Source organism: Dicentrarchus labrax, unplaced genomic scaffold (genome assembly GCF_905237075.1).
Source record: "Dicentrarchus labrax unplaced genomic scaffold, dlabrax2021, whole genome shotgun sequence".
NCBI classification, from domain to species: Eukaryota; Metazoa; Chordata; class Actinopteri; family Moronidae; genus Dicentrarchus; species Dicentrarchus labrax.
The window spans coordinates 22180043-22756758 of NW_026136702.1; the positions used below are offsets into that span (position 1 = coordinate 22180043).

General features: G+C 40.1%; 7 protein-coding genes and 1 long non-coding RNA gene across 16 annotated transcripts; 5 read left to right on the plus strand and 3 right to left on the minus strand.

Moving 5' to 3' along the window:
- Positions 1-34901: 34901 nt before the first annotated feature.
- LOC127352182 (pro-neuregulin-3, membrane-bound isoform) lies at positions 34902-389022 on the plus strand. The gene is made up of 9 exons (XM_051380369.1): positions 34902-37331; positions 245663-245792; positions 318326-318399; positions 348741-348764; positions 362325-362427; positions 367239-367365; positions 376198-376313; positions 379852-380037; positions 385511-389022. Exons 1-9 carry the CDS (start codon positions 36608-36610, stop codon positions 386187-386189), a joined length of 2163 nt encoding a protein of 720 aa, XP_051236329.1. The 5' UTR covers positions 34902-36607; the 3' UTR covers positions 386190-389022.
- Positions 389023-446550: 57528 nt separating this feature from the next.
- On the minus strand, positions 446551-452268 carry cbr1 (carbonyl reductase 1). Of its 2 annotated transcripts, none has more exons than XM_051380760.1 (7): positions 452136-452268; positions 451251-451365; positions 449705-449874; positions 448679-448786; positions 448035-448243; positions 447804-447857; positions 446551-447383 (listed from the first exon to the last, which is right to left on the minus strand). In XM_051380760.1, exons 2-7 carry the CDS (start codon positions 451361-451363, stop codon positions 447210-447212), a joined length of 828 nt encoding a protein of 275 aa, XP_051236720.1. In that variant the 5' UTR covers positions 451364-451365; positions 452136-452268; the 3' UTR covers positions 446551-447209. The 2 variants fall into 2 exon arrangements, with proteins under 2 accessions (XP_051236720.1, XP_051236729.1); XM_051380769.1 differs by lacking the exon at positions 452136-452268 and adding an exon at positions 451850-451993.
- setd4 (SET domain containing 4) lies at positions 452159-458707 on the plus strand. Of its 3 annotated transcripts, none has more exons than XM_051380477.1 (13): positions 452159-452282; positions 452851-452955; positions 453047-453142; positions 453458-453495; positions 453931-454019; positions 454338-454574; positions 454802-454861; positions 455591-455720; positions 455936-456110; positions 457072-457150; positions 457444-457524; positions 457665-457788; positions 458036-458707. In XM_051380477.1, the coding sequence occupies exons 1-13, from the start codon at positions 452213-452215 to the stop codon at positions 458201-458203; spliced, it is 1452 nt and encodes a 483-aa protein (XP_051236437.1). In that variant the 5' UTR covers positions 452159-452212; the 3' UTR covers positions 458204-458707. The 3 variants fall into 3 exon arrangements, with proteins under 3 accessions (XP_051236437.1, XP_051236455.1, XP_051236445.1); XM_051380495.1 differs by having other exon boundaries at positions 452208-452344; XM_051380485.1 differs by having other exon boundaries at positions 452261-452361.
- Positions 458553-465203, minus strand: cryzl1 (crystallin, zeta (quinone reductase)-like 1). The gene is given in 14 exon segments (XM_051380546.1): positions 458553-459515; positions 459931-459976; positions 460064-460169; positions 460259-460294; positions 460296-460372; positions 460556-460654; positions 461062-461082; positions 461335-461446; positions 461665-461798; positions 462382-462450; positions 463663-463707; positions 463818-463890; positions 464485-464562; positions 465014-465203. Coding segments are annotated over 14 exon segments (1059 nt in total). The 5' UTR covers positions 465080-465203; the 3' UTR covers positions 458553-459418.
- An 870-nt stretch (positions 465204-466073) lies between these two features.
- Positions 466074-510621, plus strand: itsn1 (intersectin 1 (SH3 domain protein)). 5 transcript variants are annotated; one of them, XM_051418537.1, is made up of 47 exons: positions 466074-466247; positions 473883-473941; positions 475333-475425; positions 475758-475821; positions 475953-476113; positions 477257-477442; positions 477843-477921; positions 478194-478294; positions 478416-478479; positions 478570-478707; positions 479007-479101; positions 479411-479550; positions 479827-479949; positions 480285-480434; positions 481069-481209; positions 481415-481502; positions 481810-481949; positions 483470-483553; positions 487032-487168; positions 487293-487579; positions 488503-488663; positions 489015-489029; positions 489890-490134; positions 490382-490556; positions 490655-490741; positions 490822-490970; positions 491593-491672; positions 491757-491932; positions 492052-492097; positions 492222-492343; positions 492802-492925; positions 493489-493683; positions 500675-500796; positions 501399-501505; positions 502036-502137; positions 502546-502627; positions 502747-502845; positions 502964-503047; positions 503704-503787; positions 503980-504111; positions 504217-504297; positions 504731-504852; positions 505825-505907; positions 506043-506126; positions 506562-506626; positions 506979-507087; positions 507174-510621. In XM_051418537.1, exons 2-47 carry the CDS (start codon positions 473914-473916, stop codon positions 507320-507322), a joined length of 5379 nt encoding a protein of 1792 aa, XP_051274497.1. In that variant the 5' UTR covers positions 466074-466247; positions 473883-473913; the 3' UTR covers positions 507323-510621. The 5 variants fall into 5 exon arrangements, with proteins under 5 accessions (XP_051274497.1, XP_051274472.1, XP_051274488.1 ...); XM_051418512.1 differs by lacking the exon at positions 483470-483553 and having other exon boundaries at positions 479806-479949; XM_051418528.1 differs by lacking the exon at positions 483470-483553.
- Positions 510622-513763: 3142 nt separating this feature from the next.
- Positions 513764-520902, plus strand: si:dkey-22n8.3 (uncharacterized). Its single transcript, XM_051422378.1, has 8 exons — positions 513764-513863; positions 514207-514273; positions 514805-514900; positions 515246-517879; positions 518617-518775; positions 519266-519326; positions 519775-519899; positions 520604-520902. The coding sequence occupies exons 2-8, from the start codon at positions 514270-514272 to the stop codon at positions 520630-520632; spliced, it is 3108 nt and encodes a 1035-aa protein (XP_051278338.1). The 5' UTR covers positions 513764-513863; positions 514207-514269; the 3' UTR covers positions 520633-520902.
- Positions 520903-521369: 467 nt separating this feature from the next.
- pdxkb (pyridoxal (pyridoxine, vitamin B6) kinase b) lies at positions 521370-549575 on the plus strand. Its single transcript, XM_051422389.1, has 11 exons — positions 521370-522085; positions 529035-529089; positions 534921-535025; positions 535557-535640; positions 537991-538025; positions 538552-538637; positions 540097-540142; positions 540241-540352; positions 540442-540578; positions 540900-540966; positions 542321-549575. Exons 1-11 carry the CDS (start codon positions 522005-522007, stop codon positions 542434-542436), a joined length of 924 nt encoding a protein of 307 aa, XP_051278349.1. The 5' UTR covers positions 521370-522004; the 3' UTR covers positions 542437-549575.
- A 23037-nt stretch (positions 549576-572612) lies between these two features.
- Positions 572613-573164, minus strand: LOC127377660 (uncharacterized). 2 transcript variants are annotated; one of them, XR_007887733.1, is made up of 4 exons: positions 573075-573164; positions 572860-572945; positions 572731-572816; positions 572613-572687 (listed from the first exon to the last, which is right to left on the minus strand). It is a non-coding gene; the product is annotated as an uncharacterized LOC127377660 (long non-coding RNA). The 2 variants fall into 2 exon arrangements; XR_007887732.1 differs by having other exon boundaries at positions 572679-572816.
- Between the last annotated feature and the right edge of the window lie 3552 nt (positions 573165-576716).

The window sequence follows — 576716 nt, forward strand, 5'->3', positions numbered from 1 at the left end:
AAAACAAGTCTGTCTTATCTCATGACAGCCTCCAAGATAGAGATGACATTTCCATGCAAACTGCATTTTTGTATTATCAACCTTACTTGAGTGAAAAGTAATGAGATTGTTGAATTGAATTAACCATGAATATGTGTAAGAAAATTGCTGTTACTCTGAAGTTTCAGTCAGACTGGATGTAGTGTTGTAGGTTTTGGTCAGGGTGAAATATTAATGTGCATGGGGTTACTTAAGTGAAGGTAAAATATTCTTATCGTGATATTATTTTACTGCATGTAAAGTCCCTGAGACTTTCAGTGAGTGCTTTTACTTACATCGCTCTCCCTCTATATTTGACCCTGCCTTATCATAAATAACACTACCCCTTCTGTGTCTGTCCTCTAACTTGTTTGCCAGTTTTCTTCAGTTGTCCCCACTTTCCACTTTGACATTATTGTATCGAGGATGAAAGAAATGTATTTATCATTACACAACACAAGGTTGTACAACAAAATGAAAGTTTGTAGTCCCTTAATAATACATATATAGAAAAAAGATGACATGGTTGCAGCATCTGAATGCACAGCCGTTGCCATGGTCAGAGTTTTGGCTTAGCCCTTTAAAATCAAATCCAATCAGACATCATTCAATGATGTTTTTCAGCAATAAAGCCGAAGAAAATACAGATTAAAACAAAACTGTACTAAATTTGAAGGAGCTACAGGCTGCTGCATACACATGCACAGGCACTGCCATGGCACACCAGTAGTCCTGTCTTGTAAAATCTTTAATATCTGAATTTCTGAACCAGATTCAGTGCAATTTCGCTGTGTGCAAAGCAGCATTCTTCCTTCCTTTCTGTCTCCAAGATCAGCTCATCACAGTTGGCTGTGGCGAAGTTCACCAGCCTCATCTATTTATCAGCAGCAGTAGAAATAACACTTTTCCTTGTGGGAACCACTGAGAGGGAGCACCATGCAAACTTTAACTAGCATATTCATTATTGAGTCTGGTGCAGAACAAGAAGAGCAGCAGCAGCAGCAGCATTAGTATTGACCTCAGAAACCACTTTGATGCTGTCATTGCATGTGATGTTGTCAACTAACTAAGCCACATCCTTCCAGTGAGCAATCTTTAGCGTCTTTAATCTCATGACACTGTGTGAACTGTTCAAAATCCCACACTCCCTCTCTTTGCCATCTGGCTACCAATCAGACTACAACATAACAAGTGGGCTGGCAAAAAAGTAACAGGAAAAAGAAGGAAAGAATAAATCTGACCCTGTGGCCAGTTTTTATGTAGTTTGCATCCATTTTCTTCTGTTTAACCTTAGTCGTGGTGGCAGCAGGCTAAGCAAGGTAGTCCAGACATCTCTCTCCCCAGCAACATTTTCCAGCTCTTCCTGGACAACCCTGAGTTGTTCAAAAGCCAGATAAAATATATAAACCCAGCATGTTCTACCCCAGGACTTCTTATCAAATGGACTAATCCAAAAAAAACCTCCAAGGGGAGGTGCCCAGGAGGTCTCTTGATCAGATGCCCTGACCATCTCACCTGGCTCCTTTCGACACAAAGTAGCAGTGGCTGTACTCTGAGCTCCCTCTGGATACCTGAGTTCCTCAGACCTGTCTCTAAAAGAACCCAGACACCCTAATTTTGGCCATTCTTTCAGTCACAGAGAAGTTTGTTGGAATGATGAGCAGCTGGTGCAGGCAGGTGTAATTCATGTGAAAGAGAGTTAGACACAAACAGTCTATCAGATAGAATGAAGAAAAATAGCATGTATTAGTTTCCCAACTTTGTTTGGAGTTGACCCTTTAAAATGACATGCTCCCAGGTCTTTGTGGACATGAGCTGTGAGCAGTTCAACCAAAGAGTACCCACTATTTCACAAGAAAAAGCAAAAATTAGATGACAGTCAAAAATTGCTTTCTATTTCGTTCTATTATTTGATCTTTCTTTCCTGACTCTCAGGTTTTGCCTGAGGGTAAAAATCTTCCACTTTTTTTTGTGAAAATGAAACCATATTATCAACACTATCTTGTTGGTACTGTTTACATTCCCCCGAGATGCAAAAATCAAAAGATGCACTGGGTGCATGTGCATGTGTATGTATATATGCATATAAATAACTGTAGGTCCTATATGTTGTTTTATTTTATTTTAATCTATTGTAAATATTATTCATTTAATCTAAATTAATTTTTTTACATTATGTTCTGTGTGTGCGTAGAGTGGAGGAATTACAGCTTTCTTTGTGTGTGTGTGTGTGTGTGTGTATCCAACGACAAATAAATAACCTTGAACAACCTTGGAAGAAACTTCAATTTGAACTCAAAGTGTCCAATACTGGGATCTACATGAAAGTATGGCAACATATCATATGTTATTCTGTGTTCCTCCAGTGAAGAAAGGTAATGCAAACACACAGTAAATATGCTTAATCATTCACCAATTCAGAAAAAAAGTAGTCCTTCAATTTTTTGGTTTGTGTCTGCAAGAAAAACTATTAAAACAGAATATCTCCTGCGTTTGATGATGAAATTATTGTGGGAATTGCAGCTGAATTTCAAATGAAGCAGTTTATTTTTAGATACCGGTCTCATAATGTCATATTTTATTATTCCAAGATATAGCTGTACTTCAACAGATCCAAATAAAAAATTCACAAACTGAAAGCAGACAGTTTAAAATGTTGAGTCTAAGTAAATAGATAAACCTTGATACAAAATAACAAAACCAGAAATAAAAGCCCTAGAAATCACATTTATGTATAACTAATTTACAACAGCAAACATGTTTAGAGGGAAATGTAATGGAGACCAAATTACGTTTTTTATGAGCATGTAACTAAAATTATGATCTTTCCCTGACATTAACCAATGTGGTTTTGTTGCAGAAGTCTGGAAGCAAACCCTGGACTGTGGTGTGACAGTCCTGCACTTTGTACACCCACCATCCACCCCAACCACCTTCTTACAACCCCATCATGTGACAAAATGTTTCCTGCAAACATGTTACTGGCAGGTATTATGCTGTCACCATGTAATTATGAAAACAATTTAGTAATATAGAAACATAATTTGTAGGAGCAAGGGTTGGAAATCGAGTCAAATATAATTATCTATATCACTGCAATGGCATCAGCACCACTGGATACTTACATTATTGTTGGCATTGTGTGACTCTCCAACACATAAAGATTGGATCAAATGGATCAATGGATCAATGGATCAAAGACAATAGTAAGTGCTAAAGCAATTTGATGACCAGGAAGCATCACAGTCTTTCAAGTGTCATTTACAGATGTATTGAATCCAGATTCAACATGTGGTTCAGAGTAGCTAAGTTAATTTTACTAGATTCTTGACAGTGTACTCAAGTGCGTTATTAAATCTATCTATCCACTTGACATATGTTTAGGTTTGAGCACAGCTATGCATGAAAATCCACTTGGGGAAGAATGAGTATGCAAGGGCTTCCTCCCACTTGGTGACAGTAAAGTGATTCATCTTCCTACAAAGAAAATCCTTGACAGAACCTTGCCTCACATACACCCAGGCTTTTTCAAGAAATAAGTGTGATGCATTAAACTCGCCAAAGTTAAGGTAGGTGGAGTGAAATAAAATGCCAAGTTTCTTTTAAGGGTGTGTTTACTCTTGAGCTGATTACAGAATGCTTTTCCACATCTGAAGCTGTTAGCCTTAAAAGTTTGTGTGAAAGCTGTTGTTGGTCCTGAATTCCCTTCAAACAAACTCCCCCTGGAGTCCACACCAAATGTAAAAGCCATCTGCTCAACACATTTAAATCTGAGTAACTGAGTGTGATTTGAATGTATTATGTTTAAGTGCGTCATTACATAAGGCATGAAGCGTGGCAGCTGGAGAAGAAATGGTCTGGAAGCAACTGACACTTATACTTCAAAACATTTAAATATAAACATATTAATGAGCTGTACTTTCTTTATTTGATTTGACATACATACAAATACTAAACTACTTTAATATAATGGTACTGAATCATAACACAAGTTAGACTTTATGACTGGAGCTCTGCTTGAGGACATTTTCTCTTACTTTTCCTCTTTTTAGGCAAATAACTTTTCTGTGACTGCGACTTGAGTTGCAAGTCTTATCAGAATGTACAGATTTGATTGGGTGAGTAGCATAACATGAGATGATTTACAATGCATGCAGTTTTTCTATTTATCTAGTATCCTGCGGCGCTAAATCTGTGCCGTAAAGGCTAGAAAAGCTGCACACAGTTCCCAGCACAAAAAGACAGTGAAATGGGTCTGTGCCTAGTCATATACCAGCAACATATTAACATTTAAACTCAACAACTCCTGTATCTGTTTCAGATTAAAAGCTCTCTGGCGTTTCTGTGGACAGAACCATTCACATGTTAACAAGGCTTTTATTGTATGGTGTTTATCAAAGGCAAACCCAGTATAGAAAGATAGGGCTGACAGCAGCAGCTATGCAGCTGACAGTGTAAACTCAGCGTGTGCCAGACGCAGCTGCCTGGCGCCGTCATACGCTGCTCAGGTCGGCAGTGTGAACCAAGTGTAAGACTCTTTTTCACAGTTTCAAAATAAGGGTCACAACTTGCAAAGTATGGTGCAAAGTCAAAGGCAACTTTGAGACTTATTTACGCTTTCAATTTATTGTGAATTGGATGATATTAGGTCCCTGTAAACAATGTCAGCAAATTGTATTTGCTCCAAACAGTAAGTCAGAGCTTCTAAATTCATATTCATATACTGAACTGACATTCAAAACATTACCACAGGGAAAGCAAATCCATTCATCACTTAATATGAAGGCTTCCACTAAATAGGTTGTAGATTAGATCACTTCAATTTAGGTGTCAAAAACAACAGTCATTCTCTTGTTATCACAAAGTACAAACAGAAACCTCCATGAAGCTGTGACACCATCAACCAATTCCTGGGGAATGGATCCATCTGTCTGCCATCTGCCACTGATCAGGTAATTTGTCCACTTACACTGGTTGGTGATGCTAATGTGAAATGTGCTGCAGTGGAAATTAATGTCAAATAATGCCTCAAAAACAGGTTGTAATACAGTGAATGAATTGGAGATAAAGACCAGGTTGGAGTGATCCTTATCTGGAGAGTCAAAACAGCTTTATAATGTGTTATCCAAGTTACAATGGCCACAGAAGATACTCCTTTTTGATTGGCATCTGTTAAAATCATCATGCATAATTTGGAACACAGAATACCTTTTTTAGTTTCAAGCATTGAAGTAGGATGAAAAAGGGCAGAGATAAAGCGGGCTGTTGGTTAAACTTTATACGAACACAAATATGCTGTGAAGAAACATTTGCTCTCTCACACAACAAAACAGAGATGCTATTTGTGAACTCAGAGCCAGTCCACTGAAAGCCTTCCTTTCTGACTAAATGATACATCAGATGCTTTACAGTCAGGTTGTTTTGCATTGCGTCAGTATACTGCTTTATAGTGAGGTCGAGAGAGGGCTGACTAAAATGTCCTCACATTCCAAAAGTGTCCTCACTCTCAAGGTCTAAAGTACAAGCCTAACTCTCTCTCTCTTTCTATCACACTCACACGCACACACACACACACACACACACACACACACACACACACACACACACACACACACACACACACACACACACACACAGACAGACACACAGCACAAACAGCCACATACAATCTAGTTGGCAGACAAGAATCATGAATATGTTAATTTCTAACGTCATCACACAACAATAAACTCTTAATACAAGACACACATTTGAGAGGAGCCAAATGTACCTATAAAGAGACAGTAGACAGTGTAAACTGCACATAACACTGCACCAACACAAGTTGTTCATTTTGCAGCTGGTAGAGGGATATTGTAATGATAGCTGTTTAAAAAAACAACACAAAAATCATGTAAGACTCTGCAAGCAAATCAACACAGATGTGCATAATCCCTAACCCAAAATGTAATGAGAGAGCAAATCATATAGAGCTTAACTGCATATAGAGTCTGCTGGTTTCAGTCCTCCCAGGAGCCTTTCTGGCAAAACAAGAGCAAAGCTCTCGCCAGGAAAGCTGGAGATGTTGCCTATGGACACAAACAGCAAATGAAGTACGTGTTAGTGTGGAAATCACACAGCAGACATATTACATCAAAATATGAGTCAATTCTTGCTGTTGTGATCCAAATGGTGTGATGTGCAGCTTTTTTTTCTTCCTCAATAAAAGTCAAACAGTTGGCTATTTTCTTACAGACACACAGACTAAAATCCTGCATCTAGCCCAATATGAAAAGTATGAAATATGCACAGTTTCCAATCCATATCGTTGGCCTGTTACCATTCATTTCCCTCCTACTTAATAGAAATGATCTACAGTATCTTGTCTTCCTTTTCAATGCATCATCCAAGAGACCTTTATAGCAATGCTTGCCTAAGTGTACCTGTTCTTCCATTGCTACTGTGGAGGAAGTCTGTAGAATTTATATGGCCATTATCATTACTGATTCAGTTTTGCAAACCTTTTATGAGCTTCCTATGAACATCTGATGAGTATCAAGAAACACTGCTATACTGCAATTTACAAGAATATTAAACAGATATAGTCATATATCATGGCACAGTGGGACATTGTAGAATGTTTTTTTTCCCAAATGGCTTTTTTTTTAGTATTAATTATGGTAAGTAAAGGCTTAAAAAAACAATAACTCCTAGATTTGCCTCTATGTAAATTCCTCTCTTTCATCAAGGACAACAAAGTTTAAACTAGTCAACTGAATATAATAGTGCATCTCCTGAAAATGAGGAACTATTTATAGATAAAATAACCACATGGGAATGTCATTGCATTCACCCAAGAGAAAAAGAAAATGCTTTTTTAAAATCATGACTCAGTATCTCATACAATAAGTATTACACTTACACTGAAACATAGCTTTTGGCTAAAACTCAGTATGTTCCTGCTTATCTGACCTGACTACCACAGCAACCACAACAAAATCTGTATTCTGTAATTATGGCATAAAGATCTTGTAATTATGTGACACTAAGTCATAATTATGAGACACAGATAGACATAATAAGGTCTTTGGTGAATTCAGTATGCTTGAGTATGTGACAAATCAAGGTAATTTATCACATTGATGCAAAAATCCTTTAAATCTAATATGGCCACAAAGCAGTTCTACTTATTGATATGTTTTGCTTTTCGGAGGAAATACTGCGGCAGTGGTGGGCTAAAGGCTACAGAGCAGAATTTCATGGGTTTGATTTCTGGACCTGCAGAACAGGAGCGGAGACAGACATGGTAAACATTTGGGGATTAGTCAAAATCTACAGGGGGCCACAATAGAACAATAAGACAATTGAATGCCTAAAAATCTGTAAATCATGATAGTTGCCCACCCTATAGAGCCTATATCCTATTTTGTATCTTCTTGTTTTCTAGCTGTCTTCATTAAGATGATTTTTCACTCCTGCCAACTAAAGACAGAAAAACATTAACCGATGTTACTATTTTTAAATTAATAACATAGGTGAGGTAGGGATTTGGCATGAACAGCATTACTAATCTTGAAACCTATTTTTGCTTAGCTATGTAGAGTAAAGTTTATAGAATGAATGTTTAGCTGACATATCTGCCACATGAGAATCCATGCCATAATACTCTAATAGATGGCAATATTTCCCCAATAATAGCATTTTTGGTCCATTGATTTCCTGGTCCAGAGACCAGAGGGGAAATGACAGAAAGAAGTCTTTTGAATTACTTAAAGATTTGGGTCTTTCGAGAAAATATTTGGGGCAGGAGCCCCTGAAGCCACACCCCTGTTCCACCCCTGCTGCAGAATAAATCTTGGTGGGTAGAGGAAGAGCAAAGCTTGCCCCTCCCTCATTACCACAACTGAGATGTCCTAGAGCAATGACCAATAAAACTGAACCAGAATCTGTACCAAATCACCAAATTGTATCTCCTGGCATCCTGAATGTATATGGAGAACATAACAGTTGGCAAGACATAATTTACATCTCCCAAAAATGTGTTTATGGATCCAAATGTCAGTATGGACTTGTTGTTTCTAATCCCTTGCACATTGCATTTGATTTGCTGCAACAAACTATTCAAAACATGTTTCCATGATTTTCTTTCCAGTATTGAAAGAGAGGATTGGCAGTAAGGCTGAAAAGCAGCTCAGCTTTTCAGACACTCGGAAGATAAACGGGGCGGAAGGCGGGGGCACTTATCCACACAAAACTCTAAACTCAAGCACCTACATTTTATAACAAACAACCAGGAAGGGCAGGCAGGCACACACAGGCATTACTTGACATCAAGTAAAGCACAAACAGTGTCAAGCTAAAAGAACATGCTCTTGTAATGCACTGCTAATTTGAATTGGAAGTGTATTTGTTACAAAGCCGTAAGCAGAGTGCATTCACAATTCCTTTGTGCTTCAAAAGAGATTTTCAAGCATGGTTGTCCTGAACAGCACTCACACTGTGCTTCGCCAGAGCTGGAACTAAACAAAACACAAGATCAGTGCAGGTAAGGGGGAGAGCGAGCAGGAGAGGGACTGAAAGGAAACAACACAACAGAGCAACAGAATAGGAGCCATCCAGAAAAAAAAAAAAAAACGGGAAAAAATTAAACATTAGTTCAGAAACACAAAGCAGCAAGATAAATGTGACTGCGGGGCAGAGAAAAGAGGCGGCAGCAGAGTTAACAAGTTGGAACTATAATGGCCTTCAAACATCTACTTAACCATCCTGAATGGCCACTTGGTGAGAAGGAGATGTTTCTGAGCAAGGATCGTCATCACAGAGGCAGCTTTTTAAGTGGCACAGAGATAACTGGTAAACTACACAAAGAGGGTTTTCCTTGTGCTACAGTTACTTTGTTTGTGTGCAACCTTTTAACCTTTTTGATTTTACTGAGAACAGACCCAGATTAACACAATGTGGTGCTGTAAGGGGACCACATTTGAAGGGCCCCCTTCCTGCCACTTTACACGTAAAAACGAGAAAACGTGAAATTTTACTTTGGGTAAGGAGACCATAGATTTACATGAACTTATAGCAAAAGTACAGGCTCAATACGCATACACAGATGTTCAAATCCAAATGCAACTCACATCTCAATGCGACACGTAATGCTAACTATACATTTCCACCATAAATGGCCTGTATGAGGCAGAAGGCCTTAGGTGCTGTGGTTATGATGAGGAGTTTAGGGGTCCTCCCCCATGAAATTTTTATGTTATTTGACTAAAAATTAAAATTAAAAAATTTATTTTTACGTAAGTTATTATTATTACATTAGTAAATAAAACCCATACAGGTTGTTATTATACTCACGCATTAGCAAGAAAAATGCCCTGAATAGGATTAGAATTGATTTATATATTGGATATAACTAAATATTGTTTCTATTGCTGTTAACAGTAAAATTTATCACAGCAAAGTCAATATATAAACTCAATAATGTCTCACTGGAAACAAATCTAAAATGTCAGACAGGAAACAGTGAGTTCTGAGCTCAATCAACACCATTGAAAATGTTTTAATGAACGCGGGATTAATTGTTTATGTTTAAAAATCAAAAAGGTTCAAGCTGTCTAGTTGATAATTCCATCAATGGCAATGGTAACTGTATGACATAAAGCACACATGTACTGTTATTTGTATTATTTCTTTTTTTACTTTGTATTTACAACAATCAGTAATAATAATACTAATAATAATAATAACAGAGATAGTAATTGGCTTCTGCAATTTCCACTGCATAGGTTATAAATTCAATGCACATGTTCTGAAATAGTTTAAGTTATGGTTTGGATGGATGCATCTTGTGAAGAATATTAACCTTATATAATAGTTTAAGTTATGGTTTGGATGGATGCATCTTGTGAAGAATATTAACCTTATATAATAGTTTAAGTTATGGTTTGGATGGATGCATCTTGTGAAGAATATTAACCTTATATAATTCTAAATATGATTTTGACAGTCAAACAACGTGACTCATTATTTTGTATTTCAGTTGTGGGGATGGTTGGACATACAGCGCAGAAGGACTTTTGACACAGAAGACCAGGCTTGCATCCTGTGACCCAACTGCTACAAACCCACTTTATTTGGGAGCAGCATTATCAGCATTATGTCCCCCTACAAAATGTATATGTTAATGCAAATTAGTCATACATGAGCTTAATCTTTAGGTGACAGGGTTGCTAGCCTGTAACTCACCAGTGTTGTACGTCTGATGTGATTTACAAAGTGAGATTGATTTATGGCTCAGACAATGGAAAGAACAGATTTGGTCACGTGTAGGTTAATCTCGATTTAAACTGCCTTTTTTGTAAGTACAGTGCAGCAGGATGCAGCAGGATGGAAGAAGTGACCACTTGTTTCTGTGTTGTTCAAAAACTGCAAAAGGTCACATTTAAGAGGATCTATTGGCAGAAATGAAATATAATATTCATAGGTATGTTTTCATTCGTGTATCCCAAGAAAATAAGACTAAGAAGTTAAAACTTTTTTGTTACCATAGAATTAGCCTTTTTATCTACAGTGGGAGCAGGTCCTCTTCTACTAAAGCTGCCATGTTTCTACAGTAGCCCAGGACGGACAAACCAAACACTGGCTCTAGATAGGGGCATTTGCATTTTCTCCTACATGCTTGGAGAGAAGACTGAGGTGTATTCAAATGGTTCCAATCTGCAACTTCACCGCTAGATGCCACTGTATCCTACACACTGGTCCTTTAACCTCAACAGAACTGTATTAGTAAAAAGTTTAGCTGCAATATTTGGTTTCCACAGTTGTAAAGTGGGCTGTTCGTAAAATTCCAACATGTACACAGTAGGATAAATAAACTTAAAAAAAAAAAAATACATTAATACAATACAATAAAAACTAAAAATACAATAAACCCGTGCACACAACAGGATAAGATTTTGCTCTCCCTGTCATCACTGAATAATATTTTGAACCATGCATCAAGTCAAGCAATTATTCCAAAGTGATGTTTCTAAAAATACACTATGTTAATTTGTTTTCAGATGTACTGTGTGTCTTGGGAAAAGAATGTGTAAAATGGAAGTATAGCTCTTCAGATGCTACAAATCAGCTTGTTTGGCTATCAAGATGATCCTGAAGCAGCAATTTGAGGTGAACTAAAATCCTATGAATAACTGAATGTCTTATATATATGACTGAATGTAATAAGATTTTCAATACTTGAAAAGTGTTCCTTTTATATCTGAAGGAGCACTGTTATATACATGCTTTTTCTCATATGTCCTTAAAATGGTCTGAACAAAAAATCACACCTGCAGCTTTCAAATTTTGCACCTTAGGAGCGACAAGCCCAGTGGCTTTGTCCCACATTACCACAGACTGTGCAGGTGGATGTGGCCTCTCAGTTCTACGGCTGCCTTAAACATTTTGTTCCCAGTGTGTCCCCTGAAGGGCCCGAGGTGAGGACAGGCTATTTTCAGCACCGATATTGCGGTGCTGCCCTGTTCCGATTTGACTGACAGCTCAGTTTGAGGGTGAAAGAAAGGCTCTATGTCGCCTCTGGATGATCTGCCAATCACCACTGGACCAACTGCTGTTGTTGCATTGTGTGAGTATGTGTGTGTCTGTGTTACATGTGTGCACAGACTTCTGTGGCTGCATCTGGTATGAGTCTGGTTTGGGTGAAGTTTGGAGGATGGTTGGGAAGCTTGTCTGTATTGTGTTATTTTCAATAAGTTGCCCGTCAGTCTGTCAAGCAGCTGTCAGAATCACAGTGAAAAGGAAGGTACATCCGTAAGCAAATATGTTTGTATACTGCTAACGTGCTTTGCGAAAACAGTTTTGGAAGAAACATAATTGCCTAAATTACCATAACTATCATTGGGTGTTTTTGTTGTTAGATGGTATAGGTAGTTTGTTGACATGTGTGGTTGGGTGTATGGAGCACTGGACTTTGCCACCAAAGACTTGTGCCCTGTGTCGTACATGTTGTTAGGATTAGGATTGGTTAAGGTGTTCTATAAGTTTACCAAATTTACGTTTACCACTTCCAAGGTTAAGAATGAGCTTTTATATTCCAAAAGGACCTTTATCGCATATTTCCTGATCTTCCTGACAGGAGTAATGTGCCATGTTTTCCTTAGGCATCTAACTAACTGAGAAGTAACGTGTTTTTCTGTGCTGGCTGACTTTGCTGTCTATCACAGCCTAACAGTGTTTCAATCTGCTATATGTGCAGTCATGTACTGGGCATGCAGAAAACACCAGCTGGCTTCCATGTACACTCACACTATGATGTATGTCACCTTTCCTTCTTTATATTCTTGCATAGGAGATTCTACCAAAAAAAAAACAACAACATATGTTGCTGCTTTGGATGTATTACCATAAATTTTAATTAGTTATATCTTCTAATGATGTTTTTTTCTCTCTCCCATAGCCTTGATTGCTAATCTGCCTTCCTGTTATTAAAAGCAGGCCACGGGATCTTATTATTTTTCCACATTTCCACTTGCCTGTTAGTTCTTAAATATTATTAATATCTTTTCACCCCATCTAAGCTGCATTGCATCACTAACAACAGTTGCAGAATGCAACGTCTCAGAACTGTAGGTTGGCAAAATCCCCCAAATATACTAAACAAATACATTTAATATACTGTATTAACAAAGTTTTATACATTTTACAATTTACCACTTGTGTATTGACAAAGAAGTACAAAGATACAGCACTAAGAACCCACAGGCCACCGCTGTTTTCGCAGACCAACCGACGTTCTTTCTGCTACCATCCGAACTTGTGGGTTTGGTGGGAGGCATTTAGTGGAGTGATTTAAGGCAGCAGAGAGATAGGTCGGAGGTTTTGCACAGGTTTTGCCTATGCAGCTTTAAACTTGTGATGATGAAACCTCTCTTTTAAATCTTGGTTTAGTCCTCTTCACTGGATCAAATTAGTTTATTGCTCCAGACTTTCTGACTAAACAGTTTTTCCACTGAAAATCATGTTTATAATGTATACTGGTGCAAGTAGGCACATTAATGCATGCTGTCTGGGAAGGATATCGCTGATCTTTCTGTCTATATTACAGATATCTCACGTTGACAGAACTGATTTTGTTGAGATTTGAGAGATGATTCATTGACGAACACACCACTGACTGTGTAAGCCAGCTGACACTGCTCCAATATTCTCATTTTCTCTAAATACGAATATCTAAAATATTTAACTGAATAATTTTAACACGTACAAACACTGTGTCAGCTGTCTACCCCAGTGTTCTGATCTTTCCTGATATACAAGGAAATCCAGTATGTTATCTGGGGACCGAAGAGGTTTATCTAGGAAAAAAAAGTAAAAGAAGTCCAGATAATTTATTTTGGAATAGATAAAAATTATGCTGAGTAATCCTGCAAGATTTCCCCTCACTCCCAGGGGGTGTGGGAGTTAATTGGCTCGTTTGCAGGAGACTAACGGGACCTCCAGGAGACTGGAAGCGTGCGATATGAATGGCACCAGGTGGTTACGGCCTTAATGGATAACACAGGTGACCAGCACAGATTGCCCACATAATTAGTAGTTAAAGTTTCCTTTAACTAACATTATACATCATAGTGCATCTGTTAAACAGCATGTGTACGGCAGTATATTTTCCAACATAAGTGTATTATGCAACTAATTACCACAGTTAATGGACCTTTTTTTTAACTTTTTCAATTACTTTGACACTGCAGTGTAGCAAAGACTTTGAATGATGTCCTCGGATTCAAGAGAACTAGAATTGCAGCTTAAGAAATTGTAATGCTATAAAGTAATGCTATTTCAAATGATTAATTACATTCAGCAAAAAAAAAAAGACAGATTTTCTTTGAAAGCAATGGGAGATTGTGACTTTAACTGTGGGTAGCTGACTGCTGCTTATTGTTCCATATATGATTTGTAGAAACTCACTTATGCCTTAAGTATTGCAAACAGTTGAGGCATTCAACAGAAAACTGCAGCACGTTCAGATGCTGCTGGAGTTCCAACAGGAAAGAGCCGAACTAACTAAATTCATAATGTACAACCAATATGACAAAGGTCCCCCCATTTTGCAGTCAAAACAAGTCCTAATTATTATTTATTATTGCTGAGCCAGCAGGGACACCAAAGACACAACAGGCTTGAGTTGGTAACAAGTACCAGCAAAGGTTTAAAGGGGAAACTATTATGCTCATTTCCAGCTCTATATTCTTAGTCCGAGACTAGCATTGCATGATTCACTCTTCAAAACAATCTTATTTCTCGTACAGTGGCCCTTCATGCAGCCCCTCAGTTCCTCTGTCTGGAACAAGCTGCCCCAAATTCTTCTGATTTGCCACCATGCTCTCAACAGCATGACAGCTTCAATAACTTCGCTTGGACAATAGCGTTAGATTATATTTTATGGAACAATATTTTCTAGTCTTCCTAATGTCCTCCAGCTGCTCTGCTGAAACTTTAAGTCAATTTTACTTGTTAGAAGTTAGCTACTTGGTATGCTTTTGGGCGTGGCTACCTTGTGATTGATACATCATTCTTAGTGAGTCTGTCCAGCGCTCCAGATTGTGTGTGACCAGGTGAGCTGCCTTTGTTTCCTGCTACGGACGAGTGTTATGAGTGGGGTTGAGCCAGAGAAGCTGCACGATATCAGAGGAACAGCCAGAAAATATGTAACTTTGCCTCACACCCAAAAAAGCACTTTCTGCATAGAAAGACGTGAAGGGTTGGTCCTGAATCGTTAGACAGCCATGCCCTGCCTGGAACAGCATACAAAGAAATTCATGATGAGCGGACATCGGCCAGCCACGTTGGAAATTCATCCATTCACTGCATTCAGAGCAGTCTGGATTCTGAACTTTTTTTTTCTAGGGATTATGTTTACTTATGTTTATCTCATTATTTGACACATTTGCCTATTTTCATATCAACATTTGACATTGCAACATATATGACAGAAAACCTTGAATAGAAATAATTTCGAAGAAAAGTCTGAAAAATTATATTAGCATTTTTTTATCCCAAGGTGGAGGTATGTTTGCTAGGTACAGTAGTAAGCCCAGTTGCAGCACAAGATATGTGTCCATGCTTATAAGGAAAAATACACAACAAACGTTAATCAGGCTCTTATTGTCCATGTGGCTGTCTGCTGTCTGGCTCAGGATCCGTTACTGCTTATTCAAATACAGCTCAGAATGTCTTGATTAGCAACTATATGCATAAAGAGGTGTGGGGGTAAAAAAGCAAGTGGAATGGTATAAAGTAGAAAAAATAAGTCGATTTTATTGTATATTATATTTGCTTTGGGTTAAACATTATGTGTGCTATGTTTAGTATGAGGGCTCCTCTGAAGTTGTTAAAAAAGAAACATCTGGGCATACAAACATCATCACTTAATAACAATAATAATAATAATAATAATATTTGTTCTGATTTGTCAAAAGAGTCAGTGTCCAGTCCCTTTTCTGGGCCATGTTTCAACAGTTTTACCCAACAAAGGGTTATCTGCCTCACTGCACAGACAATGAAAGGCATTCCAACTGATACATGCACTGACTATCAAAAATATAAAACAGAAATTCTTCCTATTTATAAAAAGATGCCATGCTGCATTAAATTTACGGACCTGGTTTGTGTGCTGTAGCCGACAAAAAAACATGAAATTTAATTTGGATGGCTTTTAAATCTTCTCACTGGCTTCCAGGTAAAAGAGGTGTTATACTGCTGCCACTGCTTTATAAATCCCTCAGTGGCAGTGGGCCAAAATACATTTTTGATATGCTTGAAGAATATAAATCCAGTAGGTCCCTTAGATCTCCAGGAGCTGTCAGCTAGCTATAGTAAAAAAAAAAAAACAACACAATGATGCTGCCAACGGTGCTATGCTGCACACAGATAAAACCAACTTGCTCATTATATTATATATGTCTTAACTTGATATATCTAAATTAAAACTATACTCTTTTCCTGTGCCTTTATTTATTTCTGCATTTTTATTTACTTTATTTGATTTGGGATTATATATGACTGCACAGTAGCTGCAACTTTTATTTATTTAGTATTACTTGACTGTAATTTCATCTAATTTTAGATGAGTTTGCTCTGTTGTTCCCTTTCGTTCACTTTTGATTATTTTCACATCCTATAATACAATTCTTTAAATTACCTTTGTTTTAAGCACTACGGAGGGAATTTATTTTGGCAACAGGGGAAATAGATACAACTTTAAATAGTTGTAATTTCTATTTACTTTAAATTTACTTTTCATAGTACGCGTTTGACCGCTGTATCGTGACTGGACTCACTAAACCTGGTAGAATATCCGTTTTGTCCATTAAACAGATCTGTGTGTTCTGCAGAGCCGAGTCCCCACCATTGACAATGGGTTTCCGACGGTCGGCAGAGAGCAGCACCAGCGGGGACACCGTAGCTTGTTTGTGCTGTCGTTGATTTCACCACCTCAGTACCCCCTTGATAGGGCCCCGCCACTGAGAGTTGCTGTGGCAGCTGAACAGGCAGCACCGGGAGTTTTAAAAGCTCGCTGCCTGTCCGCTAGATTTCTGTCAACCTCGCTGTTTTTAAACAACAACAACAACAATAAAAGTGTAAATAAAAGAAAAGAAAAAGAAACCCACAGCTCAGAGCGCCCCCGAAACTAGTTTAAAATCAAGACGTGACTTGACATCTTCATTACGGACATCAGTGTCTCTCTCTAACGTTACCTGTGTGCCTCAGTTCAGCGCAGGTGTGGCGTCTCCTTGATTGATTAGTGTGTCAGCAGGCTAGCCGTATTCTGTCAGAGTTAGCCAAAATGGAGGAAAAGTGCAAGTCTGCCCTCGGAGAAAGGGCAGAGGAAGAATCTTTTGGAAGTTTGTGTTCCCTCACAAACCTCTCCTCACTCTCAACATGTCAACCATCCTGTCTGGCAAGTGTCCTGCTGCTAGTAGCGACACTACTTGCCAAGCAAGGAAAACACTAGCTTGTTCTGGACGTTTGGATATCGGCTACAATGGATATGTTATTTTTTGCTGGATTGGATTCAAGCTGACAACGGCTGGATGAAGACATCATTGGTAAGTTGTTTAATATTAATTATTTGTGTATGAGGTTTGTCATATATGCTGGTCCTTTTTCAAAAATAGTGTTTGTTGCTACTGACAGTACTACTTGCTGAAGACCGCCATGTCTGCTTCCACACTTGTTGTCCTGTCTGGATTGATTGTGTATGTCTGTATGGACAGCCAATGTCAAACTATTTATTTGCCTTCTATCCATGGTCGACCAGGGCTCTGACATAGCCTGTTTGCAGTTGTGCTGCAAATAGGTTTTTTTTTAAACTGCAGCAGGTTGCATTTTAAAGGTCCCATCCAGACATGTATTAAGCTTGGAACATGTGATTCTGTTATGTTTTTTTTCTGCAAAAGAAAGTCCACTTTAAAGTCCTTCAAAAGGCATCTTATTCCTTCTACCTCATTAAAAATGATATAATCTATAACTACGCAAGTTTTTCCTGCTGGACACAATAGATCTCCTATTTCACTGTGAAGCCCTTAGTCTATGTGCACTGGGCAGCTTCACATTTGTACATCACACTGGTATACCTTGCACACTGGACCCTGTTGTTAATTTTGGCTGTGTGTTTAGTTAAATTTAGTTGGTTTTGTGTGGTCAGAGGGATGGCTCTCATGCATTCTGCTGAAGTGCACACACAGCTTGTATGATAATGCAATGTAAGGAGGGCTTTGCTTAAGACCTGAGCTGTTTGTCAACCCCCGCCGTGCTGTTTGCTCACTGCAGCGACGTCTTATTTTTGTTCCAGAGCTGGTATTGTCTAAGGTAACATTTACAGTACTATAGGAGAGGAGACAGTAAGGCTGGTAGTTTACGACAAGGGAAAGTGTGTGTGTGTGTGTGTGTGTGTGTGGGGGGCACAGTTTAAGAGTCACAGTTTGCTATTAAACATAATGGTTGAAAGGTCAGCTTTTTCTTTTTATTTCTTCCAATTCTATCTACCTTTGGTGTGAATATAATAAAGTATGGTTATTTATGGTGGAGTGAGGGTCATGCATTTTCCTCCATTACTCAGGGATGCTCAAAGAAAAATATTTGTTGCTCTGTGGATGGTTAAGATAAAAAAAAAAACCCCACCTCAGCCAGCCCCTTCTCTACTGATAAATAACCACCAGTCCTTGAGTAATACCCAGCAAAGACAGTTTCATTTCTTCACTGTTTGTTGTAACATTTCTTAAATCGTTTCGATCGGTTTCTCAAACTTCAGTGTTTCCTCTAGGATTTTTTTTAGCAGTGGCGGCAGAACCAGTAGTTTCGATATAAGTTTACTTTAGATATTAGTACTTATCTCTTGAAACCGCTGTTCATTGATCACTGTTCGGTGCCCCCATCTTTTGTACAGTAGTTGAGCAGTTAATTAAAAATGACATCCTTGTAGTAAATACAGCACAATGCCACTAACAACCTTGATTCACAGTGTCTCATCAGTTGTTCATCTGCCTTTGTGTCTTCGGCTGTCACTTTCTCTGTCAGATGTTTTTGCTTCCACTGCTGAGATCTGTGATACATTTGGTCATATTCAAGCCCAGAATCGAGATGAGAGATGCTTTGCTGACTGAGAGGCTCACTATTATCCCTTTGGCTGTCACAATCTATTCTTAAATTTCATGTCAGATTTTTATTAATTTCCTGGTATTAATTCTTAAAATTACATCTATTCTTTACACACATTTTTATTTTGAGAAGATTAATTGATGGACACAATATGTCTTCTACTGCACTGTAAAGTCCATTCTTAGTGTATGTGCCTTGTAAGTTTCAAGTTTCCACACTTGTGTAGTTCACATACTAGACCACCATTAGGTTTTGATGTTGGCAAATATTGCTTGTAAATGTCTTAAACCGAGACTAAAGGTGATACACAAACAGACTTTTCCCCTTTTTTATAGATGAAAATAGCCTTCAAGAATCAAACCCTGCACATATATATCCCTCTGACCAGTGCAGGTCAAACACCCACAGGAAGTAGCAGCAAGCAAAAGACACTTTAAGTGAAGGGGGACTTTAACCACCTACTACTAAAACCACTGGATGCTCTGTAATGCAGCTGAAAGTAGAACAACCAGTCAATGTGTTGTGTGGGTCCGTTTCATAAGACGAGTCTGTATTCTACCACCTACCATCAGTTTAAAGTGATGTCATTATAGATCCAGTCTAACTAGGGGAAAAAAGGTTCCATACATTACCTGTAAAGTGGCCTTTACTCACAGTGTGAGACAATGTGAAGCTGAATGTAACTGCTGTTTGAAAATAGTGGAGTAATGGTCAGAAAGGCAGGTTAACTTTGTGTGTGTGTGTGTGTGTGTGTGTGCGCGCGTGCGTGCGTGCGTGCGTAGGAAGAGACAGAGTGGCTGTGCTCTGGTAGCCAGGTGTGATCGCTGCCGCAACACAGTTAGGTTAGCTTTGAATATAAATGAATATTAAGCATGAACGTTTGTTACAATATCCATGCTACAGCAAGAGCCAACCAGAGTTCACCAGTTTTTCTTTACCAACAGCTGAGTTTATTGACGGGTAGGCAAGGGGCAATATGAAAATTACATGTGATAATTATCCTGGCCAAAATAATTGGCCAATTCACAATATTTTTGGGATCATCACCAAAATATGCTTAAAACGTACTTTACATTTTTTTGCATCACAGTTGTCACACCTCATTCCTCTGTTCTTTAATATTTCCACACATCCACTTTCACTTTTTTCTGTGGGCGATACAATAGCCATCCTTCAGCCATGGTGGCAGATTTAGGATTGTGGAATGACTGAGAAGATTTGGATTATCCCTTCTCTCCTTTTTAAAAAAGAAGTAAATAAAATGCCAACACATTTATATATACATTTTTAAAAAATGCTTTAGCGAGTATATTAGTGAGCTAGAGAGCTTTTTAAAGTCACTCATGTGAGGGTAGTCACGATTTTCCTGATAATAGAAATTCACCACAATAAACTCAGCTCCAAATCAGCCTCAGTGAACAAGTTGCACATAGATGTATTGGTAAGGGCATTACTGCTAGGTCGTTGGCAAATATATGTTCCCATGTGCAAAGTTAGAAGAAGGCGACTGATTGACCATGTGCACACAGATATGTCAACACCTGCACCTCCTACTTATTTTCAGGACAGGTGTCAGTATCATTCTCTTGTCTTTAGAATCAGAGTACACCTCACATTTTGGCCCATCTAGACTGTCCCTTCATGTTACAGCCAACACTTTCTACAGAGGGCGCCTCATTAAAGATTTACACTGCTCACCGCTTAATGAACCAAAGGCAGACAGGGGGAAGAGGAGATGAAGGAGGGACAGAGACAGATGAAAGAAGAGGAGGAAGAGAGGCCAGCAGGAGGTGGTTGGTGAGATGTGGACAAGTACCCTGGGTTTCAGGTGTACAGAATAGACGGCAGTAAAAGCCCACACGTAAAAGGTAGAAGACGCACATTAATACCTGTCCACGTGTCCATTCTGTCCAGATGTCCATAGAAATCCTTTAAAAAGTAACACAATCCAATGTGATTTCCTTAAATGTTCAGAAAAGTTGCACATGGCGCCCTCTGTTGATCTCCTCTGAACACGCACTGCCATCCTCGGTTTGTCTCTCACACACACAGACACACACATAGACATGCACACCCACCTACACACTCCCCCAGCCCCACTATCTCTTACTCTGCTGCCAAAAGCTGTCAGGAAGATCAAAGTGGGTAAATGTGTTTGATGGAATACTCTACTTTCTTCATTTACCACATAGACTTGTGTGACTTGAAAGAGTTTTCATTGAAATGAACTTCATGCTGGAGTGCATTTTGAAACAGGAGTAGATATTGGGGGAAATGATAGCAGATAGCTGTGCGTGCGTGTTCTGAGCTTGTGCACTAGGGCTGCTCCTCACCTCCTTCTGTTATAATTTGTGGAATCCGCTTTCACTATAAAGCAGGGCTTAGAATCAGGTTGAAAGGTAGTAAAGATAAGCTTTTCATTGTTTAAAAAAAAGGCTGTTATTAAATATAATGAGGCAACGCACACTTGTTCAGGTGTTATGAATGCGATATGAATCAGAGTTAATAAAAAATGTCAGCATTGGGTCGCTCTTGCGTCTCTACTCCGCTTAAGTCGTCTGTTTTCTAATGTTGCCCCTCTGACTTTCTCTCATTCTGTATCCCTTGTTTCACTCCTCTTCAAGTATTGCCATTTATCTTCTTCACCACCTCCACTAACACCCATTCCTACCCTCTTCCTCCATACCTCAGACACAACTCCACCTCCTCCTTTGTTCACTAACCATGATCTCCTTGTATAACCTTTTTAAGAAGGTCCCCTTGGTCAACCCTACGGGTAATTAAGTAGGCGGGTTTCCCAGTGTCAATGAACAGACCCCAACTGTTTCTTCCCTTCATTAGTAAAACCGTGACATGAGAAGAAACCATGGCAACCACCACAGAACAGCCGCAGCAGCTATATCACATGAGAAAGAAGAGAGAAGGATTCCCAGTCTGAGGCTGCTGTCTGTGTACATACATCTGCGTGTGTGTGTGTGTGTGTGTGTGTGTGTGTGTGTAGGTGGTTATCTCTTGTTAATTAGCCCACACATCTTCTTTGATCGTATTGATTGATTGAAATAGCTTTGATGACTGTTAATAGGGAGTCAGGAGTACCAGTACTTTATTGTTAGTTGATTCTTTTTAAAAAATGCTCATTTTTGGGTATAGAGTACCATCTTAAACTCTCACACACTGTCACATTGTGTCCCATACTAAGCTGGAAATCTTGTTTTTGAATTGAAATGTTGTGGAACTATGGTTAGTAAGTATTTTATTTTTATTTTAAGTGTAACATGACATTTTATACAAAATCAAGACTTGAAATTCAATGTTTAACAGTAATCACTTGGGAGTTTTATAAGATCCATGTCTTGTTGGCTGCACTGACATTCTGCTCATTGGGGTACATTCCACTTCTTCCTAAAATTTCTAAATTTTTAACCTGCGAAGGACCTTTTTGAGAGTAATACACTCAATGGAGTGTTCTCACCTTTGTCTCCAGCTGTAAGTTTGAAGTCATCATTCATGTGAGCATGTCCTAGGGAGGGATGTGAGCGGTTAGTCGACTCGTTGTTTGGACATTGCTTCCCTTGTAAGTCGGTTAGTAAAATATGACTTGGTTAAACTATCTTTCAATATCTTAATAATGTATGCATACAGTGTACAACGCTGGTTAACTGTTGCATCTAAGATGTTACCCAGAGTCCCGCCAGTGGACACAGCTGCATCTCTGACAGAGTGTCACAGTACAGCAGCCCCCCTCTCCGGTGCGGTTTGTCAGTGTTTTAATCTAGCAGAAAATGAATATATTATGATATGCATTAAAATACAGCCGCATAGGCCGACCACGTTCAGCTAAGAACAGTTCACGCAACGGAAAGGGTTCAAGCTATGGGAAAGGGGTACTCCTGGTCCACACTTCTCTGCCCAATAGTTCCCGTTGGGACCCACAATTGCAGTACATTTTCATTTGTCATTTTACCTCTGCTTACTATGTTGCCATCACATTTCAGCTTGTAACTTATCATGGATGCCTGCCTGCGCTACGTGCATGAATGACACTGAAGCTAAATATTGAACTTATTTGAAATAACATTTAATGATTTTTTTTAAATAAATGTATTTGATTTTTAGAAAGTATTCAGAGATTCCTCCGTGTCCCATAGCGGCAGCTTGCGTACCACCAGGAGTACACGCACCATAGTGTGAGAACCAGTGGTTTCTATATGTTTAAGTTTACTTTAGATATTAGTTCTTATCTCTTGAAACCGCTGTTCATTGATCGCTGTTCGGTACCCCCATCTTTTGTACAGTAGTTGAGCAGTTAATTAAAAATGACATCCTTGTAGTAAATACAGCACAATGCCACTAACAACCTTGATTCACAGTGTCTCATCAGTTGTTCATCTGCCTTTGTGTCTTCGGCTGTCACTTTCTCTGTCAGATGTTTTTGCTTCCACTGCTGAGATCTGTGATACATTTGGTTATATTCAAGCCCAGAATCGAGATTGTCAGTGTTTTGATCTAGTAGAAAATGAAATTGAGGTTGTGTCAGAAATAATCTGGCATATAACCGCCACATTCAGCACGGTGGGCAAGTGTGACAGCAGGCTGCCTGCATTAGCGCTGCTAACGTCAGCCACCCTCACCAAAACTAGACTGTTTACCATCCTAGCTACTATTTTTAATTATCTTTTGATTAATAACATTTTCAAATGGCTGTTAAAATACAGGCAATATTTCTTCGAACAATGTTTAACCTTATCAAATAAACTGTGCTCAATGTTTTCTTACTTTTCTGTTTAATTGGGAAATTAGTTGCCACGAACATCCCTAGTCCTAAGTCATTAACTTGTTGCTCAAGATCTGCAATTTTCTGCAATCTTTGTAAATTATCTTGAACTTGAAAATGCCCTCCAATGTTCCAAGCTGTATTGAATGAGCAAATTTAATCTGTGTAGCAAAAACACAGCAGGAAATCACTCTGGAGGTTAACGGTGAAATGTCTGGAGCTCACTTATGAGCAAAAGAAGTTTGATCAGTTTGTACTTGTTTCTCTGCTGCTACCTTTGTGTTACATTTAGAGTACATTGTACATTGACAAGCCGGCTTTAGGCGCTGGTTTCTGAAGTAGGAAAATGTGCCCATCTTGATTTTTTTGTTACTGAATGTTTTCTTGTAAGAACCATTAAGTAATGGGCAATGTCTAATGGAAGCTATGTGTTATCGATGGATGACCAGTAGAATCCTGCTGTTTTTAAATGCTACTGTAATAGCAATACATTACATTACAGTATATGGGCCCATGCTTTTACTGTGTTGTTTTAGTGCATACTGTGAAATAACACAATAATTAGTGAGGGCAAAATAGTTAACTGACCATCATGAATCCTGTTCTACTGGGGCTGGCAGACTGGTAATAAATTATTAACCTTAATCCTACAGACTGGGGTACCCCCAGGGGTCTGCATTTTTTTATCTTAATTTATATCTCACAGGTGCTTTATTCTGTCATTAATTTTTTTCATGACTTTGTCAGTCCATTTGTTCCTTATTACTTCCAATCATTGTTTCCTGTTTCTGTTTTAATTAGTGCTTTAAAAAAAACACCAATGTATTGAGGTCCTGGGGGACCCAAATCAAAAGCTTCCAATTCTGGCAATGCAGCTTAAATAGATAGAACTATTTTATGATGTTGATGTTTGCCAGCATCGAGTATCACACACTTTTAAGGCATATTTACACTATGTTACTTTTCTAAAATAATAATAATCAGGTTTTTGTTTTTAGATGACATTAATTGCATAATTAAATAATGCTAATAGGTTAACATTTTGCTATGATTGTTGTTTCTTACAGCAGTTTGTTATTGTGGTCCCAGTCAGTAGTTCTTGTATGTTTTGATATGGTGGTAGCATGAGTTTAATGTGAACATAGTGATGCTTAGGACTCAAAACACACTGTTCAGGCCTTCGGACTTGACCTAGGACTAAAAGCTAAAACTTGTTTTATGTGCCCCCGTGCCTAACGCAGCTCTCTGCCTGACTGACTGCTCATGACGTCACTCACTACATCAACAAGAGCATAAACAATTAACATTTTACGTGCATTCTTTTTGCACATTTTAAACATGAAACATGGTCCATGTAATAACTAGAAAACACTGCATTTTTGCATTACATTTAAATGAATGTCTTGTCTCACATTATGGCTCTTGCATATCTCTTGACTTAGTTAAGATTAGGAAAGATCTTGTTAAATATTGACAAAGTGCCTTGAGTTGCAAATGTTAATCATGGCTCAATTGTATATTATAAGAAAAACACTACCAGCCCTGATTTTCCTAGTTTTGCATTCCATGCATTCACATTTATGCTGATGAAACTGTACTTTATGTAAGAGTCAGATTTAGTGAGTCATAGAAATGATAGCACTGTTGAAATTATTCTTCCCAGCAGTGGTTTGACTATGAACTGCAATCAGTCCAAAGCAATTCATAGTCAAACCACAGTTTGAGCTGCATTGTGTTTGGTAAAACCTTCCATAGCTTATTGTGGATTTAATCAGCCTTACTAACTGAATGACTATTTTAATGCCTGTAATTTCCCTGTAAGTCCTACATCTGTTGCAAAGTGTACATGTCCTGTTTCCTTTCATTTTAGCCCCCGCATCACTCTCACACTACTGCTCTTTGTCTTTGCCTCTATGCAACCATATGCTCTTTTAATGCTATTTTGCTTTGTTGTCATAGTCACGCTAGTGAATAACAACAGTGTGATTTTTAAAGCTTACATATTGGAATCTCATACAATATGTTCATAATTAAAATTCCAGTTTGTAGCTTTGGATGCGGCTACACTGCGTGCTAAAGGGCTGTGACAATCAGGCCAAATAGTTTGATGCCATAATTGTTTGCAGGGAATCACCAGCCCAACCCTTAAATGACAACTGATATTAATAGTCTCTAGTTGCCAATGGTGGCATTCAGTTAGGTGAACTTCTCTAAATCAATGTACATTTACAAAGTCTAAACATGTGGTTGCGACAGGTTTTGTTAGAAAAACATGCAAAAAAAGATGGCAAAAACAAGGACCCCACAGACCTCATTTACTTTTTTAATAGAATCCCTAATCAGAGATAAAAAGAATAATGGAGGCTTCAGGCAGCTTGAGCGTTTGGAGGGCTTAATGAGATAACAGAGGATCTATACACAAACAACACCAATTTTCAGAGAAGAGGAAACGGCGGAGATGGGAGGCGAAAACAAACAAATAAAATGAGGGCAAAGGAAATTCATTCTGGGGTTGATTTGTTTGCATAAACAACAATAAGCCAGGTTTCAAGATGTGTGCTGCCTCTGGCTGATTTACAATTCAGACGTTTTATGAGTCACATACCATACATACAGAATAGATGCCCGACCTCACTTGAACAGTCAGTCTTTGAGTCGTAAGTACACCGACACACTTTTTTTTTTCAATACTGAAAAACATCCAGTGTCTCATTTTAAGTCAAAAAGAGTTGATTAGAGAATTCATGAATTCACATCAATAAAATAAAACAGTTATACATTTTGAAAGTGTTTATTCTAAAAAAAAAATTACAAATATTTCCAACATACACAAACTGCTTATCAGTAATATTATTTAGGTGTCAAATGTATGTGTCATGTTTGAAGGGTCGCACCCACAGAGTATTATCTTACAGTTCCTTCAGCTATACAGAGTGCCTTCGTGTCTTTCAGATCATTGGCTGCTTTTAACTTTGCTGTTTGGTCTCCCTGCAACAAGCTGCATGTTTTCAGTGATAGAGCTCTGATTAACTGACTGTACACTACCTGCCCAGCATCAAATGGCAGACAGACAGGCTAGATGATAAACATGGTGGAGCCCAAGAAAAGATGAACGTGTAGTGAAAGTTGGAGAATATTAAAATGGCCAGAAACTCAACTCCAAATGAAGCCTAATGTTACTCTGTGTCTGCTAGATATGTAAATTAGCAATGGTTTTCTGTGTGTACAGCTTGTTCTGCCCCCAAGTGGCCAAAATAAATCAATTAATGCTGCTTTAAGTTTGTTTTTTAATGCATCATTATGTTGAGATAATTGTTTTATTTTATTTATTTATTTTTACCTGTGAAGCACATTGACATCTGACATTGATCCACACACATCTGCCTGCTCATGGGGTTTGAACACTTATACATATGATTTAAATGCTTTCCTCATGCCATGCGACTATTTTAGTAAATATTTGTTTTAGTTAATGATGGTGATTAACAAAATGTCTCTCTGGTAGGGAATGAGAATATTTGGAGATGCTTCAGAGAAGTTGTGCTTTCCCCTCTCAAGCTGCTTTGCTTTCCTCACGCTGTCAGACTGTCCTGACTGGAAGCTCTTACAAATTGGTAAAGAAGCCAAGTGAAGAAGGGGATTACACATTTGTAATTTTATTTGTGCGGTGGAACAAGTGACAGAGCATAGAATTAAATTGTTTGTCTTTGGAGCAGATCCTAGCCGTGTGATCATGTGCTTAATAAGTTTGGTAAGCTCTTATAATCTTAAAAAAACAACATATCTGAGAGTGACTTATTGCACAATATAAAATGCAGATCAGATTGGTTTAAATGCTTCATCTATGGGCATCTTACAGTAGTTTATCCGTCAATAATGTGAGACGTCCTTAGACAATTGTCCTTTGGGTTGGCCGGAGTGACAGTCTGGCTCCTTCGATCCTTCACACTACGAGACCGCCAGTGAACCAAGCGAACATGTTTGATAATGATCAGGCTCTCACACAGGAGGCTGGGAGCACTGGATTGCAATTAAACCAGGGTGTTAACAACATACAGGAGACAAGACAATCATGACCCTGCCTATGTACAGGTCCTGAAAGATCCCCCTTAGTCAACCTTATCAGTTATTTTGTCAGTTAGAGAGCCCCTGAGCTCAGCTGTGTAATGAATCTCCACATTGAGGATCAAAAATGCAACAATTTAGTCGCGTGGATGGCTCCAAACGAAATACGATGAAATGGACGAAAGATGCAATGTATATTTAGTTGACCAGTTGGTTAGTTGTTCACCTCATCATTCATTTGTTCATTGATTCACGTATGACATCAGACCCCTGTCTATAGATTTTGACAAAACCTCCGATAAGACTGCTTTCAGCTGTCTCACCTAGCTAATGAGGTCCAGTGTGGGGGAGGGGGCCCAGGAGATTGTTCTTGGTCTATTTGTGCTGAAAGTCCCAGGCAACCCGCCCTCTCATATTCCACCGCCTTCCGTTGGATTGACAGACCACAGGCACACCATCCGTGGCCTAATGGCTCTATCTGGGACAATAAATCAGGGCAAAGAGACACATAGGTGAGGTGAGGTCAAATAAAAAGATTAAACCAGGAAATGAGGGGTATTCCTTCAGGCCAGATATATACTTGCTTTCCACTATGCATTCATGTGGGCATGATGGCTGCTTCGCATATCCATCATAATTAATATTATTAACAAGTTTGTAACCACTTTGGGGGCAGAAGAACTCTACAACAATCTGACAGACGTCTGACAACATTATCATTTTTTTGAACGGTCTGTTTACTCTTTTTTTCTTTTCTTTTTTTTTTAACTCTGGCTCCTTTCTTCCACTTCCTCCATCAGCCTAGTCACTAGCTTTCTTGCTCTGTGGTGTCCTGCTGAACAGGGAGTGAACAGTGGGTTGACCAGAACCTGTTGCCTGCAGCAGGCTGCCTGTTGTTGCTGGAAACTGGGTTGATGATTTGTTGTAAAACCAAACCAATAACCTCAAAACGCCCCACAGCACTGCAGAGTTGCTGATGATTCTGTGTCGTTCCCTCACTGCGATTCCTTTCACAGTAATTGATTTATTGTTGATAAGGAATATTGATTACTGGAGCTTTTTACAAAATTTTTATTTTATGCTATTTTTAGCCAACATGTCCATTTTTAAACATTGGATTTTAGAAGATTGCAGCCTACACTTAAATTAAAAAACACAAACACACCTCTATACCTCTTAATGGTGGAGTTAGATATACACAAACCTCTGACCCTCCTTTTGTCTATCCTTGAGTTAATGTGTGTAGGCTGTCCTCTGGGGGTAATCATTAGTTCCCCAGGGTGTGAACTCAGACGAAGGCAACATTTGCATTGATTCAGCAAAAACTTCCATTTGATGTCGGAGCGGTAATTGAGAAAACGGCTGTCTCCAGTATTATAAGCAGAACAAAGACAAAAGGGCTAAGAAGTGAGTTTTAAGCCATTGATATTCTAATTATAAAAATGTCGTACCACCGGTGAATATTTACAGTTGCAGACATTATTTATGAGATATGACACATTGGTTTGCTGCAGGGAAATGTTTCCATCTTATTCTGTACTGTCACTCATAACCGATTGTTCTAATTGAAAAGAGAGACTACAGAAGGGAACCCAAAACGCTACAAAGCGTTATCTTTGTGAAAGGGAAAACAAGCACTCTCCTCGTTAATTTTGTAGAAAAATAAGACAACCCGGAGTTCCAAGAGTTGTTCAGCATACTAACAGTAAACATTACAGAAACAGACTACAGCGCCAGGGGGAGCACCTAGTCATTTTTTTTCAAATCTTGCGTGTGTGAATCACTATGCACAGTGTCAGAAGCAATGCGGACCTCAACGGTGAGAAATCCCTGTGTACATGTGCAGGTGCGTGTATGTATGTATGTATGTATGTATGTATGTATGTATGTATGCATGTAACTCATGGGTCTCCTCTCTAAACCCCTGGGGCTTGACCCGGCCTGACCCAGAAGACACCACTGCCAATTTAATGTAAGAGGGATGACATTCAGACAGAGATGAAACATTGCATGGCTGCTTAATCCTCAGGCCCAGACGCATGAAACATGTTAGAAACAGGCCGCTGATCTGAGACCAGTCTGCGTGAACTGCCACTGACATGGGCACAGTCAAAGGGAGCCTTTATGTCCAGTTATGATCCCTGCTTTTGGAAAAGATCTGTGCATAATATGCTTAGACTTTTACTAGTCTGTGTCTTCTGTCACTAAGGTTGCTTATATGGAGGTTTAGCCTACAGGCACACATAACATCTCTGAATGAAGATCATCTTTCAGACAGACAGCAATATGCATAAAGTCATATTCATACCCACAAAATGATATTGGATCACAGTTACTAGTCTTTCTGGGGTCCATGTAACCTTGCTAGGTAGCTGGATTCGCTGAGTTCACATGAGAGTCCACCTTGCTACGCTTCAAGCTATGCGCTTATGCCCAAAACACAGTGGTTGGGACCAATCAGCATCCTATGATGGAACTACCGGTAGCTATGGTAGGGCGTGGTTTAATGCTAGCTGTGTGTGACGACATGTGTGAAACAGCAATGGCGGCTAAATCTAAAGAGGTTAGCTGCTGGTATCAGTTCCATCAGAACTGGAGAGTATTCCTTCATTGGAAGAAGAGCAAAGAACTGAATTGAAGACTGTTTCACTGTTCTCCGGACTGGCTTTGGAAAGAGTTTGATCATGTTATATGGTTCGTATATCTGACTGGTTGAAGTGTGACCCGTGATAGACGGTTCTCTTTAGAAGTGCCTGCCCTTTTCACAGTTCCTAAAATATTTATATTTTTTTTAATATTACACAATTGCAATATTTTCTTTTAACATTTAATATGAATTGGTCGGCTTCTTTAGTCTTGCGTATGTTTTTCTTGTGTATTTTTTCCTAAAGCAGTGCTGACTTGCTCTCACTAAGGTATTTTGTGATTATTATAGCTTAATTGACTTTTTATAATTAGCTATTATTAAAAGTGTAAACAATTGCAACTGTATTTTAGAGCTCATCAGGGGTGATTCAGCGCTGGGAGCAAGGTGGGCCCAGAATCCCAGAGGATAAGGCAGCTGAAATGTTCTGCTAGAGGACTGATTTTGTTTGAACTGGGGATTTTGTTGGACATTGGGTCTGAACTGGATTATTATAATGTGGAACCGTGTTCTAAAAAAAAGGATTCTACCAGTTGGACTTGTTTTACAGAAATATGACAACAAGCTGTTGCAAATGCAGAAAGTGACTGAATTTGCAATCATTTTTGTGGCTGAAAATTCCTGGAGGGACTGATTAAGCTGAGATCCCACTCTTCATGCACACATTATTGCTCTGGACAAATAACTACAACTTTGACCTTTTGAAATAGGGCTGATTTGTTGTTTGTTGTCTTCCTGTGATTGTAGGAAATACATTTGTTTGCCCTTTAATTAAAAAACAGGTTGCAGTCTGGGAGGCCTGGTAATGTGCACAAGCAATATCATCAAAAACCTTGCAAGCATCACCCGGCTGTTTTTGTTTTTTTTGGTGCGTGCGTGTTGTTGAGGGCTGGCTGGTGAGAATGCTGTTTGGTTCTGTAAATTAGTTATCTATCTTCAATATTAATTTAAGTTTTTAGCTCTCAGCTACCTAAACCACTGATTTAAAATAAAAATACTGATACACTTTTTCCCAAAAAGTAAAATAAATCACATTTCATTTTGCTCCCTAAATCCAACGCATGCAGTTTTTTTTTACATCATCTAAGAATAACGAGTGTGGGAAAAGGTTCAGAGCGAGGGGTCTTTAAATCCCTCTCCAGACATTTTAAAGGTGAATGAATATGGAAGATTTCTAAATGCTGGGCGCACTTAAGTGCTCATTGCTTAGCTTTTTGCCAGTTAGCGCAAGTGGATAAACACATGGTTTATTGTAACCAAAATAGAGTCTAATGTGTCATTTGTGCATAATAAATTGGCAGCTTTCCCTGGGCCACTGGAAAGATATTTTAATTTATATTTCTGAATCAGGTTTTTTCATATGATAACAGTGATGGTCATACAATATGCTAAACACACCCATCACTATAATCTAACACTAGACATATTTTATGATATATGATAGGATTACACTGCTTGATGGTAAACAACAGATGGCAAGGGGATGTAGAGAACAGCAGAACTGAAAGTGATATTTGCAACTATAAATGTGTCTTAGGCATAAGCTTAAAAATAAAACTATGGGGCGCCCCAGTGACTCACTGGGTAGAGCACGTACCATGTGTCAAGGCTGAGTCCGTACCACAGCGGGCCATGTTCGAATCCGGCCCAAGGCCATTTGCTGTATGTCACCCCCCCTCTCTCTCCTCTGCCTTTTTCTCTGCACTGTCCATAAAAACAATAAATGCAAAAAAACACATTTAAACAATCTTACTAAGAGCAGGGTCTAGAAATATAACCCCCACATTATGACAGACAGCTCAAGCTGACAGCAGGGTTATCAACCAAACATAATACGCAAATAACATGCGTAGTTCAGTTCAGTTCAGATCTTCATTGTCCCTCAAGGGGAAACCTGAATTTCAGTAGAGAGCAATAACACAAACACAAAATACAAGGGGACATGGGACATTAATCACAAGTTACAGTGTTACAATGTAACAAAGGAGACAAAAGCTTTATTGCAAAACAATATCTGATCCCATCTTCAGATTTTCTGTTGTATCATTGTAAATTCAGTATTCTTGGATTTTGGATTGTCAGACAACAGAAGCCATTTGAAGTTGTAAATGTGGGCTCTAAGGAATGTTGATACATGTGATGCATATTTCACTATTTTGTGTAATTTTTTTAGATTAAAAGATTCAATAATTAGAAATGAGTTTCAGTCATTTTTAATTCACACTTCATGTGCTACAGTCCTGGAATTTTAATTCTAACATTGCAGCTTCTCCATGCCTGCATCAATAGAGTAGGAGTGTTTAAAAATGGCCATGTAACGATGCCCCACACCCAGATTTAACAGGAGTTCACCGCAAAGTCTAACTGACCTTGTTCACCATTGGATTCCTCTGCACACACACTTTTCTCACTGTAGGTGAGGACAAGTAATTAATCCACAATCCAGCACAGGCCGTGATATATTATAATTAAACACAGTTAAGGTTCGTCTTGTCGGCAGATTTTTCTGTATTCAATTACAAACTGTTCTACTTTAGAGGTGTAGCAGTTTGTTTTGCATCTCCAGGTATCTTAGAAAGTGTTTTTACATACTTTGATTAACTATTTACTTAATCTATACATAAAAAATGGCCAAATACACAGGCCTATTTACAGTCTAAATTTGAGTATCCACTATATACCCTCTACCTAATGTAGGGAGCTGTGAACTCTGGTTCTGTGACAGCGGCTAACATTTGTTTTATAGTTACAGCTGTATATTTTGATGTAATCAAATGTGTCTTCTTTATCAAGTGGTAGTGCTGATGGTTTAGCATTTAATTTGTGTCCCTGTGGCTGTTTGCCAGTGTGATTATTGACAATTCTCTCAAAGCACCACAGTGTCATCATGGCTGCTTTTACAGACTCCTGCTGCCATATATTTGTGTGTCAGAAGACAGAAAGAGGTGTGAAAACCCTCAAGTTTCCCCCAAGGGACCAATTGAAGGATCCCCCTACAGGCAGATGCTATCTGCATGACTTTATGTGTGTCTCTCTCTTGTGATGTTATCACTTCTCAGCAGACACACTTGCCAACACGTTCATGCACACAAAGATAAAGTCACAACACAACGGAGGAAACAGTGCATGGTTTACAACCAGCGTCTTAAAGGTTGTTTTACACCGTGCTGTACACTGATGAATTGATTTTGAACCCTGGCTGGATTTATTGAGGCTCAGCCATTCAACCTGGCTGATTAAAATAATAGTCAGAGTAAGCGGTGATGCGAAACTCAAAATGTTATTAGTCTTTTGTCTTCTGTCTATTTTGCCTTCACACTATTTCCTCTTGACTTATGGGTCTTTTTATTATTTCATTTTCTGTCTCTGTGTTTGTTCCAACTTTCCCTCACTTCACTTCTCTCCCTCAATAAATCCGTCTTTTTTTCAATGGTATTTTATTAAAAGAGCAGAAAATAGGCTACAATAAAGATACAGGAATAAACAGGATATGAAATATCCACTTTGAAGTTTAAATGAATAAGATATTGAAAAAGCAAAAAATAAAGATAATGCTTGAGGGTTGGGTTAATTTCAGGGTATCCAGGCAAATGACTAAACATTACACTAAATACATTAAAGAATGGACTTAAACTCAGCCAAGTTCCAACTTGATATTTTAGTGGAATAGAAATGCGGGCAACATAACTCAGTCGCTTGATAATTAGGAAAACAAATCACAGGTGTTATAAAAAGGACCCAAATCACACAAATTTAACCTTTTGCAGTGTACTATATAGGTCTACAAATTCATAGTCTGACTGAAAAATAGCAAGAAACACATAAATCAGATGATTTAATAGGGAGGCTGTCATATAAAATAATTACTTTAAATTGGCACTAAAAAATGCACATGTTTAAAAGAAAGAAGGAAATTACCAATAATTAATCCCAAATCCAAAATGTATCTTAAATAAGGAAGCCAGTAGATCCAAACCAAGGGATTAATTGTGTACATATAAACAAGACCTCAAATGAAACAATAAATCAGGAGTCTATAATGTACTTCATTGAAAAACAGTCTATTCAAGTTTAGGGCCAATTTTTGGATAGACTACATGATTGTACTTGCATATATATATTAATATATACATATATTAATACAAACTGCATATATATATGTATAGTACATGTACTACACACATACATGTTTTATGGCCAGTTTGTATGGCCAATTTCTGACCAGGTTCCAGTGCATCTCCATTAACATACTAAATATGGCATTACTGTAAGTTTGATCTTTGAAAATTCATGTCTCCTTTCTTCCTTTTCCCCCGATCTGTCCACTAATGCCATGCAGTGGGCGGGGCCGAGGGAGTGAGTGACGGCTCCTGCATTGAGCCTCTCTGCTCTGATCCGTCTGGGACTCAAGCTTCTCGCTGGTAACTGCCTCATCTGCCGCTGCAGAGCTCTCTCTGCCTCTCTCCCCTCCCGCTCTCATTATCTTTATCTGTACACACACCTCCACTCCCCTTTTTCTCTTTTTTTTCTAGCTTTCTGTATGCATTCTGCATCTTTACTGACTCCCCTCCCTGCTAACGGAGGTGGGCAAGCTTCCCAGTGCTGGTGCATCTAGCAGGTGCAGCCTCTTTCCCTCCTCCCTCCCTCTCTGCTTCTCTCTCTCCTCTCTCTCTCTCTCTCTCTCTCTCTCTCTCTCTCTCTCTCTCTCTCTCTCTCTCTCTCTCTGTTCCCTTGCTCTACCAGTGTGCACACTCCGCTCTGTCTGTGCCTGCGTTTTTTTTCCCCCCTTCTCATTCGTTCTCTGTCTCTCAGCGGCGGCAGCTCAGGGAGGCAGCTGTATGTGCGCCTGCATCACAGTTGCCACAGGTAAAGACAGCTGCATTGTCGGATGTTGCCAACCCTACAGGGGGTTGGGGAGCCTTTGCTGCTGCGGTTGCAAGTTCCCATCCCAGCGTGGGGTGCACATTTGTAATCATCTCCAAGAAAGCATCCTGGTGGGAAGGACGAGCAGAGGATCCCAGCAACCCGACCAACAAATCACAGGCTGACTGGAAAAAGCACAGGCTTTCAGGGACTGAGGAAAAAGCACCACTCAGAAAGAGAGAAGAGACAGTCAGTGGGATATTTTTAAACATTCTGGCCTCCTGTTTGTTTTATTCCTCTTATCTTTTGCTTTCTGCTCTTTCTGTTTCCATCATTTCCATCCACTCCCTGCTTCTCATCCTCTTCCTCTCTCATTTTATCCCTCTGTGGCGGAATGTTCCCTTGAAATAGATGAGAAGAGGATTTCTGAGTGCTTGCTGCAGTATTAACGGACAGTATACTGAGACAGCAGGGCGCTGAGCGGACAGCTTGGGGAAATCTGATCCACAGCCGGCTGGAGAAGGAGCGGGATCACGCGTCGCAGTTGCAGATTTATCCGCCCTGTGATACCACTGCGCGACAACACCCCTCATTCTTTTCTTTTTTTCCCCCTCTCCCTCTCTCTGTCCTCATCTGAAGTGTTGCTTTTTAACTGGATCTGGAAAATTAATTGGATTCTACTGCTTTATTTTTAGCCTCACTGGAATTTAGAGCACACATTAAGGAAGCAAAGTGGGTTTGGATCTTAAGAGTGATAAAGAAAATTCTCAAAAAAAGGAGAGGCTGATTGAAAAGCAATGGGCAACAAAGATAGCGGATAATCCAAGGAGAGTGTTTGACAGACGCATAAACGACAGATCTCTTTGCTCTCGCTCTCTTTCAGTTACAAAAGAGACAGATTTTGGGAGCTGAGGGACGCTGACTCTGCTAAAGCTGTTGGAACAGGCTGCATTGGGAAACATCTTTCTTTTTTTTTGGTCCTGCACAGGGTGGGGAAGCAACAAGACCCACCCTGCAAGTTTCAATGCCCTGATTAGACAACTGTCCCGTCGTGGATTGTATATTGAAGGGACATACATGCTTGAGAAATAGAAATAGCTGTGGATTTTTGCTGCAGTGCCATCCAAACACTGATGCCATAGATTCCTCACATGCACAGATGTAAAGCTCGCAACCTCCCATCTTTCTCTTTGTCCCTCTTTTCCCTGTTAGAAGCATCACTTCTTCCTCTCCTCTGGCTTACCCTGCTGTAAACGTTCTTGAAGTTTACTGTTGCTTCCGTTGGACATAGGGAGTTGGGCAGGACTAAACACGGACAAATCGGACGATTATCTGTTCACGCAGCTCCTTCATTTCTCACTTGGTGTGTCTCTGAGTGTGAGTGTGTGTGCTTGTGTGTTTGTGATTGTGTGTCTGCATGTATCTCCTGAACCCCTCCCCTTCTCTCTATCCTTGGATTACATATTTGTATACGTGTTATTGAGTGTTTAATTCCTGTGGGGTCCTTTTTGTATCCATTTCTTTCCCTTTGTCTCTTCTCAATGTCCGGCATTGTTGGGAACCTTTCTGTCATTTGCTACCGATGCCTATCACAGGGTTAACCCCCAATGAGCCATAAAGGACGGCAGGGAAGAATGAGTGAGTGTTCTGGGGCAGCTGTTTCCGGGGCGGTGATCCTGGAAGAACCTGAAGCTTCAGGGGCTTCAGGGGGCCGTGGTGAGGGCCAGGCCCAGGATCAGGGTCCCATTCGCTGTGCGGTTTGGCCTCGCCAGCAGACATGGCTGTGTGTGGTCCCCTTACTTATCGGTTTCATTGGCCTTGGATTGAGCCTGATGCTGCTGAAATGGATTGTTGTTGGTACTGTACGGGATTATGTGCCAACAGATCTGGTGGATGCTAATCGAATAGGCCAGGATCCTATCTTCCTGTCAAAGCCAAGTGGGATTCCCAAAGGTCCCGATACTACCACCACCACAACTACTCCCACAGTTGATGGTGGGAACCCCACGCCAAGAACTGTAACTGTTGCAAAAGGTAGAACTCGTTCCACTGCTACTACAACTACTATAAACCCTAGAGGGGGTGGAGCCTCGGGTAGCCAAGTAACCCCTCGGAATCCTGTAAATCGTAACGGACGTGGACCTTCGGGTTTTACTACAACCACTGCAGCGTCGCAGACGACCTTCATAATTAGGGTGGCAACATCTAGCCCCTCACCATCCAATCCTACAGTACTTCATGATTCTACGCAGATGTGGACCCCAGAGCATACTACTACTGAGGCGGTCTCCACCACAGCCTCCACGCGCACGCACAGCCACCGCAAAACACGTAAGTCACTTTTGTCAGTAAAATCTTGCCACGTGTTGTTCATCATTCAGAATTTAAAGAGCAATTTTGTTTTTGTTTTTTCGAAAGAAAAGTCAATGGAGAAAGAACCACTTGTTCATTGAGAGGAAGTCATTGAAAACTTTGAAGTGATTTGTCGTGAGTTGACTTGGTTGAAAAGATTAATGGGAAAATTCACTAATGGCATTCCACAGGTGGGTTGCCTTTTTACTGGCTGCAGTTTGTTAAAGGTTTGTCCAGTGGTTAGTTCTTTGTCATCAGTACTGATATTGGAACTTCAGTTTGATTCTTAATGTTAATGAGGTTTTGCAGTGTCTTTGTGATCGCTTGCAGTTGAAATGTACTACCATCCTGTTTTGGATATTTGACACTCTTGTAGGCTGAGAATTGCAGAAGAGTGATCAATAGCATTGATTGGTACAGTAAGGCTATATGATCTATTGCTGGACTCAATAATCAGTCTTTCTGCTGTGGATGGTTAGACTCCTCTTTGCTACATCACATGCTGTGATGTCCTTTTCCAGTAACATACAATGACTTTAAACTGGCGGTGCATACAGTGGGTTACGACTTTGGTCTTAAACAGAAAATGTTTGTATGGTTTTTGGTGATATATTGAGTAGGCTAATGTTAAACAAAGATTGGTACAAATCGAACTTATTTTTTTACAGGTACTACGTGCAATATGATTAGCTTAATGTGATTATTAAGGTGATATGTCTAGGATGAGGAAGAAAAAGATCAAGTTGAAACTAACTTGTATACATAATACATACTTGCTTACGTACTTCTGGGAGAGAGAGTGTAAATCCCCAAGTGTGCCATGTTCTATTGTGCAATAGTTTATAACAAGTTAGTTAAAGTGCTATTTGGATTGCACATGAGTTGCAGTAATGCAGTGTTCCAAATTAAAATGGACTTTTGGCTCAGTAAAGTCAAGGTTAGGTCTGGGGTGAATTATGTGAACATCCCTTGGTTGAAATTCTCCTGCACATTGGTCTTAATTTTAGAATAATTTCAAGCCATTTTAACAGATGGCAATAAGTTGTGGCAATAACCTGCAAACTGACAGCCAGGTAAACTGATTATTTGTTGCATCTGGAATTACTTCAAAAGTATCTAATTTGTTAATGGATGCTGATTCCTCTGCTCTTACCATCTCTGTCCTTGACTCAAGTCATGCCATGCACACGTGCTATTGATTGGTGCTACGGGGATTTTCTTGCAGCGATCAATGACACACATACACACACATTACACGCAGCTTCCTCCTCCATGATAAATCTCTCTGCTCTCAAAATGGTGTCACATAATGTGCTGGACTTCCCTCTGCTTGTGATGTTCATGTCTCTGATCCTGGCTTGGGCCTGTACAGATAGTTACAGAGTGACAGGAATGGGTTATATTTTTAACACTGTGCTCTTTCTTGTGTCTGCAGTGGAAAAAAAAAGCTCACAAGTCAGCGAGCATTTGATGAAAACGATCTCTTCTTTCAGTTTTATTTAACATTACAGTTACATTTAAATTGCCATGGTATTTAACAGTTAATGTCAAGGACTGGACCCGTTATATATGATTTTGTTGTATGTTAGGAATTAATTTGCATTGCATAAATGGCTCTCTAATGGCATTTAAGCTTGAGTATTATTGCTATTCTCTCATCATAGTATGCTGCAATATGTGATATACCTGATGACTGCCATTTATTACATTATTTATAATTACATAATGGCAGCCATATATTTAATAATTGATCAACTAAATCACCCCTTTGCACCTGCTGTGGTTTGTGTCTTCTTTGATGCAAAGATGGGGCTGCTTCTTTTGTGTCCATGATAATAAAAATGTCCCCAGATTACACCAAAGACCAGGGAATGTTCCCTCTGATAATTAGAAACACAGGGAAAAAACTGTGTATCATTTCATTACCAGGAAGAAAAATGGGGGCTATTCATCACCATCCTTGCATTTATTCATTAACCATTAAAAAAAAGAGTGTCATTTCTCCAGCAAGTGCCCATGAAAACCATTAAGCCTCGTTGATAGATATCCACGGGAAAATGTCACTCCTTCTCCAGCTTGCCTGAGAAAGTTCTGCCACCACAGAATAGCCGACTGGTTCGATAATCCTACACACCCTTCACCCTCCCACCCCCTCTATTCTACCACCCACATGCTGCTTTGATTTGAAAAGGTCATCATTTTCACATTAACTATCCATTATGTGTGAATGTGTTATACAGTATTATTGAATTGCCTGTGTTGGCTTGTGTTCAGAAACTGAGAAAATTCTATTAATTTAAGTATAGTAGGCCATCTGTGTGCTCTTGTTGAGGCTGTCCCTGTCTTTGTGGGTCACAAAATAGAGATGGACATAGATTTTTATCATAAATTAAAGCATATTTAGCTTTAGCTTGCCATTAGCGGAAGACACAACTGAATTCTAAGCTTGCTGATCAGATGCTTCTTAACCTGCAACTAGGGAGTAGTTTGTTGACCTTTTTACTTAAGGTTTATGTCAGGCATTTGGCTTTGACCTTTTGTTAAAGAGGCAAATATTTCCTAACATATTTTATAATCTTTTGTCCCAACTTAACCTCTTCTTGGTCATCCATGCCTTAGAAGTAATATTTCCTATGCAGAAAATGAGTGACTTTTGCCTCCTGAATCCCTGGTGTGGTGTAGCTTTGGTGGTATTTGGTGACATTCTAGCTTGTCTAACTGTGAAAAAGTCAAGATCTGACGACTGTATGAAGATATAATGGTCTTACTCTGAGAAAATGCCACTTTGAAAGCATGATTGACATATCTAAATCTGTTGGACAAAATCTTAAGATCCCCATGCTGTGAGCTGCAGAATGAATATAGACCTGGGAGAGATGATACCATAACAGGGAGCCAAGTGACCTCTGCACTGCAGGGCAAAATGTCAGGTGATGCCTCAGCGATAATGTCACTTGGATCAAGCGAACTGGAAATCGGATCTGTGCCCTTATTCATCACCCCTCTCAAGATTAGGAGCAGAAGTGCAGCATGCATAAGCATAAGTGCATAAGCACGCAGAGGCGCAATAGAAATGTGGGTAATGTTAGTAAATAAGACCAGATTAGTCAATGTAATGATAAGTAAATCCCTAGAAAGGTTAATTTAATGATGAGAAGGCACTGAGACTGTGTTGTGCGATGGATGGAGATGGTCAGCAGATCTTTCTCTGTGAGTTGTAGATTATCACATGACCGTCAGGTCAGAGCTTCAGAAGATGTCCTGGTGCAGTCTGAGGTCCTTGTCTCCATGCTGAGCCACTCAGTGGGATTAGGTTTCAGTCAGACAGTGGCCCTGAAACCTAAATCCAGATTAACAGCCCATCACCATGACTGTGGAAGCAACAGAATTACATTAGCCCACCTATCAGTCACACACACTCAACATGGGCTTACAAGCAGCCTGACTGCTGAAGGATTGTTTTGATAGATGTTCTGTGGCGGAATGTTTTTCATCAAATCATGCTGAGGTGACATGTTCAAGGCAACGTTTTCTCTTAGTTGTGTTTCAGGATGCCTCCAGGGTACTTTGCAGAGGCCTGAGGAAATGGTTTACGCACATATTAAAAACACTGACGTGACAATCACGCACAATAAATGTGGTGCTTATTGCTGCTATGTTGTAGTGCGGGGACGTTCATATATCAGGAAGCATGAAATCTTATACTTATTGCTTTATTACAATACTGATTGTCTAAACAAGTAGTTTCCAGCAAAACAAGTTTTGGCTAGAATGGTTAAATACATATTTTAGCAATGCAACAACTCTCTGGGCAAATCTGTTCTCTTCTGCAGCCAAAATCCTAATGAGGACATTATTCTTTATGATCAGTATGGCTCAAAATCTGCAGAAAGCCAGGATGATCTAGAAATGGCCTGATCTACAGACATGGGGCAAATGAAAAGTGTAGGGTACAACAACTTGTTGTTTTATCCTCCGTATCTTACCACGCCTCATCAACAAGGCCTTCTCTTGCGTAGTTTGATAAGAGAAAATACCCCCAAATGAACCAAAACTCAACTTTGATCACTGTTGGCCAACACCAAGGGCATCAGTGTACATGTTTGTGTTGCACTAATCATCTCATAGGGAGAGATTTTAGGTTTTAAACAAGATTGTAGAGCTCACAATCTTTACACTTGGATTAGTTCTCTGTGAGCTGCTTAGTAACAAGTTCCCTATGGGGTTGTCCGTGCACACTGCCCATTCACATGCTTACACACGTACACCAATGTGTGAGACATAGCTTTGACCTCCTGTGTGAATCTGAACTGAAATAAGCACCATCCTTGAAGTCTGATTGCTTCCCTGCAGCTGAAAGAGCTTTTTAGGACAAAATTACAGCTTTTGGGGGAAGCAATATGTGGAAGAAATAGTGACTGAAATATGACGTATCTAAATTAGCACTTGATATCTATAGTGTGAAGATGTGCTCTCCAAAAATCTGTCATCTGTTCTCAAGATAGATCTGTGATTGTATCACTCATCAGTGTGTGTGGCTGCTCGCGAGAGGTCACTGAACCTGGGTATATATAATCTCATGGTTATTTAATTCACATTAAAGCAGGATCATGAAAGAAGGCATGACTCAGAGTCACTTAAAAATATCCACCTTAAAAGTCTCTTCAATATAACCTATAACCCAAATCTTGACTTAAATATGTAGAAAAATTCTGCCAATTGGGTGAGATAATTCATGTTGTTACCAACATGGTTTCACTTTTGAGGGGCAAAGTAAGGCAAAAGAGTGGTGGAGAGCCAACTGCCCTGGGTCCCAGACTTCAAGGGGCCCCAAAACTTAGTCTGTTGTTTGTTTCGTTAGGGAATTGGCAATACTAAAACTCAGTATCAAGTCACATATATTCGTCATTATAGTCCAATCTTGTAGAGAGTATGGGGGGGGGCTGTGCTTAAATTTATAATTGTGTATAATCCAATTACGTTAAATTTGGCCCCCCAACGGGTTAATTAGTCTATGATCTTGAGCTTCCTAATAGACTAAATGAAGTTATGTAGTAAACCATGATGCACCTGAGGGCTCTGAAATAAATTCCATACACAATTTGGCCTGTAACACATACCCATCTCAAGGGTCTTGTAATCAAAATGTCTAGGACCCATGTGTTTGTATTCCAATGCATCTTAATGATAAATGCCCATGCTGTCCTCATGTTTCACTTCAATTCAGTGCCAAGATAACTCATAGCCAATTGCACACGTTGTTCCTAAAAGATCAGGGCATTTTTTAATTCACAGTAAACTTCTGTAAGTTTATCTCTGACGGAGTTGTTGAGACTGCTGTGCCTGTACCACTAACCGAACTCACCAAAAACATACCGTCGCAATTAGAGTTTTAATTTGCCGTAGATGCTGTGAGAATAAAGCAGAACGTCACTTTGATTTATTCTGATGAAATGTCTTGCAGGAGGAAGGGTGATGAAATGTTAATGATGCGAAAGAGAAACATGTTCAATATGTAGAGGAAAGTGTAAATAATTGAAGATGGCCCTTTGACGAATTATCCCATGCTGAGCCATTCCCCTTATACACATACTTCTTTCGGTAAATTAAGGTGTTCAGGGGGCCGTCATTCCCCACCCTGGTAGGATTGTTTTTGGTGGTGAAAAGAAAGTCGAAAGGTTATTTTCAGAAAATTGCTTCATGACTGCCAAGGTTAAAATTCTCCTTCTGCCTCTCTTCTCTCTCTTGCCCCCCCCCCACCTCATGAGCGCATCTATCAGCCCAGTCCAGATGATGATGAAGTACAAAGTGGTTAATGCTGCTGCTAACTTCAGAGGATCTTTTAATAATGAATTCAGGTTTAAGCTGCCTTGATTAGATGAGGTTTGCTCCAGTTTATTGGAGCCAGTGGCAGGAAAGGTAGCGGCTGACGAGATGTAAGAGAAGTTAATTTCTTTTCTGGGGATTCACCTGCCCTGCGCCAGCTCTCCAGAGGAGGCTGCCACCTGCTAGCTAACTGCTCCAATGTCTCCATTCTCTGAGGTGTTCGCTTCTGATTGCTGACGGGATATGTGATGTTGGTTTCTTGTTGAGATTAATTTAGCTTAATTTTGAGTCTGTTGTACTAAAAGAACAAATCAGCACGGGACACTGTCACAGTTCAGCCATACAGCAGCAGCGGTATCCCAGAACTTTAACATTACACCACAGAGGACATGACAACTGGATTTTTTATTTTTATTGGCTGAAAGTGGAGTAGCTTTGAGTTGTCTCATCCTGACGTAATTTCTTAGTTTTTTAAAGGATGAGGATTGGATATACACAAAATTCAGTTGCCACTGGATGTTGCACTAGAGTACCAGCATTACAGGCCAATACAATGGGACAAAAATAAAATAAAAATCACCAAAATTCCCTTTCCTCAGTCATTCCTATAATCACTAATGCTGTTTTGGTTGAAATAATTATTTCCCTTAATTCAGAGAGTTAGATGCAACAAAATTTGGGAAAAGGGCTGTGATCGCTGCATTGTAAGCTAATGTTAACTAAGCAAATGCGCCTGTCAAAGTACATCCACTAAAAGTGCTTGTTTTTGCCACTGACAGGCTCAGATTTTTGTTCTAAGTGTCTGAAAACATTAACCAGAAACAGCCGTAATATTGCTTACGCTTGCCAGATTCCAGAGACAAAATGGTTATTTTACCTCACATATCATTGTAATATAATAATTTTATTTTGGACAGAAACAAATACAACTCAATACAACCAAAACAGTCTAGTCTTTCCACTGTTCCAACAATCAATGGCGGCCAGTTGCGTCTGTAGTTAAAAACGGATCATTCTAAGGCAACGAAAACACAAACTTATTTTCAATTGATTATAAACTAATGAAAACATATCCAAGAATATATTATTCCATTTCTGCCAGTAGATCCTAATCTTTAAATGTCTTGTCTTTACTCAGAAAGACTGAATATACTCTGTATTTACTCAGTAAGATTTGATAAAACAGGATGTAAATTAAACCTCAATCCTAATATTTTTGATCCAAATCAGAGAGCATATGAGAAGCACATATAGATTTTTGTGGGTTATTAAATAAGAGAGATATCCAAAGAGGCAATACTCTACACCCCCTTCTCCCACAGCCCACCTTTGGCTCTCTCGCTTATTAAATCTGTCAGCTGGCCTATAGCAGCAAACCGTTTAACACAAGTAAGCAAATAAATATGACTGTTATGAGTTCAACCATAGCCAACAGCTAGTGTTGCAGCTTGTTTTTCTGTAGTTATTTCAAAGGAGTGTGGGCTGTGATAAATGGGGGCAGGAAACTCCAAATACATGACCTTTGGATGCACCATAAAAATGGCCATGGTTCAAATGCTTAAAATTACCTATGTTTGCATAGCATTGCAGTGTCATGCAAATAGGACTCAGTAGAAAAAGCGGAAGTAGTGGTAACACCACGAAACCTCTTATGGTGGAGGTCAGGATGGTGTACAAAGTGTCTGACACCAGATACTGCCATTGGCGCCCCCCCGCCCCCTTTCAACAGTTAGCACTGGTTAACCAAGACCACATCCTTCTCCTACCTTAACCAAGTAGTTTTAGTTACTTACCAGACCTTAACCAGAGAGGTGGCATTAAGAGTCGGGAGACATATTTTGAGTTAACTGTGTACAAAAATGTTTAACCTTATGCTACTGTACAGCCTGCATGTGCTAGCACCTTAATATATCTCATGCAAATCAAGAAAACACATTCAGAAATTTAATTAAAAGCAACAGTGTTTTTATTTATTTTTTTCTAGAAGTGTAATAGAGAAAAATTTAAAGCCACTGCTTCAACATAAATATATTCCAATCCTTGGCCCATTTTTACTGTAATAAGGACAACAAAGACAAGTTGTCAAAAGAACAATAACTTTGCATAACCAAAGGCGTGCCTTGAAAGACTCCATGGTAAATATTCTGTCAACAATACAATCAACAGAAATGTGTCTGTCCATAATTTGTAATGCAGATTCTTCCATACACTATGTGTAGAGAGGGTATCACTGTTAGTGTATCCTGACTTGTTTGTACATTCATTTCTGATCCTCTAGCAATCCTTTAGAAAGACATTTTTAGTAATATACTACGCAAAAGGTGTCAACTGACTTATGTAGTCATCAACTTTAGGTCATATAAGCCAAGTGACACAGTTTGACCTCTTCCAGTTTTATGCTACAAGCATTAAATATTCACTCATGATGCATTGGTCCGACGAAGAGCCTCCCCCCCGCCTTCTGCTCATTATGGTGTTGGCACCTGGCAGTAAACAATGCCATTAGCGAAGATAAAATGCTTAGACAGTGATTATTTAACCTCAGTGTACACAGAGCTAGCTGGGAGCCCAACAATTCAAGCATGAACCAGTTCTAGTTTCTTTCAATGGCTAAGCTGTATGATTGAATTTTTTTCCTCCTCTACCCTGCCATCCCTCTCTCCCCCTCATTGCCTGTCTCTCAAGGTCAGCTTGCCTGATTCATATTAGTGGTGCTCTTGGTGCTGATGTTGACTGGACGCGTGGAGTGATGTTAAGAGTGGTAATATACAAGGGAACTCTCAAAAGTTAGTTATCTTTTTCAACAAAGAGAACATTGTATTTTTATCAATTGAAAAAGTAAATTATAGGGAAATGAACATCCCCTCTTCAGCAATCGAACCTATTCAGTCAGTGCTGTACGCAAGAACAATTTTCATGTACTGATGTATTTGTCAGTGTGTTTGTTTGTGTAGAAATAGAGCAACTTAAAGGACTTAAGACAGTCAACAATACCATCTTTTTGTGAAAGACACACATGCACTGTCTTGTGCATCACAGGCCTGCAGGTGCTGCAAGTGCTTATATCATTTTATTTAGAACAACGACTACATAGAGGCCATTACAGAGCGCATATACATTATATGGGTTTACTGAAAAAAAAGTATCATCATTGGAGCTGATATATTAAACATCTTAAAGATATATATATATATACACAATATTAAGTAAAGGAATTCTAGCAATAACCCAGAAGGTGTTTTAACACTATTGTTTGTGTAAATGATCTATTGGAATGAGGGCTTGACAAAAGAGCATCTCACACTAATCTAATAAGTCTGTTTTCCTGGCCATTAATTTTGACATCAGTACCAGCATGAGATCCTCCCTCTTGGTTAGGTATAGATAATGATTCCTTGTATGTGGGTGTGTCAGCGACTGGTGGCACATTTTTCATGCACATTATATGAGCCACCTCAGCCATCCTCTGCCCTGTAAGAGATATTGATCCTAGTGTGATTGTATCCAGGTCTTTTGCCACTCAGCAGTTTAGCAGGCGGCCCTGCGAGCGAGCGAGCGGGCCTGCATATGGGCGTGGGTTCTGATTATCCCGAGCTTGCTGCGTTTTGCTGCGGTTATTTTTAGCTTCAAAGATTGTTGCCAGCTTCTCTCTGGGAGGCTGCGTGGAGCTGGCTTTTCTGGTGGAGGCCTTGGAGCTGACAACGCTGGAGGAAATAGAACAAAGAAGCACAGAGGAGACAGTCGAGACGGCGACTTTAGTGTCAGTGGAAGATGGTTTTATTTTGGAAACATTACAGTTAGGGAGGATTTAGCATGTTAAGCTCGGTGAAAAATAATTTCCTGTGTTGTGTTTGTTTATTTTAGGGATGCTGCTGTTGCACTGTATCTTATTATGCTAAATAGCAGCAATTGGAGGCCTCAATGATGTGACTCTGAAGATGCAGGAGGCTTGTTTCCAGAAAATCAGAGCTGTTAAAACGCACATTACTTATTATGTTACCACACAGGAGGTTTCCTGAAGGTCACTTTCACCTTGATGGAAAGCACACCTCAGTCACACACACGGAACCGGTAAGCTCGGTGTCATATGCCAGACGTCGGTCCTCTCAGCTCTGTCCTTGGGGCAGATGGTTACATCATTTTGTCTTTTGGAGCTTGACATGGAGCATGTGTTTGTGTGTCTAGACAGTATCAGTAGATTGATCATTTATCAGTATAGAAAAGCTTAGACTTCACCTTTCTTTCAACATGTTTTTCCCTTATGCCCTGCTTTTCTTTCCTTTTTGGACTGTATGTAAATGTTGTTTTCATTATCAAATGATCTGGCAGTAATGTTTTAGATTAATTGCAGATGATTGTGCAAAAAAGCCCATGCAATGACTTAAAACCGAGCAAAGCAGCAAATCCTCACATTTTAACAAGGTTTCCAAGCTGTAAGCAGCAAATATCTTGCATCTTGCTGTGACAAATGACTTCAGAGTTTATCGAAATTGTTGTAAATTAGTCTTCTGTCAGTCAAATAATCATTCCAGCACTAATGTTCTTCATCACTCTCTACCTGTTCTGTCTTGCACTGTCTCTTGCTTTTTCTCTCTGACCTCGGGACATTCCTGACAGCTGTCTAAGAGAGACTTTCTGTGACAAGCCTGGTAAACTGGTGGGTTGTCTGCCTGCATATGTGTTTTTGAAAGAGACACAGATCTACTTGTGACAGGTGGACTCTCCACAGGCTGTGAGTCAGGATTTGTGGGACAAAGGGAGAAAAAAAAAAGAAGCATTCAGCAACTGTTCTACAAGCAGTTCTGGAAGAGAAGAAGGAGCCAAAGGAAGGGAGATGGGATTGCGAGGTTTGAATAAAGAGCAAAAGGTCGAGGAAGGAATGAGCGAAGACAAAAATGGAGAAGAGGGGACGTGAAAAAAGAATAATGGGGAGGAAGAAATGCATTGGGCGGGCAGGAGGAGAATTGGCTGGAGGAAATCTTTCTGCTGGGCAAGATGAAGGCAAAAAGAAACCAGCCTCTCATCCATCTAGCAACAGTGAGCTCTCTCTTCATTTCTCCCTCCATCTTCCCCTCTCTGCCCACTCAGTTCATTTACATTTACATTACACCCAGCTGGAGTTGATTTGGTGGCGAGTGATGGATGGCGAGGTTCGGATGCTGTTTATAGAAATGGGCTCAGGGGGTTAGCAGTGTCAGCTGTTTGCAAGGTGGCGAGCGCAGTCTGATACAATATGGTTCGCTCGTTAGCAACTAAATTGCTAGCTACAGCGGTGGCACATCTATTTATGGGATATGAGGTTTTAATGTCTGTTGCTTGTCACAGTAACTAGCTAGTTAGCACATCCAAAATGAGTCTGACAATGTAACAGAATGGCCTGCAGTTGTTTATGCCTACGTCTTTTTTTCAAAGCTGACCTGGGTTAGTTTTACAGATGGAAGGAATTTTTATGGCTTATACATTATTTGGATAGGATTAGTTACTTGAACAACATCTGAGCTTGGACATCATACTATAACCTGCATTAGCATGCTATTAAAAAATAGAGCTTATAATGTCTGATAACTAATGTAAATGTCCTTTAAAATTATTAAATTAATTTATTTTCATAGCTCCTACCCTTTTTATGGAAAACAGTACTTGGAAATTTGCACAGAGTTGGAAGCCAGGCTGATCCAGGCAGGATTAATGTCACTGGGGGCATCTGTGACACAAAAAAAACCTACCCAACCTACCCTGTAGAAACCAATGCTGTCAGAAAAGAGCTTGTGTATAATACCAGATGGCCATTCATGCTAGAAAAATCTACCTCAAATCACTGCTCAGAAAAAAATATTTAACTTTTTATCATTGTACTTGAACAGCTGACTAAAACTCAGTGTGTTATTTCTTGTTATTCTTACTTGTAGTTTCCCATTCACAGACACAGTTTTGGTCGGTTTGATTGTTAGCAGTATAGAAACGATTTGTGCACAGCCAGTTTTTTGTTTGCACACCAACAGATCTGCAGCTAAAGCAAGCACAAGACTGCTAACAAACACATTCTGTAGGGTATTTGTCCCTCTACAGTTCTCAGGTTTCCCACACTGATTCAGCCATTATTGAGCACTCAGCTTGTAAAGTGGTTACATATTGCTGTCCAGGTAAAGTTCTCCCAGTCTATGTGTGTTGCATAGTACTAGCATTAAAAAGACACCCTCTGCACTTACACATGCACAGGGTGTTGGTATGCATATTTGTATGCATCAAGCAAATGAAGATGAAGGACTGGGGAAGATTTAGTGTGACTGTGCTGTAGAGAAAGTGCAAGAATGTGTTAATAAAAGGAAACAGTAGGTATAGAGAGGCAACTAAACCTAAAAGGAAATCCATCAGTAGGTTGATTTCAAACTCAGACCATCTTGCTGTGAAGCGGTACTGCAAACAGCAGTTCAGTCAGACACACTAATGTCAAGGAATGTATCATTTGTCATACCAACTCTATGCCAGACAGAACGCTGACTGTGCCCTGTTTTGCCAAACCAAATATTTTTTTATTTATTCTTTTGGCCACACTGGCATGACTCTAGGGAAGGCAATGTTGGTCAGTTGGTCAGTCCACCACTTTGATCCAGACTTAAATATCTCATACTATTGGATGGATCGACATTCATATCCCCTGCAGGATAAATCCTAATGACTCTGATAGTCCTCTGACTTTTCCTCTTGCGTCACCAGGACTGTGGGTTTGAGTAAAATGTCTCAATTACGAACTGCAAGCCTCAACGGTCCTTTATGTACAGTGCTAATTAGCACATCTTAGCATGCTAATACACCTAATTGAGGTGATGACCAGTGCAACCTCACAGAGCCACTTGCATGGCTTCAGACTGTTCGTCTTGTTTAAACTATAGCCTACATCTTGACAGAAATTGCATGGCAACTACACTGCTATAGGGTATGATTGAAGGTAGGGAAAGATTGTGGGAATGGTATAGAAATGAATTATCTGTGTTAGGAAAGAACTCCACCACACTGAACCCCACAACCTTTCATCCTGCCTCCCAATGTATGGCACTCTGCTTCTACTGGCACTATTGTGCTGAATCTAAATAGTGCAATGCATAATCATCCAATTTGAATGCAGTTCTCACATTGGTGGTGTTTAAATGCACATCATCACAAGATGATGCTGGTCAGTGCAGTTTAACACAGAAAAGCAGCAATTATAGTCAGAGCAGCACATCCTGGCTGCCCTGCTCTGACTGCTTTTTGTCCTTATGGTGCATTGTGTGAGCTATGTGCACAATGCTGCAAGATGTGCCCGGCCACAGATAGCAACATTTTCATTGTCATCATCATCATCATTATTATTAGTTTTTTTTAATCCTGTGAGGAGCCAGTAGTGGCATCTAGTTTAGATGTGCTTCATTCCCGCGGAGATGAACACGTCAGACTCATGAGCTGTCAACACTCCATCCGCCACTTGTCAGCAGTGACTGATGTCCAACGCCCGCTCTGCTCTCTCTCTCTTCTGTTCTTTCTGTATCACAAGTCACAAACACACACTAACTGCAACACATGCAAACCACTTGCAAACACACACACACACACACACACACACACTCGTACACACACAAGTACACACCCCCTGAGACAGACAGCCGGGGCGTCACTCCCTTGGCTCGGCGCCCTGGGAGGAACACAGAGGAAGATGGACAGGCAGGAGCTGTCAGCGAGGACGCAGGGACACGGAGTCTGCTTCTCACTTCAAATAATGAACCACATGTGAAGCGTCAACTCAGCTCCAATTAGATCAGATGATAATTATCTCTGCACAAGTCAATCATCCTAATCAGGGTGTGAACTGCTGGTCGGGTTAGAGTGGATGCTGAATAAAAGTGCTTGTTTGAAGCCACTGTGGCGGTTAGTTAATGCTTTCTTGCCTATATGTTTTCCTACGTGCTACAACGGTTACACTGTTATTTGCTGCAATAGAATATCCTCAATCTGTCATATTTCTATTTGAATACCTTAGTGTTTTTTCGGTTATTATATTGCCAGTTGATGTCTGTAGCAATTTATTTTCTTTTTTCTGTGTAAACATCCACCACTTATTAGGTAATTCTCAAAAAAACTCTGGTGGTGGGCAGAAAATTATGCATTTTATATTTATGGAATCGGCAAAACAAGTAGTAGTTATCTTGAGCAGTACATGGCAGCCGCCTCGCCTAGAAAGGCAAATGAAAAACCAGTAACGGAAAACCTGCAACAGTTTTCAGCTGATTTGCAAAACATCAACGGTGAGCTAGAGGGAAATGTGGTCATTTGTGAGCATCGGGGCGCAGTAACAAAATCTTTCAGTGTATCTTTAAATGCCTCTCCTTTTGACCATGCATTCCTCGCATATTTTTTTCTCATGTGTCACTCCTCTGTCCTACTTTGTGGAAAGCTACTGTCACACTTATCCTTCATTTTTAATTTGTACAAGGAAACTGTGTAATAGCAGGTTAGAGGGGAAACAACTTTGGTGTAAGGGGTTTGGACCTGCTAAAAATTAATTTTTTTTTGATTTATGTCTTGAGGTTGGCACTTGTTCAGTGGTAGATGTCCGTATATTGAACTGCATTTGGTCTGTATGTCACTTTGTCTGTATTCTACGGTCTAACACAGATAAAATCAGTGTGTTGTATTCTGGCCAGTGGAAGAGTTTCTCAGCATCTCTCCTGTTGACCATCAGTATTAGGATCATAAACACATCATTGGCTGATTTTACCAAACAACATTTAAAGGAAAGAGAAACAAAACTATGAAATGGGATAGGGTTTTTGGAAATGCTTTTATCTGTCTCTTTTTGTAGAAGTCAGTCTCGCTTTTACCTTTTTATACTGCCAGCAACAAAGTATGGTAGAATATGCAAGGTCTTAAATAAATAATGATTTCTATCTCTTGTGGTTATGCTAATTAAAAAAAGAAAACAAATCTGCATGATTCATCTCAATGCTTCAGATTACATTTTCTGTTTGCCTCAATCACTCTGTCTCTCTGACACATGGAAGAGAGTGAGGTTCAACCATGAATGAACAAACACTCACACGTCTTGTGTCCGTCTCCTCTTAGCGCTCCCTTTGACATTTGGCATCTTGCGTCACTGTAATAGCACTACATGTGACTACATGTGTATGCTCTCCTATATATTATCTATGTGAAAGTACTTTGAGTAAACCTACTCATACATCTTTTAAATTCTATATCAACACCACGGTATTAATAATAAATGTCTCACTTCTCTACGATGTGACACAATAGGCGTGTAACCTAATGCACTGGAGAATACGCACTGTGAATGTCCTGTGTTATTATGTTGGAGTAGAAAACGTATAGAAAAACCTTTCCACTCATTTGTAATGATGTTCATTCTGCGCGTTCACGTTCTGTGCCATTAGTGGGATTGTACTGTGTTCAGTGGGGAATTGACATCAGCACTTCAACCTGTGCTCTATATTGTAGTAATATTTCTCTCACCCTGATGTGGAAGTGTTTCAGTAGGGGTGCCAGAAATCTGACTATGTACATATGTCTGTATTTTGTCTTAATAAGAAAATAGTGTTTTCAGTGTTTCATCTGTTTGGTGTTACTTAAAGGAGCTATTCGTAATTTCAAAAATCCACTTTAAAAAAAGCACATGTAAAATTCAATATTGCATATCACATAAAAAAACCTAATTTAATGTCTTACATTTTATATTAATCGCCTGAAAACATATTTTCGAGAGCCAGTCCCAGTTGAGAACCGGTTCCAAATTGTCCAAACCATTGGAATCCTTCGCCACTGAGCTCATCAATTCCTTTTATCCATGCCAGCACGTTTGTCTGACAAAACAATGTGCAAAATAATGACCTCAAACTTAGAGTCAATGCTGCTAGAAACTTGCAACAAGACGGAGTCATGATGGAGAGGAAGAAACGTGGCTTCTTTTCATAAAAAAACTCAAGCTACTGTAACCGCTCTTGTTGTACATTGTGTTCAGAATCAGATATAATAAAACTATTGTGTTGACACTTACAACGTATGTGAGCCAACGTTTTTCCACACAGAAAATACATCAGGAATCAATAAGAATATCGACAAACATTTGGACCGATGAGCAGAATCAATAATGGTACTGGTATAAATAAAGTTAAAAAAAATCTATGAAAATAAAATCAATTCCCATTCATAATCTGAACTACCCAAATGTGAAATGGTGAACCAATGTTGTTTCACGTATTTTTTTTTCTTTCCTTCTCTAGAAATTCACTGCAGTTACTGTAAGCTTATGTGTCAGTATGTTTCTATTATTTTTTTTACCTTTTGTTGTTTTAAATCACTTCTTTTTATGCACATGGAAAAATCTTAAAAATGGTGATATATAATTAAAAAGGTTTTGTGCTTGCTGGAAAAGTTTGCATATATATACATAATAGGCCCACCTTTTATACCTTCTGAGATGGGAAGTGCCAGATTGGTGAAATGTCATCATGTAGCTCTTTTACTGGAGCTCGCTTAATTATGTAATCCTGTCACATCCTCTTGAATGTATTTGCCTAAAGGTATTTAGATTCAAATTTAGCTTTGCCGGAATTTGAGAAATTTACTCAAGAATCCCATATTTGAATAGAGACATAATTGCTGTATGTTCTCTGTCTGTATCTGCAGTAATTAGAATCCAAGAGCACCAGTTGATGTCGAGAGGTTTTAAATTGTGTGTGTGTGTGTGTATGTGAGGGGTTGCATGCGACTATGGGTACGGTATGTTTGCATGTGAGCCAGCAATATTATATCTCATCCCAAATGTGTATTGCAAATGAAACATCATCCAGTTTGAGTGTCAGACCGATGCCGTTCGGTCCAGTATTATGGTCTTAAAGCTCCTGCCGGCTCACTTATACAGACGTCACACCGCACAGAGAGACCGCTAACCTCCTGAACAGGGCATCAATGGGATTATTGTGACTTCACTACTGAGCTTGTTCTCCCCCTGCCTCTCTCTAGCTCTCTCTCTTGCCCCTCCTCCTCGTAACAACAAAACTCACCATTAAGCCTCTCTCAGCTGTTTAATCATGAGAAATGCGAAATGTTACAGATGTTTGTTCCCTGTCACGAAAGATATCCACTACCTAGACTGCCCTGTTTGCTTCACCTACATCCATCTTGTGCCTTGTGCATTTGCTTTAATATGTAGTATGAGTACTAACCCAAAGGAAAAAATTGCTGGACATTCATATGAGACAATCTTAATATGTCAGAGTGGAGTTTTGAGTCCTTTGAGCCTCTCCTTATTCATCACACACCCTTTACAACCATCACACTCAACACCATGAGTTGGCATGCTGCATAATGTTATGTGAGCTGACTACGTAAAAAGGCTAAAAGGTTCTATTATGCACATTAATGTTTTCCTGTGTAAATACAAATCTATACATACATTACATCACATGAGTAACAGTGTAATTTCTCTCACTTTTACAATTCTAAGTGAAATGTCAAATAGGTCAACAGTATAATTTATGTCCTTGTTACTACCACAAATAGATTGTTTCCATTTCATCACAGCTATGCATACAATTTGAAACAGCAGGCTTATTAGCATGGATGTGAGACTCACATAAACCTGATTGTTACTGTTCGAGGTAATGGCTTTAATTGCCTTCCATCCTGACGCAAACAGGAAAATTGAATGCAGCAGTGCTGCAGTTCTAAAGGATGTGGAAGAACATTTACATGTTGTCTTTATAATCCCTAAAACCATTTAAGATTGAAATATGAAACCAAATTTGTTATGTTCAGAACCATTAGACAATGCATGACCCAGTGTAGGGTTTTGTGCACAACTTTCACCAGCTGAGCTCACTAAAAAGCCTCTAACATACAATCCATTACATACAGTATGTAGTATATAGTGTATGCACATTATTTGAAGAGCTCATTTAAAGAGCAGACCCTTTTAACGCCAAAGCCAATTGTATGACCACTAGCTATAAATGGTCAACATTAACGTGTTTGTGACTTAAAGACCACAGAAAGTATATTACTACAGTCAGTGTTCCAAGATGGTGCTTAATTAGTTCTAATGACAATGAATAACTTAACAACATTAACGTTATTATTATTATTATTATTATTAATATTATTAATTATTATTATTATTATTATGTCCCTAATGAATTTATCAATAAGAAAATGCATGTTGCTCACTGGGCAAAAGCTCTCCAGGCTTCTGCGTTTGAGACCTTAGTCCATGAGCAGAGTGCAGAAAGGAAGGGCATGGTAACTTTACATTTTATATTGGACCTACAACTTTAACACTGATGACACAAAAAGGTGATTTCTGAATGTATGCAATGCACATAGCTAGGGCTGCCCCTGAAAAGTTGAGGATTCGAATCATCAGTCGAGAAGACCCCGAGTCACCACAAAACTAACTGATAGAAGCGGAGAAGGATAAAAGTTAACCGAGGGCAGCGTGATGCCGGACAGCAGCTTTCTGCATCGGTGATGACTGTCAGTGAAGTCAGCTAAACCACTTTTTAACCAGACGGTGGTACAAACTCCTCTACTGCTGTCCACTGTAAATGACTCCTCGGATTACTGCGCTGTCAGCAGCCCGGCAGGAGAAACGCACAGTGTTGTGCTGGGGATTTATAACTGAACTATGAGCAGGACGCACACTTTTACTTTCTCTGACTGTGTGTAAATTACTTCACATCACAAATAGACTTCTGTCTATGATGTCAATGGTATGAAAACCTATCCTTCCATTTGATTCCGTCTTTCTTTTCTTCCCTCTGTCTAGCCATCAGCCCTTCCTTCACTTCCAACTTGCCTCCTTTTCTCTCTGCCAGTAGAAATAAGGGCAAATGCCATCTTGCTTCTGGAACTTTCTCCCACACTCATTAGTGCTAGATACCCTCCGGCAACCAACATCCAAACACACATTAACCTTTACAGAAATGCTTTTTTTCCTCCCTTCATTCTCCTTCTGCCTTTTCTCTCTTTCTCTTTCTTGCTGAGAGTTTAATTTGCTGGATCAACCCCCTTCCCAATCGCTCCTCCACATCCTATTTGGCACCAGATACAATCATTTGGGGGATTTTGGGTAGCAGCTGTTTTGATGTATAGCTTGTATGTGAGGCCCGGTCCAGCTGTGGCAGTTATTGCTCCTTTGCGGCAAAGTGGGACAGAGAAATACATTGCATTCAAACCTCTATGGCTCTCCATTAATAAACAATGAAGTTACTGTGATTTATTCAAAATAGACAGGTGCGTATGAAAGAATGTTTTCAGTGTGTGAAGAAAGCAAGAGACAGGTGTCAATTTTTGCAAGAAACAGAGAAACAAACACTGGTTCGATATACCACTACTACTTTTTTGCACGTTTTACGACCACCACCAAGGGAGGGGTGTAGCAAGGGAGTGACAATCTGCAGCTACACCACTAGATGCCACTAAATCCTACACACTGGTCCTTTAAGCCCTAGATGGAAGAGGAAGAGACACTCATTGAACTTTAGTCTTTGAAATTTATAGGGGTTACAAGATAAATTAAATATCTACTTAGCTGGCTATCTTCCTAACTCTGTCTGTTGTAGCAATAGAGTCACAAAGAGTTTCTTACCTTCAAGCTGTACAAGTAAAGTCTGTTGAACCCCAGTGGGACATTTCAGTCTCGCTTACTTGTTTTACCAAAACACCCAAACTTGGTGGGGAGCAGTTAACTCAGTTAATTCAGGCTGCTGCCGATGATGCATAAATGAATGCAGTGCAGTTAAGAAGATTGCTTCTGTCCCTCCACTATAATGATCTGTTTCAAATTTCTAGAAAGTCTGAATCCCAAACTCCTTAGTCAAGGTGTGATATGCACAAGCATGAGAGTCATTCTTTGCTCTTAAACAAAACATAGGTCTATTATAATTTCAGTCATTTCAGCCAGTCATAATGAGAGCTAAGCTCCACCCCTGGAGGAGATGAATGCTCCTCAGTTCCAAAGTCTGGTCATGTTTCATAGAGGCTATGATTGAACAGGACCAATTAACAGCCTGTCACAAAAAATCCCTTTAAGATATGTCTGAGGCAATTTAGCGAAGGACTCGCACTGTCTAAAATACTACTGTATGTACAACCTATTTACAAGAGTACATTGTCAACTGGCCTGAAGGGATGGGATTTAATTACAATAACAGGTTGTATGCATGGTAGCTGACTTTAAATTTGAGAGTAAAGAACATGAAGGGTGTTTCTGGAGTACTTCGGAGGTGATTTTCCTTCAGCATATCTTACTAATGCACCGCTGTGTGTTCCTGTCACCGTGAGCAGCCACGTTTCTTCAGGTGCTGTCACTGCTGGATGTTAAGTACATATTTCAACCATACTCAGTCTTATTTTACCTCTCTCTGAGCCTCTTGCTAGGCCAACAAGCTTCTGTCTTACTTGTTTTGAGGTAAAGTTCAGCTATCGGGTATGCCATTATTCGGCATGTGACTGGCACTATACATGTTATGTGTTTTTATAAAAAAATAAAATGAATAGATAAGAGTGTCTCTGCAACTTGTTCTTACATGTCTGGAACACTATAAAAATTGCAATGGCAGTCTAAGACATTTATGAGGTTATTAAGGACTTCTTGTCCATGCTGAGCATCACAGTTTATTATTCACCTTGGAAGCAGCGGTTCACAAAATGATCAGTCCTTTTTGTAGCAGTCCTGGAGCTTTCAATCAGACCTCCTGATGCAGTAATTTGAATAAATGTCTGAGTTTCTACATGAGATGCAAGTGTTTTAAATTTTGGCACTACAGTTTCCATCGTGCTTTGTGATATGTAAACCAGACTGTTGCCCTGGAGTTAGTAAGTCATCTGCAGGCTTCAATATTATGGCTAACATTACATTTGGCAAATTGTGTCATCAAGTCATGCTGCAGTAGCTCCTAGTAGCTCCTGATTGCACTGTAGCCATAAATGTACAGACAACAATCAACAGGATTTGATTAGGGTATTGTAAGATTTCTAAATGCATGTATGGACATTTTGGATTAGAGTTTGCAACACTGAGAAAAATGGGTGTGTGCCAATCAGGCACTAGGGCTAAATGTCTGCCTCTTCCTCCAGTTGTTTTTCTTGCTCTTTTACTTCTTCTTTTTTTTATACATCCTGTCATTTGTTCTCTCCTCCTCTTCTGTCTGGCTCCTCCATCAACAGCATACCACTTCCCATATTCATTTTTCTCTTTGCTTGTTGCTCGGGGAGATGATGCTGACACACTGGGCTCTAATGACACAAAATCCACCAGACTTGTTCTCTGGCTGTCCCTCTCTCCCTCTTCTCATCTCTCCATTGCAGTCCGTTCTCTCCTCTGTCTGGCTGCTCTGACCCCCACCTGGGCGTGGCAGGCTTCTGTCTCCATCTCAGCCTTATTGGTGAGTGTTTCAGGTGAGTGGCAGTGAGAGGACCAGGGGGCCAGAGAGTGATGGATGGCCATTCCTCTGGCCCTCTCCTTTCCATTCCCCGACCGCTCTCCTCTCATTGCCTTCCCGGGGCTCGGCTTTGCTGGTAATGGCTTGAAACATGATACGAGTCTAACCCAGTGTTTGCCGAGGGAGAGGGAGGGAGTCCCCTAGCCAGCCAGAGTAAAGTCTCAGTCTGACAGGCTAAAGCAGAGCGGGCTTCTGCAGCGAGCTGATTTACAAGGTAGAAGGCCAGGAGGGGCGGGGGCTGGAGACAGTGCACCAAGAATCAGTCTTAGGTAGAAGAAAGGGATGATACAAGGGAGGAGAAATGAATAAAACATATATGAAACATGTGCAATTACTGTCATCCCCCTCTTTATTTATTTATCCAGTGCTGTATATGGGGAAAACATTATTTATACACCATAGGCCTACAATTACAAGCAGCTTCTCTGCGTTGCCTCAACAAAGCAACTTGTACATCCACAATAAAGCATTCGTTGAAATTGACCCAGTTGGTTTTAATAAAGCTTTTAGCAGTCATGCAATAACTATGTAGCCTCATTACTCTTTAAACTAGCAATGAACTGATGAACAACTGTAATATCTGTGTATGAACTGAACTGCAAGTCAATCTGCTGCCTTTAGACTGTCTCGTTGTTTAAACATTATTTTTGATTACAAGCAATGACTACATAATGCAAACCATAGTTTAGAGGTAAATGGTGGTGTCTAAATATGATCATATGTGTCTGGAAGGTTAATTTAAGACGTGAAAAAAAAAGAAACATTTCAGTGAGCTAACAGCATGTAGAGCCAGCAGAACACAGTTTGGAGGTATTGAAGTAAAATTCCCATTTGTAGTACTACAATTAGAAGCAGCTACATGGCCCCAGGAGGCCAGACTACATGTTGCAATCTTGGATTTTGTTAGGAGCAGCATGTAGAGATCTACTGGGAACATCCATGGTACACAGTTGTTTCCACATACTTTGGCTAACTGGAACTCTTCTCAGGAGTATGCTGTCTTCACTGTCCTATTGGCTGATTTTTACCGCAGGTTTTGGACACGTTAATATTCGTATTAAGACATGCAGTTTGCTACACAGTTTGTAAATTGGTCCCTCACATATCTGTTTGCACCCTCACATAGGTACACACACTCACATTCTACAACTACTACAAACTGTAGAGAGTGTTAAGATAAAGGCTAGCCTATTTAAACTGTTTGAATCAGGTGTTACAGATACATTATTGAACATGAGTGTGGAATTGCATGGCCTAGTATTTATTTCTTTAATGTACTCAAGAAAAGGATTTTGGTTGAGCCGTTAGCAGCAATGAGTGTCCACCCTGAAAATCAGAAGACAAATACAACGGCAGCTCAGAGTGTTTGTATGTATTGTGTAGCCTACTTCAAATGCTTCATCCAAGAAATTGCCAAACAAAATGAGTCAACAATATTGAAGCCAAAATTGGAGTCTGGCAATTGATCAGGTAATTTGGAAGGAGACCCTGAGTGAGGCTGTAGAATCCAGACGTGAGATGGATGCACATTGAACAACGGTCATTTTGATTATTCATAGAAATTGTTGTTTGAGTCATTTAAAAAGCAAAAATGCCAAATTTGAACTGGTTCTATCTTTGGATTGTTGGTCAAGTCAAACAAACAATTGGGAGACACCATTTTTGTATATTTCATAGACAAAACAATTAATTGAAATAATCAGACTAACCTGATGATAATAAATAATTTCGGCCCAAGCATGTTGCAGGTCTGGTTGCACTGACAGTATATCTACATGCTGCTGCAGGAAGCAGCAAAAAAAGTCAACTACTGACTCAGAACGTCATTCTCTCTTATAATGAAAATAAGTTTGCCCGGTTTCCTTTGCTGTGCTACATTCCTTCTTGTTATCTGCCCCTCCGCTCTGTCAGGTTAGAGGGCCTCAACAGCAGTTTGCTGCGGGCAGAAGAAAGGAATAAATAAATGAGTAAAAGGTTTGTTAAGAAGGGTGAGGAGAGCAGGCAGACAAGTGGAGCTGAAGGGGGCTCAGCTGGAGAGTGTCTGTCTGAACAATAGGAAGCTGACAAAGAGAAGTAAATTGGCGACTGAACAGCCTCAAACAAACACACTGACATCTCTCTCACACTGACAGTCATGCTGTAACTGCATGTTTGCTTGTTGGAGTGTGTGTGCAGTCACGTGTGCCTTTGTGCTGTTGTTATTGTGTAATTGACTAAGTGTACTGTCTGAGTGTTTAACCTCACTGTGTGATGCCATTACTGTCTGTACATAGGGTTTCCTGAGGTGTCTGGCAGTTCCATTGCTGGAATCCCTCTGTGTTGCTTGAACGGATGTACAGCAACTGTTTTATAATGTGATTTAAGGCCATATCTTTTACCAATTTAAACTTAAAAACTTTTTTAAGCAGCAAACTTTCACCTAACTTTTATATCTTATTTTATATGTTCTGAAGAGGTTTGATCCCTGCTACACAGATTTTTTTTTTTCTGCACTGCAAATTGTACACTCCGAAATGCAAATAATTGCTCATTGGTCTGTGAAATGCCCTATGTGTGTTTCATATACTTCTCCCTGCTGTGGGGACCTAATACCTCATCCTTTTCCTGTACCATCTTACAGATTATTCATTTTGCATCCATATCGATTCCTTAAGCAGTTTGAAAGGTCTTGCACTCATCATTTGAATTATACATCATTTATATAACTATATCATCACATCCCATCTCTGTCTAAACCCACATACTGTAAGCTGCATCTCCCATACCTCGGGCTGCTAATCCATATTAGCAAACCATCAATGGCTGATGGTCAGATCATGTTCTGATCGGATCCATCTTACATCATCACAAGCATCTGTTCCCAGCATATTGCACTGATATGGGAGGATGTACAGTCATGCCTGCTAATGCTCTAACTGTACTTCTGCTAATGCCTGTGTATGGCTTGGATCGCACAGATACTAAGATGAATTAAAAAACGCACATGCACTGTACTTGAACATGTGTACATGCATTTTCAGTCTTTCAACTAAACCGATGTATGTTCACACACGTGCACACGCACACCCACACACACACAAGCACAACTTTGTGTGACCCGGACCAGAAGCTCTTGGCCTGCGTCATCTGAATCAGCACTAAGAGGCTTAACATGAGCGGCCACTTGCCTCACCAGAGCCGGGTCCGATCATGCTGAACAGAGGCCCCCACTACAGCACATCTGTTCTCCCTCTCTCTGTCTCTTTCCTCCCCTCCCCCCACACATCTGCACTGTGCTCCTTTGGGGGCAAACACACATACACTCATGCCCCCTTAGCGAACCATATGGCAGGGAAGAAAATCTTATGGTACAGCAAGTTTCATGGTGCCAGATAATAATTCTGTGCTTTGAAATTGTTGGTAAAGGATGGCAGTTAAATCTACCAATGATAAAGCTCCACCCAAAGGCCTTTGCTCAACAACCTATCCACAAGTAGATTGTGTTCGTACACTTTAACTTTTCAAGCAAAACATGTTGTTGACTTGCATCTATGAGCAGCACGAACGTCCCAGCAGTGACAGTGTTTTGATATGAATATCAAATCACACACATTAAAGCCTTGATAGAAACATTTTTATGGTAACATCAGCGCTGAATAGCTTGGAATTCTTCCCACATCAGATTAAATGCAGCTGCATCGTTGCAACAGTGGAAAAGCAGAGGTCAGTACAGCTGCCATTAACTGTCATCATCACCAGTTCAGTGTTGTCTTGCAGGGCGTTGGGGTCAAGATTAATAATTAGCTGTATTATCTAACTCGGTGTACACATACAGGCCCTTTCTCACTGTAGGAACTCTTTTAGGAAACCAGTAGTCTTGCATAGTCAGACAGGTCTTGCTGCACCCATTATCATTCAAGTATAAGATAACATTTCTTTAAACCGGTCACAATTAACAGTGCATCTGCAAAATAGTGTTGCAGGGACTTATTTTTGTGGAACATTTGCATGTTGGGAGATGAGCACTGTTGTTAAAACGGCAGATTCTCTGCAAAAGAACAGCTGCTAGCTTGTTTTGTTCTTACCATTAGCAGCCAGGTTAGGATTAAATTGCCACTTTCAGAGTGCAGGTTGCTAGCTCGAAGGTTAGCGTGAAATATGTGGCCAATGGCAGGCTTATACCTACAACCTGCATCCAGTGAGTCAGACTAGGAACCTAGGAACCTTTTTTAAGAAATGTAGTGCTGTGTGGCCATGTGCAAAAATGAAAGCAGTTGTTTTTAAATCCGCTTTGTGTGAACTTAACTATTCTTTAGATGTGCTGAAATGCAAACAAGAATGCACAAAAGGGACTTCAGTTTCTCGTTTGAATCACTATCTCAACTTTGAGCAGCATCTTCCAGAGGCCTTCCATTGATTTCACACTTGGTGTACAGTTACAGTGTGCTGGCCCACATTAACATCATAACCTAGCCCTCCCTAGAGGTGTAGAAGCTCTTCACAGCTGGCAACATGAGTCTGCAAGAGAACAAACACCGCAGTACACACACTACAGATAAGATGTAGTGATTCCATGGGCCAGAGGACAGCGGTGTGGTGAATGTACAGTATATAGACATCAGAGTAACACATTACGCAGAGCTGTGGGATGGAACCATGAACAATCCTACATGATACACTCTAATGGACGCATGTACAGCTCACCTTCTGCCCTTCCTCCAATCCTCCCTCCAATCCTCCCTCCCCCTCTGCTAACTTACTGATCTCCTTTCCTGTTGCACTGCTCGACCCTTTGACAAAGATTGCCCCCTGTTTTTTTCCCCATTTATTTTCTGCCTAAACTGGTCATGGATTTGTCATCCTGTGGCTCCTCAGCCACTTCATGCCAAATGCAAATTATCTAAAAGAAGAGGAGGTTTAAGAACATTTGTTTTCTCCTTTTTCAGCTAGGATACAAAAACTGCTTTTACTTTTTTTTATAATCTGAAGAGAAGTCTATATGTTGTGGTTTTGAACTGTTTTGCTGTTTGCCTCCTTTGCACATGCAGGCAATCACATCTACCACCAATAATAGTATAATGTTAAATAGTAGAAACAAAATGCAAACATATATACATTTATTTTTATTTATATATTTTTTTGTATTAAAAATTAACATTTCTAAAATGAAATAAGGTCAGCCTGGGATGAAAGATGAAATCAAAGGGAATATGAGTGTGTGTGAGACTGAAAACCAGATATTTATATGTATGGAGCCCAAAGGAAAATACAGATTGGTGTCTCATTTCTGATTTCTGAAATCAGCCAATGGAAAAGTAAATTTTGCATGGCATTGGAAATGTATATGTAAATATATGGTTGATGTTGATTATTTATTAATCATAATGCATATTAAAGCTATATGTTGTTAACTTCAGAGAAGTCATAAGAATCAATCATCAACAGCCCTCTCATGTTTGTCACATCGGCTGCTCTGGGATCAAGAAAGCCAGAGGGACAAGGGGAACCAGTGGATCTACTGTAATGTTGGTAACTCAGCTTTTTCTGGAAGGAGCAATTGTGTGCTGCTCTGCAAACGATTTGTATTTTCCCCTGAAGTATTTTACTTCAGTTTGTTACTTCCTGTAGATGCAGACGTCCACAGTTTTCATTTGAGGAAATGAAGCATCTGGGGAAGATTTCAATGAGCGGGGACATAATGTGTGTGAATATATATATATATAGTCCCTTTTTTTTGCTTTAGGTTGGGAAAACAGCAGGGTTCTGCGTGTTTATTACTTTGTTAGCACTCTACGTTTTTCCTATGCACAACAGGGAAATATATGGTCTGTATATATAATAATAATAATGGCAACTTAAGAGCCTTAAGGCCTCTTTAGAAAATAGTGATAGAACAGTAGAAAAAAGACATGCAGAGAAAACAGAGCACACACTGTGTTTCAATATAAAGACACAGGCAGATTTAGAACTAAAGACAATAAAACAGCTGTAGACTGCTGTGCTATATCCTGGTGTTTTCTAACTGTAAGTTAGTGACTCGTTCATTATTTTGTTTTGGGGGACCTTCTTCCTTTTTTCACCAATTCTTTATACAGCATGGGATTACATACATAGAAACATTTCATTGCAGGAATCCATACGCAGTTAACAAAAAAAACCAACAGCAACAACAAAAATAGGAATTTCTGCCCCAAAGGGGGTACAGTAATAAAAATATAATGCAATGGGCTGCTTATCTGAGCATTAAAAGTAGGAAAAAGGTAGAAACTGACAGTGAGTAACACAGCACGGCTGCATGTGCTAACTGCTAACAGGCTGCTGCCACTTACTGTTTAGCGGTCCTATTACCTGTCTCTTCCCAGACTGTGTTTTCAAAGCCAGCACCACACAAGTCACTCCAGTCATGCATACGACCCACCACAATCCTTCTGCATGTAAGCACCTTTCACTTCTAGTGCATGTTCTACATAAACCTTTCACTCATATACATAGAAGTGCTGAAGCTTTACATTTGCACACATGCATGTTTATACGCTGTACACACACAGTCACAGTGTAACTACCAGCATGGCTGGATATCATCGTGTGAGAAAACACGGTCTGTGTTTTGTAATTTGGGTGCACTGACCCTTTTACATGAACTGACTGCTTCCTTCGCCTAATTTCAGTGAAGCCACAGTCCAGTGGCTATCTTAACAATTGACTACTATTGAGATTGATAGTAAAATGGACGACTGAGCAGCAGTGAAGCATGCCAGGTGCGTGTTCATCAATCATATCAAAGAGCGTTAAGAGACATGTCTCATGAACCAAATGGCTGGTTTTGTTGATGATGCCAAAAGAGCGCGTTAAAGTTTCATCAGTCACACCAGAGCATGTCAATCACATCATCCCCAGCTCTTCTATTTACAGCCAGAGGGTGTGACTGTATGCTTGCTTGTTTCTGTGCATCCTACATAGCGCTGTGTGTGTGTGTGTGTGTGTGTGTGTGTGTGTGTGTGTGTGTGTGTGTGTGTGTGTGTGTGTGTGTGTGTGTGTGTGTGTGTGTGTGTGTGTGTGTGTGTGTGTGTGTGTGTGTGTGTGAGTCGAGTCTGTGTGCACATGATAGTGACTCTTTTGATGTATTTGGACTCAGTTTGTTCTTGGGGGACAATTTATCATGTCTCTTGGCTCCCAGGGTAAGGAAACACAACACACAAATCTCCCCACCTCCCTGTAGGATGCAGTAGTGGGCTAACTGTCCATATATCCAGGATTTATGGGGTGTAAAACATCTTGCGGGCTCCACGGCACATCACTTCTGCCAGATTTGGGTAGAGAAGTTAGAGGAACTGCAATTGTGGCATTTCTTGTCTGTCTATGATGCTGGAAGGATTTGAACCTGATGATAAAAAGAAAAGTCAGTAGCAGTGGCCTTGGATTCCCACACAGGTATTCCTAGTTATTGATTAGGCCAGGTTGCAGTTGTGCAGAGCTATGCTTAGAGTCTGCTGAGGCCGAACTTTTTGACCACCGCTGCAGCTATGAACACATTTTGATCAGCAAGACTCCATTTTGTTTGTATCTGTTTTTTTTTTTTTTTTTTTTACAACTATGCACATGACACAAACCTCGAAACAATGCTGCAGCAAAAGGCAGCAAAAAAGAAGAACGCTAGGGCAAAATACAATACTGTATACCCTTGTGTTTCTAATGCAGGTATCAAAAATATGTGCACTCAAGTGCAGGTGAATGGGTACAGTGGCAGTCGGCGTGGTTTTTCCTGCATCAGCATTGTAAAACAAACATCATATTTGGAAAAGGTCTTGTACTGTCTCAGCCAACAACCTGTGAAATAATAGAATTAAAGTTTCCCACAGCATCTCCACTACCTGATGGTGTTAGACTATAGAAATTCTGTGTCAAACTTGCCACCGCATATAACCAGTTTCATCAGGCTTCCCTGCCCTTCCCTGCAAAGTGACAAACTGCATGTCGGCATGGCCAAATTGAGTTCTGGGGCTGTTTAAAAATTCAATTTACCAAATGATTTTTAGTATTTTTCTACAGTTTTTTAAGCCTTAGGGAGACACACAGTGTGCTATCAAAGAAATGTAAATATAACTATGTTTGGGACCAAATTCTATAAAAAAAATAAATAAATAAAAACTTCCCCTGGAAAAAATACATCTATATTTTTTATTTAAATTTTATTTATTTATTTTACTTTTTCAAATAATTTTTGTTTGTTTGTTTCTGTGCTGTTATGGCACTCGTGTAGCTTCCTGTTCCCAACTACATTGTGTATTGCACTAGATCTGGACTTAACTGTGCTTAGTGTATTTTTTTAAGTTTGTGTTTTTTTGTCAACTGCTGTGTTTATTTATATTCTTGCCTTCTGTCTTTTAATGTGCAGCGCATACTGTGTGCCAACACAAGCATACTGTAGGTGCAACGCATACCTTGGAAGAGTACCCACACATGCGTCTGTACACACTTCCACAATGACAATAACACCCTGTTATGGCTATAATTATCTTTCCTGTGCTTTCACAGAAAGGAAAACACACTCTCGCACTGCAAAACCAAATGATATGTTTCACTCTTTCTAAATGCACTCTGATTGTGCTCCTTTTGACATGCTTTCCTTCTGTTTCGTTTTCAAACAACAGGCTAACCCTTCTAACAATTTCTAACATCACCAAATAGCACCTTGTGACTTTAAATGCTGTTTTACGTTTATGTGTAAATCCTCATTTTTAGAATTCAATTTCAAGAGTTGAATGGATAATTTGTGCCCATGTTCTGCCCTCAAAAATACATTTTGTTAGCTCATCCAAATTTAAAAGCTGTGACCACACACACCCTTTTATGTATGAGAATAGGACCGTCCCCGACTAAAGATTTTCCTAGTTGACTAGTGGTCAAGCCAGTAGTCGACTAGTTGTTGCAATTTTGATGATATTGATTTAATTATTTAAATACATATATATCTATATCTGTTAAATGCCGGTGGCAAATGCGGTAATGATTCTGAAAGTGTCAGAACAACCAGCAAGGAGACTGAACATTTAGTTAATTCCAACATTGTTCAAAACACGGAATAAATAACTTCCAACTTCACAAAAACAAATGTTTGCAAAGTTATCGATACAATGGATGATGTATAACATTAACAGTTACTTATAAATGAACTCGCTGCAAACCAGTTCCTCTCTCAATTCAAGCCTCTTCTGTCCCTGCCTGAACGGCTGTCTTTGTCCTCCCAGGAGTCAGAGTCCTGGTCGGGGCCGCTGTAAATCACTCTCTGAGCCTGTGAACCTGGTTCCATTGCCTGCTTGCCCCGCTCCGGTTCTGGGTGCTAATTCTCCTATGCTAGTAGTGTATACAAACCATCTGGGTGGACACTGTTTCAAAAGTAAAGATCCGTGTTGTAACTATCCCCTGATATTTTCGTCCCGGTGAATATTCCCAATATGGGATCATGTATTGTCATGTTAAACAAATCCAATAATGGTCAAAAGTTATTTTTGTCAGCATGTAACGGACACGCAATCCTGAAGACACACTCCACAGAACACTTATGGACTAGAGTGGTAGACTTGTAGAAAACAAAATTAATTCCAGGTATCTTCTATTGTGGCCTTCCACAAATGCAAAGTGAGAAGAGATACAATTCTTATTAAAGGGTTATAGAAAATTCTGAGGAAAATAAACTTTATCTGACCTCCTATGTGAGCCCACTTTGGGGATTCTGCAGAGATGTGACAGCGCTAGCCACTGTTGTCTTAACTAAATTAGCCAAAGCAGGCGTGACTGCAGAGCAACGGCAGAGTTAACGTGGAGCTGCAGTCATATGGATTTGCTGCAGGACACGTCAACACTCATCAGGCCTCAGCGAGAGCCTGGAAGGTAATGGAGACAGAAAGGCGGGCCAAAAGCAAAAAACTGGATCACCTGAATACCTGTATCGGATTGTATTTGTAGTGAAGTCGGGGTGATCAAAAATCAATAAGCGAGAGGCACTCAGTCTGTTACAGGATGGGCTTGGTGATGTTATAAAGAACTTTTTTTCTTTTTTTTGCTGGATTCCTGTCCTTTTCCCTTCCATCTTTCCTGCATTTCCCCCCTGTGTTTGACTCTGGACATGCTCACATATTAAATCATATATCATTCTATAGTTCTAGCTCATCAATACATTGTTCTATCATCATATTCTGTTTATCATTCTGTTTTTCTCTTTCTGTGGTGTAGAATTAGATCAATGCTTTCAATGTGTCATTCTACGTTTAATCTTGTTTAGTTTTATCATTCTGTGTTTCAATCTGTCCACGTTATTATCATCCTTCTATCTGCCTTTGTATCTACTGCATATATCCTTCCACCCATTCATGTTTTACACCCTCTATCACCTCATACATAGCGGCATCACCCACGACATGCTCTTTGTGTTAAACCTTGTGAGGCCAAATCCTTGCATTTTGCATCAGCAAAAGAACACAGAGGCTTTTAAAATAAAAATGATAAACCAGAATAAAATCAGGGCAGAGAAAAATGCACACCCCTGCATTCCTAACAATACCAAAAGACTTGCTGCTGCTCAGCTTCCACTCAATATTTCGTGAGCTATTCTTTCGCTCATGGGCATCAATTCAGAAGTGTGCGAGTGCAACATGTGTGTGACTAATACATCCTCATCCTTGGCAAGGCCTCGCCAAGAGCACAGCAACCCACAGAGATTTTAGAGAAAGACATAAAAAGAACTCTCCATGCTCCCAACTGCATTGGAGCTCCTTCTGAGGGTGTGAGACACCGCCAAGAGGTTTACCAGGGGCACTAAACGGGCAGGAAGAAAACTTCTGTTTACTGGTGGTGGTGGGTGATTCTTTTTCTTTCTTTCATTCTTTTAGAGAAGATTTTACAGAAAAAAATTTCTGTTACAACAACAACACAAACTATAGCCACAAAGATTTTAGTTAAAGAAAAGTAAAGCAGCAGCACCTTTTTTTTTGGTACTTTACAGCCTCTCTGTAATAACAAAAATCCAAGCCCAAGCTCACTCCCGGAGTGCTTGCATACTGTAATACATAATAATATAATCTTATGATAACGTAAACAGCATGCAATTCACGTACCATTGGTTTCATACTAAGGTTTCCGACACAAGCCCTAATTGTGTGTAAATCTCCTAATAGCTGTAAAGCCTGATGAGAAGCACATTAAACAAGTTGTTCAATCTCTAATTGAATTACATTCTAGAGCAAAGTCTTTTTGGTGTACAACCCACTGTTCTCAGTTTCTTTTAAAAGATGAAATGTTTTTTCATAAGATTCTTATTATCTTCCGCTAATGCAGAAGTTAGTCTTGTTAGATTGAACAATACCACTGTGAGGTTGAAGTGATAGTCCTTCACTTTGAAAAACACATATTTGCAAGTGTGACTTCTGTCACATTTCAAACCTTTTTTTTTTCTAAAGTAAAAGTTCTGCCGTTGAGATAAAAAATATCTATTTCCACTGCTTCAAAAAGACAATTATTAGAATAAAAACAACAATCTAACCAAACAACATTTAAATACTTCACATTTTTGAAGTAGCTATAGCTCTTTTATGGCTCTAAAACCATTTGAATATTTTTAGTTTTTTGGGGCATTTTTACCTTAACTGAGCAGTTGATGGAGATGACGGAGAGATGGAGAAGGAGGGTAAAAAAAAAATTGGTCCTCGGCTGGTATCAAACCTGGCATATTGCGGTTATATGGTACCCAACTTAACCACTAGGTCACCAGGACGCCGTTTGGTAGTTTTGACATAGTGTTGGTTTGCAGTATACTACAGCTGTTCAAATTATTTTTTCCAATACCATGTTAGCCAGTAGCTGGGTGAAAATGAGGATGGATTGCATGCTTTGGCGCCAGAGTATATTTTGACAGTGTAATAGTGTGTAAATACCTATTTGATGTTTATAGACTTTGCCTGGCATGATGGATTTTCCCAAAATGCCAAACCCTGTTCTCATCTCCTGGTCTCAGCAGGCTAAAGCAAACCTTCAAAAGATTTGGAAGATTTACTGACTAACTTGCCTCGAGGTCTAACGGGGCTGAGAAGAACTAAAAAGTGCAGACTAACTCAGACATGCCAGCAAAATACTTTCCTTCTAAGTCTGAGACATTATAAGTTATCTGTAGGATTTGGTTGACTAGAAATATATTTACATTCATGGAAAAAATGCCAATTGTTTTTAAGTAGTAGTAACATGTATAATTTGTTGCTAACACTAAAAAAGTACTACGATTGTACCAATATAGCACTAGTTTGTGAGTACTGCCACTGATTTCATTATGTCATCATTTGTCACTCTGCAGTGAAACATTTCAATGCCAGAGATGAACTAAAATGTTGAATCGAAAAAAAAGTCTGGTTTATTTAGCTTCCATTGAGAATATTTGCTTTTAAACATTCTTGATTGCTGCAGAAACACAGATTTGAAAAGAAATTATGGATGCGAGACAAGTAATGATAGTCTCTAGTTCTTCCCCTGCTCCCGACTATTGGAGACCCAAAATTGTAATTTTTCATTGTTGGAATTGTTATGTGAACAGTAGCTTGTCTGTTGGTTCGGACCACACAGGCGAGCCTTTGCTCCCCACGTGCATTAGTTAGCCATGGCCACCCATGACCCTGTCTCCGGTTCACCGCTTTTCCTTCCTTGGACCACTTCTGATAGGTACTGACCACTGCAGACCGGGAACACCCCACAAGAGCTGCAGTTCTGGAGATGCTCTGACCCAGTCGTCTAGCCATCACAATTTGGCCCTTGTCAAAGTCACTCAAATCCTCACGCTGCCCATTTTTCCTGCTTCTAACACATCAACTTGAGGACAAAATGTTCACTTGCTGCCTGATATATCCCACCCACTGACAGGATAACCAGATAATCAGTGTCATAATACCAGTGGTCAGATTGTTATGGCTGATCGGTGTATATTACAGTAGAAACATGAGGCAGCTGTGTCAGGTGGTGCAGGAAGAATATGCCTAGCCTGATTACCAAATTTGGGTGAAATGAATACCCATAAATTAAACATGCATAAGAACACAACAAAACTACAATTCAGTCTAATTCACCCAGACCCAAGTAATGGTAAATGGATTGTGTACTCATTATTAATTAATTTATTAATTATAAATACATTTAGGTAAGCAACCAAATATATTGTATATATGTAACTGCATGTCTGCAAGCTGCTTTATTTAGTTTGATCATACTATGGTAACAGAGACATTCTCCTCAGGAACTTTATTTCTGGAATGGCTGCCACGGGAAACTGAGAATAAGAGAGAGAATGAGAAAGTAAGACACAGAGAGACTGAGTGGTTGTCTTAGTGATGGATGAAATCAGCGACTGATGCAGAGAGATGGACAGAGTGTGATAGTCTGACAAAAAGACAAGAAGAAACAGTCTGTTTCAGAACAAACAGAAACCATTTGGGGAAAAGACTGAAAGCCTAAATTTGAACTCAAAGGGTTGAGGAAAGCAATTTAAGGGCATTTTGATGGATGGAACTTTTCGAGGTTTGGTAGGCAGGTAGTTCTTTTTTCAGTAGTTCAAATTTCTATAGTATACTGACCATTCCCTAAACACAATAAGGCACATAAAATGAAATCCATGAATGAATTTAAGATCACCTCATTCAAACCAAAGTAGATTTAACAGCTCAAACCTATGTACATGCCAGTGTGTCGTGTAGGCGTCTAAGCATGCGTCTATTTCACTCTATGTTCCATAGAAAGTGATTTCAACATTCTCTCATCGACAGAAGAATGGTAATGGAAGCATTTGGAAGCATCGTGAGAACAGTGGCACGAAGTGGTAAATGTCATGCTGTCTGCAGCAGAGAGAGCAGAGAAAAGTGGAGGAAGGACAGAGAGAGGGAGGGTGATAGAGAGGAGGTGAAGTGTCTCATCCGCTGTTCATCACACACTGAACTCGGAGGTGAAACCTTTAAAAGTTTCCTATCTTGTTACTGTGTTGGAACACTGCACCTTGTGACAGCCACACGAGTTTGACTCTGCATATATTTAAATGCTTGGATCCATGTTAGGAGAACCGTGACAGGCTGTTTTAACAAAGTCTTTGCCTTCATGAAGGATTTTCTTTCAGAACTACTGAAATGTAAACCCTGATATTTAATTAAAAATGCACACAAACATACCAAGGGTGTACAGAGAGAAGTATCATGTTAATGCCTTCACACAATTGAACACATACAGAGCAGATTTTCCCACCCATGAGCCAAGTGTGGCACAGGGAGGTTAATCCAATGCTTATGTAATTTCTCTCACATAATTTACTCAGTGGGGCATAATTATGCAACATTGCTCTGTGTGTGTGTGTGTGTGTGTGTGTGTGTGTGTGTGTGTGTGTGTGTGTGTTTCATCACTGTATACTGCACATCTTTACATGAGTGATAACATCCCAAGTAAGAAGGCTCACTTTCTGGTCACAGAATGATGTTGATTTTTACCAAAAAACTAAAATAGAAAAATGTAGAACCATATAATGTCCACTGTTGCCTAAAATATTTAGTATTTGCAGCCTGCAAAAACCCCAAAACATTAGCAGCTAATGCTACTTCCACATCGCAGCGCAAGGACACTAACTCCTCCTGGTTAAAGGCAATAAATGAAATCATGGCGGTTTTAATTACAACATGCAACCCATATTTAAAATGCAAATTCAATTTCAGAGGAAAATTCCTATATACATCCCCATTAAATTCTGTGTCTAATTACCTACACAGATTTACAGTATTTTATGATTTCTTCTCATATTGCTTTAGAGCCTTTACAGGTTTGTTCCACTTTCTGGGTTATATACTCACCTATTACTTTTATTAATGCATGCTCAACAACTCTTGGCTTATTGTCAGTTATAATGGCTATGCCTATTACTGGTTTAGCTCACAGAGAAGCTGCACAACAAAAAAACTTGTGTTCTTTTATAGCTACAGTATGTGCCCAGACTATCACTTTATTCCTCTTCCCAGAACTAAGAGTGCTGGAACTGTTAGTGTTACTGGAACCTTCCCAACATTACTCAGGCCAGATGAAGAGACATGAGGAGGAAGATATAAACTTCTAAATACTCAGAGTGAGAAGGCCTGGAGCTGCTGGGTGTGAGCATAAGCTGTCCCGCGGGTGCTTAGCGAGCTGGGGGAGGCCCGGGGTCAGCGTTGTCAAGAAGGCCTTGTTTCAATGGACGATTAACCAGCTCTCCCAGCTCGTCCTCTGCCCCTCTCCAGCCTTCCGCACCACCTGACAGTTCCTCAAGGTCGAGTCCTTTCCCCACACGCACCTCTCCACCGCCGCCCAAATCTCCTCTGACTAACATTCCCTCTCCTTCACTTCCCATCTTCCCCTGACAATAAGCTCTTCATTGCTTTCCGCCCATTCAGCCATTTTAATTCTTCCTCTGTTGTGAAATGTTGTCTTTTATCTCTCCCTGCACGTTTGCGACTTTTCAGGATTTCACTTAGCTTAGTTCCCTCAGTGAATATGTCAGCACAGCCATGCCATACATATGTTGGGTAGTTTTAAGAGTTTCTCTGTATGCTTACGTATATGAGCTGCATGTGTCAAGATCAGAGGATAGGGATATTAGTTGTCTGGTTCTTTCTGTCTGTGCATCCAGCACTGTAGCTCAGAGCAAGGCTTTGGTTACCGACTAGTTTGCCGTGCAGTCTGCTTGCTGGCAGTGTTGCTCAACTGCAAGTTCAGAACATCCAATTACAAACAAGAAAAACGTGATTGTAATGAGCAAGATTGCCTGCACACTGATGCTGCCCAAAAAATGAATACCTCATTTCAGAAAATCCATGTGCCTTTCTCGTGCACCATCTTTAAGCAAAAACGTCAATGTCTCTAATCCAACGGGCCTATTGCCATGGAATTTGTTGAGTCTTTTAAGTTTAGGCAGTGAATCTATCAGCTCTTATGTCCTGACAAAAATGGGTAAACTATGTTCATTCCATCATTTATGGCACTGCATTGAATGATGCAGCCTTGTGAGGCTGCTTGTGGGGCTTTAGACTTTTAGTTCTGTTTAAATTTTACTGAGGTTCTACACATCCTTGGCATCCCTCTGCTTTTTGATTGCTTGTTGTTACTGTGTGCACGTCTCATGGTAACACAGCATGTTCAGCAGGCTCTTTAAGGGGCATACTCAAGTCGAATCCATTTAAGTCTTTTATCTGAGCTGCTTTGTTGGATGTTACCAAAATATTGCTGTTTTAGTCCCCTGCAATTAGTGAAAGGAAGGGACAGCTGTGGTGTTCTGCAAAATTTAGGGAGCTGTCCAGAGTGCTTAAACTCCACTGCAGCTGTCCACTCTGTGTGGTGCTGAAGTGATGATTCGAAGAGAGAGAGAGAGAGGCAGTGCACCATATTGGCTGTGCTCTGTCTTGCTGAATGTTTCAGCTGACATAAGAGCAATGATGTGAGGGAGCTGTCCACCCAGTGTGGTGCTGAACTTAAACTCCTCTTATAGTTGGCCAAGTTAGGGCTGTACAAAAGCAGCAAACAAGGGAGGGGAAAAAAAGGCTTCTAGCAAACCAAATCTTACCATCTAACTGAGGCATCAAATATAATATTAAACTATTTGGTTGCATTCTCTTTTTTATTAAGCTTTGTGTATGGGTACCCATACAACTGCTAGAATAAATTACAATGTTTTTATTAACCATAGCTGTCTGGCTTCCAAGCCTGCCTTGTCCTATTATGTCATACTTGGAACATGATTTTTGCTCGTGGGGATGTGGTGGAGTCAAGTCTGGCTCTTCTTATTATCTTCCTATTATACAATGTTGTTTTGTGTCATCAATTACTCTAAAAATTCTATCTTTGGGGTATTTTCCTTCTTATTCTCAAATAGAGAGGAGTGTTAAAACTGTGCCGTCAACAGCCAGATGAGTTACCAAACAGATTTAAAAGGCTGAAGATTTTTATAAAAGGTCAGCTTAAGGATATTTTGGATATCACAGTTCATCTTGGGTTGGATAAATAACTATAAATCGACCAACTGATGTTTAACCAGGATAACCTTTTAACTGGTTCAGTGTGTTCATCGGACCACATCCCTCTGCTGGTCCTGAAATGAGTGAGTACTAAACATGGTGTAGCTAACCCATAGACCTTATAGGGCATAGAACTCTTGAAATGTAATAAGCTACGTGATTAGAATGAGTTTGAGTGTACAATAGGCAGTGTTTTTAAAATGAACCCATTGTGCTGTAACAGTAGTTCAGCTTGATTCATTTGGGAATGAATGGAAATGCAGATTATCACTGGAAGCAGTGGTTTCTTACAGTCATGACAGAATACAGTGAAATGTTTCCTGGACTAATAATTGCCACAACAAATGTATGTGTGGGGTTTGTGCAGATATTCACTCCTTGTAAATGAGTTTTGCAAGTATCTCCAAAATAAATAAAAGAATAAATAAAAAACAGAAATGGTATGAAATAAAAGTCCCTCCAGGACTAGTTAAAAACCATAAAGAGAAATCCTGACATTAACTTCTACCCATAATGCCTGCTAGTCTTAATTAGTGCCCATTGACTCCATCCCCTTTTAGTTTGTGGTTAGTCAACCATCATGTAAGACTTCATGAATATTTAATCTTTCTCATTTATGCATCGTTTGTCTAAACCTACAATGTTATGTGCAAGTAATGATTTAACTAATGACAGTTGGTTGTTTTGTTTGCGTTGTTTGTGTTGTTTGTGTTGCTGATTATCTTGCATTTTTGTAATCACTGTTTTTGCGACCTGCCCTCTTTGATCCTCTTCAGTGGATGTGCATGTGTGCAAGCTCACCCACATTTCATTAAGTGCATGCGTGTGCATTTCATCCCCATCAAAAGCCACGATTATTCCCTTCACAGCCACACTGATTGAGCTCAGCCCATTCAATAATTTGACTTGATGAGAAGCCCCTTGCCCATTGAATAATACCTGCCACGTCCCTCTCAGCATAGGTGTGACCAATTAGAAAGGATTGACGCTTTTATCCCCAATCCCTACGAGACAAGCCGTCGTAAATACAGCTAAGGCCTACCGATGGAGGGTGCTTATCTGTCCTCTGAGGGGGCGAGAGAGAGATGGGAGGGGAGGGCTTGTATCCTAGGCTAACCAGAAAATTTGGATTTGCTGCTTGGTTGCTGTACTGAGCCTGGCTTCAGCTCAGAGCAAATGACTGTTTAATTTGTTCAGTGTTGCAGGTAATTTCTCTCATTCACTCGGGGCAGCCCGGTCCCAAAGTGGCTGCAGGCAAATCGATAAGGATTAAGAATATAAGAGACCCTACAAAAAGTTGGGCTGAGGTTCTGCAGTGTGTGCATGCATGCAGTAAAGTCTGAAGAACTAGAGAGTGAAAGTGAAAGAGAGTGATTGCAGTTAGATGAGAATGGAGCAGAAAGGGTTGAGTTTTGTTTACAACATGAATGTGCATGGTTTGGAACAGGACACATGCAGCACAGAGGACTGGTCAGGAGTAAATCATGGGAGGTTGTCCTGAGGCTAAACAATGCTGAGTGAGTGTTCAGCAAAGGGGGATGAGTGTGCTTTTTTTGTTTTGTTTGTGTGTGTCTTTTTGTCCTTATGTTTGTGTGTGCACAGAACAGAAGCCCTTGCACACACGTGAAAATACAGATTCAACTAAGCATCTAACTCTTGAAAGCGCTCGGCTGTTTACACTCTTGGTTAGATCTTACTCTTTCTTCCCTCCAGTGAAAGCGAAGGAGGAAGGGAGGGCGAAAGAGGAGTTGTGGGAGAGAGGGAGGTTGGTGCTGAGCCTTTGACATGCTGCTGAAATATTGATGAAGTTGCAAAGTGGTGTTTCACTAATAGCCATCCTTTAGCATTTGCTGACAGGCCATTATAAGGCATTTTTCTCTCTTTCTCATTGGCTGTTCTCTCTATTTTTCTCACTCCCTTATCCATTTTCCTCCTGTCTCTTACTTAACAACTACAGTACAGTAATTATCAACAACAGCTGCTACGCTCATTTCTGAGGACTGGGCAGTTTTGGGTCAGCAACAAATCAGCATTATTATTAGTAAAGTAAACGAAAGGGGTTGTGGGAAGACTTTAGATGTAAATGTCAGTGTATGCAAAACTGCTTCTACGAGATACTAATCTGATTTTCTAAATACCTCTTGGAGTAGTAGTTGCTGCCTGGATAATGTTTACTGACAATACAATATTTTCCAATCCAGGAAGTGGGAGTTCTCACATTGAACTGAAGAACATACTTGCTGTGTCCGACAAGGTTAAGCTCAAGGTCTAGCTACCACTGAAAACACATACAGTAGGTCATTGGTCTTACAGACCTATAGGGTTACTAAAACCCTTATGAAGACCCTTGTGAAAAACCCTTGTGAAGGTTAGTAAAAGATCCCTGTTTTGGTTAAATAATCCAAGTCAGTGCTTCCTGTCTTTGGCTTCAGGTCAGTGTTGACTTTTCAATAACCAAGGCAACCAAGACAACAATCTTTCCCTACCAACCCTAAACAGGCAAAGATAAGCTAAAACTAAATACATAAGCAGAGAACCATAATTGGCACTGACCTCAACAGCATTGGGTATGTGTATGAGGCCAGAGCCACACAGAGGGCAATGGCCATTTTGGCTAACATCACTCACCCACTACACTCTGAGTTTTGCCTCCTACCATCAGGAAGGAGGTATACCTCCCGAAAACGTGCCAGGTCTAACAGATACCTGAGATCATTTGTACCAGTAGTTGGGGCGGCTGTTGCTCAGAGGTAGAGCGGGTCGTTCCTTAATGGGAAGGTTGTGGGTTCGATCCCGGGCTCCTGGTGCCACATGTCAGAGTATCCTTGCGCAAGATACTGAACCCCAAATTGCTCCCGATGACGTGCATCGGTGTGTGAATGTGTATGAATGAGTTTGTTTCTGTTCTATGGACTTTGTCATCACTGAGTGAATGTGTGTGAAAGGGTGAATGTGACACGTAGTGTAAAAGCGCTTTGAGTGGTCGGAAGACTAGAAGCCGCTATACAAGTACAGGTCCATTTACCATATACCATCAGCTGTTGGGTTTCTCAACAAACTATAGGTCATCTTCCATTCCTGCCCATGTCACAGCAATTTTTTTGACTATTTTTATTTTTATATGTATGTATATAGTGTACATGTGTATTTATGTTTTTATGTATTTATCATCTCATGTTTTTATGTGTTTTTGTGCGAATGTGTATGTGTTGGCTACCTGTTGTGAACCAAATTGCCCCTTGGGGACATTAAAGGCATTTCAATTCAACCATTTGCACATACGGTTTAACTCTTCTCCTCTTCTTCTTCATCCTCATTTTATTATGTTGATATACATGTGTAGGAAATTCCGCCTGAATGTATATCAACATAATAAATATCTGCTGCAAATAAGTTGTATACAAACATTTTTTTTTGACGGTTGGTCCATGTTGCAGTGCCAAGCAGCGGAATATTCTCCAATATAATGAAAATCAATACAGTACATCATTATTTCCTTCAACACACCACAACAAAACACTGTGTAGCACACAATATCTAACCTCATAACAATTCAAAACAGAGCAGCACAAACCAGCAGCACCAGCCTCTGTGGAGCACAGTGTGCTCGCAGTGTAGCCAGCAGAGCCAGCCCCAGTTTGAACAGAAACAATTACTTTATAGGGGAATGAGTGTGATTACAAGCTGCCCTGTGAGACTCAACAAGCAATTACAAATCAGTAAATAATAATTACTATAGCAGCTCGGCCGAGAAGCTGTCTGCTGTAGAGGCAAAGAGCTCACTGGAAATAGATACTACTAACATCAAACTGCACGCACAAACACACACATATGCCAAACATTTTCATTAGCAGCTTGAAGAACTGTATTTTTATCATTCCTTCCTCTGTCTCACTGAAACATCCACACAAACAAATATAGGCCCAAAATGCATGCACATGGGAAAACTGCTAGTGATTTTGTGTGTGTAAAGTATATAATTAGTATAGTTATTATTATTGAGTGACTTCTGATGCCTGAAACACCACATAATAATAGCTTAATAGGCAATGGCTATCCATTGCTTTATTTCTGGTAACATACTGCATATGCACCTTTCAGTTTAATTACAATGCATGTATACTGATGTGGCATCATTATGCCCACTTTATACATAGACTTACCAATGTACTCGTTTCCTGGAGTACCTCTTCCAGACTGTCAAACATTACTTTGCTGAATAATGATGATGGATGAGGTGTTATATTTCTTTCTGTGACTGTGTTAGTCATAGAAACGCCTGTATTTTTGTGGATTACCAGGTTAAAGGTGCTCACTCTGTGGGCTCACATCACTGATGTTTGCAAAAACAAGTCAAACTAATACAATATAGGTCAAGCAACCCTAGTGACGGGCTATATGCATAGGCCGTAATCTATGGGGCAATTGAACTGAAACGCCCTGTAAATCACTTAATGTGGAAGGTTAGGGGCTGCAACCTCCAGGGGTTAAGACACTGCTGCAAGTAGTGTCAGAGCTGTTGAAGAGAAGAGATTAGAAGAGAAATCTTTGTCCATTCAAATGGAAATTCATCTTTGCCTTTGTGGCAAGGCACATGGTGTCATACTGTATATTGGTACCTTGGACAGTACAAATAAGTAAGTATGTGGTAGTAACCCAGACCACAACTGGCCACTTGGCAATAGCACGAGTTTCTCAAAAACATTGTACTTTTCTCTCTGGATAACAAATGTGCTTTGTTGTTATTGACGGGTTTAGGATTTGGATCACTGTGACCTCATTGTGAATGAGGTCTTGATCCATGGGTCATCTGAGGGATTTAAATGTTAAATCTTACCTAATGAAGATCTACCAAAGATTGAGTTTGTGAATCTTACCAGAAGAAAGTCCATTCTTGAATCTTAACTGTTGAACATGGCTGTGTCCCCATATTCCCCAGTAAGAACTCCTATAGCAGACTTCTCAATTCAATTCAATTCAATTCAATTTTATTTGTATAGCACCAATTCATAACAGAAGTTATCTCAGGACACTTTTCAAATAGAGCAGGTCTGGACCGAACTCTTTAAAACATTCTCCAGTCCCTTTATACAACCATCAAAGGGACCAGCAGCCATTTTTAGAAGGTGCACAAACTGGTTCAACTAATTTTCTAACTGATTCACATCAATGTGAAAATAGTATAATGTGAAGCTGAGAGACATTGCTCATAAACCTACAACTGTATCTTCATAGTCTTCAGTAGACCACTGTAGGATGATACTGTATATCTCAGGATTACGGATGAGGTGATGGGTAGGCACCACACATATTATCGTATGTGTTAATCCGAATGGCAAAAGCTTAAGCCTAAGCTAGAGTAAATCACATCTGTGCTGATGTCATAAGAGGCTATGGCCTTTTGACCTCAGGTCATGGTAGTGTACTTTCTGAGTATCCAACAGATATCTAAATGACATGATGTGCACAGGCTTAAAATTGCATTGCACAAACCATCCATTGGAAAGGTCAGTGTTTTGAATGGAACTGAATGGTAGAATAACGGAAAAGGTCAGTATAATGGGAATCCAACTGTAAGTTGATGGTCTGTAAAAAGTGTACCTGAGAAAAAGCCAGGAAAGTAGAGGCTTAGGGGGTAAAAAGGCTAAACTGTGCTTAGATTTAAATCCTGACACATTCCATTATTATTACATGAAGAAAGAAGGACAAAGTGGACGTAGAAACTTTGGATAGGCCTGTAATGGTAATTCAGTTGGAAGTGTGGTGTGTCTGTGTGTGTACCTTTTTTTATTCGTAATGACAAGTAGAGTCCTAATACTGCTTCAGTATTAACTCAGGCTGAAATTGCGTGTCGAGCAAGGTGCACACCACCTAAAGCAAGCACGATTCAAATCCACAAAAGCACTCACATACGGGCATCATCTATACCACACTGCATTCATGCACACACCCACATGTCAACATGAATCACCAGATATTCTATCCAAATGATCTTACCATCTGACCATCTTCACTCTACCTCCAACTTCCATTTTTCTCACTCCATCCCCCCACTTTCTACTTTTCCCTCACATTGTTCTGACACATACCATGAGCAGACAGGTACTGCGTACAGCACTGCCACGTGCAGTCGAGCTAATGCTACATTCTGTGAGACCACGCTCATTTTTACTCATCCGGAGGGGGAGGAGGAAGTGGGGAGGGCAGCAGAGGAGGAAGACTATAGCAACGATGACAATAATGAGGAGGCGGTGAGGCAACATGACGAAAAACACGAGGATGTAAAGAAAGAGGAGGCGGCGGAGGAGGAGAGAAAATGTCGTGCAAGGCATGTTTATCTAGGTCATCTATGTCTCCATCCTCACCGGCCTCCTCCACATCCACTAGCAGAGCACACTGCCGTTTCCACTCTACTTCTGCTGGCTTGGATGCTAATGGCTGGCCATGAAAGTTTAAATACCCTGAATGGCTCAATAATTTAATAATTACCTCTCAGCAGATGGACAGCAAGAGTCTCCTCTGCCCATCCTCTTCGGTTTCTCTCCCATCAAGTGGATAACGGATCACTAAGTTAGAAAGATGGTGGGAGTTTATTAAAAATCGAAATTCAACCAAAGCAAATACACATGTGTATCGCCAGCATATGTGTATTAGAGTCTATTTACACTGCACCAGCTGCATGAGGTTATCCAGGTGCCACTGTCTTTTAGGAGAAGAGTTAGGAAGTTCGCGTGTGTGTGTGTGTGTGTGTGTGTGTGTGTGTGTGTGTGTGTGTGTGTGTGTGTGTGTGTGTGTGTGTGTGTGTGTGTGTGTGTGTGTGTGTGTGTGTGTGTGTGTGTGTGTGTGTGTGTGTTCACAAATTTAGTTTCTACTCTTCAGGCTTTTTACACATACATTACAGAGTGCTCTCTCTCTCCACTTTTTCCTCCCTGGAATGCAGTTTGCTTTCCCACAACCCCGTTTGCATTTCAGAACAATATTCTTTTAATCCCCTATATGACAAAAACAAGTGCATATTATAAGTGTAATAGAGTCCCCAAGGTGTAAGCTTTAGGAAAGTCATATGCTATGGGAACTCTTGTGTGAATTGTGCACATCATGTCCTTGCCCCGTTAGCTCTATTTTCCAACAGTTAAACTTGTGTTTCACTTGGGGACGTAAATAACAAAGTAAGCAGAACTGGGCAGGCAAGGAGGCATCTGCTCCAGAGAGGAGTGTTTTCAGTGAAAAGCAGAAAGGGCTTGCATGCGTAGTGCCATATCTAAGAATACACCTCAAACACTGAGCCAGCATGACGAACTGTTGTGTCATTCTCAACGACAGCCAAGAAAATTAAACTATATGCCACAGCTAATGGTTGAGCTAAGTGTGAGAGAACTCCAATTGTTCAACCAGCATTCAAGACAAGTCAGTGGCAATGGAGGAGTGACAAATGAGTCTCTGGGTGCAATCTGATGAAATAGGTGCTAGAACGTAAAACCCAAACACTATCGATACGTGACTTTCAGGAATGTAAGGCGTTAGGGATTCCAGAAGGAGAGACGGCTCGGGAGAGAACCGAGTGACTATGCATTTCAGAGATAAGTATAAATGGGACAAGGGGATGGTGTGAGTCACGCTCCACAAATCTCTAAGCTGAGCAGGAGAAGACCCAGGTCTGCACTCCTTCTCTCTCTTTCCCTCTCCAGCTTTTCCTCTATGGGGTGTGAAGGCCCCAGGGTTCCAGTCTTAATTACTGATGAGAGATGCAGAGCCTGAACACCTGGCCTTACCTCTCAGCGTGATTCACTCTGGGATCATTTCTCACCCGATGGTATTGCATGACTAGCACTCAGCCCTCAAATAAAGTCTAGTGCATGTAGTGTAGTGCGCGCCGTGTGTGTGCGTGTGCAGTCGTGTGTGTTGTAAGCCCCATGGTTGTCAGGTGGTAAAGCTCTTGTGCACCTCCTGATGTAAGTCCTCTCCCTGCTTCAGCAACAATATTCCCACAGCCTGGCTACAGGGCCACATCAGCAACACAAACACAAACAGCAACAACTAGGTGGCACATGGTAGAGGCACATTTACCCTCTCAACTGTCCAGTACATCTGTTTCAGCTGCTTTCCTATTACTTAGTTTAGTTTTTGAAATATTGGCAAGCCAGTTATGTCTAAACTGGTAATGAGCTCTCTGTGGGCCCATAGCATTTGAGTCATTTGTCTTAGAAAGCAGGTTGTAGGTACCCAACAAATTGTGATCTGACTTTTTTCTTTCCTAATCAATCATGAATAAGATTCATGAGACTACTCAGTATCACGGCAATGTGTGTAATACACATGGTAGTCCACCGTGGCAGTGTCACATTTTCAACATGTTCCCATTTGGTCAACATCCAGTTACACTTTCAATAAATAAAGCTTGCTGAGGTCGCAGTTTGGTTAGGTTCAGACAAAAGGCTGCTATGTTATGTTTAGGAAAAGATAAGTTACTTTATGTACTTGACACAAGTTAAGTACCTTACATAAGTTAACATAACTTAAAAGAAGTCAACACTGACATGTGGTTTCACACAGGACATGAACAGCTGTCTCCTGGGTGAAAGTCTTGTTTGTTTGACCCATCCATCCCCATACTACTCTCTGTGTGAACATTGTCCCCTCTTCTTACTGCACCTTTCAAAACCCGTGTACTTTTCACGTGCAGGCGAAAACGTGACACTGACACGGTATCCTTGCATGGATTGTCAGATCTATTACATGCTTTGGCTAGAGACCGGGCTGCATGAGATGTGCTAGTTCTAATCTGTATTATTTAGAAGTAGAGGATGTCCTTTGTTAAAGTTTGATGAAGCAAAAAGAAATTGCTGTCAATTTGTGTAATGGCTAACTTTCTGTCAATAAGCACAAACATCAACAACCACCCAAATCAAATACCCCCGTTGCCTCTATAAAATCTGGTCCATTAATTTGATGTCTAGTGTTTTGCTGAAAGAAATCAAAGCTAAAACCTTGAAATTTTTCTCTGATTACGCTGCTGGAGATTTTGCTAATAAGATCCCAGAAGGAGACAGTCAAAGAACGTTGATTTTGTCTGGACACGTTCACTCTCCTGTGATGTCTGCTTAGCTTGCATTTTCAAGTTTGACCCCCTCTTCTCCCTCTGTCTGCGTCTCTCTCCCCCTCTCAACACAATGCCAAACTGCAGATGCACAAGATTTTGAACGTCTGCCTCGTGTCAAACTCCTCGCCAATTAGCGCTGTTTTTTGACAACTTCAGCTCCATCTCAATATGTTTTGCTCTCCACCACCAGCCTCCACTGCCTTGGTCTCTATTCCATTTTGCTCCACTGCCGGAATGTTTCTCTCCCATCGTCCCCTCATCTCTCTCATCTTTCTTCTTTCATCTTGCTCCTCCCTCCCCTCTCATCTTTCTCTTATCTGTCTTACCTTCCGATAACCCTTTTCTCCTTTCCTCCCTGCTCTCACATCCAATTCTCCCTCTCTGTCTCCCTCTCGGTCCCTCTATCGCCATCCATCTCGTATCATGCTACCCTGCCTTATGGTGCGGCGTGGCGCCTATTGAATAGTTATCAGAGTGTGTCTCCTCAGCTGCGGGTGTGAATGCTGAACACAGAGTTATGCAGGCAGCGAGGCCTCGGGAAGAGGGGGGGAGTTGGAGGGGGACAGTGCTGCCGGCTCCAGGAGATGGATGGAGGGGATCAGGGGCTTGACTGACAAGGCAAATGGTAATAAATGACTCCCATGCCGGCTGACGAATGAACGCACAGGGCTAGGAATAGAACCAATCACAGCAGATAAACACTGACACGCAGCTTGTGTGTTCTCCCCTAATGTGACCCACTTTTCTGTTCTTCTTGTTACCCAAACAGTGCTGAAATTTTCAAACTTGATCTCTTATGCATTATGCGTTCACTGTTTGGTGAGGTCGCGGTTCTATCACGCAAGCGTGTGCGTGAGGTTGTGTGTGCATGTGCGTGCACATACCTGTTTGTGTAACGTTCGCAGCAGCATAGCCGTGATGGATGGAGTCCTGTGCTGCTCCACTGGGGCCATTAGTCAGCCAGAGAGCAGGGGCTGGCCACCAGGGTATGATGCACCTCGCTAGAGGTTGAAGGCCAGGACAGACACTTACTACTGTATGTGTCTCTGTGTTTACGGTGCTTTATGTGTTCCTGTATAGGCCTGTGTCTGAGTATGTGCAACCTTGTGCTTGCTCAAATTATTTTTTTTAGATCTCTAGGCAGTGCATGTGTGTGTGCTCTTTGTTATGTTATAGCCTGACTTCCATTGGGATGAAAGGTGCATCACACACGTCACAGGACATTGATCAGACTTGCACATTTGAATTTCAATTTGTAGTAGTGTCTGATTCTAAATGTACTAAACCTAAACGTTTGGGAAAAAGGAAAAAAATGCTGCCTAGTGCAGAATCTCAAAATGGCTGCAGAACCCACTGAGACATGCAAAGACCTCCTTTTCTCCTCTCCCGTCTGTCCCACTAGCTCATTTGGTTTCCTTATGCCGGGTGGCTTTCATCAATGTTTTGGAAAATCTAAAACACAATGTCTTTTTAGGGTACTCAACAACTCCAGCTCCCATTAGCCTTTGACAGAATGCCAATAATGGCTAAGACTTAGGTGATATGTTGTTAAACAGTAACAAAATAATAGTAGTTTTATCTTGATTTCACAGATTGCCGCAAGGGCCAAAGACAACAAATAAGGCAACATAAAGCAATACACTCCAAGAGGTGTAATGTGACGTAATAAAAATAACCACAGATGTTCAATAATCTTTCTATCTTTCTAAGACCTTGTGACTTTGATATGGCTTACAAATCCTCCTTTAAAAGAAGACAATCTATTTTCCTTCAGGCGTAGTTTTATGTGCTTTTTGTGGAAAACAACTGAATTACTCACGTTAGTTCGTTTTGCAGTCTGATATGATAAAAATATTATAATGAAATAAGAGTACACTGCAGCTCTGACGAGGCTACAATAAGACATCTAACAGCACATAAGGAACTGCAAAGTACAGTGAGCATTTTAAATAGTTTCAGTCATTGCACCTCCTTGTTCTGGCTAATAAGATAAGCTAGCCACATACTATAGAAGCAACACTGTTAGCAGCACACCAAACATCTCACCCCTTAACCCAACCTGACCGCATGCTTGTCTTCATTCCTCAAATCCACGCTCGCATCTTACACCAAAGCCTGTTAGCTGACCAGCCAGCAGCCTTTACCTCAGCCCCCCCGCCAGCTGCACACACAGCCTGCCGAGACCAATCGCACCCACTCAATATCAGCGAGGCAGAGTTTCCTGCACGGCTCTGCTCACATTCCCACACACATGTGCACTCTGGGCTACAGGACTTCATAGGTGGATGGAAATATAGACACAGGACCACAGACAGCCAGTACCATGGACAACAACAGATATTCTGGCAGGAGAACACACATCGCAAAGAAATGCACTGTCAGTTTAGTTTCCTGCTTGAGTAACCGCCTTTCGTTGATGGCGAACATTGGACTAACAAGCTTCTCAACCGAAAGGGAATGTCTGCTGTGTCACCGCAGGTCTGAACTTGGGGCTCTTTCACTCTATCAGCGCAGTAGACTCACAGTTGTTGACATGTAGATGAACTAGCAAAGTAAAATAAAATCAAGGAAGTTCATGCACTGTACCTCCGAAAATCCAAAGTGGAACATTTAAAAGTTTGGTAGAGCTTGTTTTAGTTGGAACTTTAACATTTATTTATTTATGTTGCTGCTATCTCCTCATCATTAATAACTTGTCATGACATCATTACATTGCTATGTAGAAAAAATACAATGAACCTTTATGTGTATAATTATATGATATGTTAAATAATTAAGTCTATATGACAATCGCCAGGTCTATCTCCAGAAACAAATATTTAAAACCCAGTTCTCTCTATAAGCCATTATAATATCAATATATTTATATACAGGACACCAGTAACAGCATCAAACTGGACTGTCAGACATCCACTCAATCCGCTGTGTGAAATACTGTCGTTTTTTTCCTCCGAGCAAAGTCACATGGGCTAAGTGATAATGATGTGTTTTTATATGATAATGACAGTTCTTTCAAGTCTCTGTATGTAGTTCTGCAAGGCTATCCTCCCCCTTTCACACACTCAAATCAAATCTTTACTCCATGTTGACATTCATACTAAAAGCTGTCTTTCAACTGCTCTCACTCATTTTCATCAGAAATGGGGCTGTACAGTTGCCCTGTATTCCTAAGATTCACCTGCAGCTCTTTGATTGGCAAAGAGTTGTGCTTGTTCATAGGGACATCACTGGCTATTCCGATGTTGTCTGTGAACTGATTAGCCAATATCAGCGGATAGAGCAGTTAAGTAAAAAAAAAATCTGACAAATGTTTTTTAGCTGTGTTTTAGCGAAGGTCCACATGCCGGAGAAGCAGTGGGGCATTTTTGATATTATTTAGCTGTTTTTGAACATAATTCAGTCAGTCTAGCTACCTTACCAGCCTATAGTTTTTGTTTTGCCTCACTTTATGAGTTTGCATCCCTACTAAGCTGCAAATTAGATTACTGCATGTCCCAAATCTTAAAGCCTTAAATATGTATGACCCATCTTAATGAGGTAGTATAGCTTTGAGCCATTTTCTTCTAAAACCAATATCTCTCTCCTTACACGCCCTAACAAATTGGAAAACATGAATTACTTCTTTCTGCCCCCCCCCCCACACACACACACACACACACACACACTCACACACTCACAGGTACATGAAGCAAAAGCCTGCAGAATGCATGGACTGACATGCACATTGCTGCCATATTCTCCAAACAAACACACACATCCTTCAGCTCCCCAGGATGTAGGATCTCTCCCAACTCTCCCTGGACTGCGGTGGTGAGAAATGGTCATGCAACAATGAGCCAGGGAAAGACACCAACGCAGAGTGAGAGAGTGGGAAAGGGAAAACTGAGAGATGCAGTACTAAGCAGCTTTAAGACAATGTGGAGGGGGAGGCTCATTTGAAGCCCAAATGGCTGCTGCTACCCCATATCGCTGCTCCACTTAAACCCATCCCCACATACATGGACGCACGCACAAACAAAAGCATGTGAAAACACACACTGACACCCATCCGCCTACACATACACCGCTATCGCTGCTGCACATGAGTAACCCAGATGTGCTTCCCACGTATATCTCCTCTCTACACCCTTCCATCAGTGAGAATAAAGAGGACGAGGGAGCCGAGCAGAGCACACTGTTGAAAACAGGGAGAAAATGAGAAGAGTGGTGTACTTTACTGAGTGAGAGAGATAGGGAGGATGTGGAAGGACATAAGCAAAGAAGAGTAAAACATGGCCAAGTGAGACAGCCACAATGTCCCAACAGGTCATAGCAGGGTGAAAAGAAGGGGAGAGCGGTATGTCTCACTAAAAGATGAGACAGGGCACAGGGAGAGGAGTTTAATAATACATGTTTGGGAATCCCCTTAATGCTTTGTGGGTCTGACTGTATGGTGTCTTATCCTCAAAGGCGGATAAATAAAAAGGACTGTGACAAGGAACAAAAATGTTGAATGTCTTGTGTCTTTTGTACAGCGTTGAGTAGTAAAGCACTGGGTAGTCAGTAAAGGGTTTCAGTCAGGCTACCAACATGAACATGTCCTTATTGGATGTCAAACCTTTGTTCAGTGGTGATCGAGGTAAGGACAGCAGCTAGCCTCTTGTGCTTGGTGATAGGTGGTGGGTGACTAGGTGGTGCCTTCAGGTGTCTCCAAAGTATTGTTCTTAGCTTGCAGCCTACCCATCTGTGCATTTGTGAATCACATGGGTTTTGGAAAGGACCAATACTTTTTGAAAACTTTAAGTATAAGTAGCATGCTTACTGTTTTTCAGCAGTTCCCTTCCAGGCTCAAAACAACATTAATACTAATTCCCAGAGACAGCATTCAGAATCAATTAGAAAACCCTGAAAAATCCACTATGACAGTCCAGTGTAAGAGTTTATTCAGAACAAGGGTGAAAAAGCCCATCTTTACTGTCCACATTCCCAAATTAATAGGCAATTACTGTGGTGTGATCTCACATAATCATATCACAGGTTTCCACTTCTCAAGAACAGAATTGCTCTTGTTCAGATACAGTACTGCATGTACTGTACCAATGTTTTAATTGCAGTGTCAGGAAACACAAAGACTTTCCATGTGGTTCGGGAAATGACAATGTTATGATGATGAAACCAGATTTTATTCAAATAACATTGTAATTAAGTCAGGAGAATATTGCCATATGATGAAATATGATTCCGACTGAGGGTTTATTAGATATTATGTCAACTTTACTGCTTCTGTGAAAAATAAATAGACGCAAAGCACAAATGACAAATTAGCCACAGGCGCTGTGTGCTCGGTTGCGTATTGTGCAGCAGGTGCTGGGTATCTGAGCCTCCAGTTCTGTTCTGAGTTCTGCAGCTCTCTGGTCGGGGGAACTCCTCAGCTGGGGAGGCACCGATGGACAGCCTGAGGCAGGAAGCCAGATGCTCCCCCTGCAGGTCATTCTTCAGCTCAGTTTTCATCTCCAATTAAGTAGATCACTCTGGACTGCAACTGACTGGAGAACTGAGGTGAATTTGAGGAGAGAAGGCTCCCTGTGGTGTGCAATAGCGGCCTGTATTTACACAGCTGGATCGTACCTCCCTTTTTTCTATGCGGGCATTTAGTCAGTGGATGAAGAAGTAGTCCGATCCATTAGAGAAGTAAAGTGTTGACACCTTGATGAAAAACTACTGCCAAACCAACAACACTGACATATTATCACACATAAATGTGCTAGGGTTATCATGTTAGCAAACAGTTTACTATTTACTCACCCAGCAAATGTGGAGCAACATTCATTTTGAGTTATGTTTCTGTCAACCTGATGTAAGTCAAAATAGTTTTCTCCATTGAACTTCATTGTCTTTAACTACTAAGAAAAAAAAGATGTCTCTTAAGCCATGTTCAACTTCCTTCTGCAGTTGGTTTGCTGTAAAACCAAAAGAGTTAAGTGCAAACAGATATTTGATTGGATGTGTAGGGCCTGAATGCCCATGTGGAGAGTGTAAAAACTAATTACATATTCGTTAGATTGTATAGTTATTAGTAAAAACTGAATTTTAATACAATATCCAGGCTAAAATTTTAACTATACTTTTGTGGAGAAAACACTACAATGTAGTATATAGTATAACAATGCAGCATAAAATGCTACAGAAATATTGAGATATACCCAGAGTATCTACTTATGTAAGGTAAATAATGCATCTGAAGTGCCGTTTAAAAAAAAAAAAACAGTCTTTATTGTACTATGATCTTGTGATTGTGATCGTAGATAGCATTTAAAACAGTGGCTTCAGAGTTTATAAAATCCTAAAGTCATTTACTCCCCTGTCACACTGCTGCTAACTCAGACACCATCTTTCAGAGTTATCTGCTGGTTAGTTTTGCATCTGTGCCTCTGCTTCATGCTCGGCTAACACATCTGTGTGCGCTTGGCTGTGTGGCAGCAAAACCTCCACACAGTCGCGAGCTAACGCGACTCGCTGAGCCGTGTTCATTCCCAGTGCAAAGAGCGTGTGTACACAGCGTGTGTGTGTGTGTGTGTGTGTGTGTGTGTGTGTGTTGTCTGTGTGTGTGTGTGTTGTCTGTGTGAACGTGTATGTTCATGTGTTTTGATGCATGTGTCTCTGCTGTGGTCCCATATTAATATTGCATACGCATCCAGCTCCAAAAAAACTCTAGTGTGCATGGAGGATTCGCTTGAGAGCACCGCTCTCAAAACAGATTCACTTTTAATTCATTTAATTTAGGCCCGCACCATGTGTTATGCAGAGGCCGCCATTTGATATGCAGCCTGTGCTTGGATGAGTTTAATTACTTAGCCGTCAAACAAAGTTATGCAGCATATGCAGTTTCAGAAATATTGGTTTTGGTACTTACATGGGATGCTTATCAATGTGAAAGAGGAATGTGCATGTGTGAGTGTGTGTGCGTGTCTGCCTGCACATTTATAGGATAATAACTGATGATTATGCTGTATTTGACTGAGTCATGTCTGCAATGCAAATTCAGCATGATATCACAGATGGGTTACCAGATACTGTATGAATGATTGACTGATATGGTTAATGGGCCATACCAATGGTTATGCATTTCCTACTAGCTACATGGATTGGAACAACCACTCTAATCTTTTAGCTCTCTATCTTTTTTTCATACATTCATAAATTCCCTTGGTGCAACAAGGACCTTCCAACTGTACTGTAACTGTCATTGTGAGCCAGTGTTAGGTCTTTCCTCCCACTGTAACTGACATTGATATATGTACTTTTAGAAAATGTATTACAACTCGCATATAGTCAACATCACAGCTAATCATTTTACAAACCATAGTAACAAAACACTGTGAAAAATTCATGCAAACTTTCAGTTCATTGTGATTGATGACACAACTCAAGCAAGTTTCAAGCCTGCTGATAGTTTTTCATGTTGTATGGGAATGAATGGTAACCAGCCGCTGCCTGGACCTAAAAATTCATTCAGACATTTTACACTTTGTTTTATCTAAGTTTTGCAAGCACACAATATAAATGTTTAAAAAAGCATACGATATAGTTGTTTTATTATTATTATTATGTGACAGCAAGTAAGCAAAGGGAAATAAATTCATAAAAAAAAGTTGAATTATGATAAATGGAGAAAAATAACCCCCCCCCACCCACACACACACACACACACACACACTGACAAACCTATTTCGATAAGAGATATGTGTAACTGCAGGCCATTACTCCTGCAGAGGCAAGAGGCAGCTTGACTGGGAGCTAATGGATAGAACCATTACAGCTAAGAAGAACCAATGTTTCACCATTAGATAAGGAATCAATTATGTGTTCATATGTTTCTTTCTGCCTCCCTCATACTTGCCCTCTAGCTCTCACCTCGAGCTCTTACAAACAACAAACTGAAGTCCAACCGCCACGCTCAAATAGATCAGAAACTTCTTTTAGGGCCATCTTTGTCCCCCTACATGTGATGAAATGCGCTTTCAGATTTATTAAATTGGTAAAATGGTCATATCAGTGAAAAAGAGTAACATCACCTAGGTGAACAAATGCTACATGGCATCGTGTTCTATGGTGATTCGTGAGACAATTCTTAAAATATATATTTAAAAGAGGCTCAAATCCAGAGTGCCAGATGGTGAATTCCCACTGAGACAGGATGCTCCTATGACATGAATTGAAATGAAGAGTAAAAAGATAGAGGGAGAGAGAGATACTCATCTCTCATCTGAGTCTCCTCTCTCCATTATATTGCCCCCAAAGATGGAGTCCCCTGCACACGGAGACAACAAAGCTGGCAATGAAAAATACATATATAAACCAAAAAAATGAGTGTGTGTATGACCCTGATGGCCTGACATCTTAACACAAACATCAGATCCTCTTTTCTGACTCCAGAGATTCTTGCAGACAGCGAGGGAGCGAGAGCGGATAAGACCAAATGCCTACAAATGTCCCTGCAGCAGTCAATCCAAGGACGTGTTTGTGGTTTTTGAGCTTGTTGGGATGGAGGAGGATTGGTTGCTTTGCCACTGCAAACTCCTGCAGTTGCCACGGTAATCCTAGCAGTCACCTTAGGTCACATGTTTAAATCCGTATCCATGGAAACAGCATCTGGCTTGTTGATTTTCGCTGACATCTTAAAAGTTTTGTTTTTAAGTGCTCAAGCACCAAAATGAAGAAATAATCATTAAATGACAAGTTCTGTAAATTCTAAACTAAAGGTTTTTAAATAAAATGAATTTTAAAAAATAGAATAATGAAATGGTTTGCAATAATAGTCATTCGACTTTGCTGTTATCGGTATTGAGGCACTATCAATAAAACTTAAAGTAAATGGAGTCATAATGTCCTTTTAGCTGCTGGAAGGCTTTTAATGTGAAACATCTTTGGAAGAAGAGTTGAGCTTAACAGTGAACAATGTAGAACTCACTGTGGTTAATTAGTGAGAACACTTTCTGTTTTAAAAATAAGCTCAGAGCGGCAGTTTGGTAGGTAGGATATGACTGCGCTGTTGTAATTAGTACTGCAGAAATGTACATTATTCCAAATATATCAAGACTACAAGTAGATATGGTCAAAGTGTTGAGTTTGCATTAATAGGAAACAACATCAACAGCAAATTAAACTAGGGATGGATAGAAAATAAGAACCTCCTGATAAAATATACTTTCTGTTTAAGGTAATTCTGTTTCAAAAGGCCTGTTTCTGTCTGCAGTTGAGCTAAGTAAACAATTTGAGAATGTATGGCATATATAGGGAAATACAATGAATGTCAATATTTCTGTGTTTATTTTGCGTTATTATCTCTTTGCACTCTCACAAACAGACTGAAGCTATTTCATGAGTTGTAACAGTCCAAGGTTAGTCCAAGGTAGTACAGGGATGTGGAATTGATTTCCACAGGGCCCAGGTGCATATAGGGTTACCTGGTCACATGCAAACTCTCTTGGTGGTTCACTGGGAGCTCAGGAACCAGCTTCATTTTTTCATGGAGCTGTTCCCTGCACACAGATGCAATAAAGGATGCAATAAAAACTGAATAAAGTTTGCAGGTTCCTGAAAAGACACAGGCAACAGTGTTTTCTCTGATAAATGTCTTATTTAACAATCTCCCCGGACATCCTAATTGTGGTGTTGGCTCGTGTTTCAGTGCACTGAACTGGAAAACCTTGGCATCTGCGCTGCTCCCTTTCTTCCTCCCCTCTCTCCTCCTTTCCCCTTCCCCTTTTTTTTATCTTGTTTATACATTCCCTCCACCAGTGTCTCCCACGACATCGTTTTTCTACCACTTAGCGTACAAAGAATTATCCAAGTTATGTGATAGATCTGGTAAGACACATAATATTCATCTTCCAACCGGAACCCTGAGCATTAAACAGTTCAGAAAAACTGAGCAGCTGCTGTGTGAATCAATTACAGCACTGGTTTGATGCCAGGTTTATTCCAAATTTAAAAAAGGAGAATATAGCACAGCTGATTTAAATGGAGATATACATCTTTGAAATCCTCTATTTTGGGAGAAAAACAGTGCCAGAGAAGTTTATTTATGGTGGCAGGTATATTTATGCAAATAATAATAATTATTTACTTTTATTTTATGAATCACTATCTTTGGTCCCACCCAGCGAAAGAGCCCAGACTTGTGCCAGCAGCCAAAAGCCATTTTTATGAGCACTAAATGGCGTCCAGTGCATTCACCCCTGTGAATAAAAGAGGCGCTAGTCTTGTCTCTGTGAAACACCCCATTACTCCCCCATTGTTTGCCAAAGCACTTTGTTGAGAAATAATTTACACCGGGTCTTTCCGCTTCCAGCCTGTTCAACACAAGGTCATGTCCAACAGAAATGGTCCTGTAGTCTCGCTATTTACCAACCAATAGGAATGGTCCTTATCCATTAATAACCTATGAGATGTGTTTGTGGGAGCAATATTGGATTGATTAATCTGGCATATTACAGTAGGACCCTCATGCAATCATTTTCACTATATGCCAGTGGACCAAGAAATTCGAAGAAGCCTAATTGTCTTTTTCTCTTTTTTTTAATAACACAGTTAATTGAAATGGACCTCTGTGGGGGCTTCTTGGTATGACAGTACAGTGGAGAGGACTTGACCTGCCCCCAATCCTGTAGAGGGGTCCTCCAGAAAATGATAAGAGGCTACTCTTTCCTTTTCCTCTCTGACTTATCTCTGTCTCCACAGACCTGTCATTCAGGCCTCGCACGACCAAACCGCACCAGGCCAATCATTTCTAGATTAGCACAATGTTTGGTGATAAGCATAACAAGAGCTCTCCAAAATGTAGCTATTTTTTGCTACAGACATGTTGATTGTGTTGTTTCTGCTTCTGCTGATACAAGATTCTGACAACAAAACCATATGAATCTTGGGATTGTTTCGTACAGTAATTTTGGATTTCTGTGCAGCATGCCTCCAAAAATAAGGTAGAAATCAAACCAGATCTGTGTTGCACTCATGTGTCCTAAATCTATACACAGATGTATACACACGTGCAAGTACATGCCTGCACACTGGCGTTCTGGCTGCAACAGCAGGAATAAAGGTTGTATTTTTATAGGCATTGCCCTCAGCGCGGCCCTCCCGCAGACATGTGCCACCTCCTTTGCAGAGCCACTCAAAGACACACACTGTGGAGAAATTAAACCGTATATTGGAAAGATATATATATGAGAAATATGTGGCCAATTTGCAATTCAAATTCCAGCAGCATGTGGTCTCCTGGGGTCCATCATAGACAGCAGGCACGACCAGATGAACACGCAAGCGAGTGTTAGAGCTTTCATTTTGTATGCTCTCTCTCTATATATTCTCATTAAAGGGGCTCCATTTCTAAATATGTCTATGCATCTCATGTATACTGATTCAAGTGGTATGTGAAGTTGGGAGGTAAACAGACTCTGTAGGAACGTTCACCGCGTTCAGAGCTCCACCAACCAGTAAAACAGTGGAAACAACCAACTAAGACGCTCATTATGGCCTTTAATGAGCCTTTGTAACACTCCGGCGATCACTGAGACTTTTGTATAACTCTGTGGTTGAACTTGAGAGGTTGATAGAGTTTTACAGTAGCGCATACAATATGCATAAGGGACCATATAATGCACATCACAGAAGGACAAGGAGAGATAAGTGCCTGCTAGCTTGAATTAGTGGTTGGATTACATGCCGGTTAAGGATGAATTGATAACACGTTAAAATATCAATGAAATATCAGACTAACTCCTATACATAAGTGCACTAGCTGTGAACAGTTTACCCTTCGTATATATTTGCATCCAGTTAAACATCCACCGTTCACAATGAAAGGAAAATAGAAACGTATATTATATATTATTAGAATCTGAAGAATGTAAAAATGTATTCATGCATCATGCATCAGATCATTCTTGTCAGAATAGCCCTGAGGAGGAATGGTTATTGCAGTGATTATTAGTTCCTGTATATTTACATTTTCAACAGTAGATTGATAATATTCCTGACATTTACTGTCTATTTAGTTATGATTTCTCGGGACAAGCCATTTGCAATTTTCAGCACTGATAGCTGCAGTTTTAATAGCACTGTATGATCATAAGTGAAAATAGAGTGGAACAGCTAGACTGAATGCACAAAGACTTGAAGTTGAATTGATTTTTTTTTTACCACTGGGAGGAGTAAACTTGCTTTCTAATATGAAGAAGTAATGTAGCACTGCTTATTATGTCGGATCTTGTGGATAACCCCTTTTAGCCTTTGCTGCTGAGTGACTTTGATGTGCTGGTCCTTCGCCCACTGCACCATCATCCTCACTGAGCAGCTAAAAATGCGAGCAGGTGTTATGTTGATGTTCCAGTTGGCAGCAGGAAGTTTTGTTGACCATTAGAGAATTCCAGCCAGACAGTGAGCTTTGAAATCCAGACATCTCAACACCTGGTAAAGAATTTATTTAGACTTGAGTACAGACAGCTTTTTTTTTTCAGATTAAATAATACAATCTTCATAGCATTCCCCCCCTTGTAATGTACAATATGTATGTGGGTTTTTGTTTTAGTTTTTTTGCTTTGACAAATGAGACGTAGATGTCTTTTCTGAACATGAAATCCCCCATGCAACCCTTCCTCAACCCCTCCATCTGCTAAGATCAGCTGAACTTCTCACTCAGTCTGCAGCTAAGCAAACCTAAATTACTGTTGGACTAAGACAGGTTTACGAGTTTCAAGTGGACATGTTTAGCCAGAAGCCCCTTGTCAAAGCCGCTCTGCGTCGTATTTGACATTGATTCTACAGTACACTGGAGGTGTTATTGAGCATGAATGAAATAGAGGCTATTGATTTCTGTCAGCTTTAGTGTCCTATTTTCTGCATGTTAAAAACAATCACCTTTTAAAATGTTTTGCTCTCATCTTTGCACAGTAGCATCCTAGTATTCTCTGTATCACATGCTCTCTCTAGCTCTCTTGCCATAGGGGCACCACAGCATTTATCTTGCACGCTCATATCTGATCAAGCTTTTGATTCAGTACGATTTACTGTGACTTTTGGAAGCACCCATCCCAGAGGTGAACGGCTGTGCAAAGATAAATCAATTGTATTTTCATTTCCTTGGATTTTAGTCTGTGACAACTACAGATAATGTCGAGACCCATCTTTGCCACAGGCAATCACATGGATCATATCAAGAAAAGCAGAATTGTGTGCCAATTATGTTTTGCTGTTTTTCCCAGGAAGGACTGACCAAGTATGCTCACTCTTTTTCATAAACTCTCATGATTGTTTATTTGCACACACCTTTGGGACTTAAGAGAGATGGCAAATATGCACAATGTTAATATAATGTGTAAAATAGCACAGACGGTACCCTTTTTAAGGTTCTTTCCTTTGGATTGTCTTACGTAGCTAGGGGTTTGCATTCACAACCCACAAGGTGTTAGTTTTCTGCCTTTCACTAAAGCGAATCCAATATTTTAAAGCAAAGCAAATAGTGCACATTTCTTTTGCAATGGCAGTGACTGAGGAGTAGCTGTCCAAAGGGCTGCTGTTGCTGTGTGTGATCCCTGGGTCCATTCTTTACACAGCTCCACACTGAAACCTGGCTGGTTCAAAGGGATACTCACTCGCCACTGTTAGCTTGTCAGCCGTTACCATGGATTTCAATAGGGCATGACAAAAAGAGGTATAAAAGTATCCAAAGAAAGTTCTCAGACCAATCCTGTGGTAAAATCCACTTCTACAACAATAGCTCATAATGTTCCAAACACACACTTTCGCTAAAATAGACACTTGTGAGTAGTCAGTTTTTACATCTCTCACTTGAATCTTCAATAGCACTTTGATTGCAAGCAATAATGATTTCCATTCCTCTAAGTTGCTGCCCACATCTGAGATTTGTTCAGTGTTTTTTATATGTCTGGTGTTTTCCCCAGTTCCAGAACCACCTGACCAATCATAGCTTAATAGGCAGGATTATGAACAGCGTTGTCTTCCTACATAGCTACGTAGCTATAATAATGATAGACAGCAATAAGTGTTGGTAAAATTGATACAGCTGGTTGTAAGTCAACATCTACCAGGCTTCTAGTGTCAACTGAAAATGACTTGTACAGTATTAATATGTCATTCTCAATTTGTTTTTTTAGAGCAGCCTAAAACCCCTCTTCCAATATGAATTCATGAACATAATGTCAAGCCAAAGTAAGTTGTAACTGTTTTCAGGTTTATTATTTTCTTAGCTGAATTTTAGACAAAGCCATAGAGCTCCATAGGTTTCATTTACTTCCTGGATGAGATGAACCATGACAGGAACAAGCTCTTAACCAGCGATGGGAAGCTCCCATTTTGTAATCCCAAATGGTTTGTACAGCGACTTAATGGAAGTGCAGAGCTTCTGTTCACTGTGTTTAGGAAATCCCAGCCTGGCTTATTCTTTGTTTTATTTAACAGTATAGACTGTTTGCTTTATCTTAGACACACTCTTTCCCCCGCAACCCCTAGCTTCCTGTTTCCTTTCCTTTCCTTTCCCATGAGAGATTAACCTAGATTACAATACATCCGAAGAAGCAGAACAAATGGCTTCCTCTGGGTGCAGAACCTCTTGATCGTGGCTGTAGGTAAAGTCCTAAGCATCGCTAAAATTTTGGTTTTCCAGCCACTCAGGCTAATACATTTGTCACCACTCTTGTCCCCCTCTCTCCTGAGACATTCCCACAGAATAATAAAATGCAATTATCACAAGGAAATTGTTTTCTGTTTTATTTCTGGCTTCACCAATATTGGTGTTCACGGCTGCGTCCCGCTGACTGAAATGAATACCTCTGTGAATAAATCAAAAGTGAACATTACTGGCAATCTCTCGGTCTTGTGGAAGTATCTGAGCATTTGGTAAAAAGTGCCAGGCTGTCAGTTCATTAATGCAAATGCAACCGCAAAGTAAAACCCATTCCCCAAAGGAAGGGGATGTTTATCTGTGATTTCTATTTTTATTTTCTATGAAGGCAAAGTGATGAAATGATAAATGGCCCTGCTGCTGGCTCAGTGATTACTGCCGGATGCAAGCGGATTGGTTGACTCTTACCAGATCACAACTTGCTTCTTGACCTACATAAGGGTTAAATAAAAAATAAAACCTCTGCTCTCTTTCGGTTTTGTTTCCTCAATCCATCTTCCTGCTTTTCTCTCTCTCTGTTTTCCCTTTCTCCATCTTTGCTTCGTCATTTCCTCTTATATAAAGCCTATCAGGGCAGTTCCTGAGTCTGAGTACAGATGTAACTGCCAGATGGATAGGTGGGGGTTGCCTTGATTGTCAGCCAAAATCCAAATCCTAGCCTTTTCCTGTTCTATTACACACAGGCTGTCGCACAAACACACACACAAAATAAACACATATTATAACTGGGATGACTTTCAGAGATGTAGACATAAAAAGGTTTTTTTGCAGCACTGAGTCTCTGCATGTGTAAGAATACAATTGCAAAAAAATACTTCTGTACACATTCTTTAGTTCCATTCGTTGCTCAAACACTAATACCTCCTCTCCATCAGGTGAACCAGGTTGAGGGCAGCTATATCAGTTTCAGGGTCAGCATAAGGAGTGTAATCCTGACTGTGATTTAGAGTGCAGAGAGAGAAAGCTGATTATATCCACCTGTATGTCCCCCTGCTTCCCTGACAACATGTACATCTCTCAACACACATTCATAGCTAAGGTATAATGTTTTGACCACATCATGCCCAGAAGTCCCAACATTTGTGTACCTTTTTCAGCTGACATTTAAAACAAAGAGTCACAATTGCTGCATTTAACATAAAGTTTGCTGAAGACATATATATTATATATAATTTCATAATTTACTCCATTGTTTCGCAATATATCAATATATCATTTTCTATGTAACCTTTTCCATATTTCAAGTTATTTTGCTTATTTCACCTAATTCTTTGATGGAAAGGCTAAAAGCTGCACCACAGTTTCTCTACTGTAATATAACAGCACTCTCCTGGACCATAAAACATTTTTCCAGCATCAGATTGTTGCTCAAGTGAACATCCCGCAGGTGGGATTTGGGAGTCTGCTCATCTGCTTTCCTTTAAATGATCATCTGAAGAAGAACTATATCCCAAAATGTCCATAATTCTGCAACAAAATAAAACACTTACATGCTTTTGTTCCTGTCCCTTATGCTATGTAACTCTCAGAGGATCCCCAACTGTAAAGACAGAAGATAACAGGAAAATACTGGGCAAATGTTTTGCACAAGAGAGTTCAGATCAGATGTTTCCGCTCCGACAGTCTCCTTATCGCTCCCACGGCTCTATAGTACATCCATGATTGCTCAACACAAATCTGATGTAACCTTCCTCACATAAATACATGAAGCAAACAGAAATGTCCTGTTTCCGTCTTCTCTTCTGCATTGTTTTTTACAATTTGAGGTTTGACTGGTGCTTTTTTAATTACTTCATCTTGTTGTACCTCCAGTTGGCGCCACCTACAGCTTACAGTATCTGCAATCAAATCATCAAATCAACTCCTAATATAATGGTAGTGGATGGAAACAAGCATTAATTTTCACTTTCTTATGCCGAATAGAGCTGTTTTTACGGCAGACATTTTAAAATGTCAACGCGGGACAAGCACAGGTTTAATTAATAACATTAATAATGGCTCCATTCAATTACGACGAAGTGTCCCAGTAAGCCATGTCAGTGAGTGATACCAGAGCCCTTGAACTAGCTCCCCTAAATGGGATGCAACCATCATTAATGTTATTAATTCCACCTATGCTTTTTCTTGCTTTGACAAGTTAAAATGTCTGCCGTGAAAAGGGTCTATTACTTGAAATTTAATTAAAATTTGCAGTACATTTGGATGGAAACATGGCTCACACTGAGAGGCTGAAACCACTCCCTCAAGCGTACTTTAGTTTGCTAATCTTCGTACTATCTTCGTACTATGTTTTTACCCATCAACAATTCGAGTAGTCAACAACTGAAACAACTGTCATCTGCTGTGGGCAATAGTCGATTAGTTATAATATGATTTTAGTCAGCATCAGTTACTTTGTGAACTCCATGCCCATTTTTCAGCTCCAACAATCCCCTGTGTGTAATATGGCCTTATTTATCAGTATTTATTACCACATTGTCACAGCAGCCATTGCAATCCAACCTTGACCATTAAACAATAATTAGAATTCTTGGATTGTATGTTGAGTGCCCAGAAAATCGCATTCAGCTTTAAAAGAATGGTTAAAACGTTGTGATGAGAGTAAGCATGATAAGAATAAACACTCCAAAGACACATTTTCTTCTGCAGGGATGAAAAGAGTATAAAAAAAACTTGGTCGCACCCATACAAATATGAAAGCAATAAGGTGCTTTGAATAAAACCGTCAGCTTTGTGATATGGCACAGCAGTTTCTCACTGGGCCACTGCCTCTTTATCGGACAGTACAGAGGGCAGTGCAACAGGAAACTGAGAGAAAGACAGTACGTGCCTTGAAAAGGCCCTGGGAATGAAAGTGACATTTTTTACAGTGATACAATATACCCAGCTACAGTATGCTTGTTGTAATGGATTGCTGTTGTATGCAGTTGGTGGGATGGTAGTATTACAGAGAGTGAGCCTTGCCGCTGTGCTGCTCGGCTGACTGTTGCTGTCACAGAGGCTTGTCCCTGTCAGCGAGATAAATGACATTCCAGCTACCCTGCTATCTACTTGATACCTGAGAGACAGAGACACTGGTGGTGCCCTTCAAACGCTATACACCATCAACCCTGTGTGTGTGTGTGTATCGTCAGGAGAGCCGTGTGTGGGTGGGTGCAGGTGTGTGTGCCTGCACATGTCATGGCATGGTAGCATGCAGATTTGTTATCACATGCACATTTGTACGTATGCATTCATTTTATATATATAACCACCCCCTTTAATTAGGTAACATTTACAGTACGTTAGGAGGAAATTATCCATGACACTTAATCACGGCACAGCAGCTATTGCTGCTCTGGATGAGCATAAGCCATGACAGGTCAGTCCCTGTTGGCCTCTAAACACACCATGAGCACATGTCTTTATGGTTAAATATGGAAGCACCATGTGGCTCATGCATGTAGAAGATATTCCATCCTCAAATAGTTTAGCTATGCCCAGAGTATAAATAGGTTTATACCATGGAAATGGAGTATATTGAATTTTAATTGGACGAAGGGTGTGCATTATTTGCAGATAACCAAACACTCTAACATACTCATCACTTTTTTGAATTGATACTCATAGTGGAAGGCTGCATTAATCCATACACATTGCAATCTAATGGTTACCTTAGCCAGTGATGTGTTTCCGATGGATTTGTTATTAATCAATGAAATATTAAAATACATTGGGTTATGCTATAGATTTCAGAACATGACTAGTATTAAAGGAAGAGTGGGGTATAGTATGCCAGAAGACCTAGAGGTATGTCATTATACCTTCAAATATAGCCAGTAATGGTTTTTAATTAGATTTGCTGTCATTTAGAATAGGAGAAACATGTTAACATTTAGAAAAGAAGATGGTGACAAAGACTTACAGCAAGATGAGTTATAAAACAGGGCTCGAAATGAGCACTTTCCCAAAACTCGCAAGGGGGAGTGCTAACATCCCTCCGTAGCAGCCACACTGACAAGGCTGTCTGCATGTGTCTGCAGACAAGTTATTTTTATCGGCCTTGTGAGAGCAGACATCGGCTGAAGCCGATCATCTCAAAATGCCAGATAATCAGCCTGATTAATTCACTGACTGATTAATAAAAAGTCTCAAAGATTCTTCAAAGATTTACTAAGACATCTGATATCTGTCTGAGATATGTCTTATTTTCTAATTACAACACTATTTTCCAGGGATCTTTACTACTCAAGTAGAGCATCCATGGTCACATCACTTAATTGGTTTATCATTTTGCAAAATGCGTCTGCAACCAATATAAAAAAAAGAAAGAAGAAATGTATTAATTGCAAGTTGAATTTCATATTCAATTAAAGCAATAAGCTTTTGGGGAGTTTGTTGTTGCAAAAAGTGGCAATATTATGCCTTTTTCCTTCTTCTACATGTCAAAATCTATGTGAGCTCTATGTGCTTTGTGCATAATATCATAGCTTTTATGGGGATCCAAAAAGATCCTTGCTCCGGCGTCACACAGTCCACCGGATCCTTGTTAAAAGCAGCAGTGAGCAGCAGCAATTACAAGACAAATATTTGTTCAGTGACCATCTCGCTGCCAAATATCACCTATTTCCTTTGGCACCTAGCGAGCACAAAGCTGCCAACGGCCTCACTTTGAGCCCATAATATCGCTTCCTGAGCACCCAACACTCACAGTTAATAATGCACCGGTAGTTGACTGTTGAGGCTGCCAAATCTCAGTAGTGACCACAGCTACACTACCATCTCCCTCTGTTTTTGCCTTCAGGTGGGGGAGCCTGACCTTTGTGAGCGGCCAGCTGGAAAATGTCAGTGCGGCGTAAACTGTTAGCGATCTCAATTTGCAATGGCATTTTCTGAAGCCAGACCCTCAGGCAGCCACTCAGGGTTGCGCCATCGTCGGTTTATCATCTGTGTTCATGAGTCTTTATTTACATGTGTGTGTGGAGTGTGTGGTTGTCATTGTCATGTGATTGTCGGACTTAAACACAGCTTTAACCCGCTCATTTTCTCCTTTCTGTGTTGTTAATTACCCCTTGCTTCCTCCACTTGATCCTCTTATAACTCTCCAGTTTTATATCTCCACTTTTTTACTAACCCCAACTTTTCTGTTAACCTTCAATTTCGTGTTGATGCTTGTCTCACCATCAGTGGCTACTATTGCATAAACTCTATCTGTGTGCAGTGTATGCCTTGCAGATTAAAAGTCCAAACAATAGCCCAGTCTGTCTTCCAAATAGACAAAATAAACAGCAGATAAAAAAGATTAACAGTCCTCTCAATTAGAATATGTATGAATCCTTTGAAGGAATAAGTATGAATCAGAAAGTCTAGTCAGTCTTTCAGCCACACGGCACTAAAAATGGAAGGTTTTCTGTGTACAGTACGATCAACTAAATCCCGCCGGCTGTTTGGGCCTATTACTGAAAGAATGTCTGGCTTTGACTGCTGAATAATGAAGGCAGTCTTTGGGGAGCTGGGCGAGGCGACCGATACAATCTTAATGTTGTCAAATCCGCCAAACAAAAGGGGGGATATCAGCGGTGAGGATGAATGTGGCCGTTACAGAAAGGGATGGCCTTGCAGATAGCACAGCCACAAATGGCAGCCGGGATGGTTTGCTTAGCTACACTGTTATCTTTGAAGTGAACAGGTTTCCTGAGATGGGTCGGGCTCAGGCAAGCTAGCCGTGCGTGGTGAAGATGTTCCTGTACTCAGGGCAAACTCAGACGATTGGAAACCAGCCAGCCCAGAAGAATCACTCTTGTGAGGTTGTGGACCCAAGCAACCAAGCTGTTTCAATGTCTATTTTTACATTTCACTCACGTCTTTGAACATAGTTCAGACGCAATGATGTAAAAGGCTTTGCCTCTTCCACTGCAAAACGCTAGAATGTAATCCTTCCAGAATAATTTCTCCCTTTCTGCAGCTTCATTTCATAAAAGACGAATTTCCCAGCTTTCCACTTTACAAAACTGTATTCCACTACACCAACCTTCCCTTAGGTCCTTGCTGTACTTCTTAAACTCTCTCACCTACTAACTAAGCACTCATTTGCTCTCTTAGCCATTTTCCTCCAGCGTTCACCTTGTCCAACTTCTTGCCACTACATGACCTGGCATTGGCTTCCTGAATAATGCTTTAATTAGGGGTAAAGCACAGAGGGTGATCTTACTGTCTACCGCAAAGTGCTGCCTCCATTTCAGGGCTTTCCCTCCGAGTTTGTGTGCTGAAAAATCCTTGGACTATAGAGACAGCACGATGCAGAGATGGAGGGAACTTCAATTAAAACTCCCACCTGAATAAGTTATGTCTTTCTAATAGACTATAGGAAATAGTCATGAATATATAAAGAGGAAATGTGCATTCATCAAATCCTTCATTCTGTTCACACAAGGGTCAAATTGATAGGTAGAATGAGAGAAAAAATTTGGAAGAGAGGCTTTCAGGCTGGCTTGAGGATGGGGAGGGGGTAACACGGTAACAGACTTAAATTTAAAACGCCTTTTAGAGAACTACTGCAAATTTATAACTATTCAAACATTGAGGAAAATGTCCAAATGAGAATGGCACAAGTGGGCCTCTGACAAGCAAAGGAAAGGCAAGAATTCATAAAAAAAAAGTCACCAAAAAAGCAATTTCTGCATCCTCGCCATTGACTGTGCACATCAGACTGCATAAAAGCCATGAAAAACTCAGAGACGAGACTTTAGAAGCATGCTGGCAAACCCTATCATCACCAGAGAGAGAGAAAGATGGGAGAACAAGACAGAGATGGGGTCAGAAATGTGACAGCAAAAGAGATTGTTGGGAGCTGAAAGCTTTTAGGGATGTGACCTTTAACAAACAAGTGTTGGAGGTAGTATGGCTAAATGCCACACAAATACACTTTATGGAAATCTATTTGCAGGGCAGATGCAGGTTGGATAGGTTTGCAGAAGGTAAAAAAAAAAAAAAAAAAAAAAAAGTAGCAACTTGCTCTCTCGTATTGAAGCATAGTTTGATTTTACTTCATGCGCATGGGGATTCTGCGGGAAGGTCAGCAGTAGGCCAAACTGCTGCACTATGATTACAATATGCATGTTTTTGTCACTTACATTTTCTGTTAAAAATATGGTGACTGAGAACAAAAAAAAAATAGTTAACTAACATATTAATTATTTTAGATTAGTGACGTGGGGTATTTTTGTCCTGCCTACCAAAGGCCTAGACACTGCAAGCTAAACAAGATGTTATTGAGGATAATATATTTCCTAGAAAACTAAAACACCTCCATTTTCCATCTTGTAGTTTAATATACTTTATTGACATGTTCATAATGAGTACAGTATCCTCAAAGCAGGTTAACAATGTGTGATCATTTTGAATGAAAGAAACAGACGACAAATGGTTTACACATTACAGCACCACCTATGCTATTTCTTTGATAAAATAACAGTAAAACACATGGAAATATAATAAAATAAAGAGAAATAATAAAGTTTTGAAGTATAGTTTTATGTGTTGCTCTGGTTGTCCCTCGGTAACATACTGACACTGTGATATGATTTGCTGCTTCATGGGAATGTCAGTATTTCCCCCCAAAATAAATCTAGAGTTCTGCTTTGAAAACACATCAAACTCTTGGAATTTGAGTTTTATTAAGCTAAAAGACTTATTCCTCTGCCAGCAGGATGTGTAGCTCTCTCTCACACTCTTGTTCTGCTGAGTGGCTGATTGAGAGATTTGTCTGGCTTGTCTGGGTCTGCATGAATATTCTTGGCGTGAAGCATGCAGGTCCCTTGGAGCCTGGATGCTGTCAAGGGGTCGCTGTGACAACTGATGGGATTTACTGCTGACGGATAACTTTGCGAGAGAGGGGAAAGGATGGAGGGAGAGAGAGAGGGCCACCAGTGCCATTTGACATCTACAGTATATCTCAATTTTCACCCTCAAACTGTCGTCCACGAGACAGAGCAGCTCCCAGCATCCCACAGTACTGATACACTTAAACACACACGCAGATAGTTCCGAGTGTGTGTGTGTGTGTGTGTGTGTGTGTGTGTGTGTGTGTGTACTACAAAGAAATACCGAATGAGTGCAAAAAAGGAAACAAAAAAATCTGGTAGAAACCTTTCTTTGGTCTGGTTTTTGTGATTCTCCCTGTGTGCACTTTATTCAGTTGGCAATTTTAGAGGGAGTGCTGCTCTGTGATAGATTAGTTTTTACCATCATGGAAGACAAGATGGAGTGCGCAAATTAACATAGCTTTTGACAAATGAACTTCAAGAAGGAGTTCACTAAGGAACCAAACTGCTGGGATTTATAATATATGATGTTTATTATGATAGATGATGCTCTCAAGATCTTGCAGAGAAAGGAATGAACTATTGGTTAATTGTAATATTTAGTCACAGTTTAGGTTGTTAAAGCCCAGCGGTTTTACCTCTTCTTTTTTTAATGTTTAATGCAACCGTGACTTAAAGGGAAAGAGCTGAGTGTCTACATGTGTAGTCTAAACCACATCAGCACCGATTCACTTTCTGTAAAATGGAACCGAACCCATCCAGCCAGCCAGAAAAATATTACTAGGAGGGTGGTTTATATGCTTGTCTCTGACTCAAATCGTCCACAGATGAAAACATTGTTTATTGGCAGTGAAAGCTAAATGTCTTCGACATGAGGAGAATTCTAGTTGAACAAATCAGAATTCAGCCTGGTTCACTGAATCCAAGAGCAGCTGACAAGAAGGAAAGACAAAAAGGGAGAAAATACCCATTTTTCCTCTTTAAAGGATGACAAAGCCAGTGCAGCAACACTCACAACAAGCTCTGCTGTTCTTTCCCCACAGCAGTCGCTTGGCTGTTTGGACAGAGCTGAAATGGGCAGGACCAAAGAGACTGAAAAAGTACAGCCAACAACATCCTTAACGGGCTGCCTCTCTGTGACATTTTAGCTGTGGCTTGAGGCTGTGTGCTGGAGACATTTAGCGTGTGTGTGTGCATGTGCGTATACACGGGCATGGTTTGTTTATGTGCATCGTGCTGGCACTTCCAGAATTTAAAGTCTGACAGTGTTATAAAACTTACATTTATACTTTGCTATCAGGACATTGTCAGACGGTCTGCAGGACGGAGGCAGGCGCGAGGCTGACATAAAACATTTACAACATCAGATCAGAAGGCACAACATACTGTAACACAAAGCAGACAGTTTAAGGCTAGACTTTGTCCTAACATGACTCAAGTCATCATGCAATGAACGGAAAGTTAACATAATGATGGGAAACTCGAGAGTAGCGCTGGACACCAGCACAAAAACCATCTCTGCCAGCATCAAGATGCTACGGAAATCATTTAACACCACATTTCATTATGAGTTCCATCCATAATGAATCAGCCCTGGCTACCTCTGTTTAGTTTGCTGGTGGAAACCAGGTTAATGGTACTAAATTAAGACTTAAGATTCATGTGAAAAAATTAAAATTAGCATGAAGTTGCTCCAAGCTCATTCTGTTTTAATCACAAGAAGGCACATTATTTAAATAAGATGACTGTGCTGCATATTTGATTACACTTCATTTGAAATGTGTGACCTACAAACAATGGCCACCAAGAAAAAAAAAGCACATTTTCTTTATGACTTTTTCTATCTTTTATTCTCTCCTTTTATACTATTTATTTCATCTGTCGCTCTGTGTGCTTGCTCTCTTTTTTTTCGCTGGAAGGAATAATTATAAGGTTTCAGCAGAACTGTTTGCTTTAACCCTATTATGGCATAGGCTAATGGCTGTGACAATTTAATTGTTAACCGGTTAAAACCCCAGAAAACATGTCAGTATTGTTGAGAACCTGTTTCTAAATTTGTGACAAAACACATAACAATCAAATTTCAACTTCAACAAAACAAGCCTTGTTAACATTTAACAAGACTGTCTACAGCCATAGTGGCTCTATGAGGCTGTTCTTAGGCACAGCAGTGCTTTGAGCTAAATGCTAAAGTCAGCATGCTAATGCACTCACACAAAAAAAAGCAGGTAAAGTGTTCACCAGGGCCGGAGCACTGGCTGGCTTTTTGGGCTCCAGCTCTGAATGTTTCTTCAAAAGCAGCAACATTTTTAACATTTTTTCCCCTCAGTCTCTCTGAGTGGAGCCGAAAGTCAACGCAGCAGAAGTTCTATTATTCTGTTTTGACTCTCGAAATGTCACCTCTTGATTTTGATATCACTGTTTATTACAGCATTGTGGCATGCAGCTAAATTCACACGTAGTTAAACTCTCATTCTGTGAACTCTACTCCAACATAGTTCAACAAAAATAGGTTTCAAGATAAGTAATGCTGTTTACTCCTATGTTATGTTCCTTAATATAGTAACATCAGACCGTTTTTACCTCTTTTTAGGTGGTAGGAGTGAAAAAAAAAAGGTCATCCTCAACATTTGTTGTGTTATGGTTTCACAATGAAAAAGACAGTTGGAGAACAATTAGATACAAATAGGATGGAGGCTCTACAGGCAATTTTCAGAAATTAAGTACAGATTTTTAGGTATTCTATGATCTAAAATGGTTTTAAAAACAGTGCATGTATGTAATGGGGCTAAGCCCAAACCTAGGGGTCTGTCTGTTTACTGTGTTAGCATGCTAACATCTTTCTACATTAATTTGTAAAAAGACAAAACAATACCATTGAGGCCAGTCATGTCATTAGTTTTTCAAATATTTGGTTGTGAACAGTGGTGTGGTGCAGGTTATATGCAGGTATACAGAGTATACCTATTTATTTTTCAGTTGGCATTTGGTATACCCGCCTCTAATTCCACTCTGATGCTCATCAGTCAATAGTGGTCTGCAAGCTCAATTTTGTCTCCCTAGGATGTCACAATTGCACACAGTTGTACAATGTATGGAACAAGTGATAATAATGTGGTAGGCTGTGGGCCTGTGTTGATTCTTCTCTGGCTAATGTTACCTTCATAATGATTCCCTGGATAAGTGAAAACTTTGACCTTCCTTTCCACAGGGTTTCACTTTATTGGACAGGACAGGAGGGAGAGACACACACTCTATCTAGTGAGCAATGCACCCCAGTGCTTTTTTATGTACTATATCTTGGAGAATAAATATAAAATACTAATAATGAAGAAACCTGCCTGTGATGCCTTATGGAAGATAATATTTTCATAGCCACAAACCTCTGATGGATACAGTTTGATTCCCTGATGCAACCGACTTGCCGGAGGCTAACACACAGCTTTGATGGCACCAGAATTTTTCCAGCTTAATGATCTATTCTTGAGACGCAATTAGACAACCTGTCAGTGAAGCTTGTAGTCTTGTGTGTGTGTGTGTGTGTGTGTGTGTGTGTGTCTGTGTCTGTGTCTGTGTCTGTGTGTGTGTCTGTGTCTGTGTCTGTGTCTGTGTCTGTGTGTGTGTGTGTGTGTGTGTTTTTTCATGTGGCTGTCATCGTTTGTGCTGTGTGTTTTCCTCTCCTGAGGTGTAATTGCCAGTGGTGCTGCCAGAGGGGCCTCCGGCTGTAAGCGAGCAGCCAAAGACAGGCCGGCCAGGAGAGGAGCAGTGGCAGTAATTGGCCAGAGTGGACCTGCAGAGAAACATATGTAATCAGAGGAAGAGACAAAAAAACACAGAGAGCAAGAGACAGGAATCATGTCTTCCCTAGAAGACAGAAACACAGACCTCTATCTGGAATGGTCTACATGGAGGAAGCTCAAGTTAACACTTTGAAGGTCCACACACATAAAGGACAGTGTTATAATTTGTTGTGCTTAAAACTACTGAAGCAAACTCTTGTGGTCATGCAAATAATCACTGCCCTTTCCACAATAGCAACAGCATTGATTATGTTCAGTAGCCATAAAGAAGTGGCATGATATTGTTTACTGGGTGTACAAAGCATCTGTCACCCACTCTAGAGAACATGGTTTGTGTCCAACCAGCCATCGATGTTTTGTTTTTACCACAAATGCGATCCTTCTTAAGATTTGTGAGGATACATTATAGCGGTACTGTTACGGTTTGGCATCAAGGCTCTTAACCTGTCACCACTCCCCAGGACATACACTTAAAGCCTGCAAAGAGAGATATTGGGCAGAGATGAAAACACATTTCTTCCTTTGAGAAAGACTCATCAAAACGTTCATGTGGATTTAAATGCTAAGATAGCTAGAGAAATTATGATTGCAGAGATACTTGCAGTGTGAAGGGAGGCTGCGGCAGAGAGAGCAGATCACTTGGACAGCTGTGTTTTCACCTCAAGTGCCAGCCAGACTTTGTTGTGTGTCTAAACTCACTCAGGCTACAGCCATAGAGGTGGGAGATCAGAAAAGGTTCATATGTTTGGAACCTATTTTATTGTGAAGGGATGAGAACTTATTGTGTGATAATGGGTGCAAGGTGTGTGTGTCTGTATGTAGAAGCAAGGCTGTTTGTGTGTGTGTGTGTAAAAGCACACTTAAACATCTCCTCATGTTCATGTGTTTATCAGCAAGCTGTTGGGCTCTATTGACTGCATCAGCACTTCTGGGCAGCGAGGGCCACCCCCTAATCCATACTGTCCTTGTCAGCCAAATGCTAATGATGCTGGAGCCCAGTCCGTCATAGACTCCCCCAACCAGCCACCACCCCTACATCTCCTGGATCCCCTCCATCTGTCACGCAACCGCCCCACCATTTCCTTTACGGATAACTTGAAATATTTCACAACAAGCCATGCAAACAAATCAGAGCTTTACGAGGCAAAACATGGAGTGATCCCTCCTGCCCCATCTCCCCGCCACACACTGAGGCCGATTGAGATCGTTATGTACCGCTTTCAGAGAGAATTTCCAGGAAATCATGGTATAACTTCCGTGTAAGGGGCAATGTCACATTTTTCCTACCAGTCAGAAATAATGATTATATATATTATTATAAATTTATACTAGCATCTCAGGAAAAATGTCTCTTAGAATCCATCATTTTACAGCAGGTAAAGCAAAGTTGTGGCATATCTGACTTTTCTAATCTGAATAATTAATGATGGGCCTTAACTGTGCTAAGCTCAGTGAGAATCTTCTGTAAGTGTATTGGCAGGGGCAAATGTTTTATGAATATTTTATACAGGTAATTATCTGCCATATTAACAATTCAGCTTGTGCCAAGTTTTCCAACATTAACATTTAGCTTGTCAGCGAGATTGTTGTTGTTGTCAGGTGACTCAGATTGGCCATGGATTCAAAATATACTATTTTTGTATACTGACTAGATGTTGACATTTGACTGAATGAACCCAGTTTGGTTGTAAAGAAATGTGTTTGAAGTGCTGCTGTCTCTCGTGCACATACCTGCTGTAGCTCAGTCTGTGGCTGCAGCAGAGCCTGGTCATATTTAGAAGCATCCCTGAACCCACAAGTAAAGGGGTGGGCCATTATTGTCATGACCAGAACGGAAAGTTATATTTGAAATGAGTCACAAACACACACACACATACACACAACAGGCAGGAGAGGAAGAGGAGACTGACACTCATAGGTTTGACAGATGAAGGGATTCTGGAGAGAATCACTCAAGGCAAGATAGACATTGATATAAACAGATGGATGAGTGCAGTGAAAGAAGAAAAAATATTTTCAAATGAGGACACAAGGCACACACACACACACACACACACACACACACACACACACACACACACACACACACATACATGTGAAAGAACTGGCTTCATTGACGTGTCAGCGTTGGACATTAGACCCATATCATTGGTATCATTCTACATCCTAATATATGTCCAGGTAGCTGGCAGGCAGATGTAAATACTGCAGGGCAGTATATGCTGCTGACACACAGGGGAAAAGCCACCTGCTTTGTCAAAGAAAACCCAGGTGGTTGTTAACATATACAGTGTAGCACTTTAATATTTACATGCTGGTTTCCAGTTGTGCTTGAGCTAGTAAATCTTTCAGTGATTGGGATGTTGTCAAGGATCTGGCAGTTAAAATATTACTTATTGATATCTTCTAGTCAATATAATACTATTTCAATCAAAAAACACTAATGGCAAACTTTTTATTTTTAATGCTGAACGGAGTCACAGAAGAAACTAGATGTTAGAGTTTGTGATACAGATCACATCAAAGACCTGCATGCTGGATGATGGACAAGATCAATCCTCGTCATCGGTACTTGCCTTGGCTAAGCCTTCCATAGAATGCAAGTGTTGTTGGAAGACATGTCATGTTCTACTGGTAAAGCTCCGTGCAAGTGGGTCACAAGAAGCATCAGACTGCTAACGGAGAAAGCACATGGCTATATACCCTCAGGCAAACAGTTGACAAATACAGAGGTACACTGGAAATGAACACAGTGAGACAGACAGATAGAAAAAGTGACAGCGTGGGATAATCCCTCTTTAAAACTAAACAGTGTATATAAGAAAAGTGCAGCTGATTGAACCTTTGTTAAACCTTCATTTCATTACAGTACTGCACAACTTTCGACATTTCTCTCCCATGCGTATAGGAGCAATCGCCCACAAACTTTCAAATTTCTCACCACATCTCTCAGCAACCTAATTTGAATCATTAAGTCCACAGAAAGGCAGATGGAACAGAAGAAACCTGACACACTGCCTGTTAGACTGACAGTGTTTTGGCTGTGATCAGTCTGTTCTTGCATAATTAAACTTTCTACCAGACACCTAGTCAAAATGAAAGCCTGAGATGTTACAGCGTCTAAGCACTGCCCTGGAATGCAAGCAAGGTCACTTTTCACACACACACACACACACACACACACACACACACACACACACACACACACACACACAGGCACACGCACACGCACACTGTGTATAAAGAGACCAGATGGACGCTCTACACCAGCTCGCCTGCATACGGCACTCATGTGACCCTGGCCACCTGGGCTCCGGAAGGTGACAGCGTGTCTCCGTAGTAATATACACACACACACATACATGCATGTGCACACACCTGGACACATAATTTGCCGAAGTCCCACAGCTTGGTACCAACCTCCTGGTGGCCAGTGGATCGGTAATTGGAGTTATGTTGTTCAGGTGAATGTAGGAGTGTTGCGCCTTCCTTGAAAAGGCCTCTTCATGTGAATGATGTAATGATGAATAATGGGCCAGCAAAGGCACTGGTGCATGCAGAGTGTATATAATGTGCACTCGGATATCAGTCACAGTTTGAGGGAAACAGGACTCATTTTGATTATACAAAACTTGATTTGGCTTTAGAAAAATATGTTTTAAACTATCACAGGTTAATGAAGCAGTGCTTTTTATTTTCTCATCAATATACTGCTGTGAAATTAGATGTGAAGACACATTTTGATGGTAGAAAATGAGTGTGACCGCCGCTGTTTCACACAACAGCCGCAGTGGTTTCAGTGGGTCCAATTTGGTAGTTGGTGAGCTTTATTGCCAGGAAAAAAAAGCCCTAACAGTAGCCGCCAGGAAATAGTCTGTAGCAGATGTGTCGGCTAACTATTAAAAAATACAGACACTAATATGAAGTGAGAGACAAGTGCAAAAGAATATAGAATATGTACATTTTGTTAATGAATTCATTGAGAGCAGAGAACAAAATAATGATCTCTTTCCCCCCCCTTTCCCAAAAAAACTCTCTCACACTCTTCGACAAAGACGTCAACCACTTCACTGCACCACATTTCATATTACACATCATGTTTGCCACATTCAATTGATGTCACACAGAAAAAAAAACCCCTCATATATAATTCAAAGCTCATCACTGTTTAAAAAGATATTTCAAAGGCTATCATCCATTGTTGATGAGGTACAGTATACATTGTGAGAGCAGGAGTGCAGTTGCACTATTTGCAATATTGACACCGCTGTACTAATCAGATCTGTGCTGTATTTGTGCATGCTTTAGAAAATATTAGTGACACATGTACAAGCGGATAGGTACTCATTGGTTGTGCATCATGCTCAAAAGTAATTAGCTTATTTTTCTTTTTTCTACTTTAATTTTAGGTTGATTGACTGCAGTCTCATTATAGGGTTTTACCTGTTTTGCCGTGACTGACTGTCCATCACTGGTGATATTAAATCCTAAGCTAGTTCATCCAATTAAAAGGAAGAAAACGCCATCCCTTACTCATTAACTTTATATTAAATCTCTTACTTTCATTCAGGGCACTACCAGAACAAAAAATCTGGGAAAGTGGAAGGATCAGAGTATGTCCTGCACCCCTGCATTACAAGTTACATTGCAAGTATAGTTGCTGTAATGCACCCAAGAACATTTAGCTTTTTTTTCCCCTCCGAACAGATTGCAGTGCACATTTGCACCCGTCTTGTTAGCGCCTCACATCCTATAACTCAAGTCCAACTTATTTTGACAGTTTTGTATTCTCTTTTTAGTCATACCAGGCAGCAAACGGCTTCAGTGTGAATGTGTCTATATATGTCACCCACAGTCTCATTCCTCAAACTTAAAGCCAAAAAAGGCCATCTGTGCGTCTGTGTCTGCATCCACAGGGATAGAGGAGAGGAAGTGGAGAGAGTGGAGAACTCTAGTGAGGAGGGCCACACCGAGAGCTTCTGTCCTGGCTTTCAGGGAGGATAATGACAGCGCAGAGAGCACAAGTCTTTCAGTGTGGTCTATTCTGCCGACACTGCAGGGAAATAAAGACAAATTGCTCCAACAGTCTCTCCTTCCTTGTGTGTCCCATCCGGCGTATACTTTCATCTTGTCGTTTTGAAGCTTCCTGAAATGCTCTTTTTCTAGGTCTCTCTCTCTCTCTCTCTTTCTCTGTACAGCTCTATATGAAACAAAGGGAAGCTGTCACTTGTTCTGACACTGGAGTGTTGAAACACAGAATAATACTGGAAGAAAAAGGCTGCTGTTAGCTGTTTTATCTGGTATTTACATGCTGGAATCACATTCACCTTCTGAGCTGAAAGAGAACCATTTCAGCCTTTTAGCACTAAAATGATCTCTACCTGACCACTGACTTTCATCCGTACTAATTAAATCACCTCAGCCTCAAATGCTTTTCCGCCTTTGTTAGCGATGTGAATGAGGTTAAGAAGTCGTTGTGAACTGACCTCAAAGAAAAGGATATCTACTCAGAGTGTGTGTTCACTTTAAGCGGCCTGTTAGCGGCGTCACTGGAGCTGCAGCGGATTAAAAGTCTCAGTCAAAGGTATCTCAAAAGAAATATCTCCTCTTCGCTACTCACTGTCTTAACTTTCTAGCAGTAGGGTTAGTATCACATGTCCTTTTATCCCTGCCTTACCTCTGTATCCAATCTTGGTGTAAAAGAACCTTTTTGGAAATGCATATAGACAGATTCACAGCACAGTGAAGGATGGGAAACAGCAAGGCAATGAGGGTGCATTTCTGATGATGTCTATTTCCTGTATCTTTACTTTTCTCACTCTAAGTAGAATTCAGGGAATCTCTAAGGCTGAGCACCAAAAGCCTGATGAGACAGAGAATAACAAAGTGGATAAGAAAAATACTAAAAGAGAGAAACTTTTCTGAACTCTTTATCAGAAACTGGTGGACTCCTGTGGGTTCTACCTGCTGTGAAAGTTGGGCCACTCCCTTTCACAGACAGACAGATGGAGGTGAAAAGCAGGAGGAGGGTGGGAGCCGTTAGTAAAAGGAGACTGGAAGGCCTTTCTCTCTGCCTATTTGCTTGTCACTTTGATGCTGCAAATGTCTGTCACTCCTTTTTTTTTGACAGCGGAAATGACAAGAAAAGAACACAATGCAGAAAAACATGAACTGGAATCCAAGAATGATGAAGTTTTGTACGCAAACTGACTGCACTCCTGCTGGCACTGTGTTCCCTCTAATCAAGGTTTTCCCTTGTCATATTGTCTGTTGTTTAATTGGGGCTTGTTTATTGGTTGGTACATTTGATGCAGTGTTTGCTGTTGCTGAGGCTATTTGAATGTCAGGAGGCTAACTAAGTGATGGTAGCGAACAACATGACCCCTACTGAGCTGAAACTGCAGGAACCATTGTTACTGACTGACCACTGGCGTGTGTGTTCTCCTTTGATTGTGTGTATGTATGAGCGTGCGTGCGTGCGTGTGTGTGCATGGGTGTATTATGGTGAGCCAGCTAAGAGGTACATTTGAGATTGAAAGCAAAGCACCAATAACAGGGTTTGGTTCCAAAACAAAAACAAGTTGTTTATTGTGGTCTGGAGGAAAACAAGGACATGGCGGAAAACAAGGACATGGCCAAAATGACTGCATCCCAGACCACTTTATTCTACTAAATTGGGGGGGGGATCAATGCTGGAAACACTGGCCTGTCTCCATCACTGCTATCCACAGGAGAATCAGCAGCTCTGAGGCCGAAGACACTTAGTTCCAGATTTACCAAGACAGCTGCAGGACCCCAGTGTTTCTTCTTTATTGTGCCTTATAGGGAAGTTAATTCTGTAGTTGTGGCAAGTGCATACAACATAAGAACAGACATCTGCAGAGCTGGTATAATTTTTTGTCTTTGCCAGCCTTGCTGGTATTATAATGACATTAACATATCATTTACATATGCATGACCATGAACAGCACAAAGTAGCTTTATTATTTGACTGGAAGGCATATTAGGCAGGTTTTTCATTTTGATGAAATGGCACATTGCTATAGTGTATCTGGGGTTTATTAAGAGAAAATTGTAGGCGGAGGCCAAGGAGTAGCTGGTGTGTGTAAGGCTGATGCTTTGCAGCCTCCCGTAATGTATGACCACTGAGTCATTTTCAGTTACCATTGAAGAAACTGAATGTTACTGTCCCAAACCACAGCTTTAAAGGGCAGACAGAGTGTCGTCATTAGATTCTTTTAAGCCATTAGCTGAGGTAAACCGCATGAATTTACAGAGCAATGTATAAGACAATAACCTGCACAATCACATCACAGCTCATTTATGCTGGGTCATGAATGCAGGAGATGAAATAAAATGGAAGCATTTTGTTGCAATTGTAGTTTCTGTCTTCCTCTCAGTTGTCTGAGCCTTTCATATAGTTCCCTGACCTGTACAGTAGCTGTTATAAGAGTGAACCCTAACACAGCCAACATATTCTCCTTGTCAAGTACCGACACTGCTTAGTCATGCTCCATGGCGCTTCATACAGACAAATAAGGTACCCTTTAGCGTCTATATGAGACAGAAAGCCTTTCTAACGCGTGGTTAACTCTGTGAAACGGTCGAAGAAGTTTGGTTAGGTTTAGGCAACGGAACTACTTGGTAAAGTTTAGGACAAGATTAAATAACATCACATGACTTGTAAGTCACATACATTACATTCTGTACCTTTAAAACTTTAAATAAGTCAACACTGACTTTTGATCTCACACAAGACTCAAACTCCAGTCTCCTGGGTCAATGTCCTGTGTTTGTTTGACCCATCCCTCCATCCCAACCTCCTCCGCCATACGTGGACTTTAAACTACGTCACTTGACTTGGATAGATTAGCTTGGGGATAGTTGAAAGCCCGGTGCGTCGCAGAGGCCGTGACAATACGTCGGTATTTGATGCCCTGGGAATGAGGCTGACAAAGCAAAGTAATGAACATTAATTATTCAGTACAGCTCATGAATTTGTCACATTATGTGCTGTCTTTCTCCACCAACCTTTACTTTCTTCTAAGACGTATTAGGCTGACGACAAATCTGGATGCTACCAATGTCTCCAGGAGAGGAAGAGTGCAGGTGTCAGAGCCAAAGTACTGTCAGGCTCTCAATGAGGGTCAAGAGCTAAAGTGCCATTTTGAAAAATTACTTGACAGTCCCTCCTTCAGTGGGGTGAGGGATCATCGGACCAATCACTGATCTTAAAAACACACAGCTTTCATCCACACAGCCATAGCCTCTTCCAAATGTCTCTTTCACTTTTACTACATGTAGTGCTTCTGCTCATACTGCAGTATGAAAGAGTCTTGGGCACATTCAGTGCAGGATTAGCCTGTGATCACGAGTATCACCGCAGCCACTGCGCGACTAGCCTACCGCAGCAGCTGTGGTAGATTTGTGCAGGATTTAAACCACTGACAACTTCAACAACGCTTACAAATTCCTGAACATTATCAGGTACTTGTCCTGACAAGGCTTTAGCACAGAATGGCTGTCATGTGATTTTCTTTTAGCAGTTTGGCCTCTTTTTTTGTCTTTTTTTTGGTCTTTTTCATTGTTGGAGTCAAACTCGGCAGCCAGCGGCGATACTGATGCTGTAAACTATCAACTTTCAGACAGCACGAAGCAAGCTGTGAGTTGACCTGGATCTTAATAAAAACTTGATAGAAATAGTGACACAGTTGCAAAAATGCACTCAGATATGATGCTGGGAAGAAAATTAGAGAATAGAGCATCACATGATAACTGTGTCTGCATTGTGTTTTTGTGTAGGCAGGATTATTATTTAGCTTCTCTCTTAGAGAAGAGTCATATTACATAATTTAGAATATTTGTGGCGTTATTCATAGAAGTGTCACTATTAGTACATCTTACAATCATTTTAAGGTGGGAAGCAAACTGAAAACCACAGCAAATGTATTAGTGATAGCTCTGAAAGGAGAAAAATGTCTGTTACAGATATATCAGAAAGGATTGGAACTACTGTAGACAGGGAAGGTTCGAGATTTTAGGAGACGTGTTCTTTTGATCAAATGTTCAGACACTCAGCACCAACTGACTGCTGGCTTTTGCTGCTTACTTAAGTCAACAGAAGACAGTCAGATCTGTTGACTGTATTGAAGTGATCAGAACGTTTCTTCACTGATTCACAGGGGCTAACGCTGTTTATTTTGACAGTCATGAGTGGGATCTTGTAGGTTTAGGTTCTGTTTTCTGTTGATAAGTATGTTATGATGGTTTTCCAGTTGTCAGTGACACAGGTTTGTACCTCTGTTTTTGCATTTTTCAGTATGGTGAGCTTGTATCTGCCCTTAAAAGAGCACATTTAAAAGCTCCTTATTTGTTTTTTTACAGCTTAATTCTCCATTTTTGAGCAGCAATAAAGTTAACGTACATACAAATATGATGGATGATTAGTTTAAGAGCTAACAGTTAAGAGCTTTCTATTAAATAAGGTCTGCTGCTTACAGTACATGGACATATGCATGGGCCCACAAGGGCTGGACCTCAGGACTCGAACCTGCAGCCAGCTGTCTGCCGCTGGGCTGCTGGCCGCTCTCCACCTCTGAGCTCATCGCTAACCTCATCCACGCACACATTTACACAGACGAACAAAAGTACACAAGCATGTGAACACACACTCACAGCGTCAGCCCCGCTGTCTTTGGTGCCTGTGGTGCTGTATTTGGATTTGACCATCTGTTCGAGAGTCACCTGACAGGTGTAGGTGTAGCTCTCTCTCTCCCTCTGTGTCTCTCTCTTTCTCTCTTCTCTCTCTCCTCTTTGCCCTCTACTCTTTCTGGGGATGTGAGGAAGCGTCACATGTATCAACATTTACATATAGTCGATTGTGGGGTCATTTGAGCACACACAGACAGTATTTCACTCTCTCCCCTAGAAGCACATTTTACTCCAGTGAAGTGAACTGAAGCAGTCACTGTAGTATTCTAGTTTATGGTAATGCAGAATGTGTGAATACACAATTTAACAAACCAGTGAAGGCTGCTGCTCACCGAACCTGCTGGACTGCGATATGGCTGCTGAAATACCCCACATTGTACACTACAACTAAGTGTTGTTTTTTGGATTTTATTGTCTTTCACAAGATTGCCCATTTTTTGTATGTAGAGGCTTTCACTTGTATTTTATGGACCAATGCATCCAAAAGTTGTTGTGTTTCATGTTGCAAGACAACATTCTTTGTAGTTTACAGTAAACACAGCCCTTGATAAGAAGACCTTTGAACGTGGTTCTGGAAATAAAAATCTAGCACAGAAGCAGCGGTAGTACTTTATTTTGATAGTCTGGCTATGGATAGTACATTTTTTTTGTAACATTTCAACTGTTTTCTTTGTCTGTACACATTTAACAAACTAGTAGTGTTATCAAAGAAGGGGAAAATGCTTTTTTTTTGAGTCCTTACCAGATCCAGAGGTGTTTCTCTGCAGTTGACCCTGTTCCTTCAGCTGCCATTGGCAAGAATGTCAAGTAAGTCAAGAAGTCAATCAAGCAATTGCCCTTTTTTTTTATCCTGTCTATGCTAAAAGGGCAGAAAGGAATAGTTAGTAAACACAGAAGAAAGGAAGGAGGGGAGATGCTAGGAAATATGCTAAAGTCAACAGATGGAGGGGGAAGAGTGGGAGACAAGGCAGTCAGAGAGGGGAGAAAAAGAGGATTTCATCTATATTATCCCTGAAAGCCTAAATTCTGTTGATCTGCATTCATGCAAAGAAGATTAGAAATGTGTAAGATGGACAAAAAAAAAAAAAAACAAAGGCAGGGAATTGTGAAACATACATTTGTGTACATAAATGGATATCAAAGTTTGATGAAGAAACATTAACCACTAACAGGCACTACAGTAATTTAATTCTTGCGTCTTGTAGTTTGTGCCTCATATGAAAGAAAGTGATGGTGTTAATTAACGTTGTTCCCGATTATTTGATTTTGAAGACAATAGGAAAGTTAGAAGTGCTTTGCAGACCTTTACACCGGGTCTTGTTATTTGCAGAGATAGTAAACAGAGTGAGGATAGAGGAGATAAGGTAGCGTGGGCTCAAGCTATAGGCTACGCTTCTAAGCTCTTTGCGCCTTTGGACGAGTCACCTGTGCTGTGGATTGAGAAGAGATGCACAGGGAGCTTTGCATTCATTTAGTAATCCCTGCTGCTGGCACACCGACTATTATCACACTCTGATTCTTCAAAGACTGGTTCAAAGAGAGAGACAGGGTAAGAAGGAGATTTATTTGGAACGGTTTTTTTTTTTCTTTTCTGTTAGCATATTTTCAAGCTTCCTTTGCACAGTTTATCTTGATGGTGTCCACATCCACACTTTAGAGCCCTTTACATATAAGTGCTAAAACATAACAAGCAACAGATCTTTTGTAGGAATATATCTTTTTAATCCATGGCCATTCCAGCAGTTAAGGGAAGGCCCTTTCCTGTTTCAACATCACAGTATTTCCTCAGCCCTCACTTTGGTGTGAAAGAACATTAACATGGGTTGAACTGGATTGCTGAGCCAGGCCATACGGGCAACATCAGTGGCCAACCTTGCTCTTGCGGCTTAACATTTCAGTGCCTTGTGTTTCATTATTTCTCAAAGGTGTGTGTGTATTGAAAGACTGCCTGTTTTCACTGGGGTCATATCTATGTTCCCAGGGTCCTATCTGCTAGGGTTAGGGTTACGCGGTTCGGGGGGTTAGGGAACTTAGGACCCTGGGAAAATAGACGGCTCCCTTTTCACTTGAGGCAGATGGTGTTGATCCATCATTTCTTGTTGATGAGGTCATGTGACAGCCCACCTGTGGCTATACTTAAGCACGTCTGTGTGTGAAGTTAATCAGTCCGATGAGGAGCAGTGTGCTTCAAATGTCATTCAGTCTCTTGTCGTGATAAATGCATTGTTTTTTCGTATTGGAAGGATTCCATTAGGGGAACCTCTTTATCAGATTTTTGTGTTTTCAGATAACGCTAATGGTGGGTGGTTTTAGGTTCACAAAACCCTTTACAAATGCACTGGTTTATCTTGAAATACATCATCGATATGCTTAACCTGTGTGTAGGATTTAGTGGCATCTAGCAGTTGCAGATTGAAACAGCCTCAACTCACCCTCCCCTTACCCTCCTGTTCCAAGTGTGTGTAGGAGAAACTACAGTGGCTGTAAAACTTGCAAAAAAGGAGAAAGCCACGATCTACAGCCAGTGTTTGGTTTGTCTGTTCTGGGCTACTGTAGAAACATGGCGGTTCAACATGGCAGACTCCGTAGAAGAGGACCAGCTCCCTTTTGTAGATAAAAACGTCTCATTCTAAGATAACAATTATAATATGCTTGTTTTCAGGTGATTGTTACGGAAGCCCTAAAGGGCCATGCATTCATACATTTTATTTCCTCCGTTTTCCCGAGATAACAATATAATTAATTAATGTGATATGATAACTGCGGTCAAGCCAGCCGTTACGCTGACCTCCGTGGTCAAATCAGCTGCACTTAAATTTCGAGTGTACAAGTATTCTCAGCATTATGGTAATTGATGAAATTTGACCTCCTTTAAAAACCACAAAACAAGAACTGAGCAGATGACATCATCACGGACAGTAAACATAGGGTCAGAAAACATTTCAACTTAAATATGTATGTTACAGTAAAAAAAAAAAAATGTGTCTGGGTACCAAAATCTGAAAAGCACTTAAGGAGAGAATCTGGAAGAGAACAGGGCAGAAAGAGGTAAAGAAGAAAGATGTGTCAGTTTAAAAATAGCTGTGTAATAGTGCAGTCTGAGTCACTCTGGCTGCCCTGCAGTACCCTGGCCTTCCCCCAGCAGACACGCATGTACGTGCATAAACTTTATCGATCCTTCAAAGAAAGGACAATGCATCTTATCAAATACAGCCCAGTAGAATAAAAATGAGAGAAACTGGAGCAGAATAATAGAGAAAACTGAGGAATAAAAGGAAGAAGAAAGCAAAGGGAGATGAAAAAGTCCACTGATGACATAACCAGCTTAATATCTAAATGAGCAGAAGTCCGTCTGGCCGTTCAAGCTACGCTTTCAGATGAAAAAATTTAGAAGTTTGACGGCCTTTTTTAGCAGTGTTGGAACAGACATTTTCTAAATTTCTACTCAATACCTCCTTAATTGGTTCTTGAGGTGAGTGTGCCTGGTCGATAATGTTTAATTCATGGGCAATAAAAGAATAAGGAAAAAGCACCGACACTGAGGCATGCATGTGTGCACAATTAGTTTTATATTCATAGACACACGCTCAAGCACACTTGGCCACGAAACAGCTGCCAGCAGACATACTAACATGAGCACACACACACACACACACACACACACACACACACACACACACACACACACACACACACACACAGGATCAGACTGACTCAGCAAAACACACCGGGGCTGTCAGTAATTTAGGGCAGCACTGTTCGTTGCTCTCAAATCCTCTGGAGAGCAAAGTTTTAAGGCTAAATTTAAGTTGTGTTTTTTTTTTTCTTTATTAAAAGTGACACCTGTCAAAAGCTGTGATAAACACCTTATGTAAAGAAATAATGACCACATTAGGAGTTGCCATAAAGCTGCTACAGTATGTACAGTCACTGCTGTCCAAGCCAGACGGATGTAAACAAGAGTACATGATTCACTGGCAGAATGGAAAACGAAAAACGGTCAGAGTTCAAAGACAATATGTTAAAAAAAAAGAGAGTGGAAGTGCGGTGAATAAAAAGCGAGACAGAAAATGGCAACAGAAGACGAAAAGAGCACTGGTGATATAATGACATTAATATTTAAAGGGCAAAAGTCAATGAAGCTGTTTGTGTCACATTTTAGAGACGAAAAGACAGGAAAGTAGAAACTTTTTTCCCTTGGTTTGTCAAGGCTACAGTGCACGAGTTGAACTGTCTAATCTGAGTTTGAGTGCAATCACTTGGACTGCTGACACCATCAGATCTTCTTGTCATACAAATTCTTACCATCTTCCCAATATATGGACATATATGGACTACCAAAAGATCACACAAAGTGCTAACCAGGACTTCATAAAACATCAAACAAAAATAGGTCAAAACTTTTGTTTAAAGTGTATTCCTACATATTGACTTTAGATGGATCACTGGACAGACAAATAGACAGACACACACAGACAAATTCAAGGCCCGCTTTCATCAACACCAAATCAATTCTGTCTGGTCACCGCTGTATGAACAGAGGACCTTGATTTCAACTTCAAAGCCTGAATGAGAAAGCAGGAGAGAAACAGTCAAGGAGAGTTGAAAGGATCATATCGGCTTCACTGAGCATTTTACCTAATCTTTAATGTATACCTGCCTTTTTACATTATGGCTTCTTTTTCATCAGGCACGGAGTTTCCCTCAATAGAAGTTCTTTTATCCATTTTTAGTGGGTTTTGTTTTAATACTGAATCAACAAAACAACATCAACACTGTTTTTTTTTTTTTTTTTGGTCCACATGTTGTATCCATTTTATCAAAATATCACTTTCACTATCACCGATAATTAACTTATTGTCTGTGGTGAGATGCAACACTTTTGGTGAAAACAGATTTAAGTTTTCATCAAGTTGTTTCATGTTTGTAATATGAGTCCTTAAAGGTCCAGTGTGTAAGATTTAGTGGCATTTAACTGTGCGGTTCCAGATTATTTTAGTTTAGCATAAATATTGGGGGGGGGCTAGCCTGGCTTTGTCTAAAAGTGGTTATTATACAGAGAGTTTCTAACTACAGGGATAACTATTTCTTGTGTCCGCTGGTTGTCTGGCAACCTCTCTGTAACAGAAAAACTCCAGCCAAGAAATAGAGCCAACACAGGCTAGACCGGCCTTTCCCCCCCCTGCTTCCTGTCTGTATGCTAGGCTACGCTAACTGTCTCCTGTCTCTAGCTTCATACTTAATGGACGGACATTGGAGTAGTATTGTTGTAGTACTCTCAGAAAGTCAATAACAATATTTCTTAAAATGTTGATATTCTTTTAAGGGAAAGTTTTAGGACTGTTAGGAAGATGGAAAGTTCTACTTAGATGTACATTATTTTTTGCTCTGTGTGTTATAACAAGCCTTTCACTCTAAGTGGAGGACAGGACAGACAGGCCTATCAGTAACATAATCAGGGTGGGACTGGCTAATTAGCCACAGTGCAGGGACTATATAATATAATATACAGCCACATAAATGCTGCTGCAGCAGTTTCCTTTGAAAGAGCTATCTTAGGGATTTTTGCACAATAGGGTGGCCTAAAAAAGACAAGAAGCCAGCAGAGAAATTAAAGGAAGGAACATTTGTCTTCTTTATTATTCATGGGAAAACAAGTGGTTAGGTGGAATCTTATGTTTCTTTTTTTTCTAGCAGTATACAAATAGCTTCTTACAATGAAAAAAACAAAAACATCTGCTGCAGTGGAACGTAGGATTTAGCACCGTTTGCCAGATTTGTCAGAGATGAATTTAGAATTCGGGCCTTAAATAGAGTACTGTATATCAAGGTAAAAAGATACGTTTTCCATTTCTGAAGACTGTTTCTGGACTTCTAAGGATAAGAGAGGATTACTTTTTGAGTAAGAAAGTTTCGAGCAGTCAGACCTTTGAAAGACGGAGGAGAAGGCAAAGACAGGAGGGTAGAGGGAGAGTGTGTGTGTGTGAGTCTTTAAATGTTTAAATATACCATCTCTTTCTGTCTCTCTCTCCATCTCTCTCCTTCACATTCTCTCTTTCCTCAGAGGAATTAGGTGACTCAGAAAGCAATTAAAACTGAATTGCTACTGCTAGACAGAGGAGGAGGCAGAGGAGGAGGCAGAGGAGGAGAGTGGGGAGGTAGAAGAAAGGGATTTAGAAGGAGAGAGGGAGGTAGAGAGGGAGGTGAGGAATTGGAGATTGGTACAGACGAGAAGCGGAATTTCAAAACAGCCGCCTACATTATCCTGCTCATTAAAGACTCCGATGCTTTCATATTAGAGAGCTGTTTCTGGAGTGTTTGTGTGTGTTTGTGTGCATAATATGTGGTGCATTCATGCCTGTTTGCGTGAGTGTACGTGTGCATAATTCCGTATCCTTAATGTGCATGTGCATGTAGAGCATGTCTTTGTCCATGCTTGTTTGTTGATATTCAGGAAAATGTTTGCTTATGCAAATCAGATATGAATAAAATCCTTTGAATATGGGCATGTTGTAGTTACAGTGAGTTCCTCTCCTCAAATCTGTGTGTGGGAGAGCTCGGCAGCTGCAGTATGAGCTTGGTGCCATAAGCCTCTGATGAATTCCTCCATGAGAATCTATGGAATATATAAGGTTCATCATTTTCATATTTTATTGATTTTCACTGAGAAATACCCATATTCTTTGCAAAAAAGAACAGATCAGTTTTAACCCTTATCACCAGACTGATGGATTTTGTTAAAAATATCCCCACCTCATAGACACAACAACTCCTCACAGGTCAGTCCAATAGGTGGAGCTCTCCTCAGTGATAGCAGTTTATCTGCTATATGTTAGATTTAGTATAGAATCTATATAAAAGCATTTCTAACTTCAGTTGTACCTCGCAATAATCAAATTTAGAGTCATGTTCGTCGGTAAACATAAACAAATTTAGTACTAAATTAACTGGGCTCAGGTTTAGAAAAACACTGTATGTTTTACTACTACTTTTTTATACTATTTGCTAAGGCAAATAATGTCACACTGACATTATTTTTATATTCCAGGAAAAGTATCAGATAACATGAAAAGTAGCCTAATATCTGAACAAAAGTGATTATGCCATAAACCTGTATTGAATGTGTAAAATGCATGAATTGGAATGTAAAATGTTAACTTAAATGATCAACAATATGTGAAGAAATAACCGTTTTGATGTCATTTAAAAGACATTTGTGTACTGTGTTGCAAAGATATTTACTGAATTTAGCATGCTAACCAGCTAGCTTTGGCCCATTCAGACCCATCATAGTGCCCGCCAGCATTCCCCGTTTGATTGAACCAGATTCTGGTTGAAAGTTTAAAGTCTGTTGAAACTGTAACCCCAGCAATCCGTGATGTCACAATGTACTGAGCACACCTCTACATCACTGCAGCAGGTGGAGCTCTGCAAAAACAAAGACTTTTCAGTTGGTGTTAAGTCATCTTTTAATTTTTATCTGAGTGTTTTGGGAAATAATAAAGGTAAACTCGAAATAAAATAAAACCCCAAATACAAGGAGAAGTATCCAAAGCCAGAAATGACTCCCAACAACCCATCCTTCACTCCTAGGCAAATTGCAGTTTCTTTTTCTTTCTATCTCTCTCTCACATTTTCTCAATCCATCTGTTCTCCCATCTCTCCTCAGCACTCATCCGCTCTTACCCCTCTTCTCACTCATTCCCAGGAACGACCTGTTCTGCACACGAATCCTCACACTCTGTGCTTGTGAGTGTTTCTGTGCACGCGTGTGTCTGTGTGCGTGTGAATTCGTGCTTGTGTGTTTGTCTCCCAGGTTGTTATCTGTTTGATGTGTGATCAAAGGCCCGCTCAGTTGGGATGAGCAGCTAAATAGACCAATCTGGTTCTGAGTGCGAGTGTCTGGGTGTGTATTTCCTCAGAGCACACGTCTGTTCTCTGCACAATTCTTTCCATGTTCATATTGTTTGCATAATGTGTGAGCTCTGTGACATGCTTCCCATACCGTGACATGGAATGTTCTAGAGCCAAAATTCCCTTTCCGTATCTATGTATGGTTCACTGGCTGCAATACACAAAAAAGTACATGTATGTATATATATGCACACAGACACACACAAGTGCAACAAAAAAAACGGTAATGGATGCACTTAGAGTATCAGTCTCTCAGATGCTGGGGACATTTATTTTTACATACAACAAGACAGAGAGTGTGTGTGAAAAAATGCGTGCATGTGAAAAAAAACACAAAAACAGTGTCATGTTGCAGCATATGGACGGCTGGATACTGAGTTGAAAATGAAAGTAAGAAGTGGTGGACAGGTGTTGTAAGGAATATACCATCAAACGTCCCATTAACAAAAATTTTACTTTGATCATTGAACTGCTGTGTTGCTCTTATGCGGAAAAGGGGTTTATACAGTTTAGGGTGACACATTGATAATTTGCTGTGATCTCCATAAAACTGTTAGACTAGTCAAAGGGCTCTTTAACAAGGTAGTTTGTGCTAAAACGTAAGCTTAGAGAGTTGTATGCAGTACATATTGTAAAAGCCCTTGAGGCAAGTTTATGATATTGGGTTCCATGAAATTGGCTTGATTTGTCTACACTGTACACTGTTCAAGTTACATATCTACCAGCACTGTGTACTTGCATGTATTGGACGACAACGCACTGTGCTGTTGCAATTTCAGGTTCAGCTTTTTAGCAGGGCGAGCCTCCATTGTTTTGGACCCTTTGGGATGGGACCACCACTTTGTTAAGGCACAAACAACACATGCCTAGACGTGATGCATGGGCTGTTGTTGGTCTGATCATGGCCTTAGGCTTGAATATGTTTGCACCCATCCAAGCAGCTTCATAGGCTTTTATAGTGAGAAGAAATCAGAATGGATGATGAATGACGAATGTCTTCAAGTATAAAACAACTAATCTGTCATTCCAAGATATTGCCTAGATGTTTTTTTTGTACTTGTTGTATGCTATGTAAATTGTACAATGCACAACTGGTATAACATTTACATTATTTTTCTTCTCAGTTTTCACCTCTTGACAGGTTACCCATAATACCCCTCTTTAGGTGTGCAGTGACATTTATGTGTAGCTTTGTAGAAGCATAATTCCACCCTTAGCCCTATATCTTACAATTACTGCTATTCTACTGTTTCAGCGGCATGTAATCAAATTGGTGCTAAATTTTAATATATGTGGGTGTGTTAGTGTTGGAAATGAAACATTATGACCATTTATACTCTACATAAACATACCTGGCCTACATTTTGTCTGCATTATGAAGTTACACTGTGAATGAATCACCAGTCCCTCTGCTGTTTGTATCGAGGTGCAGATCTGGATAGATTTGTTGTGATGCTTTCTGAGGCAGACTATATAAATGCGGCAATGTGTTGCTCTGACTGTTGCTGGGGTCTGAGGTAGAATTAAGTGTTGCAGTGTGTTTTAGTTTCCTATGAACAACCACCATGTTTTTGTAGCGGAAAGCGGCACAGTTGCTATTAACACTGTCCTTTAGGAAAGCTCAGGCAGTTGGGCACACACAGACACAAACACACACGCACACGCACACACAGATGCACAAACCTATGGTTACAGACTGTGATAAAATGAGCACAACTTTATTTACTCTCCTGTTGTAGACAGGTGCGCTGACCTCACTGTGATTTGGGATTTAGATGTTTGTTTGTGTATCTGTGTGTGCATGTAGCTGCACAAACATTGTAATTTGTGTATGTATATTTATCTGCATGTGTGCACATTTTTGTCCGTGTGTACGCATGCATTTGGTTGTGTGTGTTTGTGTGTGTGTGTGTGTGTGTGTGTGTGTGTGTGTGTGTGTGTGTGTGTGTGTGTGTGTGTGTGTGTGTGTGTGTGTGTGTGTGTGTGTGTGTGTGTGTTTACCGTCTGAGGAATAAACCTGCTTACGTCTGCATTCCCTCCCTTTTCCCACCACTACTGATATCTGCACATGATTAAAGGGAGAGACAGAGGCTCAGAGACAGAGAGAGAAAAACAATTCGAAAGAACCATACACAGAAGCACTCATAAAGTTCAGTAACCTTCACAGTCGCCCACATGGGGCAGGTGGGCTCTTTGAACACATCACATAACCATTAGAACCAGTTGGAATCTGCTTGATGGGGTTTATGGCCAAATCAGAGACAGGTAAAGTCTCCCCAAACTCAGTGACACTGCATGAAAACGTGAGTGTGTACAAGTGGATACCTACTTTTGTATCTACATGTACACACATATAGTGTTTGTGTGTTCTCTTACTAAAGTGAACCGGTTTTCTGGTTGGCAGGGATGGAGGCCCAGAGGAAATCTGGCCATAGTATAAAATACACTCATCTCTGCCCAACTCCTGAGGACCACTTAGCTAGAGACATAAAAGTAGTGCGGTCAATTGTTTACTTTTTACCTGGAAATATAAATCATGGGGGTGAGATCGGCCAAAATAATAAAAACAGAAATAAGTAGTTCCCCAAACAAATCAAACTTACCTACTGGATAAATAATGGAAATACAATACAAGTAAAACAAACCAGGACTATCTAACATAATAAAAAACTGTATGAAAGAAAAACCTGTACCACCTAGTTAAAAAAAGTAAAGTTTAGCAAAGAAAGTCAACATAAAACATCCCCAAATGACTAAAACACACAGTGCAGTAAGTCACAAACAGAGATTGGTATGCATGGCTGGTGTATTGGGAGCTGGAAAGGAAAGTCTCTGGCCCAGTCAGCAGTGGGCTTTAAATAGTCAAGACAATCTGGACCAATTGGCTACCTGGATACACCCACTTTATCAGCCAATCATATTGTACCAACCACAAACTCGGCCACACAGGAAGAGCAAAAAACAGAGCTAAAAGAATTATAAGATTTTAATGAGCAATGAGTTTGGGGCTATGTCTTGTATTATTAAAAGATCAGACTGAGGACTAGACTTACATATTAGGGTGGCAGTTGAGATTGGGCACAGAGTGAATGGGGTTGAAAACAAGGCAAAGGCTCTAGTAAAAACAATGACAATCACAGTATAGTATAAAGATAACTTGTGTAAATGTGTCCAGGTTGTAATGTCTTTGTGAGAAAGAGGAATATGGACAGTCCAAGAGTTCAAATGAGGGCCACAGCTGTTTATTGGGGATAGAATTACATTTAAATTGAGGTAAAGTTTAAGGTTAGATATGCAGTTGTCATGGTGAGGGTAACGGTACAGAGACAAGCTAAATAAAAAAGTAAAAAAACATATGTATTTGGCTATGTCCATGGGCCTGTGAGTGTGGTGTCTGTCAGATAACCGGGAAGAGCATGTTGTCGCCTGCTAAACGGAAACCAGGATACACTCCCTGCACACCAACGAGCCACTGATATCACTCCATTCCACCACTTTTTCGGCTGATTTCAAAGCATTGCAGCATCCGCTCTGCCTCAGGGCCCTCAGAGTGCAGAACAAGACATCCGAATTACAGATCAGCAAGTGTGCTGAACTCTAGAAATAAGGCCAAGCCTTAATCTCCATCACGAGCTATCTGTTAAACATTGCAACAGCTGAAGTTAATTTCAAATATCAATCAGTTTGCCTCTTCTCCTTTTACCCAGTCCATCAGAAGCCAATCACAATTAATGAGCCATCCACTTAGCGACAAATTAGTGGCATGGTATGCATGCTTTAATTGTCCTTGTCCATCATGTTCTGTCCAGTTATTTCTGTCTTATGGCTCCGTCTTGCTGACTGGTAGGTTTATCCCAGATGATGGTCAGCGGTGCTCTGCAGTGAAATCCATCAAACGTTGAATTTCTCCCTTCATGTCTATCCAGGCTCATACTGATGGGCAGATAAGAGCTCTTGTACTGACAGCAGCCTTTTGAACATGGTAAAATTATTTTTGATCCTGCATTTGACCGTGAAAAGAAAAAAAATTTGGCTAGATCTTCTAAAAAGTGTCATATCACAGCCGACTCACTGACTTCCCAACAACTTCATAATGCAGTTCGAGATCCGTGTGATCACTATTAGATAACTGCATGCTCCGGCACTACATTTGTGACGTACTACCTGGTACCCCCAGCAAGTCACAGGGGCCTTCTGGATCTTGTTGGCTGTACCCCAATCTAGAAGAATTTGGAAGATTTGGTTGTGGAAGGTTGTGGCTCTTAAACTTTGGAAGATGCTGCTCTTGGATGTGAGATCTTTGGACACTGTGGACACCTAAAAAGCAGCTGAAGACCTGCCTTGCACTCAAGTCCTCATCCGCATGATCCAATTAGCCTTTTCGGATCATAGTTGCGATTTAATGTAGAGTTAACACATATTAGTTCGGGAACTTAAATGTCTTGGACAAATCAACAGAAATCAGTGTCATAGTCAAAGGAAGCCAACAACTACTGCTGGGAGAATCAGAATCAATAGGACAGGACTTTTACTGTGATGTGAAGGCATTATGTTTTTCCCTGCTGTGGCACTAAAGCAAACACTTTTAAAGGCCCAGTGTGTAACATTTAGGAGGATCTATTGGCAGAAATGGAATATAATATTCATAGGTATGTTTTCATTAGTGTCTAATCACCTGAAAATCAGAATTTTTGTGTATTTGTTACCTTAGAATGACACACTTTTATCTGGGTGCAGATCTTCTCTGGAGTCAGCCATGTTTTTGGCAAGCTTTTGCAAGCTTCGTGGTCCCTGTTGTTTCTCCTACATACTGCACCAATCTGCACTGAGGAATGTGCACCGTGTTACTGTCAACTGAAATAGTCCAGCTAAGCAATAAGACAGGTGCTAAAAATAAGGGGAATTCAAGTGTGTGCTTTAGTGGTTTCTATTGCCAATCAAATTTGCACCACTTTATTTGGCATGCTTGCAATGAATGTTAAGTTATTTAAGTACATTGAATTATGTGGCCAAAACTACATTGCAATAAATGCTCATATGTTAAATTCCTTTACTGAAAGCGCCTCTCATCATTTAATCAATTTTAAAATCTTGCTTACCAGACAAAAAATTCACAAGGCACATAGAAATGACAACTGATGGCTATTAATAATATAAACACAGCAGTGTCTCTCTACTCATTTCTCTCCAGGGACAGCGCTGTGATTGACATTTTGACGTCAACTGAAATCCATACATACAATACATGAGGCTGGTTTAGTGCGTACATCTGAGAGCAAGTGAATTATGAGCTCCATCTTCACTTAGTCTAAATTACAGTCACTGCGAGCTGAGGGTAAATTGATATTCAGGGCAGGGGTAAAATGGTCAGTCTGCTATTTTCTCTAATTTACATCTGCAGGTAAATCATATGCAGGACGTCTGACACCCACATGAATTGAAAAAGACGGAACATGCCACTGATTAAAGTAGTGCTGAAAGCTACTGTATTGCTTGCAAGCTGCATTTACACACATAGAGGTTTGGCTCAACACTGTGTTGGCAGATGATAGCTTTCTCTAGTTTATTATTCCTCCCCTAGACTCTTTGCAAAGAAGAGATTATGCAAATACACACTTTCTAAAGTTTCTCACTGCTTGATTCTTCCTCTGTCTTCTTTCCTTTTTCTTGCTATATCTGGGTCTGTGTGACTAGGCCTCTCTTTCTGTCTCTGTGTGTGTGCATGTGTGGCGTGCATGTTTGCCATGGCAGCCCAATAGATATACGCCTACTACAGTGTTTAAATGGGTAATGATGATAGTCGTATTTATGTATTTGTGAAGTCTTCATTTGCACAAAGAAAAAAAATACACAATCCTTGTTTAATCCTACCACCACCCTAATTCCTGATGTTTCCCTTGCTCCTGCTGTTGTACAAGGGGAAGCTGGACTGTGTGTTTTGTGTGTGTGTGTGTGTGTGTGTGTGTGTGTGTGTGTGTTAATGTAAACACACAAGTCTTATCCAATTAACAATACGTGATTAGAGACGCCAGCACTTCATTTGTGTGCATCAGTGAAGTTCAAATCCACCTCATTATTTGATTATGGAAACATTGCTCTGACATTTGCCTATTTTGGTATCCATTCACACTGCTTCTCTCTCATCAAACAAAAGGGGTTGTGTACTGCAAACAATTTGCTGGCATTTCTCCTTCAATACAGCTTCACAGGTTTTTTTTAAAAATCAGTGGAGACATGCTGTCATGTCCCTGTTGTGGAAAGTTTTAAAAAAAATCTCATGAGGAAGGAGAACAGGATTGTAGCCTAGCTTCCTCGCACAAGTCAGCCAAAAGGGGCTCATCCCTGACAGAGGGGTTTGAAAGGTTATGAGATGCAAAAGTTTAAATCCCTTCTTGGTGTGTTCATCGTGCAATATTTTAGAAACATACGTTATCAAGTATTTTTGTTTTCTAAGGCGATGATCTCAAAGTAACAAAGATTTTATTATTGTGACTATTAATCCCAGTCAATGCCAACTATCAGTCACTGAAGATGTTACATTTTCTGACATGCCATTCAGCCCATTATCTACCAAAAGGTCAGGAACTATGGAACCAGAGGAACTCATCTCTGCAGAAACTAAAAGTCCCCTTCGAGCATTCACTGTTTGCGTTTCCACCACAGAACCATGAAGATCCGACCCATGTCAGATTAAAAACCGGTTGCGGCGGTTGAATCCCACTTTTCATTGCATTAGTCTGACAAGCTACTCCTATAATGTCTTGTTTACGTGTCTGTAAACAGTTGGTACACTGGTGTGTCTCCTCCTACTGTACGTGCTCTTCAGCTATTTTGTGGGTAAACAAAATCTAGTAGTCTCGAAGGAGATTTGTAGTTTGTGGTTTTTGGTTTTTGGGCGTGTATTGATAGTAACACAACAGATTTGGCGGATAGAAAATGGGAAGTATGGGAATCTGAGTCTGTGAATGGTTGGTAACAATGTGACTGCTACTGGGGAGTGTTTCTGTATTCAGCTTTGCAGCTTTTAGATAATAGTGTTATAAATTTTTTATATATTTTTTTGATTTATGATTCCATTCAAAATGTACATTCTGATTTACATCCAGTGACAACTTTCTGTACCAGTGCTAGAAGCAGTGAGGCAGAAACTAAGAGTGTGAAGGTCGGGGAGTGGATGAATATATATAAATACATAGCATGTATGGTTTTCATGCAAGAGACTGAAATTTGTGTCAAATCATCATAGACCTGCAATTAACATTTGCCTTTTTATTAAATGTAGCCACAATCTTTCTCTTACCATGTACACATTATGAAGCGAGTTTAGCCACTGTACTGGATACAAGAAAACATGTCATTGAACATAATTTGGGGTTTTACAGAATAATCTGATGTTTTTTTTGCTAATATGCAATTGCATTTCTAACACAAAATTAAACAAAAAGAAACACATTTAGTTGGGTTGAACATCAATTTGATCATCTCTTATGTGTTCGTTCCCTACATTTGCCACATTGTGGTATCAATATCTAGATATCTCGATAACAGTTTCAGCCATATTGACCAGCCTTAATTATGATCTAATTGTTACTTGGATTTGTTTAAGGTGAAATGATTTCTAACATTGTATTTTCTTTTCTTCTTTTGCTTTCCGGTCCTGCACAAATCTTATAATCTACTAAGCAGGTAAGTGATGATTTTTATTATCTGTCTTATCTATCTTATCATATCTATTGCATATTTACATGGTCATTGCCCATGGACACACTCCTCTCCTCTGACTGAGCATAAATCTGTGCTCAGTCTTGCAGCACTGTGTTCAGCCAGTGTAATAATGCATGGATGGTGTTGCTACTCTAGCGTGCAGGGACCCAGCGATATGCCAAGGCCTCTGTGTTTTATGCCCCACGCTGTCTAAATGGCCAGCAGCCGCCGCCTCAGAGGATGAGGCCTTGCCTTGCCCTTGCTCCACTTTACCATGAATACAATCACAACTTCTGAAGCGAGAGAGGGGAATTGATGGAGAGATGTGGTAAGGGAAGATGAAGGGAAAGTGATTTTTTTTTTTTTTCCTTTGGAGAGACAGAGAGAGCAGCAGGCCATCACACACTGCACCGGAAATTAATTATTTTGCATATCCGCTCTGAGATATGCATAAACAGTCCAACTCGCAAAAATGTCACCGCAGAGGCTAGAGTATGAGATCAGCAGAGCCGGAGCCAAGCGGCAAAGGTTAGGAGTCGTCCTCAAGGAGAATTTCAGGAGTCAGTAATTTAGTATTCCTAACCTTGGTGACTTGAGAGCGAATGAGTGCAAAGAGTGAGGGAGAGCGGGTAGACAGAGACAGGCAGAGCCCAGCAGGACAGGCAGATGTGTGAAAATGAAGGGGGAGGACGGAGACCGAGAACAGTAGGTAACAGAGGAGGGTGTATGTGAAGATGAGAAAAGTGAGAAACAGAGACAGAAGGAGAGAGAGGGTACAAAAATAGTTCAGCTGAGAAGGAACAGATGCAAAAATAAGGAGTGTGAGAGAGAAAGAGAGAGAGAGAGTTCAGACCAAACGAGAGGGAGAGAGATCTGGGGCCTTAAAGGAATACTTTAATATTTTGGGGAGTATGCTCTTTTTTTGTGAAAGTAAGATGAAAACATGTGCACAGTATCCGAGTTGAGCAGTGTCAAGACTTTTTCAGCCTTACTTAGCATCGACTGGATACAGGGGGAAATCAGTTATCCAGCAGCTAGCTAACCTACAACTGCCTCTAAAAGGTCTCGGTTAACATGTTGTATGTCATTTGTTTAATGTATATACTGCCACCTGGTTAGTGGCCCTCAGTGGCTGTGAGTGTCCCTCTCACATTCTTTCTGGACGCACAGTGCTCCGCAGGCAGGTTGGTAAGAATAAATATGCAATCTCCAGTTAGACTTTCAAAATAAAACTTGTTAATGTGAAATGGTTGCATTTTGGTTGGATTTAGGCACAAACCCTACTTGGTTAGGATTGTTAGCATTTGACGACTTGGGAGTGAGAACAAATTGACAAATTGCGGAAGTCAACCAGATTGCCTGGTTCAGTACATCATATCTTAACACAAACCAAAACCTTTTCGTAGCATCTGTATCCGGCAATCTATATTACATGGCCAAAGAAACTGCACAGATCCTGGGCAAATAGATACGACACCTAACTCCCTTTTTATATTTCTAATTACGTATGGATCACATAGTGAAAATGCCTTGTGTAGATTGTGTACTCCAGCTCTTTACTTGACAAACATATATAAAACTGATATTAATCTGAAAATGTTGAACTACTCCTTTAAGAGACAGAAAGGGCAGCCACTGAGGAATAGTTTGAGATGGAAAACACACTCATGCATGCAAGCACACACAGACACAAACTCACTAACCCCGCCTCTTACCCTCCACATTGCTCTTTTTTTTTTTTCTTCCCCGTCTTTTCTTTTGTACTCTTCTGGCAGGCTGTGGGGTTTGACACATGAAAGGGCCTCTGTGCGTCTTTGCAGGGTTTTTTTTTCATCCATAATTGATTTGTGTCACATAATGAGGGAGTTATAAGGCGGAAATGAGTCAGTGGCCGAGCCAGCTGGTCCGATACGGTTTCAAAATAGCTACGGGGGCAAATTTATAAAAGACCTTACCCCAGAGGATGCGTCACTGGAATCGTGCAGGGAGCAAGGGAGAGAGCAAAGGGATAGAAAAAGAGAGAAAAAGAGGCATAACAGACGCAGTGCACAGGGGTGTTAGTAAAAGGCTTGAAAGAGAACTGTACTTTTTGGGGACAGAGGGCCTGTGTCAGGGTTGTGTTGTCCTTCGGGAGACAGCCTGCAGGGGTTGCACAGCGAGGGGCCGATCTTATTTGCTGGAGAAACTTTCAGCTGTGCAAACTGGGCCACTAAGTTGCTGGATTGACGTCGCACTCACTTGGGCTATTATGTCACGGTGTCAGTAACGTCACTGTGACATCTCTGACTTTTTACATATTACAATACCTATATCTATACATTTTGTCTATAATTAAAGGGAACCATCTCCGTACATGTAGCATAATGAACTATCCATTTGTCAAATGAAGGAACTCTTACAAGAAAAAGTAACCATACCAATTACCATTTAAAAAAAACAAAGAAAAGCTTAGTAATCTGGTCACTATCAATGACTGTACAATTCCATAGTGATACTGGTATGCCATGGTACTGTACCATCATGGTAGTGACCACAATACTCTGATAATTACTGGTTCCTTGTTTTTTTAAGGAATGAAGGTGAACTATGAGAGCTTATACTATTTGTAGATCATTACAGAAAATAGTGCTTGGACTCGCCAGAGACAAAACAAATCAGATCAAATCAAATCGGATAATAGCCTGTGAGACAGAAACAGCAAACAGACAGATATAGAGAACATGCATGAAAATTCAATGAGATTGCATCACAGACAGGGATTTGTTATGCTGGCACAGGAACACTGTTGCTATTCTATGAATGTACTGTTCATTTGTTTGTTTATCCTTATGAAAGGCAAATGTGTAGAGAACTTTCTCCTGTAGCCTTGAGATGGTTTCATTTGGTCTGTCTGACTTTTATCGGATCAAAATCTTTACTCCTTCCTGACTCTCTTTCTTTCAGTGTGTGTAACAGCAGTGGACAAGGTAGTTAGTATTTAGTACTGGCCTTCAGCTCTGATCACATTGTTATCATCACTGAAGAAAATGTGTTTTTGTGAGCTTTGAAATGCAGGTGCTAAATTTTGGACCCGTAGTAGTAGTAGCAATAGCTCAATGTAAAATAAAAGATATGAAAGTACCACATTTAAGATGTAAGTAACAGTACAGACTATTAGGAAAATGCACTCAAGTAGCAAAAGTATGCACGTTGTCTGATGTGTTCCCAGAGCCTTGATGAGCTTAAGTTCCCCTTTGTTAGCATCATCCGTCACATTCCAACTTTTAAACTGGATATCATTTAACACTATTATAAACAGATCAAGTTTGTATTTGTGCTATACTACAACTCCGAGTGGAAAAAGCCGGACATCCCAACCATTTATTTATTGGCAATCCTTTCCATAACCCCCCTTGCATGCTAAGTAGTTTTCATGCATTCTCAACAGCAGCAGGTGGTGTTAGGTTATTACAGCTGAGTCAAGTTGCTGTGTGCTGTGTGCTGTGTGGTTGGCCTATCATAAATAGTAGTTTTTCTATACAGAACACACACACACACACACACACACACACACACTGAAGCAACAGCAGTAAATGCCAACTGGGGACAGCAATTTTAAACCCAACTAAAATTTAGATAAGTTCTTCCAAATTTGGTTGTTTGAATCCAGAATGTGGCCCCAAAAGCCCAGCATAGTTCAGAAACTCCTAACCACCCGCCCAGCCAAGTACACACAAAGACACACCTACAAAACCCACTGCCTGTCGCTGCCCTCTCCCCATGTGGTAGACTAGGTCCCGCGCTTTCCCAGCCAGCATCCCTTATCGCTGCAGGTGCTGCAATCTTACCCTGCTTTATTTATGAGCCCTCTCAGCAGAGGGGTGAGAGAGGAGGAGAGAGAGGCAGACGTATGAGAGAGGGTTCGTGGTGATTACTATATTTCTGTGTGTATCCATTTTTGTTGTTGTTGTTGTGGTTGTTGTTGTTGTTTGGTTTATTTTGTATAGTGGAGAGGTTAATGAGCTCTGGTTGGTTACAGTACACACCTCTCTCTTTCTCTCTCTAACACAGACACAGACACACACTCACCCAGGCATGAACACACACAATGTTACCTCCCACAGCTGCACTCTGCTATTCTGCCTTTGCTTTGTTTATGAAAAATTCACCATCAGCTGCAGATAGAGCCGTGGATGATTCCATGTTGGATTCCATATTTCCGATGCCGCTTTTTGCCTGTAGCCATGTTCTTAATATGTGCAGTGCTCCTGCATTTGCAGCAGCACTACAGGCACTTAGAGGCGCAACGTCGCCTACACACGTTGCATAACAAACGACATTAACAGCGGCATCGGCCGTCTCACAGGGAACAAACTCTGGGTGTTGTGACCGCGGTTTTTCTGTTATTTCAAGGCTGTGCAGGAATTTAAAGATCAAGGCTAACTTCTCTCAAGTGCATCTCAGTGAGCTCTTACATCCTGTCTCCATTTGTTTCCCTTGTTTGCAGCAGAGGCAGACCATAATATACAGTGCATGTTTACCCTGGAGATGTAGAAACGCAGAGCTGTAGAGCTGTGGAATTGTCTTGACAGCACTTGTGGGGCGGCTTTGCTTTGTCTTCCTGTGTCACTGACAACACCGATTCTTGCATCTTGTTTCTGCCAGTAAGAGCCGATCCTTTTTACATAAGTGTAAAGGGTGCACTTTGGGGGGGAAAAGATTGTTATTCTCATATTGAGACGAAGAGCTTTTAATCCATTTTTGACAGTTTGCGACATCCAAATATGAATCGTTTTTAAATGCTGTGCTGCACTCTGACTGACTGAAATCCTCCCGATGTCCTCGTTTTTTTATGTATTTTATTCCTCTGGTTTCACACACGCTGGCTTCAACGCTTGCAGAAATGCAGTATCGATCCTCTCTATCAGTGGGAAACAATAGCAGGAACCTATATTGGTATGCTGTGACCCAATGCTGATTCTAAATCCATTGATTAAGCCTGGTGCTTGTGTTGCAGATAGTAAATGCTTGAGTCACGCAGCAGTGCATCTTGGACTACAAGGATGCAGCTCGTTGAGAACAATACCCTGTACCTGTGTTTCTGTGTTTCTTACAAAAAGAGTTAACTAGTTTGCACTGTTTGTGTGTGTGTGTGTGTGTGTGTGTTAACATGGGCAGGCTTTTGATGACAAATAAAAGGAAATCTTAATTAGTCACATAGTTGGAAAGATGTCAGCTTTATGCAGAGTGGCATTAGGCTATAAAGTAGTTACTGTAGGTGTCACTGATAGGATGCCAACAAGCTAACATCAGTATTATGACCAGTGTTAAGGTTTGACCTTCGATGTCTAGCACATAGCTCTCTATGAAGTTATCATATCCTTTGGTAAGGACAGATTGTGTTCCTCATTGTCAGGTTTCCTTCAGTGAAGGATAAAGTTTTCTCCTCCAAGCTATTTATTTTACTCAAATGCAATACTTTGGTGTTAAGAATAACCTATTGTATTGATTCCCCTCTACAGAAAAATGACAGCATTGATCATTAAAAAAGCTTGCTTAAAAAGTAGTCTCTTCATCGCGCAATGAAAAGTAAGGACGCAAAGGTTTAGGAAGACATCTGAGACCAGAGCTGGATTGTTAACCTCCTACTATACGATGCAGTTTACAGACAAAAGCAAAATCTGAATTATACCAAAAATACCCAAATGTTGCTCTGTTTTGGAAATAATCTACAATATGCATTCAACCAGTACCTCACCTACTGTGTCCCATAATGCAAAGTGCTGGAATGGTCTTTTGTTTCGTCATTTTTTAGAAGTAGTTTGCATCAAATATGTTGTATTTCTACTGAATTAAAAATAAGACTCAATTTTACTAGCTAATATATCTGGAACAGTCACAACAACTAGAGAACAACTCACAACTGTTTGGCACTAGGCTACACATATTTGATACGTGCTACACTTCTCTCTAGAGAACCTTCGATTTCCAAAACCGTTTCATGCTGCGTCTGTAGTAGGCGGTTCCGAATACACCCCAGGATTTCTCTCCTCACAACCCCTTCACATCGGCCGCCTTAGCAGCGCGTGGCATTCACACCGAGAGCGTGTCAGCTGCGTGGCTGCTGCAGAGCTGACAGCCCTATGTTTCCCGATACACTTTGCCTTGTATAATGTCCATGAAAAATCTAAATTTCCATATCACTTAATTTACAATGCCATATAGTTTAAATGTAAATGTGAAGAGTGGTAACCAGAAAGCACGTGTGGTTTATTTACCCGAGAGGGCGAAAGTGAGAAAGAGCGCAGTGGAAAGATGCTGCCCTTCATCCGGCTCACTTCCGGAAATTCTTTCACGAGTGAAGTCATGTTAAATTAAAGATTACTACAGTGCTTTTACTTTGAAAAGGAAGTTTAAACTGTAGTGAAATATGTGGATATGACCATCAACAGATCCTTTCACTGTCCTCTTTTGCTGGGAGACGCTTGCTGTAAAAATAAGCGAGACCTCGACTCGAAGCCTGTCTCTAGTCTAACTAATCTGTTAACATGGGCGCCAAAATAAAAATCAAGACGCTCCGCCACACAGACACGAACAAGCCGTCACTTTGCCCTCTCCATCTATAAAGGTGTTCTGAGTAAGTTCTAATGATTAGATCTATGCACTTGGGTGAGTAGGGACCCTAATCAGGCAAATAAATGACACTTGAGCCCTTGTATGGCTGAATCATGTGTCAGAGCTTTAAACACATATTTGAGAAATTTACATTTAGCCACAGGAGTTTTTTTTATTCAGGCTCACATGCCCTTTCAAGAAACATGCAGGCACATGTTTTAGCTCCGGTGGAATTTCTCCATATTTATTGAGAAACACAAAAAAACTGTCAGCGACACTCACTCACTCAGGCACCAAATGGATGACTTGCTCCAGATACCATAGTGTGTTCTGACAAATTTGACTTCATCCAAGAACTCTTTATGTCTGTAAAAGAGCGGGCAGCTTTAACTTTAACCAGACCTCAACCGTTTGAGTGGCAGTTCAGACAAACACCCATATATTGCTTTAAAATTCACTGACAAAACAGTTTATTTGTTGCTTAGGTAGGTTAAACAGTGAATCGAAGCCTGTCTTGCCAGTGTCTGCATTTTAATTTGAATGATATGAACACAGACGACGATACAGACAAATCCAGTGTAGAGAATCAGACAGCTCCTTCTTTCACCTCCTATTCACCCTCTGACACTGAATCCATTCTACATGCAAACACAACAAAGGCTGTCTCAATACTTTTATCTCTGCTGACTGAGCCAACGCAAAGAAAGCCATGTGACTCACAGGGAAGACTTGAATAAGCTGCGTGTGTGTCTGCGTTTCTGTGTGTGTGTGTGTGTGTGTGTGTGTGTGAGCGCGAGCGATAGTTGCCCACACGGTGATTAATTTAGCTCTTGTCTCATTCTCCTCCTCCCAGATGTCACTCACACTGACACTCGCCCACACACACACACTCGCCCACACACACACACACACACACACACACACACACACCTATACACACACACAATTTATGTATGGAAAGATCTCTCCCCCTTTGATTTGTTTGTTGCAAAAGCATATACATAAAGAAAGTAAATCAATACATTGCGTAGTGTCTTTGTAAGACTCACACTCACATCCACACACACTTTTGTAAACATTTTCCATTAATTTGTTTTTTATGCATGCCCCTACACAGTGGTAGGTAAAAAGTCATTTTTAAACTGTACTGTTACTCTTTACTCTCTCTATATATTTTGAGCCAGTAATCTGCTTTTATATGTAACTTGTAAATGTTACTGTGTTACATTTGCCAACTTTGTTACAACTTGTCTGCTCTGAACATTTACGTTAACATTGTTTTTATAACTGCAGTAGTAATCACACCCTTAAAAAATCTGAAAAAAAAGTTACTTGTACATTGAGTAATTTATTAGCCATATACTATTTTTCTTTCACTGAAATTGGTTTCTCAAATGGTAATTTTCACTTGTACTTGTACTTCCACTTGAGTATAGATTTTCAGTACTCAACCCACCGCTGCCCCTACAGGAATTAACCATCAACACTTCTGCTGACAAACTCAGTATAACTGTCTTGCATGTTCATAGCATCACACCCACAACTTCCCCAGTAATAACTCACAAGCAGACGCAGACACACACGTCTACCCAGTGCAAAGTCAGTGCTAACGAGGCCGCAGTGCATCGCATTGCAACAGTAACTCATACACGCTCCTCCACTTTTTCTTTTTCCACTTTCTCTCATTTTTTTTTATCTGCTCAGCCTACCCTATCCCACCTCTCTCAAAAATAGTGATGGCATAGTGTTGATGTTTCACAGGCACACTGCACTGCGGGAGAGACTAACACACTTCTAAAGTTTCAGTACTGTCACACCAATACTCACCCCCTCATTATCACAGAGTTTCCTGGTTGTGTGTAATCTGTGTACTACCACTGTGTGTCATGAGATGCATAATGTAAAGCTCGGCTTGCTTTTCATTGTAAATAATCAGTAGTAGCTGGAAATGCTGTGGATTTCTGCTGTGAGGTAAACAAATGATGAAAAGGATTAATTTGATAATCATACATTTCTAATTGTGTCAACTCCACCTTTCTTCTTCAGAGATGCAAAGTGATTCACTCACAAATAGGAAAATCACTCCTTCTCCTTCATAGCCTTTTGCAAAATATGTTGTGTATACATGTATTAGTGTGTAGGTTTGCATGTGCTTGCCTGTGGTAGTGAAAATACGATATATTAAGTAAAACCAGGACCAGAGGATAAGAATGCTGGGGGTCTGTGGAGTCAGAATTAGGCCTTTATTTCAAATATGAGCCCCCCCTCACCACACCTCTCTCATTATCGCTCCCTTGGGACAGCCTGCTCTTGGTGCATGCATAAATTTGGCACTTAATTTCCATTATTGTAATCTCAAAATTGCTTTCAGTAAATAAGAGCCTTAATTTCAAAACAGAATAATATTGCAGTAAATTGCTGTTTTCAGAGCAAGTCACACTGATAGACTAGTGTGTCTGCTGAATTGGTAAGCCCATTGCAACCACTTTCAAAAGAAATATCAGTCTTAAATTTGTGAATACCACAGCATTTATATCTCTGCCTTGCAATATTAACAAAATACATATTTTGTTTGTGGCCTCTGGGGAGTTGAGGACTAACGTGCATTTTATGATCCTTAAGTGTATTCATAAATATTTCATACTTTCATTTCACACTGTGAATGTGAACGTGTGTGAATGCCGCCTGGAGATGGACTGCAGAGTGGACCTGTCTGGGCCGTCTCCGTGCTTCTCGCCCACGGCATGCTGGGATGAGCTCCATTCCCTGTGACCCCTAGATGTGAATAAATGGTTACTGGAAATGGATAAAAGGGTTTCGCTCTGGTCTGGTTTGCAAAGAGTTGCGGTAAAAATCTCCAAATACCTAAATATACAGTGGTTCACCATAAATAAACCCTGGTATTATTGAAGATAGAGTGGAGCTGGCTGGATAAAATTTAGATGGATCAAGTTTGTGTCTCCGAATACATTTGGAAAAAAAGACAACAGACAAAATTCTGAATGACAACAAGGGCTGAGTATGATAATAAGTGATTGACTGTCCAGAAGTGTGTTTGAGTTTCTGGAGGGTTATGATAGATAATAGGCTGTGGTTACAGTTTAAGACCAAGCGGGCCATGTCCAACTTTGTGCTTACTTCCATCAGACTTATTAATGAGTGAGCTGCTACTGGTAGCATTTTAAACATTTGAAACCGCACTTGTATGTCGTTTACTCTTTTCTCATCTGTCCTGTTGTGTATGCACCGATGCCTTTACCCAAATAAAGTTCCTAACGAGTGTACTCCACCAACTTTCAGACTCACAGTGGACAACTTTAAAAATGATCAAAATCAACGCAGCAGAACCAGATATCTTTTTTTATTCCCTGCAGTCTTCTTCCTTGTTGAAACCTGGTGCCTAAATTACCCACAATGCCACTTGAGCACACCCTCAGATTTGTTCAAACTTGTAATGTCCAATCAAAGCTGTCTCAGGTGACAACGCTTAAAGACATTTATCAGACGTCACACAGCTCCATCTGGAGACACAAAAGGCTTTTTGCACATGTGCTGTAGTACTCCCCAAGACCTGTAAACAGACTTTGATGTGTGAAATTGATGGAGTCCCCCTTTAACAAGCTCTGGTAACTAGTGTCCTGGAGCTGCTGGTGGTGAGAAAGACAAAGACAGAGAGGAAGAGCTGGGGGCTCACAGGAGAGCCCACCAGCAATGAGAGGTCAGCAGCAGAAATGTTCTATCGATCCGGTCCGATCCACCAAAGGCTTCACGTTAGCAGCACATGCACACGCTGACGAAAGCACACATGCCCACTTTGAAAGGTGACATAAGAGAGTGATTCGACATGAGGAAATAAAGCCACAGGCAAACAGAGGCACAGGCTTGTGTAAGGGATATGAGGAGACTGTTTGACAAGCAGGAAACAAGACGGCATTTTATCAATCAGCAGAATGTCATCCCCACCCAGTTCCAGAAAGCAGTAACGGTAAAGAAGTAGCCACAAAGCTTTTGAGCAATTTCTCAATTTCTCCGTAGTTCTTCTTTTATTGCACTGTCTATTTGTTGTAGTTTAAGAGAAAAGCTATAAGGTTTTAACAGCCCTATTTATTCTTTTTTCATGAACCCTGGGTCTGGGCAGGCTGATAAAAATGGATTGTGTCTCTGGAGTACCGCCTGTGTGCTCTGTCTCAGGGGCTGGGGCCCCTCTGGGGGAATTCTGCTTTCATAGGTTATAGGAATGGATCGGAGAGTAGACCGAGAATTGCTTGAAAAACACCAACTACCAATCTACAATATACTCTTAATGAAGTTCTGTCTGTGTGCTGCCGTAATCATTGTGCAGAAAATCTTAGCCACACAAGTGCATAGGTATTTCATTATAACGTTTTAAAAGATTTAAACACTTGAGCAGTTTCCAAGTCAGCACTGAAATTAGATCATTTAAAGTCCTGTTATCTCCACTAGACAAGCCAGTGCTTTGGTTAACATTAAAGTGCAATGTATGTAGTTTGTGGTGGTTAAGAAAGAGCAAGCAAGACTGTGCTCGACTTCGGTAAAATAAAATGTAATATTCAGGTAGAGCATGTCATGAAATAAGATTGACAGCCTTTCCTGGGGGAGCTATTGTGTCAGCACCCAGTACCAGCATGAAATCCACAAATCACCAGAGAAAGCAGCCGCTGCAGTAAAGGAGAATTTGCCATGGAGCTTCTGGTCATGGAATTAGAGCAACAGTAGCAGGTCAGGCCCCTGAAGTGTCTGCCTGGAAGGAACATTTCGACACTTTTACATTGTGATTTTTCTTCACCACAGGACAGGGACAAAAGTTAATGCATTTACCCTTGAGCTACTCTGAAGATGGCTTGCCGGTTTGAATCAGTGATGGCGAAGGGTTTCACAAGCTGCAACCACCTTTGCTTCTCTTTGTTAGAATGAAGTTCAAATTACAAAGGCATCCTATATATCATTCACAATCAGGCACTGACTTCTAACAGTCAGTCAAATTAAGGCCTTTCAGATTAGTGGCCGACTGACAAATAATAATAAAGCCTAATATTGCTTTCCTTTAAGAGTGTGTTTCTAGGTTTCTCTTCAAAAAAAGTAGATTATATGCATAAAACAACATAAAGCAGACATGTACATGGAGCCTAAAGACACATTGTCTGTTTAACCATGCTACACAGACTGTTGTGAATTCCAAGACTGAAAAAGCTAATCTGTACTTGAACTTGAAGTGATCACAACATATAAAGAATATATAAAATACAAAGGATTACATTGGGATTTTGGCAAATAGCAATGTATAAAAAGAAGATTAGTAGCAGTTTCCGCCCTGCAGGAGCACCAATACCATTGTTTTCCTGTATCTCAAAATTTCACAAGCATTATATAATCTCTACTGTGTGGGTATCCAGCATTTAATGCAAAATGCTGGCATTGGACCAAGTTTTTTGTGGGGGCCAGTCATCGTATTTTATAGGACTGCTACAAGACGGAGCCAAGAGAGGATGCAGTGCACAGGTTTTGACTAAAACTGTGAAAGTAATTAACATATTTAAAAATAATGTAATTGATATGAAAGTCTACTTGTGCTTCTTGTGCATATTGCAAATTTGGCCATGATGTAGAAAGACAGACTGTAGAAGACCGGCTTTTATTAATTTGACGCATAAAACTTAAAATGTCACTGTTGTCCTTCTTGCTGAAGGTCTTGGATGCAAGCAGCCTGTGACAAAGCTGCTGTATCTTTCATCCCTCACACTCCAGATTTAGACAAGATCTACACACCGTCTCTGACTGACTGCATCATGGAGTACTTGGTCATGAAATCAGCTCCTGTCGAGCCTGATTGTGTGAATCCAGTTGACTCCTCTGGGTGATTGGGCTCAGCGACCTAACGGAACCAATTTATCCGGTGACTCTGCTCAGGTCCTGGGCCTTGATGTGTATGTGATTGAGAGTGTGTGTGCATGTCAGCTAGGCAAAAAGAGCATGAAAGTACTTTCAACAACAGTTGCAACAGGACTATACACACACACACACACACACACACACACACACACACACACACACACACACACACACACACAGGTCAAGGTGAAGTGCCTGGCCTGCTCCACCAGCCCAGCTGAAACACTCAGTCACACTCTCTGCTGGGAAATTGATTCTCCTGATGTTCCCATTTCATTTGCTTGTGTATGTGCGTCTACCTATCCATCCGTCCTTCCATTTATTTATCTACCATGGAAAATGTTTTCAATTGGCTGGCAGGAATACTGTTTAAACAATACTACAATAGGTCGGTTTGACAGTTAAGTCATCTTAAAGACAGAAGAGTTCTTCCTGTTGGTCCTTTTTCATACCAATAGTCAACGTTGGTTTCCTTTAACCCTGACCATGAACGTTCCCTAAAATTAACCAAGCAGTTATTTTAACCCAGACCATGATGTTTCCATAATCTTAATCAAGTAGTCTTTTGGCCTCACCTAACCAAACCTTGGGCATTGCAGTGTCAGGAAAAAGGTTGTATAACAGTGATTTGTAAAGGTTAGGTAAGTCATTTTCGGGCAATGACAAACTGCATGACGTTTAAATTACCAACTCAAGATTTTTCTGATAGCATTTGCCAGTTTCAAGTGGAAAGCAGTTTCAAGTTTTCAAGTCCTAGCCTTTACTCCTTTGTGACATGTGAATTCACCTTTCAGCAGAACGCAAGGCATCGAGGATAAACCCTTCTTCAACACCACGCAGAAAGTCAGCAGCCACCCTCTGTGTTTTTAATCTCTCTCTACACAGAAAAAGATGACTGTATGTGCTCGAGGCAGTGTAATACCACTTTGGCTAAACGGCGTTCACCACACTAGCCAATGTGGAGTACCTGGTGATGGAGAGAGTGGGTTGCCACTATAAATACAGAGCTGTCTGATTCACATACATACCTACATGGGTCCTCTCATTCATCATCTATTGTTCTTCAACTCCCACAAGAGAGGCAACTGAAAGAGAAGAGGAGGAGTATGTGAATAGAGGGAGAAAGACAGGCTCAGAGAATGAAACGAGTGAGTGTGTGTGTGTGTGTGTGTGTGTGTGTGTGTGTGTGTGTGTGTGTAATGCTGGCCAGGGGAGTGTGCGTAGTACTGATGGCTGTCAGTGGTGTCTGAGGTTTTAGGAAACGCACATTTTCTCTCAACCTTGATGCTCAGCTCTAATGTAGTCTTTTGGATTTATCTTAAGCCTTTCAAAATGGAAATTGTTTTAGTGATGTGAACATTGTGTGTGTGTTTTGAAGACCAGAGCATAAAACTGTATCACTAAGATGAGCAAGCATGTTATAGCAAGAACAGAAGGAGGCATTCTTCCCAGAATGCACCCTCTCCTGTAAAGATCCCTTCTTCCATTCTTTCAGTGACAATTTATTTCAGTCCTCACACATACGTTCTGTTTTGCAAGTACATGTCTTTCTGAGCCGTGTGTGTTGTGTGAAATAGAGAGAGTACAGGGTAAGAAAATGAGAAACAGACCACAAACCACTGAGAATTAGTAGAGTGAGTTCCACCCCATGCTGAGGTGACAGACGGTGTCCATGGCAACCTTGCCTCACTCAAATACCTGCCTAACGAATCGAACACTTCCTGGTCTGTTTTGTGTAGGATTTTCAACACTTACTGCACATGTCCATTTCCTAAACTCCAACTGAGCTTAGAGGAGAATTTTAAACTGGCATCAGCATCATACTGTATGCTGTACTTCCTAACTCTAACTCTCAAAAAGAAGGATTCATTCTCACAATGATCTCATGATATATTTATATATATATATATATATATTTATTGTCATACAAAGGTGAAAATGCACCTGCAAACAAGGCTATGAAGATTTGCTCTATGTTCAGGAATAAGTACAATAAACACTGTTGGGGTGTTGAAGTGCTGCTACATTATTTTCTGAGCTGTACTACATTGAGCAGTGAAGAAGCTGTGACTGGAGGTCACACCCACCTAAGAGGTGCTTCACCCTTCTAGCTGTTACAGAGGACTGCTTTCTTCAGTCTGTCTGGATGTTGTTCAGGTGAAACCTTGGAAATATGGAATTATCAGGCTTTGATCTGGTTGGTGCTTGAGTAAGTGCTAATCCCTCATGTGTGAGTTTTACCAGTGTGTGGGTCGATAATGTCTACGGTGCTCCACTGGGTCAAATCAAGAACACTAGCAGACACTGCATGGCTGTAGCTGATCTTGGGCCATGACAAAAAAGGAGAATGTTTTTCCATTTACTTTATTCTTTTTTTTAATTAGATTTGCACACAGTTACAAATCTGATTCCCAGTAGAAGTATGTCTTATTTGTTTGTGTTGTCCAATGAAGATAACTGGCTGTATCCATGGGATGGGTAACCAATGAGGGATTTAATTCTTGTGGTTACAGTGGCTATAACATTTAGTGAGGATACAGTGGGGTTATAAGTGGTCGCAGACACTACTTGCTAGCGGATGAAGAGAAGTTGTTGTACCACATAACTTGTGGTAAAAAATCACAGAAATGATAAAATAGTCATTGTTTTGCAATAGTGAATGCTTCCAATATGAAGGTCAGAGTGCAGCAACAGAATAACCCCTCAGGAGCTATTGGAGATTTAGCACCCATCTCATGACCCGTCTTCTGACCTTTTTCAGCAGGGTTATTGTATCCATCACAGGGGCATGAACCCTTGTGTCCCTTTGCGCCCTTCTCCACATAGATACATGTCATAACTTAATATTTTCAATGCTGCATACAATGCACTTTATATGGCAGTAGTTCAGATTGATTCCAGCTGAGAAACACCCTCTTTCAAACCTATAAATAAAAGTATAGAGGTATAAATTGCAACTTCCCCAGGTACCAGGCAACTAGGTCAGTGGTAATGGTGAGTTTACTGTGTGTCAGATCTGTCATGGTGGATATTGGACTTCAGAAAATGATATACTTGTGTCTGTATACTTGTGTGTTATCAGCCCTGCAAAGACAGGTGCCTGCATGAGTTACATGTCCTATATTTGCTGGCAGGTATCTGTGCTGGATGTTGTGCCATTAGCCTCTGCCCTGGCTAAACTCGTGAGTACCCCACGCAGTGAAACAGACAGTTCCATCATTAGGATGATTATTAATGTGACCTTTTCATTCTAGTGAGGTTTGCATCAATCATGCAACAGTCAATTGAACATCTCTGCGTGACTTGCATTAATGTCACAAAACAATGTGCCTTTTCTACCAAACATAAGCACCACAAAGAGATTCTGCAGTAAAATGTTTAGGTTTAAACTCAACAGTCCTTACATTAATGACTAACTTAAACTTTACCGTGGCCAGTGTGTGGCTCGAATAAAAAAGCAATGTACCAGTTTTGTCAAAAAATGATAAAACTGGCACATAGGACCCTTAAATTTCCCACCTTCCTAAATATGATATGAAGCATTCACCATTTTCCTTCCCTTAATGGAAAAATCTCATACCTCGTGGCAAGGTTTGGTGATACATTAATGGAACATAAAGCCTTACAGCAAGCCATTATGCCTCTGTGTCTCACTGTAATGGATCCACTGGTACCTCCGTTACTGTAGTCCAATGCCTTCCTTTTGCCTCAGCAGGTATTCTGGATACTATCTTCCATAGTTCTGCCTATGGAGTGCGTGGAATGACATTGGCTTGCTGTACCTTTCACTTCTCCTTAATTCCTGCTTAATCCCGGCTGTTCTCCTTCCCCAGTTAGAGCAAGAAGTAAAACAAGGCTCAGTCTGCTCTCTCTAAAGTCATTGAGGAGCCTGACTCCTCAATGGGTCTTGGATAGAGAGGTGAAAAGGAGGGGCAGAAAAAGACAAGACGGAAACAGAAAACCACCGTTTACTGGTGTTATCGACGCTGCGGATTTTAGTACATACACTGTGTGTGTGTGTGTGTGTGTGTGTGTGTGTGTGTGTGTACGTACGAGGAGGCAGCTGGCAACTGCCATCCATAAGTTGTAAGGGTGCTTGTGAATCTTTGCTTACACGTTTGCACATTTATTTTGCAGTTTTCAGTTGCACAGTACACATACATCTGCCTGTGAGCTTTAGCTTTTGATTGTGCGTGATATACTGCTGTCTGTTGTCTGAACCAGCTGCTTCTGTTTACACTGAAGGCAGTGATACACCACTGCCCAGAAGTGCATTTGCTCTCACTGTGCCAGTTCATAAGCCACAGACTGGCAGGCAGTGCAATGTGTTCTCTAACTTTGCCTTGTTTACATGTACGACAAAGCGGTAGATTTAACATTTACGTGCCATTGAAGCATGAAGCAGGTACTCCAGAAGGTCCATTTTTGACATCAAAGTACTATTTGATGCAGCCAATGTAAGGTGCCCCTCGGTATGATATCACAACTGGTAAAGCAAGTGATATTCTGTATCTAACTTCCAGTATCTAGCTTTATAAACCTGTCCTTTGTGCTGGTATAACAGGGAAGGAGATGGGGCTAGCAACACTACATATCAGTTGGTGTAACTGATCATGAATAATGACAAAAAGCTTGTTTAATTAGAGGTAGGTATAGACGTCTGAAAACAAATTGACTTTTGAAGAAACAGAAAAGGGATTTCCAACACAACACAAGCATTTGTGTATCCATTAGTTCCTGTGTGCTACCACTGTAGTAAATAAAATGACTTTTAATGTTGAACCACAGTTGTTTCTCAAATAATATTTGAATAGGAGCATTTTTACTGCATTTAGAGGCTTAAAGCTATTTTCATGTTTACTTGCTGGAGCATAATGTGTGTATGTTGAGGGGGCGTCTAAGTACTCTAGCGTCTGAGCTCACAAGCACAAGAGGCTATCATATGAGTACAGCTGTGTACACATATCGCCTCTCCTCAATTTGATGGGCAACACTTGTCCAACAGAGTCAAACAGTTGTGTGCTGAGTACATGTACATTCCCTCTCTATATGACTCATTATTATTATGTTGACTACTTACTCATATGTGTCCAACAGGACTATCTGCCGTCTGTTGAATGCAAAGGGTGTTAATGTTACATAGTTAAAACGTTTTTCATTTTCCACAAAGAAAAAAGGAGGACGTACAAGACTTAAATGGATCTTTGACTTCACTGCAGTTCCTATGCCTGGTGCAGGACCCACATGTGACACAGAATTGTCCAGGATGGGACCTCGAACATATCAGTAATTCAGGCACTTGTATAATTGGTTATGGGAAGAACACTGAAAATAGAAACTGGCCAAACTGAAAGCTATGTAAGCTGTATAAATGAGTACTATTATTGAATAGCTTCCAGCCACCAGTGAAAGCACTGAGTGCTTTGCTGCTGAGCAGCACTCTAGTTGGTGAGTGAGGAATACTGTGCCATCTTGATTTTACATAGTTTGTGACACCCCCTTTTTGTTAAAGTCAATATGTGTTTTATTACTTTACACTCACCATTTGTTACTTTTTTTTGCCTAATAAGTAGCTTAGGAGATTGTCTTCCACCCAGTTAATTTATTTTCAACGTACCCCTTGTACCAATGTTGAGAAGGGATAGTCTGAATCAAGATCATGCAGCTCCTTGAAGACTGGAGGATTTGGTCTATACATCGTATAGTGATGACTCAAGCTATCAAGATTGAAACCTGCTGTAGCTCTTGCTTTCAGGCTAAATGAGCTGAATGGCATAAGAAGTGAGTCATACTGTTATAGTGCCATCTAAGAATGAATCACATGAGTGTATTGTGGTCCGTCACTCCTGTTATGTTATAGTCTGTTAAAGTGGGTAACTAAAACCACCGTAAGGTTCCGAAAAGATTATGCTCATGGTCAAAAGAAAACAACAATGACTGAGACAGGATCAGAACTGTGGTTTCTGCTGTCAAAATACCACAAATTGTAAAAACAAGTTAATAAGAAAAAAAGCGACCAGTCCGTTTGTTTTATCCTGGCAAGGGAAGTCTCAGTTTTAGCAATGAGAAGACAGAGAGAAAGCTGCATTTTGTGTGTGCATGCTGCATGTCATTTGTGTGTATGTGCAAGTGAAAGAGTGTGTAATAGAAAGATTGTGTAAGGAGCTGTGTAATAGGATTGAGGGCCATCTGCCTCCCTGCGCTGCCCACAGACTGTCTACTGTCCCTGAAGGCTCCCAGCAGCACTGGCAGCTAGTGAGAGATAGAGCCAACTTTGTTTCCTTGGAAAATGTGGTAAAAAGTAGGCGGGCATTTAGTTAATTTATTTAAATGTAACTGTATTTTGCTGCATAATGTCTTCAGAAAGAGCACAGCAACTAATATAACCTGTTCAGAGGGCCTGAGCACGCACTTACTGTCTCAGAATGAGGCCTGAATGTGACCCACTGACCCCATTGATCTACATAACACTGTGTGAAGGAATTCCCAGTAGACTTCCATGGTCTTAAGCTTAATGGGGAAATCGTGATGCACATAAATCCCGGCTTTATACTGATATTCTTATTGAGAAAAGACTCCCTGCCGCCAAGCAGTATAGCTATTAAGTCTATCTCATCTTAATCCGATGGCAAAGTCCACCTGGAAAAAGATAATTTCACTCCAGGTTTCCAAGAAAAAAGAAGTGTATCATCCTTATTAGGGAGCTCTCCCGACAGTGGGTTACCTTTACCAGACATTTTATGAAAAAGGTGTCAGCTAAGGTTATCTTCAGTGCTGTCTGAAGCTAAGTAATTTGTCTTTTGCACACTGGAGGGAGTGGGCTTAGAAATACTGCCTGTCTTATTCACAATGATGAGAACCAAGAGCCAAAATGTTACCAACTGATGGTTTCTTTAGGTGATATACTTGTTACTGGGTGGAGTTCTCATTCTGCCTGCAAAACATGCCCCATGGGAGGTAATTGAGATTCAGTCTTTTGCTCAAAAGCACATCAGATACTACTGTTACAGGGAGGGATGTCCGATAATATCGGACATCCCTCCGATATTCACTAAAAAATGTAATATCGGGAATTATCGGTATCAGGTTTTTATAACCGAGGTTTGTTCTGTAGGCTTCAGCATTTCCGAGCCTACATGAACGCAGCATGGGACGTTTACCGATGCGCGCTAGATGACGTACAACAACAACTATACACTAGACTGGTTGGTTGCTAACCGTGGCTAACAAGCAAACAATTTAAAGCTGAATGATTTTAATATTAACACAAAATAAGTGCAATGCACCTTAAATATTTGACCCTGCTCTGAGCTCTTCCTTAACCAAGCTAACAATTGGCTTAGAGTTTACATTAGCACTCTTCAGGTGCATAATACAATTAAACACATTAACCAAAGCTAGCGCTTCGCTAGTGATTAGCGCGTAGCTAGCGGTTAGCATTAGTGCTCTCTTCAGGATTAATACAATGAAAGTTGAAGTTGTTCTCTTATTTTGCACAGACAGTGTTTACATTTGGAAAGCCATGTTGCATTTATGTATGCATCCAGTGAGGCATCACAATAAAATTAGGCATAATGTGTTAATTCCACAATAGGAGATCTGTTATGTTGTTACCTAACAGTTTTGGTGTAAAAAGCCTGCATATATCGGTATCAGGTGATATCGGTATCGGAAATTGAGAGTTGGGGAATATCGGAATATCGGATATCGGCAGAAAAGCCAATATCGAGCATCCCTAGTTACAGGCTTATAAGGCTTCTTTACTTTCACTTGGAATAAAAACACATCTGAAGATTAGGGCAGCTCACAATAGCCTGCAGTACATACTGTAGGCAAACTAATATAAAGAGATATTATATGGACTCTTCCTGACCTATGGCGTTTCACAAGTAAGTATGTTTCTTAATTTTCAACTATTAAGGCAGCTCTAGTTGTTCTTCCCTTGCAGTTAGCTCTTACATTTAGAAACAGGGATGTAATGATAGTGCAGGAGCAAATGTAAAGGGAATTTAAGTTCTATAATTGCATACAAGTTAATTGAAAAAACAGATGAGAATTTGCTCATGCAGGGAAGCACCTTGTGAGTTGAAAATGCTTAAACTGTAGTGTAAAATGTGTGCTCAGATGTCTATGCCTGCAGAGAAAAAAACAACCTGGTAGGTTCTGATACCATGCAGTCAGAAGCTAAAGCACATTCACAAAGCTGGTGAGTATCTTGCTAGCTGGCTACGGCTAACATCTGTACAGTAAATTTCATATGAAAAGCGTAAACATAGAAGTGACCCATGATGCCTGATATAATTCCTCCTCCCACTATAGCTGCTCTACAGTCAGCATTCAGAGACTTACATCTTGACTTGCACTTTGCTTAACTTGAATTGGTCTTTCCCTCAAGCACTTGAGCATCGACTTGGACTTCACCCCATAAGACAACCACTGTGCCACAACTAAAAGTACCTTACTTGTGTAAAATGACTTGCTTTCTAGGTTAACTGAGAGAAAAGTGAGGAGGATCATGTAAAGAGAAGCAGAAATCATTAAGTGTTCAGTGAGTCCATTTGACGCTGTGATCACTGCATCTCTGCATTTGCATTCCAAGCCACAGCTGGGAGCAATGCAACTGAACAAAGGAGAAAAACTGGAAGTGGAGTGGTATATAACATTAAGGCACCTTTTAGCTGCACAGAATCATAACTTTTTAAACTGAGCAGAGCTATTGGGCTCCCTAAAATAGTCATCCAGCGCTGTGAATGCATAATGAGGACCTCACAGACAGGCGGGTGGTGGGGCGGCCACTGGACTAAAATCATCACAACACCATTTCCCTTTGGATCTATAATAGATGACACTCACAACCAAGCCATCTCTCATCACCGGTTCACAGAGGGTCAAAACCCTCGATCTCACACAACCAGACTGAGCTAAGTGGAGCCGAATTGATATAATCTGTCATATCCAATCAATTGAAGCACTCCAGAATGAAAGGAGACCGGGGTTGGGTTAAAGAACAGAGTGAGGGGAAATAGGGAGGACAGAGATCAGACCCACAGAAGAAGATAGAGGGGAGGAGTATTGAGAAATGAAAGATGGAAAGTCAACTGCCGAGACAGAGAGAGCTTCAATCAAAACCTCGACTTGAATAAGTCATGTCTTTCTAATAGACTCCAGGAAATAGTCATGAATATATAAAGAGGAAATGTGCATTAATCAGATCCTCTTACCTCCTCCTCTTTGTGGGCACACTGAAAATTGTTCCTTTTCAGTCACTAATCTGGCACAGTGACAGTCAAAGAGAAATAGAGAGAGATGAAGAGACATGGGCAGCAGAAAGGGAGGAGAGGCACCCGCTTCCAAAAAATCTCCTCAGGTGGCTGGGGATGTGGCACGGAAATAAAAATATATTAATCCCAGCACAAAATCCCTTTATTTTTATTCTTTATTTCAACGCATCACCCAAAGGGCATCTGGCCATGTCATAAATCTGTACAGGGAAACAACACCGAGCTGTAAATAAGATAAGTCTAAAAGGAAATGAAGCATGACGGCTGCTCTTGAGTCCTATGGCACCTGTAACCTTTTTCAGACTGGAGGAGAGAAAAAGGAGGTGAGATGGCTGGCAGAGCGGGTGAGACTAGATTAAAATGCCTCTTCCTTTTGCCACAGAAACAGCTGGGATGCTTTCTTTTCACTCAGCTTTGTGTGTGTGTGTGTGTGTGTGTGTGTGTGTGTGTGTGTGTGTGTGTGTGTGTGTGTGTTGCTGCTGGCTAGGGGTTGTCACCTGAACTGCAGCGGGAGCTAAATTTAGAGTTGACAGAAGTATTCCTGCTTCATTGTGAGATAGATAGATAGATGGATAGATAGATAGGCATAATGGTGAATGAAAGTCTAAAAGTGCGGGCGCAATGTAGGGTGGAAATGAGGCTGTGAAAGACCAAGATAAAGAGAGAAGACATAGAGAGAAATCAGACAGCAGGAGGTTGGTGGGAAGCACCAGCTGCCGTCCCCACTTCTCTTTTATTTTTTCATTTGCCTCTCTCCCTCTCTCTCTCTCTCTCTCTCTCTCTCTATCTCTATCTATCTATCTTTCCTGTGCTCCTTCCATCTCTCTGCATCCTAGTCACGATCAAGACACTGTGCTTTGTGGCTCTGCTGTTGTGTGTGTGTGTGTGTGTGTGTGTGTGTGTGTGTGTGTGTGTGTGTGTGTGTGTGTGTGTGTGTGTGTGTGTGTGTGTGTGTGTGTGTGTGGGGGCGGGGGCGGGGGCGGGGGCATGTGTGGCCGTGCGTGGGATGGTAATCAGTGTGCTAATGCTTGCGCTGCCTGTTGGGTTAGCGTCTGCCCTTTTGTTCCAGCTCGGCCCAGATGTAAAGCGAACAAGACTCAGGCAGCAAGGCTGAGCCGGGTACATCCAGCCAACACACACACACACACACACACACACACACACACACACACACACACACAAACCCCTCATAGTTTCACATAATAAACACACTGGCCTCATTTACTATTGGCGCCTAACTGATTCCCCTCCACTACAGCTGCAGAACAATTTGAATTTTTAGCCTAATCAGCTCCGTAGGGTCTTCCAGGATGTCGCCGGAGGATTGAGCCAGGAAAGCCATCATACAACTACTGTATATTTTATGTAGCATTATTTCTTTTATGTTCCAGATGGCTGTACTGACACACAGATGAGTGCATCCTACTGCCACAATTTAATAAATGCCAGGAATTTCAAATAAAAAAAAATTTAAAAAATACTTGTTCAGCAAACCCCACCCATATGGTAGGAATTACCTCTTACAATACACCAAATGCAGTAACAAACCAAATGCTACAAATCATGATACTCCGACTGAGGTCCAATGCTGCATTCATGTCATACTGAGTTTACTGTTAAGTCCTGTTGATGGGGGGGCACGCTAGCTAGTGGTAATTACTAATAGGACATACAGGAATTTTTGTAGACTCTACATCCCATTTGGCATCACAAACACAGGCAATAAACATGTGGATCCAGTCAAAGCCAAGAAATATCCAAGTTATTAGATCCATTCCTTTTTAATAGAGTCAACCTAACTTACAAATGCTCCTTCATTTATGACTTATTTATAAATTCATGCTGCAAATAAAATAGATTTTGTGGCACCAAAACATCATCTTGTTTTCCCTGCTGCTGCGTCTCATATCACATGAGTGTGGCATACCAAGCAGGCTGAAATTAGAGAAGTTGTACAAGCACTCTCAGCAAATTCATCACGGTTTATTAATAAAGCTCGGCAGCAGGAGTAGCAGCACATGACAAATCCCAGCCATCATCAGCGTCATCGGTTTATGACTTGCCTAATTGCGAAGTTTATTGAACCCCACACTCAACCTGAGAGACTCCACTGCTGTAGTTGTGTGAGTGCTTCTGTCAAGGTCTGATTCAGTTCTGATGCCGGATGCCCTTTTTATTATATATTTATTATTCATTAGATTTATTGTATATAACTTTAAACCAACCTTCATATCAGTATTATTAATCAATAGGCTGATTGCATTTCAGATACTGACTCCATAGATCAAAGAACAGGTAGAGGAGAAAACGCTAATGAACTCATAGCGTATACGTAGGTGGATATGGATGGATATGGATGGATGGATGGATAGATGGAAAGATAGATGGATGTCTGAATATTACACGCATGTATAAACATGCTCAATAATATGGAAACAAGGGTGTCCATATATGTTTTTCCACATGGTGCAGACAATGAAAATAGCATCTCAGAGGACAAACACCTACCATCAAATGTGATTTCGAATTCACCCAAAGCATCAGCTGCGGTGGTGCAGAGGTCCACAGTCCACAATTCATATTAGATTGTATTAGATTTCACAGTTTCTCTATCTCTCTTTCTCTCTCTCTCTGTGTGTGTGTGTGTGTGTGTGTGTGTGTGTGTGTTTTTTTTACCCCACTCTGTAATTGCTAAGGGAGGAGAAGGATTATATTGCATTGGCAGTTGGGGCTTCACTCCTGCCATGTAGGGCTGCAGACAAGGCCAAGGAGAGGGACATTAAGCACCACAACCGGGAGGGAAAAGTATAAGGGCTTTTCCATATTTGAGTTGCACAGCAGTCTTCGCCTCATGTTGGTGTCCTTGAGCTTGACTCTGAACCCCTATCTGCCCCCACGAAGAGCGACTGCGCATGTTGACCTCTGTGGCGAAAATCGAAACTGTATGTGTGCATCTGCAGGAGGATGGATGAAGAGAAAAGAACCTCCTAATGAAGCTGGATGTAATGTAGAGGGTTGCAGAGGGGAAAGGAAAACAGATAGGCAGATAGGTGTGTTGACCAAGAGCTAGCCATGGCTCATTAAGATAGTCAAAAATGCAGGTGAATTGTGCATGAGAACACAATACACTGGATTTATAACAAAATCTGTCCAAAGAGCACAGACCCAGAGCTGCATGTGTTTGTTTGTTTGTTGTGTGTTGTGTGTGTGTGTGTGTGTGTGTGTGTGTGTGTGTGTGTGTGTGTGTGTGTGTGTGTGTGTGTGTGTGTGTGTGTGTGTGTCTGTCTGAGAGAGCCTGGCAGAGAGAGAAGAGGGAGTGTGTTGAATGTGTGACACATTTCTGTTTATCTAATTATCATTTTTTTCTGTCTCCTCCATCAGAGTGTTTCTCCAGGAACCCTACTGGAAAAATAATTATAAATTGCTCTCTCACAGCAACACATTTTTCATATCTTTGCTAAAGACAAACTGCCAAATGATGCAGGCATAAATTCTCTCCTCAGATAGTGCTCGCTCATCGGGTGAATAGGTAACGGAGATCGACACACTGGGGAGGGAAACAATTTCAAATCATTGGAATGCAAAATTGAAGTAAAAAAAATTTCTTCAGTCTTGTGGTGTTTTATTACCCCTCCTCTTTTTTTACATTGCTTCATCCATCAAATGCCATGACAAGGGCCCCTCATAGAACCATCTTGACTGGTTCCCAATACCCCAGTGGAAGCTTCGCATGTAAACCTGCTAAATCTGCTGTCTACATAAGATGATGGAATAAGATTATGTTAAACGTTACAAGTGTGGTGTTGGAGAATTTTGTTTTTTGTTTTCATATAGTTGTGCTAAAGAATATGATGCAATATATTTTGGATAGATATTGTACAATGTATTTATAATGAGATCCTTTGAACATGAATTGCAGAAGACAGTATTATATTGAGCACACTTGGCATATTTTCATAGCATAATGCATACTTGGCTGTATAACTATAACAGGTAACCTGTATGGTGTATTCTTACGAGTAGAGTTAGGTGTAACATGAGCTGAATATCAACTTGAGTTTACTTATATAGCCCTAAATCACAGTTATGTCCTAAAGAGCTTTACAGTGTGTGTGATATATGACACCCTTTATCTTTAGACTCAGCTTTGATGGCCTCTTTCAGGATGACGAAAAATGCATTGTAGACAAAAGTAACAATAGTAGAGTTTCAATAAGAATATACGATAAAGTACTACAAATGACAAAATCTATCAACTATACATATACAACTACTACAAATGTATGTTAAGTATAATAAAGATAGTAAAGGCATGGATAATCTGGATCAATAAAGCAGACATCTGGAAAATTCCAGATATTGTCAAGAGCTGTTACAGCCCCAACCACAACACCATCTCTCTACTATGTTAAAAAAAAAAAAAAAGATTCACACACGCACACACAGAGGCAAACTTCAGCCTAGCATTCACAGAGAGAAGAATGAGACCAGAGGTGCTGAGAGTGGGTGCTTTGGTTAGTCATAGAGAACACACATTGCTAAAACAGCTATGAACAAAGACTCAACTAACACTGGCTGAGTCTCCAGGAGGATGACGACCCAGATAAAAGTAGACTGGATGAAACACAGACACAAACCATGGACCAAAGCCGGCAGGCAGTCCTGCAAAGAAGAGAGAAGAGAGAGGACCTGTAAATGACAAAATCCAAACTTTATACAAATCTTGATTATCCCTCTGCACCTGTCCCGGCTTACTATGCCAATAAAGTCTGTTTGAAACAGCTGCTCTACTAGAAGTAACGAGTTACTCGCCATATTTGTATTTTCACACGTAAAAATCAACAGCACAAGCCCTGTAATAGCAGAGTTTGTTAGCTGGCGCATGGTTCAGGTTTGGCAATATTTGATTCAAATAAACACACTTCAGTAACAAGTCTGCCATGTTCACTGTAAAAGACAAATGACCTATCTGTACTGTAAATGGCAACAACATGCAGGAAGTTAGAGATTCCAGCCAGTGATCAGTGATCCTGCTAACACTCTCACATTCATTTACAAATATTTTCATACAAAGAATATGATTTCTGTTTTAACCTTGTTTCTTGACTTTACATTGGTTTTAGACTGCCAATTCTTACACCTGCCAGAGACTTTATGGAAACTAGCCTAAAAGTCTAACTCACACCACAAGTATAACAACAACAACAACAACAGCAGTATGGTTATGACCACTTTCAGAGCGATTTGATGAATGATATTGTGGTATACAACTGATTAAACACTTATATAACATGATATTAGGCTGCAAATTACACATACATTTTTTTTTTTACACATGCTGCTGACATGCTGACAAATGATTATTTGTCTCTGAAGTTTGTTCTTTTTTTATACCAAAGTATGAATAGAATTTGTAATCAAAAGACGTCATCTCTCGTAACAGTGAGGAGTGTTTGATAAAAGAAGGCAAAAGAGTGTCTGGTTCTCCCAACTCCTCTAGTCTTTGAATAACTTCATTAAACTCATATCCTTTGTGTTATCTTTGTGTTTCCCTGCACTACCTACAGCAGTAACAGGTATTCATTTTAATACGCTGCCAACACAGCTGGAGCGTGAAGCACGTTGAGGCCACTGTTTACAGACCATTATTATCCATCAGTGTGAATGCTCGCTATTGTTATAGTTATTGTTACAGTTGTTGTGGATGACCCTATACACTACATAGGCCTAACACTAGAAAATAAGTTTAAATTCTTTCTTGATGCTATAAAAGGTGTATTTACATCAGTAATGTTTGCAAAAAGAGCTTTTATTGAATATAAAAAAAAAATGTTTTTTTTCATCTTTTTCTAAAACTTTAATTTAAATAACAATTATTATATATTCAAATGTATCTGTAATTTATATAACAGGATCTTCACATTCCAATATAATCTAATTGAAACTTAATATTTAAAAAAATTCCCTTTTGCCATGACTGTATCCATATTCTTCTGACAGTGTTACTGGTCTGCTCCTCCTACCCTATACCCGGGATTGTCAGTTTGTGTAAGTAGACATAATTCCATAAGTCTCATAAAGGCATTACCCAAAAAGTAACATAGCTTACTGTATAAGCATTAACAGTCACAACTACTGAGGTCTCTGCACCAGTGGTTCGATATTTGCCAGCATGCATTCAATGTACTTGTGTTGCTTATATAAATGTGTGTATATATAGGTATTCAGTTCCTTAATGTGCACTTGTGCATGAGAAAGTCTTCTTGGAAAGTTTTGCTGTTGTAGCACTACAGCTGAATAAAATAAAAGACCCTTACACCCAGCTGTGTCCAAAATAATTCAATCCAAAGTCTGACTAAAATTGAAACTGAAATAAACAAGTCCTAATGAGTCGCTTTCCACAGCTGAACCGTAGGCTGTTTATAAATTCTGACACAAACACAGTGTGGAAGAACTGTGCTCAAATGCATGCCAGCCTTGGATCAAAAATATGATCATGTGTAGGAGAGAACTCTGAAAACAGCCCAGCTGCTTGTAAACACAGGTTTTTAAGTAACCAGGTTATTGCAGTGAAGGTTCACGTTCCAATTCCTGCTTTAACTTGATTTCCCCAATGGCGTCGTCGCTTGTGTGCATGTAAGGACGGTGATGACTTCATCCGTCAAATGCCAACAGCCCCTTACACAACCTCAGCTCAGTCTGGAGGACAAGAAAATAGAAAAAAAAGAGCGAACATCAAGAAAAATGATGTGTGGCTTCAAATGAGAGATGCCCGTAATGCATCAGCAGGAGCAAAGGAGACGAGAGACCTCTCTCAACCCCAGCTTGAAGAGGATGAAAACATTTATCATTAAAGTCTAATGGGTCAAGTCTTTCATCTTTCTTTCATTTCCCTCCATCAGGTGTTGAACTTGGTGAAACCACCACATGTTCAATTGGAATTGTAAAGGAACAGTGTCAAAGTTCATTTAATTTCTCTTTAGCATACATAGTTCAAGGCCAAACATTCATGCTCAAATAAATATCTAATTGTAAAGAATGAAAAAAAAGAAAGAAAAGGCAATGGAACTTCCACAGGGTATTCCAAAGTGCGTTATTGAAGATATTGAAAAAAAAGACTGAAAAAAGTAATGAAATAAAATAGCGTCAGAAGTAAGTGAATACAATTAATTGTGCAGATTTCAAAATAGCCTACAGATAACTTAATAGCAAAGGAAACATTTTTATTAGCAGTTCCTCTAATGGCCACTAAATTGCAAAAACCAAAACAAATATTTCTCTGGATTAAAAGTTACGGTATCTTCCTGTGTGTTTTTCAGGCTGATTTTAAAAGTGTTTCTTCCATTTTGAAGAAATGTTACTAATTCTTTGTGCTCCAAACTCTTTCGTATTTCAGTGTCAGATGTTGAGATTAGTTAGTCTTTTATTAAAGTTTACTTTATGGGTGTGTTTAAAGCCCACAATAGAGGGCTTCAGCATCAAGTGTATTCAGAAACTGTCTGTTGCATCAGTTGAGTTTCTCTCCAGATCAGTATCCACAGTCACTGGTGGCCACTAGCGAGTGGGTTTCTGTGGATGCTGTGGTCTGAGCCCAGCAGTGGGTCTCTGTGGCAGGCTGAAGCGAGCAGATAATTCCCTGTGGGTCGCCACTGAAGGCTCCCTCATCTCTCAGACCCAGTCACAGATTAATGGCCTGGTGGCTGAATTCAGACGCTCTGTCTTCTCCGATAATCAAAAGCAGAGCAGAGCACTATTGGGAGAGAGTTTCTTTAAACACAGAAAACACAAGCAGAAAGAGAAAGAAAGAGAGAAGTGATGTTTGCAGAGGGCCAAAAAGCAAACCCACTAATCAAATTCATGTGTTAAACGGTGACACTTTTGGTGGCATTCTGTGGCAAGCTGATTCTGCATAGTCTATTAAATAGGCGTAAGCCCAAAATAAACTGAATTGGTTCATAAAAAGTGGCACCCTTGGTCTATATCCAGCCCATATGTGAAATTTTAAGGGTGCAGCTTTTTTTTTTTTTTTTTTTTTATGTCTACTGATGTGAATGTGAGCCTCATTCTGACAGTGAAGCACACTTTCAGAGGGGTGAGACTGAGTAAAAGAAATGTGTTCCAATACTCTAGTTCTATTTTCAGCTTGTGAGCACCGCTGTTGGCATCAGACAATGGAATCATCAGAGAATGGAAGAAGCTTGTGGTTTCTGTGCATATATAATATAAGTTAGGTTCATGTTATTCCAAATTCATTTGCAGTGTTTCATCGCATTGGAACCAAGCCTCCTTCAGTCCTGTGAGCAGTGTGAGATAAGACAATGGGAAATCCTGCATCCCTGAGTTAATCCCCTGTGGGCACTACATTTGAGTCGGAGCCACAGTGGACCAAAGGATTTATTTTTTTCTCATAGAAGACAGAAGAAACATCTGAAGCCATTTTATCTCTGTCTTCTGCACTTTTTAGGTCTGACTTTGGTTAAAAAGGGATTTCTGGGAACACTTCTAATGATGACTAATATTTCCTTAGCTGCTGGGATGATTCTTTGGGACAGTTGGTGGCATTTTCCATGTCCCTCAGTCAACACTACTAAGTGATTCACAGTAAGTTCAATTCAGCCAACTGTGCAGAAGAAACAGGAGGTCACAGATTTTCATTAACATTGGGTACCAATAATCTATCAATCATCCTACCTTTCTTCTAATAGAGCAATGGCAATCTCTCCATTTTACTGGTAATTTCAAACCTAAACCTTAGTAAATCTTTAGGACTATATTTAGATTCAAAACAGTATTAAAAGTTAATTCAAAATAGGTGAGCAAAATGGTCTTAAGTAAAAATATGAATGGTCAGGGTACATTATGAATTGTACACGCGTTTATGAAAGCATACACACACTGGTAAAAGTGTTGGAAGGATGGATTTGCATTAATAGAATGTAATATGCATAACTGCAATAAAAATTATGCAATAACTCCTGATATTTTTACCTTAACCCTAACCAATCCTCCTTCCCATGCCTAAATTTAACTAAACCAATGAAGAAAACTGGTACACCAGCCAGAGGCAGAGTAGGGCGGGTCATTCCTTCATCATCTTAGAAAAAGAAACTTGGCATTCAATATAGAGTTTACATGCTGCTTAATGGGCTGAAAACTCTCTGTTATGTACATAAAACCTTTAAAAGCTCATAGATCATCAGCGTGGTTCTGAAAAGACAACATTTTGAAGATACATTACATCCTTCAGGATTTTGTGCATTTTGTCTGCCCCTAACTTAACTGTCTTTTGCCTTGGGGAAGCTGGCAAGGATATGATGCTCTCCAGTTATCAGTTTTGAAAAATGTGCAGCACTGTAGCTTTTGCTGCTGTTCTGATTGGGTGCTGCCCTATTTTGTACCATCTATCTGAAACAAATAAACAGAAGTATCTCCACGAACACTGCAGGCACAAATTGGACTAATCAGTCACAAGATGCTTCGTCTGTTCAAGCTTCACTCAAACCGGGCCGGTTCTGTAGCTGTTATAGACTCTGAGATTTTTCTTTTTACTTTTGACCTTTAATTATAGTGTCCCCATTAGGCCAATCAGCATATTCTTTAAATGCCAGTGCTGGACCAGTGCTGTCAAGGGCATCAAATTTGAAGAATAATCCTTTGTTCCTTTAATTATTGCACCCTCACAGGTCAAGATTTGTAGTCTGTTTACACACTAGATAATGGTCCAGAGACCTCAAGTCTGAATGTGAGTCACAATCTTATCCACCTAGCTGTTGTTTTTCAGGAAAAACAACCCCTGAGATTCATGAAACATCCATTCGTACTTTAGAAGAGAATGATTGGGCACAGCAAGTGGTACTACACGTGTCTATTTGTGCAGATAAATGCATGTATACATAACCCTCAGACCCGCTCCCTTGCTGTGAGAACATCCGGCTCTTGGATATATCAAGGACTGATGGAAATCTCGGCATCCCTATATTTTCCAGGCTTCCATCAATTTTCTTCCTTTCTCAGTAATGAGCTATCCCATTATTTTTTTATTCAACTTCTTAATTTAGATCACAAGTGGTCCTTTCCGTCAGCCTGGAATCAAAAAACACTGCAGGGAGCTGAGGCCCAAAGACAGCAAGAGACTGATGAGGGAGAGGGGCTGAGCTGACACCCTTTGAGTTTTCCCCCATGGTGACTAATTAACCTTTCAGGTTCTTCAAGTCCCCATCATCACCGCAATGCCCAAGTGTGTGCGTGTACGCATGTGTGTAGGATCATACTGAGACCATACGTATGCCACAGTGGGGGCTGGTGACATTTCCTCTGGACTTCTATCTTCCATTGCAGAACCTTTCTATGTCCTTTCTCACCTACTCTCCCTGAAGCAACCCTGTTTGCTTCTTTAGTCAAAGGCAGCCCTCATAAAACTCATTATGTACGTAAGCACAGCAGATCGGTCTCTCTACTTTGGTCTCACTGTAGGCAGAGAGTATTAATGACTCACCACGTTTTACAGGTCCTGAATTGAAGGCCTTCTAGGGATCTTTCATTTCAGTTCTTCCATCGCCTTAACAGCCCAATCTACCTTTTATACAGGGCAATTCACCAGTACCCAATAAATATACAGTGCCACCCACCAGTGACATTGGACATTTTGGAGTATGTCCAACAAAAAGTAAGGGTTTGGAGGCTGCTATGCTGGATGGGCATGTAATGCATTCATTCTTGATGCTGGAGATCACAGCCCTGTCTCAGAAAATGGTTAATGTTTGCTTCTTATTTCAGTATTCAACCATGGGAATGATCTTTTCCACCTTAAACAAGTGTTTTATTCTAATTTTACCATCAGTGTTCGATTGGGTGAGTTGCCTCTAAACAGCCTGCTCATATAGTATTCATATACCCTGCCTCCCCTCCTGGATCCACCTGTAGACTGGGTTCTCTGCACTGAGCTTGTCTATCTGCTATCTGCCAGGTCAGAACCTGGAATAAAAATACCTACTTGGTACATATTCTGTGTTCGAAATATTATATTTTCCATGGGATAGATGAATGCGATTTGATGCTGTTCAAGTAATTACCTCAACTGTTTCTCTCTTTTTATGTAAGGATCCACTCCAGACATGTTATAACATTAATATAAATTGTTCTACTTTGAAAAATAATTTATATCTGTTATGTTCTTTTCACAAAAAACTGCTACTTTATTAAAAATCCAGAATCTATGAATATAAATTGAGCTGCTAGATAACAGGCGTTGCCTACTTCACTGTAAAGCCCATGCAATGCAGGTTTCCACATCACACTTTCATAAGTTGAATGTTTGATGTTACAAATCATGCTTGTAGCCCCACCTCTGAAAGCTGGATTTTCAATGAATATTTAGCAGATGAATATGAAAACATCCTTCTAAGTTTGCACATGCATTATTCTGTACAGTGAAGCTCAAACATTCAACTGTGGAACAAGAAGAAAAACATATTTTTGTGTAGAGGGGAACTTTAATGATCTTCCGTACTTGACTCTGAACACTTGAAAAAGCAATGAGACTTGAAAAGAAGTGTTGCCTGGAGACTCTCTTCCAGACAGTGTACTGCCACCAACAAGCTCTACCACTCAAATGTTTTAGTGAAGACAGTTAGGATTGGGGTCAGGGCTGGATTACAGAATACAGTCTGCCAACTCAGAGGAGAAGCCTGGGATTTATTTAATTAAAATAAACGTTGGCTGTGATGCCATGTTTTGTTTAATATTAATTCTCCTCAACCTAAAAAACACAATCAGTCTTTATTCATGTCTGTGTACATTTACACTTAACACCTAAACATTTTTATAATAAATATCAAACTTAGCAGAGCTGACAGGTATTTAAAATTATGTTCACAATAAAACAAACATTGCCTTGTTAGCACAGTATTGGCACCACTGGCTGTGCTTGGTTCTTTGCTGCAAAGCTTCAAATGTTTTCTGTGAACACAGTTGGACACTTTACATTCTCTGGTCTTAAACAAAAAATCTTGAGCAAAGAAGCAAAGATATCATCAGTGGGCGACAGGGTACCTGCTTAGTGTCTGTCCTTCCTCCATGCCTTTCAATTCATCAAGTCACCCCTCCAGATATCTTCGTCTCTCTGCTGTAGTCTGTCTCTTCAAAACTCTCTGTATTTCCTCCAGCCACACTGATGATTTTTATCTCATGTCCCTCGCAGAAATATAGGGATGAGGGACAAACAGAGCGTTAACAGAAGGGGAAAAAAAATGTGTTTTTTGTGAGAGAGAGCACTCGGGAGACAGATATACCCAGTAGAGATCTCTTTCGAGTGTCTCAGATCTGCAGGTAAAAAAGAATTGCTGGTGCAGCAGAGGTGCCTCACTGGAAGATCAGTGCCTTCCCTATCGTGCGTGAAACTCTCAGAGAATAAAAATCACCTTTATCTGTCAAACACATTCAATGTGATCATGAAGAGGTTTGCTCTTAGGATCATCTTTAGGCCTGTGTTGTTATCGTGAGGTCAGTTCTTGGTAAGTAGGACTGCACACCTAGTAGTACTCACAGAAAATCAGTTAATTGGTTATAAATATTAAACTCGATGTGAAAAGTTCCCCTGCTGAGCTGTGTGATGTAGACTTGCAAGTTTTTACAGACATTAACAAGCTGTTTATAGGCCATTAGAGGGAGATAATGTTGCTCTCAAGGTCTACTTCCTTTCCAGTAACGTCAGAAATGTAAAACCTTTAATGACCTCTAAATGCATCGTAAAGATATCTTTCCCACTTGGAAAATGCTGTCCAGACACTAAATACTCATCGTGGCCTCACTCTCAAGTTGTCAAATACAGCTGCTTGGTCCACTTGAGGCAATACGCATCCCTTTAGCGCCATTTCTAGACTTGCCCACAATCAAAGTCAGGTGACATAAAAAGAGCAAAAAAGTTCACAGGTGCATGGTGGGGTTGATGGCTGAGTAAAGAAGTTCTTATCAGTAACATATGTAAGTTAACATGCGTAAAATAAAATAAATGTTTCATTTAGTATGTTACATAGGTTACATTTTATTCCTGTATTTGAGTTGGGTCATGCACTTAATGTAGCTTACCATCTTTTCCTAAACCTAACCAAGTAGTTTTTGTTCCTAATCCTGACCGACCATTTCACAATGTTAACCACGGAACGCCGTATATTGGAAGTCTACCTGGAAGTTGCACATTTACTCCTGCCAACTTGACTGCGGAGCCCTGCTTGTCCAGAAACGACATGAGAGAGGAGATATTTTAAAGCGGAGGTCCACTGAACAGGCGCCAGTATTTGGTGACTTGGGAGTCAGAATACGCTGATATACTCAAAGCAGGATAAAAACATTGATAACTGTTGAAGAGTTTTTTCAGTTTGTTCATTAGCTGGACCAATGTTAACTGAACTTGTACAAATAAGTTTGAATAACCTGAAAATGTCCAACTGTCATGTCTATACAATGACGTTTGTCTCAAAATAACTTGTATGGTGCTATAATGAAAAAAATCCATAAAATTCCATATGATTGACAGCTGAGCCCTCGTGATTGAGTCGGCCTGGTGCTCCAACCCCCGAAAAGACTGCTTGCTCCAAATGACGTCACCAGAGAAAGATTGCAGGGAATGAAGTGGAGACATATCGTCCATCTTTATATACAGTCTAGGTTTCTGACCAGTAACTGTTAAAAATTGAAGATGGGTTACGGGTACAGGCTGAGGTTTGAGACTGAAGTTTGATACCTCATTACGGCTGATGTGAGATACAGCACATGCATAAAAGATACATAACAAGCCATCATGTAACCTCAACTAAGGCCTTGGGGTTTCTGGAAAGCTTCAACCTGAATACTGCATGCGTAAATTATGCTACAGATGCCTCTGAACAATCTTAATTTTATGAGTTTAAGCTTAGTATGGTATTCATAACATTCAGCTCATAATCTAAAGCTCTAAGACTTGAACTCATGAATATTTTGTTTGATTAGAGGCATTCCAAGGGATAACTAAAGTCAGAATAGCTACTTTCAACATGGTCCCAAGACTTAGTACATAAATATCACATGAAAAATCCTGAAAATCCCAATCAGATCACTGCAAAATAACCTCAAAAGAAATATCCATACCAAAATGTGAAAATACAACAACAATAGTAAGAGTTGTTGTGAATGTGTTGGTGAGAAACTCTGACTTTGTTGATTTCAGGAAACTGATTATGAGATTTTTACAGTGCTGAATTCTCAATAACCCAAGGAATAAGAACATAACAATACAGACCTGGCTGACTTTACTGCTTGTTGTTATTGTCTGTTCCAGCCTCCAATCCAAATATCCCCTAACACACAAACACAGACGGGCACACAAATGCACTTAGACACACAACAACACACAGTCTCATATGTGCACAGCGGGTGCTTTACAAGAGAGAGAGAGAGAGGGAAAGCTCTATTACTCTTCCTCCTCTCACAATTTCTCAGGGGGTCTTAAAAAGTAATGTGTTTTCAAATGCAGAGCTCTGGCTTGTCGCAGGGCCTAGCTGGCTGTGATATATGAGCTGTGAAACAAGCGAAAGGCCAGCCACAGCCATATAGAGCAGGAACTGAACACAGACTAGTCACTGGCTTTACAAGAGTGCGTTATTGGAATGTGCTGTATACAGGTTACAAAGGAGAAAGACAGAGGAGAAAACTGACTGGGCTAAAAGAATACACTAAGAGAGAAATAAGAGTTCGGGAACAGTGGTGAAACAGTTAGTGAAGCAGAAAGGCTTGAGATTTTGGCTACTAGATCCACAGCTTCATAACATGCAGAAACCTTCTTCAGAGAATGTCAGCAGAAGCTCACAGGTTGGATATATGGAACTCTTGTTATTGTTTATTGTTTTTTAACCATGAAGACATAAACTTTATCTGTGTGTGATATCGCTTCTGTGTAAAGTATGATACAAGGGGTCAGGGAAAGATACACTTTATTAGGCACATATGTAGAATTTAATGCAATCTAATATACAACAGATCTGCCACAAATTAGAAAAATTATAATGTTCGTTTGTCAAAAACTTCCATGTCTGTTCTGTATTGGACTGCATTATATTGAAATATGATCTGATATTCCTCTGCCCTCTTGTTGTGGTGGGCAAAGCATTAGATATAATCCAATTCAACACGACTGCAAACAAGCTCAATATTAATACTACTCTGACAATGTCAATCAAAACTGAACATTATGGCTTATTTATGGCTAAGCTGTTGTATTGGATTACATTAGATGTGTGGCTACTGACAAGAAAAACAATATATATGTTGCTGTATGTGCTGAGTGAACAGCTTCCATTGGAATCAATAGTTCCAACTTGAATTCGTCTCATCCAGGGCTGACATATCCTTGAGACACTCTGCTCCACACAGAGGAGAAGGGTACTTCCGCAGTCACCATCTTTTATAGCCACACCTGCGACCATCACACTTTAGAAAGCAATATAAACACCAACTCACTTCAGGATAGTTGAACTTGAGATATACTGAAGTATGGATCTGAAATTATAGTGTTTAGTGATTTATGAAAAATATTAAAGAGTATTGACCTTGTGTCTGCATATTTTGGACTATTAGTGTATTCTAAATAAAATGTCAATTAAAAGCTGCGTGTACTTCATTACACTTGCATGTGCAGAAACACAGAAGCATGTGCAGTTCACCTATACTGTAGCAAAGTACAGTGTCAAATAAGCTTCCAGATAAAACAGGTTTCAAGGTACATTTAGGAACATATTGACAATTTACTGACAGTCAAACTAGTTCCAAAAATCCATAAGCTGTACATTGTGCTATGAGTAGAAGGTAATTCTTCAAATGATAAAATTCTTCCTATTCTAAAAATACACTGTCAGTATGGAAAATATATAAATTCTTCCATTTGGCTGTCCAGCCTGAAACTGGTATTGTATCCGTATCTGCAGCCAGACAGACAACTTCTTAGGGCAGTAATCAGCTCTGCATCCTGACAGCTATATCAATATCCCTTCAGAACCTATATTCTTATCTTATTTATTCATTTAGCCTCTGTCATGTCATAGCACTGCATGTGGTCCTTCCCCGTTGTCCTCCATAACACCATTTAGACATGTGTTGGTCTGTTAACGTGTGTGTGTGTGTGTGCGCACGACCAGGAGTCCCTGCATCCATTTGTGTGAGTCACTGTTAGCGCCGTCAGTCTGGCGGGCTTCGTGTTGATGTTTACCCTCGACCACTTGTTTTGCATCACAGTGACGAGCTGCAGAGGCTGTCACAGAATGACATGCTAATTCACCGATGCTAAAAGGAGTAAATGGGTTTCCGCATTTAAGGTGGTGGGGTGTAACTATAGAGAGAGCAGAGAAAACCAATTAGAAATCCAATTACACCTATAATCACTGAGAATCATGCTGCTTAATCTTGTCCTGGTATAGTAAGCACACGGTCGAGGAAAAAACTGCCACGGTTATGTCAGTTTTATGGGGATGCCAATGGATTCATCACACAGTGTTTTTTTGTTTTTTTTTTAAATCAGAGAGTTCTAAATTTAGCACCACTTCTTGTGTCTAATTACTGATTTTACATGCTGTGGAAACAAATGTGCATAATACGGACAGCCGCACAATAGCTAGAAAAAAGAAAATCTCAATGCACCTTTTGAATTGCAATGAGTCATTTTGCTTTTGTAGTTTGTGCAAACCTTGTCATCAGAGGGCATAATTACATAATAGCACGTGTAAAATGTGTTCACACACACCAGCAATCATTAATGAGGACACATGTGAATGAGAGCTACCAATAAATCCTTAAATAACATTTCTGGAATTAGTTTTGCACTGTTTGCATTCCCCCTTATAGCGTGAAATGTGTGTGTTTATGGGTGTGTGATAGCAGGCGGCCCTATACAGTAAGGTAAGCTCTAATTAGCCCTCCCTGTTTGTGCTCTACGTGTGAGAAACCTTTCTTTCTCTCTGTCTCTTCTCTCCAAGGCACGAGCCGAGGCGCTTTCAGTCCTGCACCGCACTAAACTTTAAGCTTTGAAGTCTAGTATCTGAGAAAAGCCCAACAATCCAAAATCCCTGCAGCAGCGCTATCGTCTGTCTCGCATCACAACAACTCGTGTGTCCTGACTGACCCTGTAACATAAGCAATTTTGTTCCTCATCAAGTTTCATCAAACAGGCTGAAAGTAAAAATCACATTAAATATTTGTTTTGATTGCTATGCTATCATTGCATTTTTCCATTAAGCCTTCAGGAGCACATGTGTCTCAGTGGGATGAATATTCTTTGTTTTTCATTCGTATCCAGTTAAATTGAAAGATACAGTTATTTGAATTCAATTACACTGATTTGAGAACAGCGACCAGCTCTATCTTCTTTTAGTTTGATGCGGGGGAAACTCTTTGTTTGGAAAGTCTGATGATGTACAAATCTCATCGGCCTGTTTTGATTTTACCGTCCAACTCATCTGTTACCCCATCTCTCCCTCCTCAGCACCCGCTCAGTGTCTAGCTAACAGGCATATTGCTGGAATAATGAAATTAATGTTTTATGGGCCATTACTGGGCTATGAAAAGATGACTGAGAAAGAAGAGGGGAAGAAAAGAGGAACAGGAAGTCTAGCCAGATGCAGGGGAAGAGGAAAAAAAAGGCCAGCCATCTAATGTTTAGTTCTTTTTTGTTTTTCCTCAGCAAACTCATCTCAATCCATTATTAGAGTAACAGTTGGGGGCAGGGAGAAGCAAGGATTTCAAAAATATTGAGGTCATGAGTCCTGCAAACAGCTTTTGTGTACAAGACATGTTTCTGTCTGGTTTTGCTGAGCGATTATAATGATTTCTAGACAAAACCTGAGTGTAAAAGTGGAAAATAATGTGCTTGGAAGGGAGGAAGCAGCTAGTGTGTTATTTTCTTTTAACCACACCCCAAAGAAAAGGTCATTTACACCACAAGATGTGACATACTGAAAATTGCATACACTAAAATTTAAATTAATTGCATCACATTTCAAAGTTTGAAGGGCAGACACAGATCATTCATGTGATCACCTTATGAAGATGTTCAGTTGTTTTTTGCACATCCAGCAGTAACAGAGCAACATCAGTTTATTTAGTTTGGTTTTGTGTCCACGTGATGATTTTATTATTTTTTTCAGCTGATATCTGCCTCTTTAGCTGCTAGATTTACTCACTCCATTACTTTGTCCACCAAAACCCAAAGTTACACATTGTGACTTTCCTGTAGTTGTTAAAACCCCCAACATCCACTAGAATTTTGAGGATATGACGTCACAGCCCTCAATGATCTCTCTCATTGGGAGGGAAAATATTCAGGAATGAGCTTCTATTTCTTACCCCTTTTATTCCATTTCATCCAATCTCCTACCACTGTTTGGATTCAGATACATTGCGACAGGCATTAGGGACACAGTTTGAAGTCTGTATATCTCACTGGGCAAGGATAAACAAGACAGATTGAGTGTATGACTGGCTGATTCACTGGGTGACTGGCAGAAATAGCATCTATCTGACAGACTGGCTGACTGACCGACTCACTGACTGATTGGCAGAGGCGATGTCTAACTGGCTGGCTGGTTGCTTGATTGAATGGCTGATTGACAGACTGGTTGAAAGATGGGCCGTCGCAGCGGCGAAACTGATCTGTTTGTTGTGTTTACTTTGGGTGTGATGCGTATTCAGCCGCAGGAGTATCGTGATTGGATATTCTCCATGCCAGTTGCCCCCATCTGCACACGGCGGTCTCACAAACTCTGCCCCAAATACTGGCAAATGAGCTGGGAGTGCAGATGAGGGGAAACGATTTAAAGAGGCAATCAGTGTGGGAGGGACAGAAGTGATAAAATGGAGTAAACAAGTCCCTTTCTCTCTTTACACACACACACACACACACACACACACACACCCACACCCACATACATACAGGCAGACACACACACACTCACAGAACCAAGCACCATCACTCTCAAGAGCAGTAAAGCAGCAATAGTCACAAGAAAATCCATTCTCCGACAGTTCATGAATTTATGAATTTTTCAAAGCTCTGTTGAAAACTCACTTTTGACTAGCTAGTAAGAATAGGATTATACTTTTTTATAATCTTTTCTCCAAACACTTGGCTTTGAAGTAGTTCCCGCAAATTGTAATTTGTTCAGAAATAATACACAGGTCACTCTAGTTGGTCATCATGACAATTCCAATCCATAAACACTCATGGTTATGCACAGACAGGAGTGGCCAATGGACAAAACTGAAAATGATAATTGCACTGTCCAAACAAACAAACAAAAGGCCAAAATAAAACAGCATGTCTGGAATCTTCTTATTTCCTCTTACAATCTCTAAGTACATTTGGCATTTGGCACTTTCTGTCCAGGACAGCAGGACAGTAATATGAGATTAAAAGGTTGCATCCGGGTGGCTACAGGTCATCTTCCTAAATCATATCACAACTAGTAAAAGCACAGAGAAAGGAGAATTGCAATTAGTGGTCCATTTCATGAATATATACAGTATATTAAGCCCTCTAAATGCTTCAGATGGTTTTTATGTTTGTTTTTTTATAAAGTAGGTTGGATATAGAGGGTAGATAAGATGTAAACCACATCATTCTTTTTACAAGTGTCTTCATTGCCTTTCCAAATACAAGCCAAACTTATCTTCCTCCTTCTTAGCCTCTAGGCAGATTTGACACATAGAGACTTGTAAATGTGACATGTATTTTTGTCTGATTTCTATCAATTAAATTAAAAAAGCTGTAACATGGCTTGTTTTAATCAAGAATAGTTGATAGTTGCCTGAGACTTTGTATTGAGTGAATGACAATAAATACAACTTCAGTGTGTTGGCTTTTATTTTCAGATCTCGCAGGAACATATCATATTATCTTATCGATTCCCTGCATTTACTGGATGTATTTTTGATAATCGGCTGGATTCGTTTTTCATTTTGGAAAAATTGATATGACACCCGATAGGGTAGTTGTACCGAATAAAAAGTATTTATTGGAAGAAATAAAAAGTTATTTTTATCACATTAAGAATAAATTAAGGATGATGGTAACTTTATTGTTCTGCATCTTAATGCAATAGAGTTCCATAATGTGTCTGGAATTGTTCCATGGCCCTCTACCAAATGTAAGTTTTGTCCACCTTGATACAGACACAACATCAGATAATTTAGAGACATACACTCTGTCTGTCCTAAATATCTGGCTGGCCGTGGGCCTCAGGGCTTTATAAATTATCGTTGCAGAGAGAGTAAAGCACAGATTTCTATCACCAGTGCTGCTTCAACTCTCCTAAAAAGCATCTCTGGACATACTTTCATTGATCAGGGTCCTGGAGCGCTGCCGAACAAGGTGCCCACTCAGAAGTGGAATGTGTCTGATGAGGTTGTCCTGAGTGGATGCTGTTAATGTTGTATAGTCTGTCTTAGCACAGACAGACTTGGCCTGTACTGTGGCTGTTCTGTGGAGATATATTATGTGTCTTGCAGGTGGGAGTCTTGTCAGATGGAGAGGCCTGGCTCCAGTTCTCTTTTAGTTTTGAGCAAGCCTTTTTAAGCTTCTTTTTTGTGGCCTCCAAAATATGAGAATATATTGCAAAGTCAGCTGTTGGATTTCAATTCAAATAGTGAATGGACGATAAGATTAACTGACTCACTCCAGGTGATCATAAACCAGATGCATTAATATTGCAGCTTTCTTGTCCTCAATTGTACTTCATCACTGACACCTTTTCATCCACAGATGCCCTTCCTCAGGTAGCTGAGGATATGAATATATGTATTGACAACCATTGTGCAACTGGACAGTTGTTGAGAAGCCAGGACACTGTTCATCTCTAATACTTTGGTATACCTGAGTAGTCTTAAAGGGCCATTTTTGGTCCATTTAGTACTAATTACATATACTTCACTCATTTTGCAAAACTTGCTTTTTGTTTTGTTTTTATGCATTTTCCCTGCCATTCCAACAACTCTGTTTCCATTAGTTTCTGTACAAAATGTTCTTAAGTAGTGTCATCCATCACCGGGAACTCTGCATTGAATTTTGTCAAAATTACAATAACTGTGTGGTGAAGCACTTTCATTGCTGTAACACTGTACAGAAATCAATAGAAACCAGTGGCAACCTGGAATGGTAGACCAAATCTCAGTCTACATCTAATCTGGCCATAGATACAGCTACCTAGAATTTCCGGCTGGCCCATGACAGGCCATTGCTTATCTAAATGAAATGAATGGACATATCCGGCTGGGGGCGACTGTGTTTGGTACTGTATGTTCTATCCATCTAGATAGATATAAAACACTTTTGTGGTACTCTAAATGTTTGTTTTGTGAAAAGAATATACAGTAAATAAGTAAACAGGACAGTGGGTGTTGCTACGGTCCTTACATAATTGTTGCCCAGCACTTGCAGAGCATTTATGAATGTGTGTGTACCACAAGGGTATCAAGACTGCAGCTTGTGAATGGATGTTGTCCAGTTTAGCTACTGTATCTCTTCTGACAGTCCAACACTTGCTCACAATCCAAAAGGGTGGGTGTCAGTGGGTACATTCGGAATCAAAACGAGCACTGTGGGATCGGTAAAAGTAAATGTTATTAAGTTTAGCTAATGAAAGAGTAATGACATCAACCCAAGTCACCACTTTTATGCAACTGCCCTGTTCACTCTTTCTCATTTGCACAGTAGAGACTGCTGAATATAAAGGTAATTCCAGCTCTCCAGGAACCAGCATACATAATGAATGGCTGGTTAACTTGATGTATGCCGCTGTAGCGAGCTGCTTTGCATGCAGCCCGTTCTACCTCGATCTTGTGCAGGGTCATAATGAAGCGATACTTTTGACAGATTTTGCATGTGTTCAAGCAATGAAGCATCTGAACTCCTCACACACCTCAACACTGCCTCTAACACTGTGGCGGTCAATCCCTGCTTGGCAATTGAGCCTGGGTGAGGGAGGACAGCCTCGGCTCGCCTCTTGCCTTTACCACCACTGAGACAATCACACAGTCCTTCAATAATTCATACTGAGAGGTGTTTCTTTCATTTCAATATTCCAGCCCAAATGGCATTTTAAGAGCCATCTTTGTTGAGCCCAAACGTAAAAATAATGTCTTCAATAATTTATTTTCAAAGGTTTTAGCTCTGACTGACTTTCCTCTTTTCCCCCTCTCTCTTCCTTCTGCTCCACTGGGCCTTGGTTGGATGGTGTTTCCCTCTCCAAACACTGTATTTCTCCTGGCTACCCAACAGGTAAGTTTGTTTGATCACATCATATTTATAGACTCAAGCGACGGGCTCGCCTTGCACTGTATTATTTAGTGCTGTGGACTCGGAGCTACCTGCCGTTATCAGACAGTGGGACAGGTTATGGATCTCTTGTACATTCTGCTGAACAGAAACTGTGGTCACTGATGTGGAGCAGAAAATCTTTAGTTTCACAGTGTTTATTTTCAAAGCTTTGCTAAAGTGGCTTTTGGGACGCTGAGATGTTGCGACCTTATTTGGCTGACGAGCGTCTCATCCGTAAGGAGAGACGCATCCGGAGTATTTTAGCATGGTTATAGTTACAGACTTATACACCTAATCCTTTACTCTAAGCTTTAAAGTGAGCAGAAAGGGAAGCTTTTCTACACAATCTGAAGCATGGAGTTGTTTTGCAAAGAGCCCAGTTGGGAGAAAAGATTGTGCATGGTGCGGCTGAGCTTGAAAGCATTACCTTAAATGACGAGGGTGATGTCAAAGTGGTTTGAAGAGCAGAAAAAGTATGACTAATGAGAAATCAAAGTGAGATGTGTCATATCAGGCTGACATGAAGACTTCAGGGGCACACAATGATATCACGTCTGAGGTATTAGGAAATGGAGATGAAGCAGGAGAGAGATAAAGGTTAAATTAGTCATATTCTTTTCACTATAGATCATCAGAATACAGGACTTCAATGAATCAAATGTATTTTCAACACTGGATTCCTGGAATGGTGACAAAAATAATGATTCAGGTTTTATCCTCAAATGTGTACATGAATCACAACCTACTGATGCATCTTATGAATATCAATCTGCTCACATTTTCTCTTCCTTTGGTTTAAAGCAGCAAAACTCTTCTGTAATATCGAGTGAAGAAATATGAGCTGTTGCCCTTTGACTATAAATCAATGTAGTATGTGGAGAGGAGTTTTAAGTTTTTAAGTTCTGTAACAACCAACAGAATTTTTACAATACGATAGATAATTATGATACAGGGTCAAGACAGCATACACAGCAGAAATGTTGCCAACTTCAGGGCAGTGAAAGGGTAAGAGTAGAAGGAGAGGATAAAAACAGGTCTTTTATTGTGTCAAAGGATATCTTTTTTTAAACTCAAACTGCCAACTCCAGACACATTTTAAACTTTTTTTTCAATACATTTAACTTTTCTAGAATGCAAACTTAGTCATTTTAGTTCCTGGGCCAGTTACTGCCTCCCTAAAACCCTTCCTATTATGGAGGCAGTGCTGTCTGATGACCCAGGACATTAGGATTGTTGAACTGAGTCAGTGATTGGTCAAATACAAGCCTCAAGGTTACTGCAACCTGTGTGTAGAATTCATTCACAGAATAAATAAGCAATCGTTGCCGGTCAAGGCAATATAAAGGCTAGGAATTTTTATTGATGTCATACAACACAATATAATGTAGTAGACATGGTGCACAATAAAAAAAGTGTACTTTCTATTTGTTTTGGTGCAGTTATGTAACATTAGTAAAGCAGAAAAATAAGCAGAGAACATTCAGCACACCAATGCCACCAATTTGCAACCTGGCTCTTTCAGAGTCCCTTTTGACCCCTGCATATTCATTTTCCAACATCTATTCAAACATGACAGTCTTGCAGCAAAGAACCACATGACATCTGTGTTGTTTCATTGTGCCCAAAAATGTCCTGTCATATTGTTCAAAGTCTTTGCTTATTTATCATTTACTGGTCTAATCTGGCTAATCCTCGTGGTTCTTTCGATGCGAAGGAAAGAAAAATGAACGTGCAAAGGGGACTTTAAGGAGATTTATTTTACAGGGCTCCTTAGTTCCTTGGACTATTTGATTGAAAAGGACCAGGACCAACGATGTGTGACAGCTGAACAGGAAAAGTTAGAGAAGTAAATTAGACTTGTGTCTAGAGGGATGTTCTGTGACATTCAGAGTGCTTATTTTCCATGTACAAGCCAGGATCCTAGTTGTAAATATACCTAAAACATATTGTCAAGCATATCCTAGACTGGGGATTTAAGGCCGTCTCTGACATTTTAGCAGAGAGAGAACAGATCAAACAGTCAAAAATAGAAAGGATCAGTGCATTTGTCTGGATGAAGGATGATGTCTCCCATTGATCGTTGGAAATCAAACAATGTCAGAGAGCACAGGAGTGATGATAGAGCAGAATAAGTTTGGGAGGTATACAGATCTCAGAGAATATTTCTGAAGATTTCCATGACAACAGCGTAGTATCATATTTTTAAAACGGATGAATAGTTATAGAGCATCAGAAGACTTTTAGATGTTCCGGATACAGGATGGCATCATTATTTTATTGAAGGCACAGTATGAGACAACAAATGTAGGGCAGTGAACACTCAACTACAATTTGGATTGATATAATGTGCAACTTGACATTTTGCAGTGTCAGGATGAGTAACACTCTACATGAGCGTGTATGACTGGCATAGTATCAAACTACATTGTTTGTGGACAATAGTACCTCACACTGAAAGCAAAGGAACAATGCAGGATATTTTGTGCAAACTTCAACTCCAATGCATTCATGATTTCAGTTATTGTGTAATTGTCAGTTAGATCAGTAGTCAAGGTGGAAGCATTGACAATATATCTAGTGGACAGAGTTTTGGGGTCTGTGAAGTAAAGCCTGTCTTGAACATACATTCTATGTAATGACCAGCAGGGGCAGCTCCATTGGCTGCAATAAAAGGGCCAATAGTTTGCAGTCTCATGGGGAATAACCCTACCTTTTACTTGATTTATTAGCTCAGTAATCAGTTTCCTAATGTGTTTATGGTCTCAAGCTCTAGTTTCAAGTATTCTTCCATACAGCATGATGTTCATTTTTGTAAACTATGGTTGCATTTAGAGTAAAATAGCCAATAAAGCAGGGTATGCTTTAGGGTGTGGCTTCCTTGTGATTGACAAATCATTCTCAGCGTGTCTGTCCAGCTCACTCATCAAACAGTAAAACTCGGCAGTGCTAATCAAATATGAATTAAGATTATCTTACTGAATTGCCTATTTAAGGTATAGATCTAGTGTTTGAGAGCATCAAAAACACTAGAATAAATAACACAAACAACAATTAGGAGAAATTTACTTTAGGAGACACCAGCCATTTATGTTTATTTATATTATTTCTGTTGCTCTCCCATTGAATGTTTTTTTGGTTGCACAACAATCCACCCAAAAATAAATTTCTCAGGCATCAAAATTGTCTTCACCTCTGGCTGAGACATAGTCACCAGCATGGTACCAACTGACACAATAGATGCAACTCAAATATACAGTAAGGTGACAGAAAGACAGATCATCATTGCATCATTTAAGAGCTGTTGTTACTATTTTGATATTTTGCTTTCATCATTTTCATGAAACGGGAGTTGAATATATTTTCTGAGAATGGAGAGACAGAAGCACTGGCAGCCAAAAACACTGCTGACTTGTTAGGCAATACTGTTGAAAGGTGTTTGAAAAAGTCAGGTTAACATACAAATGAGCCAGCAGAATAGCAGCAAAGGTTTCAGTCTGTTGTACCCCAGAAAGGCATCATTGAGCTCCGATGAGCTGGAAATTGCACCCTGCTACGGTAATGCTCTGTTTGTGTGCTGTGTTTTTGTCAACATCTCAACCGATTTGAATGACTGAATCAGTTACCGGCACAACACAGATACATGTATGCATGTGTGGACATGCACAAATACACAACACACTAAATTAACATTCAGACAATGCCTCTGATACAAGTATTTGATTATGCAATGCATGCCAAATCCAAACTCACTTATACTGTCAGACAGTCAGATTATATTTTTAGAGAACGAACTCAGTTCAACCCAGATTTTCTTTGATTTTTCTTTACATTTCCAAATCCCTAAGGGCTCTTGAATCTTAAGCACAAACTTGCTTTAGTATTCAACTTAAATAACTCTGTATTGCCTTCAACTGTGTGTGTGTGATGTTCTTCGACTCCAGAGTATCTGCTAGTGGCGTGCTCCATCTCCAAGTGTGTGCACCTGCTGCAGGCTAATGTGCGTTGCCCTGCGAGCATGGATTGTGTGCAGCCCAAGTCAACTGCCCGCAGAGCCGCAGCCTTGCAAGTCCACTGTGGTGGGAGGACTGAAAAGCAGCCTAATGGCATTTTCCATTCCCTCTCTGTGGGAGACATCTTTATGGATGGGGTACGCGTCGACTTCTGCTCCTCCTCGCTCACTGAGGAGTCATGAAGACCGATGGCCATGAAGGGAGGATGGAGGGGGTGAGGGATGGAGGGGAGGGGAGAAGATGGAGAAAGAATATGGGCAAGAAGAAGCAACAAAAAAAAAAACAAGAGATAGCTGCGATGTGAAAGTCTGGTTCAGCTACAGAGATAAATTGAGTTATTTAGATACAGAATCTTAGTCATTTTCTCCCACTGTCTTCCCTCCTCCTCCCTCTTCAGCCACCAGACCTCTCTCCTTGCTGATGATGTTCACACCATGAGAGGGCTCTTTTGTGTCCATTGGGGAGGTGATGAAAATCTCATTAATTAAATTAGGGACAATGCCAGCATGACGGACAAAAGGGAGACTTCTCCTAACTAATTTAAGACTTTGATGAATACACAGCATTTTAGCAGCCTGAATTGCAAAGTGGCAGAGAAAAGTACCTGAATTCTAATGAATGGGAAAGGGTAAAGGGCTTGCATAGCCACACAGGTGTTTTCAGTAATTCGAGCTAATTAGAATTCAGATGGAGGTTGGGTGGAGCTACAGTAATTACATGAGGTCGTTCGACTTTATGAACTAGTTGGAATGATAAAAGTGTCAATTGTCCCGCACTAATAGGTGCAACAAAACTAAGGGGAAGGGAGGTGTCAATCAAGCACTGTCTGTACACACCCACACAGTCCTGAGAAGAGGCCTAATCAGGCATCAAGTGCAAACACTTGTGCTGGTGGATAAATGGGTGTCTGCTATCTTTAAAAAAAATCCCATTTCTCTAGACTTGAATGAGCATTTAACTCTCTTTGTTAAATTATCAATACAAAAAAATAAGTAATGCTTACAGAAAAAAAAGAACCTAAAAAAGTCAAAGCAGTTATGTACTTCTTAACTTTAGGAGAACTGTAATATACAATACTGGAAAGCTATGCTTAACTGTAATGGTACAACTCTAACTTTGTAATCTTGCAAGACAGCTGGATTATGCAGGAATTGATCTTGCCAGTCTTCAATCTATGTTTCAAACTACGTAGTATCGGACCAATCAGCCAGTTCTTTAGTACTCGTATCGGACCAATCAGCCAGTTCTTTAGTACTCAAGTCTGGTCTCAGACTTGGCCATTGGTCTAGCAGTATATTTTTGTTTTCTAAAACAACGTTGCCTTTAAAACAAAACCACTGACTTGTTTAGCAAGTGGGTACTGGTTCAGTTTAAAATCCATCTAGAACAGGCCGTTACATTGACATCAATGTCACTGTTTTGACATAAAAACGTCACAGCCTGTTCTAGATGGATTTTGAACTAAACCAGTACCCGTTTCCTGAACAATTGTATGCCTGGCTTCCAAAACTCATCTCATTGGCAATGGCAAAAGCATTCTTTTTCTTGGCTTGGTCTTGACTCTGTCTCTCCTATTTGGACTTGGGCTTGAGTTGAGCTCAAACCTCTTTGGACTTAATCTTGATTAGTCCTGGTCTTGGCAACACAACTAACATGCACTGTAGTAGTGGTGGCCAGTTAACATTCAAGAGATGTGGAAAAATCTGTTTAAATCTTCACAACGGTACCACTACTCAACCCGACTGTTAAGTTGCCCTGACAGTCCTGAGATCCTATGTTGGCAGGATACATCCTCAATGTTTAAATTAGATTTTTCAGTGTGAAAATATATTCTGAACCAGCAGCTCAGCCCTATTTCTTCATTCTTCATTCTCTTGCTACTGATGGGAACTCTTTGTGTGGAGTGAGTGAAGAAAAAAGTTAAATGAAATGCAAAACCTTTTTCTACGTATTAGCAAAAAAGCAAAAGACTTAAACTTAAAGTCTTACCAATAATAGCTGAAACGCCACAACAAATGTAGTCCATCTTCCACTTAAATCAAATGATCAGGAGAGTGTTCACTTTACAGTAACACCAATACATTATAGCATAGCTACTGAAATTGAAATACTTCCTTGAACTGTCATGTTAAATTGTCAAATAAAGTTTGATGTGATTAGGCTAATGGCAGACTTTCACATGGCCCTGCTAAAGATGGAATGACTGCTTGTCAACTCTCAAAGGGCTCACTTGACCAGTGAAAATGACTGTTCAAAAGAGAAATCAATACAAAGAACACACATGAAAGGAGCTGAACAGCCTTTGATTAGCTGATGTAAACAAGAAAACCTTTTATGATTTAATTTGACAGGATACACTTGAGAACACTTGTAACATTAGACAGATTGAGAAACCTCATTTTGTGTGTGTGTGTGTGTGTGGGGGGGGGGAAAATGTTTGTGAGCTTATATATATATTTTTATAAAACCACTCAAGCAGCAAATATGAGAGTGGCAGATGACCGTTTTTCCTGTCATCATTTGGTGGTTAGTCTTACAGATTTATTCTGTTTCACTTTTGTATTTGTTAAAGTAATCAGGCAGAAGCACTGACGGTTCAGCTAACTCAAATGATTGATGTAAATATTGACTGTAATAAGTTCACATTACAACACTGACAGGATGTGTCTTGGAGCAGTGATGGAACTAGACTTTTATACAAGGGGTGGTGCGGCCTTCCCTATTTGCGTTTAAAAATCTTGCTGTTTTCGACGTGACGTGCAGTGACTGTCAATCACCCAGGGTGTCCAATCAGGTTCCAGGGGTGGCCAGTGCCACCCCTCTAGCTCCACCCCAGTCTTGGAGAGCTTTTATTAAAGTCAAAGCTGTCATTGCAACACTATATGATGTGCCTCTGTTTATGTTAGATAGACATACATGCATGTGGAACATTTGTCAGGCTCCAAGTCCACGTTATCCAACCTACGACTCCCACACGCCAGACTGGCATACTGCAAATGGCCTTGTGCTTTTCCTCTTGTGTGCAGCATTTCTTTCTACTTGAATTCTGAATGTGTTGGCAGCAGCTGAAAGCAATGATGGTAAAATTATTATACAAATGAAGTGAACCTTGTACTGTGGCCACAGAAAGTACTTTTTTCTGATTGGTTGGCAGGTGTGTGTATAGATTTTGTGACACGACATCAATGAACAGTTTCAGCACAGAATTTAAAAGGTATAAACTGCAGATCACCATAGTATTGGCACTTCTGCTTTGTGATATATACGCAGCAAACCCTTACTGATGAAACAGACCTAATAATGGTTGAAACTGACATCATAAACACAGCTCACAAAGGCAGTGCAATTGGACATTTATGCATCTCTTCAATTTGTATCTCAAAAACCCCTGAAAGCACTTTTAAGTGACCAAAATGTACCTTACCAATAGCACAAAAAACTGTTGCAGCTGCTTGTTTGTTTTGTCAGCTTCTCTTAAGATTCGATTGGTTCTCTCTATAGGTATGCAAAAACAAATCACTATTCAGATTACCATGTTAACAAGGGTCTCAAGGGATATCTTGGTGACCACACACCAAATGCTATGAATATTAAACAGGAGGAGAGAGAGAGAGAGAGAGAGAGAGAGAGAGAGAGAGAGAGAGAGAGAGAGAGAGAGAGAGAGAGAGAGAGAGAGAGAGAGAGAGAGAGAGAGAGAGAGGACAAGAAAGCAAGGGGATGATTATGAGCTGGACAAGGTTGGATAGGTTGAAATGGAAGGAGAGAGAAAAGATGGTAGGAAAAGTTACTGGAGACAGGAGGAAGGGGGAAAAAAGCAATTAATTCCCAAGGATGGTTAAAAAAGTTGTGGAGCCAGGAAGCCGTGATGTTTGTCTTATCTCCATTTCTCTTTTAGTTATGTAAAATAAACAGATTTTTAGTTACAACTCATGTGTGTCCTCTCCTTTGACCAGTTTTGAGCTCGGTTGTGACAGTGCCCATCAGATATCACACTCTCACACCATTCCTGTTTTATCTCTGCTACAATGTTGCCCTGTCCAGATGAAACACTGCGGGCGGGGATCACAGGTGGGAAATCTACCTGTAAGCTTTCTATTTCCGTTCCACTCTCACTCCCTCTGTGGAAGGGGGGGGGGCATCAGGGCCAAACAGAGCAGTCGGAGCAGAGATAGATGGAAGTGCTGTGTGCGCATTGCCACCCATCCCTGACAACAAGATTAATCTTCACTCTTCAACCCTGATGAAAGTCCCCCATCGGTACCACCTCTTCCTCCTCTTTTCATCTTTCTCCCACTCTCTCTTTCTGTGGAGGAAAGCTTCCACCAAAATTAAAATTAAAAGGAGATTGTGAATATTTTTTTTTTTTTTTTTTAACTTTACTCTGTGGTAGGCATAACCAAGCTTTAAAGGGGCACTGATTTTACACACAGGGTTACTCCCCATCAGGGATGCTGCACAGTCTGTGAAAACAGTTCAAAAAGAAGTGTAATACTAAATCTAAAAAATAAGCTTTGATTATGAAATGACAAATTATGATGAGAGACTCATCTCTGAATGGGCTGTATGAAATATATTTTAAAACGTGAAAAACAAAAACACTTTTTATTTTATTCATTAACTGCGTAGATGTACAAAAAACAAAAACAAAAAACAAAAAGTATTTGAAGGTAACTGCATGGCCTATTTCCCACCTCAGACCTAATCGGAAACTCTTTTACCCGTCATATTTTTCCACTTTAAAAATCCGAAGCATACAGCAATGACTCAGCTCAGAGAATATTCCATTCATTCAGAAATGGGAAGGGTGCATCTAAGGAGAGCACTTGTCAAAGCCCACTTGAAATAACGCCTGCTCTAAGTAAATCCATATTGTTCATTGCCAGACCACAGAGAGCAAAGTGAAAACTGTGGGCTGTCTTTTTCCCCGACGAGTTCCTGCCATTACTGCTACTGTAGACAGTGAAATTTCAGCCTTCCGCCCTGTCAAATCCTAAACTTTTAAATCTTGGTTTTACCTTCCGGATTCTGACAGGGATGTTATATCACACACATCTCTCTCTCTGTCATTTCTTCTCTGCTTCTTTCCTTCCCTCCCTGCCTTCAGCACATCTGGTTTTGAATTATACAGCAGCTCTGCAGCTCTTTCACAGGGTAAAAAGGAGTTCACACAGCACTGTGTGTTTGCACGTGAGCTGGTATTTGCATGGATGTTTTGCACATGTTCTTGCAGGTGTATATATTTGTAGACAGTAAACAGTTCAGGCTGCAGTGTGTGTGTATATGTATGTGTGTCAGTGCATGCCCACATGGGACAGGGTCTATACTCTGAGGGTGTGATGATGAGAGACCCTGAAAGCTCTGTTCAAGAGGCAAACACACACTTTTCTCTTTGGGGCCGCCAGCTTCAAGGGAGTGGCAGATGAAATAAAAAAACACATCTCTTCCCAGAGCTGGAGAGCAGCCACGTTGGAGGATAAAGAAAGGAATAAGACTTTTAAAATTTCATTGCTCAGTTGTTTGCTTACGTTTGTAAGTGTGCTCAGATGTTTTGCCCTTTAGCTTGAATCTCAATACTTTGGCTCTCTAATCTGATGCCCCCCCCCGAACACCCACCACCCAGCCCCTGCTCTCATATTGTCCAAATCTGAGCCCCCTTTAGGGATGGATCATGTCTAAACCCATCTCTGAATGTCATGCTTGACATCACAGTGACGGTGGGGGGGTGGGGGGGGGGGGGGCATCATCGGGATGCGGAAAATCTAAATCACTCCTGACATGTACATAAGACCCAACAGATATGGTTCAAATCAAGTAAAATACAGAAATACTTATACGGAGTGGTTCAGCGAACTAATGAGCTTTACGTAATCTTTGATTGTCAAATTCGGTTAATCTATTTAATTATCCCAGTCGTGTTCAAAGTCTATTTATTAATAAAGTTAGCTGGAAAATTCTGCCCTTTACATTATTCAGACTAGGTTTAGCAAATTAGGCTTGAATGGATGTGTGTAGCAGATCTCATAGTAAGGATTCAATTTTTGTTAGGGTTGAAAGTCTCAACATAAAAGCAGAAACTTAATCAAAATATTAGATAAACTTCAAAGGCTACTCGCTCATTTGCATGAGACATAAGCTGTATCCCATTTCCATACTGCATACTAATATTATGCTATGTATTCTACCAGTTTTCCTAATATACATTCTTGTAGTTGCAGAATGAATGTAGTTTTCTGCTTTGTAGGTTGAGGGATAAGTTCTTGCGCATCATTGCAGAGACATGGGACATTCCGAACTGTGAGGCAATGGGTGTGGGGGGGGGGGAATCTGCAGATGTAAAAAGAATAAATAAAAACTTACATGATGCCACATGGACATCAAGCATTGTCAGACTGGCAGGGACATTAGTCATTCCAGTTAAGAATAAATGGTGGTCAATAAGCAACTACTCTAAAATTGACAACCAGAACATAAAAAAGTGGACAAATGTCTTGGGGAAGCATTAACATATATTTTTTGTGACAATAGAATTAAATATTAATTCAAACTGACGATGTTAGATGATAAATATTCGATCATATACATATCACAGTCACCTCATGCAATATTGATGACTGTTGGCACCTCCTCACAGCATTCTGCTGTTTGGAGACATTTGCAAGGGTGAATTTTGTTGGGAAAAAAGCATCAGCGAAGGGGCTCTGGTGCAACATTCTGGTGAAAATCTTTGCTTTATTTAGCTCTTGTTAGATTCATGGAATGGAATGGCCTTAGCCATGCTAAGACATCTCAGCTGTCAAATAGAAGACTTCATCAGACTTGTCATCACTATGAGCTCTGCAGTATGCTGGGTACACTTTTTATTCTTTCAGTCAAGGTAGTACCAGTGCAATCACCATGCACCATGAGGCAGCTGGGGGGCTTCATGATGTTAACCTGGAAGAAACACACAGTAAGTCCCTTGACTACCTCAGTGAAGCCTATTAGACAGGATTTTCTATGTTATCGTCTTTGTGAACTCATTTAATATTTTTCTCACCTGCCCATTTCCTTGTCTTTTTTTTTTTTTGATTTTCATTCAAGTGTTTTAAGTTCTTCCTCCTTGTGGTGGTAAAAAGCTCAGAAATCGATCGCTTCATAAAAGGGTTCCCTCCTGCTATGCTGTACTGATGCTTCTCTATTATGTAGGCAAGGGATTTCGGATGCTCTTGTATCGCCTTTGTTATGAGCTTTGTTTGTGTTTGCAGCAGACATGCTTTACCAATATACACTGTATTCATCTGCAAAATCCCTTTCATTTTAGAAAAATGCTGCCTCTGCAAAGCAATACATCCAAGGGAAATGTGAATCCAAACTTTTCATTTGCAATTCACCATTAATGTTTGTATCATTGCTGCTGTACAAACTAATCGTTTTCAGGAGTCGAAAGATCAAACCACTGGCAAGTAAAACATGACTGAACCTCTCCTTTAAAATGCATTGCTGGTTTTATGGTTCTGTCTTCCCGCACAATGATGAGCATTAAGCTCTGTATGCTGACCACAACTTCCACCTCAGTTACTGAGTACTGTTTCCTGTCTATATAATGGATTGTAAACACTGACAGTATAGAATAAGTGGACAGTACCTTTGGCTGCAAAAAATAAGTCTGATAGTATGTCTTATGGGGAAATTACCCTACTTCTTAGCTCAGTAGAGTTTCCTGATGAGTTCATGGTCTCAGTCGCTAGTTTTAAGTTTTATTCCATAGAGCACGATGTTCATTTAGTAAATTATATCATGATATTTAGAGTAAAATAGATAATAAGGCGTGACTACCTTGTAATTCACAAGTCTTTCTCAATGAGTCTGGCCAGTGGAATGCACAAAACGTGTCAAACAGTGATTTTTTTTTGGGAATCTTTTTTAGCTGAGCATTTACACACATTTTGGTGTTCTACTGTCTTCAGCAGCAGGATGGTGTGTGTAGAATTGAGTTAAAATAAACTACATTGCCCATGTTTATGGTAATGGAGGGACATGTCACTGAGTGCAGCAGTAATGTCAATACACAAAAATGTGTTTTTTAGACAACAATGGAGCTTTATCGTACAGAGGAATACGATCAGGTTTTGTCACACAGGCAATACGTATTATACTTAGTATCAATTAATTGTTGGTTTTGATAATATCATGGGACATTATATTGCCAACATTATCCTGTCATTAATTCTGTGGATATTTGTTTTTAACAAGTGTGCTCAACTGGCATTGTGAAAACCAAAAGGCAAGCGGTAAGAATAAATACATCAAGTGAGAAAGCATTAATCTAAAGCATAAATGTATTAATCAAGAACATCACCGCTACAACATGTACAACTAAGATTAATCAGTGCCTTAATGAGCTCTGAAAGTACTCAGGGACACAAGATGAAGATGTGCTGTAAATGATTCCATGCAGCATAGCTGAAAGCACACTTTTCAAGTTTAGTATTTAATGATATTGGCTGTGTTCCGTGCCAGGCTTTAAGCTTGTGGAAACATGTTGAGTCGTGCTCGAATTCTAGAGTCTGTCTTTAATTTGCTGTATGGCCTCTAGTTATTCTTTTTGCTGCTATTCATTTGATTGATGTAAGAAAGTAGTTAATAATTACGTTTGACACTCTAGCTGAATCAGTTATTGAGAAAACTACTCAGATTTAGGAGATTTCTTCTGCAGAAGGTGGTATTTCAGTTTGAGCATAAAGCTGCAACCTCTTTTCTGAGTTGAATGTGAATTAAAGTTGACATTTCCACAGCTTTGGAAGTTTAACTTTACTGCTTTCATTCATGGCTTCTGCTAGCGGCTGACTTGGAAAGTGTAACTGTGTAAATACCAGTTTCTAATTTTTACCTTGTCTCAAAATAGTACCTACACTGTGAACTCTCATTAAAGACACAGTTGAGTGTAGCAGTGACGTGCCCAAAAACTATACCCAACTGGCAGTAACACAGCCATATATTCTGCTTAAAGTGGACTGCTTAGTGGCGTTTTAGCTTAGGACTACACTTCAAAGAAATGGACAAAGAGCCAGTAATATATTCCAGCAACAGAAAAAGAAGCTGGCTGATTACGGTCTACCACTTAGATGAGAGATGCTCTTATCCTTCACTTGTTGAGGATGGTGGCATAAAATTATCCTCTTCCTTTTACATCCCTTCATTTCTCTCCAGTTCAGAAACAGAGAGAGAAAGAAAGCAATCGATCATGACTGACGCATATTTCCCATTTGTTCCTAACATCCTCTGGAGCGGCAAAACATCCTCTGCCACTAGAAATATTATCCCAACATACCCCAGTATTCTGTGACAGACCTAAGCAATATTTGATTTAAGAAGGAATACAGTGTTTAACCTCAAAAATAAAAATAGGAGAAGTAGAGAACATTTGATGAAACAGCTGGTGCATGAAATTTAAAGCTGCGTATCATGAACATACCATAGAATTTATCTGACCATTAGGACGTGGACAGTCCTTTAGACCCCTGCTCAAACGTGCTGCAGCAAATTTAGCTGTGCACTCATGGGGAACTGATGGAAAAACTGTAACTGCATCCAGAGTGAATGGATTTTCTGGAGATAAGGCTGCATTTTCTAGTTCACATCTAATGGCAGTTTTATGCCAATAATATTTTGGTCCTACAGTGATGAGCATTTGAATACTGGAATGTTGGTATTTAATTTCAAAGCAGGGATTTACTTTCAATCGTTGTCAGTATTTACATACCTCTCCGTCTCCCTGTCTATGCATCCAGCAAACTTGATATATAATGCACAGATTAGTGCAGTTGAAAGTGCTTTACAGGCTACTGAAAAACCTGAGACAGAAATAAACTGTAAAACAGATCAATACACACCAACGGTAAAAACAAAAAGATTAAACCAGACTTACAGCCAAAATGCAGAGTGAAAAGGGTACATTTATGTTTAAAAGATACTGCTGTAGCTACTCTCAGATCCTCTAGCAGCCTGTTGGAGCACATCCAAATCTGATATTCTTTCATTTAAACCACACAGCACCATTACACTCATTGAAGCATCAGCATTAATGTGGCATTTAGGCCCCGTGCTAATGCAATGTGTCTCGAGGACAATGCTTCACAGCTAGAAATACACACACACATACGCAGAAAACCCACACATGCACGCACACTTGCCTGCTACTGCGCAAGATACTGTCTTATCTAATCCCTCAAACTTGACCTTGCTGTGTGTGTGTGTGTGTGTGTGTGTGTGTGTGTGTGTGTGTGTGTGTGTGTGTGTGTGTGTGTGTGTGTGTGTGTGTGTGTGTGTGTGTGTGTGTGTGTGTGTGTGTGTATGTGAGTGCTGTCTCCATTTTAAGGAATTGTATTATACCTTTCTTCAACCAGCTGTCCTTCATATTCAGCAACCCTCTGAATTAACTGACAGTGTTTCTTTAATAAGAAATTGGGCAAGTGGTATTCTTTTATTCTCTTTGGAAAGCCTCTTCACTCATGTCAGCCAACACTTTCATCCCTCCCAAAATATAACTTAATTAGAGGATTGCAAATTAGCAATGTGGTCCACATACAAATTTTTCCATATTTTGTCCCGAGCACAGGAAAACAAAATGACATTTAAAACATATAAATTTATACTAGAGCAACGCGCACTGTATCATTCAAACATGTCAAGGAGCCGAAAGACGTGAAAGAGATGAGAAGGTCACAGTGACGTTTAGAAAATGAAGTCAGAAATTATGGCCCACCAAATGTGCGGTGAATATTTTAGCTGAGCACAGTGGGTATAAACCTGCAGTTGTACCTGCATTTTCCCTTACACCCAGAATTTGAAATTATAAAGTGTGTAATCTAAAGGACCAACTAAGCCCAATATGACACCCACCACTAGTTGGAGCATTTTTAAGGTTCTGCTACAGAGGGCGAATACAGCTTTAGCTAACAACTAAACTTACAACATTGGGGAAATCATTTTAAAGCATAAAAACACTTTGACTGAATTAAACCCAAATCTGGTTAGTCACAGTTATAAAGTGTGAATGCAGTTGCACGGAGTGAACTCTCGTTTCTTTCCAGTTAACGACCCTGCTGAAATGTGTCACGATCCTGGCTGGCATTAGATAACTGGTCAGTTCATCTGTCCTCCATTCAACCCTCACAGTGGAACGTCAACCTGTAGTTGGCTCCGGACCCTCATCAGGTGGTGTGACTCATCCATTTCATCATCAAAAAAGACGGGTGCCTGGCTGTGAGCGGGTGCGTCTCATGCCAGGGCATGGTTTAATGGGTAGTAGATAGCCTTGTTTTTTTCTCTTCTCTCAATCTTTCTCTCCTGCCAGAAATTAGAGCTCAGGGTGGAGTAGCTTTGCTGTAAATCAAAGTTTGGTATGAGCAAAGTTGTGTATTCCTTTGCATTGTTACAGCATAAGAAATACTGCTACTATTGCTGTAAGTTACAAGTTACAAGTTTGACCTTATAAAGGCGGTCGTAGGCAGGTTGTTACAGATAGGTAGGTAGGTAGGTAGGTAGGTAGGTAGGTAGGTAGATAGATAGATAGATAGATAGAAATACTTTATTTATCCCCGAAGGGAAATTATAATGTTATAGCAGCTGATTAAGAGTCAATTATTATTAGAAAGTCTTATTGCAGATGTGTTAAACCTGCTAATTCAGAAAGAAATCATTAATAAATTGCCATTGTTCTTATCTCAGTGTGCACATATGAACTCCCTCATACTAAAGATATAGGAAATAACTCCCGAGTCTTGATGCAAATGTCAGTATTAACAACGGCCCAGAACGGCAATAAAAATGGATCGCGCAACACAAAAGGGCAATGGCAAAATTAAATGTGTCACATGACGTAATGTAAAGTGTTATTGCTTAAGTACCGTTTTCATGTTTTTGGCTCACAGGGACTACTGTACATGTCCCTTTTACATATTTTCTTAGCAAATCCTCCATTAAGCTTTCGGGAAACTGCAGTAATTGGAGCTGAAACATATGTAGAAGAGAAGAAACCATGCTTGGTGTACCAGAAAACCGGTAAAAGCAGAACTGTTGAACCGTTAAGAAAACGTTCCGTGATGCCTGGTGAACCTGAAAATGGGACTGGATGAAATTCAATGTGAATTTCAAACACAGCTGCAGGAGCTCACCGTTCAGCCCATACCTATAGCCGGCTGGCAGGGGAAGAGGCTGATAGAATTAATGTTCCCTAACAGCGACTTTGCATATTGCAATTTCATATTAGAAGAAGTGGTAAGATTAGTTACATTACTTTTGTAAATTTGAAAGCTTTGAAAAGCATAGCCTACATAATTTGTTTTCTGGGTAATATCAGCTCTCACTCTATGGTTTTTCTGCCTCTCTACTTCTTTAATTTCATTTTTAATACAGAAATGAAGACATTGTGACTGCGTGCTACTTTGTGTAACACACATAACAACAGCTATGTATAGGTTATGACTAGTCTACGGTTCATTGACATCTTTGCATTTTACTGCCCTGCGCTGAACATAAAAATGCATGAAATAGAATTAAAAGATAGATTTTGATACTGTTATGTATTTGCTACATATTAACATATTGCCATGTACAACATTCAAACTATGTCACATTAATTGCAGCAATAATAATTACGCAATGATTGCTGTGTTGACAGACCTCAATGTTGTATAAACCAAGCCTTACAAAACACATTCTGAGACACTGTGATTTGCATACAGTTTTTGCATTGAATATAAAATATGTGAATTATTCCATGTCCTTGCGTCTATTGTATTGTAAAAAAAAACAGTATACAATGCAATATTTTCCTTACTATACCTCCCCCACTTCATAGTTGAAATTCAGTTATGTGTGATAACTTCAAAATCAGTCCCTGCTTCAGCATTTTGTATATAAATAGCAAAATAACAATGACATCCAGGTTTCCAGACCTCATGAATTAATGCTGGTGTACAAGTATTTTGACTCACAGAGTCAGTGATTGTCCCTGTCAGGATGTAAAACACTATTAAACTAGAAGCATTTCTGACGGACATTAAACAGACATGATATTAGCTGTGTAATTTTCCGCAGTCACATTCTGCAGTCTCGCTATCATTTGATTTAGCATTGTTATCAGCTAATCTAAATGGGCAGGCTAATACACCATTAGCATTTCCCCCAGCCACTTTCGATGGATGTGCAATCAGAGTATTAGCATTCTCTCACACAGTGTAAATGGTCTCTAATCTCAGCTAACAATGCCTTATGTAGCTTCATTTTCCAGCAGTTGTCATATAGCATTAACACACTTTCATATGCATGCACACACAACCAATTCAAGTTTGCAGAGCGATTACTTGAAAAAGCAGATCATTTTATACGCAACACTCCATGTACACATAACGACATTTGGATTTTAACAAACCTTGCAGACACAAATGTCAACTGCCGGGGAAGGAAAAAAGACAACTAAACTTTAAGTACTCAGTCTGTATTAATAAACAACTGTTCCAAATGATAGACTCATGGCTAAATTTGTTCTACTCAAGAGGCTCAGACAGTTTTAATGAGAATAAACATCTGTCTCTTCTGTATCCCACTGGGAACCACATGACAAGTGTGAAAAATAAAAATAGTTCATTCTAGATTCCCACATGAAGCAATTGGTAACATAACACTATGTACAGTACAGGGTATTTCTCAAAAGACAAAAAGTTACCAAGTCTGGAATTATTTAGAGTGTCATATGCAACATAAGCACTGTAAGCAGGTGCTCTTTATCATTTATTTATGTATTTAAAGGTCTAGTCTGGAGGATTTAGTGGTATCAAGCGGTGTAGTTGTAGATTACAACTCATTTTTTTCACCCTCCCTTTCCAAGTGTGAGGGAGAAACTAAGGTAAAAAAAGTATAGCTCTATCTAGAGCCAGAGTTGGTTTATCTGTTCTGGGCTACTGCAGAAGCATGGCGGTTCGACTCGGTGGCCTCCATGGAAGGCGACCGGCGGCATATGTAAAACACAACTCATTCTAAGGCTGAATGATTCTTATTTTCAGGTGATAATAATGAAAACATACCATTTCTGCCAATAGATCCCTTCACAACACCACAGACAGCATGAATCTTTGTGCTCGCCTGTGTTTGTGTTATATTTAGTTGTGGACAAACCAGAACTGAGGCAACTGATGATTTATGGCTGCATTCCTGAGAGTTGACTGTAACTAAAGAGATTGACAGAGTCTGGGGAGCTGCATAGGGTACAGTAGTCATCGTGGTCAAAGAGCATGCAGTAATTACAGCCAGAGAGAGAGGCTCCCAAAGCCATGGGATGTACAGTATGCCACCGTGAAATTCCGTCTCTGGGTAAGCGCATAAAGGCCTCTTTGTCTTAGAAAATGCAGCAAACAATCATTGACAGAGATCACAGCTCCTGTTTGAAATTCCATCCCACCCAGAAGGAGGGGGAGAGGAAGATGACGGGAGAGAAAAGGCAATAGAGGGAGGGGAAGAGAGAAGGAAGAGGGGGTTTAGAATAGAGAGGAGAAGTCAGAGCTACATTTATGGTCTTAGAACCGTGGTGAAGGATGTGTTCTGACTGTTAGCACTGAGCCGCCTCTATTTTTAAACACCACATGATGTGTGTGTTTGCTTATGTGCCTGTGTAGCTTATGATTATCACAGGTGTGCGTTTTGGGGTGTGTCTGTGTGTGTGTGTGTGTCTGTGTGTGGCCACTTGCTTGCATGCAAAGTTGTTAAAGGGCTAGTTTACCCAAATTAAACTGTTTTCTCACTAGCCCTTTAATAAGGCTGGAGGAACAAATATAAAACCTGGGCACATGAAAGCAAAAATATCTGCATGGCCACTGTAGATACCACTGGAGGTGAGTGAGGAAATGCTTTTTAAATTAGGTGACCTTTTGAGCACAACATTCATGAGAGACACCCTTCATGAGGAAAACTCTAGAAGCAGGGACATTAAAGAGAGAATACTGATTCACGCTGAAATATGCAACGTAATTCCTATTCAGTCAGCAATTCTTCATTCCAGTAACTGACCTCCTATTTTCTCTTGCAATTTTCTTTCTTTTTAAACTTTTTCTCTTCTACAGCCACATTTGATTTATTTATTTATTTTCAGTTTCAATTCCAAAGAAGAGATTTACCACCTGATTTCAATTGACCAAAGCCTCTTTCATTCTTCCCCCAAACTCTACAGTAAAAGAAAATGCATTTTAATGACTCATTGCAGTGGCGCTGTCCTTGGTGCTGAAATGTTCAGCGCCTCTACAAGCTCGCTGTCTCCACGGTGCTGAATAGAAGCTTTAATGTTTCATTTTGATGTGCCGTGTTGCCTTTCATTGCCTTGAATAAATGTGTGCCTTTTTTACATTTTCTCAACTAAGCAGCTTGCAATGGAGCTCAAGTGCACTTTGGGGGTGAATGTGAAAAGCAATGACAGAGTATCTCTACAGAAGGTTGCACTGAAAAGAGCTTACAAAATATGGTAGGCTGGGCTGGATAAACACAAAAATATAGGATTGGGGAAGGCAGGCTCTAAAGACATGTGAACAGGCAAGGCTGTGTATGTGTGTGTGTATATGTCAGGGGAAGCAAGAGAAAGCAGAGATGTGTTTGTGTGTGTTAGAAGGGTGCGTTCAATGCCTGGACCCTTAGTGGAAGACACTGGTGCTTCTGGGAGCTTGATTATTGGGGAATTGTGTTGTGAAGTCAAACTGGAACTCCCATTGGACACAATTAAACACACACAAACACAAACAGTACGCACATACACCAACCCCCTCTGCCCGCAAAGGTTATCACAACACTAACATTCTTAATGATGAGGATGATATAATGACTAATTAGCTGTATGGACATCCTTATTGAGCTTTTACACACATCTCAATCTATATAAGCTCCAATGAAGAATAAAGGAAACATGTAATTACCCCAAACATATGTGAGATTCTTTACCATGTGGAGCAAAATCAGAAGGGTGTCAAATGATTAAAAGCTGCTTCAAGAACTTTACATAATCATTTTACATCTTAGCTATTTCTGGCCTCTGGCTACATCTCAAGTATATTAACCCTGTCCTAACCTTTCCTGGCCATTATGTGGATTAAAGGTTGCATGTGTCCAATATGTCAGCAAGAAAAATTACATTTCATTGCTGATTCAGAGGAGAAATCGATTCAGAATCTGATGCATGTTCTGAAAAAGCCTTCAACCTTTGGGTCACTGGACTTACTGAACTCACTGAATTAAGCTGTGTCTCCATGTATATATGGGTGTATGTACAGTACAATATGTGTGTGTCACTGAATGAGACAGCGAAGAATGTGTATGAGTTTGCCGAGAAGGTGCTGCTCTCCCATGCTGTCAGATCTGCGCATACCCTTCCAGCCAAAGTGTGGTGATGTTCCATTAGGCTTTTATTTGGACAGCGGCATGGAGTGTAATAGACTCACAGCGTGTCTCTGCTGCCTCACTGTGTCTTTCTCACTTACCTCCCCTTTTAACTCTCATCCAGGTTCACTTGCTATGTGCTATGGTCTGTGTGTGCGTTCAGTTGTGCCCAAGTTGCGTCTGTCTCACCATAACTAAAATATACTACTAAAAGTGTTGAATGAAAAAACAGAAAAATATGTTCATATATCTTAAAGTAAAATTTCAAAAAATGCAACAAGCAAAGGAAACTTTGGTATCATACCAGTGCTAGCACCAAAGAATTACAAAACATTAAGGAATCAAGTAAATTAATACATCATTATACAACTCAAGGTTGTATAACTAAATTACATTTTGTAGTGCCTTCACGTGACACACATGGAGTTAATTAAAATAAAATATACCAATATATACAGCCCTAATGGCTCATAATAGATTTTCAGATTGTAATTTCTGGTTACGTTATCCATCTTTAAAAGGTGCGGCCTAATGCCTAACTAGACAAATAATATATAGCCTACAGACTGACGGATTGAGAGAAATGAAATGTACTAAAGGCAACATTATAATGAATTGTGAGATTTATAGTGCTCTTACAATGCCACAGATAATTGGCACTTTTTGCTTTCTCATGGTTCAGCCTCTCTCTCCACTTCTGCAGGTCTTCTGTTAAACATCAATTCAATCACCAACACAGCACTGTACAGTATAAAGGACAATTACAGTGCTTTTACAAAGCTTTTTAAAAATATTTTATTCTTCTAATTTGCCTAATCTCCACAAATCTTCAGATGTGGTCAAAACTCATCAATCAAGTATAAAAGGCTCCTTAGCTCTTATTTAGGTCCTGTGTTCAGTCCCTGGGAATATTTGTTCAACACAAGCCTATTTTGATAGCCCAGGAGAATATTTCTATTACAAACCTGCAAGGACATGAAGCATGGTTCAGATGTACTAACTGATGGGAAAAGCCATTTGGATAAAGAAGTGACTGCATTGACCAGACAGCCCCTTGTTTAACTCGCAGGCCTATGGACAGCAAAGACTTAAGACAAAATCCAATCTATCAGTGGCATTAATAAATGAAACTAGGCTTAATAGCAAACTAGAAATCATGCCCCCCCCTCGCCACGTATTGATTTTTCCCCCTCCTCACTGTAGAATAGCCAGCTAAGCTTTTTAAAAAGCTCAGGTGTAATTGTTGCATTTAGGACAGAGCGATATTGATCAGCGTAACTGAAGCAAAAGAGCCACTGCATATTGCCCATAATGTCAGAAAGCAGTCACACGTAATGAGGGCCATTTGGCCAATGTCTCGTCTTTCCTAATGGTCATAGTCATTTCTATTTTCAAAGGAAGCCCATCCTTTTCTCTTTTGCTCTTTGATGCGCTGAGCAGGTGCATTTAATCCGTGCTTATTTCTATTTGGGTCAGAATGATTAGGATTGATGACATGCAAAAGAGTGTGTGTGTGTGTGTGTGTGTGTGTGTGTGTGTGTGTGTGTGTGTGTGTGTGTGTGTGTGTGTGAGAGAGAGAGAGAGAGAGAGAGAGAGGGAGAGATTGTACAGTATGTGTTTGTGTGTGCTCACCCGAGTGTGTGTGTGCCAGAGGTAGAACAAGTGGCACTACAGAGGCAGAGAAAGAGATTGCTATCAGCGGATGCTGGGTGCAGCTTGCTTCACTCATGTCAATAATTTTAGCCTGGATAGGTGCTTGGAATATCTTCAGCTGGTGAGGTGATTGAAAGCAGATTGATTGGAGGTGTGATAGGAGGAAATAAGGTTGAGGAAGAGACACAGAACAAATGGAGGAAGCAGGTTAAGCACAAGTGAAAATTAATTGGAAAGAGGCAGGGATGATGAAGGACAGGTGGAGGGCACGAGGTTGTGGAAAACTTGCTAAGGAAACAGAGGAACCGATACTTAATATAATGGACTTAATAGATAATAGATAATAGTTTTTAATGTAATGCTTCAGGTAGAAATGGGAAATCCAATTCAAATTAGCGTAACAAAATTAAACAGATTATTTTTTTCTGAAAACTGATAAATATATGGGTGACGAATTCAAAGTGTTTTTGAAAGACGCTGAGTCATCACCAGCCTCCAGAACAGCTTCAATGGTCATAGATTCTCCACTTCTCTGGAACTCTACTGTAGGGATAAATACCAAGCATCCAGATGATATCCCGAATGCATCTCATGTAAAACTAAAGCTTCAATAACTAATTTTAATTAATTTTCATTTAATTAATTTCCTAAAAAAGACAAGACAATACATTAACACAAACATATGATTGCACTGAAGGTTTATAAATGATAACATAAATTAGTTTTTTCACCACTAGAGACACTGTAGAGCAATGTTTTCCTGAGTGGATCCCCATTTTGTTTGTAGCTCTACCACTTCATGAAGCAATACAGGTTGCATGACTGCAGAGACAGTATGCAAATGGCTTTTAGGTTGTAGCACTAGATAAGTTTGATCATGCAACTAACTAGCTTCATGCTCCATGCTTGGATATAATTAGATACACGTTTTAAGATGAAAACATAAAATAAAATTACTTCTATCTAACCATAAATGATTTAAATCCCATGTCTAAAGCCACTTTGTTTGGAATTTTAAAATTTCCTGCTTTGGCACCAAGTGGTAGCATCAAAAAACACTGTGGCAGACAGCAGTGCATGCCATAATGTGTCAGTATGAGAACACAAAAAGGCTCCTGGACAATCTTAACAATGCAGGTTTTCAAAACATTCAAGAAGTTGCCTTGGCAAATACTTTATGAGGTAGTAAATGCGTTCAGTGTCTTTGGGGTCTTAAATTATACACACAATAAGCCTGGGTGAGAAACTCTGAATGTAAACAAAACCATGTTTGTTTTAAAGACATGTACCGATTTAAATATGATTTTATACAATGGCATGCATGGTCTATAGGCAATCCTCTTCAGCCTGAACCCACCTTATTCTTCAGTGCATCTGTATTTTATCACTCATGGTTGATGAGTAGCACTCTGAAGTATGTCAGCAATAATTACAGAGATAGAGAAGAAGATTATGATATGATGGAGGGACAGAAGAACAGATAAATACAGTATCATTAGAAAAGTATCACTATCATTGCTAGCCATCATTATGAAATCTCTTGCCAACTATTATTGTTTCTGAGCTGCTCCCTCATTTCTTCTCCTTTTACTCTCTGCTCCCACTGATGTCAGACTACTTTATTAAGTAGCAGCAGCAGTAAACCAGACGAAACGCACCCCTGGCAGCCAAGGCCTCGCTCCCCATCTCTCAGACTGTGTTTGAGGAGGGTGTGTTGTACCTCCCGCAGAGGACCACACTCAATAATGCATAGCTGCAGGCCCTAACTAGAGCCAGCCGGGGCACCCTCTGCTCTGCAGGCGCATCCTCCATTTTGTCCCAAAAACAAAAGTGCACAGCTCGCACCACATATTTCCTTGCACATGCTTAAACAAACACGCGGCATCCATAATGCAGAGACTCTAATTACAAAGAGACATGACATCTATAAAACATGGACCCTAATTACACAGAGACACAAGGAACAGTCAGGCAACAAGAGGGTCACAACATCACAATGAGTTACTTACAGCTGCAAAGAGTACAGAGCATCTCTATCTCTCCTTCTCTAAATGCAACGGTGCATTATGAAAGCCGTTTTACCCTGTCAGCTTAAGTTTTAGATGACAAATTAGCTGCAGTATCATGAGAATAACCTAACCAAAGCAGACAGTACAGCCTCTAATCACTTCAGGTACAGTGAAGCTATAAGTAAAATGGAAAGAATAAACCTAATATTCAGATTAAGTTAGGATGTTTTTCGAGAAGACAGGCTAGAAAGCAACTTCAACAATGCATATTTTTTACTTTTCTTTGGCACCGACCTGTAAGTGGTTCATTCTACGGCCATCAACTTTCCATTCCCATTTCTGGGTTGTAGTTGGTGTCAGTTGAGTAAAGTAGTCCCTAATTCTTTCTCCTCCAGCTCCTCCTGGGGGACCCTGAAGCATTGACAGGTCAGGTGACATATGTGGTCTGCCTAAGGGTCTCCTACCAGTTTGACAAGTCCAGAATACAATGGGAGGTATTTCATTTGCGTGTGTTTTCAACATCACTTTCCTGTTGGAAGTTAACATGTTTCCAATCTGTGGTTAAGAGTAAGTCATTGATTACTCACACTAGTCATCATTAGGCACACTTGCAAAAAACAAGAAGTATCTTAAAGTTTTTAATTTCAAATTTGCACAAGGGCTGACCTAAAAAAATATTCCCGGGGTGGCCAGAGGGTGGCATAGAGACTTTAGGGAATGGCAGAAATATATGCTGATTTAATCACAAACAATCATATATATCAGTGTGAAAAGCCCCCAAAGAAGATACTGAAACTCAAAAACATTATTGTGGAGCATATGTAAAGCACGGCATAGAGATACGGTATATAAAGGAAGCATTAAAGAATCAATATATTTTTTGTGTCTGTCACTTTTCCAAATACATGTATTTTTTCATTAAAACAAAGTCTGTCAGTCTGAAATGTGATGTAATGTTGATGTTTATTTAAATTCATCTAAATTATTGAGTTCAGTTTGACAGTATTTGACACCAAACTGGCGTGGTATTTTTTATGGATGGCAGCTGCCACCCCATGCTACCCCTCTAGATGCGCACCTGCATTCAAAAATAGAAATGCAGTCACAATTTCAAGTAAACTGTGAAAGAGCAAATTCAAGAAAAGAGATACATCCTGATATTCTGACATGTGTCAAAAAAAGTCAATATGTGCCAGTATGAACTAGGATATGGTTGAAAATAACCAGATTTGTCCTGTGGGTGGAAATAAAATGGATGCCAGCTGACCACACATGGACGCTTCTCCTGCCATTCTGGCTGTGCAGCATGGTGGTAATTGCACAAGATCTCTCTGAAGAGACCAGGGGTTTTAGATCTCAAATTATTTGTATGTATGATACGTATTTTTTTATGAATTCTAAAGAGCTCAGGCTCAGCTTTTCATGGGTGACTGCAAATAAATCTGTTTACTCTGCGTTGTAGGTTTGCAGTAGTCACTGGTTGGTATTCAGTCACCACTTGACCTTGTCCTGTATTCACCGATTCAAACCCAAACTCCACTCCTCAGCACCAAGTGAGCATGAAAGCTGAATACACACATCTCATATAATCAGCCCCTTGAGAAGAATCTTGATTTCTTCCATTCCGGGACAATGTACACACTGGACCCTCTTAGCAACAGTTCACTCAGGGTTATGAGACCATAACTATCTACAGTAGTCTTTCTATTGTACGCCTGCTGTACATGTTGCTTATTTAAAGGGTCACTTTCAATGCCACAGTCAATGTACAATCATAGAGTACTACACAGCCTGTTACAATAGTTCAAATAAGCTCCACCAAAACCACAAAAGACAAAAGTTTGAGAAAGTCACTGCGATGATGTCATCAGGGTTATTTTGGCTGAGGCCTCTTGGTGACTACAAATTTAGAAAGAAAAAAGAAAACACTCAGTGTCTAACAAAAGATGTTGCAAGATATCTCAGCTTCTTTTTCAATTTGTCTCTCACAAGTCCCCTTTAGAGGTGCAATCCTAAATAGCTCTGTATATATTACATATTTCCAACAATCAATCCAGTGACAGATTAGTGGTGAGAGAAAAGACAAGTGTCTTGAGGGATCAATATAGGACTAAATGCTTGGGTAACACATTTCTTTTCTTTTTTTTTGTAATCAATTTATAAAATTCCCACAATTTAAAGTAGAACAGCTTGCTTTAACTGCCCTCCCCCCCACACATTGTAGAAACCCTCCACAATGTTCATAACAGGCATGGTGTCATTAGTTTTGTCACTGACATCACTGTTTATGAGGGTGAATCACTGCATCTCTGCTAGAAAGCTGCAAGCAAAGAAAAACAACTGCTGTCATGCATGCTGATCGCATACAAATTACAGCCCCACATAAAGTGGAATTGTTGAGGAATCAGAGAGGGAAAAGGGACAAATACTGCACTCGTGGAACAATGTTGTTATAAACAGCATTTACCTGCAGAGCTGCAGGTCAAGGAGATGAGTGGACACAAACTGCCTGCATCTGATATATCTATCTCTAAATCTGCATGTGCGTCCATATTTTTTCCTGTCTCAAATGAAATCTTAACAAACACTCCCTATCCACTTTTTTTTCTCTCTTTACTCTCATTTTCATTTGCCTTATTTCCATCCATTCTGCCATTCTTTTCTGTCCATGAATAGCCTTTGATGGCTCAGGATGCATGTGATCGAATAATCCATTCAAAACTAAAATACCACAGGGAGATAATAAAAACCAATATAAAGCTGTTATGCACTGCTGCTGGTTATTATTGCTGTGCGAACAGTCGGTCACCACAAGAGGAGATGAATATGCCTTAGCAGCCGGGGTCAAAGTCTAAATTCCTCACTTTGCTCCCAGGCTGGAAAAAAAAAGCAAAATGGCCGTAAGTTGCATGCACCTTGTCGGCCTGCGCCAGCATGAAGAATGCGATTAACGGTTTTGGTAGGCAGTGTCTGTTTTCTGACCTCAAATCTCACCTTCTCTCATCTGTATTCTGCAGCTCTCGTCTGGCCTACTGTCCTCTGCTGAAAGAGACGGTATTAGTGTCTGAATAGAAGTGAATCAAATATAGTGGGGAAAAGAAGAAAATATGAATGTCCTTCATAGAAGAGAAAAGACAGCAAATAAAGAAAGTAATTCTTTTTCCCCAAGAACTGTTTAATATCATAACAGAGAGGATTGCCAAGACTTTCACCTTCCTGTCTCAGTGTATATTTTTACATATTAAATAGGATGCTAAGCTAGTTATCAATGCATACACATATTGTGGCAAGGCGTTAATGAACGGATAAACACTATACACTGAATAAATATCAGATATGCAGGGGTAATGGAAGCAATCTGCGCCTTTTAGTGAGATTAAGCAGGTGATGTTTTCCTTCAAGAGGTGGGAGAAGAAAACTGTGGGTTGGAACGAAATCAGCAAGAAAGGGAAAGGAAATCAGAATGAAACACTGCGGAGCTGAGTGGGAATACAAATAGGGAGGGGTGAAAAACATGAACAACATACGGGCCACGGAGGGGAAGAACAAGAGGAACGAGTGGGAAAATCTCCTTTTTATCACGTAATTTGGTCTGTAAGTTATTTTCACTCAGTGCTCGTTTTTCATGTGTTTTCTTAAATCAGGCTGAACATTGTGTCATTGTAAAGATAACATTGCCGACACGTATGTGTGGGTGTGTGTGTATGTGGGTGTGTGGGTGGCTGGGTGTGTGAGTGAGTGTTCTCTGGAGTGAGTGATGGATAGAATTATCCCTTCAACCTCTGGGTCATGGAGGTGGTCTTTCCTACCACCAGTGAAATTGTGACAGGAAATTATTGAGCTGTGTGTGTGTGTGTGTGTGTGTGTGTGTGTGTGTGTGTGTGTGTGTGTGTGTGTGTGTGTGTGTGTGTGTGTGTGTGTGTGTGTGTGTGTGTGTGTGTGTGTGTGTGTGTGTGTGTGTGTGTGTTTGGTGGTCATAGTGAGAGATTAACGCTAACTGGGCTTGATAGACAGAAGCAGGATTCTCCTTCTGTGTCATGCATACAAATAGACACAGAAATACAGACACACATGCACAAGCATACAGAAACACACACACACACACACACACATGCACAAACATACAGAAACACACACACACAGAGGGACACAGAGGGACACAGAGGGAGAGAGAGAGAGAGATCAGGCTGGAAGTGGTAACTGTGATTGAACTCAGTCCAGAGGATGACAGTAAAGGGCAGCAGACCTGACCCTGGTTATATAGCCAGTGGGCGAGAACTGTAACTGTTTATCTGAGGAGAGGAGGAGAGAAGAGATGAGATGAGACAAGGAGGGAAGAGAATTGGAAGGGGGAAAGGAGGACGAGAGGGAAGAGAACAAGAGTAGCAATAAAGAGAGAAAAGAAAGAGATGAAATGAGGGTAAAAGAGGAGGAGATGAGATTAAAAAAAGGAGAAAGAAAAGATGGGGAGAGGAAAAGACGAGAAATATCGAGGAGAGGAATTAGGGGTGGAAGAGAAGAAATGAGGTGGGATGAGAATGAGGAGAGGAAATGAGGAAGTAAAAAGAAAATTGAAATAGATAAAATAAACTGAGAAAGAGGAGTAGAGAAAACCAAGAATTAAAAAAAAAAAAAAAAAAAGTAGTGGACTTCTGGAAGATTCAGAAACAGTAAATATGCTCCCATTGTAACAAACTAGTCATGTCATATTTTATTTATACAGCCCAGTTTCATAAATCACAATATGCCTCAAGAGACTTTACAATCTGTGCAGCATATAACACCCACTGTCCTTAGACCCTAATTCAGAAAAAGGAAAACCTCAAACTAAAACATTTGCTTCTTCTAGAATGTAAATGTAACCATAGAGATCAGCCTCCTACAGTGTGAATGCACAATGACAGCGGCTCCTGCTGGTCGCTGTGCTCAGGTTTGACTGTGTCATGCAAAATGGTTGTGTCCTGGTGTAGCAAAAAAAGGAAGTTTTTAGAGTCATGTGATCTTTTCCTTGCGAACACAAAGCAGTGTTCTGTGTCTCAGCAGCAGCCCAGTCACCTCCCTCCTTCACATCTCTGCTTCTGTGTCTGAATTAATGGTTTTGACAAGCTGTTAATTTGGCAGAAATATGCAAACACGCTCGCACACAGATACACTCACACAGCTCAAGCAGTGTTATCAAAAAAATATCACATGCTATACTGTGCCAATTATCCTCAATTCACTTATAGTATTGTGCTGACAGAGACCAGAATACATATTCTACTGTTTAAACATTGAGTAATCGTGGGAGAAACCAAAGGGATGCGATTCAAAGTAGATTGATTAAAAAACAAATTGGATGGCAAATCTTGTGTGGGTAAAAATATCGGAAGAGATGAATGTGAAGAAGGGTAAATTGGAGAAAAAAGGACCATGAGACAGAGACAGGGAATAGAAGGGGTGGGGTCAAGATCACAGGCAGATGGAGATGCGAGTAGAATTACAAAGATAGGAAGGATGTGACACACATGAAAAGGACAGACAAAGACAATGTTATGAGGACAGAAAGGAGGATGACACATTCAGACAGTGAATGAAATGAATGGGAAGATGAGCTGAATGGCAGGGAAGACTGTCAAACTTAACTCAGGATCATGTGGACTGCAAGATTATAGCACATAGACTCAAACAGTGGAGGAAAAGGGGTGTTATCAGTAAGGGGGGCAGGAAGTGGGTGAGTGAGGGCTAATGACATTCGTGTCATATCAGAAATACGAGATTTCGTAGCGTTCATATATCGTCCAAGTCATAGTTACGACTGGGAAACTCTTCTGAAAGCTTAGATATATCTGACTTGACGATTAATAGTATTTAAGTGCTTGAAAACCAAACATTCAATGGAAAACTGATATTCTGTTATATTGTAAATCAACAGTATTTTAATTGTAGCACGACCAAGTCTGTAATCATACAATCCGCTGCAATGACAATCTTTTCCATGTGACAGGAAAGGAGGGCTGAGTTAACAGCAGAGTAAATAAGGGTTTGAGTGAGACTAAGTAAGTGAATAAGGGAGCATGTTAGTGTGTAAGGATCACTCCCTTATAAGGGTGTGAATAAGGGTGTGGGGGAGGAGGAGAGAAGTGAATAAGCACAAGCAGAAATCCCATTCATATTCTGAATGGAGGGTTTTGATTAATAGCCAAAACTTTGTGATGATGTAATTATGAGATTGCTTTGAAATTGTGAAATGACGGATTAATGCTGCCGTAGAAGCCACAAGTCTGTATGTCAACCTTGTTTTAAAAAGAATGCTTGTGAAGACTTACTACAGTACCCACAATCCTAAAGTGTAACAGTGCCAACACTGACAACAACTACTGCTACCACTGAACTCTACAGAATCACTACAGGTCAGTGTTTGTCAGGGTCGGGGTGAAACACTACGGGGTTGTGGTGAGTTAGCAGGCTGGCTAGTTAGGTAGTTAACATTAGCTAACAAGAGTCCACATGGAACTGCATGAATCACACTAACCATGTGGTTACACTACAAATACGCACACACAACACTACGTACAATATGTGATTATTATTAATGGTATGATAACGGTTAGATTCAAAAGAAGTGTGCTGCTCTTGGTATCATTCGCAGGGGTTTATGGGATGAGTAGTTCCTTCACTCTTAAAAGAATTATGTACACAGTCTTAGTGTAAGTTTTTTTTTTTTTTTTTTTTTAATGTTTTGTTTCGTTTTTTTTTGCTCTGAATCAAATGTTTTATGGTCACGATTTATCCCACTTGGTTCCAGGCTAAAAACTCTTTATTTAAGGATTTTCTGAAATGTCAGTGGAGTGAATGGATGGGAAATTCACAGCTGTTCCAAAAAAAATGGTTGGGAGGGGGTACTTAAGGGAGTGAGGGAGGGAAGAGGAGGATAAAGGAGGAAGAGAGAGAGTGTAGGAGCTATTTATCATGAACATGTAATTCCATTAGTGTCCAAACAGTGTCCATATAGACACATATGTGTGTAAGAGCTATTTATCACATAGAAGAAGAAGAAGAAGAAGAAGAAGAAGAAGAAGAAGAAGAAGAAGAAGAAGAAGGAAAGGAATTTTACAGACTCATATCACATTAAGTTATCTGAGTTTGAAAAATAAATCCAAAACACTACTGCAGTATGTCAGATATGGGAGCTTTACTATCATACCTTAGTTGCCTGTCTAATAAAGCCAACTGTAAATGGACAGTAACACAGGTGACATAGATCCAGATGGGGGCCTGAGTAAAGACAGTGACAGATACTGAGTGAGTCAGTGAGTGTATGCAAACAACTCAACTTCAAACGCTTTTAGAAAGTGCAAATATCCCCAAACATGTTCAAGCTGAGTCATTTGCATGACTGAACAATAAGGAGGTGAAGTAAAGGTAACATCTGCATTTCTTTTGGGTCTTCGTATGTGTACCTTTTTAAAAAAGCAGAGCAGCTGAATTGGTTCGCTTTCTTTCAAATTATTGATGACAATTAAGAGAAAATGCATACAACAAATTTGGATAGAATTTTCTTTCCAAGGCTATTACTTTTTTCAGAAGTGAAAGAGCTGAGCAGGTTCACAGCACCACAACATTTGTTCTATTCAGAATCCATTTCAATAAGGATTTGTACACTGATACACACATGCCAAATTCAAATTGACTGTTGGAGCCTGGAAGCAGCAGGTAGCAGCTGTAGTAGCATTCTTGGTAGTGTTTTATCGTATATATCCATATTGGAGATTCTCGTTCCACTGTGGGAATCAATTTGTTTTCCTAACAGATCAACAAAGAGATTTTGAAAATAATTTGATTTATTGTCACCTCAGCCTAAAGGGCAGCTTTCACATGCCAACACTGTGATGAAGGATAATTTCATTTTGACTGCCTTCATGTGTGACACAGGAGATTGAGTGAGGCAGCAAAAGATGCAATGTTGCAGCACACCTACACACACTTAACACACAAATCCATCAATCCAGCCATCCAGCCAGCAAATGACTCAAAATCCCACTCACCTCTGTTGGACTGGGTATGGCAGCAGAGGCCTCAGTGGCACCTGAGCAAATTAAACCAAAACTATCTGCATGACTAGATACTGTACCACTAGCTGTAAAAGGCTTCCTTATTTCCACTTTTTTGGGTGGAACTATGAAAACTACCACCACCCCAATAGTGTCAGTCAAGTTCAGATCTCTGTAAATGGAAACACAGTTTGCATGTTGTGCTTTGGTTGCGATGTGAGTCCATAAAAATGCTTCAAAACAACAGAATTTTATTTGGGAAAGATAAAATGACACTTGTCAGTAGGGGGTGAATGCTGTTCACTGTTGCAGCACTTTGTAATTGAGGATGATAAGTTTGTTTTGAGTTCATATAAATCCTTTTCAGAGCCGTTTGGGACGGGAAGGAAGAATAAAAATGACACTGGATTAATCTAAACTGATTGAGCAAACAGAACGATACACATTTGTATCTCATTTTGAGAAAGGAAAGGTGCGGGGAAAGCAGAAGTTTGAATGGATGAATGAGTGAAAAGCTGGAAAGTTAGAGGGAATAATGGGAAGATAGAAGACAGGAGGAAAAAATAGGGACAGAAGATAGATGAGTGAGTGGATGGTTTGATGGTTGCTGGATAAAAGGATGATGTCTATTTTAAGCAGGGAAAGATAAATGAGCAAACGTAAATAGGTATTAATGGAGACAAGGATAGATGAAGAAAACATGGTGGACAAATAAATTGTCATTTGCACACAGCCAGAGACAAGTAGGAGACGTGGAGTTTGCAGACATGAAAAATAAACACAAAACAAAGGAATGAAAAAAGAGATGGAGACAACTAGGTTGAAGAAGAATGATAACAGTTTGATGTTATACCAAAGAAGCTTTTGTGGTTGTGACTTCTTGTGTAAATTGTGTAGGAAAAAGACATTTAATCTGTCTGTATTGTATGCATTGCATAAAAAATTTAAATTGCACAGAAGCAGCGTGGGTCGAGGCAATACATCGTATTCATTGTTGTCTGTTGCATGTCACAGTAATACATTGCTTCATAGCTTCTCGGGTACTTAAAAGACTAAATTAAGAGGCATTACCAAGATAATAACATTCATTTAGTTCCTTAAGTTCTAGAAGACTTTAATTAACATTCAACCAACCTGAATGTGAAATGTTAGAGGCAAGATTGGTAAGGACAGGAAAGAATTAAGCAAAAATGAATTAGAGAAACACTGCAGATACCAAAATGTCCCTCTGATTTCATCAAGACAGAGAGCAGAGCAGAGCTGGAGGCCCAGTTGCCCAAACAATTGAAAGGTACATCCATTGTGCGGAAAATTGAACCCACTCACAACAGTGGCACACCAGCTACGGCAGCCAAATAGTTAATGTTTTAAAGCTCATATACGCAACATAACTAAGGAAATTGAAGCTTAGAGCCGTTTTGACTAAAAAATAGTTTTACAAACACAAAATGGTGACAGATCTTGCATGAAAAACATACAAACTTTACCAGGAAAATTCATACAATCTGTGAGGACGATTGAAAGTTCATTTGAGGATTCATAATTACAAAAAAAAAAAAAAGAAATTGCTCTGTTTGTTTCATGTGGAGGGGTATTGCTAGACTTGCTGCTGAGAACTCCTAGGAAGCAGTAAATATTTAATTGGGAGATGAATTTAGATTGCCGTTCACAGATGACTAAACAGTTTGCTTCACTGCAGAAGACACAGGGTGACATTGTGAGTGTGTACCCCATGCATGTTGGGAGGTGATGCATGCCTTTGTGTTTTTTGGTTGAGGTGAATGAATATGTATTGGCCAAGCATCACCTCCATTACTTGCTAGCTTAAATGCTGCTGGATATAGTTTTTTTTTTTTTTTTTGAGTACATGCCTACAAAATGTACAAGTAGAGCTTGTTTCCTTAGCTGCGTGCTATGGCTGGGGACAAGGTTAATAAGAACAGAGCTAGCTTGTGAGACTTATTTCATATGACAAGTTTTCTTTCTCATCATTAAGGCACAATGGCTGTCTTGTTTATGGCTTCCTTTGTACTTCCAGGATTATAGGAACATAGTAAATAAACACTTTCTTCCCTGGGATTATTGTAGGATTCCATTTTCTTGGTTACAGTTAACCTAAATTCCCATATTACAAATTAAACCTTTGGTTATTTCTTATATTTTAGGGGGATTTGGGGTATCAAAGCTTTACACTTTCAAACCGAGCATCACAGGGATCTTTCATGGGCTTCCCTTGTGGCTTTAGCTGTCATTGGATGCTGTGCTGGAAGCAAAGCATCCTTGTCGTTTGCATTGGTTCAAATCCCATCTCCCGCTGTGATGTGTGTTTTTCTTTCCTCAGTTCCTGTCTCGCTTTAGACTACGTGTACTATCAAATATCCTTACGGGTGCTGGATGGCCTGCTTGAAAAAGAAGCGTTTTCATGAAGCACATTTTATTATTTACATATTTTAATACCAACTGAAAAGAAAAAGAATTAACATGCTATACTGAAACTTGACAATGAATGGCAAGAATTATCAATTGGAAATACAAAATCCAGTTGGATTTCAAGTTGTCTATTGACTGTTGTCCATCGGTTCAGGTTCATTTGTCAATTGCTTTGATTTTCTTTAGCCTGCTGACTTGTTAATTGGCAACAAATTGCATTTTTAAGCACTACCTTAGGTTGAGATTATGCAATAAAATAGATTGGTGTGAGAATAAGAAACAGCACACAAAGGCCCACCACAGAGGCCTATCCAGCCTGGAAACTGTAAACATTTACTATAATGTTAGAATCAGGATCACTACAACAAACACAGAATATTAAATTGCATCCTATACAGAATACACTTGTGCTGGTTTGGTTCAATGTAGTAACATGCTTTGTGCTCTTGAGATCACTCTGTTGTATGAGGACAACAGAGATAAATAATGTAGCAATGTTTCTCTCTATCTCCAGGGCTTCTGAGCTTTAAAGATCTGCTTTTTCAATATACAGAACAGAATCAGCAGCAGACACTTAAAGCTTCTACCCTATGTGAGTGGCTTATGTGTCTATGAAAGGATTGGTCTTTTGCATGTGGAGAGAAATCCTGTATGCAATAGCAGCAGAGCATAGTTTTGGAGCGTGCAACTTTTTCACAGATTAATTTATTTTCAGTGCATGCTCTGTTACCCTGTAGCCATGTTTTTCTTTCTGTGCCCATTCATGGGATTTTAAATCATGAAATCGTATGTGAAAGTATGTGAAGACACTAAGACAGGCAGGTCTTGCAAGACCACCTTGCATATTTCTTATACATACTTTTCATTGACTGTAAAAGAACATATTTACAGGATCAGTGTGAAGGGTTAAGTGGCATCTAGTGGTGTAGTTGCAGAACACCTCTATCTAGAGCCAGAGTTTGGTTGGTTTGTCCCTTGTGAACTACTGCAGAAACATGGTGGTTTAACATAGTGGACTCCATGAAAGTTGACCCGCAGCGTCTGTAGCTATACGGCTTCTCCTAAGGTTACAAAAACACAATGATTCCTATATTCATGTGATTATACAGTAAGTAGTTTTTCTTTCACTTTTAGTGGGGTAGGCTGAAAGGAGGAGGGTGTTGCAATCTGCAACCACAGCACTAGATGGCCCTAAATCCTACACCCTGGTCCTTTAATACAGTTTTGAAATGTTCAAAGCCATATTCATTCAAAGACCTGAAAGACTTGCAACTGACTCATAATTAGCTCATAAAAAGTTGTGAACTGCTTTGAAGGACTTGGCACTCGACTAGGGACTTAAGCTCCGGCTTAAGACTTGACTTAGACTTCCCACAAAAGAATACAGGTTTGGGGACCTGCAAAGTTTAGAAAGAAGGATCAGAAACCATGCAGAAGAGGCCAAGGCATCCTGCTTTTTTGGTCCCTAGTACAAGTTAAACTCATAACTAAATAGAACAAAATTTTCCATAATACAATACATAATACAATAGGTTATTGTTTTGTTTGTCTGACAAAAGCCATGTCTTTCAATGCAAGCTTCTTAAGTGTTCATGCTAGGAAAATGTCATGTCATGTCCACCCGGAGGCATACAACTAATCATTGGCCTGGTTGAAGGATATGAACGAATACATTTGTCAATTCATCACCAGTATGAATTTACAAAGGTAGTTGAAAGGAGGATTTCATGAGACACTTTTTTTCTGTTTTGGTCTGGCTTTGTTCTAATTTCTGCTTGTATGATCTATTTTCTTTTGTTGCACTCTTCTCTTCTCTCCAGCAAAATGCTCAGGAACCCACTTTGCTTTAGGCTCACTTGTAAGATATGAATGCCGTTATCGGCTGAGAAGGAAATCATTCAGAGTGGAATGGTGCTGACTCCAGCAAGCTAAAACTCTTGCACCTGTCAACTCAGTCACAACCTGGAAGGTTTTCCCTGAAACCTCCATAAACCCTCCTCTCTCCCACTACAATTAGACTAATGGTGAGTCAGAAATACATTTCCAATTTTATTAGGCGAAGATTTACTGCTCTTATGTAGGCATGTGAAACAGATTTTCAATGATTGACTGGCTTATCAAATGGTTGACTGGCAAACTGAATCGCAAAATACAGCAACCGCATCGCAGGGCACTGATCATTGATCTTGACAAGTGACACACTTGCACGCGCAGCCTTCCGCAGTCAGACCGGATACTCTGAGAAAGCCTCAGACAGGCACAATTAATTTTAGATCCATTTCCCCACGCTGCCAATGACCATTGACTGCCTATTCCAGCCCGCTCAAGGGCCTTTGACTTCTGAGAAAAGCACAACATGATTCACTCCCACACCTCTGTTTTCCCCCCTCGATCCTTTCTTCCGCACTCTTGCACATGTCAGCTTCATCAGACACGTATGTGGCTTTCAGGGTCTGTCAGAGAGGATGCTTTTCTTTCACATGTCTGCCATGGATGAACGCTTCCCCTATCTCTTTATAGTCTTTCTGTTGCTCTCTTTTGCTCTTGTATCTAGTCCTTTATTGGTCTAAGTCAAATGAATTTTTGTCACAGCCAGAGGAAGACTGTTAGAGGAAATCAATCATGGCCGTTTAGGAAAAAAAAACACCACTCTGTAGGCTACTCTGCTGGATCAGCTGGTAACCTTTAATTATGATAAGTGAAACTGAATAAACAAAACATCAAATGAGCTCTTCTACTCTAAATACAACAGGGGCACTTGTCCAAGTAGCTGAATAGCTTTGGAGATGAATGGTGGGATTTATTATACTGTGTGTGTGTGTGTGTGTGTGTGTGTGTGTGTGTGTGTGTGTGTGTGTGTGTGTGTGTGTGTGTGTTTTTTGCGACTGGGCAAGTGTGTTTTCTGTTGTGTGCATGTGGGGGGGGGCAGCTTTCATGTGACATCCTGCAGTCAGAGGCACAAACGATATCACTTTCTCGTTGGTCTCTTTTTGGTTTCTTTGGATGTGTGTGTGTTTTTGTGTGTTGTGTGTGTGTGTGTGTGTGTGTGTGTGTGTGTGTGTGTGTGTGTGTGTGTGTGTGTGTGTGTGAGTGTACAGCCAATTTTTGTGAATGAAAATATTTTTGGAAAGTAAGGCTATTACTTTTCAAAATGCTGTTTGAGGGTTTAGTCGTGGTATTGGGGTTAGTCATAATTAGTTCTGAAGCAATTAGTTTATTAGTCAACTGACAGACACTTGCAATAGCTGACAGTTTTGATAAATGATTAATAAAAGTAAAAATGCCAAGCGTTTGATTTTTCAGCTTCTCCAACTGAAAGGTAGGCTTTTTCTCTTTCATATCATTGTGATTTTAATATATTTGGGATTTGAACTGTTGTATTGAGAGACAACCAATTTGAAAAATGTACAATGTACAAAAATACAGTACTATCCAAGGTGGCAATACCTTGTATAGCTGTATATGGACAGATACTGTCTGTATATGAAGATTACAGACTGCAGATTTTATTTTTACATGATATGATATAATATGACATTATATACAGATCCATAAACTTGTACAGATACCGGTCTTTTTTGTTTTTTTTTCATCCGTCACTAATGATTGATATTTTATAGACTAAGCCATTAATCGGTTAAGCAAAAAAATAAATGAACAGATTAATCATTAATGCAAACAACTTCATTACAGCCATGTCAGAAATGGGTTTAGGTTAGGCTAAGGGTGAGGTTTGATGCTAAGGGAATGCATTATATTGACGATGGTCCTCATAAGTACAGAAACACAAACTGATGTGTTTGCTGTGGCACCACCAGTGGGAAAGATGTGAGATAGCAGACATAGAGATAAAGCTTCTCATGTTCTGCACGAGACAGCATGGAGGAGAGTATTCAATTAAATCTTATCAGATATGTTTTGTTTGTGTGTGCGTGTGTGTGTGTGTGTCATATGTAGCCACATGTATCTGCAAGCGTGTGCATGTGGCAGGGTTTGAATGCACGCATGAAGATATCTTACACAAGCCTTTGTTTCATAAGAGACACTTATTGATAATGTCTCATCATAATGTACCTTTTAGACGCCTGCAAAAAGAGCTCATTAAAGCGCTATTATTATCTGCCAGCGGTGTAGCAGCTCTGGTAGATGGCACCACCCTGGACAATGTGCGCATGCTACACAGTTATGCACAGAGACGTTTCAGTTGCTAAAGCTGTGGTGTATCTCACTGTATTATTCCTCACTTCGTCCCAGTAAATTCTGAATAAATGAATTTCAATGAGGTTTTTTTCTCCTTTCATTCATAGATACTGTAGCTTAGTAATAATAATAATACAATTCAGTTATATATTGTATCAGTGTGCAAACTATACCTTGGCTTTCAGGGAAGCTCACTTTTTCTTATGGGGGTGGTTGTGCCTGCCTCAAGAGAGGACTGATTGACTCGCGTTATGCTGACTACAAAGCTGAGCAACAAATAATGCAATGATTGAGCGTGCAATCTGAGTGGTACTTAGAAAGTTATGGATTTTTTTTGTTGATATTTTGATATTATGCTACTATGCTTCAATTCTGATGGCAAGAACAGCATGGTATCTTTATTTAAGTGAAAATCACCCTCATGCATGAATCGTACATCAGTATTAGTCTAATTGTATGTATAATTCATGATGATGAAGAAACAGAAAGAAATACATGGCAAAAATAGCATATTGCAGTATTTTAGAGACCCCCCCCAACATCTCACATATCATGTTTGCAGGGGAGCTCATATCTTATTAAGAAGAGCCAAGCTCCCTGTGGCTCCCCTGTAGTTCGAACACTGTACTGTATATATGCCTTTGTAAGTGGTTTCACCAGGGGTGTCCCTGACTAAAGATTTCCCTAGTGTTGTGGAACATTTATGATATTAATTTAATTATTTAAATATATATATATATATATATATATATATATATCAACAGCCCCCTGTTGAAACAGAAAAGTGGCAACTAGGTGTTTCAGTACAAATAGCATTTAGTCAACACAATATAAAATCACACAAGTTGTATTGTTCAAAGCGATGGATGATGGATAATGTTACTTATCAACAATTCAACTCATTACAAACCCACTCCTCTCCCTGCTTGACGGCTCTCCTGTCCCTGCCTTTTTGGAGTCATAGTCCTGTTTGGAGCCGCTGTAAATCAACTGGCCTCCGATAGTGTCCGACACTGTGTCTGGCCCGGCTGTAGCCACTGGGGGGCTGCTGAGCTCTGTTGCCCGCTCACCCCTCTCTGTTATGTTTTCCCCGTGGATCAATAAAGTATTTCTGGTTCTGATTCCATACGCTGACATATGAAATCAAGTTGCAGTCTCAAATGATAATGATAACCTCTAGCTGCTTGGTGTTGCAGATCACAGATCATACATAAATAAATATAAAATATATACATAAATATTAATTTATTATTAGTATTTAAATCTGAAATTGTCACAACATAGATTTTTAGAAATAGTTTATTCGTTTTCCTCCTAAAACGAATGCATCTTTGTGTGAGAAATGGAAACAGGCATAAACAAATATGGCAACAAAACCTTGGTGTCCCCAATAGTATTACTAACCCTTGACTTTAGAAAATACACCAAAGAGAATATTTTGTGAGTCTATCTTGTTTCATCCTTGGATACTTTTTGTTAGGCTCTTCGTGCCATTGTCAAGTTAGTGTTTCATTAATCTGTGATCTATCCATCAGTGGATCCCCTTCTATAAATAATAGCAATCATCTTCATCTCTTTTTTTGAGAAGATGGAAGCGAGAGATCCTGCATGAGAGACACAGACAGGCAGAGACAGAGAGATAGGACACAAATTGTCTTTAGAAATCAGATGCGGAAAAACAAAACTCTGAGGCGTTTGCTCATGCTATGAAAAACGATACCTCCATTTCGCCACTGAGCGAGCGAGAGGAAAGAAAATCCCCTGAAGAAAAAGTAATGGATTGATGCCTGCGCGTTTATTTTGCTTCTCAGTGTGGAATTTCTAACAGTGATTTTCCACACCAGCAAGCAGTGGCCTCAGAAATGATCCCCTCCTCACCATCAGCAAATACATAATCTTCCGACAGTGAAGCTGCTTTCATAGCATGCAAATTAAACACACCTGAATGGATTTCATGATATGACATCTACTGCGGCACCTCTTGTCAAAGCTGGACAATCTTGCAGCATGGGACCTAGATATGTATGGCTCAAAAATATACATTTGACATTGATATAGGATAATTTGTATATGTGGGATTAGACTTCTTAAACAGTCCAGAGACTCTAAGTGTCATTTAAATCCTTAACCCTCTGGTGTACATTTCTCTTTGACAGATAAGCTGTCAAGCTCCGTCCCCTTGAGTGTAAGCTTTTGCTCTTATGCACTTACATTACTTTGGTTTATGACCTTTTACCCATGTCACATGTGCATATGTTCTCAGGCGGAAAAAGGTTATTATCAATGATGTTTGGAAATTATAGATCCAGAAAATGGCTCACAACCCTGTAACTTCAAAGTTCATGAATATAGAGTCCCTGGACTTCAGTCAGAGTGGAGAAAATAGGAACTCTTCTTCCTTCCATCTGTCCCTCTTCTCTGCTTCATAGCCTGGCTTTCTCCATCCTTGGACTCTCCTCATGTGGGCAAATTAATTTGAGGGCTCCACTGGGTTTTTCCAGCAGAGGCTTCTTGTTGAGGATTTCACTGCCCGTTTGTGTTTTACTGTGTATGTGCGGGAGAGAGATTGAGGTCACTTCAGCCACCTCAGCTGATGACAGGGAGAAAGGAAAAGAGAGGCAAAAAAGGTGAACTCAGCCGATAGAGGCCTAGCGGATGGTCTGAAATGTTCTGTGGCAAAAATCAAATGCAGCATGAATCTAATCCATCCACCATGTTCCCTTCGCCAAGCAGATAAGTGTATTCTTCACGCCATCTGTGGGAATGACAAATCTGTCGGACATCCATCGCCTCAGGTCTGGATAAGGAAAGTCTCTCAACCTGCTTGGTGTTGATGCGCCTCAGCACTGAACCTCCCGCCCTGCCTGTCTGCATGTTAAATTACCACATTAACCTTTTCAGAGCCAGAACAGGTCAATTATTTACAGGTAATCTAATCTAAAACACGCCATTGGCTGAAGGAAGAACAGTATGCCTTACCATTCAAGATAACAGACCAAAAGATAACTTTTTATTTATTTGAACATTTTTGAAACAAAATGCCCTTTTACTATGTTCTTCTCTGTGGCAGAACAATATTAATCCGCTCTGTGTGATCACCATATGTTAATAGCGCCTGCATGAATGACTGACTGACAAGGTCGTCTCCAAAGGCAGAGACAGAGCCACACATGGCTGTTCTGCTGGCTGCAGCACTCCGCCTCTGTCACTGTGATGGATCTCCTCCACCTGGCACCTCCCTTTGCTGGCTAGAAGCACAGGCAAGGTGTGTCTACTTGGTGCAGGAGAAGAAAGGGGGAGTGGGAAGAGCAAGAAAGAGGTGAAGAGGTGGAGGGGACAAAGGCAAGAGAGGGAGTATGGGGTGGATATTTGTATACACTGATATTTCTGCATCATTAATTTATTCATTTTGTGTGTGTGTGTGTGTGTGTGTGTGTGTGTGTGTGTATGTGACTGATAATAAAGAGGAAGTTATGGCTTATGGAGAGGTCCATGTGGATTCTCTGACAGTCATTGTATTTGCTGGCGTGACTGTAAAAATGGCAAGGGAAGGAAAAGGGAGACATCAAATGCAGGGCATTTGCCAAGAATGGCTGGTGAAAGAGAAGACATATTGACAAACTGACAGAGAAAGAGAGACAGAGAGGTACAAAGAGAAACGAACAGAGAGAGAGAGAGAAATGAAGACAGTATGAGGGCTACTTACATGGCACAAGAAGCAATACAGTATCTAAGGTCAGTGTAATCTGTGCCAGACTGCAGATTTTCAGCACGACCATACATAACAGACCAATCAGCAGAAGTTTAGATAATAACGTGACTCTACAAACTCCTAAACCTCATTAACAACAAATTGAAGTAGCTGTTGTAGATATAAAACAAAGCATTACTCTGAAACTGTGCTGTATGACCTACTTCCTGTGCAGCTTACTTACAATGACGTCTGTCTGTTGTCTGTCCACAGTGAGCGATTGTGAGTTATAGCTTCATTGAAATTTATAGACCGCATTAAGATAATGCATCTGTCCCCCATTCAGAAATTTACTAGTGCATTTAGAAGATGGGAAATACATCTAGGAAACTAAAATAGCCCGAGTTGATGTATTTAAAACTACTCTGAACTGCAAGATAATAGACAGACAGCAAGACAGCTAAGTCAATTTGCAATCCTTCCAGCTGTCTGTGCCACACACTTCTTCAGTGGTTGGGTTATTTTTTTATTCTTTGTCAAACAGCCATTATGTTCACTATATTAACTTTACAATCACTGCCTGTTTTGTCAACAGAAGATATTTATATGTAGCTGAACTGTAATACAATACAACACTTTGAATGAAGTTCCAATGTTAGGATGATATGTGAAGTAAAATGACTGTTTTTGTCTATGGAGCCTGGTGGTGAGTGATAGCGATATTCTGTCTGTTTCTGGTTAAAAAAGGTCCATCATTGTAGCTATGTTTTCAAAAACAAGCACTTTTAGTGGACATACTTTGTCTGGACACATTTGTCCCCCAAGGGTTAGCTAACATTAGGTAAAAGCCATAGCAGCTTGTTTCACAGCTATGTTCTCATCTAATTCATTGAATGGTTTAAGCCAAACCAGCATTGGTGATTGTTGGAAAGATTAACAAATACAGTTTTGGTGAGTTTTATTTTGTTTCCATCCAGTTTGAAGTGTGTTTAATTATCTGCTCGATAAAATGGCTGGTTTTATAAATGGAGTTTGGGGGGCTGTAGTGCCAGTTGTTTTGGTCTGAGGTGCTGATACTCTAGTGCGACATCTAGTGGCAAGTGAATTTCTAGCTAACCTTTAACTACCATGGGCTATTGGTCAGATCAGACCAAGTTGGGCTAGAAACAAACCTGAGTTACAGTAATGTAGGCACTGAAAATAGTGTTTGCTATATAAGAATAATGTTTTCATGGTTCATGTTCAATGTATTCAATAACACAACTTTTACCCAACAACAGCTTTTAATTAATAACAAGCTGCTCAATAATAAACAGGCTTACTTTATTTGTCCGTATCTATTATCACTGCTATGTGAGTTTTTGGCACCCAATTACAAAGTAGTGAAGTGTTTTTTCCAGCTGATTTGATCTCTGCTCGCACAAAACAGATTGTTAGTGAGAAAAGATTTCATGTGTAAAGTTATGAGTACTGTTTACATAAAAGGCGAAAAGTGCCCAATACTGAGTAGTTACCTGTCACTTGTGCATTTGTAGCTCACTATAATTCTGCATTTGCTACAGTTGACATATTAATACGTTTCATATTGACTTCTAATGAAACATCTGTGGCCAATTCTTCAGTTTCATTATTTGTTCTATGGACAAAGAAACACTTCTGGGCTTGTCAAAGATAATGACTGTTAAGATTTAAAGTGCATGTGGTTTTGTCTCTGTACTCTTCTCAACTGTGTTCTGTCCTGATTTGTAACAGCTTAAACAAAAGCATCCACCTCGGTGCTTTTTTCCCAGAAACCTTTTTTTTCCAAACATAGAAGGACACAAAGACCTAACAACACTGTCAGATGTTTTGCCCTGTTGTTCTCTTACCATGAGCTGAGAGTCATTGCAGCCACGGAGTACAAGCAAATATGTGTCTGTTTGTTTTGTATGCTCATGTACAAGTCTGCGCTGGTGTATCACACTGCTTCTGTGCTGGCAATGAAGTTGTTTGTATTGATTGTGAGCGTGTGTGAGAGTTTGTGCTCCGGGCACCTCTCCTTTTTGATTTATAATTCTGTTCTTCAAGAGAGAGAAGCACAGGAAGAAGAGTAAATATAGAGAGTAAATGAATGATAGATGGAGAAAGAGCACAAGGGTTAGATAAAGAAACAAGATAGAGGTAAAAAGAGGAAAAGTAAGAGATGGGGAGAACAAGAAGAAAGAAAAGCAGAGGACGATCAACTTTCTAACTTTTTTCTGGCAGGTATAGAAGCTCTGTGAGAAGAGAAGGGCTGTAGATGTTTGTTTCACTATGCTTGACTATCTTTTATTTGGCCCCTAGGCTGCAACATTATGCCGCTGTGTTTGAGACTCGATGTGTTGCGTTTTATAGAATTTGGACTCCATGAAAAACAGATTTACTCGCTGTCATGTTTGTTTTTACACTTGCCTTGCATTGTGCTGAGGCCAGCCCGGGAGGAAACTTAGGGCACGGTTAACAGATGTTATGAATATTGTTTATTTATTGTCGATTGAGTCCAAATCAAGGCATTAATATCCATGCAGACATAGCAGAAAATAAACCCACACTGAGCGTTTCTGCTATCATAGGCAATCACAGTGTAAAAACAGAATGTTGCAGTCCTCTGATAACCCTCCGTTCCTCTAACACTTAATAAACCTTTATAGCTCATAGTGGCCTCTCAGTGACCCCAGCCTGCACTGAGTGTAACACACTGAGCTCCTGTGTCCGATGGGAACCTCAGTGTTAGGCAGTGGTACTAAACAGTTGTGTAGGGAAAGCACTAGTCATGTTTCTAGTTGTTCCTAAGTGATAATTGAAAGCCTTGAAGTGTTTGATGAAAGCTAGGCTATTTTGATCTAAGTGTTAGGCACTCTGAACGCTGAAGAACAATCCAAGGTGTGTGTATAACTAAACCAATTAGTATCAGACACGTGTCTTACTGTTTTCTGAGTCAGAGTTATTATATTTGCCTCTGCAATTGGTTTTGCTTCATGGGACAGTGCTGAAGTTATTCTTGTATGTTCAAAATGTGTTTGTTGATGGATTAAAATCAACTGTGAAATAAATACACAACTTACACTTATATCAAATAAGGATAGCATTACAAACTAATGATACAATAATTTACTAGGCAGGTCAAAAGGAGCAATACCACAATGTAACTGCATTGCTAATTTCACTTAAACGTACAATTTCTTAAACTACTACCAATGAGACAGTCTCAGTTTGTTACCTTTTATATGACTATGGCTATTTCTGTGCAGTTATTCTTAATGCCTTTCACCAAGTCAGATTCAGTCAGATTTCCCTTGATAGCAATGCAGCGGTAGAGTCACTACTGCTTTTGTCCACAGGGGCCACCAGAATCAACATAAAATGAAAGTTCCTTATAGGGGCTTTAAGTAACAATCGTAAAATTCACTTAGAACCATCCCAAATAAACACGTTTTCTTTGTGAAATATTAAAGTATACTCAACTAAAGTAAGTAAATCAACTTGAGTTAATGTATTTGAATCCTTTCTAGCTCTGCCCCACACCTCAGGAGTACCATTCATCACACATTCACAAAATAAATCACATGGGGTACAAATCTCTACTGGGGTGCTCTTTGTGGGCTGGAAATGTTTATTAGCAGTTCTGGCTAAAGTTCAGTCAGTGATTGTGCATGAAGTGGTTTCCATCAGGTCAGTGCTATAGTGTCTCATGTATGTGCTCTGTGGTATCCAGTGCAACATGTGTCACTAATTGCAAACGGACAGATTACAGGACATATTAAAGACTCTCCACACACTGAAATAACCTCTGCTCAAAGCACACATTCACTGTAGGAAGTCTTAGAGTGGGGGTTAATTGTTGTCAGACAAGTAGTCAAGCTTCATATCTCTCTCTTTCTCTCTTTCGCTCTCTCTCTCTCTCTCTCTCTGATGTGATTAGAAGCCCAGAGCCATTGGTGCCACAGAGCGAGGACAATCGAGTCTGTCCCAAAAGTAATAGCTTCTTCTCGACTTAATTAAGAAACTCACTCTGCATTCCATGTAGTGGTGGGGGGCTGACAAACTGATCACACTGTGTGTTAGAGTGTGTGGGTACACATGTGGCAGAGTGCCCATAAATCTGTGTCTTGCTGTTTTTGGATTACAGATTTGAAGCATCTTGTAAATATTCTGTTTTATCTCTGAAGAAAATATGCTTTTTGTACTCTTTGAATATCCTTGCATGTTGAGCTTCTATGTAATTCCCTGTGAATTGCAGATGCATGATGTCATATGAATAGTTTAGAGCTGCATTTAGTAATTTGACATTCCGCTGATATAACTTTGTCTGGAGGTCTGCGTAATGAGCTTGAGAAAAACTTGATAAATAGAATGATTATCTGAAGAAAAATGAGCTTCTCAAAAATCAGCTTACTCTTGCACTGAAGGGAGGAATAAGAGAGCCTTGTTTAGAAAGTAGAAACACCCTTGTCTGCATCCCCAGAGACATGGCTGTCTCGCTACTGAAGTACAAGTTAAACACACAAAGAAGCTGTATAGCCTAGAAAGAATGGGGATACTCTTGTGAAAGGCAGATAAGAAGTTTATTTAAACGGTAAAAGTCTTGTTGAAAGAGAATCTTGATGACTTTAATAGAAAATGTTTGCTGACCAAAGCTGCTCCTTTTCAGCGTCAGACAGACTCTCAACTTCAAGCTGCCCAGTGTCAAGTCAGTTCTTGATTGTTGGCTCTATTGCAGTTCCACTGCAACAACTACAGGTTAAGTGGTTTACTCAAAGGGATCATACTGTAGTTGCTGATGTAGTGGAAAACATAAACCTACAGTGATTTAACACTCTGGATGTATTCTTTTTCCTTCTGTGATGGCATGTTGCACTATAACTATTTATTCCCATCGCTCATGAGCTGCACATATACAGGCGTCACCAGAAGATCAATAATTGGATTTTCTGTATATCCCCACAGAGAGTCCCTTGGGAGCCATAACCCATTCATTTTGTCAGCTTGGTTAGAATGGCCCATGAAATCAAATAAGAAGTTCTAACGCTGTTGGTTCTAAAATACAACTTGATTGAGCATCCTATTATATGGCTCTGTAAGTGTCAAGTAAAAATCCAACAAGGTCTTAGACTATATTAATATTGTAGGTTTTTAAATGATTATTCTAAGACTCCAACAGTCTTATTGCCTATCCTAGACCTGAAATCATTCTTTTGGAGGTCCCAGTTTGATTAGTGGAGGAATTTTAAAAGTAGAACAGAAAATATTTCACCTGCTTCTTATTAATTTTTTTGTGCTATTGCAGTGGGAGCAAAGTGAGGTCACATTTATGTATAGAGCACTTTTAATAAACACAAAAAGCTATTAAAAGTCCTTTCTCTTATAAACCTGTACACCTACACATTTACTTTTTGACCTGTACAGCCTATTAAAATACATTTATATTGGTATCTCCTGAAAATATATAAAATGTTTTATTACAGCATTTAAACTAACAAATAGAGAAAATAACAGATGTATAAGTGACAGGGGTGGTTGTTTACACACTGGCAGTAAGCTAAGTATTTTTCCACCTGGTGTCATGGCCAAAGAGTGTGAAATGCAGTTACATTCTGGATATAAAGATGTAAACATAAAATGAATGTAAACATTATTGAGATTAAGCTGCCAGATACAACAGAGGTTTGGGTTGTGCCAGCATATATATAGTCTTATTATAGGTACATGTGCAGCATCTTATACTGCAGAGTGACATGATGAAGAGATATTGCTATAATGTGACTGAGCTGGTATAGAAAATATAGTGTAGTGATAGAGCGCTGCAAGCATACATCACAGCCACTGGTTTTGGGATTAAATTCTGTCAAACTTTTAGCTCTGTGTCACAAGAGAACGTGGCATATAAATGTGACTTTGCTGGTCTTTGCCAGGTCAAGTATGAGATATATTTTAAGATATTTCCATGAAAGAATACAGACTGGAATTCAGTGCTTTGTTGACATGGAAGGAGATGGCAGGGACCACAGGAGAGAAGCAAGTAAAAAAAGGGATAATTGCAGCCTTATCCATTAAATCCCCACATTATTACTGCAGGGAATCATTTCTTGAACATTATTGGGGGAGCCAAATTAGTAAACTGCATGACACAGCTCAAGTTTCACACAGGAAGTCGCAGACCTTTTGGTGTAACCTCTGCCTGCTGAGTAGAGATATGTCATCCTTTCCCCATTGGTTTCTGTGGATGGAGCGTGAAGAATTTGGACTTGTGCAATGGCAATACAGCTGGATGGTAGGTAGCTGGTACAGTTGCTGTGCACAGTAGAGAAAGAGTGGAAAAAAACATCCAGAATGATACGGCAGAGTACTGTGTGATTTTAGAAGTGCCTTCATCTGCAGAATCAATTCAGCCTAACGCTAAAAGTCACTTGACCTGAATACAATCCCAATGATCCAATCCTGTGTGAGGCTTTTCTGTCCCCCATACTGACACAGTGACATTATCATTACAGTAAGCAAATAAGGTAGCACTTTTCAAAAAAGCAGTAGTCTCAAAGTCAGAAATGATAGACACATAATTGACAAGACGGACAACAACAGAGAAGCCACAAAATGTAAAATTAGAAGATAATGATTCATTTGGCTCATTTTTAAAAGCCAAAAAAGCCATCAAGTTTTTTTCTGCCTTATAAACATAGACGTTTTAGGAATCAGAAGTAGCAGAGTTAGGATTGAGTTCATACAGCCGTTTCCATTTTAGATTAAATTCCAGAAAACACCCGCATTCCTCTTCCGAATCTCTTATCAAATCTTTTTAACCTCTTTTAATACTTTAAGTGTTAATCATTCAACTTCAGTTATTAGATATTAAAGGACCAGTGTGTAGGATTTAGTGGCATCTAGCGGTAAAGTAGCAGATTGCTACTGCTGGCAGCGTATTTGATGACCGGAAAATGAGAACGGAAGGTGAAGTATGTAGGAGAAACTCTGGTGGCCAATCTACAGCAAGTGTTTTGGTTTGGTTTGAATGTTCTAGTCTACTGTAGAAATATGGCAGTTCAACATGGTGGACTCCATGGAGGGCGACCCGGCTTATTCTAAGGTAACAAAAGCATAACAATTCATATACTCAAGTGATTATACACTAATGAAAACATAGTTATGAATATTATATTCAATTTCTGCCAATAGAGCCTTCTAAATGTTACACATTGGACCCTTAGTCACCAACTTTTATTTTGAACTTTGAACTATTGAAAGACAAACCTAAAACATTTAAAAAGGAATTCAGATTTGTTGTTGGAATCAGAGGCAGTGTGATCGTAATAAAACAAAAAATGGTAGTTATAATACTAGCAGGTCAGGGAATATTAGTATGAGCAGCAGCAGCGGTAGCAGCATTCACATTCACATTAGCAGCCAGTTTGTGATTATAATCTCCAGTGTCAGAATGGAGCCTGCAGGGATACAAAGCCAATCCAGAGAGAGTGTGCTAGAGCTATCACCTGGAGAGTAATGAATTTCTCCACTATAGAGCCAGATGGCCAGGGGATGGGACGAGGCTTGATACTTAGCGCTATTTATTTGGCGAACCCTGGAGGTGTCCCGCAATACGCTCTGAGCACAGAACAGGAAGGAGCGAGGGGTGGGGAGGGACTTTATGGGCCAGGCTGGGCTGACTGACACACAGACAGATTAGCAGTGGTAGCGGGCCTATCTGCACGGAGCAGGTGCGCTTAAAACGAGCCACTGGAGTGTGTTTATGTGTGTTTATGTCTGTAGGTGCACGAGGAGAGACTGAGAGAGAAAGAGAGAGCCGGAGAAAACGGTAGTATCAGATTTTCCATGATTAGCCCGTTGTTGACCGCAGAGCTATCTTGACACACTGACATTTAGTTTTTGTTTGGCTGTACAGTCAGAGCACGGAGGCCTGTTCACACACATCTATCTGTGCCATGCCACACTGGGCCAAGTATCTGCAATGCAGTGGCTGCCATTGCTTAGCTCTGCTGCCTCTGTGCAACACCCCTGAGTCCACACAGCCAGATTGAAATGCACACACATACAGATGCCCACATGCGTGCACACACACACACACACACACGCAAACACACAGGTAAGAAAACATACACATGCAGGCACACACAAGCATTGGATTGAACCGGACAGCTGCTGCACCTTTACTCAATAGGAGGGATCATACCCGTAAATCCCATCTCCTCTCTCTCATCTTCTTTCCCTAACCCTCCCAACCCCACCGCCCCCCTGCTTTTCTTTTCTCGCCTACTCATCCCTTGCTCTATTGACCAGCTTGGCCACGCTGTCTGTCTCCCATTGATCTGAATATAGAGTTGGATGGGAGAGACACATCTCCCGGCACGGCGTACGAACGAAGACTTGTTTCTAAAAGCGGACAGGCAGGCGGCCTCCCTGCAAGTCCACTCTTTCTTTCTCTCTCTCTCTCTCACGACTTTTCATCTTCACAGCGTATATGAAGCGGTACTTCCTGGCAGAGTAATTTTGATGAAATATTCATACAGCTACTGGACAATTCCTTGAATTCTTAAATGCTCCAGCTTTTAATCTATTTTGCGTTAGGCCGCCATACACAACATTTTCAATCCAGTCAAAAGAATCTGCAGTGGAGGTACTCAAAGTGATTTTTTAAAAAAGACAGCACATCACAGACTGGTGCTCTTATCTCAAAAGAGCTTTGGTATCTGTGAAGGTGATTTGGTGGGTATTTATTGGACAGCTGTATAAGAGAGGGGATGAGCGAGAGAGAGGAGAGGTGTGCTGTTATCTTTATTGGATCATGCTGTGCAATAATGATATCCTCACACCGCCATAGGCAGCCGGTGTCTGACGTTGCAGCTACAACCCTGCCTCAAAAACTGCTGTGGTTCCTCTGAGAGAGGCTAACAGTTACGAGAAATTGAATTTGAGAAATAGGATGAGTGCCGGTGTGACAGAAAGTCAGATAATACGGCATACATGTGTGTGTGTGTGGGGGTGTCAGGACATTTCTGCATTGTGAGGACATTTTGAGTGTTCCTCACTACTTCAAAGGACTGTTTGAAGGTTAAGACTTGGTTTTAAAGTTAACCCTGTAACACCCCTTGTTGTAAAATTACAACGTTACCTTTAGCCATTCTAAAAAACAATCTGTTATATTTAATCTTATGTTTTACCACATTTACATAGTCATTGGGTCCTATTGTTCAGTCTCACAATGCTATTGGATGGTACATTTGTTTATAAGTCCCGCCTTATGGCCATGAACTCACTCAACTTCTCAAGGTTTCTTTCGAACAACATCTCTTTGTTTCATTGGACTAAATTCATCAGATTCTAGTAAGTAAAATGTCTTTTACATTTTTTTGGTTGTTATTACAATGTCCAGAGCATGTACATATGTAGTTATTGTGGAATAGATTCATCAAATTTCATTTAGAGCTTGTTATATATTTGTTGCAATTCTACAACACTGGGTGAGTGTGGTAGTCAAAATAGCAGGCTTGTTGCAGTGGGCCCAAACAGGTTGCATTCCCTCCACTACACCACTGCCTCTAACAAAGTATTTTCTTTATACATGGACAGTATACATTCTAACCTTGTGTTGTGTTCTGGTCAAATTTGACTGATTTAAAAGTTTTATCTCTAAAAAATGTAGTTAATTTGACCAGACTGACCTAAAATGCCATGACTTTGTCCACAAAGAGGATATCAACAGACAATTCAGTTCTGGGAAAGGTGAAAATGTTCCTGAATGTGGGGTGTGGATATAAGTGGGGGTATGCATGTTTTCCTTTTAGTATGATAATTAGAGAGCACAAAACGCAGTATTGTTATGTCAAGGCAGTATTGTTTGACTAAATGGCTGGTGATTGGGATGCATATTTCTTTTAGCATGATAAGTAGAGAGCATAACAAGCTGTCAAGGCAGTATGAAAGTATCCTATCAAGGGGAAATTCAGCAGCATCAAGCAATATATGCAAGGCAAGCCAAACCCATGGGGATTCAAAGTCTGGGTGAGAACTGGAATCTCTGGCATGATGTGTGACGTCTACCAAGGCAATGTCAACGGAATACGAGCCAAATCTGAACTTGGATTGTCAGGTGATGTTGTGATGAAGCTTGCTTCCACACATCCAGAAGGTCAGAACTAGAAAATGTATGCAGACAACTACTTCACCTGTGTTCCATTATTAGTGAAACTCCTTGATCGGGGAATTCATTACGTGGGAACAGCCAGGCAGGTGCGCCTACCCTACTGTAACCTTGAAGACGAGAAGAGCTTGAAGAAAAAGGGGAGATGAAGCTATGACGTCAGAGTGGAGGGGAATCACAACATCTGTGCTGTCAAATGGTATGACAACAGGGCCGTCACACATCCTTTGCTTGAACTGAACCTGTGCAGAAGATTCAACGCTGGGACAAAGCCACCAGAACCTACATTGAAGTTGAGAGGCCTTACATTGTTGGTGCCTACAACAAGTACATGGGAGGTATGGATTTGTTGGACTCATTTACAGCCAAATATAAGTTCCCCATCAAATCCCGTCGCTGGTACTGGTACATGTACATCTTCTGGCACACCATCATCCTCGCTGTGGTCAATGCATGGCTCCTCTACAAGCGGGACGGCAAAGCTCTCAAGATGTCTAGCAAAGAGACAATGAACAGGAGACAGTTTCAGGCACAGCTAGCATCCCCTCTCATCCTGGTAAACACAACACTTCGAACTCCAAAGAGAGGACGACCATCTTCAGGCAAAGGGAGCCCAGCATCACAGACAGTGACATCAGAAAGCCCTCTGAATGCTCAGAAGAGACCATCCAAGAGATGTGCACACCTTACATTGGATGTACGCAAGGACCTAGTTGCACATTTCCCAGTGAAGACAGGGAGGGACGCTGCAGACACTGCAATAAAGGATACACCAACACCAATGCAGCAAGTGTGATGTTCGCCTTTGCTTTTCAGAGGACAAGAACTGTTTTTGGGACTTTCACTAACAATGAAAGTCAGTCATGAAAAGAAAAAAGTAATGAAGAAGTTGCCAGAAAAAGATGGATTTTTATCCTGTTTAATAGTTTTTTTAATTAATGACTTCATAAAAATATGACTAATGTGTGATTATTATTCATGTTATATACCTTTATGGGGCTAAGTAAGCAATCAACCCTGCAAATTAACCCGTAGTTGTTCTGAATTGTTGTTCAGACAACATGAGTACAAATACAGAAATTCTGCTCCCACCTAAGCCCAATGTTGCAATATTACAACATTTCTCTATAAACTTACATAAACATTATTTTTTTTAAAACTCTTTAATTTCTGCATCAAAGGCCTACTATAACAACATCTGAAAGGTAAAATAATTTTTTTTAAAGGTTTTTCTATATTTGGGTCTTACAGGGTTAAAGTAGGAATAATGTTTAGTTTAGGGTTAAGCATTTAGTTTTGATGGATAAGTATAGGGGCTAGGGGATCCGTTATGCCAGTGACAAGACAAACATGTCTGTGTGTCACTGTGTGTGTTCACTGCAAGAATGCATCATTAAAACCAGGTAAACACAATAAAATTCAGAAATTCAAGATTAATGTAAATGAATCTACTTTATCTTTTAATTCAGTTCATAGTAGGAGTTGTAAAGACATGAATTCCTCTGCTTTTTTTCCACACGATGGCAAGACACGTCACCAGGAGGGTGTCGCGCACACAAAGGTTCACACCAACTCCTCGCCTCCTCATCACACACTCAACTTTTTCGATTGAGGTAGGAGGTGCCAGGGTAGTGCGTTAGCTCTGTGTCTTACCCGTACACCACAGATGCAGTTAACAGTTAATGTTACATAAGCTCTGTTCTTTTTTTAATAAGGCGCACAGAACTTGTTTCAAGATTTTTTTTTAAATGAAATCTAGTATTATACTAGTATTATGGTATATTCTAGGAGTAAAACATAGTGGAAGAGTAGTAATAGTAATAGAGTAGGGATGGAACGATACGCTCAACTCACAGTTCTATACAATACACAATACTGGGTTAATTTTTTAAGCAAAAAATGAAATTGAAGACTACTGATGATTGAAAAAAGATTCCTTTATTTCTCTGACAAAAATCTACAAAATATATTTTTCCTCAAATCAGTCTTAGCGCCTTGATACTACGAATGATAATACGATTTCTCATCTCACCGATTTTAATTTTCACATATTTATATTGTATGTCTTATTATCTTTACATTCATAGTAGAGATGGGTCATAAGGTCCATGAACTGACTCAGTAATGCAGTATTATATCTGTCTAATGTTTGCTATAGTCATCATGAAGCTGCTGGTCATTCCCGACTCAGTAAGGCTGTACCAACAAAACTTCTGTTAAATAAAAGTGTTAATTTGAGGTAAAGGGGAACTGCATTGAATTCAACCTTTCATATGTAGTTATTTGTTCCTTCAAAAGTTACACAGTCTAACTTCAAATCCAGCTAGATTTTAAATGGAGCCAAAGATTATCTAGCTCACTTAGTAGTTACCTTTCCAGTGAACAATTTCAACGTAATTTAAATAAATATATTTACAGTGCAAGGCAAGTTCATATTTGAAAATGGCCCTTGCCATGATTAAATTTGAAAAAATAAGACCTAATCCCCCTGCAATAAGACCTTATGACTGCACATACTGTGCATTATGCACAGTGCAGTTGTGTGCTTTCTCTTCCACTCACTTACACACGGATGTTAGAACCTTTAGATGTATTTTATAGAGGCAGAGGCTAGCAGGGTTTTGCATCCATAGATTTTTGCGTATGTGTGTTCCAGTTCGTTTTGAAAAGGAATGAAGAGGTGCCCTTGCTTTCAAAACAAGGAAATTGCTATAGTGACCCTGCTGTTGCAATGGTAGGCTGCAGATGGGCAGATAGACATAAAAAGATACTGGAGCAGTAAGTGGTGGAAAAAAAGAAGAATAAAAGAATGGGATGGAAAAGAGATGGTCCAGCAGAGAAGGAATATGTGTTTTTTGACCTTTATTTACTGAGAGATTGTTTGCTGAGCATGCCTGGGGTGCGTTTGAAAAGTCTTTTTTGATTAGTGAGGCTCCAAACTGAGTGAACTGACCTAGAAGTATCTAACTGGCAGCCATGATAAAAGCTTGTAGAATTCTTTAAATGCTAAGGAAAGACGCTTCAGGGTTTGCTTTCCTATCTCTGTTCGCCGAGGAAACAGGAAACATCATCCTTCATGAAAGGAAAGGAGACATAACTAGACTAGAATTCTTCATCAGTAGGCAACTCGGGTGTTCCCAGCCCACATGGATTCCCTGGATAAAACAACATCTGTTTGAGGAATAAACCATCTGAGGCTTCATGCATGGGTTTCTATTTGTTTCTAACACCTTCCGAATGGTTTGTTCGTAAATTGCTCCAGTATGCACCATCAGATGGCTTACGCTGTGTGCTACCAATTAAGCCACAGCCCAAGCATTAAATAAATAAATTTCTCTGTTTCATCTGTTTTTAATGTGGAGCATGAACATAATCTAAATAGCAACTTCACAGTTTCAATTATCACACCGCAGGCACAGGCTGCAAACACTGCTAGTAGCAGTTTCACTATTGCATTTTTTTTTAAATTTGGTTTTTCATATATTCATTTGGCAGATATACACTGTCTGGATAATTATGTGCCATTAAAATGGGCAACTTAAATCTGCTTGATCTCCACCGACAGTAATCAAAGAACCACGTTGGTGGTGGGTTTCATATTTTAGTTCATTATAGGCCCGTACAGTACTAGCATAGGTGTAATTTTATGAGGACACAGGGAGACATGTCAACTCCAATAATTTCATATTAATCATTTGTCTCCCTCAATTAATTCCTTCAAGTATCCATGACAGTCTCGCCCTTCCATAAATAGTCTGAGAGAGGGAGCAACCACAGAGCAGACCAGTAAGTTAATCAGGGAGAAAATTTTACTCCATTCAGCCACAGTTGACTGCTAGCTAACGTTCATTAACTACATTTGCTGCCAGGTGAGGTCAGCTGTTACCTATGATGCACTGAAACATCGATGGATAATGTTGATGGATAATGTTGATTTCAATTTAAATGGACAATCATACTACAAATATGAATTCATACATATACAATAAATGAATTGTGCCAGTTCTGGCTGTGTGGCTGATCAAGTATCTATCTCTTTGGTGTTAGTGAGCTGCAGGCTAGGGCCAGAAGACAGCACCATGTGTCCATACATGTGTTTTCTGGACGCTGTGTTTTCTTGTTGGTGGTTGGACTTTAAACCTGAATCCCTTTAAGATGTTATATGCATGATACCACTGTGTGTATGCATTCATACACTATGAGTGGTACATGCAGCAGGGGATTCTAGCCAAGATATTTTTGGGGGCTAAACTATATAGTTTAATTAAAGTCTACATATTAGACTATATAAAACTAATATTTGTTTTATGAGGACAACATGACAAACCTTTGATATTATATTACCACGATGTGGCAATAATCCAGAGGAATATTTATTTAGAATACAGGCATGACGCCTGCTGTTTGTTATTGGCAACGACTGTTGACCTACCCACAGAATGCAGCATTAAAGCAGGGGAAATATTTGATCTCTTCATTCATGCATAATGTCAGTAGCAATTCTGTAATAGTGCTGCCTTTAAATGACCTGCTGAACGTTTAATCCCCGTGATTACTCTGCCGATGAAATAACGTCACCCCCCCTCTCACTCTCACTCGCTATCTCTCTCTCTCCCTCTCTCTCTGTGTGCCATCCGTGACAGTTGTCATGCACGTTACATCGAACTCTGTGATACTTGCATGCTCCTCTTTCTCTGTCCTCTCTTTTGGTAATGCAGTCAGAGATTCCAGACAGAGTTTGACATGACATGGTCTATCCATAGAGGAGGAGCCCCTTGCACTGGATCAGAGCCATTGCTGTTTCCCATAAACTTTCTTTATTAAAAGATTAATTAAAGGTCCAGTGTGTCCCAAATAGGAGGCTCTATTAGCAGAAATCTTCTGAGTTCACCATGGCACTCTTGGGACTCTTGACTAAAAACTTTTTGCCTGTTTAAGGGCAGCTCTGCCACTTTTATCCTGGTTAAATGTTTTACTTCTCTGTGAACTGCTACTCTTCTATACCACTACCTGCCACTAGTGTGCCATATATGTAACTATATCGTAGCTTTCTGGGCAGCTGACTGTGACTTACAGTATGCTGACTACAAAAATAAATAATGGCAAGATTTGGCGCAGAGACTAAGTGGGATTACAGTTTATTTTTCTGGTCCTTGAGTTAAAGTGACTAAGGTTTATGATATTGAATCATCATGCTTCAGAGGTGATGGCAAGAATAGCATGTATTATTATATCCCAAACTTTTATTATTGTAGTAATTTCATGTTAATCCTCATGTATTCACACTCTGGTTGTCTCACACTAGTTAGGAGAGTTGTTATTCAGTGTGCCATGAGCTAAGCATATTCCAAAGACCAAGGCTGTCTCCTGGAGAGTAGGGCATCAGATGTGTTATGACTACTGCTTATCAGACATTAGACGTCACCAATAGACACCCTAGGGGAACGAGGCATATAATAGAGTGATTTTCTTTGTTTAAGTTAGTTGATTCTCGAGACAACTCGGTTTGCTTGTATCCTCTGTTGATGCAAAAAAATCTTACACGTGAAGTGAAACGGTCAATTCTCTTTGCTTTCTGTGAGTCTGTGTCACCATTCTGGGTACCTTCAGTGGGAGTTTGTGGTCTCTCACTATAGTCAGATAGCTAAAAGTTTATGTCAGATAGACATTGTTTGAGGTGCATTGAGACAAGAAAAATTAAACCACAACATTACATTATTAATAAAGAGAATTGGTAATGAATCACTCTTTATCCATGATCCATTATGATGAAGATACAGAAAGATAGAAATTCATGGCAAAAAAAGCATATTGTCAATAATTTAGAGACCCCCAAATATGTTACAAATCTTCTTTTCAGAGGAGCTCATGTATTATTAAGAGGGGCCAAGCTCCCCCTGGCTCCCCTGTAGTTTGCATCCTGCCTACCACCTCATTTTCTCTAACAGAAAAAAACATATGCCCTCTTTGCTTGTATCCTCTCTTCTTTAGTCCCTGTGCCTCTGTCCCTCTGCCTTCCTGCTTCCAGGGCCAATCAGGCAGGCCAGGACTAGCCTTGCAGAGACCTTCGCTCTCAGTTAGCGTGGCTGGCTGGCTGGCTGGCTAGCACACTGGCTGCCGGTTGCCTGTCGGCCTGCCACTCTGGGGGAATGTCATCCGTGAAGGACGCCATTACAGGCCTGCCCACAGGACTGTCACGCTTTTACCCCTTCCAACACATCTGTGTACAGGCACACACGCATGTACTGTGAGGAAGGACAGGAGGGAAGAAAGAAAGCAAAGATGAAGTACAGTTGTTACTGAGAGACAGATAAAGAATACTTGAAATATCTGATAGTCATAATACAAATATTGTAACGTTTTCTCCAGTGCAGCCACGTAGGCAATATAACTTCAATGAAACATGTTCACCACATCCACATGTTTCAATGATTACTGCCTAATCAGGGTTTTGTTGGTAATGGTTAGCTCTTGATAAAATATGACTTGAATTGTGCTTAAGCCTATTTTGCTGAACTGGCCCTTTGAAGGTAATTAATTGAGAAAAGACTGCAACGCCAGCAAAGAAAAGCTTCGTGTTTTAACTTGCAACAATTTGGAGATGCTCTGTTTTGGCTAGGCTGCAAAATTCTTGACATTTTAAAAGACCAACTGAAATATTTTCTGCACTAAGCATATTTAAACATTCATTTATTCAAATTCTCTGGGAAAAAGCATGGGCAAGTTTTAGAAAGCCATTTGCTTTGGTTTATAGTTCACTTTAGAACAATTCAACATGGAAATGACACAAAGAAAGGTCTAACTACGCTATAGAGACCATTGTCCAATATGACACTGATGAATATGTTCTGTAGTTAACATAATGACAAATGGTGTGGACATTTTCTTTACTTTTAGCATATTTTCCAAAATGGATCGGAAGAATATCAATGGTTGTGGAGGGATTGTAGAGTGGTACTGCAAATCATGCACTAATATTCTGGAAGTGTCCTAGATCATTTTTGAAGGGAAATATTTGACTTGCTTAATAAGGTATTCGCAGACCAGATGCCTCGGGACACATTGTTGGCCAACGTCAGCGCTCTCTGGTCAAAGACAGGAGAGAGACGTATTTATGCTGTGTGCAGCTGCCAATAAACCTATACCAGTGAGGCTTCTTCAGAAGGAATCTCCAACAGATGACACAGACATTAATTAGGTCAATATGAAGTTTAAAGTGGTAGGTTCCCCTTGAAGGCCATCACATGTGAATCTGAATTGTGACTTTTAGAAAAACACTTTTGTGATGTATGTGTTCTTCTTTCACGGCAATGGCATTTTTAGTTGTATTGCATAGTGTTGCAAAATGTTGTCTTTCGTTTCTTTTTGCATTGTGTTCAAGTGAGAAGTGGTTAGGTGGGTGATGCAGGCTACATACCTCAGGTATCAACCTGTTGTAGAAAAACAATGCTTTCTCACATTTTTGCTCAATTGAATGAAATAAATGAAGGGTCCAAACACTAAACACAAACACAACAGGATCTGTTGGCAAAAATAGGAAAAGCCTATGGGCTGCCCATGTGGTGTAGGAGTTAGGGCAGTACACATTTCAAACCTAACAACACATTGGACACAGGACACAAACACCAATATCCAGTGCTAAGGTCTGACTTTCCTCCAAAACAAATTTGGTAATGCAAATTAGTAGTATGAAAACGTATTTTGTAGGAGACAGGGTTGCACTGTCAAGTCTCCAAATTTGAATTTGTAAATGCTCAGATTCAGCCTGTACATTCCCCTGCTGATCTGGATTTACAAAACGGAAGAACAATAATTAAATCATGAATACTGCATTACCTGCACCCAGCAGTGATTGGATTCATCTCTGTGTTGATCTCCTTTGCATATTCAGCTCTTTGAGAGTTTTCTAAAGATGTCAGTGTCACTGATAGCAGTTCAGAAAGGGCTCTGATTGATCTTGTTTATTATTAAATTATTGAGCGTTACATAAATGGCTGCTGCCGGTTCCCCACTACAACCAAGCGGTGCCACCATGTAAAGGTGAAAGTCAGCAGATTCCTTTTTCCTTCCTCATTCTCTTCCTGTAAGCACGGCGAGGGAGACGAAAGAAGGAAAAGAGAGATTGAAGTGGAGGGTTGTGTTATCCAGCGCCCGACGGTTTATTGATCCTCATGGTGCCTCTCCCTCTTTCTCTCTTCACAGCAGGGCGGAGTAAATTGGACTGTTTTCTTCTGCAGTGATTGACGTCTGCCTTCTATGAGCAATGTTTTCAAACGTGAAGAGATATTTTCATCGGACTGGAATGATTTTTTTCTGTCGACTCTGGCAGTCCCTCCTAAAATGACAGAGTTCTTTGAGTACATACTGCGTCTGTGCTGACAGGTGACGAGTGTTAAGCTAAACAACCTACAGTGCATTGTGACAACACTGTCAACAGAAAACAAAGGGAGAGGACGACAAATGGCGTTTCTGTCACTTATCGCCAGGACTAAGAAAACAGCACAGCCCAGTCCAAGCATGAAATCATGTCTGGAGGGAAATTCTGTGTTTGAAAAAAAAAAAAAAAGTTGTATTGCAGGGAAAGTGCTAAGAAAGACACAGCAGTGCTTTGTGATTCTGGGCTTTGTTTTTGAGAGTCTCTGTGTGCAGAATGTGTGGCACTGCAAGCCAAAGGAATCATGTCAGAATATACCAAATGGCATTGTTATATTTTGAATTCTCTCTTACTCTATTATGAGTTTTCTGTCTTTCTCTTTTTCTTTGTAGTTGGCAGCTGCACTTAGGAAGAAAACGCATTCTTCAAATTTAATTTAATCTCAATATATCCTTGTGAATCCATGTGAACTACAAGTAAAGCCTTGAAAAGGTTGAGTTTAGACGCAAGTTGATGGTTGTATTGTTGCACGGATCCATGTTCATGCTGTAGTTTTGTCATGTTAAGCTGATTGAATAATTCCCAGTTTATGCATAATAAGTACTGAATGTACAGTCAAATTAAATCAAGTGTCATTGGAGAGCTGTCAAACAGCCAGAAAAGTGTTGCTATGGATGATCATGAAAACCTCTTAACGTTTTGACATTTAAATGATTCATTTATCTGCTAATGGCAACTATGGTTAAGGTTAGGGAAGGACATGGTTTGAATTATACAATAGCTTTTGTGGAGCTCTATTTTCTGGTGCACACCACTACTAAACGTGTCATATGCTTGCGGATACATGGAGGTCTGTGATCAATTGGATGGTTACTGCAAAAAACATTCTACTGTTACTACTACAGGCAGTGATACTGTCAATAACATTTCATAAAGGCAATATTACGACAACATAACACAGGCAGAAATAATAATGCACACCTCTTCAAGAATCACGCATCTCATGGTAAAACAATACATTTGTTAAACACTGTTTAGCCAACTTGAGTTTTTACACAAGAGAAATAAAGAGACTATCTTGTGCTGTTTAAGGCTTTTATGGGTTATATGGAGCCTGATACCAGATATCAACATCATCTGATCTGTGTGAATGTAAACTAGCAAAGATTTCTTGAAAAGTTCTATTTACCAGCACAAAAAGCAAGCAGGCTACGGAACTGAATAAGTAAGCATGTTCTGTCTGTCTGTGTATATATCAACCTCCTCCACTCCATTTGAGAACCATGGACAGCGTGGTTGCCATGGCAGCACACACAACAAAATATGAGCAAATAAACACATGGCACCAACATCTTTTTACTAATGTTATTTATTTCAGGAACCTTTTTAGAGCTCCTAAAATTCTCAAAGTAAGCTTTCATTAATTAGTCTGTGACTTGTGAAGAACTGAACGCACAACACATACTCAGCTTTCCAGTGCCCTTGCATTGCCATTGTGTCAGTTTGTCTGTGGCTGATACGGTACTGTTTTGTTCGTCTTGTGCAAATTACAAATTGTCAGTTTCACCCAGTTGTAAAAAAACTGGCAACAATACGGATTGTGAAACCAGAGTGAAGGTTGAAATGTCTGGCCCGAGCACAGGCATGACACACAGACCACACAACCGACCCTGTCACTCATCAAGTTCCACTGCACATGTAACCCCACAGAACCAAAAAAGCCTGCACTTTCAGAGCGGGTTAGGGCTTCACCGTCAAGCTCAAGGTCACCTTAATGAGAATAAACCCTCCCTGTTAAGATGTGGTGCACCTTCAACCCGGCCCGCTGAAAAGTCTGTAGTCTGTAGTCAGAAAGAAAGAAAGTCCATAAAAGCATCATGCAGTCAAATGTCGGATCAGTTCAACCATTTTTGCACCACTTACAAAAATGCTGAATTAGCACAATACAGGTTTAGCTTGAAACAGAGATTTACATTGTTTTTCTCAAAAAGTGAATGTTTAGTCTGAAAGTGAAATCATATAATACCATGCCACTTTTATAGTGTCACTTAAAGGGCAACTCCAGTGATTCAATGTTGCCCTGCCACAACATTGGGAAGCTCATAAAACACAAAATTGACCCCACAAAGGGTCCGTAAGTTAATTTCCAGGGGTCGCCAAATGGTTGTGGAGAATAAAATAAAATAACATATTGTGGCAAGCAGTGCGGAGTGATAGACAGGAGGCATCTCTCAGCAATGTCATCCCTTTAATGACATTCAACACAGGGGGCAAGAACTCAAAAGCACAGTAACATAAGCTGTATACTGCGTTTTTATGTTAACTGACCCAGTTGCCTCAGTAGAGTGAGAATGTATTTCTATATCTATTATTGTTCTTTTAGGCCTAACAGCAGACATGTTGACTGTGAAAGTGCTGTGAATAAATCTAAAAAAAATTAATTAGTTGTTCTGTCTGTGTGCAAAGCAATGGTCTTCCTGTGTGAGTATAGTAGCTTTCAGGTGTATACACATGGGGGGAAGGGGTCACGAACACCAACCTGATTATCCTCAGGGGTTGCAACTCCACAGAAGATGTTATAAAACTGTTTTCACAGGCTAAAAGGACTCCACAGGACAAGACAATACATCTACAAGTGCAATATCAGTGGTGTTTCCCTTTAATATGCTACAGTAGTTGTGCATTTACATGAAATAAGTTGGATTTTAAAGTGTTGACTTCCTCAAAAGTTGACAGTTTAAACAAGCTACCCCTTTGATTGAGACCTTGTTATCATGCCCAACCTGTTGACATCCTCATCTAACAAAACCACGTCTCACTGCAGATTCAATTTAACTTCTTCCCCTCTTGCATGGAAACTAGTCCCCCAACAGCCAATTACCAAGAGTTGTTTAAGATCCCCAGAGCCCTATCACCACCCAGCATCTCATAATTTAGCCCACCCCCCTGACACACACACACACACCTCATACTGCTGATTAAGGGTTCTGAGGCCATACTGAAATAACTCACCTCCCTTTACCCATCCATCCCCTCCAAAACACTGCTTATTATTAATCTTTTATTATCTCTTGATTGAGAAATCTTCAGTTCATTTGGATGTATCTTCCACACACCATTAAAGGACAAGCTAAGTAATCATATACTAGTGGTAATAACAGCATCCTGTGAGTACAACTGATTTTCAATCACTGAAGCATAAAGTTATGGCTCATCGCTGTTCATCCAGCTACTTTAAAAAACATGGCTGAGGATCGGCTAATGAGAGCCCTTAGTGGACTCATTTTTCATTTACAAGCACAAAGGAAACAGTCAGCAGTCTGGTCTGGTATTAATAAGAACATCAACTGTGGTGCAGATCTGATTTCTCCCCACGTCTGAAAGCCATGCCCCGACCAACTGCATCTCAGGCTTCAAAACACTGCTGATGGATGACTGCCCATGAACTCTCTGAAATCTCTACATTTTCATTTATCTTTTCTGTTTTCTAAATTATCCTCAGCAAGCACAAATACGCCTCGAACGCCATTAATTGCACCACGGTTTCACGGTTTCTAAGATCAGGTCACTTTAGCATTTCCATATTTCCTCTTAAGCAACTGGTGCTTTGCTTATTAATTTCAATGATAAGATCATCCATTAAGGTACGCTTAGCAGATTCCCTCAGAAGTGTTCACTGTCCACAATCAGCCATGCATGTTGTGATAAATCGCTGGGAGAAGTCAAGCTCTCCAACCGCACTACTGTGACCACAGAGTATTAATCACGGCAGGACAGATTATTACCCGTCCTCCATCCATCTTTTGCTGGTGACATTGCAGGGTCTAAACAAACAATAGTGTGTTTGGTATTATCCACAATGTGCAGTATGTTATGAGGCAGTGGCAGGCACTCGTTGGATGGAGAGTAAGTAGCCTCTGCTGGAAAAACCAACTCTTTTTTTCCTGCTGCAATTTAGGGTGATATGATGATTTATTTGCAGAATTGTAGAGTGGAGAAAGAGACAATAATGAAGTTTGAGGAGTAATAGGCTGCTAGAAGACAGTGAGATGAATTAGAGCTGTCACTAAGCCCGATTGTTGGAGAGCGAACGCATTCGTGAAAAAAATATATATTTAGGGCTTGTTTGTGACTAACAAGAGCTCCTTTGTTTGTCCTTCAGCATCTCCAACTGTCCCTCCGCTACACTCGGAGCATTTCAAACCCTGTCATGAGAAGGACCTGGCCTACTGCCTGAACGGCGGCGAATGCTTTGTCATCGAGACGCTCAGTGGGCCCCACAAGCACTGCAAGTAAGTGACTCAGCTGCTGTTATTGTTGATACTATTATTTAAATGCCTCCTCTTCCTCTCCTCTGCTCCTTCCTAATATTCCTTGTAATATTTCTCTGGATTTTCCTGCATCCAATAGCAATGTTCAGGGTCTGGCTGAGAGTAGTTTGTGATATGGCTGCCTTGTGTATTGCTGAGACAAGACTTTGTGAGACACTTTGTATTGACTGAATATGATTATTCGGTTGTTTAATTATCTGACTGCTATTGTGTGTTTTTGCTGTCTGCTCACAGGTACCTTTAAAGTTTGACCCACCATCCATAGCTGTGATTTATTATTTTTGATCTTCTTGCAGTAATGGAATGTGTAAAAGTTTATTATGGTTATTTATCTTTTACATTTCAAGGAATATCCCTTTAGTTTAAAGGGGTTTTCGATCTATCTTTTATCAGTCAATATATCAGTCACCTCACCCACTGCTTGGGTTTGACAGGGTTTTTCTGAAAAGTTTACTTCAGGTAGTACTGTGCCCTGTGGGATTTCAATGGTGACCTGGAGTCATAAAAGGCATTCTATTGGCATATTCCTATTCTGTCATTGAGCCGTATGTTCAAACAGTCATAGTTTCTCCCCTAAGATAAGTACACTTTTTTTATGTTGATATTGAATCCAGAAGCTGTGTTAGAAGTATATTTAGCAATGAAATAGTACATTAATGTTTATTTGAAACATACTGAACATGCAATACTGATCAAGAGCAGAGGAGTGGATTATACAGTAATAGAAATGTTTCTATGGAGATTTTGATCCTTTTTTTTATTGTTGTGACTCACCGTTACAATCCATAGTAACTGCTGTGAATGTAAGCTGACAGAACAATATTTAGACTTATCAGAGCCATGTTTCAAGCGTATGGAGTTTTGGTACTCAAAAGCTTTACTGTGAATCTAAAAGAGCTGCCTTTTCTGAAAATACTCCTTGGTATACTATGATTTTCTCTAGTTTAATCTCTGTGCAGATGCGTGGGTACATGTCATCGTGTGTGTGTGTGTGTGTGTGTGTGTGTGTGTGTGTGTGTGTGTGTGTGTGTGTGTTTGTGTTTTTTTGTGTGTGTGTGTGTGTGTGTGTGTGTGTGTGTGTGTGTGTGTGTGCGTACTCGTGTGCGTGCGTGCCTTCGTTGTCCCAGATTTGAGAGCAGAGCTCATGGGCACTTAGCCCGTTCAAATGTGGGCCCTTTACTAATTAAGTCCCAGAACAACTTCTTCCAAAATCTAACCGCAGGACTTCCACCCGACCTGTTTTTCAAAGAGCCTGTTTTGCCTCCTCTGTGGTACGACTATACATCCATATGCGTGTGTGTGTATGTTTATATGTGGATGATTAGATGATTGCGATGGTTGAGTTTCGGCCCAGCATTGTAAATGAAACAAAGTTGAGCACAGGAGATGCAGTGATGCGTGTGCATGTGAACACACATTACACCACAATGTATACACATGAACACAACAAACCAGATTACCGGAAGAAATCCAGTTACAGAGGAAATTTGTCAGTGTATTTACATGAACAGTGAACTGGTAGCTATAAAATCCACTTGCTGCAGGGCCAGTAATCAGATTTCTCCCCTATGCACAACCTTATTTGGGAACCATACTTACTTTAGGTGTATAAAGACGCAGACTATTCTGCATTCAAGGTTGCACGGTTGTAGGTGCATACAGTCCACCCAGACATACACAGAATACCTTTGTAGGGAATGATGATTTTATTGATTTCAGAGCCGTTATCGATTCTGCCTATCAGTCAGATTTTTTTGCAATTCACCTTAGAGATTCCAAATACAATTTCTGTGTGCGAAACGAGTAAGCCTACACAGGTTTTCAGCATCAAGACAATTATTTTATTATATCTGAGTCTGAGCACACTGTAGAGACAGAGTTGAAAAAATGCATGCATGTAGAGTGCCAAATACATACAAAGGCATTCCTTACATTCAAGCCTATGTTGCATAGAAAGATGTGCCAGCATATTGCTGGTGTTTCCACTCTTACTTGAAATGATAATTTTACAGACATTACAACTAGCACTGTTGTCATCTTTTTTGGTGAAATGAAGCCTTACATTGGACTGTTTCTTCCTCTCCACCGTGACTCCTTCTTGTTGCAACTGCATTGTTGTGCAATGTGCAACTGTCATAAAACATGCTGGCATCGATAAAAGGAACTGATACGTTTCGAGGCATATAATTCTGATGGATCGGAAAATTTGGAACATCCCATCCCTATACCCTCGTTGACATTACGAAATGACAAATCTGTGTAGTTGCGAGGGTCTGCAGCTACGGAAAGTATAATTTGGACTTAAGTAATACAGGATACAGCTCCCTGAGGGCTGATTGTTTGATAGGTTTCTGCAGCATGTTTCTCCAATCCCCTCACCTGATGAAAACTGGTTTGTTGTTTGTTGTTTACACAATGTTTAAAAAATCAGGACTGGTTGCTTAAGTGAAGACACTGAAAGAATTACCCAATTAAGTCTGTCCTGCAGTTCTCAGTGTATTATGCACTGTGTAATCCAATCAACGTCCAAAGTCCACAACTGCACAGACTTCTTTTTTTTTAGCTTTCTATTTTATTTCAGAATAGCAACAATATTTAAAAGAAAGAAGGGGAAGCAGGATGAGAAGCAGGAAACAACAGTGAGAGAGCGGGAGAGAAAGACCGAGGTGTAGGCGGACGAGGAGTCGGACATGGGGGAAGGCTGTTGCCCTCCTCCCATGCTCGCCTCCGTTGCTATGACAACATAATCTGTGGACAAGCATAGCTGTTAAAGAGGGAAGGTTTGCGATGTACAGTGGGATAGCCTTGAACACACTCTCTGTGCATGTTAATGTGTGTGTTGAGGTGCAGGAGAGTTAAAAAACTGCACCAGGTTGATCTCTGCCTAATCGTGTGGCAATGAGCTTTGAAAGGAAAGATGTGGACCATCAAACAATATGGCATCCCCCTTAATCTGTGTAACAGCTGGTATGATCATGCAGTAAAACTAAGAAGTGTGTTTAGTACGTTGCTTGAAAAATAGCATTTTGAGTTTAGAAGAGGTGATATTTGATACCTTGGAATTTAGGAATTAAGCTAAGGTAATGATAATCTTTTTGGAATAAAACTCTTTATATGAATATTTCATGGATTGATGTACTTTCAGAGTGAGGCTCTTCCATGACAAAAGAGCAGAAAGTAAATACAGCATTGCTAAAATTCACCAGAAAAGAATAGAAGAGGATATGCCACACTTCAATTGACATGCTGTTAGAGATTAATTTATCCTCATCAACAAAACAATGGCAAATTTCACCCCAGGCACAGGATCAATGCATAATCTGATTCAATTTGTGTTTACAACAAATTGAGACAAATCAGGTTGTAAAAGTGTGATCAATCCAGACGTTTAATGGGGATAAATTAAGCCGGCTGGTGGCGTTATTTGTCACAGAATGAATCATTTTTATTTGCAAGATGAAACTTGATCCTTTTTGCAATGATTTTCTCCAAAGAGTCATAACTCAAGTATCAAGTGCCACTCCCGACCGGTTGTAAAATAAGCGCCGCGATTGTCCCCCAGAGCGCTGTTCAGCGTTGTCAGTGTGCGACTGTTGTGTTTGTCAACCAATGGGGGGAGGGATACACCATGAGTCATGGGGCCTGCTCGTTCTCCACACACACACACACACACACACACACACACACACACACACACACACACACACACACACCAGTGCTCACTGCTTTGGGCAACATAGTCAGGCATTCAATCATTAGTGCTCAACTAACCAGTAAATTAGTCAGGGTGCTAAGATAATATTTTCAGAACATGGCAAGAGGCCAAGGCATTCAGTTCTAAAAGTATGTGATGCTGAATGTGATTAACTTCTTTCTCATCTTAGGAAAAGAACGAAAACTCTAATGATAGTTTTAGTGCAAATTACTGGTTTGAATATATTCCTTTCCATTTGCCTATATACTCTCGTCATTTCTCTTTCTGAGTTTTCTGGTGGCTCTCTGAATAACAAATCCAAATCCTAATTGTCTCAGTCACTCTGTTGAGCCAAAGAAACCTGGGGATTTAGCCCTAGCTCTTCTCACTGCCCGCTGTTTATTTATTCTGTCTCCGGAGGTGCAATGGATTCAATTTCTGGCCCGTTTATATAATTTATTTCCTCCTGCTGGCAAAAGGGGTCTCCCTCAGTCTAGTTAGCAACAAGGGCGAGCTAAGCCCCTCTCATTGCCCTCTGTTGAGAGGCTATTCCAGAGTGATAGAAAGGCAATCTCACCTGGCAGGTGGAGGTAGAGGGGGTTCGGACGATATCCCTGCAAAGCCTCCACCAGTGAGACCGGAGGTTTGACACAGACAAAGGGGAGGAACAGATACATGACACACTCTCACGCAAATGCAAACTTGGCACAGTTTGTAGGCTGGAGGCTAAGATGTTGGGTGTTACAGGTTGCAGAGCTGACCCCTCACCAACTGAAGGGGTCTTTTTCAGGAAGACATTGTAAAACCCTCCTGCAGTTCCAGTACACTTTCTTTAAAACATGAGTTGTGAAGGAAAAGTGGCTGCAGTAAGGCTGGATGTGAGTGTTGCTGATAAAAAATACAGCTTCCCATCTTACACAGATTTTGAATTGAGCTGATAGGCAGTATATGACTCAAGGATATTTTTGATATTTATGATAAACTGCTGTGTAAGAAAAATGCATTTATCTCCTTTTTCTTTTCCTTCAACAATTGCACTTTATGATTGAGAGTTTCTACAAAAGGAAATCTCAAGCTTCTCCGGTCCCTTGCTATTCATCCTCCTTCCTCTTCTTTTATATCGTCCACCTATTTCATCACAGCTTCCTCACGCAACAGTGATAGGGACTTCCGCCTAAGAACGCTGTCGACTCAGCCTAAAGCCAATAAAGCTCAATAACAACTTGCTCTGAAAGGAATAGAAAGAGCTTGGACACAGATTACCTGAACCATTCCACTGCCCTCCAGCTAATTTATGTGACAAGCAGAAGTGTGAATGGAGGTCAGTTGGAAGACTTGTCAAAACAACAAACTTACTCCAAGAAATAAAAAAAAGGTGTGTTATTGAACGATACTGTAAGTGTGAAGAAGTCAGTTACTTGATAAAAGTTCTTAGTGGCACAAGAAAAGAACAAGCCAGGTAGAGGAAGGTTATGCAGCAGACAAACCTCTTCTTTCTGAGTGTAATCCTCCTTCCCTCACTCACAATCCTCCTCATCCGTCCTGCTGTCTCTCTGGACTCCAGTCTTTCCTTTTCTGGGTGACCTCAGGCTTTTCCAAAGCGTTTGGCCACGGACCAGCGCCACAAGATTGACTTGGGCCTCAAAGGCGCAAAGAGTGGCTGCTCAGTGGAATACATAACATCACCTTCCCTGCTCGGACACACACACACACACACACACACACAGACACACACACACTGGCAAGCCAATTAACATGGAGCATGCATGAAATTGAAAACATAGCAGCAATAACACACATCTAAGCTGGCAGTTAAACATGGAGATTAAAGCGCATATGACAAAAGAGAAAACACCTGAGGCATCTGGGAGTGAAAGTAAAGTTTGTTAATAGTTGAGACCGACTACACACGGAAATATAATGATTTAAATGCTGTTGAAACTCTTAAAGCTCCTATTTTCAGCCAAATGTCACCCAGCTTTAACCTCGATGTCTAGATATCTTTCAACACCACCAATCGGGGTGCATTAGGTTATAAACATACTACATACTCAAATCCTGTAAAAAAAAAATTTAAAAAATCATAAAACAACATGTTTTGTATGAAATTGTTGATGCTGAAACAAGACTAAGAAATAAACAAAGTAGTTTTCCCTGAATGTGAAAATACCGCTCTCCAAGGTCCTGAAAAGTCTCTCCTCTGGTCATGTGGAAGGACACATGCATCCATTGACACAAAGACACACACAAGTGTCTGTCACCCCAAGAGACCCCCAGACATCCAGCCAGTGAGCATAGCAAGAGTGAAGGAATATATGGAGGGGTCATTGCTTTCTGTGCGATATTGTTTCTGACAGCAGGGATTTACCTTGACGGGAGAAAGCCTCTGGGTGTGTCAGGGGCTCAATATATAGCATGCTAAAGTGCCCATTTGTGTTTGTGTGTCTGCATGTGTGTGTTATTTTTTTTTTGTGAACAGAGCAGTTTAAAGGTGTGTACTGTCGTTACAGCAAAAAACATGTGATTTATTCCTGCCTACATTCAGAAAACCATCTGGTTGCTGTTAAAATAGAAAATACCGCTCATTCTCTGTCTTTCTTCCTGTGTTCCTCCTTACTCTGCCCTCCCTCTCCCTGTTTTCTCTCTCTTCATCTCTGTTGCTCCGTCTATCTCTCTCAACCCTCATCGCCATCTGTGCGATAATAATGGCACACCAGTGGGAGTTCGACTGGTGTCTCTCTGACAGTAATAAACAAGGCTGATGCCGTGGCATGCTTTCGAGGTGGGAGAAAATTAAACAGATAAGAGACCACATATTGTGGCAAGAACGCACTGCTTTCGGTAAGAGAATCCTCCAAGACGCCAAGAGGAGCACTCAACGGGCCTGGGAATGGAAAACAGAAGCTGGGAGGGAGCCAGGAGGGGAGGAAGGCTGATATAAACCAGGAAACAAGCGATGAGAGAGAGCTTTTTTTGGTGACATGATGACTGAGAGAAGTTGAGAGTGTGAGCGATGGTGGCCAAACGTCAGTATGTCACTGTGTGCTGATTTAATTAGCACACAATGAAGGCTTAATGATCTCTTGGCAGCTCAATCAGTGTGTTAATGCAGTCATTGCAGTACAGAGAAATCAGCAATTTTCTGTTTTTTAATCATCTTTGATTGATTTATATTCTTTTTTAAGCCATCTTAGCTACATCTTGTGCTTGAATAGCTTCACAAATCAAGTCGTACATTTGCATTAACAATGATACAAATGACTACTCAAACCTACAGAAAATTATGAGCCAATTATGCAGTTTGACACAGCTTTTATCTCTTTTAGCCCATTGTTTTGGTTTTTTAGCACATTTACTGTTGTCACGCAGGAGAAAGCAGCCAATTCCAGCAAATAAGTTTAGATCATAGACGTATATAAAGATTGACATCACGTCTCCACTTCCTCCCAGTGTACAAAAAAGAAGCCAAAAAAACCTGCCGCTGCCCAGCAGTGATCAGGGTTGGCGCTGCGGTATCGAGATTCTGCCCATACGCCCGGCTGACATGAGCAGGGCCTTCTCAGAAAAATGAACACCTAAGAACTACCAAAAATGCAAGAAACCATCTTTGGAAATGTATGTTAACGTGTACTTTGATTTTTTTGTTTGGTCCATGTCCCATTTCCTAACATGGAGGCAACAAGCTTTATGACCTATACTGCAGTCGGCCACCAGAGGGCAATTGCAATTTTTTGGCTTCACTTTTGGAGAGCTGTTATGTCGTCCATCTTTATGTGTGCCAATGGTTCTGATAAACCCACTGAACGCTACCTGTCCAGCAAAAAAATGGTAAAGACGCCACGAAGGGCGTTTTCAAAGCTATAGTTTGTTTGCTTTGTTTTGATTCAGTAAACAATTTCATACAATTGTTGCATTTGCCCCTTGGTTCATATGTGTTTCCAGAGCAACATTTAAGAGTAGTACAAATGTTGTACACAAATGCCAGCAATGCTGTTCTCTCACTGGTTAGAAATATTACTGTAAAGATTTTTCTTTTAACCACCAGCAGATACTAGACTAGAAAACAATGCACAACGCCCAAAATTAGTGACTAGCTGTTGAAGTAGGCCAAAGAAAGAACCAGTTCATTTTTTTCAACTATTGATGGGTAAGCAAATCAGAGTGGAAGGGAGAGTGACTTTATCAACAGGTGGAAAATCACGACACAAATCGTGCTACTTTGCAGTAATGTTTGCTAAACAAACTTGGCCCTAAGACAAAAAATTAAATCCCCAATTTGTGACTTGTGTGATCATGTGGACCCTCCGTTACAGTGCACCATCACTGTGCACCAATCGCAGATATAAGTATGCTACTTGCGGCATATTTGAGTATATAGCTGTATGTGAATGATTGTGTGCATCTGTCCTCTCCCTGCAGAGGTGAATTTCAGTTTATATCTGATTACTGTGAGATTTTCTTGTAATTGTGAGTTTTCTCAAGCCAACTTCTCAATGCCATTTCCTAGGCTCTCCAACTTCTCATCTCGAAATTGATTTGCATTGATGTCTTTGTCAGTTTTAATTAGCAAGATTTAACAAGTTTAATTGTGCAATTGCATTAGCTCACTCAGTTTGGTAAACAGCACAGAGCATCCAATTAAGGCTCTTTCACAAACATACACATACAGTGTGTGTATGAGTGGAATAATGCTTCTTCTCCTTATAACAAACATAACGTTATGCTCATTTGGGAAAAGTAATATTGTGACTGAATCTGCTAAAGCTATCATGAGAATTTAAACTGTAACATTGGAAGCTGTCTGTTGAATTATGTGGTGTCATGTTAGCTGTGAAGACACATATGGTGTGATTTTGACAAAAAGTGACACAAACTGGAGAATTGTGATGTGTAGTGCAGACAGTAATCCTTGAAAGCTTTAAATAATTGTCAAATTCTACACTGTTATGAATAAAAGTACTTAGACTAATTATGATCATTAATCACAATGACGTTTTGCTGTGAGTAACGCTCACAGCCTGTGGCTATTGGACCCTGACGATGCCAACTGCAGGTCTTTGAAGACGGTTTGATAAAGTATATCCTAAAGCAGGCAGAGAAAAATACAGTAAGAAGACTATTTTAATTTTTAATTCTCTTTATTAATACTTGCCAGTAAAAATATCTTTTACACAACACCAATCACCATCAGAGAATAATAATTAAATAAAAATATCTTATTATACATGTCGGATGCAACTGTAGAATAAACAGTATTATGTAAGCCAATAAAGGAAAGTTCTTTGGGAAGCATGTTAACTTGCCCTGTAAATTTCTTTGGTATATTATCTTTGCTGTAGGCTTCCCGTTGAAAGCCCTTTGATTGAACACAACGTTGACTGTTTTGAGTAAGTAATGTTGCCATAGAAACAGTACACTAACGTAAGTAGACCTGTTATTAACCCCCCTTGCAACATGCAAGCTCTCTTTATTAAACAAACTAAAGTCACAAAATATAAGAAAAAATAAGTCACAAGATATAAAAAAGTTTTTCTCATTAAACAGGAAAATACAACTGTACACCTGAATTCAAGTTTCTTTCTTTTACCGAACTAAGACCAGCTTAATTGCCTTGTTAACTCATCGTAAAACACACCTCACTTCACATTCAAACTCGACAAAAACAAAATAACACTCACTAAAACCATCTTGGTTATTCTTTCCACTGTTCCAACAATCAGCAACTTGTCTACCTGTTTAACTAAGATGGAAGATATTTTGGCTCTGCGGGATGTCGCTGCCTCACTGATGCCGCTCTTGTCCTTCTTGCCCTGTCTTTGTCATCCTTGAGTCAGAGTTCTGGTCGCCACTGTAAATCTCCTTTACTGAATCTAGTGAAAATGAACCCCTAATTCAGAGATAGATTTGACAAATAGTCACGTGCCACTGAATGTATCGTTCTTTAGGGGCAGACCATTAAATGAGCAAAATAAAATGAAAAAAATTGCCCCAAATATCACCTCAACCAATAACATAAACTCAGCCAATCGCTGATAGCCAATATATTCGTCCAATTGGCCAACCCCAATCTCCACCTCAATCTAAAATAAAGTTATGTGGGTTTTCACAATATTTGGCTGCTCAGTATGATATTGACTGGCCCACTGGCAGGTTAGGGGTTTTTTTTTCGAAGGAAAAGAACAAATGTAAATGTAGAAACAAAATGTTCACCAATCTTAGTGTGGTTTCAAGATTTCCATGATGCTCTTTTGTAAAATGTGGAATGAATCGTGCTCTGCCCTAGATGCTTTGCCCCATGCTGCTCGGGGAACTTACTACTGTACAGACTGTCCAGCATTTAAAAAACAAGATTTTTTTAAGGATATCAAACACAGTGAAAGCGAAGGTAGTAAAGATAACTTCCTGCTGTGTATTTGTGACAGCCAGGATGTATTTTATTACATAAATCAGTGATGGAAATCAGTGAGTGGAGATATGGGAGCACATTTATATTCCGACACCCACACAGTCAGCTCATGTTTAGGAGGCTCATGACATACTATGGTGCAGTACATTTAGCCATGTTTATAAGCAATTTGTAGGTGTGCTTGGGGACATAATGTTCGGCAGCTGTCAGTCATGCTCTGAGGACACAGAAAGTGTCATGACCTTATGTGACAGACAACAGCCAGAGGAAGAAAAAGAGAAGAGGCAAGAGACAGAGATGGGGTTATGGGAAGTGCTTGGTACATCAAAGGTTGAGGGATATTCCAGAATTATCCTCTATAATGAACACAACTACACACAAACACACACAGTTTGTGTGTACAGTAACAATACTCAGCGGTGAAGCAGAGGAGAGTAAACTATGGAGATAGTGAGAGGACAAGGGGAAGAGAGGAGTGAGGAAGTAGACATACAGTAATTTGGTGGTGGTTCTAATCAAGGCATCCCTTTCAAGTCAGCAGGTTTGATGTGTTAATAGGATGCAAATATATGCAAATTAACCCTCCTTTTTCCTCCAAAACTCTGACTGAGTTTGCATTGCCCCCTCCTGCAGGATGGAGAACTCTGAATAAATACGAAAAGAGAGCACAGGGAGAAACTATAGATTTTTTTAAGAAGAAAAAAAATCAGGGGGAAAGTTTTAAGCTGGCCACAAAGACATGCGTACCTTGGGGAATCTTTCCCCAGCGACTGAACTGTGGCACAGCGGTGAATTTCAGCATGCATGAAGAGAGGAAGGAAAAACTAATGTGACAGTAGAAAGAGGAAGATGCAGAGTAAAATATATATTTACATGAAGGATTGCTGAAAAAAGGAGAAAGAGGGATGGAGAGTGAAAGAGACAGAGAGGGGAAGAAAATAACTGAAGACGAGCTGTGTCTGCAATATTAAGTAGGTCTGGAGTTGCAGTGCTACCTGGGAGCTATACCAGCCTGCTGATGTATGTTTTCACTGTAGTGCACTTCTCTCTGAAATGGCAGCGCGCCTCGAGCCCAGGCATGTCTGTCTCCCACTCTGACTAACAAGAAGCAGCCCTCTGTCAGTGTGTTTTCAGAAGAACACGGCTTGATTACACACACATGTTAGCACACATGTACCCTATAGCAAGGCACCCACACACCGGTGCACAAACATGCAACAAGGAAGGAGCTCACTCGCACACAATCTCATCATACAGCAGCTCCCTGGTGCACCTTACCCTCCACCCTTAAGTGTTCATGAATATTTAATGCTTTCCCCTTTCAAAATCTGGTCAAGGTCTAATGGCCGTGTTGACACCTTCAGCCAGAGGCTCTTTAATTGTCCTATTAGGCTGCCTTTTGCCAATTAGTGACAATTAAATCTTACCTAAAAGCCAGCGATCACCTGTTGAAATGCTGTTGTTCTGTGAGCTTTAGTGTATTTTAATGCCTTTTCAAACTTTTTACTGCGACTGAAAATGTGTTTTTAATATGCAAAGCTGGTGACGTAAAGCTCCTGGTAAAGCTACTATTCCCAAGCTAAGGGACTGAAGTGTGAATTCGCTTAGGGCCTTTTTCACAGCAGCCATTTTTACATTAAAAAGTGGGGTAAACATAGGTGTCACCAATGATACTAATCAAGGTTCTGTTCCATTCAGGTCAAACAGAGTCAGGGTGTTGCTATTGTTCATGTTGGCTCACTGGAAAGGCTCTGTTACACTAAATGGAACGGAACATTAATTAAAGCCTTTTCATAAACGTCCATCAGTCCAAGATGTCAATGAGTACAGTGATAAGACTGATAAGAATGATGTCTTTCAAATTAAGACCAGATTTTAAGCGTGCCTGTATGTGCAGGACTTGCAGTGTTCTTCAGGTCCTTAGTTACTAATATCAAGAATGATACTGAAGCAAAAAGCTATGCCTGCCTGCCTTTGCAGTTTGGACTCGCAATTGCAACCAAGAATAAAGTCATGCTTTTACTGAGTATACCATAATGAATCTTAGAATCTAAGTAATGCATGTGAAGAATGTAATTCCTGTAGCCTACTCACAATGCAGGGAGAAAAAAAGGCTTAAATTGCAACAAATATTAATATCAGAAATACAAAAAATGCATTCTTTTGTTAGTGCTTTTATAGAATCAGTAGGAATAAATAAATATGAAAAATATGAATCATGCTGCTTATTCATAATTTGCTTTGTGCTGCATTTGAGTCATAATACTGAACGAACTGATGGCGGACTAAAACCTGCAGGCTTCATATATTAATATTACCAGCTGAAATGATGAAAAATGCTGAAATTGTTTGTCTCAATTTAATTGATTAATTAATCAGACATTCTATATGATTTCTTATCAGCGCTTCCTAATCTGTATATAATATGGATTTTATTGCATATAATGCTTTATTAGAATGTGTACATGGATGTGTGTGTGTGTGTGTGTGTGTGTGTGTGTGTGTGTGTGTGTGTGTGTGTGTGTGTGTGTGTGTGTGTGTGTGTGTGTGTGTGTGTGTGTGTGTGTGTGTCTGGGTGAGAATGTAAGTGTGTGTGGGTGGTTGTGTTTATGTGTGTACATAAACACTGCTGGCTATAAAAAGATAATCATGTGCTGCAGAAACATAGCCAATAATGGAGCCATTATTTTTCTTTTTTTGGTTTACTGCGGGGCTGTTTGTGCCTGGCCAAGAGTGGAGAAACTATTTCAGGGTTGCAGGCCCACAATGCTTTGCTTTGGGCGGAGACTGAGCATACAGGAGCCCTTCCCTCTTCCAGCTATGATCATGTTGGCCATAGGTTGAATGCCGCATATGTCAGGAGATTTCATGATGTACTGCAGCTCTCTGCCTGACGTCCGATTGTCTGTTGTCAGCTTGTTACCGAGAGAAAAGAGGAGCATGTGGATGAGTGATGGACTGAGTGAGGGAGCGAGGCGGGAGGGAGATAAGTGCATGTGTGACTGCACTCCTTTGCACATCTCTCAAATGTGAGTGGAAGAGATAGTATCTCCAGAGTACAACTGCCATACCTGGAAGGAGGAGAGGAGTGGAGAGGTGAAGAGGTGCAGGGGTGGGAGGCTGCGTGGAGATGATGGCAGTGATCCTGATGGATGCCGACAAGCTTCTGTGTCAAAGTGGAGCACTTCTCATGTCGCCGGAGCTCAGCCTGACACACACACACATACATATAATGCCATGCACAAGCATACAGACAGTACAAATACACATATGAATGTGCAAACATACCAACACACATACTGTAAACACTGACATATAGAAAAAGAGGAAGAAGCATGCACACAGGCGCCATGGTACACATGAAGGAATGGACACATATAGACATTGGCTGTGTGTTTTCCTTTCAATACTGTTTACAGTTGCTGTGATTTTAGACCACACTTAAGTAGATTTGTTACCACCATCAGAAATGCCTCAGATACTGCCTAAAATGCAGAATCAGGTATCCCCAATCCCAGCAGTGTTTCATTCACCTTTTTTTTTTCCAGGATGACAAAGTCATGACCCACCCTACTCTTACTCTGATTGACTTAGGCTATTATTCTGATTCTAATCTGTCTAACCAACAAAAAAATAATTATAATAATATGAAATAATAATTATTTGTTTACATACAGTGCAATTGCTGCACTAACGAGGGAAAACACCAGTTAAATAGTGGCCCAGTTCCACACTGTTTACGATAATGTCCACTGTTTATTAATATTCATAGCCATTAGTCTTGAAAAAATTAAAGGACATGTTCAGTCAGCCAATTTTGGAAGACTGCTTCCAGTGAAAAATCTGAAAACTGCACAAACAGAAAGTGTTTTTATTCTAGCCACGTCATCTGTTCATTCTTTTGTGATCCATCATCCATAATTAATTTTAATTTTAGCACCCTGGTTTCTGTTGTGCATTGAAATATTGGACAAAAGTGTCCATCAACTCTGCTTTCAGAAATCAAGCAATTTTAGTGCATGCTGACATCTTTGAGTTACTTACTTTTGTCAGTCTCCCAGTGTGAATGCACTACAAACTGAAAACCCATCTACAATTAATATGTAGTATGTAATTGGGACACAGCTGCCAAAAACACCCTGCTGGGACCATTTAACAAGTCTGTGTTCTTTTCTGTGTCTCTCTGTGTAATTGTAAGCTGCTTGGAGCCAAAAAACTGGAGGCCTATTAAGTTTTGTTACACCCTGGCTTTTTCATCACATGTACACTGGTTCTCTATTTGCTTCAACAATCCACCTTAAAAAAATATATTCTCTCCTGTTGATGCTCTAAAACATTCATTGCCTTACAAACTGCACCTTTATTGTGCACTCCACAAGATGCTTCTGAAACTGTTCGCTCATGATTGGATTATTTTTCAGCTTGTTCTCCTGGGATTCTTCCTACTTAACCAACTATAATGACACTGAAGAAAACAATGGTGGAGCTTGTACATTGACAACCCACATCTTCAGTCTTTTTATTGCTAACTGCACCGCTTACATTGCTATGTGTCAAAACTGTAAACTGACCTTTTGCACTGCCGATTAACATTTAAACCTTAAAGTAGAGGCGTCTGTCTCACTGGCCTTAATAGAACCATGGGAAGGAGTAAAATAGGACAAAATGTCACAACAATGAAGCAACATGTGTTGGAAGGAGAAATGTAATGGAAATGATTTTGCTTTATTTGCTTTTATCTAGTATGTTGCAGATTAATAAAAAAAAAAACAAGAAAAAAAAAACACTGGGTATTAATTATGGGCTGAAAATCCAACATTGACTGATTTAGATTTTCTAGGTCCCAGGCACAATTCAGAAATCTCTTTTAATAACAGTAAAAGTGGAAACACATGCTCATTGATTCAGCATTTCCCATGTTAACCCTGCAGAAGTAAAATGTTTTTGCATAAAGTCTTCACATTTGGGCTCTGGAGAGCGTTGTCATCTAAACAAATGTCCAGCTGCCTTTCACTGAACACACGCGGGATTCACGCTCCTGACTTTATTAGCTGCACTGACATGCCCCATCCTGATTGTGTATTACTATATTTCTGCACTGGGACTGTAGTGAATAATTTGTAAAGGAAGAGAGAGTGCTTCATCAAATTTCCATTTTCAAATGGAGCCGCAGCACTGGCTTTGCATTGTGAAACAGTGAGAACAAAGCACTCCGAAAAGTCAGCTGTGAATACAACCTAAACGCTTTGTTGTGCTTTGGGAATGAGGGAAGTGCCAACGAAATAAGTTTTACTATTATTGCTGTTTTTTTTTAAGGGCCCAGTGGTGGGACTTGCTAATTACAAAATTTTCAAAAACGTTAATAAATATTAAGACCTTGCTTGCAACGGCTAAGACAGCCTTTCTCAAGTCAGTCTGGCTGTTCCCTGAGGAACGTCGGGCTGAGAAATTCTGTTGTTGAAATAAAATGACCTTTGGATTAGGCTGTGGACCTTTTGTGGAGACAAAATATATATTTTTTTCTCTACCAGGGAGAGATCTTGCAACATTTTCAGCAGGGCAATTGGAACATTCTCAAACCGAATCCTTTTATTGTAGTTACCTCCCAACCATACCTCTCTTTTAATACACAAAATGATTTCCTCCTCCCTGCATTGCACTTTTGTCGCCCTCCCTGTCACCACGCCTGAGATAGAAGAGGCCTGGCATTTTTATGTGACAACTTGTGTCACATCATCATGCACAGCAAACAGAATGTGAAAGTAGGAAGGATGGAAGGAGTGGATCAGGACGTTGAACAGATTTACAGTGTCCAGAGCAGGTTGGGATGTTTGCTTTTATGCCGACGTGCCACTGAGCCACTTGATTCAGGAGGCGGCAGCAAGCTAAAGCATGAAGTGAAGGTTTTATTAAGGTCACAAAGTAACTTTATACCTCCTCTATTAGTGTACGGCAGACTGGCTTATGGAGATACAAAGGGCAGATCGATCAGCATTGCAGATGGAGCGGAGAGGGGCGGAAGTCGGTGGAATTAGCTTTGATATGTGTTATAAATCAGCTGATAGCGACTGGCGAGCTCGCAAGGGCGGCTACTAATGTCTCCCAGTGTGATAATATAAAATCTGTTTGCTAAAATAACGTTATAACGACACACATGCTTACACACTCAGAGAAAATCACTGGCATGCATGCTGTCTTGACCCTCAAACTGCCAGGGGGCATAGCAATCCTTTGGATGGGATGGGTTTATAGAGTATTTCTATAAATAATGTTTTTGGAGAATTAATAGCATGTGATCTCAGATTCCCTTATGGCTAGATGAAAATTATCATATAGGATGCTATTTGGAGAAAGAAGAGAAGAAGAAACACTGAGCTTATTTTCTCTTTCAGTTTCTTTTTGAAACTTTGGGCGCTGCCGTTATTTTGATAATTATGCATCCATGTGCATATACAGTTGATATAAGTATATTTTCAGACTTCTTTGTACACTATAGAGATAATTACACAACATCAAAGCGTTGGAAGTTTTGCTCTGGCCTGGCGCTTACAGAGATAGTAAATGAAACATAAGCAAAGATATGCAAAGTGGTGGTTTCTTTACTTTACTGTAATAAATTCCCACAGGAATGTGGTCCTATATTCTAACAACCATGTGCATTATTTTATTATTTGACCAGGTAGGTTCACACTTATAATCATCATCATCAAACATCAAAGATTTGAAGAATTCCAGAGCATTAGCTGTTGCCTGTTTTTTTTCCTTTTTCTTTTATTTATCCTCTGTTGCTGTCTCCTTGTACGCTATATTCTGAAGTCAATTCATTGTCTCAGTAATTATGAAATCATGTTGAACCTTAAAAATAGGCATCATCACATGACATGAACATTATAACTGATAATAGGGCGCCCTGATAGCTCATCTGGTAGAGCTGGCTGCCCATGTACCAAGGATGGGCCCTTGCTGCAGAGGCCATGGGATCGAGTCTGACCTGTGGGCCTTTGCTGCTTGTCGCCCCCACCCCCGGCCCCCTCCTGTCCATCTTAAGATGTCCTTTTATTGAAAAAAAAAAAAAAAAAAACTATAATAAGTGGTGTGACATAACCTATGACATCATCAGTGACATCATAGAAGTTTACAAATAGGACCCATTTCCTCCAACAAGACTAAGTCATTATCAGACAATGCCACGCAGACGCAGACAGGCCTCTCGCCCCGTTCGTAGACGCAGGAGGACCCGTAGGTCCACTGCCGGTCGCAGACGCAGGAGAGTCGTCCGACGCAGACGCTAAACATCTACAATAAATATGTAGTACAAGCATCAAAATTCCTCTAATTTATCAAAAAAAACAAAACAAAATTGACTGAGCAACAGCGGGAACAGGAAGACCCCATGATGCCAATGTTGTCACGCAGTGACATCATTGACCCATCAAAGGGGCCCAACTGTCAGAATGACATCACCAGTGATGTCATGGAGGCCACAAACAGACGCCTGCTCAGCCAGCTCCCCCCACAGCCACCCGGGGAGACCCCCAGAGCCCCCCAGTGGAGCAGGACAGCGACAGCAGCCCGTCGGCGAAGCTGCTCCCCCGCCTGCAGATGGCGCCGCGCAGCGGATGCAGCGGACCGCCCATGATCGACAGGCATCTGCAAGTCTGCACCAGCTCCACACGGTCACCAGCGATGGTCACAGGCCCCAGGTGAGCCCTGGGCCCCCCGAGGTCCACCACCATCCCCCTGGCCCTGGTGGCGTCGAGGCCCAGGTGGTTGGAGCCACACCATGCGACAAAGCCCTGGATGAGCCCCCCGCACTCCCCCCCCTGGCCACCCCCAACACAGCCCACGATAGCCGTGTCGTCAGCCAACCCCTGCACGTGACAGGACTCCGAGTTGCATCCGAAGTCCGACGTGTACAGGGTGAACAGGACCAGAGAGAGCACGGTCCCCCACGGCGCCCCCGTGCTACCGACCACAGCGTCAGACCCGCAGTCCCTCAGTCACACACACTGGTGTCTGCCTGTGAGGTAGTCCGCTATCCATGCCACCAGATGCGAGTCGACTCCCATGTCTGCTAGCTTGCATTCCAGAAGGCGAGGCTGGATGGCACCCAAGGCGGCGGAGAAGTCCAGAAACGTAACTGTCACAGCACCGTTTCCCCTATCCAGGAGAGAAAGGGATCCGTGCAGCAAGGACACAATGGCATCCTCCACTCCATCTGGACCTGCTGCTTTGCTGGGACGAAGCCTCCTCAGCTGCCGGGCTGCCGTAATAGTGGGTGGGAAAACCAGCTCCCCTGTGGCTCCTGAAGGGAACGAGAGCGAGAGAGAGACAGCAGCAGAAGGGGGTATGGCCACCTGAGGCGTGAACGGGATGGGGTGGCTGAACCCGCCAAAGAACCGGCTCATCAGCCTCGCCCTCCCCGCATCCCCCTCCGTGTGGCCCCCCGACCGGAGCCGCAGCCAGTGATGGTCCCCATCCTACCCCACACCTCCCTCATGCCGTTGCCCTGCAGCCTCCACTCCAGCCTCCCCCTGCACTGCTCCCTCGCCTCCCTGAGCTGGACCCTGCATGTGTCCAAGCTCCTGCTGATCACCGTCTCCAAGGGCCCTCCTCTTCTGGCTAAGAAGGCCCCTGACATGACTCGTAATCCAGGGCCCATTGTTTTTTTTCAAAAAAAAAAAAAACTATAATAAGTGGTGTGACATAAACTATGACATCATCAGTGACATCATAGAAGTCTACAAATAGGACCCATCTCCTCCAACAAGACCAAGTCATTATCTGACAATGCCACGCAGACGCAGACAGGCCTCTCGCCCCGTTCGTAGACGCAGGAGGACCCGTAGGTCCACTGCCGGTCGCAGACGCAGGAGAGTCGTCCGACGCAGACGCTAAACAACTACAATAAATATGTAGTACAAGCATCAAAATTCAAAATGACCTCATTACTTCATTTATCACTTAAGAAAAAAACAAAAACAAAATTGACTGAGCAACAGCAGGAACAGGGAGACCCTATGATGTCAATGTTGTCATGTAGTGACATCACCGACCCATCAAGGCTATAAATAGAGCCCATTGACCCATCGACTTGAACAGTCAGAGTATCTGACAACAACCACACCATGTGTGCAATTTCTTGCTTAACCGTTGCTTGTTCATTCTTTCTCTCTTTTCTTTTCTTCATCCTCTGTTACTATCTCATTATATGCTGTTATATTCTTTTTCTTTTGATCAGGCAAATTTTCTTTCAATAGTTTTACTCTACCTCCTTCTTATCTCTCTCCTTCCTTCCTTATCCTCCCTCCTCACTTCCACCTGAGGAGCAGCCTCTGGAAATCCTCCGGAAATCCTCCTGCCCAGTCCCATGTGGGTGGGACCCTGCCCAAACTCACCAAAAAAACAAAACCAAAAATTGGACCTAGCCATAACAACAACAGCTATTCAGAACCATCTACCACATACTACCAACAAATGCAGCATGTACTACACACTATGCTCCAGCCTCAGCTGGTTTCTGGTGTTAGAAAATGGAATCAAACAATAGCACAGCTAATGGCCAACCACCGCTACTGCATAACATGTGGATTCTCATGAAGGCCCGAAGGATTAAAGCAAACAAATATATCTATATATCCCTATTTGTTTTCAGGCCAAGTCATATTCCCCATCCATCATTTGTTACAGAGGAATCCCCACATTAGCCCCCAATACCTGCCAAACAAATATATGGAAAAGAGCTGTGCATCGGAATGAAATCATCTATTTAAATATATTTCTGAATAAGTTGCTGAATCTGTTGCTAGTCGACCCTTAGAAACAACGTCAATAAGGGCCGATCTAGACTGAATCAGGCACCACAGTGAAAACCTCTGATGATTGGAAGGAACCAGATTCACCAGCGTTATGTCGCATTACTATACTGCACATGTAACGTGTGTTGGAGCCTGTTCAAATGTCAGAATAACAGTGGTACAAGGGACAGTTTGGGGCTTCTTCCTCTGCCACTGATGCTGAAGTCGTCTGCTGTGTTGACTGCAGTGCTCTGTGTGATTGGGGTCAGCGAGCACCAGCCGGCTAGCTAGCTTCCTCCACAGTCACCGGTCGGCACACCTTTGATTTGCATCAATTTGTTTCGGACAGGGTGGCCATTACCTCTCACAAATGACATTCATCAGTGACATACATAAATGGCCCTCACACATGATTTTCATGATCATGCTGGACCACCAATGGGACCCCTCAAAGGGTGTTACCTGTCAAAATGACATCATCAGTGACATCATAAATGCTCAACATGACATGATCACATGGGATCGAGTCTGACCTGTGGCCCCCCCCTGCAACCCCCTGTCCGTCTTGAGCTGTCACTTTGATTAAAGGGAAAAAGCAAAAAAAAAAAAACTATAATAAGTGGTGTGACATAAACTATGACATCATCAGTGACATCATAGAAGTCTACAAATAGGACCCATCTCCTCCAACAAGACTAAGTCATTATCTGACAATGCCACGCAGACGCAGACAGGCCTCTCGCCCCGTTCGTAGACGCAGGAGGACCCGCAGGTCCACTGCCGGTCGCAGACGCAGGAGAGTCGTCCGACGCAGACGCTAAACAACTACAATAAATATGTAGTACAAGCATCAAAATTCAAAATGACCTCATTACTTCATTTATCACTTAAGAAAATGAAAGACAAAAAATTATATATTTTGTGATTGATAGAATAATGTGAATACCAAAAAACTATCCCTGTGGGGTCTGCAGGTACCCCACTCAGTAGGATCAAGATTAAAATAACATTGAGGAAAAAGATAACAAAACAAATAAAATAAAACAAAAATACAACATTTTAGGTACGACTGAAGTATATGAGGATATGATGATGATAATATTTAAATGACAAACAGCCAACTGATCCCTCTGTTTCCATTGAAGAACCAATCTCTGCTCAAAACATCTAAAGAAATTTGGTTCACATGGTCCAAAAAACTCTGATCCATGGCCGTCCTTTGTTTGTTTTGTGTTCACGTGAACTTAGACAATACAAACATTTGACACTGTTGCAAATCTCTTGATCAGAATCAGAATCACCTTCCTTGGCCAGGTATCTGTGCACACAAGAGGAACCTGACTCTGGTTTTACGTTGCTCTCAATGTACAATCACAGACCAACTGTATAAATAAACAGAACTAGTTCAACAATAAAAAGACATAGACTAATATGTACAGTTATGCATATATACAAACAAAAATTTGTAAACAGTAGACAATGTAGTGCAATTGTGCAGAGTGCAAAGAATGCTGAAATAAATATTTTACGTGCAGGTATCTTTATGTACATGAGGTAGGTGGATATGAGTCCACTGGAGACACAGTACATACAGTACAATGCAACAAGCAGATGCATTAGAATAGAGCCTATGTTTCTTCAATAGTGGGAAAAATAAGTAATAAATGGCTTCATTAGGAGTCCGGTCATTGTACAGGGCTGTTAACCGTTGGTCAGAGTGATGGCCTATGGGTAGAAACCGTTCCTGTGTTTGTACAGTACAGTGCTCTGTAGCGCCAACCAGAGATGAGGAGCTGGAACAGGCTGTGTCCAGGGTGAAATGGATCTGCAGTGATGTTACCTGCCCACTTCCTGATTCTGGACAGGTCAAGGTCCTGAATGGAGGGCAGGTTGGCACCAGTGATCCTCTCTGCAGTCCTGACTGTCCGCTGTTGTCTGATAGAAATGTCACTCACACACATGCTGACTCCAAGTATCCAGCAAGTAGATCAGTACTGGGAAGCATAAATATGCATTCTTGAGGGTAAATATGTGCGGAGATGGGAGTTGGGTGAGTCTGACATTGAGGTCATGTTAGTATTGTGTACAGTAGAGAGCAGCAGAGACAGTGAGTGTGCATTTGTATGTGTGTGTGTGGGAGAAATCAAGGGAATAAAACCTACATCAGGTCAGCTAGTCTCTCCTAGAGAGCTAATTAAAGAATAAAGACCTCGGCCAAGTTCAGCGCTCAGGGGAAAGAACAGGACATTTGTTGAAGGATAACAAAATCCTCAATACCCTGAGTGTTGTATTCTCACAATCATGTGGGGAAGATTCACAGCTAGCTCCAGCCAGCCACTGTGTGATTTATTATTGCACATAGAGCAGATGTTTGTATTTTAGGAGACCATGGTACATACCTCTCTGATGTTCCTCTTTTTGACACCATCTGAGGCCCACATCAAACTATACCACGCCATAAGGGAGAGCCATTAGAAAAAGTTGTAGCCCTATTTAGATGTTTAGCCCAGCAATGACGTGTGGTTAGTCTGTAAAGGGCACCTTTGCTGTACTACCACCATCAATTATTAGTTGGCTTTCCTAACTTGAAGGAGCTATTTGCAAAATTATGCAAAACACGCAGAAAAGCAAGTTTACACAACTTGAAGCAAAGCGCCTGAGGCGAGATCAGAGGCACAACTGACTTCTATGCCCCCTGCAAAAGTATTGATGCAGGCCCATCAGAGTTAGTCTCCTCTGATTTAGTCAGAAGGCTTTTTTTTTCTTTTTTGCCGTTATTCACCCTCTCTAGAGATTGTGATACAGTCAAATATTTGTGAGCCCACTCTGCCTGTAGGAAATGGTGCACAATCTAGCAGTGGTTTTCATTCCTTTCAATCTGAATTTTTGGTGAAAATTTATCTCTGGAAAATAATAACCCAGCCTTGAAATAAAACAGTGAATTAAGTCATCACCGTCAACCTTTTCACTACAAGGAATGAAGCAAGACTTTGACCTTCACTCTTTAAGGACCAGTGTGTAGGATTTGGTGGCATCTAGCAGTGAGATTTCAAATTGCGACCAACTTGCCTCAGCCTCCTCTCCCAAGCGTGTGGGAGAAAATACTCCAAAACCCTGGACCTTTAAGTACAAAAACAGCAAAAGTATTTGAAGGTGACCACTAACTCTCTTGCCAATATCTGAAACCAAAATCTTTTTTCTCAACAAATGGTTTGAGGGGTTTATACAGTCACAATGCAGGGACCCACCTACCCTCTGGGGACACCCCAGAGGGGTCAGGACTTGGTATTCTGGTTAAGGTTAGAACTATTGGGCTTGTAGGTTGTTAAGTAGGCAGTGTAGTTGATTAAGTCTAAATACAATAACCAGTGTGCACAGTTACATTGTGGGGACCTTCTGTGGACATTCGGTGGACCCCCATAACGTTTATCATTATATAAGAGTTTGAGGATTAAGTGTGATTAGTGTAAGGGTTAAGTTTGGGTTTAGTTTGGACCCGGAGTGTTATAGTTATGGTTAAGATTGGAATAAAGGGCCACACACAACTGTAGCATGTGACATGCATCAAAACACCCACATGCATTGCTTTCTATGTAAGCCCAAACACCTTGGGCGTCTTAATGCATGTCTTTGCATGTTGGTGTGCTTCAACACACTCGGAAATGCCACCGTCCTATTCCCCAGCTTCCATGTCTGCCAGTTCTCCGGAAAAGCAGCATTTTCATATTTCACATTTGCTCCAAGGATCAGCGTTCTGGCTGTAACTTGACTATTTCTCATGTCTGCAGGCACACAATGTGTGTACAGGTGACAAATGACAGACAATTTGACACAATGCAACATGATACGGCAGGTGTGTGTTGCAGTTAAGTCTCCAAGAATAAATGTGAAGCAATGCAACATCCTCACAAGTGACAAAAAAAGAGCATGTGTCTATATATTATGAATAGATCTCCTGAACTGTGTTTGGCTGTGCAGTGATATTCACAGCACATTGGGTTGGTAAGGGGGGTCACTTCTCTGCCTTTGCTGAATAACACACCTTTTTATTCCAGTGCCTGCATGCATGCTTGTGCGTCAAAGTGCCTGTAAGAATGTGACTTGTGCCTAATGAGGAAAAGAGCGAGTTTGTGGTTTGAAACAGATGTTTAATGCTTTATATCCAGTTCAACTTTGAAGACAATTAGTCACAGTATTTCCTATAACTAAAGTGAGATAGAAATGATGTCTTAGAGCATTGATTGCAAAGATGCTCTCTAAAATACCCAAGAAACAACACTTCACATATTTTTTTTAATCTTATTCTTACTTTGTTTTTATTGTTATTTTCTTTTCATTTCCCACTATTGCCCATTATTTTTGTACCAGCTCTTGTTAGTCTTAGACTTATTAACATAATGAATTTTCCAGACAGACTCCTACATACTGTTTTGTAGCTGTTTACTGTGGTTTACCCATTTAGCGAAACAAAACACCCTTTTCACGATGATACTATAGGTATGTTTATGTCCCATGCTAATCACAGCATCAACAAACAGCACCAAGAAGAGAGGAGTCTTCCTTTCCAAAACTAATCAAGCACTCACCAAGCTCTCTACTCTGCATTACATTTGACAAGGAAAAGAAGATTAAGGGGAGCAGGAGGCATGACTGCAGTGACAGCGCTGTTTGAATTCTTTCTCTACTTTCACACATTGTCCTCCATCATGTTCTAACAGGGAAGCAGAAGACATACAGCAACAAGGTTGAGAGCATGGTCTCCTTTAAAAAAAGATGAGCCTCTTATGCTGCCTGAGACCATGAAAGACTTAAATTACTATAAGAGCATCTATATCTGTGCTATGAAATTGGAAGAAATTAAGACCAGAAGTTAAAAGCCTGTATAGTGAGGCTGGGTAGACCAAGATAGCTTAGCCCGGTGGAATGAAATCAGTTTGCGTGTCAGTGTTTGCGTAACTGTAGAAGCGAGCGTGCACGCCAAAGGTGCAAATGTGGACATGTCAGTGTTTCCAGGGTTCACACCATGGAACAGGTGTTTGCGTGTTGTGGAATAGAGGTGAGAGAGACAGACTGGTTGTTCAGGAGGAATGAGAGAGAGGGAGTGAGAGGGAGAAAATGAGAGAGGGAGAGTCAAGGTCAGAGAGTAATTAGGCTTTTTCTGTCAGACCAGGGAAACTGTCAAGCCTTGGGGATGAAAAGTGATTATATGGGAGTATGAGAGTAATTGAATTCTGTTGCAGAGCCAAGAGAAAGAATGAGACACAGAGAGAGGGGAAAGGGAAAAAAAAGCATGGACATGATATCAGCAGTAGCTTCCAGTTGTCTTTCTATTATTTTTGAATTCAGACAGATGCTGAATCATGACACAAAGGAGGTGAAAATTAACCTATTTGATTCAATTCAATTCAATTCAATTTTATTTGTATAGCGCCAATTCATAACAGAAGTTATCTCAGGACACTTTTCAAATAGAGCAGGTCTAGACCGAACTCTTTATAACATTAATTACAGAGACCCAACAGTACCACCATGAGCAAGCACTTGGCGACGGGGCAAGGAAAAACTGCCTGTTAAGAGGCAGAAACCTAGGACAGATCCTCCGGCTCTAGGTGGATGGTCGTCTGTCTCGACCATCGAATTTGATGCAAATGCTTTCCGCCGTGTGTGTTCAAGAGAACTCCAACAAACATGTTTTGACAATTATTCACAGCCATTTTGATCATTACTCAGTAGCCTACAAGACAATGATGCTTTCATCTCCCTCTGGTGTACGAGCTGCATAGAAATGATCGGACAGATGTGTACGCCAGAACATAGGCAGTTTGTCTGAGGTTGTATGTTCTGCATGACACATTTAATGGATGCAAAAGTGATATAATGCAAGAGTGACACAGAATCACAACATATTAACTAATCAGTCATGGCAGAGGTTCAATCTGTCAGCCATTTTGTAAGCCAGTAGCAGCAAGAGCAAATAATAAACAAAGAGAGGCTGTCTGTAAAATGTCCTGTGAGATATTAATTTTTTAAGCAAAATGTTTTTGTGATGTCCATTTTGTAAGCAGCACATTGCAACATCAAGCTTAGTTGTGTGGCATTTACTAATGCGTCATATATATCAGTTAAAAAACACCAATAAGAGAGACTTTGGAGTTGCCAGGGTGTAAAAAATCTGTATGGAAGGTGATTACTCCTCCAAGTAAGTGTTTAACCATTAACTGTTTGACCCGCAAATGACTTAATTAACAATAAACAGCAGATAAAGCTTGCCAATCCCAAATTAGATCTTAACAATGGTTTATAACTGATCTAAAAAGCATTGGTACATGATTTATTAACCACTAATGAAGCCATTAGTATAAACCTTTTATAAGAGGTGTCTTATTAGAAGGTTGTGCCAACACACTTTACTTTGGAATAATTCTTTAAAAAACAAGCAAAATCAACTAATATACACTACAAAAACTACCAAAAAATGGGCCCTAATCACCCAGTTGACAAAAAGTGGGCCTCATCATATTATATTCCCATTTAAAAATCCACTATTTGTAGTCCGTTTGCAAGTTCTTTTGAAATTTGAAACATTACAATATTGGATAATTGCCTCATAAAACGCACCCTTGTTGCATATATTGAGCCCACAATGCCTCCATTTTTCTTGTTCCAGTAAGACTTTTTGCTTTGTTTGTTTTCATAGAGATGCACATTATCAGGAGGCAAATGTCCCTGATGGCAGATTTATGGCGGTATTGGTAAAGGTTTTATAGGCCAGTTAATCGTAGCTCAGTCCATAGACTGTCTAAATGTGTAAATAAGACATTGATCCCCCCTCAGAGTGAGCCCCTTCAATAAATATGACCAATGAATTAGTAATGAGGGGAAATGGGCTTTGAAAGGACAAATACGGGGAGGGGAAGAGAAGTGAGCACAGCGGGAAGGAATGGAGAGTGAGGGGACAAGAGGAAGGATGGTAGGAAAGACATGAATGGGAGGTAGAGAAGCAGAAACAAAGTATTCTATCATGAGGTTACAAGTGTTGCTTCCATTGTTTTATAATTCTCTTTGAAACCGATAAATATTTTTCCTGTTCATGCTGCAGATTTATTGTATTGTCACACTATAAGTAGCAATGTTCCATACAGTCTATGCAAATGATTCCCTCCCCTCTGCTTCCTCTTGTCCTCCTCTCTTCTCACCCTTTCCTCCCGTCCGACTCGCGCTCCGTTAGGAATTGAAGCTGATTATATGAGTATAATTGAATCTCTCTGATATGCAAGGCATCCATTTCTGCTGCAGTGCAGCGATCGATAGAGCTAAGGCTAATTTAATATGCACTTTATCACCCTGCTCATGAAACACTTTATCTTTGTCCACAATTATACACTCTCTGCCTCGCTGTCGCTCTCCTCTTGTTTAGTCATATAAACTGAGCCCTGAGTTCATATCTGTGCACGTGTGTCTTTGTGTCATGTGTGCATGATTCCTAGCTTTGTGTCAATGTGTATTTTTTTTCCTTTGTGATATTTATGTCTACAGAGCTATCCTGTGATGCAAAAATAGTTTATGGTATTATAGCTTGCATTCTCTGTATGCAGCACTGCTCTCTTCCCCTCCTGCCTCTCCTGCTTTCAAATTCAAATATTCTTTATTGGCACGATGGGAACAAGACATTTACTGCATCTTATCAGCGCAATATTTCCTCTCTCTCCTCTCTCTCTCTCTCTCTCGCACTCTCTGTCACAGTATCTTCCTCGCTCAACCTACTCCAAACACACTATATTAGTTTCATCTCTACATTACGAGCAAATCTGACAAGTGTTGTCATGATTTTTTATTTCCCATTCTGTTTCAGATTTTGTCCCAGTCCTCTTATTGTTTGCATACTTATCTTTTGCCATTTAAATTCTCATTATTCTGCCTGTGAAAGATATTTTTGGGTAGTGCGTTGCATTTCAAATTCCTTAAAATGTTGCATTCTTGGAAAAGGATTTGTATTTTTTGAGGAGTATTTCCATTGCTATCTTACTTTGTATTAAGTGAATTTCTTTCTCCACAAAACCATTAAATGAATGAATTCCCTCAAAAATGGAGGCTTTGTGTAGAATGATTCCTCTTTCTGGCATCTTATCTCAGTATTGCATGGCTCAGCTGAACCACTGCCACAGGGTACAGACCTGAGGTGTGTGTCACCAGTCAGGAGATGTTATTTACTTATCACCAGTGCCGGCTATTTTGCATTCACAGCTCTAGCTCAAGTGTAAAGATCAGGTACTGAGAGAATTTTTATTCAGGTATATTATATGCTTTATTAGATATTACACAGGGAGAGTGACGTGAAAGAGAATGCTGGCAGGAGACAAAGGTCATGAGGAATATTCAGAACAAAATCTACCAGGCACATTACACAACTAAGCTATGAGATTCCCTGACAGGTTAATTCTGGGTTTTATTCAATGCAAGCTGTTTTATGTCAAATCTTTGACTGGCTTGTGATAGTTTCATACACTCGTTGATTGGATTACTGTTTACCAACAGTTGTCACTGAGTATTCCCCCAGCTGCTCCTTTACAACCTGCAATCTTACAGCGACGCACATGAAAGGAGAAACAACTGCACAAACCAACTCCCCTCTGACTGTACATGACAGGGCTCTGAAAGGGGCCATTTAGCCAGGCTGTCATTGTGTCATATGACAAAAAAAACACAAACGCATGTGTGTAAAATAAGTACTGTGGTGAAAATGTAGGGGGATAGTGGTGGCTTTAGAATTAAATAAGAATAACACATATCATACATCAACAGTCTAATGGGTGCTTGGTCAAAAACTTAAAAAGAAGAGCTTAAGTTTAAAAACTTGGTTATTCCTTGAAAACAGGCAAGTCCTCCTGATTCACTGTCACAGCCATTAAAAGCATTGAAACTCCAGGGGCCTCAAGGACCGCAGTAAAGCCCAGAGAACGGCAGAAGCCCAGAGAGCAGAAAAATTGAGCTTGGTGCTAACCACTTTTATGAGATTGAAAGCTGTAGGCAGTGCAGCTTTTACAAAATCACAGGCTTACGTCCCAGTTATAAGAATCCAGCCATTTCAAGGTGATCTACATAGCCCTGAAATGTCAACAGCTATGCATGACCCACAGATTACCATGGATTTACAATTTCATTTAGAGCATCCAAGGTTGTTTGCAAAATAATGCCCCCAATAAATTGCTCCAAAATCAATCTTTGCAGTTGTGCAACGTGCTTATCTGTCCAAACATCTGTCTGTCATTGTGGTATTTTATGAGACCGGTATTTGTGTGCATGTTCTTCATGCTAAGAGCAGTGCAATCAACCTGGTCATACTGCAGTGATAGCCTGTAGCAATATAAATGAGATATATTTCTACACCCCCCACTTATAGAAGATAGCCTCACAGCATCACACCACTATCCTCAGCAGCAGTACACAGGTTGTGTGAGATGCCCAATGTGACCCCATCGTAACCGTTAGCCTCTCTGATAAGGCCAATCTCCCCAGCCAGCCGATTGAGTTGACCCCAAGCTTTGAGGCCGATACAGAAAGCATTTGATAGCTTCCGAGAGGTCAATAAATCAAATCTCAGCTGACTGACTCAATGAGAGCCCTCACGGGGGGGTCATGGTTCACGGACAAGCTGTGGTAATACAGGCAGCAAGGAGACACATGGGGGGAATGAGAAAAAAGTTGTGTGTAGGTGGGGAGCATGTACAGCACACCAGTACAGACAATTAATTGGATATAATTACCATCACAATCTGTCAGCCCAAAGGTCTGACCTGTTTCTGCAAAATATACCGTAATACGTCATACCTGATCAGTATTGACTTTCATGGCAATTGAGCTCAGGCCAATCTCTGACAGATCATAAGTAGCCGTAGGGCAGCTGTGCATGACAGGTTTTAGATCAAGGTCATATTTCCAATTGCAAAACTTTACTAGATTGGCTCTCTCATACCACCTCATGCTCGAGGTGTCCTAATAGATGAAAACAGTCGGTGGAGGGAGCTATTCGTTGCAAAAAAAATCTTCTAATCTGCCTTGTTTTCAGCACGCCTCACTGTAATGTTTTTAACAGGCAAATAATTGCTGTACAGTAAAAATCATGCATCTTCAAATTCTGTAAATTTGACATTTTCAGATTAACTAAAAGATTAAGTGTTCCTTTATGGGTTGATAATTATCCCACTTCTTAAACTAAACCATTTAAAAACTGATGTTCTCTGACAACTTGTTTTAAGGGCCAGTGTGTAGGATTTATTGGCATCTAGTGGTAAAGTTGCAGATTGCAACCAATTGAATACCACTCACCTTTCAGTTTTGTAGGAGAAAGTACAGTGGCTGTAAACTTGCAAAAAAGATATCTAGAACCTAGTGTTTGGATTGTCCGTTCTGGGCTACTTTAGAAACATGGCAGTTCAACATGGCCGCTCATTCTAAGGTAAAAAAAGAACACAACAGTTCTTATTTTTAGGTCATTATACACGAATGAAAACGTAGCTATGAATGTTACACACTGGACCTTTCAAGCTGCAATCATTAATCTTTTGGTCACTAGGTGAATTTAGCTGAAATGTAGCAACATTGGCATTTCTTTCTTCCTGAACTATACAGTAAATGTGCATTAAAACCAAAACAATGATCTAAAACATGCTTAAAAGCAGCCTGACATAGTTCATTATTCTCTGCCCCTTTCAGGAGCTTTACTTTATGACCTTATGCTAACTGTATTCTGGCTAACAGCCTTAATGTTAACCAATAATGATGTCAAAGCCACATATAGCTTAATGTTAGGACAAAATCAAATCCTCCCCCAACAGAAAGCGGCAAACAAGAAGGAAATGTGAGACTGAATAATGGAGTGGTTACACAGTGGCTGTAGTCTGAATATCAAACTAGCGGATCTATAGAATTATCTCTAAATTTGGTTCACATGCTGTCTGAAATAAACAAGTTGTTTGTCACATTGCTGCAGGCCAACAGTTTGATCTATCTGTGTCTAAGGCAGACTTGAAAATATAAACCATGACTCAGACATAATAGTCTCATCCATATGATGGCATTTACTAGCTTTGATTCTTCTTTTTTTCTGCTCTGACTTCTCCCTGCAAGCCATGCAGTCATTTATAATTCGCTGTGTGAAGTGAGCATGGACTGATTTATGCAAAAGTGAATGGGGGGGGGTAGGTTTTGATTGAGTTTTTATACAACTGTGTAAAAGCTGTTACATCCACATACACACACACACACACACACACACACACACACACACACACACACAAGAGAAAGAAGCGAAAGGCCATGTAATAGGACTCCTGCTGGGAAGGAGATTGGTCTAGCTCAGCTCTAATGTGGTGCCTCTTGTCCAGACCTCCCTAAGGCTTTTGCCCCAGCGTGAACACACTGCACCACCTCGCAGATAGGCATGCAGTGTTTTTTTTTTCAAAGCATAATGAATGCAACAATCACAAATCAATTTTATTCAGATTGACATCAAGCCACGGATGAGGGTTGCTGATGCTGTCTCTGTTCCGGGAGCAAACAGTTCGATGCTGTCAATGAGGTGGAGGTCTGCTGTGGAAAGGCTTCATAATTGGTTACAGAGTCGAAAGAGAGTTGTTAGAGATGCTCTGGGAGGGGAGCTGTTGAGATGGATTTATGTAAAGAGATGCAAAGTACCGCTGAATATTCATATCAGTTAATTGATGAGGACTCTGACTGCAGCTGATGTCTGCAAAATGACATCTCAGGAATGTTTGATCCCTGACCATGTCACCGCCCTGGCACCCCACATTCCACTCCAAATGAAACAGAATGGTACATGGTACAGTATCGTGTAGTGCCTCTCAAGGGTGTTGCTGGGAATTCTAGGGCATCTGATAAAGTATTATACACCGATCAACCATAACATTATGACCACTGGCAGGTGGAGTGAATAACACTGATTATCTGGTTATCATGGCTCCTGTCAGTGGGTGGGATATATCAGGCAGCAAGTGAACATTTTGTCCTCAAGTTGATGTGTTAGAAACAGGAAAAATGGACAGCATGAGGATTTGAGCGACTTTGACAAGGGCCAAATTGTGATGGCTAGACGACTGTGTCAGAGCATCTCCAGAACTGCAGCTCTTGTGGGGTGTTCCCGGTCTGCAGTGGTCAGTACCTCTCAAAAGTGCTCCAAGGAAGGAAAAGTGGTGAACTGTAGACAGGGTCATGGGTAGCCAAGGTTCATTAATGCACTTGGGGAGTGAAGGCTGGCCCGTGTGGTCCGAACCAACAGACGAGCTACTGTAGCTCAAACTGCTGAAACAGTTAATGCTGGTTCTGATAGAAAGGTGTCAGAACACACAGTGCAGAGCAGTTTGTTGATATGGGGCTGCAGAACATTAAGACCACCAGTGTATACGACTGTCGACTTTCTACGGCAAAGTTGGATAGAACCTTGTGTGGTTATTTTATGGATCGTTAATTTAATGTGACATCATTGGTCAGGTATCAGTCATCACCTCATACTGTTTGGAAAGATGTAAAGTATTTATATTGGCCAAATAAGATTGTATTAGGAAATACACAGCTCAGCTGTCAAGAGTAGTCTATGGATTTCTGGTGTCTTTTTTTTTTAAAGTCTACTCCATTGTGCTTACTATTTATTATTATAGACAAAAGTGTCTAGCAGACAGTTTAAAGAAAAAGATCTTGTATTGTATCAAGAGTCTGGAGGCCTTCAGAATTTAGTGTGCATATCAAGAACAATTCCTTTTTCAGGAGAAAGTCTTCGATAGAGCCCCCTTGTCTGGATGATTAATCATGTTCAGTTTAAATGTCAGAGGGACTCAAGTCAATTTTATTTTGCTCAATATCACAAATCACAAATTAGCCTCAGGGGCATTACAGTCTGTACAGCATGCAACATCCTCTATCCTTAGACCCTTCCTAAGAGTAAGAATCCCCTCCAAGAAAACCTTAACGTCAGAGGGATCCCCTCTTCCATAATTCCAAAATTAGAAAGATGACAAATTATAGATTGATTGAAAACATATATGAAGAATATGGATTTCAGAAGGACATCCAGCAACAGGTGTCGAGATCAGGACCTGAGCCACATGACCTTCTCTCCACCATGGAGAACTGGAAAAAGGACAGACACAAACACACAAGAGGCAAAGCTAACGCACACCATTCACACAGAAAGCACACAGAGGGAGTGAGACAAAGAGAACATGCACACAGTGGAGAGAGAGGGCCAAAAGGAGAAGCTGAATCTCCTAGAGGATGCAGATCCAGATCCAAAACATCTGGAATAAAGCACTGACAGCCAGGAGCGAGAGAGAGGTCCCGGGGTGGAGAAAGAGAAGGAGAGACAGAGATTAGGCACACAGCTTGGACTTCCATTTGCTTGCGAGACAAGAAACAAACAGAGGGGTTAGAGAGATGCAATGGTTTTCAGAGAGTTTACATTATTTATTGTCGGCAGGACAAACATGGACTATGAGTGCAATAAGAAATCAAAGAATAAGCTACTAACTGAAAGTTTAGGCAGAAAGGTCAGGGAGGGAAGGTAATGCTGTGGTATTCAAGACTACTATATTTCTTTGCATTTTTCTTCACTGTAATTGAAAAAATTACTATATTGCAAGAAGCTGCAAAATATCTTTTCCACAGTTAAATAACAGTGATTATTTCTACAAAGTGTATGCATATCATCTGAGCTCTCTAATATCAGATTGGCCTTGACATTTTCCACACGTACAGCAGATCGCTCTTCCACTTCTTTGAACTTTTGCTGATGTATCTGACGTGATGCAGAATAGTTGTATAGAAGTAACATGTAGGAGAGTAGAAGAATTGTAGTAAATGCCATTTGGTTTCGAAAACTTCTGTGTCCACAGTATTCCATTCTACAATACCAATGCCAGTCTAAACTAGGAACCAGTACTTTAAACTTCACAGGAACATATTTTGCATTGGGTATGCTACTCATGATCACTGGAAAATGCCATAAGGGTGAAAATGATTCAGCATCTGTGATTCACTTAACCAAAATCCCCTGCCCCTGTTGAATGAAATACAAGATTAAAAATGCATTCATTGTAGCAAAAAAAATTCTGCCTAAATATATGCATTCTTTAAAGGTAAGATTAGTACAATTTGGTTGTTGTTGTTTGAAAACAAAACTTTCATTCAGAAATGTCCTAAACACAGCAACGTAAGAAAATACAGGCAGAGGGCTGGGTCCACTGTACAGAAGTGATGATTAAGAGGGATTCATTTTGTATGAGTCTATGCATTGCTTTTTAGCAAAATCCTACTCATTCTCACATTAATAATATTATGATTATTTGGCTTTCCCTATGTGAATTTTGCCTTTGATGTCATGAAAACAGAATTTGAGTATGAATTTGGGAGTTTGCTTTGTCGTCACCGTAGATCACAGTCTTCAAAGCCTCAGCTCAGTGTTTTGACTGTGTCAAGCTGAGCACTGGGAGACTTTCCACTGATGAGACACAAAGAAGAAGAGCGGGAAAGACCATGTTAACATTGCATTGCTCTTTCCATCATGATAACACTCACTGTGGCAAAAACTGACTAAATAAATTCAAGGCACACAGCTTAAGAAGTGTCCCTTTCCCCTGCTTTAAATATTCATTACCTCTTTGAAAACATCTTTTTATTTTGGTCTTTTCTTTTGTCTGATCAGAGGTTGCTCACTGTCTTGAATTATGCAGCCGGGCATGTCTGAAAGAGGAGGATGGCTGAGAGAGAAAAAAAAGATGGAGAGAGGCAGAGACGAGGCAGATAGAGGTTAGAGACAGAAGTCAGCCAGGAAAACGTGACAAGCATGACCTCAGCGGTCACATCCTCCATTCTCTCTCTGGAACCTTGAAACACTGAAAGACTACAGGACTACAGGAAGCACCTGGGTCTGCTGTCCCTTCCAGTGGAGGTGACCAGCAATGCATGACAATTATCCTCAAAGAAACCTTCTGCAGCTTATCCTGACTAACAGAAAAGGCCTCAAGAAGCGTGTTTACATGCAATGTTGGTGATTTAGGAGTTCAACTGCATTCTGCTGTTATAAGTCAATCTGGATATCCAAGAGCACTGTGTGACTGAAATGCAGTTACATTCACAAGGCAAAAAAACACAGCTTTGAGGGACAAAGTGCAAATATATTTGATGGTAAAGGACAGATGGTTTGGGACAGGTGTAAGGGTTTGTTAAGAATAACATGAAGCTAATTTAAGAAGATGGAATGATGCAAACAATGGAAAGATGAGACTAGAGACAAGCAGAATTCAGTTTGCCTTAATTGAGTCACGTGCAAATTTTTAAAATAATTTTGCTTAAAGGACTAGTGTGTAGGATTTAGTGGCATCTAACAGGGAAGTGGCAGATTGCAACTGTGCAGCCTTCAAAACATGTAGGAGAAGACCATGAAACTCACAAAACGACCCTATCTAGAGTCAGTGTCTGGTTCATCCATTCTGAGCTACTGTAGACACATGGTGGACTCGCTGGTGGTGGTGGTGGTGAAGAGGACACGCTTCCTCTGTTGACATAATCTTACGACCTAAACAGTGTCCCTGCAGACACTGTTGAGGAATATAAGTACGTGGGGGTGTACTCTTATAGCAAGTTGGACTGGACCAGAAACACCGAGGCGATCTACAAGAAGAGCCAAAGCCGACTCTTTTTCCTAAGGAGGCTGAGGTCCTTTAACATCTGCCAGACTATGCTGAGGACGTTCTATGAGTCTGTTGTGGCCAGTGTGATCTTCTTCGCTGTCACATGCTGGGGCAGTGGGCTGAACGTCGCAGACAACAACAGACTTAACAAACTGATCAGGAGGGCCGGTGATGTCGTGGGGGAGGAGCTGGACACCCTGACGACCATGGCAATGAAAGGAAGATGCTGTCCAGGCTTCAGTCTATCTTGGACAATGTCTCTCACCCTCTCTACGACACACTGGCTCAGCAGAGGAGCACCTTCAGCAGAAGACTCCTCTCACTCAGATGCACCACAGGAAATCATTCCTGCCTGTGGTCATTAAACTATACAACGCCTCCCTCAGAGAGTCAGACTCCCCCTCTCTGTAATCTGATCTCAAACACGGACAAACATTTCTGCACTTTCTTCTTTTTGCACATATATATATATATATATATATATATATATATATATGTTTCTTAATAATATTATATGTTGTATGTATATATGTTGTATGTAGATTTGGAGTTGTAACGAAAGTAATTTCCCCCTGGGATTATTAAAGTATTTCTGATTCTGATTCCCCCTGATGGACCTTTAAGAAAAATATATCCTTAGACGTTAACGAAATACTCACAACAATTCAGTAATTGTCACTACTCACATATTTGTGTACCGTATTGTAACGTAAGCCAGGATTTCATCAACATTAATTACTTTTTATAAACACACAGTACCTTGATTATCCCCTAGATGTCATTTTGTTATCAAGACTGATTTTCTTACAAAGACTTCTTAAATATTTTTATTTTTTTGTCTATTATGGTGCCCTCTGCTGGTCAGAGACTTTAAAATTGCTGAAAATTCCTGCTGGCCCCACAGAGAGAAACCTTCTTTATGCCCAGCCAAAGACCCCAACCTCAGACATGAACCTCACGCGTGGCCTCACACACACACACAGACTTACACTCACATAAATCCACAAAGTCAAACACACATACGCACACTGTTAAGCCTGTGTGTTTCCCTCAGTATTAAATGGGACTTAGTACACAGAATAATGGCGTCCTGGCTTCTTAGACAAGACTAATCCACTTTCATGCCACAGCACTCTGACGTGTCAAGCCTTGTTCGTCGTCCCTGCCTCATTAATGAATGGAAACATCAATTAATCTCCTTATTAATGATTCATGGCCTCTATATGCTAATTCCTTCCTCTCTTGTCAGAAAATGCTCACAGCTACAGTCAACATGTTGAGATTATATACAGTAAAAGGGTATGTATACTAAAGTGGTGCTTTTTATCATAAGGACATTTTATCCACAGTATTGTAAGTGCCCTACTGTAATTCGGTGTGCCTTAATTGTTCCAACCTTGTCATGTGTAGCCTACAACATGCTACATCCTGCAAGTAGTGTCTGGCATTTCATAGTATGTTTTATAGATTCACTTGTGGATTCACTGTGAATGCAGAAATGCAGACCTATCATGAAAAGCCCCAAAATAGCTTTATAAACCATCCTTTTGAAAACCAAAACTGGCTTACACATTCTTAAATTCGTATTAGCTTTGTTCCATAATTTGACCCCAACAATACAAACGCATCTCATTTTAATTTTTTTTTTTTAGCTTTTTACTGTAAATGTGTCTCTCTCAAATCGTATTTGCATTTTTTATTGAAAAGAACCTTAGTACAGACTCTAGGAGTGACTTTAATTTAGCTGTCAACATACCAAATTATTACATTTCATAGCATGGGATTTTATAAACAGTGGATTAGTGTGATCATAGTAACCATCATATTGATAATCCGTATGGCTCGTTTTTTGTAGTTAGACAATTTCATTTGTAGTCGTTTTTAAAAGTCGAACCCCACAGTTCCACACAGATATGTAAATAAGTATAAGTGAGCAATAAAGCATAAACAAGGCCTAGGGCTGCTTCAGTAGCTCACCTGGTAGAGCAGCAGCCCATGATTCCAACCTGCAGACCTTTGCTGCATGTCGTCCCCCCCCTCTCCCCAGTTACCAGTCTATCTTCAGCTGTCACTTTCCAAATAAAGGCATAAATTATGGGCCCCTGTAACCTTAAATATATATACCTATACACAAGACCTTATAATTTAATGCATTCTTAGATTTATATTAATGGTCTTTGAAATGTTTTTCATTAATATAGTCAATTTGTTGGTTCCATGGTAATTTATGTTCAATCACAACCCCTATGAATTTCACCATCACAGAATTTAAATTTTCCAGAAAACAGCAGGTCAACCTACAACATAAGCCCCCATAACTGAGACATTAAAGTTTGCCTTTTTTGCAGCTAAAAATGTAAAAAAGGCAGGTAACACTCTTTAATGAGTACACACTATTAAGCATTAGTTAAGCATGATCATCATTTATAACGTATGAATACACATTAGTATGTAGTTTATAAACACAGTTAAAAATGTTTTATTCATCATTGATAAGCACATTAGTTATGGATTAGTAAATACTGAATTCATCATTTATAAAGCATGATTCTGCTGTAAATAGTCATTACTATGTGGTTTATAATCACAGTTCTAAATGATTTACTCTCCATTGTACTGTACATTTCTGCATGCACTTGCACATCCACTATTCAGACATGTATTAATGATTAGTGACTGTGTTAGCAGATGTTCTATAAAACTCACAACAAATTCATTTTCTAATGATGGCCTATAACAGTTATTAATGCAGGAATTCACAGTTACAAAGCACTTACTACTCGTTAATTAAGTATTTTGCGCGAGCTCATCTAAAGTGAGCACTATCTATGGCTTATTAAGCATTTACAAATGAGATATAAATGCTGACAATGCCTCGAGACTCACAAAATGTTCAGTTATCTTAACAGACGAAGGAGAGACACAACACAAAGGGATATAGAACATATTGTATTGATATTTACTGCAACTTCCCAACATATTGTATGAAGACGAACAAGGGTGGTTTATGAAGACATGCTATTGTTGTGATCTTATCTGTTTGGGACGTGTACGTTGAGCTTGACTATTTACAGCAGAATCATGCTTTATAAATGATGAATTCAGTATTTACTTAACTAATGTGCTTGTCAATGATGAATAAAACACTTTTAACTGTGTTTATAAACTACAAACTAATGTGTATTCATGCGTTATAAATGATGAATTCAGTATTTATTCATGCTTAACTAATGCTTAATAGCGTGTACTCATTATAAAGTGTTACCAAAAGGCAAAACTGTTGTTGTAACCACCCATGTTTAGCCCATAAAAGCAATTTTTATTAACCAACCACAAACTTAGATTAGGGCTACTGTAGAAACATGCCGTTTCAACCCATGGCATCTGTAGATAAAAATGGCTTATTCTAAGTTAACGAAAACATGATTCTTATATTAATGTGTATTTCACACTAATGAAAACACAAAGACAATGTCAATAGAGCCTCCTAAATGTTACACACTGGACCTTTAAGACAAATAATAAAACTTGTAGTAGTTAATACAGATATATGAGAAAACATCAAATATAATGTATGAATATAAATGAATAAAAAGTGACACACAAATAAAAGTTGTAAAGCATAAATTAAATATATGCTCACAATTCCCTTTTCTTCTTCAGATAAAGTGGAAATTGATTTCTTCCTTGTATTTTAATAAGGCTGTCTTCCTTTCATGTGTCTTGTTTTCACTTCTTTTTTTAGCTGCTTGTAGCGCCATGCTCTGATGTGTTGCATATGTCCAGCTGTCAGACAAGCTCTCAATCAGCTATAGTAATTGCAGCTTATGTGTACTGTTCACGGAAGAAAAAGAAAACCAAAGAAACCAAGAGCCATGGTTGTGATCCTGTTTTCAACGGTCTGTTTTCCTGCCTTAATGTTCATCCAGTTCATTTAACCTTAGCAACTGATCCATTTTGAAATGGTGGTTAATTGTAGCTAATTGTTGCTTTGACTCAGTCGCTCCATTTACTTGTTACTATTTGTGGTGCAGACCTTTTTAACTGCAAGTAGGCGGATGATAGCGATCTACATGTTGATTGGTTTGACATTCAGTGTGTTTACATGAAGACTAATAATTTGATTAAATCCAGGTTGAGGTAATACCTTGTTTAGCTGAACTGCTATGTAAACATCCTGAGCAAGTCATCGTAGATGAAGTTTGAAATGAGAATAAGCATAACCTGATTAGCAGACTTGGATTACTTGTGAGTGTTTTTAATTATAGTGGTACGCCTCATTTCAGTGTGTTTATTCTGTCCATATACAGGAAACAGAGTGAATCAGATGTAGTGTTCTATACATTGACAGAAGTCTAGTTGTAGAAAATGAAATTGAAATAAATGAAAGAACATTCATCAATGCAATCAAACCGAACATCAACAAAGTCCCTCCATTGCCTCTCTCTTATTTTGTGATGCTAATCAGATTCCTGCAGGCTACCTCCCATCCTTCTGCACACTAACCAGATTATCACACACATCATGTAAAATTTGGGAAATCAGGTTAGTGGGAACCATGTAAACACTTTAATCAAACAATTACCTAATCTGGTTATTCACAGTAATCACTGGTGTATACAGTGTGCAGAGTATATGTAAATGTGCGGCTTATCTTCTGAAGAAGGGTACATCACACATGTGCACCACACACATATTGACAGATCTGCACAGTGCAAGAGCAGGCGAGGACGAGATATCCCACATGATATTACTGAGATTATCCTGCTGACTCCTGATATGTTGGACTACTGTGAGATTGGAGGTCCTGGCATCAGTGACTTGAGTCAATATGTATTAATGTGCACATTAATGAAATGTCCATCGACGTGCACTGTAAAAGTAAGAGCGTATTATTAAAGTGTGTATTCATTGTAGAGTCTCAAGATCATTACTCATTTATATTACTTCATAAAGTCAACTGCTGCATGTCAATCTGTCATGGGTCATTGGTAGTATTGACTTTTAAAATGAATCACATGAAGGTGTTCATCACAATTCCTTACAGCTCACAGAACAATGAGTAGTTTTGCAGTGTGACCCTACCAAATTACATTTACTGGCACTGTCCTTACCAGATAAACAAAAGCACTTTTTTCATATGTTTAAAATCTCACATTTTTGTGGTTATGCTAAAACTGACTGCCCTCTCATTGTTTTACAAGCACAAAACCTCTTGGAAGGTTGGGATGGATTGTTTGGTACACACAGAATGTAACATTGACATCAGAGACTGGCATGCCCATTCCTCCAAACAGTGGACACTATTATTCGCCTATTTATTACCATGAAAGCGATTTTTTTCTTAACTTCCCTTTACGCAGATCGCAGATTACAGATCAGAAAACCCTCATATCCTTTTTGGAGCAGTATAAGGCTTGTTAATGGAAGCCACTGACAAAAAGACTGCTTCCAAACAGCTTGATTCTTTTCCAAGACAAATTATTGGGTTTATTAGAGGGAAAGTTACAGCTGTTCCTTAGTTAGTTAGCCTCAGCTTAAGAAGCTTATGCTGTGCATTAATACATTAGAAAAACACATTTGTTTTTCCTTAGGAAAGCATGAATTAAAAAAATACTTGGTCGGTTTTGTAGGTCACACCATTTAAACCAAAACAACTATGAAAATATAGCATGCAAGCACCATTTTCAGAAGGCATATTACCATTTAGGTGCAGGAAATGAATTGGATTTGAGCACTGAGCAGGAGAAACAGAAGCCCTTTAATTTGCCAAGTGGGATACAGCAGATGCACAAGGAATTTGACCTGGTTAATTGGGGCTGGCACATTCGAGATAGTTACATAATACAGGATTGACACAGTAACTGAAGGGAAGAAAAATTGGAGCTTGTGTGTAGTACTGTACAGATGAATCATATTATGTGACAGAAGCCAGTATGCTAGCACAAGATTCAGGTAAGCATGGACCAGAATCTGAGGATGCAACTCTGCAAGTTTTTAGATTATTATTTTTAGATTATTAAGCTCGCACACGTCTGTGCATTCAAACAGACGAGTGTCTCTCTTGCCTTGTGACAGTTGTGGCATCCCAGGAGCAGAGTTGATCTGCAAAAAAAGAAAAGAGGAGAAAGTTTGCAGCTCCATGGTGTGGCCTGTCTCTCTGCCATTTGCGTGCATAACCCCCGGTTGTATGGTAGGCTATAATCCCTTTCTACTGAGAGGATTTTCCAAATACACAGAATGCACACACGAACACACACACATGAACACACACACACACACACACACACACACACACACAGAAAGGATTTACATGATCTGCATCTCTGTAACATGATCCCTTTGCCCGTGCCACATGATGTCTCCTTGATCACCCCATTGGCTGGGTGTGTGTGGCCTCCCAGCGCCCAAGCAGTGAAGTCCTTTAATGTTTCTCATCTGTGTGACAGGATAAGAGACGAAGCCACTGGCAAACATGTTCCTCTGTGTCAATGATATGGGTGTGAGCCAGTGACATATGCATATGTGGTATAAATGCATGTGTGATGTGATAATGGGATAAAACAGATGATATTTAGCTTAGTTGATGTGAGCTCTGCTTTGCTGCATGATATGATAAGGCCTATGATATTACGCCAATGCTTACACTGCATGTATTGTATGGTTTAAGGGTACAATGCCGTTTGTTTCTTTCAAGGAAAGTCCAGGCAAGCTCGAAGTTATTGTCATTCATTCATACACACGTGTGAAATGTCTTTTCTCTCTGGACCACATCATACAGGCAACAAGTAAGCAGGTCCCTGAGAGGCCTAAATATATAAATGCAGGTTGTGGCTGCATATAATCTAATAAATGTATCTATTATCTTCTATGTCCAAAAACATTAAAAACACTGTGTTTTACAATAATTGCACGTGGCATTGTTGAAGTTGGTATTGGTGGTTTGAATGCATTTCATTCAAACCAACCATTCATTCATATTTGTAAAACCCACTGACAAGACGTAATCAGTGATCAATAGCATTGATTTGTGGAAAAGAAATGTAAATAATAAAATATGGGGGTTATATACAGGGTTTCAGCCTGACAGCAGTATGATTGAAAATACACAATACACAATATTTACTTATTTTGACAAAAATAAATAGTATTTATTTAGTAATTTAGTATTAGTAAGCTATTTATTAGGAAACTTTATTGTCCACTGTGTTGACGAAAGTGTCTTTGGCTTCACCACACAGCAGAAATTAACATCCAAACAACCGAGCCAAATTCATTCAGGAGAGATATCAAGAATAGAACATCAACAAAGGACCAAAAGGGAAAAGATGGATGCAAAACATAGTGTTGAACAGTCAGTATTTTGCTGGAATTACTTGCTGCACCCATTTTTGGTGACTGTTACTTTCCTTTAGTGACTGCCTGGGGCTAAAAGTTTGGGATGCAATGGTGGAATTGCTTACAGTCCAAAAGAAAACCATTCTTTGTGTTAAATTCATATTCCTCGCTTAGCCGCCTCTGGTCTGTATCCTGCAAGCTAATGCATTAACATATGGACCACAATCTACCTGTGCGAGAACCAGGGATTTGTGCATAAAGAGATGCAAATTTAAGCTTGAAGCACTATTGGGAGCCCTACAATGAGAGCTAAAACAAGGAGGTCATTTGCTTTATAAATGGGTGTTTCATCTGCGAGTCAAAGGCCTTAAACTCCTTCTTTGATTTTCAGCTCTAAGTCTGATAGCTAAAGAGCACAATTTCAGCATAATACCCAGAGAGGCACTCCTTGAACATTTGTCCATATAAATAATATAGTATGTCTCCTTTCTGAGCCGGGGTGCCCAAAAGCATTTAGCTTAGGGATCAGCACAGTTCATCAATACAGATGGGAAGATTTAAGAAATATGGGGCTTGTGGGAAAACAGGCTGTGAGGTCTTAGAACATTTTCCTGGTGAATATAATGTAGTGCCATAAGTCCAGCTGTTTCTCACTCCCAATGTATTCTGAGCCCTTCAAAGAAATTCCTTTATGAACCCCAACCTTGAAGACATAGCAACAGGTTTGATTTGAATTGGTGTCTGAAATGACCTTTGGCTCTGAGAAACTGTAATGGGAAAATTTCCTTTTTTGTATAGTGTGAAAAAAATTAATTAGTAGATTAATGGTAAAAAGGGTCGACAATGTTGCTTGCAGGGAGGAGTACACATAAACAGCGAGAGGAGGATGTTTTTCTTTTACTTGGTTAAATTACAACAACAATTGTTCCTCCCTTGTTACGGAAACTGTTCCATTCAAATTGCATGTATTTACTTGTTTCACACACATTCTCTTCCTCATGGATTTCCCTTTCAGGGTGTGCCTTTTTACATTATAGACACAGGTTTCTGATTATACTTTAGGCTACATCTGAATTGAACACATTCATGGTTCCTGCTTTTTTTATGCAAAACACCCACACACCAGAGATCATTTGTGATGGTCTCACAGTGCTGAGGTGAATAACTTTGAATGTAAATAGTGTACATGTTTGAATATTTCATGACTCCTTTGTGTCATTTCTTCACCTGAAAACCAATTTTACATATTTCAAGTGGCATCACATAAAATACAAGTATTACAGTTACATGTGTATGTCACATCTGTTATAATTGATGCCTGTGAGTAGCCTGACTGTAGTAATGAGTAGTACAAAGCTGCAGCTCACAACAATCACTGGATAAATTATACGGTGACATTTGAAATGATACTGCAGACAAACCAAACACATCACTGTACATCGGATTTCTGATTTACTGCATTTTCCGGCACAATAGTGACTGAAATACATTGAGCACCTCACCTGGGATTGAATCCCAGCAGATTAATTGTCTCCTGGGTTTCCCTTGTCTGGGTCTCCATTTTTCTTATGAAAAAACACAGACAGAAAGTGTATTTTCCTTTAGCCCTGCAAGGAGAAATATGCAGATAAAAATGCATTTAACTGTAATAGCAAAGCATACACAAGAGGCCGGTCTTAACAATTATTTGCTCTTTCATGTCCAAAGCCATTTTGAACTGTTACACAGTGAGAGGAAACCATTTTTCAATGTTAAACCTATTCATTGTTTGACAAAAGCGTTTCTGTTTGTCGGAGTAAAATTATCCAAAATATTTTGCATAAAATCCTTGTGCTGTAATGAAATTTATAAAGGTTTGACATTTCCATTTAGGTCTACTAAATGCTTTATTTGCATAGAAATAGACAAAATAGCTAAAGGTGAATTTGAACTCAAAAATCAACAATCAAATTCAGCTAACTCAGTTACATATAAGGAACAGAGCCCTGTCGTAGCACAGCTCCCTCATGTTGACTTTCTTTATACTAAAGGAAAGGGAAACTTGCAGTAAAGTCCCACAGTCATAAGTACATAGGAAGCCTCTTAAGTGTGTGTGTGTGTGTGTGTGTGTGTGTAGTTTTGTGTAACATAGACAGCCCCTGATAAGGGAAAAGCCTCAAGGTGGTAAGACAAGCAACCAGCGGACACTTTTCCAATATGTCACGTCTCTCAACGCTCCCACACTCTTACTCTAGCACACATGGTCACACTCAGAACGTACACACACAAACACATATTCACGCACAAAGTGAGGGTGGGTAGGTGGGTTGCTATGGCAACCATGTGAAGGTGGTTAGGGAGTTTTACTGCACTGTGGAGAGAGGCAGAGACAGAGAGGGAAAGAATATGAAAGCAAAAAAACACAGTTCCCCATAGACCTTGTACTTCTCAACTTAGGTTCCAAACAGGAAAACAGAAACCGAGAAATCAAAAAAGCAGATAGAGCAAAGACAACAATGAAGCAAAATCACCAATAAATCAGACCAATCTACATTGCTGATGTGAGAGAAAAAACACAGTGAATTATAAAGGGAAATGATTTATTTCAAGGCCCACTGCCTGATGGTGGAAATGTGTGAATTGAAAAGCCATTAGAGATGAAAACAGCAAGGAGAGGTTGAATGGACCAGTTACTGTGGGGGTTTACTGCTAGCTGCCATTGAATATAACCTTGATGGATGATTAGTTGGATCCAGTTCACTGAAAATGTACAGTATGTCTGACTTCTGGTGCTGTGTCAGGTGTTTGTGCAGACAGGACAGCCGAGGGCTGAGAATTAGCCTTAGTAATCCTAAAGAATGAGCCATGAACACACATGCATTTAAAGCAGGTTGAACTTGGGAACTTAGGATGACCCCTCCAATGCTTTTATTGTGTCACTGCACACCTGCACCAGTACTACCCACATCTACTTGGCTCTAGTGGCAGAATCATAGTGTTTCTACATTTCACACAGCTACTACTGTACTCTAATGAATGTACAGACAGTGGTAGGTTGTTTTTAGGTTTGTCAGAGTTACAGTTCAGTGGTGTATTTCTTGTCAAAGGAAGTAAAAAAAAAAAGATAGAAAATAAACAGTCCCAGGTTTGAAGGTGTTCAGCTGCTAGAGAAGCTTTGAAAACAGAAATTTGCAAGCTGACTGCTAAACAAAAGCAACAAAGTCCTTGTCATGTTTTTAAAGTTTAATTATTGTTTTCTTACTAAATTGCTTTTCTGAAAGCATCTCTCCTGAATGCAGTGATGTTCAGAAATGTTAGCTGTGAAGCCTTGGGTATGGTAAGCACTAATATAATATTTTTTGTAAGACTGGCTTCAAACAGAATAAGGTCAAATCCTCCGAATGCTTCCAATTCATTGCATTATACAAATTTATATTGCAGCTGGTTTAGTCCTGGCATAAAGTTGCTGTAATATTTTGACACTGAGTAAAATGTTAATAACTGTTTATTCTTTTTAAGGAGCTTCACTGTAATTAGCCATTTCTCAACGTAGCTGTAGAGTAGCTTAACCACATTTCTCCAAGTTGTGGCTTTGCTAGCTAATAGGGCAAAGTAATTGGTAGCTTAGCTAGCTGCATTTTCAGAGAAGCTTCTCCAACACTGGTCCACACACACACACACACACACACACACACACCCACCCACTGACCATGCAGGCCAGTTAGCACTCAAAGTGTAGTAAGTGAAGGAGCATCCCTTGTGCTTTGCAGTTACAGATTTGTGTGTTGAGTTCACGTGTGTCTCTCTGTGTGTATGTTTATGTCTGTGTGTTTGTGTTTGTGTTTGTATGAGGACTTAGTGTTGATGATGTCACACCCCGTGGCAAGCCTGGCTCTGTCATATCAATGCCAGACCTCTCAGCAGCTGGCAGCTCGTCCTCACTGTCCAAATCTCCACACACACACACACACACACACACACACACACACACACACACACACACACACTCTGTCTCTGTTTCATGATCTCCCTCTATTCTATCAATCCTCTCCCTCTCATTCTGTCTGCCTGGGCGCCTGTGATATCTTTGGTTCACAGTCGCTTCAGTTATATGTGTACATACTGTGTGTGTACCCGTGCATGCATGTGTGATCATGCATGTGTGGAAGTGCAGGAGGATGGCAGAGGGCCTAAAGCCCCAGTCTGCCCATTAAGTTGATCAGGGAGTGGAAGCATGGTTATGGGGCTGTAATGTGAGCTCTGAACAGCTCTGATAAAACAGCTTCCTCCCCACAAGTCCCTGCATCCAAGTGCTGGTCTTGCCACATTCATTATCTCGCTCTCTCTCGCTCTCTCTTGCTCTCTCTCTCTCTTTCTATCGCTCCTTCTCTCTCATGCAAATCTCCACATTCAAAAATCTACCCGCAATCTTCAGTGTTGTTCTGACCTTGATGCTAAGTGAGATTGTGCTTTGTGGGAATTCTTTGCTCTTCCGTTGCTCAAGTAAAAAGCGCCGCTTCCATCTTTCTTACTGAGAAATAATAGAAATAGAGTATGTAAATCAACTTGCAGTGCAAACACGCCCACCGAGGACCACCATGCCCCCAAATAGTCCTACTCAATCACTCTTTGCGTTTGCACTCTGCACACAGCTTAAGACTATTTCACAACAGGGTGGCAAGCTTTTGTTTCACACATAAATCCCATGATTTAATAACAATTTTTCCTCTATCATTAAGTAATTCAAGTTTGAGGGTATTATTTTAATGTTTCTATTCTTGCCTGACTTCCAAAGAGGCCTGTTTTTTGGCGGTTGATGACATTATCATCTCTTTGCCAGCTGGATCACACTCTACATTTCACTTATTACTGAGGATTTGTGATTGCAGAGATTGTGGAAGTAAACAATGGATTAATACATGTGCAAAAACAACACAGTTCTTCATGAGTCCATGTAGTCAAACTTATACTCAATCTAAGAGGGTCAGGACGGGTTTGTGTCAATATGCCTCATGCCCGAGGGGATCAAAACAGACTCATTATCAGCTCTGATCATGTAGTGGGTTATAATTATTACAGGAGAAAATGTGCTTTTGTGACTGAGTTGGTGCTCATTAGTTGGTGAAGCATTACTCTGCTGCCAGTGTTGGTGTGATATATCTGCTGCGGTCTTCTTAGGACCAACTAAAGTTTGGATTTGGTCTATTAGCCTTGGATGTATTTGAATCTTACTGTCCTCAGGTCCCGTTTTGGATTGAATGTATTCTCTCAAAAATCAATTAATGGAGGTGGTTTTTGAGTAGTTCTTCCACACGTCTATATCAGATTGCGTCCACTACTTTTGGTTTGGTTTCCAATTCTTGAGAAGATAATTTGTCTCTTTCACTATTAGATGTCCCACTTTCTTCACCAAGCAGTTGCTAACTAATTGTCTGCCATTTGGTGCTAGATAGGTAGCGTACAGTGTCTTTATCAGAGCTTGTATACCTTAAATGGGGTGAATGAGACTAGAATTTACAGCCATGCAACCTAAACATATCTAAAAGGCACTATAAAGCCCTATACATTTCAGAAATTATTGATAATTCTCTGTAGCTCCGTCACTGCAAGTGACCTCTTCCACATTACATAGCCTTTTGATTAATTGTTAATATAAGAAATACTGATTGGTGGAGTGTCATTACAGTTAATGAGTAATAGGTTATGTCGGCCCACATATATATAGAACATATGCAATATGTAGATCGAACCCTTTAGGAACCAAGTCAGTATTTTGTTCTTAATGTATGACCTTGGAGTTTGTATTGTGTGTGTTTGTGCAGCTGTGTTCTTTGTGTGTTCTTCAGTCTCCTGGAGATGAGCCCGGGATAAGATCTGCTCATTTATTATTCAATTAAGGATCGCTGAGGTCACGGCAGATCATTAGCCATGGAGGTTATTTCAAAGGAGCAAGACACACACAAACAGAGACACAGACAGAGGGAGGAAGGTAAAAAAAAGAATAGAAAGAGGCCATAAGATTGGGAAAATCAAATGCATTGATTCAGTGATTGATTTTGTGTTTCATTATTTTGTCTGCTCTTGAAACCACAATTCCTAATTACAATATCATGTTGTGCCTCCCGCTGAAACATCCTGATTGGCTTTGTTGATGGCTTTTGCTCATTAAAGTGAAGGCACTGGGAAAGATCTATTGGGAATGTATCAGAGGATTTGCAGTGAAATCTGTAAATGTGGCTTAAGTGATCTATGCTCTGTGAACAGATTGGGAAGAGCTCTCTAGGACAGACATAACCTCAGCTCAGCAACAACAACAGCTCAAGTGCACAATAATTCTTGTTGCACATCCAGCACATAATAAGATCAAAAGAATTCCCAGAGCTGCAGCCTTTGGACAGCGACAACAATAGAAACTTTAATAGACGTGTGTGCTATTGATTTTTTCTGCCCATCAAATGTTGAGTATGGAGAGAGATAGATAATGAAATGGTACACACACAAGCAGAGCTATTGACACCTGCAGTGCACTGTAGATGTGCCTTTATGAAGAGGATCAGGGTGAGGTCTCACTTTAGTTTCCATGGAAACAATTATGGAATTTTCCATTAAAGGGACTGGAAACAAGCGAAACAAAATCAACTCATCAAATGTTTTTTTTATAAAATCCAATATCTTTGCAGTAAAAATGAAATTCTGAGACAGAGGACTGGGTCTGTTATTTCAGCTAATTATTATTTGAGACAGGCAAACACTCTAAGGTGCAGGGATGTCAAAATGGAAGAACTTTTGGTTCATTCAGCGCTCTTTGGTAGAGCAGTAGTGATGGGTTGGTCGCGAACGATACAGCTCTAAGAGCCAGCTCTTTGAAGTGAACAACGGGAGCCGGCTCCTAATTGGGGGCCTGATCCAGATTGTTTTTCTCTGTTAAAGCCGCGTGATTGGTCAAGATGTGTGGCGACATCTGTGTATCTACACTGAGCAGGAGGGGGAGTGGAGGGGTTACAGACACACACACAGCACAGTGAGCACGTGAACAGGAGGGAGGGAGACATGAGAAAGTGAGAGAACTTGGGGCTACATAGACAGAGACCACACTGGAAAGGTGAGGAAAATGAGTGACAGGAAACGTAAAGTTTGGACACATTTAATGTGATAGACGGTTCAAAGGCAGAGTGTAGACTGCAAAGTTAAAATTTCATATTGATTTTTTTGTCTAATTGAGATGGGCCTTTGTTTTTGTATTTTATAATTTATTTTTGTAGCACTCTGTTCCATGTTGAGTATATAAATAAAGCCATATAAATAATCAGCATTTGATATAATGTATGTGTTTACATAAGTGATTAATTTTGCACATAATTTGGTAATAAATTAATTCAAGCAACAAAAAATCCGAGGAGCCACTTGGGAGTCGAAAGAGCCGGCTCTTTTTAGTGAGCCGAGCCAAAGGAGCCGGTTCTCTAAAAAGAGTCGGAATTCCCATCACTATAGCGCAGCTACCAAGCTTGTTCTTTGTCAGTATATGCAGAGGAAAACTGTCGATTTTAGATGACATACTGTAAATCAGTAAATTAGGATATTTGTTTCATAAGATAGGGTAGACTTTGGCAACTCTGCCCAGGTGGGAAACAAAAAAGCTGTGTTGGCGGTGGCCTTGATGTGCAGCTGCAAAGACAGAGATGAATCAAGAACAACACCAAGGTTTTGAGCGGAGGAGTTTTATGTAATTATGCGTCTGTTGAGGTTAAGAGTCAAGGAGGAGAAACAAAAAGAGAAAGATGCTGTATTTCAGGAGGTGGGACATGTGCGTACACGGTCATTATCTGCGTAACTAACTGTTGCGCTGGTCACACCTTTGGGAACAGGGCGGCAGAGACAGATTGGTGTGAAAATTTTTAATGAAGCTTTCGATTGTGGTCAACATGCCACTTACCACTGTAAAGCCTCTGCAGACTCTCTTGCATGCTCATCGGTGTTTTCCATTTGGCATGATTATACTTCGTACATTTTATTAATGTAGGAATCTTTTTTTTCTGTATTATATTGCATATATTGTAGAAGAAATCAGAGTATTAAGTTCTCCTTAGCCTCATAATGAACTTTGCCAGCCTTTATTATACTACAACACACATACATCAGCTCCCAATCCTCCACAACTAGAGTCACGTTTGTTTTAATAGCTATAGATGAATGACTGCTCACACATACTCCTTCCACCCTGGTTGCAATTAAAGTGATTATTTTCAAACAGTTACTGGATGTTAGCATCCTGAGCTTGGAAGCACCTTGACATGACATCTGCGTTGATAAGCAGCCCAATTACTAGCAGGCTGGGTCAGAAGTTGATTCGAGCATCATGAAATGTAGAAGAGTAAATCCTCCCTAAGTCCGTGCTGGCATCCACAACAATAATGACTGCAGTGTTCCTGCCAAAGGGATAATTAAACCTGAAGACAATGTGAAACCAAAACTATGTCCTCTGCCTCTCCCCTTCTCTCTTCTCCCTCGGTGCTGAGTTGAAACTGTGGCACTGAGGGACAAGATACTCAGCTTGGGAATGGGTTATCGATGTGGAGTAAACTGTGTCACGTAGGTCCTGAGGCCTGGATGAAGGCTGATGAAGACCAGTCTATTCACCCCACTAGGGAATGCCACTTAGTGCCAGTCACTCAATAAAAGCTGGACTGGCGAGGATTGGTCTTGTTCCATCTTTCTTTCTCTAATTTCTTCCTCTCATTCATCTGTCTTTGTCCAACTCACACACAAACACATGTAGACACCAGTACATCTAACTGCCAAGAATGCAAGGATGCTCCCTCTCTTGGAGCACTAACTCGCTCCAGAGCACATTATGATTGTGTGTGTGTGTGTGTGTGTGTGTGTGTGTGTGTGTGTGTGTGTGTGTGTGTGTGTCTGTATATATGTGTTTCATAACAGCAGCAAGCATACATGCCAGGCCTTTTCAAACACAACCTGCCTGGCTGCTGTGCGACATAGAAGCTAATTTGCTCCGCCAGAATACTTTACCCAGCCACCATGCAACTCTGGCACCCTTCCACCAACCAGCCTATTATATTAGAATATCTCTCCATGCATGCCACAATAACACATTTACAACCAATGAGTGTGGGGCGTTCTGCCCTAAATTAGCCATGACTTGCCTTTCAAAGGGTCATAAATAGCTGTGAACGTTTCATAAACAGCCCACAGAAGCTGCATAACAATACAAGGATAGTGTTTAACTGGATATGTTGTCATGACAGTGTGTAGCACCAGAGCCATGCACATTAGCAGATTCAATTAGCAAAGTAATGCACATTCATTGTCATGGTAACTTCAGCGAAGCTACATCTCTGGCATCAATTCAACAGACGCTCCAACTACAGTGCACGTCATATTGTGGGTGTATATACTGTATGTATGTTCTATTCTGTACATGCGCATTAGGGTGGGGTGCTCTGTGTAATGACAGATGTGTCACTCCCTGTGCCTTCACACTCTCACTGTTCATCGCTGTCACTGAAATAACCTGAAATTACACGTCTTTCTAGCAGTGAAACACAGTGTCACGCTGAAGGAAACACTGACACTGTGTCGCCAGCAGCTCAGAGAAAATTGTCATCAAATGCTGAAACTAAAGAGCATGTAGGAATGTTCATGTGACCCAATTGTCATTTTACGGCGCAATATAAGTCAGACTCACAGTGTTTAGAGAGTAGTTATCAGCTGCTACAGGGCACATGCCACTATGTCAGAGGAGTAATAACTGAGGTGAGAGAATGTAATGCTGTGAGTGGTGCCTCAGTTCTTAAACATAATGCAAAACAGCAACTTAAAGAAGATTATTCAGGGAGACTTGGGAAATTCCATGTTTTTGCACACTTTCCTACAACAATTTGTGTAACCTTCAGTTTCAAAATTATAGTATTTTCTTTAGCAAGTTTTGGCTTTCTGTCTCTCCAGCCCAGATCTCTGTTGTGGATTGAACTGTTTGTGTGATTTGGAATTTTAAGGCCCTTTCAGTACCAATACATACTGTATATATTTACATCACCTGAACACCATGTATCTGCAAACTATCAGCTTCAACATTTTTAAAATAATCCATTGGTGGATTCAATGGATTATTTAGTTTAAGCATAATAATGTACACAACTACATTTCCACATGGAAATGTCTAAAAAAGACAACCTATGGTATTTATTTTATCAAGTTGTGTTCAGTACTTAGCCTTATCCCAAGTGTCCAATAATGTTCAAACCCCAAAAAATCCATAATTTTATATGGTTCATTTCCTAACCTCTTGAGAGAGTGTATAATGAAGTCGGCAAACGTGACTAAACATAATGTGAATAAAACTTAAATGCTTGTCCGTGAACAATTTCTGTCTGAGTCACAATAGAGTTTCATCAGCAACAGCAGTTGCTTAACAATGAAGACAACAACCTCCATGATCCCACATTACTTCATGAGGTCATGAAACTACTTTTGTTATCGTTTTAATGTGAAAGTACCCTAGCAGCAGAAATTACATATTACATGTTGAAGTAGTGTAAGAAAAACATGTATGGTTTGCTAAATGAAATCAAAAATTAGCAAAAATTCAGACTACTAACAAATAAATACATAATTCATACAATATTTGATTTGGTCAAATAGAATGTTGTTATGCTTCATCTTCATGCGCAATACTAGATCAAGGAGAGAGAAATGGTACCAGGGCCCCAAACATTGTACAAGAGTGAGATTGGATATTTCTTTGATCACGTCCAGAAAACATTTTTCACATGGTTTTTTAGACCAACTACCCTCAAATGTGGGGCAGGAGGCTTGTCCTCATAGTTATGGTACAAGAGATCAATAAACAGGCTACAGAAAATAAAAATATTGCTCCACAGGTAGCCGCCTTTCCTGTTGAATACCAGCTGGGCCACTCTGATTGAGAAAGTCAGGGGTTGGGAGAATCTGTCTTTGTCCTGGCTTAAGGTGATCAGAGTTCAGTCCAACTCTTCCTATGTCTTCAATTGCAGCCCACGTCCATCACTGCCAACACAAAGGTGATTGGTACAGCCCAGCCATTTCTGCGGATGTCCCCGGAAGTAAAAATGTGAGAAATTTGGGGGGCGGAATTTGAAACCAAATCGAAGTTCTGACCTTTTTACATATTGGATCACCTGTCCTTTGCTGCAGAACAAGGGGGTGGCTGTCGGATTTCTCAATTTTTAGATGTATGTCTTGGCAGTGTCCGACCGTTTGAAGGGAGCGTTTTACCGCTATCAAACTTTTTGCACTGGCCTTTATTTCATGTACATGTCCACCACTGTTGTTTAAATTCCTACCGGTGGAGACCCTAAAAGACTTTCTATCCTCCCTGCGTATATGTCCGTCTTCATGCCTGTCCCTCCCGGGGCGGTGAAATATTTCTGTTGTGGACAGTAAAGCTTGAGCTTTAGCAGAAGGTCAGTTGTATTTGACTTTAGACTTTGCCTTATCTGTCTGAGACAAAAGGATGCAGCGAGCAGAGGGCGCGTCTGGTTATGGATTCCACTCACAGCCAGACGCTAGTAGTCCTCTGTGGGCAGAGGCTCACATCTGGCAGGTGCTTGTTTATGAGAGCAGTTAACACTGGATCAGGGAGGCTTTATAGCAAAACACATACGCACACGCACATGCACAAGCTCAGGCAAACAAAAACACACACGCACACACTACCAGCAAGCCAAAGATTTTGGGAAGAGGAAAGCTTTTTAGATTTCTTTAGGCATACAATCTGTTAGCAACTAATATAGTTCGTCTGAAAAGAAAAGCCCAAAATTTCACAAAAAATGGTCAAATTTGTAGCATTGCTTACGTATATTTATGTAATTTTCAGTCAGCAGTACAAAAAGTAATATAATAATAATGCTTGCCTTTGCAGTTATAACCAGGACTTGGACTAGATAAAGGTCAAGTGAACCAGCCCTTTGCAAAAATAAAAGCACTGGAGTCCACACCAAGATGACATCAGGTTTGTTGGGAATGCCAAGAAAAAAAATCTGACAATTAAGTATTCCAGCACACACACACACACACACACACACACACACACACACACACACACACACACACACACACACACACACACTCACAGACACTCACAGCAATACACCCACAGAGCTACTCATCCTTGACTGTGAAACTAGGTTGATGGGGGGCAGCCTATCTCCTATGGCTCACACCGTGCTGACAGGCTCATTATAGTGGAGTTAGAGTGGAGTCCTTGGTGTGACAGAGCCAAAGTCATTCCGGCCAGCTCCCTCCAGTTCTCTGTCCTACTCACCACACTGCCTGACCAGCACAGACACCACAGCACAACCCTGTTCATCCAAACCACAGAGCCCCCAGGGGCCAGAGCTTGTTCAGACCCCGGCAACACATTTCAGATTGACTGAAATGTGAATGCTTGACAAAAAGCTCATTCTGTGTCCACCAACACTTCTCCCACCGGATTGCCCACTGTGGCTGAGCTTCTGCGCTCTTTAAATGCGTTTAACACTAAAAACGGAGTTCAGAAGGAAATAAGGAAGGGTATATGTTTCCCAGACTCATCATGTGGTTCTTTGCGTTGAGGAGATTTGTGAGTTGTAAGCACCCACAGGCATTATTATATGTCATCAAATTTTAAATAGACATCTTTCCTTTACTTACATGGCACATTTTCATCATGTAGCTTAAGAATTTTGAACCCAAATCATGAACTACAAGATCAGAGGGTTGAGAAAATCTGTATCTGGGTGGAGCCAGTTTCATGTGGATCATCTTTTTATGTCAAACAAGATGAATATTCAGCTGTCTGGAAGTTTATCCTTTCACGTACTCAAGCATTAGCTTTGTACATATAATATTTAATTAAGTTGACATTTACTGTCATACGGTATAGTTGGTTTTAGATCGATAGAGTTAATGCTGGGCACATTTATCATGCCGTTTGTGTTGCTAAACAGGGTTGCCCTACTTTTTGGAACATTCTTGGTCTTCTTTCCCTCTTTCTGAGGCTGAAGTATGAGGGAATTCACAATCTTCTACAGTATGTCTTTGTGTCTTTGTGTGTGTGTGTGTGTGTGTGTGTGTGTGTGTTTGTGCACACCGGAGGGCGGAAAAGAACAGTAGCACACTGAGATGCATCCAAAGGCATCTGCTCATTTCTATAAGAGTTTAAGTCATCCATCACCCCACTGTAAGACGACACCCATGCACTGAAAGAAAAGAAATATCTAGGAAATGTGTCATAACGGCTGCATTCTATTAACATATCACATTGTTCTGTGATTGACTGGCACGGTGGTGGCGATCATGGAAGCTGACTATCATTCGAAGGATTAGCGATAAATCCTTTTCATGAGTCACAACTACATAACATCCCCTCTCCCTTTAAATCTCTCTCCCACCTGCTTCTCTCATTCTTTTCTCTTTATACCTCATCTTTCCGTCTCACTCCGTCTCCCAGCTAGTTCTGCATCTCTCTCTCAGGGCCAGGGGCATGCTAGGCAAATAGACTGCACTCTAATTGCCAATGTAATGATGCTGCAGTCCACTCATCTCACCTGCCTAATTAATACTACAGCTGCCACCCTTGCTCTCTTCTCTCTCATACTCTCACACACATCCACACACACATGCATACAATTACAGGAGGCAATGCACACTTATGAGTTCATATCACGTATTGTCTCCCTATATGTGCTCAGCCCTCCCTCCTCCTTCTCTTCTCTCTCTCTCTCCCCCCTTTCTCCCCTGCAGTCTTTTCCTTCCTCTCCACTGTAAAACATGGCCCTGTCAAATTGACACGATACACCAAGGTGCACTTGCAGAGCAGTGAAGAAACTGGTCCAACCTCTAGGGAGAGAAATACGTCTCACAACTTGAGACAAATGTGTGTTTCATGATAAACCAGCGAAGATAAGATTTATTAATGTAAACAATGAAATGTCAACGAATTTTACAAATACATAAAATACATAAATCTTTATGGTTAGAAGTGCACGCCAGGATGACAGATTTTAGTTGATCTTCCCCCAATCACCTCCTGTCTGCATTTTGGGTATAAATCCTGACAATAGTATTAGTCCCATGTGCCTTTGGGCATTAGGTTGCCTTTCATTTAAGAGCTTGATACTTTTCAACTGGAAGGAGCAAAATTCAGCCTGCTTCTTAAAGGAGTCATGGTCGGAGGATTACTTAGACTTGCCTAACATGGAGAGAGCAGTCAGTCTACTGAAAGACTTTGATAAGGGACTGAGTAGGCGCTGGTAGAATCTTTGGCTGAGGGCTCCTCGCATGCGGTTATGTGCAAGTATATGACCATGTACGCTGTTATATATATACTATAGTTACATACATGTTTTTTCACGTGCATATGTACGTGCACATGTTCATGGGATGTATGTTTGTGAGAGTATTAATATGCATATATATTTGTGCATAGCATTTGTTCACGTTGGCTTTATATTTACATAATTATTTTTTATATAGGCTAAAAAAGCATTCATAATTAACATTCATATTTCCAACTCCAGGTTCATTCATCAAATTTGCATTTGAAATGCTTCCTGTGCCTATAAAGCACAGGTTAAGTCAAGTGGGAAATGGTATGGTTTTTTTCTTTGACAATATATAATCCAATAACATCTCAAATGCAAATGTTATTGGATCAAAGAGTTACGGGATGGAAACATACTTGTGGGATACTTGATCTTGATGTTCCTTATTTGCTATAATTTATTTTAACATGCACAATAATACATTACAAACAGCACATACAACATAATATGATTAGGGAAGTATTGAAATCATGTTCCCCTGAAAACTGGAATACTTTCTTCTGACATTCTACTTCATGAAAAGAAGATGCATTTGTGATCACTGTATTTAATCCACACTTTATCATATACTAAACATCTTGCTTTCACAGAGGCGTCATGAAACACACATTTGTCACTTGTTTTCAGCCTCATTTCTCTACTTTATACCTCTCCCCCCCCGTAAAGTCTGTGAGAAAAAAAAAAGTCGACTCTTTACTAATTCGAGGGCGAGGTTGAACAAAACAGATTTTGGGAGTAACATTGGCAGCCTTGCTCTCACTTCTTTCCTCTTCCCAAAAAATGATGAATCTGTAGGTAGGGTGTGTTTCTCAGGTCTTTCTGGGTCACATAAGCCGCTACATGTTGCCAGTCCTGTGGCAAGACGGAAGTCTTGTGTAAACGGCTTCTCCTGTAATGTAGTAATTATTTCCTCTCGCCTGTTTCTTGTCCTCATAACAAAGCTCCTTTCCTCTTTTTTTCCTCCCTCCTCTAAAGAATGCTGTTGACAACAGATTTTTGGGAGGTTCACTTTTTCTTCTGTTGTTGCAGCTATTTTCTTCCACTTAGTGTCCTCTTTGTTGTCTGCAACCTTTTGTGAAGTGCAATGTATTGTTTCACCAATTAGCAGAGTTGTCTTCTCTTCTTATTGCACTCATTCTTCCTTGATTCCTTGTGAGGAAAGAGGTTGATTGCTTCACCTAAAATTGAGCTTACACAAGGCCGACCTCGACTTGAACTGACCATAACTTTTCTTTCTTCTGTTCATCTTTTTTGGTGTGTTATTTTTCCAATTAAGACCAGTTGACATCAGTCACCATATTAGCATAATTGGAAATCTGTTTTATCACAAATACTGTCTGAAGGGTAGAATTAGTCCGGATATGAGTACAGAAATCCCACTTCTCGTGTCATGTGCTCAAGAGTCTCGCCAGCTTCTTCACATGAGAGTTTTTATGTAAGACATGGATTTCATTTATTCTCTCTTCAAAACCATCAATGTGACAGGCTGAAGTACTGTGAAACACCTTCCAATTGCTTCTTAAGATGTGTCCAAAGCACTTTTGTGGGCTTCTAAAGTAAATTTACAATTGATCTCAGCTGTGTAAAATGTGGCAAAGTAAAATTAGCGCCTTTGACATAGTATGAATGCAATTATTTTCCTTTGCTGCATGTGCACATTACATGACAGCGCAGTTACGCAACACAGCACCTGTCAGTGACTTTCTTAAAGTTATGATTAATTTATTCCAAATCTCCTTACTATAGAGTGAACTGTTATGTAAGAAAGAATATGAGTGAGAAAGGGAGACACTTGAGAGAGTGTCATAGTCAGTTTTTATATCAATATATTGTCATCAGTACATGCTTTAAAAATAGTGAGTCAATTCGCTTCTAGTAAGTACGTAAAACCTCTCATTAAAAGGGACATGAAACACGGTAGTTATAAATAGCAATTCAGTTGGATCACACTTCTGAAGAATGACAGATCGTGAAGATATACTTGACACTTTTATCAAACACGTCTGTCCATGAAAGCAATACGGTTTCATCTGAGAGTTCACTTGGAGGCCAACAACAGGTCTTCACTTTAGGCGCAAATGAATGCAAATCACATCCCCTCTCTCCTGTTTTGCCTGCCAACTTTCCTTTTGTGATCATCTGTTAGCTGATATCCAGATTGCCAGAATAAATGTTCCTCTCCTCCTAACCTCTCTGAATTGGCATATATTCTTTCACAGTGTAGCATTGTCATTTCATACATTGTAATTATAAAATATTGATTATAGCAGCTTAAAGAAACAAAGCTTTTAGTTCTATGAGGGATATTTTGCATTCTTGTATTTCCATGTTAGCTGTGGAGTATAACTAAAGCCATCAGTCGAAATGAGCACCTGTCAAGTGTGATATGTCAGGAATTGGATGGACTAGATGGGATAATAATTGATTTTATCATGATGTTGACATCTATCTCTCAGGTTTGGGGAACTGTGTATGCCAAAGTCTTTAATCATCACTGTGGGGTAACAATCCCCTGAAAATTGCTAATGCCCTGTCATATAATCCCTTTCTCTAGCCTCAGGTTGTGTTTTGATTAAACTGAAATTCTTCCATTTTACCTGGAACCAATGGGGCTTCATATGGGCATATCATATGGATAAAACAGATTTTTTTATGATTGATTATGTGCATCATAACAATCTTAGTGGCACTTCCCTGAGGCAAGGGTGCATAAATAACAGAAACCTTCAGGATAGGTCAGAAAATCTACATTGTTTCAAAAAATAAACATTGAGCAGTTTCCAGAAGACAACTTACAGTTTATTGTCAAGATGGCCTGATTTTTCCCCCCAGAACTGTGCAGCTTTCTGCATTTAGGTTTGACAGTGCATTTCAGAAACATTTCCTAATTCAAACCTTCGCTCACACCTTTTCCTGACAAGAACTATTGTTTGCTGGGTAAAAACATCACAGCATCTGCTTTGTTTTGCCAGAATTTACTTTGCCACTTCCTGTGTTCCACGTGGACTACTTTTCTCCCTCTAAAAATAATTGGCTCGCTGTGTGTGTGATGCTGCTTACAAGTGATCCGCTTCTTCCTCGCTCTGAAGTTTTGAATTCAGCTGGTCGAGCACTCAAGTGCTTGAGGTCAGATATAATGACAAAATGAATCCTGTAGCTTGTTTTGCTTTCTGTGGTTGCTTTCTCGTATTATTTGCAAACAGAAGGGCAGAGAGCTACTTTGTACTCTAGTTGCAGAATAATGAAAGTCAGCATTGTGAAATTGTTGTTTTACTTCACTTATTGAAACATGCTTTGACAAAGAGTGACTAATGAATGTAATATTCTTCTTGACAACGGTAAAAAAATCTTTAAAAATTCATTCCATTAAAATCCATTCACTATTCAAAAAAATTACAAATATTAAACCATGAGAAAATTTGAGTTTAAAGTTAGCCCAACAGTTATGGTTTAGAAGTTTTGAGTTCTAAATAACTTTAAATCACAGTAAAAGCTACAAATAGAAATTATGTAAAATAACAGTGTTACAATCTCCTTCTGAAGGCAAACTGATGCAACATGATAGTTTATCTAATCACTGCAGTTTGCCCACCTTCATGCACATATCCTTCAGATTTTCCGGTGGATTTATTTCTAATCTAATATCGACTGTCTTTGCAGCTTCTTTCACGAACATTACTGATGTTTCCTACGAACAACGGCACATTGTTCCACCAGTGAAATTACATTTTCACATGTGGAAGAATTTAAATCCCAGCATCAACATTTGGGAGATGAAGCAGCTGCCAGTTTCCAGAAGGTTTATAACTTAAAATTCCTTTGTGAAGTATTATCCTTTCCAAATACCCTCTTAGCCGTGCCCTCTAACGGGATCAGCAGCATGCAAGTGACACTTTCACAGTTTGAAATTTTTTTTTCCAAAGGGACACAATATAATCCGAAACGGAAGCCAAAAGGGGAAAGTTTAATTATCTGATTACCCTGACGGACTTTCTTGCTGCTTAATTTTATCCTAAGGTCAAAGCCTTCATGAGACCATTGTTTTTCTGCACTAACTGCACGCTCTCCTGCATAAATCCTCCTGGCATTTGGATGTTTTGGTATATTTTACTAGGACGTGACAAAGCTGCCACCCCTGTGGTACCTTATTTAGGCAAGTCCACTCTTCTCTCATTGTTTCAACTGCCGATGGCCATAACAGCTTATCAAATAGGAAAAAAGTCAGACAGAGGGCGAAGCAGCCAATATTACAAACTATAACAGAGGACAGGGCAAAGGAAGTTATAGTAAAACTGTATTTTAGATTTGGATTAGTTTGGTTATGTGTTTTGGTCAGGTGTAAGACAAACCTTTCTGAACAGTTCTTAATGATCATGACCAGTTTTACCAACCCTATACATGGAATGGCCAAAAGTATGTTGACAACAGAACTAAGTCATTCCAACACTTTAATCTGCTGCTATAACAACCTCTACTCTTCTGGCTTTGGGCTTGCAACCAGATTTTGGAGCCTGGCTGCAGGATTTGGTCTCTTTCAGCCACAAAACTATTAGTGAGGTCGGCCACCAATAATGCCTGGCTTGTCTGGCTTGTTCCAATTCATCCCAAAGGTGTTGGATGGGGTTTTGGCGAGGGCTCTTACTCAAGTTCTTCAACACCATTCTGGGAAAAGCATTTTTACGCACCTGGCTTTGTGTACAGAGTAATTGTCATGATGAAACACGTTGACATCTAAAATGTCATTGTATACTGGCAGCATTAAGATTTCCTTTAATTTGAACCATAAGGGGCCATTAAGTTTGGCATATCCTGAGGATGTTGAATAATCCTCAGTGGATTTAAAATAAGATAAATAATGAGTAATATGTTATCCCAATGTCATTTAGACAGGTATTTTTTGTGTGTTTTCTTTTTTTCTGTTTTGAGGAATATTCTGGCAACTTTGGCAAACTTTGGAAAGACTAAGATAGATAGAAAAACCAGTCTAAAAAATAGATAGAAACATACCATTATTTACATGAATGTCTGTGCATACTGTACCGGTTGCTTTCACTGAGTGTGTGTGTGTGTGTGTGTGTGTGTGTATTTGTGGAGGGGGGTAAAAACCAGTTGCTTCTCACCACCAGAGATAACAGCAAATTTAATCGATTTAAGCACCCCCTTTAACATTCAGATGCAATGAAGAGATATTGCCTCAACCCTACTGTTGATATAATGAACAAACCATCTAATCAAAGTCACTTAGAGGGAGGGAATTATTAAGCACAAAGATACGGGGTCTAAGTGATAAAGTGTTAATATTCATAAGTAGAGTCAAAGACAGGGAAAGAAATGGGGAGAGGGGGCAGAATGAAAAAGAGATAAGGGTTTGGATTTAAGTGTTATCTCACCGTTAATTGCATTCCCAGCCCTGTATCAAGATCGCTGCATAAGACAGAGGAATGTATTTATAGAGTGTGACATGATAGTCTTCTACTGTATAAAAGGTACTAAGGTGACTTCTACTGAACTAGAGAGAAGAGTTGGACTGTGCAGGGAGGACTTTACTAAGAAGCCAGAGAATCCACATGTTCGTGTTGCCCTCTGCAATCTTCTCTTTGGTTTTCAGTTGTTTGCTGTTGTCTCTCTGGTTCCTGCTGTGTCACTGCTATGATCTTGGTCAAGGTTGGTTCGGAAAAGATTTTGGTCAATGTGAAAGAAATTCTACAGAGAAAATATTTTGATATAACATACTCAACATCTGTAGGCTTGAAAGGTTGTCTGAAAAGTTCACAGTTTGCTTCTTCATTGTGAGCGGAAGCTGCAGTCAACTTGGATTCTTGATGGTTCTAATGAACTTCAGACATAGTTTCAATAACATTTGTCACCTGAACCAACTTGAAAATGACACGTGTCTACACACATACTTCTATAACAACTTCCTCACAGTTGCCTTCAGTTTCAGCAATCCCCAACTTGCAGGAGAAAACGCAAGCAGCCCATGCTGAGCAATTGCAGTTCTTGCCAGTCTCCAGATGACATTGCCGATGTGTAGTTACGTATTTGAGGAGGGGCACTTTAGCTATAGCAGCTGCGTACATAGGCTTCATATGCTGTAACCCGGTGACACACAACAATAAATCTGACTTAAGAACTTCTGTGAGGCTTTGTGACCTCAACTCAAAATCTACATTTTAGATTAAATATCCCTTTAAGGTTAGGTAAAGATCATCTTCGGGGTTAAAAACACTGACTGGCGACAGAAGATGGGACACAAATCTCTTCGCTGTCGAAGTCAGATGCTTTGTATTCACATCTATCAAATCATCATCCAATTGTTTTCATTTTTTTTCCTTTAATGATAATCCTGGGATTTCATTACTCACAAAACCACAAAAGGTTTGCTTACCAGGAGAACAGACCTCCTCTCTTGTTTCTTGTCTCTTATGTTACTCTTCATTTCTGCTGTCTGGTATTGCTGACTGTTTGAGAGATGCTGGATGAACTAATGTCGCACTTTTGCTCTACTCCCTGGAGGGATTGCTTGGACAAATCCAGTATTGCTATCTTTTTGTCTGTCAGATGTACAACAAGAGGTTGGGTGGAAGACAGTTCTGTTACGCATGTGGTACCAAACTTCTTCCTCTGGCCTCCACAAATGGTTGTCTTCTATGCCAATTCTCCCCCAGTTTAATAGAGGGAATATGTAAAGGTAAGGTGCTAGAGCACACAAAAGAATGGAGAACTGTTGCAAAATAGAGTGGTAAAGAAAATAATAAAATATAAGCTACATCAGGGAAAGTGTTTTTGTTTTAATTTTGGAATCAGCGGCTAGGTGGAGCTGTGAATTATTGAGGAATTTCCTGCCTGTGTTGAAAGGGCTGTGAGGTGGAGGTGAGGTTTCACAGGACTCATGGTGAGATGGAGGAAAGGGCACATATTCAAACACCATGGTGTGTATGCAACATTCAGTAGGAGGCATGTTTTATTCAAAAATGAGAGAAGCTCAGCAGTCAGTTGCGCTTGACAACTGGAACCATCCAGAGAGAAAAGAGCAGGAAATGTTAGAGATGACTGTGAACTTAGAGGTACATTGCTGGAAATTTAAATGGCTGAATTTCTCACTGACTTGCTTTTTGGGGGTTGGTTTTCTAGCCTTTACACCCAAGTTCACTCAGGCTGTGATATAAACTTGAAGATTGAGTTTGGTTTAAGTTTTCCCTCACATTTCAGAGGCCCAAGGAACATCACAGTGTACTCAGTTCCAATTTGTATTGCTTTAATTTCTGCAAAAGGAACATGTTCTTCTTTACCTTGGAATTTTTTTTTTTGCTTATTCAAAAAGCTACTTTAGTATTTATAACTCCATAGAAGCCATTTGCAGAGATACAATTGGAACTGGATTGGACCATAATTATACCACAACAAAAGAGCATCCTCCAAGTCCTCAAAGTGTTCCAGGAAGTCCTATAGTCTTTTATAGTAATTTTCTGGGTTCACAGTGAGCGAATACGTTTCAGTTTTGTTAAGAAAAGATCACCTTTTGAACATTTTTGTCTCAGTCCTGAGGCCTGTTGCTGCGTGTCATCCCATCACTCTGCCCCCCTTTCCTGTCTGTCTTCAGCTGTCACTATCATAAAGGCAATAAAAAAAAAGACATCTAAAGTCCTTGGTTGTATAAAATAAGTAGCAGTAACCTGTTTTGCATTATAGCCAGAAAACATGGCTGACTGAAGTACCACTTTAAGCTGCACAGCTCCACACACGCTGCACACACTCCATCCAGCCAATTAACTTGTCTTGTCGTCGCATGCAGGCCCATGGGTTGAGGCACAGACCACAAATTTTGTGTCTGACCAGGGACCTTTGTTGCATGCCATTCCCTGTCACTCTCTCTTCTTGTTTCCTTGTTGTTGTTTTTTTCACCCATCTGACTGTGGGAAGAGCTGCACTGGAATGAATGTTTGGCTATGAGAAATGCTCACACACACATGGATATGCATATTCACAACCACATCCAAGAGAGCTTGCTCTCTTTTTGCCAAATGTGAAATCTAAACATACAAAGACATATGCACATACATGTCCATGCACAACAACACATACAATGCACACACAGCTTCCCACCCTGCCTGCTGCCAGAATGACACTTGGCGCCCCAGATGCATTTCAATCACCATGTCTGGGAAAAATCAGAGAAAAGACTTCCCTTGATACCCAGCAAGATGTCCCATCAAGACAGGGAGGAATAAATGGAAACACATACGGGTAAGAGATATGTAATGTCATTAAAGTGGAAAAGTAATCATCTCAAGCCTCCTTTGAAGTCCAGGCTGTCAATTATATTTGGTTGTCTGCAGGTCTGATTAAACAAACCTCGGCTCAAAATCTTGGCTCAAAACCAAATTAGAAACAACACAATGGAAGAATATTAACCCAGTATCACAGTGTGGCGTGAGACTGGGCTGCTGTTTCTGTCTGTTGCACATAGGGCGCCATGCATTTTTGTTTATTATTGCATCCAAAACACATTTTCTCAGCACCTGTTGTGTTACTGTAACAGTCCTTATCTAGTTGGTTAATCGACTTGCTCTGTGTCTTGCTGTGAATTATTACTATTACTGCTATAAGGCTCTTGTGAACCTTTCCCTTGTCCGCCTCTCTATGTTGCTAACAGTTCGTATCAGTATAAGAAATTCATCAGATTTCATTTTTACAGGGTCCACAATCAATTCTTCAGTTTCATTAAAAAGATCAGTATAAACAAGCATTATGCATAAATGGGGAAGTTTTTCACATGTTCCAAATTAAGATTGGGAGGCATGAACCATTTTAACTTCGAGGTCATGCAACTCTCTTGGTGATTTTTCACCATCTGAAATCCTAACTGCAAAGATTGTTGTAAGGTCAGGCTCCAACCATGACAGAAACAACACTTCTCCTCAGCTATTTCCTGTTATTTGTTGGCCAGTTTACTGGAAGTGTATGGACCACTTTGCTCGAAAATGAATTTCATGCTGAGAAAATGGCCCAAAATGTGAAGATCATTGAACCAACCTGTCACAGTCTGACCAAGGCACTGTGGCATATTTTCTTTTAATAGACCGTTGCGTTGAGCCTCACACTGCTGTGTGGCTGCACTGTATTAAATTGGTCTGAATGGCCACCCTGCCAAAGAGAGAAGCGGTTGTTTAGATCTCTAATAATTCTTTTGATGTTTGACACTGAGAATTACCTAATTATTTTATTGGTATCACATCTTTAGTATCTGAGAGGGGAATCAGTGGACAATGTTTTATGTCTGGTACCAACCCAGGAAGAGCAATAAAACAATTGGGTTACAGAGAAGAACATTTCAGAAATCTATCTTCATTTATCAGTTTTCAGTCTATCTGGATTGGGCAAATCCTATAAATAACTGGTCTGTATGGCACTGCAGTACAGCAATTTTGTTTCATAACAGTTGACACGAGGGCAGTATACAACGTATGGTTCCTCTCAGCGTGACTGACATGTTTCTTCTAACTGGATCTTTTCTAGCCATCAAGATCACGGTACAGCTCTGTATATTATAAATGTTGTGAAAAGTTTTAACCACTGAGAAGTTTCACCCAGACATTTGAACAAACTTTCAAACGGTGCTTTTAAAGTTAAAGATTGCTGTGTGCATAGTTTGCAGCCTAAAGACAGTTAGGATAAATCCCTGAGGCGCCCTTGAGTAAAGCACTTGTAACCCCAACTGCTGTAGTGCAACTATCCAGCTTCAAAGTGTGAATGTTACTGTGTAAGTGTCCTGAAAAAGAGAGCATAGCTAAATAAAAAACAAAAATGTATTTTCAAATGTGGGCACTTTTGTTGTCTATATTAGCGTAACTGGAAAATGACTAACAGTTATTTATATCTGTAAATATTAGTGCTGTCAGTTAAACGCGTTATTAACGGCGTTAACGCAAACCCATTTTAACGGCGTCAATTTTTTTATCACAAGATTAACGTTCTTTTTGGCACACTTTGTAGTTTTTTTCACATGCTGTTGCATCAACTAGTAACGTTAGAAAAACTACAACACCACACCAGATCTAGCTAGACCGGAAACAAAACAACGGGCATGCCGCACACACTTGTTTAAGAGTAGTAGACGTTATGTTTTGAGTGGATGGCGAGCGCGAGACGCCGAAATGGATGCCAATAATATTCTGAATGGAAAGTTTACTTTTAAAAAGTTCCCAAATGGTTCCATTGACAAGACCAAAGTGATCTGTGTGTTTTGTCATTGTGAACTGAGCTATCATCGCAGCACGTCCAGTCTGAAATACCACTTGATGGCCAAGCACACAGCTGATGTGAATTCTCCGCCCCTTCGTCAAAGCCAGCCGACAATGGATGATTTTTCAATAAAATCAACATTTGCACAAAGCAAGCCGATCCACTTTTCCATGCTGATAAGAGCATTAAAATGAGAATAAATAATGGGACAAAAAGAAATCAAGGGACATTTAGAATAGATAAAAATGTGCGATTAATTGCGATTAATTGCGAGTTAACTATGACATTAATGCAATTAATCGTGATTAAATATTTTAATCCTTTGACAGCACTAGCAAATATGATATCCTGATCCAGTAATACAAATTTAAACCAGTGTGTGCATGTAAATACACTTAGTGGCGGACTATGGGTTTTTGATGACGAGATACATAGCAGAAATTGAAAAAAACAAGTTATTTGTCGATGGTGCACTTTAGCTTCAGTTTCAGTATCGTCCCAGAAGACCCAGAATCTGGCCGTGCTGTTAGAGTCATAAAACATACTTAAGCTGGAATAAAAGTTTACATCACATGTTAAAAACGGCATTATTTTCCCACATACAGGGGATACGTTTTCAACTGATTAAATGGGATGTGCTCTTTCCCTACACTTTCTGCTATACATATGTATGTGTGCCTTTGTGCACCAGCGCATGTGTTTTCACACTTCCCATTGGAGAAATTCATCATCCTCCAGGCGGCATGTTTATATTTATCTCCTTTTTCTTGCACGTGTGAGAGATTCACAGGTACGCGTGCTCACACACACTGCATGCACATGCAATCTCTTCCGGTTTTCTTTTAATTAATGACTGTGGTGCTAATTAGACGGGATGCAACTCTTCAATTCCCTCCGACTGTCTCTCATCCATTCTTAGACTCACTCCTCCAAGCCTTATGAAGCAACACTCTGAAGTGTTTTGATCTCAGCTGGGAACACAAAGACAAAAGAAAAGGAGAGTTTGTTGAATACAATAACTTCAGACACTGTGCTGCACAGTGCTAGATATGATAAAGAAGGATTTTACTGCAGTTTTTGTGGCGCTCATGGCCACTCAACAAGGAGGCTATGTCTACTCAATTGTGCAGAATTGTATTGTGTTCTCTGTTGCCTGCAAGTATTTTTTGCTACTCTGTTCACTTTAATCACCGCTATATCCTCACTTCCACAGTCCCCCCTAATGAGCATGACACACAGACAATGTCACCATGTTAAGCCTCTATTCTTTTAATGATCTTCTTCCTCTCCACTCGGCGTGACAAAGGTTGCCTCCTGTCAAAGTTTAGTCAGCATAGGTCATGGAGAGATGTTAAAAGACCACACATTTAGCAGAGAGAAAAGTCCGTCTGTGGTCAAAATGACCTGTTGACCTGTTAGACTTTGATCCTGAATTGAAACATCTGATAAGGAAACTGAAGTCATTTAAAGCACTTTCTCTGGAGTTTTGAAATGGGATTCGTATTGTGTCTTTGAAACAAGGCTACTGTGTTTGTTTGTGTTTGTTTTGTTCTCCTGCTCCCACACAACACATATTTGGCATCACACATTGCAACAGTAAAAGCTGAGAACAACAAACTTGGAGGACGGGCAGCAATACGGGTGCCTTGATAAATGATGAGATTGTTGAGGCTTCCTTAACAGCACAGTTGAGATAATTACCATCTGTCATCAAGGTGATGTGGTGTGATGAATGTGACTACAAGAAGCCTTCGTGGATACAGTACAACAAACAGTTGTTTGCTAAACCACATACTTGACAAAAAGAAAATCCACCCCTGGGTTACAATGACAGCCAGTGTTTACCAGACATCTGACTTGTTCTCTACTGAATTCAATGTCGGCTGTCGGCTTTAAGATCCACCTTGCATTCAGACTGCAGTTAAACCACAGTGATGAAATAATGTCAGTTTACCACTGAATGCTGATTAATATTCACCCGTAGAGCTATCCACAGAATGGTTCTTAATATACAGTACTATAGGTCCTTTCACAGGAGACATTATAACTTGCCAAAGTGCACAGGTGTTACTCTGTTCTATTCAAGTGTTCCTAAAGCGACACAGTAGCCCTTTTCCACAGCACTGACTTCTCATAGCAAAAAGCAAAGGTGAAACAAATTTTGTTAATAACTTCTCAGGTCTATTAAACACACTACAATGACTGGTTAACTGGTTATGAATCATTTTCAATTTAATATGGATGCCTCTATATGACCTACACAAACAAACAAGACCATCAGCAAGAAGGTTGGCTATTTCTATTTAGTTATTCTTAATACCTGGCATCGGGTCAGATTTTGTCTGATTTCCCTTGAAATCAATGAAACAAGGCGGTAGAAACACTACCACTACAGGGGCTGCCAGAATCAACATAAAATGAAACTTCCTTATAGGGGCTTTAAGTGCCTCAGTTAACCAATGCCAGTGAGCCTGCACATACAATAGCAGGTCCCTGGACCTAGCTTACCTAAATGAAGAGAGGTTGTTTTTAATGCTATCAATTACAACTGTGCTTTTCCTGCTATGACTGGCCAAATGTCTGCTGTGAAGAAGGTCTGTGCCAGTATTGTAAAAGCTAAGCAATTAACTTAATTCAGCCATTGAATTCATTATTTACATCTGTGCTTTTCCCGCTGTGACATGTCAAAATGTCTTCTGTTGATTGCGTGTCACTTCTGAATTCCTTACAGCATACTTGTTTGTACTAATTACTCGTTATAGTAGTAGTTCTTGTTTTTGGTATACAAGAAATGACTGTACTTTACCCTTTTTTCCTACAGGACATCCGGAAATGTCAATCAGTTTGCAAATTTAAAATGCCAGGATTAAACTTCACAAAGAGATCAAATGTTTTTTCTAATGATGTACAACTTATGTTGCTTGTTTTCAAATATATTCCTGTATCTGCCTCACCACCATCATTTATTGTAATGTGATGCAGCTGTGAGTAGATCCTTTATCCCCTTTTTGCATTGCAATGTGGGACAATAGTGCACTACAGCACACTCAAAAATCAAGCATTTTGTAGTATGCATACAGACATTTTTGAAGAATAAAAAAATCCAGTGTGAACACACTGCCCTCATAACCTGATTAAAATGATTACACAATATGAAATTGGGACACAGGTCCACCCATTTCAAAGACAAATTAAGTTTGATATGTTGAACTTTTGAATTAAATGTCAGAGATTCAATTTAATGTCACACAAACCTTTTGTTCCTTTTTTTGTTTTGATTCAGCATCAATGTCAGACTCTCTTCTCACCATACGTCTCACCATATGTGCCCCCTTTCCCTCGCGAATGTGAATATGCTCTTTAAGCAAACCACTGGCATCCACAGTCGAGTGCATCTTTCCCCACCTACTGCAGCTCATTTAATAATTGAAAATCACTCACCGTAGATGAAAGACAAAAAGAGGGAGGCCATTATCATTCTGCACAGAGTAAAATCTTTGATGTCACACTACATTCTTTTGTAAGCTTGATCTCTATGCACAGCTCTGGTGTTTTGTCTGAGTGGACCTAGATGTTCACTCAGTTGGGGGCTTCCAAAAGCAGGGACCGCTGGGATATGTATATTTGCTCTGCTGTCAACTTGTCAGAGCAGATACAGATTAATTCCAAGAGTGTCAATGAAACAAAGCCACAGGGGTAAACAGGGGAGGAATTGGGATGCAGGCTGGGTAGAAGAGAAAACTGAGACTTAGTGAAACAGAAGTTGAGAAAGTGACTGAATGATGGATTGAATAGATATAGTAGGGTCAAATTTAGAGAGGAGGCACTAACTGCTTTTGTTGCTGAAGTTTCTATTTCATTTGCATGTATGAGACTGTGAGAGTTTCCTCAAGAGGGACAGAGAAAAACCGAACAGCGAGAAAGGTAAAAATGGCCGGAGGCAAAGATTGATATCCAAAGCAACTGAAGCACCCAATTAGGCTTTACTGGCATTTTAGCCTCCATCTCTGTGCACTATGCAACACAGTTACACTTATATATGTTGATAAGGATACATTTATTGAGCTGAAATTAATTAAAAACACATCCTTGCAATGCATTGCCTTTTCCTAAGACATTTTATGAAGAACAGCTTAAACACATTTCACATTTCATTAGCTGCTTAATGATCATTGCCTGACTGGCACTCTCACGAAAAGTGTCAATCAAATTCAACTGTTGAAGTTTCTGGAAAGTTTGAGGACTACCCAGAAACCAATGGGTCTTCAATTAATTGCGCAGTCTTTATCAAAATGTCTTGTCTCTCTTGCTGGCTTGTAGGGGTTGAGAGCATTATGGACAAATACTATTTTTACTGCAGATTCATTGTCATTGGCAAGTCCAGCTACATCTCACAAGGTGGGGTCAGTTATTCAGGAGAAAGATAGTTGATTGTTCAGTCCCAAGTCGTCAAATACCGACGCTTTCAGTTATGGTAAATGGGAAACAAACAACATGACTATAGAAAAGAGATTCAACAATCAGTCTTTCTCCTGGGTAACTGACCCTACCTTTCACACAGTTGTTAAATTTTGATTGATCACTTGGTGTGTTCTGTGAAGATTTTTTTCCCAAGCAAGGAAAAAAAAGGACCCTGAAACTAATTTATCCGCATATAGAGAAAGGTTATAAGGTCTCACTTAATGGGGATTGGATGGTCCTTTTCTGCTGCAGCCCCAATTTGTGATTTTGGCTGAAAAGACAGATGTTTTCGTTGAGAAAATGAAATTATTTTCCATTGCAGGTTTCAGCCTGTAAAGATCACCACACTTCTTCAGTTTCTTCCTATCACCTTGCCTTACTTTGCACTTTCTTGCAATCCAGCTCCCTTGCACAAGAACTGAGCCTTAACTACATGTACCTCAGAACATGAGGAGGCAGTTTAATACACCTGACTCCTTGGCTGATCATTTATTCCTCTCTTTTCTCCACCAGGTGTCGAGAAGGCTACCAGGGAATCCGCTGTGACCAATTTCTGCCCAAGACAGACTCCATCCTGTCTGACCCAAGTGAGTTTCCAAATTTGTGAACTTCAGTGTATTCAGTGCACCAGCATCTATCATTTCACCATGAGTCCAATGTAAACATGAGGGGGAAAAAAGGGGTAATATTTCTCAGACTATTATTAATTTTATTAATTATTATTAATAAAGCACATGAAAAAAACTAATTCAATGTCTATGACCTTACACAAGCCTTTGCTGTATGTGCTATCGCTAAGTCCTCAGCTCTGCTGTGCAAACATCCTGCAAGATAGGGAAATGGATAATAATAGCTTGAATGCCATTATAGAAGCACTCAACTAGACATAGTGTAAAGATAATTCAGCTGTTTGTTTCATATTGCATATTCCCCTTGAAATAGCCATGAATGGTATTTCCTAAAAAATGCTGCAAGTTATTGCAGCAGCAATGCAGTGATAGGTTGGTTTCTTCTCTTACCACAAGTAATATTAGACATTATTTTGTGTATATACTTGCACAATATTTAGATCTTTTATCAGTGGGTTTTAATGCAGGTACTGATGGTTTTTGGTGGTTTTTGCTAGATAATTGCATTCACCTGGCACCCCAGGTGAGCATCAGTCCCTGATTAAAAAGCCAGCAGGTGCCATGGTTCTAATTCTAAAAGCCAATGCCTGTTGTATGCATTGATACACACTGTGAAACAGGGCCACTACAAAGCAGAGTAAATATTTTGAAGTAAAATTTTTATGGATGAAAACATTGAAAATAATGTGAGAAAGTAAAAAATTATATAATACCTCTGAATCCTTTAGCTTAAAATTACATTACAACGATTCCAAGCAATCTACAGCCAAGTTTTCTTTTATGTCAGAGTAACAATAATTTATGTTTGCAGCATATCAACCTTAGCTTTTCTGTCTTCAATTACATTCTCCTCTTTCTTATTTTTGGCCTCATATTACCTTTTCATTTTGTCTTCTATTCTCTGCATTCTCAAATACCCTCTCCTACTCAGACTAATGTCACGTCTACCATTTATTTATCTCCCAAAGACATGGTCCTCTCAATGTCATATAGCTGAGGGAAGAGCACAAATTGCCCTAACTTCTATCCTTACCGCTTGCTATCTATGCCATATTAATTTCCCTGTTCCTCAGCTTATTCCAACAAATATGCAACCTTGTCACAGAGGCACTAAGGTTGTGCCAGTACAATAGCTTATCTGTAACTTTTCTACTAACAAGGTACATGCTGTAATAGCACCATTTAACGTAAAAGGACAGTACTGTGCCTTTGGGGATTTTTACCTCATAATTGTCCAATGTAAAAGAAAAAAACCCTCTCTGGTAATATTATGAAATGTACATTTCTCATTATGAATATTAAATGTTCTACTTGATTGCAAGGGAAAATCTGCCATAAATGAGACATGTAGATTAAATGTGGCAAATGCAACAACACTGGTATCACTTGCTCTTTGTTAATATCCTTCACTTTCCAGATCATTAATTAAGTCTCTGTAATGAGGTTTTTAATTCCAAGCAAGTATTAGGGTAATTGTCCTTGTTAGAACAACATTGGTGTTCACTGAAGTGACACCCATCGCTTTGTTTGTACACCAAACCTACTGACCTGAACGTATTGGTAGCTAAGAACTGTTACCATCCTCATCACTTAAACAATTTGTCAAATGTCAGATGGCCACAGTTGTTGACTGTGTTGCTACTTCATCTGTTGATCATTGTGAGGAAGCCTTAGACATTATCCTCTTTGTGTAATGGTAATTCCTTCAAAGCTTTTACCTGTACCGAGCACAGACCCAGGGGCCTAGGGGGGCAACTGGCCCGAAAGCAACACCATCTATTTGACTTTTTATCAACTACTAATTTGTGATATTTGCGTTTACTTAACCTAGAAATATGTCTGACAGCCAAATAAATCTGCTTTAAGAAAATATAATCTTCAATCAATCAATAATCTGATTGTGGGTAATAATTTATTTTATGGATGCCATAGTTTCCTAGAAAAGAACTGATATGTAATTGTACATTCAGCGCAATAAAATAAATAAAGGATGCCTTGGTGCTAATTAGACTGAAAATGGACGCTGTTCAATTGTTGAGCCTTCTGTTGATTCCAATTAATAGCATAACCTAGAATGTCTTTATCTCAGGACAGCTGGAAAAATGTGTTTTTAAAGGCAAGCATACAAGTCGACTTTCCTAATGATAAATTAATATTTTCTTGGGTTTAAAAAGGAACTTACTTATAAACTCAACATGACAAACTAAACTTTTCCAGGAACCTTCCTATGAAATTACAGACCTGTGCAATAAATGTTTTGCATTGGATATGTTGTGCAGTTTTCAACCAATGGCAGCATTTTAGAGTTGTGGTCAACCTGAAAAAGATGCAAAAATGCTGTGAGTGCCACATTTCTGGCCATGAGAGGGGTGCTGCTAGGGGGGCTTTTTACCTGTCTGTGCTCACAGGCTCATTTTCCTGAGATCCACCCTTATGTGGAAATAATAGAAAATAGCTGCATGCCCTGGCTTTCTCTGTGTTTTATCAAAACAAGTTCCAGGATCTGTTTGTAGTGCCTCAAAGGCTCAACAGTGTTGCCTGTAACTCCAGGGGTGAAGAAAATTGAGTTACAACATGAATCAGAGTTGTTCTCTAACAAGTACCAAATCTTGACCATAACCTCAAATTGGTTTTCTCGCCTAAGTGAGTTACTGATTATTAATCTATTAATCAACTCTTCCAGGTCAATTTCCATATAAATTGACTGGGGGTTACCAAGGCATTACTGAGGAATGGGGGACTTTGAAAAAAAAGTATAGGAAAGAAAGTAAAGTCTTTTTGGCATCCTGGCTGAACCCCCGACACACACCGCATACACCTTTCTGTTTGTATCAGCTTTAGCTCCCTCATACATTTCTGATCTCATTTACCCATTCTTTGCAACTTTCTCTAACTCTCTGCCAAATCTCTATCCTCAATTCATTTTCTGATAGTAAGAATTGATCGGCCTACTTTTAGGCCATTCTTCTCACTGGTTTCGATCCCACTCTTGACTAGCTTCTTTATTTCTGACAAGTCCCTGTTTTCTGTTCCCTTCTACAGAACACAATGTCATAAAGCATATGGATTTATTTTTTCAGTAACACCACCTTTTTCTTTCTTTTTTCCCATTTTACTCAACTACTTCCTGCCTCAAAAAGTTGGTAAGTGCAAAATTGGAAAAGAAGAGTGGTAGATTGTGGCCTCCCTCTTCTTTCCTCACCCCTCAGATAATCTTGTCACGGCATCACTTTCCTTGACTCTTTTGCTCGCAGCTCATCAAATCCTAATTTCCCGGGTTACCTTTGTGTCTCATGTTCGAGCTTGCCTCAGTGTTGACATCCTTGTTCCCGCTACCAAATTTCCCTCCTGACGGCCCCCTCTCGCCCCCATCTGTCTCTTGCTAACCTCCTCCGTGCCATCCTTTCCTTAACACGCATCTTGTCCAAGCGTCAGACCTCATCCCTTTTCCCCAGCCTATGGTTCTCTGTCCAACTCATCTCCTAACACTAAGTGGCACGAGCCTCAGATGGACTGAGGCTTGAGTTGTGCCAGCTAAAAAGGTTCACCAGCAGGGCAGACAAACGCTGCCAAGGACCTCTGGCATGCTGCGGTCTCGACGGAAAGGAAGGGCGCGGATGAGGAGGAGAGAGGCTGGATGAAAGTGGACACATCTTCTGGGTTGGGCTATCACACTGTCTCAGGGTCTCAGAGGACGACAGGAGAGTCATGACTCCAATAGCTTTACAAGCACAATGAGTGTGAGAGATTAGGCGAAAAAGATAGAAATGTTTGTGGCTTTAAAAACTGCATAAGAGTTCTCAAAAGAAGGAAATTAATAAATGTATTTTAATTACAATTTATTGATCATTTAGGCTATAGAATCTCAAAAAATAGTGGAATATATAAGACGTTCTGAGAGCAAAAGCTTTCAAGATTCTTGTTTTATCTGACATACGGCCTTTAATTGTTCAATTTACAATTATTTAAAACAGAGAAAAGCAGCAAATTCTCACATTTGAGAAGCTCAAACCAGCAAACGTTTTCCATATTTGCCTGGCAAATTAAGCTATGTAGACCAGAAAGAACAGTGACTCAGTGGTAGGTCACTTAGACACTAATGCTGTGGAGATCCCAAAGTTTCCAAGGATACCAAATATGACAAAATTTTGGGGAAATGTGTGTAAAATGTTGAAAGCTTCTAGAATATTTCCATTTGATGCTTATGACGCAATGGTGCACCCCCCGAAAAAAAGTCTTGGGTTTGAATATTTCAATCAGTGTAAACATCATATGGCTTGAACATAGCTAAGAGTTGAAACAAGCTAATGCAAATTATGTGTGGTAAAGTCAGATAGTGAGATGCAATGATTTTAACAAAGAGATGAAAAAAGAGAGGAAAGGGAATGTTAAGGGATTAATTATTTATTAAAAAAAACACATTTTAAAGTAATGAAGACTAATTATTAATTGATTTATAGGCTAGTCAGGAATCAACAGCTGTACAGCTTTTATTCAAAGGTTTATTGATTTTTTTGTTGGCCCAGGCTGCTCTAACTGTACCAAAACTAAAATCTTAAATCATCCTTATCACATGTGGTCTTGCATTTAGGTAGTGTGGTGGGTTTTGTGCACATCCAACTCCGGCTAGGTGTATGACAAAGAGATTATGAGAGAGAGGTTGTCCACACACTTAATTTGGTGAGCTCCAAAAGTATTTATTAAATCAATGCACAGTCCACCTTAAAGTTATACTATGTAAGATTTGTTTGTGATTTTGTGCCGCCAGTTTAAAAGGGCAATACCACTTTCATAAATATTGACAGCTGTACACATGCAATTGTTATAAATTACATTTCTTATTGCTTATCAAAAACTAGCGAGTCGACGACTTTGGTAACACACCCAAACATCGAGCAAGTGCAACAACACAAAACATAGCAAGCAGCTAATTATTACTGACTAGTCCAACAGCAAGAAAGCCAGCTCGCTGTTTGTCTGCACCTTTTTATTTCACAAAGTTCTAGCAAACGACTAAAAGCCTGATTTATTTTTTATTTTTTTTGTCTGGCGGTCACACTCTATTTTTCTCTTCCTATTTCCTTCATCCAAGTCCTCTTAGGTGTTTCGGCCTCTGTCATGTCCACACAGGCTGCTAAGCCCGGTAACATTGCCTGCTTGTCTGGCTCCGGTCCTGGCATAACACAGTCAGCATTCCGTACTGGCTCCCCCTTGCCCCAAGCCTGAAAACCTCCTCCTCCCAGCGGTGCCCCAGTGCTTTGAGCTCCCAGTCCGAGCAGCACAGACTGAGATAGATAGCTTAGCGGTTAACTAACTGTAACAACAAGTAAAGCTTTCTGTCCATCAGTTAAACACAGAGGGTTGCATTACGGTCTTCATCAGACAAATGATGAAGCCTGAAATTTGTTTCATAGAGGGTTAAAAAGGTTAAAAACCTATTTAAGTCTTTAACAAAATCATAAAGCTTTTAAGCTCTCTCATATAAAAGCTAATTTCCAACCACAACAGAAGATCTCAATGGTTACAGATGACTCACTGATGCGTATTTAGTTAAAAAATGCTGACAAGGCTCATCACCTAACTCGCTTGATGGGATGTGTTTGAGATCAAAGAATTGTTTAGGTGCCCCCCCGAAACTGTCAAAGAGCAACAAAGGCTTTTTGTTGACATCCTTATGTACAGTATGTCAAATCTTTTCATTGCAGAAAAAATGAGTTCAAACTGCTTTAGTGGTTGAGACATCTTTTGTTGTTCCAACTGGGAGGTTGCTGATTGGCACTATCCATTCTGAGGAACTTTCACAGGATAATACAGTATTCAGGAGCTAACACAAACTAGACTCTAAATGTATTCTCTTTGAATAGTATTCCTTCTCTCTTCTGCCCTACCTCAGTCTCTTTCTTTACTACTTCCATCGTCCACATAGTCCTTCCACAATCATTGTCTTGGCTTCTTTGAAAGACATATTCAACCTTTCTGAATCAAAGGTCTGGGAGCCGAGACAGTCTAGTTTTACAAGGCTGCGAGGCAGAGTCAGAATCAGCATATTTCCATCTACATTACAGTACATGCATCATATCACACCCCACAGACAGAGAGAGAGAGATTTAGAGATTTAAATCTGAATACAAATTTAATTCACACTATCTTTATGAGATCTGATTTCATGCTTGGTAGGTTTGTGTGCACCACAGATGATAACATTGCAGTAATCATGCAAGTCCAATTTCCCTGTGAATACAAGCAGAGGTTTCACGTTGTATGCATGTTTGAATACATAAGATATAAAGGAGGCATAAAATGTGTGATTGCTTTAAGCTTTATGCTTTTTATTATGGGCAAGCTGTTGAAGCAAGGGCAATGTGAGTCACCTTGGATTGTTACAATAATGCCCTTCTAACCATGTGATACGTGTTGCTTAGTCACAACTGTGAAAACACTTCATTTGTGCTTGAGCCTCGCAGCAATGCTCAAAAACAAAATATCTTTCAGCTGAGTACAAGGATAGGAGATCCTTCATGTGAATGAACATGGTATGAATTAAGTGTCCTTGGGCAAAACAGTGAACACAGATGAGCTCCAGGGGTGGTGCTCTGTAGCTGACCGTGACCTTAAGACAATTTGGTAAACTTTTCATGAAGTAGTATCTATCTTTATCATTTAGCAAAGTCAAGAGAAAACAGGTTAAAATCAGGGTGCGAACTACTGGGGAGGTCTCAGCCCCCCTTAATGAGACATGAGCTCCCCCCACAAGTAATTTCCCCACGGGATTATTAAAGTATATCTGATTCTGATTCTGATTCTGAAAACATGATTTGTGAAATTTTGGGGGGGTCTCTATAATAAATAAATATTGGCAAAATGCTGTTTTTTCCCATGCAATTCCTTTTTGTTTTGTGTTTTGTTTTTTTGTATTGTCATAATCATGGATCATGTGTAAAATTAGGCTATTTTTAATGTATGATTTGCGCATTACGCATCACTATTTCACTTTATGCAATTCTTGTCCTCACCATTGAAGTGGGGGGCGCTATGTCTTAAACGTCACTTTAAATAAGACATCGGAAACGAAAAAAAGACCCACTTTAGACCATTTGCGCTGGAGCCGCTGGACCCGCTCAATTTCAGTGCTGAATTGTATTTACTGCCCCGTATGTTTTGCAGTCATCATGTCTAAAAGGATGGATGTGATATGTGCTGACAGAAGGCAAGTAGGTGTACAGGCTTGTAATAATGGATGTGTTTTGAGTCAGTCCCTGCTCCGAGGCACGCGCAAGCGCGCCCCCCTCCCCCCGATATACATTAGCCCCCCCGAAAGCCGCGGTACAGTTCGCAAACTGGTTAAAATGTATGTATGTATGTATGAGGGCTTTGGGAACAGACTGCAAACTAGGTAAGCAAAGTGCAAAGATGCCAATAAAAAATTTTCATGTTACTAAGCATAGATACATACCATACAACAGGGAGTGAACATGGACACTGGTGCAGGGAAGCTGAGGCAGGGTGAATGAAGCCTGTTTCCTGAAATCAGCCACCTGGGACGGCATCCAACTGTCACTCAAAGTGGCCATGCCCTTAATATGCAAAACTTTAAGCTTTAGTATAATTTCAAAAAAGAGCTATATGTAAAGTCACCTGCCATATCATTAACGGGGAAATTAGCTATAGAAACAAAACAATTTTTTTTGTACCAGGCTGTAAACATGGTTATTTCAGCTATAAAGTTGGGCATTTTAACATGTGTGACTCACGTCAGACTTAAGTCACAAAAAGAGGGCTGCTGTTAGACTTGGTTTACTTGAGACTTGAATTGTTTAAGGTTCGTGAAAGATTGAAGTCATGTAAAAAAGGAAACGACGAAGTGATTACTCAATGACCCATCAGTCCACCCACACCTCCTCCCTAAGAGCTGTCACTGGTGATTAAGTCAATGTAAACATATGTTTGTTAGAAATTTGAAGAAATAACAAATGGTGTTCTCTGGTAGGTCGCCGACATCAGCATTTAAAAATTCTAAAGTATAAGACTTGTTGACAGGACATGTAGTATCACAGTAGGCTGTACAGATCAGTATCTGTAGGTGAGGAAATACTGTAGGTCACGTGAACCCTTTTTTTTTCATGTGACGTAAGATTTGTTAGAAAGTTGTGCAGTTGCAACTACTGAGCTCTCTTACTGAATGTCCTTGTTTCAAGTCATACTGGCACATTTCTTTAACTGTGTGTGTGTGTGTGTGTGTGTGTGTGTGTGTGTGTGTGTGTGTGTGTGTGTGTGTGTGTGTGTTGTGTCTGTGCTCTACATTTTTGCATTTGTGTTTCTGCATGGCTGCGTCTCCATCCTGACATTCTCACACAGGGTTGGGAAGTGAGAAGCGGAGTCTCAGGAGACATCTTGTTGAATTCACACCATCTGAAAGACGAGGAGGAAAAGTGCTGGCTTAATGCTCAGAAGTACTTGACGTCTCTGGCGTCAGCTCTGGTATCAGCCCTCCTTCTTTACTGACTTATTGTGGCAAGGCAAATCCAACCTACCAGGATATGGATAAAGAACTGTCAAGTCTGTGTGCTTGACATCCGTACGATACCAAAGCCAGGAGGGGTCTGAGCTAGTCTGGTTCTTAAGATGTGAAATACCAAAGCCAGAAAGGGTCTGAGCTGATCTGGCTCTTAATATGGGAAAGATGTGAGTTTCTTTAATGCCTAACAATCACCAGGAGCGGATTGAAACCCTTTGAATCCTAGATCAAGATTTTGTACTTTATAATATTAGAAATAATATTGCTTGCTTTGTATGATGCTCTAGCTGCAGAGACACATAGTACTTTTAGTTTAATTGGCATATGCCTGGGGTGAAGGAAATGGCAACATTCACATCTAGACTACCCATTAAAAACAACAAAAGACGTCTCTCGTTGACAGCAGGTCTCTTTGAAACCAGAAGAAAAGAATCCATCTTACACATTAACAGTGTTCACTATCTCCTCGATCACTAAATCTATTTGTCTGTGCTGTACAATTAGTAACATAGTCCACAAGCTTCTGCTGTGGTGAATCAAACTGCACTTACACAGATTTTGCAAATGTAAATTTAAATAAAAATTTGCCCTACACTCTCATATATCAGGTAAACCAGACAATCCTACTTATATTAGGGTAATTTCCCTCAGTTAATATTACAATAAAATTAGTTATAGTTCATGAGTTTTATCTCAAGAATGAAACCTCATGTATAAAATAATTAAGATAGGAAATGTATAATCTAATCTAGTCTAATGGTGTGGTAAGTCTCCTGTAAGTCTACCTAACTTGCTATATCTAATCAAGACCTACAGTATTGCTATTGCTGGCAATAGCTTGAGTTAGTAACTGAAAGCAGTTCTGTCAGACTCACTGGAATGGCTTACTGGGACACCTGACAGCCTGTTGTTGGTTCCACCTGTACTTTTGCTGCCATGACAAGTCAAAATATCCTCTGTGAAAAAGAACTACTATGTTTGCAGTACCATGACACAAACCTAAAGAAGAAGAAGAAACAAGAAACTGCTCATGGGTGCCGCTAACGTGGCGAGCCCATCACTCCACCATCTCTCTCCCTGTTTGCATGTCCAAAAGTGCATGAAGTGTGTATTTCAGCCTGTGTGTGCGTGTGCGTGTGCGTGTGTGTGTGTGTGTGTGTGTGTAAGAATTGGAAAAAAAGAGTGAAAAGAAAAATTTCCCCAATACATCTTATCTTATCTTATCTTTAAGGAAGAACACGCTGCTGTAGCCCCTCAGCAGGGCCACCACAGCTTCACACTCAATTCCATCTGAGACTGAGGCCCTGCTGAGAGCAGCACAGCAGACACATACACACACCACAGAGAAAGGGTAGAGGAGCATGAGAAGAAAAGAAATGAAAGGCACTATGGTGCAAACAGCAAATAGTAAAGTTAAGAAGCTCAGGAGCAGTGGAGACTGGAAGGTAGCTGCCTCTGAAACATTTCTTAGTCTGGTCTCTGAGCTGACTTTGTGGGGTTTTAGGCATTTTGTTCTGCAAGGGCAGATGTAAACACCAGCGACTTTGGCATGGTCTGGACTGACCAAAGCAGGGTCATAGAGCGTCAAAGTTTGTAATTTTTTCCAGACAAGTTTCACCCTTCAAGTGTCACTGATGTCTACCCATGCTGAGACCACACAGGTACAAGATTACATTCTTCATGTTTTGGTTGATCTTCCCCAGTTGCACTTTCTTCTGTAGCGACACCAAGGGAAGATGGGAAGACAAATTGTTCTACTGTAGATGGTAGCAGTAGATTCTCTGTCCTCTTTCATTCCATTCAGCTTGCCAAGTTTCACTACTGATGGTGTTGCTTGCTGCATGACAAACTGACTTCTCTGCAGGCAGACTAGGTGATGTAGGGCTGTTGCCAATGGAGATTTCATATTCCCAACATGTGTTTGTCCATTTTACTTTCACTGTGGTTCAAACTGAAACAAAAGATAGATGTGTTCTCTTTGTGCATACATTTATTGAGCTGCACACGGCTGCTGAGAGACTGCTAGAATCCGTGTGGGTCTATTTTGGAACAGTTCACCTGTCCACAGGCTAATTACAGTTCCAGCTCTCAGAGCCGAAAGTGGCAGTGTCATTTACACCCAGCATTTCCAGGTTCCCGGTGCACAGCAGGGCGTTGGCAGTTTGCTACTGATACCCCTCTACTGTCAGCTTCTATTGAAACACACGTATAGGCAGAGGTTAATTAGCTGCAGGTGTGTCTCATTGACCAGCTGGGCCGCTCCTGGCTCGCTTGTATCGCGGCCCATGCTCCGTCTCCACCCAGCTCACCACAGCGACACAGAACAGTAGAGCGCACAGTCTGTTTAACTGCCTTCAAGAATCACAGACGTATCATTGAACAGCATTATCATGGCTGCTATTCCTCTCAGCTGCAGCTGGTGAAGGTGATGACTAGAGTATACACGAACACACCGTGTGCACATATGTGGCCACATGTGGATTGCTGAGTATTTCTGTCTGGATGATAAAAGTACGCAGCCCTGAAAATATTGGATTTGTTGTCTATAGGTCACATACACTTTCTGTCTAACATTAGCAGTGTCAATAATTGCTGATTCTCTCCTTCACATTCCCTCTGCCTACAATGACAGAATGTATTCTGCATTCATCTTTTATGTATAAATGGTCAAAAAAAAAACCATATTATATTGTCCTATAAAATTATATTCCTCCCTCTGCAGGTGAGCTCTGTGGCAAACGCAAAATCGACTATTGCAATGGAGCCTAATGGATACTGATTGCTGAGGCCAATTTACCTTCCACTTGTCTATTGCTATAGACAGAGATAGCAAGCAATCACAAAAGAGAGGGAGAGAAAAGAATGGAAATTCATATTGATTGCAGCAATCCATCTGGCGTGCACTCCTGTGTGACTTTCTGAAAATATTTACACAAGTGAATAGCAAAATGTTTTGGACTTAATATTAAGAACAACAGCCTTGTCAATCATTCCACACAACGTTGCATTGTTTTCTCTTATTCATCGTCCTGTTTCCCATCGAGCATCTGATCAAGACTTTTGGCTGAGCCCACATACAGAGCCTAATGGATCTGGAAGGCCCAATTTATAGTGAAGTATGGGTCTTGTCAGCTGGTGCTTAGTGAAGAATATGGCAGTGGGATGCAGATTATCCCAGAGCAGTGCAGGCTGGTATGCTCGCTGCTTGCTCCCACCCTCCAGTCACAGGTCATTAATAACTGGGCAAGGGTGGAAGACGAGGCGAGGCAATTCTCCTGCCTCGTCTCGCAGTAGCACATTGCTTGCTTCCTCTTTCCCTCTCTGTCCATTCTTCATGTTTGTCTTTGTTTGTCTGACTTTTTGTTCCCCTTTCTCTCCTTCTGCAGCTTAAAGCTTGTTTTTTTGTTTCTGTTGTATTTATTATTGAATGAAGCACTGCCCTCTAGGCTGTCCTCTCATCAACCAAACTTGGTTGAGGGTATTTAGGGGTGGGATATGGGGGGGGGTGGCTCTGTTAGCGCAGTAAGCACCAGTTGGTTCCTTAACTCTGGAGAGAGACACATTGCATCCACATTTACCTCACTGGCATCTTTTCTTTGCATCTTAGTCCCTTCCACTGAAGACATGGAAAATATGTGAGGGGAGAGGATAGGAAGAAACAAGATATTAGACATCCTTTACTCTGAAGCAACGTCAGTGTCTGGTGATTGGCTTGTTTTTATGGTATGGAGTTTGTATTTGCTCATATATTGAACCAAGCTCTATAAAAATCATTTTCAACAGAATTCAGTAAAATAAATAAAAACTTTTGATTCTACTTGACTCTGCACTTAGGGGCAACAAAACGTGGAAAGCAAGGGTTACCCCTATAGTAAATACATTTCTGCTGTGAACGTCTGTTTCTTGCTGCCCTGTGACATTTCTTTCTGTTGACATTTCTTAGATGTGACGGTATGACTTTGTGTGTGTGTGTGTGTGTGTGTGTGTCCATGTGCAAGCACACAACTTTAGCGATTTAGGCAACTGTCTCATCTAATGACAGCCCTCCTTATACCAGCCCCTGTGAGTTAAACGATTATGACAACTTGCCATGAACGCAGGTGGAAAACGTGCTAATGGCCGGCAGACCTCTGCGATGGAGCAGTTGGATGAGAGAGATAGTGGAGCAAAATGACTTAAAATTGCCCTGTCCAAATGGCTTTTTAATGCTCCTTTTCTAAAGCTTTACCCGTTGACAACTGAGGATAGTGTCATTGTCTGTCAATGGAAGGACAGTGCAAGTGATGGGAGTTTCAGTAAGTACCATTTCTCTACAAATCGTCTCTGCACAGATAGAAGCATCCAGAGCATCCAGCGATTTATTCTCTCTCTCCGTCCATCTTTCTTTCCATCATATACACACACTTATCTTTTATTGCTTCTCACTGCCTATTGATTCGTTTTTACTCTAAATGTAATGTTTCATCAATAGCATGAATTATTACTAGCCGTACTTCACATTGTGTAACACAGAGATATTTATATTGGCCTGAGAAGGCTTGTACTGAGAATAATAAACGCTATAAGCCCAATTGCACTATGAGCGTAAAGGAACATTAAACCTCAAAATATTGATTTAAAAAATATGTTTAACCTTTTATTGATTGAAAGTATAACTAAATAATACTCTGCATTTTCACATTTATCTTTGAAGAAGTCCTACTATTTTCATAATTATATTTAGAGGTTTAAGTAAAAACTTAAACAATAACTAAACTAAGGTGGTACTTGAGGACAATTTTTAAATGCAATAAGTTATAAGTGCTTTTTTTAAATTTACAACCCAACTGTCACTTGTAGTTTTATGTATGTTATTTATTTTGTATTTAGATTTTTTGGAGTATAAACTATTTAGGAGTGGTTGGGTTTGAGGGCTTTCATTGTCATTATAGATATGAAACAGAAACAACACATCTGTATATCTAGTCATCGGCCTTCTTTCAACCCTTATATATACTGTAGTATGGTAGTACTTTGCTTCATTTTCTTTTACCTTCAACAAAACTCACTGGCTTTTCATTAAAAATACAAAACCAAAAAAACATGAACTAAAGGAATACATGAGTAAGTTTATACTGATAACATAACCCAAAAAAGTTGTATTGGAGTCTATGATAACCCCTCTGTAAGAACAGTGGTCTCCTCATCTAAACTGACCTGTTCTACTTCACAGCCCTTTCTTTTCTAAATCCAGTCATCCATCCTGCCCTTGTTTCTGTGTCTCCTTCTCTCTTTCTCTTTGTAAGACTGAACTCATCAGGGACGCTAGAAGTCAGTCTGTCTGGGGGTGCTGAGAGAGAGACTCCAGTCTGCAATAACCCTGATAATTCTACAGAGCTACATCAGGCTTCATGATCAAATGACCAGTTTCTTTTTTGCGTCTGCACTTATGCTGCTCTTTCTCTCTTTCGGGGATTATCATATGTATTTTAGAATAAAATCTATAACCAAATCATGAATCCCATTCTACAAATGGCCCTTAAGTGTCACTGTACAGCAGCAGTGACTGCAGTTACTTTATGTATTCTAGCTGTAGCTGGTTGGTGATCAGTGCATTAAGGTTTGACACTTTGTACTTAAACACCTCAACGTGTTTGTGTATGATATAAAAGCTCCAACTTGGCACAAGACAAATGACTTTGCAGGAGGTATTATGGACTAATACATATTGATAATTAATGGATAGAATACACTTCTTTCCTGCCACAAATATTGCTGTGCTAAACATGTAAATCCCAGTAAAAAAGCTGAAAGTTATTATAGGTTTAACCTTTTTTATGAACAGGTTTTTATTATGGCAGTTTTTAGGAGGTGCTTCAGCCCCCTTAGCACCCTTACTTCCTGCATCCATGGAACTCATCCCACCATGTATCTTTCCACCCCCTCAGCTCAGCCTGAATGAAAACAAGTGTCTGGGTACATTAAGATACGCTGCTTTGCCTTTTCCCACCTAGATGTGGCTCTACTCCAGCGCCTGTAGTCATTAAACCTCCAAGAACAAGAGAACTGATCAAGGATCACTGCTCGGGTTGCATGGCCATATTAAACTGCACTGCAAACACTGGTCCTTTATAGCTGGTGAGATAAAAATAACTCCAGCTATCCCCAGATTACCTTTCTCTGCCCCCACTTTCTTGCACCATCTTCTTACTGGATTTGTTGAACCTTGAAAGGAGTGATTTTACTGTTGGCATTAAAGGCTCTAACCAATTAAACAACCCTGACAAAGTTTAAGGTTGAGATTAAGGATGAACGCACAATGTAAATATGTAAATTTTCTTATGCTACCATTATAGAGGAGTTGGTTCAGGCTTCCAGGGTTTCTCAAGTGTTGGCAGTTGAAGCACTTGGATGGACAAATGATGAGCTGTTGAGTTAGAAAACCTAGATCTCTGCCGATCTGAAGACTTTTTGGATTCTGGATCAATATTCTATCAACTGTTTTTGTTTGCAATTGCAATGACTGACTCCCCTCTTATCAATGGTGGCTGAGGCTCATTGGTACTGTAGTATTTTGATCTATAAAAAAACACAAAATAATCCATGAGATTCCAATGCTTCTATGCTGCCTGAGAATCAGACTCCCATTTAGTTTTACTTAATTTTTTACTTAATACAGGAATTTTCCTGTATGTTAGCGCTTTTGGGTTGTTTTTTTTAGAAGGGGAGTTAGTATAGGTATTTTTCTATACTAATCAGCAGTGACTAGGAACACTTAACTTTTGCCATGTCAATTCAAGAAATGTGTTTAAGACTTGTTTCTTTAAGTCGACTCACAGCAACCTGTACTGCTGCATTGATGTCATCTACACTTTTTAATTCCACCTCCAAATCTTACATTGTAAACAAGCCGCAGTCATCCATGAGTCACAGCCTCACTCCTCACAATGCTTTCTAGCATTGTAGTATTACAGTGATGGCTTAGAATTCCAAAGATTATATGTATGTTGTTGTTGCTACTTGTGTAATCTTTGAGAAAATGATCTCTGTCTAGATGATGATTTTTACTGAAAATGTCATATGAGAGAGCAAATTAAAAGTCTGGAACTTGCAATTTATAAATTAAAGAGGAAAAAATACTTCCAAAACCAGTGGTCTCTCAACTCTTTAAACTTCCTCTGCCCTACATGAGTTGCCTCTCAGGATGGATCAGCTTACCTTAAAATGCCCAAGTCAAGAGCAGTGGGATTGGTTATTTATCTGGCATTCTGAATTTACTCTGGGTAATGAAATAGAGAGCGAAAGGAAGGATGGACAGAATGAGAGAGGGGGAATGACAGTCTTGAACTGTATGTGAGTCAAGTACATGACATGTGCCCTGCCCTGCTGAATCATGGGTTGCCCTCTGTCTGTTTTCATCCAGCTCTCTTTCCATTCTCTCCTCCTCTTCCGTCTATCTCTCTGTCAGTCCTCCATGCCCTTCTGGTGCTGCTTACTAAAACTCTTCTTATCACCTACCAGATCTACCCAAACTCTCTTTTGACATGTCCTGCCCCCCCCCCTCTGTCTCCCTTTTCTCATCCTCACTCCTGCCTCTTTCTTCATTTCATTGCTTTTGGGAACAGTTTACTCTCCTCCTCTCTTACTCATTCATTCTTGCAAAGCCTGTCAGCAAGCCACCCTCCTCTCTGTCTCTCTCATTCCACCTGGTTTCCAGGAGCCCCAGAGGCATCAGTGATTCACTGGCTGACCTTCCTCTGCTACTTCAAAAGGCTGGCTGGCTCAATTTCTCCTTTACATTTCTGCAATTGTCATCTAATCTGTCCTAAATATGATACATTTTAACATGTAAACTTTGATCTAATGAATGGAGAGCCACAATTTATGATGCAGGTTAAGTGCTTAAATGTACAAATCAGGGTATGTATCATGAAGCTTATTAAGTACTAAAATGTTAGTTTTTTAAGCCAACATGATTAGCTTGTACATTCAGTTTTCACTGTTTCATAGAGAAAATAGTTCATTTGAGTTCTCTGTGACGTAAAATTGTAAAATTTTGTGATGTATAATAATGATGAATTACAAAGTAATTAGGGAGCTGCAATTTACATGGTGACTAATGGGCATAAAATTATAATAATATTTATATATATAATATAATTATTATAATTTTATCATATCAAAATGAAATTAATCTCTTTGAAAGATAATTTTTCATTACCCTGGAAGCTGATGAAATTAGAGCAAAATTTGAATCTCTCCACGAATGGTTATGATAAGGCATAACACATGCAGCTTAGAGGTATCCTCACGACTTTGAGTTGTGTTTCTGAAGTTGTATTTTGACAAACCTGAAAACCTGCTCGGAATAGGTTTTGGTTCTCTGCAGCTTCTTAAAGCCACTCATTGTACTGCATGCCCACCCGTGGCCAAAGACAGATACTCCAGTTTGGATAAGTTGGTGCGAATTGTGTTCAACCATGTATAACAGAAATGGTACATGTTGGTGTTGGTCGGTGAGTGAGGTATCAACTCAATTTGGAAGAAAGTACCTGTAAAAGAGAGAGATATCAATTCTCTTTATGTTTTTGAATAACGGACCAAGTAATGCTCTTTCAGCTGAAAACTCTCTACTTTTACTCTTTAGTGTTATAAACAGCGTTCACTCCCTCTACCTACACTTATTTTGCTTTGCTGAACGCAAAATGCTCACACCTGTTTTATGGATATTTTTTAAAAAACATTCTGGGAAGAAATTATGGAAAAGCACAAGCTGAAGTAGAAGTAGACGAGGCATGTTAGGGAAAAGTGAGTAAAAAAGGAAGAAATCACATCAACTCACAAAATAACTCCGGGAGCCCGCTGAACATCACAGATTGATCAAGCATAAACAGTTAAAGATGAATATAAAAGGTACACAGTGTTACGGAATGACAGAGGTGAATAGAAAGCACTCACTAATGTAACGTGTGTGTGTGTGTGTGTGTGTGTGTGTGTGTGTGTGTGTGTGTGTGTGTGTGTGTGTGTGTGTGTGTGTGTGTGTGTGTGTGTGTGTGTGGGGGGTTTTAGCCTAAGGGCCACAGAGGAAGTGTGTTCTCAGAGATGCAACCCTGATGATGATTGACAGCTCCCTGTAGGCGTTCCCACGGTGACTCAGAAGTTGTCCCTATTTATTTCTTTATTTTTTCTCTCCCTTGAACAGCACGGATTATAAACAGCAGATTGGAGCAATTACTCCAAGTCTAAACAATACTGAATCCTATCTCAATCCAAATGTTAAATCATTGGATTGGCCACCATCACCATTATTTGACATTGACAAAATTTGTCCTGCAGAGAAGGTTTTTTCCAGCATTCATAAACTCATATTTATAAATACACTTCAGGCCCATTTAACTTCAAGGCTCCCAAAACATCACTAATGTAAAATTTGTCCTTGGCAGCGACAAAAGGTTCAGTCAATTCATTTGAGAGTGGAAATGATTTCAACCCTATAACTCCGACCAAAAGCAAAGTCAGTTAAAGGTAGTCTCGTATGGTTAGACCTCTCTGTCTCATTTTGTGTCACTTTGCTGTAATGCTGTGCGGCGAGCAGGAAATAATGTGAGGGAGGTTACTGTGAAATGGGGTTCAAGAATGCATTTTCTTTAGCTAAACACAAAAAAATGAGAGCAGAGAGTTGTCTTGTGCATGCATTTGCTGGTGTCTAATGGAGTGAACACCCACCTGGCTCTTAGAGAGTGAATGGTCATAATGCAAGGATGTGGGTAGTTAAGGCTGTAATGAAGGGATGGAGTGAAATTAAAATGTAAAAAATGATTTCCTCAAACTCCCTCTCACCAGGCTTTTGGAATTGTACTGTATGAACAGGAGCTGAAACAGAAATGTGAAATGTTTATGATTTAAGTAAATTGTACTCAAAGATTATTCTACATCAATTTAACAATGGGCTTAATTTCTGCTTTTGTTTGATTTATGTTGGTTTTATTTTTGATTTTGTTCTCTCTGTATATTTTTGTCAAATCAAAGTGTGATCCCAGGGGTGTGTTAGAAGCATTTGCATCCACAGATGATCATTTGGACAAGTGTGGAGGTTTAAAGGGTGTGAAGAATTGTGTGGTTAAAACTGGATCTGTGAAGCTGCTATTTCCTTGAACTGTAGTTAATCTCTATCTTAATTCACTGATGAAGTGAGGTTTCCACACTAGAGGAGAATCAAGAGACTAAGAGAGAGGGAGAGGAAGACTGAAGAGAATTTAAAAATGAGGCAGTTCATAGCATAAGAGGATAGAGGGATATAGAGAAAGCAATTAGGATAAGAGCTGAATGGAAATAAAGAGAGCCATGCTGCAAAAAGCAACCAACAAAACCCTTATTTATGTTTGTCTGTGTTAAACCAAACTCCTTTCACAAAATTGCCACAAGTGTTTTAAGACTGCGGCACAATTACATTCCATGCACTGAAGGTCTGTATATGCCTGGTTTGGTACTTGAGGTTAAATCAGCTTGTTATGTCTCTCCATCTTGCTGTACTCCATCTTGCACTTTGCTACCTGGTGTTTTATGTTGCTCCACACCATGTTATTTTATTGTGCGATTGGTTAATAACTTGTTGGATCAGAAGTTACCTTCAATAAGGTAGTTATTCCCAGTTCAGTTGGCTGGTTTAAGGTGAAAACCAGTGAATCGATGGAATATTATCAGAGCCACAAGTTTTAATGTGTGTTAATGTCTTTTAAATGGCTGGGATGTCAGAAGTTTGTTTTTTTATTAAACAGTCGTGGAAAAAACTTACCTCACAAAATCACCTTAACAGCTTTTATTACTTAATTAAATAATTACTTATTTACATATGTGGTTAACACAGAGATACTAGTTATTCATTTGAAGTCATGTTGCCGTTCACCTGAGTAATGTTAAGCCAAGTATTCAATTTTCTCAAGCTCTTGCTTACAGTGGGTTCATCAGCTGCTGGAAACAAGTTGATGAGAACGCTGAGACTAAACTGGACTGTAAATGTGTCATAAAAAAAAATCAATCAACTAAAGGAGCCTCAAAAGTTTAGTACTGCAGATATGGTGATAATTCTCCCTTTCACTCCACATGTAGCCGGTTGAGTCACTGTTAATGTGAAGAGTTGGTTTGTTGGCTTGCTCATTCCTGTAGTGTTACTTTAAGTGGATTTTAGGTAAAGTAAGCCATAAGAAGATCATCCTCCCCGGGCCTGTTGTTTGGACCACTCTGATTTATGGATGCAGAGCAGACAGCTCAGATGAAAGAGTTTCTGTCAGGTCAGAAAATACAGATACCTTGTTGCCATAGCAACTGCTGTGGGCAAAAACAAAAAAACAGGGATATAAGGGAGGGAGAACAAATTATGAAATGATGAAACGGGTTAGTGAAAGATGACATTCAAATTCAACAATGACTGAGTCTGGCATTCAACAAATAGATTGTTTGCTGATTTTTAAACACATATTTCTGCTCTGCACATACATCCATTAATCTGTCAGACTGTAGCACGCTAACAGGATGCTCCTCTCGGCTTAGGACAGACATGTGACCTTAAAAAAAGTGTAGGAGAGCAATTTGAAAAACAGCTAAACCAGTAAATGCTATTATTTTCATATCTAGTGACAATAGTATGTTTCACAAGCATCTCGCATGCCAGTGTTTTTTTCAATTGAAAATATTTGGAAATAATATTTGTGAAAGCACAAGGGTAGACTGAAGTATATTATCTGCAGGGTGCCAAATTCAAGGCAGGAGTTACTACAACTTTGTCAGCAGGACGAGATAAATATTTCAAATATGCTGTTTTATTATGTCTTTCTTACCACGTAAAAAAATGACTTCTGGGAGATGTTAGAATCCATTAATATTACTAATTTGACAACTAAAAGCTGATAGTTCTGATAATAACAGTAATAAAATACATCTTTGCTGTTACATTTTCATTCACTTCACAGCACAAAAACAGAAAATGATCCCAACGTCTCATACCTAAACAACTAAATAAGGCGATTGCCAACGACTCCCAAAACAACATATTTGACTGTTCCCAAAACGATATATATGATTGTTCCCAAAATATATGACTGCTCCCAAAACATCATATACGACTCTTCCTAAAACGTATATGACTTCCCAAACAACATCTATGACCGTTGGAGAGTACCAGCAACAGGTGTACCAGACCTTTGTTGTACCGGACATTTGTTGTCATGTGGTTTTGAGAAACGCAGTTTGGTTTAGGCAGCAAAACTAAGTTAGGTTTGGGAGCCTGGTTAGCTCAGTTGGTAGAGCTGGCGACCCATGTACCGAGGCTAAGTCCCTGCTGCAGCGGCCCAGGGTTCAAATCCGACCTGTGGCCCTTTGCTGCGTGTCATCCCCTCTCTCTGCCCCCCTTTCCTGTCTGTCTTCAGCTGTCATTATCATAAAGGCAATAAAAGCCCAAAAATATACTTAAAAAAAAAAAAAAAAAAAAAACTAGTTAGTTTCAGGAAAAAATCATGGTTTGGGTTAAAATAAGTACATTAATTATGTAACTTCAGTTATGTATGTAACTTAAACGTACTGCAAGTTTTTAACTGGTTATGAAAAGGTCTCAATTTAATACTGATGTCTTTCTATGACCAACAAAAACACAAACAAGACCATCAGCGATTAGATTGGCTATTTCTATGACGTTATTCCTAATGCCTGCCACCGGGTCAGATAGACCTTGAAATCAATGAAACAAGCATCTCCTGCTTTTGTCCAGAGGGGCTGCCAGAATTAACGCAACATAAAAGTTCCTTGTAGGGGCTTTAAGTTACATAACGTGTGTAACGTAACTTAAGTATGTTAAGTAGCCTAAGTTGAAGTAAGTAAATGTTGAGTTCTGGTTTCTCACTGGACACGAAGAGTGGTTACTTTGGTGAAAGTCTGGGTGTGTTTGACCTGTTCATCCACCCCAACTTCCTCTTTACGCGGACTTTGCCGCGTTTTATATTGTTCTACATCACCTGACTTGCTCCTTTGCTCCTGTCAAAGTTACTATAGCCACTAGAGGTCGCTGCCTATCAATACATGTAATATGAGTCATAACATGCAGTTTGCACAATGGACCTATACAGTCGTTTTTGTGGTGAGAATGAGCTGTCCAGATATGTATGTGCACCTTCACCTAGCAAATAACAAAATATCGTGTAACACAGAGCAAGAGAGAGCCAACATGAGAAACACAGGCTCTCTGTTACATCACATGATTGTGTGATATTGAATTTCATCAAGGCTGAACAGTAGACAATGCAATGTGATCATTTAGTTTCCCCTCTGCTCCTCCAGAGCTGCCATCTGTCAAAATATCAATTTATTTCCTGCTCTCTAAAGAGTGTTGAGCTCTAATTGGAAATAGCATGTAGCGTATTCTCTGTTCTGCACACATGGAGAGCAAAGCGATCAGTCAGTCTGAGATGTGAACATGATGCAATCACTCCCTCATGCCCATCTGTAGAATAATTCATTTTCTATCTGACAGAAGGAAGTAAAAGAAATGAAGATTATGTGTGTTTGTGTGTGTTGCAGTGTACTTGGAGACTTACAAATATCTGGATTAAACAAAGGCAAATTTGTATAGGAGAAACATCTTGCAAGTGAAGAGTAACATGAATACTAAACTTACAGTGATAATAGTATTTTTATAGTCATATTTTATCAATAATTAAAACATAATTATATTAACTATTGTTACAGGACAGCAATAAATCAACCAATCAACCCCACTATAAAAATGCCTAAACAATTTTAAAAAATAATGTCTAAAATAGGTACCTATATCAAGACATTATATTTGTAAGCTTTGAAATCATGCGATTAACTAACTTAATAACTTGAAAATCATTAAATATGATACAGATCAACAATTTTCATCACTGCAGGAAGTACTTCATCCTGGTATGCAAATAAAAATGTCCTTGTGTCACCTGTGCAGTCTGTTGACTGTTGAGGGGCCACTTGAGGACAATGTTCATTACCCCCCCACCCCAAATAGATACATAACAAATGACGGACATCATGGCTGCTAGTTCCTGTCACCGGCATTTTTTAATCTTGCAAAGAGGACACAAATATTACAAGAGACTGAAGACAAAATCTATTTGGGGGTTTTCTTGCTCTTTATATGTATGAGCTTTATGTAAGAGCTATTCTCTTGGGACAATGTCCTACATACAGTATGATACGAGACTGGGGTTTGTTTCACAAAGAGATTTTTTGTTGTTGTCGCATACTGTATTTATAAAGCTTGGGATAAGAGACAGTTAGCAGTGTAATATTTATGTAATGAATTGTGTTCTTTTCTGAAAGCCTTGGTTCATCATTGCAGCAGTTGATTTGGTGTTTAATAGGCCAATATTGTCTGGGCAGTGGTATACATGATAAATAAAAGACTAAAGTACAGTAACTAACAGAATACCATGGGGTCGAGCAGTAAGCCTTGTGGCACGCCAAATGTAATTAATCACACTAATGAAACATAATCAGCAACGGAGGCTGACATTTTCCTGATTGATGGATAAGTTGTGAACTAGTTCAAGATATTCCCACAGATACCAGCCTCAATCTGTCAATTAAAATTACATAATCAATTGTGTTGATGACTGCGGTTCAGTCCGACAGCATCAGTTCTTTCAGCCTGCATTCATCAGAAGACGATTAGTAACCCCAAAAGGGTTCATATTGATTTTTTTTTTTAGAATCAAAAAGCTGCGATATCTTTCTCTCATTTTCACTGCTTTTATACAATATGGTTACATTTGAAATAGTTTTTGAATACAGCAGCAAGGCCTGAACCATGGCCACAGCTTTTGTGAGAAGAATAGACACCCAGCTGGCTATGCCTACTGCATGTTTCAGCCAGGAATAAGAGCTGCTTTTTTCATGCACTCTTTTTTTGTGTAGGCGTATTCCATGTCTTTTCCTCATGGTTAGAATTGAACTAAACCAGTTCTTGTGAGGATAAGCCGGATATCTTAGACAAGCCTCAAACTTAAATAAATGAAGGAATAAAGCACAACATCTGCCATTAAGTTTTTTGTGTTATGTTATGCCACCACTGCTAATTCCATAATCATGTATTCATGGCACAATATGATACAAACAGTAGCGTTCTCAAATGAGTGTAGTCTGTAAATCAGCGGGGTGTGTGTCCCAGTAGAGGTCAGCTAATCTCTCACTCCAGAGGTGGAACTAGGCAGAAGGCACTTAACACACACACACACACACACACACACACACACACACACACACACACACACACACACACATACAGATATCCAGATTATCCTCATCACCATGTGTGGGTCCACAGGGAGGGGAAGTAGGGCGACACGCTACAGACACCCTGCCACCCACACCTGCCTTCGCTTCAGGCTGCAAACACATACACACAGTGGGAAGTAGCTACTTTCATATGAAATGCCACATTGGTTTGCTTAGCTTTTTCATCCTGCATGGTGTGGTTTATTTGCCAAGAATATTGCAAATGTGATAAGGATTAGAAGTTTCAAGGGCTTTTCAATGGGTTACAGTCCATTTATGTCAGGTTAAATGTCCACAAACAGAGGTACACAGTATTTTTAACAGCACTGGGCTGGAATAAATTCTACACATGATTGAGTCTTTATAAAATATCATCTTTAATAGCTCATTAAGGTTAGGTAAAAGCTTTGGTTGTATTTAAATAAGAAACATGAAAATCGGCAGTGTAACATAATTGAGTACATTTACTCAAGAACTGCACAACTTTAAGTCAAATGTCCATTTTATCCTACTATAGTCCAAATTAAATTATCTATGATGACCTATAACTTCCTCTCATAAAAGATGATGCAATAGATTGAACTGCCCAACATTATTTATAGTAGATCAAATTAGCTCCACCTCCTCCAGCTATAACATTGAAATGCATGTAATGCATATTCTCAATATTCTCATCATGTTGCTCTTGATTGTCTCTTCTTTTTCATGATGTTTACTCAAAGCTTTCAAATGCAAGGCTTGTTTTTGTTACTCCACCATTCCATCAGAAATGTTCTTTGTGCATCATTGTATAATAGTTTCCACAAATTAATATGTCTTATAAATATTTGGTATCTTAGGAAACTTTGGGATCTCCTCAAGCAATTTAGAATATAATTCTTCAGGTTAGGCTGAATACAAGACTTTGGTAACACTTTATAATGAGTCACACTATTAGCATTAGTTAAGCATGAATAAATACTGAATTCATCATTTATACACATGAATCACATTGTATGTGTTTATAAACACAGTTAAAATGTTTTTTCATCATTGATAAGCCATTAGTTATGGATTAGTAAATACTGAAGTCATCATTTATAAAGCATGATTCTGCTGTAAATAGTCATTACTATGTGGTTTATAATCACAGTTTAATGTTTTACTCTTCTTGTCTGTACATTTTGCTGCACTTGCATCCACTATTCGACATGTATTAATGATTAGTGACTGTGTAGCAGTGTTCTATAAAACTCCACAAATTCATTTTTAATGATGGCCTATAAACAGTTATTAATGCAGGAATTCCGTTACAAGCACTTACTACTCATTATTAAGTATTTTGAGCTTATCTAAGTGAGCACTATTTATGGCTTATTAAGGATTTACAAATGAGATATAAGGCTGACATGCCTCGAGACTCAATTGTTCAGTTATCTTAACAGACGAAGGGAGACACAACACAAGGGATATAGACTATTGTATTGATATTTATGCAACTTCCCACATATTGTATGAAGACGACAGGGTGGTTTTGGCTGCTATTGTTGTGATCTTATCTGTTTGGGCGTGTGTGGCCGCTCTGCGTCATCAACGTGATGACGTGCTGGCGGGTGTTGTTTTTCGTTACCTCGAGTTTCTGAAGTGCAGCCAAGACGGCATGGGAAGCCATTGGGTCGGCGGCCGTCGCGGTCTGGGGTATGTGTCTTTGTTTGGTGCAATTTGGTTGAAAGATAACGTTAGCTTGTCTTGTCACTACGACTGCGTTACTAACGTTCTACGTTCCGCCCGCCCGCGGTGGCTAAGCCGCCTCCTATCTCGTCTAGCCGGGCGGGTGGTGCCTGCGCGGGCGGGTCGGTACGTTAGTGACAGCTACGTTATCTTTCTATGTGTGCTCAACAGCACTTCCCACTAGTGCCGTGCGGCTGCGATCCATGTGCTTCTCCTGCTCTGGCTGCATGTCAACTTCTGCTACGTTTGCGTCTCCGCTGTGCTAGGCGGGGCTCCGTCGTCCCAACGTAGATAATGCATGTTTCAACCACCCTTGGCTTCTTATGTTGGGAGTTGCGTAATATATATGTTCAATCCTTTTGTTTGTTTCCTGTCTGTTAGATACTGACATTTGTGAGTCTGGATTGTGCTTTTTCTCTTTGTAAATCTATAGCCATAAATAGTTTTTTAGCTTTGCAAATACTATTAATGGTGTAGTGCTTTGTACTTGAATCCTGCATTAATAACTGTTTATGGCTATTGAAATGATTGTTGTGTTTATAGACATCTGCTTCGTCCTATCATTTGTTGATGTGATTGTGCTGCAATGTACGTCATGGTAACATTTTAACTGTGTTTAACCACATGTATGATATTTCGGGTATGTTTATAAATGATATTCGTTTTCATCCATACTTCTGCTTATCATGATAATAAACTTTTTACTGTGTTTTAAACACATCTATTTTTCTGTTAAATGATAATTCGTATTTATTTTTAAATTATGTGTGTATCTTTAGTGTTCAAGACTTTTTACGCTGTACTTACTTGTCTCGCATCAAATCAATAACAAAAGACAAAGTTCAAGTTTCAGCTGATCGTGGAGGTTGTTGTCTTCACTACTGTTGTCATTGCAGTCAGCTTCTCCCGGTTAGGATTCCTTCAGAGTTCATTGTTCAGGGGGTTTCTAAAAGAAGCCCAATTATCTGCAGAGGGCTCCTCCTTCCCAAAAGAAATGGACCGACTGATTAAAACTGGTAAAAAAAAAAAAAAACAGAATAAAGCAGTTTCACCTTAAACTTACTCTAGTTCTGTTTGGCGGACAGAGGACGTCCTTGAGGGCCTGCCAGCCGAGCTGCTGCTAACGTTAGCTCAGCTTGTTTCTCTGATAACTTAAGATCCAGACGTCAACTAAAATCCTTCACCGGTTAAAATATATAGTTAAAAACAAGGTCGGAAAGGAAAAATATGGTTTAAAAGTGTATAAAATGTCCAATGTATGACTGTTTCTGGCAGACACCAACAAGACTCACTCATGCAAAAGGGGATAGGACACCACTGACAGGCGGCCAGTGAAACACACCGTTACCTGAATCAAATAACATTCTTTTGTACAACATTTGGGATAATGTAAATACACAACTCCACAAAATGTATGACATAGGGTTAGTGTTTATAGACATTTTAATGTGTAAATGTTGCATTATATATCTTTTAGTAAAAGATCTGAATACTTCCACCACAGCTCAAAGTGAAACAATAATTTTTAGAGGAAACATTTGTTGCATGAATTCATTATTGAGCACCGGTTATCAGAGGCAGATGCTAATGCCTTCAACTGTCTTTGCCCCCAAAATCATTACTGTACATTCTTATCTTTTGTCTCCCTTTGGTAAACCTTTGGGATGGATAAACAATATCCTTTTCTGTGAAAACATATCTCCCAATTTTTGGAAAGTTTCCAGCCTGTTTTGGATTCAAATGTGGTATCTTTCGGCCAACCTCATGATTCAAAGGCCATCGGTTCCCACTGAGCATATTTAACATATGACACTTTGTGGGCCCTTCCATCTTAAGTAGTTTACAGTAGCAGGAGTGCATACATCTTGAGTATGGGTGGCCCCAATGGGAACTGAAGCTCATATCCTGACAGTGCTGGTGCTGATATATGCTTTACCCACCAAGCTACACAGAAAATGAAATCCCTGACCTTGGCAGCTTTAGTGCTAGGCTGAACTCATTGAGCTCCATGGGAAATTGAGTTTCTAACCATGGCAGTAGCAGCGCTTATACCTCTATCCAAAGGGCTGCAAAACTGCAGAATTTTGAAGGACAGATCACACTGTCATTTTCTTTTGGCTCTGTAGAGGTCAATGGGGTCACCAAGGTTAAAAATATACTGTGTATATATAAACTTGTTGTTACAATATCTAACAAATGGCAAATTAAGATAAACAATGGTCATTTCATAAGAGTTTAATCATTTTCTTTGCACAAATTATCATTTTTGACCAATTTCAAAATAATACGTAAAAATTGACAAAAACGTATGGCTACACGCTTCTCCTTGAGCTTTTAATTATTGCCTGTAATTTAAAAAAACTGTCTTGGTTTAAGTGTCCGTATTTACATATCAATTAGACTGCACATTATCTGTTTGGTGGTATTTCTTATTAAATGTGGTAGTTTTTAGTGTTGCTAATATCTTTCCCGAAATTCCGCTCTCTTGGTTTTGCTGGTTTGCTTAGAGAAATGATTCAGTTTTTATTTTGTTTAATTGTTTTGAGTCATAGTAAAAAATACTTTTCTTAACTGTTTATTTATTAATTTATCTTAATACCTTAAAACTTCCAATAAAAGCATGGTCCCTAATAGACGCAGGTCTCTTTTAAAAGCCTGGTGTGGCTACACGTTTTGACAAATAAACCCAGGTCTCCAATAGAGGCCTGGTCTGGATTTTATAGAAATTATCTCTGTTTAAAACCTCTTAAAACCCACCAGGTCGCCTGCTTGAGCAAGTTTTAAGTCATTTTGAATTCCTACTTTTCCTCCTTTACAAACATAAATGTTTAAACTTATAAACTGTCAATATGTACATAATGAACATCGTGCAGATCAGTTAGATTCTCCACAATTCAATCTTTCACTATATATTACGAAAACTATCAACACCAAAGTATTAATTCATTCTGAATTACCGTTAAAATGTTAAACGAGAGACGGGAGAAAACCTCTGAAGCGATCATAATAATCAAGGAATTAAAGGCCTGTCCCCAATAAAAGCAGGGGGGTTCAGTGATTTAAGCAAATAAACGCCCAGGCTATTATTAGAAGTTTTACGTTATCTTATAGAAGCGCAACACTAAATTGGTGCAGACCTCTTTATTAACATTGAATGGTTAAAGTAAAAAAAATACAAAATTGTTTGTTGTGTATTTTGAGAACTGCAAATCCCAATTTTTGCATGTAACTCCTCTATCTCCGCCAATGTATTCTAAATTGTTATAAATATACAGCACTGTGGACTTTTTTTGAGGATTATGGTGAAACTGTGTGGTTGACAAAAAACTGAATGTAGATTTTTTTTTTTTTCCGAAACGCTTTCATGTGAGAGTAGTGGTTATCTTCTTCATCTTCTCCTGTCCCACATCACAGGCATTTTTGAAGGAAGAAATCAAGAAGGCAGTGGAGAGAGGTCTCTGGGTCATTGGTAAAGTGAAAAATGATCCGCTTACATCCGTGCTAACACTGCCCGAAAAGATTGGGGGCAGATTGGACAGAGCTTTTCGCATTAAAAAGACCAGCTCACCCACTCAAAGATGTAGGGCAGGGCCACTCAGGAGATAAAGTCACCGTCAGTGTGGTAAAAGCCAGTGGTGACACCACAGACGGCACTTCCTCTAGATTATCTTCAGTGAGAGGGATATTTCCAGTCCTATAGAGCCCAGGGAATGCCTGTAATCCGAGTCACTGTACCACTGATCATGTTTTAAACCGCAGCTCTTCATAGCTGCACTAATTCAATGTTTTTGTTTTTATGTACATTAAAGCCACATGAAATAAGAAATTTCACTCATTCTGTATTTTTAAAGTTTACAAATAAAATATAGTCTGAACAGTAGAATAAAACAACTTTAGTCTCTATATGCTCAACTGGAAAATTGCATCAAAAATGTAATTGTGGTGTCAAAATATGAGCCGTTTCTGGAACCAAAATTACCTCCGACCTCTTGTTTCCCTAATCTGTTTTACACAGCAGAATGCACACATAGCTTATTTGTTGTCTCTTCAGTTTTTTGTGTTCGTTTGTGAGTACGCGTATACACACCCGATTCTGTGACCCAGCTGTCAGCTGTTGACTTGCATTTTGTGTAATGTAGCCACAAGGTTTTGAAAAGAGGGAAGAAGGTGTGGAATTAAAAAGAGGCACCGATTTTGCCACTTTTCTTCACTGTTTATCACAAGTCTCAGTTATTATGTACTGAAAGTTTCTCGCTTAAAACCTCAGTAAATGTGATCCAACAGGACTGTGAGGGTGTGATTTGATCAGATGTGACTGACAGAGGCCTGACAATGTGAGCCAACAACCTCACCTCATCAGATTTTGCTTCAAATATTGCCAGTTCTTGATTTTTTCATGGGAGAACGTGACATCAACTTTATAAAACCTCTCATGGGAAACAACTCCATCGCTCAGAGCGAGAAGCTGAGAAATAAGTGTTCAGTGGTCATGGTTAGGGAATGCATTATCATCACAGAGGGTCCTCACAAATACAGTAGGACAAGCGTGTGTTTGTGTCATGTCTTGTAACATTACTGGCATGTGCCCTCTGACTCCGTGTGACAATGGATAAAACAGCAATACAGCAGCTTACAAGAAAGAACAACAAGTCAGTAATGATCTGGCTATATGCTGTGACACAATGCTAACGCACACTATTCTTAATAATAACTTTATTTTCTTTCCCTCTCTCTCTATCTCTCTCCCCTCCCCCCTGCCTCCCTCTTTCCTCCCTGCTGCCTGAAACAACAGATCACTTGGGCATCGAGTTTATGGGTAAGGAAGCTTTTCTTGTCTTGCATCTGCATGAGTCATGACTGTTAACATCACAGGGCTTCATACTGGATCAACATTTCGCTGTGATTACTAACATACAGCACATGCATCTTTCATGACACCCATGGATGTGAATGGGTCTAATCACATATAGCATAATTATGTCATTTGCCATGGAAACAACAAAACTGTGGTGAAGATAAATGGTGTCTGTATGAATGAACATATTCACAACCAACATAACATACAACATAGTGTCTTTTTTTCTCTCTACACATACATATGGGTGACAAATTAAAGCAAAAAGCAACATGAAGTGTCGTGGTATGGAGGAGCTACCAGAACAGCCTCAATGCCCTTTGCCAAGTTCGTAGAACGCTATTGGGGGGATGACCACCATTCCTCCAATAATTGTTTTCAGTCATTGTTGTTTCAGTTACTGTCTATATTTATTTTATTGTTTGTCTCTATGTTTGTGTTAGTGTTTTATTGTGTGTTTTATCCCTTAAAGGATCAGTGTGTAAGATTTACTGGCACCTAGCGGTGAACTTGAACTGCAGGTTGCAACCAGGGGCATCTGCCCTGATCATCCGCAAGATAAATCCCTCCAGGGTGTCCAGGATCTGGTGGTGGTGGCTCCAAAGACTGGGGGCTGTTGGGGAGGTGGACGAGTGTGCATAACAGCAGCATGAATGAACTGAAAGCAGAGAGAGAATTATATCTAAAAAGAAAGCTGCAAGATGATAGGTTAGATGTGACAAGCTGATATTACCATTGACAGCCCCAAATGATGCCAGCAAGGAAATTATGCGTGAGAGGAGTGAATGCAAGATGAAGAGCCTATTCAAGAGCCTATGTGCCTTATGTCTTCCTGACTGAACTTTTGCTAGAGCTTCATAAACACAGCAGTTCAACATGGCAGACTCCATGAATATAATATGGAAAATCCATAAAATATGTCAGTCAGTCAGGGGTCATCAGTTTACTCAGTGATAGAAAGGAGGCCCCAGAATGAAACTGTTCTAAGGTAACAAAAACAAAACGATTCCTATTTTTTAGGTAATTATATTTATATATTATATCTAATGAAAACCTACCTATTAATATTATATTCCATTTCTGCCAATAGATCCTCCTAAATGTTTCACACTGGACCTTTAAAAGCCTTTAAAAGACAAGGACTGCAAATTAGCAGTATATACATTGCACTGGTTGCATTTTTTTAAATGTAACAATGCCTCTATGTATCATCCCTGTCAAATAAATGAATTATCTTAAATGTTGGTCCACCATCTTTCCTAGGTGTTCAACTGGGTTGTGATCTGGAGATTTGCTGTATATTTTAAAAATGTTCATACTCAAACCATATGCATGGAAGCATCTGAATTTGTTTCTCCACTCATTCTCAGGTTTTTCCTTTAATTTGCCCCCTGTCTGTATGTATTTACTCCTTGCACCATTCTATCTTTATGCTTTCTTTCTCTCTCCTGCTCACTCTCTCTCTTGCCTTCTCTCACAATTGCTTATGAAGTGTCCCTTTAGAATACCAATGTGCTGCAGTCTCCTTGGAAACAGTGAGAAAAGAGGCAGGCAGGGTACAGTGAGGGAGTTTTTATGATGTTGGCACTGTAACCAAATGCACTCCTCATTAGTATGTGTGTATGTGTGCGCATGAATGGCACATGTTCAAAAGTGTGTTTCTGAAGTCCTTAGTTTTTACTTATGTGAATTAGATGAGATTCATCCAATGATTGTGTGTTGAAGGTTTGTGTGTTTCCCATACACATTCCTGCAAGGCTGTGCAGGGTGGATGCCAGCGGCTCCTCCTCATCGTTGCCAAGCTCCTCTCTCCTGTTCTTGGCTCTCCTCGCAGGCTCTGTGTCGGGTATCACAGCTGAGGAGCGCTAGTTAACGACATGCAAGCTTGTTGTTAACTAGAACCCCTCAATCTCTCAGTTGTTATAATTTGGGCCATTTCCACACGCATCGGAAAAACAATGGATCATCTGGAAAAATGGCCTCCCCCAGGTTTGACATTACTGCCTCTACAATCTCAAAAGTAAAATTTCACAGGAACAAGCAGTGCCACGTTTCTTTTTCTGCTGCACGACCGCTGCATTTGCTGTGAAACGAACAAAAGCTTTTTTTCAGGAAACTTGCTGAGACTATGCAAACTTGGCAGTGACAGATGATCTGTTCCACAGAGCTATCTTGCAGGTTTTCCCATTTATATTCAGTGAGAGGTTTTATGCCTCGGCAACATTGTTCAGGCTGCCACATTTTCTTTGCCTAGCTAACATCTCTAGTCCTGCCAATGTCTTCCCCAGCATTGTGCTAAGCAGTGCACAGATAGATAAGCACCTCCCACACTCAAACCTGGTTTGTCAATGTCTGTGGCTTTGAAAGCTGTTTGTCCTGTGAAAAAAAAGTATGAGCCTTACATACTAATCCACTGAAACTCGTCTATTAGGGATTTTTGTTATTAGTACAATTCCGTTAATACATACTCTACAGTGCGTTACTTGTGAAAAAATACTAGCATTCATTGTGAGGCCTAAATGTAGTGTGGATTTTTAAAAATATCCCACAAGCCTCTCTCTCTATTTCTGTTTATAACAGTGCTTCTCAAACTGTGGCGCATTGCAGGTGAGGCATAGAGTCTTTTATTGAACTAAAATGCATCCTTTTTCATTAGTTTTGGTTCCCCTATCAACCACTTGGGTGTTGCCAGAACAATTTTGAGAACCACTGGAACTGATGCCATGTGGTTATTTGGGAGAACCCTTGTCATCCACAGACTGATATTATTTCAGTCAAAGACCCTCACGTCAAGGATCTGACCAGATTTGGCAGATAAGGTTCGCCTCGTTGAGGGAGCTCTCAAAGGATCAGGGCCGCAACAAGAACTCTGCTGGCAAAACTAATCCATGTTTAATAAGCATATACATGTCAACAGTCAAAGTCAACAAAACCAGAAGCTTGACGCTTAAGGAAGAGGTTGGGGTTTTGGTGGGGCAAATGTCACTGGCGTAGTCAGCAGTGAAGTCCACTGTCTATGTCTGCATGAACTGTAGTCAGCTGGTTGCCAATCAACTAATAAATGAGCAACTGATGGTACAGCATGAATAAAGCTGTTATCACACCTAATGCAAACACTTTGGTTTTCCTTCTGAACCAGTGTAGTGCTCTGTTTCTTCAGATAATCTGTCTAAGCTTCTGTCTTGTTTACAACCTGTCTGATCTTGTGATTTCTTATGTTTCTCTCCCAGTCAGACTTCAATCAATGTCACTGTGTTCCCAGATCTAGAAATGACTTTGGTGAATACAATGTTATACCTGATAAATGACTGGAATTATCCTTTGAAATATGCCATATAAACAGCTTTATTTAATTCAGACCTCTACATTAAATAGGTATTTTAATGCACTTGATTTAGCTGAGGTTGTACTGATAAAAACAAATAAATGGTATAATATTTCTATTGGATTGCAATAGAATGTACAGGTGTACTTAATACCGACTGTATAATAGATAGTAAGACAGCACACACTGTTTTGATTTTGGGTTGAAACAAAATACTAATAATTCTTATCCCATACTAGTTATTTTCCCCATAGCCCCATGCATGATTTATAGCAGATGAACTGCCCCTTCCAACAGAGTCAGTATCTGAGGTTAAAATTAGAAATGAAGTGTCTGAAGGTTGATATCTCTCCACCCAGGACGCCACCCACCCAAGGCTTAATGAAACAGAGAATATATTCAAGAATTCTTGGATCGGCTTCCTCTTTATACATTTTTCATATTGCTTGGCAAAAAGGCGAGACATTTTCACTCTATCTAGTCAGTCACTCATGTGGACATCAATATTTCCTTTCCATCAGAGATCACCGAGCTCTGACTGGAAGATGTTTCACCTGGTTGTAAATCAATGTTAGAGGAAAGTATTACAGGCAGCTATTTTTTGGGGTGGGATGGATTTTAAGTCATGTTGATTTTCAATTTCCCTCCGGAGGGTTTAAGGCGGGTTTGTGCTGGAAAGAAGTTGTTTGGCAAACTAGAGCAACGATGAATGGAGCTTGGTGGACACATTTGTGTTTGTGTTTTACATAAACTCTGATAGCAATGATAGCAGTAAGTGACATTTGTGTCATTCTGTTGTCTTTTACATGTGGAAGCAAGGTAGAGAAAGTTTTCATTTCTCTCTGCTCGACTTTGACAACTTAGGGGCTGAAATGCATCATGACTGCAAAATATTAGGTCTGTGCTGCTCAATGTCAAAGAACAGAAAAGAGATGAGTAACAGGAGGGAAGACAGACAAATGTAACGCACAGTGGGAAGTGGCAATTACCCTGGTGTCTTCCCACAGATCACCTCTCAATCAAACAGCAACACAATTTCTATTGTTTTATTTTTGTGAGATTTCCTGTGAATGAGTTTTGAATTCCTGGAGGTGGAGCTTTTTTCTTTTCAAATAAACTGGTAATGCTGCTGCCAGAAACATGAAATGTAGAACTTTCTGTGTACACAGATGTAGAATAACAGGTGTATGGTGTCACCCCAGTAGCTCACCGGGTAGAGCTCGGACCACATCTCAAAACTTTACCACAGCAGCCCGTATTCAAGTCCAGCCCTAGGCCATTTGCTACATGTCATCCCCTCGCTCTCTCCGTTGGCTTTCCTGTATTTCCCTACATTCACTGTCAATTAAGCAAACTGCCAAAAAAAGAATAATAATAGTGTGTATGATACTAGAATTATTTAGATCTAGAGGTCTTAAACATGATGATTTTTTTAATCAAATCTAAGAAGAGTTTAACATTCCTATTGTTTTTTGTCAAATCAGAGTTATGAAATTCATTGTTTTAACTTGGTTGCAGTGTGTTAGATTGCCATAGCAGGGACAGCAGATTTTGAAGAAATTGCTTCACCATCTCCGGAGAATTGTCCCAATCTAAAGTGTAACTAAACCCCTAAATTCTACTGGCTACCTCCCTCCCAGCAAATGTAGAAATGAAGTGGGTGATGCAGGAGGTAACATTGACCAGTGACAGACTGACTATCTCTCAGAGTAGCAGGAGTACAACTGCCAGCAGTCAGAGCTAACCAAGCTAACCGACAATGAGCAGCTGCTGTCAGACTCTCTGTTTCCATGCTGGAAACACAGATAGTGGAGCTTTGACAGTCACTAGAAGCACATTCATGGCTGTTTCTGAAAGTTTCTCTGTGGTACCTGCGTTGATTGCGAAATTCAATTGCAATAGCTGGATTTCACCCAGAGAGAGGTGATTTCTCTGTGCACTGTGCATGTTTATAGCAAAATATGTATAATTAAAATACTTTGTACTGAATTGATCAACAATACTAGATACCTAGATACTAAATACCCGCATACATAGGTTTTGGGATTTAGTAGCTCATTAAGCATACATTATCTAAAAAGTCAGGTTGCATTACTTATAAAGCACATGAAGCACAACCAAGGATAAATGCACTAGTGCTGTACAACTTTCATGGCAAGGTTAAAATTCAGATGTGTAAGGGCACATATCACAGGCACACACTGATACATAATAAGGCAAGTCTGCATGTCCAAAACCCTAAAAAATAAATATTGCCTTTGAATCCTCAGTCCTAATATTACAGTAAAAAGGAGGTTGTTGCACAGTCCAGTAGCCACAACAGCAATGGCTTGAAACCCCTTGTGTTTTCAACAGCTTTGGTTCAGATTACCTCAGATGACCAGAAACCTGGAGGACATTCAAGGGGTCATAGATGTGGCATACAAACAAACTGTATTTTACATCCCAAGCTTGAAGCTAGTAAAGATAAGTCAGCACAGGGGTGATGTGGTCTTTCATTCTGATGCCAGCAGAGCAGCAGCACTGTGAGAAAGAAAGAGAGATCTACCAGCTGAAACAATAGCCCATATAGTCAGTATGTAAATGGGAGAATAAAGCCATCCAAGTAATAGAGGAAAGGACCATGACCAGCCAAAAGAGCATGCTTACTCTAGCACAGCAGACCTGCATAAATAAAGGTTTTATCCTCCATCAGCAGTCTGCGTGGCACATGAAAAGTCTAATGCTCAGGGCTATGAGACAATCACTGGAGAATCCCATCCCTCTCTGTCTGCGTCCTCTGATCTTTCCTCACACTTGTTATGTCATTCCTTTCATTTATCCATCCCTGTCAATCTCAGCTGCTCTCGGCACAGACAGAGAGGCGTGATATACGCAGCACCCCAAGCTCAGTCTTGGCATTTTCAAATCCAGCTGTGGCACAGTTAGCAATTAGGACAATACATGAATTGTCCTGACAATGTGCAAATGACAGTCATCCTTAAACCTAAAGTAAACTGTAAAAGAAAAACAAACCATAAACTCACTCTTGAGTACAGTACAGTCTAAATGCAATTAGGTAGGGGAAAAAAGATAAAGCTTGATAAATCAGTATTGAGTGTAAGGCAATATGATGAGGTATTGAATACTAGATATAATACTAGAATAATATGAATCAATAAATAATATAGGTCTGCATGATGTGCCTTTCAATCAATACCACTGGACACTTTCTATGTCCCCAAGCACCAGGCCTGAAACTGTTTCTTATTTGGGCTGCAGGTTACTAATTACAAGTTTGTCAAGAAGGCTTCCTGCCTTAACATGTCAGCATGCTTAGACATAATGATTGCTGAATGACTGATGACTTGCCCATGTAAATATCCATCCTTAAACTTGTGGAAATTAAATTTCTGACTTCCTTTTTACTCCTGTGTTTTTCTGTGGGTTTTATTCCCAATCAGCACTGAGCTCTGCTCCCGGTTGATGTCTGGAGGCTGAAAGTCTTAACAGAACTTGAGACTTTATTGATTTTAAATAACGCTATGCTTTGTGATTAAGGTTCTAACTATCAGTAGCTTATATGGTACTGTGATTGTTTGTGTAGCAGTCAGCCAAAACTGACCTTTTGAGTCCTTTACCATCATTCATCAGAATTCTGCCACTATGTCAACTTGGAACTGATTCCAATGTCCTGCCACTATAGATTAAAATTTCCTGCCCTCAAACTGGAGGCCACTGTTTAAATTATAATTTCACAAATGCAACACAATTTAATAAACTTTAACACAATATCTGCAACAGACCTTGACAGTGTTCGTGTGTGCCAGCAGGCTGACTCGTCCATATGTCCGAAACATTAGGTAGAAAATTCTTGAATGACTCACAAACCTGGCACTGCCTGCGTTTTAAATTAAGGTAAGATATCACATATCCTAGGATACTGAAAACCTGTACTTAGGTACTGTTACATTACTGAAATATTACTCAAATACACTGTATTCTTCTCAGTATTAATTGCTTTATAACCGTTGGTGTTTAATGCATTATCAGTAGCAGGCATACAATTGAAAGATCCATGTGGAAAATGTCTACTTCAAGAAAGCACATTTTTCTGATAAATGATTGAAGGTATGAATGGATCAAACTAAGGAACTTAGTTTCTAAACAAATGTACAGATAAAACAGAAATTGCTTTCTTAACCTGCGTTAAACACATGTAGTTAGTATAAATTTCTCCCAATGCACTGCAAACAATCAGCCAGGCAGGTCCCTAATCTGTCTCAGTTTGGTTTCTGTTTTTCCAAATGTTCAATCCCTAAATTACTCTACCACACACTATACTACTTAAACTCCCCAAGTATACAGTTGTATAACGTTTTGGACAGTGTGGTCACCTCTCCAAACCTGTGCCTGCCACAGCTTTTTGTTTTTAATACCAGCATACAAAATTGGGTCTGTTTATAGTCATATGAACAATAGCAAGTTATGCTATATGCTTTTAAAAGTAGCAAAGTACCCAAAAAAAATGGACTTAGTTACAGTAACGTGAGTAGTTGTAATTAGTTACTTCCACCCCTGATCTTAATACAGCCTAGATGGAATATAAAAACTAATTTGATGCACAAGAGAGCTTAGTCAGTCAAGCCTAATGAAACAATGTCAGAATGTGAGTCCAAACTAAAGGGATGGAGATCACAAACTCTGATGCATAAAAATCTTAAAATGATGAATGAAAGCAATGTGTTGGACCACTGCCAGTGCATTTTTGTGTCCTTTGTTTCTGTTTATATGTCATGAACCCCCACCATGCAGACTGAAGCCCTCTCACCAGGGTTCAGAGTCAGTATGCCTGAGAGACATGCTGTCAAAATGCTACCCCAGCCTGTCGCCAGACTTTAGCTACTTCTGTTTATGTCTGTGTGTGAGTGTCTGTGCAGTTGCCAACCATTTGACTGTGCTTTAATTGTTGCAAATGTATTTTTGGTCTTTGTGTGCTTGATGGCACAAGTGTTTCCCGTTTTCATGATTATATAGAGCTGCTGTTTCCTGTAATTATATAATATGGTAATATATAACTTTATAATTATAGTCCAGAATTAACCTCCTTCTGAAAAATTAGATGTTGGGAAAATTGGATAATAGTTTAAAGGTTAAGTTCACCCAAAATCACATAAAGCATTTTCTTTTTTTAGTGGTAACCTTTCTCTGAGAGCTCTACCAACATTTCAATACAGTTCTCGTCAAAGTAGTTCCTAAAAATGGCGACCGGCAAGGTCGATAATGTTTTTTTGAGAAGAATTTCCATTCACACTGAATGGGTTTGACACCAGGAAACAGATATTTTAAGAGATGCTTCATTACTTAAAGATGTTATATGTTACATTACATGTTGAAATGTCAATAAACACTAGACCTATGTAATATATTTTGTTGAGTTGTGTACTCAACAAAATAGTTGTAATTATCCCAGATGTTTCCAACAATGTTCTAACCCAGAGAAATACACTTACACATCTTTGTCGTTGTTAACAATATAAAAAAATGCAAAACATAATATAAATAGCATATTACAGGTAATGAAGGCTAAAAATGTTAATCTCTGTTGTATATAAGGCAAGATATTTTACCACTTAGATCATCACTTATTGATCACTCTCTTTCTTCCCACCTCACCTGTATGGATACAATCGCTGCTGTAAACACATTCTGAATGTATATGTACAAAAAGGTCACAGCAGCACCTCAATAGCGTTGCTGCTACCACCTTTAGTGTAAAATATTAATCATATTTCTTCTATTATGTAGCTGTAAATAAGCAACCAGCAGGGCTCTGCAGGGCAGAACACTTGAAGTGGAAATAAATAGAAGATGTGACCTCACGGCCCCACAGATGGAACATGAACATGCTTTTCCTCTCTCGAGCCGTATGATTTATTCACATCAAGAGAGTGTGTTTGTGCATACAGTAGGTGTGTCCAAACAAGGACGTAGGAGGGTAGGAGGGAAGTTGAAGTACTTCTTGACCTTAGCAACATATTTATGATTGTCCTCACACCAAGCATGCTGCATGCATAACATGTAAGTTTGATTGTGTGTGATATATTGAACTTTTCCCCTCTAACTTTAGTATTATAAACTTCTTTTTATGTGTCTGTGTTTTGAACTTACACATATATTTGTATACCAATGTAAAATCTCATTCAGATTAGTATTGCAGACAGGGCAGGGTGAAGTCATCCCAAGTTACAGTTTCAATTTTTGTCCCTGTCTTCCATCTTTTTGGTCCATTTCCGCCACCTTTTGTTCATAGTGTCAAGGTAGCATCTTTTCCACCTCAGCCAACCATAAAAACACTTTTGAGAAGTGTTTTTATGGTTTTTTCTTTTCTGGCATAAATCAAAATTGCACTTAAAGAAAATGTGGATGGAAACTTTCTATTTCTACTCTCCTCCAACCTATTTCTCATCACCTTCCCCCCTAAACTAGAGCACCACTCTGATACAAACCTGCCAAATTAAATAACAAAATTCATTGTCTGTGATTGTCCTCCACAGCCACACAGAGGCATCCCTATCGGCAGTATGCATCATTTGTCAAAGCCTTCCAAAAAAACTTTAAAACTGTTAAATAAAACATTTTTCTGATCTGACTATGGTTAAGGTTTGGCAAGGTTTAGGCACTAGAACAGCTTTGTGGTTTGGATTAAAATGCATACTTAAGGTTATGAACATTTTCAGGTCAAGGTTAAAAGTCACATTGACTGTCAATAGGTAAGTAGTAGCACACTGCAGTCTCCTCAAGAGGACTTGGAAGATGTAACATAATTATTATTGGGCGTTTGCTGAAACAACTGATGCTGTCATTTTTCTTGAAACGTCAGTCTCCTCTGATAGACTGAGTCATTATCACTGCTGATACTGTTATCAGACAAATAGGGTGTCAGGCAGACATGAAAAATTTCCATTGAGTGCTGTTTCATTGTCTGTATTAGGTTGAAATTATTATTAAATCACAAAAAGCGGTGTCTTTTTTTGCAGTTTATTTGTCACTCATCCTGTAAAAACATTGCTCACAATACTCCACTTGCTTTTCCCAGAGCTTTAAACTGCTTCTCATGGTTGCATCAGTGGATGTTTTTTGCTCAGTTGTCATAAAGATCGCTCATTAGGGTTGGGTACTGTTCACATTAGAACCAGTAATCAGTGGTTCTGGTTCTAATGTACCTGGAATTTGGCACCAGCTCCCAACACTACCTTTTTTCAGTACTTTACTCTCTCTATAATAACCAAAATGTAATTTAAATCCAAAATTATCTCACTACCGCAGTGTTTGCTTACTCTAGTAGTTCCCCTGTAAATACTATGTATAGAATAAATAGTATGCATTTCACATACCGTTGGTTTCATACTATGGTTTCAGACATACAAAAAAAATCTCACATATATAATAGTAATCATAATAGTCATGTTAATTCAGTAATCATGGACAGCTATAAATCAGTGTTGTTGATCAGCACACTTGCCAACCTCAAAAAAAAGGAAAAAAAGCCTGGTTATCCAACTAATTAATTACCTGAAGATGTGAAGAGATTTAAACTTCGCTGCTGGCTGCAGGCGTGCTAACAGGCTAACGTTGGGGACTTTGCTATTAGGGTATCTCTGTAATATTACACTCTTCAGCTTTTCAGTATATTTTGTGTTTGACCAGGTTGGATGTTTTGCCCTGGTCAGCTTTGCATTTTGCATTACAAAGTCTGTTTCCCCCGACTCACTGTGACTTCAACAACCTGCAAAGATGATATAACGTTAGTCTAGCTCTCTCTATTTCTCTCTATAGTAACTTACCCTCTCACCCAGATGGTACCAAAATTTGTTACCAACTGAGGGTTACTCTGTAGTACCGATGTCGGTCAGGATCTTCAAAAGTACTGTGGTCGGTACCCAATCCTAGTGCTCATGTGACCTAAGTAGAATTTCAGACACTGCAACAGATGATAGAAAATAAATTATTTCTGTTATCTGTGAAGACTGAGAAATGCTCTAATGGAATTGAAAAGTTCTAGAAAAAGCTAGTAAAGGGATGAAGTTAATTCTGCTCAAAAATGAACATGATGCTAAACAGTTGTATATTGTTGCTCTGAGATTTTTAACCCTGGTGGGTTGGGGTCATCTTGACTTGGGGGTCTAAAACTACTTGGGGCGTGAAGTTTGAAAAGTGTAGGCATTTATCAGGCAGGAACTGGCTAATAAAAAAATGTTATTGGTTGCATTATGGGAAATATTTTTGGGGCTTGACCAATTCACACTCAATTAAAATTGAGATATATTGGCCTCTAATGCTTCAATAGTGACCTTTTTTTTCTTTATTCTTACTTTGTGAGTCCCCCAACTTTATGAACGTTCAAAAATAAATAGCTGGAGTTAGTGAGATATGCAGTTATTAAATTAAGAAAGGAATTTACTAAAGGAAAATGTAATATGCTGCATGATGTGAGCATAAGAATATATAAAATGCATGTGTACACACTGTATATGTTACAGTGTTAGACCTTCCAGTGTACAAAAAATTGTAAGTAGGATCAGATCAGTGTTCAGTATCAGCCAATACCCTGAATTAACATAACAGTAGTCTGTATCAGTAGAGAAAAAGAGAGATCACTGCATCTCTTCAACATCTTACCTTTTCTCTGCACCTCCCTATATCATTCCTCCTTATGTCTCTCTTTTATATTTCCCCATCCTGCTCTCTGTCTGTCCTTCCTGCTCTGCCTGTCTGTCTTTCTGCCTTCCCTGCAACCGACCTCAGTGTGCTCCCGTAGGACAGCCCCCAGCTCCCTCTAATGATATAATTATAGCCAATGAGCCAATGTGATGACTCAGGCTGATTAACAGCATCAAAACAACACTGGCCCCAAACAACTGAGACATCAATGGAGGGAGATAAATAGAGACAGAGAAGAGAGGAAAGGATGCCCTGACAATGGACTAATAGACATGACATCAGTTATTTCAGGGATTATGTATGACATACTGCATGTATGATTGGTTATGCAATATCTGTGTGGGCATCAGTAGCTTAAAGGCTACAGCAGTAAGCTTGTGCTGAGAGATCCCTGGTTTGAATTCCCAGGTAGGTTTGAAAATCTTGATGTGGTCATGAATTAGTAACACTCTCTCTCATTGCCGGCTGTCAGGATGCCCTTGAGCAAGATGCAGTGGCTGCAGCGGTGTTGCTCTGTTGCTAAGAAGGTTGTGGTTGTATTCTGCAGCTGTCAGCAGTGATTCTCTGAGCGTATGCACTGAAAAGGTAGCTGTAAAGAACTTAATCTTTTTTGTACTAAAGTGGCCATTCAAACCCATCCGCAGTAAAAAATTTGTCTCAATCACCTCAATGTAAAAACCCAACACCTTGTGTCATCTTCGTGCTTTTCCAAGGTCTGAGCCCTGCTAAATAAAACCTGATTGATCGCCTATTAATGTATCTGAAGGCAACTATGATTTACTTGTTCGTAGCAAACAAGACAGCTTCCATTTTTCTCCACTAATGGCGTCTGTCCATGCCATAACTCTTCTTGTCTCCATGTATTCAAGCTCCATTACATGTGGCATCCATTTCAAAAGCAGTCGGCGTCTATTGGACCATTACTTGATGTGGTAGAGCTGATAAAATGAGCTGAAAGGCTGTGTGGTAACTAAGAATAGAAGGTGTTGCTGGAGAATTGTAAATAGGTGTTGGTGTATTGTAAATGGGTTTTGAGTTGTTATTTTATTGCAGTTTTATTTAGTTTATTTATCACAAAAGTAATTACACTTATACAGGAAAGAATCTGCAAAGCAGATACAAGCAGCCCCAGAGAGCTGTTGCACTGCAACTGGTTGTTTGATGATTTGAAATGGCTGTTTGGGTGCTGCAAACAACAATATTAGAAATTAAAAGTTGGTAACTACAAACCTCAAAACCATGTTTAATTCTGTGTTATGATGAGATTACTCTATAGTATTAATTTAGTATCAACTCCACCTCTGTGAATATTGGCTGTGGGATCTCGGCAAATATACACACTCGCACTGATTCACAAAATCCCCCATCTTTTTCTTCTCCTAGGTCTCCCATACACACATGCTGATAGATATGTAAGTGATCTATGACTTTATTCCCGAGGATTGTGTTCAGACATTAATGTGGCTCCTTCCTCTGTTTTTGTTTCCCTACAGAGAGCAAAGAGGTGTACAAGAGACAGGTGCTGTCAATCACATCCATCGCCATGGCAATCAGTCTCCTGGGAACCCTGTGTATGGCCCTCTACTGCCGCAACAAGTGAGAAGATAAACACACAAAAACATGCATATAGATATACATACAACCCCCAGTTCATATGTAAATTGCTAAGGGCAATGTGGTGATCAATCATATCAGTTTTAAACCCCTAACAAACACAGTAAACGTTTTGATCAACTGTACTGTGCATGCAACAATGAGTTACTACTGACATTTCAGGTATGCTAATTTTTTCACCTATGTCACCATTTTTCCAGATCCCAATGTTGTCTATCTGTTGCAATACAAATGATGATCAATAAAAACAAAAATCCCAAGACCCTAGTTGTAATAAACCGGAATCCTCCTCTATATAAACAATAAAAACTTTAAAGGTGGGATATGTGATACGGAAGCACAAAAATATGGTAGTATCCAAGGTTTTTATTTCTTTTTCTTTATACAATGATTCGATTTATTTATTTTTATTTTACTTTTATTTAACCAAATAAGTCAATTGGGAACCAATTCTCATTTACATGACCTCAACAAGAGAAGTAGATTTAAAAATAAGTGCAGTGATCAGAAACGGAAGATAAATGGAATAAGGGTGTGCAGTTTTAGTGACATTTGCAGCTGGTTCCAGTCCCTGGGAGCGGCAGAGTGGAAAGAGTGACAGCCAAAGGATGTACAGACTTTAGGTAGAAGAACACAAATTGTGGTTTCTGTTAAAAAAGCTTAGTAGAAATCGGAGATATGGAAGGGTTTGCCAATGATTTTAGTTTTATAAATGAACTGGTACTTTTTTGATTTGGAGGCAAACCTTTAGATTAGGTCACCATAGTTCAGGTGTGCTTAGCAGAGAGGGTAAATGACGCCTTATTACAATAGAGGAAACCGATTCTTGCCTTTGGAGAGCAGTGTGTTGAAAGGAGAGAGAACTGTCGAACCAGATACCCAGGTATTTGTACAATGTGACGAATTTGAGTTCTGATCCACCCAAGGAGGAGATTTTGAGGGGGCAGGCGACATTTTTTTTTATTAGTGTTTAGGAGTAGGTGAAGGTTGGAGAAGACGTACTGGATACTGTTGAAGCTGAGTTGCACAGAAGACAGAGCAGTGTTAAGGCATACGATATGAAATGATATGCTAAAGTTGCTGCTGCAAAGCTAACAGAGTTAGCCGGGGATGTGTGCAACCTCCATGTTTTTTTGTCAGCGCACACAGACCTAGCGAACCGCGTGGCAATATTTGCTGAATTTGAAAAAAAGTGTATTGTATTAGAATCTTATTACCTTTGTCAAGCTATCAAATAAAACACTAGGTCAAAACAATATTATATATACAATTCTATCAACACATAAATAAAGATAGTGAACAACATAAACATGTTTTCTCAGCTTGGCTGAGGTCAGGGTCTGTTTCCCCTTTAAATACTTGTTCCTGTCCTATCCTGTCCATGGATAGGACTAGTGTCACAGAGAGGACTGGTTTGGGTTAGGGCTAAGGTTGGATGGATAGGTTAAGGTAAGGGGTAACACAAATCGGTATGCAAATAGACTTTGACACAAGCAAGGCACATACACGCACATAAAGTTCAAGGACTGTAACTGGGCATTTTCACCCAGCTCTTGGATTCCATTTTTCCAGCCATGCACAAATGTGACATATGGAATTTTCTCATGAATATATTGACAGGTACATTAGCTACAGTGACATTTAATTTCATCCCAACCATCAGTTTTCATTTGAACTGAAAGTTTCTCCAATGATTTTCAAACTTTCAAACTTACTTTGACCATAATATTCATGGCAAAATCCTAAAGTAAGTAAAATGTTACAGTATTTGGTAATAAGCCCAGTTGGCTGTGGGGAGAAGAAATGCCCAAGGAGACATTTTGTTAATTTAGTGAAGGCCGAAGGAACACATTGAGGCATCAAACATCTTGAACGAAATCCCAGACCGAGTATTTGCAACAATTTGTAAATCTCATTATGTGCACACACATATTCATAGCCCATTATAACCCAAAGGTCAGCTCTTGTGGCTTCTGCACTGTCTCTCTCCTTCCTGTCCCTCTCTCCCTATCTCCATATTTTTGCAGTACATGCTCTGTGTGTGCACATTAATTGGCATATGAATGGCCAACATCCATTCCTGGCTGCAAGAACTTTGCATGCCTTGCCTAAAGAGATTCTATATTCTCAATAGGATGGGTCGAACATCCGGTATGTAACGGCAGTGTGTCATTCAGGGTATATGGACCGTGAGTAGGCTGTGATAGATGGCACTGTAATTCCATAGGCTTCCCTCTGTAATATAATAATGTGAGTGAGTGAGCAGCCTGACAACAAGATAATCGGATCAAGGCATGATGGACAGGCGCTTTCAAAAAATCCGTAATTGAGTCAGGGAACTAGCTTGTTCAATGGAGAAGATGCATATACATCAGGAGGTGTTCATGCAAATCTGAGCAACCTGAATAAAGATAAAGTCAAAGGTTTACTCACACAAAACACAGCCAAATGGAAGACAATTGATTCTTTAATTCATGCTGTCTTCATTGCTCGTTAAAGGGCAACCTGCAGTGTGTATGTATTTGGAGAGTGACACATTTTCTCATTTTTGTCTCTCCTCCAACACATTAACAATGAGGTTGTGCTTTAGGGTTCACATCCACCCCCCAAAAAACAGATTCATTTCCATATAATTATTCGTCAAAGCCACAGGGAGCCACTGGAAAGGGGCTAAAGAGCTGCAGGTTGCACACCCCTGGTTTAGGGGTCAAGATACCAAAGATCTCTCTCTGTTTAAAGTACTGACAGCATGATAAGTCTATGATAGAAAGTGTTGACCAATTTTTTACCAACATGACCTGTGAGATGGAGTTTTCTGCTAAATAGAAAATGTTATTAGTGTTGTCTCTTAGACACATTCATAATAGCTGTAGCTTCTAAGTAGGTTGGTTACAAACAGTTGATGACATAATTCAAACAAGTCTCATTTCACTTTTGCACAGCAAAAGCATATGCTTCTATCATAAAGAGCAAGCATACCCTTTTACATTCAAAAGCATCAAATAAACAACCAGACGTTGTCAGGGCTTTAGAAGAGATAATGGACCTTTCATATTAAGTGAACGCTTCTCCTAAGGTGGTGTGTACCAAATGTCGCCGCCTTCTTCTAAGAATATATAATTAAAGTAGGGCGGAGATGATAGGGGCTTACCAGAAGGCTGTTGGTAAACACTTCATTACATCGCTGTCATTCAGCAGATAATCGAGACAGGAGCAGTAAAGGCTGTATATGATAATGAGCATACCTCTGGCACAGCAGAATGAAGTTATGATAAAAGGGCTTAGTGCAAATAACTTGAGTTACTCACCTTGTGACAATTACAAGCATGTAATGTACACTGGACAGAAAATTAAACCAGACCAGCTTCTTTAAGATGAATGTCAGAAATCAGATTACAACCCTCTGCTCTGCAAAGGTCTAATTATTTCACTTCCTCTAACATGATTATCTCTAGACCTCTTGCTTTGAGTCAGGTCTGCATCCATTCAAGATTAGGGTCAAGCTAATTAGTTTTCCGGTCAATGACTTCAGTCCTTCAGTGTCTTTGCAATAAATATTACAAATGCATTCTGATTCAACCAAATCACATCTGAGAAATAAGGAGTCCAGACTCAAAAAATCTTAACAGAAGTGAAAATATATATATATATATAATATATATACATTATATAAAATATAATACTAGTTTGTTCTAAGTCTTCTTTTATTACTGCTTAGAGATGAAATAAGGCAAGGTACAAATAGAAAGTTCCTTCGGTCAATAGCTCACTTTCTTCTTCTGCTCTGTGCTCAAGGGCATTGAGGCTGGTAGAAAGCAATTTTCCCAGGACACACTCATTTTTTCTATCTTCTGCTTTTCAAACAGAACTCCTATAGATACTCCCCAGTGTCCTTTACAAGAATGACACAGGATATTATGTATATTTGGAAAAGTAAAGCAGGATAAAAGCCTATAAATAAAGTGTTTGGACGTACTTGTGTCTAATTTAGATTTGCATTAGAACAATTCTATTGCTTTATCCCTTATGCTTGCTTTTTGAGTTTGAAATACAATGCTGTAACTAGAATGAGCTGCACATTTCAGGACTATTGGAATCACTATTGGAGCCAGGGAACTGGGAAAGAAAAGATGACCTTAAAATGGTTCGCAGTTTAGAACTGCATATATATTTTAGAAACAGGTTGAGTGTAAAGTCTCGTTTTGGCCTGCCTGAATGTTCTGTAATGTTCTATCAGGGCAGGGTGATGGTGTTAGGGACCACGGGACCTTAAACACCACATTAGTGATATTGTACATTGGTGTCATTCCTTTCTGAAACAACGGTGGTGCAACTGTCCCAAGTCTCCTGTTTTGAATTCATTGGAACAAAAAAGAGGTGTTTCAGGTGGGACGTAGTGGGAATGTTGAATTCAGAACACAATTATGACACTGAGGAACTCAGAACATGTTTTACTAGAAGTTATTTGGATATCTTATGTGATGAAAGAAGGATGAATGTGGCCTCTTAAGTAAAAGCAAATGTGGAAGGTTAAAGGCTTTTCATGTACTTAGGCCAGCAGATGCTCTATCCTTACACAGTTTAACAACTCAAAGCCAGAATTACAGCAACACCACTTGACGATTCAATAATCATATACATATATAGTAGATACTATATAGTACATACTGATTAGTTGTATTGAGAACCTGCAGACCTGCACAGGATTCACAGTAATTCAGCTGACGCTGATCAAAGCTCTCCTAAAATAAATTCCACTTGTACATCAACCCTTTTTTTTTCTTTCTCTTTAGGAGGCGCCGAGAGAAGCTTCAGGCCCACCTGAAGGAGAGTCGCAGTTTGAAAAACTACACTGCTAATTCCCATACTGCCCTGGATGTCAAGATAAGGGCCCCCAATACCAACCTGCAAATGCATGAGGTGACTACTACTGTTTTTACTTTTTCCATCTTGACTGTCTTTCAAAGTCTTGCTGCCTGGTGTAAGACATAAACAAACAGTTTTCATGAGTGTAAATCAGGGTGCTCTCATGCTTTTTCTTTTAAGACTGGCTTAAACTTAATTGTCTTAAAAATTAACCAACCTATATCAGTTTAGTTTTTGTCAACATTCAATTCATGCTATTAATTGCCATCAGCATAAATTTGCTTAGATTATTGCTCAATTAAACCACACAAAAATTTAACAAAAACAATTTTTTTTTATCTGGTAGCAGTGTCCCTGAAGAGATTATCACAAATTAGACATATGCCGTACACACAAAACACCTCGGAGTATTATAATCTATCATAAAATTCATCACCCCCCTGCAGTTTCTAGCTGCATATGAATCAGTATGTATACCTGTCTCCACCTGGCCACTTGCATCAGGCTCACAGGTCTTTGAGTGAGCAATTGTTCAGTGGTTTGGGAGCATGGTGCTGGCTAGCGATGTCATTCATCATCTTCTCAGCGCTCTCTGTCATCACATCTCTCCCAGAAGTGCGTCGTGGAGTAGCTGGCATGGAAAACATTACCTTAATTTGAATGTCAGTCAAATACACATCTTCCATCGCCTTGGGGGAGTTCATGTATGTGTGTATTTGTGCACTATTGGGCATAAATTAGCTTTAATCGTTTTTACATGTTTATCATATAAATTACCTATCTAATCTACACAGGTCTGACACGAAGCTTCATTGGATAAATTGTATGTTTCCTTCAGGCATGATTTGAATTTGCAATGAAGCAAAGCACATGTACTGTACACACCGGGGACTCTATCCATCATAAATGCATTAATATACACAAGATGGATAAATCACTTTGGAGCTCACATACAGAATAAACATTTCTGTGCTTCTCCTACAGTTTGCGGTAGAGATAATTACAGTTCACACTGGCGGTTCATGATTCAGCTGACAGTCTTCTACCAACCCTCACCACTTGATTTTTACAACCATGAAGGCAATTGCTTATCTTATCCAGACCATGTCCAAATCGTTTCTGTGATTCTTATATACTGCATAATAGACAGTTTTTGGACCACTGTTTTGAAGCCTCAAGTTTGGCATTATTGCCGTCACCATCTTTTTTTTGTTGGACCCAGAAGGGACCATATTTAGAAAAAAATAAATAAAATAATGCTATCTAAGCTAACTGCCGATAGCCTCATATTTACTTCAGCAACATAGGAGAGGGTATTGATCTCATCTTAGTCTCGACAAGAAAGCAAATAGGCCCATTTCCACCAAAACCATTCTTTTAAAATAGAGGTGACAGATCAGAAAAATGTTGAGTCATTTTTGTAATGGGCAGGGTCATTTTGAAAGGGGAACTGCCTCATTTGTTGACTTTTGTTCAAGTACTTATACAGACCTACTGAAATAAATACATTATTCACCTGTACTAAGTACTGGCACTTCAGATTTTTGTCCACATGAGTACCCTTCTCATTGTGAACCGCTACCTCCTGGTGAGCATAGGTACATACCCCTAAACACCCACGTAACACTAGATTTTCTTCCCCACAGGCATTCTACTAAGGCCCCACCCTCTGCCTCTGATTGGCTAGTGTTCTTTGTTGGTTTGGTTGGTTAGGTTTAGGCATGAGCAGCGAGATCATTAGGGAATAAACGTTCAGAGCCAATCAGAGGCAGAGTAGGAGTAAGGGTTAGGGATGGGCTTACCTTTTTTGGTCCAATATACTGAATATATACTGTATAAAAAGATGAATTGTCTAACTTGAATCCACAGGTAAAAGAAGTAAAAGTGTCTGATTGCAACACAACTGCAGAGGCTCTGTCGACTTTAATCTTGAGCTAATGGACTTTAAAACACAAGGGTGTTCTTGCCAGAGGATCTTGGGAATCGGTTCACAGAGGGTTCAGATGTCTAAGATATAGCTTGGAGACAGAGCTAACCAAAGCTTGAAAGTAATCTGTAAAGTCTGTAGTTTGCGAAGACGGCATGTCAGGTATGCCTCCTCATATTACCCTCAAGCTGAGTGCTCTGTCAAGGACAAACAAACTGGTCACCCAAACTTACATATAGATCAAGGCAATGGCAGCAATCTAACCTTCTACACTGATTTAGATCGTATATGCCATAAACTTGAAAGTGCTCTAATCAAAGTGATGCACTTATTTGCATTGGTGTTGTTGCACCCAAGAAGTACATCATGTTACATTTTGATTTCAACCTAAATGTAATGGTAACAGAGAATAAAATAAGTTCACTTGTGCGGATGCAAACTGTAACCCAATAAACTAATAGCTATTTGTGCACATAGTACATGCAAATTGATTCATGTATATTTATCAGCCTAACAACTGACACACCATAGGAAAACAGATCAATTATTGATTTGATTAGTTTTATGTACTAAGACTAATCACACCTATGTTCTCCTTGATCTTTATTATTTAATATTCTACACACAGTGCAGACTTTTAGCTTGAACTTCTGTTCAAATATTCAGAAGTTTTGCTTTTAGGACATTATTGCTTTTACTTTTGACTTTTATGTTTTTCAGATTTTCAGATCTTTTTTTTCTTACTTTTCTTGTGTAAGTCAGTGGAAGGAACCTACTGCTCTTTAAACTCATTCCCTTTCTTCTTTCAGCTAGGAACTTCCAACTTTAAATGGGTCACTGCACTTTATCAGTTCTTTTCAGCTTTGAGATACCTTTTTCATATTTTTTGAGAAATCACAGTTCAGGTATTATGCTTTTTTTAAGAATTTGAGACTTTATAATGGATGTGGACTTAGCTAGCTAGAGTGGGTCAACTTAAAGATTCAGGAAAATGATATCAAAATGTTAATTCATGCCTCCTTTAAATCAGAACATAAAATATGACCCACAGGTTCATTCACTGATTTGTAACTCAAGGCAAAAATCTTTATGACTCTTTGTTATTGCTTAAGTTCCTTTTATTTAAACAGTGATACATAGAAATATTATATAATATATTGAGCCACTCTTGCAGCAACTCAGACAGTAACAATAATTGTTATAGGTGATGTGTTGTTATCTTGCTATCTATGTTGAAGAGTTTGCAGCCAGTGGAGACCTACACAAGTGGTGTTTAGCTGATTAGGCATCTCCTCAGGAGTGAGTCTGTAGCTCAGAGGTTAGAACTGGGGCTTCACAGCAAAGAAGGCTCGACCTCCTCTGCAGCACACTGACCGACTTCTGAGACAAGCAATTCCCAGCAATTACTTTAAACTTTTCTAGAATTGTTGACTAAATCACCAGATAAAAAGAGAGGGAGACAGTTATTTCCCACCTGTTTCAGTTGAGACCATGCAATAATTATCATTAGCACTACGGTTCAGTTACACTAGAAAGTGTGTGCTACACGCTAGCCAGCCAGGAACTTACACTGAAACAGACATATTTTAAATAACACCATTTTTTTTTTTTTTGACTGTGTAATAATAAATTGAATGTATGTAAATGTATGATTATTTTCCATATTAATGATTATCTCTTCTGCTAAGAAAATAAAGAGTAAAATAATTGAATACAATAATGTACAGTTGAATAAACCACATTCTCAAAATCACATTATATCAAAACATAATAGAAAACAATTTAAAAGTGGTCCTTTGACTCTTATTTTGCTAATTGCTCTATTAGCACTAGCTCATGAATTACTGATTATTGTTTACTGACTGTATTGTGGAGAAAAACAAGCCTGATCTGTAGTGTATTGCTTTTAAATTTTGTTTTATTTATTTCATTTCTACAAGAGCCTTTGGGAAACTTACATGCAAATGAATTGTATTTGTTTATTTTGTGCCTACGCACCCAGAGTCACGTCGATTTCTGTCTGCAGGCAATCAATTAGCAGCATTTCTGAACACAGAGCAGCAAGCACAGGGTCAGTGCTGTTATAGGAGCTTGCACTCACACAATGTGTCACACACAGCAAGCTGAATTTCTTTCTCTCTATTACATTTCTGTTGCATGTCTTCGCCACAATTAAATCCCCTATTTGATTTTTCTGATCTAATTTTAATAAGGGATTATTACTTTTTTTGTTGCATTTAAGCGCATTTACATGTAGATAAACAGCCCATATAATCGGGTAGGTCATGACGAAGGCAGCAGAACTACCCAACAGTGGCCCGTTATAGGAAATGAGCACTTCTGATTAGCACCGCAGGGCCATTTGTTGGAAGTATTTGATTAAGCAGTGAACTAAAGAGCTGCTCTGACTGAGCCGGTCTTTCTCTATCAATCAGTTTTACCACCCTATCATGTATTCCACAGGTTTTCCACAGAGTCGGTATGTCATTGCCGCATAATTGAAACTGCTTTCTCTCTATCATGAACAAGACTGTCCTGAGCCTGCTCTGCTAAGCTTTGGTCTCAGATTACAGTTGTGTGTGTGTGTGTTTATAATGCTGTAAAGCTGTTATTGATGCCAGCATCTCTGCGCAAATCATAAAAATCATCTCCTGGTTTCCTCCAGATAGTATGTTAGTGTTAAAAAACCTCAGTGCCAGAGGCATACGGTGAATTCTAGTCCCTATCTCAGAGATTAAAACATACATTACAGTACACACACACACACACACACACACACACACACACACACACACACACACACACATCCATTAATATACGCCATTACATGCTCCCTTTGCACCACAAATGTCCAGTCGCGGCATGAAGTCACTGTCAAAGCAATGATTACTTTTGCCCGATGTATCTGTGCGTCATTTATGGAGCTAGAAAGCAAAGTTTCTTTGCCTGCAGCGAGAAAACATTACATTTATATTGATGACCTCTATAAACAGTCAGTATTGCTGTATGACACATGCACACAGTTTTCCAGTTATTCCTTGAGCAGTCTTTCTAATGCCTAAATCTATTTTTCAAAGTGAAACAAAATGGACGCTGAACCACACAGTGTCAGAATTAACAGATTGTAGGCACTTCTCCCTCTTCGAGGTGGTAGGCAGAGTTCTTTATTAGTCTCTAACGGATAAATAAGTTAAACACTTTTTTCTGTCTCTAACTGTAAAAGCAAATGAGTCAGTGAACTTGGACATTCATTCAGCTATGACTAGCAGGGGCGATTATACTGCCTTCCATTTCTTCTTTATCATGAATTTATTAACAGCACATGTGAGCATTAACACATCCGTCTCTGTTTGAATAATTGTAGCCCACTTTCTAGCGTAATGTCCCACTATTAAAACTTCATATTTGCTGTTTTATCACAGGCTGAGAAATGAACAACTGTTCACTGGAAGCCTCTGTGTCAATTAGCAGCTTGGATGTGCATGGTGTCAGAATGTGTGGGTGGAGATGAGAGACATTTTAGCAGTTAGACAGAGATGCAACGGGTGGTGTTGACCATCCTCAAATTTTCAATATTCTTTTTTTTTTTTACTTTACTCTATGACCCAAAACATTGTTAAAGGGATTTAATGTTGCACTTCCAAAAAGTTAAAGAACTCACAAGAGACGTATGAAATGTATGAGAATTTATTGTACATCTTTTTCACCGAGTAGTACTTCTCATGACAAGTACATTTACCTTAATGTGCAAAATCATTGGAGTTCTCCATTAATGTCACATCATCTCTGTAGTTATTTCAAGAAAAGTTTCTTTTCTGACACACTAAATGATACAGCTGTCATTGAAGTTGCATCTGGTATCAATTGAACAATGTGTAACTTAAAGCAGCCCTTAGTATTTAAAAGTCCTTTTGACCTTATTTGTATTTTATATGCTGTTTATTGCAGTAAATCTTTATCAGTAACCACAGCTTAATTAATCAGTATCAATCATTACATTCTATTAATTTCAAAGATACTGTCATCGAAGGGTTGTGCTGGATTTTCAGTTATAAGGTGAAACTATTTATTGCTAATTTGACCCAGACAAATAATAGATAACTGTCTAATTATTCAGACTTGTTTTTTAATATTTTAATCCAGTCAGAGCCATCCGGTTTAGGAAAGTATGATTAGCACTGTCTGAAGAATTGTGTCAGATGTAGACGTTGCAGCACCTCCATGAACCAAACCATTTAAATATAACTGTATGTCCATCTGAAAAATCAATATAACCGCACTCGCCAGCACAACATGGACTGATTCCTTATTATTTGAATATCTGAACACATTAAATATACTGCAGGCTAAGCTCTTGTTTCTTATTCTTAAACCAGAGTCAGATTCTGTGAGGGTAAAAGTGCAACTCTCTGAAAGGTTTAAAACTATCATGTCAAAGTTTAAGATTCTAAGATTTATGTTTCACGAGAGTTCCTACTTTCTCATCATCTACATTCCTGCTTCAGTGGAGATGGTACTCTATATATATATACAGTATCAATTCCAGTTAAGAAAGAAAGGGTTTATAAGAACAAATCAGCTTTCAGACGCCTGAATGGTCACGTAACTATGGTAGCCTGTGTGATGCTAATGAGGCTGGTGTCCTGCAGAGGTTCCATAAAGGGATTGCGTCAGTGACAACCTTGTTAGTCAGGCATCAAACTCAGAACTTTGTTTAAAAAAAAAGACATGAATGTACTTTGAAGCGAGAAATTGCACAAAAATAGGTCTCTCTTAGCTTATGTTACAAAAGTCTAGACGATGCTGAGATAATGCTGAGGAGAGAAAACTGTCACTGCCAGATAGATGTAAACCACAGATAGGTTTGTGTAGCAGATAAGAAATCAAACCAGCACCACCCCCTTACATCTTTAAGGCTTTTTAAAGTTTAAAGACTAAAACACTTTCTTGTGTTGTCCTGTGTTCTTTTGAGGGATTCATAGCAGATCTTCACTGCCGTGCAACTGAGTCTGCCATGTCAACAGTATTGTGAAGTGCAGAACAAAGAATTGTTTTGTTTCACTGCATATTTGTCTCTCCAGTGGGGACGAACATGGGGGGAGTTAAAAGGGAGAACCTGGGACTTGCATAGTAACACGGTAGTGCTGATTTAGATCTCCTGTCATGATGGCTACCAGTGGGAAAGAGGGCAGGAGAGGTAGCAAAGGAAGGATCAATGCGGATGAGAAAGAGATTCAAAAGGGATGGCAAGCAATAAAGAAAATATATACACCATTATTATAGGAAGAATGCATTTCTGAACAAAATGAAGGCCGTGATAAATCTGGTCAGAAATCATGATTGTAACTGACTCAGCAATGATCTTTGTTGCAAGAAAGCATCAATTTACACAAAAAATTTATATTACAAGCCAAAACTGAACATTTTGTGAGTCTCGAGGCATTGTCAGCCTTTATATCTCATTTGTAACATCCTTAATAAACCATAGATAGTGCTCACTTTAGATAAGCTCGGGTAAAATACTTAATGTAAGCAGTAGTAAGTGCTTTCCGTAACTTTGAATTCCTGCATTTTATATAACTTTCTTGATAGGCCATCATTAGAAAATGAATTTGTTGTGGGTTTTATAGAACATCTGCTAACACAGTCACTAATCATTAATACATGTCTGAATAGTGGATGTGCAAGTGCATGCAGAAATGTACAGTACAATGAAGAGTAAAACATTTATAACTGTGATTATAAACCACATAGTAATGACTATTTACAGCAGAAACATGCTTTATAAATGATGAATTCAGTATTTACTAATCCATAACTAATGTGCTTATCAATGATGAATAAAACATTTTTAACTGTGTTTATAAACTACATACTAATGTGTATTCATGCGTTATAAATGATGGATTCAGTATTTATTCATGCTTAACTAATGCTTAATAGTGTGTACTCATTATAAAGTGTTACCAGACAGTGTTCATTTCTGTGCCATTTGACCAATAAAAATAAACTTTTATTGTGCTTAGATTGTGTTCAATGCAATGATTCCCAAACCTTTTGGCTTGTGTTCCCCTACAATGAAACATAAGCAGTACAGCCAAAGGGATTTTCTCTTTCTGAATTGTTTCATTTGAATAATTCTGAGAAGCCTCAAAATGAAACTAACCATTGTTTCATAAAAAAGGAATTGTTTAAGATAAAATGATATGACTGGCAGCTCGTCTGTGATATTTTTCCCTTACAAGCATTGTGAAAACACAAAACAAGGATTCTTATTTTGATGTCATTATGCACTAGTGACTAGTGACCGAATATGACTTTCTATTTCTGCCAATAGATCCCCCTAAATGTTCTAAATCTGAAAATAATTAGGACTATTGTATTTTACCTGTAAAATCATAAATACATCCACAGTGCAGGTTGGCAATAACTTTTTTCTTTCCCAGCCACCACATATTCAGCCATCATTGACACATTTGGACCTCAGTGAAATTGCCAGCCTTCATTGTTGCTAAAAGATTTGTGACACAACCGGAAGCCTTAATGCTCTTGATTTTATCAAGCTGTCAACAGCCTCCCTCCGCTCTCCACACAGTACAATTTACCTCAATCCCTGAAAAGGCAAGAATGATTGTGAGGAAGGTGGAAAAAGGCAGAAATAGATATAACTCGACTCAATTTAGTCTCTGACAGTCAGCTCCCAGAGTCAAGGCAGTATAGGCGCTCCCCACCCCGAGGCTCCCAGCATGTGAGAAGGAGCTGAGGGAGTTAACAGAAGAGATCTAAGAAATCTCAATATAACCTGCTTAAGAAGGAGGTGTTCTGAGTGGGAACACTTTGTATCGCATGATATGCAAATACATGTCTTTAACATCATTGGTCAGAATTTATCAGATGGATTCCTCCTTACATGTTAACTGCTACAAAACTTAAATTATTTTTTATTTTTGTGTCCGCAGTACTGCAAACGCTCCTCCCAGTCTCGCCAGGGAAATGTTTGTGAGTCCAGCTTTGCACATTGCAACATCTCTACTACGCCATCCAGCAGCTCCAGGGGCACAGCAAAACATCACAGGTATTCAGTATTTTTAATACATTTAATATATTTAATTGCACACAAATACACATACACATACACATACCAGTGTGAAGTTCCACTAGAAATGCAGTAGTCCAACAGCAATAATGCAAATTATACCAACAATAGACAACTTCAGTGTCCCTTCCTATAATCAGCAGGGACTCAGTGAAGAGAGAAATTGAATTATCCACATTGCAGTGCAGCCAAAGCTAATTGCTGATTTGCAGAAGAATGATAGTAATTATAATTAAAGCTATAAACATGTTAATAAGCATATCTATAACAGTCATGAACACAGAGGAGATGCGACAGAGATAAAATGGGAAGCACATGTGCGGAAAATTTATGAGCCAGCACAGACGTGTAAATCCCAGTAAGCTTTTTCTCACACTGCTCAGCCGTGTGTAAGAGCTGGCTGGGCTTTGGCATGTTCATCAGCAACAAACCACACTCCAACACACACTTCAGTGCCTACTTCTGACAGAGTTAGAGTTCACATCTTTGCCAAGGCTGGATTTTATGTTACAATACACATGAACAAACATATTCACAGAGCTGAGCAGAAGGGAACTCCTGCAGATCGGGTTTGTACATCAGACCACCTATTGATATTCTGTTTTTCTTTGTTTGTAGGATTTCTTTTTGGTAATATATTCAATGACTAACATATTAATTATGCCCCAGGTTAGTATTTACATTATTGGCCCAGGACGCCATGTGCAGCGTTCATCTAGTAACCTGAGCACAGAAGTATTGAACAATGGTGTTGTGCATGAACAAAATAATCCCTCAGGTCAGTCAATTATCTTCATGCCAAACTGCACTTACTTCCTAGAAGATTCAGTGGTTTTTCCCATTTTCTTACAAAAAGATGAGTTCTTTCTTCTGCATCTCAACTTCTCTAATGTGACAACATCAGATATCAGAGATTTCCACAATTGAACAGAAGGAGAATCGTCCCCAACCCCCTTCGCCATAAAGAGAAATTGAACTGATTCTTTGTGTCCCTCAAAGAGTTCTATATACTTCCCAGTATGCATAAAAGTGGGCTGGGGACTATTTGCTACTTATTTTCTCCCTATTTAACTTCCAAAGACAATGTGAGCTGGTTCTAGCAATTACGTTGGAGAAGCTAACTTCATACTTACTATGAATATACCATCACAGTAGACATTATGTAAAAGATTATTTTGCATCTCTTTATATCTATTACATATTGATATTCTGGAAGGCTTCCTGTTTTGGATTTTGGAATTACATGAAACAAAGCCATTTTAAACTTTTATTGACGCGGTAGGAAGTGAGAAAAATGCGCACATACCTCCGTTTTAACTTTGCTCTCTGTTGACGTTGTTACAGACATTCACACCTGAGAGCCTCTCTGCTTCCATGGTTTTCTAACCTCTAACTGCTAAGCAACTCCACTGGAGCAGCTGGGGGTTAATCACCTTTTTCAAGGGGATCCAGGCGGTATTTGAGAGGATATTTTCCCAGACAAACTAGAAATACGATCAGACAACCTTCAAACCACAAAGTCTACTTCTCGTTTGGGTCGAACTCCCGCAAGACTTTTCTTTCCCCTTTTCTCTCTCTAGTTCTTGCTCTCTCTGTGAAGAGCTCACAAATGACATTCTTAGTGGGCGATCAGTGTTTATTTGTTTGCAATCACACCAGCTTAGACACTGACTTGGACACATAGCATTGTCAGGATAGCAGAGTGTGTTGGGATACCACAGTCAAAAAATAGCCAGAAAGACACGAATAATTATGTTTCAGAAATAACTTCTAAAATTCTGCCAACACTATTAAGTGCCTCACTGTAAACAGTGCTTCCAGTTATGGCTCAGAAGCCTATTTTTAGAGGCAAATCTATCTCTCAAAACAGCAAAGTTAACTATGAATAGGAGTTCGGAGAGGGGCATTTGCCAAAATCTCTTTTGAGAAATTGTATGTAAGCAAAGAGCACTTGCTCATGAACACCATGCTTTCCGATTACAGTGATGCAACTGATTTATCTATTTATGTCACAGTTCAACCTTTTTCTGAAAGGACCAGTGTGTAGGATTTTGTGACATCCATCGATGATGTTGCAGATTGCAACCAAAATAAAAAAACACAACAATTATTATTTTCAGGTGATTATTAATTAATGAAAACATACCTATGAATATTATATTCCATTGCTGCCAATAGATCTTCCTAAATGTCCTAAATGTCACACACTTTTTGGGAAATGGACTTATTTGCATTTTGACAAGCGGTAGAGATGCACGGCTCATGGTTTTTTAATACCCACCCCCACAATCACAAGAGCCAATTCACACCACCCAACCCTAAAAAAAAATTGTTTATAAACCACCTAGACCCTGCAAACTGCCAACTTTTTACATTATACTAGCACAACTGTCAAAACTGAGCCCCACAAAAGTCTCCAAGGGGCTGATCCTGCTGCTGGGAGCATCTAAGAGCTGTCAGAGAAGCTGACTTCTACCCAGCCCACAGTAGTGGGAAGAGCTAGGCTAAATAAACATATGAATGATTCCAAAAGGTGCTCTTTATTGTTGAATCATGTAACCCTTCCTTAAAGAAATGAACTCTCTCTCTCTGTCTCTGACACACACAAACAATGCATCCTTCACAACAGTCAATTTTAACAAAATAGTAGCCCACATGTGTACGTCTAAACTGTTTTTTTAACTTAGTGTTTGGCTGCTTTGTGTAGAAAAAAAAATGTTGAAAAAGAATGAGTCCACACTTCCAGGATTTAACCTATTTTGATGCATTTCAAGCAGCAACCAGCTAAGCTGAAAACGCGCTCACTAGATTCACTCTCTCTAGCCAGCATGTGTGTGTGTTTGTCAGAGAGAGGGGACAAGAAGGTGAGAGGTGGACTACCACAAACAGTGTTTCTGTAAGTTATAATAACTTACTCGGAACGCTGCTTTGTCACTTGACCTGCCCGCCCCAACCTGAATCACTAACAAGCGGGACTTTTGTCCACTTTATATTTTCCCTTTCCACCCCTGTATGTCTCTGTCCAGCATCCATTCCAACATCATAGTCAGCCTGTACAAGAAGATAATGGTTGTTGTTTTCTTGTTGTGTGTAAACATTGTATCTCAAGTGAAGCAGGAATGTTTCCAAGGGTTGTGGGTTACAGATTTTTTTCCTGAGTTTACTTTCTGGGTTTCTTAGTTCCTTGGACTACTGGCTTGAGAAGGGCAGTTACTTAATCTGATGGTCAGTGTTCAAATACATTCAGTTAATAAAGTGTTTTATCAATGGTCATATGTTGATACAGACTTCAATTAGGAGATTATTGTTTTGATTGCTTCAACAGGTTATGGTTCCAAAATTCTGGACACAACTGAAACTGACCCATCTGAAACAAAACAAAACCCTGTGTGCATATTCATTCTAAACAAGAGGACAATTTTATATTGGTCTGACAGTCAGCCTGTGAATATTCTGTCAGATACTATCTTCAACAATAACTCCTGAATCTTTTTGACTTCTTTATTTGTTTTCTTAGAAGTGGTTCCTTGTCTCACATTCCGGATCAGAGAACCCGGGCAGCCCACTGGACAGCTCCACGCAGGACCCCGCCCATACCCAGGGGAAGACTAAATCCAATTGGAGGATCGAAATATTCAGGCCCCGCCTACCAACACCTTCAAGAAGTAGACTCATCTGAGAGGGAGGCTGAAGCACAAAGAGGGTGAGGAGAATGCTACTGAAGGCCCAGACGAATGTTGTGCTCCTGTTATGAACACTGACAGTATATATAGTGGACAGAGCTTCCTGAAGCCAAGGCAGAAGTGTCTTAAATGTGCATTCTTTCTATTGGCCAGTAGGGGGAAGCTCCATGAACTGCAAAAAATAAATAATCAAATAGTATTGAGTCCTATGGAAGAATTACCCTTAATTAATGAATTAGCTTTTTCTTTTATGGTCTCTAAATACTTTCAAGTATTCTTCCATGCAGCATGATGTGCATTTAGTAAATGATGGTCCAATTTAGAGTCAAATACACAATAAAGCAGGGAATGCTTTAGGGCATGGCTACCTTGTGATTGACGAGTCATTCTCAGTGACTCTGTACATCACAATGCACGGAACTCAGACCTTGCCTTCAAACTAGGCAGAGCTGATCAAATATGAATCACTGCTCATATTTTAGGGTGTTGGTCGTTTCCAGCCCTCCAAATGAACTCAGATCAATTAGTCAGCATTTTTTGCGCAAATGTGGACACTCAAAACAAACAGTGTGCTGTTTAGCTGTAAAGCGCAAATATGTGTGACCAGGCGAGCTTCGCGGTCAATAAGAGCAGCTCAACTCGCAGTACGTCACTGCTGCTAGGTCCTAGCGGCCGTAATGCCAAACCCGAGGCTTCCTAACGGTACTCCACAAACCAGTGGGTAACGTCATGATAGGCTGACAATCGAATATGGACTGTGATTTTCTTCTCCACAGAAACATTCCCTGTTTAGGAAAGTATCACTGCGAGACATTTTGGTCATTTGAACTTTTTTTAGGAATCATATTTGCCTCAATGGTTTCTCTAGAAAGATTGAATGTGTGTTTGATATGGTCATATCGATACATTCGATATGACCATGTAATGTAGACCACTGAATCATACTGGGTTTACAGTCTCCTACTACACTGACAGACAAAAGGTTGTTTTAGATGTTTTTTCTCTTTCTTTCTGTCTCCGCCGTACTTCTTTGCTGTATCCTCAATGTGCTTAATCATTTCAGTGAAAGCCACTAACTGAAAAATACCAGGCCTGCCATGGACAAAGCTTTGGACTTCATTTTCAAGAGTGGATTTTTCAAAGCCAGTTCTGTGATTTATTTTTTTATTTTTAATTTTAGGACCGCATTTCTTTTTATTTTTTTAATCCCCTTTACCCCCCCCCGCCGCCTTCCAATCTGCTGAGCAAAGATAAAACAAGGTCATGTTATGTTGTGGATTGAAATACAGTGGCATGAGTTCAAAGGAAACTTTTTGGTTGGTGCTTTTAAGGACATGATACAGGCTAGACATCCAGACTCTTCTCCCTCTTCGCTCCTCTCTGGCATCTCATGCAGGCGCTAAATTCTGATTCTCAGCTTTTTATTGCTAAGCAGGTACACCAGCAATTAAATTCCAACATTTAAATGTGACACATAGGGTTACACTTCTCAGGCCAAACTGAATATGCACAGCCAGGGGATATGCAAATGATCAGTGTGAATGATTAGCAAGAAATGTATTCAGTGTGAAAGGCGCTTTGACCCATTTTTGGTGGGTCATGAGTCAGTGCTTTACCTACCTGGACTGGCAAGCCTCACTTCAGGCGTCCCAGCGGTTCTGGCTCAGGATAAAGCTCCACATGACCTACATGCATACTAATAGAAAGAGGAAATAGACATGGCCGAACAAGAACACACTCACATCTACAGCGTTGTCACATGTGGTGTGGTAAATTCATTGGTGTGCACAGAGGGGGTACAGAGTGGTGACTGCCCCTGCTCTTTTAGTTTCCTTTTGTTTTAATCTTTATTTAAGCAGGATATTTCAGGGACACTTGAGCTGCTTAAGTATGCCTTTCCACAGCGCAAGTGCTCTTCTAATCTGACCCAGTGCCACTCAAGTGCCTCTCTGGTCACCTTAAGTCCATCCCTTAGTGCCCTCGGCACAACCCAAGTGTCTTCATGTTGCTCCAAGTGCCCCCCAGGTGCCCCTGTGATCAGCCCAAATGTCCATTGGTGAGCCCAAGTGCCTACAGCAGCTCAGGTGTCCTCTGGTTGTCCCAAGTCTCCTCCGGTCTTCCCAGGTGTCTGCCCAGGTTAAACCCAACTGTTTACTCGTCAACCCAAGGGTCAAGCCAAACTGTGGTTGGTCCAAGCATCTTCTGGTGTCCTATGATCAACCACAGTTTCCCTCTGGTCAGCTGAAGTGATCTGTGGTTGGCCCCATATGATCCCCTGGTCAGTATATATGTAATATGGTCAGCCTCCGGTTGGCCTGAATGTTTTCTGGTCACTACAAGTGTCCTTCGCTGCCCAAATGCTGCTCGGCTCCCTTTTGTTATTTTTGCCTTTGCCCCTAGAGCATCTGTGCATGCCACTGCACAGAATGAAAACTCCCTTTCCGTAAAAAAACCCAGTCATGTAGCTACAGATGCTGCATGAAAATCAGACAGATGAACAGGTTGCGTTGAAAGGCAAGAGGTCACACTCACTCTCTCGCTCACACACACTCAGACTGAGTCACACACACTTCTGCTCACTCATTCACTCATTCTCTAATGTACGATTTCACATAACAGCAGATGCACAGACACACGACAGACTCCCTTTCCCATAGTATGGTAGTGTGGGTTGCCATGGAGACATTTGACCACGACTGCATAGAGACTGAGGGAGTGATGCAGAGACAGGAATAGAGAGAGAACCAGTTTGAATCCATTCTGACACAGACGGAAAGCGTTTAAAAAATATAGTAAAGGAAGAGAAACAGCAGCAGGGGGAGTGAAAGAAGAGTGATAGAGGAGTGTGCAGATAGCATATGACAGTTCGAAAATGCTTTAAAGAAAGGTTGCCCGTCTATGCCTGTTAGAGAAGCCCAGTGTTATCTCAACAAAATGGCTGACAGGGAGACAGAATGTCCTGTGTTGTTACTACTATTTTAAGATAAAGCTGTCTCCAAAATGGCTGACTGAGAGACTGCATGCATTTCTGTATTTTTGTCCACTGTTTACAGTATTTTATTAGAAACATAGCAATCTCCCTCCTTCGTTAACTTTGTCTTCAACAGCCATCAGTTAACCAGACACAGCTTCTGTATGTGTCTGTGTGTAGGTACATGTATGTATGTATATATGTTGCATCTCTACAAATGTTTCCCATTGTTACAAGGTCACTGAATCACTCACATAGACATTTACTTTGACTTTAGCAGCAAACAGATGAGATATGTTTATCTGTAGGGGGATGGATTAATGAAAATGACTGTTAACACTTGTACATGTAATGAGCTCCCGTAAAAGATAAAAGCCCAGTCACTTATCTCACCTCACTTGCACACAATCTCTCTGTAATACCCCTCTAGCTGCTCCCTCGTTGCTCCAGGGTCTATATTTGAACTCTGCTTCATAGATTTTTGCAATCTGATTGTGTTTCAACACATCAAAAGAGAGATTTGTCTGTGAATGTTATCTTGGGAATTAGCACCCTCGCGTCATCCTCTCTTATCGCTCGCGGGATCCTCTCTGTGGGCCCGCTAAATCTCCACTGTGGTTTTTGGTGAGGTTTTCATGTCTCGGAAAAATACTGCAGTGATAAAAGGACGATGTGATTTCCTTTGAGTCTGAAAAAGCACCTTCTCCTCCCACCACTATTTTTGCACGTCTCGATGGAAAGCGCAAGTGTGTGTGATGAGGTATTACAAAGGAGAGGGAGTCAAAGTTGGATTTTGACATAGCTGAAAAGGCTAGTCTTTGCAGAGGATTATGAATTATTACACAGATGAGGCTCCGCTGGATTTAGACACTGATAACACTGAAGAGCATGGTCAGTCTTAAAAAGAGGGAGAAAGATTATGTCTGGGCTCAGTGAAATTAGGTCAAGACCCGGATATACTATGCACTATATAGTATATACAGTGTGTGTATATATAGATATCACAATGGGCAGTAAAGCTTGCCAGTTGCTTTCGTGAGCTCAACAGGTGAGGCAAATGATGAGTCAAGTCAAGGCTATTGGGTCATCAGTACCTGCCACTGGCGCATGTCAGGGAACACTCAGGAGTAGCTCCAGCATCAGCACAGAGGCTTCCCTAACCCTTACAAATTGCTGAACCTTAACCATACATTAACCATGGTTTATTTGCCATAACCACAGTATTCCCTAACCTTAACCATGCCATAGTTGCCAGGCCTAGATATTGTAGAAAGCGATCATTTTAAAAAGGTTGGCATTGGACGTTAAATGAAAAAACCTTTGCCCTGACCATAATTCAATAATTTTTGCAGAAGCATTCTCTAGTTATTATTCTCTTGGGTTGGTACATGTAAAAAGGTTTCTAATGAGGTGTTTAAAATATTGCATGTCTATAACAAAAACTGGGAAAGTATCACTGTGGGAGCAGTGCAGCGGGGTGCATGGGGAACATGATTACTCACAGCAGTGTGTCTTTGCATCCAGAATAATTAAATCCAAACTCCAACTAAACTAAAACTGACATTAGAAATACTAGCTTCAGTCTAAATAAATCTGTTTCTGCAGCTGAACACTGCATGTAAACACATGTAAACCCTGCTTTTTCCCTGTAACCGGGTGTCATGTTCATGTAGCCATTAATAGTGAACAAGCAACAGATAAAAAATAAATGTACATTTAATTTAGAGCAGACAGCTAACAAACAGGCTGAGACTAACAGGGACAGGCAGGCTGCACAAATGGGGATAGGTTTATGGCTTGATTTGAGAAGGAACCAGAAGAACACATAAACACACTGCAGACATGTAACACAACAGGTCAAGTTAAGAAAACATGAAGAAAAAATTGCAGAGGAGGATGATGCAGGCACAGGAATGACTGTATGAGCGCAGAGATAGAGTTATAGAAAAGATCTGCCCATCATAATGTGAATCAGTGCAGTTATACAACCTCAGAGCAAGAGTGACTGAAAAAGGATTTCTAAACAAAGCAAATCATCTTGACCTAGAACTGGCACTACTAAAAAAAGGAAAAAAAAAGATTACCTCAATTGTCCTTGACCGAAGCTGAATGCCTTCAAGTTTTAAAAGAACAATTCTCACTTTTAACATACTTAACATCATTGAATCAATAATCTAAAAGGTGAACTCTCTGTTACCTTTTTCATTATATAAGGGAGTTTAGATTTTTTGTGTGTGTGCGGACTCAGACATAAAGAGATGAAAGAAAGATGTCAGACCCATCTTCTCTGCTCTCAGTATCCTCAGTTAGCCTATGAGATGGCAAAGGGCGGAGAGCTGTCCCTCTGTGTATTCTGCCGGGGATTCACCGTGGGAGTTTGAAAAGGCGATCGAGTTGAAATCACACTCAAAGACACAATGACTTGTTCTTCCAGGTGAAGTAAAGAAGTTTTTCTCCACCTGAATAACCTTTGCTCCGTTTCTCTGTTTTGTCCTTTTGTTTCTTGTCTCCCATATTTTTAGTTGCCAAATGCAGGGAGAGAACCAATTTGACGACCCCAGACGAGATGCCTTCCTACATATGCAATCTCCTGTTTCCATGGAGACAACTTCGCCCCCGCCTTGGAGTGGCCGCATGGAGGTGCGTTCCGGCCTTTGCGCTCCGCCTCAGCACGGCGATGCGAATCCCGCCACCCGCAGCCTGCGCAGGCCTGGACGCCGTCACAGCCACTCCCCGCCTCCTCCGTTCCGCTCCTGCTCTATCCCCATCATCCCCTCCGTCCAGTGTCACCATGACAACGAGGTGTCTTGTATGCAAACGAGCATCACCCCAGCAGCCACAGCGATGTCAGTTACCTGTGGAGCCATGCCCTGCAAGGAAGAGCGGAGAGAGAAGCTAGCACGCGCAGCGTTTTCGTCTTCTTCCTGCTCGTCCGCCATTGGCCAGCAGCAGGATGAGGTGGCGCTGCTGCTGGAGGAGGCCCAGGAGCATCTCAGGGCGTTGGCTCACAGGAAGCAGGAAGAGGGTGGGGTTAGCGGTGGGAGCTCGGCGGCCGTGCTGGTGGAAGCCAGAGAAACTTTGGTTTGCTTCCTGAACCTTAACGGAGGAAGCGCTGGGGCGTTGAGCTGTAACGGACCCACGCAGACCCAGTTACTCAGCCCCAGCCTATCACACAGAGACCTGGGCCAAACCAGCCAATGAAAGGACAGGATTTAGGACATTCACTTTGGTTTGACAGCATTTGACAGACTCTGGTGTTCTGCATCTGTGGGACACAAATGGAAACGCTGAATAAAAAAAAAAGTAAAATCTTGGAAACTCTGAATATGTGCAGATGATATGCATACTGTGTGGATAGAAACATACAAACACTTGTTGAGTGGCGGCCTTTACACCGACTGACAGTATGGAAAAAGAGAAAAAAATATTTACATGCATTTATTTACAAAACAAGAGAAACACGTCTACTTAGGCAAAAAGAAACCAAATAGTCTGTCAAATCCATGGTGTTTTTAATTGTAAAAAGAATATATAAATATATATATAAATATATATGGATATAAATATATGGAATTCAAAAAGTGACCAAGTACAAAGTTGAAGAACACAGGAATGATGTAACTATTTTTCTTTTTTTTCTTCTCCCTGTTTTGTATTAACTCTGTCACATTTTGGTTTTGCTCAATTCTAACGAAAAACGAACTTCATTAACGTCCCGCCGCACGTCCACGAGCCGTGATTCCGTGAGCGTGCACAGAATCCAAAACGGCAAAACGTGGAAGGAGCCTCCACACAAATCCCCCCTCCCTCTTGCATTATGAAAACCTGTCTACCCAGCCAAGAATTACAGTACAGCCCTCTGTGGTTACCAACCACACTTTGAGGATTTACGACACAAAACAAAAACTCCCCAGCTGTGTGTGTGTGTGTGTGTGTGCTGGAGGTGCAGCAAGGGACGAGAGGGAGAAGAAGGGAAAACAAGAAACAACTTCTTCTGCAGTTGGTCGGATTTGGGAGGGTCAAAGACAGCCCAGATGCTGACTCCCCTTCGTCCAGCATTTCAAACCAATCTAGATTATTTTTCTTTTTGTTAGAAATTATATTTTCACATACATATGCACATACACACACACACACACACACACACACACACACACACACACACACACACACACACTCACCTGTGCATTATTTTTCAGTCGGTTGAATGGATGGACAGAAGGACAAAGGAAGGACAGAGGGCTAAGGGTTACCACAGGAGCTAATGTGACATTTTTTAGTTTATTTTTGTTTTTGGTTATTAATGAACAATGCTGCTTTCTGGGGCTGATGGGAGGGAGAACCACTCGGTTATGGTATTGAAACAAGAAATAAATGTCTCTATGTTGTATCCTATGAATTGGACGCTTTTGAATCTCTGTATGAAGTTACAGACAAATGTTTCTCGTGACAAAAAGTAAAAAAAAAAAAAAAAAATGGTTGCAATTCTGGTAAAGATTTTTCAAAATAAGAGTTGTTTTGGTGAATTGCTTGGACATTGGACATTCTGACTCCTTAAAAGCACCCTGTCCAAACATGCATGCTGGATAACATCAGTCTGGTTTACACCGACACACTCTACTTATCCTCTGGCCTTTTCACACACAATCTGGACTAAACTGGCTTGCAAATCGGTCACAAAGTTCTTTATATTACCCGTGAAAGAAGCTGGTAGTTCCCTCACCATGTTGCCCAGAATACAGAAATCAGAAATATTAGGTTTTAAAACATGGTTTCATTTCAAGACGCCATACTGTACATCTAATTATGAAAAGATCTCGATGTCAAACTTTCCAAAGCACAAATGTTTCCATCCGTTTAACTTTGTGTCTATTAATGTAACGGGTCGTGAAACAGGTTTTAAGTAAATGTGGTAATGTAGTAATCATATTAGATCTTTTTTTATTCCAACAGTCCAACTTTCCAGATATTTGACATTACATAAATAAAGGGGAAAGTTGGCGTTGCTATTAAGGAATTCTAACAATATGATTATAGTCGATGGTGGTTTTATTTAAAATCCACCTGCATCACACATTAATGGGAGGAGAAGTTGAACAAGGAATTAGTTTTTCGGGCAGAAAACTGCGACATGTGAATGTTATGGAATCCGTTCAGCTCCTTGCAGCTAAATTGAAACCTTTCAGATGTGTTTGATTAAAGTAAAAAATTCAAATGTTTAATTTGGAAAAACAAGCCAACTCAGTTTTAAAAGCAAAAGCTGGAACTTTCTACAATAAGCAGAAGTAGCACCAATTTTCTGTTTAGCAGTGTTTTTTATCTCATCAAAATCAATGGGTTAGTGGCTTGTTATTACTCTTGGACAACACTTTAAAACATACTTCTGAATATTTTAAGTTTTTGATATGAAATAAGTCACACTGAACACTCAAAGCAGCCCTCCTTCAAGCTTTACGAAGGTGGCACCCTGTTAACAAACTGCTTTTACCCAACATGTTGCCATCTTCTGTACTCGTGTGTGACCGACGCTCCTCAGTGCAGAAAGGTCTGATTCAATAACCCGACACCCTGGACAAGTTCTCCTGAGAATTCACTCTAATCAAATCGCTCACAATGGCTGATCCTTCACCATTCAGCTCTGCCATCTTTTTTTTATAAACGCCTGAATGGCAAGGCTAAATCTTCTTCAGCGCACACTAGCACACACAAAAATCAGCCCAGAGCTTGCTTGCTTTCTTTATTTCTTCCTTTCTTTCATCCTTTCTTTTTTTAATTTAAAGACTTAGTTTGCCATGCTGCCATTAAACCCTTAAAACGAGCTTTTCTATATCAATTGTTGAACCTCTGCAGTTTTGGTTATTTGATACTGACGACCATGAAATCCATAATGTCCACAACAGAACAAACACTGGTGACTTATGGAGGTTGATGTGCTTCTGTGCATAGACACAGTGCAAAAAAACATGTGAATTTGTTTGTTTGACCAACTGTAATCAGTGTATGAGCTTTTAACAGATAAAAGTCTGCAAGCATTGTCTGGATTTGTTTTCTTATCAGAGATCCAAATACTTATCGACTGCATGTTCTCATAACATATACAAAATTCTCTAAAGGAAAACTCCTGCAGAGCCCGACAGAGCAGGAATATGCACGGGTCATGACCGGATGACAAACAGCCATTCTCCTTTTCCTTTTCTCACCTTGGGAAGACTGTAATTACTCCTGACATACAGGTACTTCAGCACATTGTACATCTGAGCATCAGCAATTATACAACAGAGAAGAGGGAAAAACTAATTTAATGCAGGCATCTCTGCTTTCCACTCTGAACATCTTTAAATGGTTTGTACATGTGCCTGTAATTGAACACTGCTCACTGCGTAACCTCACATCCTGCTGGTTTACCATTATCAGAAGCAGCACAGGAAGAGAAATGAGGGTGTGCATTCAGTTTGGAAAACCTTACCTTCTCTTTTTATTACTCACAGGTTTAGAGAGCATATCTGCCTTTCTTCGACATAGTCGGAATTCTATTTAAAATATTATGTGGTGTGTACGTATGTGTGGGATGTATGTGTGCAAGTGGAAGTATGTATACAGTTAATTATTTTCCAATTTTATTCTTAAATAAATTGTGAATTTATCAGGGCTCATTTTGATCATTAAAACACAGTTTAAATTCATACACTATGCAGTAGTTTAAGCATTTACTGTTATTTACCAATGCCTAATCATTGCCATTATCTCTATTTTCTTCTGTGTCTAAGAGTGTGTGGTAAAGAAGGCCGTGTCGCAAAATTGACAGATCAGTGCCATCTTGCAGTACACTTATATGTTTGGTGGATGAATCTGAATTAAATTCTGTTTAAATTGATCTGCACAAAAGCTCAGATTTAAAAATTAATAAAAACAAAACACATACAAAAATCTGGCCCTTTGCTGCATGTCATCCCCTCTCTCTCCCCTCTTTTGTCATTCTACAGCTACCACTGTCAATTAAAGGCAATAAAAGCCCCCAATTATTATTATTTTTAAATCTGAGTGAAAGTCAGAGAATATAATTTAAAGCAAAACGTATTCTGTTTAATTAATTCAACTGTTTGTTTCATTGTCAGTTGTGCTTTTTCTCTGTTGTCCTATATGTACTGTGGTAATCACTGCAGTCTTACAGCAAGACACTACAACATTAGGTTGGTACAAAAGCTGTGCAAATTCCTGCTTTTTTAAAAAAAAAAAAGCTTGTGAAATTTTAATGAAGATTGGTAAAAAAAAAAACAAAAGCTATTAGTGCCGTAAGTGCTGTGTGTGTGTGTGTGTGTGTGTGTGTGTGTGTGTGTGTGTGTGTGTGTGTGTGTGTGTGTGTGTGTGTGTGTGTGTGTGTGTGTGTGTGTGTGTGTGTGTGTGTGTGTGTGTGCGTGTATGCGTGTATGCATGCAGGCATGCAGGCATGCAGTTGTGCTGTTTCTAACACTATTCCAACATCTGACTGCCTGCACTCTCGCTTCCCCTCTCTTCCCAAAGCACAGATTTATGGCCTGCACTGCAGTTTATCTGCTTCAGCTCTAGTCAGTCAGACGGCAAAAAGTAAGGCAGTGAAGACCATCAGTCCAGTGTGTGTGTGTGTGTGTGGTGTGTGTGGGTGTGTGTGAAAGACTGATGGCAGGGAATAGAGGTTAGACCATCAGGCCAGAGAGATAAGAGCTACAGCTTGATCCCCCAAAAGCGCTGGACTGCCAGGCCAGGCAACCCCATCAGACCTCATCTGAGCTGCGCGCCAGTTCAGTGTCAGTGAACTCAGATACTATGAACATTTGTATGCATTTCCTACGCTTGTGTGTCAACATGTCTTTCTCTACCGCTGTATGCCCTCCTGTCTTCGCACAACCCCCCGCAGCTTGATCAGCTAAGCATACAGATAACAAACATACAAATAAAAAGCAATGATGCTTTTTCAAAGGTGGTTTGAAATGGAACAAGCCTGAGATAGGTAGAGACAGAGAAAGCGGGGGGGGCTCAGCATGGGGCTAATTCAGGCTATTTCCATTTGAACAAGCTGAAGTCTGGAGTGTGAAAGAAAAGCTAATCCTTGGTAGAGATTCTGGGCCTTTGGATGGGTAATTCACCCACCAAACTTTGTGTGTATGTTCACCTGATATTATCCTCTAGAGGTAGAGTTCGTCTTCTTTAACAAAACGTTTGAGTTCCTAGCCTCCCCATGAAGACTATCTTTTGCTATTTTCAAGAATGAATAAACTGAAAATCTATCAAATTATTTTGAGTCATCGCACTGGAAGTGTTGTTGGAGTACATCAATAAAACACCATCAAAGTATACCAAGAAAAAACATAACCAGATTTCAACACCCACAAGTATGCAGAGTGCTAATATTAGCCTGTCATTTAAGATGGACTGCTCTCTATCTTCTTTTAATTTGTGAGCTAAATATTCTGGTGTCAGGATCTGCCAGGAGCAAATCTATTTGCATCTGCCGAGCTACTAATCTTCACACATTCCCAGGCACACAGCAGCCCATAATGAGTGGTTGCAGGGCAGAAACTGTAAAAGACGCTTGCATAAGGTTCAAATGAGAGTATGTGTGTGGTACTGTAATTGTGACATCTCAGTATGTAGTGTGAGACAACGTGTGTCAAGTGGGTCAGTGTATTCAGCTACAGCGTGCGAGGGCCTTTGTGTCTCCTCAGGCAGACGATCGTACGTCAGCATGTCAGTTCCTTATTTGTTTGACCCAAATCCATTTTTTAAAATTGTCATCTGACAGTGTTACACACTAAAACTTGCACAAAAAAGTGTTTTTGAAATTCTTAGCGAAAATTTGCACTACAAGATAAAATACAGCCCTCAAGCAGTGATGATTCTGTCCTAGTGAGGAAGGAAAGTCTCGGTCTACTTCACTTTGTCAGGAACCCAGTTTCATAAAGAATGCTGGAAGCTCACATCTGAAGAACCAGACCAATTATGTGGTTTTTGAACAGCATCTGACAGTATGATTGATACAAATCGATCAAAATTGAACAAGTAGAGCTATTTTTCTCCATTATTTCATGCTGTATGCTTCGTACATTCTCAGCTATCTTGCCTTTATCTGGGTGTTTTATGAGGTTGTATTCTTTACACATCACCGGGTAATAGAAGTAAGGAAAATGTTTTCAAAACGCAGCATGGCCAAATCTCTTTCATCTCTTAACATTTCTGGATGTCTTATTCACAGTCGAATATAATCCACTGCATTCCTCAAACATGGTTTCAAATCTAGTTCCTTGTTTAATCCCATCTGGCTTTAAGTGTCCAATTTAAAATCTAAATTATCCATTCCATTGTTAAAGATAGCTTCCCATATATTCAAGGGTGGAGACTGAATGGTTAGTTTCTATAAAGAGTCTTATGATAGATGCAAACACACACACACACACACACACACACACACACACACACACACATACAGCTACGCTTCATGTTGCCTTGGGGAATTAATCTTTTTTTTAATTTTATTTTTTTTAAAAGCTTGTCTACATATTTCCTACTGCTAAGGTTTCTTTAAGTTTTTGGATGTCTGAGAGTTCCAGAAACTGATGATGGTTCAAGCATCAATCTATCAATAGGAGTATCCATAGGTTTCATATAAGGGAGAATAAACTAGTACTTGCCCAGTGGGTTGGGAGTGTGTGCTACAATGTAAATGTAGTAAAAGTAGGTAATCCCTTAAAAATGATATTGGGCATTTTTCCACGTCTCTTTCAATATGTGTGCAGGATGTGAATGTATTTCCATATAGAATAAATCATATAAAATTCATGCCCTAATGCTCAATTTATCCTGCATTAAACATTTTAAGTAACATTATAAAAGTATTAGCAACAAAACCACTTACAGTTTCAATTGTAATGCTACCGTATCCCATGCTATTTTATTTTCAATTAGTAACATATGTTGTAGCCGATTGAGGTGCAGCTAATTTTAACTACCATAGTTTATATATGTTACTATTTGGTCGTGCCTTAAAGATATATCATTTTAAAAACCCATTACAGGTTTTGTGTAACAAGAGCTGTCAAATAAAAGTAGTATAGAGTATAGTAAGTATAAAGTATTTGTAATAATAAAATAGAAAGTACAGTACTTATCATACATCAAGTTATTCAGTGAACCTATTGTCACCACTTATAAGTACACAGTTGTAAGACAAAAGTTCTAATTTATTGATTTAGAAAAGTTTTTAAGTTGTCAACATTATTTTTGATATGTGTTGACATAATGTGGAATAGTAGCCTAATCACCTTAAAAACCTGTGTTTATGCTACCATTTATAAGTGGTAAGTACGAGGTAACTAAAAATACCTTTGATTGTAGTGGAAAAGTTAATTTCCCTATTTCAGTGTAGTACATTTGTTGAATATAATTTCATTAGGAGTTGCCGTAACTCAAAAACAGTGATGCAAACTGTTGAGTTTATTTTCATTTTTATTCTATTTTATTTATTTATTGAGCCAAGACATTTGTTTGAGTGTGAGACATTGAGTGTACAATATTAAACTTTGGGTTCAGTTCACAGAGGGATCCTAATCAGATGCCCAAACAATCTAAACTGACTCTGTTCAATTCAAAGGAGCAATGATTCTTCTCCAAGCTACTACCAGATGTCCAGGCTGCTAACCCTGTCTCTACAATGGTAAATGGACTTCACTTATATAGTGCTCTCATTCACACAGACACACAAATGGCAGCGGGGCTGCCATGCAAGGCTGATTACCCGAAATAACTTTTCCTTCAGGCCCAGCATTTTCTTCACAACAGTCTAGTCTGGACGTGTTTGAGGCTCTGATTAAGCAATTTGATGCCAGTCAAATTTGATGATACCACACTGCACCAGTCAATCCTATTTTGCCTATTTTGTCCTCACTCTGGAACAAGACCCCAAGATACTGGAACTTCCTCACTCTTTTACTTTGTGAAACAAGCTACAATGACTGACAATCACTTTGTAGAAATTGTTGATGCTTTTGACTTCACAGGAATCAAGTTACCCTTGTCTAAGCAAAATTAATGAAAGCAGGGTAACTTTCTTAAGGTCAGCACAATTTAAAACAAAATATTTCTCTATCAATATTTGTTGACTGAATTAATCAAGTCTATTTACATATAAAGTGAGATTCTGATCATCACATTTCCAGCAGAAGGCTTACCACAGTTTACCAAGGTTGTGCTGAACCAGGCTAATTGTGTTTTGTGAGCCGCATAAGAAAAAGTTAGATTTCTCTGCTTTAAGCTTCATCCATCTTATTATATCTGTAAAGCATTCATTTAGATGGGTTCAGCTGCCAGCGCTGCTGCTTTTATGGTCATATATCCTGTGTGTCCGCAACGTAACAAAATAAATGGAGCTTAGCAAAAGTTTAATCAGGAGAACCTCTTTATTATTACTCCTCTATTTCTTCATTCATTATGCCCTCGATGCCACACCCCTTGGCTTCAGTCCATTCATTTATTCTCTTGCTTCCCTCTATTAACCTTTAAATTTAAAACCCAAGAGGCAACTCCCTTCTGGTTCACAACATCCAATCAAGTAGCCCTAAAAGTCCCCTCTTAACCAAATGAGGGCAAATTATTAATCAGGCTTCTTTATCGGTCTAGTTAGCTGCAGCTGTAGCACTCTGCCTGCCTCCACCTCCTGACACAGATGCTGACATCCAATCACCACCATCCCTTCCAGACAGCCGCATCAAGACTTTATCCACAAACATTATGGTGATCTTCAAAATGAAGTCACTGTGAGGTTCATCCCAGTAGATTCATAGAGACAGTTTGACGTCATCTGGTTTGCTTAAGATTCCCAGAGCTGTCCCACAGTCAATGCACAGACACGTCATCGTCCAGTAGCAAGACAGCTACTGAGCAAAGCAGATAGCAAGTAAGCTAATGGGGGAGACAGTGAGTGCACCATGTCTAATGAGCTGTCCTGGTCAAGCTCAGAAGGCCAACAGAGTCTGGAGAGCAATCAGGTGATCGAGCTCACAGGTATGATAAGATGGACCATGACCCTACTCACCATGACACCTGACTGTGGAAGGTTTCGTGACGTTGGAGGCTGCGCTCTTGGTGGTTGGAGGACTGAAATTAAAAGAGATGAATGTCACTGTCTTCTTGCTTACAACTACCTCAACAAGCTCATTTTTCGTTTGTGCTCATTAGCTTTACGTTAAGAAACATTTCAAGAGCTCTGATGCTAACTGATCAGTATGATAATGCAGACAATTAAGTTACTAATTAAAATGCTTCACATATTATTATATATATGAATTATGAATATGTGCTAATATGATGAATATGTACACCATGTGACACCGTCCCACTTCCAGCATAGACAGGAAGTTCATAGACAAAATTATGGAGATGGAGCACTTCCTTGTTGCTGAAATGCATACAGTTAAAGATCCAGTGTGCAGGATTTAGAAACATCTAGTGGTGTAGTTGCAAATTGAGACTCCATTACTTCACCCTACCCTTCCAAGCATGAAGGAGAACCTACAGTGGCCGTGAAACTCGCTAACAGCCCTGTATAGACCAGCGTTTGGTTTGTCCGTTCTTGGCTACTGTAGAAACATGTTGGTTCAACATGGTGGACATTGTAAAAAAAAAAAAAAACATAACAATTCCCATATTCAGGTAATTATACACTAATGAAACGTAAATATTATATTCCATTTCAGCCAATAGATCTTCCTGGACCTTTAATATCATGGCCATTGAAGGTGCTTATTCCTGGTTGACTGTAATGTGTCCAGTAAAACCACTTTGAGGAGCTGCAAGTGAAGGTAGCGAGGAGTCCTGTTAGCCAGATGGAAAGCATCCATAAGTAGTGTTAGTGGCTTGTGCATTACCTTCTGCTAACAATGCAATTCGGCACATTCAATGGATGCATAAAGTATGGTTGTGCAGCTCTACACCTATCACTAATGATGCAAAAAGATAATCATTCCCAAGTGTTTATAAGGTTATTTCAACAGACAACAGTTCTCTTGCTTTATGCTTTAAACTTTAAACTTTAACACAGTGTATTTTCTGCCGTGGTATAAGCGCCATAATACACTGCAAGATGTGCCTAAAATATCAAACAGCAGAATCAACCTTGCCTCATTTTGTGGCTATCTTCACCTTAAACACATCCTTTTTAGATCAGGACTCTAACTCTTATGATTATCTCATGTTTATCAACAATGCTTTAGTTACATATGCAAGTCTCTTCTGACTAAAATGTTACATCAAATATGTGGAAACCTAAATATTGCAATACTGCATCAGTAGATTTGGTAGAAAAAGCTCCAAAAAAATGTTTCTTTTGTTTTGTTCACAACACTAGAGTGTGGAAATCAGCCCACAGGGAAAACCACACACTGACTGCAGAGGATGATGGAGTCCCTGAAACAACAGAAAGTGACCTAACAGCAAGGTGTGATCTTAACCATTTGAGACCGGTGTCTGTGGTAACAAATCATTGTTCAGGACATTAAGTCGAATTCCATGGTCTATGGTGTAAAATGGCGCCCTGAGACTAAAAGTATTAGTAGCAGCAGCAAGGAGGAGAAAAATGTCTCAGCTTTAAAGAGGGCAGCCCCTGTGCAAGTGCAGTGCTCCAAAACCTGACTGTATAATCTCAAAGTTGTGCTTTTTATTAATAAAATATGCCACTGACAGGAAAAACTTCAGATAAATAAGGGAGCTTGGAGATACTGTAGGTCTGTTATTGCTGGGGGCAAATCCAAATTCTTTTCATTTTCTTTTTTTTAGGGAGATTCGAGAACAACATGTTCAAAATAACAGAACCAGAAGCCAAGTGACAATTAATGATTGATTACATATTTTGACCATCTGTTCCAGTGATCTGTTTTTTGGGTGTTTAATTGGAATAACATCCAGAGGGTAGGATGGGATTTTCATGGGAGATATAGTCTTCTTTCAGAGGAGTAGAAGCTTCAAAACAGCAAAGCATGACAGAAATGTCTCAGTTGGCAGGGGAAGTAGTATATTCTCCACCGTTTTGGTTTAATAATTCAAAGTTTTTTCATTTTTATAGACAAGCAGAATAAATAAATAGAGACTGACAGAATCTAGATTTATATTATAAGTAGAGCTGAAGAGCTGCAGAAATTCGTAGATCGGTCAACATTGAAATGTTTGATTGAAACCAATTAAAGTCTGCAGTAACTATAAACAACCACAAGTCCAGCTTCGCTCAAAAGTTCCACTTTCCACTTGATTAAATGTAGAAGAACTCAATTCTTGGAGCATCATGTTGCCACATCTTTTGATTGAAGGCCGTTGATCATGTGGCAACACACAAGAGTGTATGTTTTCCATCTCCTTTTATTTTCCTGTGATCAAAAAGTAATTATTTTGCAATCTGTGCTTGACAGTCATTGTTTGCTATTCATTACAACGTAATTATTTTGTGATGATGGCAAACTTTGCACATTATGATGACATAATTAAATTGTCATCTCAAGGAATAAAAAGCTAATATTGAGCTGAAAGAGCCATACAACAATTTAAAATTGTCCCCTCTGACTTCATGTTTTTGCAAAATTCTGTACTGTGTATTCACTAAACATAGTCAAAATTGTGTTATTAAATATTTTGCAAAGATTCATGAATGCGAAGAGGTGTATTCACATCTTTTAAAGGCTGAATTATAAGGAAAATATTAGATAAACAGTCAAACACTCTTTCATGAAAAACTTCTTCATTTTTTTAGATTGTGGCTGGAAAATCCTGATTTGTTGGCTTTCATTTGACGATGTGCTGCTAAAATGTCTATGTATCTTCCTTTTGATATTGTGAATACTGTTTAATATTATTTGGGTACAGTCTAGGAATTTTCCTCTCCGTGCACACGATATTCGTTGTTATTCTGATCTTTTGTGTGTTTTGCTAAATAAAATTCAAATTTAACCTCAAACACCTTGAAAAAGTGTGGAAAGTGCAAAGAGAAAATTGCATTTATCCTTCAACAGCTATGTACTTAACAACAGTAAAAGACCTTGGATTGCGCTGTTTTGTTCCCAGGTGTGAGCTTGTGTAAATGTATTGAGCATTGAACTTTGTTGAAAAAGCAAAACCATTATATGGATAAATGTAAATGAAGAATCAGAGGTAAGACGTATTGGCACTATATGTAGTTACAGCTGTGAAGTCTTCACAGGTTTTAAAGGGCAGGCAGGGGCCTTGTTAATATAGAAGTGTAGAATAATGCCAAAGCTTGAAGGCCATATCTTGAAAACGTCCTGTTTGTGCTGCACGCCTGCTGTATGAAATTTGTTTGGTGGTGGTATTGATGCATTGATGACCTCCATGCGCTTATGTGCTCTAGGGTGCACGCAAATCCACACGATTTTACTGAATTCTGCATTAACCTCTTCTACATGAACATAAAATACACCCATGGCTCCCCGAGAGCAGCAAACAGTCTCATTTAACAAATTTAGCTTATTCACTTGGGCAGGATTGACTATAAAACATTAACTTTGTAATTCGGCTGCTAGTTTCTTGCAAATGTACAGTAAAGAAGTGGGCAGATACAGTGTAGCTTCACGTGTTGTGATGGAAATAACAGTGCTGACATCAGTCTTAACACTCCACCTGCACAGAGCTAAGCCTGCCTTCATTTAGCTTGTGTTGACTCCCAGTCTTTGTGGAGTGTTGCTAACATCCAATTATCCACAATGCATGCAGTAGGTGGGAGGTGGTGGTAATGAAAACATGCAAAGAATAGAGGCGGAAGGAGCACTGTGTTCTCTTAAAGACAAATGTTGGTAGCAGGTGTGCAGTATTGACAGGATGTAATGTGCAGATCCAAATCTACCAATGGTAAAAGCAAAAGCTAATATGAACGTGGGCCCTATTTTCCAAGTGCAACACAAAACATGTGAAAGTGTGTATGACACTACCCATGACTTCTCGCTCATTGCTCTAAGTGTGACGATGCTCGCAAGCCAGTAGCTAGTTCGCTAGGCTAACTTTGAGTGCACAGACACACAAGTGCCACTCACCTGCATGACTCAACCCACCTCCACTCAAGGAGAAACGAAAACCACAACTTCACTTCACAATCAAACATTATCATTCAATTGGATGATTTCCGAGTTATTCATATACAGCCATTTCAGGTAGTAGGAGATATGTAAGGGATGAAATGTCCCACATAATACCCACACTGATGATGATGAAATCGGTTTATACCCATAAGGTTTGTGACATTTTATTCCCCCTTTTACTACTAAAGGCATCAAAAATTCTTACTGTATCACAGTTGTTACGGTTTAAACGACACAATGAGGTGGTTGACCTTGATGTGTTTTCTTCTGTCCATGAGATACGTACAGTATGAATGGTCTGTCTGGCACGTTGCAGGAATAATTGGAGTGGCAGTTTCTAATCACATACATGTGAACATTGGGTTACTGGAAAAAGAGATTACACAGTAATAATGCCAGATTTGTGGGGCACCCAGTTATCTCACCTGGTAGAGCTGGCGACCATGTATCGAGTCCTTGCTGCAGGGCCCAGGGTTCGAATCTGACCTGCGGCCCTTTGCTGCGTGCCATCCCCTCTCTCTGCCCCCTTTCCTGTCTATCTTCAGCTGTCACTATGAGTTAAAAGGCAATAAAAGACAAAAAATAATAATAATAATGCCAGATTTGTTTGTGTTACTATGGTTAAACCTCTTCAACTCATTACTTTACAGCCACCACAGAGCAAACCAGCTAGAGTGACTCATTTATTAGTAGTTTCCCTCTCCTGGGGCGGACTAACTGCAGGCTTGATGCAGGGCTGTGGTCCATCACTTCTGGTTGTCTAAGCTAACTGCTGCCTCTTGGCTCACTTAATATAAATGCCACTAATGTGGCACGAATGCACCACAGAGGAAATAGTTGTGAGAACATGGGAGTACTGATGGAAATAAGCTTCAGGATCTGCTGCAGGAACAGACACTATCTGCATGTGCTTCCTGTTTGTATGAAAACTCACCTCCTTCCATATATTTTATGGTAAACTTATGAGCCACAATTTAGGCTACAGACCTTCCCTGGGCTGTAGATGCATGAATTGCATTTCAAGCCATTAGTTGGCCATTTCCCCACATTAAAGAGGTATCCCATACAAAATGATTTACATTTAATTAATGTAATAAGCAAATAAGCAAACACTCATCATGCGCAAACAGCTAACAGTGTGATAATTTTGACATGCTGTGCAAATTTAGCTGTTTATAACACTGTGAGCTTACAGATGGAGAGTGAAGAAGTATTAATTGTGTTTTTAATACTTCTGGATAAACCACTTCTAGGGGTGCACGATAATTATCGAATTAACGAATTAACAAAATTATAACGTCATTCCGATAAGTCCGATATCATGACGAATAGCCCCGATAACATATATCATTTTGCAGCACGGCAGTGCCTCGCTCTGACTATGAGACCTGAATGGCCTGCAGTGAATGCTGCGTTCTGACTGGGAAAATTCAAGAATACCCCCTCATGTCGGAAAAGAACTCGTTAACTTGGTCATAATTTTGGTAGTTGCTGACTTGAATTGATATCCACAGTATTTTTCTACGTTACACATAAACAAAGAAACATGAACTTAAAAAAGGCCGAAAGAACAACTAGCAAACGTGGGAACAGGGAATTTCCGTCACACCGTGAATGCAGCACAGCGTGCTTACGTTTGAAAACAGACAACGTGGCGTCGATTGTGTGGGACTTTTTCGAAGTTTCTGAAGAAGACAGGTCGCTTGTTATTTGTAACAAATGTTCCAAGCAAGTTCCACAAGGAGGTAAAAGTAGCAAAAGCTTCAATACGTCAATCCTGATAAGTCACCTGAAACATAGCCATCGCTTCGACGGTCTCTCTCTCTCTCTCTCTCTCTCTCTCTCTCTCTCTAAAACAACTGAACCTCATTTACTTTAGTGAAAAGGTATTCATTTGAACGGAACTTTTTCAGTTTGTTTACACAGACAAGTCTAACTTGTGTCAGTGCATTATGCACATTTTATTTATTGTTATTGAGGAATGCACTTGTTCAGATTGTGTTTACATAGAAATGTTTGAATCTAACTTGTGTCAGTGCATCAATTTTCTATATATATTTATTTTTTTGAACTTCTGGAATACACTTTTTCAGTTTGTAATCCCGATGCATGTATTTGCATCAGTTCAAGGGGCCTTTATTTTTTTTTTGAGAGGCTTACCAATAGTTTTTCATGGGAAAAAATAAATATCTCCATTTAAAGAGTCAAAAGTGTTTTTGGGTTTGTTCATTGTATTAATGTCATGATCTTAGGTCATGATCATATATATATGTATATGTGTGTGTGTTATCGATTATCGGTTATCGGTATCGGCCTTTAGGAGCTGAAAGTTATCAGTTATCAGTATCGGTTTAAAAAAAAAGTTATCATGCATCCCTAACCACTTCTTATGTGTTTGAAAGGTGCTATTAGATAAATTGACCTGCCTTGCCTTGAGTGTTGATGAATATATTTAAGATTTTTTGTTCAAAAGATGCTGAGCTGCAGGGTGCCCGGATAGTACCAAGGCTGAGTCCTTGCTGCAGCGGCCCAGGGTCTGACCTGAGGCCCCTTGCTACGTGTCATCCCCTCTCCCTCTCCCCCCTGTCCTGTCACTATCAATTAAAGGCAATTTAAAAAACAAAAACAAATAAATAAATAAAAAAGAAAGCTGTTGAGCCATACTTGTGTCTCCAAGTGAAATGTATAAGATAGAAGGTGTTCGTGATATCCACATCACCCACCCCCAAAATACACCCCAGATCTCCTTCAGCCCGAGCTGGTCTAGCTGAGCAGTCTGAGGTAGCCTTAAACATATCCAGTTTTTTTTAAAGAAAAGTCATATTAGCTGCAGCTGTGTTTTTGTCAACTGATGTCTGCTCTCATATGGATTTAATTCGACATTACACTTACTATATTAGCATATATATTAAGATCATGTAAAAAAAGATGCATGACAGTGGCCACAATAGTGTCAGACAAACATATATGTTCACTTAAAAGTCTTCTAAGTTGTACTCTAAACCCATTTATGACTCATGCATTTATATATATTTTCTTCTCTTTATATGTATGAATTATAGTCTTATTTTTTTTTTTCATGGATGTGAACAAGACATTACTGTCCATAATACATGAAGTATAGCTCTATTTAGCCTATTTCTGTATTTTAATCTTCCCTGTGATTAGAAATTCAGACGTTTTACTCGCCCCAACCTCCCCCGCCTCCAAAAAAGCTATTTAAAGTTGCAAGTTGCAAAGAAGCGATTCATTTTAGTCATTAAATCAAATGTGCATTATCTCGCGCTGCCCAAACAAACATTAATCATAGGGCATAATCTCGACAGGTAATCTCCTCTCCCCCCTCGAACCTGCCCGTGAAAGAGATAAATAAATATATTTACAGCACCCATTCAGGAGAGAGAAGGCATCCTTGCAAAATGATGTCATTAGTGCTGAACGATAGCTCCCACTACTGCTGTTTGCTGTTGAAAAAACAAGTTGCTGCATTCAATAAGCCGTAGCTCAAGATCAAAATCAATAATAATATTCTTGGGCAAGTGAGTCTAATGGTTGGAGAATCCCATCACCAACCAGATGACTTCGGGCAGACGGGGCTCTTGTGTGCTACCGCTAAGAAAATCACTAAATCAACTTTCCTGAGGGTTTTCTGACACACACAGGCAGAGGCACACACTACACACACATACACAAACATGCAGCACAGGTTTTTGTCCAAATAATCACTTGTTATTTTTATGTAATTCATGGAAACGATTGCTGACTCTGTCTGGTTTTCAAGGTGAGTGGAATAATCCTTGTTGATGACGGTTTAGACTGGCGTGAGCTCAATGAGAGTTGAGTCGAGACAGAAGTGTCTCACCTGGATTTCCTCCTCTCTGAATCTCTCTCATGATGCTGGCTAATGAGACTGCTGTGAAAGACCAGACATTTCCGCACAGTGTTTTAGAAAAGTGACGAAGAAACTGCCGCATATTTAAAGCTCCTCAAGGAAACTTAATGCCCTGGCAGTTTGGCATTTATACAAAACCATGAATTTCAGAGTCCAGGAATAAGGTTAACATGATGTATGTAAACGTCACACAGCATGTTTAAGTCATCAACCCTGAAATAAAATTCACGTGTTATTTCATTAATACACCTGCTGCGGCAGGAATTTTTATAAAGCCTCATAGCACTTTTCCCCCCCATGTGCTTACTTAATGCATCATCACTTTATAATGAGTCATAAATATCAAGTCATTTTTGTACCATTGTTCTTTCACCTCTACCCACAGAATTTCTTTTACTGGATATATTTGCTTTATTTCATTCCAGGACCTTCAAATATAGCAAGTGTTGTGGGAGTTACTCAAAAGAACTAATTCATTACTAATTACTTTGTCTCCTAAAGCTGTTAAAAGATAACTTTTGTAATCAAATCATAGATGTTGTAGGTGCTATGGTGGCCCTGTCATTGCCACTGCAGCTTCCATCAAAGAATTACCAGGTGTTTGACATATAAAGTCCTGTCTGATCTCCTTTATTCTGCAGCTGTTTATCCCCATTTCCAGTAAATCTGGTAAATTTTTAAAGCAAGCTTTCCTGCACTGGAATAACCTGGGCAAGTTCAAGTTGTTCACACTACGCCACGGCACGTGTTTCAGTTCATTAGCAACGTGGTAGAAACACATTATTTCATCATCAAACATCTCTGTCAAAGAGGAACAAGAACAATAGAAAAGTGCGGGCAAGCATAGTGAGCTGGACCACCTGTGACCACCTATATTTCATGTCTTTATGAGCTTCTTTTATAATAAAATTATTACTATTAGAGAGAAAATTAATCACCAAATGCCCTCAACAGCTATCACTGGCTCTCCAAGTTCAGGAACTTTAACTAATGTAAACTCAGATATATATTTAGACAGTTTTTCTGCAAGCCATCAACCTGTCTATTAGACCCGATCCCAACTAGGCTGCTTAAAGAAGTTGTACCCTTAATTGGCACTTCTTTACTAGATATGATTAATCTTTCTTTACTATCAGGATATGTACCACAGTCCTTTGAAGTAGCTGTAATTAAACCCCCTCTTAAAAAGCCCACTCTTGACCCAGGGGTTTTAGCTAACTATAGACCAATCTCTAACCTCCCGTTTCTCTCTAAGATTCGGGAGAAAGTAGTCGCCAAACAGTTGTGTGACTTTCTACATAACAATAGCTTATTTGAGAATTTTCAATCAGGCTTTAGAGTTCATCACAGCACAGAGACAGCTCTGGTTAAAGTTAATAATGACCTTTTGATTGCTTTCGACAATGGACTCATCTCTGTACTTGTATTATTAGATCTTAGTGCTGCATTTGACACCATTGACCATAATATTCTTTTACAGAGTTTTGAGCAGCAAATTGGCATTAAAGGAACCGCACTAAGCTGGTTTAAGTCATATTTATCAGATCGTTCGCAGTTTGTACATGTTAACGATGAATCTTCCATAAATACTACAGTTAGTCATGGAGTTCCACAAGGTTCTGTACTTGGACCAATACTATTTACTTTATATATGCTCCCTTTAGGCAACATTATTAGGAATCACTCCATTAACTTTCATTGCTATGCAGATGATATGCAGTTATATCTATCGATCAAGCCCGATGAAATTAATCAATTATCTAAATTACAAACATGTCCTAAGGACATAAAATCCTGGATGAGCTGAGATTTTCTGATGTTAATCTCAGAAAAAAATTAAATTCTTGTACTTGGCCCCAAAAACCTCAGAGACTCACTGTCTAAAGATATAGTTACTCTAGATGGCATTACCTTGGCCTCTAGCACCACTGTCAGGAATCTTGGAGTTATCTTTGATCAGGACATGTCATTTAATTCCCACATAAAGCAAACCTCCAGGACTGCCTTCTTTAATTTATGTAATATTACAAAAATTAGACACATCCTGTCACAGACAGATGCAGAAAAACTAAACCATGTATTTGTTACTTCGTCCATTAAGACGCTCCAATTAATTCAGAACACTGCAGCACAAGTACTGACAGGAACTAGGAAAAGAGATCACATCTCTCTTGTACTAGCTTCTCTGTACTGGCTCCCTGTAAAATTTTGAATAGAATTTAAAATCCTCCTCCTCACCTACAAAGCTACTCTTCATGGTCAGGCCCCTTCATATCTTAAAGAGCTCATAGTACCCTATTACCCCACTAGAACACTGCGTTCTCTGAATGCAGGGCTACTTGTGGTTCCTATAGTCTCTAAAAGCAGAACAGGAACCAGAGTATTCAGTTACCAAGCTCCTCTCCTGAGGGAGGCAGAGACCCTCTCCACATTAAAGAGTAGGCTTAAGACGTTCCTTAAGACCTGCCTCTTAAAAGGCAGTTTTTCCTTGCCCCCCGTCGCCAAGTGCTTGCTCATGGTGGTACTGTTGGGTCTCTGTAAATGTTATAAGGAGTTCGGTCTAGACTTGATCTATTTGAAAAGTGTCCTGAGATAACTTCTGTTATGAATTGGTGCTATACAAATCAAATTGAATTGAATTGAATTGAATTGAATTGAATATGCCACTCTCTTGTCCTTCAATTACTCGTTTCACATAATTTCCCTCACCTGTGCTTCCCGACTGATCTCCTCCCCCATGGTGTAGTGCAGTGTATACTTATTTTTCTGTTGACATTGGGTTTACCCACTTCTAAATCCCCTCTTACGTTCAACATTCAGTAGTATTATGTGAGCTAAATTTGTTTCCTAGGATGGTAAAGGCATGAAGTTTTCCATAGAGTCATGAGCTGATGGAGTAAGGAATATTTAATTCAAAATGCATTATTATTTAGTTGTGTCACCCTACAGTCTATAGGCACAATATGCGCTTCTTCTGTTGCTAATGTTAATCCCATAATGATCTCACTGCCTGAAGTCAAGCAGCAGTTAAGTGACAATGTGCAAATACTACAGGCCTATTTTGGGTGAGCTAAATATGCAAGAGAGGTCTTAAATGTCACTGTTTATAACACAGGACATTTATCTTCTTTATCTAAAAAATTGGAATACAGTTAAGAGCTTACCCACTTCTCCAAACACCACTACATTACTGCCCTCACCTGTATCCCATTCCCACATAAGTCCTTGAGCGTGTATATATACAGGTCATTTTCACCCACACTCCGCCAGATGTAGAGTGCATTGCTTTCCAGGTTTCTGTTTACCTGTGTGCTTGACCTGCCTGTTTTGGCCCTTAGTGCCTGACCATTGGTTTTTGGATTCCCTATTTTCTTTTGTCTGTGCTGCTTGATCTCCTGGTTTTGACCCCTACCTGCCTTATTGACTATGAGTAAACTGAACTGCCTTTTGTATTGTATTCCTCTCTGTGTCATGCTTTTGGATTCTGGCCTGCCATTTATCCTTAAGACTTTACAGAGGTGCTGTTAGTGATGTTAGCAGGCCAGCAGCCAGAGGAAAGACCCATCTGCCTACTGTTTAAATAGTTCTCCCCGCACAAATTCCACAAGCAGCAAAAGGCCTTTATTCAGAGCTGGTATGATCAGGAACCCTGGCTGGAATAATCTGACTTTAAAGATTTTTGTAGGCATTTTCTGGGGTCTCTGTCTATGTTGTTAGTTTATTTATAGATTTTTTTAAAGATTTGTCAGTCAGTTTTCCAAAGTTTACAGTTCTTTTATGCATCTGCCTGCCTTTTGACCTCGTCCTATTAGAGTGCTGAATATTGTTTTCTAACTGCAAAAAAACTAACTGGTTTTTACTGTTAGTGTGTTGTGCTTTTGAATCATCAGAATAGTTTATTGCAAGGGTTGAGACACCAGCCATGAACCCTCAACGTCCACAATTATAATCTGTCCGAGGCCCGTTGTTGTATCTCTTTTTGTTTCCTGTCATCACTCCACTATCACTATCTAATAAAGGCATGAAAGCCCAAAATGAGGTTTTCACAGCCAGTACACATTCCACACAGAAACATAAACATATCCACACAGGCTACAATACAACAGTGTCAACATGGCAGTTTGTTCAGGGCTGCTACGGCAGAAGGGACAAAACTCCTGCCAAAGCGAACTCCATTTTAAAGCCCTGTATCTACGAGCAGACGGCGGTAATGTTAAATTGAGGGGGTGATCAGTGTCATTTGCTATTTTGAGTGCTAGGAGTGTGATTGCTCATGTCTGAGAGATTAGGTGTTGGGAGGCAGATGATTTTCAGAGGCTGTGTGCGTGATGCTGGCATGTTTGTTTCTGTTGGTGATGGTCAAGAAGGCTGGGAAACAGTACAGCAGGATGGGCTCAATTATGCTTTTGTAAAGCAGCAACAGAAGGTTGAGGGCAACAGACAGGGCTCTCAGTTTGCTGCAGTCTTTGCTGGATCATTTAGGGATCACACCAGTGTGGGGTGTCTTTGATGTGCTGATGACCAGTTTCTCTCAGCTGGAGGTAGTTATCACTGCAGTATTGTGTGAAGTGAGAAATGTGAAAGTGTTGAAAGGCTTAAATGTTGTGTAGTGTGTTATTGTCATTGACAGGTATAATCAGAGTATTTGAAGTATGTGGTGATAGATGAAGGACTGGTTCAGTCATTTGTATAGAGGGCTTAAAGGAAACTTGACAGATTGCCAGATCATATCACATAGTGTATAGCCCACTGGTTCTCAAACTATGGTATGTTTACCACTTTTTATTAAATTAATTTATGAAGAACAAATAATATTATCCAAATACTACAGAATTTAAACTGAGATCGTAATTCAAAATAATAGTTCAGTCAAAAATAAATAATCTTCTTATTAAGAAATAAAAATGCCTTTAGCGTTACCTGTTCACGGCTGAATTGGGTTGGTCAAAGTTACTGTATTTTAATTTCGGCCTAATAGATGGTACTGGGAGAGCCTAATGTTTTCTGAGGTGGTATGCAGTGTAAACAATTTGAGAAACACTGCTATCAAAATAAAAATAAAAATGAAGCCCCCAATTAGCCCCTGCAAGAAAAAAATCCCTGGCACCACTTATGGTACAAATATGTTTAAAAGAAGCCTATTGTGTATAAAATATTGGCCTACTCCTTATCTGTATATCCCACATTACTATTTTCTGGTCAAAATGTTCTTACAGGAACACGTACGCTCAGTGAACATAATGAAGCCACATTCAAGATGCTAGTTGGTGGTCTCATGTTGGAGGCAATTTCAGACAGAGCTTTGTCTGCTGAGCTTCTGTTTGTCACTTTCCCTGGGCTGTGAGGTGCATAATATGAGTAGTCGTTATTTCATTCTGGGAATCTCAGCCAGGACGAGAGAAATCCTTTCAAATGTAGGCTGATAGAACAGATTCATTTAGATAAGTGTGTGCAGCTTCCAGAGAAACACTGTATATTCAGTGTCCTTAAAAGCTAAAAGACTTTAAGCACAGTAGAGTCATGGAGAAATTAAAGCTGGTCCCCAGATACACATGAGCTATAAATGCATGCATTCACACATACTGTTCACACACACACACACACACACACACTCTCTCTCTCACACACACACACACACACACACACACACACACACACACACACACACAGTATTGCCTCCCTCTCTCAGAGCAGCAGCCTCTGTCAGAACATCTCTCCTCCATTTTAAACCCCAGAGGAGACTCATGTCCTGCCCTCAAATCATTGAAGGCAAGAGTCTGCTGGGCTTAAGATTGGAGCTGAGTGTGCCTCCTCTTCCAATTTCTTCCTCTCCTCTTTGTCTTCATAGCCGTGCTCAGACCATTAAAGCATCCTCCCTGATTTAAATGAAAGCACTGTGCTGGGGGCATTTTACCACAACCAAGTCCAGAGCCCCTCCACTTTGACCAATCACATAGATGAGTGCACATTCCATGTGGATTATCTTTTAGTGTTTACCATGTGGGATCGTGCTAATTCTCTTCCCAGAGGAGCAAATCATTGCCACAGTGATAACTTTCCAGAGACAAACTGTTATCCAGTCTTACCAGCTTATACTGGGTCTGATTTCATCTTCTCACCAGTATCTGTTCCAGCACAACACAGTAATGCAGCGCTTTTTTTTGTTTGAATAATCTCTTTATGATATCTGCTTGTATTGTCAACATGTTCTCACTCCCAACTCGTCAAATACTGCGGGTTGGTCAGTGGCCCTACGCTTCAAACTAGGATTGCTGTGCATCACTTTTGCACATGCAGAGCTCCACAGTCAAGTTAGCAATAATTAATATAATTAATATATTCTCTTACTGCTAGTGTGGCTGTTTAATCTGCTGTCATTGTCACTTCTTTAGTGTGTGAGGGCCTTTACTGTTGGACCTTTTTTTTTTTGGACGTTATTCCTCAATTACGGTTTTTGTGTTTTTAGAGATTACAAAAACAAATATGACTCTATATGAGTGTTAAACAATTAGAGGATGACAGAATTGTACTGAAGAAAAGCCAGAAGGAAAAGGATGCTCGGATCACTAAACAGCACTCTGTCTGCTTTGTTTGTCTCTATCAGCTAAATCTTGTCACTGATGGATCATTACGATTACCTGATCTGAGTTGTTATTCCTCAGGAGTTTTAACTAAGTTTTAGCTGAGTTTGTTTATATTTGGGGAAACTTTATAAGAAACCAATGCATCAAAAGTAATTTCAGTCCTAAGATGCCTCTGGCCCTCAGGAAACTGCATCCTGATTTATTGTGATTTGTTTGGTTTTTGAGAAGTTGAGTGATTCAGGAAGACTTTCTTTTCTTTTCTTTGTAAATTGAGTGTCCGCTCCATTTTATGCTCTTTTTTCTTGTTTTGAATAACAGACTAAAACTCAAGGTTCTACTCGCACACAACGTAGAATCATTTTAAGTAAGTCTTTCTTTTTGAGGCTGCAGCTTCGGCATTCTCTCCATTGTGTTTCCTCTCTTACGGCTCCACACGAAGCCTCTGCTCGCCCCAAGTGCTCTGACAGTGACATTGGCAGGAGTCTCCAGGGATCTTAGTGGATTAGCATCATGACCTCTTGTGTGTCTTTGATTCTTCCTTTTCTCTGCTCGCCTTTCCTTCCTCCTCACAGCTCGATCGATCTCTTTCCTTGTGTTCTCTGTCTCCCTCCCATCGTCTGCTCTCCACTCCTCTCCACACCCTCCACTTCTCTGCCCTGTGCTCTTCCCATTCCCTCACGTCCTTTGTTCGCCTCTCTTGAAAGTTTTCCTCGCCTCTCCTGCTCCTTGTATAGCGTAGTGCTCAGGGACTAGTGGTGCTTCTCTCTGCAGCTTATAAAATCACATAAAACATAATTTCTCATAAAAAGGAAGACACGGTTTCCATTGCTAAAGCAGCCACAGGGAGGATTTGAAAACGCAGGAACACCAGGCTAATAACAGTCAGAGGATATTTTGTTATGGCCAGGGATGTTCAAAAGAAAGCTGGGAAATCCTAAATTACTGCAAGAAACCTGAGGTTGATGGGGCATAAGGGGAAAAAAATCAATGTTATTACAGTGCTGGTTGAAGAGATGCAATTTGCACCGACAGGCAAAACATGACGCTCTGATAAAAACCCTCAATGTTAAGTTGAGCCATGTACTGTAGTTACACTCTGTTTAAAGGAGAATGAGAAAATCTGCTGCAGGCCAAGTTCTGAAAGTTTCAATAAAAGAAACTATTGAACTGAGTCAATATCATTTCCAGAGCTGTTCTATAATCATCATTTAATTCTTTTACTTTCTTCACTATCAGTTTCTTGTTTTTTCATTTGTTTTTTTCTCTCTTCCTCTCTCACACACTCACATGTAACGAAACTCAGCAGCTACCCAGCTAAGTTACATATGGCCTTCATCATCATGTGATTAATGCTGTGAAATGGATGCAGTTTGGTTAGGTTTAGGCAACAAAGGTACATGGTTATGTTTAGGACAAAATCATGATTTAGGTTAAAATAAGTACGTTAGTTACTTAACATGATTTACCCTCCATACGTGATGTTAGTTAAGTAGATTACATAAATCAACTTAGGCCAATGATGACTTTTGGTTTCTCACAGCGGCCTCCTAGGTCAAAGTTCTGTTTTTGTTTGACCCATCCATTCACTCCAGACTTTAACAAACTGTATACCATGTCACCTGACTTCGTCCTTTGCCCCCGTCATAATTACGACAGCTGCAAGATGTCACCGCCTAACAATTATGTAATGTTATTGGCTGCTTGCACAATCAACATACTGTAAAACTTAAAAAGCAGGGCCCCTATAAGAAGCTGATTCCCTTTACTAGCCTGGTGTGGTTACACGTTTTGACAAATAAATGCAATCTCAATTAGATGCCTGGTCTAGAATTTCATTGGATGTATAAAATCTTAAAGTCCACCAGGTCACCCACTCGATTGAGTTGTAAGCTGCTTAAATCGCCTACACAAATGTAAATGTTTAAGCTTTTGTCAGTGTGGATGCTGAACATCGTTAGCTCAGTTAGATTCTCCACAATTCAAGCCTTCACTTCACTTTACAGAAACCATGAGCACCAAAGTATCAAATGATGAAATGAATGATTCCTAACTTATATGTTACTTGATTGCCTAATTGATACACAAATAATATTCATACTGGTTTAAATCAACTATTTGAAAGTGTTTTCCATCTTTGCTGAGCAAGTGTTTTGTACAAAAGGAATTAAAGGCCTGTTCAATTTCCCAGCTCTCCCTCTGCTCTGTCAATGCCGCTGTTGCCCTGCATCCGTATTGCTGCTGCTGCTGCTGCTGCTCTGTAAGCTATTGCTGCCTGCTGCGCTGTAAGCCCCACCACCACCCCAGCATCCACCTGTAGGCTCCGACTGGGGGTTAAGGTATTTGTGCATCACTCCCCAATATCTCTATGTAAACATATCTGCGGGGAGTGATGAGGTCGGAGCCTGGACGCCAAAATCTAAATATGCTATACTGCTTAATAAACATTCCAAACGTGAGTTATCTGACTGAATTTAAGTTTTTCTGGTGGGGATGGGCTGGTATGCCACACTCTGGGTGTTCTGTATCCATTAGCCATAAAAATGTTCTGCAGAGAGTGTAAGCCTGACCATAACCATAACTTTAACAACACTGTTGCACGAAAGAGGTCAAACAAAATGATTCTAAAATCTGCAATCAGTCCCTCCAGAAAAAGATGGGCTTTTTTTTAATTTGGTGATAAATTGTAATTATGTTATAAAAGGCTGGTTGGCAAAATGTTATTTCTTATAGAACTTTATCTATGATATATAAGTTCCAGTGAGCAAAAATAAGTTTGGATCTCAGGAGCGATGTTTAATGGGGAAATTAGCTGTCCCTTTAAGAGGCTTCCTTATTTATTTCATAATTTTATACAACAGAGACAAAGCACAACTCATGTAATTCACTGGATGCAGCAAAAAAAAAAAAATGTGGTCCAGTATTGTGCAGATTGATCCTGTAAAAGTTTTAACAGTAACAGACAGTTGCAGTAAATTGAAACAGTGGGCCTTGAAAGAAATTATTTCAGCCAAAACAAAAACCTGACTCTACGCCAGTATAACATCTGTAATTCTGTATCTTGTTCTCAGAATTAAGTCTATTTACAACAAAAAATATTGCCTTTAAGCACCACCAGCAAGCTCCAGAAACCCAATTGTTTATGTGTTAGATTAGAAATGGTTCAGGTTTGCTGAATGGTCATTTTGAAAAGCTTGATTTGAGTTTGATTTGAATACTGTACATAGCTGGGAGAAAATTCTGCCTGAAAAGACAAGTTCAATTAACACTTGTGGCCCTTTGGTGCGTGTCATCTCCTCTGTTTCTCCTCCCTTTCTTGTATATCTTCATATAAAGGCAAGAAACTGCCCCAAATATATTTATAAGAATTTGAGAGATTTAAAAAAATTCAAGATGATTAAAAATTGCAGAGAATGGTTGAAATTGTGTTAATGATGGAGATCACAAGATTGCTATTTCGGGAGGGAACTGAGTATCAGAATATCATTTGTAAACATCACATCAAGATTTATTTCTGCCATTTAAAAACTATGAAATTTGTGCTTCTAAAGTAATTAAAAGCTAACAACATTAAATGTGGTAATTTTGAAGGATAGTATAATTATTTTTACTGTTGAAGGGATGATGACATATTTACAGATTTAACCTTTAGTTAAAGCTGACATTTTTTCACCCAAAATAGGTTTATCCTTTTGTATGTGACCTCATAAAGGAAAAAGGGCAAAAAAACGAATTTAATTAATGGTGTTCACATCTACAGAGCCCACAGGCAGTATTAATGGATTGGATTGTTATCAGTAGCCTGAACACAGTTCATTTTTATATGAAGTGAGGGGAGATCAATGGACTGAAACAACGTTTCTTCACTCACTTCACTGTTTTCCAAACAGTCTTGTTGCTTTCAACATTAAGACAAATGACAGAGTCGACACAATCGCTTGGATCAGCTCACAGGATGTGTAGTAAGCATAGCGTGACGGCTCTGTGCTGCGAGGACTTTGTTTTTCTATCTGCCTTTGCATATTTTTTTTCCCTTGCCGCATCATTAAGAAGTCCAAACAGAGGCAGGAGACGGTGGAAGAGGCAGAGATGTCAGTGACAGCTTTGCCATGCCAACAGCTCCTGTGGCGTAAACATGCCGGAGAGCCGCTCTGTCAACATGGCGGACCGGCGACAGGAGACGTCTACTTTTAAAGAAGATGACTCGTACTGCCCAGGAGGCCTCGTCAGATGCTGTAGTAAAGAGGAGTGAGAGCCTCTGACTCAGCAGTGCGACATCATGTTGAAATCACAGCGTGACAGGTTTAAATTGTGCTTCATGAAATCACACAAACATTGAACTTGAACAGGATTAATGAAATTACTTTTTTAACTTTTAGGCATTGGATGCATCAAAATATACAAATATTTAATAATAAATGTCTCAAAATGTCACAAGATTTCCTTTAGATTATAATATAAATTTAAAGAAATGCATGTGTGCAGTAGTGGTTTAAACAAACATTTTAAGGAACTATATGCAAGGTGGTATGTTTCCCAGGATCATCCCAGCATCCTTGAACCAGACTATATTTACCAGTTCCTTGTATTTGTGGCAATAAAATGTACAATCACAAAACCCAAAAGTAGACAACCTGAAGCTTCTGGCTTGTAATTGTTCCTGAATAGGCAGGAACCATTACAGAACAGACATTCAAATCAAAGGCTTTTTATAAAATGTAGCAATTTGTTTGTCTTTATTAGCTTAAATAAAGCACGGTTGCAATAGTGTTTTGTTAGTCCTAACAGAGAAGCCACACAAGTGCACAAACTCTTCTATACATTCTCTCTGTGCAGGAGCGTTTTAATCATGAAAGCTGGACTCGACAGTAATAGTTGGTGATGAAATTTTATTTTCACTCCCTTCAGATGCTTTTTAGCAGGTAAACCGACCTCCTTTGGCCCAGATCCAGTCAGCTTTGAAGCATTAATGAACTTATGTAAGATGAAATCAGCTCAGATGTTTGAAGATGCCGGTCACTGTGAGTGTTTTCTAATACATCAGTTATCCAGTTATCCAGCAACCAGTTGTAGCAGATACAGCCAGTCAGAGCTAGAAAAAAATCAAAAATGGGAAAACTGAAAGCAGAAACCAGACTTTGCTCAGCAAGCACTGATCACGGTGTATGTATAGTATATAGTAGAAAATAGTCATTGAAATGCTGTTTCTGCTTATATGTAACATTAAAGAATTAGCCCAGTTGTTCACCACATCTTTTGTCGATCACCAAATCAATACTCAATCAAATTAGAGGAAACTTTCAGTTCTTCATTTAGGCTAATAGGTGAAATGTTTTCTATTCCTCAGATCTTTAATTAGGCTGCAGAGTCGTGGTAAGTCTATGTATAATGCCAAACAATGGCCTTATCCATGCCTTATGTGCATGTTGTGCAGTGTTGGGCAAGTTACTTTTAAAAAAGTAATTAGTTACAGTTACTAGTTACGTCTTCCAAAAAGTAACTAAATTAGTTACTCAGTTACAAATTATAAAAGTAACTAGTTCAGAAAGTAACTATTGCGTTACTTTCAAGTACATTTTTAAATGCTTAAATGTGACCCCACCTCCACCCCTCTTTAACTGAACTTAAAATACATGTGCATGTTCAATTATTTATGATAAATCTGAATATTATAATGAAAGGACACTTAATACAATCCATTATTAACAGAAACAATGTACACAAATCTGAACTATTTTAATGTTGCTGTGGGACAAAGTGAGAGTACCCTCCAATCAAATGCCATGTATGTAGATATTATGTTTATATAGTGGATCGATACAAATAACACAATAGATGTTTTGGAACTTTTGATATTTATTGTCCCTCAACAGGCCACAACTGGGCAAAATTAAATTATGCTTGTTAAGCACTATACCAAAAATAAATAACAAATATATACACTCTTTGTAGTGCAAATAAAACAAAAAAAAACTTCAGAAAATCATCTACAATTGTAGTACTACTCGAAAAAGTAGAACAGTGTAACAATATGAGGTGCTTTCTAACTGAAAAGTACAATGTATAGCAAAACTAAGGTTCCAAATATAAACAGGTACTACATAAGAAATAAAAAATACATCTCCATAAAAATAAATCTCTTTCTCTGGCCATTGACAATCTCACTTCAAGAGGCAGCAGCCAGCCAACAAATAAATCTGAATGAAATTATGCTCTTTAAGCAATGTACCAAAAATGTATTCAAACAATATATACACTCTTTTTAGTGCAAATGTAATAAGATGCAACACAACTCGCCATACCTGTCTCTCGTTGACTGACTCGCTTGTGTTGTTCGTTGTGTGTCCGAACTATGTGCGCAACGTCAGCCAATCGTCAGCATTTATTCTCTTGTCTCGTGCACTGCCCACTAACCAAGGAAGAACAGTAAAAAAAAGTCTTTGCCTCTCGGCTCAGAGATCTAGTTGGTCTGATGAAAAAACAGCTTCAATTATAGTAACGCGCCGCATTTTTTGGCAGTAATGGTAATGGCGTTATTAAGATGGGAAGAGTAATCAATTAGATTACTCATTACTGAAAAAAGTAACGCTGTTAGTAACGCCGTTATTTATAACGGCATTATTCATAACGCCGTTATTCCCATCAGTGATGTTGTGTCACGACCTCTGACACAATACTGGAGGACTCAAATGCACGACTCTAGGACAGACGAAGATGTAGCAAAAATTATATTTATTTATCCAAAATAAAATTCAAACAAAAGAGGTTCTCAAGGAGGGTATCAAAGTCCAAAACAAATCAACACAAACTTCAATAGAAACATGAAATAACCTGAAAACTGGGCTGGAACACTTGACAATAGTGAACAAGACGAACTGACAAAGATAAAGGGAGACAAGGACTATTTATACCATGTGTAAGTGAAAACAGGTGAAAACATACAGGGGCGGGGCAGACAATTACAAAGGAGGGAAAATCACAGAAGGGGAGGAAGTCAGGGTCTGAAATGTGAGGGAAAAGGTGAGTACAAAATAAAACAGGAAGGACTAAACATGAAATACTAACATGAACGACTAAAATTAACACACTTGACGAGACACAACATGTTGGGGTATTGTGTTGATGCTTTAAAGCTCATTGAGTGTGTCCAACATAAACTAAACCACCATTAAATGCTGCAAATAAATCAGTGCGATCCCTTCATTTCCCCTTGGAAACATACATTTTCAGAAAACATTTTACTTATAAATCCAGTGCGACTTGTCACTTTACATGAATTAACGATGTTTCCTCATTATGTTAATAGAAAATGTGTTTGCTGTTGTAAATTAGTTGTACATAAATGCAATTTCTTGAAGACAGTGATGCCACACACAGTATCTGCAAATCAGTTGTTGTTCTTCACTGCTAAACTTCACAAATGAACGCCATTGAGGACAATTTGCATGTGCTTTGTGAAGCTCATCACAGCATTAGGGTGTCATTTTTCATGCACCCATTTCATGCAGCTGTGAAGCAGCAGCTGGACCACAGTGTTTTCTTCCAGCATTCGTCTTCTTGCTGCAATGCTTTCTGCACAAACTGATCATTTCTGCAGTGGACATTCATTTGCATGCATCTAAGCCACCTTGTTATCTCTAGAGGAAGTAGCACCTAGGCAGCAACAGGATCTATTTTTAAATAAAGTCCAATCCTTTTTGTACCCAGTCTTTAAATCTCTAGCTGGCAAACACTGTTCAGTTCAACTTTAAATGGAAATAAAAGTGTTTATTGCAAGTGCATTGCAAAAAATGTAGAAAAAAGTAAAGATCTGAGTACAAAAGAGATTTTTTTTTTCATTGCCCCAAGATATGGCAGTTAGCTCGAGAAGACAGCACATTTAACATTACGGTTCATAAGGCCGCACACAAAGGCTTTAGAAATGATTGAGCATCAAGTAATCAATATTTTAAAGCAATAAACATTTTCACTTTTCAGAATGCACCTACATAGACGCTCAGCTGCCGTTAATCTTCAACTCAAGCTGCCTTGGGGATCAGCTGTCAGAGCAGCGTTCAGGCTCTCTTCCACAGCTTTCTATACTGATGATTGCCAACAGGTGATTGCATTTGGAGAAATATTATAGAATCACAACACACATCTGCTTTCAAAAGATGAGACTTTTACAGTGTTGCAGTTAATGATCACCTTGACACAGAGCTTTTAATGTAGCCACAGCTTTAGGAGGAAATACTCACTGTCAGGGACCGAGCTGGCAGGCATGAGGAGTCAAAGGTAAATTTTCACAAAAAGTCCTTTTATTCACAAAAAATGAAAATAATCAATTTACAAAATGTTCTGGGCCCATAAAAGAGGTCAACTAAACAGAACTTAACTCAGGCTACATTAACTGAACGAACAAAACATACTGAACGAACAAAACATACTGAACGAACACACCAAACCAACCCAACTAAACTGAGACATTGGGGGAACTTAAATAGTGGCTGATCAGGCCACTCTGACACACAGGGGGAATAGACTAAAACATAACATTTAAACAAACCATAATACCCTCCAATAATATCCAGATAATGCAGCCAATTATTAACTAAGGAAAATACTGAAATACTAAACATCAAAAAGCATAGTAATCAGAAATAACTAAACTCAAACAAAGAGAAATCACTTCCTCTCCCCATGATTCCAGCCAACATGGTGTAGCCCAATTATCGGCCCAACCCCTTTTAAGTGTCTCTGAATCTGCCGGCACTTCCTTTGTCAGCCATGCAACATCGTCAGCAGCAGCACCCAGGAACTGGTAACTCAAAGAAAAATGAATTAATGCAATGAAAAATAACCTGAATGAATCTAATACTACAGAAAATTGACAACAAAAGTTAACTAATTGTGTGCACCCAAAAAGATAACTACTGTCAAAACCGGATAATAAAACTATGTATTATGAATCCAAAATCTGTGTCCAGTTATTTATTGTCAATCGTGTCTAATGTTCTAAGCCTAAATATAATCAAACAAAGCAAGAGTTACCACCATGCGCTTTGTGCCTCAATGTGTGGCTGCTAGGGCGGCCATCACACTCACTCTTGTTGCCCGGAACCACAACACGCCATGTTGTCAACCAACTCTTTACATTTGCACACACGACTATTAAAACTCTGGAGGGTCTGCGGAAATGATCTTTGGACACCTGCTGACCACATCCCATTCTCTGTACATTGTGTCACATTTAAGTATTCATCAGTTACAGAGAGCACAACAGACTGCGTTCGGCAGCTTAATTATACAATGTTTTGCTTAAAACCACAGAAACCAAACTGTACAGTGATGCTTGAATACTACATTGTTACAGGTTTGCTACACCAGTGGGTTATTTGAATATTCACCATGTTACGCACAACATCAACTAAAATAATTGGAGAGAATTTTTGCTTAAGTTTAGGACCAGAGTCAAACTGTCCTCTTCTTGTCATACATCTGTAAATGCCTTCCTGCCCTGCACGTCTGCTCACCACTTCAATAACTCCCTGTTTCCAGTTGCTAACTCGGCTAATGTCACCTCACTTCAGTAGCTTCCTGCTGTGTCTGTTAGTGGCACATTTGGCTATTCTTCTCTAACCTCAGTAACCTGCCGATTTTCCTCACTGACCTCACTTAAGTAACTTTACACTGTTTCCATTACGGGCACCACAATGCCGGCCTATCAAATTACTTACCCCCTCTACCCTAATCCAACCCTAACCATCTACTTATAATAATGATAAACCAATACTGTGAGCTGGAGGTTTTTGAGGGCCTCCGGGGGTCTGGAACACTTGTGGTGGTTGCCCGCTTTGGCTAGTTGGTAATCCAGCCTTGCAAAGGACTAAGATTTCAAAGACTGTCAAAACATTTTAAACACACTGTGTATTATCTTGTAACATGAACAGTATAGATACAGTCCATATTACAACAGCCACCATATTTTGAATGAGGTGCTCTCCATTGGTATGTTTCAAGATAGCTGGACTCACAAGATCATGAAATCAGGAGAATCCATCATGCCAGGCTTCAATGCGCTTGTGCCAGTAGAGAGGTATTGGACCAATCAGCGTCCTTTGAGGAAGTACTGGCGGCTACCGGGTGAGCTCTAGGTGTGACACAGTGGAACGAGGTTTGCATAGATGCTGCTAGCATCAGTTATATCAGAATTGGAGAGTATTTCTACATCGATAGAAGAGCAATGAATGGCACTGAAAGCTTTTCTCGATGGAAAAGATTTTTTCATTCTCCTCCCTACTGGCTTTAGTAAGAGTTTGACTATGTTATATGGTTCGTTGATCTGATTGGTTGAAGTTGACCCGTGATAGACAGTAAAAGACATTCCAAATGAAAGTGCCTGCCATTTTTCAAACAATTTCCAAGGACAATGATTCTGTCTGTCTGCCGCAGTCAGGTTACATTGGTTCAAAATGCAGTAATGCGCCTTTGTGATAATTATATTTCTAACATTTTTTGTTCCGTTCTGTATTCAGTAGACTGAGTCATTATCAACCTTCAGGCTTTACTTTTTTCGTGACCAGGGTGCTGTGGTGTTTCAGTACAGTAGCAACTAAAGGTAATCAGAGCACGGTCCCAGACATGACTGTGACATTTCATTTGCTTTGCTGAGTCGAACCGGTAGATATCTGAGGCGGAAGAGGTTAAAAACAGCCAGTGATTCAGTGAACGAGGCAGAGAAATTAAAGTTTTTTTCTTCCCCAAAAGACCCAAAAGCTCATAAGTCAGTCCAGTGTGTCAGGAGGTTCTCTGCTTTTACTGCCGGCACAACTGTCGATGTTGACAAATGGTTTTGATTTCTCAGTCCCCAAAAATCTATTACTGAGACTGAAAAAAACCCTCAGTTCTGTTCTCCAACAGTGAGTGTACACCAGCACTACAGCTGCACAGACAGATAGATGTTTTGTTTTCTCTGTTGTAGTTGTGATTGTGCGCTCTCATTTGGTGCTCTGCATGCGTTATGTACTGTATGCTGTTTGTTTTCTGTTGTGCTGCTGCTGATGGACTACAGATGAAAATAAACCATACCTAATCGGATCAAGTTAGGTCTATGTATTGCCACAGGTCTCAGATATGTGTGTCTGTATGTCTGAATGGATCTGAGGGCACCATCCAACAGCTCTGATCATATGATGTACCACAGGAGAAAAAGTTTTTTGAAGCAGACAGATTGGGAAATGCAAACTGCAGGAAAAATTACATGTCACTACTGTGTTGAACCACGGCTGCTCATTAATTTGTGGAGGATCATGCTGCTGCCAGAGTTGGCGCTCTCGGCCTGTTCAGATCAACCACATTATTGGATCAGGTCTAATTAATTACTTCAAACCAGGTCTGGGTTTTATATTGGTCTTTGTTTTTTTTTTTTTTGGGTCAGTATGGTTCATTTTGGCAGGTGCAAAAGGTGTCAAACCAACCCAGGTGTGGACCAAACAACCAAACCGAGACCGCTTCAAAAGGTGAGTCTCAGACATTTGTGGTGCAAAACGAAATGAATCAGCCACAAGATTATATGATTGCAGATATATGATTTTAGCATGAGTAACCCAGACACCCCAGTTTATTGTCAATGCTCTCAAACTTACTTTATTAATTTAATTAAGTCATAGGCTGAAGTTTAATGAAAGACATGTATTTGTATAAAGTAAAACAATTTATTGATTCCTAATGCCACTTTCAGATAGTTCTTTTCAGTTCTTTACTAATGTGCCACAATATTGTAATATTTTTGAGTTATTTTCCAAGGAAGCATTGATATATGTGATTGTTTACAATTAAATTGATCATTAAACGTCTGTAAGTGCGTGTGAGGCTTTTCCCTGTTCAATCAGACAGTCAAAAACAATTCAAATTGTGGTGTGTTGTGCTTTTATCCTATACTGCATGGAATTTGGCAGTTCAGTAAGTCCATTTAAAAGCGTGTGACAACGATCCCACAAAAATATTACTACACAAAGTGCTTCTTTTTCATCTTGTCCCGGTTTGTCATTACTCATAACATGCAGTCGATTTGCAGAATCTTTATGACACTCGAGAACATACAAATTCAAAGCAGTTAAATGCTGCATGACCTGTTGTCAGAATTAGATTTTCTCAAGTGTGAACATAAATCGGACCAGAACTAAAATGCAACAATGTATAATTTTTTTCCTTGGTGTGAAATGTACTGATATCAGTGGTTCCTTAAAGGACCCCTTTTCTACCAATTAGTAAACTGACGACCCCTGCTTAAGTGACATATTTTATGGATATTTCATAATATATTAAAAACTGTACAAGTAACCCAAATAGTGAAATGATTACTGCAAGAAGTTAGTGTAATATTTTGAGCAGATTAGTTCCTGTTTAGGGAACCTTTTATACAATTATCTGTCTGTATTATGTATTTTTTTATTTTTTAACAATCATACAGACTTAATAGGCTTCTTTTTTGATGAAGTCTGTTTTTTCTTGTCCCTGACACTTGTTCTATTAGACAATTTACTCTACAACCCCTTAAAATCAAGAAGCCTCGCAACACCCCCATGAAGCTTTGGCGAGTGAGGGTTCCGACCCCCATGTTGGGAACCACTGCCCTAAGTTATCGCCCTCAAGTTTCAGTAGGCCTTCCACAGATCCATTTTGGATCGGGTCCAAGACCAAGACCTTTACTTGGAAGTGATGGATTCTCTCATGAGAATCGGCTTATTTTGTTCTGCAGACAAACAGCCCAACAAGAAAAAAAAGTTGTGAACAAATTGAGCAACAGAGTGTTTTGACTGAAAGACACCAGTTTCATTAGAGCCGGCTGGATTTTAAGTCTGATCTTTATGTGTGTTAAAAACAAAGAAGCAAGTGAGGTGCAGAACTTTTAGTGCCTTTAACTCAGTTGGGAGGTTAGGTACTTCGCTATGAGTGGGAAATAAAAGACAGAAGGAGACTGAACAAAATAACTCCTACTGTGATTAACAAAGCCTCAGTGCACTAGTCTGTGTGTGAATCCATTTCCCCAGTGTTCCCATCAGTGTGGAATAACTGGAGCCACGACTCATTACACCAGGCAATGTTTCCAATCGTAAAGGATTCTCACTTCACTGTTTTTGTTGGATCACAGAAATTGACCCGGGATCAATGCCATCGTAGATCATTTTCTTTTATAAAACTGAGCTCTGTTGACCTCTTTTTTTTACTGAACTATTTTCTTCTTTTATTCTGTGTTTCTGTGTCTGTCCTTTGAGTGTTGCTCCATTCTGAACAACCATTGCTGCAGTCATCTGTTTTGCGTAAAGCAATGCAACTGCTTTTGAAGAAGGGAACTTTGAAATACTTTACATGAAAAATTTAAACAACAACAGATAAAAGGACATGGATTGGGCAAAACCTCAAACTAAACGGGAAAAAGAGGAGAAATGATGACAGCAAGTGAAAGAATGACTTTTATTAGGGCAGAAAAAGAACCTGAAGTTTAACAAAAAGCAATGGAAAATGGAAAATGTGGTACTCATGCGCTTTCAAGGACAGAATCAAAATCCCAAATCTACCAGGGCACAATCAACTGAAATACAAACAGCAAAAGTCTTTTGCAAAGATAAACTAAACTAGTGTGACTTTGGCCATTCCCAAATGTGTAATGGAAAGATTTAATTTGTCATTTGCACCCAAGACAAAAAAAAACACTGTGCCAGTAGCATTACCTAGAGAAAAGGACCTTCTGCATCATAGCTTCCAAAGGCTTTTAAATATTTTGTCCTCACCATTTCCACCTTAAATGGCACACATGGATAATCAATATCAGAGTCGCTTCTAGACTCAGATATCCTTCTTTAACTTCTGTCTCACCTTTGGTCTTTCAAAATGCCAAGAAGGTAGACAGTCTTGCAATTATATTATCTATTTAGAGATTCCCTTTTCTGGCATAAGATTGTTTAAAAGAAGAATTCATTACTGACTTACTATTCATCCAGCAGGCAGTATTTTTAGCACTTTTTGCCAAATGAATAGGCTGAAAACCAGATTTGTTTTCTCTGTCTCTGCTGTAAAAAAAAAACATGACCACCAGATGTGTAAATCCGCTCTGACAAACTACACACACACATGCATGTGACCTTTTCTCCACTAACAGGTTGAATGAAATAGAGTAACAAATCAAAGGCTGTCTTTCGAAGTTTGGCATATTGACAGCTTCCCAGCAGGTAGAAAATTCCACTCAATAAACCATCTCAGTCCAGAACAGAAATCCATTTGGCTCAGGCTTCACCAACCTTTCAATCTATCAGCCAAAGGCAAGAACAAAAGCAGAAGCAGGAGGAAAGATGCCAAGGAGGCATGAATATACAACTTGCATCTGACAGAACCAGAAAAGCAAAAGAAGATAGATTTGGGTAAGTATAAAATGATCCAATCCAAGGGTCTATATAAAGAATTTATGTGAAATGTGTTTTCTTTTTGTCACCAAGCCAACAAATATTCTACACTGGTGTTTTTGTGTCCCATGAATGTGCTTGAATTAACTTTTTTTTTTTTTTTTAATTTCACATATGACCAGTCCTTAAAATAGCCGCTCCCTCTGCTGGGTGTGTGCATCCCGTATGGAATACACTCGGGTTTCTAGGTTCGAAGGGGGGTTACGGTGCACAAAGGTGACAGAGAGGAGGACACCTGCCACAGGAACATATGGGCCAACCAGGTTGTGATGAGATGGGAGGTGACAGCCAGTGAGATCCCTGGAGATCCACCTGAGCTGGGGTCAAACTATAGCTGTGGAGGCATCTGTGGGCAGGAGGAAAGTCCTCAGAGTCAGCTGATGCTGCACACATATTTTCACATAATCAGGTTTTGTCTTAAACACAAAGAGTCTTATTTGTAAAGACACTGAACCTGTGATCCTGGTCTCTTTCACACCTGCTGACCACCCAGCCACACCAAGAACAAAAAAATATGGTAGTATATAATATCAGGGGGCATGCAATCATATTTGTTAGCTAAATGTTGCTTAGTTTAATATGTTGGTCTAGCCTGCCTGACTAATTGATTCTTTATCTGACTGAAGTTTGTGCAAGTTAGAATAAGGGCCTGACCATGGCTCTGAAATATCAGTAGCCTAACTGCTCTGTGCATTGATAAATCCCTGCCGCTGCCTGTGGTGCTGAAGTAGATGGATTTGTGATTTCACCTTTTTCATCTTGGATCAATAATATTCTCTGAACTTACTAGGGATGCTCGATATTGGCTTTTCTGCCGATCTTCCGATATTGTCCAACTCTGAATTTCCGATACAGATATCACCCGATACCGATATATGCAGGCTCAACATAACATATCTCCTATTGTGGAATTAACACATTATGCCTAATTTTATTGTGATGCCTTACTGGATGCATACATAAATGCAACATGGCTTTCCAAATGTAAACACTGTCTGTGCAAAATAAGAGAACAACTTCAACTTTCATTGTATTAATACTGAAGAGAGCACTAACGCTAACCGCTAGCTACGCGCTAATCACTAGCGAAGCGCTAGCTTTGGTTAATGTGTTTAATTGTATTATGCACCTGAAGGAGTGCTAATGTAAACTCTAAGCCAATTGTTAGCTTGGTTAAGGAAGAGCTCAGAGCAGGGTCAAATATTTAAGGTGCATTGTACTTATTTTGTGTTAATATTAAAATCATTCAGCTTTAAATTGTTTGCTTGTTAGCCACGGTTAGCAACCAACCAGTCTAGCGTATTGTTGTTGTTGTTGTTGTACGTCATCTAGCGCGCGTCGGTAAATGTCCCATGCTGCGTTCATGCAGGCTCGGAAATGCTGAAGCCTACAGAACAAACCTCGGCTATAAAAACACTGATACCGATAATTCCCGATATTAAATTTTTTAGTGAATATTGGCCAATAATATCGGAGGGCCGATATTATCCGACATCCCTACTAAATACTAAAAAGATTCAATTTTACATGTATGTTAGGGTTAATCCTCCTGTCGAAGCCCAACCCAGTCTCATGTAATAGACCACTACAGGATAATTTGTAAGTGTCATGTTTTGCCTCGCCTACATGTGAAAAGTACACATGACCATGAAGATGCGGTACCTGCAGCAGTGTCAAAGCAAAAACAATCTGCATTATGCCTCAAACAAACACAGGACCTTCATCCAGTCAAGTCCCATGTGAAACCAAAAGTCAATATGGATGTCGGTATAATCTTTTCCTAAACCTAACCAGCAGGAAAAGATTATACCGACGTCCATGTTGCACAAACATTACCAACCTGCAACTTCAGCTAGCTTTTTTTGAAAGTGTAAGTATTTTTTATTTTTGGGGGGTTGGCTGACACAGTGGTCCAGTATGTGTATCACACATTTAGGCGTAATAGCAGGTTTCAGTGTCCAAGGCACTGGCTTTAGAACTGGAGTTGGTCCAAAGGTACTGCACAGTGGCTGCTCCATCCACAGAATGGGTCCTATGAAGAAAATGAGTTTCCCTAGAGGGATCAATAAAGGATAACTTAACTATACTCGTACTAGTGTCAGCTTCATGATCAAAGTAGCAACGTGTAGTTGAGGAAGAGCGAGAGGATCATGGAGACACACTGCTGCCTGTAGTGTTCATATAATATTCTATTTATGTGATCAATTAGTATCGTTTGTGCAGCTGAAAATACACCCACAGACCCATGGAGGTAACTCTAACCCTCCCTTTGGACCATCTCCCCAGTTAAAAATGAACAAATCAGGATCAATATTGACGATATCTGTGGGATATTTTTAAAGGAACAAGATGGAAAACTTAGAAGCTATTTATTTCATTAAAGAAACTGAAAGAAACAACATATTTCTGTCCTTCAAATTACCCCATAACCATCTTCTATCAAAAGTAAAAGCTGGTTTATCTCTTATCAACTCCCAAGGCTGAGACAGCAAAGACAGACCAATAAGAGAAGAAGAGGGAAACAAAGCATCCATTACACAAAGGATGATGATATCAGGCTTTGTGCATTTCATAGTCTATGTGCAGGCTGGTATTGCTGTCTTTGTGAGGACCAATATCAGTTTGAAACCATTGAAGTGAGGACATTTCTGCATTATGAGGACAAACTGCTTCAAAGGAGTGTTTGAGAGTAAGGACTAACAGATAGCTACAATTAAATCAGAAAAGAAAACATTCTCCATCCAACACCTCAGCTTTGCCACTGACTTTTCTCAGTAAAAAGGATCCTCTAGAAAACCAAACAAACCTTGAGAAATCCAAATTTAAAAATTAAATGTTTGCAGTCATGATTGCACTTTGCTGTCTCTTTTCCTCTCACTGCTCCCTGTGACGTCTTTATTTCCGTTCAGGTTTGGTCACATTTCCTCTCCTCTCCCCTTGCAGCTGTCCTCCTTCAGACCTGCAGGCTACCTCGTAGCATTTTTAAAACTCCTGTTTGGGTACCACGGTGGACCAGGTTTGAGCACAGCCCAAGGCCATTTAGTGTATGTCATCCCCTTTCTCCCCCGAGCCTTCCCTGTCTCTCTCTACTGTCCTGTCAGTAAAGTGAAATGCCAAAACAAAACTGTTGGACACAAGCGCTGCCGAACATTTGTGCACTGCTAATATCAGTTTGCAGGCTAATTAACTTTTCTGCTCAGATGCAGCACTTTAAACAGCATGTAAATGTATCTGCAAATGTCACTTAGATCTGTTTACCTACATTGTATACTGCCTGCCCATGGCCTGTAAGCTACAAAGCAACTACGCTTACTTTGACAGCAGCTGGCAGGCTGCTCTACCTGGATGAGCAGAAAACCTTTTATTCTTCCTTTTAATAATAACTAAAGTAAAAAAGTAAAAATAAACAAAATTTTGACTGCAAAAAGGGATTTAAAGTTGAAATAAATCATTTTTTGTAAACAGGGGCAGATCTAGAAAAATATTCATGGGATGGCAAGAGGGTGGCATGGAGATTTGACATTTTTCCAAATATATTTTTTTCATTAAAATTAAGGGTATCTCTTATAAATGTGGCCAAAGCAGATCATTCAATTATTTTCTGTTTTTTAACATGTTATTATAAATGTTTTTAGTTAAATTGAGAAGGGTCCAGCTGCGGCTTGGGCGTTCCCGTCATGACACAAGAACGCCTATTGGGCCTTCCTGGTAGCGTTTCATCGACCAATCGCAATTCATACTTTGCAGTCACGTGGTTACCATGGATACCTGGCGGGCAAGAAACGCCGAGTTCATCTGTCTATTACAGTACATTTCGAGTGAAGTAGATTAATAGACGTAATTGAAGTCAGAAAACAAACACAGTGATCTTGATTTTGGATATGGATGTTTATTTAGTTTGACAAATTCCATAGCAGGACTTAAATTACAGCGTCTTATATGTCAAATCACATGAGGAAATTATTGCCTTGGTTTTTCCGTTCAGCACATAGTATGACGTTACGACGTACAAAAGAATAAAAGCATTTATTTTGATGGGTGGGCAAAAGATAATTACAACACCAGAACACTGAATCAAACAATGCAATTGTTGTTAGTTTTAATTTACTTGGGTGAAAGCAAGCGCCGCGCTGTTTCTCCGCCTTCGCTGAATGAATGCCAGGGGAAACACCGACGTCCTGGCAAGATCCTTGATTAGTTTACTGGGTTTCGTTGCTGGAGAACGATGTTCTTGCCCGCGAGCCAGTAATTGTGACGTCACGTGCAAAGTATGAATTGTCCTCAACAACTCATAGAAGTATAGACTAGTCCTACACGTAAATGCAAGCATATTAAGATCTAATTGGACTAACGTTCTGTAGATGGCTTAGCTTGCTAACGTTAGTTCTATAATACATTTACAGACTACTAGATCTTATTTTGAAACTTCTGTTGAGAAACACTAACTAGCGAATGTTATATTAAGCCAGATGCTGACAGTTACAGTTCAGCAAGAAAGGCAAAGAAGAAGGGGACGTTCCAGTCAACGAAAACGGGAACCCCCACCAGCACGAGAACGCCCATTTGTGGCTGCAGTTGGATGATATTGGTTAAATTTGACCGCATTTGACACCAAATCAGCTGGAGTGGCCAGACATTTTTCAGGGGGCAGCTGTCACCCCATGCCACCCATCTAGATCCACCCCTGGTTGTAAACACAATGCTGACATATTATCACCATATGAAGTTGATAGGGCAAACATGTTAGTAAACAGTAGCCTGTTTTATATGTCTAGCAGACAACATTAACATTCATTTAGATTAGTTTTCCTGGCTATCTGATGAATCTTAAGTCGGATGTTTGCTATCAATTTAGCTCTGCTTTGGTTTCAATCAGCTCCTCAGGGGAAATATCTGGTCCTTCAGCTGTTAAATGCTCCACAATGTTCCCCATTAGTTGCAAACTTTGTCTGCCATTTGGTGCTGGACAAGTAGCTTAGAGTGCTGTTGCTGGAAACAAGGCTGATGGCAGCAGTGAAACAGTGGCAGATGTAATAGTGTGAAGCTCACTGTTTTTGAGCCAAAATAGCCCTCTGAGGCTCACAGCACGTCCCATCTATACTGACCTTCTTATATTACACTTACATACACAAAAATCTGCACACTTGCATGTAGTCTGCTTCTGAATGAATAATCACTGCATGTAAGGATACAATTAGTAACAGTATGCTAACTAAACAGCTTATCTGTATGTCTCTAAGCTGCCCCACGTAGCAGTTCAAAAGCTACGCAGCACTGAGGTTAAGAGACGACTCACTCTGCTGGCCTGAAGAGTTGAACTTTACCTCCCTTCCCCTCTGGCACAGGATGATTCCTATAGCATTGAAAGATTCATCATGGAGTTCACTGCACTTAATCTAGACCTGATGTATCCTCCCAACGCGGTGAAGTAAGTGCATGTTCATATGGCATAACAAGAGCAAGGATCTTAGGAGAAGATCTGCACTCACGGTCTGTTTGATATGCAATGAAGAGACCTGTTACCCCATACAGTATATCTCAGATCATTAGTCGTCACTTTTGTCTATTTCTTATTCACTCAAGCTCCTCAGAGTTTGTGGAAGTGAAGCATGAAGACCGTGGGAAGACTATCCGTGAAGGATTTTATTTTATTTTTTCACAAGGCTGACTGTTTGTGTGGGCATAGGAGTGCGTGCTCCAAGAACTGAAAGAGATCAGAATTATCGTGACTTTCAATAACTGAGCCCTGAATTGCTGCGTGATGCCTGCATGACACTGGTTATATAAGTGATTTTTGATTAAATAATTGCAGGGTTTTTTGTTGTTTGTTTTTTAATTAAATGAGTGGGTGAAAGTACATGCCTGTATTTATCCTATGTACCCTCTCAGAGCATCATGAAAAAATAATAAATTGACAGATTTTAGAGCTGCTACAGTTCAGATGTTTATTAAAAATAGAAATGTTAACTGGTTAAATCTATCCATCTATCTATCTATCTAGCTATCTAGCTATCTACCTATCTACCCATCTATCTACTTATTTATTGGCATGGAAAACACATGCTTACCTTACATTGTGAAATAAAAACAGCAAAAATGTACATAAACAAAAGAAGTGTGGTTTTGCTATTAGAAATATACAGATAAGTTACAAAAAACTTAAAATGGAGAAATGTAGACTTGCAGTTAGAAAGATATAAATACAAAGAAATGAACTATATAAACACATATATATTTTTACTTAATGCAATACAATATATATTTTTAATTAATGAATTTCAAAAATATTTGTTCTGTATGTATGTAGAGAAAGTATCTCTATGTACAGTGCAAATAGTTAGTGCAGGTAAAGGCGATTGACAGCCTTCATAGTGGTTGTATTCCACTGGACGCCCTTCTAGCTCAACCTTCCTGCTGTTTGCATATCCGCTGTATTTCACCCAGCAGATATGGAGGTTTTTTTGTTATTAGCCATTTTTCAAAGTCTTTTTGGGTGGTTGTAATCTGTGTGTAGTATATATATCTATGATTTCTTGGTATAGCTGGTAGTTGGTTAAAAGGTGCAGATCGGTTTCCTGCTGTGTGGGTGCACAGTCTTTCTTCTCTGGGGAGGCAGGTCTGCCCGTGGCAGCCTCTCTCCACAGCGGGGCTGTGCTCACTGAGTCTGCACAGGGTCAAGCTTTTACTTAGTTTTGGATCTGTCACAGTGGTCCAGCAATCTGCCACTCCACTTTGCTCTGTTTTTTGGTTGTTTCGGGCCAATATGTGAAATAGTTAACTTTTGTTTTCTTGTAATTTGGTTTAGTCTAATGGGATTTCTGTCTAGGGGCTCTGCTTAAGTCTTTCTTTTAGGTGATTATAAAATTAAAATGCTCTCTTTTTGATTTCTATAAATAGTGGGTATTGTCCTAATTCTGCTTTGTATATGCATTATGTGGACTTTTTGGGGGCGTTTTGGGATGTGGAGAATGGATTTGCAAAATTCTGCATGCAGAGTTTCGATATGGTGTGTGTCCCATTTTGTAAAATCTCTTCTGGGCCTTCACCATTGTGGCAACCCCAAACTCTGAAAAGTGGATGAACCTTTGAGTTGAGATTATTTTGTCACATATATTCTTCCCAAGCTGAAGAATGAAATTCCATGCTCATGTCAGAGGGGATTTGAAGATGTGACAGCTGCCTTAGCAAGTAATGTAAAATGTATGTGGTTTACAGTTAACTGGCTAAAAGCACCAGCATAGTCCTTTAAAGTTTAATTAGGATCACATTTAGATCTTGGTAGGTGTTAAGGTGAGACATTGAGTGGAGAGGGTGAAGATTAGGGTTAGTTGCTGAGGGAATTAATGTAATCAATGAGTGTCCCAACAAGTATAATAAGTCAGGCGTGTGTGTGTGCATGTGTGTGCACGCAGGTATGAAGATAAGTCAGTGGTTATTGATCCTGGTCGTCAGGATTCAGAACCCTGCTGGTTTTCCTTCCAGTGATCTAATCAGGGATTGTTTTACACCTGGGATGTCAGGTGAAATTGAGGACCAGAAGAGAAAAAGTGCTGGTATAACAGCATGAGATTCCATGGAAGCTGATAGGGTCTGTGAGCAGAAGTGTACGCTTTCTGTGTGTCGTTTTCACTCGTCACTGAGGATAACTCGTCCTGACAGCACGTACGTTTTGTGGCTGCTGTAGTTTCTCCAACACACTTGGAAGGCTGAGCTTTATAGAAATGGGTGCAATCTGCAACTTCCCTGCTAGAGGCCACTTAATCCTACACACTGGTCCTTTAAAATCAATAAATGTGTGTTCACTATAGAACTGCAGTGTGTGTATACCTGTCTCTGTGTGTTTGTCCCATATAGTCCTCACCATGTTAAAAGCCTTTGTTCTGAGATCTATACATCTTTCTGACAGCAAGAGAAAGGCGTGTGTGTGTTGTGTGTGTGTGTGTGTGTGTGTGTGTGTGTGTGTGTGTGTGTGTGTGTGTGCGCCTCCCTGCATGAGCTCCCATAGGGCAATGAGCTTTAAGGGACTGAATCTGCTTGACTTCACAATGTACACACACAAACACAACTGTTCCACACACCCACTGAGATGTATGTTTTATATGCCTTGAATACTGTATATTTCACTCTTCTTTCTTCAAAACTTGGGAAATCAAACACCATGACTCTTTTCAGTCCTGCTCTTACAGTGCAGGTTGACACAGGTTACCTGAACACAGTCCTGCCAGTCTGACACTGATCAACGATGAGATAGGTGGCATCTGTATGTAAAAGGTTTCACTTTTTAAATGGTATTGTACAGCTCATTAAAGAAACAATAGATAATCTAATTTAGACAGTTTTAATAGAAACCTACAGACTTAACTTTAACTGCAAATCCCAAACCAAACCACTTTACTATGCTTTACTGTTATCTAAGTCTTCACCAGAAGTGGCAAACTTCAACTTTGGTATAAAATAGGAGAATCAATGAAATGAAATGTTTATGAATATAATTTCAGCTCCTAGTAATTCTAACACTCTGTCTGAAATCAAATTTTCTCTGAATGTTTACTGGCCTTTAAACAGAAATTCCATTTTATTTTTAAGATTTTTTATTGAATAATATACTGAATCTGATTAAGAAGTGATGGATTCTAAGTTTGTAGTTTACTTAATGCACCAACCAACCATTCACTTTCAGTTAAACCGTATTCAGCTCTGCAGTAATAGCTAGGAGATTATTTGTGTATTGCAGAGGTTCACAAGTTTTATCTGACAGTGAAATGAGTCATTTCACGGGAGGTGTGACTCTCAAAAAATCCACCATTCAGGTAAATTTCAATAAACACATTGTGCCTCAAGTCACTGGTAACTTTTTATTTATTAAACTAAAACTAAGATTTTTCCCTAACCTTAATAAAATGTTGTGAGTGTCTAAACATAACCATAAAAAGGTTTAATATAGTAATAATAATAATAGTCTCTACGAGCAGCTATTACATTACAAGATTGGATATGTTGGTGGAAAATAAATGTAATAAGTTGATGAGAATTTTACTGATACCTGTATCAACATTTTTATTACTTTCCAGATACATTACTTAACAATATTTCCCCATTGTGTTTATAGAAATCACATAATCACAAATGCATAATCTCCCGTTAAAAGTTTATTACTTTTCTGAAAAGTAGACGTTTTTCTGTCATGTGCAATGCCTCAACAGGAGCCTCCCACAGTTTGGAAACTGTAATGGAGAATCTTGCACATGCCTGTACAGTGTAAGTTGCTTTATTAAAATTTCATAAAGGGACCAAATCCCTGAGGACACGGTTCTATAAATAAAAGATAAACAAGTTTTATCTTCACATTTGTATATGAGAAGGTCATCAGTACTATCTCTCACTAATGCTCCTTGATTGTCATTGACCTACTTACACTGTAATGAGAGCCGACAGTCCCTCCCCAGTTAGACGGGTGGTGGCTTCCTCCACAGAGGATTCTTGGTCTGACAATGATCTGAAGACTTCAGTATGAGTGACCTAATTCCTAGAAGAATTTAGCATGAAGTCCAACTCCTCCGATGGTCTTTTCCTTACATAGAGATCTTATAAAAAGCCATACTGGAGCCACAATTTATTCATTTAAATCTCATATATATCATACATTTTATTTTCTTCCTAATACATGGAACTGTCAGAAAGTTTTCAGACGACTTCAGGCTGAAAAAAAAAAAACCTTGCAGGAAAAATATAAATTCCTTTTTAAAAGCCTGAACCTGCTCACAGCTTCTAGTTTCTAGGTGAGACGGTGTGTCAGAGCTGCAGGCTAATGGGAGCTACGCATAAAAGCAGTTCTGCACATCTCAACTACGTGCTTATCTTCTCCTATCATTTGGCTCTTCAGAGTGGAAATAGTAGCCTAAATAAATACTGGAGGGGTGTGAAACAGGTAATTTTCTGCCCATCATCATCCTGCAAATGAGAAACAATGTGTCTGACTAAACTACAAAAGAATCCAGCCACATTTAGCTGTACAGCCTGCAAAGTGCTGCTGGCTGTGCATCAGATACCAAGATAATAACATTACTTAAGAACAGAATGTCATACTCAGTATTTAATGTCTCATATTTTTCTGTATTTCATCTCCACGTTATTATCAAGGTATTTGCATTGTATTATTTTGTAGTTAAAGCCCATATACTCAAAAACATTACGTGACTTACCTTCCAAGCATGTAGGAGAAACTACAGCAGCCATTAATCTCAGGAAAATTTTGAAAGGTCTTAAGACACCTAGAGCCAGTGTTTGGTTTGTCCATTCTGGGCTACTGTAGAAACTTGGCGGTTCAACATGGTGGACTCCCTCCCCCCTGCTCCCTCTGTAGATAAAAACAGCTCATTGTAAGGTAACAAAAACACAGTTATTCTTATTTTCAGGTGATTATACATACATAGTATATTTCACTTTTGCCATTAGATTCTCCTAAATGTTACACACTGGACCTTTAACAGATGCACATACAGATACCAGTTTTTACATCCCTTGTTTTTACTGGGAAACAGATAGAGCTCTTTCATACAATGCTGCCTCTACCTTGTTACCCAGGATTCATGGCTCCTGTGGGATCAATGGACACTCAGATATAAATCCCAGAAGCCATTAAAGTGTGTTTCAGCATATAAGCCAGCTCTGTAATGAGACACGTTTTAAGAAAAATACCATGAGTTTATTGAATTTTTTGTACAATCTTGCTACTTAAACCATTACTTCAGTTTAGTGCTGCCTCATTTTTGTTTGAGCACATCTAGAGAAGGCAGTGAAGGCTGTCAGAGTGCATATAAACTGGAAATTAAATACACTGTATGTGTATGATGAAGTGTGTTTCTCTTTATCTATATTATTGCTATTGTTGTCAAGGGACACTGGTGTTTGTGACATGTTTGTGTGCTCACTATTCCCTCTCCAGGTACAAAGCTGATTCATCCACCCAGCATAGGGCACCCAGGAAAGCCCTATGAAAGGAAACTGAAGAGAGCACTTTTCTTGATGAGAAATTGCTCTTTTATTCCCCCATTCAATTTTTTTTTCCCATTTTAGTAACCATGTTATTTTCTCCTTTTCCCCTACATTAACTCTTATATTCCTTAAATCTCTCATGTTCTTTCTTTATTTCACTTGCCGTTTCAAAGTTTTTTGTGTTGTTTTTTGCATTTTTTGTGCGCACATACACACGCACAGTGCTGGAGAGATCTAAGGAAAAACCTTTTAGATCTTCAATATCTTAAACATAATACCATGCAACACAGGCTGATGTTTTCCATTAGGACAATGTGGCTCTGAGGATGTGTCTTGACAGTATGAGATGTCAGCTACATGTAGCGATGCTGAGACATACTCCAAGGCCAGCAACTCAGCATAATCCTCCTCAAACCACAGGATTTTACTAGGCACAACTGTCGGAGCTCTGCCACAATGATTTCAAACACAGCAAAATCATCTGTGTTCATTGAAGTGTAAAAAAAAAAAAAGGAAAAGAAACACAGTGCCTGTGTTTATAGGTTCAACCCATCAGAGTTAATTTTGCCGGCCCAGAGGCATATCAGCTATTTGAAGGAACAAACAACTGTATAATCAGCACTTGTCAACACCAAATAATCAGTCCCTGAAGAATCAAAACTTATTATCACTGGGGAATTTGCTGTGTAGTTATTGACATGATGACCGCAGCAGCAGCAGCAGCAGCAGCACGTCGGTATCTCTAAATAGACTTCCTTCAAAAGAGTAATTACATACTGGTGCAGTTTTTCAAATTTATTTAATCGTGCGGCTACAGCAGCAAACATCAAGAGTGTTGAAAAAAATCCTGATATCACAGGGCATATTCACACCATGTTGTAATGGAGATTGTTTAGTCTGTAATGACCTTTTTTTTATCTCAAATTACCATGAATTTTTTATTCTTCAGATTCTCAAGTGTTCCCAGAGTTTAGCCTCAGGCATTAGAGGAGGCCAAGTGCTTACTTCGCAAGGATTTCTAAATGGAAAGATTGTCTTAATTTAGATATTTTAAATGTGTGTATATCGTGCATGGTCAAGGTTTCTGGTGAAAGAAACAATTCTCTTTCAGTATTCATTCAGTCAGTTTGGTTTTCATACTTACACCGAACAGCCATAACATTAGGACCACATGGGCACCCTGGTGATAGGTCATAATGTGTATTTTTTCATTGCTTTCTATACATAAAGGCTATAAGTACAAGAAGAAATACCACAAATATAAGGTAAAGGTTCAAAACTTTTTTTGAGTAAACCTACATCATTTCTTACCAGTACAATGTTCTCAGGGGTTAAACATGAAAGTACTTACTATGCAGAAGGACCCTTTTCGGAATTTTATATTACACCATTAGTTAATTATTTAGGATACATTAATATGTAAGCAGCATTTTTGATTTGGAAATGTCAATGTTGTAGTTGATGCAGGTGTAGCTATTAGCCTTTTTATGCTTTTGAATAATTCAGTCTATAAAAATGCATAACATTTTCTAAGCTCATTAGTAAAATCTTAATGTGTAACCTAATATAGCTATGCCATGAGTATCACTGAGTGGAAGCACAAAGTATCAGAATAAAGTATGAGTACCTTTTAAAAGTCAAGTTAAGTAGAAGTTAATGTATTTAGTTCTAGAAGTAATTATTTCTATTATAATAATAGTAGCTTGTTTATATAGCACTTTTCAAAAACAAAGTTTAAAAGTGCTTTATAATGAAACATATAATAAAAGTATTAAGCTCCAGAACTTAAGATATAAACAAGAAAAAATAAACCTTTTAAATAGTTACAGCAAATACCTCTGCCAGAGGATCTCAAGCAGTAATAAGGGGGGACCCAAAATAGATCCTTTGGGGACACCGCAAAATAGAGAAGCACAAGGAGGAGGAATCTCCAAGATTTACAGAGAAGGACCTATTCGACAGATAGAAGATTAACCAATGTAGCGCCACATCACTGATGCCCACATAGCTTTTCAGACAGTTGATTAAGACATTGTGGTCCACTGTGTCAAAGGCTGAGCCAAGGTCAAGGAGAATTATCTAAACATTTTTTGAACACTTATTTATTCTTCCATTTGGCATCAATAAATCAGCTGTCCTTGAGTAGGTGTTCCCTCTCATTCACCATCTTCTCCCCTTCCTCATATTCTCCTACTAACCTGCAAACTGCTTCTAAATGGTCTGTTCAGAGGGATGATTCATTCAGACTAAAATGCTCAAAAGCTATTAACCTCACTGATTCATAGCCTTACTGCACTAAATCTCACAAATATACCAGTCCACTTGATCTGTTCACTTCTGCCCTCCTGCAAAGGAGGAATATTTTAAAAAAGACTCAAAGTTAGATTTTGTCTACACTTAAAATATGACATTAAACATATGGACATATACGCAAGACATTTATATATTATCACTGTCATATTGACAAGCATAAATACACCTACACATACACATCATTATAGCATGACAATACTAAACCCACACACATTTGAAAACATTCACCATCTCCGGATAGATAATTAGACACATATACATTTACGAGCTATTACTCCAATTATTTTTTGTGTACCAGCAATCTTTTGTCATTTTTAATCCCATCACCTCACCATCACCACATCCTCCTCCTCATTACTTGTTCCTCTTTCCTCCTTTTTTTAAAAACATTTTTAAACCTCCTTGTGGCGGAAGAGTAAACCAAATTAGAAAGAGGTCTTTATTCTCTCACTGCTAATCAATTTTCATTTATTTTGACACAATTATTCTTTTTTCACGCTTGTCAATGAATACAGCCTCTGATCTTAGATTTCTCCTCCAGGCGTCTTATCACCTCTTTTAAAACATAAGCTCTTTTTGAAATGAGATCTACCAGAAGTGATGTCTGATTATCTCCACCAGGTTCAAGTGTAAAACAGCAGAATCATGGGGGTCACAGCTGCTCCTGTCAAAATAGATGGTAGTCAGGTGGCAATTCTTTTTTTTTGCCTTGTAGACAAGTTATTTGCTTATATCTAATAACAAGAGAAGATCTCAGCAGGAGACATACTTCCAAATCTTTCAGAGGAACCAGAAATAGACTTGTCACCAGATAAAAGTGTCTGCCCTGAAGTCATACTTCAATAGCTTTAACAAGCCTAGGAGGAAGGTTTCCAGGGTAATAATGTTTGATGTGTGTGCACTCAAATGGCATTATGGTGTTTAAATATAAAATATGCACATTTAATAACAGTGTATTAAAATATATGTGTATGATATAAGAATGACCTGTGTTGAACCTGTGCAGCAGGATAAACACCTTTTTGTAATTAGATGATGGAGAGAGTGCTGAGTGAAGTCTTAACCTTGACAAAAGTAGGTGGTTTTTATTTAAAGGTCCAGTGGGAAACATTTTGGCAGAAATTTGGGTGTTTTTTGCGAGTTTTGCGGCTATGTTCTCCTACGTTGGCTGAGCTTTGTTCAAATGGTTGCAATCTGCATCTTTACCACTAGATGCCATTAAATCCTACACACTGGTCCTTTAAACCTGCAATAACTTGTGATTCTTGTCCACTTATCAGCAGCAGAAACAAGCTATAAAAAAACATACATATTATTACCTTTAAATTTTCATAATGTGAACATGGTAGCAAACAGTTATTTACACGTCTAGTAGATGTAGAAAGACATGGAACGACATCAGCATTTATCTGGAGTTGTATTTCTGACCACCTGATTATTGTAAGTCCAATATTCACTCTCTTTAGCTCTGTTTTTGGTCTCTACCAACTCCAGAGTTAAATATCTAGTTCTTTAGCTGCTCAACACTCCACTATGATTCACCCATAGGTTTCTGAGGTGCGTTCGCCTCTGGCCTTTCGCAGTCATGACTGTGCTGGCTCTCAGCTAATCTGTAATGGATAAATACGTGGAATGTGGGTGGAGCTGAGGTGGGCCAAAGCCTGGTTGCTCATACCAGCCACCTGTGATGGCACTAACCTGTCACTCAAAGTTCCATACTCTTACTTATGCATAACTAAATCAGTTGTCATGAATGGGGAAATTAGCTATAAAGACCCAACAGGCTGTCGACATGTTTATTTCTGCTGTAAAGTTGGGCATGTTAATATGGGGCCTTATGAAGATTCACACTCAAGTGGCCGTTTGAGGAGTTGCATTTTTTGGCACTTATTTGGTGTTTGCTTCATTTTTCTGCCAAATCATCCTGCATCTCAGCGCATTTGTAATTCTACCCTTCCATGTTTTTACCCATGAGATAAAATTTGAATTTTGTCTAGCTTCAAAAGCCTATTCATCAAGAGTTTATTTGTTGTCCTGTGGAAGATGAATGTTATCTTGGAAAGTACCTGTCACATAAGAAGAAACTGTTACAAAGAAGCAACATGGCCAGAGGCAAACTGTCACCTTTAAAACTCTGTGGGTGCATGAAATTATCATTTTTCACCAATAATGACACACTTCCACTCATGTTGTGTTTTTGCATACAAACATACAGTAGGTCACCTTTGCCTTTTAAGATTAAGAATGAAAGTGTAACCATTATTTTAAAAAGCAATGATAACAAACACAACAGTATCCTTGTCTGTGTTTATTTTACTGTATGTACTGATGATGATGATGATGATGATGATGATGATGATGATGATGACGGTGATATTATTAGGACAATACATTAGGATAATGACATTATGTTACATCAAATACATGCATCACTACTCACCACCCATACCACTGAAACTAAATACACTAGTTCAAAACTGAAAATAATACAAAGTATAAAAAGTATAGTCAATGAAGTGCTACGATACTGTCCCGGGAACATTATCATTCACACACATTATCTGCTAATATACATTTTTTATGTACTGGATGTGTTCAGAGATCAAATAAATTCTTTGTAATTCTTTCCTTTGTCCACTGGGTGGTGGTGTTTTACTACAACTTCAGTCATACTCAAACAACTTCTGTTCTAAAAACCTCCTCCCTGCTGTGTGTTTTACACTGAAGTGTATCCCCTGCTGATGTTGTACATTTTTTTTCCTCTAGATTTCAGGGCTCAAAAGACACTCAGCTCTGTGTGATGTCAGCACTGTGTCCTTTTCATTACAAAGCAGGAGAATAAGGAGCTGGTCCTGTAAGGACAGGTCTCTGGAGTGGACACGTAGCCTTCCTGTAGAGATGACAGATAATTTTCGTTCAACATTCACCCCATGTAGCAGCAACTGACTTTGATGTTGTGTTTATGTCCCAGCAAGAGAGTAGAAAAGGAAAATCTGACTGTGCGTGCACATTTGTTGGAGAGTAGCAGGAACAAAATGGCACAAAGGCAAGATTTTAACTTTGTTGTCTTGCATTTCATGGGTTTGAATTTCTTCTCTGATGTATAAGCATGACATTTAATCTGACATTTAATCACTAACCCTTAGCTTCAACCTATCATGAGCCAACAACCCAAATACCTTTAAATGGCAGCTGAGAAAAATTACTCTTACTTCTTACATTGTCCTCCTTGTGAGGACATCACATCAACATAAAGTTTATTCAAGAACACACACCAGCGGTTGCTTCTTGTATACACAGACTCTGGCTGCATAATGTCTGTTTAATTTATTTATCAAAGTTTGACTTCAGCTAACAGAGAGACAGAATGGAGGAAGCAGGAAGATCATGCAGAGACTCCAGATGCAGCAGGGAGAAATATTAAAATGCTGTGAGCACAATTCTTTCAAGGAAGAGTTGTAATGTCATATACTGCTCTACTGACATCTAGTGGTGACCAGTATGAATTGCTACAATACTAACAGGTATAGCATAAAACCAGTTACCATACATCCACAACATGCCTACAATAATAATGGACACAAACAACAGAGTTTCTCTAGTAATATGAGTTAAAGAAGGGATACCACAGTGTAAACAGTGTTATTGATGATACACCTGGCCACACAATAAGTGTCTGGCAACAGAACTGAAAGCCAAGCTAATTCCAGCTAATACACTGCCTCTTCTATACAAAAGCGCATTTTTCATGCATAGAGAAGGAGAGCAACTGCCAGCTTCCTCCTGCCCACTGAATGCAGCTTAGATCTGGAATAATGCTCACTGACGTAGGCCAGGGACTTACATGTCCACCAGAGGTTGAAGCAACCAATCAATGGGCTAACAGTGGCCTGGGAGGATGCATTTGATAGGGTGTATGAGTAGAAGACACTGCAGCACTGAATGTCATTTTGCAGTGGAACCTGGGATGCAGCTGGAATGTAAAAGCATGCCCAGTTGAAATGGTTCGCAGCCAGCTTTGTGGCCAGCTAGACTGAGTCTGAAGGAGGTAGAAGCTAAAGGTCAGGCCCAAACAAAAACCTCTCTGAAACCACCAAAAGCTTTCTTTTCTTCAGCTAAACAAAGGGCTCTACGTGGACCCCCAAACAAACCACCTAAAAGAGGGGAAGCCCTCTTGGAGACCTCTGATGGTTGGCTTGCTAATGAAACACTTTCCACTTGTCAACCCTGTCTAACCAATTTCAACCGCAAAGCAAGTGAGCACATTTCCCTTGAAACTGTCCTTTGTCGGTTATAACTTTTGCATTTTTCTTTTGTGTGTAGAGTCATGTTTTTTGGGGGGAAATTAAATCAATACTTCCACCTCCAAATTGTTGAAGACAGTTTTGCTTTTGCCGAATGTATTTCAAAACATCAAATAGAGGTCAGTCCAAAAGGAAAGGTTCCCCACTATTAAAGAGGTCTGTTACAGGTGGGAATGAATAAACCTTTAAGTATTCTTCCTCCATAAATCTGAATTACAGCATCTCCAGTTCCACAGCGAGAGTGGTGTATCAAACATGATAAAAGACACAAAAAAGATTAGAGCTTTGATAAACAGTTATGTACTGGAAAATTAAACCTGCAGTCATGACATCCAGTCAGAAGTAATCATAACACAAACAATATTTTTAGCTTTATTGCCTTTTTAGAGGACCTAATATTCACATGACATTAATCAAAAAAGAGAAGGTTTTAAAACTCTAAACATGAACTGAGTTTAGGTGGGTTTATTCCATTCCAAATTCCAGGCTGCGAGGAACAAACATATCAATGAACAAAAAAACGTAGAAGAATGTTAAGAAGCTTAAGTCTTAATATTTGTGACATGATTCTTGTGATTTGTGGGATTAGCGCCCATGACTGTGTCCCCACATGCTGCCAAGAGAACTGATCAAAAGAGGACAACAGCAGGCTGCAAAAGGCTTATCAGAAAAGTCAGTGCAATAATTGGATGTAATCTGTAGTCAGTGAATGAGAGTCATGCCGAGTTCATGCCTCCATGGGGTGCTTTCAGATAGGTCACCATGCATTAGCAGTTTATAGGCATTAATTCATTTGAGAAACTCATGACCCCTAATTAATGACTTACTAGCATTTATATCTGCAGAGTTGATGTCTTGTTAGAAAGTGATAAACTCAAGACCATTTATTAATGACTTTCTAACATAATAAAGGGTTATTGACTTTTTAATAAACCATAAGCAAAATTTAATCAGTTAACCACAATTATTAATGCTAATAAATCATTAATAAAGGACTCTTATAGTAATAAGTCCCTCCAGGAAGTTACAATGTTGCGACTGCAACAATTGACGCTAATTCAACCACTCCCTGTGAATTCTGAAACCTGAATGAATCTCACCAATCCGAGCAAGTGAAACCATGTGCCGTACCTCCCCACACTACTAGCAATTTTATTCTCACTAGAACAAGTTGCCTTAAATTTTTGCAATTTCTTCCATTCATTTCAAATGCCTAAGCAATTCCAAAAAAACCTGCAAAAACCTGGAGGGACTGAGTAATCCTTTAATTTTGCAGTTGTCAGTGTTTATAAGTTGTCTGTAAATGCATTTTGGTCCAGATACCGTGCAGCCCCTTTCTAGAAAGTTCATTGGAGTGGTCTTCTTAAGGAATTAAAAAGAAAAACAACAAATCAAGTGTGATTCTGGAGGTGCTATTAAGCATTAGCACATTGAGAAACCCATTAATTAATGCTCATAAACCCTTTAAAAAGGCTGACTTATTAGTGGTACCCAACCGGGTCTTGAAATCTTACTGCAACACAGGAGGTACAGTACTGCATCAGGTGTACAGAATCAATTGTTTGCTCACATCAGCTTGTTCTGAGAAGTTCTAGGTTAAACAAAGGTTATATAGTATAGTCTATAGCATGTTTTCATTGCTTGCTGAATCAATGTTGAAATTAACAGGCTTACAGTCAGGCATGAGAAGGCAGTCCAAATAAGCAAATATATTTAGGGGGGCAAGGCAAGCAAGGAGACATCACTACAGACATCAGGCAGAAAATCAGGAACAGGAAAACAGGAGCAGGTAAATAATAAATATATATATGCACTGAAGGATTGATGAGATAATGAGGAGCAGGTGTGTCAGCACATGGATAAATTGGGAATGTGTACAGATGAGCAGGTGGATGTGGGAGTCAGATGACAACACCAGCTGTACCAGAATGTCCATCAGAACATGGTGCTGTATTATTTTAGTCTGCATTGGCATTGGTGCCATTTTTAAACACTTTTTCCATCCGTAACGTGTTTCAGACTTGGTTAGAACTGCTGTACAGTATGCACTTGGAACACTTGGACATTTATGTCCTTCAGTCTAAACTTCCTGCAGAGGAGTGCTGCATGAAAACATGGAAAGAATATGTGAAATGGATCCCAGCCAGGACAAAGGGATGGGTGGGCTAGTCAAACAAAGATTTGCTTCATCAATGATTTTGTTTTAAAGGAGAAAGTTAGAAAAAAACAACATATATTGCTGCACTTGGTCAAGACCATCTAGAATATCTGGCAAGACCAATGACTAAGTCTGAGACAAGTCCGAGTGCAAATACCAGCTAGTCCAAGACAACAGAAAACTTGACTGGAGTATACAGCACTGGTCAGGGTGGCCAGAAAAGTTCATTTTATTGATAGGGCTCATTGATTTGATTGGTCCTGGCTTAGTCTACATATCTTGCAATACCACTGCTCATATGGCAGCAGAAGAGTTTTAATGTGTGCTGCCACTTTATAGCCTTTGTCACCATAATTTGAATAAAATACCCATGAAGTCCGTGATCAAGGGTTATCGTTGTCCTACAAATTGCAAAATCAATGATGTCATATATGTAGTGGTTGCTTGGGTTCAGATAAATTAGTTTGTCAGAAAAACTGCTTCATTCAAACCTTATTACATGCTGCATGTGAGCAGTGCTGACACTGATAATAACTTTTTGTGTTTCAGCTCCGAGGGAATTCCCCATTGGAGGATCAATAAAGTAATTATAATGCTCATGCAGCAATTACAACCAGCGATAATCATGGTCATGTGTGCGATGGGGTTTCCCTTGGCAGACAGCAGGGATCAAAGGATTATCATCTCCCTTTGTCTCTGGCCATCTCTCTGTCTCTCTCGCTCCATGGATTAGTTTTATCTACAAGGTAATCAGGGCTTTAGCTCATCTGACATCTGACTACAACTCCCACAGTCACACACAGCATATAGCAACACCACACAGCCTCATACAGTCCACTGCTGTATTGACTCAAAAGACTTAAAACAGACAGAGAGAGATAAAGCAGAAAAACCTGGATTTCAGCTGGAACACTTTTTTACAAATAATGCTCTTATCACTCTTGAAACAATATGAAACCACCTGAATGAGATTTTCTGCTCTGACCTTCTTTGCACTTGGCTTTAAACAAGAGCTTTAGGCATCTGGATTTCATTCAGGAAGTGGAGAAAGATATGAAAATCCAGGTGTACACATATATCTAACACATTTTGGTGATGGATAATGATACAAAACACCTCAGGGGAAAGTCAAAGTTATATTTTGGCTGCAGTGAAACTGGAAAAAGTGATTTGGGGATTTTGTTTTCCTCCTTTAATAATACACTGAACAAAATTATAAACGTAACACTTTTGTTTTTGCCCCCATTCATCATGAGCTGAACTCAAAGATCTAAGACTTTCTCTATGTACACAAAAGGCCTATTTCTCTCGAATATTGTTCACAAATCATTCCTTTGTCGAGATAATCCATCCACCTCACAGGTGTGGCATATCAAGATGATGATCAGACAGCATGGGTATTGCACAGGTGTGCTTTAGGCTGGCCACAATAAAAGGCCACTCGAAAATGTGCTCATGATGAATGGGGGCAAAAACAAAAGTGTTGTGTTTATAATTTTGTTCAGTGTAATTTGAGCTTGTAAAGAAGTAACAGCCTGAAAAGCAGGGCCGTAGCTGAAGGTCATGTCCTTGGCAATATTTATTTGGAGGGTTGCAGGAGTTTACCTTCAGAAATTACACACAAGGCAACTTCCCTTTTTTTTTAAAAGAAAATATTGTTAAACAATTAAATTCATGATGATATACTTGAATAAATACTCTTGAATACATTTTATGGACTTTGGTGGTTGGCTATTCCTAAATGTCTTAGGTTGAGGTTTTGCAATGAGACTAAAAGTCCACCAAAAATGTAAAAGTACAGATACAATCCTTAAAGGAATCAACAGAAATATAATTTCAAAAATATAAAACAGTTAGGACATGTTGTTTGTGCAGTCCTCAGTTTTGGACATATTTCAAAACTTTTTACTAAATTTCATCTCTAGAATCAAAACTGTGAATTGATTTAGGAAGCTTTTCAACAAACCTCTCAGGAGTTTTTGAAGTTTAACCCAAATTTACATCTAAAACCCTGTGACCCAGACACTGAGGGTAGGTGGAGGAGGAGGGGGAGAGGAAGCAGCAGCCTGGGTTTACAGTGCACTTATATCAGCCTCAATAAACCACTAACACACGTTGCTCATAAATAACTATTTTTTGTGTCATATGTCAGCTCTGTTAATATTTCTTCAGTGAGACTGACATTTATTGTTGACTGTGTGTGCACGTCGTTACATCTCTCCCCATAAATAGAATTATTAGGTGCATGCTACATTATTAAATGTTATACTGAACATCAAAGGCAACTTACATTTGATTTGACCTTTATATCTGTATTGTACTTATGGAAACTGAACACATCTGATCATTCACAGTGCACATATAACATCACATTTTGTGCTTTTCTCTTTCAATATTAAAGTCATTGAATTTATTTTCCTATAAAATTGCCACCTTGACCACCAGGTGTCACTGCATTTCTATGAATCTGTCCTTCACTTTGTTCTCTCCAAGTTTTATTCAGACCTTTCTTATGCCCACATTCTTTACATTACAATGATAAAGACTATAATAAGCTCCCAGAGTGTGGAAATTGCTTTGTGTTTGTCTTTGCCCTGATTGTTTGTCAGTGTCATATCCCAGCTGTGCTCAACCTCCCTGTAGCTAGTCCAATAAATCTGTGCTTCTCTATGTGCGTCACAATGTTATCATTTAAAAAAGTTGTGATGTATATTCAGATGTGATTTGTCACGCTCAAATTTTGTCCTTGTTAATTAACATTTTGACAAAGAATTTGGGATCTCGAAGTTCATTTATTGTTCACAGTTTCACAAGCAGAGTATTGTAGAAAAGCTTTTTATTTTCTTTGATTACACAACAATTAAGCTTCATCCAGTTAAGGCAAGTTTTTCTTTTTCCATGTAAAAAATATTTTAAAAAAAATGTACCACCGAAGGCAAAGTGAAAGTGGAGTTTTATCAAAACAACCCACCAGCAATAAGAATCAAAATCAGAATCAGAATCATAGCCAGCACTTCGGTAGATTCATGCATGATTATTGCTGCGTATGACAAGCAGACACACACACACACACACACACACACACACACACACACACACACACCACATGTCAGTGTTCCCTGGAATCATGTCAGTAATTTTAATGTTGTCTCCATCAGCTTTTGGTTTAACTGCTAAACTAAAACTGTTAAAAATCCAAAGAAAGTCCAGGCATGAGCTTATAAAGTATAAAGTCATTATGTGTAGGGTTAATGTTACTGTGTGTTACGTTAATGCTTGCAATAGTTTTCCGAGATTGATGCTTGTTTTCGCAATGTTTAATCAAACATGTTTCTTTTTGGAAATAAATTCTATTTTGAATGAATTTTTGACATTTTTGGCAATTTACTCTTTCATTGACTCACACACACAAACAGGTCATTTTAACCCTTTCACCATGGCTGAACTTCTTTATCGGAGACAAATTTCCCATGCGGATCTGTGGCTCCGGCAGGCAGCAGTGCCAGGTAGACTGGGGTGATAGCGCCCTCGTCTGGTGACTTTGGGGCTTTGTCCCCTGCCATGTCGGTGCGCACCCAGCCGGGACAGCAGGCGTTCAGCAAGATCTGTAGAAAAAATAATACATGCAATAAAAATGTGTGTTAGCAGTGAGGCTGGAAAAAAACAAAACTGACAAACAGATATTTAGGATTTATTGATTCGATAAAATCCAAATTTTTTTGATTCTGGTGACACTGTGTTGATGTTGAATTCACTTTAGGCAATGCAAATGTATTTCTATAGCATCTTTCAACAACCAGCCAATATGAAAAGACAAATAAATAGGATTTAAAAAGATTAAATCTAAGTAAAACTGATTAAAATAAGCTAAAATAGAATATAATGGTAGAATAAAAATGACAGTGCAGCTGCAGTGCAGAGCAAGATATGACAAAAATTATATTTTAACTACTATACTGAACAAAGTGGTTAAAAAGAAGAAGATTAAAGAAGATTGTTTTTGTTGATTAAAAGTTGCTATATACCCCGTCATTCCGTCTCTCCTTGGAAATGCGACGGGCCAGGATCATGGACAGGGTCTAAAGACACACACACAGACACACATGTGTATAATCAATGTCTCTATAAAAGGAAATATCTTATTAGAGAAGTATATAAATCAATACATCTCACCAAATTCCCTCTGCTTTTTCTACATTTTAAAACCTGCACAGATGAGATGACCCTAACCCTAAAAACAGACTGATGGGTCGTACCGTCAGTCCAGTCTTGGACACTCCATACGCTGTTTCAGGCCAGCCGCCCTGCTTGTGCTCGCCCTTCTTGGCCTTGTCGACGAATTGCTGCATCAGTCCCACCAGCTCCTCCTCCGTGATGTCCTCGCTGCGGAAACGCTGCTGCAACTCCGGGCTGCACTGGTTCAGAGTGCGGGAGCCGACGAAGCTGGAGACGTTCACCACGCGGCCTAAAATACAGCCCCGGAGGATGTTTATAGCTGTTAACTGCTTACAAACCTCTTTGTGTGACTCCGTCTCTCTCACTGCATGTCAAACTAATTTGTCACATTTTAGAAATGTCACAAAAGTTTCCTTGTCAGTTGGTTGTGTGTTTGTGTGTAATATTCTAATGATTTATAATGTTTTTAATGTGCCCACTGTGGTGAGATCAGGAGCTTTTGAAATATCTGACATTAAAATTAACCAAATTATGCTTGCCAGCAACACCATTCATCTTCTCAAAACTTAAATTTCTCTGAATCAAGACCAAACTCTTCAAATTGGAACACCAAGTAGAACAGTTTCTACTCAACTTTCTTTAAAAACAGTAAAGTAGGTTGAACTGAGCTGCTTATTAAGACAACAGGGGTAGACACAGACCTGGTCCAGTTCTGTGTCCTTACCTCCGGCTCTGATGATCGGCAGGAAGTGAGTCAACATGTCTCTGGTGGCGAAGAAGTTTGTCTTGAGGGTCACCTCTGCCTGGACGTCAAATGTAGCGGTGTCTGCCACTGAGAGAGAGGGAGCGAGAGAGAGAGAGAGAGAGAGAGAGAGAGAGAGAGAGAGAGAGAGAGAGAGAGAGAGAGAGAGAGAGATGAAATGATTGCTCAGTTTATCCAACGCTCATTTAAATAAGGGTCATATTCTAAATATTTATCTTTTTGTCTTTATAGTATATATATATATAGAGTTTGTTAATCCAGGCTTTTTGGCTGCAGTACTTGCTTTCATCTTTATTTAGATTTTTCTCATACTTTATTGTATTACCCAGCTATAAACCTGATTCTGATTATGTAATTTATTGTCTGAGCGACAATGAGCGAATCTGTCTATCAGTGATGAAAATGGCACAAATAATACATTCACAAACTCAAAAATGTCATGCGTAATTCACTGCACTGTTTGGGTGCAACGTGTGCTTTACATTTTGAGGCCTGTCTGCTCCTTTTTCAGTGTTCAACCAAACACAGAGAGCATACTCAGGCAACTGATGGAAGTTATTAAGGAGAGTTAAATCCTTTTTATTTAGTTTAATGCTTTGATGGCATTTTTATTATTGAGCATAGTATCCTGTGGAAGTACATGCAGTTTTCTATCAGATTAAAAATTCACACACACAGACACACAAATGTATATATTGTAGAGTATTGTTCTCTAAGATGGAGTCATTTCATGAATAATGATTGTAACAAATTAAAATCTCAATGTTAGAGATTGTAATTTTAGCCAAACTGCAATTATATATAACTATTATAATAGTAATAACTATGGGTCACATTGTGCTACTGTATGATATGAATGCCAATACTATAATAAGACAGAAGACTGATGCTGGTGCTAACTTTGTGGCAGTGTTGAATATGTAGAGTGGTAGTCTTATTTTGAGCGTGGTGTAATAGCTATTGATATATATATCGTTGCAATCCTACCTTTAAATGCTATGCCAGCGTTATTGACGAGGACGTCCACCCCTCCGTACTTCTCTTTAAAGTAAGCAGCAGCAGTAGTGATGCTGTTCAGGTCGTTGATGTCCAGCTGATGAAACATGGCCTTCAGTCCTTCTGAGGACAGAGACTCCACAGCCTCCTGACCACGGCCGCTGCAAAAAGAGCAAAACATTTCTATTTATTTTCACTTTATAACAGATCTGCTGGAGACACCTTGAGCCAATGCGACTACAGGCCCGAATAGGACTGCCCTAATGATCTTAAAGGCCCTCAAGATATATATTTTTGCCACCACTTTAACTCTGAGAGATGGACACTAATCTGCAAACAGTTATGGTTGACTCACATGAGATTGTTTTTTAAAAACACTGCAGCTGTCATTCATTCATTGCTGTATTGTTGTTTGGTATTGTTTCGTCTGTGGTGTGCTTTGTATTTTGTCCCTGTTTTTCTTCAGGAGCGTGCAGCCTGTCTTGCTGGAGATCTCTGACGGCAACCCGTAGGTCTCCCCACTGACTGGTTATTGACGTGGGCTCGGCCGGTGGAGTGTCGGCTGCTGGTTGGTTCTCCCTGTGACATCTGCAACATCCACCGGGTTTAAAACGTCGGGCCTCACAGCAGTCGAAGACAGAAAGACCTAGCAGCGGCATCGCTCTGTCCTCGGTCCGTAAAGAGAGAGTGTTTTTGTACGAGTGTTGCGGTTGGCGAGTTTGGGAATATCATATTCTATTTTTCTTTCTTATGGTTGTATATAGTGGGTGTTGTGTGGGGGGTGAACTGCCATTTTCTTTTGTACTGTTTTTCTCCTGTTTTGTTATTAGGTTAGGGAGTTAGTAAATGTCTTTTGTTTTACTCGTACGTTGAATAGGGATTAGTCAGCATTTTGTTTGAGAGAGTTAGATCTGTTTTGTTTGTTGTTTTGGCCTCGGTTCACCCTGAAGTTTGTTCCTGGTTTTTTGTTGCACTTCCACATTTGTAAATAAATCACTTCACTTGATTGTTAAATCCCTGTTCGTTTGTTGGTTTGGGGATCGGGACAGTATTATTTGGTTATTATTTTCTTACATGTATGTTGCTCCATCCCCCTAGACAGGGGCGTAACAATAATCTGCTGTTGTTTGTCTAAAAAAAACACTGGTAATAACTTAAGAGCTTGGAAAGCCTTTCCTTTTAAAACGAGGGTAATTATTGGGTCCATGGGTTCAAATAGACGACAGAGATAAAACAAAGATGAGATTCTTGTCAGTGACATGTTAGTGAAATTGTGTAATGATATATTGGGGCCTATTATAGTTGCAACTCTTTGCACCTTACCTACATATTTATATTTTTTTATCTTTTCTATCTAAGTATTCTATTCTATTGTTGTATTTTATTGTATTTTAATGTACCTGGCTGCTATGACGACCCAATTTCCCTCCAGGGATTAATAAAGTCTATCTATCTATCTATCTATCTATCTATCTATCTATCTATCTATCTATCTATCTATCATCCTGGTTCAGGTGCTACCAGGTGAGCTACCTACACATCTCTGGCGGTGAGGTAAACGTCTCCTTGGTACTGCTTGCAGAGAGCTCGGACGATGGCCAGGCCGATCCCCTTGTTACTGCCTGTTACCACGGCAACCTTGGTAGACATGTCTGCCCACACACAGAGAGAGAGAGAGAGAGAGAGAGAGAGAGGAGAGAGAGAGAGAGAGAGACATCAGTGTATGGACTCACACACAGGAGAAAGATGGACTCATAAATAAAGCACTAGCTACACACACACACACACACACACACACACACAGAGAGATTACAGGACACTTTCACAACCTAATGTAATGATGTTATCATCATGTGGGAGGAGATTGAAAACAGAGAGAATTTGTTGAGTCATGGTGACAATTGCAGGCAGAGAACAGAGAATTGTTCTTTAAATTGTCTGTAATCTACTAACAGTGGAAGGATGAAGCCAGTGGTTGTTGGACTCAGATACAATAAGTCTTAACTTAATGCTCCACACTGTCTTATGATGATGTTTTGATAGCTTTAAATTGTAAGATGATACACTTTATCAACAGTTTCAACTTAAAAGTGACAATTAAATCTTAAAGCCAAAAGAGAAAGTGCAGAGTCATACCATCAGCTCAGTTATGACCTTTAACCCTGAGGCAAACTGGTTTAACGTTACAAGCGTCCATGCAGTGAGACTGCAGCTACGAGGGAGTCACACCAACCGTTCCAGAGGACCTTTCGCCTGGTTTCAGATCAGTTTGTGCGTTACATAACCCTGACTGTTTAACGCAGGCGTACTGTGAGCAGCGTTCAAACAGCGCACATTAAACGGATTCAGATACAGAAATAACATTTGTACGCTAGCAAGCAGCTAACCGTGTAAGCAGGAGGTGAAGGGGGGGAGTTCTTACTTAAAGTTGTTGTTGCAGTGCCGAGAGGAGGTGCGGGGTTGAGGCTGCAGAGAGGAGTGAGGCGCTGCTGAAGGAAAATGGGAGAAAAGAGGGAGGAAAGCAGGGGTTGCGCGGCGCAGCGTCACTGCGCATACCCGGAAAAACAAGGTAACCACGTGGGTTTGACAACTACCGAAGGAGTCGCCGTCCGCGATCAAAATTTGACACATGTGAGGATAATATCTAGGTATTGTATTTGGTGTTTCAACTCTGTGTGTATGCCATTGATGGACAAATATTTTAACCTTTTTTTTAACTGTTGTGGCTCAGAAAGAACCACAGAGTTGAATTAACACTTCTCTAAAACGTGTCCAAACAAAAACTGATTATTATTAGAACCTTCATGAAGGTAGAAGGGAAGGATGTATTAGATTTGTATTGGACCTAATACACTGGCAGCTGTCCTGATGAAAAACAGCTTAAAACACACAAAAACACATTTATACGCACATGAGTGTAAGTGTGGGGTATGATCTTTATTGCACAAGAGAGGATCTTTGCTTTGGTGATATTTGTAGTTGTTATTTATGGATCAGAAGTTAAGCAAGTGAGGGGATTTATTTTAGCTTTACCACCTCAGAAAGTCACCAAATGTCACTTAGAGAGAAAGAGAGACACACTTTTGTTAAGGTTTATAAGTGTGTGTGTGTGTGTGTGTGTGTGTGTGTTTGTCCAGCACATAATGTCACAGGTCCAGCTGGAGTCATGAGGGGTGGCAGCCGTCGGTCTGGACGAGCTGCGAGGAAGAGGAGGAAAAAACAAGAAAGCATCGTCCAGACAGGTATAAACCAATTTACTGCTGTGCTTTCTAGAAAATGCTTCAGTGCTGAACGCTGCAGGTCCCACCTTCCTGTGTCTCTGTGTCTCTGCAGTCTCTCTGTGTCACCAGCCGCAGTATGTGAGGCTGATGAAGTTCCTTCACCAACGGGGATTCACCTCATCGCTGCTGCAGCCTGCCCTCTTCACTGGTACAGCTCTACCTACTCAGCCTCACCTCAGGGCTCCCATGTGATATATGTTTGTGTTAATGGGTTTGTTCACATATCCAGTATGTAGCTGTTAGATGTCTTGCTCAGAGACACCATCTGCATGAGATCTACATGGAGACACAGATTTAGCAGCCGTGGTTTTTAGTGCAGTGTGTATCCCATGATTGACAAACACAGCAGCCAATCTGCGTCTCCAGATTCTGCTCCTTTCACTGCTCCCTGTAATAATCGCATTGATGGATACATGTACAGACTTTAAAGTTTGGGTGTTTTTTATTGCTTCTTGTAATCCAGACACAGGCAGAGGACTGCAAGCTCTCAAGACCATTAAGGTAAATCTGCTAACACACATCAGTGCATGTGAATAACACAGTAATAACCTACGTAGCAGATAGTAATCACTTCATGTATGTCATAGAAAAACAAGTTAACGGTCACAGCATTACATTTTCTTCTTTTCTCTTTTATATTTTTCTCATTGTCAACAAATCACATGACAACCCTTTCCTAGGGTGTGTATGTGCACATATGTGTATCTATCACTATCTGCATGAGAACCAAAAAGCTTGAGACCAAATAATCTACTAAGAACTAAACTGACTGCAAAGACAGGTGATTAAAAATCTGATTCAGACACATCAAGTCAGTCAGTGATATAATAAATCAGCTGGTGTTTTGTTTTTGTTTTTTTCACTCATTATTTTTTATCTCTTGTGGTTTATGAGAGCTAAAGTCTTTCTCTTTGTGCGTCTGTGTTTTTCTGTCAGCCTGGTCAGCTGATCATTTCTCTGCCAGAGTCCTGTCTCCTCACTACCTCGACTGTCCTGGACAGCTACCTGGGACAGTATATCAAGAGGTAAACATGCACACGTTCATAGGACAGTATATCGAGAAGTAAACACATACACACACACACACACACATTTATATTCAAATGAAGCACAATGATCAGAATATGCATATATCAGATTTTCCATGGAATAACAAACTGTGAAATATAATGCAACCCATTACAACAGCCCTGCAATAACTAATACTTTAAAGGACCACTGTGTAGGATTTAGTGGTGAATATATACATATACATACAGACACACAGTCTATAGTTCTGAGGACAGAAGGTTCTGAGGACAGACTGGGATTGACCCAAACCATCATTATATTTGTCTCCCCAGCTGGAAGCCCCGCCTCTCTCCTCTGTTGGCGCTCTGTGTCTTCCTGGTGTGTGAGCGGCATCGAGGAGAGGCCTCTGATTGGTTCCCCTACATTGACGTGCTGCCCATGGCATACACCTGCCCGGCCTATTTCACAGATGAGGTCATGGCCGTTCTGCCTACCTGTGTGCGGAGACGGGCTGTAGAGCAGAGGGAGGCAGTGCGAGAAATCCACTCCTTAAATCAAGACTTTGTCAAGTGAGTCCAGCACACAGGACACTGAAGCAAGTTGGTCAGGTTACGTGTGAGGGTGTGCTCAGACCAGAACACTGCACATTGTGTAACATTACTTGACAGACCTGGTGTTTGAAATGCATCTCAATACATGTAATTCTACAGAAGACGCGAATAAAAGAAGTGACCCCATTGGTCTTCCTTTTGTAAACAATGTCAATAACATCCCATGTGGTTTATTATTGATCCAGATCCCTGCAGCCAATCTTGAGTCAGCCTGTGGAGGAGGTGTTGACATATGAAGCCTTGAGGTACACACACACACAGACACAGACACACAGACACACACACACACACACACACACACAGACACAGACACAGCACACACACACACACACACACACACACAGACACAGACACAGACACACACAGACGTAAAAGTAAAATATAAATATTTCCATAATCTTGATTTGATTTTTGTGGTTTAACATTTTAGTCAAATCCATTTTTGAGAATGTAAGACCTTTTCCCAGTGGTACTCGTCACCTGTTGCAAAAAAAATAAGTGGGAAAGATTTGCTGGACTGTCAGGGTTCCCACGTGTCCTGGGAATTTAGAAACCTATTTTCATGGAAACACCTGGAAATGAATTAAAATCCAGATATCCTGGAAATAATCTATGTTGACTGCAAAAAATTTGATAGAATTTTTCCTGTGCTGTGGCCAAATTAATGTTTTGTTTAGAGGAAAGCTGTAGTCAACAGACCTTTTTCACAGCAGCCATTTTCACATTAAATAGTAGCGTAATAAATAGTAATTAGGCATTCAAGTAAGCATATTGGCTCTGCTACCCTAAATTGATCAAAGCCATAATCGCTATCACTGGTTAACACCTGTGTTTACCCTACTATTTCATGTCAAAATGGCTGCTGTGAGTGAGTGCTGTTCTTTTCTGGAAAATGATTTCTGAAAAAGATTTGTGTGAACTCTGGGCTGTTCGTCTGTCAGGTTGCGTATTAATCTGTTACACTCCTCCGTCAGGTGGGCGTGGTGCAGTGTCAACACACGCTCTGTCTTCATGTCCCACCCATCCAACAGCTTCCTGCTTGGACAGGATGTTTATGCTTTAGCTCCATTTCTGGATCTGCTCAATCACCGGCCTGACGTGCAGGTAAACTGCGGTAAACACATAAACACTTAACTATATGAAAAAGCCCTCTGGAGATCCTGTAGATGCTGTGTATCACTGAGCGTGTATTTAATTCATAAATATAGAATATTTGACTTATTTTGCTCCCCAAGTTGAGTGTTATCTGATTGGACAGTTGGATGGATGGGAAAAAAAATCATAAAGCACTCACAAATCTCATCTCGTTCTCTCTCCAGGTAAAAGCTAGTTTCAACGATGTGACAAGATGTTATGAAATAAGGAGCGTCTCCGGGACACTCTGCTACCAGCAGGCCTTCATTAACTACGGTTCCCATGATAACCAGCGCCTGATGCTGGAGTACGGATTTGTCTCCCCCTGCAACCCCCACAGCGTGGTCTATGTGGATACAGGTGAACTGCAGTAGGAAATAGAAAGATACTCTTTGCCTATGAAGCATCTCCAGATTTACCGGAAGGTGAATTAACGTCTGTTGTCTCAGTTTACGTTGCTACAGTTGAAGCTCGTGGTATACTGTCTGTATATCTACATTTATTTGAGTCAAATAGAAATTTTTTATAATTTCAACATAAAGAGGAGGTATTGTTTCTAATATTTCATAATAATCAATATGTTTATTAGGGATGCACCAATACCACTTTTTTGAAACAAGTACTTACATTTGGGCACTTACTGGTAATGAGTACCAATGTGAGTACTACAATAATAGTTCTAACAATGACAATCAAATTAAACGTTGCTAATGTGCTAATGTTGTTGTAAAAGTTGCTTAAAATATCTGCTGACATTGCTTCTTCTCCATCCATAAATGGAGCCAGCTATGAGGCCACTGAGGTCCAGACCTCGGTAATTAGATCCAAAAAACAAAATTGAATATAACAAATTGCTGCTATATTAGTTTATAATCTTCTTATAATCTTTTTTTTTTTTAAGTGCATAGCAGCTGAACAGCTGTGTGCGCAATTCGTTGTATGTGACATACATGTAACGAGTTGCACATGTCCACTACAATCCTGTCATTCTGTTGGTGGGCGAGGGCGGTGTAACACGCAACACTTACCACAAGATCAGCCAAGAATGTTTGTTCCAAGATCTGAGCTCACAGATTATTAATCTACATGCATGTGGCCCAGTTACAGCAACAGCTTTACATAGCAACCTACCTTACTGCAGTCACACTGTCTGTTATCTGCTACCCCGACAGTGATACACTCACGATGTTCATGACCATGAAGGGTCGCATCAGTATGAGAGAGAAGTCAGGAGTAGTTTTATGATTACGAGTACATGAGCACAGTATCGGACCAGGTATCGGTGCAGCCCTAATGTTCGTGTGTCGCTGTGGTCCCTCAGGTGTCCTCACTGATGTTTTAAGAGGTGACAGGAGTTTGGATCAGAAGATCAAGTTTCTCAGAGAGAACAATTTCCTTCAGTAAGACATTTGCATTGTCATTGTTCCTTTCATGCATTAAATAGATTGTCTCTAAATACTGGTATATTAGATACAACTAGTTATTATTATTACATTGTTATCGAGGAAGCAGGAGGGGTGATGAAGGCATAGCTAATTTTTATTTTATTGTATTCTAAAATAGATTAATGGACACATCCAAATATATTTCTGCATTGCACTGAGATTAATTCTAACTAAAATAAGTCTAGAATCTGACGCATAAATTCTCCATCTTTTTTAATCTCATTGCTGTTTTTCTTCCTTCCTGTCAGTAATCTCACCGTGTCCAGTGAAGGTCCCAGTTGGAGGCTGCTGACGGCTCTCAGACTGTTGTCGCTGCCACAAACACTGTAGTAAGACCACACACACACACACATTAAAAGCTCCACTTGCTCTAAAATCAACTTTTCTGTCCTTTTGAATTGGCCAGTTTATCAGTGTTGACAGCGTAATTGGATATAAATGATTTATTAGATGTGTGTTCATTTTACAGTCACCAGTGGAAGGCAGTGTTGCTCGGCCAGGTGGTGTGTGAAGACAGAGAGGAGTGGAGCATCCAGACGGCTAAGACTCTCTGTCAGCGACTACTACAAGACACACACACAGCTCTGGAGAAGGTGTGCGTTCACACACACACACACACACACACACACACACACACACACACACACACACACACACACACACACACACACACACACACACACACACACACACACACACACACACACACACACACACACACACACACACACACACACACACACACACACACACACACACACTCTCCACCAAGTATCGACTCACTTTCCACTGATTGCAACAGTGATTTATTTATTTTTTTTTTTACACGCTGTGTGTTAGATCTCCCACCTCTTGCAGCAGTGTGACCAGCCAGTCAGGGAGCAGCTACATGTGGCCATGTCACTGCGACAGGAGGAGAGGTGCATCCTGGGAAGCTGTCTTGAGGCACTGGGAGACAAGCTGAGACAACCAGAAAAACTGTCGTCAAGTCAAAGAGACGCAAGCTGACATCTGATGAGGCTGAACTGGTGATGCTGGACCTTCTCCATGTTCCTGTTCTGCTTGTCCACCAGTGCGGCTGACAGCAGGATTGCCAGATGTTCTGTAACCACAGGGTCACAGGTTTGATTCCAGGTGTGCTGAAAGAGGGTCTGTCCTGTTCTGATGGTCCTGGGCAAGACGGCGAGGCTCTCATCAGCACCATCATTTGAGCCAAGAAAAGGTCAAAGATACAGTGCACTAAAATGACTGTAAGCACAGTATTCTCATAACCTTCTGGACTCATGTAAGAGAGAACTGTGAGGAAAACAACTCATTAGAACCGGCAGGGACGAATGAGTCAATAAGGACGGACAAATCCTCTTAGTCTTATTTTATTTCCTGATTAGACAAAGACAAAAACTGCAACATTACACAACATGTTTTATGGAAACCACATGAATTGCAATTCCTGGTTGGACTGCAATTTGGATGTTTTATAAGCAAAACATAAAATGTTGAAAAGATCAAGAATTGCAGTCATACTTTTTTTTTTAAAAATGTGAATTTACTGGGTCAAATGAAACTTTGTGGGTTTTCAAAGAAACATAAGCTACATTCACACTGTAAGCCTTGGCGTTCAATTCTGTTTGGCTGTTTGTTTGTTAAACGTGGCCCATATCAGATTTCAGTGTGAACAGGTCCTGAAGTGACCCGCCTGGCAGAGTTCCATAGAGCTCACTGGAATTCTGATAAGACTGTTAACACTGCAAAATAACAGACCTGTATCTGATTTGGACAACATATGAGAGTGAAACAAATCAGAATTTGTTCACGCTGAAAAAAAACAAGAAAAAACAGATCTGAGTCACATAAAAAGAAAATCTGATTTGGGTCCCTTGTGCCTGCAGTATGAATGCAGCCGTAAAGTAACAAAGACCAGACAGCCTTTACTGTGGGTGGCAGTCACATAGAATGAAGCCACATGAAATCATACTCATATTCAGAAGTTAGATATAAAATTTCAAAACTGTGTCTGAATGTGGTGAGAGCTGTCTGTGTGGAGGAAACACTCTTTCCTCAGAACCAGAAGAAAATTGATTCTTCCCGCAGCTTAAAGTCAAGCAGGTTAAGCTGGAGCTGCAGGCTCTAACCTCAGGTGTTAATATGAGTGTGTTCCTCTCTGTTGGCTCAGAAACAGGTTCATCATGTCTTCCTGCTTCTATTAATGTCTCAGTGCTTTGGTCAGAGTTGAACAATCGCCTTTTTCTTCTGGTGACGCTGGACGGTCTCCATGGCAACTGTGGCTTCATAGAGAGGGACCGGCTCCTCAGGCTGAGGTCTGCAGAGACAGATTGAAACCAGACAGACCAATAGATTACGTTTGATTTAGTTATATTCCTCTACTTATTTGGTGCAGTTTTGGTGGAGTTAATATTACTGAAACAAGTAAGAAATTCTACAGTGACAAATGTATGTAATGATCCCAAATCTATATCAAGGAACCACTTCTAGATGAGTATGTAGGACCAAATTGGTCCAGTAGGTGTCACCTCATTAATATTATAATTAATAAAGGTAGAAACTTTCCCACAGGAAACAGGTGCTGCTGGACAGAGGACACTAGGCCACACTGCAGGTGGACTGTGTTGTTGTATTAGTGGACTCTTTGGCTATATGGAGATTTATGGACAATAGTTATGGAGTCTTACAGTAATGCATTGTTTGACCTTACTGGGTGTCTGTGTTTGAGTTACCTGAGTACTCCAGTTGACATCTTCTCCACAATGTCCTTCAGAATATCTGACAGGGCTGTTAAGGAGGGAGTGTGTGTGTGTGTGCCTGATCATGTGCATATGTTTTATATTACACAGTGTGAGTACAGGATACGGAGGTATCTTCCTTGCTGCGCTGACGAAGCCATCCAGACTTCTTGGTTGAGGAAAGTCACAGAGGCTGATTTTAAGTGCAGCAGTCTGCAATCTGGAGGATCCAGCTGTAAAGATACAAAAATATATTATGTGATATATATCCTGTTCATCTTTTAACTGTATGATGCAGCTTTTATGTGTGACGCTGACTCACCTGCAGGTCTTTATGGGATGTGACCCAGTGACCCCCCCACTCCCAGCACGCTGATGATGTCATGTTTGTGTGGGAGGAGCTTCGTGTCCTCTGACTCCTCCTCGTGTAGACGCACTACACACAAACACACAGCGATATGTTCTGGAGTCATGATGCTGAGTTCAAGGTTGTGTAGTTGAAATCTTAAGAGAATCTGGGATGATCTACAGGACAAGTCAGAAGCCCGAGAGCACTCTGTGTCCATTTTTACAATCCCACACACATTCATCAGTGTGAATCAGACACAAATGTGTTTACCTCCAGAGTCTATGACTATATCCACTCCCAGTCCTCCTGTCTCCTCTAAAACCACCGGCAGCAGGTCTGATGAGCCGTTATACACCGGAATAACCTTGGCTTTACACACAAAGACACAGCAACATGGTATCATGAGTCTGTCTGGTCTATAATACATTTGACAAGTGAACCAGTCTCAATGCCAGTTTGCAACTCTACTCCTCTCAGTACAAATATATTGTTGCAGTGGCTGCAGTTTTGATATTATCCACATGGTGGCAGCAGCTTTTACACCAAGAATTTGGTTTTTCAAATTCAACCTCCCTTTTAAAACATTTGCTTAAGGACTTCTTTCTTTGAGTTACATGACTCAAATGAATGTTATCTCTGTGACTAAAATTTAGTAGGAAAACAAACGCCTACAGCTCATATGGGTAGATCCAACAGCTATTTACTGCAGGTGTGAGACGACAAGCAAGGAACAAAGCATGTAAGTCAGTTAGAAAGGCAGAAAGAAAAGATCTCACCTACTAAAGGATCCTGAACACCTGAGGAGAATATGAGGGGGAGGCAAGAAAAGGAGAAAAGAACAGAAGAAGACAGGAAAAATTAGCTAAGATAAAAAAAAGAAAGGGTGGAGGAGCAAAAGAGCATGAAAAGAAGATGAAAAGAATTGTTGATTTAGCAGAAAATGAATTTGAAAACATTGTACAGACACTGTACATTATTGACACTTATGGATTTTTTTATAAGCTTTTAAAAATTAAACTACAGACATCCCAAAGTTGGCCTGTACATGCCTACGCTGGGTCGAAGCTGCTCCAGGAATGTGTGCTTTTGCGGCGAGTGTGACGTCGTCAGAACCTTCACTCCATGGTAACAAGCCAACTGGATGCACATGAGCCCGAAAGACTGAGGACGGAGGAGGAGACAGGAACATCACGCATAGATTCATTTTCATACAAAGCTGAAATATTTGTTTGTCTTAATAAGATAGTTTTAAAAGTAGAGAACGATATGAAACAAGACCGTCCTGGATGAAGGTTGCAGTTACATGGTGAGTGTGTTTCACCGCTATGCCACCAAGACGTCAAATTATTATTATTTTTTTTTTTTTTTTTTTTACATACGCTGGCTCCGTCCATGACCAGGAGAGTGTGTCCGGCTGCCATGCGAGCGTGTGTGTGTAGAGCAGTGTAAGCACAGAGGCCGTCACGCAACGCTCCCGCAACACACACCGAGCTGAGCTTCTCTGGCTTCTGAACTGGAGAACAGAAACAGAAACACGTTTTATCAGTTTTACAGATTTCATTATGCCCTGATGACCTCACAATTTCAAGCTTTGAGGGAGCTGATTTCAGATGATTTTCCAACCTCCTACAAGGACAGAGTGTTCTCTCCGTTCTCGTGCAAGGCTTGAAAATGAGTTCAGACAGAAAGTACATGTGACAGAGGGGCACTTAAGGTGCTTTTACACTATTCTTCTTTTTTCTGTCAGACTGCCAGCGCCACGTAATTTTAGTTTTTGAAGGTGCAGATAACAGAGAAGAGTCATTTCAGAAAACCACAGTGCCTGCTGTGTGTCAGGGCAGAGTGGAGAGAACAGTTTGACCTTTTACATGAGGGGAAGTGACCTTGACTGACTCACACAGACCATAGAGCAGGATGTTATTGAGTCAAGGAATAAAGATGAAAATGACTTTTATTAGAAAACAATACTATGTGTGGGCCGACTGCGTTATAAGAACATGTGTTTGATGACAATGGAAGCTGATCGCTGGGGGAAAAAAGTGTATATTATGAGTGAGTGAGGGTGTGTGTGTGTGTGAGGGTGAACATTATACTACCTAAATAGTGTTCATCTATGTCAATGACATCACAGAGTCCAGAGCAGGGAGAGTCCAAAGGCAGAATACCTGGAAAAGGAGGACAGTCTTCTTAACATATACATATAACATGTTATGAGTAAAGGTTAGGGACAGACCGATTAAATAATCGGATTTTCAGCATATTTCTGATTATCTGAATTGTTTATTTAATCCATTTTCCAATAATAAGAATTATTTTAAAATGTACTACTGTGGCTGTTTTAACCGCCACTCTGTCTGCAGCCACTACTTTGTAGTCTCACTCAATGTCCCGCCCACAGCACTAAGTACAAGTGCCTCAAAATTGTACTTAGGTACAGTACTTGAGTAAATGTACTTAGTTACACTACACTCTAAATTTTGACACTAATGACATGCGAATGTACACTGGTTCCAAATCAGGGCTGCGCGATATGGTGAAAAACATCATTTTGTGATTATTCCGACGGATGCTGTGATTGTGATAGGATTCATCATTAATGTGGGAATCACTATTTATTTTTGCACCAAAAAAAACAACAATTAAAAGCACGATTATGTAGAATTTCTGGGTGTGAGTACCAATGTGTCTGTCAATCTTAAGATTTGTAGACCTCTGCAGCACTACAGTACTACATTATAATGCTGTTTGGTCACATATTTTACCTTAATCAAAACATTGCAGCTTCTGTGATATGCATATTGCATATTGCACATGGCCATATTGCAATTTCAAATATATTTTGATTAGTGTGCAGCCCTATTCCAAATATTGGTTTCTTTGATTACTAATAATTGGTTATCTGTATCAGCTTTGAAAAAACATAGTCGATACCTAATAAGGGAAATATGGACACCAATAATACTGTAATTACACATGTTACAATATGAAATATGCATTTAAAATCCTGAGATAGAAAGGCAAACTCATATTAGTCCTATGAGTCAAGAGGACTTTTTTTGTTTAGCAAAAATATAATCTAACAATGTAAAATGAAGTTATTCATTTGGATGTGAGAGCTGGGACTTACAATCTAGATTTGGAAATGTTTTCACAATACAATGACATGAAGAGGAAACAAATGACCCAGCTCTAGTTCTAGTGATTAGTTATGAAATATGAACACATTTTCAGAATGATGCACCCCTAAATAACAACCCTTATCCCACAAATTCCAGTTGTGGTCTCCAGTGTGCACACAGTTAATATATCTTCTATCTTTCACAAACTTATCGTAGTCAGAGGGCATCTCCTAGATCAGATTAAAAAAGAAAGCCTACCTACAACCTCATCCTCTGGCTGGAAGAAAGACACCTTGTCGCCCACTGCAGGAAAAAAACACAAACACACTGGTTAAACTGGTGCTGACTAAGGTCTAATCACACTAATTGCATGTAGTCCTTTTAAACGAGTGTAAACTGTGTGTGTTTACAACCTTGCAGGACGACCCCAGCCACCTCTCTGCCAACAGGAATTAAGTCTTTCTGGATCCCCACGTCACCAAGCAACTGGAGCAGAGGACAGATGAGCAGAGAGAGTCAGACAGTGCAGGCCTGAGGCTGGACGTAGGGACACACAGTATATGTCTACAATGATGATTTTAAAATGCATCAACCATTACAGCTTTCAATAATGCACTTACAAGTTCCATTTAAGTGATTGTAAAATATGAATCAAAAGTTAAAAGTTAACTTTGAGTGGTTGAACATCTTTGATTTAATTAGACTTTTCCCTATTATCTTGTATTTAACTATTTATTGCTGTTGCAATGGCTCTTGTTATCCCTTTTAGGATATGTGAACAGTTTATCTAGAATACAGTTTTGCACCATGTATTTGTATTAGTAGCTTTCTTTTTTGTACTCATAATTTTATTACTCAGAGTGTAATATGTCCGTTATCATGTGTCCAGAGTGCACAGCTGGATCCTGTACATGAAAAGGTTGATTAATAGGTGACTCTTGAATACAAGCAACAAAAGAAAGTGAAGATTTTCCTATTTTGTCCTGGACTGCAACTCCCTGTTCTTCTGTCCGATTATTTTCCAATACGTTACCAGCTGTGTGCTCGCATCAATTTTGACATTGTGTTTGACTGAAGTACCTTGAGGTCCAGGGCGCTGAGTCCACATGCCTTTACCTGAACTCTAACCAGGTGGCTGCCCAAAACATCTGGAAGACTCTGGAGGGAAGCAAATAGACACAAACTGTCACACAGAGAGCCATAGACACAGACACTTAAAACATTTTGCATCCTAACTAACACACAGACTTTTAGATGTCTGAATAAAGAAACAGGCACAAAGACAGTAAGGTATATACTGTGGCAATCAGCACCTTCCCGTCCTAATACACTTCCTATATTATTATTATACCAATTAGTGACTGATGTGATCAAGATTTCTGGATTCTGGAAAATGACAATCTATACATCACTAATCTAACCCATGCTGATTCTTTCTCAGATTCCCAATGTGCTAGGCTCAGATGTGGGTTTTTGAAGTTGTGTTAAGATGCTGGATAAATCTCCTCTGTGCTACACTCAGTGTGCAGCAGTGATGTCTGCAGGTGGGGACATCATAATAATGGTTTATAATGACAGTCAGACCCTGAAAGACCAGAACCACGCTCACCGTTTCCTGGATAACGAACTTGGGCTCAGCATCAGTCACCCCGGCTCGGCAGTACAAACCTTTCATACTTCAGTTAATGCAGAGAGGAAGCTACAAGAGGCTAAGATATTAAACTCCTTTTTCCCTCTCTCTAGTAAAACCACCAACTCTGCTGCTACACTGACTAGCTTGAGTCAGCTGACCTCTTCCTCTTCTTCTTCTGGGTTTACAATTTGTGCTTGTGCTGTTAATGGTATCACAACGGCGCCCTCTACCGGACGTTATGGATGGCCACCTTTAAAGTACCACACTCACTTACTTGAGCAAAATAACCCTTCACAAAGTCATTTACGGTCAGACTGACCTGTGAAGAGAGGGGAGGTCAAGTTTAAACATCAACTATCTCCCAGAATTTAAAATCATATTAACATTGATCTCATTCACCATCTCACCAGCCCAGTATGTGTGCAACTATTATATTAGCAATCAATCAATCAATCAATCAATCAAGACATGACCACACAAGTAAAGTCTTCAATTAGGTGTTTTATTTCAGAGCTTTCCTTCTGTTTGTCTAATGAGTGCAATGGCGTTATTTTCTAAGTAGGTTTTAATGTGTTTGTGAAGGCCTATTCACTGCCATCTGTCTGCTGTTGTGTCGAAACACTAGTGTTCACTGTGCTGGATTATATCACTCTGTTTTATGTCATTTTATTTATCTGTCACGTGTCTTGCATTGTGCACTTTCTCAGTGTCAGTCTCTCTGTCCCGATCCTCATAATTCTGCTATAACTTCCTCCAGAGAAAGATTATTCTGATATAAATCTGTTAGTTAAATTGTGACTTTTTCTTTTCCCATTCTAACAGACAAGCTCGTTGTTCTTGTTGTTGTTTTTAGATATATTTCAATGAACCAAACAGTTTTTGGTTTTCCTTAATAAACGGCAGCCGACAGGAGCGCGACTAATCCTTTTACTTCACACCGTCGATCCAGACGAGCGGAGGGCTTGTAGGTTCTCGCGAGGTGGCGTCAAAGTCCATATCGTTACTATGACATCTCGCGATAGGTCAGGGACGTTACCCCATTTTCCAGCTGTCCCTCAATCGGTCGGGATTTCAGAACCACAGGAGAATCGCCGGAAAGGGCTTGGTGATAAAACACCACATTTGGGGAGAAGATACCACATTATATGGTTACATAAAAACGTAACGAGCTACTTTACCCAGTATTCCGCGATGGAGACTGAACTATGAGGTAAGAGCAGAGTGTAGTCTGTGTGCTGTGGAAGAATGTCCCTGAGCGGGCTGACGGGCTGACGTTAGCTCCTCACTGCTTAGCCTGCTGGCTAGCTGCATTGATATACCGCTACGTTAGCGCGCCTGGTGGGTCACTTTTCACCGCTGTATCTTACTAACGTCAGCCTCTCAGTGTCACATTAACCAGCCCGGGAAGTGTTTAATATGTGTCTGTGTAACAAGACCGGGGCGACATGGCATTGGAAGACGATGCAATCCAGCGGCTACTAACAGCTAGCCAGTATGCTAATGTGAAATCACTGCATCTGCCTTTCCAGACTGGGACCCAACGTCAACACTGACTGGTGTTACTGGTGGTTAACCTTAGCCTCGCTAGCAGCCGGGTCGGCTCAGAGAAGAAGGCGATTGAAACATGGTTGGTGACAGTGCTGGGGGCTGACAGCGACTTTCAGGGTGGAGGTTTTCTCCGTAGCGTTTGCTAACATTAATCCTGATGTTGATCACAGCTGCAGTGAAAGCAGCCCTCTGAGCACCCCGTTATATGTCTGACATCTTACAGTGCACCTCACCGTGGGCGAGCCCGGGGAGATAATAATGCAGGAAGTGAGAGTGAATTGACAAATAGACCTTTCCTGTTACTGTAAACGCTGCTCTCCAGAGAAGTGAGCACACTCATCCTGCATTAGGGGATGTGTAACTTCAGCGTTTCGATTGACCAGGCGTTAACGAGCCCCATCGGCGAGGACTGGAGGTTCCCATGGCAACGTGGATGCTGACAGGTCCTGTTAAAGGTGGGAGGATTGTAGATGAAAACACCACGTCTAGGGAGTTAAAGTGCATACTGGCCTCTTGTTTAAAAGGCTCAATGATTCCTTTGATCCAGCACTAATATCTATTCACATCAACAATGATTCGTATACTTTAAAAAAAACTCCAAGAAATGGCTTCTGGAGGACAAATCTACATTTGCATGCTGTGCCTGTTTTCAGTGAGCGCCTCCTGTAGACAGCACACCCACAAATAATAACAGCTGTCTTGCAGGAGACTGGCAAAATGAAGCATAACTTACCCATTGCGTGTTCTGTAAAGAGTTAGAGATGACACTGTTCATTAATTGTTACAGTTTTATAAATCAAAAATGTTCTATGGTTAAAGGACCTCAAATATGAAGACTTACTGCGATGTACTACTCTGTGTTTTATATCGGAATAAACTGAATCTATCTTTGGGATTGTGGATCAGACAAAACAAGACTTTGCAAGTCTGGTCTCTCAAAACTTGCGACAGGCATTTTTTACTTTTCTTTTTACAATCAGTAATGAAAAGGAAACCTAACACTGTCCTCATGCCAAGACCGGTCAAAGTATTGTAGAGTAAAGTTTCTGTGAAATCTGTAGTCTGTCAGCGGTCTCATTATCATGTAACAAGCAGTGAGCGTAGTTTGCACTGTCTCTGTAATACAGACTAAGAGTGGGGGGGCATTACCATTATTTTGGATGTTTGCTGGAGTGGAGGGCAGTATGTTACACCTGGCCTTCTTGTGCCTAGCAGCCTCATCAGCTTTTGTTGCGATACAGAACTGCTTGAACTATACGAAGGGTTGTATAGGTGCATAACCCTCTGCATCTGAATGTCACTTCAGATCATTTGTGAGCCAGCATTGCTTAAATTGATCTAGGTATGCATTTGCCAATGTTTGTAGGTTTCATACAAGTAGGAAATAACACCAATTGTGTTCTTGAAGCTATAAATCAGAAACACATAACACAGTTTGTTCCAACATATGCCGGGGCTGCATTCAACATGCAACAATTCCAAACTGCTTCAAAGGCCAGAATTCAAAATATTATCCATCAGCCACAAAAAAAAAGTGTTGCAATATTTCAAACAGGTTTAAACAAGCCAGATGGAACAGGAAGCCAACTCGTGTGGTAGATTCTTTTTAATCTATCACACATTCACATTTTGTAGCCACACCATAACCTGGAACTTAAAAGCTCTCTTTATATATAAAGCCAGTCATACCATTTTGACGAGGAATACCATTTGGTAATGTAACGTAAGGGTCACATGGCTAACATGACTGTAAAGCCCCTACTCAGCCGGCTCACACGTGTTTTCACTTATTTTCCCTTAATAGACCAACTGTCAGTCCACCTGTTTGTTCACAGCTGTACAAATATGTACAGTATTCTCACATTATGCAAGTAATTCCTGTTTTATTTTGTGTTGATTGTTGAAGGACAGCTCTCCACAAGAGTCAGCGCTAACAGCAGTCTTTTGGGATAATAAAGTGGTTCTGAGGCCTGCCTTCACCCTTGACTTTAAACGATAACGTGTATCATGAATGGAATGGTTACTACTGCGGACCTGTTCAAGGTTAAACAACAAGTCACAGGGTGAGTTTATGCTGTACTGATATTTTCTTTGAGCAAGAAAGCGACTTTGTGACCCTAAAATGTCCCAGTGCCGTGCTTCAGTCAAGCATCCTACCATCCAAGGCATTTTGCTCCTGCTATCAGTTTTTACATTGTGACAGTGCTAACACGAGCTAGCTGTGGAGGCTATGGGAGGGATGGGAGCAGGGAGCCTGAGGGAAGGATGGGAGTCATACAAGAGGAGCTGATGGAGAGACTGCAGTAGTAATCCTGTGTGTGCGTGCAGAGTGGGTGGGTGTCCTGTCACCTCTCAGGCCTCACCACTTGACATCTGTGTGATAAGAATGTGTTTGGAGAGAGAGAGAGGCAGAGCTTAGGGTCAGTGTCAGCGGCTGTGTTGATAGCTACTGTTTCTTTAGTGTGTGAGTGAAAAAGCGGGGAGACTCTGGAGTGTGTGTGTTGGAGGCAGAGGGTGTGTGTTAAATGAAAATGTGTGTGTGTGTGTGTGCGTGTGTGTGGGAGTACATAGAGTGAGAATGCTGATGTGAAGAGGCTGCAGTTATTAATACCAACGGCATCATTGTTAAACCATCCACTAGGGATATATCGTCCGGACATCGGTATCAGCAAATAAGATGGCATCCACCGATATCAGCGGCTGATATTTATCTGTTGTGTCGCATCAGTTTTGCTCTGGCTGCATGTTGTGTTGGTTATTTCCAACTCAGATATTGGAGACGTGATCACCTCCGTTTTCCAGCACTGGAACAAATAGCATGCAAATACCGATGTGCTCCACGCCCCAGCTCAATGAGCGGCTATTCAGCTCTGCATCTCACATCTTGGATAAGAGAAGAGAACTGAGCTGCAACAAGGCAGAGACACTAGTCTTTGTAGATTTCCCAGCACAAAAGAATAAATAACAAAACAAAAAAAAGATCAACATTAGCTATAGGCCAGAGTTTACCAATCGGTGCATCTCTACCATCCGCACAAGTTGTAGTCAACAAATAAAATATATTTTCCTAAAATTAGGGTCAATTTTCATTATCATCTAATCCTTTGATTATATTTTCCAATCAATCAATTTGGTCTAAAAATTATAAAAATAATGTAGAACACCCTTCAGAATTAGAATTCAGAACAGTCACAAGTGATATATTTAATAACTTCACTTTTCTTTACAGTGATACTAAATGGTGGCAGTGGTGGCATTTAGATTCTACGCTCTAAATCAGTCAATAATCAATTTTCTGTCAATCAACTAATTGATTATTGACTCATCATTTCTGCTCCACTTGGTACTGAAACAATGGGGCGATCAGGTGAGTGAGGTTTGAGGGTTTTAGTCAGCACAGTGGACTAAATGAACAGCTATTGTGTGACGTCTCCTGCACTTCTGGGTCAATTCTAATGCTTGGTGTTTGGTGTTTGTTTTAATATTCCTGTAGCTAACCTGCCCAACAAATTTAAATGATGTCATATTATGTACAGTTAGGGCACAGTGGACATAGGCTTATAATAGAAGAGCCTCAAATATATTTCTCCTATGTAAAAGCAAAATGGAGTAAGCAATGGATGAAGAGACTGAAACAACCAAGATAAATCAGGCCTTCCATATTTATAAGAATAATTTGATCCCAATCTCACACTTCAGCCTTTAAAATTCTTCATCTTTTGCCACTTTAAAAAATGATGCCTAACCTCTTGAGAAATTTCTGATTTGATCCAGTTCTGATTCAGTGTCATATGAATGGGTTCCAGGATGAATCGTAGAGCAATTTGATACATCTCAAACCCCTGGTTTTCTTGCTATATATAAACCTGATGAAAAGGGCAGGCACATTTACTGTTGTTTGCACCAAGGCTCCCTATAACAGTGTGTTGTCTCTTGCTTGAGGGTTATGTGACATCAACCAGTTGTTTTTCCTTTAACTCCAGCTGAGAGTGTGCTATGGGGTTTTGTACCATAGTTGTGTAGCTGAAATATATAATCTTTGCATTACACGGTGTGTATAATGTATGGTCAGCTCCCTCCCTTTCCCCCCCTATATACCCCTAGATTAAGAAGTTTCACAATTGATCAAATAATCATTCTTGCCATTACCTCACCAAGAATTTCCTATGTGGAATGCAGCGTCAGCAGTGTGCTTGTGATTTTAAACATGCTGCATAAATTATTATGAAAGTATTTTACACTGCTCTGATTGATAGCAACATGTTCACAGATACACAGAGGGAGATCATTAACACTTTTTAAAAATCTAATTCACTACACTTTTTTCAGAGTAAGCAGGATATGAAATATAAAAGTATATTAGATTGTAATTACTTCAAGTATCCTACATTGTGACATCTGGTGGACAAAGCATCAGTTGGTGTGCAGTTGTTCAATATTAATTCATCGAAAATGGGAAAGAGGGATGTTGGAGGGCATCAGAAGAAAAATAAGGGGGAGGGACAGAGAGAAGAGAGACTGAACCCTAATCTCTATCATGTTATGAAGCTGCCTTTAGTGTGTGTGTGTGCGTGTGCGTGTGCGTGTGCGTGTGTGTGTGTGTGCGTGTGCGTGTGTGCGTGCGTGCGTGCGTGCGTGTGTGTGTGTCTGTGAGGGGCTTAAACTGGCATCTGCCACAAGCCTTGATGACAGACCAACACTCCAGTTACGTCCCAATGCTCTAATTATACAGACTAATCCCACAAATGCAACACATGTAAACAGGAAGAACAGAGCATAAAGCCACTAATACACACTGATGACAAAGGAAATGCAGATGCACGGTGGCTGCGGCAAACAACTTTAAATGTATACAGGAAGTTGACTTTTTATTGAAGTTTAAATTAAGTTTGCTGCTCATTTATAATGTCCAGACTTTTCTGTCCGATCAAAGACAGATATTTGCGTGATTAAAACATTTGAAAATGAACAGCAAATGAAAGGAACTGAAATAATGTTTGTACAAATGAGAGCTATTGATGCCCATTCTGAGTCCTGCAGCTCCACCGAGGCAGGGTCAGACCAAGATGTCATAGTGAACACAGGGACCACTGGCGAATTCTGGTCGCAACAAAGGACGTGAGCGTTCTTGCAGTTTGTTTGCTTGGCTCTGAGGTATTGTGGTAAACTGCCCCTAGTAAACAAAAGTCACTTTGATTCACAAGCAGCTTATTTGCTGGACGGAGTTTTGGCCTGACATCTGACCGATTCTGGCAGCATGAGAAGTAGAAGTAAGTCTTTTCCACTTCCTGTTACTTCACCTTGGGATAACACTGTGCTCTCTGCTTCAAATTAACTCCTTGGTGTCCGTTCTGGTCAAGAATACATGAACAATATAAGCCTTAAAATGCCTAAACCAGTGTAAGCTTTTTTCTGTTGTCAGTTCAGTTTGTATTCTCACTAACAGTCATGTGTGGTTGCTGTATTGGTGCCTGAGTAAAGTGTGACAGAATTTGCTTTAATAAAAAAAAAGTTTCACATAGTTGAGCAGCAGTCCCTTGTTTAGAGCTGGCCAACAGTCTACTGTAGTTGCTCAACTGCTTCAATATTTTCTCAGTGGCAGCCGTGGAAGTGTGTCTCAGTGTGTGTTTGTGTAGGGTGGGCTTTGTTCGTCTGACCTAGTTACGCTGGTTACTTTGTCCTCCCGCTCTGATGATAATGAGACACACACACACACACACACACACACACACACCCTTCAATAGGCCAAGGACAATTCTCTACTGAATAAATTGTCTCAGTGAAAATGTCCACAGCAATGTCTGAGTAACTGTTTCTGGAAAGAGACTTTGGAGTTGAGTATTTTGGATGATTTGAGCACTATGGACTAAATTCCAACCCCCCCTCCTCCATCATATTGTGCTGGTGGCCAAAGTCTCGGAAGAGAATATCTTTGAATGTCATCAAAGAGGCTAACACTCCATGCCAAGATACCACACACACAACGTGATTTAGGCGGACTGACCCTTTAACTGGGTTTCTCCTCATCCCTTAATAAGAAAAGCAGATTTCTGTAAACACGACAGTAGGGGGAAAACTCAGCAACCCATGCATACACTCACACACCCTCATTAGGTCCTTGTCTGTTGCAATGTGTGTCAGATTATTATTATGGGTTGTCTGCTGGCCACAGGGACACAGGAGGGAGGCAGGTCTGGATCTGATTAACATACCTCTACTGGGCCAGAGGTATGACACGCACACACGGGTGAGGGTGTAGGGCACTGCTTTATTTAATGTGTACATGTAATTCAGACATAAACCTTGAATACCATGTTTTGAACATCTAGAAGAATTTCTTGAAAAATGTTATGTAAAATATTCAGTGAAGGTTTTGTATTTTTCTGTCACACTATAATATTGGCAATCACAAGACTAAACTCCATTAAAAGTAAATAAAAATCTGTTTTTTTTATGATTGCAGCTCAATTTGGACTATGTTTTGTATCATTTTGTTAACGTTTTCAGTAAAACCCATCATCTTAAAAACACAAACTCACTGTTTCTGAAGTGTCTTTTAGTAAGTAACTTTCCACTTTGTATCGCTGAAAGAAAACACCGACTTTAAAAAGACTCCAGTGGAGCTTTCTACAGGCCAACAGTAGAAAACTGGTGTTCACTGTGGTCAGCTCCCAAGTGGGAATGTGAGTGTGAAGCAAGTATGCTCAGGCAGCCGGCCCTGCATAAATAAAGGTTTGCTGCCCTGTTGACATGCATTAGCATGGCTGACATGCCCCCCCTCCTCCCTGTGGACTGGCACTAGTCTGAACAGCAGATTGATGCAGAGTTCTTAAATATGTTTTGTTTAGACTAATCTGAAATGTGGGATTTATAAACATGCTAGGTCCCTTGAGGAGAACTACTGTGTTTATGTGCTTTGTGTTTTTGTAAGTCTTTAAGACACAGGGACCATAATGGCTCACTGGGCTGCAGACCAAATAGAAAGCCACAACTTCAGCATTGAAGGACAGCAGAGTGGAAAATGAACTCTAGAAAATCATTTCCCCTCACTCAGTTTGTCAGCTGTATCAGCACCTTTGGCAGGTGCCCGGACATTATTTGGTTCTTTTATTGTGCTGTTAGTTGGATTGCTGAGCTTGGTGACAAAAGCTAGTCTCTTCACTATGAAAGCATTTTTGTGGTGGTTACATTACAAAAGAATTTGTTATGCTCCTGCATTATTGAGCAGTTGAATACTCATTGAGGTGGGATGAGACTGATAAACACTTCATCTGTTTTTCTAAATGTGTTGTTTCAGGTGTTGTGTAGTGCAGAAGACTGAGTGAACCATGGCACAGTTCCCCACCACATTCACAGGTCAGTATGTGTGTGTGTGACTGCAATCAAAGAGAGAGTCTTGTGAGTGCCAAGATGGCAGCACGTTGCCCATTAACCCATCATAATATTCCATCAGTGGATCAGAGGATGAGCCACAGCTTTCATTAATCCACTTTCATTATCCATGACCACTTTTACATCCACGTCTCCCCCCAAGTTTGTTTATCAATTTAATTGTCAAGTACATTGAATTATTTCAGGAGAGAGGCAGAGTGAAGTTACATTACAACAAGACAGAGCTGCAAACTTGCAGCATTAAAAGTATAATGCCGTAAAATCCCTAATTAGGTTACCAAAATATTACAAAATGTCTAATTTTACACAAGAGAACTATCAAAATAACACTTTCCAAAATGAAATCAGTGGTCAGTGCTTTCGAAGGGAGACTGGAAGCAGAAAGACAGATGGAGACAAAGGCGGACTGACTCCAACTGTTTAAAAAGCACACAGTGTGAGATTTGTCAGACTATACAGATTTGTAAGAACATATTGCATGCTTGCCTCTCTACTGAATGAGGAGCAGCCACTCAAACCATTGTTTATCAGTGGTACATAATAGAGGAAATGTCCCTGTTCAGCTATAAACACTGTGAATAGAGGCAGTATTGAACAGGTTTAGACAAAATTACTGTTTGGACGGTTACTGTGTCCACAAAATAGAAATTACAATAAAAAGCTCATTACTTACAGCTTTCTATGTGCTTTTTGTGCTTTTTTTGTGGCAGAAAGATGCAGGCTACATATGTAAAGACAACTGAATAAGCATTTTTTCCAACAATCATGAACAAGGGGAATAAAAGGAGATAATGTTTCTGTCAGCACTAACTGTTCTTGCATTAAACAATGAGTCAGCACAATTTACTAAAATTGTCAGTAAATGTAAATGGTACAGGAAGGAGTTGACAGTTGAAACTAAAGAGAACCAGTCCTCTGATTGGCTAGGTTTCTGACTAACTGATGTGGAATCTAATTTAATTTAAAGTACAATGAAGAAGAAGTTATTGCGTAAGGCCACTGTCACTGACTAATAAAGCTGACTTGAATTACCGGCTCTGGTTTCAATGCCAAAACAAATTCTTTATATTGTTACAGTTGGGGTAATGGTCACGTTATTGAATCATAGACTGTCTTGCCATGTACTGAGCTTGAGGAAAGACAACAGTCACCTGTCAGTCCCTCATCCATTCATCCTTATTATCTTTGTTCATCACTTTCTGAGTTGACACAATTAGTAGGAATCTTCTTACAGGAACTGAAACTCATGACTAACGCATTCTTCTCATACCTCCCTTTCTCCCACTGTCTGTGTCTTGGCCCTCAGGTTTGGCTTTTAACTCTGTAACTATGTGTGCGTTTGTTTTGTGGGTTAGGTCCAGATGTGTTTCTAATCTCAGTGGATGAGAGAGCCAAACATGATCAGCAGTTTCACAGCCTCTCTCCGACTGCCGGGGGTTACATCACAGGTAACAGTCTCTCTGTCTCATATCTACACACAATACACACCCTTTATAGTGGGCGGCAGGTAAGGTGAGATGAGGACACGAGCAAGGGCAGTGTCAATAAATGTCCTCAGTTCTTGGATGTATGTTCAGTTTAATGTTACAGTTCAACTTCAAATCTCAGTGTGCCTGGCAAATTCAGTATTTTCAGTCAGTCATTCAGCAAATCCATTATTGGAATTCAGCAGCCCAGTAAGAGCATCAAACATTTGAATTCATGCTGTTAAAACTCAAAGTGGCCTTTCTTTTTGGATCTGTCCTTCGATCTCACATCCTGTTTCTGTTTGTCTGTCAAGGCGACCAAGCCAGGAACTTCTTCCTTCAATCAGGACTGCCCGCCCCCATCCTGGCCCAAATCTGGTGAGTCACATAGCCAGGAAGTTACTACCAGCTGAAGATGATGAAGTTGCACTCTGTTTGGTATTAAAGTCTATTCAAACAATTCTTCTTCTAGCATTGCGTCATTGTTTCTACCTTTTTCACCTTTTAAGGGCTCTGGCTGATATGAACAGTGATGGTCGTATGGACATCCACGAGTTCTCCATCGCCATGAAACTCATCAAACTGAAACTCCAGGGTCACCCTTTGCCCCCCGCGCTTCCTCCCAGTATGAAACAACCCCCACTGCCTTTACCCCCACAGACCGGCTTCGGTAAGACAGAAAAAAAACAAAACAATGTAGTAGTGTGTGTGAAATAATTGTTTTATGTCAGTGTTTCTCAAACCTTTTACAACCTTTAGAAAATATTATGAATAAATATGACTGATAGTGATATACAGTAGCGTAGGCCGACCCTATTCAGCTACGGAAAGTTAAGACAAGAGGCAGATTTATTCACAGTGAGATTATATATTGTTGACAGTTGTTGAATCCTCAACAGAACCAGTTCAAGAACCAGATTTCAGATCCACATTTCTCTTCCTAGTAGTTCACTGTTTTTGAACCATTCAATTTACCCCTACTAACTATCTTGCCATTACGTTTTAGCTGGTAACTGTACGTATCCACGTTTCTAAAATGATCTGATGGACAAAAAATATCTCAGAGATTCCCCCATGTACTGCTAGAGGCAGCTTGTGCCATAGTTTGAGAACCAATATGTTTTTGTTTTGTTTTACGAGTAGCATAAAGGGAATTTCAGTATACAGCCCTGCATTGTAAATGATAATAAAATAAACTTGAATCCTTATGTTTATGGTGGCTGGCATTCTGTAAACCTGCTTTGTTTTTCTAACATTTGCCATTTAAGTTTTTATTGATTATTGTAAGACTAAATAATGACAATGATCATTTAAATTCCATTTGTCTTCTGTACTGGTTGTATTTTCTCTGTGATGGTTCACTGCTGATAAGTTCATACAGGAAACACAGTCGTTTGATTTAATAACAGATGTAATCTTTTGCTGTCGGTTCATGTGACTTTCTTAGTGTCTCGTTGGGTCTGAAAAAGGCAGTGCTAAAACTGTCCTAGTAAAACACTGTTTATGTGTATTTGATAAGGATGATTCCTTTTCCAAAGGTCGTTGAGGAGATGTTTGCTCACGCTCTTTCAGCCTATTGCACATTCAAGGCTGATCAATAAAGTTATAATGCAAACACAGTATAGAGTCATAATGTTCTTCTTCAACTTGCACTTTGGCTCTCACACCCCATCTACTAGTATGAATATATAATGTCCTATTTGGCCCTAAAGACATTTTGATAGTACTTCTCTCTGGTCTCTTTCTTTTATGCGCCGTGTGGCTATTGACAAATACATGTGTCTAATAATCTGTCTGTATATCTGTTCTCTAGGCATGCCCCCCATTGCTCCCATCCCACCTCCTCTTTCAGCCGTGCCTCCGCTCCCCCTGCCACCTCTCCCTGTCGGAGTGTCTCCCCCACTCGTCTCGTCTGCCCCGCCTCCCCTCCCCCAGCCCATTGCCAACGGGGCTCCTCCCACAGGCATGATGCAGCCCATCTCAGGCTTCTCCCACCCAGGTAACACACTGTAACACAGAGGATGGTGGTGTGTTGAAATGTTTATGTTCGACTGTAGGAATTATGGGTGTTCTAAGCTTCTGTTTACACATAATATACTTATTCATATTTAAATTTTTATGTCTGTATGAAGGTTGTACTCATCTGAGTAGCAGGTCACTGTTTTGTAGTGAAGTTAGAACTTTACAGAAGCGGTAACACATCTAGCTGTGAGCCAGGTATAGCAGCTTTGTTGACTGACTTTGAATTTATGATCACACTGTAAGAGAATTAGACAAAATGTCATGAAATTAAATGCTTGACAAAGTGTATATACTTCTTGAATATGAGTGAAGAAGCAAAGTATGTCACCCCCACAGACTTAAATTGTACTCGGGTCATTGTTTTATGTCTCTCTCAGCTCCCTCTGTCAACAAGTCTTCATCGTTTAATCGTTCCAGTACCAAGTTGCAGAAGGGGGCATCCTTGGAAACTGCTAGGTAGGCCACATATTCAGAAATGTTTGCTCCAATTTGCCTAATCTACGAAAATGAGAAAATGTTTTGTAAAATTTTTTTTTTTAATATAGTTTCCACTAATATTGTGACAAGCTGTTGGCTGTTGTTTCTCTTACTGAATGTGTCTTTTTGCCTTTTTGTAAGTTAATATAAACGTAGGCTGTGCACTTAAACCACTCAAGGAGGTTAGGAGCGCTTTGAGCGTGCATCTTACACTATGTCTGCTTATTTAAGTCACTTTACTCTGTTCCCAGTGTTCAGCCTCCCTCTGATTGGGCCGTTCCTCAGTCCTCCAGGCTGAAGTACAGACAGCTGTTTAACTCCCATGACAAGATGATGAGTGGACACCTCACAGGTACTCACACATACACAAACATGTAGTTAGTTGTTACTGATGTAAATTTCCTTTTTGCCACAGCTGTAAAAAAAAAAAAAAAAATGTCTTTCTCTACCTTCGATGTGTATCTGTGTTCCAGGTCCCCAGGCTCGCACTATCCTGATGCAGTCCAGTCTTCCTCAGGGTCAGCTGGCCACAATATGGTCAGTACATTCAAATTCAAACATTTGTTGCATACTAAGAAGGCATTAGTCTTTAAAATACAAAATGTGTCCATCTTTTTTTCCCTTTAGGAGTCTATCAGATATCGACCAGGATGGAAAGTTGACAGCTGAGGAGTTTATCTTAGCCATGCACCTCATAGATATGGCTATGTCAGGGTTACCGCTACCCCCTGTGTTACCACCAGATTACCTCCCACCCACTTTCAGGTAAATACTGTGACTAAATACCTCATTCACAGACTAGCTGACAGCAGTATGTTAGATTTGTGTAGTCATACAATAGTTGCAACACTTACCTACATTCATTTTAACGGCAGCTGATGTTGTTTTTTCATGTTTTACAAATAAACACAATAAACATGTATACAAACTATTTCTTATCCGTTACTGTTTATATTTTAAATTGTGAACATTACTGCAAGTAATAAAACATTGTCTAGTGACAATACTGACAGTTTATATTGATAATTTGTATTGTTTTCATGGTGTGTGTATGTGTCTTAAAGGCGTGTGCGTAGTGACAGTGTTCAGTCAGACCAGAAGAGCGTCCCGGAGGAGGCCGAGGAGGAGCTGGAGAGCAGCCAGGATAAAAAGCTTCCAGGTGATTGGTCCTGCACATGACATCATACTACTGGTCAAACTGGGGCTAGAACTGCCTTTATCCATGTTATCTTCAAGACTTCACTGTGATTTTTGATTTAAAAGAAACAGCTGTCCTCTTAATGTGGACAGCACTCCACTTTGCTTTTCAATCCAGCAGTCAAGCCATGTACAGTATATGTATGTCTTCTTAGTGCATAAGCAAAGCCAGAAACAAGGTGGCATGTTCGCCTTTCTTTCTACATATCTCATCTTTTCTTTTTCAATTGTAATCATAGTGTTTATAGTAACTCCCTTTGTATCACCACAGTGACGTTTGAGGATAAGAAGAGGGAGAACTTTGAGAGAGGAAACCTGGAGTTGGAGAAGAGACGTCAAGCCCTGCAGGAGCAGCAGAGGAAAGAGCAGGAGAGGCTGGCTACGCTGGAGAGAGAGGAACAGGAGAGGAAGGTAGACTATGTTAGCTATATTCAGTAGTAGTACACTAGGTGCTTTCAGAATTTGGATTGGTCATGGTTTATGGCTTTTATATAAGGCTGTGAAATATTTGCATTTATAATAGCCACTATGCTTTCACTGTAACAGCCACAATATCATATGTCTGTAAAATGTGTCAAGATAAGTAATATTTGAATCTTAGAGGTAAGGAAAATGTGTTTGAGTGACCCAGAACAAATAATAAACTTGTTTGTTTTGCCCGTTCAGTTTTGTATGCTCGTGTTTCAGGAGCGTGAGCGTATGGAGCAGGAGAGGAGACGACAGCACGAACTAGAAAAACAACTGGAGAAACAGAGAGAGCTGGAGAGGCAGAGAGAAGAGGAGAGACGCAAAGAGATAGAGAGGAGAGAGGTATGAAGGAGAAAAAATGATTACCAGCTATCTGCATTTTAATTGAAGAGTTATGGTTGAGCTGACGTTTAACTGCTGCAGACTTGTAATTACATCTACTGCAGGCAAACTTAGTGGCCTTTCACTGCTCACCACCTCCTCCTTTAAATCTTAACTCTTACAGTAAAGAGCCCAATTTACACACTTACAGCAGATGGCTTATTGTCTATAATGAAGTGTGTAATATTTCTTTATATGTAATATAATATCCAATCGTGTAGTTCTGAGCTGTTGTTTCATTGTGATAATAAACATAACTTGTGTGTGTGATTGTGTGTGTGTTTTGTCTCTTCCAGGCTGCTAAGCGTGAATTAGAGCGCCAGCGTCAGCTGGAGTGGGAGCGTCAACGTCGCCAGGAGCTTTTGACTCAAAGAAACCGGGAGCAGGAGAGTATAGTGTTGCTCAAAGCCAGAAAGAAGACCCTGGAGTTTGAACTGGAGGCTCTGGTAATCAAACATATGCACACACTTAGTCACATAATCAAACATGCTGTATACACGGAGGCAGTTATTAGCGACATCAAGTGAATGAGGAGAGGGAGTGCCAGTAGTGAGAAAGCCAGTGAATCATAAGTTAAACTCTTTTCAATTGTTCCACATCGGTTATATTCTAAATCCCAGATAGACACACCCACACTGTCACATCAGCCTGCGGCTAATTGCCTGATTTGGTCTGAATATGACCTTAGAGTCAAAGCAGATTGTTATAAGTTGCTGGTGAAATGCAAAGGGAGGCACAAGCTCAGGATGTCACCTGGCAACAGCACTGCTATCTTCTACAATAAAGACAAGGCCTCTGTGAGCTAACCAAGCTGTCTGTTAAGTTGACGATTTGAGCACAAGTATTAACAAAGTCACTGTGTTGTAGAGAGATGCTCCTCTGATTGATAGATGGAGCGTGGGTTTGTGTGACAATGGTGAACTTGAAAGCTCTTTCAAAGACAAACCAAAAGCGATGAACTAATACAAACAGGAAGCAACAAAACAGCTGTCAACTAACACTCCCTGTAACTTAATACTTTGTACCACAACAGATATGTGATAATAATACTCCTTTCCATCTCTCTTTCCCAATCTCTAGAATGATAAGAAGACCCAGTTGGAGGGCAAACTGAAGGATGTTCGGTTTCGTCTGTCAGCTCAGCGGAGAGAGGTGGAGCAGACCAATCAGACCAGAGAAACGCGCATTGCTGAAATCACCCTGCTGCAACAGCAGCTGCAGGTACGCAAAACAAATGACAATCATCAGCAAATAAACACAAAGGAGTCAGACAGACAGGTGTCACATTCATTTCTGCAATCATCAGTGATAATCCGATTTTTATTAAACTTGCATGGAAAAAAAGGGAAATTAAACGCAATGACTCATGAATATGTGATCATTGTTTCTGTTATTTTTCTCAATGTGACTACATGGTTGTCTGCAGGACTCCCAGCAGTGGTTGGGGAGGCTAATCCCTGATAAACAGAGTCTCAACGACCAGCTGAAACAGGTTCAACAGAACAGTCTGCACCGTGAGTACTTTGTAAACTAAACACACTTAAATGAATACGTCACATGATATATGCATATTCTTGCCATGATGTTAGCATTCTCGATTAGATTTATGGATGCACTTGAGTTGCATCGTGCTTTAGAATGGTGCAAGTTATCGTACTACATGTCTGACCTCTCCAGAGAAGCAATAATGAATGGCATATGGATTGGATTTCATCAAGTGTTTTGATGCACCTACTCCCTGACATAACTGAACTCTTTATTATATGAACCTAACCTGAAAGCACTAACCTGATCTCACGCTGTCTGTGTTTGTGAATTTAGGTGATAGTCTGTCGTCCCTGCAGAAGGCTGTGGAACAGAAGGAGACCAGCAGGCAGCAGCTCAGAGAACAGCTAGATGCTGTGGAGAGAGAAACGAGGGCCAAACTGCTGGAAATAGACGCTTTCAATACCCAGCTGAAGGTAAACAGCTAATAAACTTACACACTGATACAGTACACGAGGGAAAGGTCAGGTCTATACATGTATAAAAGTAAATACTTGGCCAACTAACTACATTATTGCCTTAATGAACTCATACATGCTGTCATCACACAGCACATCGAGTGTTTAAAGTAAAATATGAGCAGAAAACAGCTAACAGTTACCCAACAATAAATGTTATTTTTGGCTTGCTTGTTTGTATTGTATGTTGTTTTTTATCTGAAGGAAAGCACAAAGTAAAACTGAAATCTGTTGTAGGCCTTGACTTAGAAATGTTTTCAAATGAACTCTGAAAGTACCAAAACAACATTACTTAAATTACCCCGACTTGATACACAGTAGCAGATTTTTTTTAATGTTCATGGGACATAAAAAATAGAGTGGCATGTGCTAATGGGTTTAATAATTCTGAAACGATTAACTAGCTTGCTAACACAGTAATTGTTTTTTGCAAAATGAACCATTGTCCATATTCCAAACATTGGTATTGTAACTGTAGCTTTAAGTCCTGTCCTGTCCCGCCCCTCATAACCCCAGCCTCACTAGTTTAACATAGTCTCAATGTTAATGTTTATGGTGTGTTTAAAGTTGTCATATTTATATCTGACCACTGTATCTGTCTCTGTATTTATGTTGGTTGTCTTATGTATGTTAATGTGGATTGCTGTGTTTTTGGAGAGAGCTAGCTGTGCACAGGAACAGTGAGTCGCTTCATGGAGCTTTAACCAACATTTGCTAGTGAGAGAGGAAGATGGAGGGGTTTTATTCTTAAGCAGTCTGTTTATGTCTCCTAGACCACCTTTTGTCCCTGTTTCTTATTTCCTCCTCATTTCCCCACAACACAGTCAGGCCTAAGAGAGGAGAGCTAGTCCTGTGGTCTGTTCAAAGAAGGAGGAGAGAAAAATGAGAAGAAAGAGGGGGAAGGGAGGAAAGCAGAGACAACACAGACCACAATAAATAGATTTCCTAATGGCTAATCTAATGAAGTTGGTTCTCAGTCTTATTCAGTTTAGTCAACATAATGCAGCAATTTGAGAGAGCGGTGCAAAGCCTTTGAGCAACAAACAAAGCCAGCAGTGTTCAGATTAAGGTGAAGTCATGTCTCGGTGGGGTAATTCTTTGCTAAACAGAGGCACAGACCACTGAGATGTGAAGATATTTGACTATACTGCCGTCCGCCTTCCTTTCTACACCACTTCCTCTCCCCAAAATCTTCTCTCGTCACGCTGCTGTGCCTCCTCTGTCCTCTACACCTCCTGGGACTCTTGGTCTCCAATGCTCCTTCTGCCATTTTGCCAATTCTACTTGCTGTCCTTCTCCTCTGTGTTTTTTTTTCTTTTTTTTCTTCTGCTTCTTCACCCTGTTTTTCTTGACCTCTTGCCTTCATTTTCTTCCTATTATATTATTTGTTTAATCCACATAATAAACCCTTCCTTCTATATTTTCTACTCCTTTTATATATCTCCTACACTGGCCTTTTGCTTCCTTGCCCATGCCAGTCTCTGTGTGAGTTCTATGCCAACCACTGTGCCAGGATAGAAGCCCTGCGACGCCAGCTTCAGGAGGAACAGAGAGGGAGACAGGTAGAGCACACTGCCACTGCTGGACTGGGGTGGTACTGCAGCTGGGATATACTCAGTAATATAAAATGATATCAAATCATATGATGAACACACTGCCTCTTGTGGCAGAACTGGAGCATAGAACAGTTTTTGCATTTGGATTGGACCTGCACTGTCTGATATGGCAGATTTTGAGAAAAGGGTTCCAAGTAAAACACCCTCTGATCAGACCACTAACTTGCAAGCTTCAAGTATTTTAGTCTCTTTAGAAGGCTTTGCTGTCTCTAACACCTACAAACCAGACTTTTTAATGCCTGGTTTGTGCAGACATTCCTGATTAACATGTGTAGTGCACTCTGACACCCCCGCCAGGCAGCTAGGTGTATTGCAGCCAGTTGAAGCTTGACTGTAATTGTCAAGCTGCGAGTGGTTTGACTACTGAAAAGCACTGACATTCACATACTTGTGTACTGATTCTGGTGTGCTGTCTTTTCTAATCTCAAGAATCTCAGAGTCAGTAACACCTCTGACTCAATACTGAATACACACTGATCCAGCAAATAGATTCATTAGCAAAACTCATTTGTGACTCACTAAAAACAAGAAGGAAGGACTTAAGCAAATATAAATGGTGAAGGGGAAAATATATATTTGAACCTCCAGAGATATTTATTTACTAGGTTGTTGTTTATTTAGATCTAACTCATTTGTGTGAAGAAATAACCACATTAACCTAGAGTTTGTAAATGTAGACAAAATGTGTGTCAGCCTCATTACTAACCTTGAAACCATCAAGTAAATACCTAAAAACACTCTTAACTGAACTATTATCTACGATCCAGTGCAGATAGGTCAGTAAAAGAATCTGAGGCTTATCGCACTCTGCACTGAATAAGCTGACAACTGGGCTGTAGCTAACTTCAGCCTGTTTTTGTCACACTGGCTACACTAACAGTTGTAACAGCACATTACTCATCACAGTGAGTCATAAGAGCCTCTCCTTGCATGAGTCAAGGCCTTAATGTGCTATTTAGTCTCTACTGAAAGAAAATCACCAGACTTGTGTCAGGGACTAAAATGTTTGTTCAGGTACTTGGAAAGCAGTATCAAATAAAATGGCAATGGGCATGAAGTTTCCACATAGAAGCTATGCTGTTAGATATTCTACAGATGTTAAATTCACACGCAGAGAATGAAATTACAGCTGAAAGTAAACTCACCCAGCATAACCTAACTGCTGTCATGCTGTTACTGCTATCTAATATTTTATAATATATGAAGTTAGTTTACACCGTGTATATATAAATATGAGAGATTTGTCTCTGAGGGGTCCGAGTTACGTGCTACAGGCAGAAAAAAAACTGCTGACAAATAAATCCACTTTAATACCTAAACTGGACAATGTGCGTAAACGTGGACTGAAACATTAACTGTCTGTGAGTGTGTGTCCGTGTCTATAGAATGGTTGATCCTCTGTGTGTGTATGTATATATGTATATGTGTGTTTCAGTGCCAGGAGCAGGGACAGCTACAGGAGTGTGTGTCAGCCGTCAGGGTGTGTCTGGCTCGGCTAGACTACGTTATAAAGGTCCACACAACAACCCAGCCCCCCCCCCACTCCCCAACCTGCCCCTCTCTCTGTCTCTCCCTTCTTTTCTCTCCTTTTGCTCTCTTTCTTTCTTGCCCTCTTCCTGGCTCTTTATCTCGTCGCTCATCCCTTTCTCCAGTCACCCTCTCTTTGCTTCCTCTTCTGTTTCTGTCCTCTCTTCCTCTTCTCATCCCTCTCTCCTCCCCTTGTTCCCTAAAAAATAATTTAGCCTCTCTGTCATCCTCCTCTTCAAGCTGGTGTTAGCTCACTATTTAGCCAGCTGTCTAACTGTGCTCCATAGTTAACACTGTACGCAGTCGTCCTGCTAAGCTAGCGGTCCTGCTAGGTTAGCTGTCTACTAGATTAAGAGACTTTATGCTGTTGCTATGCTAGGCTACTTTACTAGATTACTCCACTGTACTGTAATGCTACTGCCCGTATGCTACCAGATGATGTTTCAGCCAGACAAGTAGAAGCTAGTAGACTTTAATTAGGCTCATATGCTGATAAACTAGAATCTGGTCAACTTTACTTTATTTGGGTGGATGTGTGTGTGTGTGTGTGTGTGTGTGTGTGTGTGTGTGTGTAGTCTGTGTGTGTAGGAGAGTATGTATGCCTGGCATGCTGTGTTGTCTCATGTCCTCTTCCTGTTTCAGGTGATTTGGAGTTCTCTCCCTCCAGAGTTGTAGTGTTACTCCTCCGCCAGTCTCTTCTTTCCGATTGGTTTGCTTGTTTCTGAAGGTTTCCTCACGTTGGTTTGTTTGGCTGAAACACAACAGCTGCATTGTGTTGTTGTTGTAGTAACAGAGTGTGTTCTAATGGCACAGCTGGTTGTCATGACTACACAGAACTGCCCGTTCCTCCCCTGCCGCATCCCCCGACTCCCCATATCCCCTCCTCCCTTTTTTTGTTTATATCTAACCCCTCCCACAAACATACTGTGCCTTGTGCAAGCTCCGCCCCACCACCATGACCGCAGCCCTGTGTCTGCGGCTGGGTCAGTGCCAACCTCCAGTAGTGACCAAGCCCCCTCCCAGTGACATCCCCTTCTATGTTTTTTGGCTGACATAAAAAAAACCAGAGGATTCTCCTGAGCTGTCTGACTTGCCCATAACAAGATGTCGGCAAAAACAATAAAATGCTGCTGAATGCACTACATGTCCATTCATACCACAGCCTGTGGGCGGTGGTATATTGGGTGGCCGTGAAGCTGGATGTGTTTTTCTTTTTCAGTCAGTGCGTTATAGTGGCAGACTAGCCACTAGGAACAGTTAGACTTTTTGGCCAGCTCATCCATCAAATGGGTCCAGTCCTCCAATTTCAGTGGCTCCTCAACACAAAGAGGACTGGATGTAGCACTCTCCAGCTAGTTTGCCATTAAGTTTTTTTTCTATAGCCTTAATCACTAATCAGAATGTTGCCTTGCCAATCTGTACAGTACACAACACCCTCTATCCTTAGGCCCTCAGGTTGGATGAAGAGAAACTGCCAAAAAAGAAAAATAGAGGGAAAAAGGGATGAAAGCTGAGTAAAAGAAAGGAGGAGAAATCCCTCTTTGAGGATGGACACACATTAGGTGTTGTATGTACAGAGTAGACGTATTTAATCTCTGTCTACTGTTGATTCTTTACACATTAGTTCAACTTCTTGTCATAAAATATAAAAAATATTTTGTCAAAAATAATTAACGTTCAGATAATTGCCATGGTTACAAGAAGGGACGTCTCATCACCTCAGTGACACAGTCAAAGGGGCGGAGCTTGCCTTGATCACCTGACTAATACGTACTGCTGCTGCTGCTGCTGCTGTTGTTGTTCTTGTTTGTTGTCGATGGTAACCCGTAGCAACCAGCCCTCTGATCCCACTTCCTCCTCACCGCTGTTCCTTCCTGTATCCCATGATGCCTTGCAGGAGCTGAGGGAGATCCACAGCCGGCAGCAGAGACAGAAACAAAAGGAGCTGGAAGGAGACACACACTCATTGACACACACACACTCTCACATGCACACCCCAATCGAGAGAAAGTCTGCTGAACTGCAGGAGAGCAGGTGAGAGCTGATATGCTTGATCATTCGCTGAGGTCTTGAACTATATCCAAACCGTTATGTTAGAATAGATGTTTTGTTTTGTTATACCATGAAAAGTTTTGTACATACTTTAATAATCCCGCAGGTTGTCATCAGAGGAGAGCGTGGCCTGGAGGGATGAAGCAGGAAGCTCTGCCCCTGGAGCTCCTAGTCCCGCCTCCATCTCTGCACCCCATGCCTGGCTAAACAGAGTGACTCAGGAAGAAGAGGAGAGGAAGAGGAGAGGGATGGACGAGGAGGAAGAGGTCCGCAAGGGGGCGGGATCAGTAGGATCAGTCGAATCAGTCGAGGATGAGGGGAGAGGAAAGAAGGACATGCAGGAGAAACTGAACAAGCTGTTCAGCCAGCCGACCGACCCCTGGGCTTCAACAGGTGTGTTATGGCTGTTTGAGTGAATGCGTGCATGAAAGAGAGCACAACTCAAGACCCCCAGAGCGGGCACTGGTGTGTGGTGTTAACCTGTGTTTGATGCCATTAGCAGCCAGTTTGGCGTGCAGTTAATGTACCTAATGTGGTATCTTCATTTCCAGAGTTTGAGCAGGAATTGAGGCCCCTTAACATATACACAGGTTTATACCCTTTTCACAACAGAATTTGCACATAAATGCAGATAAATCTGCTAAAGATAAAAGTAAATTGACTCCTTTCCCATTGCCAGTAGACAGTTTGCTTTTCTGCTTAAAACGTAATAATAGACTTAATAAACAGTAGAATGCAGCATTTGTTACTTGTCTTGGACTGCGAGCAGTGCCTTTTTCACTCCAAAATGTTGCTAGTAGTGCTTTCCTGGATAGTCATTTGACCTGGGAATGAATGTCAGTCGTACCCTTTTCCACTGAAGACAAAAGCCAGAGGTTCATGGTCCAGTGTAACAGGGTCTTTAGAGTAGGGCTCCACAATTAATTGAAACATTAGTGAAATTGCAAAAATGATCATACTCGCTAATAAATAAAAAGAACGATGTTTTTACCTTATGGTTCAGCCCTACTTTAGAGGCAAGGGTAGGATTTTCAGTCTGAAACAAACCCCAGCACACTTATATCTAAACTTACTGAAAGAAAAATTTAATTTTGATTTTAAATTTAGTTAATTAAAACAAGGTAACCTCTCAGGAACGAGTTGTAGCATTATGTCCTTTCCATTAGAAAGTATGAGGTTTAAAAGGGACAAAAAAACCAAATCCTCCTTCACCAAAGAACACATACAGTATTGTCTTGGAGTTTGACCAACAGCAGGCAGTAAATGTGGATTCTAGCCCATGTTTATAATATTTCTGCCTCTCTGTTTATCTACAGTGGAGAAGACTCCAGGACCCAGCCTCTTTGACCAGAAGGCACCAGTCACTGGCTTCGACCAGCAGCAGCAGCCAGTGAAGGTGGTCTACTACAGGGCTGTATATCCGTTTGATGCTCGCAGCCATGATGAGATCAGCATTGGTCCTGGAGATGTAATCATGGTATGTAGTATGCAAACAACCAGTTCCCATACACTTGTATCCTCCAGCCATCCACCTTGCTACAATTACACAGGATGATGATGATGAAGGTGCAGACTTACGTCATGTGAGAATCTACAGTTGCCACCATGGCAGTTTAACAAGGACTTCCACAGTACTGTGTGTGTATACATGTTGTGTGAACAGATATTTTATTGTCTCTTTCGTATTCTGTGGGTGTGTTTGTAATAAGACCTCCTGTATGTGCGTATATGTGTGTTCTTCTCTTGTGTGCAAGGTCTGTGTGTCTATGTGTGACTGTGTGGTGTGTGTATTAACTCTTTCCTCTCTCCTCCGCTGTGCAAACTGAAGGTGAAGGGGGAATGGGTAAGTTCTTGCCCCCGCCCAGTGTTGTGCCTCCACCAATCACAAGCCAGCACTCATGTGAACTCTTGCTGTCATTGGTTCTTCTCATGTCATCTCCATGTCCATTCATTTGCCAGTGGATGAATGTCTTTTGCTTCGTCATTCTAATGTGTAAATGTTGTTCTGCTTGTTTTGTTTTCACAGTTAATGTGAAAAGCTGTGAATGTGCTTAACTGTCAGCATTAAGCTATGCAGTGTAATGCTTTACAGTCGGACCTCTCTGGATAAATAAATACTACTTCACTTCAGGCTGCTCTGCAAAAAATACATAAAATCTATTATTTATTACCATCAATGTCTCCATAAATAAACTTCCACATGAGTAAGATAGGAGAAGACATTCCGGCTTGCAGTTTTTCCATTTATTAAACGCATTACCTGCCTCAACCAACTCCACCCACACTTAGGCAAGTTTACACGGTAGACTAATAGAAATAGAAATAGAGAAAAACATAAAATCTTTATTTGTAGTGAAGGGGACAGCCACTGGTTATTTATGTAAGTAGAATTATTATTCAGTTAGACAGATAATTGCAAAGGTCCCTGTTCATTATAAGAGCCTGGTTGACATGATACATTCACTGGAACCAGAACACAACATTAACGGCTTCAAATGTCAAGTTATCAAGTTAATATGCTTTGTTTCACTTGATTATCTACTAATTTGGTGATTCAACAGCTGCTGCTGCTGCTGCTGTTGTAGCCACTGTTGTTGTTTACACCTTTTCTCTGTTATACCATGAATCTGAACACACACGTTTTATGAATTAGTGTCCCTGTGTGTGCATCTTTATCTTTATCCCACCCCTCTGCACTCGTAGGTGGACGAATCCCAAACAGGTGAACCCGGTTGGCTGGGAGGAGAGCTCAGGGGGCGTACTGGTTGGTTTCCAGCCAATTACGCCGAACGAATACCCGACAGTGAAGCGCCGATCAGCTTGCGTGCAACAGCCTCAGCCACACCCACCTCCGCCCAGCAGCCAATGACCACGCCTCCCCCAGCACCAGGACACAACTCCTCCTCCACGTCCTCCACTAACAGTAACTGGGCTGACTTTAGCACCACGTAAGTACTTGTGGTGTCAGTATTATGAGAACCAGAGTCTGTGTGGCTTCACTAGTGCATCTTACTAATACATTCACCAAATTAAATAATTTTAACAAGATCCATTCATGCTCTTGAAATATTTGTGACCCTGTTTCGATGTCGCCATTCTGAGTCTTGTATAATCTTCATTTTTAAACACGTCATTGTCAACCAGTACTCCCAATATAAATATATATTTGTGTCATCTGTGTGTCTATATTTCCAGTTGGCCCTCCAACACAGCCAGTCAGTCAGAGAGTGAGGGGTGGGATGCATGGCCGACCTCTTCAGCCGCTCAGAATCCTTCGCTCAGCGTTCCCTCAGCGCAGCTACGACAACGCTCCGCCTTCACACCCGCTACCATGACAACGGGCTCCTCTCCTTCTCCTGTGCTGGGACAGGTAGGAATATAACAAAACTATGCTCAACATTTATTTCTGGACCTAAATAGGGTAAATGTCTCCCAAAACTGACTATTGACTGTTACTCTGGTTGTCAGGGGGAGAAGGTTGAGGGTCTTCAGGCTCAGGCTTTGTATCCCTGGAGAGCGAAGAAGGACAACCACCTCAACTTCAACAAAAATGAGGTAGATTTTATTTAATGTGTGTTTTTATTGTTATGTTTTGTTCTAAGTGAATAGAACTAATGGTATTACTGTTCATACAGATAATAACAGTGTTGGAGCAGCAGGACATGTGGTGGTTAGGTGAACTGCAGACTGGACAGAGAGGCTGGTTCCCCAAAAGTTATGTCAAGCTCATCTCCGCCACCATGCCGGCCCCCGTTGGTGCCCCAGCACGCAGCAAAAACACTAGGTAGGTTAAAGTGTGACGTCAAGTCAAATTTGGTATATTAATTAGTTTTTCAGCATCAGGGCTTTACAATCTAAATATTGTCACCTCGTGTTTTTTTAAGTTATAGACCGGTCAGTAAGACAGAATTCTACTGACAGGTTACTGATAAAACACAGTGTCTTATTACTTATGCTTCAGCTTTGCCACACTAGTTGGCTTCTGGAACTTTCTATTCTAAGACACAATTCCTGCCTCATCTCACCTAATTTAATCCTATTAGTGGGAGTGTAGCTGCAGATCCTCAGGGGACCTTCTAGAGGTGATTGGACTGAGACTCTGGATCAGGTTGTCTGAGGAGCTTTAGCTAACAAAAATCAAATCATTATAAAGTAAAAAATCTACGTTTCAAAGAAATTACAATAAGGGACTCTTCATAGTTAGGATGATTCTGGTAGTGACCAACAGTGGCTGATTACATTTGTTTTTAATGGCAAATTGCGCTCTTCATATCAATGCTCTTCATTTGTGTGATTTTCAAAATAAAATGTAGTGTATTTTTCAAAAATAAAAAAAATATTTTATGTAAAAAAAATATTTTGTTTAAAGTTTAAATAATTTAGTTTTTCTTCCTTATCTCATCTAGTGAGTCTGGAGTATCAGACAGCCCACCCAATGGAAAACGCCCCTCCCCTTCCCCAACAAAACCCTCTGAGTCAGGAGAAGGTAATGCTCGCAAACATATAAATGTACATATTTGTTAAAGAAAATCCAGCCAGTACTGACATTATATCTGTCCTCATGCATCAGCTGAGTACGTGGCTATGTACACCTACGAGAGCAGTGAACAGGGCGACCTGAGTTTCCAGCAGGGAGATATCGTCATGGTGACCAGGAAAGAAGGGGATTGGTGGACGGGCATGGTCGGGGGCAAGACTGGAGTCTTTCCTTCCAATTATGTCAAACCACGAGACTCTGCCTCTGAGGTGAGACTTTGCTCAGAACATAAGAGGGTAGACCAGAACTGTTGGTGCGTCTGTGGACTTTTTTCACAACAAGGAAATATTTGTGATCATTGTTATTTAAACTTTGTTTCTGTTTGTAGTCTTTGGGACCAGCAGGGAAGACAGGCAGTCTGGGAAAGAAACCAGGTGATGTTTCTATAATATTGCTGTTGTAACCTTTATTGTTTTTGCTGACAATATCGACTTATAAATTTATAGCTAAAGAAAGAAATTAATTTTTTCTTCTTTTTCCTGTCTGTCTCTCTTTCAGAGATCGCACAGGTGATCGCTCCCTACAGTGCTACAGGAGCAGAGCAGCTGACATTAGCTCCGGGACAGCTCATCCTCATCAGAAAAAAGAACCCAGGGGGCTGGTGGGAGGGTGAGCTCCAGGTACACAAGCACAAACTCTAATATATGCAAAGAAGTGTTCAACATGTTGTCCTGGCATAAAAAGAAATGAGAAGATAGAGAAAAGGAAATCTACCAAAACTTGACAAGGCCAGTAGCCTGATGCCACTGATGACTCTGCAAAAGAAAAGCCCTAATAGCCCTAATACAGTTGAATTATACTAAACATCAGTTACCATACATGCAAACTCTTTTGTCTTTTTGAAGACATTTGTGTGGTTTTTAAAAAGTACATTTTTGTGTGCACTTTTGTCTGGATTTTATTAATATCTAATAATTAAATTATAGTTGATTTGGATCATACAATGCAATCGTATATTTACCTCTGTATTGTATGTCATAGTTACTTCTAGACATGTACTTCAATTGTGTGATTATGAGGCTGTTTGCCTATCAGTGTAATTTATGACTAATAACACACTGTGTTCTGATTGGTTCAGGCTCGGGGGAAAAAGCGCCAAATAGGCTGGTTTCCAGCCAACTATGTAAAGCTGCTCAGTCCCAGCACCAGCAAGACCACGCCCACAGAGCCCACCCCTCCTAAACTGGCTCCTGCCAGCACAGGTACGGATAAATACACAATAGTACAACGCTTTAAAATCCTGTGGCCACTTCCACAATGTGCTGGAAAAGCTAAATGAATTAGCCATAATATCAAACCCAAAATATGTAACCATATGGAAAAGCTGTTGTTTTTCCTTTTTTGAAAAAGTTGTGGTCTTATTGCAAGCCATAAAAAAAAATCTATAAAAAGATCTGAAATGTGTCTTTTAGAGAGTTTGAGTTACTTTGATAACACTTTAAGTCACTAAAATTGGTCTATGTGGAAATTGGCGTACAGTAGTCTGAATCTCAAGACATATACATCAATGCCAGCAGTTTTGACTATGAAAAGAAAATAACAAATGAACTAAAATGAAAGCTTTATAGGTTCACAGATGAGTGAATACATCTGCGCTATCTGTGTAAAACCAACATGATTCTGGTGTGTAGGTTGGTAGAAAAGACGTGGCCAACAGAAGAACAGTTCTTAATAAAGGAGCAAATTGTCTCTGTAACTGTCACAAGTGACCTTGAAGCTGAAAATGTTGACATCCTGTCCATCATGTCTTTCTCTGGTCCTGAAGCTGTGTGTCAGGTGATCGGCATGTACGACTACGTGGCCCAGAACGATGACGAGCTGGCCTTCCAGAAGGGTCAGGTGATCACAGTGCTCAACAAGGACGACTGCGATTGGTGGAAAGGCGAGCTCAACGGAAGGGAGGGTCTGTTTCCCAGCAACTACGTCAAACTCACCACGGATACTGACCCGAGCACGCAGTGTGAGTACTCGCAAATACTCGTAATCTCACGTGAATCACAAAACACATTAACAGTTTACTAAAATCAACATCCTCTAATGTACAAAGTAATGTAACACTCACACACAGTCACACTTACACAGTGAAACACTCTCTCTCCCTCTCACACACACACACACACACACACACACACACACACACACACACACACACACACACACACCCCAGAGCCAGATGTGGAGATGCTGTCCCTCTCTCAGTGTTTGACCCCTGGATTGGTTTGACCTTTGACCTTTCACCTTGACACTCCTTTGGGCCTCTTTGAAAACCTCCCAGTCATGCAACACCTCTGGGTGGTGTTGGTGTGTGTTTGTATGGTGTGTATGCGCATGCATGTGTGTGTATATTTGCGCGCATTAGTGTAAAAGTGTTTCCCCTCTTCCTGCATGTGTTCCTTCAGCATGTTCCACCATAGACTTAGAGTTTCTAGAGCTGAGCAAAGAGACGTGGGCAGTCAACCTGCGCTGAACACTACTGAGCCAAAATGTGTCTTTGTACAATAAAAATTTTATTTGAAAAAATTATAAAACCAATTATATGATTTTAAAACATACAAACTCGGATATATGAGCACCCGATGAACCAGAGGTGACCAAGGTTCAGGTCTGCAAAAATCAATATTTGTATTTATTTACTTTCAGTGAGGATAAAATGATATCATGCTTTACAAAATTAATAATTAAAAGCTATAATGAAAAACTAACAAAGATAGTTAGAGAAGTTCTGGTTTCACATGGACGAAGAGTTTGATGTAATGAAACACTGAAACATATCCATTAATAAAGAAAGAGGTATTCTTAGAGATACTGATTTCAGCCACATTGGCTTAACTACAAACCGTTAAAGGTTAGATCAAAAAACAAAAAAAACATAAATTCAAGGTTTTTTGAGGACAATACCGATTTTACAGGGTAAAAATTACCAATATGGTGGCCGATATAGTACTGGAATGAAAAGGCATTTTATTTCTGCATTATATATTATAGGATGCCAATATCGATTGTCTGCAAAAAGCTAATATTGATCGACCAATATATCGTCAGGCTCCAACATAAACAGTGGCAATGATGAAAGCTAAAATACAAAATTCATCCTTCTCCTCATTGAAAGTTTTAATGAAATAGTAATTTGGGTATTTCATTAATGAATAGAGTTCTTAATTAAATAAATTTAAATAATATTTTCACTCAAATAATCTGTTCCCGTCTTAAAAGCAGATGTGTTGTGTAGAAAAACAAAATGGGTCACCCTGACCTCCTCCTGACTCATCATTAGTCCACACACACTGTGACATATTGTGTTGGCAGATTAATATGTTGCAAAGAACAGCAGCCACAGTGAACTGGAAGAGCTGCATTCAGACGTCGTGCCAGTGTATCTAAATTATACACAGTGCAACAGTAACATTTACTGCCACTGTTTGGGTTGATATTTGCTCATCACAGTAAACTGTATACCAAGCAATTGGAAAGAAGACCTTGCAGCACTGAAATGGCAAAGATAAGTGAGCACCTGTTTAAAAAAACTAGTATATATTTTAGCCACATAAATGCACTGCAAGTTTATTTTTCAGCTACAAAATGTTGTGTTCAGTGTCACAGTTCTTTAAAAACAAAATTTTAAGGCGTTTTAACCAACCATTTGTACATTCATAATAATATCAGCTAGTTTATCCCAAATTGTAATATTGTATCGGCCTCAAAAATCAGTTGGTCTAAAGTCTAAATGATTGCTACATACACAAATATTTTAAATTCTTAAGCAAACAGAAGCTCTGTCATATTGCCTGCGGTTGTGCTGCTCGCTCTAGATCCTCTATTTCTATGCTAGGTTAGGCCACACCTCCACACTCTCTGTCTTGCTGCACGCTCCACCCACCTAGCACCCGATTGGTTGTTGTTGTTGTTGTTGTTTTGTTTAGTTGTTTTTGTTGATGTTGTTGTTGTCGTCCTCTCTCTAGGATCATATCATTACCCAGAACCCCCCTCTCCTCAAAGCCCTCAAAGAGACCCACTAGGCCACTCAACCAATGGGACAGCAGCAAGAGGTCACATGACCCGGAAATGGCGACTCTCCACCAATAGAAGCCAGAGAGACAGACAGACAGACAGACAGAAAGACAGACAGACTGTAACGTTTAAACGCCCAGTGGTGGCGAGAACTTCTGTCTATGCATGGCTCTGACTGGACTTGGCCAAACTCTGTTTATCTAAGGCTCTGGCTCCAAACAGCACTGCTCAACAGGAGGGAGATCAATAGTCAGGACTCCTCTGCTCTCCTCCCAAACTTTCCTCTTTTCTTCTCCTCCATCTTTTCTTTTCTTCTGCTCTTTCTGTTGTATCAGTCGGAAAGTGTCTAGATAAGGAGGGAAGGAAGAAAGGAGGAGAGGAGAGGAGGAGATTGAAGCAGAGACTATTGAGCTCCTTTCCCCCAGATTGGACTGATGAACATGTTTTGACTGGATCACAGTGACTGTATACACTCAACACACACACTCACTCACTCACTCACACACATATCCACACACACATTAACAGTATATGCACACACACACACAGCCCTATCCTAGCGTGGTGAAGTGGATAGTGGGTCATTTTGTGGCTTTATGGGAGATTCTGTCATTAAAATCAGTAGCTCAGCTTACCCCCTCCCTCCTGTTTTTTTTTGGTTTTTTTTTTTTTTGATTTTGTATTTTTTTATTTTTTTTTATTCTTTAACCTTGCTCCCATTGGTTCAGCAGCTTCATTCACCTGTCAGTCAAAAGCGCTGGCTCCCCCCATCCCCTCACTAACCCCTCCCCTCCCACAGCTTCACAGAAAGACCCACTATCTGCAGGAGGACAAGTCTCAATGTTAATGTCTCCTCTCCTCTCTTCGCTTCACCTCTTCTCCCCTCAATGCCAAAGACTCCTCCCTCCTCCTGCTCCTTCTCCTCCTTTCTTCTTCCCCCCCCTCAAAAGGTGATGAAGTAATGGAGAGGAGAGGAAATGAGGCAGTATTGAGATGCGTTCCACAGCAGTTCAGTGCTAAGTTTCAACCCAGGGTGCCGCTCCCTTCTACGGTTTTCCAGTTAGTTTCTCCTCCTGTCTTTCTCTGCCAGGGAAAGAGGCAAGGAGGCGTAGAAGGGAGCGAGCAGCTGGAATGGGACTCAGCCCGTAGCTCGGGGCTAAAATGGAAAGCCATGCTCTAACTGCTTAGCGTACTAGCTAACCAAATTACACGCACACACAAAATGCAACATGGTACAGAGAGTTTATACACACACACACACACACACACACACACACACACACACACACACACACACACACACTCTCAGACACAATGATAATGTTTTTAGCCGTAGTAGTTTAACATTCTGAATATGTATTAACTTCAAATGATCCGTTTTATGTTCTGTTGTTGTTGTTGTTTTTGTTTACATGTTTATTGTTTTGTCTGTTGCTATGATGATGAGATGCTGTCACACTGTCCAGGGCTAGGCCAGGATGATGGACATTGACATGACACTCAGACAGATTAGGTACTAAATATGTAGGGGTGGAACGATTTGGCACAAAACAACCTGCTCATGGCCGCGGTCAGATCTTTGAATCATTCCAGTTAAAGGAATATTTGAACATTTTTAGAAATGCGCTCGGTTGCTTTCTTGCTGAGAGTTAAATGAGAAAATGAATACCACTCTCATATTTGTCAGTTAGTTTGTTGGAAATGGCTAGCCTCAAATTACGCCTAAAACACCTCTAAAGCAAACAGAACTCCTCTTAAAGCGTCAACTTGTTGTTTTCGCCTTTCTGTTTGTGCACAGATTAAACAAACAAGATCCAACGTGTTAGTTAGCTTTACAGGTGAGCTGTGTCTCCATGCTTCCGGCTTTTATGCCCAGCCAACATCATTGTTTAATGGACAGGACATGAGAGTGGTATTGATCTCACTCCGTAACAAAGTGAATACGCATTTTCACCAAGATGACACTGTTCCTTTAAATAGCTCAGCTGTTTTTAAGTTGTGGCTCAATTTCACACACCAGTGATATCTTTAAGTAATTTGAGCTTTACCTCCTTGAATTTTCCACACTGTGATGCACCTTTTGAAAGTAGAAGTGGTTTTAGCTCATCCTCACCAGACTTCATGCACAAAAAGGCCGATTTTAAGTTGGCTTTTTGTTTCCCCCGGCACTGCAAACCTACTGTATCAAACCACGCACCATCATTTCACCCCTACATGATATTAAGTAAGAGACAATGACCTGTGAAATGTTTAACCCGCGGGACCCTACTCTTGAGTTGGGACGTGGGAAAAGACATCACTATAGCTGTTTTCCACAACCAGCTCCATTACTTCATAAGTTACTTCATAACTTCAGTTTTCCGTGCCTCTTGTGAAACATTTAGCACAGTTTGTTCTCCGTTAAATGTCATTAGCTTTAGCGCTGTTCCGAGTTAAAACATCATATATCATATTTTATCATATCACATTACTGATTTACTGATTCACTGATTTCTACTGTGTGTGACAGACTCACAAACTGAGTGGTAGAGAAACAGAAACAAACAGCATAGCCTCACTTTAAAATAATATATATACTGTATATTAACAGTTACCATGGTGACGTACATGTCCGATGTATCTTTTCCATTTCCCCCAGCAACAGGACCGCCTTTCAATTTGTTTCCATAGCAACAGACTAGTATTATAGTGGTTGCCATATCAGATTTGTATTGTTTTTTTTTTGTTGTTGTTGTTTTTGTTTATCCAGATGACAGTATTGTGATTATATTGTTTACCCTCAGAAACACAAACCGTGAATGAAATGATTATTGAACTACGCAACTTTTTATACAACAAGCAATAGAGTTGTTATTGTTATTATTATTATTATTAACCTGCTTGGATCCCATTGGCTCCTCAGTGTGTCAGTATTTGAGGTGAAGCTCTCTGATTGGGTGATAAGTCAAAGACCATCGGTTCTTCAACAAACTGAGGTTCGAGGCCCAAATTTGGGTCACTGGTTGTGGTTCCCTACAGGACTGAAAATATGAGCAGGTTTTTAACAGATCCTGGTTTTCAGGGCCAGAGAGGGAGCTTTTGTCAGTTTGGTAACCGATGGTCGAGACTTCTCATAGTCAGAGGGAGTATTTTAGGTTAGAACAAAGACCCGCCTAGACCAGAGCCATGCTGCACACCAGATGGATGGATATTAATGATGTATCTCTGCCTGTTACTACATGCTAACGCTCCTGTCTGCGGCCATTTCTGTCCCTGTTAGCATTAACTTGGAATCATTTGGGGACGCGCTGTGCTGTAGGTGGAAGCAGCACACACTAAATGATGTCATGGTGCAAGCTCGAAACTTTTAACGTCTTTTACCATTTTTAACACACACACACTTTGCACAAATCTGCTCTGAAGCACGGCTCTGGTCTAGTCCGGTTTGTTTAAACAGTTAAAAGCTCTGTATGATCTATACTTAATCTAATGAATGGTAATGGTTGGTGCTTCATACAGATAGAAATAGCATCCCTGATGAATGGATGAATGGATTAACAGCCAGGCCAAATGTAACCAGACTGCATTTGGGTCTGGTGCGCGCATGAATGAATGAGTGACTGAGTGAAAAAAATAAAGCATGAATGAGCAATTTTATGGACGTGAATGGTCAGATGGATACACAAAGGAATGAAAAGGATACTTGAATGAATGAATGAAATGTACAGAATGTTAGCATAGCATTGGTAGTAAAAATGTCCTGAGGTTTTATTGGTGGAGATTTTGATGAAGCAGTGAATCTGATTGGTCCTGATGATTAAACGCTCTGAGACAGACTGCAGTCGACTAGCCTCGTTACTCTCTCTCATACACACACAATCACACTCTCTTACACAGACTAGTACACGGTACCATAAGGAAGCTTCCTGTTTAACTGGCTTTTGTAAATAAAACATTGAATTTTACGCCTGTTGTAAAAAAAAAAAATTATGTTTTCACATTCATCTGCTGATTTTAAGGGGCGGGCCTACCAGCAGGATTTGTGACATTATAAATAGTTAGGAAGTCAGTTCTGGTCCAGTATGCAACTTGTACAGTGTGATGGAAAAGAAGCTACCAATGCACATCCACTGAGAATGGACTTTACAGTGAAGTAGGAGACACCTTGTGTCCAGCAGCAATAGTTAAGAAATGAGCAACATTTGCATATTCAGAGTTTATAATGAGACAGCAGGAGTAAATGAGTTTTAATGTGGAAATTATATATTTTTGGCAGAAACATAAGACATTAAAAAGACTATTTGTGTATGTGTCTTAACACATGTCCCTGTAAATACCCTAAAATACATTAATACTGTTCATTTTCACTTAATTATATATCAAGTTTCTTAAAGCTAGATTAATATATTAACATTGAATCAAATGATTACAGCTTATAACAACCTTTTAATAACTATAACTGCAGAAGAGCCTTATTATCACATCTTATTTTAATGTTGGTGGTTAAAAAGGCTCTAGCAATCTTTTTTTCTTATTCTTATTCAATTCTTGTTTTGCACAGAACTTGAAACAATATCTTCATAAATATTCAGAAGCCTGTTGCGTGCGAATATCCAGACTATATCTCTAAAAAAAGATTGTGTTTCTGCTGTCTACAGTCAAAACAGGAGCCATATTAGGAAGCTTCCTTGTTAAGGTAAACCACTACAGTATGTAAATATACATTTATGATCTACATTCCTCTTCAATCTCTTCACACACATTTTGGACATCCGAATGACAGAAAAAACAGACAAACTGACTCAAACACTCCTCCAGACTGTTAGCCCCACTGCCTGTATGTTGAGCTCAGGTATGTATTATGTTGGTAACGTATTAACACAGGTAATAGGTTCTTTTTTTAAACTTCTTCCGTGTGTCAGGATGCTTGATTGACAGCTGTATGTGGGATTTGTGTATTTCAGGGTGTGCTGACCTCCATCTGCTGGACATGCTGAGTCCCATGGAGAGGAAGAGGCAGGGATACATCCACGAGCTGATCGTCACCGAGGAGAACTATGTCAACGACCTGCAGCTCGTCACAGAGGTAAACACACAGATAGTGTTGATTTCTGTACAGCAAATAACACATAACATATTCACCAGGTCAGGTGATCTGAAAAGAAATGTCATTTACCTGAAATATTCTACTGAGGTTCTTGCACATCCCAGATTTTCTCTACTACTCCAACAGTATTTATTAGTTGTACTGTCACATGATGCTCAAAATCTTTTCTACTATGCCAAAAATGAAACAGAGCAGGAAACAATAAATACTTTGAATTGCCTTTATATGGCTTAAAGTACTGATATCATATATTTAAAAGCTAATATTGGTTGCACCCAGTTGCACAAACAAAACTCTTATCCCTTTTTTGACAAAGCTAACATACGCTGTTGGGTTTGGAAACACAAGCTTTTTCACAACATATCTGAGAGTTTAAGTTCACATTTTCTCGAGGTTACGTCATATTTGTAGCTGCTTTAACTTTAAAGCCAAAATGCAGTTACTTCCAGAAGCATCTACCGTAAGATACGATCCAACAGTACAACAACTGAGTTTTGGAAAACCAACATGAACTAATGCCTGTGTTGTGATTAATATTGGTGAAATTTGTTCTGTGTGTGTGTGTGTGTGTGTGTGTGTAGATCTTCCACAAGCCTCTGTTGGAGTGCGAGCTGCTGACGGAGAAGGAAGTGGCCATGATCTTCGTCAACTGGAAGGAGCTCATCATGTGCAACATCAAACTGCTCAAGTAAAGAGAAATACACACACCAGTATAACACACGCACTGTAGACATTTGCTTCTGGTCACTTGCTTTCATTTGAATTTCAAAGATAACATTAGCTGGAACGCAGCTTTGTCTCACAAAGTTCAGCTGCTTTGAATGAAGCTTGAAGCTGGAAAATAAAACCTATTTTTACCCCTCACTGCCCGACCTGAAACACAATGGCGTATTTTTAAATTGACATAAAAGTCATTGAGGTTTGGCACTGAAATTAAAGATAATCTTATCCTGGTTTTTACTAAAATGTACATGGGCTCTATTAAATACTTTTATTATACTAAACCACACTCTTTTTCCCGTTAATCCATAATAATTAGTTGATTCATATTTTGTATTAATAGTCTAGTATTAAGTTGCATGTAATGAAAAAGTACCTCAAAATTATACTTGAGTACAGTATTTTCCACCTCCGACATTCAGTACCAGTCAGTAATGTGAACCTGTAGTGACACAGCAGACCTGGCTTCTACTCATGGTGCCCCTCTCTCCCCCGCAGGGCTCTGAGAGTGAGGAAGAAGATGTCAGGTGATCGGATGCCGGTGAAGATGATTGGTGACATCCTGACCAACCAGCTGCCTCACATGCAGCCATACATCAGGTTCTGTCTGGTGTCTTTTAATCCCAGTCAGGAAGTCAGTTCAGTTCTTTCTGTAAACAGCAGAGTGATTACAGTTTTTTATTAGTTTAGATTTTTATTTAGTTTTCAATTCAGTTCAGTTCCAGTTAGTTTCCAGAGTGGGTTCGCTAGTTTATATATGTTTAGTTTTTATTAGTTTCAGTGTTAGATTTAGTCTTTTTTAATTAGAACATGAAATAATTGTAATATCAATCTTGCCCCTGACAAATACCCCCAATAAATCCTATACACTGGACCTTTCACTGAAGTCACTAAAAGGTTTTTCAGGCCCAGTTCTGGTTTGTAGTTTAGTTTTAGTTCACTATAATAACCTCTATAATAAACAGCCTATAAACGTTTAGTGTAAATGTTTTCTGATTCTGTGTTCAGATTCTGTTCGTGTCAGCTGAACGGAGCCACGCTGATTCAGCAGAAAACCGACGATAACCCAGAGATCAAAGACTTCCTGAAGGTATTAAGTACACTCTCTACACACACACACACACAGTGTATGTGTACCAGTTGCAGCATTTTACCCTTTAATCCCCAGTGTGTTTGGTAACTCATGCTGTCTGTCTGTCTGTCTGTCAGAGGTTAGCCATGGATCCCAGGTGTAAGGGAATGCCTCTGTCCAGCTTCCTGCTCAAACCCATGCAGAGAGTCACACGCTACCCGCTCATTATCAAGAACGTATGTACGGCACACAAACACGTCTGACTCGCATTCAGAGGGATGGATGAGGACTTCAAACCACCACCGATGCACTTCCATCATATTCTTCTTTTGTTCTTTTGTCTATTGATTATAGATCATAGAAAATACTCCAGAGTCGCATCCAGACCACAGCCACCTGAAAGCTGCTCTGGAGAAAGCAGAGGAGCTGTGCTCGCAGGTGAACACACACACACACACACACACACACACACACACACACACACACACACACACACACAAGCAACTTTTTTAAAGTAACTTAATAAAACTAAAACTTCAATTAACTGACCAGGCTGTAATTTGTTCATTTTGTCAAAAGTTTAAACATTTATATTTCTGTAGCCGATCTAAGCAGCTTAGAACTGAAGCGGGCGACCCGGTGGGCTTGAAGAGGTTTTATACATTGCGATGTGGTTAAATATCGATGTGGATACAGAGGCACAAAGTCACATTTGGACCATCATTCATCATCTTGGTTAACTTTAAAAACATCTTACAAATATTTGTAACTTCCCAATTACAGTGCTGACTGGACAACTGGGTTGAGAACAAATGTTCTTTCTTTCCTTAACAGTGCAGTAGTCTTTATATCCCTTATTATTTATTCCAGTGTGACTCTGTTTACTTTTTTTGCTCTATTGTTGGGAGCTTTTAGCCCCCAGCTCTTGGTTACTTTGGATTTGTGATTATCTGAGTGTATGTAGGTAAAAGTCAAATTGACTCAATGTGTGTGTGTGTGTGTGTGTGTGTGTGTGTGTGTGTGTGTGTGTGTGTGTGTGTGTGTGTGTGTGTGTGTGTGTGTGTGTGTGTGTGTGTGTGTGTGTGTGTGTTTAGGTGAATGAGGGCGTCAGGGAGAAGGAGAACTCAGATCGTCTGGAGTGGATTCAGGCTCACGTCCAGTGTGAAGGCCTTTCTGAGGTAACTGCAACACACTCACACACACTCATTCACACACTCACACAACCAACAAGCTGCACTACACACCAGCTACACACTGACAGCAGTTAATCTGATCTCATCCGACAAACTTCAACATAATTAAACATGAAGAATCCAGACAACCAGCAGGTTCTCTCGGCTTACACTCACCTGTCCCTGTCTGTCCTTCAGCAACTGGTGTTTAACTCCGTCACCAACTGTCTGGGTCCCAGGAAGTTCCTCCACAGCGGGAAGTTGTTTAAAGCCAAGAGCAGCAAGGAGCTCTACGGCTTCCTGTTCAATGACTTCCTGCTGCTGACACAGGTGAGCCTGCCGTTCCTCGGGCTGTCTCGCTGACTCCGTGTGTTTCTATTGCTCAGTTCGCGCTTCCTGTTTCTAAATCCAACTTCCTTTTTGTCTCTCTCACAGGTGACCAAACCTCTGGGCTCGTCAGGCTCCGACAAAGTCTTCTCTTCGAAAACACACCTGCAGTACCGCATGTACAAGACGGTAAGACGACACACACACACACACTCACACAGATGTGCATTCATCCCCACACTCTACTGCTGCTTCTACAGGATCCTTAACTCCTGAAGTAAAACTGTAACTTTTAGGAACCCGCAGGGTCCAACCTGAAACTGAGTGGTGGACTATTTTTAAATTTTAAATAAGTCATAGAAGTTTGGCTCTAAAATTTAAAAACAAATGTTTATTTAATAATAATGTTGTTTGACAGTATTTTTTTCTTTTGTCTGTCATACTTTGCATTTATTGTTTCAAAACTTGTAATGGCAATATTCAATCAGAAATATTGTTTCCAACTTTGTTAAGATGTTGAAAAGATTTTAGATTCTGGAAACCTGCAGATACATGAACAGTATTTGAAGTAGAATGTATGTAGAATAGACTAATAACTGAGCTTGTCTCCTGTCTCTTTCAGCCAATCTTCTTAAATGAAGTGTTAGTGAAGCTGCCAACAGACCCGTCAGGAGATGAACCTCTGTTCCACATCTCTCACATAGACAGAGTTTACACACTCAGAGCTGAGAGTATCAATGAAAGGTAATATAAACACACATGTGCAGCACATGCAGTGGTGGAAGGACTTTTCAGATCATTATTTAAGTAAAAGGACTAATACCACACTGTGAATACTGAATACTCTATGTATGTATTATCAGCAAAATGAACTTAAAGTGTCAAAAGTAAAAATAGTCATTTTGCAGAAATATGGTCCCTGTCAGTGTTTTACTATTATATCTGATGTCTGGACTAACATTAATGAAAATGTTGCATTTTATTGCAACTGGATGTCGCACCAGCATCTCAGACCTAAACAATGGGACAGAAATAAACTAAAACTCACCAAAACGGTCTTTGTTAGTTTTTCCAACAACCACTAACACTGGTTTGGTTGAACTAAACTCTGAAAGGGCTCCAATGGCCGCAACATAAGCTAATGCTAATCCTTGGGGACAAATGTGCCCGTCAAACTAACGGCAACATTATAGAAAGGATCCCTACAGAGATAGAACTTGATATTGCTATTGCCACCTGACTCCATAGCTTACATTGTAACTTCATTCAAAGTGGACAGAAACAAAATAAAACTCAGTCATTCCACTGTTCTATCACCAGCTCCGGCTGGTTGGAATGAATCTCTAATGTAGATGATAAAAACAGCAGCTTCAGTCGCTCTACTCAGCCGCACACGGAGCAGACCAGCTATGGAAACAAACCACAGAGAGGCTGTGATAGCAATACAGGAAGAGGGAGTGACACACCATGACTCCACTATATCTTTACATAGCTAATTAATGTCCTAAGACAAAAAAAAAACTTTTAAAATAGTTTATTTAGCTTAAGAAGTAGGAGAATGGAAGAAGAACCTTATTTCTCAGATTTGGCCATTATTCCTAACAGTACTTTTAGACCTGTGTGATGTGTTACGTCTGGTCTCAAAATGTCTGCAGTTACTGTAGAAAGCATGTGTTTCTTTGTGTGTGTGTGTGTGTGTGTCGCGCGTTTATGCAGGACGGCGTGGGTTCAGAAAATTAAAGCAGCTTCAGAACTCTTCATTGAGACAGAGAAGAAGAAGAGAGAGAAGGCGTATCTAGGTATTGCTTTTCTTTCCTCCATCCTCATTGTTCTGTTGAAGGCTGTAGAAAGACATTTCAATAGTCAAACTGATTTGCCACTATCAAACTGTTTGATACTCAGCAGCAACTCACTTGTCTGTCTCTTTGTCTCAGTGCGTTCTCAGAGGGCTACAGGGATCGGTAGACTGATGGTCAACATTGTGGAGGGAATTGAGCTCAAACCCTGTCGCTCCCATGGTACGAACACACTCCTCTTACTCAAATTTGCAAAAGCCAGTTATTTGTTGACGTACAGTCTCTATCTTTACTAAAAAACATATGAAATGAATTCAAGTTTTTAATTATTTTCCCTGCTAAACTAAAAATTTCTTATTAGCGCTGTTAGCACCTTATGGTCAAATGAATGCTCATTCAGTGTAATGTTGAACACTAATAACGCTAACAGTCACTTTAACCATTTACTAAAAATATAAATACTCTATATTTGGACCTGTAGTGTGACATAGATTCTACTGAGGAAACCTAAAGGTGTCAAATCCTAAATTTGGTCCAAGCTAAAATAATAATGTGTCCGTATGAGGCAGAACAAGTTGTTTCTCGTCATTCAGAGAACAGGGGTTATATTAGCAGTGTTGTTCTCAGAAGATAATATCTGTTTGTCTGTATTTCCAGGAAAAAGTAACCCATACTGTGAGGTAACCATGGGTTCGCAGTGCCATATCACAAAAACATTACAGGTATGTTCTGTTTTGGACAGGAAACCTTGAGTTGTACAGCATTGAGTCTGTCATCGTGCATATGATCTTGTGTTAGGAATAACAAATAAATAAATAAAGCCTTGTTTAAATGCAGTCGGATTCTCTCAGCACCACGGTTGTCTTCTCCTTCACATCTTTCCTTCACCTGACCTGATAAAGAAAGAGAAAGAGTTGGGGAAAGGACATAGGACGCTATTGTTTTGACTCTTTAGTTCTGTATTGATCCATCTATTGCACATACTGAAGTTATTTACAAGTTATAATACACATCTCTTTTTGTGCATCAGAGCATTCATTTTGCTGCTCTTCTCTTCCCGTTCCCTCTCTGTAGGACACGTTGAATCCGAAGTGGAACTCCAATTGTCAGTTTTTTATTAAGGACCTGGAACAGGACGTCCTCTGTGTCACTGTGTTTGAACGAGACCAGTTCTCCCCTGACGGTCAGTAATAATCAAAGACTTTCTTTCAGATCATCTGTTTGTTCTCCAGATGGGATACGTTCATTTATTTTACAATTTCATCGCAGACTTCCTGGGCAGGACAGAGATCCGGTTGGCTGAAATAAAGAAGGACCAGGGCTCTAAAGGACCAATCACGAAGCGGTTGCTGCTCCACGAGGTTCCCACAGGAGAGATCGTGGTCAGGCTGGACCTCCAGCTGTTTGAGGAACCGTAATACCTGAACAGGACCTCACTGGACTGAAAAGGAACAAAGAGATATGGTTTGGACCCGACAGTCGGACTGAATTAGACTGGACTGGATTTTCTTGGTTTGTCCTGGTTCAGTTCCTTACTGCTTACAGGCTGTTTATGTTTAAGGAGGGCGGTACTCTCAGCTGAGGGAAAGTGAATATTTAGTGGTTAGAGAAGCCCTGGATTCACTGTGTCAGGAGGAGCAGCAGCAGGAGGAAAAGGGTTACAAACAGTTGTAACCAGTCAGCACAGAGTGAATCCATTTGAGCAGTTTTAATTATTTTCCACTACATTTGTTTGAGTGGAAACTGTAAATAAAGAGCTTATTATCTCCGTTTCAGACCACATATCAGTTTTCTTAGATTAATATTCAACCTAAAACCGGATGTCTGCAGGTTCTGATAAATCACTGAACCTCTTAAACTCTTCAGATGTACTTTCCAAGCTAAAAATGTCTTACATAAATCTTAGTACTTTGTTTTACTGGTCTTAAAAAGCAGATCTGTGGTGGGAGATTTTAAAGACAAACACCCCCTTTAACCAGCAGCTCTTATAGTGGACCTGATGTTGTATTACCAAGGAATGAAAATCCATGGCCTGTTTCTATTCCAGTCCAGTCCAGTCTACTTCTGTCCTCCTTCAGTCTGGTCCAGTTTGTTTTTTTTGTCCAATCTGGTTCAGTCCAGTCCTCTTGGAGATCAGCCGGGTCTTTACTGTTTTCTTTTCCTCTGCTTCATCAGACAGTCTCACAGACACTCCAGTGACAATCCCAGCCCTCCTTAGTCCCAACCAACCCCTGTGTGTGTGTGTGTGTGTGTGTGTGTGTGTGTGTGTGTGTGTGTGTGTGTGTGTGTGTGTGTGTGTGTGTGTGTGTGTGTGAGAATGACTGTATGAGTGTCAAAGTGGACAGGCTACTGAAAGGTACGGTTCAGTGTACATTTTCTTCTCTTTTTTAAGTCTTACAACTCTCGGAGTCTTAAGATGAAGTGTTCGGGCTTTCAGCGTTGAGGTACTGCTTGTGAAGGGATCTTGCCGTTTTGAATTTTTGCTCTTTTGACCTTCACTGAACACTTGCCACATTATCTCAGAAAGAGATAAATATGTACAGGTTAAATGAGAAATGCTAACGATGCTAATACACTGAAAATATAGAAAGATTTTACCCCGGTGTATGACAAGTGTCCAGTGTAAATAAATTACAGACATGCCAAGATGTCCCTTTCACGTGCACCCATTATAATAATAGTGAGAATAAAATGGGTGAAACTAAGGCAGCCGGGGAAGAGGTGTGACAGCTAATTTAAATTGAGGTACTGTAAAGAGGAATGTCTTAATTTAAAAAAAAATAAAATGTATGTTGGATGCACACGGGGGTCATAGTTTTAGGAGATTTTTGTCACACATCTAACCTCGGTTGTTATGTTGCTGCTGTGCGGAGCTGTCACAGTGGCCGTCACTATGCAGGGGAGGAAAACCCTGAAAGAATCAGGGGGCCCAGAGCTGGATAGGGGCCCCTCGTACATGCTAGGTACGACAGACATGCATTTAATAGGAACAGCCTTTTAGATCATTTCCACTCTCTAACCCTGAGGAGGCTCAGTGTAAAAGTAATTTTACTGTGTGTCGGCACTCCCAGCACTTTTAAAAACACACACACTGTCGCTGATATTAGAGCAGAGCAGGACACGACTGATGTCACATAGCGGCCATTTTGAATAGTCATAGTCAAAGTAGGAAACTTGAAGGCTGGTGTTATTCTTTATTTTTCTCACTGTCAACACAAAAGACTAAAACCAACATGTGTGATCTCTCAGTGCTTTCCAGCTTCTCTTCTGTGGCACTGGACTCCAAGCTCACTGGTTCCTACTGAGGGTGTAAATCTCACAAATATATAGTGTCTTTCTTTTAAATGACTCATTCATTTTCTAAAACACTTGGTCATTTTAAGCACACATTAAACAGGATTAAATTGTGCATTTGTTGGGGATTAATCCACATTGGTGTTCTAGTGGGTAATGGCTGTTCCTGGTGATGGCTTCTGTGTTTTTAATAGTTTTTGGACAATAATGGAAGTCTGTCTGTGATTCAATACTGTTAGTACGATCAATTCATAGTTGGTTTTAGTCTTTTTGTGGGATTTGTTGTGTACAAGAAACTACAGATTATCATCAGCCCTATCCTTTAAAGCTAGTTTTTGCTTTAGCACATAAAACTCAACAGCTGTAATATTATCTATCACTGTTGAGAACATCAGCTACAATGACTGCTTAAAGTTAGCAAGGAACTTGGCTAGCTAGTTAGCTATAGCCTGCTATAGGCTGGACCGCGGCAGTTTACTGTAGGTCCAAATATTTGACTTCATTGAAATGTGAGATAATTCCTCCGGCAGTTTTTGAGATACACTTTTGTTAAGAACGGGGAGTATTTAAATAATAAATGTTTGTATCGCTGTCACAGCTGCCGCGTACTGCTGGTGCCTGTACGTGGTTGCGTTAGCTTTTTCATGCGTAGGTGCCAAAATTACCATTTTTTTTAAATAGTGGAGCGTAATTGTGTGTTATTATCTTGTTCTTTGGCATAAAAAAACAACAGTTCACTACTTTTGAAAGGAAAACAAGTTTTGTTTGTTTTCAGTTTATTGTCAAAAATGTAACCACTTTTTGAAGCATATCATTTACTCGAATTCCTTTGTCGAAAACACAAACTCAGGAGTTACTTTAAAGGCAGCATTGATCTTCTTTCCCGCCCTGAGTATTCAAAATGGCCGCTGCGTGAGCCAGTCGGACAGTTTGTCCGCTCAGCAGAGTTGTAGATATGCTAGTTAGCTAGCCACTTGGCCAGTCAGTAAATGTAGTTAGCAATCTTAATTTAAAGCCACGGTTACTGAATTACCACTGAGACAACCAATAGTTACCTTAGTGACCAGCCACTGTCCAATCAGAAGTCAGCGCGGCTCAGCCAGTTGCAGCAGCGTGACCGTGGAGGACGGTGTGAGCGAATGTTTGTGTTTCCCCAGACTGAAGCTGATGAAGGTGATGATGATGATGATGAATGATGATAACCCCCCACCCCCTCTCCACGCTGTACTGAAACTAACCTAATCCAGTTTGAACCCGTTCTTACTGTCTACCTTCCAGGTTGTGTATAATACTACTGCTATCTGAGAGTTAATATATGAGCGCCACGGGGGCGATAGAGACAGCCTGCTGTTAATTATCACTGTAGAAGATGATGTACGTTGTTGTCTTTCAATGTTCAGAATAAACTTCAGTTGGACCAAGACTGCAGCTGTCTGTGTTGTTGTTGGCTCCAAGCTCACACACACACACACACACACACACACACACACACACACCCACACACACACACACACACACACACAGAGAGAGAGAGAGAGAGAGAGAAACTTACATCAGTGAGTGGGACCCGCAGAGAGGTAGCAGTGAGATGATTGAAGGAATAGAGAGAAAACAAACTATTTCTTTTTCACAAAATTATGTTTACTGGTATTTTGACTTTGACTTTTTTCCGATTGTTGGGTTCTTGAGGAAATCCTGTACATGACAAAGTTAGTAAAAAACGCAAAAAGGTTGGGAACCACAGATCCACATGAAAAACCATTCCGACCATCTGATGTGTTTTATTTTTTGGTTTTACTTGATAAAGGATGCAGTTGCAAATTAAAGGTCATCCAAATAACCAAAAATATATTGTGTTACTTTTTCTTATTTATTAACCCTACCAAAATAATATGACAGCATTCTCAATATCAAACACATCTGTAGACTATTAAGAGGAAAACAATGTTGAAAATGTTCTCATTGCAGCTAAGTGTTACCAGGCCTTCGTCAGCCCTTGACTGACATGGTGTATGAACCCTGAAGCCCACATGACTAAAAAGGAGACTCACAGCTGCATTGAGTCACAGTAGGACTATTAACTGACCTATGCCCACTGCAGCCTGTGTTCTCCCAACCCTTTAAATTCAATCTGGAAATAGTCCTTCCTGCCAGGATGACACTCACAACTCAGATTTAGGTGTGCAGGGGGGTGTAAACTCAGTGTTGTGCTGGCAGTGAAAGGGGGCGTAGTCTTCACTTCACAAAATGCGTCAAATCAGACACATTGAGCCACAAAAAGCCGGAAGTCAGTCAGCGTTTCCTTCAAAATAAAAGCATCTAGGCTGGAGTCAGTTAACTTACAATGTACTGATATACAGTGGTGGAAAGTAACTATGCATTTATTCAAATACTGTACTTAAGTTGAGTTATTTCACTTGAGTATTTCCATTTTATGCTACTTTGTACTTCTACTTTATACTTCTGTTAGAAGTCCCTAGGTCCGACTTAAACAGTGGGGCGATCGTTCTTTTGCCGTCGCTGCTCTTAGACTGTGGAACAAACTGCCCCCTGACATTCGTACCACTACTGATCTCGGCCTTTTTAATCGAAGCTTAGACCCACTTTTTAGATTAGCTTTTAATTCTGAATAGGACAGTACTGTCTCTTAGGTGTACTCTTTTATCTGTCCTTTCTTGCATTTCTAAGGCTTTTAATACCCTGCGTGCTGCGCACTTTAAATTGTATTTGTATGTTATATATGTGTTATGTACTGTTTCATGGCTCTGTTGTAAAGCACTTTGGGTACCTTTCGCTATTGTAAGGGCTATACAAATAAACTTATTTGATTTGTTTGATTCTACATTTACGTATACATTTCAGAGAGAAATATGGTACTTTTCACTTCACTACAGTTATTTAGAGGAGCTATAGTTATTTCACACATTAAGATTTCACATACAAAATAAAAAGTGTTAAACTACCAAAAGTATATGAAATATATATCTGTCTAAAATTTGCTCCACCTTGACTTAACATCAAAGCACAGTTTACATATTAACACATCAATAACAAAGATCCCATAATATAATAGTATAACGCTGACAGTACCCTGCATCATGAGTACTTTACTTTTGATAATTTAAGTATATTTTTTTGCTAATACTGCTTATATATATAATTAACTATTGCTATCAAATCATGTAATTCATTAAGTCATATTTGCTCCTTTAAACAAAACCATTTGAGGGCACAAATCATTTGGAATTAAATGTCAGGGAACCTTTGGAGAGTAAACTGTTATTTGATACAAATGAGTATTAATTCTCTTGAGACTACTGTGCTCCAGTATATGAGCAGTGGTGGAAGAAGTACACAGTGTAGAAATACTCTGTTACAAGTCCTGCATTCAAATGTATACTTAGGTAAAAGTATTTGCATTCAAATATACTGAAAGTACCATAAGTAATGTTGCAGCTGGTAAAAGTGGAGCTAAATTAAATTTCAATTCTAATACTGAAGCATAGCGTATGAATTTCCTCCTTGGGATTAATAAAGTCTTATTTAACCTATAATAATATGTAACATAACATAACTATAAACACTCAATAAATGTACTAGTAGCCAACCTAAAACTTACACTTTAGCAAGGGACTTCATTATTTTTCCATCACTGTATCAGAGAAATACAGGTGAGTAGTAACCAGAAAGTATTTAAAGTATTACATTTTTTCCATTCACTGACATTTCTATTTTCCAAAGACAGATTAGACGTTGCGGCTTTTATTTCGATAATCCCGACCGGAAACGTGTTCTTCTTCGTCTGTCGGTGTTGACCTCGGTATTTAGAGGCTTGAGGTAGAGAGCTTTATGTAACTGTAATGCTGATAGAAACACACAGGACATATCGGGCTGCTAAACAAAAACATGTTAACCAGCTACCAAACAAACCAACAACAACAACAACAATAACAAACGGTTAGCAGTTGATCGGTTCAGGCCGCCACAGGAAGAGGGTCTTCATTATCGCCGCGGTTAGATGAAGTTAAATAAATGACTGATTGCGATTTGTTATTTGGCGTTTTATCAGCTGTTCAAATGTCCCCCGCTGTGTCCCGAGCGACACAGCCACAGTGACAGACAGTGTCCCGGTGGAGGAGAGACACACTGAACATTCAGTACTTTCCCACAGCGACCTGAGGCTCCTGAACGTTACACCGAAGCAAACTAATACAAACTGTTTCTGACTGATACCTTTTTTATTTAACAATCATGGCTGCTGCTTTGTTCACAAGAGGAACAGGGTTATGTTTAAGAGTAAGTAAATGTCTTGTTTTTCTATCTGTACTGAACAGTATTCAACTGTGAATAATAATCAATAATGTATTCAGTAGTGATTACTCGAGTAATCGAGTACTGCACCTTAAGATCATACTTTTTATGTGGCAGTGGAATAAAAGCTTTCAGTGTATTGAATTCCTGTAAATGTAAGTTTGGCATATAGCATTACTTTGTGCATCTTATAACTGTGTGTGTGTGTGTGTGTGTGTGTGTGTGTGTGTGTGTGTGTGTGTGTGTGTCTCCAGTGTATTCACAGGGAGTTGTGCAGAGTCGTATGGAGGCCACAAACTGCACTGTTCAGCTCCAAACCACCAGACAGAAATCAACCACGCAGGACACACATCAGTAAGACAAACACATTATCTGGCTGTCTGATTTTCTGTCAGGTTTCTATTGCAATCCCCACGTATCACTGTATTCTGTTCATATGTTATTCTTTCTACACCAGTGGAAAAGTAAGACCCTTATATCATGCTGCCACAGGGCTTGAAATTCAGTGTCCCTTTCTGTTCAATCAATAAATGCAAATATAATCACAAATTAATTACAAGGAACATCGTATATTCAAAGTAATAAGGAAAATAAATAAAATAAAATAAAAATCATATAAGCTTATAGGAACACCCTAATCCAGAGATCCAGAGAGAAATAGTGAGAGACCCACCACATCTACTGGCTGCCTGTGCAGGGTGCAAGAGGAGAGGGAGAGACCCCGGCGCTGATAGCAAAAGAGCTGTGGACTGAAGCATGCATGGGTATTCAAAATTATATATATTAAATTACATATTAAAGTAATAATTTCATTGAATTTCTCTACTGTGCTCCAGAATTGTCCCACACACTGTGTCTTTGTGTCCCAGGTGCTATTTTATTGCCCCCGGGACAACAGGTCTTTAATTTCGAGCACAGTGCTACCACGTTGGATAGGTGACAGGAATTTCTTCTTGACAAGCACAAAGATTTGTGGGCAGTATGGATCAAATCCTCTATCATGATATACTGTATGTCATTTAGTATTGCAATATCGACTTATATATGTATGTTAAAATCAGGTAAAATGAATTGAGAAACTGTTAGTGAGTAAATGAACGGACAACAATGTCTTTCAGCAAATTAAATACCTGAAAAATCAACGTACTTGATGCAAATATTATATGACATCTCAATACTGCCGTAAAGCTATATTGAAATTTGCTTTATGGAAAGACGTTTGTTTAGACAGTATATCCAGACAGGCCTCTACTGAAGTAATTTTCTTCTGAGTCTCTGTTTTCTTTTGCTGACAGAGAAAGCCAAGCCCCAGCCAGTGGTGGATGTCGCTAAACTCTTGGAGCAACTCTTTTCCCAGCGCAGGCCAGGCACAGCGCCTCCTGCTGCTAAAGGTCAGCACATTCAGGATGTTGTGTAGAGCAAAATGAAGTCTCTGTCATTTACCAGCCCCTTCTTCATCACACAACATGACACATGGTACTTTTTCATGTATCATTTGAGACTTTTTGGACATCCCGGTACTAATATGTAATCATGCAGAAAACTATGTTAGACTAGGTTATGTACATCTCGTGGAATGACATAGAAAGCACATGTAACTGCAAATGACCACTGTATAGAGAACATGCCATGTTTCTGCCATTCTGTGCTGAGTGATTTTACTTATCTACCCCTCCCCTCTCCATGTCCTTTACATCCTCTTTTTCACTCCTCTTCCTCTCCCCTTCCTCCTACAGCTCGACCAGCCAAAGCCTCTTCCGTACCTACAAAACCTCCTACCACCTCCTCAATCAAAGTCTCCACCTCAAATATTCCTCCTCTGTCAAAGACGGAGCCACCACTGTCTGTTGTTCCTCCTGCTTCTAGTTTCCAGCAAATTGACAGTGTTCCTAAGACTACAAATACTTTTAACACTGCACCGCAATCCCCTCAACCAATAGCAGCATCTCCGACAAACCCAAAGACTTCATATTCCTCAGACATGCCTCCGCAGTCTCCTCTTGATTTTATTCAGGGATTTGCTGCTGATAGTGTTTCCAACGTGACTGTTCCTCCAGCCAGCACAGCACCTGCATCATTAGAACCAGAAGCAGCTGCAATAGGATGGCAAACCTCAGCTGAAACAATAGAAAATGTAGAAACAGCCACAGAGCCAGTTGAACTCAAAACTGTCACAGTACTGCCCTTATCAGCCCACACGGTGGAGGAGAATGTAGAGACCTCATCTTTGTCAACTGTTACAGTAGAAACCTTAATAGAAACCACAACAGAATCACCAGTACAGCTTGGCCTGTCTCCTGTGGAAACGCTAGATGCTGCTGTTGTTGAAGGTCCAGTAGAGCCTACAGTAGATGTTCCAGTTGAAGAAGTACAAACCAAATGCACAGACTCAGGTATGATTGATGTCTCATACACTGCCAAATTAGAACCCTTCATAGAAACTACAATAGAATCACCAGCAGATCTCAGCCAAGTTCCTGTAGAAACACTAGAAACAAGAGCTGCTGTTGTTGATGGTCCAGTAGAATCTACAATAGATGTTACAGTAGATATAGCAGCTGAAACCAAAAGTACAAACTCAGGAGTGGTTGACATTACATACAATATAACAGTAGAACCCTCATTAGAAACTACAGCTGAACCATCAGTAGAGGCCAGCACCTCCCCTCTGGAAACACTAGAAACCAGAGCTGCTGTTGTTGAATGTCCAGTAGATGCTCCAGCACAAGCAGTACAAACCAACAGCACAGACTCAGGTCATGTTAACCTCTCACACATTGCTGAAGAGGAACCCTCAATAGAAGCAACGATAGACCCATCAGTAGAGGCCAGCACCCCTCCTCTGGAAACACTGGAGAGTAGAGCTGCTGTTGCTGAAGGTTCAGTTGAAACTATAACAGAAACTGAAGCCGATACAGCAGGTCAAGCAGTACAAACCAGCACTACAGGCACAGGAGTGGTTAGCGTCTCATACAGTGCCAAAGAAGAACCTTTAATAGAAACAGTAGAACCAGCAGTAGATGCCAGCACCTCTCCTCTAGAGAGTAGAGCTGCTGTTTCTGAAGGTACAATAGAGCCTACTGTAGAAACTGAAGCAGCTGTCAGCTCTTCACACAGTGCCTTAGTGCAAAATGCACAAGAATCTGCACCCTTACCTTTGAGAAACAAAGCAGAATCTACAGTAGAATCGTCCTTAGGAAACTTCACTATGGAGGAGGGAGTGAAGTCTGAACAAATGACTTTAGAGTCTGTAACTCTCCATGTAGTTACGGTTCAGGTAGAGTCCTTGAAGACTGATGAACTCCTCGAAACAAAATCTGCTCTTGATGAAAAAGCAGAAAAACAACTTCAGGAGTTGTTAGTCCAGACGGGGACTGGAGCCGAGTACAAAGCTGCAGCCGAAACTGAGAATGCAAGTGAAGATGAGGCCGAAATTTTAACTAAAGCTCTTTCAAAATGGAACTCTCTGTCTGAAGATCTTCAAGAGTTAGAAGGAGAAAGTGGCACGTTAGTGAAGGAGCTCCTCTGTCACGTGCCTGCGGCGCTTTCCAAAACTCCTGACATGGAGAAAACAAGTTCAGCCTCTGGTCCACCTGTGGGAGCAAATGGAGAGTGTTTGCAGGTGGAGGAGAAGGGAAGCGAAGCAGAAGCCATGACGCTGGAATCAGTCATTTTTTTGAAAGTGAAGGCTGAAGTTGGATGTCTTAAAACTGAAGTTCTGCTAGAAACAAGGAATGCACTTGAGAAAGAAGCTGAGGTACTAGCAAAAGAGGAGAGGATGGAGGTTAAGAAAACGATGGAAGATGTCTTTGAGGACACAATAGAGGCTGAAATTCTAACACTAGATTCTATATCTGAAACCACAGACGCAATAGAGGCTGAGACATCTGTTATGCTGGAGGCCATGTTCGGTTCTGAGCAAGGTCCGATGCAGCCACCTATCACTTTACCCGTTGATCAGCAACTGGGACAACAGGATGAAACGAGTGATCAGGAAAAGTGGTCTGGAGAGCAGGAAGAGAGTGCCTTGGAGGCCATGACTCTTGAGTCTGTGACTCTGGCTGACATTGAGGCCTCCTTGGAAACTCTGGAGAATGAGTCTCTGAGTGACGCCTCGGATTATCTGGAGAAAGAAGCTGAAATTCTTGCTGGAGAGAAGAGGACGGAGGTAGAGGATGCGGTGGCGTTTGAAGAGACGACTGAGGCTCTGAAGGTCGAGTCTCTGTCTTTCCCCGAAGGTGACGCTTTGTCTACAGCGCTGCAGGCAGACACACTGATGGAGAAGCTGCTCTTTTCTGTTCCTGGGAACGTAACCGGGGTAACAGAAGGCCAGATTGGCCAGGAGGTTGTAAGAGAGAATATTTTGGATGGTAAGTTTGACTTTTGTTAGTGGTGAAGAGGCATTAGGAGAAGCAAAGGCGGAGAGGTCATAGTAGATAAATCTCTAACTTTAAAGTCATGCTTATTTAAAGGAGACATTTTGAAGTACTTTGTTTTGCTTTCTTACTGAGAGTTAGTTCAGAGGATCGATACCACTCATGAGACTGTTAAAGCAGCTGAAAGGAACTTTAATCTTGTATTGATTCTGGCGGGCCCTGTAGACAAAACAGGAGTATTTGTACCCCCTTGTTTTGTCAGATTTTGAGGGAAATCCGACTGAATCCGAAGCCAGTAGAGGCTATGTAGAACTATACAGAATTAACAAATCTTCCAGCTGATATCTAGCCTGTCTGTTTATGTAGGACATATAAAGGAATCAGTATTAACTTGAGACTGTTTAATAACCACTTAAAACTCCTTGTAATGTGTTTCAATTGGGAGCTTGAGCCACAAGATTATTAGCTTAGCTTAGCATAACGACTGGAAGCATGGGAAAACACTAGCCCGACTTTGTCCAAAGTTGGAAAATACGTTTGATGGAGACTTTAGAAATACATGTGTTATTGAAACTGAGACAACAGCAGAGGAGATGCAAACATTTTAGTTTGTTTTCAAGAAGAGTTTAACCAGTACCAACGTTGGTGAAGTGGTAGACGCGTCAGAAAGTGGAATTTGTTCTTGTCCAGACACTCATCTGTCCTGTTTCTGTTTTGTTATTTTACCACAGCAACAGTTGCCACCGGGCCAGTTGACATTGATTCAGCCGCTGCAGTGACAGAGGATCTTCCAGCTTCCGACGCTCTGAAGGAGGTGCTGCTGGGAGAGGAGGTGGAGGAGGAGGGAGCACAGATTGAAGCCGTGGGGATTGCAGATGGGACACAAACAGGTAAATAAACTTAAATAGACATATGCAGATACATGCACAGTTGTAGGTTGCATCAGGCAGTTCTGCAGCACATGGATTACAGCCGTATTGCAGGAAGCAGCGTGATGTCCATGTAGGGAGGAGAACAGTAAGGTCTGGATGGGTGTGTAGCATATCCCACTTTGACACAAGAAACCATTTGCTTCTCATTTCAGACTAACTTAATGTTGGCTTTTTTAAACCATGACTACAATCTTTCCCTAAATGGTTGAGCATGCTTGGAACGAACTAGGTCGACCACATCTAAAGGAAAAAGTGATTATACCTGTTCTGAAAGGCTACACTTTAAAGTCGGGGTGAAAAGCCTGATGTCACAGCCTCCATCTGCTTGCATCACACTGCCTCTCTGATCTCTTTCTTTTTAATTAGTTTCCCAATAACATTCAAAAACAACTAATATCAGCATTGTCTGGTGATAAGGATTGGCTTTAATGGATTTGATGTGTTTCAGCTTTAGATCCAGTACAGAGACTCTTTCTGGAGAAGATCAGAGAATACAACAACATGAGCAGGTAAAGAGACAATAGAGGTTTCCTGTTATATTCATTAGCAAACTCCATTGGAGGCTGCTGGATTGCCCCTGAACAATCACGACACAGGTTGTTCAGTTCTATATAGCTTGGCTTGTTAAAGGAATAGTTCAACAATTAACACACAGATAAGAGGGTATCTAGTTTAACATCTAACTCTCAAAAATACCATACATTTCCCAAAAATGTTGAACTATTTCTTTAAGGGCCTTAGTAAGTGGAAGTAAGTACTTACGTATACAGTAACGGCTGGAGGCCCAGCTGCATGGTGGCCCTTTGATAACAACACAAGAAAAATGCAGAGTTTAAGATGGGATACCAGTGGGAACTGTGATGTTGAGATGTAATGTAGAGGAGACATTGATTGAATGACAACCGTTTCAGCTTTCATTTCCCTCGTCTTCTGTCTCCTCACTTGTCCTTCTCTAAGGTTGAATGGAGGGCCATTGGAGGCGGAGCCAGACTACGAAAAATGTCTGTCAGAGGAGACCGCTAAGCTCCAGAGACTTTATGGGGGAGGAGACCTGAGCAGCTTCCCTGAGTTCACCTTCACCGGTCAGAGAGAGAGGTTCACTCACAGAGAACTTAATACACAACATTATATTCAGAGCTATATCAGTGGCAGGTTCTGGAAGTAAACAGCCTTTTAATTTGCTTCCCTCTTTAATGTGATTAAAGCCTTTAACTTAAGAGGTGATGATTACATTTTTTAGAGATACAGCATCTTTGCTGATAAGATGAACTTATTATCTGTCATCATCAGTAACATGTAGTGCCCAATCTTATCACAGATTTATTATGATTAGCATATGTCAGCCAATATGTAACAGACGCTGCAATGTCCAAAGACCACCGACACGTTTATTTTTCAGCTGTTGTAAAATGTCCTGCTCAGTACATATCTTTCTAACAACTCTCTGATAACCAAATTTATGGAATACTTTTGTAAACTCTAAACTTTGGAGTGGTTAAGATCTCCAAGGCAACACAACAAACCTGACTGATGAACTTGCCTCTGGATGAGTACATTGTGTAGTTTAATCTACCTTGTGTTGGTCATACACTCTGGCTGATAATCTAATTCCTTATGGAGATTATAAATTATACTTTTACCTCTGGGACATGATGTTTCAGCTCTGTTGCACTACGGCTGATTAACAGGCACCGCACAGACTCATTAAAATATATACAGTGACAGAATAAAACTAAATACATTCCCAAATATACAAAAAAAACGACTTCTGCTGTTTTCTCCTCAGAGCCCAAAATGGACCAGGACTCCAAATGATCCATGACGCCTCCCTCCCACTCTTCTTCCTTCACCTCTTCTCCTTAGGCCTGTCCTCTCTGACTTCCTCCTCCATTACCTCCTCATTTCACTACATGGGAGAACAGAGAGAGGGGGAGAAGAAGAAGAAGAAGAAGAAGAAGAGGCATAGGCGGTTTGTTTGGGTGATCTGTCTTTAAAGTAAGAGAAAATGTATTCCTACATGTTTGTTTGCACTGTGCAATAATGATAGCAACAAATTCATTTTATTAAAGCAGCGGCATCAAAAGAGCAAGTCTCGTGTTCTGTGGTGTTCAGGGTGTGTGTTGGTGTGAAACGCAATCAGAGCGTCAGGTAGAGCAGTGAATGCCTGGATGAACAGCAGGTGGTGCTGTCAATTCAGCATCTCTACATTTATCTCCTCTACCTCTCTGTTTCTATGCCTCACACTCTCCCTCTTTCTGTTCTTTCTTCCTCTTACTTGCCTTTGCAGCCCATATTTGTCTGTATGCACTCAGTGTACTCTCTCCATCACTGCCGGCTGTGTTGTGCAGTGACAGAGGCGGTCTTTGCCAAGTCAAATCCCCCCTCAGTCACGACTCTGTGATAGAGACGGTGTGAGTCACAACCACAGACACGCTGAAGGAAAACATTAGCGCAGTACCAAACTACAGTACAGATTTTTTGGGGGGTTTGTCTTTTATTTTAGTCAAAGAAAAGACACATCTGAGTAGTACATTTATGTAAAATGTTTTCCAAATGAATTCGGCTATGTAAAGTGGAGAGACAGAATTTAATAGGAACAAAATAGGAGCGAGTTGTCATTCACATTCATTCATTTCCAGCTGTGTTGATCAGGATGCGCTGAGTGGCCCTGTGGTGACGTCACCGGGTTTAGGCGGTCCCTCAGATCGCCTGCGCAGAATACCTGCGCGCGTGCGTCCTGCCTTCAGTCTACACGCGACCCCTCGGTTGTCCTCGGCTCGTGACACCTTTTTTGAATTGTCAGTTAGCGAAACGTTAACGGCCATAGCAACAGAACCTCTAACGGTCGTTGACCAACCGACTCCCGCTGTTTCTTCTGTGTGTGGTCGCACGCGCTCTCTCTCTCTCTCTCCCACCCTCTCCCCATCACACACACACACACACACACACACACACACACACACACACACACTGCACATCACCCGCTACAACCTCAACACGCGCTCACACTCACCGCCATCCTGCCTGTGACACACAGCTGGTTAGCTAGCTAGCTAACGTTACTTCTTACTACCTGGCGCCGTTGTCGTCGTGTTCACGCTGAGTTTTCCGTATTGTTATGTGTAGACGTGATTATTGTTGAAGTAACGGATTATCTGCATCCCTCCTCGGCTGACCGGGAGCCGCCATGGAATGCCGTGTTCTGTCCATACAGAGCCATGTAGTCCGGGGATATGTGGGCAACAAGAGCGCCTCTTTCCCATTACAGGTAAATACAACTTGCATGCATCCGTTATCGGACAACGAGCGACGAGACGCCCGTTATCGGACACGACCCTGTCTGACACGCTTGGTTCCTCTTTGCCTGCAAAATCCAGCTGCGAGTTTCCATCAACAGTAAACCGACAGATGCAAATACCGATTTTTGTAATGATACATGGTCATTACATCGTACAAAGTTGGTACAATCTTTGCTAACAGAGATCTGTCATCCGCCTGAACCGTCGCTGGATGAGTTAAGGTCCGTGCTATTATAGTGCGAAAGGCCATAAACGATGCTGATGTTGGACGTGCTGTGAAAAGCCCCAAAATAACAGCTGGATGTCGAGATATAACCGCGACAACCTGTGTCGTGCCAATTCTGTCTCCCCGACAGAGCCGTCTCTTTTACCTCAGCACAAACACTGAAAGATGTGAAATGTGGATAATATCCTGGCAGCTGGTGTTTTCTCGTTGCTCATGCTTTGTTTATATGGCGACGTTTTACATTTCGGCTGTAAATGAAGGAGGAACTCTTTCAGACGGACGGCGCCTGTCATTGGCAGGGTGTCCGATAATGGAGCAAGGTGTTTTTCTACTAGGTTTTATCGCCCGCCACGAGAAAACATTCATTAGGTACCTGAACTGCCTGGCTGTAGAGCGACTTCATGGCTAGTTTGTTCGCCAGAGGTGGCAGAGTTGTGTCTGATAATGGAGCTCCTGGTGTTAATCAAATGACCCCTATTTGGATGACTGGGGAGAATGGCAATAACTATTACATGGAGAACCGAGCTTTTCTCTCACAGGTCGATGTAAGTCCTCAGTTAGCCTGTCAGTAACAGTATACACCTCCCAGTGGGGTTGCAAAAGCTAGCTAATGATAATCTCAGGGATTAGAGGGATATGTGTACCCAGTTAACCAGTCACCACGGTGACCATCTATAGCTCACAGCCCTCAGACAGGCAGGTACACGGCTGTAATGGTCATGAGGGACCGTGCATGGGGACATCGAGGTGAACACAGATACAGCCTCGCGCCGTGATAACCTGCAAGTTTGTTAGTACTACAGGGCGGACAAATAATCAATACAGCTGTTTCCTACCTTTAAGTTTTCTGATAAACTCACAGATTAGGGGAAAAGGTTATCGTAGATGTTTTCTGGTTTCTGAAAGTTAAAAGAGTGTTTTACCAGTTTCATTAGAACAATCGCACACATATAGATTTAGTTGTGTGTGGTACAAAGGTTTAAAGACCGTACACATGAGAGACAACTACCTTAGTTGTCTATGAAGTTCAGTGAAACTCAAAGTAGTGTATTGATGGTGGCTTTTGAAAAATAAAGTTGCCCTTTCACTGGGATGTTTTTGTTTACACTGATTAATTTTGGCTAATAGACGTCTTGAAATTTGCAGAATCACAAAATCACCTGTTTAGATTTGCAAAATGATGAATCTAGCACAGGTCTCTTACTCACTTTGCAATTCAAAACAGATGTCTTTAAACTGAGAGCAGCTGTAACAGCTACTGACATCTTAACAAAACATCAGTCAGCTAACATCTTTGAACTAAAACGATGATATCAGACGTGAGCCAACATTGGTATTAGTTATTGGTGTACATCTGCTCATTTATCTTGATATCTAACTGTAAACCTATACTATGCTCATTGGCTGACTAGGGTGATTAAACTGTATACTAGGACACCTCAAACATAGTCACTGCTTATCTTATACATTAGTAAGCTGCAGAGACACCATAGCAAGCACTGTTTCTTTACACCAGATTAATGGTCAATCTATGTAACTGACTGACAGCCAAATGTGTCACTACAGTAACCAACAGAAGTTGAGAAAACGTTTATGATTTTCAGTTTTTATCTTTCCTATTGTATGACACCCCCCCGATCAGAGGGTCGTCTGAAGATAAGGGAGTTTAGTAGGCATCAGTCAGTTAACCTGAATAACAGAGCAAATTTTAAAGCACTTACAGATGAAGTGCCGTTGAGTACAGGTTTTGAGTGGCTCAACATGTGTCTTGGTCTTTAACCTAATAGGAGTGACTCTTGTGTTGGGTCATTACAGCATAACTACTAGAATAAGAAGCCAAAAACAGCAAATGCATTCAAAACAAGCCATTGATTTGATATTAGTTGAAAGGACACAGAGGTTATTAGCTCCTCCCGGCTATGAAAGTGATAGTCATTCCCCTTTATGATCCCTAATGTTGACAGTAGGGTGATTACAGTGATTGCTTTGGGTCTATAATTGCATGATGATGCTGATTGTTACAGTTTCAGTTTTTCCACCAGCAGTGGTTTGGCAGTCAGTAGTGATGGTGTTATAGGCCTACAGTACACGTCCCATCATCCTCAAAGACAGTCACTTGTTGTAAGTGCCGTGTCTATTTTTAGCCTGCTGCGCCCCAGGATGTATTTTGCGGTTATCCTAATGGCTGCTGGGCTTTGATGCATGTCACCAGGATTCAGTGCAGCCATTATTGTTCAACTACTATGGACTATTAAGGCCAGTTTGTACCGGCCTAATGTTAAAATAATGTTTACCAGTGCAGCTTACTAAAGCTTACACTGATATTAAGCAGTGTACTAAACCTACAGCTTCACCAAAGCAGGAATAATACCAGTATTACAGTCACCAAATATGGATACGAAAACTAGTACTTGCTGGTGCCTGTAATTTTTCAGAGCATCTTTAGTAAGATTACATTCATGCTGCTTCATTATGCAGACAGTATTTGTATTGAAGCCTTTATAGTCTTTTTACAGGGTGCCTGCAAGTCATGCAAGTTATAGTTGCAAGTTAATTGCCTTAATCTCAGACTTTAAATAGTCCTGCATTCATCTAAATATAACATTTTACAACTTAGATGAACTATTATGAGTCTTACAGATGTTGTGAATTCTCGGGCCCCCTGGTGAGAAATGAAACCTGTCATGCAGAATGTCTTTCAATTGCTTTCACTTTCAAATTATCACAGCGGTGAAGTATAGCCCTATTTTTCATCGTAATTTACATTGAAGGGTCTTATAAGTGGTTAAATGTAAGGACACAAACTCTTCAGGCACCATGTTTTAGCTTGAATGAGATGTTAAAAGGAACAACGATTATGTAAATGAACAGTTGGAGTCAGATCCAGTTGCAGAGGTATATCATTGGCAGAGTGAGTTTTGCAGTCAGTTTGTGAATGAACTACCACTAATGCTTGAGCAACGTGATGGTATTTTAGATTTAAACTAATAAACATTATGGGTCAGTGAGGGAGCTGCTCTCACTAGTCAGAGTCATAACCATGATTCGGTTGGTGTTGAAGATAAAGGGATAAGGTGATGGTGATGTCAGCGAGCGTGCAGGGCAACCCTCTCTCTGTGCTGACAGGACGGAGAATCTCAGGCGAGCAGGAGACGGCGATATTTGAAGGCAGGGCTCTGATTGGCTGCCACAGGATTCCTCTGGGTGACGTCACTGAAGATGGAGACAGGCTGCCTCAGAGCTGCACTGGATAGATTCAGCTTTCACATGGAAACAGAATCCATAAAGAGGGCTGTCTGATGGCACCAAATTGAGGATAAATGCATTTAATAAATTCAATTAAGTCTGTATTATTATTATTATTATTATAAGTGTTGAACCCTGTCGGTTGGTAGTCGGTGTTATTTCCTCCAAAATGCAATTACAACTGGAGCCAAAGACACGTTATCAAGGTAACGCTGTTCAAAGGAACAGATTGTGCAGACGTGTGAACAAGTGAATTATGTGTGTGTATATGTGTTATTCTCAGTTTTACATACTGAAGCTAATGCCTAAAACCCATCCTTCAGAGGAGAGCGAAGGCCTGTGAGAAAATGACTAATTCTTCATTGTTTGGTAGCCAGACAACCCTGTAATCAATTTGATTACTACTTAATGTAATTAAAGTCGTTCGTGTAGCTAGATCTAGATTTATCAGTTAATCAGTTACTAACTGAAACAGATAAGTGCCTTGGTAATTGATTAATGGTTCAAGTTGTTCATCAAAAGTGCCGAACATTTGCTAGTTTCAGCTTGTCGAATGAGGAGTTAAGCTTGTTCTGTCAGCTGAATACCTGTGGCCATTATGGCGGCACGGCTTTAGGGATGGAAAGGTCATGTGGTCGGTTGTCCGGTCCACCACTGTGGTCCAGACGGAAACATCTCAACAGCTACTGAATGGGTTGATATGAAATATTCTACAGACATTCAAATAAAGTCTGGTGATCCCCTTACTCTTCTTCTAGTGCCATATAGCAAATACCAAGAAGACAGGTGACATTACCAACAGTCTCAGCTGCACTTTATGTGTAGTGCTATTTAGCAAATGTAAGCATGCTAACATGCTAAACTAAGGCGTTGAACATGGTAAAAATAGCTGCTAAACATCAGCATATTAACATTATCATTGTGAGTGTGTTATGCTGACATTAGCATTCAGCTCGAAGCACCACTGTGCCTCAGTGCAGCCTCAGAGAGCTGCTAGCATGGACTGGCCTGTTTTGTCAAGATTAGTCATTCTGAAACATCATTTGAAGGCTGAGGCATGTGACAGGTATTTGTTGTGAGTTTATATTACTGTTTAAAAGCCTGAACAAGAAACAGAATCAATAGATCGCAGTGCAAAGACACCTTGAACCCATGAACATAGACAAAACTATGGTACGTGCACACATGGAAACAAACTAATATACATGTGACATTGTTGGGAAGGGCAACATATACATTAATGCACATTAACAGTGAACATACAGGAGCTCACCCAAATCAGAGGGACTCTGCTAGCTTAGTCACGATGCAGTAAATATAGCATCTGTGTTGACTCAGATGTGATCAGCCTGTACTGTGACACATGTTAATTAAAGAAACTCTTCATTTGTCAGTGGCGACACGGCTTCCTCATTTGGGAATTTACCAAAAGTGCTGAAAGTGTTTCCTCATAAAGGCTAAATGTGCTTTTCATAATTTAGTTAAAATCCTCTCCTCATTCTGTGACGATGCTCTCCCGTCAGCAGCATTGTAAACAGCCTATCTGTGTCACTGACTCGAGGCTTATGAATACAGCAAGAAAGGATGTGACCTAAATAACATATTCTTAGCCCCATGTACATCAGTAGGCCGTAAATACACAGTTTTAAATCAATAGTCAATTTGTACCCAGCTCAGCCGAAGGAACATGTGGAAATAGACAGGTTGTTCCTGTGTTAAATGGTCCTGGTTCTGAAACCGTCATTTTTATTCACAACTCTGGAACAGCACCCAGAAACAGATCTTAGAGAATCTAACATAGACTTGAGGGAAGGATTTACTGCAGGGTTGTTGGATTAGATTGGATATCTACCAGCCGCAGCACTGCTGGGCTCCCGACCTCCTTTTAGCTGAGGGCAAATATGGGATATCAATAGAAAATCACACAGATTAGAATGAGAAGGAATTTCATTATTCACACTTCTGTCTGTCCACCAGGAGGGTACTCTTACAGTATTGTGTCTTAAAAATAGTATTTCCAGTAGAAATGTCATATTCTACATTCCCGACTCCACTTTTTCCTGAATGCCTCATGCTGATGAAACAAATACTGTTCACCTTTCAGAAAACATTGGCCACACTGGAAGAAGCTGGTGCATTGACAAGTTCCTCCAAGGTCAAAGCTGATATCTACACTGCCTCTCCCCTCTGAAAGCAGATTCTTGTATCTCAAAGTTACAGTCAATTGAAAAGAACAAAGACCTCATTCACTCCGCCTGCTTCTTGCTTCAGCCCAATTAAATAAAGTCATTCAGATAACAAGTGACTGCGCACATGGACGGATCATGTGTCTTTCCCTCTCTCTGGTAATTAAAAAAAAATCCGGGTAGAAAGACAAATAGAGGGGAGGACACCAAGAGTTGTTTTTTGGGAATGTTCCAGATCTGTGCTGATTTCAGGAATGTTCCAGATCTGTGCTGATTTCAGACACTGACAGGATTCTGTGTTTATCTCCACTCACAGATCACAAATAGATAAATGGAGTCAAACGGGGTTCTGATTTATTTCACTTTGATACATGTTTACATGCTGCAATTATGGTTTTGATGATCTGGAACAATATACACTTTTTGGCAAAATTATTTTATACCAATAAACAGTCATCTGATAATATTTTAGGGATGGCTATTGGTTCTTTCAGATGAGAAAACATTTTTCATTCATTCATTTGGGATGTAGATTTAAACGATCAGCTGAAAAGCTCTAAAAAAAAAACTGTTTTACCTGCTCAACACCAAACAGCAGACACACCTGAAAGTTAGCAGCTAGTAGGTGAATATAGTAGAGCATTCAGCAGCTGAAGAGACAGATACTGTATTTAAGAGTTGATGAATATCAGACTTACAGTCATCAAACAGACACCGCTCCAAATGAATGCTAAGGATGCTCTGTATCTGCTGGATGTGTTCATAGACCTTTTTCACAGCAGCCATCTTGACATGAAATAGTAGGGTAAAGACCAGTGCTACCAATGATACTAATTAAAGTTCTGTTTCATTCAGGACAAACAGAGTCAGGGTGCTGCTGTTGTGCATGTTGGCTCACTGGAAACGTTCAGCTACACTAAATTGAACGGAACCTTAGTTATTATCATTGGTAACACCTGTGTTTACGATTTCACGTCAAAATGGCTGCTGTGAAAAAGGTTTATAGTATGCTAACAAGTTTGCAGTAAAGTCACGTGGGTGTTGACAACTTGAAGCTGCCCAAATATTTAGTGGCATACTTTGTACATTTATAATTACAGCCCAGTCCAGTTGCTGCACACTCCGTGCATGCAGGAGTGTGATATATTTGTACTACTATACTTAAAATACAGTTGAGCTGTCAAATTAATAGCAAGCGTGGCTCTTACTCCTAATCTCTCCTGACTCCTAATCCGTTTCCTCTCTCACTTCTGTTTCCAGGTTTTAGGGTTTGAGGTGGACTCCATCAACTCTGTGCAGTTCTCAAACCATACAGGTAAGACGGATGAAATAGCATATTTCTTTGAGAGCGTGTGTGTGTGTGTGTGTCGTAGTCAGCGAGTGTGGGTGTGTATGAGTCAGTCAGTGCCCCTGGTGTCGTGACGAGGTGTTAGCGAGTATTAGAGAGACGGTTGTCATCGAGGCAGTGGCCGTGTTGAGGCTGACTAGCCGACAGCTGAGTGAGTGGAGGTTTTGAGGAGGTCAGTGACTTCACTGGCTGACACCATCAGCTGTACGGGACGAACCCCATTCACATTTTATACAGGCTCTCTCTCTCTCAGCCTGTCCTAGGACCAGTCGGATGCTGCTGGTCTTATTTTGAAACTCGAAGCAATGGTGCCACTTCTTTGTGCTCATGAGTAATAAAAAGGAAAGTGCCAACGATTTTACTATGAAGTCTTAAGTGTTGAGCTTGAGACTATAAATGTATAACAATGGGAACGGATGTGGGCATTTAAACTGCTTTTCCACTGCATGGTACAGCTCGGCTCCACTCTACTTGCTCTTTTTTATTTTCTATTATGGATAATACCTGGTTCTTTTTTTTATCAACAACTCGGTCGAGGTTCCGAGCGAGCTGAGGCGATATTGAAAGGTGACCTGAAAACACTGCAGACCAATGATTGGTCACGCAACACAGGACATCCTGCACAAACCTCCCATTTTTAAATACTTTTAATACTTATTTTTAAAAATTCACTCAAAAATGGCGGTCTCCAAAACCACGCCGTGGTCAAGTGACGAAGTGCAGAGGTACCAAGAACACCATCCCTTCAGATCCTCTGTTATAAGAGCAGCAGCTCCTTTGCTTGTGGGTATAATGTGTGGAAAAGGTGAGCAGTAAGGTTGTCAGTCTGGCAGTAAATGTACAGTGTAGGCTACAGATTGTCAGTGAATAAAAGCTGCAGCTTCTCAAGACTCCATGTTGTTTCCCAACTGCATCGCTATGATGATCAGCTCCACCTACGTTGGGGGGTTACTATCCAGGGTATCATCTACAGGGGGAAACAAAGTAAAGGTACCAAAAGAGAGTAGAGATGAGTCGAGTCGAGCTGTGCTGTGTGGTTGAAATACAGCTACAGTACCAGGCAGCGAGGGTCTAATGATGAAACATTGAGTTGCATTATGTTAAGTAGAGGATTTTTGGGTCTTGACACATATTATGGACTAAAAGTTTCTGCTCCATTCATTCTGACCTTTAACTTTATAAAAGTAATCAGAATACAATATATTATAGCAGTAATTACTGAAATATTGGAAGATCAAAATCTGTAAGAAGTATGATAATGAACAAAGGAACTGTTATCTAACACTGCTGATGAAATGTGGCCTTAACACTCCTTTCTGCCACAGTGAATGTGTGTTCAAGGGATCTCTCGCTTGTGTTTATTGTTGATTATCACGGTAACGTTAGGTGAGATTTAATCACCATGTTGGTTTTTTGCAGCCAGCAGCGGTGACACACAGATATATTGTTAGATCTCTCTAGTTTGAATTTTGATACAGTTAAGATTTTCAATTGCTTGAACTTGACTTGATGATGGTTCTGTAATTAAGGGAGCGACTGATTTTTACAAAGTCTAAGTAAATATTGTATATTAAATTCTAATAATAATAAAGTTTATTTACTGCAAACAGCACTAATCAAAGTCAGTGATTACAAAATGCTTTGCAGACATTTGCTGTCCACTCCTGTGTTTATAACACTGATTGGCCAGATTGGGTGAGCCAATTACAAATTAAAAAGGCGTACTTGCAACATAATCTGATGATGCATGTTGTTACTGATTGGCCCATAGGGAGTGTCTGCGTCATCCCTTAGTGTCACATTTACTTGTAATATTTTGATCAAATTTCCAGTCTCATCAGTGAGTAATCTGTCTTTCCCCTGTCTTGCACTGATGGATGGTCCCAGCTCGTGTTATTCAGGCAAACTGAGCGCTGTGAAAACAAACACATCTGCCCAGCTGTTGCTTGTTGCTTCACAGTGGATTCAAGCAATATCCAGACTCCAGAAATCCTCACAGGATCTGGTCATTATTACAAAGTTTGGAATAAATTTAGAGGAAATTATAAGAATAAAGTTTTTTTTATCTGTTTATTTGATAAGTCAGATTCTATTGTGTCTTATATTTTTTGGCTGGTTAGTAAGAGACACTGCTCTCACTTCCCTGCCACCAACATAAAGAGGAATATTGATAACAAGTAAATGCACCTTTCCATATTTTTATATATTTTATGGAATTAAAACACACATTATTAGTTACATTTCTTATTAGAAGTAGAAAATAGATACATTAAGAAAACCTCAGCAGAAAGCCAACAAAAACAAACAAACCAAAAACACAGACGATGTGCAGTAAGAGCAGTCAATAAAATCCCTGTAGCATGATGACACCAGGCTCTACATAGCTCAGACAGGGTTCCCAAATGTTCTTATTATGTTTCATGTAAGGTACTGGCACTAAATCAAACTGCTCTCTCTGCCAGCCTTTCACAGCTTTTTCAACTTCTTCATGAATCCACTACACACAGTATTTGGCTAATAATGTCAGTGGCTGCTCTATTTGGGAAATTAGTCAACTGTGGTATATAGAGATTTCTACGTTGTTGTTTTTACGGTGTTGAATGGTACAGAGTGAATGACCTTGACCTCCTCATGTCATGGTTGTCTAGTTTTTCATTTGGTATAGTTTGAGAATACGAGTAATCATAACCTAGTCTATGAAATAATCCTGACTCAGTTGCCAGGAAAAGGTCAGTAAGCTGTTTATCAGCAGCCAGGTTGGACTGTGGTTTTGTAATTTCACTGTTATTGAGCTAGGTGGATGATGTTGAATTTAGAACTAGTGAAAGTAATCTGTTGTGATGTTGCAGACTAAGGGTAAAGATAATTGTTGGTGTTCTGTAGGATAAGTGCTGTTGTGTAGGCGAGCATGGGCCTCGTCTGTAGCAGCATCAGATGCAGAGACAAATGAAATGCTGTAATTTACATTTGAGCTGTTTAGAAGTGTTGTAGCCTGCATTCAGCCAAACATTTATGATATAAGAGGTTCCCATGACCAGGTTTCTCTGCACACCGTTTATTGGATAGTCCACAGGCTGGCTGTGAAGTTCTTTAGAAACAATTTTCTATCGAACATAGAAAATAGTAAAACTGGTAAAAGTGGTATTTTTCTCAAATGTTCTACTGCGCAAGAAACAGATGAGAATAGATATAAAAAGAATTTATATCATACAGGAAATTAAAACCGGTATACTGGTTCATCCCGTGTATTGCCCAGGACAAACAAGCTGTGTCGTTTTCAATGCTTGGAGCAGCACAGATGAAATATTACCCACCTCCTGTGCATTTGGGACGCGGCAGAAGTTTCAGTGATGGATATCTCAAAACCTCTGAAAATAAAGCTGAAACTATGTGCAGAGGAAGATACCACTACTACTTTGTTTGTTACTTTATTTTGTGTTGCAGTTGAACTAGTTGAACTTTAAGTTTTAAAGTAAATAAGCACATATCAGTGGCTTATTTCCTTTTTTCCGTAACATTGATATTTTGTGTTCCCTTTGAGAGATGTTGCCACTTTAGCATTTTTTTTTTTACATCACATTTGCTGAAGGTTAGCACAGAATCCTTCTTCAGTGGATCTTCTTTATTTGCAGTTAATTCATGTTCCAAACGTTTACTTAGGTTTGTACTTTGTGTTTAACTTTCTGTCTTCAGTTAAGGATGGTAGGGTAGGAGGCTCATTAGCTGGATGAGCCAGATGGGACTTCATTTTTGATGTTTGTTTTGGAATAGGAAAATATTTATCAAGAATATCTGTTTTGGGTTTTTCAGAAGGGAGCTGAACTATTTGAATCAATCGGTCTCAAAATACAGTTTAGGGACGTTTTAGAATTTTGGTTTGGCAGAACTCTAGAATCTAGAATATCTCTAGAAAATTGTCCGACTGAGATTATTTTATCTTTTTGTCACCGTGATCTCCAAGTGAACAGTAAAAACGCAGCTGTCACATTACACCAGGACACACTACCAGGACTGCGTGCTTGCACGTTTTTGATTGGCCAATGCAGTACCTTGCCAGATGGCGTTGGATTGCGTTGCGGCAAAAGTTGAGCCAGATTCCACATTTTGCCAGAGCCCTCTGCCTCCACCAGCACCCTCTGAGTCCCATTCAAGTAAATTAGGGGGCTGTGTATTTGTGTATTTTCACACAGTGTTCTTGTCTGTCTGAACACACTGCATAGATGGGATTCCTGTGAGCTCCAAGCTAAATCTGTATTCAATTTAAAGCTTTAGGGACCAGTTAGACTAAGAAGGATTCTAATCATAGGTTTCAGCTCACTGTTCACATCACGTACAGAGCAGACAGTGATACAGCTGAGGACAATGTCAGGAACAAAAAATGTCTTCCTCCCATCAAAGCCTCACATCACTGGTCTCAATTGTGTTTGTTTCAGTGACCTTAGCATAAAAATGCCTCAGACTCTAGAGCTTGTTTAATCAGATTTTGTATATTGGAAACTAACATTTGCAATTTCTTCGAGGAGAGAATGTAATTTGTCGTGACACATTGAAGAAGACGGGTGCATCTGAGAGGGAGCGGGTGGCTGGCGATGGGGACAGAGAAGGTGAATTGAGGGAGGGAAAGACAGGAGGTTTTTGAATCAAGACAGACAGACAGCGGATGATGGAGAGAAAGACGGAGGGAGTGGAGAGAGAGAGAGACAGGACGCAGCAGTAAACAGCAGCAGGCGTTGTGAATTGCGACAGCAGTGAATGATGACGACAGAAGCAGCTCTTATCTGTAGGCCTGCCTTCATTTTCCCTCTCTCTCTCTCTCTCTCTCTCTCTCTCACACACACACACACACACACACACACACTCTCACACACAGCGCTCTGACTGCTCATCTCTCTTTCTTAGCCCCTTTGGCTTTCTCTCGGCTTGTTGCTTAGCAACCAGAACCCCCCACCACGTGACCTGGCTGTGACTCACCTGGAGCTGCGACATCATCGGCCTGCAGCAAACATGTCATACGCAGACAGACGCGCACTAACGCAGGCTTACATTGGCATTCACGTCACATAAATGTGCCCCCATATAGGTACATACAGTACTTCACACACGTACACCCCTCCACACACAATGTATGTGTCCTCGTCCTCCCCCAGCCTCTCTTCTGTCCCTGACGGAAATAGTATTTCAAAATATTAAATCTTTTGGGTGAAGTTCACACTACTCAGTCACAAGCAAAACTCACTTGTTTTTGAGTCATGCGTGCAGAGAGGAGACAAAACACAATCGATTGCAGTGTCTCTAACTTTATTCTGTGAGGATGCTTCGTCCTTGTTGGTGCATTGCTTCACATCTTGGCGTGCCACCGCCACTTGTAGATCAGTGGAATAGTGTGTAACCATTGGCAGGAATGTGTATTGGGTCACCCACACCCACCCCTGTTTAGTTTGTCTCGTGCACGTGCATCAATCAAAACACAGACAAACAGCTCCGTAGTGCTACTAGAGGTCACTGACAGATGAACTTCTTCCCTCGGACGACAACCAGCATGTATTTGTACTGTTATTTAATGCACGCTAACTGAAGCATCCTAACCTGCCCAGATGAATTTGGTGTCAAATTGAAAGTTTAATCAGGTTAGTAAAAAAGTTGTTGTAACGCCACAGGAGTACAAGGCTTTAATGTGTGTGTCAGCGTCTATAGAGGGCTTTAATGGGCAGTATGTGTGTGTGTGTCTGTGTGTGGACAATTGAAAAGTGATTGCAAAGGAGTCCTATCAAACACAATAACTCCTCTCCTCTCTGCAGGTTATTCTCATTGGAAAGGCCAGGTGTTGACAGCGGATGAGCTCCATGTTCTGTACGAAGGAATCAAACTGAACAACGTACACCAGTATGACTATGTTTTAACAGGTGAATACACTACTTTTATTCTTCACTTCTACACTGCTCAAAATACAACATCTGTAATGTGTGTGCCACAGTTCTGCAGTTGGGTTCAGCTTCATGTTATGTGATGTTATTCTGTTGGAGTTTCTAAATCCTCCTGAGGTAAAACTTTTTGAAAATGAGATGCTGCATCTCAAGGAAATTCAAATTTTATTAAATGAGTCCTGCATTAATGTTCCCTGCAGTCTCCTTTTCCACTTTACATCAGTGTACTAATGGTAGCTGGATGTTTTCCTGCCAAACCTGAATTAAGGTCACAGTTAAAATTTTTTTGTGATTCTAAGTATACCTGAGCAGCCATTTTCATCCGTATAGCTTCAGTCATGTGACATGCAGAGAAGTCACAGAACACTAGAGCTGCTTTAAAACAAAGCTTTGAGCAGAAGACAAATAATTAAACTAAGTATAATGACTATAATACTGTTTGTATCTGTGTGTGTGTGTGTGTGTGTGTGTGTGTGTGTGTGTGTGTGTGTGTGTGTGTGTTGTATTCAGGGTATACCAGAGACACATCCTTCTTAGAGATGGTAGTGGACATTGTTCAGGAGCTAAAGAGAGCCAACCCCAACCTGGTGTATGGTAAGTAACCACATGGTTTTAGTTCATTCAAAACTGAAGAGCTGCATAGTCTGGTGAGAATTCTCTGTGGGTTCGAGAGACCCCTTCCACAATACGAGGCATTTGATGTATTAGTAATATGTATTAGTGGAGCTTTAATATGACCACTCTCTGTCAGAAAGTTAGGCTCATGTTGAAACATCAGATTATGAGACAGTGAAACAAAATCCCCTAACAGGCTCAAATTAAATATTTGAAACTTTTTAAGTGACAAGCCAGCAAACAAACTCATTAGTTCTTTACATTAAGTAGCTTTATGTAGCTTGACATTAATCTCAGAGAAGATCCAGTTCTCACTGTGGACTCTCTCTCTCTCTCTCTCTCTCTCTCTCTCTCTCTCTCTCTCTCTCTCTTGCCAGGAGGTTTTTCATCTCATGTTGCACGAATCAGTTTCACTCAAATCAAGGCTGTTGCAGCCTGGCCTGTAGTCACTGTGTTTGTAGATGTAGTGAAGACCTACTGCCACTGTTCAAAATAATAAGCAACCAGGGGGTGACATGCATAATGTGTTTACTCAAGTACTTTTTGTTGTGGACAGAACGTGCTGTACTACAGTACTAGGTTGAGCCCTGTGTGTGTCTGTAAGATGATGCCAGATATTCTTACACTGTGCAATATCTGTCACATTATACAAACTGCAGGTTTCTAGTTGGGATTAGGGGATACTCCACCTTTTCTCCCTATTCAGCAACACGAAACACTGATGCAATTGAGAAGATTGTATATTTTTGTAAACTATTGTTCTGGTTTTGGCACTGACTTAACTAGCTGCAACTAGTGAGACAGCTTTTGGTGGAGAAATTAGTATTGTTTCAGTTTTTCCTGTATGACTGTGGAGTTTGTCTAAATAGAGGAGTTTTCCTTCGATGCTGGACTCGCAACAAAAGGTGCTCATGTTTTACATTTTAATGTAACCAATGGAGCAGTTGACTGTAATAGGTGTCACTCGTGGTAACAAGCCCACAGAGACTATGCAGTTCCCCTCAGCACTGTGGAGCATTGTATTATGTATATGCATTCAGATCATTGTTTTGCTTTTACAGCCCAAACTTTACTGTTTTGGTTCACTTTCACTGCTTATTAATCTTGTTTCCAGCAACAGCAGGCAGCTGCTTTTAGTGAAAAAGCTCAGATAAACCCACTCTCCTGTACCTGCCCATCACCACAAAGCCGGCAGACAAAGTTACTACATGGTGAACATAGTGGAGCGAAGGAGCCAGATATTTCCCTCAGGAGTTAGAGGAGAGCAAAATAAATCTATAAGGAGAGAGAATTTGACTGACATTGGCAGGTGGACACCGGACAGAGGCACAACTCTAAATAAATGCTAATGTTTCTCTGTGTCTTGTAAATTGGCAGCTGTTTGCCATAATAACTTTATAAGGTGATAATATGTCAGTACTATGGCCAGAAATCAATGAAGTTCCTTGTTGGTGCATTGTGAACGTCAAACACAATATCAGGGTTCCCATGTTTCCAGGAAAATCTTAATTGTATTTTAGCCCCTTGCTCAGATGTCCTACCTCTCCTGCATGCACAGTGATGTTAATTGTATTCATAATTCATCTTCTAGAAAGTATTTGTTGCACATAAAAATAACATCACAACAGACACTCACCTTTTAGAAGATGAATAAAAATAAATAAAAATTCTACTTGATTTGAGAGGAAAACTGTAGTAAACAGTCAAGCACACCACAAAAGTGAGCTAGCACCTATAAACGTTGACCACCTACCTGTAATGAACCTTAGACACTTCATCATGAACCCTGCATCATTAAAAAAGAGGAATAATAACTGGAGTTAAACGTGTCAGAACTAGGTCTACTAGCAAATTATATGTTAGCAAGGGCTGTCCTGTTTTGTCCAGAAAAATGTCTGGAAAATGTCCTGGAAAGGTCCAGGAAAATGATTAACAAGAGTGGGAACCCTGAACATCATGTTGTCTGTTGTGAGAGTGTAAGGAAAGTACCTATCATGACCTATGGTCTAGCATCATCCTCAGGACAATACATTTGTATCTCCACTACTGCTGATGGTGTAATAATAGAAAAACCATTAGTATGTTGGTTGCTCCCGGTGGCACTTTGGTAATGTGAGGTGTAATGAACATTACAGCCTCTAAGAGGCGCTAGCAGGGCCTTTTCAGTCTTCTCTTTTAAGAGAATGCAGACTTTCCAAATGAAATGTTTACATCTCCAAATCCAGTTTCATGCCTCCTATCACTGCAGCGTTTATGTAATGTGAAAACTGTTGGATCTTTGCAGGTCTGTGTTGGGTTTCTGACTCTGAATGTGTTTTTGTCATTTCAGTATGTGACCCCGTCCTCGGTGATCATGGATCTATGGTGAGATTAGTGCCAATTTTATGCTCTGTGTAGTGTATGTGCAGTTGTTAATGTCTGTTATTGGATAGATCTTTAACCAGGATTTCTGTGCCTGTATGTGTGTGGGAGGGTTTTAGTGTTCATCCCCGTGTTTTTATCTGTATATATGTGTGTGTGTGTGTGTGTGTGTGTGTGTGTGTGTGTGTGTTAGTGTTCTGGGGGTGTGTTACAAGGCTAATTTCTCAGTGACAGATGGATTATTGTGATCTGACAGAACTACATGTACACAGTGACTCATTCTGCGTGTGTCTGTATGTGTGTGTGTGTGTGGGTATGTGTTGTGTATATATATTACAATGTGCAGATGTGCATTTTTGGGGATTAAGATCATATTCAGTCTGTTATCGCTTATAATTTCAAACCATGAAAATAAAGATCAGAGAAAAGCCTTTGAATTAACTCAGCCTACTCATGTATGTGTGTGTAGCCCTTCCTTTAGAGCACAGTTTGTGTTCTGTGACTCTAACCTGTGTGTCTCTTTCTGCAGTACGTTCCTCAGAATCTTTATCCGGTCTATAAGAACAAGGTGGTTCCTGTTGCTGACATTATTACTCCCAACCAGTTTGAGGCTGAGTGAGTACAAGTTTTTCATAACAGCACATTTCTGTCTTCAATCCAATAAATCGAACAGGAAATCTCTGTAACTATCTTACTTATAGTGTATAGAGACACTCAAACTAAACTTACTTAGTTTGTATTAGCTATACCTCAGTGAGTTTGTAGCTGTGTGAGTGGCAGAGCTTTAGCGAACACGATCTTTATGTAATGCCACTCATGCTGTTATCTAATACCCTCATTCTGTGGTGGCTGAAATTTGGGAAAGAATTAACTGAAAATACGCCTCAGCCCCCCTCTTATCTTTCTTGTTTTAAAGCATGATTTGCATAGCTTGAAAGATTTTTTTCCCCAATAGTGTGTGGGAACGTATGATACGTAGTCTTGTTGAAACTCTTTATTTAAAGTTAAGATACTATGTTTTTTAAGCCTGCACGGTTACTGAATGTATCAATATACATGTCCAGTAATAGAGATGGATGAGCACATTCAGCAGAGACAATGCAACCTACCTGGGATTGTAATGATGTACCTACTGGTGTCTTCAGCAGGGTTGAAAGAGGTTGATTTCAGTCTGTCTGGTAACAATTCTTTAGATAGCACTATCTTTTGTTTAGTTTTACATTTTAATGATCCCCATGGAGAAACAGGCAGATAAAAGATGTTTACTATGTTTTTGTTGGCTGCTTTTCTTCCCTGCATTGACTAAATGGCTGCATTTCTGAAAAACAGCAGCATTAAGTCACAATTTAAGAGATAACTGTGTCTCAACTCAGTTATCTCTGCAGCTTCACTGTCAAGTTGCTCCACCTAGTGGTGTTCTCATGTGCCTGCAGAATCAGATTAAAGGTTTTTCTGTATACCTGCATCACACATTGTTTGACTAATAATGATTCAAGTTTTTGAAGCCTTCAGAACCTTTTGAGGTTCATATTTTAGCCAGGACCCCAGGGCTCTAGCGTCGTCAGATGCCACCTCTCACAAAAACCCAAACCTCTGTGATTTGTCGTCCTCAGGTTTTCTTTTTGGTGGCTAAACACTGGGAATGTGTGACCACAGCTTTAATGTAATGCAGATGTTTCGCACAGCAAAAACATAGACATTTTGTAGAAAGCGCCAAACAGTAGTAAGCTTCTTTTTGATTTGCTGGGTCACATTAGTCTCAGCAGGTACATGTAAAAAACCTTGCCCTACACTGTGTTTCCAAATTATTTACCTGCCACCTGGCCAGTAAAAGTTATTTATCTCCCAAACTCAAAATATGCCTTTATTTGGTGCTTGGCTGGTGTTAACTGTGGACCCTGCTCACTTGCCTTTGTGGATTTTTCCCTCTGTTGCACTTATGTCTTAATAAGAAGTCTTCTTTTAACCTTTTTTAAACTCTGAAATGGGACTTTTGTGTTTCTCTGTTTAATAAGTAAATGTTGAGTGTTCCTGTGCCATTGACATAATGGTAATTTGTTTGCTTGTGTTTTAGATTATTGACAGGGAAAAACATCAGCACAGAGAAAGATGCTGTAGAGGTAACAGATCACTTACTATTAAAACCTTCTCTGCTTTCTTGCATAATGTTTTTGTTTACAGAGTAAGCTATTGTATCTCACTCACTGACTGTCTGCAGGTTATGGACCTTCTCCATGCCATGGGCCCAGACACAGTGGTCATCACCTCCTCTGATCTGCCCTCCAGACTTGGAGACCGCTTCCTTGTGTCGTTGGGCAGCCAGCGCCATGGTACGTGACATGCAATTTAGTGTGCATATAGAGTGTCTATATTTGTGAGACTAATGAACCCTTCAACATGTTGTGTGTTTGCTTTTCAGTTCGCCCCGACGGCAGCAGGACGACACAGAGAGTTCGAATAGAGGTTCCTAAAGTGGACGCCGTCTTTGTAGGAACTGGAGATTTGTTTGCTGCTATGCTGCTAGCGTGGACACACCACTACCCTAATGACCTAAAGGTAAGAAAAAACTGTTAGTTACACTGACGCTGGCAGGGCACAACCATCCACACACCAAGCAGCCAATGAGCTGTGATATATAATACACACCCTGTGCAGGTGGAGATCAATCATGTTACCGGCCTTATTGACAGAAGATTAAGGCAGCCTCACTGACCATGGCAGAGCTACAGATGACAGGACATTAGACTTTGATTTAATTTGATGTAATGGTTACTTATTAAGTAATTGAGACCCCCCCCAAAGCACGCATATATACGTATGTCGAGTCATGAAAAACATAATAATCACTTTATATCTGCTCTTCTCGCTCTCTCTCAGACGGCCTGTGAGAAGACTTTTTCAGTGATGCACCATGTTATCCAGAGGACCATTTCGTATGCTCACGGTAAGAAAAGTAGGGCTTGTCATCAATGCCTAAAGCTTTAACTTTGCTAAATCTATGCTGTTTTCTTATCTCAGAGACAAACACAGACCAGACCAACAGAGCTAAAATCCAATTTCTGTTGTAATTTAATCATGAATTTGACGCCAGATATTTACATCAGCAAAACGTTGAAAAGGTGTATAGGTTATAGAAAATCAAGTGCCACTGTGGGTTTTTGCAAAGGTTTTTTTATAATAAAAAATAAAAAATTTTTAAAATATTTTCCTCCTTTTTTTTGACCCCATGGGTTTCCATTCTATGAACTTTCCATATGACTCAGTGAAGTTAATCTCCAAATTTTTTTTAATTTTTTAATTTTGTTTCGATGGTTGATCAAGCCTACCTTTCAGTTTCATTATCACGCTTTCATTTCCCCTGCCGGCCACTGTGGTCAGGGGAAATGAAATCAATGGACCAATAAATATGAGTGCAGTTTTCCTCTTGTACACACCTCATGGAGCCTCCTCGAAATCTATTTGTGTCCAGTAAATTTCTGATATTGTTCAGCCTGATTGCAATCACAATTGCGTAACACTATGAGGGTTATATTTTTAGATGCAGAGCACCTAATAAAACAGTCTTGTAACACACTCAAAACATAATCTACATTTGGCATGCTGCAGACCGTCCTCAAACAGGGAGTGGTTTATCAGACCGGTTATTCACCACCTATAGGAAAGGAAAGGACCAGCAGCAGGATGGACCTACAGATGTAGCTATGTTGATATCGCCACCTGCTGACGAACACATTACTAGCTGCCCATTGTAACACTGGCACCACATACAGGAAATGACTGGTGTGACTGATATTGAAGTTATCAAATTAAGGAATCCTTTTTTTAAGTTTTGAGGTAGGATAAATGCAAAACAATTCACATTTCCTTTTCTTTGTAAGTGAAACTGATGTCTTGATACACCTACTCATCTCACTGATTTGAATCTTAACATATTTTCACTCATTCATGATATAAAGTTAGATTCCTAGTACTCGTTATCCAGGGTTTAAAATATTGTATTGGAAAAAAATATAGAAAAACTACAGCATCCTGTAAAAGGTTTGCATAAGCAGGTCCCAGCTGCTGCTGCCATCACTTTTACTGTCTATATAGGCTATAGGCTATAGGCTGCACAGGTTTGGCTGCTCCTGCAGCTCTCAAGATGAGAAGAAGATCAGCTCAGCCTGGTTTCATGGCTGTGTGTCCAAACTATTATTACTTTAAAAGAATGTGTGATGTAGCTTTAAATATATGTTTATCTTTATTCATCTCTGCATTTCTGTCTGCTCACTCCCTACCTACCCCTCTCTCTCTCTCAGAACTAGCAGGTCCTGGTCGGAGGCCCAGTCCGCCCCAGCTGGAGCTGAGGATGGTTCAAAGTAAAGCTGACATAGAAGACCCTGCTATAGTTACGGAGGCCACAGTCATATCCTAACATTACCAGCCCATGAGACTCATACTAACCGTGTCCTCTTCACCCATAAATCTCTCAAATCTCGGTAAATCTCTCATCACTGTAAACCTTGACTGTCATTTCAAAACTTCCACACCTCATTATCCAGACTCCTTCAAACCCCTTAGTATTGTAACCCCTTTAGTCCTTTTCCCCTTTAAGTCCTCAGTGTCCTAACCCCCTTAAACCAAACCTTTAACCTGTAACTCCAACGCCCTTTTACCTAAACCCTGTTTGGGAAACCAGAGCCATGGATAGACAGACAGTTTGGTCAGACAGACAGGCTCTAACAGCGTGTGAGCGGAAAGCTGTAGTGCTAAGGCTTATTTCTCACTCCAAGATAGCTCTAATTCCACTTGCATAACACATAAAATGACATATATAAGTTAAAAAAAATACAAAGTATGAGGGTGATGAGGGTCATGAAAACCCTCAAAAAACCCATTTAGGTTCAGTCATAACCATGAAGAATATAGAAACTGTTTTGGTTGTTTTTAACAAATGTGGAGTAGGTTTTTGTCCCTGTTATACTAGAACTAGACAAGTAGTTAATACTCTTTGGTGTTCTCAGTCTCTTTACTGAGGAGTGGTTGGTGGCAGGGAGCAAAAATAAATGAATTAATGGCTATGTTCACACTGCAGGCAAAAGTGGCCCAAATCTGATTCTGATCTGTTTTCATGAAGTGTGAACAGCACAAATGACATAGATCTTTTCAATTCTGATTTGGGACACTTTCATATGTTAAGTTTCAGGTCAGATGTTTTGCAATGTGACCTCAGTGTGAACAGTCATTACAGAATTCATGTGACTTTTCCTTCACTCTCGATTTCAGGACTGTAAACGTGTTCACACTGGAATCTGATATGGGCCACATTTAAAAAATAACGTAAACAGCCAAACAAAAGCAAGATCTGAGCAATAAATCAGAGCTGTGTTAAAGCCAGACACCAGCCCCACAAAATCTAACTTCTAATGTAGTAGGATTATTTGTTGTTGGATTCAGAAACAAAACTCTGCAACATATTTGCAGTATTTACCCCCAAAGTAAACTGATTCCAGCTGCTAAACTCTACCTCTAAATTATTAAATGATTAAATATAAACTTGCCTACTTTATTGCTCTATAACTGCCACTCAACTCACATACTCTGTCTATTTTTGACAGAGCTGCACTGTGTAACCTCCACACCAGTTGCCAAGTTGCCGATTTGTCTCGTAAATCCCCCGCCCAAGATGCTCTGACGCGAGAACATGACGTAATTGCCTGGCTTGTACCACTTATAGCGTTCCAGTTTGTCTTTGGGCATTACGAGTCGGAAAGAAGTGCAGCAGCTGTCTTGTTATTGCTTGTGGCTCCTCTAAACAAGCTCAATGTGAAATAATAATGTTTTTCTACAGAAACACTAACATTTCAAGTAATTCCGTTATTGCAAGTCTTACATTTCAATAATATTTTGCCATTTTCGCCTATTTCAATTTCAACAAGTGCTATGTCGTCTTGAGCCACCAGGGGCAGTGGCAGGCTGCGAAAAAACAAAACTTTACATTGTAACACCGTGCAATGCATAAATTGGTGACCAGACTAAAGCAGCAATGTAAACAAGTGTGTAAGAGCATTTAAAATCGACATTAAAACGACCAACGTAGTACAAATACAAAGAAAATACATTTCAATATGGGCGCAGCCATCTTTCACCCTCGTTTAGCTCGGTACTGTGAGGAGCCCCGAGTGGGACGGCTGATATTACGACCAAAAGGGGGTGTGTCTCGGTGAAATGTCGTAAGATAGCTGCGAGATTTACACTTTCCAACTCGGGCGGGGGATTTACGAGACAAATGGATAGCACCATAAGACTGGTGTTTATGATCAAACACTGTTTATCTATGGCTCTGCCCACCACTATTTCAACCCCCTCCCCGTCTTACAGCAGTGATGTAATGGTGACCAAGTCTAACCCCCTGAGATCCCTTGAAAATATAACAAAGGAAAAAAAAACGCACAATGTATAGTTGATGTATAGATGTTGTACTATAACTGTATTGGACCATCTGTATGATATCTTCTATCTGATCTGTCTATTGGACCATTGTGTTGATGCTACTGTACTATAGACCACACGCACTACAATATCACCCAAACCAGAGACATTTGGGCTGGTTCTGGCACTCCTGGAGGCTCCAGTGGCTCCAGTCGTTGTCGCTTGTTAGTAATAGGTAACTGTCTAATAGTCATAGTATATAGTTGAACCTCTTTCATCTCTACACAACATAAAGAAAAAAACTGGCAACCTGAGCCGTCTGAGCCGTCCTTGGCCGGTTATACTTGTGCTAGACCAATCAGAAATTGGCTACTTCAGTGCCAGAACCAACCCACATCATGCCGGGCGGTTCCCGGCCCAGCTCTGGCCCAGAACCCTATATCTGAGAGTTGTGCCACTGATTTTACTGGAGGCCTCGAGAAGCTGTAAGAGGAGACCCTCGTCTTCCCCACGTCCAGTATCAGCTCTGTGAACGTCTGTTGTAGAAATTGTCTTTCTGTTCATGTCACACTCCACTGTGGTTCAACAACAGACATGATGGCAGTAGGTCCAATTTTAATATGACGGCAGGTTAATCTGGGTAAACTGATGTCTCCTTGAAATGACTGTTCCCCTATTAACAAAGCATTGAATATACATGATCTAACCCTTTTTATCCACTATTTCCCAGAGCTCAAGGTGACTTCTTCAAATTGCGTGTTTTTCCCAACAAATACTCAAAGTTTACAGCAAATTCTCACATTTGAGAAGCCGGAACCAACAAACGCTTGACATTTTTCCATGATAATAACAAATAATTGATCAGCACAATATGAGGAAACTGAAATCACCCTACCCCAGAAAACCTTTTTACTACTATAGCTACAGTTAAATCTTCAATTAAAGTGTGTTTGCTGACTCACCCAATGGCTAACTAGCTACTATACTAGCTAACTCGTGCTGAAGTCTTCAGTTATGCCAGGAAATGATTAAGAATTCATTCTAAATGGCCACCATAACATTGAGTTGGGCCGTTGCAGCAGTCTGTTTATCACAGTGGAGTGTGATAGGAAAGAGTTGAGGAGAACATGACATGCGACAGTGGTCATGAGCCGGTTTCAAACCAATGATGTCGCGAGAACTTGGCATGTGCCTTAGCCCGCTGCGCTACCAGGGCACCACAGGAGATGAGATTTTAATGCGATTTTAACATTTTTAAGTTACATCGGAATCCCCCCCCCCTTGTTGCTTCCTGATTTGAATGTTCAGTAATCTAATTTAACAGGAAACAGCTAAAATTCTCAAATAACTTTGCTCGGCAACAACATACAGTTTTGGAGAGTGTAAACCAAATAACCGGAGGCCTAAAGAAAAAAAAGAAAAGCAAAAGAAAAATCCAGATGTCATCAGTGTCCCACCTGAGCTGGATGTAAGGTTCTGGGCAGACCAGTGTAATTCTGTACTGCTGTTGTTTCTCTATGGACTGTACTGTGATACTGCCTTAGGAACCTAACATCATAACGCCACAATACTGCTCACTGAGGGAGAGGTGGAGAGGGGGGGGGGGGGAGGAGGAAGGAAACATGAGATGTCTTAAATGTAGGTACTCCTGACTACAGTGCAGATGAGATTGCATATGCTTAGATTTTCTGTTTGAATCTAAAACAAAAATGTCTTTTTAGGGCTGCAAGCGGTGATTTCTTTATCAATTAGTTTGATTATTCTTTAAATTAACCAATTCATTTATGGGTTTTAAAAATTACGGAAAACTTTACTGTTTTATTAAACAGAGAAAATCAGCAAGTCTTCACTAATTTTCAGCAATTTTGTTTGCTGAATCATTTAAACTATTTAATTGTTTTCCGTTCATTTTCTGTTTTACGACTAACCGATTTGACGTTTGAGCCCTAAAATCTTTCCTTTTTTGACTCAAAGATACACCTCTTGGACTAATGGTGGGGGGGGAAATGCAGTCTCATTTTTAAAATTGCAATAGTTAATATTGATTTTTGTACTAGTACAGTTGTATTGTGCCACTGTAGCACTGATTGTCATATCAATAACAGACTACAGTGTCTGTGCGCTTGGCCAACCAGCTTTAAGCTCTGCTATAATCAACATGTGCACTATCCAATCCTCTGCTTCCTGCTAACAAACCAGTCTGCTGTATTATTGGGTCAAAGTGTCTATCTGTCGTGTCTGTGCGTGTTGTGTGTGTGAGAGAGTGTGTGTACACGTGTTTATAAATGTCCTTTGTGGTCACAGGGTTTTGTGTGTGTGTGTGTGTGTGTGTGTGTGTGTGCACGCATGTGGAGTGAAAGAGGAAATCCCTGAAAAGTAAAACTAACAAAGATGGAGGGGTGAGAGAGGAGCAGGGTAAACAATATAAATAATAGAGACAGGAATAGTGTACATGAGGAGGGGAGAGGAGGTACGTTCAAGAGGACAATCATTCTGTGATGTTACGCATTGTTTGACGACTCCCTTTTTCCCCGATCTGCTAAACAAATAGAGGATTGTTTTTTCTCTGGACGTCCTAAAAGGGGGCTTTGAATCTTAAACGTTTCCTTGATGCCTCACGTCCCCTCTTTCTCTTCCTCCCCCTCCGCCCATCCACATGCAGATATATCTGTCCTTCAACCTGTCCACCCGCCTCCCTGCAGTGCCAGTCATTGTGTCTGTATCGCTAGTTTTTAAACCTTAGCCTCTCTGTGTGTGTGTGTGTGTGTGTGTTTGTGTGTTAGTTGGTTATACTGTGCCCTGACTTCCCCCTATCTCTCTGCTTGATTGTCACTACTGTCCCCGCTTCTGTTCCCATGCTGGACTCAACCTCGACCTCCGCTTGCTTGCCGTGTCTTTTGTGATACAACTTAACTTCACTGAGCTCTTGTAAAAAAAAAAAAAACTTCACCCTGCTTTCAGTAACTCTTCCTCCGTTCTAACTGTTGCTGTTGTCTTGTTTACCTACGTACGATTCGTCCGTCTAACATCCGGATTGAGTTGCGCCAGCTCTTTGTAGATCCGTCTCTAAGTTTGTCTGGAAAGTCCTACCGAAGTTCTGAAGTAGTGCTTGGCAGTTTCATACTTGTGATTTACTAAATCGAGTTGCACCGTTAGAACTTCAGAAATATCTTTGCTAGGTAAGACTTTAGTAATGTGTAAATCGGTTGCTGGGAAACATCTTAAAAAACTATTATCAGTCTTTACCCGCCACCATTTTCTTGCCAGCGCCCGATAACGAAACTGCCCATGTCCAACTGTCAACAGAGAGGAGAGGGAAGAGAAATGGCTCACTCGGTTAGCCTTTTCTCTTGCCAGTGTGTAACTGACAGAGTTGGTAGATTTATTAGCCTGACTCTCAAAGTCTAAGTCAAGCAGTTTGACTGAGTTTTAGTGTAAAACTCTTAATAAATAATAACTCAAGATGTTTTGTTAACATATTTTATGCTAGTATGTTAAGGGTTACGGTTAAGTGGTTATTTTGTAATTTAGTCAAATGATATTGTCACATAATTTTATAATATGAGGTATATTGTGTGGTTTTTAAAAAAAATTTAATTAAATGTTTTACTAGTTTTCATCATAACTAAACATTTTGAAGAGTCAATCCATTTTTTTAATCTAAATTGTTCAAATATTAGAGAGCTAATGTCACTGCAGCTACCAGTACATAACAGTTACACCTGGTAGTAAATATTTAGTGGTGTCGTTACTAGTTTGTATGGTGCAACCCGATTTACTTTATTAAACGGTTTCCGTTAAGTAGGCTGAACCTACAAACAGCTGGTGCAACCGGTTGCTGGTTGCTAATGAACTAAAGATGGTTGCCTTTGGGCCCGATCAAGCAGGCTGGCACACTGCACAGTGTCAGCCCCAAATATTGTTTTATGTTTGTTTTAGTAGTCCTCGATGTGTAGCCAAACATTTACCGTCTGACAGTATCTGGATCATGAAGTTAGCATGACTTTGTGAGCAAGGTAAAGCTTCCTGTGATGGAAACAAAGGGTCATCGAGTATATATCAACGTATTAAGAGTTAGCAAACAGTTAGCCTCTGTATATATCTGGCAGACACAGAACAACGTGGGCGTCCCACTGGAGTTCTACCTTTCAAATGTAAACCCCACTGTGAGTCTGTTAACTTCTTTGCTCCACCAGCTCCTGAGAAAATGATGTTGCTAAATAAAATAAATAAACTTTAGTCATTTTCCACCTTTTGGCTAAGCAGGGAGAATCTAACTGGCTCGTGTGAATTTGTGGGCTAAGAGCAGCTCCCTGAGGTTTTATGTAAACTGGCACTTTGGTTGTTCACCACAGCACGAGCTGCAGAGTTGGGATGTTAACTTTCAGTGGGATCGGTCATTTTAGCAACCCTTTCACATTAACTCGGTGTCAATTTAAAGCATATTTCTAAAATCTGGTTTAAGGCTCGTGTGATTTGGTTGACTTGTGTTATTAATGTTACTAATGGAGCTCTACAACTTAGCAAGTAAAAAGAAAATAAGTCGCAAAGTAGTGATTCACTTTTATTTAATGTCACACGTTTTTAAGATTGAATTTGGAAATTGGACGGTGCGACAATAACCGAGCAGGACGACTTGTAAAGGCTGCAGTGAGAACTGTCCTGTGTGAGGCCCTTCACCTTTCTGTCAGTCCGTCATTTAGATGGTTACAAGTGACTCTCCCATGTGGCTTTGCTTGATGCTCACCACTGTCCACGCTTCCTCCCCCTCATATTTCCCGTCCTCTCTGTACCCGTCGTGATCCCTCATCCCCGTCTGTTGGGTTACAAAATGGCTGCCACTTAAAACTGCAATGGCCCAACCACCTGTGTCCGACTGTGGTCCCCTCCTCTCCTCCTGATTGACAGTTTCATCTCTGCCATCTTGTTTTTCTGTTCTTGGTGGCCAAAACGAGGAAATGTAATAATCATTGTTTGGTAACTGTTTTTAGTGCTATGTTTTTGGAGCGTTACGAGTATTTTCTAACATGTTACAATAAAAGATTGTAGTGTACAAATTCACATTTATAAAATATATATATATAGATATATATGAGAAATGTATGTTCTAATGCAATAAAGAGAGATTAAGAATTATGAAAATTTGATTGATTATTATTATTATTATTATTATTATTATTATACTTATTTGTGTAAGGGTTTGTTTGTCTCAGTCCGTCAGCTCTGTGGTTTTATGGAATATATATTGTCTTGGAAAGACATTGAATTTGATGTGTTGTACCACTTTTTCTCTTTGTGATAAGTGTACCATTTGAAGAAGGAAAGCACAGGAAATAACATGCAACCATGTGGTTGAATCATGTACTGTTCATGATACTAACAATTAGGATTGTATTATTGTGAGGGAAAAGAGAGCCGTTAACTAGCTGGGATAGATGTTTAAACACTTTTTTTCTGGAGCTGTAAACTGAATTATATGACTATAATGTGATGAAATGTATGAAAACCCTTGTCTTGTGTCAGACAAAGAGTGATGAATGAGTTGAAGGAACTGCATTTTGAATAAGCTGATGCTTTTGGATGGTCTTTTTGGGGAGTCCAGTTTTCATCATATAAAAGTCTAACTCCAGCATTTTGTAATAACCACCACAATATGTAATAGTTTATTACAAAACGTGGAATTGCATTACTATTTGCATTATTTCTGATTATTACAAAATGAATGCAGTGTTGTTGCATAATGCAGTGTAATGGGTTACAGCCACGCCTGCCGATAGGCGGGGAAAAACAGGTCTGTTGTCCCGGGCCCAGGGTAGGGGGGGGGCCAGAACTGGGCCCTCATTAAATTATGGAATCATTAAAAAAAAAAATAGTAATATAATAATATGATAATGCCTTTGCGACAAAAAAAAGTTTATTTCCCCTCAAAAATGTGTTGCCGCACATCCCTTCTCAAGCCGTGTCTGTCAAAACGAAGCTAAATGAAGTTATGAATATAACATTACCTCCACAGTGGTTGCAGCAGTCTTCATCCTCGGAATGGCATTTCTCTTCAGCCGGCCCCGCTGTGTTGTGTCTCTGTAGTCATCCTCCTCAAAATGTTCACTGCAAATGTGGTGATCATTTTCACATAGTACTTGTATGGGAGTTTGCACATCCAGCTGAAGAACAACTAGCCACAACTGCAGTATCTCATGGTCATGGAAAGGTAGACGATGAAAGTGTAGGCACTTGTACCTTCTCATTCTGTTGCCACCATTTGGAAAGGCACAAACGCGAACCATTTCTTCTCCACAGTAGATCAACACATGTTATTCTTACTCCAAGCTTCTTCCCTTGTGAACACCTCTGATCTCCACTCATTTCTTCTGCGTTTACCTGCAACAAGAAATCCCACGGGACTTCAGTGCAAGAGCAGTCCCGCGCTGAAGTCCCGTGGGATTTCACTTGTTGCAGGTAAACGCAGAAGAAGAAATTGTTGCAGGAAGTGTGCAAATCGGAGAGCAGTGTGTGAAGACATGGACATTCTGAGGGGGAAATAAACTGCTTTTCATCGCGAAGGCATTATCTCCGTGATCGATTATTCTGGGCTTTCGGGGAAGCGAGCGGTGGAAAAACAGGTAGGCGACAGTACTGTTTTGTACGGTTGTTGTTGTCACGTAAGGGCCCTGATCATGTTGCACAGACATTTTAATTGCATTTTGTGTGTTAAGAGGAGCAAAAGGCACTCTTTAGGATATGCCCCCAAGAAGTGTATTATAACTAACTGGGAGCTCTGGCCATTAGCTGCAGGAACTCCAGTTTGCTAGAACCAATTCCTGTCGTTCTTTTTCCTATCGACAGTACTCGGTGACCTCTAGTGATCAAGACTAGGGTAAAAATCTGACGAAGTTCCCCTTTAAGTTATGTTAAATTATTTTGTTCCGTTAAAGTTGTAATAGTTGTCATCTGAGGCAATAAAATAATAAAAGACATTTTGCTGTATTATGCTTCTTGTGTGACACATTTCCATTGGGAGAACAGGGTTATGTTGAAATTAAAAAGATGCCTAGGCCATGATATTTAATAATGTGGACATTAACAACCATGTTAAATATCCAGTATGTCTTTCAGAGTTTTGAGAGTAGCCTAAAATTCTATTGAGGTTCTGAGCCTGTTGATCTCCAACTAGTAGTGAAATCATCACAGATCCATTGATTTTGGTTGAATTTTTTCTGTGGAATGAGTATACTGTTTGGTGAAAAGAATGGCATATTGACTGATGTCATAACTTGGGGGAATAGTTGATTGCCAATGAAGTAATGTTTCCGGCAGAGCAGACCCTCCAATTATTGGTTCTTAGGGTCAAAGTTAACAGAAAAAACACAAATAAAAAGTATGGCAGACCATGTCAGGTTCAACACATTTTTGAGTCTTTGGCTCCCCGACTAACAGGGCTGTTTTGGCAGGGTGATTGAACTGCTATGGTGCTTCATCCTTATGGTATTTTGACCAAAGCATGTCACAGACATTTCATTAGGACACCAGGGAACTAGGTTAACTTGTAGAAATATGGTATAACATGACTCCTTTAATGTCTTATCTGCATTCATGGTAAACATTCCACAAGGTGGCGCCATATTCCTCTGCTTTGACAGTGAGATCACCATTTTGGATCTTTGTATAAAATGTGTGTTAGTATAAGTAGAGTTCTTTTGACTGATAAAAAACTAAGCAGGCTACAATGAACTTCCATGCAAAACAGCTTTTAGTGCAACATTTTCCACACAAGAATATTTTCTATACTAATATAGAAAAACTTTTACAAAACAAGTATCAAGTATAAAAAAAGCCCACTAGTACTACTAGTATAAACCCTGCAGAGAACACCTGAACTGTCTTTTGTAACATCAGTGCAAATTTGAGTAAATAACATTTTTAGAAAGATAGAGAAACACTCTGTAAACAGCAAAACAAAATAAATGACAGCCCTTAAATAATAAAGCAGTTTCATGCTTTATGGCTTCTGGCTCTCCTTCTTGTCCTTTGGCAAATTTGCATTGAGGAACACAAGTGATCTTACATAGGCTTGAGGCGACTTCTTCTCTCAGATTATTTGTCCAGTCTCGGAGAATATTCTGTCAGATGGAACTGATATCGCCACAACGCAAAGCCTCTTAACAATGAGCTTGATGTGCCACTGTGTCGGACAACTCAGATGACGTCATGCGAAATTTGCACATCAAATTAGCACCCCACGTGTACTCTGCTGCACTCCTCCCCTTGTTGTGTTCTCCCTCTCAGTGGAATAGCAAAGGAGGAGCTTGTGTGCGCATGCTGTGTGCGTGACAGCAATTTTTTAAAAAAGAAAGTATAAAAAACTGTGACTCGGATCGTTCATGTTAAAGAGCTGTTCAACACCTTAGGCAAGGAGGCTTCACACGAGGAAGAGAAGACAGTGAAGAAGGGAAGAACGAAGACCTCCAGGCAAACTTCAGTAATGAGGCGGCTGTGGAAGAGGGACAGACCTTCCCCAGCAGGTGTCTGACTCTGGAGAAACCTCCCCCAAAAAAGCCTTCTCTGTGGAGGAGATGTTAATCCTGTGCAAGGGTCTGCAGAGAGTGACAGCTGAGCACCAGACTGGAGTAACCATGGGGAAAGTGAAGGAGTTGGTGGATGCTCTCTGTGCATTCAATACACAGACTGTGTATTGTATTTTGTTGAGCGATGTTTAGTTGATGTGTTGTTCCATTTTCGTGATTTTTGTGTAATTGAGATGGGTCTTTGTTTTTGTATTTTATCATTTATTTTTTGTAGCACTCTGGTCCATGTTAAGTATATTAATAAAGCCATATAAATAATAAATATTTGATATAATGTATGTTTTTTTTATATTAGTAATTCATTTTACACATAATTTGGTAATGAATTAATTTCAGCAACATCATCAGCTGTTCTCATCAGAGAATGTCTAATAAGGGGAGAAGTTCCACTCTCGGTACACTTCCGGCTTCTGAACTGTTGCAGTTCCACTCTGGTTCCATATGAGGGCGCTCACAGGATGAGTGCAGAATGAATGGAGGTCTATGGAGCTATACCCCTCAAAATCCACTTTTCTCAGGATATAATTTTTGTCTAGTAATTTGAATGTTGCATTTGAAAGGGGACGCAAAGAAATGACACATTGCTGGGTGATAGATTTTTTAGAGTCACTTATTTGCTTTAAAAAGTCTTTAAAATGTCAACGACGTCATACACAACGTACGGCCAGAGATACTGCTTTACGGCAAGCCTTGGGTCATTTTGTGCTTCCGCGCTCTGCACTTCCTTTTCTCTCGAGACATCGACAACACAGCTGACACAGGTTCGGCTCTCCCTGTCAATACACGTGCTAGAAAGAGTTTGTTTTGCTGTTTTAAACACCTCGCCGAAAAATTCACACACACACGCACACACATATATATAAACAGACAGACAGACAGTATTAATGGTCGTTGGAGTCAGGTAGGTTCGGTGACATAGCTGGCTATCAGCTAGCCATCAGCTGGCTATCAGCCCTTATTAGACATTCTCTGCTATCAGCTATGTACCTAGCCAATACACGATAGCCAATACACGATGGTGGGCAAATCCAGCTACTGAAGATTAGTGAGTGAAAGTGGAAAAAGACAAAAAGAAAAGACCGCACACATGATGGATGATATTACACATATATTATAAGTGTACATCTAGAGAAATGTAGACAGTTTCCTGTCAGCTGTTAATTTGTTCTCCTTGTAGCTCAAAGCCCTGTTCCTCTGTCTAATTTCAGCCCCAAGCCTGCACATCACAAATGTTTTGATGGACATGGACTCTAGGAGGCTGGCATGTTCAGGATGGGTGCTGAGGAGGCTACTGAAAGCTCCCAGCCTCCCTAAAGTCATCTCCAAATTGTTGGTGATGTTGGAGTGAGGCCAGAAGGTGTCGATGTTTCTTGTGAACTCCCCCTCCAACAGCTGGATGCACTCAAAATACTCCTCTGACGGCCTCATCAGGTTGGCGGCCGGTGTGTATTTCTTGGCCGCCAGGAAAGGGCGCTTGGCGCTTGCAGCATAGCTGTGGTCCTGGTGTCTTGGACCCAACAGCAGGACCTCCAGACTACCCAGCCAGCAACATTAAAGAGGCCCTTCTCCAGTATGTAATCACCAACAGTCTACAAAGTAAGAGAAATACAATGTTACATTGCATATGATGTGTTATGTGACTTATGACTGTAGATGTGTGTCTTTGTGCTGTTTTGTGTAGTGCAGATAACCTTGTCTTCCACAATGTCTGACACCAGTTCAACATCCATTGGTTCTGCTGTAGATGTAGGTGAAGGAGGCAGGGCCAATGAGGTGGTCGGAAGCGTCAGCAGACCTGTTGTTGCCGAGGTCGAGGGAGTCGCCCAATCGGATGAGGTAGTCAGAAGTGTGACTCCATCATCCACCTCACAATTTGATGTGACTGAAGACAGGGCAGGTAGAATGTTGGACACACTCAGTCCCCTGAGAGCAGCGGCGAAATCCCATGCACTGGGGTTGTATTTGTGCCCACCTTTTCCCCGGACCAAGGAGAAGAGATTCTACCAAAACAAAAGGGGGAGAAAGAAAGCTGTTTATGATTTTGATTAGGGATTTCCAATGCAACAGTTCACAGGGAATAGGGAAAGTCCCTGGGAGGGCTTCCAGGAAAACTACTGTACCATACCATACCATAATACACTGCACCAATACATGTTTTTTGGTTTGTCTGTTGTAGTCTGTTGCATTTACCTCAATGCAATCTTGATTCAGTTTTGAGGTGCACAAATACTTCATGCCAGCATCTGTGCACCTCTTGTGGACCATCAATATGCTCTTGATTGTGAGCCGCATTCCGTTCTGGCATGGTGGTGGTTTACGCCCGGTTCTGGAGAGAGGGGTATCATTTTATATAATCAGGGCTCCAGACTAACTTTTTGCATTGGTTGCACTGGTGCGCCTGACTTTTTTTTTTTTAGGTCCACCATGTACCCAAATTTTTCGCCATAAGGTCACCTTTTTATTGCTCTCCATAACTTTAATATAATGTGAATGATTTTTAAACAATAATAAGGTGTAGAGAAATGCTTGTCTTTATTGGAAGCACAATATATTATATATAAAAAGAAAAATAAAGTGTTTAAAGTGCTTCACTGAGCTGAAATTGAACATTTCAAACTAAAACACTAAGCAAAAGAAAACATTTCCAAATAAAAGTGCTTGTGCTTAAATTGCTTCACTGAACTGAAATTGAACATTTCAAACTCAAACATTTAAAGTAAAATAATTATTAATGATAATTGTGTTGGTCTTAATGACCATTCATTCATTTTGTGTTTCTTGGTAAGACTTTCTTTTGCTATTTACAGTGCGTTAACGCCATCTATTGGCCACTTGCAGTAACGGCAGGTGTTGGTGTATGGTTTCTATTTCCGATGGTATTCTCGTTTTGAACGAGTTTTGTGTTCAGTCCTCCAGACCAAGTTGTGCTCTGTGTTGTGTCAATTCCTCTTACAAGTTTCTTCAAACCCCGCACAGTCGTGTTTCCCACGGGGGCAATGCCGTTTACAGCTTGTTTTGCACTGCCGTGTGTAAAATAAAGGAGAGGAGAAAAGACCTCGGGATAAAGCAGCATCTCTCTTCTTTGTTCACCTCACCTGGCTGTTTATACGCGCTGGATAACTAAATACGCATACGTTTAGAGAGGCCAGTACAATAATAATAATGATTACTACTACCTGCCGCTGAAATGCAGCTGGGAGAGGGGCCACTTTCTCTACACCCTTGTCACGGCATATCGTGTGTTTTTTAGACATGTTATGTTTTTTTAAAGTTTCGATACGAAACGTTGTTGAGCCGCTCACGAATGCACTATTTCCGGCCATATTCTGACCGCACTCCTGACAGTACACGCAGTGCATTGCGTTACGTCCTTTGTTGTACCTCAGCCAGGGAAATTGTTTCAGCCTTTTAAATTTGGGTCTCGGAGCCGGGCTCTATCCCAGACTCGGTTGTTCTCTTATTGGTTTAGAACACGATATGATCCTACCATGAGTATGTGAGTTCAGTCACAGGAGAACACAGAGAGATGATGCGCTTGCGAAATAAATTGTTATGTTTTCACCCGGGCAGCGTCAGGTGCACCAGTGCGACCTAGAAAAATTATTAGTCACACTCTTAAAAATTTTGGTCGCATGTGCGACCAAATTGGTCGCACTCTGGAGCCCTGTATATGAATTTATGTAATATAAGTTTATCAAGAAATGCTATTAACAAATGTCATGTTAGTGTGTGCTTCACCTGTTTGTTTGTTTCATTTGCTGAAGCTTGGTTGTTCACTTAGGCTTTTCTTATTGACTGACCTGAACTGCCAGCCTGCCACCCAGTTTATGCAGTCAACAAGGAAGTTCTCCTTCTCCTGGCTTCCTGTACCAATGGGTCGTCTCCAGGGGTTTGAATCCTTGGCAGACCTAATAAAGGAGTAAGGAATATGTTAAGCCCAGTAGGGTAGTTGTAGATAGGTAGGTATGGGTAGGTGTGTCGTAGTTAGTAGGTAGGTTGTATGTTTGTGAAGTTAAGTTTTTTTTTTTCGTTTTAGAATTACCTAGAGTTCAGGACATCAAAAAGGCGTTTTATTTTGGCAATAAATTCGGCAGTGTTTGCCTCTGCTGGCAGCCTCTTCAATGACACAATTGCTGAAATGCCTGAGTCACAACAGACGTGAGAACTTAACAGGAGGTCAGTATTACATTAGAATCTGCTACTAGTCATTGTAAAGATGAATAATGCACATGGAATTTACATATGCTGTTCTATTTAATAAATCAATAAATCACCTCCTGTCTGATAAAAGGAAATCAATGAGAAATCAATTTTGTTCAGGATTAAGTTATATAGTGTAGACTTCCATCTATGCAAGGTCATTAGGCCACAGCATAGGGTAACTCCTAAAAAAAACATTCAGTCTTTAGAAGGTGATTCAGTGAAGTAGTTAAAATAGTTAAAATATTAACAAAACCATTTGTATGTAGCAATCGAGTAAGGGGAGAGTCCCCCCTCCCATCACGTATCATTGCGATCTGTGGTAGCCCGCGCAACTTGGCTGATTTTGGACATTAGCCAACTAGGCATTTAGCCAACTTTCCCTCCCACGTGAACCACCGTAAATTCAGGTAGGCTTTGACAGGTAACACAGGAGCACATACGTTTCCTTTTTTTGTCCTTGGGAAATGAGAAATAGGACAACTTGCCTTGCCCACTATAAGAACAATTTATCATTGCACACATATGATATTGGGGACATTATTTTTTTTTTTTTTAAGGTGGCAATACTGTACCATATGTATCCTGTATTCCTAAACACAAGAATAACACTAAATAATAAGTACTAAAATTCAATTTATATCCCATGTAAATTTCACATTACATACATAACAATAAGCAGATAAAAGTGCCAGCAACCAAAAAAGTTGTGTTAAAAAAAAAAGAACTTGGGCGAAAAAATCTGCCTTAACATTCTGGTCCCGCTTCAGATGCCACGATGCCATCAAGCGGGATCTCTGGTCGTAATCAGCATATCAGTCCTTCACTGACCAATCAGCGTTCATTAGCAGAATGCTAGCGTGTTATGGGCAACAACAACTCAACCAGTAAGAAATCGAAAGGACATAAGTACTGTTCATTCAACTTTCGACCTATAACCCATGTTGAACTTGGAAAAACTACAATCAAATCTGAGATTTCTCAACAACAATCAGGTGAATATTATCTGTTATATTTGTTATCTGGGATTCCCTGCCTGGAAGCAGTGGAGATGGCTCGGATGCGGACTACAGCTGCAAACGGGACCCACCAGAGACACTGCTTTATTTTTTTATTTTACAAATTAGGACTACTTTGAACTACAATGATCAGATGTGTGTGAAGTGTGAGTGAGTCTTGCTGGTAATCCTGTAGTAAATAATTAATGTTTCAACACATATTTCTGTTTCACAGTCAAACTTTATTAAGATGTTGACAGATAATGTAAATGATACAATATCCAGTATATATACAGTATATTAAAAGGGGTTAAGTAAAATGCAGCTCTGATACATGAAGCATTAACTCTCCAATAATTGTCTGACAAATACAAACGTTTCAAGTTAAAATATCAGACAGTGGATTTATCTGCACTCTCTTCTCAACGTGTCTGCTACAAGCCCCCGTGAGTTCCCTGCAGTGTTGCCAACTCCTCAGTAAGGAAAGTAGCTATTGGCTGTCCTAAAAGTCGCTAGAAGTCGCTAAATGACGTCATTGCCTAATTTGCATAATTGGCCATTTGCCTGATGTAACCACATTTAATGGACGCTGTAGGAAAGAGGAATAACCATGGGAGAGACAAAAAGTGAGTAAAGAAACCCCTAATATAACAAAGAAATGTTAAAGATTGTTAATAGTTGTGGCACAAAATGTTCATGTTCAGTGTAAAAACTAAAAATACATACAAAATAAAATAAAAAAAACTTAAAAAAAAAAAAAAGAAACCTCAGTAACTCTGCCAGAGTGTCTCTTTTGGGTCACTTTGCCGGTCCCAAGCCCGGATAAAGGAGGAGGGTTGAACGTAGAGCTAGCAATTCCACCCCACATAACAGTCTTTTGATTAAATTTGATATTCTAACATTTAACAATACAAGACAAATTTGATTTATGTAATGTGAAAAACAAACCAAGAATCAACGAAGAGAGTTCATTTGTAGTTCTAAACATATAGAAGGTTTCAACTTGACATTAACTATCTAAATGGACCAACAAGAAACAATAGAAAAACTGGCAATGTGAGAAAATGATGGTAACTAGCCTGGCCCTAACTCAGGTTCATTGTTTTGTTTTTCAGACCCTCCTCCACACACACACACACACACACACACACACACACACACATGCTGTGCTGGCTCACAGAAAGAGTAGGTCATCTTCATTTTTGGTCAAGGCTTTCTATGGCAGGTTCAGCAACTCAGGGAGCTGACTTAAATGAGTAAGCAGCTGATGTGCCAAAAAGCTGCAAAACATTATCCAGCAGCTTGTGCTCATAGCAAGCCTCACCAGCCAACTTCAGACCATATCGGACATAGAGGATGGAGTTAAGGGTCTGCAAGTACATCCGATTTCTGAGTTTTCTTTTTACCACACTCATCTGGCTGAATAATCTCTCCACTTCAGCATTTGAGTGTGGCAAGGACAACACAGACACAGCAGCCATGGCAAGTTCCTGAAACGGGTTGATACCAGCTGCATCCCCTAACTTCCAAACCTCACTCCAGAAACCCACTGTGTTTGTTGCTTCATTCCAGATCCTAAGATGGATGGTACGCCATTGCTGGACAATCTTGTCGATGTCTACAGGAGAGTACCCAAGGAGCTTGGCTATATTTTCAATTTCTCCCAGGCCAGTTTCCTCTACATTGCAAAGTGACATGTACTGCAATGCTTCAATGTTGTTCGGCAGCCTCACCCTCAACTCGTTAGTGAGTGAGCTGGTGAAGGCTACACACCGCTTTCGAACATTGTTCTTGTCCTCAGGCGCAAGATGGAGCTCAGCTGCCTTTGACTGAAAAAGGTAACCAAGGTACAGGTTGGGACTGATGTATCCATCAATTGGCTCTTTGAGTACGTCAATTTTTGCTAGTGGATTCAGCACCCTGCTGCTAACAGACTTGATCAGGCTAACCAAGCTGTCCAGAGGTTTCAAAGGATCTACCTGCTCTCCCTCAAAAGCTTTGATGGCCAACTGCACCTCACCAAGCACTGACTTCAAAAAAGTCAGATACAAAATGTTTGGAGGATCACTGTACATGTTGTATAAAACTTCAGCTATGTAGCAGTGTTCACTGGATTTGGTGAAGGCAAAGTGCAGTTTAAGCGCCTCCCACTGGTCCAAAATGTGTGAAACTGCTGGTTCAATGGAGAGCCAACGTGTGGCACACACCTTAGTTATTTATAAGGGTTCGTATTCTCATATCGTGGTCTCATATATGGCCTTGTAGGCCTCCCTGCGCTTTGGAGACACTGAAAACCAATTATGAGTCTCCCGTACCAAGTACTCCACACTACGGGGGACGGTGTCATCGGAAGCATGACTTACAGCAAGCTGCAGAGAGTGACACACACATCATTCCGCATACTTCCGTCAGTACACTGCTAATGTGCACTGACCACTTACTGCCGTAGTGCCCACTTTCGATGGTTAGTATTGTCCCAAAAGGAACACTTATGTTGGAACACTTACCGGAAATAATGAGCGGGATGAGCGTGACGAATGCAACACACATGAACGCGATTTTCCAGCCCGCCAAAATATTTTTATTATTACTTTTGTTTACAAACATTTTTCTGCACGTTCATTTACCGCTCAGTTCACAGCATGTGGAAACTACGTCGCCTCCAACGCCAACGCAGGTTAGGGTAGCTCGGTAGCTAGGTTGCATTAACATGTAACGTTACGCTAATTAACTCGCCAAATTTTTATGTCTGGCTTCAGTCAGTGTCAGTGAGGACATGTAAGTAATGCATTAGACGACAGTAAAACGTTTCGTATTTCCGCTGTTACTTACATTTATACTATAGAGTTCACATTTATAACGTGCTCGTCCCAATGGTCCCTTCCCTTCCGCTTTGTAGTCAAGATGGCGTCCGTTTAGTGCGAGTAGGGTCCATCATTCCACACTGAATTTTTTGACCGTTTTTAGGGGGTCATCCGGGTACTTTCAGTGCACTGACTTTTTGTGTTATCTCCAACTAAGTGTTTGAAGTGTGCAAGTAGGGGGAATGAGACACAACCCAGATCTTTGAGGCCATACTCCTCCTTTAGCACTTTATGGACCCCATTGTTAATCCCCGTCATGACAGAGGCATTGTCAGTTCCTATCCCCAGGAGTTTCTCTTTTTTAAGACAATTCTCCAGGAAAGCCACAACAGCTCGGGCTATAGATCTGGCATCTCCTCCCTCCAACTCAACAAGCCCCAGAAATGTTGAGTCAATTGTGTATTTGGTGTCACTAAAGTACCTTATCACAACCCACAGGTACTAACATCTGTGGACTCATCGAGGAGGAGGCTGAAACTCTGGTCACCCACATCAGTGACCAACCTTTTAAGAAAGTATGGTGCTAGAACACCATTAATCATTTCAGTGCACTTTGTCCTGTGTATTTTGAAGTGAGTAGCAGCAGTGGAGTCTGAGAATGCAGCTTTACATGCTTCCCCAATGTGATCGCATGCCAGCATGGAACAGTGTTCAGCAATAGCTAATGCCATGGTGGCTTCAGCCTTTTTAGCAGAGTCATTTTTTTGAATCATTAATGGCAGCTTTCTTTGGGTGGAACTGTTATAAGGCTTTGCCTTTTGAATGTGTTTTTGAGTGTGCATGTTTTTTCACGTTTTGCATAAAAATCAGCCTTGCAATAGCTGCAGTGTGCCCGTGTATCATTTCCAATAAGCCACTTTAACCAGCTTTTAAAGTCAGGGTTTGATTCCCACTCTTGTCTGTACTTTTGATTGTACAGTTTAGACATGATGAGCTAACGTTAGCTAGCTAGATGTTTAGTGTCACAGAGAGGCACACATACAGTGACTGAGGCTGTGTGAATCAAATGCAGTGATTTATTTTAGTGTGAGAGTGAGTGAAGAAACATTTACACCCCGCTCTGTAAGCCAGGGCAGGAACGGCGGCGGCCATGCGCATGCGCAATTCATTTGCAGCCTGGATGTGGAGTGGTGTGTGTCTCCTCTCTGCTCGGACTGGGACTGCTGCGCTGTGAGACTGACCGCCGAGAGCTTTTGGACAGGGGAGGGCCTCAAGGCAGCACCCGCTGCTCGTTGAGCACAGTAACTGCAGAGTGATATGTGCTTTCACCTCAGAGTCTCCAAATACCACAAAAGTCTCCAATAACACCAAGAAGTCGCCAGGAGGATTTGGAAAGTCGCCAGATTTAGCGAGAAAGTCGCAAAGTTGGCAACACTGCTACTGTGAGACTGACCGCCTGTGAGTGCTTTTGGGCGGGAGAGGGGCTCACGGGAGCACCCGCTGCTCGTTGAGCACATTAACTGCAGAGTGATACATGCTTTCACGTCAATCTCCAAACACCACAAAAGTCTCTAGATTTGTTGCTAGTCGCTTTTGACAAAAAAAGTCGCCAGGAGGATTCGGAAAGTCGCCAGATTTAGCGAGAAAATTGTTGGCAACACTGGTTCCCTGATTGAATTGTTGCAGGCAACCGGGGGTTTCGAATTCAAACGAAATATGGTATGTGTAGAATCCGTTGCTGCTAACCACAAGAGATTGGATTTATGGCTCTTTGAAGGGATCCGGATCTTGAGGAGGAGCGGTTCCTTTCAAAGAACCGTTCAAAAGACTGGCTCATTTTTATATTTATTTATTTTTAAGAAGCTAGCCTGGGGGTAACCCATTTTATCGGGGAAATAAATACATTTCAAATTATGTCGCTGTTCTCTATCATACTCTCTATCAAGAGCAAAGCATTTTCTCTCACTCCTCTACTACAATGTAATAGTAAACAGTGATTATCCGTCCATTCTCTAGGGCAGTGTTTCTCAACTACTATGCCATGGCACGCTAGTGTGTGCCTTGAAAGATTATCAAGAGTGCTTTAGGATTAGGAAATTGTTAATTTCAACATTAATTGGCCCAGACAAAAAAAAAAAATGTTTGTCTTTTTAAGCCCAACTGCCATCATGTGCCATAAAAACTTAGATCCTAAGATCCTCAGTGAAGCACAAGCCCAAGTGTCTCACTAAGCGCAAAAACACTCAGTTCAGTGCAACAATGCAATATTCAGTGTTGACAGTTTGTAATGTTAAGATGTCAATCTTCTTTTTGATTCTTAAAAAGATATTTTAAGATGATAAATATTTTTATTTTTTATTTTTAGCAATTTCTGCTTTTATTTAAAATTAAGTTAATATCTTTTTGAGAACAGATCTTTACTATGATCCCAAAAGAGCACACTTTCTGTTGATCATTTTTATGTGCACAAATCTTTATTTATACTTAAGTTAATTATTTCTCTCTCTTTCTTAGTTATATCTTTTTATTTCCAAATAGTTCAAGAGAGACCACTACAAATGAGCAGTGTTTTGCACATTTATGGAGTTTTAGATGGTTCATTTTATAGTTTTATATGGTTATATGGTCACTGTTTTAACTACATTAGTTTGAATCACTACATTTTAGAGATGAGAAATATTTGAAATAAATTTAGTCATGGATTATTAACATTTAAAATGTTCGAAATTGTTTTTTTTTTCAAATGTTTGAATTTTCAATGTGTTTATCAGTTCCAAAGTTTAATAAATCAGACACTGATGGCACAGTTTTAAGTAATATTTTTTTTCAACCAAAAACGTTCTGCGCTCGTTAGGGGGTACTTGGCTGAAAAAATATTTCACAGGGGAACCACTGTACTAGGCTATGGGTCCCTGGACTTTACTTTGAGAAGTAGCTCACCTACTTTTAGGTTTGTTCTGAGGTTGATACACATCATTTGTGTATACTCTGTGCTGTGTCTTCTGATCAGATATTAAAGCGAGTTAATACAAATAAACAAATTTGTACTTATTCCCTCACCCAATGAGAATCGATACGGAATCGGATCGATGAGCAATATCGATAATCGGAATCGTTAAATTCTTATCAATTCCCATCACTAGCTATTACTGTGGCTGTGTCTCATTCAGTACACTGCTTATGTGCACTGACCACTTACTGCCGTAGTGCCCACTTTTGAATGTTAGTATTGTTCCAAAAGGAACACTTATGCTAAAACACTTACTGGAAATGACGAGCGGGATGAGCGTGACAAACGCGACACACGTGAACGCGATTTTCCAGCCCGCCAAAAATATATGCCGGCTTTTGTTCAAAAACTTTTTTCTGCACGTTCATTTACCGCTCAGTTCACAGCATGTGGAAACTATGTTGCCTCCGATGCCAATGCAGGATCCTCCTACTATTAGCTGAACATGAGGTATGTTAATTTTTTACAAATTCCTATCATGCACGAATTGCAGCACAGCAGGAGGCTACATCAGCAGGATTAATCACTATCACTTTACCTATTCAAGAACAATCAGGAGTAGTTCCTCACGTTAAGTTGATGAATAACTAAATACACACACCAGCAGGTTCACATAAGTTTTTGCATTTATGTCACAATACTTATTAACTACTATTACTAAACGTTTTTCACTGTCTATACATGTTGTGCAGCACAGCGACAATAAGCTGCTTGTTATTATTTTACCATCAGTACTTCTGTGTGCTCCAAAGTGGATAAACAATTAAAAGCGGTATCAGCATAAGACTTCACAAAAGTGTATGAATTTGTGCCCTGAAACATGTTAAGGGCTCTACACTAACATACACCAAGCAATAGACAACAGAATAGACAGGCCTATTGACATGTTCTATCATGTACTAATTCTGATGAATGTTAAGAAAAAACAATGAATAAAGGAAAACACAGGTATAGTAACAGAACCAGATAAACTTTATTTAAAAAAAACATTTCTTTATTAATTTGCTCTCCTCTCCCCACTCACAGCATCCTCCCAGCCCCAGAAAGTACTGCCAGATGAATAATACAGTGCCAGTGTTGGCACTATACTTTGATGGCCACAGTGACCTGAGGGTTGACTACCGCCTTTCAAGGGTGTCCTTTAATGCCCTCATGGCTGTGTTGGGCAGGGAATGCAACCATGGCTGGGGCCCAGAGATCGAAACCCCGATTTTTCTTTTCTGGCTTGCCAGTGCCTTCTCCTACCGTTTGGTTGCCAGGGCCTTTGACCATTCACCGGGCCGTCCACAGGACGAGTGGGAAGATCGCCACTCTATTGTATCGGGTGGTCCGACATCCCACCGCAGAAGAGCTCCCTCGTCTCAGGGCCCGCTTTGCTCGTCTCACCGGATCTGCAGCCTTCAGCCGAGTGGTTGGTGCCATCGATGGCTGCCACGTCAGGGTGAAGCCCCCAGCACATGCTGCTGCCTGTTATTTTAACAGGAAGCTCTTCTACTCCATCCAGCTGCAGGCCATCTGTGATGATGTCGGGAAGTTCCTCGATGTGTTCGTGGGGTACTGTGGGTCAGTTCATGACGCCAGAGTACTGAGGAACAGCCCCATCTACTACCAGCAGTCCTACCCTCCACCAGGATATACCATACTTGGAGATGGGGGCTACCCCTGCCTATCCCAGCCAATCAGCCTCATCACACCCCTCAGACAGCCTGTTTGCAACCACCTCCAGGCTCGCTTTAACAGCAGTCTTTCAAGTGCGAGGTGTATTGTCGAGCGGTCCTTTGGGATGCTGAAGACCAGATGGAGGTCCATCTTCTTCAAGGCTCTGGAGGTGGATGTGACATACGTGCCAGAGGTCATCGTCTCCCCCCCTTTCATTAAAAAAAAAAAAAGAAAAAGGGGACCCCTGGAGAAAAAAGATGAAAGGAGGGGGGAAAAAAAAAAAAAAAAAAAAAAACCCCCCCAAGACCCCCCCCGGGGAAAAAAAAAGGAAAAAAAAAAAAAAAAAAAAAAACACCCAAAAAAAAAAAAAAAAAAAAAAAAAAAAAAAAAAAAAAAATTAAATTTTTAACTCTAATGTGTTAATATTAGATTGTATGTTTCAATTTATACCAGAGGTAAATACATTGTTACTTGTTCCTGCCATTTCTTATCAGTCATTAACAATAGGTGGTGTTTAGATAATGAAATTTGACATGAGCATTGTTAAGATTTTACAGGGACCTGCTGGAGCCAGATGCTGATGTCAGGCCCTTCCGGGCGTAGCCCTCTTCCGGGTTGGATGAAGCAAAGAGAACAGGCGGCTCCACAGACGGCCTGCTCCCTATTGCTGCATCCATGAGAGAATACCACTTCCAAGAAGCGGCAGTGGCCTCACCCCCCTCCGTGCTAACACCGGTACAGGGATGCAAGTGCCTGTGGATGGAACAACAACAAAAAAGCTGCACTATTTCACTATCAAATGCTACAAACACTAACAATACAGTGTTTCCTCTATGTCGATTTTGGAGCGGCGCCCCGCCACTGTTAAATTTCTGCCGCCACGGTATCAGAAATGGGGCAGACGCACAATGTAGTCATGGTTGCCTTTTAAATGATCCTGCCGACATAATGCACCCCCGTTGGCTGCTGCTCACATTGCAATTTAACAACAAGTAGAACTATTCAGAGGTTATTGGGACTGTCCAGTCTCCACATACTACACATACATTTAGACCTGATCCCAACTAGGTTGCTTAAAGAAGTTGTTCCCTTAATTGGCACTTCATTACTGGATATGATTAATCTTTCTTTATTATCAGGATATGTAGCACAGTCCTTTAAAGTAGCTGTAATTAAACCCCTTCTTAAAAAGCCCACTCTTGACCCAGGGGTTTTAGCCAACTATAGACCGATTTCTAACCTCCCCTTCCTCTCTAAGATTCTGGAGAAAGTAGTCGCCAAAGAGTTGTGTGACTTTCTACATAACAATAGTTTATTTGAGGATTTTCAGTCAGGATTTAGAGTTCATCATAGCACAGAGACAGCTCTGGTTAAAGTTAATAATGACCTTTTGATTGCTTCTGACTATGGACTTGTCTCTGTACTTGTATTATTAGATCTTAGTGCTGCATTTGACACCATTGACAATAATATTCTTTTACAGAGACTTGAGCATCAAATTGGCATTAAAGGAACCGCATTAAGCTGGTTTAAGTCATATTTATCAGATCGTTCGCAGTTTGTACATGTTAACGATGAATCTTCAATAAATACTACAGTTAGTCATGGAGTTCCACAAGGTTCTGTACTTGGACCAATACTATTTACTCTATATATGCTCCCTTTAGGCAACATTATTAGGAATCACTCCATTAACTTTCACTGTTATGCAGATGATACAGAGTTATATCTATCGATAAAGCCTGATGAAATTAATCAATTATGTAATTACAAACATGTCTTCAGGACATAAAATCCTGGATGAGCTGCAATTTTCTGATGTTAAACTCAGAAAAAAACGAAATTCTTGTTCTTGGCCCCAAAAACCTTAGAGACTCACTGTCTAAAGACATAGTTACTCTAGATGGCATTACTGTGGCCTCTAGCACCACTGTCAGGAATCTTGGAGTTATCTTTGATCAGGATTTGTCATTTAATTCCCACATAAAGCAGACCTCCAGGACTGCCTTCTTTCATTTACGTAATATTACAAAGATTAGACACATCCTAGGGCTTGCTGTTCTGACGGGCCTGCCCCCACTGCTAAAAAAAATCCTAGAGGAAACACTGCAGTGCATTTACATTTCTTATCACCTTGGGTAAAACACTGATGATTCCCAAACAATCCTAAAGGACTTTTCCAAAATACGCTGAGTACCTGCTGGCCAATTTCAGTTCACTTATAATTCTAAGGTGTATATTACAAAGTAAGAACTATTCTGACAACCACACACATAATCACCTTTGTCGCCTTATGTCACACTATGATCTACATTTATACATTTGAGCATTTCACTTCACTGGGGAAAAGATATGTATGGAACAACCTTGTAATAACCTTGTATTTCATGACCAAATTCTCCCATCGTTTCCTGATGGCTTTGGAATCCAGCTTCCCCTCCAACCCCTTTTTCTTAATGAATTCCCTGGTAAAAACACATAAGCAGATCATATCAATGCATTAAATAATACAGAGGCCCACCACCAGAACAAATACCATGACACGAGTACTGGGTTCGCCCACCTAATATGTTACACACAAAATGCAACTACAATATTTGTTATGTTTACTAACTGTTACCAGCAAAACTTAAAAAAAAGATGCATAGACTGCTTTACATATGTTTAGCCTCCACTACAGCCCTGTCAATAACAACGAGCATATATGACCACGTTAGTTTGAAATGATTTTCAAAGTTCGTAGCATAATACAACTGGTAATTCATTGTGCTTACTCGAATCCTGTAAGGATCGCGTTTCCCCTGCCTGTAAATAAATTGGCGTTGGGAGCACGCCAGGGGATCAGCTCCCTCGTATCTTCGTCCGTCCCTAAAACATATCAAAATACCTTGATTAGATAAAAAGGAACTCACCTTGCCTGTCAATAGTACAAGTGATATCTAACATCTAACGACACAACACTGTATTCACCAGCACATAATCTAAAATTGTCACCGAGCTATCATTTAGCTCTTGAGTGTTTAATAACTTACTAGCATTCACATTTGTAACGTGCTCGTCCCAATGGCTGGCTTAACGTGCTAGGTAGCTAGGTAGCATTAACATGTAACGTTACGCTAATTTACTTGCCAAATGTCGGCTTCAGTCAGTAAGGACATGTAAGTAATGCATTACACGACAGTAAAACTAGAACGAACATCTTAGGAACTCGATGCATAACGGAACAGAGTATCGTTGAACTCATGTCATGAACTTTTCATGCATGAATAACAAGCACTATTTTAATAGACTTCTTAGACGGTGAAGCGGTGTTCCATCTTTTGTCACCAAAGTGAGCAAGTACTCCCTGGCTCTTGACAAAAATGCTGTCCTCTCCTTCCAATTCAAAGCACCCAAGGGAGCTTAAAATAACGCTGTTAGTAACGCCGTTATACTTGAACGCTGGTACTCCCAACACTGTAGCTAAGTGGCTAACAGCTAGCAAGCTACCACTCATCTTAGTGTCACTAGCTGTCATTAATCTGGATAATGTTCTTTAATGTCAGATGTGATTATACCTAGTCACGTCGGATGACACTGCACTATGTAACTTCCCTGCGTGGGTAGGAACACTGTGGTGAGCTCCAGAGACCGAGCTCAAGCCCAGTCTCCCTGCTCCTCTCACCCACACACAAGTGCCCTGTGCTGGGCTGCACGGCCGGCCAGCCTCCCTTGAGCTCTGGAGCTTTGCTCGGCACGGGCCTATCGGCAATGACGACGGCTACTGGCAACGGCAACGGTACCGGTATTGGCGACGTCACTGGTACCGGTAATGACAGCAGCGACGCCGGTACCGGCAACAAATTCACGTAGACAGGTAGCAGACAGTTGTTCTTCTCAACCAGAGTACCAGTACCACGAATCCTACATAGTGTTGCTTTAAGTAAGTGGGGTGGGTATGAGACATGAGAGGTATCTTACTTTTTTTAGGGTTCAAGATGGCGGCCGATTTCTTGTGCCCCAGCAGCTGATGCGGCGTCAACTCTTTATATGTCTATGCATTTAACTGTGGTCACTGGTGTCACCAACTTCACGTTTCTGACTAAGGAGCTGCCAATGACCAAAGTTGGTTTGTCACTGAGGGAGGAGAATCCGTCAGAAATATGAACTGCTTGGTGGTGAACCAGGGGCTTCTGCAGCTCTATCAGTCCTTCATGTTGTACGTGATTTTTGATCCGTAATCAGATATTTGATCAAATGTTTTTCTTTTAAGTAAACCTTTGATGCCAAAACATAATATATCTATATGTATAATATAAATATTTTATTAAATATATAATTTCCAGGCCCAAATAAGTTCCTGGCCCGGCCTAAACGTTAAGTATTAATGCCGGGGACCAACTCCAGATCTGAGCCAGTGCCTTGGGCACTGACTGGAAAATTAACCTAGCATACAGGTTTTAATGATGGGGGAAACCGGAGCACCCGGAGGAAACCCATAGGGAGAACATGCGGACTCCACACATTCAAACCCAGGACCTTCTTGATCTGAGGTCCACAGGTGGTGATGGAAGGTGGGTGGAATCTGGGTTGCGCTGCATTATTGGAACCAGGGGTGCTCCTGCATCTCTTCAAGTGTGGCGCGTTCTTTTGGATTTTCAACCAAACACTTCTCCAGCAGATCCTGGCATTCTAAGAAGAGAGAACAAAGGAAAAACAGGAAGCTGCAGCAATCTATTGGATCATGGAAGTAAAAGCTTTGCACACCATTAGTACCAAAACTCAGGTACTGTATTGACACCAGCATTGTCTTACCTTTGGACACTTACAGCAGCTCATGCTTCATGATGTTCTGAGAAATAGATAAAGACAAAGTTAGAGTGGACTGAACGAGGGACTGTTGCTGGGATGTTCCAATCACGGGTCAATGTTGCAGCTTTCACACACAAATGTTCCCGCTTCAGCCTTTTTCTGGGGGACTCAAGGTTTATGGAGGCCTTCCTCTTGTTCCTCGTCACCCTGCAGTCCTCCCCCATGCTGTTGTTTGGTTTAGGGGTGCTGCCCTTGTTCATAGTTATGATTGAACATTTTCCAGTCTTACCTGGAGGATGGTGGAGCAAATCCGTGGAATTAAATGAGGGATCTAAATTCAGAATCTCCGGCGTACACGTTCCTTGGTGCTCCCAGATTTGTTCTTATGGAGAGGGCGTGCACGTACGATCGCAAAATTGTCTAATGTGCCATGGAGTTGCAATTGAATATCGCTAAATTTCCGATGAGTGACGTCTGAGGAACTTCGAAAAAGGAACAAAAAATGGATTTCTAGCTAATCTGTGAGCAGGAGTGGTCACTATCACTGCGCTCTGTTACAGCAAGGGAAAATAATGAAGTATGTAGAGGTTAGCTCACCTGACTTTGTCGTTCCATTAAAATGAACGTTTCAGATAGTGTTTCCACTACATTGACCTTAATTGTTGTTATATCATCTATAGTCATTCTGGGCAAAGAACATCAATTTTACTATGAACTCTTGCTATTTGATATATATAGCAAATATGAAATAATATTAAATATTTCCACTGCTGAAACCTGTGTGACACTGGTCTTCATGCAGTGGTCTGACATTATCTAATTATAACTGGATTTATTGAGCAAGCCTAATGATAATAACAAAAAATAATAGTCGCTTTGTAATTATATTGCATTAATATAACATGAGGGTTCAATAGACAGTAGTCAATTACTCTTGATAAAAAGAAACACCAGGGGGAGACACTTCCACTTTATAGGACAGTATTTCTTTTACTGTGCGGCTTCACGTTAAGTTTCCTGTTTATCAGCTCTCATGTGACTACACTATCCACTCAGAATCAACTGAAGTAAAAGCATGTGAACCAATTTCAACATATTATTATAGCTGTTTTAAAGATGCTTCTGGAAATATTTAACATGTTATTGCTAAATGTAAAACGCCAGTATGTAAATAGGCAGTTGCAGATATACGTAAATATGTAAAATAACAACATTTTATAAATCAAATGAATTAACTTGAGCTGAAACACATGAATTAACATAACCTTGAAGTTAATATGATAATGATAGAATTAGTTAAAATAGTGAGGGAGAGAAAAGGGTGTGACAACATCAGGGCAAGTAGCTGCCGTGCCCTCTCTTGTGTCTTAGCTGCATTTAACTGGAAAGGGATTTTAGTTTGGATGTACAAACAAATTTAAAATAACTATCTTGTGCCAATGTACTTAACTAAAAATAATTTTTCAATGGCTTACCTGTGGTCAGTTTTCCATGCTGGGATTTAAAAGAAAAAATAATTACCATGACAGTACAGGCACACACATATTGGTGGGTTGCTAATGAATGTAAGAGTTAGTCCTAGACCTGCAATTTACCTTGTCAGCTCTAGACCTCGGCTACATGGTAAAAAATATTTAGAATAAGCCCTGTGTAGCTGAGTTTACAAGCTACACATGCAGTGTAGCTAAACGTGTAGTGTAACAACCATACAAAAACTATTTTACACAAAACTAGGTGGGACACTTTCAAACGGTCTATCAATCACTGTCTAACGTTAGCTAGCTATAGGGTTGCCACCTTCCATGCAGACTAGCTGAAAGTTGTCCAGGAGGTTGTATACGATGAACACTCTTCAGGTGCTTTGAGTGCAAACGTAGAAACTAGCTCACTACTCACTAAATAAGGAGTGAAACTATCTAAATCAACATATTCATTTGGCATTTGATTTAAAAAGAGTATAAACCAGGTGAGCTTGCAAGTTTACCTAGCATGATGGCTAATTAGCGATTAGCTTTACTAGCGATTAGCATGCTAATAATATAATACACGTTCATGAATATGAGCGCTATTCTTTGTCCATGACAATCTGACAAACACATCAGTAATGGCAAACTAGCTTCCATTTAGGACAGCCTATTTAATGTTTAATCTTCAGTGATGTTAGCTGAGCTGAACTCCACATTACTAACCAGTTAAACATCCTTTAATACCTCTGATCTGTTACTCTCTAACCTGTTAAACATCCTTTAATACCTCTGATCTGTTACTCTCTAACCAGTTAAACATCCTTTAATACCTCTGATCTGTTACTCTCTAACCAGTTAAACATCCTTTAATACCTCTGATCTGTTACTCTCTAACCTGTTAAACATCCTTTAATACCTCTGATCTGTTACTCTCTAACCAGTTAAACATCCTTTAATACCTCTGATCTGTTACTCTCTAACCAGTTAAACATCCTTTAATACCTCTGATCTGTTACTCTCTAACCTGTTAAACATCCTTTAATACCTCTGATCTGTTACTCTCTAACCTGTTAAACATCCTTTAATACCTCTGATCTGTTACTCTCTAACCTGTTAAACATCCTTTAATACCTCTGATCTGTTACTCTCTAACCTGTTAGGGCTACACAGTCATTCCTATGATGGGAATGATTTTGATTACCAACTTGCTCAGCTAGCTACCCGTCAAGTTGTGTGTGTCATCATCTTACCCAAACATTGGAGTCACCCCGCTCAACTAAGGCAGCGGTGAATCGACAATGGTGTAATGATGGTGCTATTCATTTGTCTCGTAAATCCCCCGCCTGAGTTGGAAAGTGTAAATCTGACAGCTATCTCGCGACATTTCACCGAGACACACCCCCTTTTGGTCGTAATATCAGCCGTCCCACTCGGGGCTCCTCACAGTACACCGAGCTAAACGAGTAGTTTACGTCCAAATAATCCATAGGCCCCTGATTAAGAAAGTGAAATAATTTATGGACGAGCTGGGCATTATAGATGTGTGGAGGGAACTATACCCCTCCAGTAGAGACTATACACATTACTCTTTTCCACATTCAGTCTACTCGAGGATAGACTCCTACTTCATGTTTAGTAAAGATAAATTTAAGATAAAAGGCTGTAATATTGCAACGATTGACCTTTCAGACCATAGCCCGATTTCTTTGTCATTAATTCTGGAAAAGAAAACAAGAAATACGCAGTAGAAATTAAACTCAAACATTCTTAATGACCCAAAAGTATTGGAGAAACTTAAAGAAGACACTAAATAGTATTTAGAATTTAATGATTCAGGAGAAGTATCACCGATAATTGTGTGGGACACATTGAAAGCCGCAATGAGAGGGAAAATTATTTCTATTCCTACATATCAGAAGAAACTTTTTGGCGAACCTGCAGGGAAAACTAAAACAGTTACAAATTGCTGATAGCAATAGAGGTAATCTTAACCACAAAGGAGAAATTAAACAACTGCAAAAGGAAATTGATAATCTATACACACTAGAAACACAGAAAAGGCTGCTCTTCCTGAAGCAAAAAAATTACAAACTAGGAGGCAAATCAGCAAAACTTTTAGCGTACAAATTACGCAAACAACAGGTTGAAAATACGATTTATAAAATTAAAAATCCCAAAACAAAACGGGTCGAAGATAAATTAGGGGAAATCCAAGAGAGCTTTGAGATATTTTATCGAGAGCTGTATTCCCAACCCCAGGCATCCAATGAGAACCAAACTGACGCTTTCTTGAGCTCCCTAGAACTGCCCAGACTCACAAATTCAAATAACATTGAGTTAACTCGGCCAATCTCTATCAAAGAACTGGATTTGGCTATCTCTAAATTAAAGGTTGGTAAGTCTCCAGGCCCAGATGGTTTTACCACGGAGTGGTACAGATCTTTAAAACCACAGTTATCTCCATTACTACTTAGGACATTTAACTGGATTATGCAAAAAGGAGAAATTCCTCCCTCCTGGAGGGAGTCAGTTGTCTCGGTTATTCCCAAGGAGGATAAAGACAAACAGGAATGTGGCAATTACAGGCCTGTCAGTGTTGTAAATCTGGATTACAAATTATTCACATCAATTTTAGCTCGCAGATTAGAAAACCTGTTACCCAACCTCATCCACCCAGACCAGACTGGATTCATCCAGCACAAACAAACTTTAGACAACATAAGAAGGACCCTACACATTCTAGAACAGATAACTAAAGACAAGATTGAATCAATGACAGTGGGACTAGACGCGGAGAAGACCTTTGATTCAGTTAGATGGTCATTTTTGTATAAAATCTTGGGAAAATTGGGATTTCAGGATAGATTTATTAGAGTAAATCAGGCCCTATATGATAAGCCTACAGCGCGAATAAAGATTAATTGAGAACTCTTTTACGCTGGAGAGAGGAACTAGGCAGGGTTGCCCAATATCCCCTCCCCTCTTTGCTCTATTTATTGAACCCCTAGGCCAAGCAATAAGACAAAATGAAGGTATCAAAGGCATTAAGGTGGCAGGGATCGAACAGAAATGTGCTTTATTTGCTGACGATGTCCTGGTCTATCTGGAGGAGCCTGAAAAATCATTTACATGTTTGATGACATTGCTGACTGATTTTGGGAAGGTATCAGGCTATAAACTTAACATATCGAAAACACAAGTTATGTCTCTAAACTTTATTGCTTCAAAACATCTCAAGGATGAATACAACATTAACTGGGAAGTTGAATCACTAAAATATCTCTATATAATAATAAATATCTAATATCAGTTTGACGAAAGATCCCTCAAAACTATCACAAGCAAACTATGGGCCATTATCTTTGAAAATAAAATCAGATGTGCATAGATGGAGCCTTATCCTTTTTTGAGTTTGAGTTCAAGAATAGACACACTAAAAATGAGCATCCTCCCTAGATTACTGTATATTTTCCGGACTCTCCCAGTGGAGGTGAATGACAATCAATTCAAGGAATGGGATAAATGGATCTCCAGGTTTATCTGGCAAGGAAAGAAACCAAGAATTCGGTTTAATATTTTACAACTAAGAAAAAACAGTGGAGGCATGGCTCTCCCTAGCCTAAGAAAGTACTTTTATGCCTCACAGCTAATTCCTTTGCTGTATTGGTGCAACGGGGAGTACAAGGCCAAATGGAAGGAGATGGAATTAGAAATGGCAACAAATTTTCCCCTACAAGCAACAATAGCTGACAGAGGTCTCGCAGCTCAATTTGAAGAGTTAAAAAACCCTTGGATAAATCTTACATTAAAAATATGGCATAAGGTGGTTAAGTCAAATGGAATTGATAATATGCTAAGACTTTTTAAATGGTGTGCATATGATTCAGATTTCACTCCAAATAGGACGGATAAAGGATTTGAAGCCTGGACAGGGAAAGGACTTACAACCTATCTTTCTTTTACAAACAAGGGTACACTACAGAGTTTCAAGTCTCTGCAGGACAAACATGGCCTAGAACATAGCGACTTTTTCAGATACCTCCAAGTACGACATTATTTTAATCAGAAGTGCTGTCTTACAGATTTATCAACAGTAGAATTTGAGTTTCACAAGATCTTGAATTCAGCCTTTAAGGCAATACTAAATAAGTCAATTTCGAAATTGTATAATGCTCTTTTTTCGCTAAGAATGAAAACACCTTATATATTAAAGTGGGAAAAAGAAGCAGGAATAAGGCCCTCTGAGGAAACTTGGGGGCAAGTTTGCAGCTTCCAGTGGTCCTCAACTGCCTCCACGGAGTGGAGAGAACACTGCTGGAAAAATGTTATAAGACATTTTAAGACGCCTCACCAGGAAAAATACAATAATAGGAGCTCGACATGCTGGAGACAGTGTGGCTCAATGGAGGCAAATCATTTCCACATATTCTGTTTCGGTATTTAGGACTCAAATTCCCATGAACTTGGAGACTCTTTATCTGGGCCATGTTGTGTTCTTGACAGGAAGGAAAGATACAAAGCTGCTGCAGGCCCTTTTGGCGGCAAGTAAAAAAAATCAATCACTAGAAAATGGCTGAACCCAGTGCCTCCTACATTGGAGGATTGGTATGGAATAATTTTGGAAATTTTCTTAATGGAAAAGTTGGAATATTCTTTGAGGGCCCAAAAAGACCAATTTTATCAGATCTTGAATAAATGGATTGATTCATAGCCCCAACGCGAGCAGACTTTGTATGATTTCACTGATTTTCCATGCTCTTCCCATTTTGATAG

What these genes read in the sequence shown, in the direction of transcription:
- LOC127352182 (XM_051380369.1), top strand. Translation starts at nt 36,608, where the DNA reads ATGAGCCATAAAGGACGGCAGGGAAGAATGAGTGAGTGTTCTGGGGCA. An exon ending in GCACAGCCACCGCAAAACAC is followed by an intron (nt 37,332 to 245,662) that starts GTAAGTCACTTT and finishes TTTGTCCTTCAG; the next exon opens with CATCTCCAACTGTCCCTCCG. An exon ending in GGGCCCCACAAGCACTGCAA is followed by an intron (nt 245,793 to 318,325) that starts GTAAGTGACTCA and finishes TTTCTCCACCAG; the next exon opens with GTGTCGAGAAGGCTACCAGG.
- cbr1 (XM_051380760.1), bottom strand. Translation starts at nt 451,363, where the DNA reads ATGTCTACCAAGGTTGCCGTGGTAACAGGCAGTAACAAGGGGATCGGC. An exon ending in CGCTGGCATAGCATTTAAAG is followed by an intron (nt 448,787 to 449,704) that starts GTAGGATTGCAA and finishes CCTCTCTCTCAG; the next exon opens with TGGCAGACACCGCTACATTT. An exon ending in AGGAGAGACGGAATGACGGG is followed by an intron (nt 447,384 to 447,803) that starts GTATATAGCAAC and finishes TTTTTTCTACAG; the next exon opens with ATCTTGCTGAACGCCTGCTG.
- setd4 (XM_051380477.1), top strand. Translation starts at nt 452,213, where the DNA reads ATGGGAGAAAAGAGGGAGGAAAGCAGGGGTTGCGCGGCGCAGCGTCAC. An exon ending in AGAGAGAACAATTTCCTTCA is followed by an intron (nt 457,151 to 457,443) that starts GTAAGACATTTG and finishes CCTTCCTGTCAG; the next exon opens with TAATCTCACCGTGTCCAGTG. An exon ending in TCGCTGCCACAAACACTGTA is followed by an intron (nt 457,525 to 457,664) that starts GTAAGACCACAC and finishes TTCATTTTACAG; the next exon opens with TCACCAGTGGAAGGCAGTGT.
- itsn1 (XM_051418537.1), top strand. Translation starts at nt 473,914, where the DNA reads ATGGCACAGTTCCCCACCACATTCACAG. An exon ending in GTTCCCCACCACATTCACAG is followed by an intron (nt 473,942 to 475,332) that starts GTCAGTATGTGT and finishes TTTGTGGGTTAG; the next exon opens with GTCCAGATGTGTTTCTAATC. An exon ending in ACTTCCTGCTGCTGACACAG is followed by an intron (nt 504,112 to 504,216) that starts GTGAGCCTGCCG and finishes TCTCTCTCACAG; the next exon opens with GTGACCAAACCTCTGGGCTC.
- si:dkey-22n8.3 (XM_051422378.1), top strand. An exon ending in TGCAGATGGGACACAAACAG is followed by an intron (nt 518,776 to 519,265) that starts GTAAATAAACTT and finishes GATGTGTTTCAG; the next exon opens with CTTTAGATCCAGTACAGAGA. An exon ending in GAATACAACAACATGAGCAG is followed by an intron (nt 519,327 to 519,774) that starts GTAAAGAGACAA and finishes TCCTTCTCTAAG; the next exon opens with GTTGAATGGAGGGCCATTGG.
- pdxkb (XM_051422389.1), top strand. Translation starts at nt 522,005, where the DNA reads ATGGAATGCCGTGTTCTGTCCATACAGAGCCATGTAGTCCGGGGATAT. An exon ending in GTTGGGCAGCCAGCGCCATG is followed by an intron (nt 540,353 to 540,441) that starts GTACGTGACATG and finishes TTTGCTTTTCAG; the next exon opens with TTCGCCCCGACGGCAGCAGG. An exon ending in ACTACCCTAATGACCTAAAG is followed by an intron (nt 540,579 to 540,899) that starts GTAAGAAAAAAC and finishes GCTCTCTCTCAG; the next exon opens with ACGGCCTGTGAGAAGACTTT.